Source organism: Lepisosteus oculatus, chromosome 29 (assembly GCF_040954835.1).
Source record: "Lepisosteus oculatus isolate fLepOcu1 chromosome 29, fLepOcu1.hap2, whole genome shotgun sequence".
Taxonomy (NCBI): domain Eukaryota; kingdom Metazoa; phylum Chordata; class Actinopteri; order Semionotiformes; family Lepisosteidae; genus Lepisosteus; species Lepisosteus oculatus.
Genome location: NC_090724.1, coordinates 3,955,220 through 4,503,542, shown reverse-complemented (window position 1 = coordinate 4,503,542; position 548,323 = coordinate 3,955,220). Strand labels below are relative to the sequence as shown.

The 548,323-nt window shown below is 43.4% G+C and overlaps 30 protein-coding genes, 3 long non-coding RNA genes and 2 other non-coding genes across 68 annotated transcripts; 18 read left to right on the top strand and 17 right to left on the bottom strand.

Annotated features, from left to right (window-relative positions):
- Positions 1–15,895: 15,895 nt before the first annotated feature.
- Positions 15,896–30,225, bottom strand: ccdc124 (coiled-coil domain containing 124). Of its 4 annotated transcripts, none has more exons than XM_015365690.2 (5): positions 29,917–30,225; positions 28,288–28,479; positions 21,384–21,570; positions 20,878–20,989; positions 15,896–19,672 (listed from the first exon to the last, which is right to left on the bottom strand). In XM_015365690.2, exons 2-5 carry the CDS (start codon positions 28,444–28,446, stop codon positions 19,468–19,470), a joined length of 663 nt encoding a protein of 220 aa, XP_015221176.1. In that variant the 5' UTR covers positions 28,447–28,479; positions 29,917–30,225; the 3' UTR covers positions 15,896–19,467. The 4 variants fall into 4 exon arrangements, with proteins under 4 accessions (XP_015221176.1, XP_006640029.1, XP_015221179.1 ...); XM_006639966.3 differs by having other exon boundaries at positions 28,288–28,462; XM_015365693.2 differs by lacking the exon at positions 29,917–30,225 and adding an exon at positions 29,187–29,314 and having other exon boundaries at positions 28,288–28,462.
- A 6,241-nt stretch (positions 30,226–36,466) lies between these two features.
- Positions 36,467–52,078, bottom strand: slc5a5 (solute carrier family 5 member 5). Of its 4 annotated transcripts, none has more exons than XM_015365362.2 (17): positions 52,008–52,078; positions 51,384–51,464; positions 50,497–50,903; positions 49,429–49,494; positions 49,081–49,132; positions 48,029–48,096; positions 47,758–47,912; positions 45,828–45,968; positions 44,931–45,060; positions 42,198–42,286; positions 41,618–41,730; positions 40,409–40,479; positions 40,016–40,102; positions 39,165–39,376; positions 38,676–38,779; positions 38,328–38,413; positions 36,467–37,057 (listed from the first exon to the last, which is right to left on the bottom strand). In XM_015365362.2, exons 3-17 carry the CDS (start codon positions 50,866–50,868, stop codon positions 36,920–36,922), a joined length of 1,884 nt encoding a protein of 627 aa, XP_015220848.2. In that variant the 5' UTR covers positions 50,869–50,903; positions 51,384–51,464; positions 52,008–52,078; the 3' UTR covers positions 36,467–36,919. The 4 variants fall into 4 exon arrangements, with proteins under 4 accessions (XP_015220848.2, XP_069042215.1, XP_015220846.2 ...); XM_069186114.1 differs by having other exon boundaries at positions 52,014–52,077; XM_015365360.2 differs by lacking the exon at positions 51,384–51,464 and having other exon boundaries at positions 52,008–52,071.
- A 3,105-nt stretch (positions 52,079–55,183) lies between these two features.
- jak3 (Janus kinase 3 (a protein tyrosine kinase, leukocyte)) lies at positions 55,184–84,443 on the top strand. The gene is made up of 24 exons (XM_015365755.2): positions 55,184–55,325; positions 61,322–61,544; positions 62,259–62,382; positions 63,895–64,012; positions 64,237–64,382; positions 64,868–65,168; positions 65,491–65,613; positions 66,420–66,577; positions 67,240–67,351; positions 67,630–67,810; positions 68,709–68,833; positions 69,111–69,242; positions 70,152–70,239; positions 70,915–71,042; positions 72,071–72,209; positions 72,445–72,596; positions 72,954–73,104; positions 73,773–73,912; positions 75,697–75,886; positions 79,082–79,206; positions 80,027–80,199; positions 80,745–80,862; positions 81,256–81,369; positions 82,612–84,443. The coding sequence occupies exons 2-24, from the start codon at positions 61,349–61,351 to the stop codon at positions 82,729–82,731; spliced, it is 3,354 nt and encodes a 1,117-aa protein (XP_015221241.2). The 5' UTR covers positions 55,184–55,325; positions 61,322–61,348; the 3' UTR covers positions 82,732–84,443.
- On the bottom strand, positions 84,434–86,764 carry insl3 (insulin-like 3 (Leydig cell)). Its single transcript, XM_006639964.3, has 2 exons — positions 86,491–86,764; positions 84,434–85,769 (listed from the first exon to the last, which is right to left on the bottom strand). Exons 1-2 carry the CDS (start codon positions 86,672–86,674, stop codon positions 85,459–85,461), a joined length of 495 nt encoding a protein of 164 aa, XP_006640027.2. The 5' UTR covers positions 86,675–86,764; the 3' UTR covers positions 84,434–85,458.
- A 1,268-nt stretch (positions 86,765–88,032) lies between these two features.
- On the bottom strand, positions 88,033–102,202 carry LOC102687306 (N-acetyllactosaminide beta-1,3-N-acetylglucosaminyltransferase 3). Of its 4 annotated transcripts, none has more exons than XM_015365242.2 (2): positions 102,122–102,202; positions 88,033–93,370 (listed from the first exon to the last, which is right to left on the bottom strand). In XM_015365242.2, exon 2 carries the CDS (start codon positions 93,360–93,362, stop codon positions 92,199–92,201), a length of 1,164 nt encoding a protein of 387 aa, XP_015220728.2. In that variant the 5' UTR covers positions 93,363–93,370; positions 102,122–102,202; the 3' UTR covers positions 88,033–92,198. The 4 variants fall into 4 exon arrangements, with proteins under 4 accessions (XP_015220728.2, XP_015220726.2, XP_015220724.2 ...); XM_015365240.2 differs by lacking the exon at positions 102,122–102,202 and adding an exon at positions 100,153–100,439; XM_015365238.2 differs by lacking the exon at positions 102,122–102,202 and adding an exon at positions 95,054–95,698.
- A 4,539-nt stretch (positions 102,203–106,741) lies between these two features.
- LOC102687106 (potassium voltage-gated channel subfamily V member 2) lies at positions 106,742–115,693 on the bottom strand. Its single transcript, XM_006639962.3, has 2 exons — positions 114,084–115,693; positions 106,742–110,920 (listed from the first exon to the last, which is right to left on the bottom strand). Exons 1-2 carry the CDS (start codon positions 115,362–115,364, stop codon positions 110,606–110,608), a joined length of 1,596 nt encoding a protein of 531 aa, XP_006640025.2. The 5' UTR covers positions 115,365–115,693; the 3' UTR covers positions 106,742–110,605.
- Positions 115,694–117,358: 1,665 nt separating this feature from the next.
- On the bottom strand, positions 117,359–129,025 carry LOC102686903 (very low-density lipoprotein receptor). 2 transcript variants are annotated; one of them, XM_015365265.2, is made up of 15 exons: positions 128,916–129,025; positions 127,918–128,040; positions 127,157–127,273; positions 125,459–125,833; positions 124,860–124,979; positions 124,069–124,194; positions 123,492–123,663; positions 122,940–123,155; positions 122,172–122,290; positions 121,862–122,001; positions 121,319–121,460; positions 120,596–120,742; positions 120,287–120,361; positions 119,830–119,984; positions 117,359–118,817 (listed from the first exon to the last, which is right to left on the bottom strand). In XM_015365265.2, exons 1-15 carry the CDS (start codon positions 128,992–128,994, stop codon positions 118,782–118,784), a joined length of 2,142 nt encoding a protein of 713 aa, XP_015220751.2. In that variant the 5' UTR covers positions 128,995–129,025; the 3' UTR covers positions 117,359–118,781. The 2 variants fall into 2 exon arrangements, with proteins under 2 accessions (XP_015220751.2, XP_015220753.2); XM_015365267.2 differs by having other exon boundaries at positions 120,596–120,739.
- Positions 129,026–130,155: 1,130 nt separating this feature from the next.
- On the bottom strand, positions 130,156–132,295 carry ndufa7 (NADH:ubiquinone oxidoreductase subunit A7). The gene is made up of 4 exons (XM_015365359.2): positions 132,109–132,295; positions 131,617–131,666; positions 131,320–131,457; positions 130,156–130,462 (listed from the first exon to the last, which is right to left on the bottom strand). Exons 1-4 carry the CDS (start codon positions 132,157–132,159, stop codon positions 130,372–130,374), a joined length of 330 nt encoding a protein of 109 aa, XP_015220845.1. The 5' UTR covers positions 132,160–132,295; the 3' UTR covers positions 130,156–130,371.
- Positions 132,296–132,546: 251 nt separating this feature from the next.
- On the top strand, positions 132,547–134,841 carry rps28 (ribosomal protein S28). Its single transcript, XM_006639813.3, has 4 exons — positions 132,547–132,625; positions 133,497–133,544; positions 134,338–134,463; positions 134,726–134,841. The coding sequence occupies exons 1-3, from the start codon at positions 132,587–132,589 to the stop codon at positions 134,458–134,460; spliced, it is 210 nt and encodes a 69-aa protein (XP_006639876.1). The 5' UTR covers positions 132,547–132,586; the 3' UTR covers positions 134,461–134,463; positions 134,726–134,841.
- A 191-nt stretch (positions 134,842–135,032) lies between these two features.
- On the bottom strand, positions 135,033–157,912 carry kank3 (KN motif and ankyrin repeat domains 3). Of its 5 annotated transcripts, none has more exons than XM_069186103.1 (12): positions 157,700–157,912; positions 147,276–147,429; positions 146,857–146,945; positions 144,843–146,744; positions 143,697–143,793; positions 142,231–142,455; positions 141,511–141,601; positions 140,506–140,725; positions 139,453–139,595; positions 138,416–138,616; positions 136,239–136,337; positions 135,033–135,591 (listed from the first exon to the last, which is right to left on the bottom strand). In XM_069186103.1, exons 3-12 carry the CDS (start codon positions 146,891–146,893, stop codon positions 135,553–135,555), a joined length of 3,054 nt encoding a protein of 1,017 aa, XP_069042204.1. In that variant the 5' UTR covers positions 146,894–146,945; positions 147,276–147,429; positions 157,700–157,912; the 3' UTR covers positions 135,033–135,552. The 5 variants fall into 5 exon arrangements, with proteins under 5 accessions (XP_069042204.1, XP_069042202.1, XP_069042203.1 ...); XM_069186101.1 differs by lacking the exon at positions 157,700–157,912 and adding an exon at positions 156,181–157,161; XM_069186102.1 differs by lacking the exon at positions 157,700–157,912 and adding an exon at positions 156,181–157,160 and having other exon boundaries at positions 147,324–147,429.
- Positions 157,913–164,770: 6,858 nt separating this feature from the next.
- Positions 164,771–190,999, bottom strand: LOC107079692 (uncharacterized). Its single transcript, XR_001480627.2, has 3 exons — positions 190,920–190,999; positions 166,197–166,299; positions 164,771–165,285 (listed from the first exon to the last, which is right to left on the bottom strand). It is a non-coding gene; the product is annotated as an uncharacterized lncRNA (long non-coding RNA).
- Positions 184,680–194,551, top strand: angptl4 (angiopoietin-like 4). Its single transcript, XM_015365773.2, has 7 exons — positions 184,680–185,285; positions 186,891–187,001; positions 187,255–187,360; positions 190,970–191,083; positions 191,443–191,538; positions 192,007–192,285; positions 192,792–194,551. The coding sequence occupies exons 1-7, from the start codon at positions 184,764–184,766 to the stop codon at positions 192,971–192,973; spliced, it is 1,410 nt and encodes a 469-aa protein (XP_015221259.2). The 5' UTR covers positions 184,680–184,763; the 3' UTR covers positions 192,974–194,551.
- Positions 194,552–197,258: 2,707 nt separating this feature from the next.
- dpp9 (dipeptidyl-peptidase 9) lies at positions 197,259–222,856 on the bottom strand. 4 transcript variants are annotated; one of them, XM_006639811.3, is made up of 21 exons: positions 222,657–222,856; positions 216,579–216,669; positions 215,530–215,768; positions 214,817–214,929; positions 212,246–212,419; positions 211,744–211,915; positions 210,036–210,146; positions 208,517–208,645; positions 207,619–207,680; positions 206,521–206,621; positions 206,126–206,303; positions 205,317–205,476; positions 204,678–204,757; positions 204,005–204,157; positions 203,278–203,413; positions 202,772–202,917; positions 202,301–202,447; positions 201,361–201,513; positions 200,050–200,192; positions 199,002–199,113; positions 197,259–198,162 (listed from the first exon to the last, which is right to left on the bottom strand). In XM_006639811.3, the coding sequence occupies exons 2-21, from the start codon at positions 216,632–216,634 to the stop codon at positions 198,070–198,072; spliced, it is 2,658 nt and encodes an 885-aa protein (XP_006639874.2). In that variant the 5' UTR covers positions 216,635–216,669; positions 222,657–222,856; the 3' UTR covers positions 197,259–198,069. The 4 variants fall into 4 exon arrangements, with proteins under 4 accessions (XP_006639874.2, XP_006639875.2, XP_015221271.2 ...); XM_006639812.3 differs by having other exon boundaries at positions 211,744–211,912; XM_015365785.2 differs by lacking the exon at positions 216,579–216,669.
- A 1,431-nt stretch (positions 222,857–224,287) lies between these two features.
- Positions 224,288–228,873, top strand: pex11g (peroxisomal biogenesis factor 11 gamma). The gene is made up of 5 exons (XM_006639958.3): positions 224,288–224,626; positions 225,427–225,615; positions 227,129–227,307; positions 227,505–227,576; positions 227,978–228,873. Exons 1-5 carry the CDS (start codon positions 224,564–224,566, stop codon positions 228,201–228,203), a joined length of 729 nt encoding a protein of 242 aa, XP_006640021.2. The 5' UTR covers positions 224,288–224,563; the 3' UTR covers positions 228,204–228,873.
- Positions 228,874–229,476: 603 nt separating this feature from the next.
- Positions 229,477–241,147, top strand: LOC102686089 (amyloid-beta A4 precursor protein-binding family A member 3). The gene is made up of 11 exons (XM_006639957.3): positions 229,477–230,189; positions 231,252–232,405; positions 232,854–232,884; positions 233,184–233,329; positions 234,299–234,385; positions 235,216–235,395; positions 235,679–235,858; positions 236,618–236,830; positions 238,130–238,249; positions 238,590–238,730; positions 240,242–241,147. The coding sequence occupies exons 2-11, from the start codon at positions 231,473–231,475 to the stop codon at positions 240,311–240,313; spliced, it is 2,103 nt and encodes a 700-aa protein (XP_006640020.2). The 5' UTR covers positions 229,477–230,189; positions 231,252–231,472; the 3' UTR covers positions 240,314–241,147.
- Positions 241,148–246,081: 4,934 nt separating this feature from the next.
- On the top strand, positions 246,082–262,653 carry cnn2 (calponin 2). Its single transcript, XM_006639810.3, has 7 exons — positions 246,082–246,413; positions 255,533–255,654; positions 255,992–256,058; positions 257,898–258,035; positions 258,321–258,437; positions 258,582–258,728; positions 260,211–262,653. Exons 1-7 carry the CDS (start codon positions 246,351–246,353, stop codon positions 260,469–260,471), a joined length of 915 nt encoding a protein of 304 aa, XP_006639873.1. The 5' UTR covers positions 246,082–246,350; the 3' UTR covers positions 260,472–262,653.
- Positions 262,654–264,825: 2,172 nt separating this feature from the next.
- Positions 264,826–299,924, top strand: abca7 (ATP-binding cassette, sub-family A (ABC1), member 7). Of its 2 annotated transcripts, XM_069185904.1 has the most exons (50): positions 264,826–264,942; positions 267,357–267,475; positions 268,001–268,094; positions 268,963–269,104; positions 269,652–269,779; positions 270,727–270,848; positions 271,478–271,672; positions 273,484–273,576; positions 274,226–274,463; positions 274,848–274,987; positions 275,382–275,498; positions 275,720–275,923; positions 276,861–277,066; positions 277,816–277,992; positions 278,350–278,572; positions 278,703–278,924; positions 279,069–279,273; positions 279,648–279,764; positions 280,128–280,299; positions 280,861–280,992; positions 281,868–282,007; positions 282,403–282,540; positions 282,817–283,040; positions 283,302–283,371; positions 283,671–283,873; positions 284,209–284,323; positions 284,437–284,460; positions 285,073–285,218; positions 285,330–285,454; positions 285,646–285,738; positions 286,121–286,331; positions 286,792–286,886; positions 287,177–287,209; positions 287,544–287,649; positions 288,167–288,241; positions 288,617–288,786; positions 289,084–289,261; positions 289,484–289,599; positions 289,888–290,032; positions 291,045–291,168; positions 291,581–291,710; positions 292,426–292,546; positions 292,981–293,043; positions 293,489–293,595; positions 294,534–294,675; positions 294,812–294,946; positions 295,051–295,154; positions 295,399–295,491; positions 296,043–296,286; positions 297,538–299,924. In XM_069185904.1, exons 2-50 carry the CDS (start codon positions 267,410–267,412, stop codon positions 297,844–297,846), a joined length of 6,972 nt encoding a protein of 2,323 aa, XP_069042005.1. In that variant the 5' UTR covers positions 264,826–264,942; positions 267,357–267,409; the 3' UTR covers positions 297,847–299,924. The 2 variants fall into 2 exon arrangements, with proteins under 2 accessions (XP_069042005.1, XP_069042006.1); XM_069185905.1 differs by lacking the exon at positions 284,437–284,460.
- Positions 299,925–299,943: 19 nt separating this feature from the next.
- Positions 299,944–303,426, bottom strand: LOC107079686 (uncharacterized). The gene is made up of 3 exons (XR_011183975.1): positions 302,399–303,426; positions 301,862–302,040; positions 299,944–300,552 (listed from the first exon to the last, which is right to left on the bottom strand). It is a non-coding gene; the product is annotated as an uncharacterized lncRNA (long non-coding RNA).
- A 743-nt stretch (positions 303,427–304,169) lies between these two features.
- On the bottom strand, positions 304,170–316,832 carry LOC138225586 (putative leucine-rich repeat-containing protein DDB_G0290503). Its single transcript, XM_069186132.1, has 12 exons — positions 316,800–316,832; positions 316,094–316,228; positions 315,733–315,796; positions 314,867–315,018; positions 313,790–314,317; positions 313,409–313,542; positions 311,553–311,691; positions 307,137–311,078; positions 306,596–306,769; positions 305,249–305,487; positions 304,669–304,754; positions 304,170–304,322 (listed from the first exon to the last, which is right to left on the bottom strand). Exons 1-12 carry the CDS (start codon positions 316,809–316,811, stop codon positions 304,207–304,209), a joined length of 5,721 nt encoding a protein of 1,906 aa, XP_069042233.1. The 5' UTR covers positions 316,812–316,832; the 3' UTR covers positions 304,170–304,206.
- A 1,011-nt stretch (positions 316,833–317,843) lies between these two features.
- On the bottom strand, positions 317,844–317,916 carry trnar-ucg (transfer RNA arginine (anticodon UCG)). The gene has a single exon. It is a non-coding gene; the product is annotated as a tRNA-Arg (tRNA).
- Positions 317,917–318,820: 904 nt separating this feature from the next.
- r3hdm4 (R3H domain containing 4) lies at positions 318,821–329,157 on the top strand. The gene is made up of 8 exons (XM_006639809.3): positions 318,821–319,043; positions 321,405–321,559; positions 323,252–323,373; positions 323,973–324,096; positions 324,526–324,611; positions 324,992–325,077; positions 325,315–325,370; positions 325,675–329,157. Exons 1-8 carry the CDS (start codon positions 318,994–318,996, stop codon positions 325,776–325,778), a joined length of 783 nt encoding a protein of 260 aa, XP_006639872.2. The 5' UTR covers positions 318,821–318,993; the 3' UTR covers positions 325,779–329,157.
- Positions 329,158–330,078: 921 nt separating this feature from the next.
- Positions 330,079–335,512, top strand: LOC102685477 (G-protein coupled receptor 54-like). 2 transcript variants are annotated; one of them, XM_069186131.1, is made up of 6 exons: positions 330,079–330,550; positions 330,801–331,055; positions 332,409–332,533; positions 332,935–333,070; positions 333,604–333,839; positions 334,835–335,512. In XM_069186131.1, exons 2-6 carry the CDS (start codon positions 330,815–330,817, stop codon positions 335,183–335,185), a joined length of 1,089 nt encoding a protein of 362 aa, XP_069042232.1. In that variant the 5' UTR covers positions 330,079–330,550; positions 330,801–330,814; the 3' UTR covers positions 335,186–335,512. The 2 variants fall into 2 exon arrangements, with proteins under 2 accessions (XP_069042232.1, XP_069042231.1); XM_069186130.1 differs by having other exon boundaries at positions 330,079–331,055.
- Positions 335,513–336,142: 630 nt separating this feature from the next.
- On the top strand, positions 336,143–398,862 carry arid3a (AT-rich interactive domain 3A). Of its 6 annotated transcripts, none has more exons than XM_069186170.1 (9): positions 336,143–336,505; positions 363,076–363,852; positions 366,279–366,558; positions 385,306–385,378; positions 386,911–387,094; positions 387,267–387,514; positions 387,670–387,966; positions 388,959–389,048; positions 389,637–398,862. In XM_069186170.1, the coding sequence occupies exons 2-9, from the start codon at positions 363,512–363,514 to the stop codon at positions 389,777–389,779; spliced, it is 1,656 nt and encodes a 551-aa protein (XP_069042271.1). In that variant the 5' UTR covers positions 336,143–336,505; positions 363,076–363,511; the 3' UTR covers positions 389,780–398,862. The 6 variants fall into 6 exon arrangements, with proteins under 6 accessions (XP_069042271.1, XP_069042272.1, XP_069042269.1 ...); XM_069186171.1 differs by lacking the exon at positions 336,143–336,505 and adding an exon at positions 338,430–338,655; XM_069186168.1 differs by lacking the exon at positions 336,143–336,505 and adding an exon at positions 338,681–338,784.
- Positions 398,863–400,901: 2,039 nt separating this feature from the next.
- On the top strand, positions 400,902–409,304 carry ctdspl3 (CTD (carboxy-terminal domain, RNA polymerase II, polypeptide A) small phosphatase like 3). Its single transcript, XM_006639953.3, has 11 exons — positions 400,902–401,515; positions 402,492–402,612; positions 402,969–403,097; positions 403,551–403,644; positions 404,142–404,253; positions 404,717–404,803; positions 405,589–405,651; positions 406,044–406,123; positions 406,466–406,592; positions 407,474–407,569; positions 408,101–409,304. Exons 1-11 carry the CDS (start codon positions 401,390–401,392, stop codon positions 408,164–408,166), a joined length of 1,101 nt encoding a protein of 366 aa, XP_006640016.1. The 5' UTR covers positions 400,902–401,389; the 3' UTR covers positions 408,167–409,304.
- Positions 409,305–410,896: 1,592 nt separating this feature from the next.
- On the top strand, positions 410,897–420,679 carry LOC102685081 (transmembrane protein 79-like). 2 transcript variants are annotated; one of them, XM_015365616.2, is made up of 5 exons: positions 410,897–411,055; positions 413,642–413,944; positions 415,104–415,643; positions 419,197–419,413; positions 420,008–420,679. In XM_015365616.2, exons 2-5 carry the CDS (start codon positions 413,653–413,655, stop codon positions 420,216–420,218), a joined length of 1,260 nt encoding a protein of 419 aa, XP_015221102.2. In that variant the 5' UTR covers positions 410,897–411,055; positions 413,642–413,652; the 3' UTR covers positions 420,219–420,679. The 2 variants fall into 2 exon arrangements, with proteins under 2 accessions (XP_015221102.2, XP_006640015.2); XM_006639952.3 differs by having other exon boundaries at positions 410,897–411,109.
- Positions 420,680–420,812: 133 nt separating this feature from the next.
- LOC102684883 (proprotein convertase subtilisin/kexin type 4) lies at positions 420,813–432,426 on the bottom strand. 3 transcript variants are annotated; one of them, XM_015365613.2, is made up of 15 exons: positions 431,878–432,425; positions 430,889–430,993; positions 430,361–430,456; positions 429,867–429,989; positions 429,332–429,408; positions 428,772–428,860; positions 428,423–428,595; positions 427,942–428,154; positions 426,843–426,943; positions 425,919–426,022; positions 425,053–425,170; positions 424,526–424,705; positions 423,369–423,493; positions 422,456–422,575; positions 420,813–421,911 (listed from the first exon to the last, which is right to left on the bottom strand). In XM_015365613.2, the coding sequence occupies exons 1-15, from the start codon at positions 432,034–432,036 to the stop codon at positions 421,358–421,360; spliced, it is 2,337 nt and encodes a 778-aa protein (XP_015221099.1). In that variant the 5' UTR covers positions 432,037–432,425; the 3' UTR covers positions 420,813–421,357. The 3 variants fall into 3 exon arrangements, with proteins under 3 accessions (XP_015221099.1, XP_015221101.1, XP_015221100.1); XM_015365615.2 differs by lacking the exon at positions 427,942–428,154 and having other exon boundaries at positions 431,878–432,426; XM_015365614.2 differs by lacking the exon at positions 430,889–430,993 and having other exon boundaries at positions 431,878–432,426.
- A 533-nt stretch (positions 432,427–432,959) lies between these two features.
- ndufs7 (NADH:ubiquinone oxidoreductase core subunit S7) lies at positions 432,960–438,112 on the top strand. The gene is made up of 8 exons (XM_006639807.3): positions 432,960–433,030; positions 433,548–433,584; positions 434,178–434,246; positions 434,789–434,906; positions 435,469–435,648; positions 436,492–436,538; positions 436,743–436,831; positions 437,877–438,112. The coding sequence occupies exons 1-8, from the start codon at positions 433,015–433,017 to the stop codon at positions 437,972–437,974; spliced, it is 654 nt and encodes a 217-aa protein (XP_006639870.2). The 5' UTR covers positions 432,960–433,014; the 3' UTR covers positions 437,975–438,112.
- Positions 438,113–438,282: 170 nt separating this feature from the next.
- gamt (guanidinoacetate N-methyltransferase) lies at positions 438,283–443,754 on the bottom strand. The gene is made up of 6 exons (XM_006639806.3): positions 443,437–443,754; positions 441,016–441,161; positions 440,864–440,927; positions 440,159–440,226; positions 439,573–439,683; positions 438,283–439,125 (listed from the first exon to the last, which is right to left on the bottom strand). Exons 1-6 carry the CDS (start codon positions 443,612–443,614, stop codon positions 438,985–438,987), a joined length of 708 nt encoding a protein of 235 aa, XP_006639869.2. The 5' UTR covers positions 443,615–443,754; the 3' UTR covers positions 438,283–438,984.
- A 3,682-nt stretch (positions 443,755–447,436) lies between these two features.
- On the top strand, positions 447,437–475,421 carry dazap1 (DAZ associated protein 1). Of its 4 annotated transcripts, none has more exons than XM_015365599.2 (13): positions 447,437–447,612; positions 452,616–452,656; positions 455,150–455,316; positions 455,481–455,546; positions 456,617–456,724; positions 456,964–457,012; positions 462,403–462,485; positions 465,956–466,109; positions 467,195–467,224; positions 469,135–469,287; positions 469,856–470,023; positions 472,351–472,440; positions 474,666–475,421. In XM_015365599.2, the coding sequence occupies exons 1-13, from the start codon at positions 447,581–447,583 to the stop codon at positions 474,836–474,838; spliced, it is 1,314 nt and encodes a 437-aa protein (XP_015221085.1). In that variant the 5' UTR covers positions 447,437–447,580; the 3' UTR covers positions 474,839–475,421. The 4 variants fall into 4 exon arrangements, with proteins under 4 accessions (XP_015221085.1, XP_015221084.1, XP_006639868.1 ...); XM_015365598.2 differs by having other exon boundaries at positions 447,438–447,612; positions 474,663–475,421; XM_006639805.3 differs by lacking the exon at positions 472,351–472,440 and having other exon boundaries at positions 447,442–447,612.
- A 1,189-nt stretch (positions 475,422–476,610) lies between these two features.
- rps15 (ribosomal protein S15) lies at positions 476,611–479,953 on the top strand. Its single transcript, XM_069186172.1, has 4 exons — positions 476,611–476,716; positions 477,603–477,688; positions 478,796–479,030; positions 479,793–479,953. Exons 1-4 carry the CDS (start codon positions 476,714–476,716, stop codon positions 479,904–479,906), a joined length of 438 nt encoding a protein of 145 aa, XP_069042273.1. The 5' UTR covers positions 476,611–476,713; the 3' UTR covers positions 479,907–479,953.
- On the top strand, positions 478,339–478,470 carry LOC138225604 (small nucleolar RNA SNORA35). Its single transcript, XR_011184063.1, has one exon. It is a non-coding gene; the product is annotated as a small nucleolar RNA SNORA35 (small nucleolar RNA).
- Positions 479,954–501,512: 21,559 nt separating the features above from the next.
- On the top strand, positions 501,513–520,778 carry LOC107079680 (uncharacterized). The gene is made up of 7 exons (XR_001480614.2): positions 501,513–501,686; positions 509,533–509,793; positions 510,242–513,703; positions 516,040–516,186; positions 516,631–516,681; positions 517,080–517,189; positions 519,674–520,778. It is a non-coding gene; the product is annotated as an uncharacterized lncRNA (long non-coding RNA).
- On the bottom strand, positions 519,979–533,312 carry arrdc2 (arrestin domain containing 2). 2 transcript variants are annotated; one of them, XM_015365595.2, is made up of 9 exons: positions 533,226–533,312; positions 532,536–532,797; positions 524,179–524,248; positions 523,773–523,920; positions 523,576–523,678; positions 523,030–523,286; positions 522,643–522,805; positions 521,924–522,078; positions 519,979–521,482 (listed from the first exon to the last, which is right to left on the bottom strand). In XM_015365595.2, the coding sequence occupies exons 2-9, from the start codon at positions 532,792–532,794 to the stop codon at positions 521,429–521,431; spliced, it is 1,209 nt and encodes a 402-aa protein (XP_015221081.2). In that variant the 5' UTR covers positions 532,795–532,797; positions 533,226–533,312; the 3' UTR covers positions 519,979–521,428. The 2 variants fall into 2 exon arrangements, with proteins under 2 accessions (XP_015221081.2, XP_006640012.2); XM_006639949.3 differs by lacking the exons at positions 532,536–532,797; positions 533,226–533,312 and adding an exon at positions 525,394–528,439.
- A 114-nt stretch (positions 533,313–533,426) lies between these two features.
- LOC107079679 (stabilizer of axonemal microtubules 5-like) lies at positions 533,427–542,995 on the bottom strand. Of its 2 annotated transcripts, XM_015365592.2 has the most exons (10): positions 542,975–542,995; positions 541,629–542,216; positions 540,745–540,854; positions 540,354–540,448; positions 540,045–540,157; positions 538,964–539,082; positions 537,964–538,156; positions 537,166–537,254; positions 535,958–536,094; positions 533,427–533,521 (listed from the first exon to the last, which is right to left on the bottom strand). In XM_015365592.2, exons 2-9 carry the CDS (start codon positions 542,158–542,160, stop codon positions 535,978–535,980), a joined length of 1,368 nt encoding a protein of 455 aa, XP_015221078.2. In that variant the 5' UTR covers positions 542,161–542,216; positions 542,975–542,995; the 3' UTR covers positions 533,427–533,521; positions 535,958–535,977. The 2 variants fall into 2 exon arrangements, with proteins under 2 accessions (XP_015221078.2, XP_015221080.2); XM_015365594.2 differs by lacking the exons at positions 533,427–533,521; positions 535,958–536,094 and adding an exon at positions 535,706–535,897 and having other exon boundaries at positions 542,975–542,992.
- Positions 542,996–543,728: 733 nt separating this feature from the next.
- Positions 543,729–546,157, top strand: uba52 (ubiquitin A-52 residue ribosomal protein fusion product 1). Of its 2 annotated transcripts, XM_006639803.3 has the most exons (5): positions 543,729–543,826; positions 544,456–544,567; positions 545,071–545,157; positions 545,560–545,662; positions 545,996–546,157. In XM_006639803.3, the coding sequence occupies exons 2-5, from the start codon at positions 544,465–544,467 to the stop codon at positions 546,087–546,089; spliced, it is 387 nt and encodes a 128-aa protein (XP_006639866.1). In that variant the 5' UTR covers positions 543,729–543,826; positions 544,456–544,464; the 3' UTR covers positions 546,090–546,157. The 2 variants fall into 2 exon arrangements, with proteins under 2 accessions (XP_006639866.1, XP_069042052.1); XM_069185951.1 differs by lacking the exon at positions 543,729–543,826 and having other exon boundaries at positions 544,453–544,567.
- Positions 546,158–548,323: the final 2,166 nt, after the last annotated feature.

Below are 548,323 nucleotides of genomic sequence, written 5' to 3'. Positions count from 1 at the left end.
GAGGCACTAAGGAGTCAGGGACACTGCTGATGTGGTAACCCAATCATTTTAAGTAATTAGTCTCTACCTGACCTGCGTGGGTTCCTGGGCAGGGCAAAGTATCGCTTGCGTGTGGTATTGGGACGCGATGATCACATCAATTATTTACCGACCTCAGCACACCACGCTCCTTTCCCAAAACAAGCCCAAAGTCAAGTGAAGGCCCGGGGAGAGAAAGCAGAACACCGCGGTGCTGTGCAGGTTCCCTGTGGAAACCCCTCTACCCAAACCGGCCTCTTTCTCTGCCAGTCTAGTCCATGACTTCTATCTGGACACATCTATGAAACCATCAAGGCTGCACATGCTACAGTACATAGACTTGAAACCCAAAATATATAAAATAAAAATGGCCCGAGTGGGTACAGATACAGGGCTACCAGACCTTGCTGCCGTGTTGAGTAATCTGAGCGGGCAGTTGTTATGCAGAGAAATCGTGTTCTCTGCAGACAGCGCCCGGGAACCAGTCCCGTTGTGGGGATCACGTGTTCTATAAAAGGGTTCCTACACTTTATGGCCGAATAAGCTCTAGCCTTGATCAGCTCTGTTTCATGAATTCAAATATTTTGCAGCATCCTGTTCCAACATGTTTGTGAACACAACAATGCTTTTTTTATGCATGAAAAAAACACGCATAATAGCTCGCACGCAGCAATGCACTGTGCGTTTGCTCGTATATTCTCGTACGACAATGGTATAAATCTCTGTTGTGGAGATATATAGTTTTTTTTTTCCTTCAGGTGGGAAGAAGAGGTTAATGTTTGCTGGGAATCCTTGGGGTTACGCAGCTCCCAGGTCTTATATAAGCGCTGGCTGAATTATTGATTCAGGCAGGAATCGAGTCCCTCCCGGCTTCCCCACCTGTTCAATGAACTGCAGGCAGTCCCACGGTCAGCCACCAGGGGGCTCCTGGGACGATGATCAGATGGGAACGGAGGGTTTAAGGAGAAAGCTCTGGATGGTCAGTTACAAAGCTGAAGATGAAACAGTATGTTGAAGAAATCGAGTTCTACTGAGTGAACAGCAGTTATTATTCTCTTTAGATAAATGAGGAAAGGATACATGCATGTTCACAGTCACAACAAATATTGAAAAGATGGCTTTTTAATCGGAAAAAAAGCTTGCTTGCTTCTTAAAGCAGTGTGCTGACTAGCAAGTGAAAGGTGAAACAATTTACTCCCCATCCCGTCTTTCAAAATCTAACTTCAGCTCTATTTCACCATGGAAGAACACCAGAAAGACACTGCCAAAGTCTAGGTTGCCTGTTCCTAAACCCTACGCCAGGTCTCTCGCAGTCCTGATAGTGGAGGGTGGTGCATCTCTACTTTTTTCTGTCTCTTTAAAGCACCAGCCTCTGAAGATCTGTTCAACTTTCACTTTGACCCTGTTGAAATGCTTTTCCAGGCAGCTCCGGCACCTGAGATACTGTTAAAATGGTCCAATTACGCCACAATAATGATCTGATCTGGGCTGTTACACGCCACGCTCTGCTGAAAACATGGAAATGTACTGGCCCTCCAGGACGAGGAGCAGAGATTCCAGCTGTGGGCAGTGAGAAAAAGACACCCAAGAAAGACAAGGGTTGGCACAGCACTCTGTGGGAGCAGGGCTTCTCAACTTACACTTGTTTAATGCCAGTTGGATTTACTTTAACTAAACCCCATTTGAAATAATTTGCTAATTAGACCTTTCTGAATAGTTTTGAGCCTTGTGACTGCAGAAGGGTGGAAATATTCACAGGAAATAACCTAAAAAAACTGGAAGAGCAGTGAAAAAATTAGAAAGGTCTATTACAGGTAAATTACGTCTTCAGTCAAGGGTTCAGTGAAGCAATGGAGTGGAAGTCAGCAGATACTGAGTCAGTGGGGAGATGAGTCAACAGCTGGATGACTAAAAAGAGGTGTCAGTCAGAGGCAGGTGCTAAAAATCTCATCGTGGAGCCATGTTTCAGAGCAGACTGGACAGGTCCCCGATTCTCAATCATGCAGATAGTCACTGAAGATTTAGCAGCAAGGCTAACATGCTGGACACTCTGCTCAAAGTGCTTTACAGGTAATGGGAACTCTCCGCCATCACCAATGTGTAGCCCCCACCGATTGGCAAAGTGAGCCAGTACACTCACACCACATTATCAGTGCAGAGGAGACCAGAGTGATGAAGCCAATCCATAGATGGGGATTATTAAGAGGCCATGATTGGTAAAGGCCAGGGGGAATTTTGACCAGAAAACTGGGGTAACACCCCTATTCTTTTCCAGAAATGCCCTGGAATATTTAATGACCACAGAGAGTCAGGAGCTCGGTTTTCCATCTCATGCAAAGGACTGCACCATTTAGAGCATAGTGTGCTCTATCGCTATTGTGTATTAGGATCCACATAGACTACGTGATGGGCGCCTCCTACTGATCCCACTAACACCACTTCCTTAGCTTTCCTAGGAGTCTCCCATCCAGGTTGACCAGGCTCACACCTGCTGAGCTCCAGAGAAATGGAGCTGCTGGGTGATCTGGGCACCCAGAAAAGAGAGGGCAACCAGGAGAGAGCATGAAACCAGCAAAGCAAGGAGAGAGGTGCAGGGAGCAGTGAGAGAGGGGGGAAGAGAAAGGGAGGAGGGGTATTCTGTGAAAGGGCAGATTGACTGACAGACTGGAGAGAACAAATGGAAAGAGAGAGAGAGAGAGCGAGCAATAAGAAGGGAAGCAAAGAGGAGAAGCAGCAGACAAGAAGGGAAGGGACAGAACGAAAGAGTGAAATTGAAAACAGAGGGAACGAGCTGGTAATGAGTAATCTGTCCCCAGTGTGTCAAAGCACAGCAGTCTAATAACATCCTGTCTGCCATGAATCAATCTGTCAAACTCACATCCGCTTTTTATGAGAGACTATTTGTCCTGGAGCATTAAAATGTCTGCTTTTAGGTATTTAAGGGTAATATATCCACCATTTTTTTTCTAGAAAGACAAAAATGCATCTTCTCATGCGAACCAGGAGAGATGGCTTGTGGCAGCCTTTTCTCACAAAGCTTTTGCCCTTTGGAATAAGAGATGACATGCCATTAATATGGCACACTGAAACTACCATGTCTCTGAAAGAGCCCAGTATTCATTTTCCCCCTGAGTGGGGCTATGTGGAAAACCACAAGTATACCCACATGTGTTGTTCAGTTAATCCAAGCAGTTTTTTTTCCCCCCCAAGAGCTCTTTTTGTTTTGAAGTTTTTTTCATTCCTTGGGAAGCACTCAATAAAATTAACTATAGAAAAAAAAACCTGAAACAGATTTGTTTTTGAAAAGGTTATGTTCACTGTACTACAGGATCCTAGTATGTAAGCACTAATATTATTCAAACATAAACACTGTTTTTATGCAGCACATGAAACACACTGACAGTGCCACACCTTGTAGCACACAACTGAAACAGTTGTACAGGATCTGCGGGTGAGCCTTCACTGGGAAATGAAATCTTTCGCTATGTGTGCCACAGCGCAAGTGTATTATGCTGAAGCACAGACATGACTCCCCCTGTGCACTTAGAAAAAAGGGAGATCAACAGCATCCAGAAAGAAAGCACCTCTGTCTGTGAGCTTTTTTTGCTCTGAGCACATGCCCTCAATGCGACTGTGTGCACGTCAGTGGGTTTCTCTTGTTTGTGTGAGGGAGGAGGTCTGAGGCATATTTGCCATCCCTAGCCATCCTGTCAGAACCAGATGACCTTTCCTCTTCTCCTTATTCCTGTGTGTGTGCTCTACAGGGCGGATAAACACAACCCTTGAAAGCACACCGCATGCAACTGAAGACTCATGGCAGAAACGAAGCATGAAAAAACCTGTTAGTACTACAAATTCAATTTTTATTATTCATTATTGAATTATGGCAAAGTCCAGTACAACAATCTGACATAACCATCACCAACTAGGACGTCAGGACACAAAATATTTCATTTCTGTAATGGAACACCCAACAAATCAGCTTGTTTTAAAATTTTAGAGTTGCTACAGCTCTGAGATGAATTTGTATTCACAGATCTTAAAGGGATCCAACTCAAAAGATTAGCAGTCAAGGAAACTAGCGTGCTAGTCTTTTCAGACATTCTTCAGCTAATTTAATAATGTTGAAATGAAAATAATAAGGAATTAAACTGAAGGATAGCCCGGCTAGCTTTATCTGTTTGCATTATGACAAAATCAGTTTTTCAGTGTAGGAAGGCAACTTTCCAGGCTGTCCCAGAATTAAGGTATTAGCCAGGGGTAATCCCCTTACCAAAATATAACTGCCAAAAACACATGGAGGAACACACGAGGAGAGAAGGAATGACTCATCTGGCCGAAGAGCCACACAGATCCTCTTGTACTGCTTCCCGCTGAGAAAGGACAAACATGGCACTGCATTAAGGCAGATCAACTGCCGGCCGGTTGGATCACATCACAACCACAGCCAACAGAGATCCAAAAGAGTGTTCTAAATAATGAGCAAAGCAGAGGGCAAGCGTGTTAAAACGCAGACAGGTGCAGCAAGCCACTGATAAGCTATGCGAAGCCCAGGGAATGTGCAGCACAAGCACTGAGACTCTAAAATGAATGGGAAAATGCACCACGGGAGACTTTGATTAAGCTTTCTCCATTACAGGAAAAGCCACCCTAGTAGAATGATGAAGCACAAGAGCAAAAGGGAAAGCTCTAGTGAGCATGCAGCGTAAAAGGTGAAATTTAATGTTCCTTGCTAGTATATGGTAACTGTTTCAGAGTACCCAATGCACCTATCCCTGCTCACAGAATATAATCCTGTCTTTAACATCTCGGGAAGCAATGCTTTTCTCCCTGGGACAGACATGTCCAGCCATGGCGAGATTTGGCCATCACAGAATACATTAAAATGAACGAGTTGTTTTCCGCACACCTGAGACCTGACAACAAAGGAATCTGGAATCAAACCCAACTCTTACTGCCATGACACAGTGCCACCTAGAAATCCCACATCTTCACTGAAAAGACATGAAATTTCCAATTTGCTCAGGACACCAGACAGAAGATGGATCCTAAATTCCTTGGAAATTCACAGACAACACAATACCTGTATCATTCTTTTACAGCAAGCGTGCACACTATGACACAGATAAATGGGCTTTTAAATGTTCACCCTTTATGTGAATTTATCTTGCATGAAGATTATCTCTGGTTAATTTTACCTTAGGTGTAGCTTGTTAAAACATATGGAGTCATACCATTGGTTGCCGATTCAAGTTGAAGGACTTGCAATTTGGCCACACGCACATTCAGGTAAGCTACTTCAGAAACCGCCCCGAAAGCCGTTCTGAAACATTCCTCAGAAAAACAAGGTGTAGGAAAAGCTTACTTGTGACTGGACTGCTTCTGCAAGTGTGCTTTCCTGTTTCATGAGCCAAGTTCTTTGAAGATGTTGGGGTCAAGTTTAGCCGCTTTCCTTTTCGTCCTCCGTCTTCCAAAGCTGGGACTTGGAAGGAGCAGCTTTCAAAAAGCAGGAAAGGTCCTCTTCCTCATGTCTGCCTCCGTCATGGGCTCTCTGAAAGGACGGGGTGCTCGTCTCTTCATGAGCGCTAATGAGTATTCCGACTGAAGGCAGCACAGTGACACCAGTTATGGGCAGCTATGAAACTGGAGGGCTGCCACCTGCAAAGAAGATGGGTTTGATCTGCCATTACACATACAGCACTGTGCTTTCTGGTTAACATAGTAGAACACATGGATATATTTTCAAGCGGCCAATAAGATATTGATTGTATAAGAGTAATGATTATGCTTTCAACAGAAGATGGATAGATTGGAAGTCACAAGAAGTTGACATTTTGCAGTCAAACTCGAAAGCACTCCCCTGGCACCAAAACCTTCCGCTCTGGTAAAACCAGTCTCCCTTTCCACGGTAGAGCACTTGCCATTGTGTCCAAGAGCTCAATTACCATCCCATGTCAGCGCTAACAGCTGCGCACAGGCGCGATTCCACATTTGGAATGCATGAAGCCACTCTGGGTCAACATTTCATCTCGGCCACATGCCTACTACCACATGGAAACAGTAAGGGACTGGAACTTGATGAAGACTTGTGGAGCCAACAGTTCTAAAACTAACACACTAGCCATTGTGGCCAGTTAAAAGAATGCCAAGAATCTCTGATGCTCAGAATGCCAAGAGTCCTCTGGTTTAATGGGAGAAAATGGACAGGCTGGTCCCACTCACACAGGCACATCTGTAGTCTTATATCACGACTCTGTGGATCACTTATATGGCACTCATATTATTTGCCAGTACATACAAAGTTCAAGCCATGATCAATATAGTGCATTGCACTGATCTCCTAGGCCATACGGTCTCCTCTGTCAACACCACACAGGGATGTGAGGGTGTGGATCTCATGGCTCATATTAAACACGTAAATAAATGAACTAAAGGAATGGGGTTTGTGTAGGTTATAATAGTAATAAAACAATGACAATGTTTAAAATACCCACATAGCATCACTGAAAGCTTTTCGGAGATCACAATGGATCTCTTATTTCCTCATAGGCTACCAACCACTTGCTAGTAGTCAAAGGGTCTTGAGGTGAGTGTCCACCATTGCCAGACTTGTCAGTTTCAAGTTGGTACCTAAAAGTTATTTTCCCCAGAGAAAAGGAGTTGATTATGAATCCAGGACGCATACAGGCTGTGACCAAGGTTTTTTGTTGATTTATGATTCCAGGTGGGGGAGAGCATCAATGGAGTTGAGCTGCAGGGTTCTGATTAATGAGGAGGTCTTCTCCTGACCAAGCAGAGGACAACACTATCTTTATAAGAAAAAAAAAACTTACCTTGTATCATGGATGCAATGCTTTTCCTAAACTGCCAGGCCCTTCTCCAGTGAGAATCCAAGGCTGAAATGAGCCCACATTTCAGGATGGAGATCATAAAAAGGGATGCTATCCTCCTCCTTCATGCAAGACAAAAACAAGACAGAAAGGCTGTGAGATAAATGATAAAAGTCCACTGACGCAAAGCTGCTTATGTCAAGTGCTTGAAAAAACTAAACTACGTCACAGTAAAAAGCTTAGCGTTGGGAAGTGTTTCAAATAATGAAGGTAAATTATTTTTCTGATTCTGAGACCATTCCTCATCTCCGTGTTCAATCCATGTTTATGGTTCTTAAGGAGCGATAGGCACCATGACATCTTTTGGACAGGTAATAAAGTCTGTTCTGTACCTGTACTCTATGGGACCATTCATGAAGAGAACTCTAGACCTTGTCAGTATCAGCGCCATGGCCTGTTTTCAAGTGCTACTTGTATACAGTCCATTAAAAACAAGCTGAGCTGAGCCTCAGCCTATCAACCCCAGCCCACCATGCATTCTGGTCAAAGAGGGTGAGTGCTGGTCTATAGCAATATCCATATCCACTGGTGACTAGAAGCATTCACAACTCTGGAAAGGAGTCTTTCCTGGACAGGCTGGAGGGTTACTCCAGGCCGCCAGCCTATGATAATGACTGAAGCCCATTTGAGCAAGAGAACTAGCCTTCTTGATCGCACGCAGCTTGTGAACCTAAATATTTAAATGTTAAAACGATGCAATTAAAATGATCTTCACTGCACACAGAGCCCATGAAATTTAATATTTGCATCAACCACAGCATGGTCCTTGTTAAATCCTCTGCTCTTTTTTTTGGGGAGGAAGGGGGCATTATTTATTGGGAATGGAGTCGTGTCATTTCATCCTATTTCACTTTTCATTATTGAGTCACGATTGATTTGCAGATTGTGCTGAACGCAGATTACACTCCCTCATTTAACTGGCCCTGGAGAAATAAGAGTTTTATGTAGGGGAACTGAACTGTGAAATGAGGAATACTGGAGTGTTTACAAAGCAAAGCACAGGAAAATGCATTGCAAATACACTCCCCCCCACCCCATTTTTTCACTGAGAATTTTACAAGTGCAAACAATGCAGTCTTGTTCAGTATTTATATGCAAACAGGAGCAGGAAACTGCAATTCTTGTTTCAACACATCACACAGTGATATTACCCATAGTCAAGGGCTGGCAAGCAAATTGCAAAGTGCACACCCACAGATAATAAACGCACGCACCTGAACACAGGCTCCAATTTTCAAATGAATGCCCACACTCAGAACGCCGGTAATATTGCGCCACACTGCCAGCATGGCTCACGTCTTTGTGAATGGAGAGCAGCACTCAGGGCTAAGAGACTGGCATCATTTCACAGCCACAACGAGGGCTGCATTGACTTTGAATTTGATGGAAAATGGAAAAACGGGCTCAAAGAGGAGGGAGGGAATGAGGGAGAGCGAGATTGAGAACGCGGAGGGGGGGAGCTGAAGCAGAAGACAGCGTGACCTTGCTATGCCGGTCGGCGCTGTTGATGCGGGGATCCCTGGTCTATTTTTAGCTCTCTCCTCCCGGAGGAACAGCAGGGGGTTTCCTAGGCAGCCTTTCTCCGCAGCAGCAATGTTCCGGCTAGGCAATGGGTTTTGGGATCGTGACCAAGCAACCAGACTATTAATAAAGGGGGTGGGGGCTGTGCCTGGGCTCTGAAGCAGTGCCAGAGCACTGCACCATGACACTGGGGCGCCACTCGTTCTGAAGGAGTCCAGTGCTGGATCGGACCCAATCGTGTTGGGAATAAGGAGAAGAGGGAAAGTGGCTGCCCTAAAAACACATTTTGGAAACTAAAATACCTTCCTTAGACGTGTAGACCATCTGCACGAAGCACCGAAGAGCCAGTTCTCTCTCCATTACAGCCCTTTGTTTCGCCGCGGCAGGATTCCCCAAGCTAATATACCTGCAAGTACAGAAACCAGCTGCTCTGCAAGAACAGCGTCGCTACTGAGCGATGTTGTTAAATGCTGTTGTGCATCGTGATACTGTACTGTTGTTGCATTGTATTATTGGCATTTATGTTATGATAGATCTGAAATGGCACCATTAGGACAATAACATCAGTGCATTAATAATAACATCTAATTTTCATACATTTAACAGATAATTAACAAGAACTAATTTCTGTCAAGCAGCTAATATGAGGCCGCTTCAACTTATCATTTTCAGAGTCTGCATTCAACAATCATCTGTTAATTGCACATGAATAATACGAAATACACATGCTATATACTTCTTCCTCTTTTTTGTTGCATTTTAATTTGAAACATAGCGGAGCAGTAGCTGTGACTCGAATGATCATTTAATTGCTCATTATCAGCACTTAAAATGGATAATTACTGGCAGGACAGAGGCATTTTTTTTAACTCAAATATCAGAGTCTGGCATATTTTCCAGCTGATTATTATGAGCAAGTGTGTTAACAATCTTGATGAAAAGGTCTGTCCCTCTCGGTAAAATAAAGTATAGATGATACAGTGATGCATCAGGGTGTAATTCTAGGGCTTATACTTCACAAGAAATAGCCAGTGCAATTTTGCCATGTTTTTTTTGCATCAAGCTGGAGACAAAATAAGCATGTAAACCAGAAATGTTGCTATTGTGCTATCTAACAATTCTGTGATTGAAAAGACACTATTCAAGCCTGAGCACAAGGCCAGAGAATGTAACGCAGACTGGCAGTCAAAATGTCCACAATAAAATCTTGTGGGAGGTACTACAACACAGGAAACAATATTAAAAGATTAATATGAGGCAAAAGCAAAACATTTCAGCTTTTTTGTTTTCAGAATTTCAGGGACCTCATGCAAAAGCTTTTCGAGTGTCGCCTGCACCAGTCAGACCAAAAAAAGGCCCAGATTCACAGATTTTTAATTAGCACTCTCTGCGGGCTCTTATGAAATCCTCCGTCACGTTGATAAACAACAAAGTCTTAGCACCTTCATGAGCCAGAAAGTTCTCTTAAAGCCCCCTTTGGTTTATAAAGTTGGCTTATTAGAAACTAAAAATCCTTAGTTTTACTCTGCATTTACAGTGTTTTACAAAAAAAAGAATTGTAAAAATATAATAATCATAAACATATAATCTATATTTACAGCTATAACCAAATATTATTGGTTAACAATAGGTTATTTTTAATTAATTGTGCTGCAGGTGATACTCTGTGATAGTCTGACAATACCCGATCAAAGGTATAGAGTATACAATATTGCAGAGGAGCTACAAGACACTAGTACAAGACAGAATCTCTGTAGCCAGTCTAATTCTGATGGGTTATCTGTACCGTGATGTGCTCCCTGTGCCTGAAACATGAGCAAATGACTTTGTTTTATCCGATTCTGTGTGTGCGACACAGGCGAATTTGCCCTTCTGTCTCGTTTCTCGCCGCAGGATATTACAGATTGATTCCATCTCTCATATCGCTTTCTTTTTTAATAAAACAATTTTAGGAAACCAGACAAAAGGACAGAATTATCTGGTGCACAAGATTCAAACCAGCCACATGCAGCTGATGGGTCAAACCAAGTGATTACTTGAGAAAATGAATACAACTAACATGAATGTCAATCCCACATTCTTCTAACTAGAGAAATTAGAAAAGCATAAAATGATTTTTGAAAATGTGGAAATACCTTTTTGTGGATGACTGGTGTTCACTCCAGGTCATCCAGAGCTTTAGGGTCTTCTATTATTACATCCTGGACTGTTAAATAATTTATATGAATCAATTGATTACTTAAATCGGTCTATATTACTTCTTTTTCCTGGTAGTCATTATTCGAAGAGGATTAAAAATTGTAGGTCAGTACCTGGAATGAACATCACTGTTCTCGACTAATGGAGCACACCAATTTAGGAATTTGGAGTTTTTAGTAACTTTCTTTCCATCTGCTGTGCGCTTACCTGCATTTCAGATATAAAAAGTTGTTTTTCCCCTTCACAAAATGGCTCCTCATCCATCACACCCACGATTTGCGATTCCTTTATCAAGAATAACTGCACAATTAGCTTTGGACCGAGCTCATCCATCACGGCCAGGAGCGACAGTCAAGGAGGAGACTGCAGAACAATGTGGAAAGTAACTCACGTGGTAGGACAAGAATGCAACAGGACAGGGCCTGCCTCACCTTAATTAGACCCAGCCGAGACGGAGCCTGAGGTTTCTCGTCAAGGTGAGGGACTGATTGACTGGCCTGAGACTGCACTCAATTAGCCTCACTCACAGCTATAAAACCAGCATGTTTTCTGTTAGTAACTAATGTTTCAGGTTTCAAGGATTGGATACACATTGAGAGATTTATGGATATTATATTTTTCTACATTAACAATTCCCTTCATATTGTAACAAAAAAAGATGGACAACATCTGCATTTCTGATGCTGCCTGGTTCTGAACCTACTACAAAGCACAACTTTAAAAACAACTACATCTGAATTAGACTTGCCCAGTAAAAAGGAACCCCCCAGCTGTAAAGAATGGAACTGTAATGTTTACGGTCGCTGTTTGAGCCTTTTATCACAGTGGTGCAGTGGTTTGCATTGCTCACTTGCAGTGCTGGGATCTTGGGTTCAGTTCTGGACATGAGGTGCTATATGTGTGGAGTTTGTGTGTTCTCCCCATGTTCATGTGGGGCTCCTCCAGGTACTCTGGTTTCCTCCCACAGTCCAAAGACTTACTGAGAGGTTATCCAATACAGATAGGTGCATCAAATACATTGCCAACAATAAAGCTTGTGGTTTGAGACTCAGGCCACATGAGTGTATATGTGTCTCTTTCTTTTCTGGGAAAAACTTCTGGGAAAAACTGGCCCTGGCGTACTCTGCCTTGTGCCTGTTGCTTGCTGGGATAGGCTAGCGGTTAGCAAATGCTTTTTTAAGGCATATGGCGAAATTAAAGACAGCCCTGACTGAAGACCGGTTGAGGGTGAGGAAAGTGTTAATTTTCCAAATTGCTGCCAGTGACAGGAGGCAGAAATTATGTAGCTGGAGCTCTGGTTTGGGTTAGCCCTTGCCAAATGATTTAACATGATTAACAACACCCCAACTTGTGCCAAGTACACCTCTCTGAGTATTTCACAAAGAAAACACAGAGACTATGCGACACTATTTTTAATTGGCCTCAGTCAACAAGGGCTCAACTTCAGTGGTTTCTAAATATGGGGGAAAGACCAAATAAACTGGGAGATGAAGTGGGAGCAAAGATCAGCCTGTTCATTTTAATTCTTTACATCTCAGACGGTTATTGTACCTTGCAGTTTTTTAGACATGGTTAGAAACAGTCACCCTGGTGTTCACTCAGGCTACCTGTAAAGGGGTCCCCTTGGACAGCATAGTCTTCTGCTGTAGGAGACTTCACCTTCCTCTGGAGAGACTGCTGAGCGAATCCAAAGCACGAGGTATCCCATGATCATCCACAATTGAGAAATGGAGATTTCAATTGTGGATTTTGGAGACCTGTTTCCCCCATGCAAATCGGGGAAACAAATGTTCACTTCCAGCGATCGAGATTTTGAAGCCAACCTAATTTTTTTTTAACTTGCTTGGAAAATGTAGTAGATTCTTTTGGCGGTTTAGTTGTGTCAAATTAAACGCGTTCCTTTGCATCCCTTCAAGCGAGCGAAGGACAGAGAAACAATAGCAGAGGCAGCTGGAGATAGCGAGCACGACAGATTCAATCACAGGCGGCTACAAACGGGAGAGAAGCGGGGACAGAGTGAAGAGAGATGGGGTCTGAGTCACAGGCTTTTATTATTAATGCGTTTCTATATCAATGCTGACAGTGTATTTAATCAGTAGCAGAGGGGGGAAGCCCTCTGGAGGCAAACACACAGCTGTCTATCTCGCCCTCACTCTCTTTTCCTGGGAGGTTTTCCTTCCCTCTACTTCTCTCCATATTTGTTTAAATGCCGATTAAATGTACAGATCATTAAAAATCATGCCTTACACTGCAGATCCTTCCTCTCCCTTGTATGAGGTCGTAGGTACAGTGTTGAATTGTAATTGTGATTTAAATGTTATAGTTGCACGCTATAGGGGATTTTCCCTTAAAAACGAACATTTAATGGGGCTCCTTAATTTTCTATTTTTCCTGTAGCAATTCCTTTGCTTATCCAGCCATTTTCTACTCAATCGCCGTTTAATAAAAAAACAAAGACTCGGTGCTTGTTAATTGGATCAGCACTGCTACAGACACTAAAGCCACAAAAAAGCGGACGGAAAATTAAGAGAGAACATGAAGCCTACGAGGCATCTATGCCAGTGTCGGTGCGGTGTTATATACATTTTTCAGGTCGTGCAATTTCTCTCGTACAGCGGTTAAGATCAGGGACTTTCATTCATCAAGTTTAAACCCTGGGTCTGCAGCTCCTGTAATATGTGCACAGCAGCTAAAAAGCTTTAATTAAATTGCTTTGTTTGTAGTGACTCAGTCCAAAATGAGTTTAGTTCTTGCAGAGAGGAGACATGGGGAAAGGAGATAGAGGCAGAAAAATAGCCCAGCGAGTGTGGCGATACGACAGGAGCCAGCGCTGATAAAAAGAGATCCTATCAGGGGAGAAAAGGAAGGAGAGAGGCAGGAGAGGTAAATTCTCCGATATAAGGCTCGATAACACATCTTCCTGTCTCAATAAAACGGAGATCCTATCTGCTGAGATTGCTTTTCTCCTTTCCGTTGTGACGAGACTCAGCAGGGTTGCGTGTCGCTGCAAGGCTGCCCGGACAGGACACCATGAAGGACTACATTAGCTCCACTTCCAGCCTTTGCCTCTGCCCCAAACACTTGACCCTCAAACAACTTCATTTCACTTTTGCGATTCACACGGAGGTGAACAATCTCAACCTAAACAGACAAAATCATTTAAATGCCACAACCAACATACGGATAAGATCGTAATCTGCTCTGTGCAGGTCCTTGAGCACTATTTAAAACATCCTGGAAATGGAAATATGTCTGTGCCAAATTGCAGCTGTTTGTAAACCCCTGCATACGAAATGTGTCATAACATTGATCTTGTGGCTTCCATAAGCAAAAAAAAGGCACGGGCTGGATACTAGCTGCAATCCTGATCTGCCGAGATCTCTCCGTGGTGCTGGAGCACATTTATGATACACAGTTGACAGCATGCTAATTTAGTATGAGACCCTGCTAAATGTACAAACAGAAATGTGTCTCCTGCAATGAAAAAAATCACTGCAGGTGTATGAAAGGCTTTTCCCTCTTGTCACTCATGCAGTCAAAAGAATTCTTTATACGAACCTACGATTGCCCTTACTTATGACTATTTAAAACAAAACGTCTTCAAACGAAATACCTGTGCAGAAGGCTTCAGAGCACTTGGACACTAATTTGTTTCCTTTCCCCCTAAAAGCAAAGGAAAAAAGAAAACAAAAAAAAAAGCTCTCTTTTGTGTGCAATATTGCAGCTTGTGGCCAACGAGCAAACATAACGAAAGAGAAAACGGATCTCCAGAAGGAGCATACACAGCAGGATGGATGCAATAAGACAACAGGCAATACTAGCTGTCAATCTTGCATTAGTTGCAAGAGAAAAGGAAATTCTGCATAAGTTACACTTACCTCTGGAAGGCGGCCATCTTGCCAAGGAATGTGCTCGATGCATTTCAAAGGCAGGGCTTCACACCTCATCCTCCTACTATGCTTTTCTATTTTAGGCCTTAAGCTTCACTTCAAGGAACAATTTCATGGAAATCAGATCATTATTTAGGGGTCACTGGAGTTGGGCTAGATCCCTACTAATTAAGCTCGCACTACAGGTTAGTTACCTTCATGGTAAGCAAGAAGAGGAGGAGAAAAGTCAATTATTTACTAGTACCTGAAGGGAAACATTTTTTGGAGGGGATTTATTCTAGAGTTCAGCCCAGGCAGAATAAAACAACAACAATGTTTTCGGAAACTCAAAGTGACAAGATTCACCAAACCACCAGTCGGCAAGCGTGAGGAGGCTCTTCACGGGTCTGGTTTTTAATGTATTCCCCATAGGAAGCAGTGCGAGCAAGTTCATTAGGCAGAAGAAAGGGAACTCCTGCTCCAGTAGAGACATTTGAAGACATTAAGCGAAGGTGCAGTGTGTGCAGGGAGCCAGGAGAGGGAGCGTGGCCACCCTGCTGCCTTTGAAAGGAGAGAGAGAAAAAGATCTCGAGGTGCACCTGCTCACGAGAGGACCCCGGCTAGTATCTTATATTCTGAATTTAGACAGAGCAGCTGTTTCAAAAGAAAAAGTAGGAGATCAACCAGAAAAGGTGCAAATGAGAGTTAAAAAAAATGTGTTCTTATTTAACTAAAAATCAAGAGGGAAGAAAAGACTACAAGAGCAGGGATCAGACTGAGCATGCTAAAACATTCAGACTAAATGTGAGGAACAACTCGTTCCCGGTAGATACCAAAATACAAGATTCGAAATCAATGAAAGAAATAAGGTCACCCCATTCTCTCATTGTGCATTTCTCTAATTGATATTACCACCTCTTACTTAACATCTTGCACGGAAATCCAGGTGACAGTGTACTGGGGGGGGGAAACTGCTACATCCAAAAGCACAGGCGTTACAGTGTGGTAAAAGTGTCCCCCAGTTTTCTTCCGAAATCCAGAAAGATTTATAATGGGACAGCTTGTCAAAACCTGTGCCACATGGGCATGATCAGATAAGGGCAAGTTCGCTTGTTTTGCACTGTCACTTAACACCACATACCAAACAGAAATATGGGTGAGTGTAAATACGTCGTTCCCAGGGTCTTATCAGGTCATCTATGCGGTTTAATCATTATTTGCAATCCTGACATTGGTCAAAAGGAGGAAGGGAAGAGACCAGTTGATAAGAACAGAAAGAAAGGACCACAAAGAATCACAAATGTAGACTCCCTTTTAAAAGGAGGAGGCCTGCACTGATACTGCACCTTCATGTTTAAAGAAACTGTAAAGGGAAAATAAAAGAAAGGAAAAAGCACAGACCATTACTTGAAGAATTTATTTAACTTAGAATTTATACTTTTGATTTTGTTACTTTAAACAGGCCCTCCCCGCCTGTGTTTAAAAGTCAAAGCTGTCGGAACAGTGCTGTTCTAGAGCTTACATAGTCTCCATTCTCTCCTCCCTCACACACACATCTCATAGGTCCCCAGTCCAGGAAAACTGCAAAATTGAGTCTGTCCACTTATCTGATTAACACAGTTTCAGAGAATTAATATGTTAGACCTTACATTCGGTACAGAATAGATCAAATCCTAAGAAAAACAAATACTGGGCCTCATTGACCTGAATTGATTTTAACCTGATGCAACTAAACACCACTCTTGGGTTTATCTTCTGTATACATCAACCTAAAATACTGTATTTTAGTAAAATACTGTAAATCACCTTCATGAAGGCAGAGATACAACAAAGATTCCTAGAAGAGTTTATTTCAATGAATGCACAAAGGTCCAGCCCAGTTTATCAATAAAGGTAATTTACCGACCTCCCCTTCCAAGGGCAGGAGTCAGAAAGAGCTGAGAATGGTTATAACAGTAATGAAAGCTTCACGACTCTGAAGATGCCATTCAAAACCACTCTTGGAATCAAAACCTCTTGGAATATATTCATAAGATGCCCATTTTACTAAATTGTGTATTGAACCATCCACTCACGTGGGTGATGCAGTGGGTAACCTCACAGATTTATAGAAGGTATGATTCATTCCAAAAATAAATCCAGCATTAAAAAATCATTACCAATATTTAATAGAGACCAACCTGTAGCACCTGAATACAGACACCCATCGGTGCATCAATTACAAATCAACATTCTTGTATTGAGAGAAATTCGAACCTCGTCTAGTCAGGCTAAAAGAATTGCCAGATTGCTGTGCCTCTCTCCTTCGCTCACTACTCAACCTGCAATGCTTTGTTTCCACTTTTATAATCCTTTAAGGGCTCATCTGCTCATTGCAACAGCTATCAGCCATCAAAGGTTTGCCTATGATTTCAGCAGGTCGCCACTACAAATCTATCCACCTGCAACACTCAGCTGAGCTGCCTTATTTGAAAGAAGGCTGGGAGATGACTAGGACTGAGCCCACTTCAATGTATTAGAAAGACTTTACCCTAGGCGTAAATCTCAACGTCCTTTGACCTTTTAAAGTTGGCAATATGGCATTAGCATACATTTTTATCTAGAGGGCAGCTTGCCCTTTTGCCTCCACTGTTTTGGAATTCATCATGACAACACTTCTCATGTTAGACAACATTTCTTTAAAATGTACATAATTTTGTAGACAATGTTATAAATTGAGATCTTTGGCTAGTGTTGGACGTCCCTCAGCCAGGTGAGTTAACACTAAGGTATTACATATGCTATTCCTTTTACATTTGTCAGCTCATTATTAGACTTTGACAGAACTACTGAAAATACAGAATCACACTGACAGATGCTGGGGATTTTTAAACCATGACCACAGATAAAACATTCTGGAGAGTAGTACTGACTCTGATGCATAGTCTCTAGTCCTAGAGGACCCCTTAAGTGCCTGTTCAAAATTTAACAGCTCCGAAGTTCTTAAGCAAATACTGCGATATATAACACAGGGCAAAATCAAACCAGTTCATTCTGGCTGCGTAAGAATCTTTTACTGATGAGTGTAGGGAAACAGCTTAAAAGCTGCATGCATTAATACAAATACACAAATCATCTTGAAAGTCTCTTATTAGTTTGTGTCATGTGTAGGGTTTCCTAATTTTGATAATGCAGCTACTGCACAGAGAGGTGTTCAGGATGAAAGAATGCTTGTTTTTCCATCATGAAGACGATATTATATCTGTACTACATTTGCAAAGTGGTCCAGTTTCTTTAATGCTCCTCAAAGCTTTGCAGCGAAACTAATTTGCACTATAACCACTTACAGAAACCTTCAAGTTGATACATACTTGATGAACTGTAACTAACAGCTGACTCTGCAAAGAGTGCAGGCGTGCAACACGATTTTTCAAATATTAGGAGTCCTTCATATTTAATACTTCAGTAGAACAAGGATGTAGGAAGAATTTTGCAAAATATGATTTTGGAGAATAACGTGCAACCAAGAGCCACAGTCGAGTGTTTTCCCAAAACATTTTTGCCATCTTCAGGATGCAATCTGGAATGGAAGTGTTCTGCTTCAGGGAAGTTCTTGTGTCCTAGTTAGAACCGAGGGACGCAGATTCTACATAACTGCCACCCTGTCAAGAAGCTCACGGTTGACTGTAAATGAATTTTACAGATCAAAAAATACAAAGCCCACTTCAAAAAAATCAATGACCAAAACATCAGAGAATTGGTATAGACAGCCCATAACATCCCTAACAGTCCCTTAGTACTGTTAAGTTTGCATTCAGAGATACAGTGAACTATTTTTAACTGGTGTTCTACTTAAGCAAACAATATTGAAATGCATACAAGTCAAAATTGATTTCCATCCCAAATCAACCTTTACAGTTCCTCTAGGGTGTGAATATATCTGAAGGCTACTGTAAATGACAAGCTGTGGACTTAACCACTGTTGATTACAGATCCAGCTGGCAAATCAATCTAAAAAGAAAGACCAGAAATCACGAGCCCTACAAATGAAATAAATTAAGAAGTAAAATCTACAAAATAGCCCCTTGGATGATAGAACCTCATGACACTAGAACTGGCAGCAGTCTTGCTCTCCAGCTGCTTCAGACAAATTCACCTTGCAGGGAGCCAAGCACAGCTAACAGGAGCATATGGAATGTGGACCGGAAAGCCTCCAAAAACACGCACAACAGTTTTGGGATAGCAACAGTGGTGACCATTTGAAGCTCCCCAAAACAGCATCTCTTTATTTATTATTTTTTTTAAAGCAGACCCCAAGTGATAACATATCCTGTTACATCTATGCACCAAGCTGATTTTCACAGATAATTGGCGGATCATAAACATTTGTTACACAGATTAATTAGGCCTGCTGTTGAGTGCCATGCTGGGTCATGAACAGGCAGCGAGTTCCTGACACAGCAGAGAAGTGCTGGAGTGAGCTGGGGCAAATCCCTAGCTTCCTGTGGTATTCCAAATTCAGCGTGCAAAATAACAGAAGACAGGATGTACATATTATCCATCAAGTCTAGAATTTCTTTTCACACTCCATTATAATATCCACCTATTTTTTAGGTTGTCTGAAGCCATTTAGTTTGCAAATTGTGGATTCGTTTTAGATCTAGACAAAGTCAGATTGTCCTCCCATCTCTTGTGACTGATCCAGGACCAGGTGTCAGAAACGTGAGCACAGAGGAACACACACCCAAGAGGAAGGGGTGCTTCTCCCAGGAAGAAGAAGGGAGATGGACTGAGTGAGAGAAAGAGGGAGGTATGCTCTTTCAAAGGCGGACGCTTCATGCATTTAAAAAAAAAAAGATCTCCAGGAACAGAGGAAGAAAGTCAAGGACAATCTTCTGGCAGGGACGGGCCTGCTGCTCTAACTGGGGTGTCTGAGCAATCATCTTCAGCTGAGGGCTGGGAGGGCACAGGGAAAGAATCCATGTCCTTCATTACTTGGCAGTGTTGTAGGAGGTGTAGCGCTGGTTCAAGGGGTTGTCCGGGGATTTCGTCCACTCTTTCTTCAGCTGCTGCTTGAGCTGGGACAGGCGCATGTTGGGGTTCTCCTTCTTGAGCCGGGGCAGGTGCAGCTCCTCGAAGGCGGTGTAGGCCGCCTTCATCCTGCGCTCCGGGTGCCGGTCGCTCTCGTCCGCCGTGCTGAGACACAGAAAGATGAAGAAGGGGAGAGAGAGAGGGAGGATGATGATCAGAGAGCAGCAAGGACAGCTGTGTATAAAGCTCATCTGCGTCACACTTGCTCTATTCTGGCCTTTCTTTAACTACATAAAAACACAGAGGATATGAATTAGGTGCCATGGGGTGGAACAGAACTAGGTCTCCCAGGTTTGTGATATTAGCTGGAGATGAGGGCAAAAATTGCAGATTGCAACCAAAAATATTGCAAGTATTGCTGCATTGAAATAATCTAGTTATACCACTATTTTTTTGTTCAATTATCTAATTAGAGAAGAGTTAGTTCCCTCATGTAGTAAACAGCAATTCAGTTCAGTATTACAAGTAAAAGGTTTATTCCATGCTGAAAAGAGAAGAAAGGAAACAACGTTTCAGCTGTGGAGCCTTCTTCGGGTGTGAGGAAGGCTATTGCACTCATACACGGATGTTGATTTACAGTTACGCATGAGATTGCAGACGTATAGAGTATTCCAGACAAGTGCTTGGCTATTCTGAGACGGCATAGTCTGTATAGCTGCATGATAAAAAGTGATCCTGAAAAGGACTAGAATTTGCTTGAAAAGATCAATAGTTTCTGCCAGATCCAAGATGTTTAAACAAAGAGCTGGGTGAGACTGATCAGAAGCAACAGACTTAGCTTTCCTGGTGGTCTGTGCAGCACACACTGTGCCAAGAGATATTAGATCACCGCCTGCAATCACAGATACCCTTTTAACACCTTTCTCACGATGACATCTACTACTATGCATCACACTTCTGAACCACACAGCAAAAGAAAAGATATGTACATTAATTGCTCAGTAGAACTGGCACACAGTATACTGACACACACACACCGTTTTTTTCAGCATTCACTGAACAACCACGGTTGTGCTGATCGCACGGACGCAGTCAGCCCACTTAAGATTGCTGGAGGGTGATCATGCTGAGAAACACTCCTAAGAGCTGCAGAAAAAGACACTGCTGCTCTGCAATCGGTTCAATGTACTGGTACCAGAGATGTGCATTTTGAATCATATTAATAAATATTAAAATGCTCTTTGGCACCATGATCTAAAACACATTTTATGTTTATATTTGTATACACATGAACACAGTCCTATTCCATTCAAGTCAATTTTCTTTCTACACAAAGGGTTGCAGGAGTCGGGAACAAGATGAATAGTCACCTCAGAACTGCAATGGCATCCTCAATAGTTCTGGCCTCCACAGAGCCCTCTTCTGGGACAATGCGATTCACGTTCTCCTCCAGCGGGGTGTCAAGGTGACTCTTGGGCTTCTCTGGAAGACGAGCAGAATCAGATTAAAGATACCAGCTCCTGAAGCCACATCTCCACGTTCCACGAGCTGTGCTCCACTGTGCCTGAATAGGAGCCCATCCTCGGGCCCGAGCAATCCATAAACCTGAGGAACAGGCACCCACACTTGGGCCGATTACTGCCCACACAGAAAATCATAGCAGGCAAGGAATTTTCTTTTACAATTCCTTAAAACAGATGGATAGATAACAGAACAACGTGATCAGCCTTCAATAAACACCAATTCACTTGAAAGCATTAATTATCAGCAAGGCAGTTAGGTTTGCTACACAGGCATGATGCTTTGGAGGGTGGAGGTTTGGGACAGACGTGTGGCAAACGGAGGCACTTAGCCAGGAGAGCCTCTCCCCTCACACCTTTCTCCTTGGAGGCCTGCTGCGGCTCTTTCTGGAGGTTCTCCTCGATCTGAGCTCGAGTGACTTTGCCTCCCACAGGCTCGGCCTTCGTCTGGCGCCCCCTCAGCCTGGAGTCCTCTTCCTCCAGGAGCCGCTGGTTCTCCTTTTTCCGCTCCAGGGCCTCCAGCCTCTTCCTCTCCTTCTCATCCTGCAGAGGGGGAGAGCGAGAGGCCGAGGTGACAGTGGGGACTGCAGCTCACTGGGGGTGGGGTAAAGGTTAGGGAGCGGAGAGACAGACAGGGCAGATAAAAGGACTAGCAGACTTAGAAAGCGAACGTCAGACAAAGAGGGACCAGCTAACAGGAAGCAGAGAGAGAGAGAAGCCTTGCTCGCAAAAAGAGGATACCCCACAGTCAAAGCCCTCTGTCAATTCCTTTAAGGTCAAGAGTGCAGCAGGTGGAACCTTTTTCTCATAGGAAGGCTGGCTCACAGCATGGAGTGCAGTCAGAAATAGCATAAGGTCAGGGATCAAACGTATAAGCTGCCAGTATTAGCTTCAAGGAGGTCACGTCGCCAATCTGGATGTACAGGAAAATTGTGACGGACAGCAAAGATGTCCAGCAGCAAGGTAACATGCAGGAACAGGAGCAGGAGAGGCCAGCCTGAAAGGCTCAGGCATGCAGAAAGGGGTGAACATGCAAGAGCCAAACCAAAGGAGAGGGCTACTGAATCAGTGCTGCCAACACCTCTTTCTCGTGTGCCATGCTGCCACAGCTAATGAATCATGAGGTGAAAAAACCTTCAGCTAATTGAGTGGCCTCCCAATTCACTGAAGTGCCCTCATTAGTAGCACAAACAGGGAAGGAGGTCCTGAATCCAGCAGTGTGCAAATTAAGCTAATTGATCGGCACTGTAATTTTCATGCTTTGCATTTAACAAACAGAAAACAAACTGAAGTGTAAAATAATTACTTATGCAGTTCTTAGCTTGGCTTTAAAATGTTTCAATTTAACCTTTGATAGGGCAAAAATGAAACGGAATGCAAATGATCCCTTAAATTTAACTCAAAGAAGCTACAGTAACAGTTAAGTCAAATTATATCTGTGTATACAGTATATAAAACTGCTGTTCTTGGTGTCAGGCTGGATGACTGCCTCATCCTCAGCATTCCTTCTAAGTCTAGATAGGCTCCTGGGGAAAGCCTGTGGAATTAATGCAGAAGAAAATGCATTAAGAGATAGGCTGAATCCAAACCCTTGCTCTGTAGCCTCTCATCTCCTGCTGGGTAATCTATCTCCATTCTAGGCATAGGCTTGGTAGTGGAATCTGCATTGTCTATTGATGAGCAGCACAGGATTGGGTGACAGTGCACTGCGTAACCAAAATCCCAGCACAGGGTGCGATTTAACATTTTAGAATGGTCACTTAATGAAAAGGTCTGGCAAAACCCCACTACACTGTTGCCGCTCACTGTAGGGCATCAGGTCTTCAATAATTCAGGGGTAACAGCAAGAGCTTCAGGAAGTCAGTGGAAACCTAATAAGCAGAGCTCAGGGTCAGACATTAAATAGGCAGCAGAGGTGTGGCACTGAGAAAAACAATGACTATTGCAGGTGTTCACCCTTAAAGACAACAATGAGGTCCCCATTGGCTTCTTTTCCACAGACGTGGTCCATCTGCTACACAATCCAACCATTAGCTGGTTTAGCAGGTAAGCCTCTTTTGTGAATACTTTCGCGAGTATTCACACCATGCTTCAAGTTGAATCTGTCTACACAGGGCCATTAGGCAAAACGGCCACCCTGTCAGCTGTTTGAAACCTGAAATGTGTCTGTCAATACACAGGAACAAGAGGGAATACACTAAAGAGGCAGGAAACCCAATGAGAGAGCAAACCAAGAACGTATGAACCACTTCCTTAACACGAGTTTGGGTGTCAAAGTGTCACTCACACTGAATATTTTCTCCTGGCTGGAACAGCTATTGTGGCCTGTAGTCTAGAGATGCCTGTGGCGGGTCATGCAGTCTGGGAGTGAGGCCCTTCCCTGGCATGGTGCCCACTGCTGCAGCCCAGGGCGGAGACAGGCCCACCAGCGGCTGGATCAGCTTCAACAGCACATATTGTGCAGAAGGTACAGAAGCGGGTCTTCTACAATGGCATCACAGAGAATCAATACCATCAACCTCCTGAAAATGACAATGCCAGCACCTCACATACAGTACAAACATACTGTATAGCCCCTGCCACCAACATCATTATACATAATATCTAAAGGGTTATTTAAAGGTAATGTAAGGTGTATAGCATCACAGATTTGCACATATCAATTATTCATTACAGGATAACGGTACATTGAAGTCAGTGAAATGCTATACCTGTCAACAGTGCCAGATGTATCCAGGGACTAAGGTACTACAAGAAAACTATGAGAAATACTGGTCTCATTTTTTCCCCACACTAAAGTTTATGCTGTATAGATTATCCCTAGATAAAAACTTATTTACAGTATGCAACCATTGTGAGTGTAAAACCTTGCTCCCTTTTCTTGGAAATTTCTTGATACCGATAAGGGTGCATTGAATGTGTTCTTGCATAGCAGTCAATTTTCATATAGGTGGCATCTCCCACATAGAAATTGGGACATTAACAACCATCTTTCAGTCTTTCAAAGCATGACATTTCATATACAAATCCAAAAACAGACTAGGACAAGGTTGACACAGAATAAAATGAACATAAGCTATAACTGTTCCAAAAGGCTACTAAGTCGTTTTGAAATTACAGGAGAATACTGGAGTCTGATATTATAAAGTCTGATACTGCAAGAACAGGGTAATAGATCAGAGCAATACATGACCTAGGTCAGAAGCCAAGTGAGATTTGGAACAAGTTAATTAGCACCAAATTAAAGATATAACTGGGTCACTGAAATCTTTCAGAGATCAACTGGAACAAATCCCTGGGGCTCTTTGGGGCCTGAGGCTGCAGATATTCATCTAACATATCTTACATACTACCAACGGTCCACATATCATGTACATTGAAGTACAGGAACTACATGGGCTCTCCAGGAGAAAAACAAAGTTGTGAAAAATACTGTGACACCTCCTAAGGCAACTCAGATGTGGAAAGTGGCTCCAACCATCTAACCTGGGATTTATACGAGTAGATCTTACCGGGTCCCTCCACATGTGTGGACCAAACGTCCACCTCACTGCGGTCATCCACACACGAGCGAAGAGGAGTGAAGGCAGGACAGTTAGTGTTCCGCAGAGGCATCTCCTCATAACATTCACTTTTCCTTCAGCAAGTCAGAAAGGTTTGAGAAGTAACTCCAGTCTTGAGGAATAAAATGGACCCTTACTGTCTTTCTCCGAGGTGGGATCTGGGATCTCTAGCCAGGTAATTGACTGCCACTTCTCAGAGTCATGCAGCACCATCTCTTGGACAGTAGCGATGTTCCCTGCACCAAGGCAGGACTCCACCCCGCTCAGTGGGGTGTCGAAGGGGAATTAAGGTAAGTGCCTCATATTTCTAGGACACTAACTGCATTAATCAAAGCAGGTGGGTCATAGAACTGACCGAAAATAAAACCTTGAATAGCCAGCTCTCCTTCTGATCTGCGGAGAAACAGAACAAGGTCTGGCAAAATGCCAAAGCTCTCACCTCTGACTGGCCTACCCAGCGATCAGGTTACACTTAGAAGATAAAACACCTTGTGCACAAAAGGGGGGGGGGGGGGGGAATCTACTCATTAACAGCTCTAGTCAAAAGAACAGGAATGAGGACTAGGTTATTAATGGCAGATTTTATTTCTTTTAGATCCATCAGGGACCATTCCAGGACCGTGACTATCAATCGCAAGGTGGAATATGACCTAAGCTCCCTTTGCCACCCTCTGGATGTCATGAGAAAGATGACTGACTATGCGCTGTTGGCTGCAGTTACTTGTGTATACATCAACAACAAGAACCACAAAGGAGCTGGCACATGCATATACAGGAGAAAGGAACTGATTTATGAAAGCCCACAGTGGATTAATGTGCTTCAGTATCCTACAGATGCCCTTTATTGGTTTAATGTGAGAAGTGAGAAATCAGAAACAATGCTGTGGCCAAGAATGAGGCTATGGGGCTTAGGGTAGGAGAATGCAGCAAAGACAGGGGCTCAAACCTACTACTGCCACCTAGTGGTCAATAGCTGTCATTACCACTTACAACTAAAACGACAATCCACTCGCACTCAAAGAACTAGAGCAGTCTTTTGTTTTCCGTTACTTCCCAGCTCGCAGCTTTCTCCATGATTTCTTAAGAGATTTCTTTTTGTATTATTATTAAAAAGAAAACATCACACTGGCTTACTTATTTTGCTAAAAAGGCTTCAGAATATACCTTATTATACAAGGCTAAAAGGATATTTTGGGAATTATGTCAGGATCAACAAAGGCTTCAGCACAAATACGGTTCACCTATAAGCATCCAAGCTTTAAAATGCAAGCGTTCACATTGTCTGCTCACAGCAGAATAAACCCAAGCTATTCTCTCCAATACGATTAGCCAGCATAGGAAAGAATATTCTTTCAAGATTCACGCAAGCAATCATACAAAATTAATACTGACAATTAAAAAAAAAGAAATCTTACATAATTGACATGTTTCAGTTTCACTTCTATTGTATGTCCTGCTGAGTAAAGAAATTTACATTTAAAACAAAGCAAAACACGCTGGTCAAATAAGTTTTACTTTAGGCACGTATCTTAAGTGGGAAAATGACTAAGGCAGAGCATTGATTGGCATCCCCATCAAAGGGCACAGAGCAGCACCTCATTTAAATGCAAATCGACAAACGCCAAGTCAAACGCAGCAGGCTGCATTTCATGTGCATGAACAGCCAATTACAAAAATCCATAACTCAGAATGTCAGCATAATATTTCCCACTGCAAACCCGCTCTGTTTTAACAACTGAGAGAGGAACAGAACACAACTCCATCTGTTCATACGGGACTTTCACAGGCATGGGCTAAGGTCAAACAGCTCACCAGGACACAACCAAATGAAATACTGCTCTCCACTCGGGGAATTTGAGTGTTGGGATTTTAACGCGTCATATTCAATTCAACAATAGATCAAAACAGTTCCACGCTAAACTGGTGAAGTATTTCAAAAGCAACCTCAACAGTTTCACACCAATCATTATGATGGTCCTAAAGTTAGGAACAGATAAGACATCAACACAGCCAAAAAAAAGCCCTATATTAAAACCTATGGAGTTTCAGTCCACTGCATTGACCCTCATATGAAAAGAGCCAGATTCTAAAGATTCTGGAACAACCACATCACTCCTGTCCTGGAGTCCTTACACTGGCTTCCCTTCCAGTTTTAAGATCCCTCTGCTTACACTCAGGGTCTTCATCGGGAGTGTCAAACGTAACCCCTGGAGGACCAAGTGTCTTAGGTTTTTTCCCCCACCTAAGTTCTCAGTTAATGGTGAGTCTATTTATCAAATTTATCTAATTATTTATAATAGTAATACTTCTTAACTGGCTCTGCATTATTGTATAAGCAACCATTCCTTTAATAATGTGAATGTTTTGAGCAAATCAACAGCATAAGGCTTGAAAATTCATCATGCATATGTCTATGCAACATTCACAAATCTAAATGCTGGAAACATAAATTGTAGCAGTCTGTTGCCTCTGATGTCATCATGCTGGATTCTACCACTAATACCATGCAACAAAATGGCAAGAGACACTCAATACAAACTGCCATTATTGTGAGCAAATAACATATTTTGAGGTACATTAAAAGTGAGGATCAAAAAAGAAAAAGAGGCAAAAGCTATTCCTACAGTGCATCATTCTATTTAGCAACTCATAATTATTGATAGCTTAGGGAAACAAATAAATAGATGATGTAGGTGAACCAGAGATTTCTCTTAAAAGTACTTCTCCCATCAATTAATTTTGCTATAACTCAGTCCCAATTAGAAAACATTGGACTGCTAACTCTCATAAAACTATCAGCAGTGCTTGGCTATCCTCAGTCCAGTCAACTATAGATTTCACATTGATCATTTTCAAGCATTTAGTCAACAGAGCTAACGAAACCGGGCAACGCATCAGCCAAGAGTGCCAAGAACTTGTCACCTGGAAAAGGACTGCTGTCTGTTCTGAAAGATCACATTGATTTGCAGTTGCTACAGAACTTATACTATGTTGCCTTAGGTATTATATGAGTCAATCTGTGTAGAAGTCCGTTTGCAATGTCTTTTTCATGTGCATGAAAAGTGCTTTGAGATTATTTTCTTGAGTTATAATCATCACCCTCAAGGTGTAAAAGGAACTTAAAATAAGTACTAGCACTGAAGATTAAGAACTTGGTTGGGAAACAGTGCTCTAGGCTACATCAGAGTTTGCAGACTGTGCCTGTACAGTGGACAGCATCATACAGTCAGCTGAGCATCAGTGTTCAGACACTTTACTGTTCTGGAATAATAGTACATACATAATAGACTGGTTGCCCTATGAATGCTACCTCAGGAGCATGCTTCCGAGAATGACTGTCCTGCTGAAAAGTTAATTATAAATATGACTGCTATTATTACTACTGACAATAAGAATGGGGGTTACTATTCCTTACACCTGCCAGAACTTTCCCCCATTCTTGACCAAGGCTGGGAAGGAAGGGGGGTGGAATTGCAGTCCTGGTGAGCCACAGTCTAGCAGATTTCATAGGTCTCGCGGAGGGCCAGTAGAACCAGGTAGACTGTTCCACTTGGGCCCAACAGTAGTTCATGTGGCTGGTTAAGAGCGGAGCAGGAATGGAAGCCTGTAAAAGCAACAGCCCTCCAGGACTGCAGCTGGGCACCCCGATGCAAGCATGCACAGTTCTCCCCCCCCCCCGACTCCCTGCCTCCCTCACCTTCCTCTGCTCTTTCTTCAGGACATGCTTGTCGTCGTCCTTCCACAGGGCTTCCTCCAGCTCCTGCTTCTTGCGAGCATCTGCCACCGCCTTGGCCTCCGCCTTGCGCGCCCGCGCCACCGCCGACTTGGAGTTCTCTCCCTGGAACTTCTTCGGCATTCCTCCGCTGGGTTCCCTTTGGGGGGGGAGAATCTGTTAATGGCACAAGCGAGGACCCCAATCAGATACCCATGATCCACTCCCCCTCCCCCAACTTCTAAAGCAGTCTCTTACAGCCTCCTCTTTTTACCCCCCACTGATGCACTTCCAGTGAAATTCTCACAGGTGTGGTGGCAACAGGAATTGGAATTATCCACCTTCATACAATCTACTTAAAAACAACAACCAGGGAATTCCCAAGAAATGGAGGTTATTAACTTAAAGTTGGGGAGGGATAATGATGACAAGTCAGTCTCACACAGCTGTACCTAGTCACTGTCAAGACGAAACTAGCTACTCTGCATACTGTACGAGCTCAAACGCATGCTTCCTCCACCAATCTCCACCTTGCGGCTGCCCCTTGGTTCACTCGGTCTGAATGGGGTTCGAGTCTCCTCGTCCTGTGGCCAGGAGGCTGCCCATTAACCAAGCGGGTTAAGCCAAACCTATTGCACCGAGTATCCACAAAGCACCCAGTTCTTGGATGTTGTTGTCCCCAGTGAACACCAGAGCTGAAATACAGTGTTACACCTGGAACAAATGAAGTAACCAAAACACAAATAGAAGCGATGAAGACAATTATATTCTAGTCGCATTGATATTGCAATTATATTCTATTTTACCGAAAGAAGCTGTAGATTGACGTGCGTTGGCAGCTCAACAACGCACTCGGAGAAAAATTGCAGTTCCGAACTACTTACGATTTGTGAAGTCTCAAAAAAACTAACTTAATAATAAGCCGAAGAAGGGAATTATCGAACTTCTATTTATACAATTAAAGGAAACTACAAAAGTTTCCATACAGAACAAATGCAGCTTGCAGGTTTTATTCTACGTTAAGTAAAAACTAACATCAACCTGATATTACTTCGAAACAAATCTTTATGGGGAAATTGTCAGGGAAATTCCAAACTCTGTCATTTCGGTATGACGCGATCAAACTGAAGTCTTTTGTATTTTTTCTAAGTTGTTTGTTTTTCAGTCTAACAATTCTACGCTCTTCTGTTATGTTGAATTTGTTTACAACGGCGAACTTCTATACTCGAATCGAGAACAATCAGAATACAAAGCCTTTTGATATTGTGAAACCTTTCTAGGCAGGAACAAGCTTGCTGTCTCTGTTCCGTACGGATACGGAAATACAAATATAAAGCATTAGCATTTTCCGTTAACAATGTAGCAAAATGTTTCTAAAATTAAGAAAGACTGGATGTTTTATTTTTATTTCATGCAGTCATCTTCATGACCAATAGATCCTCGTAGCCGTACACCACCAAAGTAATGTTTATAATTCACTCAGCTAAACGTTATTTATAGTCAAACAAAATCCTACGCGTACTAATGCATCAGCAGAATTAACCATGTAAGGAAGGCAACCTTCCTTATTACACCCCAGAAAGATACAGTTTTGATAATGCAGTTAATTCCTACCTTTCAAAGCAACTCAGGAACTCCGTAATAGCATCAGGCAGCTGTCTATTCAGTTGCCCAAGTCCATAAACTAATTTTCCCAGAACATACACGAAAATAAATACGGACGTTTAATCAAAGGCAGTGGGATTTCGTCTCATTATTGTAAAACACCTCAGAATTAGCTGTACTCCCTATTTTACCATTTGAAAAGTACAAAAAGAATCGTATTTGTTGTTTTTGCAGGGGTCCTTTTTCTTCATGTCGCTTCTTTGTTACGTCACAACTATCCTCATTGGACGCCCATTTGAAGTCCTTTGCACTGCGTCTCTTAATAAAAGGACACAAATGTGAATAATTTAATAAATGACAGATAATTAATTAGTACTTCCTAATAAAACACGTGATTCCTTAACACTTTGTATCATCCCTGTACCTCAATACATAATGTGATATTTGTATTGTTTAGATAATCTGTAAAATACAATGATTTTCAATCAGTAAATGTTTTCTGTGTGATGACTTAAAACTATATTAATTTCTTACTTGAAACATTTTAAATTTTTAAGAGTTTAGGTGTGAGCCTAGTTTGTGAATTTAAATATAAGGGCATTTGTCACGAAACATATTCCACCAAGTCAACTAGTCAATAAATGCATCTAAAAATAAACAGCTAAATGTATCACGATAAGGAGTAGCCTATAATCGCTGAGTTCTTGGGCCTTTTTAAAGCTAAATTAAGCAGTTTGCCCCCAACAAACATGGCAGCTACCTTACAACGTCAACAGCGGCTGCATTTCACAGGGAAATTCCCCTACGACGTCACAGATGCAGGTATCATGGAGTCGGCTTGCAAAGAAGTTGGAGAAGTTATGCAAGCTGGAAGCGGAGCAAATCATTCCAGTAATAACACCGGTAACCCCAGCAGTAAACGACATAAAGAGCTGGAGAATGCCGCATTGCAAACTAGCCTGAATTCCCTGCGTATGGAGGAGCAAGCGGCCTCGGCTGTCGGCGATAAGGGCGATGAGGAGACGAGCCCAGGAAGCTTTTCCTCTCCCGACCCCGGTGCACCAAGAACAAACGGCTCCCAGCCGCTGGTGCACCAGGGTGAGGGCATGAGTGAGGGAAAGGTCCAGGAAGAGGAAAGGACCCTCACCGATCACCTCAACAAGCGCCTTCTCTCCTCGTTTCTGGAGAAACTGAATCAAAGGGACCTGGCTCTCCCTGGGATACAGCGCCTGGACTGCGCTGTGGCCGGGGAAGAGGATTCCAACCGAACCGTGGAGGAATGGTGAGAGTGCGGATAATAGCTCGGAACCGGAGGGCAGGAACATCCAGCGGACGCCGCAACAAATAACACCGGCCGAATGTCACTGATTAAATACGAGTTATCGCATGTTTAAACATTCGTCCTCCATCTTGCCTTTCTTATACTACTGTCATTTTACTTCCTGCACGAGAAACGGAACCTGACGCAGATTGATAAATACCGTACGTCTTTTTTTTTTTTTTTTGAATCGCCGTACGAGGCAGCGAATGACGCCGAGATATGTTCTTGGCAAGACCTCTGGACTTCGAGATGCTAAAGGCTGCGCTGTGCTTCCTTCTTTTACGTCAAAGCCATCGTTCTCGTTTACTGCTGTGCTGGGAGTAGGCATGGAATCTACGTATTAACATATTTCGAGTTTGTCTGGCATCCCGGGTAGGAACTATATACTGTATGCAGAGAGAGAACGAATTTCTAAATAAATTCCCACTAATTTACAAGGCAATTATGTGATTGTCTTTTTTTAAGGTAGCAAATGTACTGTACATGAACTTGGGCTTTATTGATGTTTTGTTGCCATTCATTTTGTGATTTGTGTGCTGATGAGCATGTCTACTGATTTGTTAGATGTTCATGGCTTGTAGCTGGATATTATAACCCTATGGGACGGCACCAGTGTGTCTCTCTACAGTGTCCGGCCAGTGTCTGTAAGTTTCACTGGGGTGGTCACATTATTTCAAGGCAGATGTTTTATGCTTCTAAGCATGGAATCAATCTTACAATCACTGCACTAGGCTGTCATGATCACCAGTGATTCCTGTATCTGAGCCGCTTATAGTATAGGAATAAATGTGTACAACACAAATAGAAGTGTTTTAAAATGCTGAGTATAGCTCAGTTTAAATTTGCGAAAATAAACCAAAAGACCACTTTCCGGTGGGCATACACATCTACTGTAAGCAAGAAGCTTGGCCCATCTTCATTTCAGATGCTACACCATTCCATCTTCAAACTCCTAATCAGAATTACAGGCAGTCATAGGAAATCATCAGTGCTTGTTGGAGAACTGCATGCTGAATTCTGAATTCAGGCTGGAGTATGGATGGTGTTCAAAGTTGGTTCTAAATCAGGACTAAAACTGCTAGGAACTAGATGCAGCAAGTGCTGTAATTCCTTAAAAGAAGGTTAGAATGACTAAAAAACATTTTAGAATTTCTTTTAGTTTAATATAAATGTTGTTGGCTATTCCCCTTCAAAGGGTGGCATGCTGGCCAGCATCACTGTCCCTGACTGCTGGGGTCCTGGGTTCAATTCTGAACCTGGGGTACGAGGGGGTTTCCTTCCACAGTCCAACAACAAACTGGGGGGTACTTGGCTTCTGGATCAGTGGGTCACTTCCTGGCAGGAGTGTGTGTGCCCTGTGGTGGACTGCTGTCCTGTGTATCCCACCTTGTGCCCAGTTCTTGCTGGGATAGGTGTTGGGGTCCCTTGCAACCCAGAATGGGATTGAGTTGTTACGAAAATGAATGGAGATGGATTCCACTTCAATAAGGGGACAAAACAAAGGCATTTTTGAACAATAATATTTTTTCCCTAAGCTGGGGTGGTTTTATTTGTGCTTATTACTGGATGTTTTTTCCCTGATTAAACTGCAGCTTCAGACTGCAGGTCCGTGTCTGCCAGGAGCTCTGTTGAAAACCATGCACAGGATTCCAGCTGGAGTAAATCGTATCCATTGCACAATGACTCCCCACAGCAGTGATTTAAGTCTGGTTGAGACCTAAGTGCCATGCAGTCTACAGAGCTATTTGCTCCACTTGTCTGCCATGTCTGATTTGTCATTCCCAGGCGGCTAGAGGTCCAGCTAACTGCAACATCCACTGGAAACTGACAAAGCTGCTTCAGTCATCATGCTCACATGTAACCTTGATCTGGCAGGGAACAACACATAAGCTGAACTCTTCATTTTGCTTCACGCCCGCAGAGAGCAGACTATTTTTTTTCACTTTCTGATGATCTCAGATTCGCCATTTCAATTTGAGTCTCACACACTTTAGGAGTTAAGATAAGAGATCAGATAACTTGCTCTCCATGAGACACACAGACAGGGAGAAAAGCTTGGGGTCAGAGCGCAGGGTCGGCCATTTATACGGCAAATAATTTGTAATCTTCTTTGTGTTTTAACCATGCCCTGACTGGATAAATAATGTAATAATAGAGCAAAATCAATAGCAACTTTCAAACGTTAGCAAATGGAGTCTGAGATGTTACAGGAGGCACAGGTTGCAATTTAACTATACGATATAAACCTATGGGTGGTACATTGGTGAGGATTGTTGCCTCACAGCACTGGGGCCCTGGGTTCAGTTCCTATTCGAGTCAGTATGTTCTCCCCGTGTTCACATAGGTTTCCCTTGGGTGCTCCAGTTTCTTCCTAAAGGAAACTGGCCCAAGGCGTACTGATAGGTTCACTGACTTCTGTCAAATTGGTCCTGGTGAGAGTGTATTGTCCAGGGTGTACCCTGCCTTGCACCCACCACTGGCCTCGTTAGGCTCCAGCTCCTGCACGACAATGGATAAAGCAGTTAGAAAGCAAATGGATGGATGGTATGAGTTTCTAACCTTCCAGAGAAAGAACAAAGGTGAACTGTGAGACCCGGACATCTCCAAGCCTCAACCCCTAAATCACATTAAGAAGCATAGCTTCACATGGAAATCTGGCAAACGAGTATATCAGCCACTGCTTGCCTTGTTTTAAGGGCTGGGGGGGGCGGTGGCTCTGTGGCTAAGAATCTGCGCCTGTGCTAGAAGGTTGCCGGTTCAAATCCCGCAGCCGTCGGAGGAATCCTACTCTGTTGGGCCCCTGAGCAAGGCCCTTAACCCCAACTGCTCTAGGGACACCTTATAAATGGCTGACCCTGCGCTCTGACCCCCAGCTTCTCTCTCCCTGTCTGTGTGTCTCATGGAGAGCAAGCTGGGGTATGCGAGAAGACACATTCCTAATGCAAGAAATTGTATAGGGCTAATAAAGTGATCTTATTTTATCTTATCAGAGCAGTGGATTGGCTGATTATCTGGCCAATGAGAATGAGGCATCTGCCTACATTCCTGCCCAGTCCATTAGCCAGATAAGTAGCCCAAAAGAGTCAGCATCCCATTGGTTAAATAGCTGTAGCTGCACCACCAAATGTAAGACACTTTAAGAAAGTAGCTTACTGAAAGAAAGGGGTCATGAGAAAATTAGAACTTCCCCTAAGAGAACAGCAGTCACATGCAAGCTGCGTGTTCAGGTGCTCACGGCGTCACTGTGATTCACATTGTGGATCATCCTGAATGGCAGGCCATCAATCAAGCAGCAAAGCATGAAAGTGACTATGGATAATGGGAGAACGGTGTGCGCATTCCCACGCTGGTCTGCCACAGTGAAATTAAAAGGGAATGGGCTATTTTAAGAACCTCATCCATAACCTCCAACAGTCACCTCTAAAGAACAGAACAGAAAGCAGCAGTAAACAATTTTGCATTATTTTTTTAAGCAATGCCCTTGATTCTTTTTCTCCCAGGATCAAAGAACTATCAGCTTATTCAATCATGGTACCAAGCTGTCATTCAACACTGTTCTCAGATTTTTCTTGGTCTTTGAGACTAACATATCCTTTACAAAAAGGAGCCTTCTCACAAGATTTGAGCCCTCATTCTAAAATGCAGGTCTTCGGTGTGCTTGAGATTTTATATTTTAGATAAAGCTTTATACACTGCATTCCAAACTGTTGAATAACAAGGGAACTTCTGTACATAAATAATATTTTTATATTTGTTTCTAGCTCATTTCTGAACATCCAGATCAAACAGCTGTGTTATTTTATGATGTTGCTGATTGACACAAGATTTAAGGTTCAGTGTTTCTCATGCACTTGGCACAGAACACAACACAGGGTGCTGTGCTGTGTTCCTTGTGCTGCATTGGGATTGCGCTACAGTAAGATATGAGTTCAAGTACTGATGTTATTATTTTTCTAATAGATACCAATTCCAGGTTTTTGGCATGTCAAAAACAAGCCAGCAAAGAATGAGCGAAATGAGCTGAAGAGAACCGTCCTTATTGTCTGGTTTCTCCAGGTCAGATGTTTGCCAATCAGAAAGTGATTAGCGTGCAGGTGTGCCGAGGTGCGTCTTTTGCCCTCTTTCATCTCAAGCCCCGTTTTTTGATCCCGACAGCAGAAAACAGTGACTGCATTCACAGCGAGTCTGTTTTCTACATGTCAGTCCGGCACAGAAGGAGCTGTGCCAAACAGTTCCTAACTGAAACATTCCTGAGAGATGGGACCCTTTTATCATTCAACGCTCATTCCAGAATGGGTCAGCTCGTTGCCGAACAGTGATCTCCAGATCGCCAGGTGCGAGATGTCTCCATGTTATTTTCATTTTAAGGATTGGATCGTTTTATGATCTCGGCTGAGCATCTTTCGAATTGCTTCATAAAGGGCACACACACAAAGTTTTTCTCCCTTGCCTCAAGCTGTCTCCTGTAAATCCCTGCAAGGCTCTTTACAGGACTGTGCTCTGTACAATTACACTTAACCCCACTGATGTTGATTCTATAGGCCCTTATGCCACTCTATTGCTTTTATCGGTAGACAAAATTCCTTTAAATCTTTATGGACTTTGGCCTTAACATGACCTTTTCATAGCCATGACCCCCACCAGGATAAATGGTCTGAAAATGGACAGATGGCCTTGTTTAGAGTGATCCCAAGTTGATGTGGCAAGTAGGTAACACAGTGGCGCAGTGGTTAGCTATGCTGCCTTGGATTCCTGTGGCTCTGCTCTGGGTTCAGTTCTGGTCCTGAGCTGCTGTCTATGATGAGGGTTTGTGTGGGTTTTCACCCATAGTCCAAAGACATACAGGTAAGTTATTTGGCTTCAGAGAATACTGGCCCTGGTGTGAGTGGGTGTGGCTGTGTGTCTGCCCTGCGATAGACTGGCGTCTCGATTGGGGTGTATCCTGCCTTGCTCTCGTGGAAAACTGGGATAGACTCATGCTCCCCCACACCTGATTAGAAAATGGGTGGATGGATGCTGTGGACATCTAAAGATTGTTGAAGCTTTGCAGAAATGCTGTTTTCATTTTATTACTATTTTTTTTAATTCTTCCTACAGTAGACCAAAGAGTAACCTCTACGGCACTTTTACTTACTCATATCATCCCACCACCTCATCCTCGTTGACATTGTTGAGTCAATAATGAACCCTTTCCGAATTAGGGCATGACCAAACAACATGAAACAAACTGTCAACTAGTCCTTTCATATATGGTTTATTTTAAGTAATAGCAAGTTCATGGGGTGTGTGTACACAGTGTTTTTGTATTTAACATATTCTCTATCCAAACGCCTTGCTTGTGGAAAGATGGAATTAATGGCCTTGTAAATGATCACAGTCATCCACAACCTTATTTAAAAAATTATCATTGCTGCTGTTCCACTTTCCTACTTTCCTTCACCTCTGACAACACTTGGAACACAGAGGTCAGACAGTCCAGAGTGTCCTCAGTAAGGCCTGTGTGTAGACGCAGCATGCCTGGTGCATCATTAACAACATGCAAAGAAGATGTGTCATTCCGCTGGAAAAAGACTCTAACCAGTGGCTTAATAAGTGCTACATGGGAGGTATTAGGTACAGCCCTATTTGTAACCTTTATTGAAAATAAAAGCATCTCATTAAACAATTTTGACATTCACCTTCACATACGTTCTAGACTTGGGTGTCAGGAATCCAAGTCTGGTCCCCATTTAGCATCTTCCTGCCTTGTGATCCCATTTTGCATTCTTCACCCCCTCCTTCTCTTTCATTGTTTCTGGGTGTAAGGGGTCTGCAAGTATCCAAACTCTCCTGGAAAGAAAGAGAACCTTGGATCACTACTGCTGGTCCGCAGAACGTCACAAATTACACACGTACTTGATATTCACCTTCACCTAATATTCATGGCACAGCCAGTATGCTGCTTAGCCTAGTCTCCATCTACTGACATCTAGTCTGTACAAATCAATCTGTCCTCCAAGTGAAGGGTATTGCTAGAGGAACAGTGCGTTTGTTCCTCATATCTGACTTTTTTCAAATGGATTCAAAATGTATGTGTGTAGAGAAGAACCATTGTTACAGAACTAAGTGCTGTAAAAAGTTCTTTATTGGACAAGATATGCATGCGGTAGGAGTAAAGATAAAGTCTATCTGAGCCTGGAGCAAGGGCTCCGGTGTTGGAAAAGATGCAGTTTTCTACATCTCTACATATTATAAACCGCTCTTCTCCTGGAAAACGTGTTAAATTCATTAAATTATGGGTAAATTAAGGGTAACCTCTCCACTACCGTGAGCTCCTGACAATTTAAAGAAACAGGAAGTCTACAGATTCTGGACCCTGAGGTGTGGGTTTGGGAATCAGTGGGATGAAGGCTCATTTGACTGATTATCCTGGTTCCTGCAGTACAAGCAGACAGAGTTTGCAACTCATCCCTGGATGGGACCCTGATTCATCCCTTGGATAGCCTTGCAGTGTTAGTTTCCATTTACTGTATAAAACTTGGTGGACTGGAGCAATTGGATTAGAGTACTCTAAAGTTACAGTAGCTACAGTATGTAAATCCAAAATCTTCTGATTAGGTGTCCAGTGCATAAACTTACACCTGGTATGTAGTATAGAAACAGTATTATTTTGGACCGCAAAGTAATTAATTCCAAAGATATACTGAACTAGAAATGTAGCCTCTATGATCTCTTAGATTGAAATAGTAGCCAAAGCTAAATTTCATTATATTCCCACGGCTCTGTGCTTAGATGAAGTCAGCATTTCATTTGATTAAATTAATTTCTTGAGCCCTTCTCTACTGTGTGTGAAGTTCTGGTTTGGTATTTTAGTAATGATGGTATTGCATTTCTGGAAGGAATACCTAAGGGAGAAAAACACAGAAATATTTTGCTTTCAAAAACACTATTTAATAGGCAATATGACAGCATCATTTGCATGTCATGACTTTAAATATCCATGGAAGTTGGCTTATCAAAGGGTAAGGCCTGGGTTGCCTTGCCTTTAGTTTCAGTATTTGATGTTTGTGATCTTTTTTTGTACTTTTGTTGAAAGTAAAAGGTTTTACTCCATACATACGTTACCATGTGAAGGGCGTTCAAGGGGTTTATTATTCAGGTCCCACCATAAAAGTCCAACGGCAATATCTGTCCTCTTGGTTGGTCCTAGTAAACAAAATACCTTGTTGAACACTGGATGAGGACAGATAAGGCTATTCAAAGTATGAAAGTGCCCTAAAAGTTGAATATGAAAAGGCATGATAGATGTAGTGTGAGAGGGGAAAAGGTCCTAATCTGACCTAAGAAATGTAAGAACATCTCCAACAGCACAGCCAAGAGGAGTTTACAAACCACTCATTCAACATCCCTCATACTGCATGGGTCTATATAGTTTTATAGAACATAGTGTTGGGTGCTTCCCCCACACCTGTTAGGTAGCTAACCAGAACTCCAACCAGCACCACTGTAGTCGTTCCAAGTGCTCCATAGTACAGGTATGATATGGAGTAGAAGTTCTCCAGACCAGACAACCTATGAACAGAAACAAGGCTTTAGCAGTGGTTCAGAGGCAGTGTGCATTAATTAGACCAATCTGCCAAACTCCCGATTAGCAGGTCTACATAATCCAGACTTGTCACAAAGATGATTGTCAAAAAAGGCCTTCTTTTACAAAACCAAATTACTTATCACATTCTTCAGATGTACTTATAGATTTATTACCCATATCCTCAACGTCTGACCGTTAGAAAACAATTTTCAGACACTAATAAAGGATTTTACCTTGCTATTTCTCATCTCTCCATTCATCCAGAATTTATGTGGTTCATTTAAATTACTTATTTATGTTGGATTTAAGCACTTGATAACACAAGTAGAGGAAAATCTCCTTCCACCATATTTCTCCAATTTTCCTTACGCCTCCTGGATTTTCGTGGCAGGCTGCCAGGGAGCTGGAGTGCCAGAGATCAGGCTGCTGTTGTGTGTCAAGTTGGTGGAGGGCATTAAGGGGCAGAAGTCAGCATAACCAGACAGCACCCCCATTACTTCAGAGCTGGGAGGGTACAGGATCGATCCAAGAGCAACCCACAATGAAATGCCAAGTCCTGCAAATACACCTGCAAAAACACCCTACAGGAACAGGAAAGAAGAGCATGTCAGAGCTGCCTGTCCTTCCTTCCTCTGCGCCTAGTTTAGATCTGCATCGCTGACGTTTCCACCCTTCAACCAGGAAGTGCACAGGAAAATCATCACTACCTTTGAGGTCAATTATTTAATGCAGCTCTAAAACACATGCTGTAGCTTTTTAGCTTGTGCTCATTTTGTATTCCAAAGCTTTGAGAACGTTGCCTCACCGGGCTCCTTATACTGGTGTATTCTGACAGAAAAGAAGTGGTAATAGAAACAGAATTCTACAGTGCACTCAGAACTATAGGATTCACTTGAGGTGTTGGAAAAAATAAAGTATTAAGAGGCATCTATGTAGGTGAAGTAGTTCCAAGTAGGGAGCTGTGTCAGCATGCGTACTGTAGGCTGCAAAGGAACAAGTAAAGGTTTACTCCACTTCCGAAACGTTACGCCTTCCTCGGGTGTCCACATCTGAAAAGTTCTGTTTCTTTCCTTCTCTTTTCAGCGGGGAATAAACATTTACGTGTTCCTAAAAGTAGCTGAAATGACTAAAAATACATTTTAGTAATAAAAACATGAACCACAATTGCTCGTGGTCGTGCTAATGGTTCTCCTTTCAGTTGGCACAGTTTGGGCACTCACCAGTGTGTTGGCTGCAGGTATAAACATGCCCAGGATAAAGGCTCCAAGCAGTGGGCCACTCAACACCCCCATGACCGTGAATGACCCCTAGAGAGCAAATGGGCAAAACAGAACACAAATCTTTGCAGGCTGCAGGACGTGAATGTAGATCAACAAACATCTGTTTTCTAAATCTTTCACCTTCACGAGACCATTGTGGTTAAGTGAAGGTCTGCATAAGAAATGCATATTGCTAAATGGAGCCTTAACACTTCTGGATCCTGGATCTGTGCAGCAGTGTGATTTAATTGAATGTTTAAAGACTTCCTGGTAGCTGCCCATACCTTGAAATGGTGACTGTTGTTTCAAAGTTTAGACTGATCAATATAAATATAAGGGAAGAAAATGCTTTACCTGAAGAACCCCTCGATCCAATAGGGAGAAGAGGGAAGCAACAGTGATGCAGACGATTCCAAACATGAAAGCTGTAACGGAACAGTAGAGCTGTAGCAGATGCAAGCAGCTTCAGAGGGAATCCCTTTTAAGTATTCATCTGGTTAGTTGTAAAAATACAGGGATGATCATCTAGCAATTAAGTTTAACATTTCTCATTGTTCCCGATATCTGACATGTTAATATGGCAGGTATTACAACACTCATTTAATAATAACTCCATTTCTTCAGAATGACTGTAAATGCCCTGGGTTTAGCATGGTCTGTGGCATTATAACACTCTCTCTGCTCCTCTTGCACGGAGTGCCTCATAGGAATTGCAAGATCTGAACAATCAACTGAAGTCACCTTCAGAATCCCTATTGGCCACCAGCTCCTGAAGAACTGGTTGGGAACTCTCTGCAGTTTTGCTAAAAGATTGCATAGAAGCTATCTAAGATCACAAAATTCTTCTGTTCAACACATGCCAGATGTGTATCGACACATAACGTTCCCTTTATCTGAGTGTAAACAAGTTTCTGCAAAGTCAAATATGAACAGGAACGAAGTGTACACATGAGAGAAATTGAGCTTGCACTGACTGCATGTGCACACAGTGTTTAAAAATATTTTTGGCCCCTTCCTTAGAAATACAAGAGCATTGCTTACTATGCCTTTTAGCTCCATTAGGCAATTGCCTTTGACAGTTAAAAAGCCTTATCAATTATAAGGTTATAATTCAGTGCATTCTGAAACAGGCAGTTCATCAAAAGCATGAATGTTCTGAGGTGTACTTCATCCTTTCATGTAATTTTAACAGCTGTTTAAATCACAGAAGCCACCGTAAAGCTTCCTGGTACCTCACTTTTCCACTCTGGGGGATCCCCTGCAGAGTCCATTGACACATCACAACTGTAGCAGCTAATCTTTTTAATCTGCACAAGCGCTTTCAGTGTGCAATGCAGCAATGTAGTTTGATGAGCTTGCAGCTCCATAACTCCTCGAGTAGGTACGGTATTAGGCAATAGAGGACCAGGTTTGAGGTGCTGACTACAATTCTGATACTTGATATGAGGGTTTGAATTTAGGTCATGAGCCTACAGAACACCTTGTTTTCCTCCATCACACAGTTGATTTGTGATGCATTAGGTTTACAGAGTGAAAGGATAATGAAGGAATGGTTCAGCTCACACAGGCCTTTGGAGATTAACACCAGCCTCTTCTGTGACACCTGGGCGAGACGGGTCTTGATCAGGTCTTCCATGGTCACGGCCGCCATGGCGTTAATACTGGTGGAGGCCGTGCTGCCAAGAGAGTGTAGCCACATTTTTCAGACTCTAGGCTTTTCTTTTCTCTATTGAGACTGACTAAAAAATCTAACACTGAAAAACGAACCAAGCAAATGAATACAAAAGGCTAGAAAAAGGGTTGTATCCTTAATTGTTTGAGTGCCATTTCAGGTTTCATTTAATTTAATTTCAATTAATTTATTTCAGAACAAACAGGCTTTACAAACATGGTTCACAGTGGTGAGAAGCAAAGCAGTATGGCAGTTAGTACTTCAGTGATCAGTAAGTTCCAAAGGTTGCTGGGATCACAGCCGTTAACAATTAAGAATAATTTCTGCTAGAAATAGAAGAACACAGCAGAGAGGTAGTTGTTCTGCCTTCAGCCTCCCATTCCTTTTGCGCTTATCTCACCAGCTTCAACTGTTTATACACCCATAGCCCTCACAATCGAGCCCCTTCTATAAAGAAACATTGAAACATACCTTAGTGTTCCACTGTATGCAGAGGCAAGAAACAGACCAGGAAAACCAGGATAGTCTTCAAAGATGTCCAAGACGAAGTAAGGCATATACTGAGAGGGACAGAGGACCAGAAAACTGCAGTACTCTAGTCCTACTAGCTTAGACATTGCCAAATGTTTGATGCATACAGTTCAATGAAACATTTGACTAGAACAGTCCCAACCCCTGAATCCTGATGGGATTTAGAAGCACCCCATAAATTCAATGAACTTGATTATAGAGCAGGTTTTTTTCAAAACCATGTTTCTTTTGCATTACTATTATAATGGTGTGCAAATATTACAATGAAGTGCAGTGGCAGTGGTGTAGACAGATCCCAGATTTGAAAAGAACACAGCTTGCCAAGGAGCCACGGAGAACAAAGAGAAATAATCTGTCTCCCAGCATGAGAAATTCACGTAAATGTTGACGTCATGTCGTTCCAGAAATGACAAAAAAAGAAACTACGCTGTTGTTCCAAAAATGCCATTCTTGCTTGCTGCAGCAGTAGTTTTATAAGTCATCACTACAAGTCACTAAAGCACACTGTTGAACCATGTTGATTGATTTTGTTCAAACCACTAGGGAAACTGTAATGGCAGCGGGACAGCTGCTGGCACACACCACACTAATTCTTCACTGCCAGCATGCCAATTTTTCACATGGTCTGTCTTCTTTTGGACCCTCTCCAGGATCCTAGATTTTTCACGTTGCCCTCTTGGAAAAGACTGGAGAAGACGGTCCTCTTCCTTCCTGGTTTCTCTGCACTTGGTTCTACTCACACAAGTCACTAGATCTTCTCACCCAATTCCTAAACTTCACTAGTCACTATTTATTTTGACACAACCAGACACGATTATATTAACTCCATGTTGGCCAAGCACAATAATCTCTAAAATAAGTAGTTCCACTCAAATCTTTGCTCTTACTCTTCATCAAGCACCTGATCTTCACTAACAGTCACTAATCCCCGATCAGTATTGTGGCTGATCCTGTTTGGCCAGGGACGCCTCTCTGTAGCCAACACTTGCGTCAAAACGCTGACACAACAGCAGCTGGTTGGTTATTTTCTCTTTCACTTCTCATACCCCTGTTTGTGTGCTGATCAAAGGGTTTAGGGGATGGTCAAGACAACCTGTGCCATCTAGACTCTTTTCTCAGCTGTAGGGAGAAGGTAAGCTTCTACATTACAAAGCAATACCCTACTCCTCCAGGTACAGTACCTATAATGCCCTACACCTCCAGGGTTTAGCTGACCAACAGCATTCCTCAACAGCACACTTCAGCATCAACACACAAACCCAATCTCTTTTTAATGAGCACTCTCCTCTGGAGCTTTTCCACCTTCCATGCTGGAGCCTAGAACCAGACTGAAACCTTTTGCATCCCAGCTGTTCTAATAAGCTTTTTAATTAACCCAGAGAGCTGGCTCATGCCATGACATCCTATCCTGACAGCTCCTGTCCCTCATATGTAGTTTTACTCCCTCTGAGAGCTAATTGCTCAATCAGACCAGGTGTGCCTCATTCTACAATTTTTCCATTTAACAGGTGGCTCTCTAACGAAACCACGTCCCACTACCTCACAGGCAGCAGCAGATGAGATCAGATTCTTTTTTTGTTTCCTAATATACCACGGGAACAGGGGAGAAATATGTCTAGGACAGTTGTGATTTACACACATTTGCGTTGCTCAAACCCAAAGCAACGTATTTCAGTGGAGCTGAAAGTTTAATTACCAAAGTGCCTCTCGTCATGAATTGGAGACCATAGCACACTGACCCAGCTGCCCCTCCCTAAAAGCAGCAGGATCTCTCTTCTGTATTCAGTTCCTCTCATTGCATACTGTATTATGGGACTTTAGAATCACAAGTGGCATCCAGCAGAAAGGCTTATTTTTTTGAGTGACAGGAAGTGACAAGGGGAAATAGATCAAAATTACACCACAATTCTAAAAAGAATTAAAAAAACAAGACTAAAGGAGACACAAGACTAAAAAAGAACATGGTTTAATATAGGTTTAAACTGAGTGTGCACGTAATAAGAGGCACAACATTTGTCATCTTTTTGTCTGGGCATCCTCTTTGGATATAGCCCTAAACTGGCTGCTGAAAGAATTACATTTTTGTAAAATATCCAGCACATCTTGCATCCAAAATAAGAAAATACTTTAACTAAAATGTTAAGGAATATTGCTTGCTTTCAGATTTGCCCCACTGCTGACACACAACATCTCTAAACCTCTTAAACTATGGCTCGGATATGTTTGTCATTCTGCCAAAATGATTTTGCCAACCCTTGAAAGTGAACTACAAGTTTTCATGAGAAAAAAAATTGCATTAAGAGGCTCTTAGTGGCAGCTGTGTTATATTTTGCTCCTATTATTTGCTCTTATGGGAAAAACCTGGTTGCATAAGTAGGAGTTTGATAGGCATTCTATTAGTGATGAACTTACACTAAACTGAAACAGTGAAGAATGTTTCTGAAGATACACAATAGTACTCATACCAGTCCTCAAACAATCTAAAGTGTTATGACAATAATACCACAGGCATGTCGTGTTTTTTAGTATTTTGTATTGAAAAGTTCAAACAAAATGCCTAGAAAGACTAATGGCCATGTTCCTATTTTAGGGTATTTTCTACCCATGTCTGCACTGTAGTGATTTCTGTGGCACATGTTCTGTTGTTGGCGTTTTGTTCTTAGAAGCACTTACCTGGTCAGCAGAGGAGATCTGTCCAGTCAGGAGTGGGTCACAGTGATGGTACAGAGTGAACATGACAATCCCACAGCTACCCGCACAGCTCACAATGAGACACAGCCCAACCTGATTCACAAATACGGCCCTGAACACAAAGGACACATATAAAGTAAGCAAAGCTCTTAAGTTAAATACCTGAAGAGAAAAAAACACTTTTACATGTGTGTCAGGTTTTTTAAAACATGGGATAAAGATCGCATTCAGCACATGAAAGCTCTTCAGAACCTGCTGTTAGAGAAAAGGCAGATGATGTAACCTTATCTCTCCCAGATAAGAGTTCTTCATCCACCTTGTGAAATTTCCAAGTTGCTGACAGCCACTTGTTTTTGTGAACCACAGGAGTCAGTACTGTACTTAAAAAAAGCTATCCAGTCATTGAGTTTCCTGAGAAGGAACCCTCCATTTGAGAGGTTCTGCTTCACCTGGTGTAACTTACGACTGAGAGCAGTTTGAGTGAATTAAAAGTAGCTTGTGTGCAAGTAACAGGATGCTGAGAGAGTGCTTTACAGTATGTCAACTGCTTTGTGCTGTATCCCTTCATTTGTGTTCTGGAAGATAAACTGTGATGAAAACACAGAATGCAGGCTACCATTGAACCCTCACTGTTGCAAATCACTCCAAAAGAAACAAAGTAAAAGGTGTGTTTTTGCACTCCGGGAGTATTTGCTCTTCTCGTGTCTTTGTTAATTCTTGTGAAGTGCATATGTAGTTCCTGAAAGTCTTTAAGTAGTGGTGATATCTACTTTGAATTTATCGCTGTTCACACTTTCCAGCCTTAGTGGTAAGGCCAGCAGAGAGCCAAGCCTGATGTCATGGTGGATGGCTACTACAAGGGAGCGCTGTTCTGCTCACCATTGCGCCTGCCTCTCTGTCTTACAGGAAATGTAGCGCTGCACCTGGGCTTGGTTCACTCCATACATAGACAGCCACAGCATGGCCCCCCCCACCACTAGGCTCCAAAAAGTGTAGCGCCTCCTTGGGTCGAAATTGAAACTGCAGAGTAGAGGAAAGAAGCAGTCAAGACACAGAGATATGTCCAAGATAATAATAATCCTTATACTTGTATAGCGCTTTTCTGGACACTCTACTCAAAGTACTTTACAGGTAATGGGGACTCTCTCCTCCACCACCCATATGAAGCCCCATCTGGATGATGTGATGGCAGCCATAATGCGCCAGAACGCTCCCCACTCACCAGCTCGCAGTGGGGAGGAGAACAGAGGGATGAAGCCAGTTCAGAGACGGGGATTATTAGGAGGCCATGATTGGTAAAGGCCAGGGGGAAATTTGGCCAGGACACCAGGGTTGCACCCCTACTCTTTTCGAGAAATGCCCCTGGGATTTTTAATGACCACAGAGAGTCAGGACCTCAGTTTTACATCTTATCCGAAGGATGGCGCCATTTTACAGTATCATGTCCCCCTCACTATACTGGGGAATTAGGACCCACGTAGACCACTGGGTGAGCGCCCCCTGCTGGCCCCACTAACACCTCTTCCAGCAGCAACCTTAGTTTTTCCCGGGAGGTCTCCCATCCAGGTACTGACCAGGCTCACTCCTGCTGAGCTCCAGCGGGCTGCCAGCTGTGAGTTGCAGGATGATATGGCTGCTGGCTAAAGATGGGTCCATTATTGTGCATAAAGCAATATTATCAGGCACCCAAATTCAGTCTTCTGTCATCTGAGAAACAACCCAAATGAACTTGCATAACCTTAATACTTTTAATAATTAAATTTGTCTTATCTGTCTGTTGTTTTGCAGGAGGATAGAGGATTTGCTCTTACAAACTGTTTACAATTCAGCCACCATAGGTCATAGACATTGTGAATGAGCGTTCAATGGATGGTGTCCGTTAAAAGCCCCCAATATTTTTCAGCATATTGTTAAAGCAGGTGTGAATGTATATTTGCCGTATTCTTGTTAGGAGAATTATCATAAAATTGTGCATTCAGTGCTAATTAATTATTCATTATAATTAATGAATTATTAATTAACCCAGACTCCATCATAAACTTATCTGACGTAGATAAGATTATGTTAATCGGTCATGTAACAACATTTCGGTGAATCATACATAAATGCCGTTGAGTGGAAAAACTTTCAAGCTTTCATGTGACTCATTTTTAATTAAAGGAAATATTTTTTTTTTACAAAACAATGTCAAGATGAAAAAGGCAGAGACTTAATAAAGTTTTCTATAAGGGTGAAACATGCATTTATCGAGAATGGATTTGACACATTTCATCATGGAATGGAAAGGTTTCAAAAGCTTTAACAGCCTGTCACCACAAAGTTTCTGGCAAAATGATAAATGTAATGTCATACAAAACATGTTTGTAAGAAGTTCTGCTCAGAATAACTGAATGAATTTGGTGCCCCACAGTCACAGAGATTCTGTTTCACTGGATGTACAGTAGAAAATGCTGTAAATACTGTCATTAGGAGAAGTGCAATATTACTGAACGCACCTTCCTGAAGCTGAGGGTTAGCTACGTAAAAAAATATGGATGTTTGGTCTAGCAAAGGTCTTAGAAGATTATAATTTTTTTGTCTGCAATGCAGGTCCTGGAATTGGATCACTAAACTAACTGGAGAATATCTGAGAGTGTTAAAATTTCAACAATACAAGGTGTGTTCCCTGCTTAATGAACATGTTGTGGAAGTTCAGAAGCTATGCCTGCCCTCAGACAAGCACTGTTCTGTGTGTGTGCCATTTGTGCATGTCTTAGTATTGTGTCCAGCACTGGTATTTGTGAGTAAGTCTACATCAAGATCTTCTTACTTGTCCAAATTAACTCGAGAGCTGTTGGCAGCAATTTCCAAAACCTTCGCTGGTCCTCCTGCCAGTGCAGTTCCATGGACTAAGACAGCCAAGAAGCCTGACAGCATGACGATGATCTGAAATACATCTGTCCAGACCACTGCCTTCATCCCACCCTGGGTGTCCAGACACAAACGAGATAGTATCTGTTATTCCCCAGCAAAATCTCAGCACAATCTCACAATCCAGCACCCTTGTCCAGTAGGTTTAACCAGAAAGAAAATGTCCTTACCAAAGAAGTATAGAAGGTGCAGATGGCCCCAGTGGACAGGAGAGAGGCCCAGATGTCAAAGCCAGTGACTAAACACAAAGGAGATCAAATTAAATATGGCATATGGTCCTTGGAAACTAATGTGATGATTTTTGATCGGGACATGTGGAACTTTCTGTATATTTTGTTAGTGGCAAAGCACTGTGTTGTATTGGCAAAAAATTTCAAACAAACCAGTTTTGTTCATTATCCTCCAGTGGCTAATGTTCTGGGACTAAACCTGGGCGTGCAGGAACAAACAGAATTATTACAAAACTGAATAACATGCATTTAGGCTTTAATTTTCCCAGCTTCTTATTTTTTCTTTCTCCCGTTCTTCTTCTTTTTCTGGATGTGAATCTGTGAAATCTGGTGTGCAGAGACAGGACCTGCCACAGTTCAGGAGAAGATTTCGTGAAAAGAAGACCGACTTGGGAGACCCAAAACAGCAGAGCACAGCAGACAGAACGCAGAAAGAGAGAGCCTCCCACTGGGTCAACCCAGGGAAAGCTCTCATCCAAGGGCATGTTGTGCTCTATGATCCAAGCAGTGTGGACTTGAGCCTGTGTCAGGTCACTAGCTGACTGTGACTGGGATTACTCAAGCTGGCTAAGAGCTGCCAGGGGTAGGGTGAAAGTAATTGCCCAGAGCTCTCTCAACTCTCAGTGGCCCTGTGACCTCCCGGGCACCTGCAGGCACACAATGTTGTCTTCTAGGTAACAATGGAAGGCTGTGCTGCCTTTGACTTGTAAAGATGAGCCGCTCAAGGCTGGGCAGCTAGGCGTCTAGCAACACTTCCTCATTCTTCCCTGTGTGCAGTTGCAGGTTTCAGGAAGTATGGAAGAAACTGTCTTTGTCGCTCTCAGAACAGTAGATGTACTGGGATAAGCCGATTGGCTGATTGCCTGTGATGGATAATACAGGAATGCATCCACATCCTCATGCCAGTGTTACATTATCATTCTGAGCCTCATTCTCCAATTAAGGCAAGGCAGCACATGACCAGCCACGAGGAAAACACATTGTGATCTTACCTTGATTCAGGATCAGAGCTGGGGCATAGATCACTATTCCAGTGTACAGCAACTGTGGAGATAAATTAGAAATACAATACAGACATGTAACGTTAAATACGGGCCTACAAAAGAGTGGTAATAAAAAAATAAGGGATGTTTAGGTGCACTTTAAAAAAGGAGATGGGTTCTTTGGTGCATATTAGGTTTGTCAACAGCTTCATCAAAGCAGACCACTTTGTGTCAAAGGTACCAAGAGGGAATGGCCTTTGCTTCTTCCTTCTGCCCAGCTGTCTACAAAGCGGGTACCACATGATAATTGTGATGTATAAAGTGAGGGTGATTGCTCTGTTCTTCAGTCACTCTTACCGTGGCTATTATAAACTGGAAGTTTCCAAGCAGCTGCATGTTTCTGTTAAACCTCATCTTCAGATACTGGAACACAGAACAAACAGCCTGGCTCATAAAGAGGACTGGCAGTAAAAACGAACTGTTTTCCAATCCACCTGTTTCTAGGGGCTGTGCCTGTCACTTCTGATGTGGAACTTTAACAAGTGAGTTGCAAAGTTCTATCAGTATTTTATTTGGCACAATGCAAGTGCAGTTTGCAGCATACTTGGTGTTCGTAGTCAGAACAAAAATCAACAAGCCCTAGCAAGAAAAGGTCTCAGCAAAAACGTTTTAAAAAAGCATAATATTTTTAAAGCAGACACTTTCAATATTCACAGGAGAGACAGATACTTATCACCAAATAACACAGGCCAACTTAACCAAGACATTAACTACATTTTTGTATTAAAGGGACACTGATAAATTCCAATAAATCAGAAAGTAAAAGGAGACCTGATAGAGGAATTAACAAGTCACGGGTATTTAATTATACCTGTAAACATAGTCTAAGGCACTTCAGAATAGCAGTCCTTACTCTCTAAGCTGTGGCAATAAAAAAAGAAATTGGTTTCACTCACTTATTTTTATCAACCATTATCTTACTGTGGCTTCAAACACTGTGTCTATCTCTGCATGCAGAAGACAGCAGAATTACAGTAGTAATATGTGCTTTCAGGATCCGAGATCTAGCCCCAAAGAGATTAAATCCTGTGTGTACTTTTTACAAATTTATAGTTTAATTTTACTAACCACTAGATCTGGAAAAACATGTTTAGAAAAAAGTTCCATTTAATTCCCTAAGCACTTCTGATCTGAAACAGCACAGAAACCTACAAACCCAGCAGTTCTCCAGAATGAATGTTGTTCAGACAGGGCTAGATATGTCCAAACTCTTGAGCCTTGGTTTAGCAAGAATTTACCACCTGGTTCTTTTTTTCTGCCTCTAGCTCCTGAAAGCATGGAAGTTGTTGGGTTTTTTTTTGTTCCCTGTGGATCAGCCACTAAGCTGCATAATGAAGGGATCTTAAAGTTTCCCAGAACCCTGACCTGGTTGGTGCTCGTGATCCCAAGGCGGTAGAAGACTGGAAGAAAGAAGTAGGCTGTAATAAAGGAGTTGCAGGTCTGACCCACACACATGTACAGGAACACCATGCCATAGCGATAGGCTTCGGTGGGCACTCCCAACACCTGAACAGCCGACATGAAACTGGCACAGAGTGACAGCCCAACGGGAACAGCAGGCATCTGTCTCCCAGCAGTGAAGTAGCTGGCAGCATCCTGTCTTTGACCACTCTTTTTGAGAGCCTGGAAGAGCCCAATCACCATGGAGACTAGCAGCATGGTGGCAAAGACAGAGTAGTCGGCAACTGTGAAGCCAGTCCTTGCTGGATGGGAGTGTGTACTTCCATTGGCATCCATCACAAATGGACCTGGTGCAGTGGCTTGCTGGTGAGCTGTAGTTTAAAAACATGTGTCATCAATCCATCCATCAATATTATTCTTTTACAGCTCCTTTCAATCAATGGATTCTCTGCACACTTTAAATAAATTATACATAAGAAAACTGAATTTTACAAATTGTTACTGTTGACTTCTATAGAAACGCACATGAATGGTTTTCAACACCACTAATTTAACTGACGCTGTCCTAGGGTTGCTTAACCTCAGCTTCACAGATGTATTTACTGCATGTTCAGAATTTCTACCCAAGCCTGAAGACTTTCCGCTTTCATTCAGGCACGAGTTTTGGAGGAGTCTCACAAGGACTTCGGGTTTGAAGCTAGTAAGCAGTTTAACTGCCTGGCTGGGCTTGTAGAAAGGGCTCATGAAGACATCTAGTTTGAAGCTCACAAAGGATCTTATGCTTTTGTTTGGTTTGGGGATGTTAGTTGATTTCTTCTCATACTCTAATATAAAGAGCACTAACTCTTTACCTTATTCTTTTAGCTGTTCTGTTCCTCTGTCTTACCGTGACCTGCCTATCAACGTTCTTGTATACGACACCATGTTCCAGGCTGTTTTGCAATGCAAAGCATCAATTTCAGCATAGTTCTCTTTGATGAAGGCCTAACACAAACATCTGAAGCTAGGTAGACTTAAACGCATTACAACACAGCACACAAGCAAAACTAGAGGTTTAAAATAAAAGTTCTAATTAATTTAAAATGGCCTTTTCTGCAAAACTCACTAATTTTAGGTCTTACTGCTAGTATTTATTTTGTGTACACTGAATTTAATCAATTAAAATATTTAGCACCTCAAATGAGCCAGGTATAATACAGAGTGGCTTTAACATCTTTACACTATATCTTTAGTCTTCATCTTCAGAAAAAAAAATGTTTCAACATGTACAACAAACTATATCATTTCATGTATTAGTGGCACAAAATACACACAAAAAAAACACCACGATGTCATGTAACTCATCTCCTTGTGATAAATGCATAATCATGGAGAAAATTTGAAAAGGGCTAAATTCTGATTAAACAAAGCCAGATGTGAAATTATACACCTGAACTAAATGCATTAAAAGTGCAAAATAACAACTCCATACTCACACCTGCCTTTTCCTCTGGGAGATCCTGAGGTTATGTACATGCGACCCCTTCCAGCCTTTCCTGTGAAGAGTTTGTCTGGTGTAAGATGAGCTGTAGAAAACGGGAATGAGAAACACAGAGGAGGGCAGGAGGGGTAGGAGGAGACTGGTTAACATTTGCAGGGCCATTCTCTGCCTTCATGATAGCTTGGCTTACACCCATGTCATTTTCTCTATTAACCTTTTCCCATGCAACTGCAGCTTTTTGAAAGCACATACCCTGCAACTAGATAACTTATACTGATGCTTTCACAGTACAACAGCAAAATTATTTAATAGAAAGAGACTGGGGAAATCAAAACATGTATTGCATGGATTATTATGTCACTTCTATGAGGTGTTTATCAATATTATACTTTTTAAGTTGTTTTATCTCTTTGTTTACAGCAGAAACCACATTCAAGCCATCACTACAGGTAATCAAGGCAGACATCTTCAGTGCATCTTTACTCATTTTTGCATTTGTAATATCAAATTTCATTCAAAAGGACCATTTATATACAATGGGCAATAATTCGTTACACACAGTTTGTGCAGATGTTCTACTCAGTAACTTTTCAAAATGTATTATTATGATTGAATTCAAATTAATACTTTGGGAGGGATCTGAACCATAGAACAATAAAATTGACTTAACTCTAGCCAGGTGTTCCCAATTTGCAATGATTGAGGACATTATTGCTGTCTTTGCTTTTATTCAACATATTCATGCTGATCAAGACTGTGCCACACACCTGTGGAAGACTCGATACAACAGTTATTTCATACACTGCTGAAAGCAAAGATTAAAGGCTTAACCAGAGCCTTCTCATTCCAACTACCTGTGAACCTTTTTGGACAGAAGCCAGCTACAGTATAGGAAGGTTTTCAGCCTGGTTTCAGAACTGTGTGAAGCAACAGAGGAATTTGGGAAGTTACAGCTTTTCCCAAAATAATCTTAAATGACTTACTGCACAAATGCAAATACAACTACCTCCGCATTCTTGAAGTAGGAGGAAAGGAAACGCTGGATACATTTTTTTAAATATTTGCTTCCTTCAGTTACAAATATAACACTACAATCTGACTAAGGATAAGTTTGCAGTTTCTAACTTAAAGCCTTTACTATGAATTGATGCTTCTTGTGCTATCAGTCACTACTACTTTCAGTTGCTATTACGTCTGTTCGAACAGAAAAGGCTTCTGAAAAGACTGGTTGATGCTCTCTGCCCAAAACCATTCCAAGCTGCCGTTTGGTGTGCTGTAGAAGAAAATCACGTGATGCAGTGGACATAACCACTCGTAGAAAAAGGCATGGTATGAAGAAACATTTGAACTTTTCAGTGCTGGCAGAATCAAAAGATAGCTAAAATCTTTAAGCAGAATTGGCAGCATTCCATGAAATGTCAAGCTGCACTGGAATGCAAAACTTTGTTCAAAGCAGGAGACAGAAATATTCTACTCCGCTAAAAATGCATTGACATGCTTATAGGGCTCTTCAGTTGACGGGTTGGAGACGTCTGGCCTAGACATTCAAGTTCTGCTTGAAATTGCACTGAAAGCTGGGTAATGTTCTTTCACGATTTTATCTACCACGGCGGAGTCAAAACAAGAGAATGGCCCTGAAGTTTCAGAAAGGAGTTGGCTTACTTCAGAATTTCTGGGAAAGGGGACTGGCTTTGAGATAAATGCAGTCTCTGGTACTGAAGCCAAGTGGCTCTGCATTCCGAACTTCACACAGGAAGTTCGTAGGGGAGCGATTAAAAACATGGTCTGAGCAAGGGAAGGATAGCTTTGATTGGTGCACATCTCGACTCTGCCTGCACCCTGCCTGCCGCTCACAGACGCAAAAGAGCAAAAGGAAACCACAACTTGAAAAACTGCACAGAGTGCAAGGAAAGAAGATAAATACTCAGAAAAGGCCACAGTGTGTACTTCTAAATTTAACTAGTTCATACTCTGCACAGTGTATTTTAGTAAGCCAGGCAAGAGTTGCGCAAAATGTTTACGTCATTGTTAGAGAAACAGGCTAAGTCCCTTCTTTGAGGATATCAGTAATGCTATTCAGTGGGTTGTAAAAGCCCTTGTGCTTATGAAGGCCGGCAATCATCTCAGGTGGGAGCAGCCCCAGTGTCCGGAGGAATGTTCTGGAATTGAAAACCTTATAGGTTAGGACAAGTTTTCCTCCTTTTCCCCGCACGTGGAATTACTATCTGCTGACTCGGGCCCAACCAACAATTCTCAAGTCAACGCCACAGTGCAAATGGACAGCATGAGCTCTGAATCTTACACCTATACGAACATAAGAAAGACTGAAAACAAGACGCCATGTCCATGATATTATGAAACCATCCCCCCTTCCTATTCCCTATTCCTTTTAGGATTTTATATACTCCTTTGTTCTAGACTCTAGATTTCATGGCTTTGCTCTTCCTGTATGTCATCGTGCTTTGCACTATTTTGCGTATTGTAAAAGCTACAGTTAGAGTTAGCATTGACTGTTGGAATATGATGTTCTTCCGTGTCGACAGGGTTACTGAAAAAGGGGCAAGGACACCCCGACTGACTAAAGCCCACCTTGTACCGATGGCACTTTGCCAGGTGTATACTGCCACCGAGGGAATGACCCACCCAGGCTCCAGCCAGTGATATACACACACAGACCTCGACCAGCCCACTTCCACCCATTGAACCCCTTCAGTCTCTGTAACAACGGTCTTCTGGTGGCAAAGTCCCCAGTTCAATTCACACTGCAGTTGCTGAAGCAACATCATCAATCTCTCTTATTTCCAAAGCATCCCATGGTGACTCACGGCCCAAGTGGTCAACTGAAAAGAGGAAAACAGGGCCCAGTGTCCATTCACAAAAGATGCCATTAGTAGGAAGTTAGTTTTAGAGTGACATGCTTCATCTGTGAATATTGTGAGGCGAAAGTCATGAGAGAGTGCACAGGCTTTGTTAACACCTGCAGCAGCTTACAGTGATGGACAGAGCAGAACCGTTCATTTTGGGGTTCGGACCATATGGCTTCTCCTGTTGTCTCTCAGCATTGTTTACGTACAAAGTGGGAGGGGAGAAACAGGCTGATGCTGACGGTAAATGAAGCCCGGAAACGGTGCTTCTCTGTGGGTAGTTCCAAACAGGAAACCATACCACTCACCTCGCCTACCCCTTCAGAACACGCAGATACGCGAAGGAACTCAGACAATCTACTGACTCTAGCACTAAGCCAAGAGAACTAAAGCTTACATGGATTATCAACAGCTCACCCAGGCTGCCCCAAAGAGAGACGCTCTGTGAGGTAACTCAACAAAACCCTTTCCTCTTTGTTCATCCTGTAGCAGGGGAGATGTGGGGGGGGGTCTCGAGTTTCTGTTGTGGGCCAAATAGTCACGAAAAAAAAATGTAATCTCTTTGACCAGTGGTTTAGAAAAATCAGGTGGATGAGGGTTAAACAAAGCAGACCCTTTGTTTGGGAAAGATGAAAAGAACGGGAAGTGGACATTCCACTTCACTCTCCTGCTGGGAACAATGATTCTCAACTCCGAGAATTCAGACTCCAGGTGCTGTAGGTGAATGTAGGTGGAGTATTTCTAAACACTCTTGGATGTAAATCTGATAAATGTGTTCCTTAGTCTGTCAGGTGCATTTTGAGCAGTGCAGCATATTAAATACATGTGGAAAAATGCCAACAAACATTTATGATCACATCTTTCTCTACCTACAAAGGTGATGTGTATTCACGATTCTCAGCAGGTTCATCAATGCTTTTTGAAGTTTCTGCATGACAAGAATCTTAAAATCTGGTAAAAATCTGGAGGAATATTTCTGGGCTTTCATTATCTTAATTTTAGTATAGGATTTATTCAATATATGCTCTTCAAAGCAGTAACAACAACAAGAAGGGGGTTTATCTATTCATATTTTTGACTTGTGATCCTTTGGTTGGACATTCAGGTCAAAAGCTCACTAAATGTGACAGGGGAGTAGGACCAAGTGGTGGAAACTGGCTTGAGCCTGAACTACTGCACTCAGTCTGATTGTTCTAGAAGCTAAGTACTGCATGGCCTAGAAAACTCAGCACAGGAACATGAAGCATTTAAGCATATTTCATGAATTAACTGACCAATCAGTGGATTACTTCAACATATTGTTACAGATGTGGGCTGTGACACGGTTATAAAATGGGGAGGTTACTAATTCAGATAATAATCAGGGTCTGACACCAGCTTTTTATGCAAGCAAATAATAACTTCACCACTTTTTATGAACTCTACTGTAAATAACACCACTGTACAACACCCAATGTTACACAACATACACAAGTTAGATTGAAAGGATACGTACAATTCAGTGAGTTTCAGACTCCAATGGTTAAAAGCTATTGAAGATCCCAGAATTCTATCCTTAGACTCTAAATACACAAAACACCTTTATAGGCCATAGAGAGAGAACTTGTCTCCTGACCAGAACTAAATTTCCCTGTCCAAATGGGAGTTATTTTATTCAATTTACATAAAGGCATCCCTAAAATAAGAGATGTTTTTTACTTTTTTCTGCAATTAAGGAAATCAGAGTTTCAATACAAATAAAACAGTAAATGTCTTCTTTAATACAATTCAGAGTCAGGAATGATTTCAGAACTCAAATCACCTGGACAGAATCTGGTTTCAAGTTGAATTTCTCTTGGTGATGTGCGTGATGATGGGTGATGACGATCATTATCTTTCTTCCTGTCTGTTCTCGTTGTATGCCTGTTTCTCTATTTGTGCTCTAGTCCATACCTATGGTAGCTGGCTTAATGACCTCACCCGGAACCTTCCTGTCACAGTTGAATATTTCTGTTCTAATATGCGCAACATAAAGATTTAATAGGGGCTTTATTTAAGCTGAGTAAAGTATTAGGATATGTGTCTTCCTGCATGTTTACATACCCCATGTACCAAGAACGGCTACATAAATCAGCCACACAATATCCAACCCACCTGACTAAGGCAGTCAAACTGAGAAGTGCGCTCAAGCCAATCATTCAATGCAACAATATCTAGAGACCCTTTTTCTTCTGATCCTCTCATTGCACTGTCCTATAAAGCGCTTTGTGCTGTTCATTATTAGATAAAACAAAATGTTTTTTTTTTAGTGATAGGTTTCTTCATGGGAAAACCTGAACGATTATACTCAGAATTTTTTCAAGGACGACTCATTTAAGAAGAGAAAGGGGGATAACCAGAATTCTACACTGTAGTTTCAGTTCACAAAAAAAGAAAATATCTTTCAGATTCATGACTCATAATTCAAAGAATTCCTAATACAGTCTCCCCCCGGCTACTGAGCTACACACAAGATTCTCGCAAGTGCATACTTCTGATATTTACTCAAACAGTAGCCACATTCATTTTCATACATTTGTGTCATATTAATTAAATTAGACCTGTCTCATTTAGTCAGTAATTTGATCACAAAACCAACCTTTGCCCGCAACAACATGTAGAAGGTTTTAGAGCTTAAAAATCTTTAGGTACTGTAGATTGCATCCTTATATTGGCCCTGGTGGATATTTTAAAGTTATGGTTGTTTTGTTTTTACTCAAAGGTTTTGTTTTTAATCAAATGTTTAGCTTGTTTTTAAGTCATGCTAATATCAAGAACAGGAACAAAGCATCCTGGATAGCTAAAGTGATCCTTACACTAAAAATCTTAGAGTGGTTTCTAAAAGTCAGGAGAAAAATCAATGTCCAGTCAGAGATGGTCTAAAACTTTTGCAGTGGTATTTGTTTTTCTCATTCCCTTAAAATATTTGGTGATCGCTTTGTGTTATCCAGAGAACCGTAAAAGTTTGCTTCAGCATTCTATCACAAGATCATAATAAATTGTAGTAAAAAAAAAAGAGGCAAATTCATGGTACGTCACAGAAAGGGATGGTATAAAAAAAAATTAGAACTCATTGCAAAAAGACTGAAATTTTGGTTCAAGATATGGGAAAATTGTGACCACAAAAAACACAGCAGCTAGGTCCTTTTTTGTTCAAATGTGCTTTTCCTTTGATTGAGCATTTAGTGACGGCTCATAGTTCTGCCTTTCGTCCCCATGTTTGGATTCCCTCCGAGCAGTCTCGTGTCCCTCCTCCTCCCACACATGCTCAGAGACCAGCTCTGATCAGCTGTTTTATCCATATGTACCGATGCAAGGAGTCACAGCGCAGACCAGTGAGGGTCTGAGAGTAATTTAATTGGGTTGAAAACAACCGTTCCTGGAGACAGTGAAGGAGACACCCACAAAGTGTGTTTCCCACGGTGCCCCAAACTACAACAGTGTTACAGAGGGATATACAGTCCATCTCACCTTGAGCCACATGCTTTCTGCCTTGCCCTCACCCTCACTTAGATAGAGGGCTTTCTGATAATGGAAGGATGGCTATTTTAGTGATTTTTATTGCCATTGAATAGGTGACGCATTTGGGATATCAGTGTGGTATCAGCTAATAATACGAATCATGTATAAAAAAAACACAATAATACTGATGTAATTTAAGGTAAAAGTGAGTCCAGTACTCAGTTATTCAGTTCTCTTGTAATGTGTAGTCCAGTCTTATTGCAATGAGTCATCAGCTTCCTGCTCGATTTCTTTAATCAGGAGCTCCACAGAAGGCTCACGTATACAGGTCAGCTTTCTTCAGTTTGCACAGATGCTTTTTTTAAGAAACAGAGAGTGGCACATGTGGTGAACGACAGAGGAAGAAGCAGTTACGAAAGAGGATGAGTGAAAACAGCAGGTGACAAACTTTAAACTTCAAACCTCTGCATAAAAACTCCCCCACCCCCACCCCCACAGCAGTGGTCTCCATCTTTTGATGACCAGTCCTCCAGAACCCAGTTTCTCTCCTGCTTCTGTTCTGTCGTCAACCCTACAAACCAACCAAGCTTTGACACTTCAGGACTGTGAAAATGAAGAATCACTTCCTGCACATCTATGACACATCACAACATTTTTATGATAAAGAAACTAGTCAGTTGATTTCAGAGAGGTGATGAGAGAAACAAGGGTTAAGGAGCAGATTAGCAAGCAGACTCTATGCAAAACTATACAAGCACAGTTTAAAAGACTCACCTCTGCTCCTGTGCAAATAACTTTGGTGAGGCTGGAATAAAAAAAAAATCTTTAATACGTCCTTAAATAGCAACATTCAGCCAACTCAAAATGTCACAAAGACATTAGATTTTGAGTTTTGTGTACTGTATCAGTTGTTTTTAATTATTATTTAATATGAGTTGATTTTTTTTTAATCAAGACCTGTTCATGGAAAGAGAAGTGATACTTAAGATGCCTCAGAAAAAAATAGTTTGCAGTAGTTCATTTAAAGTTGATGTCTCACTCCAGTCGTCTTGACCTTTTCTGTTATAAGCTTTTTTTCTGCGCCGATGGGTTGGTTTTTTCTTGCCTGTTTACAAAACCATATGCTCCACTTCTGAAGCAGCCTGCTGATGCACAATTATACTGTTTGACCCATTTCACGTCTTTTTTTCCTAATATTCTCCTTCGTGATGCAGGCAGCACATGAAGCAAGTGCACATTCTGTTGCTTGATTCCTGCCCCCAACAGGCAGCATATTCAATCTGTCACTTCAAAATAATTGACTATTAATGATTTATGAAAATTGCTGAAGTGGTACATTTAGGCAAATCGCTGGTTTGACTGAATTAAGTGCTCATGTCAGCAGAAGGACCTCTTGACCCTAGAGGAGTGCCATTGTACACCACTAGTTTAATAACTTCAAAGCCAGTGGAGAAGGAAAAAGTTAATTCCACTCATGTGCAAAGTCTGCCTCCTGCTAGGAAGAATACTTGTTTTTGACTCGGGGTTGCGTTTGTATGAACTTTGCATCAGGAACAAGCTCCATGTTTAGGGTAACAGTACCAGAGGTGAGAACATCTCAACACCAAAACCCACACTGTGCTGACACATTGCACACATTTCCTCAGCTGTTCTCTGCCTGGAGAAAAACAACTGCAGGGGATTTTTGTTATGAAAGAACAGGGGATGTCTGCCATATTTGTTGTGCTGAAGAGGAGCTCCAGCAGATCAGATGCTTCATGACAACTTAATGGCAAGATTACAGTATTTTTATTCATGTAAACCAAAATCTCTTTCTTAGAGTTCGCTTTTGTGCTAATTTGTGATGAAAGTCTGCAGGTGAGAGAGGAGCTGACCATTATACAGTAAGTCACAGAGGAGGGATCTCAGCCAGATCCTTTTGCTACCAGCAGAAACAGAAAATGACAAACTTTCTACACTCCAACTGTTTCCTGCCACAGGGACACTTTGTTGAAACTGAGAGTTGAGGGGGGGAAACCAGAATGCAGCATCATAGTTTCATTTAACTGTTAAAAAACCCAAGAACTTCTCATTTATTAATTGTTTCATTATTCAGACAACTCTAAACAACCCCTACCACTCCCCCAGCTTATCACAAGATAATTTGGGTTCTTCCTGCAAGTTTCACCTTCATCTCAGGAATACCTGAAGACAGTAAGAATCAAACTCAGTCCCCACTCAGGGGGAACAATGACATCATAAAGCCAGTTTATGACAACACTCTACCACATGACACTAGTAGGTTACTGTAGCCTTCACAGCCCTAAACCATGTTAGGGTGCCATCATCACGATGATTCCAAAAACATGTCATGGAAATAATTATGGTTGAAGAAGGAGTCACACTGGCTTTGATAAATTAGTCTTTTAAGGTTGTGGATAGGTTATGCATTCTTTCGACTAGAATTGTTGTTTTAAGTGACAGAATTAAGCAAATGGTATATCACACAAAACAGCAGCCAATACAGGAAATAACAGATTAGGGATTAATACATAAAAGATTCTAGTATATCCACAAGCCCAAGATAACACATGGATTGTAACTGTGCACATGAAGCCAGAAAAGAGTTTTCCCAACTGAGCAGGGAGAAAGTTCAACAGAACAGATTCTGCCTAACTGATATGACACCAAGAGTATGATGCAGTGCCCTTCTCAGAAAACCACTGTCCTATCCCTCACTTCAATTCTGACTAGTGCTGTAGCTCTAGTAACAGACCTGCACTCTTCCAAACACAATGGCTTGCTGTTGAAAATAAACAAAGTGAATCGTTTCAGGAAGTGCTTGCGCGAGGCTGGGGGATTTTCGAGCATTTGATGAGACTGTGGTTTTGGAAACGTGGCAACAGCAAAAGTTGCCCGAGAGCAAATCTGCGTTTTGGTTCCGTCTCCTGACTTACTCTCAGCCATGCACCTGTCTGCCTGACAGGCCCAGAGCACCCCTGCAGTCTGCTGCATGGACCTCCAGCAGGATGCTGAGAACATGCCCCTAGTGAATCGGGAAAGAATGGACAGCCACCGGTCCAGCAGTGGCCCCGGCCTCCAGGTGCACCTGTACCATATTCCGGCGGAGAAAGGGGAGTCGGCGCTTTGGTTCCCCGCCGGACAGATATCGGCTGAGGAGGTCTGTGTTGCCGCTGCCAAGGAATGTGGTAAGACTGCAACCAAAGTGGGCAGAAGGTGGAGCTCTGCCTGTGTTACTGCTTTGCATTTCCCACTCTTATTGCAAGCAAAAGTAGAAGATCCTCTTCTGACTAGTAATTAAGAATGCATATATAATATAATATAATAAGCACATATACGTTTTTGTAGGGACAGCACAATGGCACAGTAGTTTGTATTGCTGCTTCGCAGTGGTGAAGCCTTGGGTTGCTACCAGCAGGGAGTCTATCAGGCCTACTGGTAGTTTAATTGGCTTCGGGAGAAACTGGCCCTGGTGTGTCTGTTTGCTCTTAAGGTGGACTGGTGTCCCGTTCAGGGTGTATCCTACCTTGCGTCCGCTGCTTGCTGGGAGAGGCTCTGACTGCCTCACAACCCTCGATAGGTTGAAGCAGTTAGAAAATGGAAGGATGGCTTTTTTTTTCTGGATTTCAAACTGGAGTTCTAAGGAATAGCCCATGTATAACGTGATCAGGAAAGCTTGGCAAATGAATGTCTTGTTTGTGACTTGTTGCAAATTCTTATTGCACTTGTTGCACATACAAAACAAAGCTTTTAGAAACTGTGGCTTGTTACCAAAGAACCCCAAGACCATGTCACTGGGGTCTGGGAATCTGTGAATAAGCAGTCAGCTGTTTCTGTTGGTTGTGGGTGCTCGAAACCCCAGCTAGCTGGCAGTATGAGCTGATCTGTGTCTCTTCTCCCAGGTATCCTCCCCGTGTATCACAGTCTCTTTGCCCTGGCTTCTGAAGACTTCTGCTATTGGTATCCCCCAAACCATATTTTCAGTGTGGACGACTACACAAACTTCACCATTCACTTCAGAATCAGGTGACCTACCCTTACTATGCTAGACAGGTGCAACCAACTGTAATTGTTGTAAAAATTGTCTATTGTAATCTTATTAAGCCGGTAACATGAATGATCTATTAACTCAATGGATCGGTCGATAAACTGCCAACTGATATCAGAATCTGTCTCTTGCGCTCATTTAACTAGAGGTGCTGTTCATGCAACATTAATAAAAAAAAACAATTTCGTTCTTGCAGCTTAAATATAAAATCTAAATTGACAACTTCACACGACCTTATCTTTCCCTCTATGTACTATCTTGTGATTTTGCCTGCTTATCACACCACTGCTACACAGGAACAAGAACAGCAGAAAGGTTACAAACAAGGAGAGCCCATTCCACCCATACAAACCATTTGCTAGTAGCTAATTTATCTGAGCATCTCATCCAGGCATTTCTTGAAAGAAGGCAGGATTTGTATTGATCGGTGTTGTATATTCAAGTTCTCATCAGAGCCTCGTGTCCATCGCTTCTATGATGTGTAGGCCACAGAGAGCTTACTTTCATTCAAGATTACAATTGCCATTACAGCTTCATAGAAACCGAAAGATGAGGTTATAGTACAGGCTTCAGCCAACAGGAATGAATTTCAAGACAAATTTTGGCTTATTAACGAGGAGGTTTTTTCTGATTCATGTAAAAAATTACTTCTTAAGATTTAATCACTAGCCTCATGGCTAATATAAACCCATGTTAGAATGCATAACAGTGTCCTCATGAGATCACTATTTCCCTTCACTAACTTTTGAGACAGGAGTGTGCGTCTCCCTGATTCATGAAAGGGTTTCCCCAGTGTCATCTGAGGAGCGATCATAGAGTAAGCGCTCGTAAATAAATAGCCAACCCTTGTAAGAAGACTCTCCAATGCAAATGTCAAGTGTAGGTGTGATGTGTCATGTACTTTCCTGTTATTTCATTTCTTATATGTTTCCCAGCACATTGAAAGGAATAAGTGTGATTTTGTTTTGTTTTCTTTCCTCCCTGAAGATTTATAATTTCAGGAGTTTGTCAAACATTAATATCGCACAGCTTAAACTGCTCCTATAACAATTTGAAAAATCACAGTATTTTGCTTTTTGGTTTTAAAAGGAACAAAGCTATAAAGGCATCACATAGTGGCAAATAAATGGAACAATTAGCAGTTAGCTAGGCCACCCCAGCACAGATACAGCAGCCTGTCACTGCAATGGAAGACTACATTAAAATAACTATAAGGCCCCTTTGTTCACATCAAATCCAAATCTACTCATTGTTTCCATACATGACAACATGTACTGTATTAGAAAACCAGAAAACCTTTCTTTTTTACAGAATGAGAAATACCTCCTAAGAGATTTTGAATAGATGCGGCAATTAAAAAGCTTTGGCGGACAGTAGCATAGTCCAGGAGCTGGACAGGGAGCGTCTGCATGCAAAGGAGGGAATCATACCCTTTCTCACAAATGCTATCTGACTTTTTAACAACTGTGATTTATCTTTGTGTTTTTAAGGTTTTTTTTCTCCAACTGGTTCGGGCAGGGAAACAGGAAGTCATATCGCTATGGGCTGGCGAAGAATGGAATCACAGCGGTTCTGGACTACAGTGTCATTGACTATCTCTTTGCTCAGGTACCAAATATCAGTTCCAGAAACAGGACTACTGCAATTACACAATTTACAAGAAAAAAGAATGTACATTGTCCAGCACTATTTAAAAAGTTTTGTGTTATTATAATATATCTTTTTAAGCCTTGGTCAGTGACTTTTTCCCCACTAGAAACAGTTTTTGAGTTTTTGTTATAGGTCCTTCTCACTTTGTTGTTGGGGGGGTGTGGGATTTTGGGTCTTTGCAGACACGATGCGATTTAGTTGCCGGCCAAGCAGGGCTCTCTCCTCCCCTCAGCGCTCAGGAAGAGTGTCTGGGGTTGGCTGTGCTGGACCTGTGGAGACTGGCCAAGGAAAGCAACAAGAGTCTGAAGGAAATCTGCAAGAAAGTCAGGTACAGGACTCTGGCATATATGAAGAGAGGGAGGACATAATGAAGGATGAACTCTTTCTGGGCCAAGAGACGTGTCTCACAGAGTAATTCACATAACAACCATCTAGATCTCCGTTTCCTCGCATCTGGATCAGGGAACCCCATGTCCTGTCTTTGAAGGGCAACAATCATATAATGTAGGCTTTGTTGGTCTTCTGAAAAACATGAGCTGCACCAGACCTGAAGACGAGGAGCTACATGAGCACCTCCTGCACAGGTCTGAAGCTGCTGATGACTTAAAGAGATACACAAACTCTGCAGGACTTGTCCTTGAGGATCAGATCTGGGAAGTCCTGATACAGGTAGACTTGGCACATCTATACAGGAGGCCATGTGATTCCCCGATACAGGTAGAGCCAATGTAAAGCCCTTATTCAGGTAAGCTTGGAACATTTACAGTATATTGTAGGCAATGTGAGATCAATTTGGCCTGTTTGTCATTTCAGCTATAAGTCATGCCTACCAGAAACACACCGGCAAGAGATCCAGCAGCTGAGCCGTCTGGCTCGGTACCGCATCCGCAAGACCCTGAAGCGCTTCCTGCGCAGGATTGGCCGCTGCCCGGTGGGCAGCCACAGCCTGAAGCTGAAGTACCTGATCGAGCTGGAGGCCGTGGAGCCATCCTACGGCACGGAGCAGTTCCAGGTCCAGGACCCGGCCTGGACGCAGGAGCCAGAGAGGCCCGTGTTCAAGTTCATCCAGGTCTCTGGAGAGGGCGGGATACAGATGAGAGTCAACAACATTCAGGTGGGGGTGCCATTTCGCAGCCCAGCCAGCATCTGCATTTCAGCTTTCTTTAGAAAATGCAATCGTTCCCATATGAATTTGTGAAGCAGTGGAGTGGGATACCCAAGACTACTAATGCACACTGCTGTTTCAGAGAGCACCAGGCAACCTCACTGAGGAACAAGACAGACTCTTCCAGGATCTCCTCTCCATGGCACTCCAGTGCCGTTTCAGTCACTGCATCTAGAACACAGTATACACCACAGTCAAACAAACATTCATCCCCTCTGGCATGGAGGTCTGAATTGGCCATGTGGCTTCTCCTTCTTCTCTGTCCTTTCAGGAATGGCAGACCTTCTGTGACTTTCCAGAGATCATCGACATCAGCATCAAGCAGGCCAGGCGTGACCGCGTGCCGCTGGAGGGCAGAGTGGTGACCGTGACCAGACAAGACGACAGGTGTCTGGTACGTGGAACGGGCATTGAAACATGTCCGACAGCCTCTCGGTGCCCCTTGGCTGCTATTCCTCTGGCTCTTGAGCAGTGCGCAGGATCTACACCTGTGACTCTGCACTTGTTGTTGAATTGTGTTTGCATGTTCAGAGCTGCCTACAGATCTAGGATCAGTGCAATCAGTATTGCCTTTCATATATACGTTGTTAAATGCAAACATTTTCTCCATTTTAAAGCAATAAACAAGCCCTAGTATATTGGCAAGTGCCAGGAATGAAAACTTTACCGGTTGAAACCTTTAGGAAATTGAAGAATGTGTCCTAGAAAAAAACAATATTTCATATTTTAGTAACATTTCAATTTAGGGGTGGCAAACAGCATAATTATCAAACAATGAACAATCTAAACACAAAATTCCTGTTTATGAAAGACGTGTGTATATTTTCTTTACTACTCCTGCTTGAATCTGACGTCCGACAAGCTGCGTTTTTCTGTAGCTATGCTGTAGACTAGACTCGAGGTTCTGTTGCTCCAGGGCTCTAGAACACTCTCTCAGCCCACTTCAGATCAAGTTTATCAGCACTTTCAAATCCAGCCTTTTTTTATTGTAACACATCTTGAAGTGATGTGTGCCTAAAGGCACTGTATATAATAAAGATTGCGATTGTCACCTCTGCTCTGTTCGTACAGTGTTGTTGGACGTTAAACAGATCTTAAGGTGGAAAGAAATGCGTTTTTATAAATGGATTAAAATATATTTGATTGCATACAGTAACTGAAAAGTCAAGTATTCAGCCAGGTCATCTGCTTGCCTTCCAGGAGGCCGAGTTTCAGTCTCTGACCGAGGCCCTGTCGTTCATCTCGCTCATTGATGGTTACTTCAGGCTGACGACAGACTCCAGCCATTACTTCTGCGAGGAGGTCGCGCCGCCCAGCTTGCTGCAGGACCTGGAAAGCCGATGTCATGGGCCAATCACGTGAGCCCTTTCAACTTCCTGCTCCCTGAAAAGCAGCCCTTCAGACAAAGTTAAAGTTCCATGACAAAAGCATTTAAACAACAGGCCACAGTTCAATGATTTGGGGCATTTAATTTGAGGTCTACACCAAAATGGCAAACTTGAATACATCCTCTTCTCCTACAAAACGTGATAAGAATAGTGGAAGAGCATGGTTTAAGGCAGATCACTAATGCAATTGTCATTGGAAATTAAGTATAGCATTTCCCAGGATAGGTGGTATGAACATGGTGTGCCAGATTATTGACTTGATCCGTCAATGGTGAAAACTTCCCACGGTCTCACTGCATTCTTGTAAATGCGTCAAACCTGACAGAAGTTTGAGGAGAAGTGTCACATTGCTGTGTTCTTATTTTGTTAGGTTTTTGGAAAATTTTAAGTTAACTAAAACTGCTTGACATGTAAATGCGGCAGACTTGCAGCATCACTGCGGAAGACTGGCACAGAGATTGACCTGGACCACAGGCAGAAGAAATATCATTTCTTAAGATCGAAGAGATACGACAGATAAAAGTAATGTAATGCCCACTAGGACAACAAAGCCCAGAACCAGCCCTGCTTCCCGCATCAGAGATGCGTGGGGGATTATTGCTGACTGGACTTTCTCCTTCCCTTCCTCTCAGGTCAGAATTTGCCATCCTCAAGCTGAAGCGAGCTGGGGCACAGGGAGGCATGTTCCTACTGAGGCACAGTCCCAAAGACTATGACAAGTACTTCCTCACTGTTTGCATGGAGGTAAGAGACGTTGGAAAACAAGAAGGTTCTAAAACAGGGAGAGCTGGTGATATCCTGCAGTACAGTACAGTGACACAGCATGGAAACCTACAATAAATAGCGATGATTTACAGAGTAAAATAAAAAGTAAACAGCAAACCTCTGCTTCTTTTAACGCGAGCGTGCATTAAAATAAGGGGTTTGAAATTCCTGTACTAAATAATGCGGTCAGAATGCTTTGTGCAAGTTCTACCTATTTTGTACTGCCACCTCCATCGCTAACCCTATTCTATGGACAGACGCCTCTGGGGATGGACTATAAGGACTGTCTGATAGTGAAAGACAAGGACTTCCGTCTCTCTGGTGTTCGGCACTCCTTCTCCACCCTGAAGGAGCTCCTGGCTTTCTGCCAGGGCAGTGAGCTGCTCCTAGCTGAGGTGCCCATCAAGCTCACCATGTGCTGCCCTCCTCGCCCTAAAGGTACAGAACCCTTCCTTCACCTGACTCTTTGCGTCTTTATTCAAACATGTTGGAAACAGATTATTTTTCCCAGTGGTGCTCGTGGCACACGCCACTGAATCTCTCGCAGCATATTCCAGAGTAAAACGTTAGTAATTCTCGTTAGTAATTTGCCTCGTGAAGTTCTGCAAATCTTTGAGCCAGCTGACACTTTGTGTTTAAAAACCTGGTTGGATATTCCAGACAGCACATGCTGACCCTAATTGTGAGCTCTTAAGGTGCCAATAAATGTCATTTCTGATTGCTTGCTTACTCTGAATAAATAACAGCCCTCACCAGCATCACATTTCTGTATAGAGGCTAACAAGATCCCTTTCTTACTTACAGTACATTTGTACAGTTTATACAGCAGGGTATCCTATTACAACTACTATACAACTACTTGATGCAGGACCCTGTGTGCTCCAGACATTGAGCTATCATTTCCAATGTGACAGTTTTCCATGGATATAGGTTACACCTCTAATGCAGCTTTACCAATATCCCTGTAAATAAAAGATAAAGGAGGTGTCAAGACAATTTCCAAGAGGACATCCCCTCAAACAAACCTCAACAGAACCCAGCAGGTCTAGGAATGTGCATTTTGGAATGAATGGACATCCTGTCCAGGGTGTACCCCACCTTGTGCCCATTGCTTGCTGGGATAGGCTCCTGTTCTCCCGTGACCCTGAACTGCAGTTAGAAAATGACTGGAGAGATGGAAACACCAGAATTCTTGTCCACATCTGGCTGTAGTGGACCAACTAACCTTTCTTGAACTTCATTGCTTACTAGGAAACGCAAGTCCAGTTAAATGTTTCGTGTTGTGAAACAAAATAAAACCTCAACTGAAAAAGAATTTGTTGGCTCTCGTTTGCAGAGCTCACCAACCTGAACATTGTGCGCAGCAATTACTCACAGGAAGCCCTGGCATCACCCATCCTGCAGAAACGCAAGGCCAGTCATGTCCAGTTCCAGATGATCAAGTATGAAGACCTGCAGCTGGTGAGTCTCGAGAAGCTCCTGGTCTTCTTGGGGAGTGAGGGAGAATGCGGTGGTAGTTTATGCAAATCTGTGCCAAATGTATCTGGGAATGTATCCTGGAAAAGCTTCACAATCAAGAAGCTCCTCCAACCCAGACAAGTTCTCTCATCTTAGAACCCATTCTTTTGAAGGGGATTGCATGATGGGGGTTCCTGGGTTTGACTCCAGCCCAGCGCGTCTTAAACTTTGTAACAGCACAATGTGCCGAGAACATCTCTGGTGTGATTCATCTTGACAGGGGGAGAGTCTAGGACAAGGTTCCTTTACCAAGATCTTCAAAGGGACCAAGACTGACATCCGAGAGGGGGAGAGATACACGACAGACGTTTTGCTAAAAGTTCTGGAAAATGCTCACAAAAACTGCTGGGAGGTGAGCTTTTACTTTGCCAGAGTGAACATTAAAACTACAAGGTGGTAGTAGACTGCCTTGCTATGGATTATTCTCAGCAGGTATCGGGAGGCTCACATTCTTACATCCGAAAGGCTTTTTTGAAAGTTCTGGTTCATCTGAAAATTCCTGTAGAAAGGTCTCTTCACACCATCACCCCTTCCTGTTATTTCAAGGGGCCGTGTGTAAAACTGACATTGAATCCTAAAAAGAATTCATGTGAGGCCTTGAACTCAGATACGTAAGATGTAAAGGAAATAATAGCTGGCAGAACACCAAAGCTATGGAGCCATTTGGGTTGGATGGTGTAACCTCATTGTTCACATGTTCATCTAAACAGGAATTACTGCAAATGATGCCATTTAAAGAACATCTTAAAGAAAACTGTATAATATTTAAAACGTTTGAGAGAATCCCCTCTTTTGCTCTATGCAATTTATTCACTTTTTGTGCGGGTCAGGTGAAAAGACCTCTTATTTTACCCTCTTCGCACTGACCTCGTGAACAGCGACTTTCATCCAGGAACTTTTCACATCATCCCTTTATTAAGTGAGATTCAAGTCTTCCACTTGCTTGTTCCTCCCCACTCACCCTTCCTTCAAAGGAAAAAAAACACCACACCTAGTAATCGAGTTCAGAAACCTATGAAAATCAGGAATAAGATACTTGATACGTGGGTCTAATTTTAAAAGCACTATTTATAATACTGGGTGCCATCAACCCTCAGATGAGCTGTGAAACCAATGCCCTGACTACACGGTTGGTAAAGCTCTAAAGATATATACAGTATATACACTCATTATCTATATTATGTGGGATGGAATGTGCTATATAAATGCAGCCCTTCGTTTCTTCTGATGGTGATGTCTTTGTTGCCACCTCCCCCCTCAGTCATTCTTTGAGGCGGCCAGCCTGATGAGCCAGCTTTCCCACAAGCACCTGCTCCTGGTCTATGGGATTAGCATCCACGGCACCAAGAGTGAGTCAACTTTGCTTCTTACCCTTTCGTGCAGCAGCTCAGATGAATGCATTTCTGAGCAGTTCATTTTCTCCAAAAAATAAAATAAAAGAGCACATTAGGGACAGCCATGCCGTCACAGATTTCTTATCACCAGAGAACAATTCTGTTTTCACGTAATTTCTTTGATTTCATGAGAGCCTATATCAGACGCAATCATTGTACTGTAATTAAGAGTTTGGTTTGTTTTTTTTCCCTACTTCCATCATCCCAGGAAAAGCCAAAGCACAAATAATACAACAGAGAAAAAGTACAATACTGTGTCTTGGCTATCTAAGTACACTCTAAAAACCACTAAGTACCTTAAACGCTTTGTGGTTTTACCCTTTTCTGTTATGCTCAGAGATTTATAACTACTCATGCATGCTGTAGACTAAGCTTATCCACTCATTTAAGTCTCCCACAAGGCTTGTAAGTGTTTTTAAGTGTATTTACAAGGGTTTATTGAAGCCTCTGTAGATTCGTAGCTTCTCAAGCGTTATGTTAGGGTGCCCCTACATGACCTGCCCATCCAAGAGGTCTTGACATAGCATTTCTTCAAAAGCTCTGACTCAGGAAGACATAGCATAATCCTCTTGAGTGAGTCACTCTTTCAACAAAGCCAAACTGCTGCTTTTGTCCTTCCCTAACCTCCAGACATCATCGTGGAAGAGTTTGTGAAGTACGGAGCCCTTGACTTGTTTCTGAAGAAGAGGCAAAGCTCTGTGTCGGTCAGCTGGAAACTTGACGTGGCGAAGCAGCTGGCCTGTGCCCTCAGCTTCCTTGTGAGTACAGCACATCTGACCTCTCTGCTTCAGGTCACCCGCAGTATCTGCCAGATAGGGACTTCCTGCACTACAGTTTGTAAGACAAAGCTGCGTTTTGAAAATGGAGTAGTTTGCACTTGTAGTAATGTTCTTCTCTGTGTTCAGTGTGTTGCCAAGTAAAACTCAAAAGACTTCTTACACTGAAAGATGCTAAAACTGAAAGACTCAAAGTCAAGAGAAGTTACGCCCCTTCTAATAATGCTCAAGCAAAACCTAAATTTAGAATATTGTGTTAGGGTATGGTCACTATTCCACAGTAAGGACACTATAGCTCATGAAAGTGTTTCATTTGTCTCAGTGCTTTCCTATATAGAGACAAGTTAAAGGGAATCTTTAGTTTTGAATAAGGGAGATTGATAGGATATTTGATCCAAGTATATAAGATCTTAAGAGGTCTAGAACATTTCAGGTCAGGAGACTATTTCAGACTCTGCAGTAAAACAAGGACACAATCACTGGAGCTTGGGATTAAATGGGAATTTAGGAAGAAGAGTAGGAACTGTTTCTTTACACCATATATGGTAGGTATCTGGAACTGGCTTCCCACTAAGACAATGGAGGCATGAACTCTGGACTCCTCTAAAAAGAGGTGGATGAAATTCTAAACTCAACTGGACAATTTAGATAACTTGTTCAATTGGTATTTTTTTGGTACAAGATGGGCTGTTCTCGTGTCTCACATTTCTAGTGTTCTTATGGACATGGTTGGCTTACCAAGCTCTGAAAAACACTTTCCTATAAACCAATGGTCCGTGTGCCATTTTTCTACCATTTTTAAAACATGATTTTAAAATTGCAAACTCATTAATTTAGAATTGCGGTTTACCACTCACCCCAATGTGTTTCTGCCAAACATACGCCCCCACCACCACCACACTCGAGAGAGAAACAGCCACCCACTTTTTCCTGGTTTTGCTTTGCGTTTTTAAGATCAGAAAAGCTGTTAAAAGCCATCTTTAAAAGAGCCGGGTACCCTTTCATTTCAGGAGGAGAAGAACATTGTCCATGGAAATATCTGTGCTAAAAACCTGCTCTTGGCGAGAGAAGGCGATGCCTCTGCTGGCACTGCCCCCTTTATCAAACTGAGCGATCCAGGAATTAGCCTGGCCATGCTTGGCAGAGACGGTAAGCTTCATGAAGGACTCAATCAACGTGCATCATCTCCGTTACCAAATCTTTTTTCCTATACAAACACCTCAGTTTTTAACGGTGTCTGCAGCAGGGACTCAAGCCACAGCCTGCCAGTCATAAGCTCACGATGCTTTGCTGCTCACTATTTTGATATCTATCCAGAGATGTTATGTTTGACTTGGGTATGTCTTACTGCCATTCTCTCACACTGTGTTTTCCTCCTCTGCAGTGGTGTTGGACAGAATTCCATGGGTAGCTCCAGAGGTGTTGGACTCCCCGGAAAGACGGATGCTCGAGTCCGATAAGTGGAGTTTTGGGACAACTCTCTGGGAGATCTTTAACTGCGGGAAAGTGCCACTTCAAGGCCAGAATCCCCAGCAGGTATGATGGCCTGTGTGTCTGGTTTGCCCTGGGCATATTCATGACCTGATACTACATTACCAACTTTCAGCTGCATTAATTGTAAATTTAAACTTAAACTCATCCAAGTTTCAAGAAAACTACTTGGGATTTGCGTGGGGCTCTGCAGAATACAGTGACTCATGGGCCAGACACTGGCTTGTCTCAGTCTCTCACTGCCCACAAGCTTAACACCGTTAACAGTCTGCTCTTGAGCTGCACTTCACAACAGAACCGAAGCCTGTCTCCCCAGGGCAACTTGGGGGTTAAATATCCAGACTCAAACATGGCGCAGATTTTGTTTTCCCTGTCACCCCCCTGTCCGTTCTCTCCGCCCAGAAGCTGCAGTTTTACGAGAGACGGGAGCAGCTGCCTTCCTCGAAGTGGACGGAGCTGGCCGACCTGATCGCCCCCTGCATGGACTACCAGCCCTGGCTGCGCCCCTCCTGTCGCTGCATCATCCGCCAGCTCAACAGCCTCATCACTTCGGGTACCCGGACAACCCCAGCACACCGCCGCCCCCCGCCTGGACGCCACCGTCCACGGCGGGCACGAGGGGAACCGAGGCCAGAATATAATGTAGCGGAGCTAGTTTGGGGCACTCGGCTGGCTCCCCGTTGTGTTACGCCGGAGACCCAGTTCGCGCCCAGGTGTTGCGGGACGAACCGGCGGGGTGGAGCAGCAAGGGCACGAGCCCGCGCGGAATCGCGACGGTCACAATAACAAGCAAAATAACTACTCACACCATAAAAACCTCTGAAAGGATGCGTAGTGGGATATTTCTCGTATTGCCTCAACACAAGTCACAATTAATGCAATAACAGACTGCTTTTGAGATTTTTATACCATTTCAAGCATTTTTGGTTTATAAAATACATGCACAATGGATCAATGACTTCTGGTATCAGTACTGGGGTACTGTGAATAACTTTGTACCTCACCAAAGGACAGTGATATCTTTGGTGTCCAGGAGGGGGCGAATGTTGCATTGCCAGGATATGCAGTTACCTCCTGAGGTAGTCTTGTTACGTGCCTATTTTTTTAATGACAAGAGCCGCGGCTGGCCTTTGTCACGGGACACAGAGGGGGCACCAACTTGACCCCTTTCTCTCCTTCACCCTCGAACACGAAGTAGCACCTTGCTCTGCTCGTTTTCAGATTACGAGCTGCTGTGTGACCCCCGGGCCAGCACGCTGCCAGAGAAAGACGGGTACTGGAGGAGTCTGAGCGCTCCCTACCACCAGGACCCTTCGCTGTATGAGGAGCGCCACCTGCGTTACATCTCTCCCCTGGGGAAGGTGAAGTCCACTCACTCGACCAACTTCTGCTCACAGCTGTGCGTCAGGCTCAGCTCGGGCCATCATGAGCTTTTTACCACTTGTTTCTTCTCTTGCCCCTTTTGAGTGTCCAGTTGGTCACTTTAATGAAGTAGATCATTGGCTAGCCCGGTCTCATTTTCATGCCATTCGTAACTAAGGCCCCGTGAAAAGGAGAGAATGAATTGGCTTGATTTCTCTGCATTGATTTGAAGAATAATTGCGAAGTCAAAACAATAGACCGGACACTGTCAGGGCATTTTTAGTTGTAATTCTGCTCTGTTTTCAAGCAAGCCGTTTGAAACGGCAGTACAAGCCAGTAACAGATTAGCAATCACAAGTGAGTGCGACGCTAAGGATCTGTGCCTGTGGCTGGAAGGTTGCGGGTTCATATCCCGCAGCCGGCAGAGGAATCCTTCTCTGTTGGGCCCCTGAGCAAGGCCCTTAACCCCACCTGCTCCAGAGGCGCCGTTTAAATGATCAGCGCCGTGACTATGATCAGCACATTTTGCACACATCTATGTATTTATTATTATTTTTTGTCTTTTGTTTTATAACTATTCTGACTTCCATTTTGCTTGTCTTGGGCTGGACTGCTGTAACACATCAATTTCCCTACGGGATTGATAAAGTATTATCTATCTATCTAAATGGCTGACCCTGCACTCTGACCCCCAGCTTCTCTCCCTGTATGCGTCTCTCATGGAGAGCAAGTTGGGGTATGCGAAAAGAAATTCCTAATACAAGAAATCGTATATGGCCAATAAAGTGATCTCATCTTAAATTATTTAAGCTGTAATTATTTAGTCAGCCGCCAGAGGGAGCTACTCACCTACTTGCAGGACTATTCTTCCTATTCAACATATGCATGCAGTAATAATATCTTGATAAGCACTTTCATAGTATATTTGAGAGAGTGAAATAAAAACAATGGTTTGACTTCAGCATTAAAGTATGTGAGCCATCAGATCACTCAGAGTCCGGTATTTATTACAGAACTGTCCAAGTTCATATATGGTTTAATTGCTTTATCAGCCTGAAAATGGCCATTTCCGCTGTAGCTCCAGATAAGGCCCACACCACTAACCACAGTACACCACAACCATTGCATTTGTCCTTAACGCTTGGATTACAAATAAACCTCATTGACGCACACATTAAAGCTGGCTACACAAAAATAAACATATTGCTTTAAATAACATTAATTTAAAGCTCAAGTTCACGTTACTTGTCATTCCCGACATATACAAGTATACAGTGGAACGAAATATCGTTCAAATACAGACAAGACACTGACAGAGACATTTTAGGATACACATAGTGCAAGATGCAGACAGTGCAAAGTAAAAGGCAATGCACAGTACAATATACATAACGCACTGGGGGATTTAAACCCTGTTTCTATGATTGAGGCAGGGTGCAAGTAGATTCCAGAGTGTTGAGGAGCCTGACAGCCTGTGGGACGAAGCTGTTCCAGAGTCTGGTGGAGCCGGCCTGTACACTGCGATAAAAATGACACACCTTAATGTGTTCGAAACCGACAATACTGGGTTCCAACAAAGTGGTTCCTTCTCTGAATTAGAGAAAGGCATGCTTAATAATGTTCGGTATAGAAACAACAAAATAGAAAGAAAGAGGGTAACAGCTCTTTCTTCATTAAGACTCAAGACCAGTGGTCACTCAAACCCTCTCAGTAACGGTCACTGGAGACCCGGGCATTAAGGCATAAGGAGTAATGGTTGACAATGCGCCATGTGATTTTGCAGGGGAATTTTGGCAGCGTGGAGCTGTGTCGCTATGACCCACTGGGTGACAACACCGGGGAGCTGATAGCAGTGAAGAGGCTTCAGCAGAATAAGCAGGGCAGCCTGGCCGCCTTCGAGAGAGAGATCCAGACCATCAGCTCCCTGCACTGCGACTACATCGTGAAGTATAAGGGCATCTGCTACAGCACCGGTAAGAGCTCTCTCTGCCTAGCCAAGGCACCGAACTGCACTAAAACGCCTCTTCGTTTCCAATCCCATGAAATGGATATTTAGCTCACCCTCGTTACAAATCAAAGTGCAACACATTCGTATTGAATCTGCTTGTGCTTATATTACAGTTTCTCGTCTCATATAAGCACACGTAATACCAGACTTGCCAGATTTGCCATTCCCAATTCATCTTAAGAATAGGCTATTCAAACTCCAATGTGTTCAGAATGGGGCAGGCAGAACCTGATCAGGTCACATCCAAAAGATCATATTATGCTGGTCTTGGAGTCCTTGCACTGGCTTCATATCAGGTTTCTAGTGACCTCAAAATACTCACGCTTTCCTATAAGGCTCCTGCCACATGGCTGGGCACCTCAGTACCTATCCGATTTATGTTCCTACTCCCCACCCTTCAGCCTTCGCTCACGTAATGCTGGTCTCCTGTCCGTCTCTCAAGCTCATTTGCCAGCAGCCCTATCACCCTGCAGCTCCCAGCTGGCAGCCCACTGGAGCTTAGCAGGTGTGAGCCTGGTCAGTTCCTGGATGGGAGACCTCCTGGGAAAAAGTTTGCTGCTGGAAGAGCAGTGAGCAGTGAGCAGTGCTAGTGAGGCCAGTCGGGGGAGCTCACCCTGTGTGGGTCCTAATGCCCCAGTATAGTGACAGGGAAACTATACTGTAAAAAGGCACCATCCTTCGGATGAGATAAAACTTGTAAAACCGAGGTCCTGACTCTCTGCGGACGTTAAAAATCCCAGGGTGTTATCTCTCAAGAAGAGTACGGGTTTTGCCCCAGTATCCTGGCCAAATTTCCCCCTGGCCTTTACCAATCATGGCCTCCTAATAATCCTCATCTCTGAACCGGCTTCATCACTCTGTTCTCTAGCACTATGGCTGTCTATGCATCATCCAGGTGGAGGCTACACACTAGTGGTGGTGGTGGAGTGGAGTCCCCATTACCTGTAAAGTACTTTTGGATGGAGTGTCCAGAAAAGAGCTATATAAGGGACAGGAATTATTAGCACTCTGGGTGACGGGCCTTCTCTTGCAGCACCCCAAAGCCCTGGAAATCTATCCCCATGGATATCAGAGTTATCTTCCTTGAGCATTTTCAAGCCCAGACTCAAGACCTTCTTCTTCAGAAGGGCTTTTACTTCACTGATGTCTGCATCTGCTCCATTCTCTATTATCTAACCTCTTATTTTTCTTTGTTTTTAAAACCAACCGAAAAGCGCTTTGAGAAACTATCTTTAAAGGCACCATCTATAGCAAAGATTGTTATTATTGGGTTATTCCCCACTTTGTTCACAGAAGGTAAGCAGATGTAACAGAGCTCACCTGGAATGTAACCCAGCAGTTATGAGGGTGACCAGCACCAGGGCTAGAAACCTCTGCTAAATAATAAAGTGTAGAATCTATAAAGCAGGACTGTTTAAAAGGCAAGATAAATGTTCATACTGTATATGAAATGATTTCGAAAAGACGGTCTCACTGTGCCTTGCCTCATGTACAGTGTCAGTATGCGAAGACCTCTGAAGACATATCTGAAGACCTGGTTCCTCTTGGCATGTACCCAAAAGCTGATGACTTTACCTTATGCACCATCTCACAAGAACACTCTTGTAAAGTTTCTGGTTTCTAACAACAATTTGGAAACCAGAAACTTGTGTCCCTAAGTCCCTTACTTAACATTGCAGTATTACATAAAGTCACTACACCTTTTGCAAACACTGCATATTTATTCACCATTGACAGCACCTACAGCCCATTTCCAGTAATGTAAAGTGATGTAAGAGAACAATGTTTAAAGAAAAAGAATTGGACCTGCAATACGATCCTTCTAATATTTTGCTTTAATATACGACAGGCTTTTTGATTATGTCAAGTAGGGAGCTGCATCAGCATGCATAGGCTGCAAAGGAACAAGAAAAGGTTTATTCCTTCTGAAAAGAGAAGAAAAACACAAGAAGGAGCCTCCACAGAGAAACTTGTCTTCTCTTTGCAGCAAGGAATAAACCTTTTCTTGTTTTTGATTGTCGCCTTTCAGCTTGCACAAAAGCCCTCCAGCTTCCCTAATCAGGAATTGTGTATTTTTCCATGCATTTCTCAACTTTTATCTTTCTCCATTTTATTGTTTCTCATATAAATTATAAGCAAATTTAACTGAGGGCTGACATGGTTAATAATGAACATCTGTTACCTAAGACATAAGGAAGCAGTCCAGTTTCTTTAGGACAGGGCTGCAGCAAACACTAAGCCTAAATTGGAAGTGTAAAAAGTTAAATATTATCTGTTCTGGCTGTTAACTACGATGGTTTTGGCCACTCAGCATGTAACTTTCCCCGACAGGCGCTCACTGCAGGCCATATTTCATGCCTGTGTGTTACAACACAGCATCATGAAAGACCCCTGGCACGCCTAGCTCACACACCTGATCAAACAGGGAGTGCAGGTTTGTGAGGGAGAGCTGTGTGAGGCAGCATCAGGTCACCTCACCAGTAGCACAAATTGCACAAGTAAAACAAACATTTTGTTAATCTCCCGGTTGTATTCTATGCTGTAAAAGCCCTCTGTGAGCCTCCAGAATTGCTTCACAAGAAGTGATTACATCTTACATCTCTCTCTCGAAGAATGGAAAAGAGGAAATAAAAAGGAATTATGCAAGCTGATTTACAGTCATAGTAAAGAAGAAGGTAAAGAAGAGACTGGGGAAACTGTGACCGTGTTCCCTGATTGATTTTGTACGTTATGTATCCACTTAGCATGTAAATTTGCTTTGAAATTTAGGCTGAAATTAAACCCCGAAAGAATACAGGCCAGGGATCTGCACTCAGAGGCTCAGAGGTGTGAAAACCTCCTACAGCCAAGTAAGCTAAATAAAACTGCAGCTTTACCGACATTGCTACAACTTTTTTGGGGTTTAAATTTCACTGAAACGTCAATTGGGAAATGTCCCTTCCTAACTAAGCAAAAAGACACTATTGCATTTTAATAACGAGCTGTTGTGTTGGGAGAGTTGTCAGCTCAAGTACTAGCTTCAGAATGCGGGATGAAAGCGTTCTCCCTTAACTGGTACAGTGAGCACCCTTAAAGTGGGGAATATTTAAGTGGGAATCATGTGGCAGTTTTCTGGGAAGAGCCTGCTTTAACCCAGGCTGCCTGCTGTTCTCCCCGACAGGTCGGCTCAGCATGAGCCTGGTAATGGAGTACCTCCCTCACGGCAGCCTGATTGGATACCTGGAGAAGAACCGCCAGCACGTCAACACCAAGAGGCTGCTACTCTTTGCATCCCAGATCTGCAAGGTAATCGAGCACTGCGCAGTCCGCAGGGGTCACTCTCCCATTTCACCCCCCCCCAGCCCCTGCGTGTCACGGGTGTCTGAAAAAGGGACGAACCGTGGAGAGGCAGGAGAGCAAAAATGACCCTATGGGTAGTGGCGAGACGGGGAGACAGCCCAGGCTCATTAGTGCAAAGAGTTCAGGAGTGCCTTAAAGAAACCTATGCCCTCAGGTAGCGGATGTGGGGCGACCTGGTGCTAGGCGGGTCTCAGGACATCCGAACGTCAATGCTGAGCCCGGAAATATATAGCCCCAGAGAGAGAGAGAAACACCGGAAGGACAGCAAATAACCGGAAATGAGAGACAGGACAGAGAAGGAGCGCCCTGTGGCTGCAGAGGGCATGACACTGGGCAGCCGAGCCCGTCTGCTCACACGCTCCTGCCTCCGAAGACACTAGTCCTGCAAGCGTTCGGGTAGAGAGCACACAGCCCAACGGGAGAGACACACTAACACTCCTCTTAGTTGCTCAAAAAAAACTTGATGTTGCCTTTGTGCACGGTCCTTTATGCTTTGTTTGAAGAAAGAATTGAATCCACAATTACAACAGTAATTCTGGGACATTTATGGGGGAAAAGGCACAGCTGTTGCTGAAATCACAGTCGTAAAGCAACCAGCTGATTCACCAGAGTGGTCTCAATGCACGACGTTGGTACTACTCTTTAAACGGAATAGGATCTCATACTTCAGTCATGCTTATGCCATGCCTAAGATCCAGGAGGGGCTGCTGCAGTTCAAACTGCCTGTGCCACTGGGGTGTGTATGTGTTGCCTCTTGTGTTTCCAGGGAATGGAGTACCTGCAAAGCATGCGATACGTCCACCGTGATCTGGCCGCAAGGAACATTCTGGTGGCGAGTGACACGCTGGTGAAAATCGCAGACTTTGGGCTCACCAAGTTCATTCCTCTGAACAAGGACTACTACCGTGTGACGCATCCAGGAGAGAGCCCCATCTTCTGGTAGGCAGGACGGCCTATATACTGTAGCAAGAGCCTCTCCCTGGGAATGAGCAAGGGGTCGAGGGACTTCAGATTCACAGAATACTGCTGTGTTGAATTCTGCAGTGCGACTCAGAGCGCCTTTAAACAACACTTGATCGAGCTAAAAGTTTCAGGAATGCCTTCATTTTAGAAACAAAGTCTTAACGTTTTTATATTGAACACTGAAATTAAATGTAATATTTCTCACAATGAGTCAAGTTTTAAAGATCTCCACAACTGGTAGAAGAGTTAAACTCAAGCGGTTAGGACACTTCGATTCTATTAAACCTTTTGTCCTCAGCTACAAACTGTTGACTGTCTAAATGGATGTAGAATTTCTACTAGATTCTGGACGCCAAGGACTGGAGTAGGGAGTCCCTGCTACAGAGAATAATTATAATCGATGGATCTTGCCAGAGAAAATCTCTTTAAAACACGATACCAAACGCGTATCAGAAATCGGAAAAATAGGCCAGGAAGTCTCTGAGCCTTGCGACTCTAATCCGGTGATAACCCTGACACAGGTACGCCCCGGAGTCCATCACTGAATCCCTGTTCTCTCACAAGTCAGACGTGTGGAGTTTCGGGATCGTTCTGTACGAGCTCTTCTCCTACTGCGAGCACAATCAAAACCCAAAGAAGGTGAGAGGACCGGGGAAGGAGCAATGAGAATGTTTTCATTTTGACATTTCGGCAAATCATTTTAAGTTCTTTCATAAACCAACAATACATATTTAGCTCACAATGATCTCTAGGTTTAGGATGCTTAAAAGCCACAGTGGTTCTTATTACTTCCTTTTCATATTATATTATACTGCAGGCTTTCCATGTTCCCAGAACACATTTCATCACGGAACACACCTTGTTCCATAGTTGTATAATGTTATATTTATAGAATGTAAAGGGTTCAGTCATAAAGTGTTTATTGCCTTTAAAACTGTAGCAATCAGTTCAAGTGCTGACCCAGGTGTGCTGTACAGGATGTACAGAATGACAGGCATTAACGAAAGGTGTGTTCTTAAACTTGGATTGCAGATGTGTCTGCAGCAGATTGGCCATGATCTGCAGGGCCCCTCCATCTCAATGCACCTCGTCGATCTCCTGAAGAACAACTGGAGGCTGCCAGCTCCCTCACAGTGTCCTCCAAAGGTGAGCCAACACCCCGCCCCTACCCCTCCACAATCAGCTGTAGTCCTAGTGGCTGGAGTTTCTAACATCCAAGTAGCTGTGAGGCATTTCAAAACCTGTAATGAAATACTTTGTAGCACATAGGACTCTCCACATGCGTGACAATAAGAAAGTATGCCAGACTAAGGGCCACCTATCTCATTTGGTAGTTTAGCAGCAACTAACATTTAAAATTTCAGCCAACCTCTTCCTCACAGAATTCTCTCCCTGGCACTCGGATCCTGTAAGGGTTTCCTGTTGTCTGGCCGAAATGGATCCTAAGCTATCTCCTTCTTTCACACCTGAATCTAAAATATTCCCCTGGGTTATCTCCAGAAACTATCCTAAGGATTTTACATATTTCTATTCTCAGTCTCATTGTTTATAAAATAAATACGCTAAAGATATTTAGTTCCTACAACCTGTAAGACTCTTCTTTGAACTTATTGCAAGACTATTATGGTCTTTTAGAAGTATGATAACAAAAAACAGATCTAAACTAGGTGTTATCAAAGCACTGTAATTCCTGAGCATGATTTCCCTTTAAATTCACACTTCCTAGCATTCAGTTTGCTCTTTTACTGTATGCATTCATTGCTCTGATAACAACATAGAATCATCATATACATGCAGACCCTCATTTACATCCATTTATAGACATTTTTGCAGCTCAGACTCACCAAGCGAGAACTATGGCATTAGCCTCTACTTCCTGTGTTAATCTCTTTGTACTTGTCAAAATTCACATCAGTGTTGTATGATATACAGCAGTCGCCTCCCCCCCCCTTTTGAAATGTTTAGTCACTACAGTATTTTTTTACAATTTTGCCATCTTAATGTATTTAAGGTATCAGAGGAGTTTCATCTGTCCCATCAACACCAGTTGAAAAGTGGACTTTCTAAAAAAAAAGCTATGTAAATACCCAGTCCTGGGAGAATCTTCTTCTTAGACATATCAAATTTATTTGCACTTACAAATAGTTTGTAATTCTCCAATTTAAAAAAAAAAACACCAATACAAAATACTCAGGGGAATTTTTCTACCAGTAAATGCAATAAAACACCCTAAACAAAATCAGAAAGCAATTGTAAAAAAAAAAGAAGAAGAAAAATATGTATTGCTGCTAGATGATAGTTATCAGAAGAGCTTGACAGATAAAAGCTGAGAAGATCCCAAAACACTTAGAACATTTCTAGCAGATAAATCTGTACTTTGCCCTGCAGGTGTATGGAATGATGCTGAAATGTTGGGCCTACCACACCGAGGACAGGCCTAGCTTCTCACAGCTGGGGGAACAGATTGAAACCAGCCTCCAGGATGACAGAGATGGCTCAAAGGGCTGAGTAACCCCACAGAGCAGTGCTTCCTGTAGTCGGTCTTCTGGTTTTTGTGCAAGCTCGGTTCTCGGTTCTCGGTTCTCGGTTCTTAATTAATTGATTGATTGATTGATTGATTGATTGATTTCCATTTTCTTTTTGAGGTATACTTTTAAATTTGCTTTAAAGCTTTTAAAAGGTTGAAAAGAGTTCAGGTTTGGTCTCCACCTTCTCCCAATTTATGAGTTTCAAAATGTCCCTTATTCAAGTGTGGCTGCTGAAATGTTGAAATAATCAGTGATTCAGGTGTAAAATGTAACCAATTGGTCACCTCAGTGGGAGGACTGTTTCACACCTGGTCATGCTCACCTGTGTGTGATCATCATAGATTGATTACTGATGAAGTGATTTCATAAACCTGTAGAGGAAAGCTTGCCTGACGTTTTGGATTCTACAGCTGTTTGAGCAATGCACTTGAAGTAGAGCATTATTGAAACCAAAGACTGAAACAAAACAAGCAATTAAAGGATTTAATTAGCACCAGTGGTTACCAGTTCAGATGGAATGAAAAACAGAGGACGCAGGGTCTCCCAGGAAGAGGGCTGGAAACTATTGCTATAAAGATCTCAAACAAAAACTTTTTTTATGCAGTATTGTGTCAAGCATTTGTTATGTAAATGGTTATTTTGTGTGTTGTTTTTTTTTTACAATTTATATGAAGTCACCTTTCTTTATAGCGTCTGTTAGGTTTCCTTTCATTTTACATAGGCTCAACACAATCATGGTAAAATTAGCCATGTGCTTTTGAAAATATGGTCATATCAAAGAAGTATGGCACAATGCCGTCAACCTAGTGCTTTACATCGTAACTATATCGTGAGAGAGTTTTGACAATTCTTTTGATGTGTGAAAAATTCAGAGATGTTCAATGACACAACATGCAACAGCATCCATAGTGCACCAGTCTGCTCACCACACACAGGCACTCAGTGGGGAGGAGAGCAGAGGGATGAAGCCAGTTCAGAGATGGGGATTACTAGGATTACTACAATGGATTTGTGTGGCAAACACAGTGTTAGAAACCAATTATGACAGTTATTAGCTTAGCTAAGAGAACAAATTCTTCATTTATGGCGTGTACATTATTGAAGCAGAAGGTGTTAAACATTTTTGTCAAATGTCGTTATACTGTGTAGTTGGCTACTTTTGCAGAGCAAATACCAAATGTTCTTGGTGGGTTCTTGCATTGCAGAATGGAAAGCACACATTTCTTTTTAAATGCTGTTTCTGAAGAGATATGAGGAGGGAACCATGCTTTATCCATGGGCAAAACTGCCAAAAGGCCTCACTCTCAAAAAGTAAAAATACAAGATATCTGCCTGTCACTGCTGTTCAGTGATTAGGGCAGATCCTGATGAATGCAATAGAGCTTATTATGGTTAGAACATTTCACTGAAATCAACCATGAACGATTTTGAGCAATGGCAGAGACCTCTGACAAAGAATGTGATACAGAATGCACATCCCAAGCAAAGGTGTAACAGTTCGTGTTGAGTGATTTGAAAAGGCAAACTGGAACATAATGGTTAGCATTCTCATTCATCATTCTGTGTTCTTCTATTAAATGAAATGCATGTAACTTTTAAAAAGAATGAGGGATTCTCAGGAGAATGATTGTTAGGCAAGGAGAAAAGATTATAGAGCATACATATTTTTATAATAAAAAGGCTTTTCAATAATTATTGTTTTTTTTTATTATGTTGCTGCCATATCATTAAGATTCACCACATCCAATTCAGGTTAATTTCCTTTTTTATGCAAATAAGGTCACATTTTGGATTACTCTTACATTCATCTATCCAATGGAAAACAAATCGCACGGTAATCTAATCTGATCATTGTGCAAACGAGTATGATATGATTCTACCTTAGTTTGCGCTCTAATAAGAAGATAAAAAAGTACTAGTCACAGCCTGGACAAGAGGACTTTGTCCTTTGAGTTTGCTACTTTCTAAGCCTCAGACCTGAACAGTTAAGGATTCCCATTGAACATGAAGAATCATTCATAATGTTAATCTTCCTAACCACTAAATCCAGTTTCATTCAGATGCCTAACCTATCAGAAGTGCCCTGTGCGTAGATTGGAACAGCACCTAGCATTTCCAAGCTTGGTTTTACTGACTCCCTGCCCCATCTTAAAATAACTTCAAAGCTGCTCAGACTTTCCACCAATGCCAGACTCCCATCAGTCAGCAGCAGGACTGAAAATTACAGACAATTGATCATTCTTTAACAATCCATTGAACACATGCTTCCATAACCCTTTTCATGCCTACACAGGAAGCTGCAACCTTCTTATAGAGGCACTCTGAGTCTGGCCATATCTGATTAATTACTCTGAACAGTAGTTTCCCTTCTCGAACAATGTGGCAGTCTTACATGAGATTCTTGATCAAAGGATTTGACAAGGTTTGTGTTCACACTACTTTTATCCAAGCACTGGGAGGCTTGCCCTTCAAATCGGAACTATTGGCTCTGAATAAGAAAGATAAAATTGTGCTAAAAAAATATACAGGTCACTATTTCATACTTTTAGCATTCGCCTAGCACGTTTCTGCACTGGAATTACTTAAGCCTATTCAATTGTTCACGAGATAAAACAAAACAGGTGATTCTATAGAGGCATGTGTGCTATTGCAGGAGCCTTTATCTGCATTCAGGGCTGTAGATCCTGCCAAGCGTTTCAAAGGCTGCTCAGCAGTACTGTACCAGCTCGCTCAGGGTACAGCCTGACCTGCAGCACACCCCTGCCGGGCCCACTTCCCGCCTGGACCGGGAGGACCCTGTGAGGGGAAGGAAGGTCTGTGCTGGCACGCTCGGATCCCCCTCGGCTCTGGACTCTCTGGGAACGCGTGACATTGAACTGGTGCGCTCCCGGGGAGGGAGGGGGCCAGGCTCCCCCGCAAGGTCGCCTGCCGGAGAGCTCCACGTCACGGTCGTCACGCTGGTTCCTGGATCCTCCCAGTCATTGAGTTCATCACTGGTGAGCCGTTCCAGGAGCTTCCCTGAAAACACACGGACAACGTACATACGTTCAAGTGTTAACCCATAAATATCGTTCAGGGCCCCGGGGATGTGAACACTTAGAATCAATACAAGCAAAGCATTCATTATTGTGAGTAGTGCTGAGGAGGCATGGACATTCAGAAGGCACTTTACATTCTAATTGAAATCCTTATCATTCCTTCTTTAAGCATAGCAAATTTTAAATATAATAGAAAGTTCATAATCCTAGGAAAAAGCACATAGCGAAAACTCAAACAGTGGACCTTGCTTCATTTTCAGGTACTTAAAACACTTACAGGGTTGGGCTAGTTTAGACTCAAAGCATGGACCGGGAACAGAAAAGAAGATAAAATTCAAGCCATTCTATGATAAGGCAAACAGAGCCAGGTAATAACCCGGTTTGGGGTGTACCAAGAAAACTCACAGCATTCTGAAGCGACTCGTTTATCCAGAACATTTAAGAAGAGTTTTAGACAGCTTAAGGTCTTCAAACCAGATGACCAACCTAGTCTTCTTCTTCCTCAATGGGCACAATTTTCTGCTAGTCCTCATTGACTCCTGGATCTATTCTGGATCTATCTATAATGGATGTATTCTACGTTTTTCACCTCTACTGCAGGCTAACTTATACGGTACCAAAGAGTAGACATCGGTGAACTCCTCTCTGAATTACATGGCTATTTGAAACAAATCTTCTAGTCATGAAAACAGTTGACTTACAGTATGGATTAACTCGGGGTTGGTCAGATTCTGGAGTAGAGCGCTTCAGCCGGGAGCTTCCACATGACGTCACCACCATTCGGATGAACTCCCGACCACACAGCTTCACCCGGTTGTCCTGGGCCCGAGCCCCACTGTGCCAAACCACAAGCAGGAAGAGGAAAGAGGAGAACCACCGGGGCATTCTGTAGCTTCCAGAGGACCTGAGATCCAGGCAAACGGAGAACAGGACCTTCTCGGGGGTAACCGTTTGAGGAATGTCCAAAAGGGCTGTTTCCAGGGTTTATATAGCCTGGGGTATGTAGCCAGACATTGACGACAGACACCGCAGGCCTGTCACGGAATTCCAACGTGGACCCACTTAGCCTTGGCCTGAGAAAAGCATGTTCCGATCCCAGGATCACAGTTTGGTACTGAGTCCCTCAAGGCTGGGGTTTTTCCAGATAAGGTCTTGTCAACCAGTGATCTATTGCCTTGTGATTATTAAGCAATTTCTTGTTTTTATGCATCCATTTATGAAGGCTAGTTCACATCCCATTGCTTGGGTTATAGGAAATTATAGAGGCCCCTTATTATTCTGAAATGTGTGTATGGGTAATTAAGGGAGCTTTTTTTGGGGCATCAAAGGATCCAGATTGTTCTGGCCATATATTTCCTTAGGTTTGTACAAATCACTCGGGGCTCTTTAACATGGGGGATCAAGCTTCGAGTTTGGACTCTGCATAGTGGCCAGGGATTTGGAGGTTTTCTTACAGTGTGGTTTGTGTAGCTCAGAGCCAGCAGTTGGCTGTGATAAGTCAAGCAAAGCACATTTGTTTGTAAGAGGAAAGATGTTTCCAACAGGCCTGATATTTGGCTGTACTCCAACAGTAGTAATATTAGTCATGTGTGTACAATGTGTGTACTGTATGTCAAGAAACCGTAGTTTATCCACTTGATGCTCACATACTGTTCGGAGAGATGAACATCTTGAATGCATCAGCATTTTGATATCCAAACCTCACCCTTATCCTTCCTATCATATATTTGTAATGTTTTAGAGACTTTGTTGATACTGCAGCCTTGAAAAATACTTTGCAATTCAACACCATAATGATATATAAGGGCTTTATCTTTAAGAATTGTAGCATATAGTCACTAAGTGGTAGGGATGCAGGTGTGAGGTGAAAGGTCAAGGATGACAAATGTTATGTTTCTGACCTCATCCGACTGGTAGGACGTACATGATGTCTTGGAAACAATATTCTTGTAACGTCATTGCCAAAGACATATTGTCCCAATTGCTGAGCTATCTATACAATTTATTACACAATCCTGGACGTAGAGTGTATCCATATTTGCCCCACAGATAAACTTAATTCAGAATATGTTAACACTCTAGAACCCATATATTGCGGCACACACTTTAATCAACATCTCTGACATGCTTGGCCCAGTAACTGCTGGAACAGACAAAAGCAGTGTGCAGTTTATTTTGATGCAATTTGCTTCTATGTGAATAGATCTAATGGGCAAGGAACAGAATGAAGACAACACAGTGACTAATTTAACTATGTTTGTTTAATAATTAAACTAATTCCTTACACTTATATAGTGCTCTTCTGGACACTCCACTCAAAGTGCAATGTGCAGCCCCACTTGGATTATGCAATAGCACATCTTAAAATGAAAAATACACTCATTATTAATTTATAGCAAGATGTATCTACACCACCTAAAGCTCCAATGAACATACTGAAGGAGGGTTTTATTACTTACTTTTAGTGCAGTGCATATCACACACCAAGAAACATGTGGCACATTCTTTAACAATCCATGTGGATTTTGGAAGTGAGAGTATTTATATGTATATACATGCCCTTAATCTTTTACATAACACAACTCACTTGGGCATTGGGTATAGTGATATATACAACCTAAACACGGTCTGTTTTCAATAGGAGAGACTTGTTCCTTTGACAACATTATTAACATAAAATACTGAAATAAAAACCCAGCCTAAAAGGGGTTCAGTCGCAAAATGGAGGAAAAAAAAAATCAACTCACATATACAGTATATTGAAAGTGGATTTTGCTCCTGCCTCCACATTGTTCAAGACGAAACGCTCTAGGCCTTACCTAAGACACAGGCCTCTTAAACAAAGCACTTTGGTGATAACTGTTCAAGAGCCAGTCTGTAGGTTGTAACAAGACAGGTGTGGGGGGGGGCACTCCCACAGGTGTAGACAATAGATGTGTAATGGAGGTTTCCATGGCAACAATGGAACTGGTTGCAAGATGAGAAATTACTTCTAAAAGAGAAAGTCTGTACCAACAGAGGCTGACTTGTCTTCCCAGCACTTGGATTCAATAAGGAATTGAAGGCTTCTGAAAAGTGATCAATTGGACCACTTACTAAATAGGTTAGAGGTTTAAAAACCCACAACACTCCCAATCACTGGAAGGGGAAAGGCAAAATAGGACACAGGATTTCTTAGAAAAAAATCATCATAAAAGCAGAAACAAAAGAAGATGTATATTCTACTATTGTCTTATGATCCGCCACAGGGAACCAAGGGGAGAGAAACTAACTTAATCAAATAATTTTTGCAGTAGTACGAGATTCCTGCATTTCAAAGTATCAGAAATTCCTGTGAGTGACTTTCAGTTTATGTTTTGCTTTGCAGTTGCTTTCAGTGCCACAGTGAAGTGTGAGGGGTTGATGACCTGTCCTACATCACAGGAAACAAATTCTGCTGTGCTCATCTGATTATCTCGGAAAACACACACATAGTTTCACAGGAACAGTCTGTGACAAAATAAGACATCCCCTCCTCCTAACTCAGCTTCTACCAGATTTTGAGTCTCAACAAAGCACCAAAAACCTCAAGCCTTCTTTTTTGTACATTGGAAAAAAAGTATATACTTATTACTGAGCAGTTTCCAGCTTTAAAAATCCATCCACATATATGTTTTTCTATCTTTTAATGTCTTTGAAGTGCACGCCATTCATTTATCATTCCTATTTCCATACCATTACAGGCATGATAAAGCTCTTTGTCATTTGCAGTTCTGAGACATGTTTGCTTTGGAAGGGAAGCTTGAATTTCCTGAGCTTTTGCTCACAATACCAGGAGCCAGAAAAAAACACCAACAAAAGACAATGAGCACCAGAAGACTGGAGCAACTGCGCTGTAGGCAATCCAGGCAGGGCCTTCAGAAGATACTGCCAGTAATGCCCCCTCGTGATGCCTAATACTTCTGATCTTTAAGAAGTCAAACAGAAAGAAAACTGCTCTGAGTGGATATCATTTTAATAAGTTATTATAAGACCTGCAGAAAATCCATGAAATGTGCAAAATGTGCTCTTGTATGCCTGAGCCAGGAAAACTGTAATAGATGACCCAATTAACCTCTATTGTTTTATACAGCAGAATTTATTTTCCTGCTTAATTGTTTACTCATTGACTGGACACAATGTGACCAACAGAACCCTCAGAATCTAATAAAAAAAGAAAAGGCACTAGGTGCAGCTATAAAAACAATATACTTTAGTCAGATTTCAGTTTTGGATTAAACACTACTAAAAAGTAAATTATCTGAGTTTTTCTATATTTCAATTCCAAGTAAGTAAATATCAGTGACACCAAGGGGTACCTCACTTTAATATACTGTAACACACAAGAGGACTTGTACAGTAAATACAAAGTGCAGATCAAGAATAAAGTATTGTGTTTTTATAATTGAAGGTTGCAAACTACAAAAAAAAAGACGTGCACAATTCTTTTCACTCGGTCTTTTCGAACTTTTTTTGCTTTACACTTAAACAGTTCCTCTTTAGCACCAACACTAACCTCTCTTGCCATGCCAGGAACATGCACAGTGACCACGGGGCACACAGTACATTGTGTTCTGTTTGAAAAACAGGAGCCCGAGGACTGTGCCGGAAACCACACAGAGGTGCAATTCATTTGGGGGAGCGAGTTGTCAATTCACCCCCTGCTGTTTTCTGCAGCAGCACTTCAGAGCCGGGTGACTGAACTGAGCTCCTCTCCTCTCTGTAGCCTGCCTTGCTTTTGCAATTTCTTACCTACAATTGAACCTATTTCCAGAAATCGTGACTTGTAAGGGGCGCGGAGAGGAAGAATTAATCATTTGGAAATTTGTGCCCAGCACAAGGCTTTTGATCGGAGACAGATCAGATAAACTGACCCCCCTCCCCCCACGACTCACTCCTTTAATATCTTTTAACCAAAATAGCTACAAAAACTACAACAGAAAAAGGGGACTTTGCTGAGATTTTTTAATCCTATACAATTATTTTCTCAGTTTTCGGTATTTTTCATTTCTTACCCACCGAATTTGAAATCGCAACGTTTTCCTGCAACACGAACTCAGCTGCTTTTGTTTCTTCTTATTCACAGCAATCAGTACACCTCTTAAAAAAGCAATTAGGAGCTGGTGCACTTTCACCACCTCCCAGTGTATGAAACCGTATTCATTGTCCTCTGCATACAGGATGTTCAGCTTATAGCTCAATTAATGATTAATTCATTGTAATTGTAAATACTGTAGTTAAGGCAAAACGCTCCAGTGGCTCCAGTGGAAAGCAGACTCAGGTCTTGTTGGTAATTAGCAGACGTTTGTTTCTCTGTTAAAAACACCGATCAGCCCAAATCCATTCAAAATGATATCAAGTGACAAGGCTGAGCACGCTGGGTTGTGTCTTCTCCACATGGAAGAAAGTGAAAGGTACAGAGCAGACATGCTCCTCAGATCAGCCCACACACATACGAATATTCCCCCCAGAAATACCCACCTCCTTAAAGCAATACATTTTCTGCTTTGCTTTTGGGAAAATTCAATCCTCTAGAAGTTATGACTGTCCATTGTAATGCTACGTGGGCAATTATAATAGAATTAAATCTTAGTGTGGAACACACTTTCCTACTTAGCAGCTGAGAGAAAGATCAGAACTCAATTTTATTTTTTATAAAAAAAAAGAAAATTAAAACAACTGGGCTACTGACAAAATACACACAAAACAAGAAAGAGCTTAGATTTAACAATTCTAGGAGGTGAAATATTGACTTGGTTACATGATAATTGCAAAGCTTGTGTAAACCTTTATGATCAAACATTTTTTATAGCATTTTGTTCAAGGTAACATGAAATGACTTATCATCTTGATAGCTGAAAGTCTGGATAACATCTAACCACAGCAATTTGCAGACAATGAAGAACAGGCTTGCATCAAAGAGTTTATTGATGCCAGAACTTTGGAAACACACTCCATAAATAGTGAGTTTCCAAAATACAGTTTATGTACCAAAGAAGTACAAGAAACACAAACCCAGACTTGAAAACCACGAGTAAAGGGTCTAAACAGAACACCGTAAATGATGCATCATCTTTGTCTTATTGCTTTCATTTAAAGTGATTTAGACAAAGTAGTCCCTTTCAATCTCCCAACAAACAATGGTTAATTAGGAATCAAAAGGCTAGAATTTTCAGTTCACTAGGTAAACCCACTCCCCTGCTCCTGCATCAGCTTCACATCTCTGAAAGGAGCAAATGTGCAATGTCTCAGATTTCAGCTTATCTGTCCGTCATTGAGAATTTCCTCCACTTTTTTTTGGCTCAGGGCTATGAGGATCAAAAAAGCCGGATCTTTCATCTAACTTCGATCTGGCTTGAAGAAGCTCCTTTCAATGGTGTCGTAAGCACCGTCACAGCATGGAGTTGACTGTTGCCGAAATGCCACATTTTAAACCAGGCTCATTAATCCCCTGCCACATGACGAGAATTTCAAAAGGCAAGAACCGATGCACTAAGAGAATCTCCCGGTAAAAACAGGGATCATAAGGATCCACATTTTGGGAAGGGATGTGCAAGCCCGCAGTTCTCACTCCAATGTGAGAGATGGGTTCTAGTCCAGCCTTTTGTAGGCACATACCCATGTAGACATCATCGATGGGCAGAAAAGTAATGGAGTGGGACATGTTGTATATAGTCCTGGCTGTATAACCTGAAAGAAGGAATCCCCCTCCACCACAGTATGGGGGATACGAGTCTGATTCCTGGACCTGAACAGGGACATAGTACTTGCTTCCAGGTTCCCTGATGGGACCCACATACCGGATGAGGTGGCCCACAAAGAGATGCTTGTCCCCTGCGCTGCTCCCTGAGCCTTGCAGAAACTGGACCATGTTGCCGGTGTTGGCAAAGATATCATCGTCCCCGTTGAGAAGGAAATGGACCTGGGGACACCGCTCCTGCATCCACTGCAGGAAGAGGATCTGCTTGAGGGTGAGGTTGTAGAAGGAGTCGTGGAAGTCCCACTGCAGGACGTCCTGGTACTCCTGGTTCTCCAGCTGCAGCAGGCGGTTCAGCTTGCGCCTCTCCCTGCCCTGGCCCGCCGTCCCCGAGACGAAGACGCGGCGCACCCACACGCCGTTCTCCCGCCGCTCCCTGCCCCACGTCTTGCGGATGACCTCCCGGCGATCGTAGTTCGCCGGCGAGCTCTTGATCATCAGCAGCAGGAAGACGTCGGACGAGTCCTGGGGCGTCTTGCCGCACTTCTCCGGCACGTCCAGCAGAACGGGGAAATTCCGGCAGTGACGGTACCGCAGGAAGTCCTTGATGTGCGGCGGGAGAGAGGAGAAGCCCGAGATGTTGGCCATCGAGGTGTTCTCCTTACACTTGGCCACCGTCTTCCACTGCAGCTGGCCTTGGCCCTTGGTTACCGGAGGCTCCCTTACGGCGATCGGGCTGTCCTGCCTCCTGATGTGCAGGTCTCTCCCGGAGTCACCTCTCTGGAAGAGCAGGACCATGCAGAGGGTTCCCACCACCAGCAGCAGGCACGTTTCCACAACGTGGGCTGACCTTCGCATCTCGGCACCTGCGCGAGAGAAACCAGAGCCCCAGGTCAACGGAGGCGAAGTTCTCGCCCGAGTCGCGAACATAAAACACTTTAAAAAGATCGACCTTCAAACGCATCGAAGGCCCATTTGAGATCAGCGTGTCCTTGCAGCGCCTGCAGCATGAACGCTGACCTCACCTCGGAGCGGCAGTTGCATGAACACCCTTTGCCTTCCTGACTTGTAAAAGTGACAACGGCTCTAAACATGATCTCTGAACCCATTCGCACCTCGTCGGCTTAAATGTGAATTTGGGGTGTCTCATTAGGATCACACTGTCGGATTTCTACTAGATTTCTGGAGCGAGGAGGGAGTGCGAGATCCGGAAGAGCCTGACGCTTCACAATGGGAGTTATTTTTTTTTAGACCATTCATTATTTTTAAGACAAAGCACAGTTCGTTCTTCTCGTTTTCTAAGAGTCAAGACATTTGGAGAGCTCTGTGCTGCACATGAGTGCAAGACTGAAGAAAAGGTTTCCTAAATAAAAAAGTTAAACGGATGTATAATAGGATTCCCTTCATTTCACAACAAAGGTTGTATTAACCGTTCACTTCGCTGGTTCAATTTAATAGACTGTAAAACCAAAACCTCCTTTAAATTCCCACATACCCACACGGATACAATGTTTGGTCGGTTTTAAAATCAGATTGCAATGACCCCCCCCCCCCCCCCCCCAATTGGCCATAAAGAATAGATACTTCATTTTAAATGTCTTGGTTATTACATGTAGCAAACCGACACAGCCAGTGTAAAATCCAACTAAACGGTCTTCATAGTCCGTTGATTTTTTTTTTATTGCAGCGAAGCACTATGAAGAATCAGCTCGGTCAGAATTAGATTATGAAATGAGAAAAAAAAGTGATAATGGCATTTATCTCAAATGTGCAGTTATAAAATAACCCCTGGACATAACAAAGGATTCTTTTGTCTTCTGATATGCCACCTTTACGACATGTTCCACCTACATGTTTTCTGTAACTACTGTATAATCGGGCTACAAATATTACCAGTCGTTTAGGGTAATACATAACGTTTCCTTCTCGTTCTTCTTAGTGAAATGTATAGAAATCGGATTTAAAATTTTAGCGAGAAGCATATAGGCTGCATTTCGTCCTTATTCCGTTTCCGTTGGTACCTTACATATACCAATTTTCATCCTGCAATTATGTCTACAGTCGTATACAGAAATGTGTTGGTCATTTTCATTACACGAAATTAGATCTTATACTGTACATTCGTTTAACTCAAATTGTATTATGTTATTAGAAAACAGACTTGTGTTTAACTAGGGGGACATTTTTGCGGTAAAAATAATAGAAGAGTTTAGTCGTAATAGCTACTATTAATTAAAAAAAAAGACAAATAGAAAATTTGAACTGGCAAAGGAATGGAACCTGACCATCACTGGAACAAGCTGTGATTGAAGACGGTGTTTTTCTCCATCGGGTTACAGTCGTACAGACGTCTTACTTTTCAAAACTTGCCCATATAGGGGAGCAGATTAATTCCTTTTGCAAATCCGAAAAGCGCTGCAGGACCCGAAGGACAGCGCTCAGAGACTATTCAAACCTCAAACAAGAAGCAATTACGCTCGAACCGGAGAAAAATAAGAAACCCGTTCATCAGTTCATCACCCGATTCCTTAATACACCCCATCCCATACCGGTATGCACATAGCAGATCCTTTTTAAAAGTGGCGTCAAGTTAAAAGCGTCATGCATTAGCGACTGGATGATGTCTAACCGAACTACAATGCGGAAATATTTTGGAATGTGAGGGGTAGATTCCTCAGCCTTGGCGGTGTCCCCGTCCCTGGACAGTCGTACTCTGATATACCAGTTTCTTAAAGTGGCTAGCTACAGTCCTTACGCAATAGGATATTACAGGCAAATAGAGGCGGAAGAAACAAAACCAAACGGGTCATGTAAATCTCTTTTTTTTTTAAAACCACCCCCATCCATTTCTTCCGTTTTCTATTCGCTACCCTGCGTGCTACAAATAAAAAAATCCTCTCCCGAAAGGGAATGAAACCATTACATATCGAAAACACTTAAGTCTGAAGGTCCCTATCAATAAAGTACTACTCCCTTCACCCGCCTAAATAAGTACTTCATCGATTTTATGAAGGGTTGTTCTTTACCTTCTATGTATTTTATTGTTTTATTGCAAACCAAAAACGGTAACTTTCTTTAAACCATGGTGATACGGTACTAAAACGTCGAGATTTATTTTGTAATTCCACACGGCACAGTTACATCTTTCTAAATAAAATAAGAACACATCTACGATGAAAGATTCCTTGCTGCGGTATTACACCTTCCACTGTAATTTAAGCATGTGCTGTGCGTGTTTGGGGTGGGGTCTTTATAGTCACCAGTTTTAAACGGAAGCAGTTTGTTTTTCTTCTTGCTTTGGAATCTATCTCGGAATGAAAGAATACTGGCATTTCCAGTTCAGTGAAAGTGGAGTTGTTTTCGTTTATCTTTTAGAATCTCACGAGTCCTAGTCGCTGCTTCGCGCTTTAATCTCAGCAGGCTGAATTTTGCTCTTCGATCAAGGCAACAGCCACAACACGAGAGGATTAAAACCAAAAACAGACCAAACACGTTAGGCCTGTCCGTGGTTTCCGTAGTCACCTAATTGTGAGGACGTTTCTTTAGCAACGAGAAACTTGGGCTGTATTGTGAAAAAGCCTACCAATGCCACTGGGCCAAGTAGCCTGTGGGGTCGTGTTAATTGTAATTTGATTTTAATGTATTGAAAGAAAACCCAAGAATTAACAAATTCCAGGCAATGTAAAAGCACTCCAATTAGATTTCACTAGCAACAGATTGTTAAACTTCTGTCTCATCTACAGCTTTGTTTCCTATTTCTATTTAATTCTGGCAAACATCCCTCCCTTCATAACAGTTACTGATGTAACGTCTTTTTAAAACAGTTCCGTTAAAACGACATTTTAATGCTAACGTTGCTTTGCTCCTTGTTTTTAATAGGCACTGATTTGTATTGTAGCGGGTTTTTTTTTGTGCAATTTCTTTACAACATTGTGAACTGCTTTTCTGAATAAGATTAACATTTCTAACACTATGCCTTTTTTTCCAAACACCTGACTACATATATATAGAGAGACTATATATCGACTACTCCGCAAACGGTGTTTCGGGAATAAAAAGGAAGATAGCTGGGCTATCAGACATTCGGGGTGACATGAGCCAAAAAGGCAAAGCCAGCTGTACCGAAGAGATTTGAAGTTTATTGTAGCTGGTGCAATTTCCCTGTTCAAACCAAACTGGAGAAAACTGCATTGTTTCAATTCGCTTTTATTCAAAATCTCAAGCAGGTGTTTTTATTTGCTCGCTCTCTACATAGGCTCATTGCCAATTTTGTGAAGCGGTCCCTTCTATTCATGCGGGTCTTCTTTAAAAGGGTGTAGACGAAAGTCACGAGCCACAGCCGGGAATGTGTACAGAGCTTTTCATCTTCAGATAATCTTAGATCGCAACATTATCAGTTCATGTTGCAAGTACTGTGTCACGTCAAAAAATACAAGACAACACGTCGATGACGTAGCTGTACTCGAATTGACAGCTGGGCATGATAACGAATTTGGCGTCATTGGCTGCAGTCTCTGACGTCAACGTCACGGGGGGATAAAGCCATTCTGCTTAATCTAATTCAGCGAATACATTCCTTTCCGATCAGAAATGCAGACTATTCGTTACTTACTGTACGCTCCAGAAATGAGGAACGATTTTGTCTTAAACATTAGCTTAGCCTGAAGGCTTTTTGTTTTCTCGGGCAGATCTTCCGAGTCCAGTTTCATAATGGCGTCGCCTTTCTCCACTTTTGGTTCAGTGTCCACGAATAAGGTGTGCCAGAAACATACTTTTTGGAAAATGCCAGGTTTAAAAAGTTATTTTTCGGATGCGGAAAACAAAAGAGATGTGTTTGTCTCAGATCGGAGACGAGGTGTTTCACTTTTTCACTGGTTTCTTTCGATCTTTTTATATCCAGCCCCGAAATTCTGAGAGGAGCAGGTTCAGACTTACACGAATAGCCCATGGGGACAGAGACATTTCTTTTTAACCAGGTTGAGCATATCGTATTATTCGCAACATGTACATTGTCCCCATATCTCGGTCGATTCCGCAAGGTTATTTTGCTGCAGTTTCATCTCATTCAATATTTGTGTTCGTATAAAACAGTCTTTCGGAATTGTGTCTTGCGTTTCCAAGTAATACTGATTCACTCACCAAAACACGCTTACTTCATAAAATCACATAATGACATTATATTGCAAAACCATTTTTTATCGTCTTGGTGGTTTAATTCTGACCCAGACCAGCGCCCGAGTGACCGACTCCAGTCAGCGGTGCGTTCAAGGTCATTTTAAGCTCGGAAGAGATGAACTAATGAAACACCTGACTTGAAGAACTGGAATAACCAGTTTTGTGTTTTAGGTATCGAGCAGCTATGCGTTTTAAATTTCTTGCCAAGATGTGCTGAACTGCTTCGGCTCAGGAACAACGAAACAGAATCAGGTCTCGCTGTCCTAATACGACCGTAATGCCCTTGTCCTGTTATATTAATTAGCGTACGCGTTAGGTTCTGTTTTCGCAGAGGTTTGAGGGAAATGGTTTCACAATGCATGCATGTTTCTTCTTCTAACACAAAACACCTGAAGAAGGCTCCGCGGCCGAAACGTTGTGTTTTCTTTCTTCTCTTTTCAGCATGGAATAAACCTATTACTTGTTCCCTAAAACATATCCAATGACAGCCCTGACCCCGGCACCAGCCTGCCTCCTGTGTATTGTTGTAGATGGTGAACAGTAACTGAAGATGCGGCCTGATTAATATCCTTTGTACTTCAATAGCACGAGCAAAAAAAAAAAAAACGTTTTCAATGAAAAGGGAAGTCCGAAATCTGTTTACAGTGAAGAGTACCGCTCAAGTATTGCCGACGATTTCTACATTCAGATATCTGTGGCGTTTTAAAAAACTGGTATCATTTTCTGTAGTACTTCAGGTGGGTAGCTGCGTCAGCATGCGTAGGCTGCAAGGGAACAAGCAAGAGGTTTATTCCATGCTGAAAAGAGAAGAAAGAAAACACAAAGTTTCGGCCGTGGAGCTTTCTTATCATTTTTTATAGGCGATTTTGTTTATTCCGTTGTAACCAATGCTGGCATAATCAAAAGTATATATTGTACCAGTGATGGGTTTTCCTTGATTCTGGACTACAGCCCTCATGACTTCCAATTATCTTTGAGTTCAGAAGCCTTGCTCCATTTGTGCGACGTGCAGACTTCACTCATTGAGTAATTGGGAACTCGTTCCCTTTTCTCTGGATATCCGAGCACACTCTTTCATGTATTTGTAGTTTTTCCATACCGTTTTCCTGCTATCACTTCAAGGCTCAAGAGACTGAAATTGTGTGGTTTATAGCGGACTACATTAAGTGAAACTTTAACAACTTCACTTAAGCGTAAAGCCAGTTTGACTTGACAATATAAGGAGGGTAGTTGTAGACGACTAACAAGATTCACTAGCGGTTTTAACTGGCTGAACTATTTTTACAATTGAGAGCATTAGCAAATCCTTTTTAACTTCAGACGCCGTTATCCGCCTTGCAGTAATGATACGAGGGGTGATAAAATCACCCCTGTAACGAAATGCAATTAAAAATTAATTAAAAACATTGTATCGTCCGCTCTGTCTTGTAGCTGAATACAGCTATTAGTGATTGAATAATTGATTCATATTTCCAAATCTACTTGGAAGCACCATCACCTGCCACTGTTTTGAAAACAGCGGCAGATGATCTTTTGAGTTTGTTGATCAAATTGAACCCCCCTGTCATTTTCCAGGAAGGATGACGCCCTTTCTAGTTGAATGTTTTCTTTTTAGTTTTTTTTTCTTGTGTCCCAGACCTCTAGAGAAATTGATTTTACCCAGAAGGGCACTTTGTGAAACTCTGACAAAGTATCATCGGTGGTTTTAAATAATTATTATCACTGTCAATAATTATTCCCCGAGCGAATAACTGTTTTTCTAGTGGAAATAACACGAATTCCAAAATAAATGAAGTTTCAACAATCTAATCTAATTTATTTTAAGCAAATCACCGTTCAAAAACATGACTTGTCTTGAATTATCCCAAACGTTAGTTTTCAGACATCAGTCTTAATCGTAATATTTGTTCTCATTATTTCTTGCACTTTTAAATTTTAGGGAACAATATATGGATTTGTTCTATGGTGACAAACTATATAAAGTTTTTACGTTTTGTTGACAAACCTGGACAAAAACAAAATAAAGATAAACAGCTTCAGCCAAGTTTATACTGTACAGTCCTACTCCTCTGAAATATGTAACGTTTATTTACAAAAATAAATTCCCTGGTTGTCGAAAACAGGTCAGTCTTCGCGTACTCCTTCTGTTTTCCTGTACCGAAGCTGAATGATAAATATATCCGTTTATGACGGTCTTTAAAAGGTGAGCTCTCTTTTTAAACCCAAGCGTTTTCAAACGCACCACTTTCTAAAACACGTCAAAAAGAAAGCAAAGGTATCAGTGTGAAGTGCTTGTTCAACTCACGAGCGCTCCGCTCCAACTAACGCAAAGACACAAATGCAGCATAAACTAGTTCAAGATCAAAAAGAGCTGCGAGATTGGAAAGCCACCCTTGTCCATGTGTTGCAGTTAGAGAATGCGAAAAGAACCGGCTAACCCGTGCGAAATGAGTAAAAGGTTTCGGTTCTTCACCTGGTGCTGCTAGTCTCCTCCGTGGGGCTCTTCAGCTTCTACTTGGGCGCAAACGCCTTAACTCACCAGCCACCCAAGTTTGATCTCGCGTTGCTGTGTGTGAACTGATAGCTCAACGCAGAGATATCCTGGCCATTGCAGCTACAACAGATGCCATTACCCCACCCTCGTCGAGGTCTTCCCCTTTATTACATATTCCCTCGCTATTTTTGTTGCTGGCAATTATGCAAACAACGTACGTACAGCCAGGTACTGCATCACCTCATGCCTCCGCTCTTCAGGTTATTTTTAAGCGCAGAGGGTAGATGATTTAACCGGAAGAACTCGTTAAATTGCCTCTTCCAGACAGTTGCTCACATAAAAAAAAAGTACTTTGGGATATATCATAAATCCGACTGCTTTTATATGCCAGCGTCTTCCAGTTAATTTAGATATATTGCACAATATGATTATGGCATGCAAACTACAGGGTCTTGGAAATACCGAGAGATAAGCGACCTCCATATTCGCTGGTTCGCAAAACAAGTTTTGTAAGTGACAGGTTTAAACAACAGATACCACCTCCCTTCAGTTCTGGTTGCAAAGGGAGTGATTCTGGCTGCAGCAGCAGATATGTGAATGAAAACTCTTCCATCGGTCAGCAAGAGCCGCGGCTCTCTTTCCAATATAGTAGCGCCTGAGCTCCTGGGAGGCGGGCGGACTGGTTGAGAGCAAACATTTTGGTTGTCACGGACGCTTTCCGAGTTCAGACCATCTAGTTGTTTCAAAAACAAATTACGCTAACGAAGGGGCTGGATTCTTGTGTACGAGACTTGAATTGTTTAACACATCAACACCAAGACCGTTGTTATTATTTAAAGAAGGTTAGTGTCCCTATTAGCTCCAAACACACATCTTTACTCCTCTTTTTCCATTGAAGTACCTTTATGGAAAAGAGCCAAGGCCGCCGGAGTTGAACTGTGGAATGAGGGGGAAGTGGAGAGAGCTCATGGTCCTCACTGTCGCGTCGAGAGTTTATTTACTTCGCCTGTTTCACTCTCAATCTCGCAAAAGTGCTTTGCTTTTCTCAACTACAGAATAATTATTAAAAAAATTCCCCTTCGCAGCGTTCAGATGTTTCATGGAGTAAAAAACTACGGCAAGATTAAATTTAAGTATGATTTGCTTTGTAATTTTATATGCTCAAGGAACCTGTGGTCTTCTTTCAGTTTAACGCGAAATAATGTGAATTATTTATATCCTTTCACGCTTTCACAAACGGAATCCCTGTCTGTCCCCCTCACTCGTGAATCCTTTCACAGCAAAAGAACCCCCCCCCCCCCCGCCAAAAAAAAAAACCGGTCTGACATTTAAAAAGAGAAATGTTCTTTAAACAATAAAGAAATACAACAGATCCCAAACGCTGTCTCAGATCAGACGCCGAAAACAAACAGCTAATGTAGATCAAATTACTGTATGACACTGCATCCATTATACATAATCTAAAACATTTCTTTTGAGGAAGAATACTTTCTGGAGAACCTTACACCTCTAAGTAAAGTAGTTTTCTTACTGCTCTTTTATATCATTCGGTGTACACTGTTCTCTGTGTCTAGCTGCAATTATGCACCCTGGTTACACTTCAGACAAAGCAGAAAATTACTAGAGTCTTACAGTCAAAACAACACAGGGAGGTTTTCATTTTCACCTTAAAAAGTCAAATAGATCTTCGTGACACACCTCTACAAAAAGCATCTTCGGGTCTAATCAGCCAAATGAATCTCTGGTGCACTGTGTTTACAACACCTGTCATCTGAAGTGTTGTGGTCTTCCCAGCGTCCTGCTTCCAGGGAATTTAGAGAATGTTTTTCAAATTATCAAAAGGTATCTAGACATCTGCAAAACCCAGAGACTATGTTTTCTTGACCTTCAGGACAAAGGCAACTCACCCTGACGAAATGTTTGGTGTAAAACTCACCATTGTGCTTACCTGTGCAGAAGTGCCCACTGACTGTCTCTCAGGCAACAGGGAGATTGCAGTACTCTCCCTCACCCGTCAGGTGATATCAATCAAGCCAGGAAGGTATTCCAGGCAAAACAGTGTTGGGTGTTGTGGCTGTGCATGTCTAGCCCGGAGAAATATTTGGCTGAGAATCAGGAAGCCTGTTTAATCCACTGATTCTATTTGCTCTACACCTCTTCCTGATTTCCTTTAACGTGGAGAGTTTCCTGGGGCCCCACACAGCTGATTGTATGTAGGACAACTGTTAGAATCCTCTGTGCCAGATACAGACACATACCACATACGCACTACACTGAGGACAGCATTAGGTATGACCTGAAGACGGCTTCACAGCCGAAACGTTGTGTCTTCTCTCTTCTCTTTTCAGCATGGAATAAACCTGTTACTTGTTCCTTTGCATATCTAGTCCTGTAATAAACCTATTCATTGTTCCTTTGCATATCTAGTCCTGACTATCAGTACATCTGGGACTGTGCTGTGCAGTGCATTAAATCCTGTTTCTGGGGACAAAGTGGGGTCAGGTATGCATTTAGCATTTGGCAAAAACTGAGTAAGTGAAATTCTTGCACAGCAGATAGTACAACCTGAAATGTATGTACAATACATGGCATTTACTCAACATTTGCAAGAAGATACTGAACATCAGCATCAGAAAAATGTGTCCTCATCCGATTTCTCAGAAGCTCAGCAAGTCTGGGCCTGCTCAGTACTGGGATCAGAGCCCTCCAAGGAAATCCAGGTTGCCACTATAGGTGCTGTTCGTAGGCCAGTAGGTGAAGCTCTTCCCTCTGCCCAACTATGGTGATCACGGTAGGAGGTGCCTTGGTTTTATGTGAATCTTTAAACCAATGGCTACCCTCATGGCACTAGTTGTTAGAGCAGGTTGGTTAAATTCTACCCTGTGTGTCCTCCTGACAGGCTGAAGAATCCAAAAGCTTGATCCAAGTGAAGGCTCAGAGAGACACAAGAGCTGACATAGGCAGCTGGAGCAAGTGGGAGAGCGAAGGCAGGGGGGGACGACCAAAAAGGACAGGTGTTAGCAAGACAGTGAGTGCAGCTATCAGGGATGAAAGATAGGAGGCTCGGTTCTGTGCCACTGGCCTGGAGCTTAGCTGGACAGAGGGGGTGCTGACAGACAGAGCAGGTTCAATTGCTTACACTTATATAGAGCTTTTCTGGACACTCCACTCAAAGCTCTTTACAGGTAATGGGGATCCCCTCCATCACCACCAATGTGCAGCCCCACCTGGATGATGCAACAGCAGCCATAGTGCGCCAGAACGCTGCCCACACACCAGCTCTCAGTGGGGAGAAGAAAAAAGTGATGAAGCCAGTTAACGGGGATTATTAAGAGGCCATGATTGGTAATGGTCAATGGGAAATTGGGCCAGGACACCGGGGATATACCCCTAGTCTTTTTGAGAAATGCCCTGGGATTTTTAATGACCACAGAGAGTCAGGACCTTGCTTTAACGTCTCATCCGAAGGACGGGCTTGAGGCAGATGACGAAATACTTGAGCTGAGTTCAGGCTGAGTGTCCTTCTGCAAAGCAGGCTTGCTGTGCAAAGAGCACTACCCTGGTCAGAAGGCAGCTCAGTGACGGAGCACCGGTTCAGTGGCATGTAAGGGTTTAAATATCCTGGACTGATGGATTAATTGCCCATTCACTGGGAGCGGGCAGTTGGGACAATCATTCTGAATGAGTCCTCACAGCCCCAGGAGGTGTTCATATCCCAGTGGCAATGCACATGTTTTCCGTGGAGACTGAGGGGTGTGTACTCTGGCATGCCCGAGCATAACACATCATAGTATTCATTTTACATAGCAAGGGCTCTCAAACCTAACACTGCAGAGATGTTATCCTACATGTTTTCAGCTCTCCACAGTGTAACTGCACTAATTACAGCCTTACCTTGAGCTGTTTAACAGATGTTTTAGATGATTGAGGTGTGTGCTGAGCTAAAGCATCTTGTAAAACCTGCTGGCCAGCACAAAAGATCGCAAACCTCAGGGGAGAAAAAGTTCTTTGCTCACTATAATCTAGGACGGGTGGGGACTGAGATGTACTAAATCCTAAACGGGCACAAAAAAGGATATTGTTTTGACAAAATCAAGAGAGCATGCCAATCACACACTTATCTGATTTACACTCCCTGTTTTGCTAGTAAAAAAGAAAAAGCAGAGCTGTGGGATTCATATATCTGCCTGTCACAACCTGAAGGATAATGGGTGAATGGATTTAGCATATTCAAACATTCAGTTTCTACAAAAAGAAAGCAGGCAGGTTTTGCAATCCATTGTGAGGGCTCCTTTACTCTCACAAGAGGGAGGGAACTACTCTACTGTATTAAACTATTATTCTACGGTCTTGCACTGTTCTACATACTCCTGTATTGTGTTGTATTATTGAGTACTGCAATGTATTATGTATGCTGCTACTATTGTGTAGTATTGTCCTGTTTTTTACAAAAACGTTGGCAATAGCTGTATAAAATCATGCCAGTAAACGTGTTGTGAGTTTGAATTTCAAACCTGCAGGAAAGCTGTTCCATAGTTTGAGAGTTTGAAACTCGTCATGTTACATGTTATATTTTGCCCATTCCCCACTCCTTTGCCATCGCTATCAGAATTTTGCAGCTTTACCCTTTTGCTGTTGTTTGAGAAAGCAGTATGTTGGCTAGGGACAACAAGAATACATTGTTAGCATATGATAAAGGAGGTACATGAGGCGGTGGTCCATTGAGAAGTTCAGCATCAAATCAGGACTAGATTTGTCCCTCCAGCCCAAACGTAAACCAGACCAATGTGGACCAAACTGTGCTCTTTTTTTGGGGGGGGCTTTGACAAAATAAACGGCACCATCCCCTTAAAGAAGAATCACTACGTTGCTTTTCTTCACTTAGACGAGGCAAGGCACAAGCCAGTCGTGCTGAGACAGACATCCTCACAGAGGATAAGGAGCGAGGAAGAGGAAAGCATGTGCAAAATTTAAATGGCTGGTAAAGGGTGAGTGGGAAGATGCTATACTCTCTCGTTGCAGGAAAGTTGTGATGAATCGACACCTGCCAAATGTAACAGAACTGGACACTGTGGAAACTTTAATTAAGGCTTTGTTCTCAGGTGCCTCCCACAAGCTGTTTGAATTATTTCACTCCATGTGTATGAGATGCCAAGCTCTGTGGAGTGTGGGCCCAGGATCCTCCCTCATTGAAGATTTGGATGTGCCGAAGTCAAAGAGGTCTCCCAGCATTTTAAAAACATGAATAAAATAGCACAGTTTTCTAAACAAAAAGTCTAACCGATAGACCTACCCAGTTCCCTTTAAATCCGTCTAACCATTTTTTCAACAGGGAAGAACACATGCTAATTACTGCCTTTGTCCTTTTACTATTGTTACAATTGTTTGTGTAGAATGATCGTCCCAATTTTAGTACTGCTCCATTTTATACTTTTGAGTTAATTGGAATAAATTATTACCACAATACCAGGTTTCCAGACTGTCCAAAAAATGTCTTAATTCAACAGACTGTTGCCATGGTTTCTGATTTTAATCGAAATAGAATGTGTATCTGCAAGGAAGCAGAGTTGTCTGTAATTAATTCTACAATGAGGCCTCTTGACCACACCTTGCTGAAAGGCCTTTGACTTCAATCTTTATAACTAGAACAGGCAGCAGCATTTTTTTAAATATTGTGAAGGCTGGTTTTTGATCGTTGAGGTCTTTAAAAATGTGCTGGCACTTTCTGACACCGTTAGTAACCGCAGTCTCCTGGCTAAACTCCATTGTCAATCTGGCCAAACTACATTCAACCCAGAATTCAACTGGTGATGTAATATCTCACGTCTCCGCCTAATCTCTTGCACAATGGGACAGAATGGCAGTCGTGAGTCACCTAGGTGGGGGATATGCATATACACTACGTCACCGGTGCGTGAGATGGGACCCCTCCCTTTTGAACTTTGAGATTGATTTGGGATGAAAAGAAAAATGCCAGGCCTACTACTATTTTAGAAAAAGAGGTGTGTGTGGTTGTTTGCCATCATGATGTAAATAGCCTAATATACCTGAGAGGCCCTCAGGACAGGTGTGCTTAGCATTCACTATGTGTTACTCCCTCAGTGATTTGTAACCTGACAGATCTAAGAAAATGCAGTAATGAGGGAGATGAGTACAGCACAGCCCTCGGAAGATGAGGCTCACCGTTTCTCTAATGTGATTAGTGTCTGCAGTGTTAATGTACAGCAACACGCTACAGAAGACTGACTTTGCAAGCTGAGAGCATGAAACCCTAGCTTTCACAGCTCCTTGAAAATGTGATGGGACTCATTGTTTGTGCTGGTTGTGTGTGTGTGTGTGTGTGTGTGTGTGTGTGTGTGTGTGTGTGTGTGTGTGTGTGGGGGGGGGGGGTGGTAAATGTGACAAACCCAAACAAGAATGAAGTGTAAGAGGGAGGTTTGGGTTTAAGATGAATAAGCAGAGGGCTGTGGTGCTGGTGATAGGACGTAAGGAGGGGTGCAGACCCAGGTTCAGTATCTACAGTTTATCTCACAGCAAATGATCACCAGTGTGCGATGTTTTATCAGGGTTTCTCTTTTATTTTATTGCACTACTAATTCAAAGTAAAAGACAGTTATACAGCCATCTGGCCCCAGATAAAGCAGACTTCTTGAGAAAGGACAGGCCTTGCAGATTACCTATAACATAAAACCACATTCTCAAGCTTAATTGAGTGAGTTTAGTCTCTTTTTGTCAGTCAAAGCTTCTACTTTGGTTTAAGGTGGTCTGATAGCACAGAGGGGTCGCATGGGTGACTAGCATTACTTATGGAGGATAGGTTACCTTAAACAGGGCAATATACTGTTTTAATGAACACAGCACAGGCAAGTTTATTTTCTGGACAATTACAAAATTGTTTCAATTAAATAAATGAAATAGTCCGAGAATATAATGTTCATCATAACTATATAGTGGCCATGACCACTGCTAAGACACACAGCATAGGCAGCAGATTCAGCTACATAAGAAACAGGTGACAGCATTTTAAATACAGTGAATTTAAATTGGCTTTACTATAAGCAATGTGCTTGACCTATGTCTTCTTGTCTAGCAGGCAAGATATGTGGTCTTTAGTTTACTTAAAATTCCAGAAGCCTTGAATACAAATTTCCATAGACTGTAATGCACTGACTACCCCATACCACTAATTGGCCTGTTCCTGAATCAAGGTGTGCATTGAGATGAAGAGAAATGTGGTAAATCTTATTTCACAGTTCACATTGTTGGCGACTCTTAAACCAGTAAGGAGGAGGCAAAGAAAGGCAAATGCCAAACGGGAAACAATAACATTGCCAATTTTGCATTTCAGTAAAGATGGCCACAGCCCTGCTAACAGAAAGAATACGGACCTACGCCAGTGGCGGATGATGTCTGCGTTTGTATTGCTCAGCTTGATGCTCTCCAGTGCTGCTTTTGAAAACTCCACCTCAGTATGTGGAAAGATCTAACTGCCAGCAGAACGTCTCACTTTCATCATCATTATTCAGGCGCAGATATTTCTGTGCAGCTCTCAGAGAGTTCTGGAACAAGAAAGGCCAGTTTGGAGTTTCTTCCAGAAAGAATGCATTGGCTTTTTCAGGACAACAGTAATTTTACAGAAGGAAGTGAATACCTAAATACTTCTGCCAGAAGAAACACAGAGAGAACTTTGATGAATCTGTCATAGGAAGAGTCTGCTTGGTGACCACCAAGAACAGACCAGGTGGGCATGAGCCTGCAGCAGGAGGAAAACAGAAAAGCTGGAGATGTGAAAGAGGCAAGGAAACAGTCTGAGCTGAAGCTGTTGAGTGAAACAGCTATAGAGTGTAAACTATTTCAATAACCCTCCAAACATCGGTTCAGACACTGTTCCAGAGAGTTCCAGAGAGGCAGTAGTCACAATGTGGATCTATGTAAAAACCATTGAGTCTTCTCCACATGGTGTAATGAAAACCAGATGTGGCAGTCCTTTACCATCAGGAATTAGTGATCAGTAAAGTCAGTGCCCTAACCCTCAATATATCCCTGACCCTAAAACATGCCGAATCTCTTCTGTGGTAAACATTGTGTTTTGCTATGATCCTATTATGTCTCTTGAAATAATCAGAATTGGTTACAGAACCTATTACAGCATCATATGTAGACACAATGACTGAGTTGTATTTGGCTACATATTCTGCTTTCAGACAAAATGTGGGTGATAGTTTAAAATCTGGTTTAAACAATAAGGTGAATTTACATACATATTTCTGACGCCGGGCCAGGTAAACGAGCTGATAAGAGTCATTCAAAACTAAAACATTGCCCGCAATTATAATAAAAATAATAATTATTTGGATTTTTCATTGCAAAGAAGTGCATCCCAAAGTGTCTTGCACACAGTTTGGGTGCAACCCCTACCTATGAACCAGCAGCCACACTGCCAGCTGGGTAGGATACATTTCCTATAACAGGGGCAGGAGAGCAGAAAATGTTGAAATGCGAGAGGGGAGGCTCTCTTTGGCATTCAGACTGCTGATCCCATGCAGGTGCTGTGTGCTGTAACTTTGTCTTCAATTTATGCAAATTTTAAACTGCAAGCAAATGTCAGCATTTATGCAGTAGCTCTGCATTTTGCTTAGTCAGTTTTCTTAAATCCATCGTTTCTCTCCTTGGTAGATGTTTGAAAGTCTTCATTAAATCCAATGAAAATCAGAAGTTTGCTGTTGATTCAGACTGCTGTGAAATTAAATGTCATTGAAGCTCTTTGGCATTGACACAGAGTTATTAAAAAAAAAGAAATAGCACCAGACAGAAAGACAGATAGAGAGGTGGACATGCACAGACAGGCAGGATGTCAGATAATCAACTGTGCAATATGGATACAAGAGACCTTCTGGGTATAGTGGTGAAACAACTGTTAAAATGCCATTTTGATGAAGGCCAACATGTAACAGCAAAAGGCGACCAAAACACTCCTGCTGTCTTTACAGAGGGCCCCTCAACAGGTTAATTATTTTAATTGCTGTTCAGCATTTGGATTAGTTTTCTAAATCCTAGTGTGGCCTAATCCCTTCCTGATCCTATTAATAGGAAAAGTCTGCTCCCTCCTATCTTGTACTGTATCCATTTTCTTACCATGTTTCTCACCAGGTCTGGTCGGCAGTTGAATTAGAAAATGGATTAGCTGCAGAACATAAAATAGTGGGTGAATTGACTGTGAAGAAATTGAAACTAAACTAAATACCCCACTTGTGTTATATCCAAGTGAATCTTAAACTCTAAATGAACTGAGCCTTTAGAGTGGTTTTAGAAAACCAGATATCCACATCCACACAGAACAGGGCACGACAACAGTGTTCTAGTGTAAAAAAACACATGACAAAAGCTTAAGTGCAGGTAACATACTGTAAACACAGGTAAACTGTAGTTGTGTAGCTGACTTTTCCCCTTTGTAACAAAAAACAGCATTGTGTTCTTTTTAGTCATTACGGAAGTTTCATTTCCCTGTGAGATCAAAACAGCAAGGTTTATAGATAATATGTAAATAAAAGTATTTATTTAAATCATATCAAACGTTAAATCAGTTCATAGCTGCTGTGCAAACACATTATACCTCGTACCCTCTAGTTTATGAGTGGCACAACGCAGCCTGATTTCCAGAAACCATATCTCTTCAGACTCAGCTATATCGGACCTGGAAAAATATTATATTTGTTTACACAATTTTCCAACCTTGCCCTCCCACGCTTCACACCAGAGAAAAGCATTAGACTGGTCTAATAAGGAAGAAAGTAATTGAATATTGAGAGTAAGACAATAAATATGATTCTAAGGCCTTCAAAAACTGGATTCTGACAGTCCAGTCCTCTTAGTCCAGTCCAGGTGATTCCAACAGTATACAGAATTCTGTCCTTTCCATGTCTTTTTGTATGTAATAAGTGCTGAGAAAACCTTAAAAGTTACTGCAGCTGAAGAGAAATGCACTATAGTAAAACTGAATGGAAAAAAAACTAGATCTGCCTATGGTAAGTCCAGCTCCAAAAGAGTCTTCAGCTTCAGGACAAGATGCAATTGGTCCAGAAAGGTGAATCCGAGTAACAAGCCCCTGCTTTATTTTTTTGACATGTGACAGCAAGGATGATGAAAATGTAGCTGGGAGCCAAGAGGTTTCCTTTTAATTGGATTATGGTTGGTTGCGTTCATCCATTAAAATACCTGGTTAAAGGAAATGCAACTCTCTTATCTGTTAGTTATAATCACCCGATCTTTAACGTGCAATTAGTCCTGTTATAACTAGGCAGGGCACCTCCTGTGTCCCACCTCACTCAGAGCTGTCACTCACAGCAGCCGTCAGTCACTGGTAGTGCCATTAAAAAGGTAGCAGGCGAAGCGGAGATGGGGGATGCCCAGCACAATGCTGGCAGACCGAGTGTCAGTGCCCGCCGTGCCAGGCGCGGGGGTCCAGGCGGCCGAGGGAGTCCTCGTCGCAGTCCGGGGCCTGTGAGTGCAGACACTTGTCCATCTTGCGCCGGAGTCGAACCCGCAGCTGGATCCTGCCTCTCTGCTTCATGGTGTTGGCGACCTCCTGGTCCTTCAGCTTGGCGTAGTAGTCGGAGAACTTGTTGAAGAGGATGGAGATGGGCATGCCGTTGAGGATGATCCCGAAAGAGATGCACCCGAATGCCACCAGACGGCCCAGGAAGGACTCTGGCACAGTGTCGCCATAGCCCACTGTGGAGATACTGACCTGTGGAGAAGAGCCAGTTAAAACCCCTACATGTGTGCAGGGTGCAAGACACTTGTATGGATTCCTATGGGAGGTTTCAGTGACTAACTGATCTGGATCCAACTACTACGATCATAAATTCAATCTGGTATATCCATGGATAGAGACCACTTCTTCACAGCCTGAGGCCAAGAAACTTCTATTAACACCGGGTGCCTTAGACTCATAACACCACGATGGAAAGTGGACCACAAATACACATACAAATTTTTGTGAATCATTTTTCACAAATACACCCTGTAGATTCTGAATATGGCTTTAAGCCAAAGTCATAAAAGCCAAACTTTATTTTAAATGTTTATAGCATTAATAAATTTAAGCCTGCGTTGGCAAAAGCAATTTTTGTGCAATCGTCATACTGTACTTTCCTGCACTTGTGAATATCCAGGATAATAGTTCCTTCCACGTGTCAAATCCGGGATATTCATTCCTTCTATGTGTAATTGAAGGTTAGCATACAGGATATTAATTTAACAAAACAAACTGCTTGAAGAACTGCTCAAGTGTTCTAAAACCAAATTTACTTTAACATATGTGTTGTTTAAATAACATGTGGTAGTCAAAACAACTTAATAGACCTTTTCTCCCCTTAAAATCCCCTGCCCTGCCCTGTTGTCTTTTGCGAATCTTTTTTTGCTTGTTCTGCATCTTCAATAAAAATGTGTGAGATGGATGTCTGTCATGTTTAGACTACAGCTAATTACATTTGGACATGGGGACGTGGCTTTGTACACATTTGTGAGAAAGGACTGAAGCATTGCACATCCCCAAACTAAACTATAGTCAATATCCTTAAGCAAAACTTTCAAATTGGAAGAGCACTCAGATAACAGGTGGCCAGAACTTTAAAAGGAGTGTGAACGTTTCTCAGAGACATAGCCAAGATTGGATTTTCTTTCGTTGTGATTAAAGGAGATTACACTATAAAGCAGATGGCTCCAGTGAGACGTGACATTAGAGAATCACTGGTTAGTTAAATTAGCTAGCTAGGCAGTCAGTCTGAGTAAGCTGTCTTTGTTTCAAGCAATATATAACTGTCAATTACCTGAATGACCATTTGCAAGATACAAACCTACATAGTTTTTATAGATTTTAATTCTGGGGCCCAGTTGGTAATGTTTCAGAGGATTTTTAGAAAGGCTTTATCAGGCTGAAGTTCAGCAAGCTGAGATTCTGCATACAAGCACAATATCAGATATTTTATTGAACTCCATATCTTTCAACAGAACTGCTATAATACAGTTTGGGGACGTGCAAAGCTTCAGTCCATTTTCACAAATGTGTACAAAGCCACGTACCTGTGTCCAAATGTAAATACCTTTAGTCTAAAAATGACAGAGATGTATGTCACACATTTTGTCATGTTTGAAGACCAAACAAACTCAAAACGATTAGCCTGACAGTTCTTGGAAATAAAGCAGACATTGTTTGCTAATAATTAAGTTTATTTACCGTAGTATCTCTTAAAGCAATCATTTTAAAAAGGCAATCTAATGTGCCAGCATACTCTCAACACTGCACCAGGATCTTACACATTTTTATCCTATAAGCTTTATCTAATGAAGTATAATGAAATCCTATAAAAGAAGAGATGGTCCCAGTTTCATTTTAAGAGGGTAAAGAATGGCCAAACCAAAGTTACAGGAATAATTTCCTCTTCCATATACTAAAGCTGTGAAATGGGGAAAAAAGAAGATAAAAATCTCTACATTTCTTGTAATAGTGCTTAAGTCACATTAAATCGCACGTGTACATTTGTGCATCAGCTCTGTTAACCGTGACAGATTTTTAAGTGAACGTCTGCTTATTGATCGTTGTGTTCTTTTCTCAAAAAGGTTCTTCAATGAAAGTTTCTTCATCTAAACTCTACACAACTAAACTAAAATAAATCCTTTCAGATTAAGTGGGAAAAAAGTTTGGTTAGGAAGTTCGAAAATTAATTAAAGGTTAAGGGAATGAGTAAGGCGGGTCTGGATAAGGCAAACTTACATTCTTGTACTATAAACAGGCGCCATCCTTGGGATGAGACGTAAAACCGAGGTCCTGACTCTCTGTGGTCATTAAAAATCCCAGGGCGTTTCTCGAAAAGAGTAGGGGTGTAACCCCGGTGTCCTGGCCAAATTTCCCCCTGGCCCTTACCAATCATGGCTTCCTAATAATCCCCCTCTATGAATTGGCTACATTACTCTGCTCTCCTCCCCACTGATAGCTGATGTGTGGTGAGCGACCTGGCGCACTATGGCTGCCATCGCATCATCCAGGTGGGGCTGCACATTGGTGGTGGTGGAGGGGAGTCCCCATTACCTGTAAAGCGCTTTGAGTGGAGTGTCCAGAAAAGCGCTATATAAGTGTAAGCAATTCTTATTATTATTATACAAAAACCCCAGGTATAAAGGGATACTTCAGAAGTTGTAAACTGGAGGTACAGTAGACTTCCACCTAGTGGCCACACCTTGCAGCTGCAGCGTTCAAACAACTGAGCTTTCTACTTGCCCGTATGACTTTGGCCTGAGGTCTTGACTCCTGACCTGGCTTGTGTGAATTTTAATTAAGTTCTTGAGATGGTGGTATGCAACATCTCAAGAACAGCAGAAAGACAGGGACAACATCACCAGTAACAGCCACTGTGTTATACTGTAGCTGGGAGCACTGTCTATGATTACAATCTAGGAACAAGTAAAGGTTTATTCCATGCTGAAAAGAGAAGAAAGGAAACACAACTTGTCCCTTTCCAGCCTACGCATGCTGACGCAGCTCCCTACTTCAGCCCATGATTACAACAAGATTAGTGATGGTCACTCGTTCACGGCGATGACCATGTGGTGACCATGGCAGGACTTGGACTCTAAAACCCTCTGTAGCAACGCTGTAATTCGGGGACCTGTGGGAAATACACCTTGAGCGTGTTTCTGTCAGCCTTCACTGGAAATGGCCATTTTAGTCACAACCAAACTCCTCTCAAACCTTCACCGAACCGCGCCGTAACTCCTCGCATCCCCACACACATCCGGATTTTGCCTTTACCAGCGCGAGCAAATTCCTCGAAGATACAGAAGGGCGCCATTGTGGGGGTGTTCTTTCAGAAGGAAAGCCGAGGGGACGAAAGGATGACGGGGGAGCTTACCGCCGCCCACCACCACGCGTCGGGGATGCTGCTGAAGGGGGTGCCGGGGACGTCGTGCTCCACGGAGTGCATGAGTGCCGAGAAGCTGAAGATGCCCATGCCGATGAAGAGGAAGAGGCAGCACACCTGCTGGTAGCACTGGCGGATGGTGAAGCCAAACGCCCGCAGGCCCGTGGAGTGCCGGGCCAGCTTGAGGATGCGGAAGATGCGCATGAGGCGGATGACCTTGAGGACCTTGCTGACCTTGCTGACCCGCTGCATGGCCTGCAGGTCGTTCTGGTAGCTGTCGTCGCTGTGGTCGGCGAAGGTCTCGAACACCACCTGGACGAAGTAGGGCATGACGGCCACCAGGTCCACGAAGTTCAGGGCGCTGCGCAGGAAGCGCTTGACGTCGCAGGTGGTCAGGAGGCGCAGGAAGTACTCCAGGGTGAAGAAGATGATGCAGAAGATCTCCACGCACTCCATGTAGGTCTTCCCGTGGAGGGTCCGGCTCTTCAGCTCCTCCACTGTGTTGAGCGTCATGGCCATGATGGAGATCAGCACGAAGATGCTGGAGATGATGGCGAAGCCTTTGGCCCACACCGAGGAGTAGGGGGTCTCCATCAGGTTCCACAGCGCCCTGCGGAAGCCGCCCAGGAACATGCCCTCGAAATGTTCGTCCCTGTGCTCGGGCTCAATCTCGGCCTTCAGCTCCCGCTGGACCTTCAAGTAGTCCTTCAGCTCGTCCACCTTCTCCTCGAACAGGATTCGGCAGCAGCGCTGGGTGTCTTTCATCCGCAGGCCCCAGTACTCCATCTCCTCCTCGAAGTTGATGGGGCACAGTTCCTGCATTACCCAGAGCACTCCGCTGCGGTAGAAGTGGAAGATGTAGTGGAAGAAAGTGGGGTCGCGGTCGAAGAAGTACTCGTTGTTGAGGACCGAGTAGTCATCGCAGAGCTCCAGCTTCTTGACGGGGTCGCTGCAGAGGGCCAGACACCCGATGCGCGTGTGGGGGTACCGGACCGCCACAGTCTTTGCAATCTGAAAGACTTTGCCCCCAACATTAAGGTTGATCATGCTCATCTTCCCCGGAGGAGACCAGCATTGCTCCCAGTCGTCCTCTCCTTCTTTCCCGTCACTGTCCAGTGGCTTGTCCAGGTTGTGCAGGGATGTCCAGGGCTTGACCGAGCTGTCCATGGCGAAGGGGAAGGCGCTCTCGTCATCGTCGGTGCTCTGCGAGAAACTGTCGCCGAACTTCAGGTTGGCGAAAAGGCTGGAGCGCCTCTTTTTCAGCTTCTTCATGACGTTTCTCCGCAGATCGGCCAGCGTGACTTTCCCCTAAAACCGCACAGCCGAAGACAGACAAAAGGCCGAGCCCCTACAGCTGAACACGTCTCTTGTGGGCTTTCCTGACCCGCCTTGGGTGACAGAAAAATGAAGTGAGCAAAAAAAAAAAACAACAACCTGCTTTGGGATTCTGAGGTAGGGTCGGTCGGAACTCTCCTCTAGAGGATGATGGCAGTGCCCACAAATCTGACACCCAGAAAATCCCGCAGAACGATGGGAAGATGCTCAGCTACGTCTCCCTGCCCTCAGTAGGGTCCTCTGGCTGCAGGAGGAAAGACGTCTGTTTCTTCCGAATGAAGAAGCAAGACGATAGGCGTAGGCTTTTTCCCCACAGTGGGGGGAGCTAATCTCATTGCTGCCTTTTCCATCCGCCTTAAGTGGAGTTATAAATACAGTCCTTGAGGATTACAGCAGAGTTGATTTAAGGATTGTGTCCTAGGAAGTAGCAATGCAGGGCAGCAGCCGTTAACTTTTGTTAAGGCTATTACAAGCTTACTGGGCCACAGTGCTCCTTTATCTCAGGAGGTACCATCAATCCCTGGAACGCAGGTCCACTTCATTCCTGCACAAGACACGAGCCTGTCACACCACTCCTTGCCGTTCAGAAAGATACAGCAGGTGTGGTGACAAAACAGTATAGCATTGTGCAAAGGAACAATATGATTCCATGTTGAAAGGAGAAGAAAAGAAACACCTGAAGAAGGCTCCACAGCTGAAATGTTTTCTTTTCTTCTCTTCGCAGCAGGGAATAAACCTTTAGTAGCTCCTTTGCAGCCTACGCATGCTGGCGCGGCTACCTGCCAGTATTATATTATTATTAGGACTCTAGTCTTCAGAAAACATATTTTTAGAAATTGTCTTACAAACCTGAAATCAGGAATCGATAAGTACGAAAGTGGGAATCAACGATTGGTATTCTCGTTGAAGACCTTGTCTGCTCTTAATAAACAAATGCTAGATACGGCCTTTTTACTGAATTATTCCCAGAGGAAAAAGAAGTACAACATCATGCATTTCACATCGGGTTTGTTTCTCCCATGAAAAGAAGAGAATCTTAGAGCAAACCCCACTGTGGTATAGTACTGAAAAAGTTATTTTAACAACTTGGTGATCTCTATTCAAAGTACTTAGTGGCTGGAATCTCCAGTGTGCACTACAGGGATTTAAAGGATCAACAGTGTTGACAGCGGATTTTCAGTGAAACAGGAACTACAGGGCACAAATGGAAACTGTGTGAAAGTACATTTAATCTGGAGAGCAAGAGACACGTATTTAAGAGTTGTAGTACTGGTGGAATAAGCTACCCAGCTATGCTGTTGAAGGCCTGACTTCTTTCAAGAAACAGCTGGATGAGATACTTGAACCAATTAGCTACGAATTGTTAGGGGTAAGACTGGCTGAATGGCTCTTCTTGTTTGTACCCTTCATTAAGCAGAAATGTTTTTTAATGGAGGCTCTCTGATAATGAATGATGAAATACCTTACAATTCAAGAAGTTATATTTAGACGAGGTACTGTCCTTTTTCAGTCTCTTTTTGGTGCAGGAGTCTGTTGGTCAGACCTCTGAGCATTTATTTTATATGGATTAAAGTGAAACTCTTCTGCTATAAACGTCAAAATCCTCAGCTTCAAAAGAACAGGAAACTCTTAAATACTGTTATTTAAACTGCTCCAAGTGCAGGACATGAAGGGGGGGGTGGAATCCTTTCATATCCACACTAAAACATGGAAGTTGAGCCTCTCGGAAGTAACATTAAACTTAAAATCTTATCCAATATAATAGTCTATCAATTTATAAGTAAATGTAGAATAATGTAATTCGGAGTTTTATTTGGTTTAAGATTTCTTTCATTTCTTAAAGTTGTTACTGGATTGAGTATGTGTTCTGTTAGACTGAATTCAGTGAAGTTGTATCCAAGGCTTAAAGCAATGATAAAAACAAAATCCTCTTCAGCATAAAGATTTATTTCAGTGTTTCCAATTGCATTAAATATGCAAAAGTGCAATAAAAGAGGTTATTCACCTAAATTGTGTTTTTACATAATAAATAATCTACAATATAACCCTTAGAGTAACAGTATACACACTGAGCACTTTGGATTTTATTATTACTTATACTACCTGCTTTTAAAATTCTGATCAGCATTCAAGTCATAATGAAGATGCCTAACCATCTCAACATTTGGGAAAAAAAAACAGGAGAACCTTTCTTAAACTTAAATTAAGGAACACATGTATATATTTTAAACGATAAATCAGCTGAAATCTATTGAGAATCACCCTACCTAAAGGGAATTATAAAAAACTCGGTGCTCAGCACTGCCACCTTGTGGCTACTACTTGGCTCTACATTCAATTAATAGATGAGCTTAATATTCGGTTAAGACGTCAAGTCACCTGCTTTTATTAAGATCACTATTGCTCACTATCTGAAACGTATGTAAAACACTATAGCCTTCAAGGAGTGTTTAGCAACGACCAGAGTTACAATTAATAGTACTCTACATATGATCTTAAAAAAAAACTTAGGTCTAACCAAACAAAAAATGATTTCAAAACAGTGCGAGCAGTTCCACCAAAACCAAAGAAGTCAACCCAAACCAACAAAAAAGAAACTGACATCTACATCAGACAATGTACAAATGTTAAACTTGCCAAGTGCAGACACACAGAAACATTATTTTACATTCATTTTGCAAAGTTTGTTCAGCGCATTAGGCCACAGCTACTGCTACCACAAAGAAACAGAGGATTCACAGATTTTCTCTATGACCCAGTTATTTCCACAGAGGAGTAAGAGGAGGAAATCATTTAAGATGACAAAATGTTGCTGAGATTTTTTTTTAAATGATGCACTTCATGGCTTTCTTCCTGGGTATGAATAATTGTGTCAAACAGGTCAAGGGATAAGGTGTTGTGCTCAGTACCAGAATGGACCAGGATCCTGAAGATCTGTGCCGTCTGTTCTCATTTCAGAAGAGCAGACACACCGATGCTAACGTACTGCTTCAAAAGTAAAACTTCCTCAAGCGCTCTGCAGCTTCACATATCACAGGCAGCTAGTTTTGCAAAGGTAAAGTCAGTCATACAAAAAACACAGCATATTTAAAGTCAGATGGACTGACTGCATGCCCTTCCTCATCTATGTATTGATCTATCACCAAAGGGTGGGAGAAGTGTATAAAAGGGTCATTTTCTGCAGCCCCTAACAATCACTGCTCCCAGACAGTGCACACCAACATCCCAAAACCCCTGTGCTTTCACACCAGTACAGGACATCTCGGCAACACAGATAGCCGTCACTGTATTGTCACTGGTAGACCGGTTTGAACCACATCCTCTTGTCAAGACACTGCAGGGGTGACAGCAAGGTCAGAGTGCGTTTCCCTCCATCTTCATCAAGGTGCCCTGTGGACATGAAACAGTCAGAGAGCAGGATTTTAAAGAGTTAGAAAAAGGACTACAGTTTTCAAGAACCGAATGGAAATTGTGAAATTAGCCCATGGATGTAAATCTGTCACCTTTATTGAATAAAGGAAGACAAATTAGTCAGGTACGAAATATGTTTCGTTTTTTCATACAAACACCCAGCATTAGTCTGCGTACATGTTAACTTCAAGAGAGATAACTAAAGAATTTGCAGGGTTTTTGTTAATTCACACACAGTTACATAGACCGTGTTTGTGTCCGACTGCACTTGAATTGTGATTGATGTGCTTGCCATTTATAAAAGAGTTCTGTCAATGTAACGTAAAATATATAATGTTCCCCTGCATCTGCCGTGAAATTTCCTACAAAAATGCCAGGATTTTCTCAGGGCTGTACTCTGGGATAAGGCACAGTCTCTTATTACCATGCTGATCTTTCTGCAGTGCATTACCAGAAACCCTAGCTCAAAGCTCTCCAGCAGAAACCCCAAGGGGATGTCAGTGCTATTAATCCAGTGGGAAATTAGGATGTTTTAAAAAAAACACGAAGAAAACCCACTGTCAGCCAGCCTCATGCAGACGTGCACTGCAGACATCAACAAGTCCACTGCAGCTTTTAAAAGCTCACAACAGTGCCAAAGAGAGGAAATTGGCACAAGCCAGCACCATTATTAAGGTCATGTTAGCCCAAGAGATTCGAAGCAAAGGACTGGCCAACTGCGACTACAGGTACAGCACAGTTTTAAGTGTAATCTCAAAATCAAGAATAATTCCTAGAAGAACTGTTCAGATGATGAGATTTACAGTAACACACTTGTAATTACAGTATAGTATATATGCTATACAGTAGAAACAGAGTGTCAAACCTGCTGTGACTTTTAGAGTACCAGTTGTATAATGGAATGATACAGTTACATACAGTTGATGATCCCATGGGTGTTACAGTCTACTGTAGATTCGATATAGTCTTCACTGGCTGAAGCTGGACTCACCACTGCATCATGCGACTCTGGGAGGCTCACTGGTACCAAAGGGTCCTGGGACTCTTTCAAGGAGATGCCCTCCAGCGTGCAGGGGCTCCTGGGAAACCTGCAGTGCCCTCTCCTTTGCAGGAGGAACCCCCCAGCCAGGATCAGAGTCAGGATCACTGTGCAAACAGGACAGACAGACACTCGTCTCATCTCCCCCAGCACATACAACTTGCCTCAGCAAGTTGTATGTGATGAGCAGATTTTCGGATTCCCGACAACATGGCTAACACACAAGCAGGGCCACTTCAAACACCAGAAACATAACCTGATCCAAAGCTTAAAAGGAAAACAGCCGAGGAGGCGCATTCCAATCTATATCCTGTTCCATGTTAAAAACAGGAAACAAGTGTAGAATGTCTCTAGTCTCCAAGCTCCTTCTTTCTGTACCACTGTTGCACACTCACTGGAGTAAACCTACCAATCACAGCCAGGATCCCATCAAAAATGCCATCCGTGAGGAGTGGAGCCTGGACTGGGCGTAACACACCGGGATCTGAAAAGGAAAGTGTTCACATCACGGATCAAAAATAAGAAGTATCTGTGTAACAGGAACACAAGCAGTGTGATTTAATGGTTAATCCAGCTGTAGTTCAATACAATGGCATTTTTATCTCTGCATATACAATGGGCTTAATGTTCCTTAATGTTATTCAGTCTAAGTAAAAAAAACAAAACTAATGCTTCTTTCTATATTGTACTCAATAAGGTCCAATAAGGGCACGCTCACCTACACCAGAAGTGGTGATGTTTTTCGCAGGATTCTGCTGTCCGGGCCCCACACAGGCAAACCCTGGCCTGTCGGTGCTGGAACCGGGCCTGGGAACACACAGGAAAGGACAGTGCTGCCCGGCCTGCAGACACACGCTGCTCTCTGCTGGCAGAAACATGTCCAGTCAGCCACACAGCCAGCATCGTTTTCAAACTCAACTAATGCGGACCAACAGATTTCAGCATGTTTAACAGAGTTTAGCTGTGCTAACTAGAATATCAACTGTGTTAAAGGGTAGGCTTTTTGTAAAACAACTGTATTTTCATCTGAGTGACCTCACATATTTCTCACATACAGCCACCATTCCGAAAGACTTGGGAAGACCTGCCCCAGAGGGCACATTCCAGCTTTGATCCCGCTACGGAGCATGTTTGGAAAGTCCGAGTCTCCAATTTAAATGCTTTATTTTCCTGTAGGGGGATCTGGTGTATACAGTTCACCTAGAAAAATGGACTAAACCCATCTGAGTGGTCAATACAGATGGCAAAAGAGCTAAATAAAAGTCATAAGCATGTCTCCAAATAATTACTTTTTTGAAAATGTCATATGAATTTTATAAGAAAAAAAACACAGCTCAGCAGCACAGCTCTTATATTTCGACTGTCACAGATCTGTAAATATAAAGGGTTATGGCGTGTAACCGGGTGTGTGGGCACGTCTGGGGCTGGGAGACAGACCGACCCTGTGGCTGCAGGACAGAGTGAGCCAGGACCAGCCCCCCGAGTGAGCCGGTGTTGGACAGCAGGACGCGGACGCCGGTGCCATTGCGTTTGTCCACGCTGTAGACCCCACGAGTTTCTTCATCGCCCCAGATCACACGGTCCTGCGAGACAGGACAGGATTAAACACGCCGAGCCACTTCCAGCTTCAGCAGGGGTGAGGCCACGGTCTCGGATGGCAGATCGGACATATGAAGGCTCACAGACAAATGCCAACAACAAATCGCACAGCAACAAGCCTTTTATTTTAGCTTGCAACCATTTAATAAGCCCTCAATTCATCTCAGCATTTCATATATTACAATGCTTCTGTATAATAACTGTGTTGCATCCTTCAAAAAATTATAGATTTAAGGCGTTTCCTTTTAATTTTATCATCATTATGAAATAATAAATCTTAAGTAAAATCAGAGCCTTACGGTTTTGCAGTTTTACATTCCATTAAAAAAAAAATCACTTTTGTTGATGACGCCAGACTTTTCGAAAAGCACAGCTGCCTCCATACCTCAAACACCACCAGGCCCAGTGGCCGATCCAGGTAGCCATTTGATTCCGCAACCGTTTTGCGGTGCCGGCCGTCCAGCCCGATCCGAGACAGGGTCCGGAGCCCCGAGTCCGCCCAGTACAGGAGATTGCGCGTCGGGTCTGCGGAGGGAGACCGTGAAAGACGACTGACCTTTGCCCCTGTGGTGACAGCCCTTTAAACGACACATACTGACGACCTTCGATGACAAATCAGTGGGGGATTCTGCCTGGGAGAATGTCCTGCTTCTTCCTCGGCTGGGATTGCTATGTCCCACAGTGATCTCACTTACCCAGGGAGATCGCCACAGGGGTCCATATCGCAGAGGTGACCAGCGCCACCCTGCCCTGCCCATCCATGCCAGCCCTCTCAATCCTAGGAGAGCTTCCAATGTCTGACCAGAACAGGAGCCTAGGAGAGTAGGATCAAGCTCACCATAAGCCAGGGAATTGCGGCTTATTATTAAATAATAGTATTATTAAAACAATCACTTTTTTTTATCATGCCTTACCAGATGCGTTTTGGATTGTGAGTGTATTGTAAGCAAATCTTTGACAATCGCATGGCACTTAAAACTGAGAGCAGGAGGCACTTCTTCACCCAAAGGGCTGTGAGAGCATAAAAAAAAACATGCTACCCCACCCTGTTATTAAAGCCAATAGCCTGGAAACAGCTGGATCCTTGGATCTATTAACTACAAACTACCAAATGGGCTAGACAGGCTTTCTCTTATTGGTAATGGTCTTATAATAAATGACCAAAGTGGACACAGTCACTGTACTGCATTGGCTGAACTAACTTTGTTGGCAATTATTTCACAGACGCTGGCCCACAAATCTCTTGTTCCGTAGAATGCCACAGCCTCCGAGGACTGATTCTAGGGGGCAGGAATATTGACGGATGACAGGAGTTCCCCTGGTCCCTGGGCCTCTTGCTGCTGACGTCCCAAAGAGGAATCTGTACTGGGGCAGCCCAGAGATGGACTAAGGGCACATCCCCAGTCTTTCAGATGGAAGCTCCATATCTCATGTGGAGAGCACGGCAACTCTCTCTGACTCACCCTAACAGGGGCTGCACGGCCACGCTCGCTGGTCTTGACAGCCCACTGATGAGGAGATGCCTTCTGGCCCCATCCAGCGACGCCACATTGACGGAGCGGGTCCGGGCATCAGTCCAGTACAGCAGGCCATGGACCCAATCCACTGCCAACCCCACGGGTGTACCCACTCCACTCATCACCTGCACAGGCACCTGCAAGTTCTTGTCCATGGAGATTCTGGAAGGCAGCAAAGCCATAAGACAACTCCACACTATATGCAATCCCCCACTTATTCAAAAATGTGCACTGCTATGAATGAAGAACTTGTTCTCCTAGCTCAACTACTGGCTAAGCCAAGTCATTTCTGCAGCGAGCAACCATCTCAAGTGCTGTATTTGCCACATAATCCACTGACTCATTTTAGAAGTCCTCTGGAAGCCTATATATCCCGCAGAAGCCCCAGTGGTAAGACGCATATAAGAAAATATTCCAAAGCTCATCACTTCCAAAGCAGAGACCACGAACAATGCTTTAGAGATTGGGGCTAACTTCTGCTGCGCTGTGTGCGAGTACCTGTAGATGGCACCCATCTCTGGGCTGCCCCAGTACAGATTCCGCTTTGGGACGTCAGCAGCAAGAGGCCCAGGGACCAGGGGAACTCCTGTCATCCGTCGAAATTCCTGCCCCCTAGTATCAATCCTCCGGACCCCCCCCGGGCTGCTGAAGACCACCAAGGCTTCCTCTCCTGCAAATCCACAAGCAGCGCTGCTCACTCGCGTCCTCCAGAGCAAACAAACCATCATGACCCACTCTGCATTGAAATTTCACGCCAATATTTAAAAGCAAAAAGTGTTGTGAAGGCTCTGTAGTTCTCCAAGACGGGAGATATAAACAACTGCGTATGATCATCTATCCAACACTCACTTGAAAACCTCCTTTACCACAGAAAGGTGAACATCGTTCGCTTTAGAAATGCCAAATACTCCGTGCGATCCTTGAAACTGAACATAAACAGGAACTTATTGGATTAATTCACCCCCCCCGTAAAAATAATAGAATGGCTGCATCTTCCTGGCAGTATGTGCATGTGTCCAGGTGAAAGGGTTGCGAGACGTTGACAGGGTAGTCAAGTTTAATAAGCCGTGCCTACCTGTGGCCTTGCACTCCCCGGTTTTGGGACTCTGCTGGTACCCTGCGTGACACTCGCACCTGAAGGTGCCGTTGAGGCGGAAGCACAGCTGATCGCACACATCGGCATCCAGGCACTCATCGATTTCTGCAGGGAGCGCGAGAGGCGAGGCGCATGGATGAGCAGGGGCTGCAAAAGGTCGGCACACCTGTGCACCTACACCTGCATGTACAGTACAGTATATGTAGGACCTACCAGGAGCAGGCTCACTGCTCCCTAATAAACAAATAACAATCCATACACTTATATAGCACTTTTCTGAACACTATACTCAAAGCGTTTTACAGGTAATGGGGATCCCCTCCACCACCACCAGAGTGCAGCCCCACCTGGATGACGCGCCAGTCCGCTCCCCACACACCAGTTCTCAGTGGGGAGGAGAGCAGAGTGATGAAGCCAGTTCACAGATGGGGATTATTAGGGGGTCATGATCGGTAAAGTCCAATGGGAAACTTGGCCAAGACATCAGGGTAACACCCCTACACTTTTCAAGAAACATCCTGGGATTTTTAATGACCGCTTAGAGTCAGGACCTCGGTTTTACGTCTCATCTGATAGACGGCACCTCTTTTACGGTATAGTGTCTCCGTCACTGCAGGGTGAGCGCCCCCTACAGGACCCCACAAACACCTCTTCCAGCAGCAGCCCTAGCTTTCCCAGGAGGTCTCCCACCCAGGTACGGGCCAGGCTCCCACCTGCGGGTTGCAGGCTGACGCAGCTGCTGGCTGTAAAGAGGCTTCAGTCCCACTCACCCTCACAGTCCGTGTCCCTCACCAGCCTCATGCCGCTGGGGCAGTCGCACAGGAAGCCCATGGGCTGGTCCACACACAGGTGCGAGCAGCCGCCGTTGTCCTCCAGGCACTCGTTGCGCTCTGCGGGAGGGGACAGCTCGGAAAATGGGCAGGAACTCGCAGCCGCGGCATAATACTGCCGCCGAGTGGCGTCCAGCCCTTACTGCAACAAACCCCTCTCGCAGTTTGCCGGACTTGAACACGCAAAACGGCGTGGAGCAAAAGACAGTTGCTCACCAAGTTTGGCAACACTGACACGAAATACTGGAAATACGTGAAATGAATGAATAGATGTATTTGAAATGGGGGAAAGTATATAAATGTATTATACATCTTTTATTCTTCTAATGTGGAAGAATAATAAACAATACCGGTATTATAATAATAATAACAGTATTATAATATATTACGATGATATAACGATCAGTACCTCAGAAACGGCCACCGTTCCCTTAAAAAACGACAGGCCTAAACATCAGTGTTTTGGCTCACTGTTCAAAGCGGGTGTTTGTGTTTTAATTGACCTCTATGTCCAACCTTCGCATGCGAACGGTGCTCACCGCAGTCCTGCTCGTCGCTCCCGTCTGCGCAGTCTCGCAGGTGGTCGCAGCGGAAAGACGGGGGCAGGCACTCTCCCGACCCGCAGCGGAACCGGGAGCGGGGGCAGGCGTCGGGGGAGGGCGGGGGGCTGCCGCAGCCGACAGCCCGCTCATCCGCCCCGTCGGGGCAGTCGGGGGTGCCGTCGCACAGCTGGGCGGCGGAGAGGCAGGTCGCGGACTGCGGGCAGCGGAAGGCGGCGGCGGCGGCGGAGCACTCCCGGCAGGCGGCCTCGTCCGTGCCGTCTCCGCAGTCGTCCCGGCCGTCGCAGCGGAACTGCGCGGACACGCACCGGCCGGACTGGCACAAGAACTCGTCCCGCTTGCACTGCTTCGGGCCTGAGACGGCAATGTCCACATCAGCTCACAGCGCTCCCGGGACAACTGAATGTCTCAACGTTTTCAGTACCCCCTAATGTTTCCAGTCACTGTTCATGGATCCCCAAGACTAGAGCGAAACTTCAGCCCCAGCCCAGCAGTGTGAAATGAACACTCTCACACGGCCGATTAGTAATACAGAGTAAATACCGATTAGTAATATTAGTATTTATTAGTAATACAGAGGTCGCAAAACACCCTTCGTTTAGAACCGTAAGAGAACAAACTGCTCTCAATAACACATTTATATATGGGAGCAATCTGAGTTTTGATGAGAAACATTATATTAATCATTAGTAGGAGATCAATTACTAGGTTATCTAGCCAACCATTTTATTGGAAGCCTATCCCAGCGATGGGCAGAAGGCAGGATACACCTTGGACGGGACGCCAGTCCATCACAGGAAAGCTACTGAGTTATCAGCTGCCTATTCAGTGCAGGCAATAAATACTTTATAAACTGGATTTGCAGTTCCTATTCTAAAGCCTTACCAGATCAGATGGGTACTACAGTGGATCTATCGGCATATTATATAATAAGTAGAGGCTAGAATTTCTTTTTGTCTAAAAGGCTTTTTATGTCTAGTCAAAAAAGCTTAACAGATGTAGTTTCCTCAATTTGAAAAACAAAAGAGGTTGTGCGTTTAACCAATTAAATGATGTGTATGATTCCAGGAATGTGTGTGTGTGTGTGAGATGCAGGGACCTGAGACATTAAACTACTGGAGCAGGAAATTAAATAACCAGGTTAAGTGCATAATGAGAACTAAGAGAAGCTGTAATAAAATCTAAAATGAGTTGCTTTGAGTGTATGGATATATAACTACATAAAAAGGTCCATATATTCTCCTTCTATTATAGGAGGCATTCATTTCTAGTGAAGGTCATAGCACCCCAGACCCTCTCCCAGCACAGTCCCACCTTGCACACAGAAACACAGGAACAACTGAGACACCAATTCACCTGACCCACAGTTTTCCAGGAAACCAGAGCTCTTAGAAAAAACCCACATGAACAAAGGGAGACCATGCAAACTCCTCACAGCAAGGGAAGCAGTCCGAGATCAAACACAAGACCCAAGAACTACAAAGCATCTCTATGAAAATACAATACTTTATTGTCCAATTTCTTCCTACACGATGTTGCCCTGTATAGATTTTAATAAATAGAATCCCCCCCCGTCCAGAATCATAACACATGAATAATCATACTGACTTCAGGTATTTCAGCCCAAACGTCTGATCATCCAGAGGCCTGGCTGCCGAAAGGTCATGTGGTACTTACCGCAGATATCCTCCAGCTCATCGGATCCATCGCGGCAGTCCGGCTCCCCATCACAGAGCCAGGTCTTGTCTATACACTCGCCATCTTTACAGCGAAACCCAGAGCAGGTTCCTCTCCCTGTAACACAGCGCACACTCACCCAACACTGGCCATCAGCCCTGAAGCCTACTGCTTGATCTCATCGACTTTTTGCTGCAACTTGGAAGCAGCAGCGAGTTTAAAAAGTTTTTATTTCATTCTGGTTTGGTACCAGCTTAATACAGCCATCAATTGCCATGCCATGTACTTTACCAAGCTTTTACTAATAAAAAGTCATATCAAATAAATAAAAGTATGCGGGGGACAGAAATTTGTGATACACCACCCTGAGAAATGTATTATGAAACACTATGCGCAACACTCAAATATTTCCCCCTCGGTCTTTCGTCTCAATTTACTCTCTTCAGGAGCACCACCAGGTAATAGCATGGAATTGCAATATGAAATGCAACAGTTAGGAAAAAATCCGTTGGGACTTCTACTGTAAATGTCAACACAACATTACATGTACGTACAGGTAAGTAAACCTAAATCCTTCAAGGAGACTTTCTTTAAAGGGAACATTTCATGGCATTAAACAGTTACAGATACTTTCAGAATACATTTGCTTTGTAGGAAACGCAGCTGAATTACAAAAATGACATGAGGTCCTAACCCTTTACTTAATTCCTAGTCCTGCTGTTAACCCAATGAATCAGCTTGTCATCTCCATGAATACTCACAGCAATGTGCTTCATCACTGCCATCTTCACAGTCCTCATCTCCATCACACTTCCAGATTGCTGGAACACACTTCCCAGTGGCACAAGAGAACTGGGACGGTTCACATGTCTGGACGGAGCTGCCTGCTCACAAAAAAAGATCATATTACTACTGCTGCTGCTCATGCACTTTTACCAGCTACCCTAGGGTGATATTTTGTAATGCAAATTCAAAAGGACCCCTTGCTAAGCTTGACAGACATTGAAAGGGTTGCTCGTTTTAAGATGTGCTTAAGGAATACAATTACGAAGCATTGTCATTCACGGGATTTACAGTTCAGATATGACGTAACAGACTTTCTCCCTTTACTAAAAAAAAGTTGTGAGCTGTGATAAAATGCGAAAGCTTGTGTAGAGGTTTCACGTCAAGGTCAAGTTTGCACTCCAACAGGAGCCTGGTACTCACGGGGCCAGCACGCCGAGAACACGTTTTCAAAACGCTCTCTGCCTGCAGTGGGCATACATTTTATTGATTTTTGGAGACCTAAGAAAAAAATGTTTCTCTTCATCTCACCTTGAGAATCGGACAGAAACGTTTTTAGCAAAACGAAAAAAAGTGCTCAGGAAACACTATTATGGCTATAGTTGAACGCCGATAACCAAGACAAAAATAGTTAACACTAATCACATTTAGTGCCAAACACGCCGAACACGAGATGGTACATAAGCTCCAATACGAAGTCTGGAGAGCCGTGCATCTCGAAAAGAGGCGGTGCCATAACTGGCAGCTTCACCGACCAATCAGATACAGAGATATCTGCCGGCCATACGTAATGCACCCTTCCCATCCAATCACACACCGGTAAGGGGGCAGGGCACTTCGCGCACACAAGTCTCCCTCAGTTGTAACCCAACGTACGTACACGTCTTGAGGGCACAGTGGAAAGGATAAGGAATAAAACGACGTTTCTCAGAGAAACGATGCAGGTTTAAATTCAGAGAAATGGACGTCCTCTTACCCCCGGCACACGGCCAGTGCTGCGCGTGGAGAAGGAGAATGAATGCTCCCAGGTGTCTCGCGGCGCGGCTGCACACCATGCTCGACCCGGAGTGACAGCGCGTCGGGCAGCTGAACGCCATTACGTCACACGCAGCGAGCCTCCCAGACCGGTTGCCAATTAGCAATCCCGTGTTATACGGGCAAGTGGCGAGGATTGTGTTCTCAGATGGGCCAGCACACAAGATATTCAGATGTGCTGGTGTAATTATTGTTGCGGTTTTGTGGGAAACCGATTCACGTGCGTTCCCATTCTCTTCATCGGATGCTCAGGTTCTTTTGTGTTCTAGTTTGTTCTTTGTTCTTTGTGTGTCCGGACTGTGAGTAAATCTTTTAGTGCACCCCTCACTGTACTGATTGTATTCATTCGTTACACTGTGGCTGTGTTGTCTGTGTAAAGCTGCTGTTGCACTGCAATTCTATCTTATCTATATCTATCTTAATAGAGTTAATGATTGGTTAATGCACACTTACGCATACACTTCTCATTGAATTACTTGTGTGTATCTGACTTTCAGTTTCAATGCATCCTTCATAAGCATTCTAGTTCCCCATTTCAAGATTAATATAGACTATAGCAATTAAGCAATTGTGCCAGAATATCCTATTTTATCAACAGTTTTCTGACTTCAAGGTGCAGTATATACAGTACATTGAATGCACAATGTGATACATTATGAATTGGCCTGATACTGCACGTATTGCATCACATTTATTCTTACTCTTAGATAGGCAAAGGAAAAAAATAAGACAAGGAAGATACTGTTTTATGAATCTCATAAAGTACACCAATGTTTTAAACGTGTACTTCATATTAGATACAATATTATTACTATTACATTCTAAAATGCATCTAGAAAAAAATCTTATGAAGTAAGAACTGCAAAAAAACAAGTACATTCCACACTGAAAGGTAAAATAAAATAGTATAAAGTGTGTTTAAGCAGTGGAGTATTCCTCAGGGGTGAATGAAGGCATGGAAATATACTGGGCTTATTGTTTTGGCCTTTGAGTGTGAAAAACCCTCTAAACGTGAGCTTAATTATTACTTCATGTGTACTAATCTAAAAACACAACACACTTTGTATGTAATTTGAAAATGTTTGGTGTCACAATGCAGGACATACCATATAAACAAAACTCCAAACACTCCAAACAAGGATAATGTCAAACAAGGATATGCTTAACAAAAGACCGCATAATTTTTATAGATTATACATTTTATTGATTATATATTTCACTTTGTACAGGGCATCGAGGAACAGGACAGCTAAGGACTTAAACACAGTAAAGCCCAAAGGTTTATACAGTCACTCCCACTGGTAACAGTGCCCATCTGTGGATATCCAGGTCACTCAAGCAGGAGTGGACATGGGAATTGCAGTAAGAACAGAGCAGAGACAGGTCTATCATCCCTCTCAGAGATACGGCTGGTCTGTAGAGAGTTGCAGTTCTTTCGATGGAGGTCCAGGTATCACTGGACGCTTGGCAGGCACAGATGAATCTTGGCTAATTTCAAAAGAGACAAAAATACATTGGAATTAATAATGAAAATTAATTATATTCTACAAACACCATTTCAGGATTAAACACATGATCTGCACATTAAAGTTTTATGTACATCTTTCATCACAGTAACAACTGACTAAGGTTACACTCAAACACATTGAACCTTCCGATGAAGCTTATATGAAGCTTAATTTTCAGTTAAATTGTGTTGTGAAGAATTGTCCCTAGAAAAAGCAAAACATTTATTTATGGTGATCCAGAACATTAGCACAGCTTTTGAACATAATGAAAGAAAGAATGTCATTTACACAAGTATTAATGATGATGATTAGTGATGATGAGTTTATACAAATTAGTCATCATTTGTTTTTTAATGAACATCTTTTAAAAATATTTTTGTAAACATTTCAAACACAAATATTTACATTTCTTCACTTCAAGAAACAAACAATGGACTAGAAGAAAAGTTAGTTTTAACACTATCTGTGGTATTGTGGTTTTCTCCAAAGTATGGCATAGACAGGACCCCTCCCAACTAAGACTTGAATTCAAATTGCTGCTCCCTTGAACAGGCATCAGATTTATAATGGTTACCATCTAGAGTCAATTAAAAGTAGGACCATTTTCACTGTATACAAAGGAAATACTAGCAATACAGGTGTAATTTATATTCAATGTCTTATTTAAAGAACCTATTACTGTTGAAAGGGAATGCCATTCTTAAGTGTGTTTTTATCAGTGTTCCACCTGTTGCACATTAGACACAGCACAGGTAAGGAAAGCTACCTTTACAAAAGGAAGAGGTCATTGTAGTAACCCTGCCTGAAACAGAAATCAAATCGGATCAGAACAATCACCTGCCAGCCTCCAGTTTCTTTTGGGGAGACAAAATAATTGTTGGAGGAGCCGATTCCCGCCGCCCATCCCGTAGGCAGTAGGAATTAAAGGCAAACTTATGGCTGGGCCCCACGGGAAGGCTGGGTGGAGGCTGAGTCCTAAAGCAATACAAACAGACACATTAACAATAAATTAAGCTTTGTCAAAAACGTCATCCAGTAAATATGCTTGTACAATACTAAAGTCATCTTTAAACGAAGGTATAAATGCAGTTTAATTGAATGTTTTAATTTATAATATAATAATACTGTATTTACCTTTTTGAAATCTCAGTGTACCGTAACTGAAGTTTAGCCTGTAGATCCCGCTACAAAACATACAAAACAACAGTAAATGTTAGCTATAACAACTGCAAAGCGTAAACTGTGCTATTCTGACCAAAATTGAATTAAGACAGTAAAACCTTCATTTTATACCGATTTCCCCGCTTTCTAGTACTACTAATACTAAGTCCGCTTTGTGTTATTAGCTACGTATCATATAAAAGCCTAATAAACTATTCAAATCCGTTAAACATAATAGAATAGAAATAATTACATCTAATATATATATTAAGAATGTAGCTTAGTATGCTGTGACTTTCTCCCAACCAGGTTTAATAGAATGTCAGCTCGTACCTATCCAAATCTCATTCTCCTTAAATCTAAGCAACACATAAGACACACATACGATGCCAAACACTTATTTAAAAAAAAACACATTTCATATTTAAGTGAAATGCTAATAAAGAAATGCCAACTTGTTATTACCCCAGAAAAGAAATTTCTTATTCTTTGAATAATCTTTGTAGCCGACGCCATTTTTGTTGTCAAGGGCAGAAGCCGCTAAGCACGACGGGAAAATATTTAGCCGCTTTTCATTTAGTTCCCTTTAGTCTTTATGCTTAAAGATAACAAACACGACCGAAGAACATTAGCAAGTCGTCATATGTGGCTTTGTGATCTTAAACAACATATATTTTTCCAAAATAAATTAATTCAAACATATCTTTTTTTTTTTCGTAAAAGGGAGTCGGAAAGAAACGCGGGGCATGATGGGACATAATACAGCAATAATGTAAATTTTAATCAAATTACAATTGTTTTAGAGAATGGAAACCTTGACAAATTTGAAATTCGGTTTATAGTTATAATGAGCAATCCTAAAATAAAATAAGGAACATTTAATGGTGAGTATAAAAAAGCCCCTTCGCCCCACGTGACCCTCTCTCTGTCTCAAGCAGCCATCATGGACGCTAGCCGTGTGCAGCCCATCAAGCTTGCTCGAGTAAGAAAACTCTCTGTACAGTTGCATTTTCTTGTCATTTCTTAACGAACGAGACGTCGAATGAACTAAGTGAATTCTCAAATATCGATTCTGTTTCTTATATGATTTCGAAAACGGGTATAGAACTTACTGTGACCCATCCCATGTGGCCGGGACGTATTTGGGGCGGCCCAAAGGAATTAACCACGCAGTAACAGTGGATTAAACAAAACTGTACCGGGTCTGCTGCGCTGTAGTTATATCTATATATAAGACTTTGACATGTTTATCTATACATACTTTGGATTGTACTGCATGCGGTACCATATTTTAATTATTTAAAGAGGAAATCGGTTGTTTGGCGAATCCGGTTACGTGTGCTCTGCCATGCCATTTACCTCAACCATGCGGTGAAAACGATCAGAATTACTTAAGATCCCTTTATTGGCCATATACAGTTTCCTGTATTAGGAATTTGTCTTTTCGCATACCCCAACTTTCTCTCGATGAGACACAGACGGGGAGAGAAGCTTGGGGGAAGTATGAATTTATATTTAATATGTATATTACTTCATACTCCTTGTATGATGCTCTTGACGTTGGCAATCTTTTAGCGCTGCCTGACGCTTATTTCTAGCTGTTTCTTTATTTTTATATTACGCTGACTCGGTGAAGTATGATCGTTTTTGCAGTAGCCTCTAATCCACATCCCGACACGAAAATGTTGGGGGTCTCGCCTTCGAATGCACATCTTATACGTTTTAAATACTGCTTAATGCATTGTTCTACGTTAACGCGCTTTATTGCTTGAAAATCATAAAAATATATTCGTAGTGAGGAACTCTATGCGATATTTTCGTAAGACGCGTTTACATACATTGTTTTTTTTCAGGTGACCAAAGTTCTGGGAAGAACGGGTTCCCAGGGACAGTGTACCCAGGTGAGTGACTGAAGACTAACGATAGGGAAGTGTTGTCCAGGTTAGAGACAACAGTCATTCCTGACGACTATGGGCAAGGCGTTAGGCCAGATCAAAGCACTATACAAAATTAATCAAGACTAATTTACTACCTTTTTATCAGTCCAGTGAGGTTTTTTTTCCTTTGAAATCTTTTCAATTTGTTCAGGAAGGAGGCTGGAAAGGGTACTTGGATGTTTTCATGCATGTCTCAAAAGTCCAGATGGTCTATAATAAGTTTGCATTCATGCCTCTACCTCTGTCTTGTAAGGATATAATGTGTTCTACAAACCTGCTTTACGATTAATGAGATGCTCGGCTTTGTCGTTTGGTTTTTTATTTTCACTTGTTTAAAATGTAGAACTACCGATGTCTTGTGCATTCAGTGCTCTTTTCCTAGATTTAATGGGATGTGGAACATCTGGAGAATTGTCTTGTCTGGTTGACTGTCCTTGGATGGACATTTTGTTTGTGGTTAAAATAACTGGCCACTTGTCACTCTGTTAAATGAGTCTTGGATGATTACGTGTTTCATTTAAAAAAAAAAAGTCCAGAGGTTTGTTACATGTAGTGAAGACCAAAAGAAGGGGGGGTGACCATCTTGTGCAGCATTCATCTTCTGTTTTAAAATGTTTTGAGTTTTTAAAATTAAAAAGTGTGCTAACCTGCATTAGTTCCTTGTGTTGAGTTACTATGACGAGTTGTGTAGTGTGATTGATTATTTAGTAGTGAAGAAGATAAGCAGATCTTGGCCTTCCCCCCCTCCTATTCCCAGGTGCGAGTTGAATTCATGGACGATAGCAACCGATCCATCATCCGGAACGTGAAGGGCCCAGTAAGAGAGGGAGACGTTCTCACCCTGCTGGAGTCGGAACGAGAAGCCAGGAGGCTGCGCTAGGAGGTAGGTGCCATACAGCCTGGGCCTTCCTGCCACCGGCTGGGGCAGCTGGGTCATGGGGTTCAGCTGCTGGGCAGAGAATATGGGCGTGGAGGAAAGACTCAAATGCTGAAAAATTGACTGTGGGTAGTAAAGAGTAATGGATTCTTTACTTGTATTTTACGGTTTATCTTTACATTCAGTGCATCATGTTACCCATTTTTCAAATGGGTGTTATAAACTGGATGTGCTGCATAGCTTGTAACATTTCCTTCTTTTCTTGCAGTTCCCTGTTCCAATAGAAGACATGCCTGCATTGAAAATCCTTTTGTGAAGAGGGCACTGCATATTCATCTGCAATGTGATCTGTGTACAGTTTGACAATAAAAGAAGGATAAAATATTTAAGTCTTTTCCAGTATTTAAGTGTTAAGATCACTGCTGGTGTTGAATGTTTCTAACATACAGTTCAGGGACTGTTGGCACTATGAATTGCTGTAGCATGGGAAATGTATTCCTTTTCTTTGGGGGGGGAAAGGGTCAAACTTTTCTTACAGACTTTTAACATTACCATTTGGGATAAATGTACTTCAGTATAACATCATTAAGTAAATATTTATTTTAAAACAAGAATATGAATATACAGTGCAGAAGTATACATTTTGGGAACTGCAGTTTACATTGTAAAATTGGAACTTAGCAATTCTTTTTATTGAAAAGTATCGGGGTGTTGTACATTATCTGCTTGCTTTTTTTTTATTTAAAAAGGCACTTACACACTAAATCACTTTACATAGCAGTAACATTTTCTTTTCAAGTTGTTCACTTCAGGTGTAATACAATCTTCTGTGGTGTTCCTGCAAATACTGGGTTGGTTTAAAAGTTAGTAGTATTACCACTGTAATGGTAAACCTAATATTTAAGGGAAGTATAACTTGTATCTAATATTTTAAATACGAATACATGTTTCTAAAGGCACTTATACATGTTGCATACAGATTATAGACTTTTTTCCAATAGAGTGCAGAAAAGTTGCACAGGGCTGGCGTCCAGTTGCATATGCTGCTGGGAGGGGGTGGGCAGTTGGTGGGAAGTCTGAAAAGCCAGGGATCATTTAGCTGGTGTGGCTTCTTGTGGTTATTTTCGAGGTTCCCTGCAATGAGAAGAGAAAACAAGCGTGTGTGGTAAGCCCAATCTGTTATTCTAACCCTTACAACACAAGAAGCCCTATTCCTTAAGGCTTCTGTGATAAAGAACAGTTTGGTAAAAAAGCTAACTCTAAAACAGGCTTGTGAAGATGAGTGGCTTCACAGACCCTCATCATTAATCTTGAATTAGCTCATGTCCACATAGGAGAGCAACACTGGGGCTGTTCAGCAAAACTAAGCTTCAATGTGCCATCTTCATCAGATGATGAGTGTTCATTTCATCATCCAACAAAAGAGATTGAGAAAATATTTACAATGAAAGAGACCAATTTACACAGCCAACCATTTATGTGAGCAAATCGGCAGAAGTCCCAGCTGCGACTGCACCCTTGACCCTCTCATGACTTGTCCAGAGCCCTCCTCATTACACCACACTGATGTAATGCTTAATGTGGGGGGGGAGTCTTAAGGGACCAATAACCAGGCTCCACCTATGGAATTAAAGGAGGCCAAAGGGAAGTCTGGGCTGTCGAACCCAACAGTGAAATGAGGAGATGAGTACCACAGATGCAGGGCAGAGGAACAACCGAAGTTATGAGAAGTGGGGAAAAAGAAGCTCAACAGCATTAGTTCCAGAAGCCAGACTACTTACAGCTGCTTGAGAGTTGGAGTAGTTCATGTGGGCGTAGAGAAGCACAGCAATGTCATTATGGGAGGCCTCGAGGGCTATGGAGAGGGCGTTACTGCCGTCCTACAGTGCGAGAGACCACAAAGTGAAACATTAAAAACATTCAGCATCATCTGAATTTTAAATTCAGTTAAATACTTGATGATATGCTCAGAACTGGTATTGCACATTCATAAATACCACTGCCAGTCCGAGGCCTGACAACAATCAAAAGGGTAAACCCATGCCTATTGCTCATAATCTACCCATTATACTGGAGCTAATTGCTTCTGTTTCAACACTCGTCAGATCTTTCCTCTCTCCCACCAGGGCCCTACAGCTGTTTCCTTGTGAAACTCAATCCACACAACTGATGGATGTTGAAATATTTCAAATAATGGTGCTTACACAGATTAGGCAGCTGTAGATGGCAGAATACAGACTATCAACTACAGTGGCTAAAAGCCACCATCATCATCTTTAACCCATCTTAAAACTTTTGTTTTTATTTCAATTCTTTGGTTGTTAAACTAGCCAGCAGTGAGTAAAGATTGTTTTCTCCATAGGAATCTCACATTACAATTCTGCCATTCCCAAATCTTACTGACCAGTCCATCCCTTTTTGTCTGTACCCGTCATCTTTTAGAAATTAGTAATGTTTTAGTTTTTCACCAGGGGCTCTGGTTACCCTGTAACATCGATTGATGCTATTCACCAGGTTCCAAAAGCTAGCTTGCAAGAAATCAAAACACAAAACACTGGCAGTAATTCTCAAATTTCAAATTCCCATCTCCTTGAGGCATTCATCCCCTTTCAACTGAATCCCAAGTTTAACTTGTGGATTTTCTTTGTTCTCTTGTGGTTTGTATTACACCTACAAATATGAGGAAAAAAAAATCACAAGAGGGGCAGAGGTGATTGAATAAAACTTTCATTGTGGGGGAAATTACTGTAACTTTTTTTTTCCCCCACTCACATACCACTGGTGGAGAGAAAGATCATCTCAATTTAAAACAAAAGCATTTGGAATTTGAAGGCTGCATTCTTGTCTCAACAAGTCAGGACAACAGAATGACAGTACAACTTGGTCTAAAAAGCAGCTTATGATTTAAAGGTTCTGGGGGGGATGACTAACTTGTCTTTTGTAGTCTTTATGGAAGCTGACAAGATTTACTGTAGATAATAAAAATAAATCCTGTGTAGAAAGCACCTGGCATTTAGTCAACTACAGATCAGCTGGGGATCTCTGTATAAGGAGGGCACAGGAATTGTTATTGATTTATATTATTCAGCGTCTTTGTGGCTTCTGGAGTCAAAAGGTTGAATAGTTTATCATATTTTAATGTTTCACATCAATGCTCCCCATCTTAACTGCTAATACTTGTCTGGATGTGCATTATAATCCCTTGTCTTCAGTTCAACCCTTACATGGTCTGGCTAAATTGGAAAGAAACAAGAGAAATCCTTGTTCCACTCATTTCTCTTACCCCCTTCACCTATTTTCTAACCTCGTCTTCCAGTTCAGGGTCGCGGGGGAGCTGGAGCCTATCCCAGCAGGCCACGGGTGTGAGGCAGGAGACACGCCGGACGGGACACCTGTCCCCAACAGAGCTTTGATGGACATGCACACACTCAACACTACGGCCGGTCTTCCCAGAAGCCCCTAAGCCTACCAGTATGTTTTTGGACAGTGGGGGAGAGTGGGGGGGAACCAGAAACCCAAAGGAAACCCACACAAACTCAACAGCCAGCACCCCAGTTCTAGAATTAAGCCCCAGCGCTCCAAGGCAGCGATAATAACCACTGCGCTACTCTGTCACCTACTGTTTCTTTGAGCCCTTCACTGACTGAAAGCATGAGTGATCTGGCTTGGAAAGATCCATTAAAACAAGATGAGTACCACACAGTAATAAGAAAAGACTGGCTTTGCTAGCGAGATTTTCATAAATACCATTGCCAGTCCGAGGCCTGACAACAACCAAAGGGTAAACCCATGCCTATTGCTCATAATCTACCCATTATACTGGAGCTAATTGCTTCTGTTTCAACACTCGTCGGATCTTTCCTCTCTCCCACCAGGGCCCTACAGCCGTTTCCTGATCTGACACTTCGAGAGGCCGAGGCGCGTCTGCGCGCAGTCTGAAGACGCCCGCTGTGCTCACGTTGTCCGCGAGGGTGACGTCGCAGCCCGGCTGCTCCAGGAGCAGCTTCACGATCTCGGCCCGCCCGTGTTCGCTGGCGCACATCAGGGCGGTGGAGCCCTCGTCGTCCTGGACGTCGACGCTGGCCCCGCAGTCCAGCAGCGCGCGCACCATCTCCTGCCGCCCGTGGCTGACCGCCAGCATCAGCGCGGTCTGCCCGGCCTGCACACCGAACACCACACGCGTTACTACGCCGACCGCCGGCGGGCGGGAGGGGAGGCCGGCGGTCGGGGAAACTCCAGCCACACGGCGATTTCCATCCTTTCGCAGTTTCTACTGTTTTTCCATGAGGGTAAAGTGTTGGAGTGTGAAAGCAAAGGTGGCTTAGCATTTCACATTAGGAATGTAGAGGTCTTGGAATTCTAGTTTTGAAAACGTATTCAGCAATGAAAGGATTTACCAATACAACATATACAAAGTAAAATAAGTGTACTGCTTTCATTTTTCCATTATATTACTTTTCTATAATTAACTATTTACATTATGCCAGTTTGATGGGAGGTTACATATAGAAATATCAGCAAAAACGCATCAAATAGCCCACAATCTAGACATAAGACTGCTTCATCCTCTTGCACAGACCAAAATCAGGTCTCAATGGGGCCACAAACGCAATCCACACTAGCCACTATTTGTTCAATCCTTCTGCTTCCAGCATTAGAGAAAATGTGATCTTTCCCATTATATAAAACTCCTTCACAACAGCAGTCCACTGTTCCAGCGTTGGGGGTTCTTTAGTGCAATTATTCATTTTAATGCTCCCTCTAACCTGGCTCTAAAATTTTCAATCTTACGACAACCCACTTTGGATCACGAGGTCCCTTCTCTAACTAGTTGTCAATAATCGGTTCTTGATCGCCTGTTCTCATTCTTGCGTTCAGGTTGAACCATAAAAATGTTCATCTTCATGCACCACACGAGGCTGACCGGCTCTGCTCCTTGTTTCGGCAAGGAAAGGTCAGAGGGGACCTGGGCCCACCAGTCCCTCCTGAGCTCACCTGGCTGGCTTTGGCGTTGACGCTGCCCAGGCTGAAGAGCTTCCTGACCACTCGCATGTCCTCCTCCTCCTTCACAACAGCCAGGGCAGCCAGCATGATCGCGGTGTACCCAGCCTTGTTCTGGTGATCCACATTGCACACGCCTGGGGAAACAACAGGCACTTCAGCAACACCGTGCAAGGCTGTGGTTAAATCCGTGACCCATCGGCTCCATGGTCCTTATTCTCATTAGCCCATTTTTATTGAATTGTTAAAGCCAAACTAATTTAAAATAACCAAAATAATATCCCAGTTTACAGGAGAGAAATATAGAGAGGATAAAGGGTGACAATCAAACAAATTAAACACTGTAGAAGCCACAAATGAACTGAAAAAGACATAGTACAGGAGTGAGCAGACACGCCTTGTCAGTGACACTTCATGTAGACGAGTGGAGGGATGATACACCCAAGTGGCAAAAATGTTAAACATGAAGAAGCTTTGTATATAAAGTCTGAGCTGTTTGTGTTTTCTATAATGTGGGAGAGCAATAATAAGGTATGCAGAATGTTAGGATAGAGATTAAAAACATTGTACCACACCCTTATAAAACATCATTGAAGCCTTGATTGGTCTACAAAGTTGCTTCGGTTGAATATTTGCATTTTGCTTCTAGTCACAAGCTTGGGATTTTTTTTCACTTAAAGAATACAGCAGTTTAAGCTCCAGCACGTTGAAGTTACATTTCAGAGTATGTATGATAATGAAGCGTTTGATTGTGCAATTGAGGGCTCAGCTGGCACAAAGACTACCGGGTGTGTGTGAGTCACCAGGACCAGGATTGGGAACTGATGTCATCGGTGCACAAATATTTTTTCATGCTACATTTCCCAAATTTCCTTAAATGTTCCATTATTTAAAAAAAAAAAACCTGTGGTGCAGGACTTCGCTGCACCAACAGAAATAAGACCTTAGCTTTCCAACACGACTACCGTTCAAGATCCAGGACTGGGCACTGTGCAGGCACACAGCAAGGCCAGCCCCCACTCTCTCTCTCTCGCTCGCTGCACTGACCGGTGTCCAGCAGCAGTCCAACCACAGTGAAGTTGGAGTGGGAGACGCTGTAGTGCAGCGCCGTGTTCCCGTTGCTGTCCGTCATGTTGACCACGTGGCGCAGGAGCGCCGGGGACACCTCGGAGAAGGCCATCAGGTAGTCGGCCACACGGGAGGGAAGGGCCGTCTTGGCGCTGGACACGCGGAACCACTCCTGCTGTACGGTGTGTGTGCTCGAGAGCTACAGGACGGCAGCACACACACACACTGCGTCATTCCAATGGGTCTCCTTCTGCAGCGCTCCGAGAGAATAATCTCAGTCCCATCAGCCCCGGAGGGCTGACCAGGACCAGTGGCGGAGCCAGGAACTTGTACGGGGGGGTTTAAATATTCCTTACCCTCTAGAGTAGAATGCACTACTAAAAGGTGTGCTGCTTACGTGCGAGAACTGCTGTTCTGTGCTCCAGTTACACTGCTGACCCCTGTTTGACCCCATGGGAGAGGTGGGACTGACACGCAGGCCAAAGCCAAATTCGCACGACTTTCATGAGCTGCATGGGAACCATCTACAGCGGTCTGCCACGGATTCGTGCACACTGACCATTAACCCTTTTAAGCACACACTTCAGTATTAAGACATTGTGTGATCGTTTCCTACCTTTCTGTTTATTTTGTTGGTAAACCTAAAGGCAAAATGGTATTTTAGGTAACATCTAAAATGGGATGGCAGATGGACTACGCCCCTTGCTCAACACAGAAGGGAGAGCTCATGAGCTTCAAGACCGTCCTCTGAGATTATCCAAGCTAGTGGAGATTTACAGAATTCAATGATAAAATCATCAGCTGTCTCAAATCGTTTCAATACTGAAAATTTGTGGAATTACCTTCTGGATTTCCCCCCCCATGATGGGCATGCTGTTAGGGATCGTTTTGAGCATCAGGCAGTTCTCTACAATAGCATGCCACTATTAAAACTCTGTTCACAAACCGAAGAAGGATAGAAAAGGGAACTGCTGGATCACCTACCACTTCTTTGCTTTTAAGCGTGTTGATGTCATCATTGAGGTGGTTCTTCAGAATGAGACAGGCCTCGCGCATTTTCTTACTCAGCTCAAACCTTCAGCACAAGGAAATCCTTTTCAGTTTGAGCACATTAAGCATAAACTGAATTTGTGATGAGGGCAGCTCTCCCTGCCCCTTGGACTCAACCCCTCTCTCCCTGCACAGCAGATAAGCCTTCAACACACAAAGACCAGGTGCTCTGCAGTGGTGATGAGCACGCTCTGCTCCTCCAAGAACTCAATTACTGCCACCAACAGGCCTAGAGCCGCACAGAGCACCTGGTCCTGTGCTGCAGTGGGATTCTGTCTCCGCACAGAGTGCACAGTCTAGCTTTCAGAGGTCAATGATGCCAGCTGTAGCTGGCTCAGCGCACGTTATGTGCAAGAGTTAAGCAGCGTTAATTGTTTACATTTGCTGGAGTAAACAGGCTGGATAAATGCCATCCACTTGGTTTCTCCTCATTAAGATTTGATTGGTTCTAATGACCAGACTGCTTACCTTTCAAATATAAATGACACACCAAAACCTAAACCTAACTGGATTCCCAACTAGTCATACCAATCTTTATTTCAGTGTGCAATACTTTGACTAAAAACTCTGCATTCTGAAATGAATGTTTGCAAAGTCGTATGTGGGTTGTATGCTCAAAGCTCCTACAGTTCTGGAGGCTATAGTTAGGCTCACTTTTCTTTCACTGCACTCTGCTGTCCCTCCTCGCGCTCTGCCGCAGGTTCCTCCCCTTCGCTGTCGCTGTCATCCAGGTTGACGTTTCTCTCATCCTCTGAAGTGTCAATCAGGGCCCCGTCCTCCCCCTCGCTGCTGTCAGAGCCCCCCCCGCCGCTGCCCCCAGACGAAGTCCCCTCCTCTTCCTCCCCATCCTCCTCTTCCTCGCTCGAGGTCGACTCGTACCTGCAGCAGGGTGGGGGAGGGATACGCATTCATACCCTTACGGTCTTTCTACAGGCAAGAGTCACAAACCAGCCAAACACATTTTCAGGCCACAGATTGGGTGACAATTAAAAAGAACAACTGGCACTTTGTATAGGCGCTCTTCCACTGTGAGAAACGTCAGAATTACAGATGGAGAAAATCTGGATCCAGCTGAAATTTGACGGATCATTTTAGACCCTGCATTGTGGCATGCTTGGTATTTGCTGGCTGTGGGAAAATTCCAGCTGTCTGTCTATCTTGTTGAGATGTTGATTCACAACATGAACTCCCCCCGTTTTGCACCAGACTCCTCCACACAAATGCTCAGAACAGAGTGCTGCATGAAGCCCCTGGAAATGCTGAGCCAACAGCCTGCTCTGAGGAACTGGTTACCAGATTTCGTCACAAACTCATGCAACTAGGCTTGATGCTTTCCCTGTTTACACGTAAGGAATGGATGATGCAAAAATATCCACCACATGATTAGTCTGCTTTGATGCACAAGCAATTATCTTGTAGGTTTAAAAAAAGTGTGATTTGAGTCTCTAAGCCCAAAAGATCATTCCAAATAAGGCATTAGGTGAAAACGATTTGCTTTGTACAATGTTACAAGTTTGAGTCTGGATTGTCCCTGTGTTTGCTTTGACAATGGGGCAAAACATGGCAGGTCTTAGGTAGGTTGGCCAGGGAAAGTAGGGTTTGATATTCTTAGAGCTGTCCAGGAAAAAGCAACTCTTGGAACCCTGCAGATCAGCAGTGACATCACTGAAAGACCTCCAATCCGTGCCAAGTCTCCCGTCGGACACTGTGAAGCCCGCAGTGAGCCGACAGGTGGTTCAATGGGTGGCATTTGCTCGCCCTGTGTCTTACAGGAATGGGATATTTAAGAAACAATAGGCGATTCAAAATGAAGTTGTAAAAACAAAAAAAATACAAGTGGTCAAAAACGAGTATGGAGAAATCATTTCAGATTTCACTATGAAGTGAAATCCTGTTGGTTTGAAATCCCTAAACTAGGTAAGCATGCCTCAGACAGCTGCATAAAAGAATGCAAAGCAAAGGCCTTTTCCAGCTTAGACCCTAAATGAACTAACCGGAATGATATTGCATGTTTAACAAGAGCTGGCAGATCAGGGCCTATTGGAAGGCTCCTCTGAACACGGATGTTTTTGTCAAAGTGATCAAGAGCGATGAGGATCTCCCCGTTCGCTTCGACTCACCCCCCGTTGAGAACCCCTACGAACTGCAGACTCTTCCTGCTGCCAGGCTCTCGTTGGGTACTCCCATCCTTTCTCTTCATGATGGACTTCAGGACGCCTGCAAGGCAGTGGAACCGCCACAGGGGGCGCCACGTGTTAACCAGCTGCCTGTATCCTAGAGGAGCTGCTGCAGAAGTGTCTGTTGTATGTTCTCATTTAATTTATCAGTCCTCATCTAATTATTAGCTCACTCAGACATGTTTATTTACAGGAGATTTGTTTCCCGCAGGTTTAGATCACCCTCATCCTCAAGAGCCTAATCTGAGAGCAAAGGCTTTATCCAACATCCCCCATTGAACTAATTAAGACTTCATTCCCAGGCAGCTTGATAAATTTAGTATTTTAAAGCATTGAATCTATAAAATCTTTTCATGTGAACAGAATGACATAAAATTGAACAAGATCTCGATTTATAATGAAGGCATGAAGGCATTTATTTCCCTCAGGTACAAGGGTTACTTTTATGGACATACTATACAGTAAATATTCTAAAATTGTTAGCCAGTATCCACTTTGATTTAACTCATGGTTATTTACCCCTTACTTTGGTGTAATCCAAAACCACATTTCAATTCATTTACTGCTGTTAGTCAAGGTTGAGTCACTGAAAAGATCGTTTTCTCTTCTGAGTATGAGAGAGAAAATTCACATTTACAGACCTGAAAAGATGATTTATCCAATCAAATTAAGCACATCAAAGCTTGAGTAGAACAGAAGAGAGTGTAGCCTTGGGTTTCATACCCAAACCGAACTAAACAGGCTTGTCGGTCTGAATGCAAAATGATTTTTTACATTTAAAAAAAAGAAATAATCAAAAAAAACAAACCTGCCATTTTCCAATAAACACCATCAATCCCAACACAGATGTATTCAGAAGAGATATTTTGTAGCTGTGATGGACCGAGGAGGAAAATGATAGGACTTCATGTGTAAAGCATTGAGCACCCGCAGATTCACAGAAAATCAATGAAAACAATATACCAATTCCATCTCTGAAACATTAAAACAGTTACACCACCCAATTCAGAAGTGTGAAAATGCCATTAAATTCAGAACTGTTCACCTATATCCAGGTGCACTACATCCACAAAGAGGGGTACCACCCACCTGCAGCTGGGCTTAGGGGTACTGGTATCACTTCCTTTGACTTTCTTCTCTCTGCCACACAGACGGCCCCCAGGCTGGATATGGCAGTGTGCCCTGTGATGCTCACTTGCCTTCGCTTCAGTACAGCGACAGGAGCTTTCTGCTCGCCACCCGTCTCTGGTCCATCTTGTTTCTCCCACTGGCTCCCAGTGCTAGTTACTGGGATAGCTTCCCTGGCTTCCCCTCTTGACTCCGTTTGAGTGTCCCGGTTGATCTGCTGGAGAACAAACTCCCGGCCAACTCCCACATCCTTCAGCTCCTGTCGGCACTCCACAGCTATGCTGCGCCTGTGTTCAGGTGCCTCCAGTGTTCCTCCTGCTGCAGTACTGGTGAGGGAGACCACAGCTTCCACCAGCACACTAGCCATCTCTGGCCGGGCCTGGGTACCCTTCTCCACTGCAACCTTGGACTTCCTCTCGTCATCCTGCACCCTCAGCGCTTCCATTTCTTTGTCGACTTGGGACAGACTGCTTTCCAGCACTTGAATGGTTTCCTGCTGGAACTTGATGGTATCTTGCAGGGTCTCGATTTCCCGCTCAGCCTCAGTCCTCAGCCCCAACAGGGACTCCATGACCCACACCGAAGCATCCTCCACTTCTGCTCTGGCCTCGGCTCCAGCGTTGCGCGTCTCTCTGGCGTCTGTTCCCACTCCTTTCTCGCATGCTTCCACGGCCTCCGTGCCCACTGCCACCTCCTTCGTTCCCTTGCGATAGTAAAACACGCCTTCCTCCAAGGGTCTGTCACCCCCCACTCCCACTGACTTTCTCTCCACCACCATGGTTCTCTCCACCTGCTCGCTGTTCCTGTCCTCCCTTCCTCCTAGCCTCTCCGTCAGCTTTCTTAACTCCGCTATCTTGCTTTGCCTGACATGGCTGGATGCTGGTGGAGGCCTCCGCTGAGCCTCTCCCTCAGCTTCCTCTGTAGTGCAGTTTCCGACGCTCAAGGACCTCTGCTGGATGCCGGTTTCTCCCCCCACCTTCTCCCGCAACGCTGCCTGAAGCTCCTCTTTCTCGGCTCGCAGCTTTGCCACCTCTCTCTCCAGCGCTGGCACTCCCTTCACCCTTTCTTCCATCTCTTTCAGCTGCCGGAGAGCGGCGGCCATCTGCTCTCGGACGGTCTGGAGCTGGTTTGGTGGGATCTGGGTTAGTCCAGTGGAGGAGGTGCCCCCAGAAGCTGGGGTGCTCCTGCCAGAGTTTTGAGGGCTCGCTCTGGGCCAGATGACCTGCGATGGGCTGGGAGAAGATGAGGGAAGATGGGGTGGATGGGGGTCTCCCATGGGGGCTGAAGGAGGAGAGGGCTGGGACGAATTAATAGCTACCCTTCCCAATTGCTTCGATCCAGCTCTCGGAGGCTCTGCAAGTTGGAAACCCGACCCATTCTGCAAGTGTGACTGCTCCCGCTCCAGCCGGCGGCTAGTCTCCAGCAAGGTCCTCTCGACTCTAGGGTTGCGAATTGGTGGCGGCGGTGGTCCTCTCGGACCAGCTGAAAGTGGCGGGCTCGTCAAGGGGACAGGCGAGAGGGGGAGCGATTCCGAGGGAGCGGAGATGGTACGGTTTCGGGGAGGCGGCACGGGAGGCACGCGACCCTCTTCGCTCGCAGAGGAGGACAGAGACTCTGTCGAAGTCCAGCCGCTGGTATGCCCACCTGCCCCGGGGCTCCTCCGAGACAAGGAGCCCGATTTTGAGCTCCGTGGACCTCGGCGGGGGTTAACAGGCGCCCGGCGAAAATTATGGCCACTCTCAATTTCTTCCACATACTTGAGGAAGTCCAGATCTAGCTGGAATCCATAAGGGGTTTGGACAGAGTAGGAACCTCCCTGGTCTCCTTCCTCCTGGGTGCTGTAGAGGAATGGGGTCCCCACATCTGTTAAGGACAGACACAGAGACAATGAACTTACTGTAACATTCAACCAGACCCTGGCAACCAGTCATAAAATCACTACAAAGGGATGCAACAGATTTTTACAGTCACTTACCAGGGAGCTTCTGGTTCAACTGGACAGACTGGGTCATCTTTGTTGACCAGGAATTTCCAACAGCAGCCCCGACAGTGTCTGCTTATCACCTGAAAAAAAAAAAAGCTGACTGAACCCAACATCATGACAGCTTGCTGCAATGCTTCAGTTTTTGCAAAGCCTGTTGTGCAGGTTAAAAACGACATCATGCACCTGCACATCCACACAAAATGAAGCCCCTTTTCCACACTTATTTCCTTTTATTTGTTTTTTTTCCCCGCATTTGAAATGTACAAATAGATTTGGAGTGAACAGTCAAAACATGCATTTTGTCAATTAACTGATATTTTTTTAGAAAAGGCTACAAGACCGATTCTGACAAGAGACTCCCTTGTTGAAACAAGGTCCCCACCACAGACAAATGCGTCTGAAACCCTTACCTCCCTCGTGCACCCTCACACAAAAAAAAAACAAAAAAAAAAACATACAGCCGTCTCCTCCAGCCTCCTGTTTTCACCAGTTGGGCCCAAGTCTTTGCTCCCAGTGATGGTCGCTTCTGTTGTCCTGGTTGACAATGGCAGATCACAACATCCCCTGAGAGAGACAGGACAGACAACAGGCACCGTCAGACCAGGCCTGCTGCAGGCCGGGGGAAAACACACACACACACACTCCTCTCTGTTCCTCTCCAGCCCCAGGCACATTCCAGAGCATGCCTCCTTCTCACATCCTACCACAGTGACCAGGCTAGGACTTGCAGAAGGTGCTCCTCAAGTATCTCAACAAGGGGGCACGACCAGGAAGACAGCCAATTGCAATAAACAGCCAATGCTCACTTTACGGTTTTCTTCTCGAGGGTGAAACTTTTGAAAGGAATTTGATTCCGTTTACTTGTTGCCACAAACGTGCCCCAGGAAACAGCCTTACAAAGTAAACAACACTTGCAAAAAAAAACAAAAAAAAGGGGCAACCAGCTGGGGAAATCTCTTTCACATCCCCTCCAGAGTTATCAGCAACAGCTTGCTGAGAAGAAACGCAGTCCACTGTCAGTGGCTGTCAACATCTTGACCTCCAGGCCTGTTCAGGCTGCATGCTGGACAATGCACCAGTTGGGCAGTGGAGATCAGTCAGCACACATGACTTCAAACAGTTAATAACCAGACTTGTTCATCACTTTTTTAGGGTTGAGGGGGAGCTGGAGTAGATCCCAGCAAGAATTGAACCCAGGGCTCCAGCTTCATGAGACAGCAATGCTACCCAGTGCACCACCCCTGCACTATCCTAACTGACTGAACCTGGTGCAAGTAAATGAAAGAGATGGCACCCAGTTCAGCAGTATTCCTTGTTCAGGAATTCTGCATTAGTGTGACACACCAGAGGAGTTGCTCAATGTTTTGGAAAGCTGATCTCATGCCTTCAGAAAGTTTTTAGTTTGGGTTAGAGAAAGAGCACACACACACACAGCTGAACAAAGCTGTGAAAAGGCATCCAAAGATTGAGGTGTTTAAATGTGCACTATGAAGAGGAAAAAAAAAAACACACCCCAGCCCCTTCTCAACACCCCCATCCTCTCTCTCCACGAGTGAGCCACTGAGATAAATCAGTCGTTTCCTGAAGGGAAGCAGCTTCACAACAGCCCTCTACCCAGAGGGACTGCTCCTATTGTCCTGCTTTCAGATGCCGGGCCTATGCCTGCCAGAAAGCCCATCGTGTGGTCAGAACCAGCTTCCTGACAGCCAGGGGGAAACAAGGGAAGTGTTCGCCGAGGGCCAAAACACACACACGCACATGCGGTCCAGACTCACACACTCTGTACCAAGACAGACCCAAAAGACACCTTCCCAGCAGACTGTTTTGTGCGTACGGGGTGCGGAATAAACTAAAATTACCTGCAACAGCTCCCAGAGAAACCCAAAATGGCGTATCGTCGTGTACCCCAGAACAGCTGACGAGCCAAGACGCGACCCCACTGCAGTCAACGTCATCTCGACACCAGGCCTCTCACTCCCCCGTTCTGTCCACACAGCAGACGCACAATGGCATGTATTCACTCCTCACAATGAGACAGTTATGCCGTTCGGCGGCAAAACAAATGCCGTCGGCAAATTTTCTGAGGCTTCCTTGTTCTGTGGGTCTTTCTGAGGAGCAGGGTTCAGAGCTCAAAATGTCACTGGGTGAATAAATCTAAGGGGGCAGACTACACGTCGAGGGGGATACCATCCAAGACCCTGCACAGCTGAACCCCACTTTTTAACCCAGGATCCACATACAACGGAACCGTTTCCCTGATAACTACACCGATTTTCACCGACTGCTTTGAAAGCCTCAAATTAGCACAATAAGAACAGCAGCAGTTCCTGATATTCAAGCAGAATACCTACAAAAAAAGTACAGAAATTAGGGGACAATCTTTTGACTTGGGTCTTCTCTCACGTCATGAAAGATAGGAGAGTCAAAAAGGGAGTTTGTTTTTCCAAACTAGAAGACTAGATAAAATCTACCTGAATATGTTGTCAGGGAAGTGACCAATTTGGCTGTCTACTTTCAATCTCATTTATATAACTGGACATGGCACTGAAGCATTCCAAAGTCGGATCTGAACCCACAACCTAATTCCGAGTCCAGAGTGCTAACCCCTGCTCCACACTGCCATTAGGAAAATGTTTCCGAACTCAAAATGTTCTTGCCTGAGAAATCTTGAAAAAAATAACAATGGAAAGGAAATGAGAGAGGTATGCGTTTCCTTTTACAAAGGAAAGGAAATATCCATTGTCTTTCCAAGCGTAGCAGAGAACCATTGTTTGGACTTGGACCTTTTATAAACAGGGATTTCACTACTTTCAGGATTTTTGTGATAATTTTTATAGTGCCTGTTAACCCATTGCAGCAAGGAGAGACTCCAGTATGGGTGGAGGTGAAATCATATAATTCTCATCTACTGGAAGGATGCTACCATCTTTCTTTTCTGAACTGGTTTTAACATACTGATGCGAACTTGCCCAGACCTTCACGGAACAATGTCTTTCCAGTCATCTATGCATATGTCCCATCTTAAACCACAGCTGGCTCTTAAGTAGAAGTTGCCAACTCAGTTTCATCTCTTCAGATTTTGGAAGCTAAGCACAGTTGAACCTGGTCAGTACAGGGATGGGAGCTCTCTAAGGAAGCCAAGTAGGTGCTGTACACGATGTTAGCGAACTAGAAGGTGGAGCCCCTCCCTCTGGGCAAAGTTTCATACCAGTGCCCCATCACTCTGGTAAACCAAGGCCTTATCTACTTGGGCTTTAAAAATCCCATGGCACAGTCAAAACAAGAAGAGGTGTGAACCGTAATGTCCATTATCTGGCCATTCTAAGGCTGTCAAGCTTTTCTACCTGATCTTCTCTGCAGTGGGGCTACCAACACATTAAGAAACAGTAAAAGTCACCAAGATGGGTGCTGGGCTTCAATGATCTGTAAGACTTTGGGGTCCTTTCTGATGGAGTTTGGTCTTACCATGGATGGGGCACCAGTCCATTGTAGAATCCAAGATGGAACCAGAACTTCAGAGCAGACAAATCTTCTTCGCCACGACTTTGGGAAGTGGGAGGACACTGGGACTCTCGCCATTATCCCCTGTTAGAGTGGGTTTTCACCCAAACCCCATACCAATGGACTCCCAAAGCCCGATTCCAATTCAGAACCTGGGACCGAACTGTCCCATCCCACCACCTGGGTCTGCTAATAGACATTTATGTAAATTGACTACCTCAGTCATTTATAGATGCACAATTTCTTTTCAGCACCATCAAAAACTATTTTATTCACAAAGTCCTCAGTTAAGAGTTAAATGCAGTCTTGAGGTGCTTTTCCAGAAAGGGTGTAGAAGTCGGTACTGTCATGTACATCTTAAAAAAAAAAAAAAAAAAAAGTGATCCTGTAATTGTCTCTCCACAGAAACAGGCTTTAACTTCTTCCAAACAGACATGGGAATAAAAGATGATCACACAATGTGTTCCAAATCATGATGTCACAGCGCACTGTTGTTATTTTAACACTTGCTGCGAGAACACCAGATGTTCGCTTGCACTGAAGTGCACACAAACGCACTCCCCCTTCATTCAAATTTCCAGAAGGCTTGAAAACTGCGCCAGGAAACTTTTAATATCCTGGAACCCCCCAGGCTTGTTAATGGCCCTATAAAAGTAAAGATTATATGTGGAAAGTGAATATTTCTTGTAACTGTAAGCTAAATGATGGGCACATAAAACCTGATTTACATTAAAAACAAATGAACACCTCTGCCAAAAAAATAATTCTCACTGGTAGACAGCATCACTGGTTTTAATCTGACTCAGCTGTTTGTTTTGCTTATTTTAGGGCGTTTTGTTCCAAACTAGGCATTTAAATTAGGAAAAGTTTCATTATTAAAACAATAGCCAATTGTCTTTCATTTCAATATCTTCTGAAAGGTATCACCTTGTTTTGTAAAAACTTAAATTTACTGCATTTTTTCCCCCCCAGTGCTTTTGAAACAGGAAAATGTGCAAAATCATTGAACACAAAAACAAACTTCCCATCATGATATTTCACCTACCCAAGTAAATGCACTTGAATATTTGTCTAACAGCAGGCTCAGCTGTGCTATGGCTGCTGACAGGCAGGAATAGTTTTTCAAACTAATGCAAAAAAAAAAGGGGGTTCATTTCTTAATTTCCCCATCTATAGCAGCTGATCGCAGCTTAAAAAGAGTATAAACAGCAACCCGAGGTGACTGATTCAATTACAACCCTCCCCAAGTTCTTGTTGGTCAAGGAGTTTATTTTTAGGCTGTTGTGAACCGTTCTGTACCTAAATCTTTATCTCTTACTCTCATGAGCTCTCTGCCTGTGACACAGTGCAGGCGAGAGAACAGCAAATAGCCCTACAGGCACCACATATTTTTTCCTAATTTGATCTACCAATGAATAACTGTGACATTTAATAGAGAGAGGGATGAATTAAACATTCCACATTTTACAAGGACATACCAAGGATGAAACTTTATTACCAACGTGATTCATGAAGTCCACTATTTGTCTTTCCCCTTTCCTGGTCAAATGCTGCAACTTACAATTGAACTGCTCAGTCACAGCATTGCCCAGAAAATTCTGATGCATGTTGACAATTATAAGAAACATTTGCTCCCCCAATTGAGAAATGAATTTAATAAAATGGAAGATGTTTGCCTGCACGTCTCTGGAGAAGAGGAAAAGGCTTATGCAGTTTTAGCTAGAAGTTTGGTTTCAGGTTGAATCCTAGCAAATGAGCTTTCAAATTTCTACCACTAACGTTACAATTTATCATGGCGACACACCATAGTAGCACAGGAAATTCAAATAAAGAAATGAATACTGTATCAGAATCACGTACAGTATTCATGCTCAACAAAGTCATGAAGAAAGCCTCCTGGTGATGTCTTCAGTAGACATTTACATGGTATGAAACAAAGTAGAAAAGTATGCAAATAGGCTATTCATTTACACACACAAATACTGCCCATATTTAACCATAAAAGTTGATCCACAGACAGAAAATGGATAAAAAAGAATGCCTTTTCTGAACAGACATACAATTCACTTACTCTAATTCTAAGATGAGTAAGTTGGTCAAATATAGAACGAGTTTAACAGTGGTGGCATTATCTGTGCTCTAGCAGGGCTCTGCTGGGAAAAAAACAAACAAAAACTTGTACATGTGCAAAACAAGAACCGCCACATCAGCCTTTCATTATCTTCCTGGGTCTTGCAATTAAAAAGCTCATAATATCTGTAGTGGCCAATGCAAGACATCCAGGCAATTCAATGGGCAAAAACAAACTATTTTCTGCAAAAGGCACTGGAAAGATGAAGAGAAAGAGGGAACGATTTTCATTCTGAATTGAACACAAGCCCATCACTTCCCTATTGTGGAGGTAAGAACAAATCTGGCACAGTCAGTAGTCAGGAGCACAGACTGTTTCATAGGGGTTAATATCAAACATCTGGAACATCATGAACTACACAGTAATTGGGGTTGGAGCCTGTAGAAGTACAAAGAAATTGTAATCCTGACTGCTGATCCCAAGCCAGATGGAAGTCAATTACTCTAAGGCACAGACACCTGTGTGCCCAGGGCTGGATTTTAATTGCACCTTCAGTTTTTGATGTGAAAGCGGGAGCCCTCTTTTGTTTCAGTGCTTTTTTGATTAAAAAGTTCTTTTTTTTCTAAGCAATCAAACCTAATCTTTCAGTCAGCACCCCCAATCATACCCTCCTCCACCACCACAAGCGCTTACATACCCACACTCCCTCGTTTCTCCATCCTGGGAAAATAAAACAGCCTGACTGCAAGAAGCGATAAGCTCAAACTATTTCAGTCCCTGATCTATCCTGCCCATCACGATAAAGAGTGTAGTGTTGCCAGTGCCAAGCTCTTTACAGCCAGTTTGTCCACTACCTGAGGCCAGACTGATAGAGAAGACGAGTTTCCCCCCGTAACCAATAATCCAGAAAACAAAAGCCCCCCATTTTTAAAGCCACTCATTGTTAGTAAGTGTTGAATTTTGTAAATATTAACAGCAATAAATCTGGAAATCGCACACTTTCAACTGCAAAAAAAAGGTATCATTTGTAATGCAACAAGGATTCAGCATCACGGGCATTCATCAGGTCAGAATATAAAGGAAACAAGCTTTCAGATTGTTGGCACAGTTGACTGGATGATATTTGCAAAGACTTTTGGAACACTTTTCTGTATATGAGCGCGTTATAATAAGGTTTACAGCATTTGGATTCAAGTGCCCTTGGATACTTCTGAACATGCTTGTGCCCAGTGCTATCTCAGACGTCCATCCAATGCTATCTTATTACAAGGTAATAGACGTGCTCCTCTTTGCCACTTTCACTGCACATCTCCGGATAATTCGCCACCAGCTGCTTAGCAGGGCTGAAGCGGAGCAGAGAGGCTCCAGGCCTCACAATACATCCCACAGCAGAGCTCAGAAGGTGACTGGTTGTGCACTATAATGGTTTACAACATGGCAAACATTTGCATTTTACACCACTGTGCAGCAGTATTCTGCATTGGGGAGGACGGGCCAATGTCCAGGCCCATCGTCTCCCAGGTCCCGACACATGCAGGTGGAGAGGCTTGCCTGGAGACCACCCAACCCCATCTCCAAGCCTCTCTTTTGGCTCGGTCAAAAAGTGCTCGTCTGGCACTGCTTAAAATGCACATCTATTTAACAAGCTCAAATGGTGCAAAGTAAAAACCGTCAAAAGAACTTGTTTCAAATGCATTGTGCATTTGATCACTACTTGCCTCGCAAGCTCCAGACCGTGCATGGCCACCTGCCACGCCTCTCCATCAGAGATGCAACCAAGTACTTAATGTGCGTCCGACAAAGTTCTGTTTGTGTGGAGAGCAGGGGCCAAAGAATTCACCCTTAGACACTGACCGTATAAAACCAAACATCCGTCGGGTTTTTAACCACTTCACCCAACTCAGGCTGTGGGGGAGCCAGCCAGAGCCTATCCCAGCAAGCAATGGGTGCAAGGCAGGATACGCCCTGGACAGGTGCCCTGTGATGGATTGGCATGAGAGACGCAGGAACACACACTCACACCAGGGCCAGTTTTCCCAGTTAACCTACCAGTAGGTCTTTGGAACGTGGGAGGAAACCCCCGCTAACCAGGGGACATTAAACAAATCCACACAGACCCAGATTGAACCCAGGACCGGAAACAAATAAAAGGTGAAATGCAAATCTTATTCGAAAGACACGAATGCATTTTACATTTCAGTTGCTGTAAAATTATACACACGACATAACCAAAATAAACGTTGGTCTGAGGTGTACGTGTATATAAATGTCTGTATATGAAAATGCTTGACATATTGATGATTTTTTTAATCGTATATAATGTTTTCGGTTTAATGTTAAATCCAAAGAATGAGCACAGCAATCACGTAACATGTTCTTGGACAACACTATACAGAATGGAGACAAGGGAGAATCTGCATAAGAAGACCCATTATTTCTTCATGATCAGCTCCAGACCCGAGCAACGACAATCCGGAATAGCCATTGCCGCACGTAATGAAACCGGTTTTTCCAACGGCAAAACAAAGATAAAAAAACATCCAATAAATCAAAGCACTGAAACGCGTCGTGTAAAGAACAGGGGGGTCTTTAAGTGCGTTTCTCTTCCAGTCGGATCATTAATTGACGCACGCACCGCACGAAAGAAGTTTTAAACGCGTCCTTAACACATATAGGTCAGAAATATGACGTTATAAATCCTACATGTGCAGCTCCCAGAATTCTTAACCAAAAAAAAAAAGACTTTAGAACAAGCTGAAATGTTTCTAGAACAGCACGGAGCGCTCGTCGTCCCAGCTGAAGGTGGGCGGTTGCCTGAATCCACTGCTCGCCCAGGGGAAACGGACATTTCCCGCAAGCCAGCTGATCACAGCTGAAAACTCGCACCCGGCTCCCTGGAGCGTTAAAAGACGCACACATAAGCTTCTTTAAGCCCTAGACTGAAATCTGGAGAGATTTTAAATTACAGAGCTCTGGGTTTCTGGCACAACCTGGAGCTCCTCCAGGAAAAGACTGCCACAATGCAGTGGTTTCTTTTAAGAACGCATTACGCATCCGTCGGATCGCTTCACCAAGAGAGAAACTGGCGTGGTTATTCATAAAAAACACAAATACAAACACAAACTTACTTTTGAGGAAAGAAGTTAAAGATACCTTTCTTAAGCCGAAGTGCCCATTTTATCATCCCTTTTTAATCTATACGTATACCGCTGCGGGCATAATGCCTGTCCTATCGGCGAAAATCGGAATTATTTATCCAATTAATTTGAGTGATTAGGCGTTACCCTACGGGGGGAAAAATAGTCTAATTGCTCTGCATCCGATTCAGTGATCACCAATGCTATCCGCTCCTTAAGACACTGTCCTTTAACTGAATCAGTTTACGTTGTAAAGAGTCTCACAGAGCTTTGCCTTTAAGCACCTTCTTCCAAGCGCCTGTTTTTCCTCAGCAGAAATTCCAGGGCACAATCGCTGTAATGTGGGGAAGGAATCACCCTGAACTACATTCTTGATTGATATTTTCTCCGCATACGCCCAGTGGGTGAAGTCGAGCCGCGTGTTCAAATCCACCTTGTTTCCAATCTGTACGGACCTTGAACCCTTCTATCTTACAGCAGTCGAAGGATACAGGGAGAGAGGAAAGTGTTGTCTGGCTCACCAAAGAAACTAACTTTTTTATTCCCCTTCCAGCGGCTCAAGCCTGTTGAGGCACGCCGCATGATACACGGCGATTATCGGCTTACCTTTCGCGGTTTCGCGATGGACACTGCGAGTCAAGAGAGGTTCCTCAAACCTTCATGTTCAGCGGGGCACGAAAAACAACCGGCAGGCACATCCCACCCTGGAGTCTGCACGGAATACTCCTTCAAAACTTTCTGACTGCGTGACAGGCGGAAGGTCGGCCCAATTGTTTGGCGCTGTATGGTACTTCAATGGCCAATGGCTGGGGATTGCGGGGTGTGTGTGTGTGCGCGCTGCGAGTAGTCTCTGGCGGCGCTGTATCTGAGCAAGCCGAGCCGCCTAGGAGGGAACTCGGGCTGCTTATTAGGCGAGGATTGCGGTGGTATTTCTAGGCTTTTAAGCCATGCACGGTTGATTCTGGCGCTCAACTAAATCGGTTTTTCCGTATGCATGGTTGATAGTCATTAGAACGGGTCCTGCTCTCTTTATGAAGACGTAGTCCGTCATTTCGCTAAAGAAAGAAAATACTGTAGCGGTCTATCGAGTTTTACAGGACGGCTGTTGCATGACGGCAACAAGCGATTCGGTGATCTCCGTTTGCTTAGAACACCAAGGCTCTCGGGAAGCTTCGCCCCAGTGTGACCCAGGGGGTCACTTTCACACCCGAGTGTGAATCTGTGCAGACGCGCGCACTCTGCCGAGGGTCGTGCACGCCTTTGCTGTGAGAGGACGTAGGTCCCACCCTAAAATCCTAAAATGCTTGGCCTGAGCCTGCCGGCGGTTCCCTGCAGCACATCAGACGATTAAGTGACTGGGGGGGAAATCGCAAAGCTCGGGTATTTGAATGTTTAAGAGCTCTCTGTCTTTCCTCAGGCCACCAAATGAGCCCTTACGCTCCTCCCTCGGCTGAGTGCCGTTTTCTTTCTGCAGTCCTTTGTTTAGAAATCACACCCACGACGTGGTGGTTTTAATTAAACCTTTGAACAAGAAATGCCCCTACAGTGCCGCGTACGATAAAGACCAAGACTTCTGTGCTTGATCAACTGCACAGCCCTCGGATATATTATAACGACTAGCAACCAAATTATAAGCCTAAAAAGAGCTCATTTTTTTTTTGCTACAAGTCATTTTTTTCTATTGGTTGCAATAACTTCTGCAAACAGCTGAATTTGCAACTTATAAAACAAATTTGTTATCTGTTCAGGAATAGTCGGAGTATAAACATTATAACGCGCAATTCTGTATGTTGTAAAACACTTTCAGTATTACAGAAAAAAAAGTAATGACCAACATTTTGCAAAGCCTTAAAAACTGCTCCACACCTCTATCACGGAGCTAGGATATCGCTTGTATAAAGACTCTTATGTTCAGATGTGCGTTACACTCCATTTATGCGCCTTTATAGCTTCCTAAAACTTCCTAGTTCATAAAGACTTTCAATCACACTTTCCTGTAAAATGTGTAACTTCCGTTAAGAGTCACACCTCTCCTTTACAATAACTTTCAAAAAATGCAACATTACCGTACTTTCATTGGGAACATGAAACATTTAAAATCCAAGTTAACACTGCAGTAACCTGCCTCCAAAATAGCACAGAACCCCATTGCTGCAGCTTGCTGTCACCTCTACATGGGATTGATAAGGCTGTGCAGTACGAGAACGTCTTCAAGTTGTGGTTGAAGCAGACCGCGATGCGAAAGAGTGCCGTCTTGCGGTGATCTTGCGAACTGCACCGATGCTTTGACTATCAAGAAGTGCCGGAGACCACTGCATACGAGTGGAAATTTGGGATTTTGTACGAAGCACTTGCTCTCATTTTTATCACGTACGATAGGATCGTCCACTCGCGTTCCTGGAGAGCCTGTTTCCACTTGCCTTCCAACTCAGCTGTTAACGAGCTTAACCAGCTGGTCACTAAATTAACTGTGTTCTTTGGACCAATTTAACAGCCTGTCGTCAGGTGCCGCTGCTTTGAATTGATTTTTGAAAACCCACAGACACGGCGGCTCTCCAGAACAAGGATTCTATACCCCTGCAAAGAACTCATCTTCTTTTTTTCTCTTGGTCATAATCTGTACCGCGACCAATAAATAAGAAACCATCGCGGGCAAGATACGACATTGAATTCCTAACATTGAAATTGCATCATTGTGCTCTGTGACATTTCTATCTCTGGTTATATAAATGTATATGGAAAATCCGAAAAATCTCAATATCATATGTAATTGTGATATTTCCTGAATTTATTGGCTAACCGAAAACATCCATAAACTGGGTGGAACGTGTACAAACTGAGCACCGTGTTCGCACGTGTTGCAGTAATCACTACACTAAGGAGTACGGAATTCTTTATCATCACTCGATCTCTGTAATAAATAATGACACAAGCATAAGCATCTTTGGATAACCCCTTGTGCAGGAAAAAGGCAACACCTACAGGTCCACTTATAAAAAAAGTGTAGTGTGAATGCCATGGTAAAACTAGAGTAAAGCGTAGTAAAACATAGAAAGATCGCAGTAAAAGCAGGATAAAAGGTAAAGAGGCACATCTCAGTTCAGACCTTTGAGGACTATGACAAAGATTGGTTTGGTTAGCACTGTGTATTAGGTGGAAGACCCGTGTAAAGCTTTTTATGGGTCATTTTGACACTGTTAGGGACTGCGGATTCCTGAGCAGGATCCTGCTTTTCCCCCTTGGAAGCTGGATATTCCTGGTGAGGGTTGCAGCAATCCTGGGCCTGTCCTGGCAGTACTGGGCATCAGGCGGGATTGTGCCTTTGGACAGGATGTCACTACTGGACACGCACGGGGACACTTTAGAGACGTTAATTAATCTAACTCACACAGCAAAAACTAGAACACCTGGAGAAAACTCACATGGACTCAAGGGAAACTTAAAAACACTGTAAAGAGGGCACCCTGGGTCAGAATTGAACCTGTGACCCAAAAAAGCAGGGAAGCAGCAACATTAACCCCAATGCTACTGTGTTACCTTCCCCTCTACCTTTCCTTAAATAGACACTTACACTGTGTCATGGCCTCCAAATCCATGCACTGCGTCTGTTGCATTATGGTTTGCTTCTTGTCTTTTCTGCAAATGATCTGTTGCTTTTCTGCCACATGTTTACTTTGGCCTCCTTGGTGTGAGTGTTGTCTGACTCAGGGCTGAGAGAGAATTCTGTCCTCTTTGATCTGTCCCTTTCCACGCCCAGCACGTCTCAATTTGGTCTCGCTCCAACCCATCCTCCTACAGTCATCTCCATTCCAACTTTTGTCCATCTCTAAATAAAACTTTTATTTCTTCCCTTCTGTTTCCCTAATTATGGGATTAGGAATACAGCAAACCACATTAGTGGCCAATGACTTGCGTTGTTGTTTTCTGCAAGTTTTATTGTGCAGAGTTTAAAGCTAAGAATGATAACATTTATATACATCTCTCTTTCTAAATGAGAGAAGTGGAGATGGCCACAGTAATGCAGCTGGATCTGTTGACCAGAACACACACTCCCTGAAACAGCATGGCTAAGACATCCATCCATTTTCTGCCTGCTTTATACAGTACAGGATAACAGAGGAGTCAGAGCCTATCCCAACAGGCAATGGGCACTCTCAAGAGGACACCAGTCCATCACAGGGCAAACACAGACCAGGGCTGGTTTTCCCAGAAACCAAATAACATATCAGCATGTCTTTAGACTGTGGTGGGAAACATGAACATACAAACTCCACAAGAACAGCACCCCAGGAATTGAACCCAGGACCCCAGCACTGCAAGCAGTATTAACCACTGCATCACTGTGGCACCCATGGCTAAAACATTCCTCTTCTTATTCTCTTTAGGCACATTCTTTCAGTACTCAATGCATGAAAAAACAGGTTCCTGAAACATGCCAAGCGGTGAACAACATAGAGCGTTGGTATCGTTCACATACCAAAATGGAAATGCATCATTTCTAGAAATGTATATAAAAACAACTTTAGGAAAATCTTCTTTTTAGCAAGGCTTGTTTATGAAAATGAGGGAAACGACGTCACTAAGAATAGGGTTTTCTGGTTATTTATTGAGGTGAGCTGTTTGTACGGGTATAGAGATTTCTGATGACAGCTGTACACATGCGAAGGAGGAGCTGTGGATTCCCACTGTACTCTAGTGTAATCTGGGTCACTGGAAGGGCATTCTCAACTTGCCTGAAGAGACCTGCAATTTCAGTCCAGCACAGAGAGACAGTTTCTGTCTGTCTGAATGAATACGGTGCCCCTACACAAGCAAAACCTGTAATGAGATTTAGGGCATCCCAACTCTGCATCCACCTGTCTAAGAAGACTTCCCAAGTCTTGCAGAGGTTCCAGGAATAAACTACAATCCCACACAGGAAGGCTGATGTCATCGGAACATTGTGGAAACACACCATGACAACTACTGATTCTCTCCACCAGGTTGCAATAAATAGGATATCACAATAACCTAATTATTATTAGATGTCACAGGCAGAAGAAAGCCTATCTGTCCCCGAGTATAATGAGTGCATACTAAAAGTTTAATACAGTGCCATCCAGCAGGGGGAAGCATTGTACCACAAAGCTCAAAAGACATTTTCTTGGCAGGATGTATACTGTATTTTGTTGAACTTTTGACAATGCTCCTGCCTTTTTTGAATTAAAGAATTTCCCAAATCATTCTCCTGTCCTCACAAATGTCAGAAGATAGCTCTTCATTTAAGGTGAGGTGACCTGTTTTTTGCTAGGCTTCAGCAATGATCAGCTGGGTGAGGAGTAGTTGTAGAGATGTAAAAAAACATCTTCCCTTATAACAGCTGGGTTGGAAGAACAAAGTGCCGCAAAGGAACTCGGGTGCAATCTGATCTCTGAAAGAGCGGAGAATTTGCTCCGAATTATTCGTATTTCAAGACTCTCAACCAGTGTGGCTAGACAACCACATCAAAGCCAGTTTAGATGTGGAAGAGGATTTTCCCTTTCACCAATCTCTTCCCTTTTACTCAGTGGCAGACATCGCGTATTACACACCCAGAATCAGTTCTCCTTTTGTGCATGTAACAACAACAGCAAAACCTCAGAAGTCTGTCCTCAGTGGGATCATTCAGTTTTGCTGCTGGCTATTATGTTTTGTCCTGATCTTTCAATCAATCATGATTTGCAACACGCTTCTATGGGGTTATTCTAATCCCTGTTTGTATCTCATGCCACAGATGGTCTTGCCTGGGTCAGTAAAGCCAAGAGATTCTGGGGTTCACTGTTCTCAGCTACGAAGCAGAGCGAGTTAAGAGCCCTGGAAGAACTCTGCACCTGATAAGTTTGGATCTCATTCTACAGTCATCTGTGAGGGCTCCCCTAGACACTGTTTACAGTCTAAGAGTCAATAGAACAGCGGCCGCAAAAAAACAAACCCTTCAGTAAATATTTGCCATGGATGTTGCAAGGCTGGAAAAGGGGGCTGTGATTTCCATGAGTGTGGCAGACCAGCACAACTTCAAATACAAGATCCCCAGCATCCACTTTCACTTCCCAGGACAAAGAAATTGGGAATGGGAATGGGGACCGTCGTAAAAAAGTAATGCAGCTCATCATTAAGAAAAAGATCTGTGTTCTTCATCCTCCACACGGGACACAATTAGCGGGGCGGTAGTTCTGTGGCTCAGGATCTGTGCCTGTGACTGGGAGGTTGCCGGTTTGTATCCCACGGCTGGCAGAGGAATCCTACTCCGTTGGGCCCCTGAGCGAGGCCCTTCACCCAGACTGCTCCAGGGGCGCCGTATAAATGATGACCCTGTGCTCTGACCCCCAGCTTCTCTCCCTGTCTGTGTGTCTCATGGAGAGCAAGTTGGGGTGTGCAAAAAGACAAATTCCTAATACAAGAAATTGTATATGGCCAATAAAGTGATCATATCTAGCCAAACTTGTCTCATTGCTCAAGCATGTCGGTGAGTTTTTCCCTCTTCTTACATGGGGCCAGTTATCCGATGGCCTGACTTGTCTCAAACACACTATTCCCTTACTTCTTACTTCTCTTGAGGCCCACATTACAGACTCCTTCAAGAAGCCATTCATTAAATTATAGATTCACTTACTGTAGCTAATAAACTGCCAACCAGGTGAGACAGGATGAATGACCTTCTCTTGTTTACAACCTTTCCTATGTCTTTATGTCTAAAGTTTAACCAATTTCCTCAAGAAGGCAAATTGCCAGGTTTAATTTTTTTGCCCTATTTCTTATTCTTCGTTTCATGCCCACCCACTGTATTTCTGTTGGTCAGAATTCAAAGGAACAATTCCTCCAGTGAGCAAGGAAGGGCTGACCAGCTCTGCAGGTGTTTGCGAGACAAATCCTGAGCACCAGTCTTTGGAACAACGCAATGATGATGAAGATGAGAATACACGGAGCTAATGGCAGCTTTAACAAGCTGAATCATGTGGGTTGAAAAAAAATAAATGAAGCATCTTAGTTCAGAGGTTTCCTGATGATGAAAATATTGAAAGAACATGAAGGAATGAGAAACAAACTAGGAATCGCAGAACTGAACAACCAAACCGCATGGGGAACACAATTGCTATGACATGCTTCATGCATCGCTCATTATAACCATCAGTGTTATTAGTAATGCTGTGGGCTACTTTGAATTCCTTTATGATTCCTATAATGAGCCCAAGAAAATTACCCAACTAACAGCTTAATTCAATTTAACATGGTCAGTGTAGATGGATTGCCTTGTAACACAGCATGCTTGCCTTAAAGGCATATTTTATTTCATCCCTTTAGATTATTCATTTACATCCTCGAGTGTGCTCAGAATGATTCACCACAATTAGTGGCCTTCAATTATTTGTTTAGCCAACATTCTTTCTAAACTTCCCTCTCCAGGCAAAGGAAAACTGAAGGAATGGGGAGCCTATTTTATGCCACGTTTCAGGGTAGTGCAGCTTACCAGCTAAAAGAGTCCTGTGAGACATTGAACAATTACGTTCAAAAAGGTATGTGAAACAAATACGAGTAAAAATCTGAGGACATTGATGGATCCATAGAAATTGAAAGAAAATTGATTATTTGACTTCATCTGAATAATCTTGATATTCAGGAACGTGTAAAGGTTTCTGAAAAGAGAAGAAAAGAAACACAACGTTTCTGCTGTAGAGCCTGTAGAGCCTTCTTCGGGTGTGTCTCTTGATATTCAGTTTCTCGCTGTAATGTGTCATCATCTCTATTTAGACGTTGCTTGGAAGGCTAAATAACCTTGACTTAAGTAAGACAGTTGTGTGTAATAGCAACTGAAGGATGAGTTGTTTTTTTGTTGTGTACTGGAGAGCAACATCAAATTCCATAATCAGGAGTCATCCTGCTTGAAAACATGCCCAAGGATTTCCCAGTGAGTAATCACAATAAATACATGGATAAAAGTAACCTGTTCCAAAAACAAACACGCTGACAGGGAGACGACAGGAGGGACCATGTGAATTCTTGCAGCCCAGCAATAACTGGTGCCCACTGGCACAGAGAACTGGAAGATCAGCTTTCCTTCTTCATTTACTGTTGGCACTAATTTTACATTTATAAAAAAAACAAAGAATGTGCATCACTGAATTATTCTGGTCCTGTTCTGGCCCACTATTCACAATGCCATTATAAATCAATGCCCCGGCTGCCAGTGAGAATGCACTGAGCATTGTGCAGCATTGCAAAACAACTGTGATTTAACATCACCAGCATAGCCTGCAACTACTACATACCTGGCAGTTGAGGTAAAGTAATATCCTTTACAGGGACATCCCTCTGCCACATTGACCTTTGAGAAGTCCTTTCAGGAGCTATGTTGATCATATTTCGCAGAGCTAACCAACACAGACCATAATATCCATGCATTTTCTAACTGTCTTATCCAATCCAGGGTCACTGGGGAACTGGAGCCATACCCAAAAAGCAATGGGCACAAGTCAGGAGACACCCTGGATGGGACACCAGTCCATTGCAGGGTATACACACAGGCACAAACACGCACACACTCACACCAGGGCCAATTTTCCTATGAGCCAATTAAGTTACCAGTGAGTTTTTGGATTGTGGCAGGAAATTGGAGCACCTGGAGGACACCCACGCAAACATGGGGAGAACATGCAAACTCCCCACAGACAGAGCCCCAGGAACCGAACCCAGAACCTTAGAACTGTGAGGCAGCAATGCTATCCACTTTGCCACTATGCCCTCCTCCAGCAAAGCCATCCCAGTGAAACGCTCATCCTGAGATTCCAGGATTAAACTACAATCCCACACAGGATGGCTGATGTCATCTGAACATTATGTAAACACACCATGCAGACTACTGTCTGTTGATTTTCTGTCCCTAACAGTTTACCATTAACCCAGCAGCATGTCTTTGGACTGTGGGAGGAAGCCGGAGCACCCAGAGGAAACCTAGTACAAACGGGGGGAGAACATGCAGACTCCACACAGGTCTGGAATTGAACCCAGCGCCCCAGCACTGCAAGTTGCAGTATTAACTGTGCTACTTCACAGATCAGAACAGAATACACAAAATAGCACTGGCACTAACTAAGGGTGAATGTAACAGGAAAATTATGCAGCATGGAGCAAACATCTCCATGAGTATGTTGCATGACTGAGAAAAGTGTTATAAGTGGAAGAAATAATAATATTAATACTAATAATCATCATCATCATAATAATAGTAATACATATTTATACAATTATGTACTATTATATTTTATACAATTTGCTACTCCTTGAAACTTAAATTACTACTAAAGTGTATTTCATTCCAGTAAAGGAATTTGTTTTATCCATCTTTTCAGGGCAGAAAGCAGTGGAGGCAGGTTGCCAAATGGAATGTGAGATAGTCAGCCGGGAATAAAACAGATTTGACCACTTTCTCCGCCCCAGGGTAAGAGAACACTTGCTGCTAACTGGAAACGAGACAAAAGAAGACGTGTTATTGGTGCACGTGAGCCATGGTAGTGGGGTTTGAAACTATGAGTCAGTGCCTGTACATGCTTGCACAAAGTGTGTCCCAGCATACTTGGATGAGCTGTCTCCTAGTCTGACTGTAACTGCTGATGTCTTCCGAATCCTGTTGTTCCTCCAGACCGGGAGACCAGTGGCAGGAGCCAGAGTTAAAGTGCTTAACCTCTATCGGAAGAGCTGAACAAAAACAAGGCAGAAGACAAAAGAGGGAGAAGCAAAATATTATGTTATAATATGTTACAGTATGTTATTTAATAATAATAATAATAAACTTTGTTTTATATAGCACCTTTAAAGGTGGCTTCTCAAAGTGCTTTACAGAATGACAACAACAATAAATAAAAACAATACACAAGATAAAACACAATTACAATATATAGCGGAGACCGTGGATGGTGGTACTAAGAATTGTAGGAGCAGAGGGGTGAGGAATGGAACCAGTTAAGAAAAGGCTGTTCTAAAGCAGGTTTTGAGTCTGGATTTGAAGGAGTTTAGAGAAGGTGACTCTCTCACATCCTTGGGCAGAGAGTTCCAGAGCTTGGGGGCATAACAGGAGAAGGCCCTGTCACCCATAGAGTGTAGATGGACTTTGGGGACAGTTAGGAGACCAGAATTTGAAAATTGCGAGGTGGGGAGGAAGGTGATAATAGTTCAGACAGGTACTGAGGTGCCAAGCCATGCAGAGCCTTGTAGGTGAGCATGAGGATTTTGCATGAAGTCCACACGGAATTTGACAGGAAGCCAGTGCAAGGATTCCAGGATAGGAGTAATGTGATCACTTGCACTAGACCTGGTCAGGACTCTGGCTGCCGAATTTTGGACATACTGCAGTTTGTTCAATGTAGATTTAGAAACCCCAGCGAGTAGAGCATTACAGTAGTCAATTCAGGAGAACACAAATGTGTTGATCAGCTTTTCAGCCACAGTAAGTGATAACATAGGGCGAAGTCTAGCGATATTTCTGAGGTGAAAACAGCATGTTTTGACAATATGCTGCACATGTCAAAATACTTTAGCTTCTGTAGGGCAGGGCAGCACAAAAATGTGATTAAAAAAAGCAGGAGTAGAGATGATTAAGCCTTGTTTACGTCTCCCAGAGCCCTTCAGTGCTGTCTCTGGCTGCCATCAGCTTCTCTCCGGTTAATTCCCCCACACATCTCCAACTCCTCCCGAAGGTCTGCGTGTGTTATTCTGAACAAAACAAAAAAGCACATCTGAGGTAACTGAAGGTCGAACACGACCCCTCTAGTCCTGAAGTACATAGCTGCAGGTCAGACTGGACACTGTGCCCTGAATCTGAGACATGTTCTGACTGGGTGGGGTGTAGCCTAGTGTTTAAAGAATAACTGGTTTTCATCAAGCAAAAAACATGTCGCTCCACGTCTCTCCCACACCTCTCCCAGACTACTAGAATAGTGCACTAAAGCCTTTTATTTGGTGCAAGCCAGATCCAGTTTGCAATAAAAATAATAATCATATCGTGCATTTATATATCGCTTTTCATCACTGATGATCTCCAGACCCTTCACATATACAAAAAGACCACTTCATCCTCCGCTGAAGAACAGCAGCACCTGTTTGACACACACTGTCAGTGCCATAGGAACAGTTTCTCACTCCTCCTGAATTGCTGTGTGGAGAAGTGCTGTAAACAGCAATTTGGGGAGAGTGAGAAAGTGCTTCACTGGCTGCGTTAAAGGGGATTTCTATGAAGGACAGATTTTACAAACAATTAAAGTCTGAAATGTAACCAGGATTTAATACCTCCACTCTTACAAGCAGTGCTGATAATTCCTGTAAGAACCTAAAAAACGTTACAAACAAGAGGAAGCCATCAAGCCTGTTTGATAATGAGTAGTTAATCGTGCCAAGGATCTCATCCAGTTGTTTCCTGAAATAATCCAGGGTATTGGCTTCAACATCATGACTGAGTAGCTTGTAACTTATTCCTGCAACCATTTGGGTATTGAAAGTGAAAACAAGACAAGAAACGCTTATTTATGTTTAAACTGGTTATGTTTTCACATGGACACATCTCATAAAATGCTGACAAAATGCTCAGGCTACAAGTTGATAACGCTGCTGCTGGTCTCGGACTCCAGAAGACCTCTACAAGAGACCAGTAGAATGGGGATGGGCTGGGTTACTGATTCTAACAAATCTGTATTATGAAATCAAGGTTAAATACTAATATCAAGTTGTTATAGATGCTAAGTATGCTGTGAAAAAAACAGTGAACTGTAGTTAAACACTGAGAATCAACAGTTAAAGTGTGACTAAACACACTAAGACTGGTGCTGCTCTTTCAGATGAGGACAAGAGTCTGCCTGTGCATTATATATCAGGATTGCATTCTTTTTTTGATAATGAGCAGCAAGTAAACCGACAGCATGTGAACAGAATGAACTAGCCCAGCGCTACAGGCAATCTGATGCTCAAAGCTGTCATGCCACACAGGGAAGTTATTCTCTGGAAACATGCATGTTGGCTAGTGACAGGCCTATTCATTTTTAAAAAGCAGAGAAAAAAAAAGCTCTTCCCTTAAACTTTCCATCCTCACTGTATTCAATTTAAGGAGAAAGTAAATATTTAAACCACAGCTACAGATTCCAATACTTGCACAGGGTAGACAGAAGTACATCAGAAAGCAGTTCGTTTACCAGAGAACAGTTTTAGCTGTACAGTCATTGTTCTGCAAATTCACTTCGAAAAGGCTGCCAGAGGTTTCTTGTTTCTAGTCAACAGAACCCCACTGTCAAATATCAGGTTTGAACTTTGCGGCTGCTGGATAAGTTGAGGTTTGGGGTTTGACAGGGGCCCAAGCTACAATGTAAGACCAATTTATTCGTCATGGCGTAATTGGACAAGGCTACAACAGGCCCTGGTAAAGACACAGAGTGTCCTCCACGCACAACCCTGGGATTATGTGTTCTTCAACGGAACTACAGGCCCTGCAAATGTAATGCTGTGTTTTAGTAAACAAAAATGCTGAGTGCTGGTTGCTCTCCAATACAACATAGATTTTGAATGCGGATTCAGTTACTGATTGAGAACATCATGTTTTCTCTGAGCAGCACGGATGGACTCACCAATGTCTCCCTTAAACATGTGGCAAAACACACAGCTGCTGTAATGTTAAGCTTCTCCCCTTTCCTGGCTTTGCTTCCTTCATGTGTTAACACTTTCCCTCCTAGTGAGATGAGATCAGGACAGATTTACAGACAGCACCAGCCTCTCCACATGGCTTCCTTCAAGGTGTTTGCACTATAACTGAGGGCTGAGGAGACACTGAGGACTGAGGAAACACTGAAGACCAAGGAGACACTGAAGACCGAGGGGACACTGAGGACTGAAGAGACACTGAAGACTGAAGAGACACTGAAGACCAAGGAGACACTGAGGACTGAAGAGACTCTGAAGGCCGAGGAGACACTGAGGACTGAGGAGACACTGAGGACTGAGGAGACACTGAAGACTGGGGAGACACTGAAGACTGGGGAGACAGTGAGAGACCCTGAGAGACACTGAGGACTGAGGAGACTGAGAAGGCTTCTTTCTGACCTGTCTGCTCTGGAAAAAACAGAATTGCTAGTGCAGGGAAAATGTGTGTGAACAGTGTGTTCACGAGTACCTGTATTTATTATATAACAGGGAAAGCCATAACACAGAGAAAGACTATCCAGCCAAGGACTTTCTTTAGCATTCCTGTGACACATCCACACATCATGGCTGACATTCTTTATAACCACAGATAACTGTCTGGAAGGATAAGGCAAAAAGTTATAAATAATTTGACTGAACTTTAAAGCACATCCTAGTACTTTCCAGTTATTAAAACCTTTCCAGTCTGTAAATTAAAAATGAAGTTCAGTTAATGGCATCAACCTGCTTTATCAGAAACAAAGTACTGTAGGCTGTTGAGAGGGCTGTTCCTACAGTACCAGTGGGTAAAATGGGTTAAAGAAAGGCTGGCAAATGGGCAGCTATTTATAGAACTACATTTAAAATATTCACAAAGAAGAGTGTAAGCACAAGAACACAGGGAGCATTTTACAGACTAGTGGCACACAGTCAGAGTCATTCAGAACCAGCACGAGTAACCCTAGCTTGACCTTTGGATGCCGAAACATTGTAATGAACCAAACTGAATCAAACCTTTGCACCACAACAGGCTTTTAGAAATGTACAGTAGTGAATATTTAAAAGATCCCTCACACATTTGTTTTTTAAAGAACAGCATTTTAAAATATCTTTAAAAGATGGCAAAGTTTGAAGGCCAGGGGCAGAGCCTCAACTTCTCGGAACATGTGAAAACAGCCATTTAATCCTCTATTCACTGTTGCATCTGTTTGCAAGAAAATGGCGACAACTTTGCACTGATCAGAGTCTGATTTATCCATCATGACTTGCACAGATGGAGGGCCGTTGTATCATGTGTTTTAGAATGAGTGACATACCGTTGCATCACAAATTAACTCCAAGAGCCAGGTGATGTAGCGCATGGAAGACTTCAAAGGCAATGTTCTGCTCTTCCTTAATGTACTGTAAGTCATTTCTCACAATTCACATGCTCTTGCATAAGCCTTGACCATGGGTGCAGAGCAGTTCAATTATACAGTAAGTCTATGTTGTAATGTATGCAGAATAGTGAAGCAATATCTATTCTCAGCTCATGGAAGAGAGTAAGTGAAAAACCCAGGAAAGTGAAGGGTTTGATGTAATTTACAGGAATCGGCACTAGTTTCCAGTGCAGTATTGACCCAGGAGTTTTGATGGGACTTGCCATTGATAGCACTTGTACACAGCACCATTCAGAAGCTTATGAGAAGGAAGCCGGGAAACACTAGCAATTCAGACTGGATGCCTGGCCTTCCAGGAAGAGGCATGAGCAGAGGAAGGGCGTGTGATCAATTGGTGAGTGATGAGGTATTTTCTGAATAAGCTGGCCCAGTGGAATACCACCATTCAGATATCTTGCTGTCCACTCCTGGAGAGAGTCAGCTCTGGAAAGTCCCTCTCAGCCACAGGAACGGCAGATACACCCCTGGACTGATGTCAGGCTGCCCTGAGGATGGAAATAAGTGCACCCACATGTTGAGAAAGAAGCAGACTTCACCCCCCTTCCAGATCTCCAGCACCTGCTGCTAGCACTGCAACATGGCTTCCAGAAAACGACTTACAGGAACTCTCTGCCCCCTTTACAAAAACACAAAAAGCGATACAGCTTGCTTGACTTACAAGGAACCTGGCTATTTCATTTGTAAACATCACAGACAAATGTAGTGGGATGCTGGTACTTCACTCTCGTCCGGAAACATGAATCACAAGCATTCTGTTTCCAGCTTCTTCATTGCTCACTGTTCTGTCTGCTCAGCTCAAAGACGGATGTCGGAAAAAAATAGGTGCACCATATATCTGGTGCAACAAAAACTGCAGTCATTAAATGAAAATAATCCTATCTTATTAATATATATAATAAATCCATGCATTCATTCATTTTTTAACTGCTTCTTCCAATTCAGAGCTGTGGGGGAGCCGTAGCCTATCCCAGCAAGCAATAGGTGCAGGGCAGGATACACCCTGGATGGGACGCCAGTCCATCACAGGGCAGGCAGACACAAGCACAGGCACAGACTCATGCCCTCACACCAGGTCCTGTTTTCCCAGAAAACAATTAACCCACCAGCTTGTTTTTGGACTGAGGGAGAAAACCGCAGCCCCCAGAGGAAACCCCTGGAAACACGGAGAGGACATCTAAAATCCAAGCAGACAGCACCGCAGTTCTGGAATTAAACCCAGGGCCCCAGCGCAGACAAGGCAGCAATGCTAGAACCTGCACCACTGTGCCACCCAATTATTATAAATGATTCTGTTATATGAAAATAACTTAAAGAGGGTGACACTAATCCTGGGTGAGGCACTACTGCTATGCCCTTGGGCAAGGTACATTATTCAGATTGCTCCAGTAAAATCCTCAACTGTATAAATACAAGAATACAAGAGGGAGTCTCTTTGGATAAAAGCATCAGACCAGATGAATTAATCATCGGACAGCCCTGCAATTTTCCTGGCAGGAGTTCTTCCATCAGATAACGTTGATGGTAAAGCTACCCACAGCATTAAAAATAGAATCCTTCTATTTTATGACTACATCATCCAATGCAGGGTCACGGGGGAGATAAAGTCTACCCCAACAAGCACTGGGTGCAAGGCGGGATACATCATGGACAGGACATTAGTCATGAGCTAATTGGATCTCATCCTGGCATTACTTGAAGAAAGCAGGGTACTGGCTGCAATAATATGGCTGTTCCACACTCCCACAACTCTTTGGGTAAAGGTGAGCCTGCTGTTTTCTGTCTTCAACCAGCAGGAAAAAAACGAGATAACAGAATCCAATTCTGTACGTGCATACTTGCCTTGAAACAAACCCCACAGAATCAGTGACCAGGTTGGAATAGAAGCAATCCACTTCTCCCCTTTTTTATTAGGGGTGGGGGAAGGTGGAGCGGCCCCTAGATTTGACTTGATGAAAATGATGCGTAGTTTTTTTTCCCCTGCGACCAGCCATGACGGCTTTCCAGAACAAAGGTGAGCCTCATCTCGGTGGGCTATCATACAGGACACTTCCAAAATAAAAAGAAAACAGCCCCGTGTTTTGTTTGTGTAGGATGATGGCGAAAATAAGTAGGACGCTTTTTGGCATGAACCCGTGGCAGGACTATCGATTGGCTGTTAAACACACAGGTCGCACAAAAGTTAAAGCGGTCCTTTCCATATTGAAGAGATAGGACCTTAAATACAGACCAAAGGTCTCCCGATCCTACAGGGAAAAAACGATACAGTGTAAAATCCACCTGCTGTCTGTGGCCAGGAATTGCAGCTGGTCATGTATAAAGGGCGCTGGGTTTGCTTGATATTCCTGTTAAAAAACTACCTACTTGGTGAAACGTTCTGCTCTGCACGTATCCGGAGAAGAGCATGTCGGTGTGGTCGCGGTCAAGTTCCTGCTGTGCTGTTAGCAAGGAAAATAGCTGCAGGGGGAAACACAAGTGTGCTGTGTGGTCAGACTGGTATGTTCCCATTCACAGGATCAAAAAGTGGGCTCCTTTCCCAGTTTCCTTACCGGATCTTTGGCACTGGAGGAAAACATAAGTGAACTGTAAAGTATATTTTCCTGTGCGTATCTGTCAATGGGTGTGTGTCAGACCAGTTGCTCTCCAAAAGCAGCAAACACATGGAACTTTTCCCTTTCATCCTGAATTTCATTGACCTGGGGCACTTTAGACCTTACAGGTCACCACTGTGGTCATGCTGGGGTATCAGAAGGTACAAAAACCATACAAATGAATCTAGAACTTTTCATGACCTAACGTGGATGACAGAAACATGGTATTTCCACTAAAGCAGCTGGGTCAGCTTTCCTTACTTTAACCACAGCTGCGTTACATAAGAACAGGCCTGCGGTCAAATTTCCCCTCACACCTCCACAGAAAGACTCCTGCAGTGCAAGAGTGTTACAGAAAACAAAATTCAATACCCTAGCTAAGGGAAGAGCTCTTGGTTTTTAATATTTAAACCTTTCAATATTTCATAGGCGCTTTCTTTACACATTTTCCTGCTGCATTAAGCTACCACCTGCCAGACTTCAAAGTAACGGAAATTATTTATAAAGGGTCCTCTAAATATTTAGAGAAGTTGGTTTATAAAACAGATCGGAATGTTTCCATCTTGTTTTGTGACCTCATTTGTTTCCCCTTTTACAAAAAGGGAAGGTAAAGTTGACATGATGGTACATAACTAGCCTCCCACCAATTTCCTGACTGCTTCATCTAATTCAGGGTTGCGGGACAGCAATTGTACCAGAAGTCAGTTAACCTACCAGATGTCTTTGGACTGTGGGAAGAAATCAGGGCATCTGAAGGAAACTCATGTGAACACGAAGAGAACATACCTCACCAGGATCATCAAATGACTTGAAGTGATCCTGGTTCCCTGTTGCATTCAGGAGAGATTAGCTGCAGCTGGCTACAGTGACAGCGACCTCAGAGTGTGCACCTGGGTCACCGTTCTGCCAGTGGAATTTGAACTGAGCAAACTTGAAACTTTTTTCCCTCTTGTTTGAACAGTGTCAGTGAGGTGGAAGTGCTGATAACAGGAGGCCATCTGAGCGCATGTACACTACATTTCACCTTTGCCAAGCTGTAGAGGTTACTAAAGTTGAACAGCATAGCCACACTGCAGACAATACAGGCGAGCTTTGAAAATACTTTGAAACATTGGTGAATATTCCAGACACATTTCAATGAAATTTCTATGCAAGGCCTTTCATTAGTATGTGAGAAGGGATAGGGCTAGACTGATTTAGCTGTTAGTAGCTGATATATTCCAACATCTCATCCATTTGATTCAGGTGCCAGAGTAAGCCCACCAAACTTTTGCCTGCAAAACTGTTACGGTCACCATCCTCTCCTCCAGAGGGTGCTCCAACCTTCTCATGTTAGTCCTAGTGTGCCTTGTTTTAGCTTCTCTATTTAAGTTGACTCCTTCCTGCCTTTGGGGCTCAGCTCTGGAACACGGTAGCCCGATGGCCAGCCTACCACCAGGCTTTGGGAGGAGGCCTGAGGACCCACTGGGCCCGGGGCTTGGAAGAGAGCTCCGTATTTCCGGGACTCATCTTGTCTGTGTTCCTGTCTGTCTGCGCCTCCTGATGGATCTCCCGGCAATGGACTTATGGACTGCTTCCTGACTTCCCCTTGAACTTCCTTGGATATGTTTGCCTTCGGATTTTCCCCGCACTCCTGCACGAACTACCCTGCTCCACTGTGAGCACCAATAAACCCTGTGTGTCTCCCCTGGATCCTGTCTGTGGTTCTCTTTCCCGAATTGCCGCCTCGCATAGGGTCTAAACACCACCCTCCACGGGAGAACAACCTGGCTTCCGTGACAAAAACGTGGTTCAACCAAAGAAGGACTCTTTGAATTAATATGGGCTTCCTCGTGTCTGCACATTTCTGAATTGGAGGTTCTACCATGCAGTGAATATTGTCAAGTCTCCAGTTAATAAGTGATTAGTAGAAACTGTCTCAATCTTACCTGGAAAATATATAATTTGGCTAGTTTCCAGCAGGCTAACCAAAAGTCACCACTCTTACTGTGACATCTAATCAAATGGTTCTTCAAGGCTTGCTGTTTATCTATTTGCTGTTTGCCTGTCACAAATAGCCATGTCAATTTGCAAAGAGATTAAAAGAATCCAAAAGCAGGTGTTGCTTAGACCAGACAGAGCCGTAATTAACCAATTCCTCCCTACTCTCGCTGGAGCTCAGCCAGCTGTGACCCTCTGGAGGAATTTCAGTCACAGTTGGCTAGTGATGGGACCTGTGCTCGAAACCTGTCATCATAGACCTCAAGTACTTTTCTTGACAACAAGCCAGCCAAAGACTAAATTAAAGTACATATCTTTATGAGAGGCAATTCAAGGAAATGGAAAACCTGATCTCAGTCTGGTCTTACCTCTTGCGGAGGTGTCACCTGTCAGCTACCTGCATTTGCAAGTACAAGACCTGCACGTTGCAGGCCAGTAATTAAATCAAGTGAATAAAATGTGTTTGTCACTGTCTGCTGCACATTGCGAACTTGGTATGCCGGGCAAATACAAACAATTCTTGAACTCAAAACTCGTGGCAAGTCCTGACCGTAAAAGTTCACTGAGCAAGAAAGAAGATACATAACCATCTGCAAACATAAATTATTCATTGACTCTGCTCTCACTCAAGTCTGCTGCTTGCTTTGTTACAGAACTGGTGTCAAGTTAACAGGAATTCCACTGCATGAATTTTACAGTATATTAGTTTCTCAACATCTATCTACAGCTATATAGGGAGGCATGTATGCACAGATTTGAGCATTGCTGCCTTACAGTGTGCGTTTGTGTCAGGATGCCAGTCTATCAGAGACATACAGTCTAGGGTGTACCCTGCCTTGTGCCTGTGGCTTGCTGGGATAGCCTACAGCTCCCCAAGGACCTGGAACTGAAAGAAGAGGTTAGAAAACAGCTGGATGAATTTAGAATTATGTCTATATTGTAAAGTACAGTTATTTCTAAACAGACTGATGTTAAACACGTTACCAAAAAGAAAAGCACAGAATGTTTACCAGGTTCCCAGTTTTAGGCTTCTTGCTTTGAAAGCACCTCAGGGAAACAGTTATTCTGAGGACACACAGCATGGGAAGCTGGATCTGTGACAGGAAGGTGTGGTGGGGAATCAGACACACTAGACAAAGGCTTGGGCCTGATCCAGGTGCAGTCAAAGAACTCTCAACAATGAAGCTGGGGAAGAGCTGAGAACATTGGGGTACAGGCAGGGTCTAGAGTCACTGAGACCGTACACAAAAACAGAAAAAAGTTCAGGGAAGCAAAAACCACTTTCAAAGATTCTACTGACTTTTGAAATGTGAGCCACCAATGAGCTAGTAAATTGATAAGCTGAAATCTCTTGTCCACAGATTCAACTTTCTTAATTCTGCTTTTCAGGTTAAGTCCTGAAAAGCAGTAACCCTGAATTACATGTCCGCTGAGATGTTTTTACCGTGTGTCGTCTTTGTTCTGTACAGGAAATTTAATATAGTTTCCATAATTATGAACTTTTTCCCAAAATTCTTTTATATATTGTAACGCAATGGGGGCTCAGGCGGGCGCCCTTGCCGCATCTGGTCGGCCCAAAGTATAGGTGGCTCGAACCCGGGACTTCCGCGTCTCTCTGCAGCGACCTAGCCCCGTGAGCTAGAGAGAGATCTCTCTTTAGCTCACGGGGCTAGGTCGCTTCAGAGAGACGCGGAAGTCCCGGGTTCGAGCCTCCAGTCACCTTAGCTGTTCTATGCTAAGGAATTTGCTCAATACTACCTCTATCCTGGAACAGCACAGAGGAATAGTGAGTACAGCAGACAGGGGTCACTCAAGTATTGGTCCTTAACCTCAAAAGCACTCAGTCTTTGTTTACCCAAGGGTGCGAACCACGCCTAGTTACTAGCTCCATAGGACAAACAGCTTTTCATGCAAACTAGGTGCACCGAACTCTGTGCACATAAGCAGAGGTTTGCTGGACTGTACTGCAGGTTATTTAGGCAGAGGCAAAAAGACTACAAGTCTTTGGGCAAAAAAGCGAAGTTGTCATCACAATCCATTCATCCATTTACTAACAGCTTCATTCAATTTGTGGGTTGCAGAGGAGCCAGAGCCTATCCTGACAGAAAACAGGCACAAGGCAGGATACACCCTGGACAGGACAGCAGTCCAACGCAGGGCAGACAGACACAAACACACACACATCTGGGCCAATTTTCAATATCTTTGAACTGTGGGAGGAAACTGGAGCACCCGGAGGAAACCAGGAGAATACATTTTTAAAAAAAGTGCATCCAGGGAAAGCCCAATGCTCAGGGAGATGTGTGGCTCTATCCGTTCAAGATTGAAATTAACTAACTCCTTCATTTATTCGTGGATTCAGATCCTGAGATAAACTCTTTAATCGCACACTTCATCTTCCCACCACAAGGAGGCAGAGTGACTCCCACAAGCTCTCAGTTCACCCAGAGACACCCAGCCCTAGGAGCTCACAAACAGGAACACAAAAGCACAGATTCCCAAAAATAAAAAATGTAAAGATTGTGCAATATGCCTTTATTAGTGTTCATGTCAGACACTGACAGTATGCAGGAGTGCCAGCAGTCCCGCAAGAATTTCCCAAAGTACTGTTTAGTTTTTTAAAACTAGAAAAAAAAAACACAGTAAAAAAGTCAAATTCTTTTTAAAAAATCCCTTCACAAATTTTCTAAATGAATTACTTTCTCTTTTTAAAAAAGTCAAATTTTCCATGGGTCTGTTTCTGCATGAATGCCCCAGTTCTCCATACTACTTTGGCATTTTAGTCATTTCCATCTCTCCTTGCTACCCACAATGACCTGCCTTTGTCAACATTACAGGCACTAGAAGTGCAATAAGTATTCAATGTGAAACAAGTATTCAATGTACAATAACATGAAACCCAATGCATTAGGGCCCACACACATCACAGGGTGAGCGACTCCTACTGGCCTCTCTAACGCCTCTTCCAGCAGCTACCTTCCATAGTGTCTACTCCGGAAATACTGTAAGTCATTGGTCATGCCAATAAAGATCTTTGAATTTGAATCTGAATGGCTGAAGTGACACTAGGAATAGGATCTGCTTTATTTCTGAGAATGGTAAGCATGCCAGCCCTTGATCTCAGCTTTTGCATTTTATCACCAAACTCTACGAACCCTGTGAACCAGAACTAGCATTGGCTCTTAGACTAAATATCCAGATATGAGTTGTTGTTTTAACAGCCCGGGTCAAGGAGGTTTAGTTTGTCCCAAGCTCACAAACAGAACCCTTGTTGCTCTGCCTGGATGTCACAGTACAATCCCTCTGCCCCCCCCCGCACCACCTCCCATCTCAGAACAGAAACACCAACAGCGGACAAACTAAGGGGATGTTCCAGAGAATCCCGCGAGGAATCCCAAGTGCCGGCTCACGGGTTCGTTGGCAAGCCCGGACATCACGGGACGGTGCCCACTGGCAGTCCAACCCACAGTCCGACCCCTGCCCCCGGAGAACTGACAGGTCCTAACAGCTAAACACAACCCGGCTTCATTGACAGCCGCCTGTGAAGAAGAAGGAGCAGGACGAGGCCTGGGCAGTCCAACAGCGTGAAGCAGATGTTGGTGAACAGTGGAGTGTCTTGTTTCTAAGGTGGCTCGTGGTGACCTACAAACTGTAGAGTGGCAGAGGAGGCATGGAATTGAAGTATCATATGCTCTCATGTTATCTTATTTAACACTTATTTGTGCATCCGTAGTCACTTCTTATGGATATTTATTTGTTCCTTTGCATGTTATTCACATGATTAGGAATGCAAAGGAAGCAAGTGAGGAAATATGTACAGGTGGTGCCATGGCTACACTGCACTGTACTCTGATTCCTTCCTCCAATGGGGTTAAGAGCCTGGTGCGAGACCAATTTCAGTCCCCACCACACCTCCTTTCAGACTTGCAAGACTTGTCGGGAGCTGTGTATTTCGTGTCTTGCACCAACAGGACAGCTCAGACTTGCTTTTTTAAAGCCAAACAGTTCTCTCACGATTAAAGATGTTATGGGCATGAAGCTGGGCCTGATCTCAGGTTCCTGTTTTTCTTGTTTCCCACTAATTCCCTTAGTGGAATTAGTGGGAAACAGGAATACGTACTCCTTAGGGGAATCAGTGGGAAATAAGAAACACAGAAAGCTGAAATCAAGCCCAATTAATTCCCACTAAACATCCTTCTTAGCCAACATGGTATACTGACCTTCATGCTCTAAGAAACTTGTCAAATGCCATGCTCTAAGAAATATCAAAATGCCATCAGTATTTACAGTAGCTCTTTATATCACTGCAAAGGACATGGCCAGATGACATCTAGATTAAAATAGAGGACAGCACCGTTTCCTAACCCACAATTCCCTGGTGTCTCATTACAAAGTCCATCCTAACCGAGCAATCGGACGATCATGTGTCAGTCTGGATGTGCTGCTCAGCAGCTTGTTCTGTCACGTACCAAAAGTGAAACCTCAGCAGCCCTTCCTGTTTGAGAAATGGCAGTGGCAGTAATTGTGAAGTTACCACTTGGCTGTTAGGAGACTTTCGGTCTCATGCAACAGAATGAACATTTTCAACACCCAGAATCTCAAGCAAAGGAGTTTTGAATCACCTGCAGTTGAGCACAGATGCATCAATTTAGTGATACCTTTGCATTGACAGGGCACAAGGAGCAGAGTGAAGCTGCTGTAGCTGTTTGGATTGGCCCTGTCAGAGCCCAGAAAAAAATTACCTATTTAAAGCAAACTGAATGAATCATGGTGCTCTGCATGTGATGAACTCAGGAAAGTCACCATGACTCTGCATTCTGGCCTCCAACAGAGGCTTTAAGAGCATGGAACCAACTGAAAATTGTTACTATTAAATGATTGATAGTTGTACCCAGCCAGATTTTAAAAAAAAGTTGATCTCTGACACTATTCCAAGCCAATGTAATTGCATGACAGCTGCAGAATGGCAACAAGCTGCTTGCGTCACTGAGCACCAATGTCTGCAATGCCTCTGGCTGATCACTCACATCCTGGCATCTCTTCCCATTGGCTTTGAGTCCAGGTTGGTATCGCATGGCGTTGGCACAGAACTGCTTGCTGTGGGGCTGCCCAGGAAAGGTGGAACTTCAATTCTCACTTTCAAGTTAAGCCAAGACTTTGCCGGCATGATGGATAGTGTGAAACGACAGTCAGTCCCTGTCCAGACAGGAAGAACGATCAATTAATTACTGTGTCTTTCTTTCCAAGGCAAATCTAAGACATTTTTTTTTGTATCTGAGCAAAAGGTCCTTAACCTGTAAAAGTGATGGAGATTTCACTGCCTTTTGAGTGCAGAAGTGCCTCTTTTCAGTTCCTGTAAGAAAATCTACTGAAAGTTTTGCCTCACTCTCCAGGGGTGAAACACATCATCCTTCATTTTGTCCATGAAGCCTGTTTTGTCTTTTCACAGAGGAGGCCTGACAGCAGACAATCACAATCTTCTGACGCTGTCATGAACAATGTGAGAAAGCTCAGGTGATGATTTCCTAGAAATTCAATACAGACCCCACTTAATCTCCTGCAGTGAAGTTGATGGACTATTAACTACAGTACATCTCAGCAAATACTGTTTTGATTTAGGAGAGCAATGTACAAAATGAGCTTGTAACAAAGTTTGTACATTACTGGACTCACCACTTACAGGACCGTAATTGGTCATAAGTCACACTGACATCTGAGTGCAATGTTATTTAATAAATCTGGACCCCTGCATTATTAAACACTCTTCGTTGTATTGCTCTATCTGTTGATAATTTTATTTAATTTGCTTGTGTAGATATAAATGGATTGGATAAATCAGATTATCACAATTTTATAGCTCAGCTCTAGATAATGGAAAGTCAAAAATGAACAACCCCCACCATTATGCACATACACTGCAGGGAAATCACATATTTTGGACGTGAACAATCTTCAGTTTTTATCTTCCACACATGCCGGCTGCTTTTGGAATAAATCTGGAACTAAGGCAGCAATCTAACGGCTCTGTGCTTAGTTCAATGCCAAGGCCAGCCACTGTGAATCAGGCGCCTTGATGCATACGCTGGGAAAATAACAACACGTCCTATAATTGAACTGCTCTAAGCAAAGAGAGCTTTCAAATCTCAGTGTGAATTAATTTCTACTAGGCCGTTAATGAGGAACTGCTCATTTGTTATGTCTTTATAGGGGTGCCCTGAAGAAGCAGGCAGCGTTAATCAAAGGCTGGCTGGAACCACATGCCAGCACCCACTGAGCACCCAGAGGTGCCAAAGAGGCATTCAGGGCACATGATCTCCCAGCCTGACCTTTTGCACACTTACAGGAGAGCACAAGGTGTGTAAGAAATTAAACAGAAGAGAGAGTTTGGAAAAGTGTCCTGAAAACCCTGGAGTACATTTTGTACATTTAGTTTATTAGAATCTTGCTGTGCTATGAAAAGCTACGCACAAGATCCAGTGTGAAGCAGTCACATGAGCCAAGGTCTTGTCACCCAGAAAACGTGATTCTTCTGGTAATTATGTCACAACCTAAACTACAAACAGTCATGAAACAAATGTCACTAAACAGCACAGAACAAGAGGCAGATTAAAGCTCTAGACTCCAGATTAGGATGTTACATGTCCATATGCTGGGATGTAATAACTTTGATTGAGCCATTTCAAATAACTGCTTCAATAAATAATCAACTGTATAAATGAGTCTCAATTAACATACCTGGTAAACTTTAAAAAAGGTACAATGTCCCTTTAACAGATGCATTCTTCCAACGGGATGAATGCTTGCTGGATTGCCAAGCATTTGGGACAAATGTCCAGTTAGGGTTTTTCTGTGCTTTGTTTCAAAGACATGCCCATTACACTGACTTTATGTGACTTTTCATGGCAGGGAAGATCTTATAAAGAAATTGTGTGAAATGAGTCACCTTTTCAAAGGAGTTCAGGAAAAAGCATGCAGATTCTCTAATGCATGCAGAGCAGGATGTACAGTACAGTACTGCAGATCTGCACACTACGATTAAGCACAGCTCAGAGCCTTTAGCACAGCTCAAGGATTTCCTATGCTTTCCCGTATGCTCAGCCAGTCAGTGACGTTAGGAACATATGGGAAGTGTGGGTTGGGGGCGGGGGGGGGAGTACTGACGTCATTTTCATGCCTTGTCTCCTGGCAGCATTCTCTGTACGTGCGAGATGTGAGTGGTGGGTGGGGAACACAAGATCCATCATTGAGGAGCCATAGTGTAGAAAAACTCCAGTGCCATCACCACATAATCAACCGTGGAAGCTCTTGAGTGCTTCCTGAATGTCCCTTTATAACATTGTAGAGACAAAAATAATCAATCATTGCAAATTGTTTTCTTTTACTGTAAATAAGAAATAATACCTCTAGTTTATTGGCTGCTCTTAGAGTCGAGTGGTTCTTTCTTTGTTATTTACTCACAGCTAGTGAGTAAATAACAAAGTCTAGTGATGGTGTAACAAGTATTTAGTGCTTTGAGAGAAAACCATGCTGTTTATCTATAGCCAGGGTTAATTAAGAAGGAAACCTTCCCATCAATTCTAATAGCTATTCCACTGTAGCAATCCTTAACTGTGTGAATGAATTACCCATTAGTCACACAGTTACAGAGAATTCACTTTTAGTCCTAAAGGGATTGATAGGTTTGTCGAAATTCAGCAATTTGGCACAACTACAAGGTGCGCCAGAACGCTCACCACACCTCAGCTATGAGTGGGGAGGAGAGCAGAGTAATGAAGCCATTTAGAGATGGGGATTATTAGGAGGCCATGATTGGTAAGGGCCAATGTGAAATTTGGCCAGGACGCCGGGGTAACACCCCTACTCTTTTCGTGAAACGCCCTGGTATTTGTTTTAATGACCACAGAGAGTCAGAACCTCTCTTTTACGGCTCATCCGAAGGACAGTGCCTGTTTTACAGTATTATGTCCCCCTCACTATACTGGGGCAATAGGACCCACCTGTACCACAGTGTGAGCACCCCCTGCTGGCCCCACTAACACCTCTTCCAGCAGCAACCTTAGTTTTTCCCAGGTCTCCCATCCAGGTGCTGACCAGGCTCACACCTGCTGAGCTTCAGTGGGCTGCCAGCTGGGAGTTGCAGAGTGATATGGCTGCTGGCATTAAATATCACACAGCACTGTTCACGAGCGTAGGAGTGTTAATCCTGGTGTCCTGGCAAAATTCCACTGTGGGCTTGTACAGTCTGGCCTATTCACTGAACTGCTGAAGCCATTTCTCACTTTTAGGTTTTAGAACAGCGCAATGAACCAGGACAGTCACGTTTATTTCAGCTGCAATATTAAAAGAAGAAGACAAAAGGGACAGTAGAAAATTCCAAGACCAGTCATGGACCCATGGGGGAAAAAATAAGAGAGTGGTAAGTTCACATGCTCATCTGAACTTCTTCTTACCCACTGTCAGCCTATACCCATTATTTCACAGTTATTTGGCAAGGAATATTTACAAAATCACATATCAGTGGAGTTTTTCCAATTTTAAAACACTTTTCCACTTATAAGCATGATTGTACTTGGTCTTTAATCAGCACCTTTCTGGAAACAGGCCAGGTTATTAGATTACATCACACAACAGTCTGCTGTGGACTACAGATTTCCCTTCAAATGTTGTGCTGAAACAACAAGAATCTCTTCAGAAAGATGGTGTAGTTCTGGATCATTTTTTAGCACACGATGTTCTCCCCAGGTCTGGAAAGGGTTAACTCCAGCCTCACAGCATGGGCCGCACGGAAGTTGTCAGCTTCGGACTGGGGATCGGAGACATAATGTTGGCATTCTCTCAGGGTGAACTTTCCCCTACTTCTCACACTGCTCTCCAAAGCCGTGTTTCAGACCAACCCTCAGAGGCAGAGGCACAGTGAGCACACTGAATGAGCTGCTAATAGCTGTTGCAAAAAAAACATCACGAAAAGCTAGTCCACACATAGGCACAACCTGCTTCCTGTTGTGTCAGCATATTCCTCAGTTTCGACACCTACAGTATACGTCTTGATTTTCAGGAACTGTTCTTATAGAACAAAGTTGGCAAAGTTATATTTTGTTAACGTAAAACTATTGACAGTAATGCCTTGTCTTGCTTAATTAGACCTTTCCCTTAGTCGTGAGTGAGCTCCCACCTGTCGCATGTGTTATGTGTCCTTAGTGTACTTTGTTAAAATAGAGAGAATGTGAGAAAAATACACCCACTGCTCACCACATCAGAGACGAACCTGCACTCTTACAGGAATCAGACATTGCACAAGCGTGGCCATAGAGAGCTAAAAAAAATGTCATTTTTCCTCAAGATGCTTCTTCTAAAACTGCAGTGCTCAGTGCTCTTGCCCTATACAGTAAGGGGGAGATGGTGGGTTACATTGACAGAAGAGGCATTGCAGTGGTACCCTTGAGTAAAAATATTCACTCACATTACTCCAGTGAAATATCGAGCTGTATTAAGAGGTGCAAATATAGATACTTCACATAAAGTGATTAAGAATAATTATTATTCTTATATGACTCCTTTCAGAAAATTCAGTCTTTTTTTCTTAATTTATGGAATGACACATCCTGTCATTTATTACAGCTGTACAATTCCTTTTACTCAATGTGCAACAATAGTGTTACTAATAGGAGAAACACAAGATCGTTTTAAGTGTTGGCTGCTTTAGGACTTGCAACTGCAAAAACATGTAATCCTTAAGAATGCCATTTAAAACGATCCCTGAAGACACATTTCAAGGCATCTAGAGAATTTTACTCGTTTCTTATGAACAATTCTTGGAATTTGTTTGTGTAGGTCATACCAAGACATAAACTAATTACATTTTAGGACAATCTGTCTTAGTGAAAGCTGCCTTTATTGTTAACTGGTAACAGCCAGAAAATCTTTAGATCCACACAAAATACAAAATGAAATTTGTTCCATACATCTACAGCTATTCTGTTGTTCATAGTGCTGTGTCTTGAGACTCTGTCTGTATCTCCATTACACTGCATAATCCTGTATATGCTGTAAATACTGTAACTGAACCATTATATACAAAACCAATTGGAATTGTACCAAGCTTTATTTCAAACACTGATTGCAGGTTCTTATTTCCATGAAATGAGAAGCTCTCCCCAAAAGCCAGTAGTGAAAAGGGTATACCTCACCTATATTTCACCATCTTGTGTGATCGCACTTTAGATATAAGACATGAAGGCAAAATCCTCATCATTGTACCTTTCCAGCAGAAATAGTTAAACGTCCAGGGCAGTAGGAAACCCGATAGGATCTCCGAAGGAACCACACCCCCTCCTGTACTGCTAGCCAATCAAGCTGGAAGCATGCAGGAGTAAGCTATGCTATGGGCACTGAGCGTATATAAGGCAACTGAACAAGGCAGTTACAGAACAGGACTCAAGCTAACAAAGAGAGAGCAAGCACTTGTGCTTATTCCCAAACAGAGACGCAACCAAAGAGGACAGTGAAGATGAAGACTGCAGCAGCAGCCCTGGTGCTCTGCACAGCCATCCTGCTGGAGTCGGCTGCTGCCTTCCCCACCTTCGAGAGGAAAGGGACAGCTGGGAAGGAGAAGAGGGCGCAGTTCGCCGCCTGGGACGATGTCAACGTGATCGCCCACGGGCTCCTGCAGCTGGGCCACGGCCTCAAGGAGCACGTGGACAAAACCAAGGGCCAGATCCGGGAGATCTTCGCCAAGCTGAAGTCCTTCAACGGCACGGTGGCCGAGCTGGGCAGGCAGACCCAGAAGCTGCAGGAGGACAGCGTGGTCCTGGGCGCGGACGCCCAGAGCCTGAAATACACCGAGCTCACCGTCCTCAGCCTCTCTGCCGAGCTGAGGGAGAAGGCAAGGAAGATGCAGAGAGAGAGTCAGAAAGTCCAGGACAGGATGAGCCAGCTGGAAGAGAAAGTGAGCGGGCTGCTGAGAGATCAGGGACCAGGCAGCAGCAACACCAACGTCAGTACCAGTGGCAGTGATGTCCGGATCATCCAGGTGAGTTTTCTGGGGGCAGGGTTAGGGCTTTCTGCTGCTGTTAGAAGCAAAGTAGCAAGGAAACCTGACTTCAGAGAGGAGGAAAACATATATTTAGTACAGTAAATGCACGTCAAAGATCAACTGAAATTGATTTGCCATTTATGCTCAAGAGCAAAGGTTTAGAAGTGATAAGACAGTGAACACCGTACAGTAGTCCTCATAAAAGCTCTCAATCCTCCGAACTCTCCTGGTTCTGGTAACAGATGTCTTTTTTTCTTATTCTAAACCAGTGGGGTTTTTTTTATACAGATGTCATGTTATTATAACCAGCTGCCCACCAGACTTCATTTGTGACCTTAAGAGATAGAACAAACTGTTCAGTAGTGTTATTGGACCACTCTTTTCCTCTAGTAAAAATGGCTTAATGTGTTGGGTTTGTTTTTGCAAACAAGGAAATTCTAGCGCTTTTTAAAAATATGTCTTTTTTAAACTTACATGGGTCTAGAAACAAAGCAGTAGTTGGATGGAACATCCAAACACCCTTTATTTATCCGTTTTACAATTTTGTAATGTGAAGAATGGTGTAAATTTCGAACACGGCTCGGTGGGAGATTTAAAAACACAAGCAGCGACAAATCCACAGTCAAGAGCGAGAGAACAACGATAGGCTGAAAATAGCATAATAGGATAGCCTTCAAAATCAATCTCTTGTTTATTTAACATCGATTTAGGGCACTTAAAAACAAACTTTGAGGTCCAAGCTGTTTTTTTAATTGCGTTTAACCGTGTCAAGGGTCGGACAGGTAACCGAGTGTAAAACAAATGACCATAAAGAGGCTCAATTCGGCACGTAGCTCTCTCAGACTCGGAGCGTAGCTCCAAAGATATTTGAAGCACGATGTCAGTGCCAAGTTGAACATGCAGTACGTGCAGGAAACTGGAATCGGCAAAGCCTCTCCAAACAAAGAACACGCAAGAGCAGATCAAGTAACAGCCACAGTCCACCTCACACACCTTCTCTCTCTCGTTTGTGGAGCAGTCTCGGTTCTTGCAATACACATTGCGAAACGTAGCAGTTCGTCCACAAGGGTGTTCCGATTTCCGTATCTATTTTGGTCCCTTTTAGGAAACCGCTCTATCGATGTTCACTGTGAACGGCATAAACCGCTGGCTGATGAGCTTCCCAGACTTTTGCAACAAAAGCGATGAGGAAGGTCAAGCCGGGCGAGAGCTCGGGACTTTTCCGCTATTATATAACAAAATCGCTCCCTGTCTCAGAACGAAGCAACAGAAAAAAAAGAAAAGCTTGTAATGTCACTGTGTACCTTTTCATTGTCATTGTGGGAAGAAATGAAAACTGTAGCCTTGAACTTGATTCGGGTTTTTGCTAAAACCGTGTAGCTCCCATTTAAAATGGAATGAACTTGCACTTACAATAACACAGTAACGGCTTTACTTGAAGTATTTACTTATTAGCTTGTCCGGGACCGAGAAACCATTAAAAGGCATGATAAAACAGATTAATGTTTCATTATTGTCCTGAAACAGAATAATGTTATATAGCATAATCCTTGCAAATATCGTCTGTGAAACTCAACGAGGCTTAAACTTTGCTTGTTCCAGTCGGTGGTGGAAGCGCAGAACCAGCGCATCGATGATCTGGTGGAAAGGATCAGACAACAGCAGGACAAGCTGGACAAGCAGAACATCCGAATCCGGAACCTGCAGAACCAGGTAGGATGCACAGGCACTGCGGTCGCAGCTGTCTCGTCTTGCAATTTAAGTGGCATCCTGAAACATACTTGTCCGGTGTAAAGACTCAGTCCTACGTTTTTTTTATTAGTGGTGTTGGTAAACCCTAACAGTGCGTCACCGAACGCGAAACCTAAAATGATTATCGCGGTTTCAAGGAAAAGTGAGTTTATAGGCTCCAATCAGCCTCCGAGCGCTACCAGACTTCCCTAACACGACGTTGCTTGGTGTGCAGATCGATCAGGGCAGAGCGGCGAGTCCCGGCCTCAGAAGCTTCCTCAAGCGCAAAGTGGTGGAAGTGGCGCGGGACGCCAGCACCGAGCAAGCCGACTCCCCTGCCGGTAAGTTGGGCTGAGCGAAGCAAGATCGTGCTTCACAGACGGCTCCCGGGGGTTAGCGTCAGAAACAGAGCATTTAAAAACCTGGATGTACCAGATGTGAAAACACCCGTCTATGCATTTCCGTTTGGTAAAATACCGTCTGGATTTAACAGGATCTTGAAACTTGGTGAGTCGCCAAGTAGAGGAAAGTTCAGAGCTGGATGGAAGGTTCAGTCCGGGGCTGAGTCAAGGCGGGGGGGGGGGCAGATTCCAGTTTTACAGAACAAAGAGGGGGGCGGTATCTGTAGTGAATTAGCAGAACCGATTCTTTCCCTTTTTTATAGCGGAGTGAGCTGACCTGAACTGGAAGTCATGCAGACTCGGCTATCAGTTCACACTCTGTCTGGAGACGCATCCTTCCAAATACATTTCTTACCAGAAAACTCTCTCTCATTTATATATACTGTATGTTAATTCTTTAAAGTAACATGTTAGTGATTTTGTTCTGTTTGTGGGGTCTTTGAATAGGATCCGTTTCTTTCATTAATGGGATCAGAAAGGCAGGTAGATGATCAATGAATTTAAGAGTCTAGGAGCGTCGGGGGGTAGATTAGTGGTGAGGATTTCCTTTGTATTTTTCTTGAAATATTTATAATTGCAGTCTACATTCAGAGTCCATGACTGATGTCCTGTTGGGGGTGTTATTCAGTTTGTTAATCATTTGAATCTATATCAGACAACACTTTGATCAAAGTCCTGTTGCTTGGCAGGTCAGTAGGACTTAAAGTATTACAATGGATTTCATGAGTAAAACAGAAAATTAGAATTCATTTTTTTTTTGGGGGGGGGGGACAATCAAAATCCATTAACACATCGCAGATCTAAAATGCTCCAGACGAGCTGGAGCTAATCTGTATTTTTGAGTTGCTATTTACAAGATTAAACAAACAACAACAACAACAACAACAACACAGGAGTGTGGTTAAGGTCCTGTTGTTTTTCAGTTCCTTACAGTAACTGGGTGAAGGGTGATGCTCTGGCCAAAAGCAAAGAAAATGGCTAAAAGTCTTAAACGAGCAGTTCCTGATGCAGAATCCCCACACTGTGACGTCAGATGGATTCTGAAGAATTTTGCAAAAGTCTCTTTTTGGCACCAGACCAAGTAGGGGAGAGTTCACACAACTCGGGCTGTCTGCTAAGCACTCTAGTGGACTCGGAACAGAAGGAGTTGTTTAAAACTTGGACGGGCAGAGGGCTTGAAGGTGGGGGAAGGGGGGGTTAGCTACAAGTTGCCTGGGAAGGGAACGTGGGTCTGAGCCAAGCCCAAGAAGAGCCGGGCTGCCAGAGAGGAGGGAGCGCTTTAATTTAAGCTCGTGAACTTTGTACAGACTTCCCTTTGTTTTTCCGAAGACACTAGTCTCCCTCCCCTGCCTTCTCACCCTCTCTGCGCATAAACACACATATTCTCCATTCCTCAAGGATGGATAACCTTTCTCCTAGTTCTGTCAGAGCCAGACAACCCCCGCCTACCCCCTACCCCCCCCCAAACCTAACAGCTCTATCCCAGCTGTTACAATGAGAAGTATGTGAAAGTTGAACTGCCCCCCCCAATACACACTACTCTTTGTCTTATAATTGCTTATTTTATACACAGTTCACTGCTACCCCTCTATCTTCATCTTACATCTGGGGAGATTTGATTTTAAGTCAGACATCTGCCTTTGTATGTAGTGTGTATGTACCAGAGTTTACAGACTGTTTAACCTTTTTTGCAAATGAGTGTATGTCAGTAGTAATTGTTGTTCCACAGACTCTAAGTGAGTGGGTCTGTATCTATATATAAACACTCCGATAGACAGAAGCCCATAGGCAGCACATGTTTTCTCTTCTTGAAGGTCTTGCGGCCCTGCTCTGTCTAGCAATTCCTTCTTGTGCACTCCAAGGCCACACAGTATAAGTGTAAGAGCCTGACAAGTGTACACGTGAGCTTGGCGTGGCTGACAGGGGAGGGAGGCCAGGTGTCAGAGTCTGCGAGGAATACTGAGGGGCCTCTGTATGAGGCAGCACAGACTGGCATAGAGCAGCCTGCACCAGAACTAGGATAAAGGTCATGTTTACTACAAGACGCTCCTGAGTTTAGGCTGCATGGTCTTCGGTGTTCAGCAAAGTTAACTTGTGCGCAGTTCTGGGCACCTTAGCACAATAGCAGGAATCCCAAAGGCCTGCTTAACACAAAGGCCCCGCAGTGCATCCAGCAGCCCGTTCCAGTTCAATCTACAGAAAGGAGATAAGTAAAACCCGAAGAGACACAGATACACCCCATTACATCACGGGAGGCGGTTTTGTGTTTCTGGATTCTGAGTGGGTGGCGAACCATTAAAAAGACAACTCTGCCTGTTCAGTCACAGAACCACATCTTCACAGCTCCTGGCGATGAGTTCAGAAATGTCAGAAGAGTTAGAAACAGAGTGGCTAACCATGTGGTAATAAAGGGTGGGGAATGGTTGTTTTTTTTACTAGTCCCAAGCCAGACCAGAATTTAGGTGAAAGTTCATCACAGCCTGCTCAACCCTTTCTCCTCTCAACACACACACTGTTCTGCTGAAGAATGTGTGAAATATTTAACCATCTTCTGACATCAGGGAGCCTGTGTTTTGGTTTTCAGTGACAATAAAAACAGGACTTTGGCCCTGGGTCCACAGACAAGCTTGATGCTGGCAGTCTTTCTTCTGGAAAGTACAAAGTTCTAGGAGGTCATAGAGCTGAAACCAGGGTTTCGACTTTATCTGTTGTTTTTTTTCCCCCAGTAAACACTGTTTAAATATTTACTCTCCTCAAAGCTCAAACGAAAGCACATTAATAATATAGTTACTAGTTGGAGTAGAAATGTATGGGTTTCAGGATGATTCCACTTAGCTTTCTCGTAATGATATCAGATTAAAAGTATTGTGTTTGTCCTGATTTATGTAAATAAACATTACAGTGAAACCCTTGGTTTATCAGATAAAAAGAAGGAAAGGGTGTCTATCATTGCAGAATATGATAGAAAAGAAAGATATATTCTATATAAGCTTTCTGGATCTTTTGACTTATTTTTAACAATTGCAATCAACACAGTGAGTAAAATGTTTTCCCGTGAATTTCATCATTACAGAAACTCATTATTTCAAATGGCATAAATTAAGGTATAAACTTTGGTAAAGCACACGAAACAACACACATCATAAGCACTTGGACTACCACTACCACTTACCACATTGATATTCCTGAATTTCAAACTCAGTGGTATTTATTTTGACTTTTTGTTTTGTTTTTTTGTGCATCTCATTGTTATTGCAGGGAAACTCCGGTATTTCCGATTTTACGGACACAAATTCCCTTTTAAGAGATTTCTGTCCTTTAAATCCAAAGTCCGTTAAACCTAAGGTTTAGTGTAATTTAAAGTACTAATGAGGTAAAAAAAAATATGATTGATTATATCCACCCCTCGTTATTTACTGAAATAACAGCGCTCAAAGTGTAAAAAGTTGACCTTTGTAGTAGCTTAGAAAGGAAAACAACGATGATCTATTATGCTTACCTTTAATAAGCAGCCATGTGAATTTACTGGTCTTTTCATTCTTGTTGCAGATATGGCTTCTGACTGTCACGTGCTGTTCCTGAGGGGAGAGAGAAGAAGTGGGGTCTATACTGTCCAGCCTATCAACTCTCAGCCCTTCCAGGTCTACTGTGAAATGACAGCTGGTGAGTCAAACCTGCGTGAGAAGAGATGGCAGAAGTGTAGAAACCGATGCAATAGATGGGGAGGGAGCTTTCTGCTTTTTCTTTGAAGGAAAAAACAACAGATCCTGGAGTACATAAGCAGATAGCATTTTAATGTCTCCACCTTGTGTTGGAAAGGACATACCTAATCGCAAAGCCTTATTAAGTCAGAGCATCTATAAATTCCTATGAAGCAATCCAAAATCATTTTTTTTAATGGACAGAAAGCAAAGTTGTGTTTTGTGGAGTAAGTTATTTTCAGTCATATCCAGTAATGCCTGTGACATCAGTAAGCAAACGCCTCAGCTGATCCCTGTGCCTGCTTCTCTCTTCCCCAACAGAAGGTGGACAGACAGTTGTTCAAAGGCGTCAGGATGGCTCAGTGGATTTTGATCAACCCTGGCAGGCCTACAAGAATGGCTTCGGCAGTCTGGATGGTAAATAAAACAGCCCCAATTTTCCTTGTAAATTAGAGGATCGCACTGGCCTCCCACATTCCGAGAGGCGTGACATCAGAATAGATCTCCATGAGCTTGTCTGAAGCAGTTGCATAAATTAACCCCAAACATAGAAACAAGGGACATTACCATAAGCCCAGCACTTTCAGAGAAATCAAATCCGTTCCAAAGATGTCATAAATCCTTGTAAATGCGTCTTTGCTGCTAAGCGTCATGCTTATCTCACCATTTAATGAGATCTTCCTGGTCTGTAATCCACATGTTAGGTGACATTTTAATCATGGCTTTTGACAGACAGAGCTTAGGGTGCCCCATATAGACATTCTCTTCCTTGTGTTTTCCCAAATAAGCAAATGGATGTTACATCACATTTCATTACCTTCGGTGACACATGTTCTGATAGACTAGAGTCTAAGCTGTTCTTTGGATTCCTTCCCCTCCTTCCAGGTGAATTCTGGCTGGGACTGGAGAAGATTCACGCCTTGTCAAAGCAAGGAAGTTATGTCCTGCACGTGGAGCTGACAGACTGGGACGACAAAGCGCAGAGCATCCAGCTCCCCTTCCAACTAGACGGGGAAGGGACCAACTACTCCCTCCACCTTCAGGAGCGGCCACTGGGAAGTGTGGAGAGCGCACTGAGCAGCGAGCCCTCTGGCCTGCCGTTCTCCACCCAAGACAGAGACAACGACAGCAAGCTGGACATGAACTGCGCCAAGCACCTCACCGGTGAATCTCCTTGCTATGGCTTTCAACCATTCAGGCTACTTAAAAGTGACCGAGCAGGAAGGGGACGGGGTGGAGGGTTAGCAATCGCAAAGCGATGTCTTCCAAGAATGCCAAGAGTCACCTTTAGGGTTCCTGCTTCGACATTAGAGTTTTTTTTTTAAATTACAACCCCCAAATGTCTGTTAAATAGGGTATAAATGGATCACAGGAAAGACAGCATTTGTTAAAATGGTTCCGGTGGGGAGCTGCGTCAGCATGCGTAGTCTGCAAAGGAGCAAGTAATTCCATGCTGAAAAGAGAAGAGAGAAAACATAATGTTTCGGCTGTGAAGGATTCATAGCCGAAACGTTGCATTTGTTAAAATGGTACAAAATATCCGTTTCTTAGCAAATGCCTGAAGTATACGATAACCTTGCAGTTGCTGGGGATTTTAGCAAAGCCTACATACAGGATGGCTCTTGAAGTGCTGGGCCTGAGTCTGTTTTCTCGCTGGTCTCCCCCTGCAGGTGGCTGGTGGTTCAGCAACTGTGGCCGGTCCAATCTGAACGGGAGGTATTTCCAGAACATCCCACGCCAGAGGCACGAGAGGAAGCAGGGCATGTTTTGGAAGACCTGGAGGGGGCGCTATTATCCTCTGAAGTCCACCCTCATGAAGATTGCCCCCGTCGAGACCGAATACGACTTGTAAGGGAGGGCGGCTGCGCCTCTCGGAGGAGCCGGATTCGATTTTGTGTTGGACCGAAGTGCAGTAACGGGGAGAGCTTTCCGGTGCTGGGATGAGTGAGCCCACAGGATGAGTCTCGCTGTTTAGTTTCTCCTGCAGAAGAGCAGCACGGAGACAGTGGATAGTGTTGTCACTGCAGTTCTGCACTAGTCATCACAGATCCTGACTCAATCTGCTTGGCACAGCAACCAAATCGGCCATAGCTCAAGAGACAGGGCCTAGCTATTGTCTAAAAGTACATTTCCAAAGCTAATGTTTAAACAATGATTTCCTTAGATAATGCAACAGAACAATGCAGATTTTTATATATATATACTTGTGTAATTTAAGAAAAACCTAGTAAGTAGCTTACTATTTGGATACTGTGTTAGTGCCAGACCACAGCCGTTCTACTGAAACATTGTGCTGTATGCTGCAGTTATTGTTTCCTTCAGCTTTTAACTTTTACTTTGTGCTTTATTGACTGCCTTTAGACCATATTTTAAAGGGTCACAGGTTTAAATGTTCACAGGTCAAGAGATTTCTGTTACACAGGAGAGAAATGTTCTCAACACATCCTACAACATGGCTGAACTAACGACCAAGGCATACACTGAAGAAATGGTTTGGGGGGGGGGGGGTTGGGAGGTGGGATCATGCTGGGGGGACATCCACCCACTGCCAGTACAGTCCGGCCCCCAGAGAAACGCAACGCACAAAATAACATGGCTTATGTCTGTTTGTTAGATGTCATTCTGGATAATCTGTGTAGAGGTCCAGTTCCCGGTCAAATCCTTCCCTGCGCTTGGTCATTTTTGAGTGCCAAAAAACAAATTTGTTTTGCACTCGTCTGCACGTTTTCTTTTCGGATACACGAACCAACGTAAAAAAGGGTCAGGAAATGTCGCAAAGGCAACAGGACGGCAGAATTCAGTTTGGGTAGCATGACTGCCACGAATGTGGAGCAGAAAAAGTCACTTTTTCAAGTCAAGTTTTATCATTTAGCCATACCTGAGGAAGGTTGATGTAGGAAACAAGAAAAACCAAAGGATTCTGAAAGGAGAAGAAGATGCGTTCATTCGAATCCCAAGTAACGCAGCTCTGCCTCCAGATTTGACCCTGAACGTGACCTCAGATTATCCTAAAAACCAAGGCGCTCTCCACTTGCTGAGTGAGTGGAGACTTCTCTTTCAGTCACATTGACTGCCATGCACAGCTCTGACTGACCCCGATTCCTGTAAATAGAGGGGGATAATAGATTAGAAGCTGCTACCTTTGTACAGGTTTTGAAGATTATTGTTTTTTGTAGCAGTGGTTATTTTATTTTTTATGTGATCTCTCTGGTTTTGTTCCTGTCCTTTTAATTTAAAGTTCTGTTGGGTGAGCAAGATTCCTCTGTTAACTACTGCAGTAATTTATACTGTGCATCTCATGCTTCTGGTTTCTGAAGAAAATGCCACTTTTTTTCCAACCTCCTACTTTTTTAAAAAAAGAAGAAAATCTTTATACAAAAGGCTGAAACATGTTTTGACTTGATTACAATAAAATGTAACTGAAACTCCACTTTTCCTTGTTCTCTGGACTTTTATTTTATTTTTTTGCTGGTGCATTTCTATTTTAATGGGTTAAAGACTTCTAAGTTAGAAAAAAAACAGACAGAAGGAGCTCATCTAATGTATATAAATTTTAATTAATGATACAAAACGTTTAATAAAAAGTGTATTGTATAAATATGGATTTGAAAAGCAAGGTGGATCTCTAAATGAAATAACCTGTTAAGAGAGACTGGATTTTAAATGCTCCTCAATAACAGCATATTTCCTGAAAGATTTCCTTCTGCTTCTTAATTAATTACACATAATCCATATCATGTTTAAAAAGAGCATCAGGGCACATGAATGTGAGCAATAACATTAACAGATGTCTACCAGATTTTTATCTAGATGATTTAAAAGAAGTGCCTATACCACTCCTGAAAACTATGAAATAAGAATTCCCCTGGCTTGCACCTCTAGTCTCAAGTCATAAAACCTGTGCCTAAGAAATAAAAACATGAGACACTATTTTCAGAGGGGCTATTTCTTTTGTCAAAGCAGCTCTCGCACAAGGTGGACGCACCAATTTTGCAGATTGAACGAGACCCATGAAAAACCAGAAGAGATCTATCCACGCTGGCACATGACAAACAGGAATTTTGCTCTCTGTGCACAGGCTTGTTCCACTGTGCCCCAAAACCAAGTCTGTGCAAAACAGTTGTAATGGGAGTCTAAAAATATTCCTGAAACACAACAGAGCTATCCCCTCAGGCATTCTGAAAAGCACAGGTGTTCACAGGATCCCAGGTGAACCTCAGGCCTATGCAGTGAAAGTAAAACATCACCGGGATTTCTTTCCCGACTATAAATCCGACTATATTGGGGGCACTTAGGTAGATATGATTATGAGTTTTAAATGTCCTAGAGTACAGAGTGAACTGTTTCAAAATGTCCAGAATTATATTTTGAAATGAATAAGTGAAATAATCTAATTTCTGACCTACTGCATCTGTGGTATGGAGTTCTAAAGTTTTGGTGTAGTAGGAAACAAGAGTTGTACAGTAGGTGGATAATTAAAACATGTCTTTCCCATCTGTTCCAAGAATGGGATTTGAGCTAAATGGGCTATATTGAGCTATATTTCCTTCCAGTTCAGTGTAGCACTGAAGGGCTAATGAGAAACTGGTGACTGGGCTTCTACCACATTCCATGACATGACAAAAGCTTCAAGCTCCATCCCAACTTTGTTTCACTTTTTGTCTCCAGATCAAGTCCATCAAAAAACTCAAATCTCTGATTTCTGTAGAAGCACAATAAAACTATAGAGCTAGACATAATAAATACAAGCGGGCCATGTGAGAATGTTAATATGCCCCTTGTTTTGGTGTGAGATTGTTTAAGCATGCCTCCTGTTAAGATGTATTATTCTAAGTCATTTTAATTCAAACCTAAAAAGTGAAAGATAGATGATCCAATTCAATACCACACCAGTTCACACAAGGATTTTTAACTGCAAACGTGAGCAACAAGCTCACACAGTCTGCACAGTGCAGCCCAGTTTTGGAGTTTTAATGAAATTAAAGGCTTATTTGACTTAGAAGAAGCTGGTGCTGCTTGTCTTCATTAGGTTTAAGATTTTAACACCCCATAAATAAATCGCTTTATGTGCTTAAGTCTAAAACCACTTTGTCGGCCTTGGAAAAGTACTGAGTTGGAATACACACTGAGCAGGACTACGGTAAGTTACTAGAATTTTAACCTCAAGGTAACAAACACAATTTCATAAATCTAAAAAAATAGATTTGGGCCACACTGGTATCTTACAGTGTGATTGAAAGACATCTGGCATTGCAGTGGGTTTTCAAACAGAAACAAGTCCATTGGACTCTAATCCTCAGAGCCAATCAAAAGGAAGGATGTGCAGATGAAACAAACCAAAATGTACATTGTTTTGTAGGAACATAAGAATTTAGCCATGGTTGTCGTTGCGATTTCTACTTTTGCTTCGGAGTACATTGCGATTTTGATTACCCAGTCCTTCTGTCCCTCACCCATACCCCATTTCAAGCATGGCTTACTTCAAGCGTGATGAAGGTGGCTCCTGGAGGAATGTTTTAAGCAGGGATCTTCAGGCCTCTTCAGGACAGTAAATCTCGCCTCCGCCACTGCAGAGCTCTCCTTCCAGCAGAGAAACAGCCCTGAGGGACGACAGCTCACCTGTTACATTTCACAACCTACCTTTGGCACTTTGATAAAATCGTCCTCCTGTAAAAAAACAGGATTCTGGATGCACAGGATTCAGCAACAGCGGGATCTTCTCACAGCTCCCTATGGCCAGCTGTTTCACCTTGAGGGGTTACTCCCGTTTCTTCTCACAAGAGCCCTGAAACGAAGCGCCGAGCCTCAAGCAGGGAGTGGCGATTCCAGTTCGGGATTCCCAATGAGGGGGAATCCCAAGGTGTACAAGTGCCGACCTCGGCAGGGATTTTAAAGTAGGGATCAGGATCTGATTGTCCGAACAATTCTTTCCACGCCACGATCGCGTTTCAGACGAGGAATCCTGAGCTCCCAACAAACGCCCATTAAACTGTGGGGTTGTACGTTCGCAATGCAAGTCTGAAGGTTTTGTCTGCAGAAGACGGTGTACGCAAACACACACACCAGCACAAGCGCTGGACTCGGTACAGGCAGGAGCCAAAAGTGGTTTCAAGCAGGCGAAAGGGAGAAGACGACACTGAGAGATCGTAATATTTTAATGAGTTACTACACTTTACACTCATTATAAAAGAATAAGAATCCATAAAAATATTTTCTTTAATAATACACACTTAAAATACTGGGTGCAGGTAGTAGTGGATGGCTCCGCCCCCTCTTTGCACACTTTTTTCGAGGCGCAAAGTTCAGATTGCGGGGGGGGGGCGAGACCTTGCCTGTCCTTGATGGTTTGCTGCAGGTTTCAAAATAAAAATCCAAACGAAAAAAAAAATTAAAATGAGACACATGTACGGAGGAAAACAACAATGGAGGACGTGAATGTCAGTCTGAGGGGTTGTGTGAGGCAAAATCATTTTAGTAGGCGACAGCTGTAAGCCACTGACTGGACTGAGAGGAGGAGGGGGGGGAGGAAATTTGGCAAAATGATCACCTCCATCCCTGTTGGGATTTTAAAAAAAATCTGAAAAGAGTTGGATGTGGCACAACACCAAAATAAAATAATTATAAGTTACTTGCAAGCTATCGATTCCATTCGGAAGTGTATTTTCTTTTACAGCACGGCAAATTTTTGTTCTTTTTTTTTTCTCCCGAAGTCGGGGTGGGGGGGGGTGTGTGGCCTCCTGTTTCCATTTGGATTGCTTCGAAAAAAAGACCAAAACAACGCCCGCTGTCCTCCAGGATGAGGAAAGACGGGCCGCGAAGTGGGGTACACCCTCTCGGAGAGGATTTCTCACACCTTGGGGCGGGGGAGGGGGTTGTGTAAGGGGGGGGTGTGAGGCGTGATGGGTGAATTGCAGGATGAGGAGGTACCAGCCCCAACAGAGTCCGCTCTCAGAGGTATTGCTGTAAAAAGTGCAGCAGCATGATCTCGTAGTGCTCGCCTGATTCTGGGCATCGGATGCTGTGTCGCTCGTTGGGATAGATCTGCGTGAAAGTAAAGGACAGCAAGACGTCAGAAGGCTCTGTTTGTTTAACCAAAAAAAAAAGTGGGCACGTATAGCTTAGCTGCTATGGGTAGATGCCCCCCACACCCCTCCTAGAAAAATAGAAAAAAGTTGGAACGAGCCAGTTTCATTCATTTTTTTGGATGGGCATCAGGGACCAGAGAGTTGAGTGACCCCAAAAGCGCCCCATTTGAAAATGAAGGCTCTCTTGGCACTCGGTCACTTGAAAAAGGAAGGACAGCCAGGCCAGACCCCACCCCATTTGTCTTGGGCCACGGGAGACCCAGAAGGGGTGCTATGTGTCGGATACAGAATCCGACCACATTCAAGACCGGAAAATCCCAGGATGGGGAGGAGCAGTCATGTAAGAGGGTAACCAACCTGAACACGAGAATTACCCGCCTCATGATCTCACGGCACTGAGCGTAAGAGTAGGGATGTTAACCCCAGTGTCTGGGTTAAAAAGCTTTAGCACAACCTGGCTTCCTCCTCGTGCAACTGGTGAAGCAGTTTCTCACTCCTCCATCTGATCTGCAGTACAGAGGAGCCGCTGGTACAGAATGGCGGCTGTGTCTCGCCCAGGTGGGGCTGCACTTCAGTGAATAAAGCAAATCTCCTCCTAAATGTAAAGCACTCTGGGATCCTTTGTGACGAAAGGTGCTATATAATCCAGTCACAGTCAATTCAGTGCATTGGGAAAACACGTAGGCCCATGTAGAAGTGAATGTATGTCATTTTCTACACCCGTAATTTCTGAGGAGTCATGATGAGCAGCAAAACCTAAAAGCAGGAAAGAAAGGAAAGGAGGTGCTTCCTGACCTGCAGTTGATATGGCTTTCCAGCACGGATCAGTTGGGACACCAGGAAGTTGGTGTGGAAAAAGTGCACATTCTCGTCAAGAAATCCGTGTAGGATCAGTAAGCGATTGGGCCTGCCAGGGGAATTAGAAAGGAAAGTTCATTACAAACTAGTCAAAACATAACACTGCACCCCTAAAACTCAACAAATCGAAAGGCTCTTCATCAGTAAAATTGGACTCAATGTAAAAAAGATCTTTTGAAATAAGTCTACATGGCTTCATAGTACTTTGTGTTACAGGAGGAATAATAATAATGTAATACATGAGTTTAGCTTGTTGGTGTGCACATGATGTTGCTCGATTTTATTCTGTATTTTGTTTGTTAGTTGGATTGTGTATATTCATTCTTCTGTATTGTGCTGCACTGTGCGACTAACCTATGAAAAGTGCAATACATGCATTACTGTAGGAAACTTAAAAAGGTGTGTGATAAATCAACAGCTGATTTGAAATTGCTTGACACTGACACAGTCACTGTGAGCAGGATTTTCAGTTCTGATTTACAATTCGACTAAGTGCTCCCCTGTTCCACAGCAAAGAAGAGCAGAGGGACCAAACCAAAAACAGGGGTGTCAAAGGGGGTACCCATGAAGATGACATGACTGGGAAAATGCGGCCTCAAGCCACTCACTGTATTGGTTTTTCAAGCTGCGGAAGTAAAACTTCATAACAAGATCCTTTTCATGTTCCCTGAAGGTAAGGTTAATTCCACGCTTAGAATTCGGACGATCAACACAAAATTCCGGCTGTCAAGCCTTCTTCAAGTGTAGCTTTCTTTTCAGCACGTGACTCTTTCCTTTACAGCCAACACACGCCGACACAGCTGCCTGCATGGACCCCCGTACCTTCAATACTCCTGCCAAGGAAGACACGCTCATGGGATGCGGGGTCTTTCCCCTGCTTCCTCTGTGCAGGCTGCTGGCCGTGTGTAAAAGTGGGACCCCCGTGTCCCTCCCAGCCCGAGCGGATGGACAAGCCCTACCCCGCCAGCGGGAGGCCCTCACTCACTCATTGGGCAGCTTGTCCACGTGCAGCGCCACCGACCCCGCCTCGTAGCCCTGCTGGTTATTCTCGGGCACGTCCATGTAGCGCTCGGTGTAGCCCGTGTCGTACGCCATCCACACCGTCACGGGGGCGCCGGCGATGGCCACCTGGGCACAGAGCAGGGCACAGCGGGGGCATGACTGAGCAGCATTTACACGGCAACACAACATCCGCACAAGGTAACACATGCGCAGGTCTCACAACACTGCAGCCAGTCTGAAAAAGACAACAGCGTCTGCACTTTCTGCGGTTTGGGGAAGAAGCTCCTCATGAACTTTTCCCGCAGCACCATAGAAAACTGTCCTCACCGATGGCATCACTGTGTGGTACAGCAGTACTACAATGTGTGACAAAGAAGCACTACAAAGGGCTGTGGCAACAGCACAGAGGATTATAGGATGTGATTGACTGATCAATTAATCGACCAATTAATTAACCAATTAATCAACCAATTAATTGATTGATCAATCAGTGAGATTCACACCACCTGCTGTCGCAATAAAGCCCGCTCCATCATTCAGGATCCCAACCATCCCGGCCACAAACTCTTCTCCCCCCTGCGCTCTGGCAAACAGCGCCGCACTATTAAAGCACTGAGCACTAGACTCAAGAACAGCTCTACTCTACTATAGTAGGCATCCTAACAGGCATCTGCAAAGCCTCAGTACACATCTGCACTATGTTTTTTTCTCACTTCTACATATAAATTGCCCCACAACATATTTATTGTTCCCGTTGTCATTACTGATTATGTTGGTAATGTACTGTCCACATTGTGTGGGGTCTTCTTCCCCTGGAGTTCTAGTCAGTCAGTAGTTTTACAGTATCATTCTATAAATTACAGCTGTGCACAAGTGCCCTGTAAACCATTTTTATAGGACTTCTTCTCCTGTACATTTTTCCACAGCTGCAGTAAATCCAGGTAAAAAGCACCTAATTGAATCTCAGCTTACTGATCCTCCAATCTGTTACCACATACAAGTCTCCCCTGGGACCTGGACTCAGAAGTTTGGAAGATAGTGCTAATTATTATTAATTTCTAGGTTTTTGTATTGCCAGCAATGTTATATGTAAAACTTGTGTTATGACTGACACAGTCATACCTAAACAAGAAGTCCACTAACCTTTTACTTGTACCCAGTGTGAGACAAACGTGACACCTTGTGGCCAGCAGCAGTTACTACAGGTATATCTTCACTTCCTCTCTGAACACATGGTGTAGAGGCGGTCCTGGAATTCACTACATTCTAACCTCAAACCCCTCCCCCCACTCACCTTGAAGATGTTGGGCCTATGAATGAGGCCCATGAGCGACAGGAAGCCACCGTATGACCAACCATGGATGGCCACACGACTCAGGTCCACAAAGTTGAACTTCTCGGCCACATACTGGAGCCCTTCTACCTGGTCCTCAATCTCCACCTGGCCCTAGCAAGGAGAAGGACAAAAGAGTCAGCCAGCTCAGACCTCCGCACAGCTGAAATTCTGCACGGGCTGCTAGCAGAATTCTAACTGCCCTCCCTCCTTTACTTGGTAATTAGCGGTCACTCAATCTCGTCCAGATGTCAGTTCATGAAAAGGTCTTCCCTGCTCTCTGAGCTTAGTATAAGGGGTTATTAGGTATGACACTTGTAACATCATTTGAAACACTGCACACTTGTGCTGTATGTCTCCAAGCATATTTGCCCGTCACATTTTGTCTTTCTGCTGGTAAACACAAAAACATCACAATTGGCAATTGGCCAGACTGAATTGCGTGTTAAACGGGCTCTGGATTTAGCGAGCAACACGACCTGGAAACAGTCCCGGGATTGAAAATATTGAGGCCGAAAACTAAAAGGCCCTACAAACGCAGAAGTTCACCCCCTACCAAGAGCGCAGCTTGGAGGAGGAAGCAGGAAACAGAAGACTTCAAAACAGAAAGCTCTTGTGAAGTAAAAGCTGGAGAGTGTGAACGTTTGGAGAGCAGCCTGAAGGGTTTTGCAGAAAAAAGAAAAGCTAGTTCACTCCTCTATAAATAAACCACCTTTGAAACCCAGACAGAGAGCCTACTCATATCAGGAGCTTGGCCTCATTAACACATCACATGTCATCATTAAGCTGACTAAACAGAAGTCCTGACAAACTAACGAGTCCACGTTTGCCCATCTCACTCACACCTCTGTTGGACCGGAAGAACAGACTCGAAAAAGAAAATCACTTTTTATAGACTTGCCATTTTGTTTTTGAGAGCCCCTTCAAACTTGAGGCCCCTCTGACAGGAGCCCCGGCCGTCGATGACCACCACTGCGTAGCCCAGAGAGGCCAGGGTGTTGAGGCGCAGGTACTTCACCCCTTTAAAAGAATTGTTCACGAGCTGGACCTGCGCACATGCAAACAAGCAGAAGTCACCAGAGTACAGACAATATTAGGAAAAGCATTGCTGACACACAAAACACTTAGCCCGAAATGGAGCACTCCTTAACACATCAGCACGTTTGCATCGGCTATCAGGAAAAGAGGCAATTTTTTTAAAGCAGATTTTGGGTGATGCTCGTTTTGAAACAGCAGAACACTATAATGCCCTTTTACCTATACAGTGGCTACTCTTTGATACCACAAAATAAAATTGGTTGGGCTTAACAAGAGTGGTCATTTTAGGTTGCAGTGATTGAGGCTTTGAGCAGCTATGGTCAAGGCAACAAACCTGGGGACCCCCATACACAAAGAGGATGGTGGGATGCTTTCTGCCAGGTTGCAGGTTGTGGGGTTTGTACACCATCCCGTACAGCTGGAACCCCGATTTTCCCGGGAAGTCAAAAATTTCAGGAGGAATATAATCCGATGGACAACCTAAAACAAACAGAACCATATATATGCCCGTCATTTGTCCTAAAAGCTGAAAACCCTTTTCCCATTGTGATACATAATTGTTTTGTATTTAGCACTTACTGGGATTTTTACTATCCTATGATTTCATGAACAGGTATCTCAAAGCTGAGTGAAAGCATATCTCTGCTGCTCCGGTTCAGTTTTCTGTGTCTCATCAATGGGTTTTAGAGCACTGCGCACTGCAAAATGACTTCCCCAGCTGCAATTTGATGGCGTGTTGTACTAAAGGTTCCACTCAATTCATCAGCATGGTATGTTTACTAAACATGGTATGTTCAGTAGGATGTTCAGCAGGCGACGGTCTTCAGACTATCACCATACCTGTGGCCTCCATCATGCTGGCCCAGAATTCAGGTTCCTTGTGCAGGGGGTCACTGTCGGAGCCAACCAGCTTGTACACATGAACGCAGGGCGGCGTGCTGACGTTACTGTAGTGGCTGACGAACATGTCAAAGTTCTGCATGGCAGAGAAGAAAGGATAAGGTCACCAGGACAAAGAACGCATGTTTAAAGAAATCAGCTTCTAAACACACATACTGCACATTCTGTTTGTTCAGAGTGAACTATAAGGATGACATAGGCGTCAATTATTATTTGCCAAAGAAATTGCCTTCTTGTGCACACCCTTGTGCAATTACAGCGTCCAAAACAGCCGCTTGGAATATGCAATACCTGCACTGAGTCATGTGAAAGAGATTGTTTTGCTGGAAAAAGTACACACATCCCATGTATATCTATTAATATACATCATCCACCTATTCACATTGCGGCACAAAAAAAGCTTTCATATCGGTGAAGGAAATGATAGCAATTACGCTGTTTAAGCATGAACTCATACAAATAAAACAAACCCAGCAAACCCAACGGGAACAGGCTCTTTTTTCCCCTGAGATGATTACAAATTCAACCACACAATCCATATCCGAAAGCAGACAATAGAAATTCCAGTTTATTCACATTCATTGCAAGGCCATCGTGCCTTGCAAGGCCAGCAGTACCCGTGCTGAGAAAGTACCGTGCCCCAGCGTGACAAGCACCAATGCCATACCTGACTCATGGAGCAGCTGTGGGAGAAGCCAGGCTTGGTGAGCCTGACTATCTCGCCTGGAGAATCATGGCTGACGACATAGAGGTGATGTTCTAGTGGGGTATCCTTGGTGGCCTGGAAATACACCAGCTTCGTGCTTTCGTTGACCCAGATCTGCGCGACAAGGGCAGAGTCTTACGCTATGACACGATCTTCCTACGTTTCGGCCTGATTTCTCAGAAATGTGTTTAGCATTCAAACAGCTATGTTTTTGGATGCAAACCCAGAGTACAAAAACGTAGAACAGCACAAATAAACATGACATCAAAAATAAATGTGACATGACATAAAAGACATCGTCATACATCATCATTACAGACCACACCTACAGGAATCCACACGACTTACAGAATCTGTAAGTTTACTCCCTTCACAATCACCGAAAGCCCACTCCACATTACCATTCATTTCTGCACATAAACACTGATTGCACTTGCCCACAAACCTTTCTTACTTTACTATGAACCCCTCATGGTTTCACAAAAAGTAGTACTAGAAACTGTTACACAGATCTGAGTCAACAAAACCACAAACACTTACACTGGATAGGAACAGGTATTTGAATAATAAAACACCCTGAACTGCAAACATGAGAAGAGACTGTAAAAGATATTATCTTTGATGATCTTTTTACCTTTGAACCATGTCTGGCCAGGACTTCCCACTCCCCACTCGTTAGCGCAACTTCTTCCTTAATTGGGCACTTAAAGTCTCCTGTGGTACAAAAACAAGGAATTCCCTTCCTTTGTAAAATGCAAAGTAATGACTCCGATTAATGTAGCGAATTTGAATTTTTAGCAAAGCACTCCACAGATCTCTTCATAATTTCACCCTGAGTACCACTGGAATCAATACGCTTCAATGCTGAAGAGAACCTCATCCCAGATTATCAGTTGTATTGGTCAAAACAAAAACTGTCTGAGATCTGATGAGTGCATCACTAAGAACTGGAAGGAGATGAGAAGTTTAAGCACTTCTGTGATTGAGGACAGGAGACTCTTCGTTACATAATTTGTGGTAGAATACGGTGCAAATTACCTAGGCTCTCTGCAGAAACCAGCTCCCTGTGATGCTACAAGACGTGTGATTGTTAAGACTCCACAATCAAGAGGCTATCAGCAATAGTATGTACAAGAACAGCCAAATCGCTGTTCTCTTTTCTTACATCCAGCTCGGTCCAAAAACTGAACTGGATCAAACGAGAGGAACACCTGTCGACTTCCAAGCCTCTAAACTAGGAGACCCCCAATGCAGACTCGAAAATCCACCCTACCTTCAGTATGGCTGTAGTCTCGTGACCACTGGTAGCACCCGGGCTGCAATATGGATGTAATTTTGTACAGATGGCAGAACCCCGTTTTGGATTCGTTAACCCATATAAACGTGATCTCGTCGTCCTTTGTTTGCAGAAAAGGGTAGAAGATGTCATGAACCTGCAGATTTTGAAAAAAGAAACAAATGTCTGAATGGGACTTCCTTAAAGGCTCTCAAAGATATTCTAAGACGGCACCCCAGGTCTGTCTTAAACCACTATCGGCTGTTCCAAATATAAACTGAGCAAAACACACTTGAAGAATACAGAAAAACCATCAGAACGATTACAGCCAGCACGAAATCTGATGTGTAGCGTTCCCGTTTATAGGTGCATTTAGTTTTTTCACTTAGTAAGGCACGATAAATGAAATACCCCGAGAGAAAAAGAGGAATATTTCAATAGTGAACTTGTAAAGCATGCAGAATAATGGAATGGGTAAAGGTTCAACCCATGCTGAAAGGTAAAGGAAAGAAACAATGTTTTGGCTGTGGAGCCTTCTTCGGGTATTCAAAATAATGGGTCAATAAGAAACTGCACCCTGAGACATGATGATATATCACCCTTTTCGGATGGGGCTGCAATCAGACATTTAACAACAGTTACAGTGCCAGACTTGACAAACAGGGGTAAGATCCAAGAAGGCTCAGTGGCTTGGCTGTAGCTGTGCACAGGCTCCTACACTCTCCATCCCAGGTGATTTTCAGTCTGGCCCACGAAGGGAGGGCTTGCCCTGGTGACTCCAGTTGCTCAGCCCCCCACAGACTCACGTTGATCCAGATGTCGGTGACTTCCTCGTAGATCACGAAGGGGTGGACGTTCTCGGAGACGGCCTCCACGCTCTCCCGCCGCTGCGCCTCGTCCTCGGAGACGGGAATAAAGAGGGCAGTGGGCAGCAGGACCAGCTGGAGCCTCTGTTGACTCCGGTCCAGGAACACGGCCCAGGCGCTGGGGGAAGAAGGTCAGGGACAGACTGATCTGCGATCTGTGTGGATATGGAAATCGGGCAGAGCCCCTGCCTATCTAATGAAGCACAAGTGTTCATTTTATCCACTTGTTCATAGTAGAAACACCAGCATTATGCCAGAATTCCCAACAGATGCAGGCCAAACTGCCAAAAATACCAAAATATCTTTTTTTTTCCCCAGAAAGGAACAGGACTTACTATTTGCCATCTCTTGTCCAGCCAGCCCGGGCTATGTACTCGACTCCAGGGAACAGCACGGTGAAAGGCAGGACCAGCTCCTTGTCCTGTGTGCTCACGATCTGGAACGGCACGTTACAGCCGATTACCCATGATCCTCAGCCCCCCCAGTGCACTGCACAAGGGTGCTCATCCAGTGATCGCACACTGAAGACCAGCAACCGGATAAGCAGCACAATGCCCCAGTTCAGCATACCAGTACAGCTGTCGGAAATCTATTCCAAGAACAGTGTATTGGTTCGTGTTGCAGGAGCTCCCCGTTTTCAGTCCTTCTTTCAATACAACTGCATGAAGGGTGGTCTGCCTGCATTTGGACACTGTAGCTCCTCCTACCTGTTGTGCTTCAGTTTTATTCACCACTACAGACTACCTACCCCTGTATGTGCACTGATCTTAACTGTACTTTGCAATATTAAATTATCCCTCCTTCAAGTTGTACATCGTAAGTACCCATGACTGGGCACCTGTATGACTGCACATTACTCATTCATTTTTGACTATTTCTGACAGGTTCTGACTGTTCCTTTACAGCACCATGTCTGAAGAGGAGTGCCACAGCACAGCGGCCCAGTTTTAGACATTAACTGCTTTGCTGTGCTGCTGTGTTGTGGAATTGGGGAATAGTTGCATATGAGAAAAACAGAAAATGAATAATCTTGTTCACATAGACACACATGGAGAAACCAAAGTGTTGCGTGACAGAGTGAGACAGAGGCCGCACTGTTTAGACTGATCATCTGGGAAGGGGCCTGATGCAAGCTGAGCTTTTCAATTTTAAAAGGACATAAACAAGAACAGAGGACATCTGGGAAAGGCTGAGTAAGAGCTTTGTTCGTCACCATCCTCAGCTCCAGCCAGGATAAGGCCACTGTGCACTTCCAGGCAGACTCAGGTTAAACACTGAAGTGGGATTGGTTTAGAATATTAATTGCCATGTGCTCAAGCCAATGACATTTCTGTGTGGGGAAAAAGGGACAGCGGGCTGCAAAAATGGCATAATTATAAATGTGTGCATCTGCTGAGCAATTAATATATAGAAGATAATCTGCAAGATCTTACTCTCCCAAGGTGGTCGGTCTTGATCTCGGCGAGTTTGAGAGAGATTTTGGGGTTTTTGCTCCCTGGAAAGAAACAAAAGGCCTTTTAGCACCCAATACAGGTCAGCAAGACAGACAAGTCAAGCACAGATAACACCAGAGGATCAATCAAACCAGATCTAATAAGAGGTATAGAACTGAGCCACAAGAGTTTTAGAAACTAGGACACAGCCAGTTTGGTCAAACAGTCAACGATGCCATAATTCTGCAGCACTGATCCCTACTAGTCCCTTTAATAAATATGAAACCAGGTTGTCAATCTGCAGTGACTGGAATGCAAAATCAGCCCCACGAAGTGATGGAAAACCCTAGACTTACTGCTGAAATCGGTAAATACGAAAACCTTTGGCACATGACATAAAAAGAAATGACAAGACACCACCACTTTTCTTAGTCATCCAGATAAGGCTCAGACCCCAGTACAGAGTATGACAATATTATCCATGCAACCATCTTGATAGAAGTCTACGATGATGAGATCTGACCACTCAGAATATAACCTAGACTGGAGAGCACTGAAACAGGATGGTTATTACCGATCACCCTTCACATTGTGAGCACCACTTTCGCGTACATTCGGTACTGTGGGTCGTGTGGGTTGAGTCACACGTGGAAACGGGCAGAAGGCTGATTGAGAAAAAGTATTATTGCTGCTTTAGTGGTGGGGATGGAGGAGGTGTACAATACTGAATTTGCAGAAAATTGTTTGAGTATTGATGAAGACACTTCATGTCTAATGCCCTTTTAAACAATACTTAGACCACTGGCCATTCTTCCTCTATCATGGAGAAATCTGCAGTCCCAGTTGGTTCTTCTGCGACTTATCTCCTTCAGGGGAGTCTCAGATTTTGCGGGCTCACCTGTTCTGGGGTACCTGTACGCGTCGGCCTTGCGTTCCTCCAGCGCGGGTGAGGGCACGTGGATGATCTCTACCTCGGACTCATCCACCTCCTCGTAGAGCAAGTGGAGAGTCTTCCCCCCGTCCGAGTCTGCCAGGGAGAGAGACAAGGGGAGCGTCAGGCCTGCATTTCTTTTGCCTCACAGACATCACCCAGACCTCTGTTGTTAGTGACAAAGACAGGATGCACGTCTGGCGGATTTGAAATAGAAACCTGTGCAGTCATCCACTCTCCCGACAGTGTGTCCCCCTCTCTTTAGTTCTCTAAACTGGACATCCATTCACCACTTACAGTAGTACTAAACCGAGGCCCAGACTGACTGACCATGTGTCTCTTGACTGGCTGCAGGATAGGATATATGAATTTAACATTATTTGGAATCCTTTCCTACAACATGAAGAGTAACGAACACTCAGATGTCGGGCAATACCAAGTTCAATTCTTTTAACTGCCGACTTATGCTAAAATTATATTTTGTATGTTAACAAGGATGAAGTCATCAGCTAATGAACTCTCTTTAACTGTAGGCAACTCAAGACAGTTCTTCCTTCCTTCCTTGTTTTCCTGGACTGCACACTTATATGTATGAAGTCACATACCCTAGTTCTATAAAAAAAGCATTACGTTTGTTCAGGTTAGTTTGATCTTTGAGAGAGGGTGATCATGACACCCTCAGGGAAGCATACACACGGGACAAAGGTGCATACTTTTGGTTATACAGACTCCTCTCCTAATACATCAAAAAAACCTCAGGTTCTCCTTGCTTCAACTTCCTTTGAACCGCCCAAAATAATTAGCTAAAAAGAAGCACTAACAACGTGGATTGGTAAAAAGATGTTCAAAATGGGAAAGATATGTAGAGACACTCTCCCAGTAATGTGAAAGTAACAAAGACAAAGTAGACAAATAGAAATTATATAAAAATCCCCCTCTACTTGTATTTTTTGTTTTTTTTTCGTGAATTAAAAAAAAATACTGTATCAATGTAACTAAAATCAAGTACAAACAAAACAAAATACAGAATAAAGCACAAGATAATCACTTCTTGAGGCAAAGAAGCTTTCTTTGAACTCTGCAGCTGCTGAGTGCTTGTATTTTATCTTCTCCTTGTTTTCCGCCTCTCTCTCTTGCTCCAATCATGAAGACGGACTACAGGAAAGAGCGGTTCGTTGCTCCACACTGTGCCACATTAGCCTTGCAGTAAAATGTCAGCAGTTTTATCCATTTTCTAAGCACTGCTCAGCCAGCTGTTCCTGAAACTGCTCCATGAATGGGTTTCCTGTACTCCAGTACATTCCGGGAGGGAAAGAAATTAAGAGATGTCGATGATAAGGGACCAGGGTAACAATGACGTAGAGCCCCTAGCCTAATCCACAGAGAGTGGTTTTTAGACCAATGCAGCAATTTACCCGAGCCACATTGCCAGTACCGGCCCAGTGCAGGATTCCTTCCTGCCTGCCCAAGTCTCGGGGTGTCTTACCTTCTGGGGCAGCTGGGGACCACCAGTAGCCTGTGAAGCGGTCAAACTCCTCCTGGATGACGAACGTGGCCACTCCCGCAGACTTGGGGTCATCCTTTACGTTATTGATACCTGCAGGAGACAGAAGAGAAGGACACCACATACAGTATGGTTTAATAATAACCATAAAAATGAAGTATAAGAATAATAAAAACACTACAGTAAACCATACTCAATAAAAACAAACTAACAAGAAACAAAGTGATGCCCCACGCCTGTATGAACACTATAGCGGATATTTCTCTAATATGTTCTTCTAATTTTTCAAGAAACATCCCTCCATTTTTCCTCAGCAAGTGGGAGGGAAATACGCAGAAACCAAATTAACGTGATCGAACTGGGAAACAAAAACAAACATAACAGCCACTTCATTTAAGAAGATGCAAAAAACAAAAACAGTTTTGCTGGCTTCTCTCTAATAATTTCACCTTTTTAACTCAGCATCCTGCACTAACACAGCAACACAGGAAGTGACAGTGATGGATTTACTCATGCACTGTCCATAACAATGTTCTATTTATAATAGGAACTTTGAGAAAAGGCCAGCTCTTGCTCTAGATTTAAATAATTTAAAGTCATGCTACCAGACAGAACATTTCCTAAATCCTTCCAACTCTACCAGAACCCTGGTACCCAGGACGACTCAGCATAAACTGAGACAGGAGAGCATTGAGACAGGGTGTATATTAATGAACACTGCAGTTCAGTTTCCTTAGTCTTCCAGTACAGAGTGCATTTTACAATATTATCCATGTAATCAGCTTGCCAGATGTTTATGATGGAGAGATCTGACCACTCAGAATGCGCTGTGTCTGGAGAGCCATTACAGTGATATGGCCAGCAGCCATATCATCCTGCAACTCACAACTGGCAAATCACCTCAGCTCAGCAGGAGTGAGCCTGGGCAGTACCTGGATGGGAGACCTCCTGGGAAAGCTAAGGTTGCTGCTGGAAGAGGTATTACTGGGGCCACAAGGGGGCGCTCACCCTACAGTCTGTGTGGGTCCTAATGCCCCAGTATGGTGATAAGGACACTATACTGTAAAAAGGTGCCGTCCTTCAGATGAGAATCTTGACTCTCTGTGGTCATTAAAAATCCCAGGGTGTTTCTTGAAAAGAGGAGGGGTGTTACCCTGGCGTCCTGGCCAAATTTCCCATTTGGTCCTTATCAATCATGGCCTCCTAATAATCCCCATCTCTGAACTGGCTCCATCACTCTATTCTCCTCCCCATTGATAACTGATGTGTGGTGAGTGTACTGGTGCACCATGGCTGCCATCACATCATCCAGGTGGGGGCTATACATTGGTGGTGGTGGAGGGGATCCCCATTACCTGTAAAGTGCTTTGAGTGGAGTGTCCAGAAAAGTGCTATATAAGTGAAAGCAATTCATTATTATTATTATTATTTACCACCCTTCCCATTGTGATCATCACCTTCTAGTGCATTCGGTACAGTGGGCGGACTCATGTGAAAACACAACAAGCAGAAGGTTGACTGAGAAGATCACTATTGCTGATTTTGTGGTGAGAGAAACTGTAATGAAGTGGGGCAGGACGCTGTGAGGGTGTGAAGACAACACACAGGGTTGATGAGCAGAGGAAAGACTACTGCTACGCCCCCCCACGGAGAACGATGACACGCCCACACAAACCCAGGGCACCCTGACCTTTATGACAGAAGGTCAGTCTTTTCTCTTCCCCGGTCTCGATGTTGGCCACCCACACGTCGTTGTTGTTGATGAAAGCAATGAAGCTGGGGTCCCCCATGCAGATCTTGGGGTCCATCCGAGTCCCTGAGCACTGAGTCTTGATTTCCACCGGCTTCATTGGAGAGACCTGCTAAAACAGCCCACAAGACCCTACAGCATGAGACGTCGAAACATAGGGCACCCTGCATTAGAAGGGCTTGGAAAACGTGCTGTAAACGTAAAAGAAAATGGTCCTTAATTGTCCCAACAGAGAAAAAATAAACCAAAAATAGCTAAACATCTAATTTTAAGAAGCGAAAATACTAAATCACAAGGCTGGGCATGCTAAGTGCAGAGTCAGATTGACAAAGAAAAACATGTAAAAATGCTACAGCTACATCCATGCTAGGGTTTGGCTTGGAGGACTGGAAGGGTCCGACCAGCAGGTGGCGCTGTGACGGTGGCGGTGCAGCAGACTCACGATGAAACCATTGTGCCCTCCATCCCGGCAGTAGAAGAGGCTGTTGCTGGCCTGGAACAGGAAGAGGCCGCTCTGGGCGTGGTAGTCGTAGGAGGTGATTCCAAAGACTCCCAGCCGCTTTCTCTCGCGCAGAAGCTCCTCCTCTCGGGAGTAGACGCCATGGTGAGGCGTGGCCTGGCCGAAGACAAAACGCCACTTACACACCGCCCAACAAGGCCACAGTCACGGTCCTGCTTTGCATCCCTTTCTCCATACAGTTTCCCCACCTGCTCTCAACCCTCCCCCATCCCAGCATGAAGCTTTCAGGGTCGCCTTAGAAAGGGCAAAGCATTGCTAACGTTTCATTTTACAGCGCTCTAAAAACTTGCTTCTGCTCTGGCACGAACAGTACATACCGACCCGAAACAGCACCCGAGGAAGACACCTGCAGTTTTCCCCAGTGGCTCAAACTGAAAACCCAGCAGCATAGAAAGCGCTAAGCTACGTACAGGATTTGAGAACTCAGAAAGAAACCGAGATAAGTGCTCATTAATGCAACCGTCTGCGTTTTAATCCGTAATTAATAATTCCTTACACTTATATAGCGGACACTCCACTCCGCTCCACCAGCAACAATGTTTGACGGCAGACAACATTGGCTTTCAGCAGGGAGGAGAACAGAGTAATTAAGCCGATTCAGAGATGGGGTTTATTAGGAGGCCATGATTAATATAGACTAGGGGGACATTTGGCCAGGACACCAGGGTTAATATCCCCACTCTTTTCAAAAAACAATCTGGAATTTCTAAAGACTACAGAGAGTCAGTACCTTGGTTTTATGTCTCATCCAAAGGACAGGGCCTTTTTTACAGAATAGTGTCCCCATCACTATACTGGGGCGCTGGGTTGTTTATAAGCTAAGCATGTGTTCTTGGGATGCCAGTGCTCACTCCAGTCCAAGCCAGTCTGGTGATTCACGTTTTTAACTTTGGCCGCCTTCATTTCTTCCCGTGTGCATGTCTCTACCCTGGCACAGTCCCTGACCCTTCCTTCTGAGGAACACCTCCTGAATCAAAACCTTCTCCATGATCGATGGGACAGACAGGCCAGGGCCTAGTTCTGTGCAGTCTAGGCTACTGCACAAGACGCCAGACAAGTTTATTTACTTCTGCATTTTTTCCCCTCTTCTGCTTTTTCAAAATTCCCCATCTCACAAGGTCTCTGCCTCCCTCCTCTCAAGTGACCCCCCTGCTTTATCAACTCCAGTGGCTTCCTCTCCCCTCTCATGTGCGTTCAAAGGACCCCCAAACATGACTCAGTGTTCTCCTTTGCTTCCTCCTGCATGACTCTTCTGTCCTCTATTGGCTACTGGTCACACCTCCCACATCCCCCTCCCCCCCCCACCAGCTCTTCAAACTCCTGTGCCCTCTTCCATCTATCCCATGGTTCCCTGGGGCAGAGCCAGCAAGCAGATCTGCATCATCTCTCTGATCACCTGATGCTTCTTTCAATCTCACCATTGGGCCTCCACACGAGATCACGATCTGCCTGTGCATCACACCTACTCACCACTGTACAGTGCGCAGGGTGTGTAGGAGTGCATGAATTGACCTCCTATTATTGTCTCCTTTCCTGCACAGTGGGAACTCCTGCAATAGACTGCAGATATTCCTACATGTACTGCACATAGATAGTTCTAAAATGTATTTATAATACATTGTATTTTTATTACTGTGATCTTTCTAAGCTGCACTGCTTAAAGAAATCAGCACATAAGGGAGTACTGTAGTATACTACTAATAAAAGGCAACAGAGATGGAGACACCCAAAACTCAACTGTACAATCTATTTAATCAACCAGTAAATCTAAAGAGCCATTTCAGTACTCCAAAATGAAAATAAGAAGATAAAGTATCATTGTCCCTTATTTTTAGCGGAGCGGAAAGGGGATTCAAATCATCCATCCTTTATCCAAGAGCTGCTCGTTCCTGGTAAGAACTATGGCAAACCGGAGCCTGTCATGGGAGCATACTGAGAAAGACGGGATTGCACCGCGGACGAGGGGTCTGCTCGCTGTGACGCACGCGCACACCGACGATTTCCAGACACCGACTGTCACAGCCAGCACGTCTTTGGAAGTCAAGTAATAAGGAGATCGGAGAAGCAGGAAAACACAGGACAATTAAACCCCCCCCACTACATCTGCATCCTCTTCAGAAATCCCGAATCACACAAGACTTCTCCTATCTCCACCGCTACAAAAACTCAACCAGTCCGTAAGGGAGTCAAGGGATTTAAGTCGGCCGTTAGTGTTTGGTTACAGGGGCTGATGTTTTTCCGATAGCGCATCAGATTTAAGGTCAGACTCAGCAGGCTGAAGGTATAGGGTACAGGATTTGCATCTTCAGGTATGGCACTTGCAAACTAAACACATGCTGTCTACTCTGTGTCTACAGTAAAAGATGGCACTACATACACCTTTTAACAATTAAGCAAAACAGTGTATTTTTTAGTCTTTTGATAGACATCATTCTTGTTCCTTAGTGAAAAAGGACAGAAACCCAAAGAGGCCCGACTGAGAAAGTACTGTACCTGAAAATGATCCAGCATCTGTTTCCAGGACAGAACCAAGAGGGCCTCCTTCCTAATCTTCTTGGGAATTTCAGAGTAAAGCAGTGAATTTTCCCTGCTCCCATAGGGCATTCCTGGATGACGGGAAATAGAAATGACACATGAATGCGGGGTCAAGTAAACAGAAGGTCAATCTAAGAAAACATCAATGTTCTTATTGCAGGATAAGCAAAACTTCTGCGCCAATCACAATGACACTGATTGACTACCTCTTTCCTATCCTTCCAAACATCTCTACATAGTGCTGCTTTATTATAGCCTTCCTTCCTGCACATTTGATGAGCTTCCTGAAAAATGTGCAGCTTTGCATACAGCTGGTGTAAAGTATGAAGTGTGTCTTCTGCTGATTATGAAATAATTTCACGCAATCTGCACAGTCAGAACCACTCAGTTTCACTTCACGGTTTTCGATCTCAAATTGCACGAGATGATTAGTCTCACACAGAAAGGCACTCCTCAGAGGCTTTATGAGCTGATCACGTATAAAGATTTCAGAGCAGAGCAGCGAATTTTCACTGGTCCTGTAGGTCAAACCTGAATGAAAGGAGAGGACAAGTAATGAGTGTCTGGAGAAGTCCCTAAACGCCGACCTAAGGAAATGTCGGTGATCAAGGAAGAGTCCCACAGGACCCCACTGCCAGCTGGGATAGGACTAGGGCGCCCCCAAGGCTCACCGAGGTAGTACAGCCGATGCGAGTGGGGTCCCAAGTCATCATATTTCTGCACAAACTGAAAGTCGTGTGGCGCCTTGTTGACGATCATGCCCGAGTATTTCCGGCTGCTGTGGATGATGTCCCGCAAGCCGTCCCAAGAGTGCTTCTCCACGAAAAACTGGGAGGGAACGTCCTCCATCTCCACCACCTCCGTGCTGTCCGAGAGCTCGTCCACTGCGGTCATCCTGACTGCTGCACAACTGCCCAGAGGAGACAAGAGGTTGGCAGACCGGCACTCCTCACGTGGCCCAGGGGAGCTTGGGAAGCACAGACATCCGCACAGAAACACATCACACACACTCCTGGACTTCAGGGAAAGTCCTAAAATCAGTGAAGCTTTTTAGTGAATAAAGAAGACTACGAGGTGTCCCGATACAATAGCATCAGCCTAGCAGACTTCTTCAGGACATAAAGACCTGGAAGATTATTTAAAATGGAGGATGGGATGGATTTCTTTACCCAAAAGGTCGTGTAACTCTGGAACGCAGTTAACCAGCCATGTCTTTGAAGCTGATCGCCTGGCACTTTTCAAGAAATGGCTGCATGAGATCCTCAGATCATCTAGGTAACACACAGGACTGAATGACTTCCGCTCGCTTTCCTAACTTTTCCAGTACTCTTAAATATCCAGATTTCTGCCATAAGTAAGATCTGCAGTCGTTCACCACTTAGCTGTTTTATACAGAGGTGCCTGTGATTATTTTGAGGCTGGGATTTGAGCTACTTTCACTGTGTAAACCAAACTAAAGAATGAAATCGCCCGATTGCTTTCACTCTTCCTGAAAGATGTTCAGTGCACGCAGAAAAACTGGAATCAATCTTAAAATTCAAATGTCTATAGATATCATCCCAAGAGGAGTGGGATCGCTCAAGCTCAAGCATTTGCTACATTATGCCTTAGTCTTATTTTAAAATGGATCTACACCTGCACTTTTCTAAAGCAACCCCTCCCCTACCTTCCACTGATACCCTCCCACCTTCTTTCAGAATCCTGACTCAAAGAATTGTACCTTTTCCAACTACCTTCTGTTTCGTCTTCAAGTTTGATCCTCTTTACTCTATTCATTAACCGGCCAACAAGCCTCAACCAGACTTGGCAACCTGCAAAATATGGGGAAACAGACAGTCAGGGAGGGACACAACCAATGAATAAAGTGATGAATTTCTAGTTGATCAGAACAGTGCCTTTTTAGTGCTCTAGTTCACACCCTCTTACTTGGAAAGTGAGCATTTCCGTTCAGCAGCAAAAATCTCATAAGGCTAGTGTATTGTAAAGGTCACCTTCCTGTTCTGTGCTATGAATTTACCCTTTTTGGTTTGTCAGGGGCTACACAGTGATGTGGTGAGCAGTGCTGTCTCGCAGCGCTGGGGTTCAGACCTGTGTTTTTATCTGTGTGGAGTTTGCACGTTCTCCCTGGGTTCATGTGGGTTTCCTCCAGGTGCTCCAGTATCCTCCCACAGTAAAACGACATACTGGTAGGTTAACTGGCTTCTGGGAAAACTGGCCCTGGTGCGAGTGTGTACATGTAAGTCTCTGTGTTGGTATCTGTGTCTGCCCTGTGATGGACGAGCGTCCTGTCCAAGGTGTATCCCACCTTATGTCCGTTGCCCACTGGGATAGACTCCAGCTCCCCTGTGACCCTGAATTGGATACAGTGGCTGAAAAATGGATGGATGGTTTGTCAGGACTTGAAAGACTAACCAGTGGGGAAAAAAGTCTATACACTATGAATCTGGGCTTGAAAAGGGAGGAGAGGGAAGATTTTCAGTAAGTAATGAAACTCCACTGCAGAACTGAAGTGGACATAGACTGGAGTTTGTCTCCCAAAGAGCCGGGTGTGAATGATGGCCTACAATAAATGAGTACATCCTGCTTTTACTTCACAAAAACAAAATATCAGGCCATTAAGGGTTAAAAATGTATTCTTTGACAGATTCTTTTTAAAGGTTTGACTCATGCAATGTTTTTTCCTCCAGAAAATGAATCAAGCAAAAAAAAACATACATTTGTACTCTTAATTCCCTGGAAATACTTTGACTCCATTGCTTCCTGAAGAAATCTGACACAGAAAGCACACTATTTAACAAGGTGTTCAGTTCTCATGGTACACCTCACACTCTCTCTCTCTGTTCTCAGGAAATTCAGAAAATTCCATGGTTGTGTGCAGACAGTTTTTATTTACTTAGAGCTGTCATGTTCTTTTTTTATGTAATTACAGCTCCAGGAATACACAAGATAACTATAGTGACGCAATATATTCAAGATGCAACAACCATTTTCCCATTGCATTTATTCAGCACAGAACAGAAACCTACGAATCCCAAAATATATCGGAGAATGTGAAAGTAAGGAATCTCAATCAGTCCACTGAATTTAAGCAATTGTTTAGAACAAGTAAGGACACCATTTTAAAGTACAAAACGGCATCTTGGTACAAACCAACCAAAGGTGTTGAGCTCTGATTGCCATGGTAACCGAAATCAGTATTTCAGTAGATCAATACAGCAGATTTCTGGACGAAAGTCCACAGAGAAGCCAAAGTTATGTCTAAAATTAAATGATGATCATTTCATCCTTGAGTACTATTAGAAATGAGAGTGCTACAAGTAAAAATGAAAACAGAACCACTTTTTACTGAAGCAGCTGTTAAACCTGGTAACAACACCTATGCTAAAAATACAAAAATATTACACTGCAAAAAGCGACAAGATTCCAGTAAAACAGGTTACATGTGATTCTGCAGCTGTTGGCATAGGTATATTCATGCTGAGACCTATTCAGAAAATCTGATCTGCTGAGTAATGGCATGTGATTATGTCTCTCAGGAACACATTACTACAATTTTGCACAGCAGTTCTGATTGGAAAATACACAGATAGCACACAACACATACCTTAGACATTAGACAAGAGAGCTTATCTACTCGCAAGGAATGATCTTTTGCCAAGGAAAGAAGGAGAGAATACTGATAACCCTGCTTTGAATGACTGGTGTTATTCAACCCTCGATAAAGAACAATGCTGGGCATCATGGGACATTACAGTTTGCACAGGTTCTTCATCTGAGCCATAATACCAAAAATCCACATGATTCAAGACTGGTTCCCGCTGGGATTAACATCACAATCAGCACTCTGTTCTTATTGGAACCCATTATTATTTTTGGAAAGGGTTTAACGCATATTAGTTTATTAAATAAGGCATCATTTCTAAACCCAGCTGCAGCACAACCCCATGACAGGAACAAAGAGACATCAGAACAATGTGCATTTCTATTAAAGAGGTGCAGTCTTTCCAATAAGATGTTGAATAGAGATCCTAGCTACTCAGTCGTTAAAGATCCCATGACTCTGTTTGCAAGGGTAGGGTTATTAACCCTGGTGGCCACTCTGAGCTTGCAAAACCTGACATCTGTAAAATCAGCCCTTAATTCCCTTAAATGTCTCATGTCTCCTGACATTCTTTGTAATGGGGTTGGTGCTTCACCCAACTGACTGCTGTACTTCAATGGTGGGTTAAGTTGGCTAAATCTTACATATGAAGCTCTTTAGGTACCTTAGGGTGAAAGTCAGTAGATTTATATGCCACTCTCCTTGGTACTACAACCTGCTCTATGAAATCTGTTGGGTATAAACTTGCACGTAGCTATAGGGACACTGACCTATCTGTTCATTTACTTGCCATGATCCATGTTCCTATTGTTACTGACCTGCTTTTCTCAAATTTGAAAATTCTCTGTTCATTGTCTGAATTGTTTTATAATTCAGCCCTTAAATCTTCAGTTATCATTCCTCTGTCAAAGACGCATTTAGACTCCAGAGTATCCAGTAATTACTGACCAATATCTAACTGACCACTTTTGACAAATGTTCTAGAACTGGCAGCAGTTTTTCAGTTCCAAGATCAATTATTTTAAAATCAGATGTATGCATCTTTTCAACCTAGCTTCAGAATAATGCCTAGTATACAAACAGCTCTTAATGGGTTACTGATCTGCTAATTACTGATTTTTAGCCACTCTTGTCCTGTTGGAGGTAAGTATTTCCTTTGACACTGCTGATCATCCAGCTTTGTTTGGAAAAAAATTAGGAAGAGTCATTGGTGTTACAGGAACTATCTTGGTGTGGTTTAAATCATATCTGATAGAAAATCTAAGCAAATCAGTTGTTCTTTGTCTAAACACATGGCCATATCAGGTGTCACACAAGGGTCTGTCTTTGGTCAAATTCTGTTTAGTATCAAGGTCTCCACTGAGTCAGAAATTTGTAGGTGTGGCATCATCTTTCATTTTTATTCATTTCAATTTCACCCAAATGTAAGTTCACAGAAAGCCTGACATTAATCAAGTACTATACACTTTGTCACACTGTTTAGATGCTGAAACATTTCCCATCTGAAATCTCACAAGTCTTAATATACTGATTGGCTCTTCTGATCAATTCTGCAAATGTGTCCATCTTAGTTTGACAACTGATGTTCCCTAACTCAGTCCAAGTACTCAAGTGAGGATTCTTGCAGTAATTCTGACCTGAGCTTCACATTTTAAACTCACGTGTGCATTATTTTTTTCATCCTTGCAACTGTCTGTATCAGAACATCTCTTTCCCGGTCTGATGCAGAAAAGCTAATGCATGCTTTGGGCATTTCCAGGCTTGATTACTGTAATGCAGTGCTTACTGGTGTACCCAAACATGTTATTAACGAACAGTGGCACATTCAGAACTCCAGCGCTCAGATTTTAAACAAAACTACAACGCAGGAGCATATATCACCCATTTTAGTTTCCTTGCACTGGCTCCGTGTGGATTTCAGAATTAAAAAAAAACTTCTGCTCACCTTAAGGGGCTTGAATGGTTTGGTTCCTACTCCCTACACAACCTAAACATCATTTGTGCCTTTCGCTCTCTGGCCTTCTTCCAGCTCTCCATACAAAGCGCTGAGCACCAGGAGACTTGCTTTCTGTTCTTCTCCAAACATTTGGAATGATCTCCCAGCCCATACCGGTCAACACCTTCAGCCTTGTCTTCAAATAATAATAATAATAATAATAATAATTGCTTACACTTATATAGCGCTTTTTCTGGACACTCCACTCAAAGCGCTTTACAGGTAATGGGGACTCCCCTCCACCACCACCAATGTGCAGCTCCACCTGGATGATGCGACGGCAGCCATAGTGCGCCAGAACGCTCACCACACATCAGCTATCAGTGGGGAGGAGAGCAGAGAAATGTAGCCAATTCATAGAGGGGGATTATTAGGAGGCCATGATTGGTGAGGGCCAATTGGAAATTTGGCCAGGACACCGGGGTTACAACTCACTGTTATAAACCTGTCTCTGTTTTTCTGTGTGCATCACTTTGAGATGATGTCAGATGAATGGCTCTACATTTAAAAAAAAAGTTATTTAGGAAATATTCCAATAATTAGTCTTAATAACCTGTGGGTTTGTGCGTCAGACCTCCACCAGTGACACATCAAACCTATCTGCAGAGCTGGCCTGTGACCTTAATCAGTATCAACTGGAGGAACAGCTGAGCAACGCAAAATCAATTCAGCAGTGACCTCAGTTTAAGATGAACCCTTGAGCACAGAATAAAAATCCAGTGAATGCTTTGTCTCTGTTGCTGAACACAGTCTAAAGTAAAGGTTAGAATGAAGGCCTTTCATTAGTAAAAACTCTATGACAGCCCATAATCTGTATAAAATATGAGGTATTTTCTATACATGTTCATTAATAAAAAAAGATGCAATCTCTATTTCTACCCAGGCAGGTAGACATTAAGGTAACCCTTTATTTTCACAAAAAGCCACATATCAGTAGTAACACACAAAGTGTAATGTAACGTCGCTAAACCACTCCATAAACCATAGGCAGTGTTGCTTGAGATTGGGGCCGAAGACCTCTCAATCTAGTTATCGAAACGGTTTTAATTAAGAAAGACCACTCACAATCACTTTGTTCTTAAAAAAATGAAAATAACCACCAACTCCACGCCGTTAATAATCAAGTAGCTTAATTAATTACGAAATAACTGCTTCCAAAAAGCTATTACGCTGATGACTCCAGACACAAAGGTACCAATCACCTTCTTGCCGTCTGTATCTGCTACGATTTGTCCACAAAATGCCACTCCACCCGGTTAGCTACAGAAATGGATGAGAAATGCACTCCTCATCAGGTATTGATTTCTTTCGATTGCATCCATCTAAACTTTACATATTGCGTTTAATTCGTTCCTTTTAGGATTCTTTTCAGGTGACCTATCGTAAACACATGGCTCAGAACAAAAAGACGGAAATGGATATTCCAGTCCTTTTCAGGTGAGATGGGGGGAGGGTGGGAGCGACATATCTCAGTTTTTAACTGAATGAATGACGTGGTTCTCCTATTTTTGGACTTTTTCGGAAGAGAGGGGAGGGGAGGGGGAGAGGTGTGCCTGTGTTTAGGTCTGTTCCGCAGTCGGCAGCAGTGGACTCACCGAATTTGTTTTTAAAAAATGCTTTAAATTTGCACAGCAGCTTTATTTATGTGAAGTGAAAGAAACACGGAACCGGCAGTTACACGACTGCACAGGAGATGTGAATGTTGCCAAAATAAAACCGTGACCATTCCCGTCTTTGTACTACAGTAAGACAGTCTCATAGCAAGAGCCTTGCCTTATTAAACTCAAAAGTATCGCACCCAGCTTTTTTTTAAAAAAAAAAACGTATAGACTCACGCTTGATCCAGGACTTAAATCATTACGCCGAGTCTGATCAGTCGATTTTCTCATCATTTCTATTTTTTTAAAACAGATCACTGAAAATGCGATCGTGTCTTTTTTTAAAAAATAAATACGTTTCAAGATATTGACAGCCGATGGCGACTGTGGGGGTACTGAAAAACGAAACAGGGCAGGGAGTAAGTTGAAGCCCTAATGAGGGGTTTTAAAACAACCAAGCAGGGAAATAGCCCATTCATTTCTTTCATCAAATATCAAGTCATTGTCAGCCCCATAGGCTCCAGTGTATTCTCAGTGTTACCGGACGCTGAGCATATAGGCTATGAACACCACAATAAGCAATTCCTATTGACCGGTACTTACAGATCCAGATCCAGCCCTTGCTTCTCTCCCTCCCCAGTGTCTGATCTGTGATCTACCGCTATTAAAAATGATGATTTTGGACGATTATGGTTGCGTCCATGGCCCGGAATACGAGAGGCAGGAGGAGTCAGTTGTGCGATCACGGAAACAGGGTGGGAGAGCCCGACCAACTGGAACCTTTAACCCGGGAGAGATTGAGGCTGGGCGAGCCAGGCCGCGCACACACACGGGCAGCGGGGCCGTAGTGACGCTTGTATTCGCGCAGCGCGATTTGGGCTGGGCGTTGTGAGCAAGTCGTTCAAAGCAAAGGGGCCGTGTGTGCCCGAAGACTTTGTCGTCTTTTCAACTGGATCTAGGAAGAAACTCCGACAAGAGTTTTCCAGTTGCTTCTGAAAGATCGTTTAAGGTATATTCTGTAGGAAATTCACCAAGGAGGGGGTGTATGTCCTCAGCCGGAACTGTATTTTTTTCATTCTTTTTGCCTTTCAGTTAAAATTAAGGAAATTGAAGTAGGCTATCTTAAACTTGGTCTTATTGGTGGAGAATCATGTTTCTCTTTCTTTGGAAATAAATAAAATGTCATTTCCACTGTAAACAGTTTCCATTGCATTTGTCAATTTGAAGGTAACTTTAATGCTTGTAGAGCCCCAGAGGGGCAGGAACCCCTATGATATTTATAGGACCCCAGAGTCACTGACCTGACCTTAATCATCTCCGTGGGGATTCTGTAGTGTGGTATATCATTAGAGGCCCTGAGATCTCTCTGCTGTTCAGAGAGCCCCTGCACAGCTACGACAGACCCAGGAGCTCTGCCTAATTCATCATTCTTACTCTAAGAACATTGGTTTATGTAGTTAAGATACTGTCACTGCTCTCATACACAACAGAAGGCTTTTGTAAGTCACAAGCAGTGGTTAAGTTGTTATAGACTTTGTCACTCACACGAATAATGTCAGGGAAGGGTTTAATTCTATTTCTTGTCTTTAGGTATTGTAATTGTCAATTGCTTCAGATAGTGTAGGTCAATTGTTTAAAAGAAAGGTGATGTACTCTCTGTATATTAATGCAAAATTGCCGCAATGTTGTTAGCTGTGTAGTATATTGTTTGTGTAATTTGATCTTGATTTGAATGTTTTTCTGCATTTTCCATGCAAAAGCCTGATGTGATTGTCTTTGTCACTGTCACTGTTTGTCATTTTTTCAATAAAGTATATGGAGTCATTGCTGATAGCTCTCCCTTAGGCCTTACTCAACAACATTTCTACCTTTCTGAGGTTACAAAAATACAAGTAGCTGTATAAAACGTCCATAGGCCTTTTGGACACAATTAATTAACATGACATTTTCACCTTTAGAGTATAACACTGATTATATTTGATTTTTAAACATGTCACGCTTCTAAATCTGTAACCTTAAAGGTATTTATGTTGTTTAACGAATGTATGAATATCAAACGCACGCATTTATATTAGTAAATACGTTCGCTGTTGTTTGTACGTTTAAATCGTATTATTCCCCCCCCCGGCCGCCCACGCTTGCAAACTATTGGCACAGGATGCTGTCAGTCAGTGCTTTTCTGGCAATGATTGGTGCGTTCTCTTTTCATTCCGCCCTGCAAGGATGAAACACTTCCTGGTTGATCTAATGTGTGTAAAGTCCGAGACATGTACTGGCTCTTTGATTGGATTGATCGCTGTTGTTTTGTTCATGTTTTATTTGATGTTTTGGTTTAAATAGAAATTCATAACGACTAAATAAGAAGAGCGCGAAGCTCGTTCTTCCAGCTCTGTACCGGTATGTTGTCTATAAAGCGGAGCTGATATATATTTTTTCATTTAGTATTCTAAAAAACTGACTGGGATAGAGTAATCTGTTAAGATTACTCAAGCACCGGACTCAAGGTAAACATGCAGTGCTCGCTGGAAAGCTTAGTACACGTTCTAGAGTCGTACAGAGGAAGAGACAAAGTGGTAAGTGTTATGTATTGTTTCAAAACAAAAGCCTAGGAGATTTATCAGTCTACTGTCTGACCAGATAAACACTTTTACATGTGGCGCTCGCTTTCTCGCCGAGATTTAAAAAAAAAAACGTTGTCAAACCTATTACACAACATTAGTGTAACAATTTACAACAATTCGAATACGAAAAAAAATCATTCGACTGTCTTAAATTTTGTTCAGTGAACTCGTTGTTTTATTGTTACTATCGATAATGCACCTTTCAAAAATGTCCCTTTTTGCACCATAGCTTCGATTCTGCAGGGTTGTTTTTACAGTAGATGACGTTCGAGGCCACAGTATGTAACGATATTAACTAGTTAAGGTTTAACCGCAGGATGTTCTGTAACTAATCCCGTGTACCTTGAACTAATGTTGAAAGTGTCACTCCGGTTACTTTTGTTTTAGTAGAAAAATAATCTTGGGTAAGGATTAGTAACATATACATATCTAATTATTGACAACAGAGTATTGAAACAATATCGTGTCCTGTGTTATCCTTATACAATGCACTGCAGCTCATGCAACCTGAAATGCTGCGATCAACAGTTTACGGGGGAACTTAGTGTTTTCATTTTACTGAAACATCACATCTGCGTCCGAATGTGTAGAGATTAGAAATGGCGTATTATACCTTATAGTGCTTTATTTTATTTTAAATTCAACCGTTTAATTCTTTATGGTTGACATCACACAGGTGTATACGGTGGCCCAGTTATCTACGCGCCTATTCAAGACGCCCCCAAAACAGGGCTGTTCTTGTGTTTGTCCAGGTCCGGACACTGTGTTATGGCTCCCAGTTGGTCGGGGGTGCCCTTGCCCAGAAGACGACGGGACAGTCCAGGCTGGGGAAGAGCCTGTTGCTGTTCTCGGCTCAGCTCAGCCGCTGCCGCACCGTGCTGAGGCTGTTCGATGATCTCTCCATGCTCTCCTACTCCAGGAGCTACGGACTCGGGACGCGGGTAATCGCCGAGCTCCCTTCTTGCCCGCACATTAAGTCATTTTATTGACAATCTCGGCACAGACATTGGGTTGGAGCTAGCACCACCCACCCCCCGAACGAGCATTAAAAAAAATCAGTCTTATGTTTTGTTTTTTAGAGTGCTGGACAGGGCAGGGGTCAAAAAGGTTTTGACCTGCATTCGCTGAAAATGATGTGTGGTTTTCACTGACTTATTTACTCATGTTGGAAGAAACGTTCAGTGAATGATATGCCATCTCTTGTCTATACTTGTTATTTTCTCTATGTAAAAGCACCCAGAGGAAACCCGTGCGAATACAAGAAGAACTTACATCCTCTCGGCACATAGCACTCCAGGTCCAGAATTGAACCCAGGGCCCAGTGCTAACCATAGTCCCACTGTGCTGCCCTTTGTAAAATACATTGGTATTTGCATGCATTACCCAATATTTTCCAGTTTTACAAGCAAAGTTCTCTACACTTTTTTTCTCACATTGCAATAAGATCACCAGACATTGCACCCGGACTGAGTGCGCACGCAGATTCGCCACCCTTGTCTTAAAATGCTTGGTTTCAATTGAATGCTCTGGGAAGCTGTTTTGCACAGATAAGTCAGAGTAATGTGAAACGAAATACTCTTAAAGAGTAAGCACTTTCTTCTGCATCCCTGTCAGTACTCCCAATCTAGGCTTCAGCAAGACAAAAACAGCACATGTTTGCCATCAGTCAGTCTCCGGGCCACTTCGTCTCCTCTATTTTTGCTCTCCTGCAATGTTGAACTGCAGATGGTGGATGTCGTTTTGCCTAGATAAAGACAGGCGCAGATCTTGCCAATAATGCTCACCCTGGCAAGGACTGTCATTTAAGAGGAGTGTTTTTTGGAAACTAGACGGATCCAGCTTAACGTTGGGTAAGGCAGAGAGGGCCCTTTAAACGACAAATTTGCAGAAACAGCAACAGACACCTTAAACGGAGCATGTGCAGTATGTTAACGAGCAGCGGAATGCAGTTGGAAGCAAATGCAGTTGGTGTATAACCTACACCAAGAAAATAAAAGTAACACAGGCTGATAAAAACACCATCAGCTAGGACTGAAAAGCCCAAAGCTTTCTTCACAAAAAACTCTCCTTGCCTTAATAATGAACTGTTGGAAACAGCCCATCATGGGTGGTGTGGTGGCTCTGTGGCTCAGGATCTGCACCTGTGGCTGGAAGGTTGCTGGTTCATACCCTGCGGCCGGCAGAGGAATCCTACTCCATTGGGCCCCTGAGCAAGGCCCTGAACCCCAACTGCTCCAGGGGCAGCGCATAAATGGCCGACCCTGCGCTCTGACCCCAAGCTTCTCTCCCTGTCTGTGTCTCTCATGGAGAGCAAGCTGGGGTCTGCGGAAAGACAAATTCCTAATGCAAGAAATTGTAAATGGCCAATAAAGTGATCTGATCTGATCTTCTCATGTTGATTTCCACTGGAGTGGGTGGTTTGTCAGGGGGAAATAAGAACCTCTGTCCTCGTAGGACGAGGATCCTGTGCTGCGGTGGATGTCTGTGCTCGGTAACGTGGCTGACCAGCTGTACTACCCCTGCGAGCACATCGCCTGGGCCGCTGACGCCGAACTCATCCGCACCAAGTCTGACAAGTGGTGGACGCTGAGCACTGCCCTGTGGGGCATTTCCCTGCTGCTGGGAATCCTCCGGTAAGTCTGGGAATCAGCCGTGACTGCTCTGTGTGGTCCGAGGTTTAAGCATGAACACCTGGAATGCCAATTTTTGAACCCATTTAAAGTTTTCGTCTCATGGGCTTTGCTAAACCTGTTTTTTTGCCTTCATGAGAGAGTTGGTGTGAATTTAGCACCTGGCATGCGCTTACAGAGAACGGCTTGATCTCTTGCAGGTCTCTGCGAGTCCTCTTGTTGCTTAAAAGGAAGATGAAGAAAAGTGAGAGGAGCAGACTGAGGGAGAGCAGGTGTGAAATGGGATCTTGGAAATGGGAGCAGCAGGGGCGTATTCAGCTGTGGAAGATGTTCTTGAGCTTTGTAGTGTGCTCATGAGTGACAATGAATTGCGCTATGTCCACGATGCATCCTAAATCTTGCACTCCACAATTATTCTTCTGGCTGCAGAAAAGAGGAGTGGAAATCTCCCATTTTTGCACAGGGCTGTGGTGTACAGTACCACATCAGTGGAATCCTAACAGTTTTTAAAAGCCCTTACAGAAACACTTTTTCCTAGAACTGATATTTATATTAGAAAGCGTTCTAAGCAGTGAAGACACCTCAAAATGAAATATTTAACAAGTGGGCAATGACATGGAAGAATGCGGCACATACACTTGACTCCATTAACGCTAGCATCTCTGTTTCTCAGTGAGCCAGGTGTCCAGCGTGGCTCCGAGATCGAGCGTCAGTTATGGTCAGAAGTGCTCACTGTGATCAGCAGCATGGCAGATTTGACCAACGCCATCCACTGGATGCCACCAGGATTCCTGTGGGCTGGATGTTTCCCCGATTGGCTGGTGGGCCTCATGGGCACTACCTCTTCCTTGATTGGCTTTCATCAGATGTGGACTGGCGAAGGAGGAGCTGGCGTCTGAGCTGAGATTTCTCGTGTGTGTGAAGTACAAAGGCTCAGCTTGCATTTCTCTCAAGGGATGGAAGGAGTTGAGAATGTGATCTTTTAAGGCTAAAGTTATATTAGCTATTGCATGGGTAAATAAGGACCTTAAATGGCACCAGATTAATGGATTGTATCTCCTTTATTTTTTTGCTTCGTTGTAACTCTCAAGGAGTTATTACAGCTCTTCATCTCTAGAGGGTACTTGTGATTCATGGACTGTGAATGATTTGACAGACCAGCCAAAACGACTCCTAACATATTACTGAAAGCTGTTTTATGTAATTTGAATTACTGTCAGGAAGTGATTATTGCAAATAATACTGGCTTCAATTAACACAAGAGGACCAAAGATTACTGTAAGTCTGTTGAAGAACCGGTGTCTTAAAGATTGGTCTTAGTTGTGTCTCGGTCAACCTATTAAAATTTGAAACGGGAAGAAAAATTGCTTTAAAATAATTTGACAAATTATAATGTTAATCTGTAGATGTTAATGTTTTAATGACTGGTTGAATTATTATTTTTTTAATTGTAAGCCTTTACTAGACATCTGTTTTTTATAACTCAGACCTCATATTAGTCGACTGCCTTTCTTGACATTTTAAAAATGAGACACCCTAAAATAATAAAATGCACGGTAATTTAAGAGATTTCTGTTTTTGAAATGCCTTTTTTTTAAATAGTGCCATTTTAATCACAGTATAGACTTTGACTATTGATAAGGAATTTGCATTGAGTTTGATTTCATCTGCAAATGTGCAGTACATTGGTATCTGAGTACTAATGACCAGTTCTCATCTGTAAACTTGGTATTGGTAGTCTAGAGCAGAGGTTCCCATCTTGGTCCTAAAGGCCCAACCTCCTGAATTTTTTTCCAATTGAAATTGAACCCTTCATTGACCCGGTAATAACAGGATTAATTTGGGTGTTGTGTTTTAACTATTTTGTTGCATTTCATAAATATATTAAACTCTTAAAAGGTTTGAGCTGAAACAAACACTTGCCAAATATTACACCCAAGTTAATTAATAGTTCAATTAAATCTCCAATTAGGTCATTAGGCTTGTCTGGAAGGAAACCTAAAGAGAAACACTGAGATTTGTGAAAGCAGACACGATTTCCAAGTCACACGGAATTCTGGATGATCTCTGCTGAGGCCACTGTCATCGCTTTACCAAGTATCATTTTAAAAACCTAAACGCTATACCCGACTTAACAGTTTATGGCTGGTTTAATATATCATATATATATATAATTAAAAACTGTCTCTGTTGAAATTCTACAGACCAGTAGTAGTTAAACAGTAATTCTACATACTTTTTAATCGTAACGCTGTAATAGTCATTTAGTGTGAACATCTAATTTTTGTCGAGAATTAAGGTATCCTAACAGCCTATGTTAAACGTTGGTTAAAATTTGAAACTTCGAAGATCTTGCTAAAGGATATCTAAACTCTATCCGAAATAAAGTGTCGCATTACAATGCGAAGCGGCCATACACATATATCTGTTATGTATTTATAATATAGTGGGGTACGTACTGTATATGTGAAGTGTAAGTAATGGGCACAATTCAAAGTTGGATGATTTGGTATTAGATTGAGCGTGCCTGGAGTCGTGCTGCCGCGCATGCGCGGGTGGTCTTGCGTGTCCAAAGAAGGCTTCAAATCCGAGTGAAATGTATCGATCATACACGAAGCATAGTTTGCGGGATTTGTCATAATGTTTCACTTTGTTCTCAACGCGTATCGACCTGTAACGTGAACTTGAGGGTGTTGAAATATGTGGCAGCAGGCGTGTTAGTGGGGGGATAATAACGCTTGTAATGCCGTTTGAAAACGTACAGTCGGCGTTGAAACCCTTAGTTTATTACTAAACACGTCGACTTTTCATCTGTGGAGTTTAAAGTGCAAAGTGTACAGAGTACGAGAAAGTTTGAATGTTCCGATTGTGAAGTCAAATAAACGGTAAGGTTTAACATTCCTCTGCTACGCGAGATATTGTAAAATCCTTTTCGCAACGTCTCTTAAGAGTGACAATAGAAAACCGAGGTATTCATTATGAATTATGTTTTTAATAACTGATCGCAAGCTGTCGAGTCTAGATGGGACGTTTCCACGTTTGGGGGAAAAAAAATCAAATCTATTTTTTGTGTGCCGAGTTATATGCAGCTTGTCGTTTTTTGTTGTTATTTAACGGATGTCTTAAGTTTCCTGTCATGCAAACTACAAGACTGCGGATTTCAAAATTGTTTTTCCACTTAAGCGTTGACAGCGTGTTTTTAGACAGGAGTATTAACTCACTATTTAGAAATCATATTGTCTTGTGCACTGTTGTGTCCATTTGTTTGGCGTAACTGGATATTTAGTATATAACGGCGCGCTGTACTGCCCAATTATACCACCGTATAATTACAGTTTCTTGAAAGATCATTCTTGTAGGTGCTTATTTTGATTTAATCAAGATTGTCTTAACGTATGCTCTTTTTTAATGTGTACTCCAGGTTGGGTATTTTTATTTTACTCATTTAAAATTATGCTGATACTTGACCTTGAATAGGATATACCCAGTTTTGAATTTGGAAACAGGGAACTACCTGTATTTGGAAATAATTTGTATTTGCTGTGACTAAAAAAAAACAACTAACATGCAAATCCTTAAAAGTGCTTTTTAAAAATAGGTGTGAGTACTCACAGCACCCTGGTTTCTAAAGGAGACCAAGTTACATAACTTTATTACGCTGTCACTTTAGGATGAAACATAAATATTCACAAATCCCAGGACCTCTGTAATACACAGCAGGTGTAATGATCATCTTAACCAGAGATTGGTCAATGTAGGCTCACCACACAGGACACGTGTTACCTGTCAGAGGTCCTTATGATGGCATGGAAGAGGACAAGCTGCAATTTAATTAACCCTTATGAAGTACAGTTTCTGCTGTGGATAAATCATTTAATTAGTTCTAATTTTAAGTGACCATCATTACCGTCGACGTAACAGTTTTGCATGTTGTTGTTTTTCCCCAGGCTTCCTCATGTCAATATTCGGTGGGACAAATTAGCCGCTGGACAAGTCAGGTGCTGGTTCCACACATCTCTGATGTCTGGATGAAGCAGAGTGTTGATTGTTCCGACACAGGCTGCTGCCCAAGGCGCGAATCCCTTGCCTGTTTTTCAGCTGGTGCAGCGCCAGCCCCTCGCTCAGGCACGGTGGGAGAGTGTGAAGGTAGACCCCCTCTCCCTCCTCCATGGCAGATTTGGATGAGCCCTTCTTGAGAGCCGAGGGGGAGGGCACCAGCCGGTCCCGGGAATGGCAAGTGAGTGGGGAGACGGTGTTGACCCAGGAGGAAGTGTCTCTGCTCCCAGGCGAACGTGCGAGCCCCCTGCTAGACGATCTGGACTCCTTCAGCTTGATCGAGCCCCCCCCGCTGGACTGGCGCTCGGACTCCTCCAGCGAGGGCTGCGCCGTGGCGGACGAGGGCGGCTCACCCCCGCCCGATGTGGACGCCGCTCAGGAGGCCCTGGGTGAGCTGGGGCTGCCTCCCAGCCCTCGCTGCTGTGCTTCAGAGCTGAGCTGCACAGCAGACTGCCAAGCCGGGCCCATTGGGAGTGAGCAGCTGGTGGAGGAGGAGGAGGAAGAGGAAGAGGAAGGTGGAAGTGGGGAGTGCCGGCAGGAAGATGAAGACCACACTCGGATCCAGGTGCTCCTTGCCCGGCTTCAGACATTAGACACGGAGGCGTCTTTCCCAGAGTCGACTGGAACTTGCGCTGACCTCCCACGCCCTCTCGTCAGCTCTCCAGAGCCCAGGGAAACAGTGGGCCATGCCATCCCGCCCGGCCCACTGAATCCGGGCATGGGGGCGACCTGGAACGAGAGGGGCGCGGGCCTGCTGTTCTCCGAGGTGAACCAGAGAGACCTGCTGAGCCTCCTCGATTGCGAGGGGGGGGCGGGGCCGGCGGCGAGGACAGACGATGGGGAGTGCACGGACAGGGACTCCGAGGTCTCGGTCACATACAGCGAGGAGAAAGGAGAGTGCCTCTGGGACCACTTAGGCCACAGGCCAGAAGCGAGCAGGGAAGACGCCCTCTCCCCTCTGGACGAGGTCCCAGAGCCCGTGTGGTTGAAGACGCCTGGCAGGGCCCCTCCGGAGGAAGAGCTGACGCCCTCTGACAGCAGTGATGTAAGGAGCGTCCCCTGATCTTGCCCCCTTCATTTCAGCTTAACCTCTGCGTGCTGTAGACACCCAGATTAGATGGCAGGTTCGGAAACAACTTCAAAATACCCATCCCTTGAGTTGTGCCTGAATGCCTTTTCAGTCCATTTAGACCCACTTAAACCAAGCTACTTTTTTTTTGTTTCTTGTCCATTTTATATTTCCACCTTGTCTTGGTAGCTTGTGCCATCTAAACTCTAACAGAGCACGTTGTGTTGTTTTGGTATCTATATGTAGTTTCACGTGTGGCTAGACGTCAGTCAACAGGTTTTGTAACAGACTAATCAGCTTTGCATTCTTGTTTCCTTTTGACTTATTTCTATTCTCAAAAGCCTTTAAGTTGGAAAAATTGACCTAATGTATTTCAGGTTTTTTTTTTCTAACACTGCATTCTCTCCACCTTGTTTTGTTTCAGAATAGCCAGAGCTACCCAGCCTATAAAGATGGTAAGCCAGGGAGTCTTTAGCTCGTGCAGTTGGTTACCTTTACTTTTCCTCTCCAGATCCCTTATGGAGAGAGGGTAACTGGTAACATGTTTCAGTGGCTGTGATCTTTATCTCTGGAATCACAAGCGTTTATGCACATCAATGATTTGCTCAGTAAGAGCCATGTCTGTATTCTTATTTATATTTTCTAATATAATTGGCTTTTTTGTTAGTTTGTTTGTGCCTTTATATTGTTCATCTGTTGTCATACGTGTACACCTGCTTTCCCGATTTATGAATGTCTGTCTCTGTGTGAGCAGTGCCTGGCCCTTGTGACCCGGAGGACCTCCTGGATGGGGTGATTTTTGGGGCGAAGTATCTGGGCTCCACCCAGATGATGTCAGATAAGAACCCCTCTACCAGTGCGCGCATGACACAGGCGCAGGAGGCTGTGGACAGAATCAAGGTCAGTTCCAGCCATCCACCAGCTTCACCCTACCAGCCCTGTCTTTCGGCAGTGGTCTAGTAACAGACTTCTGTTCCATTTCATGGAGCAGCCAGCCTTTTTGCAAATGAAGGCATCCTCAAGATTTTAAACAAAAAGGAGCTATTTATACAGAAGTGCCTTGATGAAGTGTCGAACACGCCAACAGGGCGTTCAGGTTGCAAAACTGCAAGGACTCCTCATTCACGTCACGAGTCTTTGCCCTTAATTAAAAAAAAACGTTTTGAGAGATGCACCCTGGCCTGGCCTCCCAATCAACACAAGATTGCAGCCGCTTTCAGACAAATAGGGTTTTTCTATAGATAAAAACCAGTTATCATAGTAAGAAAAACAGTAATAGCAGCTTTTTTGAGACTCTAGATCCAGCTCTCAACAGACCAGTTCTCATCCTACATCCTGTTTAACTACAATATAAACTTTTTAGCTAAACTCCCACAGTCCTTATTTTTTAAGCCCTAAAGCCCTTCTTTTGCTCCTGCACCACCCCAAGCTCCCAGCCTGTCCCCTGTCTGTAACACTGACAAGCCGACTAACAGAGCCGATACCCATCCTGCAGGAACTCTCCTTCCACCTGCGTCGTTTAGGTCTCAAACTGCAATACCAAACTTCAACTACAAAATCTTTTTCCTTCCTTAGCCACTGCTGTTCCAGATGACTCTGGATCTTCATTATTTACTTAAAATTGTTACTGATTTAATTCCCTATTACTACAAGTATTTACAAACAGTTAACATTGTTCTCTATCCTTCATTGGCAATGTGGCATGATCAAAACATAATTCCTGAACTAATTATGGTTCTTTAAGTGGATTTATATTATGGGTGCTTTTGAGCATGTGTTTTGAGGATTTTAAGGTAATTAAATCTTCTTAGTGGAGATTCTGAATGTGCTGGTAATGCACAAAACTGATTTGTACTCTGTAAATTGCAGGCTCCAGAGGGAGAGTCCCAGCCCATGACGGAGGTTGATCTCTTCATCTCCACCCAGAGGATCAAAGTGCTGAGCGCAGGCAACCAGGTGTGTGGTCTATTGTTGAAAACCCCTGAATTCCTTCACTGACGCATTCAGGCACATTTCTGCCTCTGCTTCCCTGTTTGTGGGACATTGCTTACAAAAGTGCTGGGTTGTAACATTGGGATCCTACAGGTTGCTTGGCTCCCTGCTAAGAGATACTCATAGACATGTGGACCAGGAGAGGCACAAGGAGGCAGCAGTGAACAAAGAGCAAAGCTACCAGGAGAAGCCCCACAGAAATCAGGAAGACATCCCTCATTTTCCAAAAGAAAAAGTGAAGTACAAACCAGAGAGTACAAGTGGAAAGTACATGGAGGTATATTTAAAACCAAGAATAGGAGGCCCTTCTATACCGAGAAGGCTGTGCTGTCGAAGCCCAAGCTTTGGCTGCCTTCAGGAAACAGCTGGATGAGACACTTAGACCATGTAACTACTAACTACAAGGATGGATGGGCTGAATGGCCTCCTGTTTGTTTGTGTCTAATTATGTTCTTATGATGAGAAGACCCCCCACCACCACCATTCCCAAATCTCAAAAGAGGAGCAAAGCAAACATATTTACAGAACCCCCAGCCCCCAGTGAAAAGCTGTCCGTCCCAGCCCAAATTGATCTATGCTGGCGTCACTGCTGCTGAGAGCTGAGCAACCACTGCAGCACCATTCCCAGTGCTTTGATTCCTGTAGTTGGTTTCACAAGCACTGGCGCAATGAGAGGCAGAGACATGCTAATTCAAATACTAGCACTGACGATCCTCTTTGGGTTTTAATCCATTGCTCCAGGAGGTGGCTGTCTATGTAAATGCCATCTTTTTTCTCTTTCCACCCCTCCACAGGAAGCCATGATGGATCACTCTCTGCAGCTGATCTCCTACATTGCTGATATTGGCAACATCGTGGTCCTGATGGCCCGCAGGAAGTCGGCTCCCCGCCGCGAGACCGGAGAGGGGGCGGGGAATAGTTCAGGCCACAAAAAGAAGTGCTGCATGATCTGCCATGTCTTCTGCTCCGAGGATGTGAGTCTGGCCAGGCTGCTTCTCGCGGCCGAGGGCAGTATGACTTCATCAACTTGTGAAACTTCTTCTCCACTTTGCAGGGTGTAGAACATTTCATTCCAGTTGGATGGGGCCATTCTTTTTTAACTAGAGTCCATTTTTAATCCTTTTGTGTTCTTGAACATGCCACTGAAGGAAGGTCATCTCAGACAGAACAGATCTAGATGTGGTGTAACAATTCCCGAGTGTTAAAGCCCAGTCTTTTCAACAGCCTTCTCTTGGGTCTCTCTGACTCCACTTGCAGGCTCACCTGATTGCTCAAGCGATTGGACAGGCGTTTGGTGTGGCCTACCAGCAGTTCCTGCAAGCCAATGGCATCAAGCCCAGTGAGCTGCGGCCCAGCGAGTACAGCGACTACCTGGGCACCCAGGAGCTCTACAACGGGGACCTGGTGCACTTCTCCCGCTCCGAGAACATCCGGGAGGTCAGAGAGTACCTGGCCCTTCATGCACACTAGCCTGCACACTGCAGCTCCATCACGGTTCTGTCCCAGAGCAGGTCTCCAGCTCAGTCACTTTCCCATAGTGGTCAGGTGTTGAAGTACACGATCTTCATCCCTGATCTGCCCCTGCAAATCTGTCAATCGAACAACCACAGGTTGTTGATTAAATTAACAGTTTCGCAATTAAATCAAAATGGAGTATGAGGAACAGTTTTTAACCTGTACCTATACAGTTTAATCATTCAGGTGTTTATGATTCTTTCTGCAAACGGAGCGGTGGTTCTGCGGCTCAGGATCTGCGCCTGTGGCTGGAAGGTTGCCGGTTCAAATCCCTTGGCCGGCAGAGGAATCCTACTCCATTGGGCCCCTGAGCAAGGCCCTTAACCCCAGCTGCTCCAGGGGCGCTGTACAATGGCTGACCCTGCGCTCTGACCCCCAGCTTCTCTCCCTGTCTGTGTGTCTCATTGAGAGCAGGCTGGGGTATGCGAAAAGACAAATTCCTAATGCAAAAAATTGTATATGGCCAATAAAGTGATCTTATCTCTGATCTTATCTTAAGTCAGCATGTGCAATTTTACTTATGTATTTGCACATATACTTTTCCACGATACATGTGTATGATTGGATTTGGTATTGAGTTGCTAGCAACTAACATCAGTGCTTGTGTAGTCAGCTTCAATTGAGGGGTTTGAAGGCATCTGTATCTGTTGATCCTGAACAGCTGCCTCTTGCCTCCCCCAGGTGGTGATCACAAAGGAGCGCGGGGAGATCTTGGGACTGGCGGTGGTCGAGTCGGGCTGGGGTTCCATCCTGCCCACGGCGGTGGTGGCCAACCTCCTGCACGGGGGGCCGGCGGAGCGCAGTGGGGAGCTCAGCATCGGGGACAGGATCATGTCTGTCAACGGCACCAGCCTGGTGGGCCTGCCCATTGCCACCTGTCACAGTATCATTCGGGTGAGCCGGGGGGGGGCTGCTCACTCAGATCGAAAAGGGAAAAGCATTTCTGTATTGTATACTTAGACCCCCATGGCCTCATGTTGATTTGAAAGAGGAAAACCTCATTCTGAGTGAATAAGCAAGAGTGGGTTCTTAAAAGTGCAAAGGGCTTTATAACGCGATTGTCATGTTCAGTCTGTTTATTGAATTTTAGAGCAGACAAAATAATATTACGAGATATCACCTGAGTTTTGTGGGTGTGTTCGAGTTAATTTGCCATTGCGTGTCCCAGGGCTACAGTACCAGCCCAACACGCAGCTCTGTTCATCGTGCCAGCTCAGCTTCTGCCACTCCACCCTTGATCTGCAGTGCAGTTTCCCTCGTTACCACCAAAACCGCTGATCTAGATCTCACTGCTGCTGTATAATTAGTCTTTGCTGTTGCTGCACGTTTGTTACTGCTGCTGCAGTTTTTTTTGTAGTTTTCACTTAACCTCCCCGTGCATGGAACAGTCTAGGTCACTTTTAGGAACTGTTTGATCGAGCCTCTCAAATGGCTCAACTCACAAAGGCTCCTGTCTGAGAGCAGGTTGGGCTCTATGATCCGAGTGCTGCGGGTTCGAGCCGGGATCAAGTCACTTTGTCAGCTGTGACTAGGATTCCCTTATTGGAAGCCCACAGTGGGAATAGCTGGCCTGCTCTCTTGGCTCAGGGCAGACTGCGGTGCTGTCGGTGACGGTTGCAATAAAAATGGTGAAAGACGAGTGGCTCAAAGTGACTCAGAGGGTCTTTGGAGTCTGCCTGGCCCTTCTCCACTGTGTGTGGGCCTAGGGAATCCTGAAAAACACCCGACTGGCAATTGTAACTCTGGTGACTGTGTAACAAGAAAAGAATCGACTATTCTAAATTTAGGAAGAAAGAAATAGTGTCCAGATATCATATCATAATTCTTAAGGTTAAAATTAATGGTTAAAGTAATACAAAAAGAAACCCCACACTGTGCTGACAATTTTGAAACGGATCACCTATTCTGCAAAGAGGAAATGCACCACATTATATTAAAATTGGTAACATTTAATAAAGTTTGGAGCGCCTATTAAATCTGAGATATACAAACACATCCTCCTGGTTTGCAGAAGTCCTGAATTAGAAAACGACAGCTTATTTTTGATATTGGGGAAATACAGTTGAAGAGGGTGATGTAGAGATTATTTTAATAGGTGTTGGACAGCTTCCTAAGATCCATGTGTTTGAGAGATCATCACTGGTTACTGGAGAAAATATTTAGTCGAGATCATTTTTGTTTCGCTCATTTAAGGATCTGAAGAACCAGGTGGAGGTGAAGCTCAGCATCGTCCACTGTCCCCCTGTCACCATGGCGATCATCAAACGCCCAGATCCCAAGTATCAGCTGGGTTTCAGTGTGGAGGATGGGATTGTAAGATCTTCCTGTGCTTTTTGTTACAGCTTTGCGACACTTGTCTGTTTGGGACTCTCAGAGGTTCTTGGGTATTGATCTGGCATTTTCCAGATGGTTTTCAGTTAGCATCAGTGGAACACTTGATTTCAAAGGCTAATATTGTAATCTGTTAACTTGGTCCTACTATTCTATTTTCAGCCTTTCGAAGATCTTCAGTTAGAATTCTTGTAAAACGTGCCTTGAGCCAATTGGATAGCCAATGTATCGTGCACCTCAGGAAATGATCCAAATAAGTGAGAAGTAAGATTCCCCCCTCATTCATCCACCCCCTCCTGTCCTGCCTCTCTGTGCTGTGCAGATTTGCAGTCTCATGCGGGGGGGCATCGCGGAGCGGGGGGGCATTCGGGTGGGCCACCGCATCATCGAGATCAACGGGCAGAGCGTGGTGGCCACTCCGCACGAGAAGATCATCCACATCCTGGCGCACGCAGTCGGGGAGGTGAGCGTGGCCAGTAGTGAGACTGCACATGCCTTCAGGCTGGCTCGGGAGGGGTTCCCCACAGCCCCAGAGGTGCACACGTTGTGGTGCGTCAGTCCTGCTCCACAGGGGAAATAGAGGCATGTGTGCATACTGTAAGTGGTGCCTTATGATGTGCATAAGGCTCCCCTAAGAGCTGTATGTGCACTCGAGAGCCTTCTAGTCCCGGAAACTACACCTTCAATGTCACAAAAGGCGACGCAGTTACTGCTGCTGCATAAATAGGTTTTAATGGTGCCGACAGTGGTTGTCAAAGCCAAATCATGATTGGTTGTTAGTGTAAACCCCCGTATGAAGTGAGAAACATATCCAGTGGTGTTTTGCACACAATTAAATTTAAATGCACCTTAGTAATCTTGGCAGCACCTGCACTGATAACAGGGTAGCGTGTTGCCCATATGGAAACACTGTCATTTGCTTTTGTTCAGGTTGCATGGGTGTAACACACCCCATTACCATGTATTTGTCAGGCAGAAAACTTTCACTCTCCGGCTGTTGCGGCAGTTTTCCACGTTGGCATGTCTCCTGGGAGTCTTTCTTTAAGCTTAAAATTACCTAGATAACTTTAAGAAATCTGCATACGCAATTTAGAGTGTGCACATCAAAATTTAAATTCCCCCTGATAAAGCATCACATTTACCACTAGGTGTCCCATTTTCTGTCGCCATATTCCTAGTTCTTTGCCAAATAAGTGCTGAAATCAAGTCTGGAAACTGTGTAAAAACAAGTTTAATATTAGACTTTGGGAAAAGACAAGAAACAGATGCTTTTCTTCCACATACTTGGTAATTACTGAGGTTGATTGAGGACAGTTTGGACTTTGACTTAATAATATGTGATGAAATAGACTTAGCAATGTGTTTGTTGTTGTAACCTTTGTAATCACAAACTATGAACAGATTTCATTTGGGTAAAATTATTAAAGTATGTAAGTTTAAAAAGTAATTTAAATTCAAATTGCATGGCGTTGACATCAGTGTCTCATCCTGATTTGTTTGTGCTCTGAAATGCCCCCACGGTCGTCCATATAATAGCGAATTATCCCTGTGTTTAGATATGGTTTACCTTGGTTAAAATAAATGAAAAAAATGAATGTTATGAATTCTCATCTGGTTGTCTTTTTTTAACCACAGCAAAAAGATGCTGGCACTGAATAGATAGTCCTTGGTTTCCCATTGGATCCAGGCCTTTCCTGATATCCTGTAACTGGAGCCTTGTTGCTTCAGGAGATTCTTTGGACAGGACATGGAGAGAAATACCACTAAGGGGGGGTGGGGGCGCTATTATCCACATCACATTGACATATTTAAATTGAATAATTTCTTCATAAAAAAACTATGAACTAATGTATCCTATTTACAAAGCACCTTCTCTTATGAGAACTGTTCTGAGAGTTTTTGACAGTCCCGTGCAATCATTATACTTCATGGCCAGTCTTTAATTCTGCCTTTCTTAAATTTGTGTCCTTCCAGATTCACCTGAAGACCATGCCCGCCTCAACATACCGCCTGCTTACAGGACAGGAGCAGCCCGTCTTCCTCTGAGGAGGAGGAGGAGAGATGGACAAGCACTGCCAAACTGGCTGAGAAGAGTGGTCAGGGTGGGATTTTACATATGGGCTCCCCGCCTCCTGGAACTCCTCATGTGCTTCTGTGGCAGAAGAGCTATTTCAGCTACAGTTGCCTTTAGGGTCATTGCTGTGTGTCAATCAGGACGGTCCCCCTTCAATCTTGATTTTTGGATGCGAAGAGCTCTGCTCTGTGCTTTTCAAGGGTGATCGCCTTTCCAGATTTTATCTGGGCTTCTCTGAAGCCGTCGAGCAAGCGGGCGTAAAATCAGCTTTTCAGCATCCAAGCCCAAGTACCCAGGTACGGGACAAAACAAGTGTTTATAGTGCAGTGCATTGTCCACTGCCTGCGAAAACCTTTCCACTGTGTGCCCTAGGAAGTAAAAGTTCTCCCTGGCAGAGACAGTACACCATGAGTACCCGCGATGAGATTCTCCACCAAGCTTTCATGCCAGCGTGCCTCAGTAAGTCAGCTAGTATTGTCTCGTATTCCCTTTCTCTTCTGTAGGCTTCATCCACATTTTTACCAAGCCACAAGGAATATATAACGAATTACCTCTGCCGTGTGGATTAAAGCTAGCATTAACTGGGTGTTTTACTGGTTGTGCTCATCTCTAGGTCTGTGCACCCCAGCATCTATGCAGTTGCATGCAGAATTTTAAAAGTCCATGCTCTATATTGTTAGAATTCAGGAAGTGCCTTGACCTTCACATTGAGTAGAATTGAACTGGATAGGTCTGTCTTAACAATATAAGTGTATTTTTGATAAAACTGTCATGGATGTTTATTAAATAAACTCATTTAAAAAGTTTCCCCCCCCCTCCCAAGGTATTTTGATTGCTTCTGGTTTCTTGGTCAAATATTTTTCCATCTTACTTCAGAATCTAGGCTTGTTCAATGGAACCTTGCTTTAACAGGCTGATATAAAGGTGACAAGTAGTTTGAAGGCTTGTATCCACCTTCCTTGACACCCCACATTTGCATTTCTGATCGTTAGGTTTTTTATTTTCCCAGTTTAAGATGAATGAGATTCCATTTTACCGCTGTTCCTTCAGTGCAGCAAAACAGGGTGGACTGCAGGAATATGGCAGCAGTACATTATAAGCCTTGCCTCACTTTCAGGCTTTGGGGTGTTAAATTTGGTTCTTTCTGCAATTACTTCCTTTCACATCAGTCCGCTGTTGTTCTGCAAAAACCTGTCGCACTGCTTTTTTAAAATTTTATTCCCAATTAGAGCTGATGTCGCCCTCATGTAATGGCAATTGAAGTGTAAGTACAGAAAAGCATTTGGAAAAATATTGAAAATATTTCCTACAAACTACAAAATAACATGCAGATGTCTTCTACTTCAGATCATTATCTCTGTTCGCGGTAGGGGTTGTAAATGTATTGTTCACTTCTGAAAGTCTAAATTCACACCCGTTGTAAAGAAACACGATCCCCCATTCGGCCATCTGTGCTTCAGTGTGTTCCTGATGCCAGCTTGGGCTGATCTCTCGTAACTTGATATTGGGTTGTGCTTCACTAGTAGAAGCTGTTCTCCAAACGACCCAGATGTCAGAACAAGTGTTGACAAATTGAATCTCTTTTCTCCGTTTCCTGCTTGGATTAAAGCCATTTTTAATAGGGATACGCGAGTGCCTTTGATTTCTTTGATTTTTCGGAAAACGAATCAAATTTGAAAATGTAATCAGTTGTGATCTTGTCGTCCTTTCTGTGACATAAGAGGAAATTGTCAACAGTTGAGTTATTCTCCACACCCCAAATACTTTTCCTGGGGCTAAAGCAGCTCATGTCACTGCCCTAGCTGGTCCTTTGACTGTTACAATTTACTGTATGCCCGGTAGAATTGTAGGACATGGCAGCTGCCAACTTCATCATCACCTCATGCCTGAGGAATGTGGGTAGACAGACACACAGTTTACAAAGCCTGATCTCCAGGGAAACCGCAGAAGCCGGGATCATTCAGAGCAAACACCTGAAAGCTGTTCAATGTGCTCCTGCTAAAAGGATTTGTTTGTGCCTTAAGAAGAACTGCCTTTCTGTCTTGATTGCTGCAGGCCTGGATGTAAGCCTAGATCTTAAAGCAATATGGCAAGTTTATTTTCTCTATACAATTAAATTATTGAAGGGCCCTTATTATTTCTTTAGTGTATTCCTTCAAATTAATCAGACTTGGCATTGGTAAATTGAATTAGTCCTGTTGTTTTTTTAAATTCTATAAGATGTCTAATCTGAGGCCTAATTTTCTTTTCTATCTAATATGAATAACCCTTTTTGCCAAGAATTCTAGGTATTCACCCCTCTTCAAATGATCTGAGATGTTTGTTTAAACGCATTTTTCAACTAACTAGATTTTTAGTTGAGCCTAGTAAAGGATATCCATCCATTTTCAAACCACTCCGTCCAATTCATTGTAGTGGGAGAGCCGGGGCCTATCCCAGCAAGCAACAGGCGGGGTACAAGCTGGATGGGATGCCAGTCTATCGCAGGGCCCACACAGACGCAAACACTCACACCCACTCAAACCAGTGCTGATTTTTCCAAGAAGCCAATTAACCTACCAGTGTTTGGGCTGTGGGAGGAAACTCACACCAGCACACAGAGACCATACAGACAGCACCCCAGGACAGAAATTGAACCCAGGGCCCTAGTGCTGCGAGACAGCAATGCTAACCACTTCCTCACCACGTAATAAAAATACTTAAATGTTCCTTGAAATTCCTCCTTTTTTTGAAGATTAATAGAATACCTTCCTTCCAGCATTCTATTTTGCAACTGCATATTTGTAGTTCAAGAAAGATGTAACTCCTAGAACTTCCACTTTCATAAAGAAAGGAACAAACCCTTCAGAGCAGAGACCTTGGCAATTTTTTTAAATGCGGAACAGTAATCTCTGTACTTCCTGACCTTGCTCTTAAAGGTTTTTCAGTGGTGCCCTGATACTACTGGAGGCCTCTGATTTCTTATCTGATTTCCTTGTCTGGGCTGTGACTTCTTGTGTCCGTACATTACAATAAGTGTGTAAGCAAATCAGATCTCTTCATCCAGTGGGAGGAGTGACATTCTGGATGTCCACATTCCACTGCTTCTGTTTCTTTTGGGCAATTTCCCTTTATGTACCAAACTGCAAGAGCACGAGCTACTGAGATCCCAGGTGAAGTCAGTCATCATCTTGCTCTTCCATACTGCTGCTCCTGCTCCTTTTAAAAAACGCTCCCAGGAAAGACTTCACACACGGTTACCAGAACCGATTTTGAATTTCCCTTCGGCCTTTTTTCTTTTTGCCTTCTCCCGTATGCTGCTCCTTGCCCGGCCAGCCATGAAAACAAGAAGGCCAACAGCCGAAACAGACGCAGCCTTGATCGTAAACACGTCACCAGGCTCTTGGATCCAGGATTTCAGTCTTGCTTTTAAGGCGGCCTTCACCTCGTAAGGAAGAAAGCGACAGCCCATTTCCAGCTCCTGTTTGATTGTTTCAGGGGACGGGGCGGGGGAGGCCCCTGTGAGCCCTCTCGCTGAAAGCGGCAGTCAAGCAGTGCGAGCAGTAGATCTCGTTTCCTGTAAACATCAACTAATTGGTGGCTGGTGGTGCTTGTTCCAGATATATAAACCCGACTCTTCCCCCCCCTCCTTGTCTTCCCTCTTCCCCGGCCACAGGAATGTGTGCTTCAGGCCACGAGAGCCCTGCTGAGCCAGATAAAACAGCAGCAAAGGAGCTTTTGCTAAAAAGGAGAGAAGTGGCCCAGGCAGTAGCAGAACAACAGTCCAAAAAGAAAATCAAGGTGCAGATGCAATTTGCAGGTTTCCCCCAGGGGCTATCTTTAAGACCTGCTTTTTACCTTCCTCTTGTTTCTTTTTAATCAAAGAGCATCTTTTGTTGCATCCAAGGGCATGCGAAAGACATCCCAACTTTGCAGTGGGCCTTGCACCCAGAAGAGGAAAGTCTGGGCTATCCAAGACAGCACTTTTCTGTGAATGACGAGCACTGCTTCACTTAGCAATACGCACGCGGCCTGTAATGACTTGCAGACACACAAACTGCAGGGCAAAATCAGACGTCCTAGTCACTGTCTGCTCCTGCTGGCTGCCAAAACAACAATTCACGTGAGACTAAACGGCCCCATTTCTTGTTGCATCCTTGCCCATTTACAATAGTAAGGGTGGTGCATCTGTGTTTTTCTGTGATGTCACTTCAGCAGAGGCCTGGACATGCCCATTGGCCAAGCACCTCCACCACCAGTCTATGACATAGAATTCAGCATTGTTCAATACTGAGCTGGGGCAAGACGGGTACAAAAACTTACAGGAGAACGTTTGCGAATGAGAGGGAGCCATTCGGCACAGCTTGGTTGTTTGGTTGCTAGCAGCAAAGTGATGGAGGATCTCATCTGGCAGTTTCTTGTTAGGAGCTAAGCTATGGCTTGTTCCAGCCTCCCACAACCTTTTGTGTAAGGGCGTGCCTCTTGTTTTCCAGTTAAATGCACATCCATTTAAACAAGCTGTTTACATATGCATTCAATCTCTTCAAGTTACGCTGTTGTCCAAATCTGTCCTTTAAACCATTAACGAGCATTCTGCAATTATGTCTTAAAGACTTTCCTCTTAATTGCACAGGTTTCAGGTATATGCTTAAGCATTTATCATCTCCTTCCATCTTTGTGGGCCAGAATAGTTTGCATTCATTAAAAAAGAGCTCCCTCTACTCTGATGCTGCCCTGTGGTCACTGCCAGTTTTACCCAGGTGGAGGGGTGTCCCGTGTGTGCCGGAGTTTGCGGCTTTCCTCTTTGTTCCCAGCCCAGGCCCAGCGCGGCATCTGTTGGGGTGTAACCCCAGCGTCCTGGCCAAATTTCCCTTTCCAAACTCAGGTAGCGCTACAGCAGCAACATGTTGGGACCGCGATTCTTCGCTGGCCTGTTGTTTGATCACAGATGGGTGACTGGGGAACATGCAGTGAACTAAAACATTAAAGAGACAAAAACACGTCAAGATAATGCTACTCCAAGCACTTCAGGGAATGTGGATGTAATTAATGACTCACTTCAGTCACGCGTTGTTAAAGTCGGGCTAGATGTAGCCAGAATAACGTTTTAGAGGCTACATAATATTCACAACCCTTTATCCCTATTCCAAAACATACACAAGTGTTCGTAGCATTTGGCAAGTTGCACTTTACAATATTTTTAGGTTTAGGGAGCTATGGTTAGGATTGGGGGTGGAGTAAAGTGTTCGATGTGGAGCGGGATTACGGGTGCTAAGAAATTGTATACACCTCTCATGTCTTTTGGAAGAACAGTCATAAACAGTTATTAATGCTGATATAAAACTGTGTGTAAATGCTTAGAAGGTATAATACTGTATTATACGAGCAACATAAAGCCTAATTCAGAAAGTATTACCCTTACTTATTATCTGACAGTACAAGTTTTCTTAATTTTGTTTGACACCTCATTAATGTTTTAATCGACAAATATGGAACATTTTTAAGCAATCCAGCACAGGGTAGTTACATATTTTTTCGGGTGACAAATAATGAGAATGAGGTTACAAATATTAATATGCAATGTCATAGGATTCTCTTCCGCACATGAAGTCAGAATCGCTGATATTTCTGCCTCATTGCGAAATATTCCCCGCAATGTTTGTACTTATTACGTAAGGACTAAAATCTTGGAGGGGTGACGTCAACCGGTAGCCCATTGATCCATTCCTGGTTGAATGATTCAAGATTCCCCGGCTACTTCACGTCTCGGATAGGGTGGGATACAGGAAACTCCTATCCTTTAGGAATTTGGGTCTTTCTTTCCTTATAAGGAGTTTTTGATATCAATCACGGCTGAAAAGGGGGGAAAGGAGGGGCTTGTTCCGAAGCGCAAATGCGCACTCGCCTTTGCGCTGAGCCTCTCGTAAAAAAAACTTTGAAAGGGAAGTCCGCTCAGCACAGTTCGGCGCTGGCTGTCGCGTTTAGCAGAAGCAAGGCGAGTTGTTGAGCTTTCAGGCCATTTATCTCACCATGTCCGCTAGCCATTTCAACAAAGGACCTGCCTATGGCTTCTCCGCGGAGGTTAAAAGCAAGGTGAGTGGGATGAGTATTTTACACAACTGGAACTGTGAGCCGAAAGGGGTTGTCACATGGCGCAACGTGCGCTCGGTTACGGTGGAAAAATAAAAATGTTGGCAGGTGTTGGCGGCTCATTTATGATGATTTTTTGCTCTGACCATTTCAACGCGTCGTTTCATTCAGTGACTTCATTCACTGTGTATATCGTTATCTGTTCTGCAGTTTGTTACCGAGTCGAATGTGCTCGTCTCCAGCCTCAAGTTGTCTGTTTAGATGCCAAGCCCTTTACAGTATTTACAGCGGCCTTGATTGAAGTAACTACAAGTTTAAAACTTTTTTTCTCTCCTAGAATTGCTACCTTCGTGACCAAACACATGCTTGCTGTTGTACTGAAAATCCATCATGTAGAATATGTTTTCCATCAAGTAGTAACGTTTTCGCCAAAACAGTTGGCTACGTGGACTGGATTTTCGTGTACTTTTCAACTCACGCGTTAAAAGCTTTTGCTTTCTGGCGTATTGCAACGTGAAGAATCCGGGGCGTTGTCCTTAAAGCCCATTGCCTGCACCGAAAAAGGTGCGTGCACTCTATAGTTATATTCAATTAAAAGTAGCATGCGAACTTTTTTTATGCAAAAAGTTAAAAAAAAAGTTTATCGCGATGAACAAAAAAAAGGAATGCTGCCCAGTTTCGCTCAGCAAACACTTTTTAAATGATTAATTTCATTCTGGAATGCTGTTGTCCTCCTTCCTCTTTGCTGCTAAAAACATTTGGTTCCTGTGCGATTAACCTCAGTTAAGTCGAGAGACCAAAAGCTACGAAGCTGTGTTGCAGGACTGCAGACTGCAGAGTGATTGCTGTCGTATTGATATTTAATCGCTCCAGAGCGCACAGCTAGATGGACAGGATGATTTATTTTCCTTTCAACTGACTGTGAAAACACCGTGGCCCCACGTATTAATGTTTCTTTTTTTTTCTTTAAAAAAGACACACAATGTTTCTGTTTTTGCTTGGTTTTGTTTGTCTTGTTTTCAATTTTCTTGCTTTTGTTTTCATTACCTTCTCATTTAGTATCGGAACAAGTCTTCTAACCGTAGTTCGGGGAGTCCAAACATTATTGGCACTAACTCCGCACATGTTTTCAACTTCTGGACAGTATTTCTCCTTCCCTTGCTTTGAAAGGCAAGCAGTATTTTAGCGATGTATGTGAATTTGGTCACGTCTGTTCTGGGAACGTTATGACCCCCTTAAGCTACAGTATTTAAGACATCTGGACCAAACTGGTTGCATTGGCTCTCAAGTATGGCCATTCCATTGATGGTACACATCTCTTTTTCAGAAGATTAAGTATTAGCTTTGCAAAATGAGATCTGATATATATATATATTGTGGAATTTATATATTTTATTGATTGCCCAGATATTGTATCTTTTAATCATCCACCATTATTGTGATTAGCCACTACAAATCATATTGATTTCTTGTGTATATATTACCTGGAGTTATCAGGTTTTGAAATGTAAATTAAACATTGCTAAGTGACAGGTTTGGTTTCTTCTCAGATAAGCTGCATTAATAATTTGTCTACTATTGGGGAAAACAATACTCTTAACACACATGTAATTCCTAACAGCGGCTAAGATCTTTGCACAACAGTATGTGTTTGATCAAGGTGCTGCATAGCTGATTTTATTAAATGGATCAGGCTTGCGTACACAGGCCAAAGTGCGCGTGGGACACAGGAGCAGAGTTTTGTAAAGAAAATCCAGCTTCTCGCAGCATTCCCTTATTCAAAACTGGCCACAGATGAACCAATATCTGATTTAGCTGAGGCTGGATTCCTGGAACACATTCCCAGTCCTTCCAAGAGGCAATTCCGCAGAATCAAGGTCAGGTCCAGGTCTGCACAAGTCCTGAATGACGAACCTCTTAAACAGGTCTTGGGGAAAAGTCAACAGCTTTTCTGCAACACAGCGCTAAGAGGCTTGCCCACAGGACATCTGAAAAGTCAGCATTTTACATAAGGAGAATATGAAATTCCTTTGAAAAAGCATGCTGCAACATCCATCCTTAGTTACACACTGACTCATACCATCATTTTTCTATTTCACTTTGCAGTTCCTACTGCTGTGTTGCATGCACTGGGAGAAAATGGAGCTTTAGTGGAACATGGATTGAAATATGGTTTTGGGTTAAAAGCAGAGCAGTGGTGAAGCGTTCAGCTTTGGGCTTGGTTCCGTACTTTCTGACATCTTAAGATCTTCACTGCCGAACTGTTTTGTTTTGACTCCCAAGGTTACGATGCCACAAATGATGACAAATCTCTTTGCTGTCGGAATGGGTTTGTGAGGAAGGAATGTTTCATTTTCTTTTTGGAGTTTTTTTTTTTACGCTGGGCATTTGAAGCTTTTGGGTGTAATTTTTCTAGTGAAGCCATAATGTCAGTGTTTTGTGCAATGTTGTGTGAAAGCTAGATCTGAGGAGGAGGGGAGAATCTGCAGTCTGTTTGAAGAGGGAATAAGGGAAATTACCACAAGTATTCTTCCTAGTTTAAGATCGGTGTAAAATATATCAACTAAAGAGAGAGCTAATGACCTGCATTTACTGATAAACAATTTACTGTAAAAATGGTAAGAAAATAAAATAGTTGTACAAGGCTCAATCTGTCCATGTTCCTGTTCTGCTCTATATAGAACCCTGCACTTGTCCTGCACACACTTAAAGCAAGTTCCCAGTTCTGCACTGAATGTGGTAGGGAATGATAAGATTCAGCCTGTGGTTTGTGGTTGTGGAGGTCTGGGTTCTGCTGAATTTTCAAGTTGCAGCAGCCTTGGGTTTTTGGCGATTGGGAAGAGCAAAGATGCCCTCAGCTAAGATTCAGTACCTGCTAGCTGGTTGACTGTACTACAAGTCTCAGGCCTGACTAGAGAGTCTGACTGCTCCTCTTGCAGCTCAGGGCACTGAGCTGGTCATCAGTGGATCTGGTACACCTCAGTTAAGCTTTCCAACTTGGTGGTCTTCAGGAGGTCGTCAGTGAGGACCGTTTCAAAATACTTGTTTAATGTTTTGATGTGCTTTGTGGATCTTCAGCTGTAGATCTTTGATACATGCACCAATAGTGTTGTTAAGGGAAGAATCAAAACACTTCACGTGGTGCTGCTTGCTTTTCCCTAGTGTTGCATATTGAGAGAAGAGACTTAAACACATCACAGTCTTACTTTGTGCAGAGCCTTCTGTGGGGATCAATGAGACAGCATTAATGTAGTGAGGAGAAAGCCCAAAACATTTTTTCTTGTCTGAAAGTCACCTTACTGACCTGTAGGCAAGCAGACCCCAGCCAGTTCAAACCAGCGGTGACCAGGTCTCTCGCCAACCTGATACAGTTGCACAGGAGTGGATGGAATGTATTTGAATGATCGTTTACTGTATAATGAACATCTCACATGTCAGAGAGAGGTCCCCAGCCTCCTCGGACATTGGCATCACAACCCTTGACCTACTGTTTTAGATACAAAGTACATTTGCTTGGCTTAATGCACACAAAACAATACAGGTTTTGAGATGGCTTAATAATAAGTTGACCTCCTGCAGCACGTGTAGTTTTGGCCACGTGTGTCATAAAGGACGAACGTTACCTTCATGTGTCTTAGAGATGCCATTTAGGAGAGGAGAACTGCGGATGCACCTGAACTGAATGTGAATTGCAGGAGAGGATATAGAACAGGCAGGGATGTCCAGTCTTGGCTCTTTAGGTTGTTTAGCCCTCAGTAGCACCCACGGGGCTGGGAGATTTAAGTATTGCAAAAGTACAAACATTGCTGCTGTTTTCCATCACTAACATAAATCTTTCCCAGTTGGAATGTCCCATATGTAGTTTTCCTGAGTGGACTGAGGCATCGTGAGGGGTATTCTAAATCTTGCAGTCTTGAGGTGGAGCTGTCAGTTGTGAAATGTTCCTACTGCGTTCTGGACGTGCCCTGAGCTCTCCAAGTGCAGACAAGGAGTAATGCACGTTCCTCATCTCCCAGATGACCGTTTGAGAAAATAGTGGTTGTTGGCTCCGATGATGGCCACACGAAGTTCAAAAGAAATCCAAGGAGAACCTTATTTTTATACTCCAGCACAGTTATGAGATTTACATAAATATCATCCAGGCTGAATGGATCCTGGGGGTTGGCACAGTGGTGAGCGTTGCTGCGTTGCAGCATCGGGGCCTTGGGTTCAATTCTGGACCTGGGGTACTGTCTGTGTGGAGTTTGTATGTTCTCCCCGTGTTCATGTGGGTTTCCTCCAGGTGCTCCAGATTCCTCCCACAGTCCAAAGACATACTGGTAGGTGAACTGGCATCTGGGAAAATTGGCCTGGTGGGTTTGTGCATGTCTGTGTTGGCATCAGCCTGCCTTGCGCCCCAGTTTTTCCCGGGATAGGCTCTGGCTTCCCTGCAACCCTGATTTCGACAACTGGCTAGTGAATGGATGGATAAATATCTCTCTTGGTCGTTTTCTAACTGTTCCTGCATTGTTGTTTTTTTTGCATCGTTTGCTCCTTGAGGTGGCTTTTGTAAAGCTACAATATCGCTGTTGCAAAAAAACACTAAGACTGTAATTGCAAGGCAGTGTGATCTATTTCAGGTTTCACAAGCTTTGAGGTTTTGCACAGTGCATTGGCAATCTTCAAAAGTAAAGCTAAGTATTATGACTTTAGAAGACTTTCTGTGCAAATTTATTCAAAATAAAGGAACAAGCTTGAAGTATTGAGCACCTGGTGTTGAATTGTAGAGGTTTGGCTGTTAAAACTAAATAGATTTAGCTTCTCTGCATTGAGTCTTAAGATTTTTTGCTAGATAAAGTGCCAGTTTTATGAGAACCCCCTAAACAAAGGCTTAAATGTATGTAGTTTTCCCACAAAGTGCTTTTTAAATCTCATTGCCCTTTGAAAGATTTTTAGAATTCTCATGTCGTGTTTTTTCTGTTCTATAATCTACAATGGAGGCAGGCTTTTAGGATTGTGGTGTTATCTGTTATGCTCCTCTGTTCCTTTTTGTTTCTAATGGCCCCCTCCTGGCTGTTTATTTAAGGGGAGGGTGAGGAGAGGGAATGGCTTGTAAATTGGAATGTCTTCAGCCCTGGCAGACAAAACACAAACATGTGGTTCTGGAATTCCTGGCATTGTTTGATCAGGGGCCTGCCAGTTTCCCACACTGAGTGACTCGGTGGTGTCCTGTGTGAGTTTAGACCCCTGCCAGAATACCCCCAAGAACCTGACGCCACTGTTGAAGAACCAAGCATTCCACAACAGTGCCCTTTTAAAACATTTCAGCAAGCAGATGCATTAACTGCGGTTCTTCTTTTAGTAGCTAAAATGACTTTGAAAAGTAAATGTATCTTGGCCTTTCTTGTGATGGCTTGATCCTGACCTTTATATGGAGTTGTATTATTTTAACTTTAAAGCTGCATGATGATGATAGGGGGTAGAGACTGATGAGGATTGGGACTGGGGCTTAATGGTGATGGGGGGGATACAATAAATAGATTAGATTTAGGTTTGAAAAGTAAAATCTGTTTAAACCTTGTATGGTGATGAACGTTCATTCACTTTTGAAAATACACTTAACTCTGGGAAAAATAACTAGCACTAGGTCATGTTATGTTACAAATGCAAGAAAATGATTGAAAAGTTCAACCTGTCTTAATAGAATGGTTTTTGGCTCTGTTTCCAGTTAATATATTCCAGAACTACATGTATGCTTATCATGTTTGCTATCCGTTTGGCACTTACAGCATCTGTTCTTTTCTCGGTTAGCTATGTTAACTGGTGGGGGGAAAAGACCATGAGTTTATTCTAAATATGTAGTGTGTACTTGCAGCATTTATGGAGAATTAGGAAGGTAGTTTCTTCTAACCAAATTGTATGATAAGGACGTAAGAGAATCTGATGGAATTTGTCAAATACAATGCAAAGCAAGTGGAAAGTTGTGTAGCTTATTTGGAATTGTAGAGAACCTACAGTAAGGTATACAGTAAGTGAGAACCTCAGGCAGAGCTGAGAACAGTAATTTGAGTAAGTTAAGGGGAGAGCACTTCCTTTTTTGAGTTGAGGTAAGTTGAGGTTTAAAGGAACCATCATTTAGAGACTGATGTACAGTGTAGTGTATTCTGTAGTCCATAACTGCATTTCTATTGTACAGCACTGCAAATGAGACCATCTACAGTATAATAGAGGATTTACACTCATTTGTGGAACACGTGCAAAGTGAAACCAACAAAAAATGAGTAAGCAGAAGTAGGGGAATTCTCCGAATGGCTGGGAAAAATCCAGTAAAAGCGTTTTTGGAACTTTAGGGTAATCCCTGGTTAGCTTTTTCTCTGATGTTTACCCTTGTCATTTGCTGCTTGGTTAATGTACATGGAGCTCTTGAGGACTATTCCTGGCAAGCAGTAAACCTGTATTTTCTTTTTCCTGAAAAACTGATTTCAGGTGTTCTGCTCTGTTTGCACACCACTGTTGATCTCTGTGAGTGCAGCTAAAGCTAAAAATCCTCTTCATGAGGAAAGAATTAAACCCACCAACTTCTTCCGAAGTGGCTGTGGCCTTTTTGTGCCACACAGCATTAAAGCATTGATCACTGCACAACGCTGGTGTTTCAGTGCTCACTAAACGTGTAGGTAGGCCGCTATGCAGGAGGGTCTGTCAGGCCTACAAGTGGACGTTAGTCTTTTTTTACAACATAATTCCACATACAAGAGCCTAGACGTGTCTTCTACAAATATGTCAGAAAAGAAACACTTGTATAATTCTGATTCTGTAGTGGACATGTGGATGTCCAAAAAGGTTTCAAGCAACATGAGGCCGTTTAGCTCATATAGCTTTCCTGTAAACATGCGTGATGTTTCATTAAATGTTTATATGTTGAGAAAATGGTTCAAAATCCACTTGCATGCATTTCTATGAATACAAGCTACCTGCAATTTTAGGATCTTTTAAAGTCTGAAGTATCTAAAAATTCTTTTTCATACACTATATCCATTGGTGTTGGTTCTAAAACTTCAACTAATGAAGCTATTAGCCCTATTACATCCATAAAGTAAGACCTTTTGGTTTCTAATTACTTGATTCATTTTTCTAGTCAGTGCATGTTTCCCCTGTGTTGATATCACTGCCAAGGACTGTAGAGAACCTGAACTGTCAGCCTCTTGGAGTTAGCAGAATGTCTAGGACCTTTATTTCCAACCTCATTCTTTTTACACGTTGATTTTAAATGAGTGGTTTCAGAATTGCTGGTCAGCATTCTTTAGTTCAGGCTTAAGACCGCTCTTCTCAGGAGGCATAATCTTTCAGAATGAATGTGGTCACGGTGTGAGGCTGGAGTGCGGGAGGTATCGTAGACGATTTCTCCAGCATGGGCGTTTTATCACCGAGGAGCTGTGTGGACACTCTGAAACTTTCAGCGCAGCATCTTTGCAACTGAGCTGAGGACTGGAACCTCGTCTTGTCAAGTTCTCTCTCTCTCCTCTCGGCAACACCCAGCAGTGTTGGAGCCAGAAAGCATGGAAGCTCAGGATAAAAAAGGCGGTGTCGCGGGCGAAGCACTGCCACACCTGTTATTAATGTTCAGAAGAGGAAGTGATGCAGCAGGCCGCAAACTAACTTCCTGTTGGAGTGGCTTGCTATTGTTATAGGCCGCTTTGTATGGCTGAGTGTTTTCTTAAGAGTGGTACTGCTTCGTGTTGGAGGAATTGAGGAAGAGGAAGGATTTTTTTTTTTACAGCAGATTCCATGTGTGTTCTGTTAGGGCATGTAAAAGAGACTACAATCCAAGCTGACACCTGATACAGCTGACATCACTCAAATTTGATTCCTTCTGAGGAGCGATTGTAAAGTGTGCCATATTTTGACTTTCTGAAAAGTTTAAGGCCTTTACAAAATTGGGTATTTCTTGCTTGGCTCTTTTACTGGAAGTTTTTCTGTGCATCAAGAAAAACGGGTCAGGTTAGTGCTAATTAATTAGAATATGTTCTTCAGATCAACTTGCTGCCATATGTCATGAAAGGGTAAAGGCTCACATTTCTGAGGATTTAGCACTGTGAAAGTAAGGGTGAATGGGGTTGCATCTGCAAACTTACTGGAGCGCAGGGCATATTGAAGCTGCCAGTATTCTTTATATGACTTAACTGAACTGGGGTTTTAACTTGGGTGTGGCTGCCTACAGTTTAGTAATAGTACAAAATGTAGAAGTCATTTTTATTTTATAGGAAATGCATTAGCCATGTTTGTTCTTTGGCTTAGCATCAGTTACTGTCTCCCAGTCTCTTGAAGAAGCAAGATTGCCAGGATTAGGGGGCAGTGGGGTGCAGAGATCACTCCTCTGGAGCTCAGTGCCTTTGCGATACATGTCACCTTGTGCTGAGCTCCTAGGCTCTACCCTCCTACATCCTGTGTGGAGAGGTGAAGAGGATGCACTGATGTCATCGACAGGATGCACTGCGGTGCTGAAGACCGCCTGTTGCAATGTGAGGCTGGAGGGGGATGGTGTGTCCATCTCTGACTGTGAGAGCAAATAAACAGCCAAAACCGGACAGGACCATGAGGTCTGCAGGATTGAGAAATTTGTCAGGCTTCAAGAGTCTTGTACCAAATAGAAATAGATCTTAGTGGAGGAAGATGTTTGGCTGCCATTTTGGGTAGAACACAAGAATATCAACTCGACATGTCTGCTACACTCCTGTTAACCCAACCTGACGTATGCATCAATTTATGATCTTGTCACTTTCAGCAAAGTTCAAATTCTTACTGAACAATTGTTCACTCATCTTTTTCTGCTCTTGGTGAAGAGCTCTGAGAACTTGCCCCTCCCCTTCAGACAGCGCAAATAACGATCCCTGCTGCGTTCATTAGTGCTCCATGAAAGCATCATTTGTGCAGAGCCAATGTAGGGGGCCTGAGTGGCGTCGCGTCCCTGGGGAAAAAAGGTGTGATGTCAGGAATGAGAGCACCTAAGACACTACTTTCAATGGCTCAAACAGCACAGGCGGCGCGCTATCGAATGTGGTGGTTTTCACCGTGCTGATCGCTGGGGGCCAACTTCTCAGAGCTGCTGGAGAGCCCGGCTACATAAATCACTCTCTTTTCTGCAGATTGCCCAGAAGTATGACCCTCAGAAGGAGGAGGAGCTCCGGGTCTGGATCGAGGAAGTGACTGGGAGGTCCATCGGGGAGGATTTCCAGAAGGGTCTGAAGAATGGCATCATTCTCTGCGAGTACGTAGGGCTGCTGGGGTCCAGGCAAATGTGACAGTGGAGTGAGTGCAGGCTGGTACATAAACGCCAATCTGTAGCTGCCAGTTTCACCCAAAACAACTTACACCATGTATACAGCTGGGCATGCTACTGGTGCAGTCTGAGTGATGTATCTTGGAGCATACAGCAGCAGTCAAATGGGGAAAAAAAGTGCTCATTCATGCATCCTATCGCTGAGTTAAAACCTGCCAGAATCCAAAAAGAATCTGCCAGTTCTTCTGCTTGCCAAAAAATCAAGAGAAAATGTAACTTATTCTATAGCACTTCATCTTAGTTTTTGCTTTTTAATCCACTGTAGGCTGATCAACAAACTGCAACCCGGCTCTGTGAGGAAGATAAATCAATCTTCTCTGAACTGGCATCAGGTGAGTTGGGATCTTTGTCTGTAACTCTTATTACCAACCCAGGACATAGTAGTTATGTACTAAGTTCTCATTGGTGGCACTTGTGCAGACTAAGTACATTATTTTGAAAAGAGGGCTTCTTATCGACTGTAATATTTACAGGGTGATCCTTATTAGAACTAACTGGACAGAAACTTGCTGAGAGTGGGATTGTTGGATGTAACAGAAGGATGTCCACATCACAGATTATTTCATTCTCTTTAATGTAGAGGTTCCAGCTGCATTAATAATAGTTGCTGTTTGTTTTAATTAAAAATAAGAAGTTTAATTCACAACCACCTTACTGCTCATAGACAATTCCACACGTCATGCATCCTGCTCAGAGCTCTGTTCTACAGTATGGAGCTTTATAGTGCAGACTTTTAACCTGATGCATCTTCAGTTCTTTTCCCAGTGAAGGAGAATTTCACTTTGTCTACTTCAAGAATTGACTTTCCTCGTATTGGACTTCAGAGCCACATTATACAAAATTTCCTTTTTATCATCAAGCCCAAATGTTTATTTTTATCCAGCTCTCTCTCACCAAAGTAGAATGTCCTTGTTTGCCACAATGAGAGTGCTGGCTTTCTGAGCAGCAGCAGCTGCTTATAAAGGAAATGAGTTTGTAAATTTCGGAAACCAGGCTTGACCTTTGAGGGGAAAAGAAATCTTGCCGAGGTGGAAAGTTGGCATCTTGGAACAGAACGGCTTGAATTCTTGTGCCTTGTTTGTTTCATTTCATTGTTTAATTGTGATGTTTGAGATCAGCACAGCTAATGTCTTTATTCTGTCCTTTAACCAAGTACAATCTTTCATGGCATGTTGTGAACAATGATGACCGGGCTAAGGAGCCTTGAATATCTGTTGAACAATACCATTTGGCTACGGCAATTGTGATTGTGCCTATTTTCATACAGATGAGTAATAGTTTCCTGTCATATAGGCTTGATCCCTACTTAAAGGTTAGACTTCATAGCATGTGGTGATTGAATTTGCAGATTTAAAATAGACTATCCAAATACTTTCTGCAATGTTATAATTTTCTATGATTCAACCAAAAAGGTTTCTGTAATTGTACGCTACCTATCCCTTGCAGTGTTTTGGTGTTCCTGGTTATAAACAGGCATCCTTAACTCTTTTATGTTGTAGAGAGAAGGGTCACATCATTAGCCATTGTTAAACTATTTTTAATGCAGGGGTGATCTGCTGTCAGGTGTCTTACTCTCTTTTTAACCTCTAGTGCCAGGGCAGTTTTTAGTTCCCTAGGAATTTTGTCTTGCGGCGATTCAAGAGCCTGAAATTTTAAGTTTCTTTCGGTCCTGCTGCATAATTAGTGGGATGCCAAGCCAACCTGCTTTTCAGGCTCCACACAAAGGCTAGGATGGGTGGCGTGAAAAGCTGTAAACAGAATCAGGGCTGAGGGTTAAGGATCTGTTTCAGATGAGTGTTTGCTGTGGCTTCCCATCTGGTGTTGGTAGCCTTAGAACTTGTCTTTACTAGATCAATAAGCTTTCAGCTGCCATCTATCATCTTGTTGAAAAGGCTTATGTTTTTGAGATGCAGCTGTTTTTACTTTTTTGCACTGGGGTTGATGTGCAGTGACGACAAGACCTCTGCTTTTTGTCACAAGCAGTTTCCATTTATAGAGCATGGTCTGTCCTTCATTCAGGGCCAGCATGGCTTCGATGCACAAGTGATTATCTTTTTTTCCCATGAATGGCAGAATTGTTTCAGATTTCCCTTCTTTTTGTCCCATTGCAAAATCCGGGTGCTGCTTCAGAAGAATTATTCATGCTCTGCTTTTCCGATGGCCCGTTTCAGCTGGAGAACCTGTCCAACTTCATCAAGGCCATCACAGTGTACGGACTGAAGCCTCACGATATCTTCGAAGCCAATGATCTGTTTGAGAACGGCAACATGACCCAGGTCCAGACCACTCTTCTGGCGCTCGCTGGCATGGTGAGGATGACGTTAGGCTTGGTGTCGTGGTCCCCGTGTTGCACACGCTTATTGTCGTGGATAATTATCCATGTGCTTCCAGAGGTGGTTTTGGCAACCTTTGGTACTTACTCGATTCCTCAAATCATTGGCATTTCAACGTTGTGCTTAAGTGCCAGTGAATAATCATGCTAGAGCCCAGATAACAGGCACACCACAGCCCTTTGCCTTGACTCTGGAATTTCTAGACGCACTGAATGGCCGCCTCCAGTCTATTAACCTTCCTTCCAACGACCTCCTGTGCAGGCGAAGACGAAGGGCTTGCAGTCTTGTGTGGACATCGGGGTGAAGTACGCGGACAAGCAGGAGCGGGCCTTTGACGAGGAGAAGATGAAGGCTGGACAGTGCGTCATTGGGCTGCAGGTACGGGCCGGGAGATGGTGGGTATGTCCTACTGACCATTGAAAGTGGTTGACGGTGTTCAGCTCTAGAGAGCTCAGATGGAATGGGATCACGCAGGAGTCCAGGAGAGATGAGTTATGTTCCCTTTTCTCTCTCCTCTTCTAGATGGGCACCAATAAGTGTGCCAGCCAGGCGGGCATGAATGCCTACGGAACCAGGAGGCACCTGTATGACCCCAAGGCTCACATCCCACCCCCCATGGACCACTCCACTATCAGCCTGCAGATGGGCACAAACAAGGGGGCCAGCCAGGTGAGTGCTGTCCTGCCCCATTGCATCAGCTTCACCTCCCTGTGCTCAAATCTGCACATACAGGCACTGCTCTCAGCCTCTTGGCCCTGCTGTGCACAACTCTTAACCTTCATCACATTTCCCAAGAAATAGTTCTTAATTTCTGGAACTAGCAAACGGATTCATTCTCATCGACTTGTCTTGTCCACTGCCTCCACAGGCCGACTTTCTCTTCAACGTCTCAGTTAATTTCGGACCTTAGTTGTGGATCGAGTGCTGTTCCAACATCTGGGATATGAAAGGCTTTGTGTGTGAAAAATAAAATTAAATATTTAAACTTTTTTTCTTTTCCATTCAACCCTTGTTTAAAAAATTCATTGCACGATCTTAGCCGACAATGGCACGAGAACATGCATCACAGGGGATCTGTGCAAAGTGAAAATGGTTCTGAATATACTAAAAGGAAGTCTTCTTTTGATCTGCGACCTGTTTCCCTTTAAATGTACCTACTAAATTCGCATACAGTCATACCCTAGTATCCGAACCCAATTCATTACTGAAAATCTGAAGATCATAAATCGAAAATATAAATTCCATTATTCCTTATGGGAAAAATTCCACCCCGTTCTGAACCGAAGACAAGTTCACTCAAAAACCACTCTAAACATGATACCATACAGAACATTATAGTAAGCTTAGTCAACAACGCAGTTCTACTCACATAAGCCAACTAGAGCTGTAAAATAATTAATGAAATATTTACGTTTTTCATTTTTTCATAATAGATCGCTATCCAAGGGATCAGCTAGAATGATGTGCATACTGTTGTTGACCATTACCCTAAAGAATCTTTTTCACTTCCATAAGACCCCATAATGAACAGCAACTACAAAACAAACACAAAAAACACTTTGAAAATGAGAGCACAAGTTTTCCCTGCGTTCGTGAACAAAGCACTGCTGCCTCACGGCATCCTTAACTACAATGCCTGTCGCGCACAGATGTACGCAGATGGAACTAACAGTTGTGAACAGTCAGTTGTTGAAACGCTTGAAGCCCAGCTAGGATCTGAGTCGGTGTTAGTGGGTTTTGCAGCTGGGGTCTTCATGATTATACTGTAGCTCAGTGGCCAGCAGGGGCTTGTGCTGCTACGAGGAAGGTTATGGAAATCTGAATGACTGGGACAGGGAACTGCTCCTCCAGTACGAGGTCTAAGAGGGTCCTTTAAATTAGCACCTGCTTAAGAACTGGAAGACATTTGAATTGAACTCTAGTTACCCTTAACTAAAGTAACTCATTCAGGTCTGAGATGGAACAAATCCGTAAACGAATGTGACACCCCAGGACTGGAGTTGCCTGACCCAGCACTGGGGTTTATTCAAGGGGGGATGTTTTTTCCCCAATCAAAGAGGGGCTGGAGATCTTGCCACCTTTTCTTAATGATTAAGTGAAAGGTAGTAAAACTAGACCCAGGATCTTTTTTTTTTGTCATTTTCCCAACAGGCTGGTATGACAGCCCCTGGCACCCGGCGCGCCATCTACGACCAGAAGCTGGGGACGGACAAGTGTGACAACAGCACCATGTCTCTGCAGATGGGCTACAACCAGGGCGCCAGCCAGAGTGGGCAGAACTTCGGGCTGGGCCGGCAGATCTACGATGCCAAGTACTGCCCCAAGAGCGAGGGGGGAGAGAACGGGGCAGAGAGTGGGTTTGGCCAGGAGTACCAGGATGAGGGCTACCAAGAAGACAGGCAGGACTACTAGAAGCCGAGGAGAGCAGGAGTATGGGCAGGGAGGGAGTGATGTGCCGGAATATGTCAGGAGAGCTTTTTATTTTTTATTTTTTAATTCCCCTATCTGGATAGTGTGCTTCAAAACAAAGCCTTGATGAAGTGGATTTTTTGTTTGTTTCTGATTAGAAAAGAATGTCATAGGACTGCCCCCCGCCCCAGGAATCTCAGCTGAAGTCCTTACTCAGAAGGCTATCAGCAGTGCCTTCTACAATTGCTGCTCCCTGCCAGATGAACTGTGGTTCCCATTATTGCTTTGGCTGCAGGTTGACTTCTCCTTCTGCATGCAAAAAAACCTTAAGAAATGTTGAATTGGTAGATCAAGTGATGTCGGCTACAGCATAAATCCATTTGGACAATTTGTCGGCAACACAAACCTTCTCCCACAGTTGACGTTGTATTGCTGTTATCCGTAAACTTGGAAGATGTGGAGTTGTTTTTCTGTCCTATTCCCATGACCCTCAGCTTTCCTATAATTCCCTAAGGATTGCAACCTTAACCCTGACGCCCACCCCTCTTTCCCGGTCACCCACTCGCCAAGCAACATGAAACAACTGGACCCAGAGAGGACAGTCAGCGCGTTAATTCATTCCAGATGTTTATCAGGATAACGGGGGACCCAAAGAAGAATATTCTTTTCCAGAAATTAACCCCCCCCCCCCCCCCACTCGATTTACAATTATATTCTTATCTGTCCTGAATTTGTCCTTTTTTTTTTAATTAGGCTCATCATTTTGTTTCCTCCTGAAATGATGTTTACAGTCTTACTGTAGAGGTTTTTAGAACTAATGGAACTCTTACCCCTGTATTTACTCTTTACCTCTTCTCAGACCACTGCTGCAGCTTCTGTTACAATGGAAGTTACCTTGATTTGATTTTTAATTTTTCTTCAATATTTTGTGTTATTTGCTGCTGTTTTTACAAGGGATATCTTATTTTATTTTTTTATCCTGAGCTCAATTTTAAATGACTCCCCAAGATTGGCTTTTTAAGCTTGTTTTAGGTCTGTAGAATCCCTACTAGACTCCTAGGGGGTGAGGCCTATTTTTCCTTCCAATTCCAGTCCTTCTCTCATTCCTGACTTGAAATGAAAGCATTCCTTTCCGCTGTGGTTCAGTCACTGCATCAAGAGTGTAAATGATTCTTGAAAAAGCTTAATTTGTGGTGGAAATAATCTTAGATCGTTGTGGATTTTCCTAAAGCAGTCCAGTTTTTAACATTGAAGGAAACATGAGAGAGAATGCATTCTGTTGGGGATTAAGAGATTGGCCTGTTAGGAGTCTGATTTATTGGTTTGAAGGTGAGGAGCTGTTAGTAATGAAGGTTATATTAACATTCCTGTGAATAACATTATGGCTGTAGTTGGAATTAAATCAGCTGTCTTACTTTGTTCTGTTTGACTTTGATCACAAAATAAATTTTTGGACCTTAACCAGGAGCCAGTTTGATTATAATTAGGGAAGTGTGCTGACCAGTCTGGGCGTGGAACCGGCGGAGTTTTGCAGTCTAAAGGAAGCGAAGTTAGATTTTTCTGCCCGAGTTCAGCTATTCTCAAACTGGCTGTTCTGTATTAAAAATAAAAACCCAGATTAAGTGTCCAGATTTGATACATTTCCCCTGTCTTCTCAGCAGTGTTACTTACCCTTCTCGAGCAGGGTTTACCAAATTTTTTTAGCTTTTTTTTTTTAAAGCTTAGCCGGTATCGCTGCCTGGGCTTTTGGGCTCTGCGTGCTTTCTAGTCTCGCCAATCCAAGGAAAACATTCCAAGGTACAACTCTGAACATTCCAAATTCTGAACTGGAATCGGCTGGATTATTTTCTTACGCCTGTCTGCCTCCCATGTTGTTTAAGGGCTAAAACTCAAAACAGATGGAAGATGGGGTAAGCAGACACGAGCATAATGTGAACACTTTTTTGATCCTTTTTAAACTTTTTTTTTTTTCCCTGAAGCTTGTGGTTTGTCTTCTTTTGCTGCTGGTCACTGCCAGCATCCGATGGGGAAGAGGAGACGTTACCAGATGTCCTTCTCTTGCGTTTCTTTTGACCTTGTGCTTCCGGTGAAGTTTTGGTTTTTAAATGTTTGCAGTAGGGACCCACTTGGACAAGGGAGTGGGGAGTGCAGGAAGCCAATTGTAATAAAGATTTTGTATATATGAGCCCTTGCTGTGTCCGAGTCAGTTTTTTAACCGTTATACCTTTTTTCTTGGGGTGGGGCAACTGGTATTTTTGCGATTTCTTTTTTAAAAAACTAGTCATTTAGCTGAGGAGGGTCGACAAGGTTGATGAGCCGAGAGGATTCGGTTTGAAACATTTTCTGGCGCTTGAGAAACGACTTTAAATCTCTGCCAGTTTATTAATATGACCTCACGGGTGTCCTTACGCCGGGTTGACGAGTTGATTCGCAGTCCTCCGTGCAACTCGATCGGTTAATGCTGCCACCGTGTGGGAGACAGACGGATTTGTTCAAATGGGCTGGGTAGCTGCAGGATTTTGTTTGACATCAAAACTTCTCATTCTGTAAGACCTTTGGAAAAGGGATATGTAACGTGAAGGCCATACACTGCATGAAAGTAACTGAACATCTAGGGTGCATTGCCAAGGTATTCTAATTGTTAGAACACGAATATTGAAGCCTTACAATGCGTACTCTACATCGCAGAATAAAATGGTCTGTAATCGTCACTACCCTGTCGTGATCAGGAGGTTAAAGGCGGTGCATTCTGATCGCAACGTCCTTGTATTCGCATAAACGTTAACCTTCGCCAGTGCATTTCGCGTCTTCCAGTTCCACTGTAGGGATGGGATAAACCGCAGGAAACGCCTGGAGGCTGAGGTTTCCTCGGGTTCTGCGCTTCCTGCTTCCTCCCAACTTCAAATAAGACTCCTTTGGCAGTGGCTGTTAATTCTAAAATCTGTTCGGTTAAAAAAATACGAATGAGATGCGGAGTTCGGCACGTATAGGAAATTCAGTCCTTGAGGGCCAGAAACATTCTGGATGTTTTTCCATCTGAGCCCTTAATTTCCTAATTGGATTCATCACTGTTCTCCTCCCCACTGATTTTGTAACGCTATATTTATCACCATTAACAGAAAACAACATTAAATAACCTCGAATGAATACATACATCACAAGAACAGTGGTACTCGGTTTACAGAAATAACTTAGCATAACGTGAAATGTTACTGCTTCGTTTAGCTTTCTTATTTTTAATGTTTTAGTTTTAACATGCAAAACCATTTTATTTTAATCGATTACTATTTGGAGAAGACTCCGACCATTTCATTTTATCGATACGGCATCTCCCCATAATTCGTAGTAGATTTATTATAATTATAAACTTTTTGTCCATAGCCGGGCGTGTTAAACAACGTAAGGTGTCAAATCCACTAAGAGAAATCTTAATATGTAAAGATGTGAGTACGGAATATTCCAAGTCGCTCCAAAACATTTTGGTTTGAATACATTGATAGAACACATGAAGTATAGTTTCTTTATTCATGTTACAAAATACACCGTGATCATCTAATTCGAGATTGATTCTGGATCATGTTTAACAGGATACACTTTATGAAAAATTTAATTTTTAATATGAACGGGTGTCTTACCTAAAACATATCTAGTGGAAAATAGTCTGGAGTTTTCTCAGCAAATACACACCACTATTTTACAACTGTATTTGGAAATACCTTTTATATTTAAATGCAATTATTCAAATATAGAAGTTTTTCCAATTTATTTTTATGTCTTAGAATATGTCCGAATGTTAAATTTTAAATGGAGTTTTAACTTTGTAAGAAATTGGAAATTGATGTGAATTTCCAGAGGCTTTCTGCTATTGAATGTATATATATATAGTAACAGTTTCGGGTTCGGCTGCGTGGCGCTACTATATATATATAATGTGGTGTATGAAAGCATTTGCAGCTGTTTAACAAAAACATACGACAAAGAAAGCTTTTAAATTAAACTAGTAACCCAAAATAAATATATGCCACTCGCTCGCCACTTGAGTTAGTTTGTTAGTTTTAAAGTTTTGATAAGGGAAAAGGCTTGCGCAACTACAGTACATCCAGCTACCTGTCCAGCCTACTGTAGGTCCCGGGCAGGTGATGCAGAGGCGCCGCGCTAGGAAGACCGGTCTCCTGCAGGGTACCTGCCTGTCATCCCACCTTGTGTAACTCTCGCCGCAAGCGCCGGCTCTGGCCAATCGGGTCGGCCGGGTGCCCGAAATAGAGGGCCGTGCAAGGGGGAGCCAGCCAATCAGGGCTCTGAGGAGGCAGGGTAAAGGACCGGCCTGCCAGCCAATCGGGGGGCAAGAGGAAAGAGGTGCTCGGGCCGGCGCAGCTGTCAAGGAAGCAGCTGAGACCTGCCGGGAGCACCTCCAGACATATAAACTGTCAAGGGGCGAGAAACCGGCGCTCCTGGACATTTCATCTGCCAACAGGTACGAAAGGAACAAGTGGAAGGGTGTCAGGAACCGCTGTCTTGGCCCCAAAAGAGGACGGTGCCTGTTTCCTTTTTTCTGGTGGCAAGCCCAGTGTTTCTGTTGAATATTTTATCAGCATCCTGGCTCTCCTTACACGCACTTAAGCTAAACAGAAGAAAATGCAAGGAGCTGTTGATGGTTGAAGCAATTATGCGGATTTGTAATTTCAAAATTACCCTCGTGTCTTCGAATTTAGCAGAGGTAAAGGTTGTGAGTTCGCATAAGCTGTCAATTAAAATGCGGTAGTTCTATCGTCTGCCCCTTTCCGGGCTTAAGTTATAGGTAGCTGTCACGTTTGGTGTGTTATCTGGGGCTGTGTGTTATGGATGTGACTTTAAAAATAGTTGTTTTCGTTCATCCTTATCTCAACGTTTTCGTGTTATGTATGTGTGAATTGCGTAGACGAGCGAGTTAACTTTTCTGTTGTGTAATTGCTCAAACACGTTATGCCTGTGTAGAACAGTAGTGGGCGTCTGGCCGTCAGACAATACTTGCATTGTAGTGAAATTTCTCAAAAGCCAAGCCCAGCTCGGAAGATGTAATCAACGTGCGTTACAAACTCTGTAAAACGGTGTCTGTAAGTTAACGTGATGCAAACATAGCACGCTTAACTGTGTACTTCCAAAGAGGTGAACATTGACAAATATGATTATGGACACTAGGGGCCCAAGAAAGCCCATGATGTGGATTTTACATGTTTTTTTTTTCCTTAACACAGATTGTTCTCCTTGCCATCTGGGTGCAAAGTCCATCTATAGTCATCAGGTACCAGATTGCCATTGTGTTCAATGGAGTTTGGGTCCCAAGCTGCTCAATTGCATTTATCCACTGCTCAAATTTTTATATTCAGAATATCAACAGTGCAGTAGCAGAGTCCAGAATGCAGTGAGCACAGGGAGACCCACAGCAGCCCAGTGTCCAGTGTGGAAAGCAGTCTCTTTTGCGTGTACAATAAAACAAAGGAATAAGGCAAAAGCTAATTGTGTCTGACACTGAAAATGGGAAATCTCAGAATAATCCCACGTTTTGCAGGTTCGCTGCACAAAACTTTTTTTTTTAAATGCTGCAGATGTTCCTAAATCTGTAATAAATTCTAATGACATTTCAGTTTCTTATAGTTTCTCATTTCTCAAAACTCCTGTCTTTAGGGTAGCCCACATTATTCTACAAAGTGAGTTGTTCTCAAGTGGAATGTGCTGGGGAGGATACTATGACATAGCTAGTGTTTAGTCTGCACCCCTGGGAATGGGGCTCATTCAGAGCCTGCTCTAGTCTATTTTTTATTCAAATTGTAACTCTTAAGGCAGGAAAACGGCCGTGGTAACAAAAGACTGCAACTCTGAGGCACTGTGTGGGATAGCTGAAGTTTTAACTGTCTCCCTTTGGTGAGGCAGGGGCCCTGTTCTTCTATGATCTGTGTCTGTTGGATGCTGTTATACTGCTAGAGAAATGGGAAAATAGTCCTGGATGTACAGGGAAGCCTCAAGACAGCTCTGTGCAGCTGCTTGTGGGACTGTTGTGGTTCCGCGGGGGCTCGTACCCTTGCCGGTTCGTCCCGCAACACCCTGGCCCGAACCCGGATCTCTGGTGTAACGCAACAGGGAACCACTCGAGTGAGCTAAAGGAGACCTCCCTCAGCCCAGGCAGCTGAGGTCCCTGCTGCGCACACGGAGGGCAATAACATCACTGTGCCCAAACTAGCTCCGCTACACTTGTACCAGGCAGCCTTGAGGTTGATTGTGTCTGCCAGATACAATGGAACTGTTTCTTGTCTTTGTTGGGGGCATTAACCCATCAACCTAAACCAAAAAGCCCACTTACCAGTCTTGTAGATGCCAATGAGTTTTCTTGAAGGTTGAGATGTTGATTGCCAAGCTGACGATTAAACACCAAGAACAGCTTGAAAGGCCATCAATTACAGTAGGTATCCCCCTATGTGAAGGATTTTACCAACAAAGAAGACATATGGTGGTGGTACAGGTGATAATAGAGTTAGTTTACATTGTTTGAGACTGAGATTGTAGTGTTGGGGAGGGGGTGTGAATTCATAATGGAGGGAATGTATCACACTCTCCGTAATGCTCTTACCTTTCTTAACATGATTATGTTAGAGCCGATCATTTTGCTGTTGATCTCGACTGTTTTTCCCTGGAGCAGTCCTGCTAGATCCTGGAAAGTCGTGGTGTTATGGAAAGATTTGGTTTACCGATCTTACTCGGGTCCATTACCTTGTCTTGGGGATTGATGGTGCTTCTGAAACCTGCAAGTGTGAGTGTAAGAGAGCACCAGCGCTGTAGGGTTGCAAGCAGGGCTGCGTGTCCTTGTGTCTGTCTGCCCTGTCATCGCTGACGGAGCGGGTGTCTCTTCTGCAGCCTGCAGCAGTGGCAGTGGGCAGCAATGACCTGGTAGCCCCCCCGAGTGCACCATGAGCTTCCGGACTCAGCTGTGGCTCCTGCTGTGGAAGAATATCACCTACCGGCGGAGGAGGAGGGTGAGGGGAGCTACCTACAGTACCAGGAAGCATGTTGGGGGGGGGGGGGAAACAGGAAAAAACTTGTAATATCTTTAAACTGCTTTGAATATATTTACTGTATATATTGTGGTTGGCATAATTTATTGACTGTCTGGTGTGTTGATGTTTTGATTTAATCTAGTCCTTAGATTTTGCAGTCCAAGAGTGTGTGTGGGTCTCCCCTCTCTGACAAATTGACATGTCACTCAAATGGACAGGAGGTATTTTCCCACAAAAGAGTGGTGAAAGTCTAAAACAAGCAGCCCAGCCATGTTGTGGAAGTTGATACCTTGGCTTTTTTTCCCCCAAGGAACAGCAGGATAAGATCCTCAGATCTAGGTAGCAGCTAGCAAACAAATGATCAAGAAGGGTCGAATGGGCCTTCTCTTGTTTGTAACCTTTCCTGTGTTCCGGTATACCTTTTGCTCCTGTTCCCTCATTTCAGACCTCACGCCTGGAGGGAGACGTGTGTGTTCATGCTGGTATCACCTCTCTGTCTTCCAGGTCCAGCTGGTAATCGAGCTGCTCTGGCCCCTCTTCCTGTTCTTCATCCTCATCTCTGTGCGCCGGTCTCACCCCCCCTTCAAGCAGAGCGAGTGTGAGTGCTCTGCGTGTTTGTGTGTGCCTTGTGGGTTTTGACTTTAATTCTGCAGAGGAATTCTTTTTCTTCGCTTGGAAAGGACAACAACAAGTCTATGCCAAGGATATCGGATTCCAGACCATGCAGTCTGCAGGCTCTCCAATTTATTTAACTGGGTTAAAGAAAAGTCAGCAAGTTCCTCAGAGTCCTACGTTTTGCAGTTTGTGTTTCCAGATTGCACACTTCCTTCCTGTAGTGATTGCTCACACACGTTGGCCGTGCACACCGTTCTCCCTTCCCCCATCTATCAGCACACAAGTAGATAAGCTGATTACTGAAGCAAAAGCAACTTTTGGTCCCATGTACAGTTAGTAACAAAGCCCCTGCACACTAAATCAGGGCAGGAAGAGGAACACAGTGAAGACTTCGAGAAGCCACTGTCTCTGTATCCAGCATTTTGAGTGGTGTGGGTTATGAGCATTGGAGTAAAGTTACATTAAGTTGGCAGATAGACCATAACTAGACATGCTGCATTCCTGCTGTGACCCAGTGTAGGTTTATGCATGCCTGAATGAAGTCACATGGTTAAGAGCCCTTTGACATGCCAGGTGATTGGTTGCCTCATTGAGGAGCTCCTAAGATTCATTGAGACAGCAGATCATGCACGGATCTTCAAGAATGATGGCATTTGCCCACTTTGTTTTGTCCACCAAGGTTTTAACAAAAGTGTTGGTCTAACAACACTGTGCATTTACCTAGATCAAATGTGCCATGTGATCAAGACTTGTATTTATTTTTATAAAGCAACTTCACCTCAAAGCGGGGAAAAAAGAAAATCCAGTCAGGGTTGTTTACCAGTGCTTGTGGTGACTGTCCTGTGTTTCAGGTCACTTCCCCAGCAAGGCCCTGCCCTCGGCTGGTGTGCTGCCCTGGATCCAAGGGATTGTCTGCAATGTCAACAACCCCTGCTTCCGCTACCCCACCCCAGGAGAGAGCCCGGGGCTGGTGGACAACTTCAACAACTCCCTGTGGGTATAGCAGTGCAGGAGGGTGGGGGCCCCCACACGTACTTAGCATGAGATGCGGATGGGTTTGAGAAACACTGGCTTTTCCATGTGGGAAATTATGGCTTCACTGGTCACGGCGCGTGAATACTGCCAGGCTAGTCAAACACCGCATCTTCTATCCATTCTATCAATACTTTCTTTAGCTAGATTATTAGAGGGATTGATTTTTGTGCACGTCCAGTGGAAGAGATATGAAGTTCCCCTATATGGCTGCCCCTAGTACAACTGGGATGCTCTCTTCAGCATTGTAATCTGTTTTAGAGTAACTTGTAGCGATAAAAAAAAAAAAAATCCTTCCGAGTTGTCCTCCCTTCCCTGACAGAGATATTATACACACAGAGCTCGGCGCTCGATATGAATTTGGTTATTTTTCACTTTAAAAGGAAGCACAGACGTGGTTGCAGCTTAATTTGATCTGTTGGGTTTGAAGTCAGTATAATTAGAAATGGAGCAGGCATTATTGAGTTGTAATATTGTTACATACACTCTGGGTGTGTCTTTACTGCAGCCTCTCCCGCCTTTTTGCTGATGCTCAAACCATCCTCTCGCATAAGAACAGCCAATCAGCTTTTAGTAGCTTCCAGGAGGTGCTTTCTGAGCTCCGCAGACTGGGAGAACGACGGCAGTTGTGGCCAGGTGAGTCCTTCACTGCTGGCTTGATTTGAACCTGGACTTTCTTCATATTCTACGTACTTGCAAGACAAAAGAAATCAAAAACTAACGTTTTGATCAAAAGCTACTAGAATTGTCATTGAGTTTCTTTTGGGGATTTATATGGACATTATAGATTTTTATTGGGCGATGCAATCCGTGTCTATACCTGGAGCACCTGCAAACTGTCAAGAAATCACTTTATGGTTAAGTTGTTACTACAAGACACTGTTGTGTTCTTGTTATGGTGAAAAGAGAAAACGGGGGAACTGCTCTATAAAGCGGGTCTCTCTTCAAGCATCACACGATGAAGGGCAGTGCTTCTTTAAAATAATACTGGATCATTGTTCACAAGTATTGGAGGGAAAATGTTGAACATGGTGCATGATGCACGATTGCATACCATGTACTAATGTAACAAAAATGAAAAGTGTCAGCATGCATTAGATGATTTTAGGAAGTGGATATATATCTGATTTTGGTCAGGAAAGTACTTTCCATTGCAGAGAAGCTTGAGTGACCCTTGTGCCTAAGCCCTCCGGGGCATCAGTTCCCTGGAGGGTGCCATGAGGTCCTATGAGCTGCTTTAATCCTCTTTGCATGGAAGAGAAAACAAATCGGAAAACAAGAGTTCTCTCTCTTTACAGGCTGTACTGGCACTTCGGTCTGGCTCATGTGATTAGCAAGCAGGACTTTGACAGGTCTAAGTGAACTGTGTCTGATATTGTTGGTGACTAGGTGGTGATTTTTCTGAATCTTTAAATGTGCTGAACAGCCCCGTATGTTTAGTAATACAGGAAATGAGTCATACATACAGTAGATACATTAAATTATGAGGCTGACATACTGTATGTGTGTGAAGTTGTGAGCTGGCTTTACGTTTGAACTTTTTTGCATTTAAAGCGATACCTAATGCTATGTAAATTTGACAGATCTTCCTGTTGGCGAATATCTACGACCCAATGAGACCTTCTCCAGTTTCCTTCTGGTCAACGCCAGTCTGGCGCCCCACACCGTAGACCAGCTGTTGAAGTCGCGCCTCGGTTTCCAAGTGGTGAGCTGCCAGTGCTTTGACAGACACTTGTGCCTTCCAAACATGACCCCTTTCAATTTTCCAATGTTGGATTTTGCTTAGGATACAGGTATTTCTAAGCTTATTAAGTTCAATTCAAAAACTAAATTTCCTTTCATCTAGTGCTGCACCCAGCCTAAGACCATGGCCAAGAATACTCTTCTTAGGGGAAAAAGGAATCCTGCCATTGCTTTGCAGTACTGTCAGTAGTCATAACAGGTTTAAGATCCAGTTACATTTAAACACTGACAGTATTTTTCATCTGGCAATGGGCATTATTATTCAGGACAGAAATAAAGTAGATCTCTCTGGAAAGGCAAAGGTAAAAATGAGCATGATACATTATGATTCAGATTTTGTGGGATCCAGCAGGAAAACAAAGGAAAAGCACCATATTTTCCACACGGACGTTTTAATTGAGTGCAGGCTCATGTTTCCTAGACTTCAAGAATATACTTGAGACTTTAATCTTGAACAAACATTTAATATTTACCAAAATGTCAGTTTTGTTGTTATGCCTTTGCCTTTCATTTCTCCAGTGGGTGCTGAGTGTTCTGTAACCTGGGTATTTTCCTTCTTCTCTCCCTGACTGTGCGCACTTGAATGTGCAGGTGTCCCTAGCAGGCTCCAGGCTGCAACTGAAGGACATTGTGTGCAATTCCTCTCTGCTGCACCAGTACCTGTCTGTGGGCAGCGAGGGGTCCTTCTCCGAGCTCCAGGCCAGTCTGTGTGTCCTCCCCCCTGAAACGTTGCAGAGTGCTGAGCGTCTGTTCCTCTCCCAGATTGACTACAACAAGCTGTTCATGGTAAGTTGTCCCATGTTGGATTCTGTGCTTATCCAGGCATAAACCTTTTTCAGCAGTGGTAGGAGAAAGAGTAGGCTGCTTACAGTATATAGGTGCACATCACAGAAAAGAAAATGTTATGTTTTTGCAGTGCCAAGACATTTTGTAAGCTCCTTAGGATTTTCCCATACTTCACATATATGAAACCTAAAATGCTGTTTGGTCTTAAATCATAATAGATGAAGTAAACCAAACATCTAACCAATTGAAACAAATAACCCAAAGTGTCCCATGAGGTAAGGAAACTAAATTAATGTTCCCTGTAAGCCCTGATAGGTCTCTCACAGGGGTTTTGATGAAATGTGGTCCATTCCTCCATACAGAACTCCTTCAGCGGGTTCCCTTACGTTGACAGCTCACTTCAGATCCTGCCACAGAATGTCATGGGGTTTAGGCCTGGACGTTGGCTAGGACATTGTAAAACACCTAATTTCTTTTTCTGCAGCCATTCTTTTGGAGGTCTGATTGAATGTTTAGGATCATTGTCTTGCTGCAAGTCCCTCTTTCAGCTCAGCTTCAGATCATGGCCAAATGCCCTGACATTCTCCTCTAGAATCGTCTGATAAAATGTAGAATTCATGGTTATGTCCATTATTCTAACAGAGAGATTTTGCTTCCAGGTAGTGTGACTATGGTCAGGAATTTTCTCTATTTGTTGTCTGTCCCCTTAGGGATTTTCCAGACTGCTGAGCATCAGTACCTCTTTCTCTGACGTGCTCAGAGATTTCCTTAGATAATGGCATTACTGGTTTCCTCACAACTATGACGAAGACCAGATTCTTGAACATTTCCGAATGATTAAATGGGGTGGGGCCTTCCAAACTCCCCCACAGATCTTCCTTATTATTTAAATACCTAATTCTAATTATTCCTTTAATTGAGCTAATGAAATTAAGGGTTCACTTACTTTTTTACATCCCCTGTACCTTAATTATTCATTGATTAAGGAGACATAAATATGGATTAGGCTACTATAAACCCTATTGGACACTTTCATCAAGTTTTGATATGTAAAACTATCAATTTACACAGTGGTTTTTAACACTCCTAAGAAGAAATGAATGGAAACCTTTCAGAAAAAAAACTTCAGACCACTAGTCCATACAAAATGAAAAAAGAAAAAAGCTCATATTAAATTGTCTCTGTTAAATTCTCCCTTGATCTTCTTTAATAAACAATAGCTTTGTGCCATCTACTCCACTTGACCAACCTAAACACGTTTGAATGAGCTTGTAATGTTCTCTCAGTTCTCCACACAGTACTGCTCGTCGGTTTGTACAGAAACCCTGCACAAAGGGACTATTGAGAAAGATGCAGTCTGTTTAGGCTGGGCTTGGTTCCACAATAGTCTGTCTCTGATATCTCTTGACTTCATGAGCAGTGAAGGAGGTGAATCCTTCACTTCAAGTACAGAGATCTGAAAGAGTGTAAATGACCGAACATTGGTGTTGAATTTTAAGGCTGAAAGAATCCATGAACATTTTTCTTTAATTTCTCATGAGTTGAAAATGGTGTTTTCAATGTGAATCATAGCAAAAAAGAAACTGAAACCCATGTGCTTGATACTGTGTCTGTTACTTGCCACAGTACCTGCTTGGGATGGTGAGAATAATAAAAACAGTGAGTAACTCAAATTATATGTATAATATGAGGTGTTACTTTTGACACACACCAAGGGTGCTGAATGATGGAGTCCATTCCCTCTGGAATACCCATAAAGAAGCATATGTTACTAGCAAATATTCTTACAGACACATCTCTCCTCCTCACAGCAGGTGAGCCTGCGCTCTGACCCGGAAGAGTTCCTTAAGGTCACTGAAGCTTTCAGCTCTCTCTCTCAGGAACTGGCTGTCATTCTGAAGGATGTGAGTATGTGAGGGTCAAATTTAGTATTGAAGAGTTGAAGAGTGTTAAAATGGTCCAGCAAAGCAATTATTTCACTTAGTCGTTGTCTGCCCTTGCCTTTATTTTCTACTGTGATGTTGGATGTCTAACGTCTGATGTCTGCTCTTGTAGGAAGAAATGAAATGATATTACAGATATTTTAGCTAGTGGAATGTTATGTTGCAAGTGTGGTCAACTTTGGTCCTGCAGAGTCAAAATTTCATGCTCTTTATTGTTATAAAACGGTTTTAACAAATGTGTTTAATCAAATAAGTCAGAAATGGACCATTAACTAGCCTTGGGTGGCTGCAGGGAATTCATACAAAAGATTTCGGTGTTACAGTCCTTAACTAAGTACTGTAACTAAGTAACTAATCTTGAGTAGAAGCTTCCCTAAAAGGTCTATATTTAGCTGGTTGGCTATCCCTGTCATGTCTGTAGGGCTAATCTGGTTTATCTAACCCTGTTAGTGTTCTTGTTTGGGTGGGATTTGTGAGTCTTGTGCTGGTAGACTTTGGGTTGGAATAGATGCAACGTGATAGTGTGTAATGTTGGTGCTTACCCTGTGGGCTTCAGCTGATTGTCTGAGGGCCAAAGCATGGCTTGACTTCCCATGCCTTCTTGTCTCAGTCTTCCTCCCTGTCCAGTTTCTCCGAACTCCGGGAGGAGGTGCGTGGGCTGACCAGTCGGAACCAGTCAGCCTCACCACGGGATGGGTTCGGAGCACTACCCCGAATTGTGTGCGGGCACCCCGACGGAGGAGGGGACCGCATTCCGTCCCTCAACTGGTATGAAGATAATGACCTCAAGGCCTTCCTGGGCAAGAACGACGCCGAGCAAACTGAGGCCCTGATGGACAACGCCACCAGTGAGCAAAGCTTGATACCCACACTCCACTGCTGTAGGGCATTCAGTCATTAAAAAAAAAACATTTTGGAACACCTGAATCCCAAGACATTTAGCAACCCACTAAGTTTACAGTTGCCTTGTAAATATTTTTCTCTAATGGAAATCTGTCGACCATAGGTTTTATCCTGATCCTTTTGTTTCTCATTTTGTCTGGCCATTCAATTGCTTGATTAATCTAATCATTTTTTAAGGCCCAGCTGTCTGGCAATGAGTCTTTACCTTGCTTTGAGCTGGGAAGAGATGTGCTCCTCTTATACACCCACCTGCATGTGATGGGAGGAGAGGTGCATCTTGCCACCTTGAGCCAAACCCTGATGCTGTCTCTTGTGTTGGCCTCTCCAAGCCCCCTTCTGTAAGAGCCTGATGCAGAGCCTGGAGTCCAACCCGCTGTCGCACGTGGTGTGGAGGGGGATCAAGCCTCTCTTCGTCGGCAAGCTGCTCTATACCCCCGACACCCCGGCCACGCGCCGCGTCATGAGAGAGGTACACTGCGGAAATCTGTCCTGATGACAAAGGGAAAAGAGAAGGAAGGGGTTCAAATCTGGTGGTTTAAATCTTTTTGTGCAGGCGTACTCTTGTCTCCCTATGCAAACCCCTTCCTGTTCCAATCAGGATGTGTAGCTTATGATTGATAGGCCATGTGAACATGTGTTGAGGAAGATGTGAGGGGAGCGTACTGGCGGAGAGGTACTGGCGTACTGGTGGTGGTGGAGAGGCATCCCCATTACCTGTAAAGTGTAAATGAGTGTAATTATTATATTTCATTTGGTTATGTTAAATAGCATGTACCAACTTTGGTTTTCAAGCTGTAACATACCTATGGTCATGGATGGTTGGATTCCTTACTGATGTGGGTGTCTTGTCTCTGGCCCCACAGGTGAACAGGACCTTCCAGGATCTGGGTGTTCTGGGGGACGTGCAGGGGGCCTGGGAGGAGGTGGGCCCCCAGATATGGAAGTTCATGGAAAGTAGTGTGGAGATCAGACTTCTGCAGGTAGGAGATCCAGCAACAGCAGGTGGTGAAGGACCAGCAAAGTTCATCTTAGCCCAGAGTACATCAGTCTCAAAGTGATAACGATGCAGACGGACAGTGAATATCTTGGAGCAAAAGAGAAAGCTCAGATACCAAGTAGTGAACCAATTTGCTGCTACTGGACAAATGTCCCAAGGAAACGTTAGTCATTGTATATTGTACCTCTCTGACCTGTGCTCCAGGATCTGCTGAAACGACCAGAGATAGCCACCCTTCTAGACCTCCGTCTCTCCAACTCCGACTCCACCTGGACCGCAGCCCAGATTGCACACTTTCTCTCCACGCCTCCGGAGGGCGCCCGAAAGGAAGTGGAGGCAGGCCCCACCTGGCAGGATGTTTACTGGGATGTGAATGAGACCGTTGCCACCCTCTTTCAGTTCATCCAGGTGCCTGACCCTGTTCTACGCAGCTCCAGCTGCCCACCTTCCATGCAGGACAGCCACTCTGCCATGAAAAATACGGACAGGAAAAGTCCGGATTTGTTACATAACCGTATAACCTGCAGTTTAAACTGAAAATCATATCTATATGATGTTTAAATATAACTTGATTTTAAAACAGAACTGCACTTTCCTTTTCTCATACTGGTTATAAATTCTCAGTTGAAACAAAGTAAGTTAATTGGCGGTATAGAAACATTTGACAAATTTCAAATTAAGCACAAAATTGCGAACTTTGTGCAAGTACTATCTGTCGCAAACCCACATTCGAGTTCCCACACATTGTGACATGATGTGGCCCTTACATCTCAAGAGTCACTGTAATGACGGATGTAATGTGATTTACAAGCAAATAAGTACAGGTTGTGCAGCAGACATTTCACTGCAGAAATGTTAACTCCGAGATCACATTGGAAAAAGTAAGTAGTATTTGTCAGCAAAACCGTCTCCAAGTCCAGAGCCATATTTCTATTGGATTAAAAGAGATTAATCCATTCTGCTTCTTTATGATGTAATAAAGCCACATCACTGGAGTTTTTGTTGCCTTGTTCTGATTCACTGAACATGGCGCTGCACATACACATGAAAATTATATCTGTTTTGTGATGTCAATTTTGAACAGTAATTGCGGTTTGAAATGCACTCTTCAACTTCTTTCTAACCGCAAAATATAAAAAAAAGCAGTGCAGTTCCTCTTTAATAGGATCCTCTTAAAATCTGCTTGCACAGCCAAACTGGAATGATCGAAAACAGAGAGGAAAGGAGGTTGTGCACCTGGCCTGTTTGCTTTTTGTTTTGTAGATCTAAAGATGCTGTCTGTGATTCATTCATATTCAAAGATTGTGTGTGATGCTTATGGCAGTGTCTTCCTCTTTGTCTTCAGTGCTTCTCCCTCAACAAGCTGGAAGGCGTGCCCTCAGAGGGCCAGCTGGTGTCTCGGGCACTAGACCTGCTGGAAGACCGTCAGTTTTGGGCAGGCATAGTCTTCCTTCTGCCCGACCCATCCTCCGAAACTCTGCCCCCGCACGTCTCCTACAAGATCCGCATGGACATCGATGACGTCACCCGTACCAATAAGATCAAGGACAGGTCAGCTCGGCAGTGATCACAGCGGGTACTAAGCCTGGCTTGGGCTGTTGGCCAACGGTAGCTCAACTGGGCGCAGGAGGACTTGGGTATACTGTAACTAGCTGCTTAGTGCCTGAAATTGAGTTCATTATGGTTTAACCAAACAGAATAAACAGAAAATCTGGCAGTCTTTGAGAGTATATAGTGTTCTGACATTCATGGCATGTGCAAAAATAGACCTGGCGGTTTTTTTCTGTGCAAAATAGCACATAAGAATGGTTGCAAATGAGAGGGGGGTCATTCAGGCCTCCTGGCCCGTCTGGTGAAGGGAATAACAGCGGTCTGGTAGAATGTCAGTTGTGAGATTTTGGACCTACACTTCCTTAATCGTTTATGCTTAACAAACTGTTTTTGCTTCAGGATCAACTTATGGTTGGCACCTGTTTACACAGCTGGGTATTTTACTGGAACGTTTCGGGAGAAGGACCTTTCCTTCAGCCTACCACAGCAGTGTCTGGGATTTAAACCCTCAGCTTTTGAGTTATGAAGCCAGAATCCCTAACCACTACACCACACTGCTGCAAATATCTTTAGATTACGTTCACAACCAAGATGAGAAAAGAGGGCATTTGGTCATCCTGGGACCACACTAGTGACAACATGCAAATGCTGCCGCATTAGAAATCAGTTAACTTGTTTTTTTTTGCCACAGAGTAGAAGGTGCGATAGAGATCTAATGCTTTTGACTTGTGATCACTAACCCCTTGCAGGTTCTGGGACCCGGGACCAGCTGCAGACCCCTTCGGTGACATGCGCTATGTGCGGGGTGGCTTTGTGTATGTGCAGGACCTGGTGGAGCAGGGGCTGGCCAGGGTGCTGGGCGGGCAGGAGCAGCGCACTGGGATCCACGTGCAGCAGATGCCTTACCCCTGCTATGTGGATGATGTGTGAGTTATCGCTGGGAACCAGAGTCCCCGGCAGCCTCTTCTGTACAATGTTTTTTTTTTTAAAGGTCATATGGTTGTGTTTTCAAGAAAAAGATCTTCATGTCAATGTTTTCAAATCTTGCACATCATTTGTTACCATGAGGAGACAACAGAGTTGAGTCTTGAGAGATTGAGACACTCCGCGGCTTCATTAGGATTTTCGTAAATCGGAAAGGTTTCCTAAAGGTACCATGGAGGTTCATGCTCGATGAATATAGCTTGAGGGCGGTTTTAAGGAGCTGCAGGTGTGTAACATGACCTCATGAATATTGCCCACTATATCGGAGTTCCCCATCTGTGTCTTCTGTCTTCATTTAGTTTCCTACGGGTGCTTAATCGCTCTCTGCCCCTGTTCATGACCCTGGCCTGGATCTACTCTGTGGCCATGATAATCAAGGACGTCGTCCACGAGAAGGAGGCTCGGCTGAAGGAGACCATGCGCATTATGGGCCTGAGCAGCAGTACGCTGTGGTTCAGCTGGTTCATCAGCAGCTTCATCCCTTTCCTCATCAGCGCCGCCCTGCTCATCCTCATCCTCAAGGTATGTTCATCTCCCTGGGAGATCAGGGTGTGCCTTGAGCTCCTTGGTGTCTTTACCTGCTGCTTGGAAATGTTGATGGCTGCAGGTGTTGGTGCCTGTGTGTAACACTATGCCGTCTCCCCTCCCTTAGCTGGGCGATATCCTGCCCTACAGCGACCCCCTGGTGATCTTCACCTTTATGGCTGCCTTCGCCACGGCCACCATACTGCAGTGCTTCCTCATCAGCACCTTCTTCTCACGTGCCAACCTGGCAGCCGCCTGTGGGGGCATCATCTACTTCTCCCTCTACCTGCCCTATGTCCTGTGTGTCGCCTGGAGGGACCACGTCACCTTCGGCATCAGGATCTTCACGGCGAGTCCACAAGCGCGCCTTTCCCTCTCACCCTCCTGTAGTTGGGCCAGACTTGTAATTCTGTCTCTCGTGTGTTTTACGCCTCCTGCTCTGCGTCAGTGTGCTGCTGGCTGCTCATTTCTCTCTCGCCCTCTTCGTCTTCAGAGCCTGCTCTCTCCGGTGGCCTTTGGCTTTGGCTGTGAATATTTCTCCCTCTATGAAGAGCAGGGCGTGGGCATCCAGTGGAGAAACCTGGGCTCCAGCCCTGTGGAGGGGGATGGGTATAACTTCAGCACTTCTATCGCACTTCTGCTGGTGGATGCCCTGCTGTATGGACTGGGCACCTGGTACATTGAGGCAGTTTTCCCAGGTGGGCACAGCACTAGCTCTCTGATTCATCATTTCCATCGAATGACTTTGTTCCCAGTGATCCTTAATTTAAATGATCTACTTTCTGCATGGTTAAATTATTCCCTATAAATGCAGTTAATTATGAATGTTTTTTTGTCTGCCTTAGGTAACTCAGAGTTCTTATCATCGCATATTATCCAATACAGCAGAGGATGAGCTAATAAATATAAATGGTTTGACAATATCTGTTTTCTATTATGAGACTAATAAGCAGCTCTTGGCTGACACTCTTTTTATTTTAATATGCTGGTCTATTATAACTGGGCTTGTTTCTGGGGTATAATTAAAAAGAAATACATGTCCTGGACTCGAGCTTCTCGTTTTTCATCCTAGGTCAGTTTGGGGTCCCGAAGCCCTGGTACTTTCCTTTCCTGCGCAGTTACTGGCTGGGTGAGACTCTGTCTGATGCGCACTTGTCCATTCCTCCCCTCAGCAAGGCCCAGACAGAGGGTGAGTGTTTGCAGGGACTCCAGTGCTCTTTTGTTCCATTCAGTCGCCTGCTGATTCTTCTCTTCCTTGTCTTCAGTTCATGAGCTTTGTCAAAGCACGCACTAAGAGTTTTCACCGTCTTCTTTTAGAATAAATGAAAAACTTGTTTGAAGACAAAGTCAAAGTGTTTTCATTTAAAATCTTGAACACTCTTAGGAAATCATGAAAAGTTAAATGAAACGAGCCAGTCTTAATGTCATACTTCCTCCCTGTGGTTTTGTTTGCTCCTGTGCTGTTTGTTTGAAATAATCTATAAGATCTGTTCTTCACAGTCACTCTCTCTTGCTCTCATTCCATCTTACTCGCTGTTTTGTGTGTTTTTAGTGTGTATGGAGGCCGAGCCCAGCCACCTGCCCTTGGGGGTGTCCATCCAGGACCTGGTCAAGGTTTACAGCTCGGGGGCCAAACTGGCCGTCAACCACCTCAACCTCAACTTCTACCAGGGCCAGATCACGTCCTTCCTGGGGCACAACGGTGCTGGGAAGACCACCACCATGTGAGAGCTCAGGACATGTCTCACTGAATGGCAAAGTCTACCATTGTTAAGGAATATACTGTATGATGAGTTAGCAGGTCTTTGCAATTGATTTCTTGATTTTTATTATTGGGTCACTGTCAGTGATATGCATTAAAGCAGGGAAGAGTCGCCACTTTGATAATATCAATCCTAACGCCACCACACCTACAAAGACGGGAAACACTTCCTGATCTCATTTGCATTGCCTTTTGTCTGTCTTTCACTGGCCTTTTCCAGACTGTCATCTTTCAGAGCTATAATTACAACTGGTGGCATGAAAAGGTGATGGAGAATAATCCACTGGCCTTGAGTTAAAATAAGGGAATATGACACAGATGTTAAAAGTTACTTGCCAAAGTAAGAATGCAGATTCTTCCATCAGTTTTAGCAAGTGAATGCTAGATTCATTTCATGGTTTGTCTTTGAACCTGGGACCTGTTTTTGCATCAGTGCTTGCTCCCTTTAGCTTTGTGGACCTTGTCATCTGTGGTACCTCTGCTTATTTAGCTAATTGTGTGAATCCTGCTTCCCCAATCCCAGGTCTATCCTGACTGGCCTGTTCCCCCCCACTGCCGGGACGGTATATATCCAGGGCAAGGACATCCGTACGGAGATGGACTCCATCCGCAGGACTCTGGGCATGTGCCCTCAACACAACGTCCTCTTTGATATGTAAGGGTCCAGTCTAAAGCCATTAAGGAGCACTCATTGCATCATTGATGGACAACCCACATTTCACTTTAACTACATACTGTAGAAAGATTAAGTTTCTGAGTGGCTTGGCAGTTATAGGTGCTCATTTGGGTTTTGCAATACAATCATCTTAAAATCAAGGCTGGTTTTTGTCATAAGCATACTGTATCCCAGATTCCCTCACCAGTAAAGCACAATTGTCCAAGTCCCTGAGTGCTTGCAGTGATGTCACTGAGGGACTGTTCTCTGCTCCAGTCACTGTTAACCCTCCATCAGGCACCATGGAGCTCTGGCCTTATAGCCAGAGGGTGCATGGTTCAGTGGGAGCCTTGTGTGCTTGTGTTCCCATGGTGTCAGTGCATTCATGGTTACTGTGCTTCAAGATGTTAAGACACAACCAGTGTCTCCAAATGGTTCATTATATAAATTAAATTATTGATGGTTATGAAACATTTCATCCAATATTGAGCTTAAATTTTGGCATTGTCTATGTAAATTTGGTTAGTTCTTCTTATTTTAATCTATGTATTTCAAAACATGTTTAATTATTGAAATGACTTTCAGAACCAGGACCAGTTCTCACTGGTTCAAAGCCTTTGCAATGGTTTGGATAGGAATGGATAATGTGGCTTACACCTTTTTTTAGTCCAACCACCAGGTGGAAGCAGGAACATTTATTTGTAAGAACAGAGTAATTTGCAATGTGCAACATCTTTCTGTGTGCATTTTTGTCCTTACAGTGCACTTACAGTGGGATTGGAGAAATATTGAACAGTAGTTTTCATTGCTTTAGTCAGTGCTATTGAGTACTGAACTGACCTTTCCTTTTCCCCCATCATCGGTCTCCAATCCAGCTTGACAGTGGAGGAGCACGTGTGGTTCTATGGGCGTCTGAAGGGCATGTCCGAGGAGGAAGTGAGAGCAGAGATGGAACGGATGCTGCAGGATGTGGGGCTGCCTCACAAGCGCAAGGAACAGACCAAGAACCTTTCTGGTACCAACCTGTCCTGCCTCTGCTTGGAGCTCCTGCTTCTCATTGTTCCTTGTGGTTTCCATCTGAGAGGCTTGATCTGTGTACTAGTCTATTGATACAAAAATTCACATTTTACAGGCATTCTCTTTAAGCTAGTGTATAGGGTACCTATATAAGAAGGTCCATCTAGCTCATTTGGTTGCTACAAGCTAATTGATCCAAGAATTGCATTCAGTTGCTTTAAAAGAAGCCAGGTGTCGCTTCTATAACAATATATAGCAGGGTGTCACTTCTGTAGCTTGTTCCTGGCTCCCACAATCCTTTGGATTAAAAAAAAAAATGTTTGCTGCATCTCGAATGTTTTCTGTTCAGTGTTAAATGCCCACTGTTGTAAATCCTCTCCTCTCTCCTCTCAGGGGGCATGCAGAGGAAGCTGTCAGTGGCCATCGCCTTCGTGGGGGGGTCAAAGGTGGTGATTCTGGATGAGCCCACAGCTGGAGTGGACCCCTACTCGCGTAGGGGCATCTGGGACCTGCTTCTGAAATACAGCAAAGGTCAGGGTGGGACACACTGGTGTTGCTGTTCTGTGAAAATAAATCACAACATAGGGGGAATACCTGGTTAGCTCTCAATACAGAGACACAAGAAATACTTGTGCAGACAAAAACATTTTAGGCCTGTTTCTGCACCTCACGATTAAGAAGATCACCTGGGTTGTTTTCTCTTGTAACATCAAACGTAAGCAATGTGAATGTCTGTTTTTCCTTGTGCTGTACTGAGAAGGGATTAGGTAGAGTTAGGGTTAATCCCCTTGCCCTTGCTCTCTCCAGACCGCACCATCATCCTGTCCACACACTACATGGACGAGGCGGACCTGCTGGGCGACCGGATCGCCATCATCTCCCAGGGCCGGCTCTGCTGCTGCGGCTCCTCCCTCTTCCTCAAGACCCGCCTGGGCACCGGCTACTACCTCACTGTCGTCAAGAGGGAAGCCAGCAGCGTGCCCCCCAGCAGCGCCAGCGCGGGCACCCTCTCCCTAGCCACAGCCAGGAATGTAAGTCACGCCCTGACGTTTTTATTGCAAAACACAAAGACGCGTTCAGTAAACATTCTCTACCTTGCTTGAACCTTTTACGGGGGGGAAAAATTACCTGAAACGCCATTTATTTCTGAGCTTTAGAGAAGGTCGCAAACTACTTCATGACTGTGTGTTTGGAGCATTATTGATTTGTTTTACTCAGGTTTTAGTGTCTTCCACTGAACCTTTCTCTTGGTCTTTATTTGAGGCAGTGGCACGTTCTCTCCTTGTTTGCAGGACAGCGACTCTGCCAGGAGCTATGACACGGGTCTGGGCAGTGAGCAGTGCAGCGAGATCAGCACCACAGGTGAGTCTCGGGGGCAGGGCCAGTATGTCACCAGGTGTGCGACGGCCACAACTGCTCCTGGGCCCTGCCTTGTTTAAGAGGGCAGTAACAAGGTAAGGGGCGCAATCTCTAGATTGGCACACCCCCAGAAAACAATAATTAGACCAGAAGGAGCTCCCACCACTCCCTCATACTGCACGTTTGCCCGTGCAAATATAGCGTTCACTATGCTAGGGTGCTCAGTAGAGATTGCAACGGTCATGGCTTGCCTCTTCGGTGTGCGCCAGTCTGTGGCCGAACACGATCCTCTTTACCCCCAGATGTGCCGGGGCTGTTGGCCTTCTTAAGGCAGTACGTGGCGAAGGCACGGCTGGTGGAGGATGTGGGCAGGGAGGTGGTGATCAACGTGCCACATTCAGCAGCGCAGGATGGCAGCCTGGCGCTACTCCTGGCAGAGCTGGATGGGCGGCTGTCCGAGCTAGGCGTGGGAAGCTATGGGATCTCGGACACCACGCTGGAGGAGGTAAAGGGAGTGGTAGAGTAAGAACACCTGATTGATTAATTGAGGTTGAGCAAATCGGTCCATATACTTAGTTGTGGCCATGTGTCTATTTCTGTTACATTTGACAAACATTTCAATGATGTTGTCTACTTCATCAGAGTTTTGAACCTTTGAAATCTCTTATCTCTTCTTGGCCTTTAATTTCAGTTTAGACAGGTCATCTGTCTTAACATGAGACTTCGTCCCTGTCTCTAACTTAATATATACCAGTGAGAGAGAAAATATAGCTGTGAATCCCGTCATATCTTTTGTTTTTGTTTTCTTTCACTGAGCCAGTCTGCGTCTTGTGTGTGCAGATCTTCCTGAAGGTGGCAGAGGAGACAGGCGTGGATGCTGTCCCAGCTGATAAACAGGAAGAACCTCCTTATCCCCAGCAGCAGGCTGACCCTGCTGACACCGACCCAGAGATAGGTAATACCCCTGCTCCTTCCCCTGCGCCACCAGTCTGGCTGTGCTGCTCTGCGTGTGTCTGCCTGTTTTTAACTTGGCTGTCTCTTTCTGTCTTAACACTACGCTGCTACCAGGAAAGAAACAGCCCCGCAAACCAGGTACCCCCTTCGTGTATGGCAACATTGTCTCTGTCTACAAAATAGCCACTGCAGAACACACACTTTTACCTGCATCTAGAGAAATCAGTTGTCAGTACTCCATTTCTGACCATTTCACTCTGTCTAACTCAGTGTGAGCGCAAATGATCCGCTTTTTTGTGTTAACTGAAGAGCTTCATAGTGCTTCATTGATATTGAAGAAACTCGGTGCCTATCTGCATGGTTTATGGCCTCCTTGCCTTTTTGTTTTGGCTTCCTGCTGTAAATGTATTGGAGATACACCAATACATCCTTGGGCCACGTTCAATAACAAATGCAGCTAGAAGAGGAGAATTTCTGAAAGTTAGTTGAGAATGGGTATCTCACCTGGCGAAGATTAAATAAGGTCATAGAGACGGTGATCCGGACAGGCCCAAGCCCCACTCGTAATATAAACGTTCTGAAATTCGTTCAGAAAACCAGCTTCTGAATAAACCCTGGGACAAGCCGTGACCTCACTGAGCTGTGCAGGGCAGGGACGCGCCGTGACTTGGGAATGCTGGGGGAAAACGAAGACCTGCCCGGTCTGCGGTGTAAGACTGGCTTCCCGCTGACCCTGCTCCCACTCCCCAGAGCCCCTGGAGACGGACCTGCTGAGTGGGGACGGGAGGGGCTCGGCGCCCCTGTCCGGCTGGAGCCTGACCAGGCAGCAGCTGCGGGCCCTGTTCGTCAAGAGGTGGCTGTACGCCCGCCGGAGTCGGAGGGGCTTCTTCGCCCAGGTGAGCGCTGGCCGGGGGGCGACGCGTTGTCGCGAGCACAGTCGAGATCTCACCCTGGTTCATCTTGGGGTGGAGAGAGATGCTGACTTTTGACGGCTGCCTCTTTTCCAGATTGTCCTTCCTGCAGTGTTTGTTTTCATCGCCCTGCTCTTCAGCCTCATTGTACCTCCTTTTGGGAAATACCCTGCCCTGGAGTTGGAGCCATGGATGTATGGAGAGCAATACACATTCTTTAGGTAGGGCCCTGTTTCTCCACATCCTTGCTCACCCCCTTATTTACAGACTCCGTGCTGCCTCTCTCAGTTCCTTTACTCTTTCTTCCCTTTGACCTCCAGTTTTCCCCCTTCACCTTTCCTCTCACACGTTCTCCTGGGCTGGTATCCCGCGGAGACCTGCTTTCCTCACTGCATCGCTCTTGTCTTTCCAGCGACGATGCCCCAGGCGACCCCGCCAGTCAGAACCTGCTCCGCGCTCTGTTAGACAAGCCTGGGTTCGGTACTAAGTGCATGGCAAAGACCGGGTGAGACTGCCGTCCCAGCCTCCCTCTGGGAGACCAATCCTGCATGCTGCTCTCCACCTCTGTAAAACTGTGATCCTGAGACCACCTTTTAGCAGCCGTAACTTTTAAATCTGGTTTTCCACTGCAGGCACTTTTGCTGCACTGCTAATCAATACTGGGAAGTTGAAAGGGTGCTCCAAGTTGGGGTGGGAGGAGATCTTTTTGGAGCAGTCAATCCACACTTTTTGGTGTGTGACAAGTATTGGCCGGATTTTATTTCCTGTACTCGCCCGGCAGTACTGGGTAAGCCGCAAGACAGGCGGGGAGTGTGACAGTGCGTTCGGAAGGAGGCGGTGAGAACGGAGAACCGAGAGGTGAGAAGGATTTTCCTTGTCCTGTCCAGCGTCGGGAGCGCCTCGGGTCCGGAGGCTCAGTGCACGGATGGAGGCACGGAATTTCGAATGCCAGCGGTGCCCCCGGCTGTCATGGAGCTGATCAGCAACGGCAACTGGACTTCGGATCGGCCCTCGCCCGGCTGCCAGTGCAGCTCGGAGGAGATCCGCAGGATGCTACCCGAGTGCCCAGAGGGAGCTGGTGGGCTGCCTCCTCCACAGGTCATTGACTGACACGCACACTCCGCACCTGTGCCAGACCCCAGAGAGGTCCATTGCATTTGAATGTCCACACTCTCTTGGCCAATACCTCCTCTTGGTTGTTCCCTTTCTTGTCTTCTGAATGTGTGTGTAGTTTTGTAGTTTATTTTGATCCCCAGTTTGAATTCCTTTCTAGAGCAATGAATCCCATTAATTAGGAGTAGAGACCATTATTAATAATTCATTAGGTAACTAGTAGTAGAAACAATTCGCTGTGCATTAAAGAAGATTGAAAATGTGATCAATCATCTTAAGCTTATATACTGTAGATGGCTAGTGAAGATTTTTCAAATGGCTTTTTTCTTGTTAAGAGTCAACATGTCTGCTAAATTGGAAAATACTTAAAACAATACTGGAATCCAAATTTGCCCAGGCACCCTGTGAAAAAACATCTCGATGCTCTCTCTTCATTTTATTCCAGGTCAAAAGAATGACTGGAGACATCTTGCAGAATCTGACTGGGCGTAATCTGTCCGACTACCTGGTCAAGACTTATTCCCAGATTCTCAGCAAGAGGTGAACAACATCTAAACCTGCTCACGTTTGTTGATAATGTTTTCAGATGGTCTCCAAAGTGCAGTTATCTTGAACAAACGTACTTTCATTCTCAATAGCATGATAGGAACTTTAGAGAACCCAGAGTGCCCTTCTCCAGCTGCCCAACACACCTGACCATCAGAATATCTCAGGATACTGTCACAGGACATTGAAATACCCCTCATTTTTATTTCTGTATCTATCTCGATGAACTTTGTGCTGGTGGTCTCTCTCTTCACAAGTGCTTTCTTGCTCTCTTTCCATTCCAGCCTGAAGACTAAGAAGTGGGTTAATGAGTTCAGGTGAGTGGTACTGGAGGACGAAAGCCTGTAACAAAAATTATTGCTTATACCTCTACAGTTATTGGATCAACAGTTATCTTACCTTGGTGTGAACCCCGGACCTTCTATTAAAGGAGAACTGGCATGTTTTCTGCCTGGTGCTGGTAAAGAGTGTTGTCGTGTTAAGTTCAGGCTCTTATTTCACCTACCTGCTGTCTTGGGCTGAGTGAAGCTGCAGTATCTGTAGAACTGAGAGATGTGCAGCTGTAGAGAAGAATGGAGATGGAGGATGTGCTGTGGTGGGCTTACAGTGAAGGAGCAATAACTGTCCATGTTGCGTCTTTGTGCCCGTCAGGTACGGCGGTTTCTCTGTGGGTGCCCGCAGCTCTCAGGTCCTACCTTCAGGCCAGCAGGTCAAGCAGATGGTTCTGGCAATAAGAACACGGTTCAGAGTGGACGAGGTAGCAACCGTCTGTAGATGTAGAATTTCCTTTTATTGCCATTTACCATTCTTCAGTGGGACTGTGGCTAAGGATCTGTGCTTGTGGCTGTAAGGTTGCCGATTTTAAATCCCACGTCCGGCAGAGGAATCCTACTCTGTTGGGCCCCTGAGCAAGGCCCTTAACCCCAGCTACTCCAGGGGCGCCGTATAAATGGCTGACCCTACACTCTGACCCTAAGCTTCTCTCTCCCCGTCTGTGTGCCTATGTGTCTCATGGAGAACAAGTTGGGGTATGCGAAAAGACAAATTCCTAATGCAAGAAATTGTATACGGCCAATAAAGTGATCTTATCTTAACTGTAGCTGACTGCATGGAGCAATGCAGTGTGGTTAATGCAGTATGTTTGAATGTGTTATAAGTTTAGTTTATAAAGGAATAAATAGTAGATGGCTTTAGGATGTCTGAGAAAGATGCACATCTAAGTGGCTTAAGTGTTTGCCTCTTATCCTGAACATCCTTAACCCTTTTCTCTCCAGAATGGCTCCCTGGACAGGCTGCTGGAGAGATTGCCAGGGTTTGTTAGCAGGCTGAGTTCCCAGAACAATGTCAAGGTGAGAAAGGAACAAGACAAGTACTGGATGTGGATTTGCACATCGAATGAGACAGCGCAGACATGCAGCTTTTAAAGCATTGAGTAGATTTACATACTGAAATTGCTTCAGTTTTGATTAGCATTTCTCTTAAAATGTCTACACATCTTCTAATCTTTACACTTAAATGCAGAGAAATCTGTGACGGCAAGTCAACAATTCTAAGAACAGACTCTTACCAGTTTGACTTCTGTTCATTCAGTTCGTTGCAAGTGCACATTTTTCCCAGTATTGAACTGTTTTGAACATCTTGGGCAGCAGAGGGAAGTAAAGAGGTTGTTATTTGCGGGACGTGTTTGTGAATGTGTTTTGCAGATGCATGTTCTCTTTCTCCAGGTGTGGTTCAATAACAAGGGCTGGCACGCCATGGCATCCTTCCTCAACATCATGAGCAACGGCCTCCTGCGTGCCAGCCTCCCTCCGGGCCCCGAGAGACAGCGGCATGGCATTACGGCTTTCAACCACCCGCTCAACCTCACCAAGGAGCAGCTGACCGAAGTGGCACTGTGAGGACCCTGCATGGATTTTACCACCTGCTGCAGGGACTCGATGACATGATCCTGCAGAGTTCTTACAGACCAGATCCAAACTGCCTGCAGTAGTTCTTCCACTCTTAAAAATACTGGATTTCATTACTAGAGGAGTCAGAAAAGCATAGCATTTGTGGTGGTTCAAGGTGTCCTTCCTTGATCACTGATAACTGTTTGGCGTCATCAGGAGGTGACTTTTTAACAGATGCTTGTTGAGTTGGCAGATGCGCTTCAAGTGACATCACATGTCTTCCTCTTCCTGTTTCCTGACAGGATGGCCACCTCAGTCGACGTGCTGGTGTCCATCTGCGTGATCTTCGCCATGTCCTTTGTGCCGGCCAGCTTTGTGCTCTTCCTCATCGAGGAGCGGGTCAGCAAAGCCAAGCACCTGCAGTTTGTGAGCGGCGTGAAACCCATCGTCTACTGGCTCGCCAACTTCACCTGGGACATGGTGATTACCTGGCGCTTCCTGCCCAGAACCTCAGTGTAAAATCTTTGAGTAGTTCAACTTCATTCATCATCAGTGCATATTGCAGGCATCAGCCAACACTAATCATCTTTCCATGCTTACTTCCTTTGACGTAGCTTGGATAGCTTTTCTAAGGCCTTTTTAATGGCTTAGCTTAGGATGTTTGTACATTTCATGTTTCTGATGTCTCCTGTCTCCCTGCAGTGTAACTATACGGTACCTGCCACCATGGTGGTGCTGATCTTCCTGTGCTTCCAACAGCAGTCCTACGTCTCCCCTACAAACCTGCCCGCCCTAGTGCTGCTGCTCCTGCTGTATGGGTAAGAGCTCCAGGGCAAGCTTGGGCAGGTGCTATGTCTCTTTGTGCGGGCGTTTCCCAATCTTGGCCCTGTTGGCCCATATCCCAGGGTTCATTATCCTGACATGACTGATTTCAAAAGGGTTTTGAATTCTGTGAATTGCAATATTTGCTTCAGAGATGGGGGAGAAAAAAAGTTTGAAGGAAAAGAAAAGGGAGTCTTGCAACATATAGGTGTTTTGAAGGCAGTCTATTTTTTGAGTTACAGTGATCTGATGTATGTGCTCCTCTCTCTCTCTGTCCCTGGCAGCTGGTCCATCACCCCCCTCATGTACCCAGCCTCTTTCCTCTTCAGCGTGCCCAGCACAGCCTATGTGGTGCTCACCTCCCTCAACCTCTTCATTGGCATCAATGGCAGTGTGGCCACCTTCGTCCTGGAGCTATTCACAGACCAGGTGCACCACCTCCCCTCAGAGTAACACCAGCCTCTGCAGTAGTCAGTGCTAAGCATATACTGGTAGCTGCAGCCAGTCTGGCGAGGAACTGAGAAGGGCTGCGTCATGCCAGCTCATAGAGACGCATGATCATATGGGAAAGGGTCTAAATGTCAGGAGGCTGTTCGACTCAGCGTGGTTACTGCATGTTTCTGTTAGCTCATCAGTCAGAGGATCTCATCCAAGGGTTTCTTCAGGGATCCCTAGACATCTGCTTCAGCAGTATAGATGGGTAACTTGTCCCAAAACCCTCTGCTTGCCTGGTCCTGGTCAGACTTTTAAGAATTTTAGAAACATTCATACCCAGATGCGTCTCCCAGTTTCTTTGTAGGAGTAAGCCTACTGTTTCAGACTTTACTGTGTGAATTATAAGATTTTTTTCCATCCTATCATTCTATTTAAGAAAATATAATGAGAAATTAAACTCTTTGAATTTAAAATGACTTTTGTTTTGTTTCAGCTGGGACTGATTGTTTACTACAAAACTACTTTTCAAGCTTTTAGGAGAACTTTTATACATATCGCAATTCTGTCTCTGAGCCTTGCGTAGTCAATGAATGTAATTATGCTGCCACTTTGAGTTCTTCCCTGCTGTTGCATGAGGAACGTTCACTTTGGCCCCCCTAATTTAAAAAAAAACTAAGCAGTATGAAGGAGAAGTCATTTAAAGCAAATCAAGCCATGGTCTTCTTTTTGTGTTGCGGCTATTCAGATTTGTCAGCTTTGGCAGTAAAAATGTGCTCATTTTTTATAATTATACACTTTATTACAATGCCTTCTGGGTTTTTACAGTTTAACATTAAAACCCGATGTTCTCTGCTGTTTGTTTGAGATCAGGAAGAAGAGCACTTTATCCTCAATGCCCAGAGTTCTCTGCTGATTTCTTCTTGCCAGCAGCTTGTTAAAGGAAGAAGAAACTGAAATTGCAGTCTTTGCTGAATCTGTTGTTCCTGCCTCCTTCTCTCCAATGCAGACACTGAATGACGTCAATAGGATTCTGAAGAAGGTCTTCCTCATCTTCCCACACTTCTGCTTGGGCCGCGGGCTCATTGACATGGCCAAGAATCAGGCCATGGCAGACGCCTTTCAGCGCCTGGGTAAGTGGCCCTGCTTCTCCCTGCACGTCATTCCTCGGGGAGGAGGGCCGTCCTTAAATCTTGTGTATCTTCATGCAAGGCCAGGGGAAAAATCTCATTCATCTGAAAGCAAAGTACTCTACTGTGCTGGCACTGCCCACATCTGCCAGCACATCTGTTCTGGCCTTTCAGTTCTGAGTCCCCCAGCACTGCTCTTCCTGAGTAGAGACGCTGAATATCCCATGAAGGAATCACTCAATATTTAAAGTTGGGTTGCAGAGCTCTACTTTAAGAAATGGACTGAGAAGGTTTTTCTGTTGAGTGGCTAACAAGATGGGTTAAACGGCTGTCTCTTGTTTGGAACCTTTGTTATTCCATATTATCGGGATTCTATAAGAGCACGTAGAGAGCCATATCCTTTCTCTCTGCTCAGGAGCGAAACAGACCTTGTCCCCGCTGTCCTGGGACTTTGTTGGGAAGAACGTGTTTGCTATGGCAGTGCAGGGAGCGGTGTTCTTCCTCTTCACCCTGCTGCTGCAGTACAAGTTCTTCATCAGCTTCCGGTATGGTAACAAGGCGCCGCCGGACCACCCTGTGCTTGGCATGTTCCAGCCCACAATAATGGTCATCTTCTAGCTCGGGAACAAGTAAAGGTGTATTTCACGCTGAAGAGAAAAGAGTCGCAACGTTTTGGCTGTGAAGAAATGTTGTCTCTTTTCTTTTCAGCATGGAAAAAAAAACTTTATTTGTTCCTTTGGAGCCTACACATGCTGACGTAGCTACCTACTTGACATTCCAGTTTATGTGAAATGAGTAAGAAAAGCACATCGCATTTCTTCACCGCTACAGCGGTGTGCGCTTTGGACACGGATATAATTGCCATGTCACATGAAGCACAGTAAAGCTAAATTTTAAGATGAGGTTTTATGGATTAATTTTTGATAACAACTAAAAGAACATTTGACCAACCTGATTTGCCCACCTTTGTGATCTAATTTTGTATATGAATAATTAGATAATTAAGAATTGTTTTTGCTTCTCAAAATTTCTAAGAGTAATTATTCTTAAACGATCAGGTGTTTTGTTGTGTAGGTGTTGTATGCTTGTGCTTGCAACTAGAAGACTGATTTCCTCCACTTTAGGCCTAAAAGTAAAATCAAGCTGTTTGTTGCTTAACGTCCTGCTGGACATACGGGACATGTTCCGGTGTTCGATGATAATCTGCACAGTTACATGGTTGTTTGCGTTAAGGCCAGGAGTGTCCATTTCGCCCTTCAGGCCATTCGTGGGCTCTCTGCCTCCCCTGGGCCCAGAGGATGAGGATGTAGCCAAGGAGAGAGCGCGAGTGAGCAGTGGGAGGCCCAGTGGTGACATCCTGGTTCTGAAGGAGCTGAGCAAGGTGAGTGAGGGGGATCAGGAAGGGAAGAGGCTTCAGGAGGGAGAGACGGCATCAAGGGAGGCTTTTGATAAGTTGCAAGAAGAAGGATTTGTAGAAGGACAGATAAATAGATACATGTGAGGGAGATGGATTGTTTGAGTAGTGAGCTGGGTGATCAGACTCGTGAAGGAAATGACAGGGTTGTAGGAGAGCGAGAGAAGCCGCCATCAAGCCCTCCTCGTACTTCAGCATCCTCCTGCAAGTCTTGCTTGTGGTTGGAGTCGACCAAAAAGCTTTTTAATTTGTTTTTAGTGTTCTCACTGAGATCCATCTGCTTCTTCTCTGCTTTTCAATGTGGTTGCTTTCTCTTGCAGTAGCTTAGCTTAGCTAAGATGTTCTTAAGCGCTTCCTTCTTCATGTTAAATCTAGCAGCCTCTGATGCCTTGTTTGTGCAGGTGTACAGGCAACGCAAGACTCCTGCCGTGGATCGTCTGTGTCTGGGGATCCCTCGAGGGGAGGTAAGAGAGAGCGCTTCTGTTACAGTCCTGACCCTGCATACTGTACGTGGAACACTCACAGCCCCACTGCATGTGCTCAACTCTATTGATAACCTATTCAATATGCTATGTGGTGCAAGAGCCTAGTGTCTTTGCACGGAATAAGAGCCCTGTGCAGTTTTATCGAAGTATACACTGTCCTTTAACGTAACAGCACAGTGCACCTATGAAACAGTGGTACTGTGTGGTGACACAGAAGCACCACACATTCCAGCTACATAGAACAGTCAGACCATGGCATACAGACAAAGTGCACTTACAGAGCAGCACTTACTTGCCCTTGCTCAAGTGCACTGTATAAGCGGACAAGTGTAAGAGATGCACTGACATACATTTAAGGCCGCCCATGGAAAGTATACAGGGTGTGGAAAGTTGGCTTGACCTTTTGCCTGTCTTTGTCTGATAGTGCTTTGGGTTGCTGGGTGTCAACGGTGCTGGGAAGACTTCCACATTCCGGATGCTGACAGGAGATACCTCCATCACCAGAGGAGAGGCTTTCCTCAGTGGATACAGGTAAGCAGAACCCGCCTTGCCTACACCTTCTGTCCACGAGCTATTGGGATCAGATCTGTGAAAAACCCTTCACCATCCCCGGAGGTTCATGTTCATCATGTTGTAGTATTATATACCGGTAGATTGAACATACTGTACAGAAGTGAAATCATTATTTCCGCAGCCTGTTTAAAGCGTTGTGATAGGCCCCATCCTACAATATATTAGGTGGCTCAAGTTTCATTACTAATTTGCAATGAATCTAAGAAGTATGGTGACTGGAGGCTGTATTGCTGTAAAACGCCAACGCAAATCCAGCCAACACATTGTTAAGTCCTTTTAATACCAAATGTTCCTTTAATCACACCCATGTGAGTGTGTCTCTTAAACCTTCATTTGAGCAACTAATAGATATTCACCCAGTGTGTCCATTTACAGTGGTTAGAGGCAGGTTGGTTGTAATTCCAGTCTTTACTGAAATGCTACAAGAATGTTGTTAATTCTTATAAAGGTTAAGCATCTGAAGTCTTATTAGGTCACGTTCATCTGCAGAAACGCTTCTCTTGGCTTTGGAAGTGTTCTTAGATCTTTTCCTTCTGTTGGATCTTTGTTTTCTGCATTTGACCCCTCTCATTGTTTGCTAGGGATATATTTTGTGGAGTTCAGCCACTGAACATTGCAAAAAATCAAGGAGTTGTTGGTTTCCTTTTCTATCTATATGTGCAAAAATGGAATTAAAATTGTACTGCATGTACTGTATATGCACGTACTGTATAGCATGTTGGCTTTTTTTCTTTACTGGTTAATATTTGGGAGCACGGAGCTCATGGGATCTGAAATGTGTCAAATTGCTATGCAATACGAATTCCATTTCCATTCCCTAGTTGGCGTGCTGTTTAGCATTTATTTGAGAACTGGCAGCCTTGAGCCATCTTAACGGTGTGCCCTGTCCCTGGCAGCGTGCTGACCAGCCTGGAGAGGGTGCACCAGTTGATGGGGTACTGTCCACAGTTCGATGCCCTCAGTGACTTGCTGACAGGCAGGGAGCATCTGGAGTTCTATGCCCGGTTAAGAGGAGCCCAGGAGGAGATTGTTGCTAAGGTAACAGTAATAACAGGCCTGTATCCCAGACTTCACTGTTTGGAACTTAACCCCTGGATTCAGCTCTTGTCTCTCAGTCAGTGAACAGAAAAAGGCTGGACTGTCAAAGTGTTATGTTCTGTGGCCCATCCTCTAGGTGGCGCAGTGGGGTGTGGCGAAGCTGGGTTTGACGCAGTACGCCGAGCGCCCAGCGGGAGGTTACAGCGGGGGCAACAAGCGCAAGCTCTCTACTGCCATTTCCCTCATCGGAGCGCCCCCTGTTGTCTTCCTGGTTAGTCTGCAGTTGTTGCATTTCTCTGGAATTGCAAACGGTGCCGTTGGACCTTTGCGGAACATGTGCTTGTTGTTACCAGAGTCTCTGCATTTGTTCTGCAGGATGAGCCCACTACTGGCATGGACCCCAAGGCCAGACGTTTTCTCTGGAACTGCATCCTCAGTGTCATAAAAGAGGGCCGCTCGGTCATCCTCACCTCCCACAGGTAGGGGGGGATAGCACTCAACAGCTCAGTGTTTTAGCTAGTGTTTTGCTTTTTTTTTTACTCCTGCCAGAGGACAGAGCATTAGTGCTAGTGAGTTCAGAAAATTGCAATGATGTTAATAAACACTTACAGTATTTTTAGTTTTTTTTATTTTACTTAATCAAGATATTTGTACAGAGATGACGAGTTAAGTACGGTGTGTCTGTTTGGTTGATACTGCCGGTGTCTCTTTCGTTCTCCACAGTATGGAGGAGTGTGAGGCTCTCTGCACTCGAATGGCCATCATGGTGAATGGGCGGTTCCGCTGCCTGGGCTCCATCCAGCACCTCAAGAACAGGTAGCACCCGTGGGGATCCTGTGCCTGCCCTGACAAGTGTTGATTAATGACTGGAAGAGGTCGTATGTGTATTAAACAAAGTTCGAGTAGGGAGCTGCATCAGCAGGCGTAGGCTGCAGAGGAACAGCTAAAGGTTTATTCCATTCCCAGGAAGAGAAGAGACTCAATGTTTCAGCTGTGTAGCCTTCTCCAGGTGTGGACCTTCTTCTTCTCACCTGAAAAAGTCTCCACAGCCTAAACGTTGTGTCTCTTCTCATTCTCCTCTCAGCATGGAAGAAACCTTTATCTGCTTGTGTGTATTAAAAATACAGGAGGAGATAATACAATGAAGCATGTATTGTAGTCTTGTTCTTTTTATTCACAATGATACAATACGTGTTATTGAGCTCCCACAGCATCTGCACCCTTTGATAGTCCTATAATGCAATTCCTATTGCGAAGTGAGCCAATGGGTTCCCTTTTTTGTTTGGCTCCCTTTTGGCTTCTTTTGAGCAGCCATGTAGCTCCCTGCCTTCCTTTCACTGAAGCCCTGTACCCTGATTGCTGCCCAGGTTCGGCGACGGCTACACCATCGTCCTCCGCCTGTCGGCACCCGCCGGCCGGCCCTGCCCCGTGGATCTCTTCATGCGCAGTGCCTTCCTGGGAATCGAGCTGAAGGAACGCCACCAGAATGTGCTGCAGTACCAGCTGCCCTCCCGCGCCTGCTCTTTGGCACATGTCTTCGCCACGCTGTCCCAGAACTGCCAGCGCCTGGGCATCGGGGACTACTCTGTGTCACAAACCACCCTGGACCAGGTGAGATCCAAGGGCGGGCCAGGGCATCGGGCTGGAACACGGTCAGAGACTGGGTGGGGACGCTTGGTTACTGTAGTTGTCGCCCTGGTATGACTTGAACTCAGCTTGCAAAGGAACAGGCTGTGGAGCCTTCTTTGGGTGTGAGGGAGAGAGGGAAAGTAGCGGATAAATAAGACATAGGAGAACGAAGGACCGAGTAGGCAAGAAGGGGTGGAGAGCAAGGAGGAATTGGGCGTGAAGCGGGTGAGAATGAGAGTCCAAACTCGGGGAGAGCAGGAGCAGAGGTGTGTAAAGCTGAAATCTGCAAATGAATAGAGAGGATTTAGAAGGAGTTAAGTCTGTTGGTGAGAGAAGCGGGAAGGTGTGGTCCATGTTTCAGGATAATTTTGGTTTGGGATGGCTCTCTACAATAGGAGTTCCGAAAACCCCTCTGTGGGGATGCAGATGGAGAGATCAGAAAGATCGGGGCTGTTAGAGGTGAAATAGGGAACTATCGGATTGGAGAGATCTTTGATCCTTATAGCTCTGACATGTTCCCTGAAGCAGTCTTCTTCCTGTCTCATAAATGTAAACAGCTGGGCATTTTCTAAATGAAAAGAGAGGCCTTGAAAGTGCTTGGTATTGGATATATATTTGCAGGTGATGCAGCCGGTTCTGTTCCAGGGGAAAGCGCCTGATGTGGATGATTGCTGTGAAAAAGAAGGGTGTGCAGATTAGGTGGTCAGTGATATGAGATGATGAGGTGGTCAGGAAAGAAGATTCCAGTGGAAGGGTCATCTTATAAGATGGAGAAGTTGTAATGGATGTTCCTGGGAATAGAAAGGGTGTTATGGTGGTAGGGAAGTACCAATGGAATGCACCTGTGAGTCCATGAGTTCCTATTTGTGTTGATGATGATCCAAGAGCTGTTTTTGGGTATGGTGAGGGCCCTGTCAATAACTGTCGGGTATCCTCTGTCAATGAAAAAAAGATACCATTTTCAGGGTTTGGTTATGGAAGTCCATGTTGTCACTCCATAGTCATCAGAGTCGGAGGAACTATTAAAAAAGGAAAAGAGCTTTTGGTATGTGTGGAGTGGAAGGAACTATACAGAGATGTAAAGCTGAACTGCTATAACTGCAGGAGGTGAATAATTATGATGTTATGATGTAATCTGTGCTTTAGAAATATGGGATATTGACTTAATGTCCTCGAGAGACAAATTCCAGGGTTGTCTTGATGGCATCGAGTCAGCTTGGTGATCTCTTGCAGGTCTTTGTGAACTTTGCCAAGGACCAGAGTGATGATGACCAGCTGAGAGAGGTGACTGTGAACCGGGTGGCAGAGGTCACTGTGGACAGTGCAGGCTTCACAGACGGGACTGACCATGCCAAGCTGAAAGAGCCGATGGCCAATGGGGTAGAGGGCACTAATGATGCCAAGGGCCACAGCTGTGGGAAGCTGCCTGAGGAGGTGGTGGTCAATGGCACTGAAGACATCATGGATGCCCTTGACATGAAGGACCCTAAGCGTCTAACATTGTTCTTGGAGGACAGCAGTGTGCAAGAGAGCCGGCTGTGAAATGGGGGGAGTATCCATCCTCCAGTGAGGTGGTCCAGGTAGGCCAGGCTAGAGGGCCTGGGTAGGGCAGTGAACCTGAGAGCAGGCACCTTCTCGCCATGTGGATGAGGACCACTGCTTTGCTTGGGCAGCTTTTCCCCAAGGTTTGGTGCCTTGCTAGCTAGAACCACCGCCTGTGACATGTTTTCATCCATCTCTTGATGATGTGCCAGAGGTCAGTCTGCCTCTGCTCTTCAACCCCCATGCAGATTAAAGCTGAGCTGAAACATAGAATTCCCACATATCTGCATATAAGATGCATATTTTAAAAGTCAAGGGCATCACAATGTCTTTGGAAAGTGTTGCAATTTTTTTTTTCTATAAATTATTTATTTCTAATTATTTATTTACAGGCTTAAAGTAATGGCTGCTGTTTCTTTAAGCCCTCAGTTATGGGTGGTTATTTCTATGATGCACAAAGCACTTTGAAGAATAACATTCTATAACTTTAGAGCCCCCAAGATTTTAGAATCAGTCGCTGTTACTGTTACTATTCCTCTTAATCTGACATGTTCATCATTTTGGGATGATGATTTTCTCTATTTCCTTCTCTCTACTGACACCTTTGTTTTATGGAGCCTCATCAAAACTGTGGTACTTCAAGCACTGCAGTTTTGCTAAGCACTGTGATGTTTCTTTTTCTTTACCAGATCTCTGATACATCTGGTCTAAAATGAAAACATCACAGAGGGGTTCTGGGTGGTCTTTACTCATGCTGGATTCAGTGTTCTTAGCTTGTAATACCTCAGCGCTTGCCCTGAAGTGCACCATTCACACGTTACAATAATATAACGTCTCTGGCAGCTGTATAGCAAACAAAACCATTGATGACAAAGATGAGTAGGGAAGTAATATTACATCCAGCCAGCTACAGTCTGCTGTTCCTGGTGAGGACTGAAACCCCTTTAGCAAAAATTAAAATACAATTTATTTTATGAGAGCTTTTCAAGAGACTTGTTCGCAAGGCAACGAGGCAATGAGCACTTTAGGCTGGTCTAACTTGGGCAACCTAAACTAAGTTTCAAATTCATAAGGTAGAGACCCTACGAGTAGCATGCAGGTTCCTGCTGTAATTCTGCTCTTTTAAGATCTGCATGTTTGAAGTCTATAATGTCCAGCTCTCAGGTACAAATAAGGAGACAGCATGGAGCTCAGGATTCTAAGGTCTGGGGCCTAGTTTGGTGGTGTCGTATCATTGAGCAAAAATACACTATCGGAACTACTCCAGTCTACCCAGATATACACAAGGTACAAACAAGCGATGAGGAGGGTTAACCCACAATGTTCTAGTATCCTTCCCAGAGAGCTCTGTTTCTCCCTGTGAGCTCATTGCTTCTCCAGCTGGGTTATTACACTTGGAGTTTGACTCAGAGTAGGCTGGCATAGAAATTGAACCTTCCCACACTTCACTAAGTTCATTTTCGTGATTCTGAAAAATAAACTGATTGAATAATGTAGTCCTGGGCTTTTCACCCTACATGCCATCCAGTCAGCTCCATTGCAATAAACCTTCAGGCCCAATAATTGCTCTATAGATCCTGTTTATTAGAATTGACATAATAAAGGTCCTGGTTGAATTCATACCATGTTACGGCTCTGGTTGTGCGGGGGTCACAGTTAGCACCTGTCTAATGTTAGTGGTCCATGCAAGCACTTGAAAAACCTGCACGACTTGAGTACAAGGTTACACTCATGGCCTTTATCGGGTCACGTGTCTTCTGTTCTGTCCCCCATGTTGAAATCTGCAGTGACAAACTTCGAACTGAATCAAAGCTCTTTGTGACTCTGCTCCAGAGTGTTCTGGTGGAGTGGGGAAGCTAAAAGGAGGAACAACCACTACTGCTTCCCATCAAGAAGGCAGCTTTCTGGACTGTAAGGCATGCTGAAGATATGTACTGTATATACTACTGAATGTATGAAAGCTTTTTTCACACATGTAGAGTACTTTGTTCTTTAGGTTGTACATAATGAATTGCAGAAGTATGAATTGATCTATATATTATAATATATGCATATAGTAAACTTTTAATGGATGAAAAGCTCAGTGTGTGTGTGTTGACTTGATAAGAAAGAAAACACAGGGCCGACTGTAGATATATGATCCGTCTTAGAGGAGATGGGGAGGGAGGGTTACATGCTTTTGAATCCAAAGTGTAACAGGTCGGGTCACTGTTTTGTTGAGGAGTATTTTTAACAATGCATTATCAAGTTAGTCCAGGGGCTTTCCAGATCTCATCATTTCTTTTTAAAATGTTTGAACTCTCAGTGTGTAAAATGTACAGTATGTTCCCAATTGTGGTCTGATCAACTGGAAACTGAATCTTTGTATAAGAACACTCGGCCAGTCCTTTGGAAGATGTGAACGTACCTTAACAGCACACGTAAAACTAAACAAACATCCCCTGCAAGGTTTCGTTTTCCTTTTGGGATTTGCTCTTTCTTCGGAGGTATGTGGGTTAGGGAAGGTGTGTTTGTGAAGTAGAATTTCCACTGCTGCAGGGTCCTTTGTGTCTCAGCGCAGGCAGGCTCCTCTTGCACAGACTGAGAGTCACAAGCGCCTTCCTTCTCCGGTGGGATGAGAGAGAGGCTGAAGGGTCACTGCATGTCCTTGTGGTGTCCCTCCTGTGTCCCCTGCTTGGCTTGGACGCAGTGCACTTCCCACTTTCCCTGCAGAAATTCCAAGTGGCATCCCATCAGAAATTCACGGGCTTTCTCTTAACCTTCTTTATGAAACGATGTAAGCACCAAGGCTTAAAGCTAAAAGATTTGGCTGCTACTTTTTGGCACCAGTCTCAAAGTTGATTTTTCTTTATAATTAAATTACCAGTGTAACAGACCAGAGTAACCAGAGTATACAGATCCATTTCTGCAGAAAAGGGAAATTCAAAATGTTTAAGCTTCCCACACCAAAAATAAAATGTTTTCTAGTAAGAACATTCAAAATTATGGCTACAGTTCATTGAATAATAAATAAAAAAGAAATGCTAGTCCTATTATGCAGATTAAATATTGGTTTCCCATCATTAAATTAATGTTTTCATTATGCTTGTATTTGCCCCAGATACCCAAAAGTAAATTGGTGATTGAAGCTATTTTTAAATTGAATTCCCTCATGTTAAAACAATTTTACTTCAGCCTTGAAATGCTCATTTCTCTGAAAGACTCCATTGCCCAAACATTCCCAAGTTTCAACACCAGACTGAACCCTGAAATGTAAGAAGAATGACAGGAAAACAAATGGATTGAAATGTTCTGGCTTATTTAAGTTGTAAAGTGGGTTTCTGAACTTCTGATCACTGGTACTTGGAGCTCTAAGCTCCAAAGCATTGTCTCTTTTTATACACCTTTACAAACATGTCGAAGAATAAAGGAGGCAACCTTCTGCTGCTTTGCAGTAATTCAAACATATTGCATACAGTCATAGTGCAAAACTGGCCTGCTGGGTTAATTAGGAAATTCTCTGAATTTAAAGATGCTGAAATGGGAGGCTTTGGGCTGCATTTTGCATTGTCAAAACTGAGTAATTGTACCTGTACTAGGAAGAACATAATGACTCTGCGGCTTTCCTGCTTGGAGGCCCAATCGCACAGGTCACTGTGACACTAAAGTTTCCGAGTTTCCAACTACAATGCAAATGCACTCATTCAATCAAGCGCTTCTCACACGGCTCAGATTGCACCAGCTATTACTTCTTCAGATGTGACTCTCTGGAGGGCTCCTGCACTTGATTGTTCTTTAACAAATCACATGCACCTCTTCTGAAACTGTGAAAATGTGACTTTTTTTTTATCTTTTACCCATATTGCTTAACATGCAGGAGGGTTCATGTGTCTCGAAGGTCAGTGTCCTTGCAATAGGGCATCAAGCATTTTCTTGAAAAGCACCTTAAGTCATTTCAGTTTTAGGGTTTGTCCCCGACGTGGAAGCAGTTTGAGGGATGTTTTGTGCAAGAAAGGTGACGGGGCCATGTGCTTACAGTGGACCTGGGGAATCCAGGTGGAGCTGCTCCTCTCTCAGGGAGCGAAGAACTCTTGCGAAGAGGAGGTGGTCGGGGCAGGTGCCTCCCTTCCTGTACCCCTCCGTCTCCCTTTCTCTCATTTTCTTGAGCAGGAGCTGAATGGGGACCCCAACCTCCTGGGGCTCCAGCGAAGGCCTCTGCAGAGAGAATTGGCCTGAGGATCTGTACATGACATTCATCCAGCATGCTGGCCGGGAGACAGACATTCCAAGCACTTAAAGTTCTCTACAGGGGAAGATGATCACGTTCTCAATAGGTGCTGGTTACCAGCATGCTTTCTGCTAACGAACAGCAATGCTCACATCTTAAAACTTCCATGTGCATCTAGGAAGGGAACAGTATGGGATTCGTTCTTGTTTCAGATGGTGGATGCAGAGTTTTTAATGCAGCTCAATTTGAACATTGATATTGGAAAAAAATGAAAAGGTGGGAGATGGGCTGAAGATGGAGGATGGGGTGGGAGTGAATAGGGGAGGATAAATGTCAAGCTCTTACCATCTCTGTGCTCACAGGACTGGAGGTCTCAGGGCTGCTCTGCTGGAAGATCATTTTGTGAAAGAGATGAGAGTTCTGGGATGCCATGCAGCGATTGGAGCCCATCAAACTGCTGTCCTCAGATAGGCTTACCAGTGCCACAGAGGGATGAGATGCCCCTGGAATCTTCATGTGTTCTGGGCTTGGAGAATTCCTCTCTGATGATTTTGCAATGGGAGGCAAAACAGTCTTGACCAGCCAGGTTGCTTCTGATTTACTCCAGGGGCTCGGTGGGTGCATTCTGCATTGGAATGGCGGCTCTGGAGAAAGGATGTCCTTCTGTTCTGGGGTACTCACACCACACTGGACCAGAGACGCTTCCTGCTCAAAGGGGCATCTCCCTGAAGAGTCCTCAGGTTCATTGACAGCTGCCAGCACAGGTCGGAGGTCAATGTAGATTTTCTGCACTGCTTTTCTGTGTTCTCCTGTTGTCTCCATGCACCCAGGTCCATTCAGGGGAGCAACAGCATAGCTCCCTAACTGCCCAGCTGCCTCCAGCGGGTGAAGTCTGACTCTCGGGTTAAGCCTGGGCACAGGTCTGCTGTTAGGGTGGAGACATCCCACTGCTTCCACAGCCAGGTCTGGACTCGCATCTACTGGGGTATCTGTGAGGGATCTCCCAGTTTTCCCACTAGCTCCCAGTTTCGGTGGCATCATAGTGCCCACCCACCCGCTCACCTTCTATTTCTCAGGTAAAAACCAACCCAAGGCAGAAAGAAGATCATTTCATTTCCTCACCTTGAAAACACTTAGGGAAATGGAGCAATTGATTCGGATTCTCTCGTCTCTCTCTCTTTCTGAGTAGTAGTTCTCTCAGCTCCTAGAGTTGACGCATCAGCCTTTCCTACCTGAATGCAAAACCAAAGCACGGTTACATGTGTCGGTAACAAACAAGCCGAGACTGAATACATAGAGAGTGGCACTCGTGTCGAGCGGAATAAACTGAACGACCGGAGTCGCCGATGGTCGACATCATGATCTGCCTGGAATCGCTCATCTCCTGCTTGTGGGTGGAGGTTAAACAGCCACCCCTCCCCATTAGCAGGAAAAGGCTTGGTGAAGCGTATGCAAATCAATCCTGTACCTGTGAGGCAAAAGCAAACAAAGGTCGGGTCGTCAAACAGCATTCCACCGGGCATTAAACAGCAGCCTACGCTATAAATCTCATTCACACACGGTTACCAAAGCACAGGAGTTATGGAAACATTGGTACAGCACAATCATCCAAATACCTTGTCTGTACCAGCCAGCTCCTGCACATATAGTGAAAAGAGAGCACAGTATTGCCATGCAAAGTGGCCCAGTAATATACAACAACCTCATTTATTAGCACAAAAGAAAGCAGTCATTTGCATAAAAAATATTTTATTGAGGTTAATCTGTTTTATTGTTCTCTGATACAGAGGAATAAGTGTCAAGATACATCAGCAGAGTAATGTAGAAATTAATACAATAACTTTGACACAATATTGTTAGAAAAGCAGGTTAGTTCTTAACTGCGGCATCTTATTGCATCAGCAGAATGTCAAGGGCACCTTTAAGAGCCGAAGAACAGTTTTTATCACGTTGTTTTATGCCAGAGCTTATTGAGGTCACAACAAGGACTTGATTAGCAAACCTAACCAATTTAACAAAGGGGTTCATACAACAGCAGGCAAAAAATAAGGCTCTTAACACAAACACGTTTCAGCTGTAACTCCAAATGACCAAAAGCACACTATTCAAAACAAACTAGGTAACTGTTTTCCATTCTTTTTTTGTCTTTACAGCTAGTTGAGGAAGAAGGGTTGCTGTTTAGCTGTCAGGGCGTTTGCATCTGCAATGAGAGCATCCTTTTCCAGGGGGAGGTCAGGCTGATATTCCCGAAGAATGCTTGAGACTGGGTCTGTAAAGTGAGAAAAATCCAGCTTTGCTTAGAAACATGTTCCCTTAACAAGTGTAATTATGTGCAACCATGGCTTGATTAAGCTATGCTGGTGTTCCACTGGGTGCGTTCAAGTTAAAGTAAAGGGTACATGATGCTGTCTAGTTTAGACATAGAAAGAATGTCAATAATATTTTGTTCAAACAACAGTTAAATAATAAGTGAATCACAAGAATAAGATGTATTGTTTTTCATAGAGGCTTTACAGAACCTCACTCGTGCTTACCCAGGACTTTATAAGAGAAAATGGCAGATTAACGCTAATTATGGTGTATGCAAGGAGACTGTAGCTGGAATATATATTTACCTGACTGGAATTCCAAGTCTTGTATTGCAGAAAAAGGACGTCGGACTTGGGTCACAGTCAGCCATCTTCCTGCCAGCCACTTCATCCTGTAGATGAGAAATCAAGAAGATCTGTAGGGATAGATTCTGCCATATTCATAAAAAGCTCAAAGCATATAAGAATCTCGCAGTGAGCATTCATATTAAGCAGAGCTTCCCTAAAAGGGTCGAATTGTTCTATTTGTAATGTCTGAGCCTGCGTGACTGTCAGTTTTCTGAAAGACCAGCTTTATTAGCCCTTACTTAATGCATGACATTAAGGCATTAGGAAGGTGTGAGCTCCTCCATTTGGACCATTCTGTGGCTCAGTTGTGATTGGAGGGGGTTTACACATTGACCAGTATGTGGATGGGACACACTCATTTCTAACACCAATTGTGTGCAACTCCATGTTCCATGTGCAACTGAAAAAGCTGGAAGAGTGGAAGAGAAGTTGAGTGCTTTGGCTTGTACCCATTGTATGGAATACCGCCATTGCAACACATCTAAAGAAGACCTTCCTTGCAGAGGGGCCTTGTCCTTCCGCCCATGAGCATGCGTACCGTGTGATGGCAATGACCACGAAGGCCGCGGTTCTGAATCTGTGCCGGGGGCTCGCCCGCGGCGGGGCGCTGAGCTGGGTGCCGGAAGTGTGGGCCGGCTGAGGGCCGAATGGGCCCAGGGCCCTCTCCGGGCTCCAGCGACGGCTCAGCTGCAGCCGAATGAACTTCTTCTGGTAGCTCAGGGACGTCCTCGAGCTCTCGGCCCGCAGCCAAGATAGGAACAGCAGCTTCTGCCTCTTCTGTGCATGAGGGGAAAGAAAAGAGCATACCATGTAGAAAATCTGAGATCAATCATGAATCCTTCAGTCTGGGAATACAGGTAGGATGCTGTCCCATCTAGATTTGAGTGTTTTCCTATTAGTCCCACTAAAGTTACTTAATCTAGTATGTGTGTTGTGGCAAGTCTCCGATCATTATATACAGTATCTGCTTATTACCTGACTCAATACTCAGTACTACAGTCTTTTATACTGAGGCTCCTTATCTGTAATCAAAGCTGTACACAGTACATTTACACAGACACTTAAGCAATAGAAGTGTCCTACTTAATCCTCTGTCAGAACTGTTTAGACAGAAACGTTAAACTACAGCATTGATTCCTTATAATAATTAATTACATCTTTTTTTCCCAGAGCACTTCCCATGAACCCACTTCACCCCCCACGGATGTGCAGCACCTGTTAGATACCAACTGCCCCTCTGTACAGCAGATCAGGTGAGGATGTATTTAATCCCCTGAATTAAGGTGGAATTTGAGGAAGGTCAGAAAATACCAGAGTGGAATGTCTCCCGGACACTCTAGTCAACACACTGGTCTTACACAACCTGTCACAGGATCTTTCATGATCGAGGAGTCAGGCAAGACTTTGGTTTAAGATCTCGTTCAAAGAATGATGCCAGCTACAGCACAGTGTCCCCTATCCCGTGTTCATGGGGAATGGAATTTGAAAATTCTGGTCCAGAGAAGGGCACCATCTACTGGTTCACTACCACCACTGTAACCTGACAGTAACCTGACCAGGCACTGCTTCACCCAGCTTGTGACATTTGACAAGATTAGGTTAGAAGGCCATAGAAACTTCAAACCATAGCTCTCTCTGTAGGTTCGAACAGTGGAGCACACAAAAGAACGTGCTAACTATTTCAAATCCTGAAAGACACTAAGAATGTCACTCCAGAGCACTACTTCAGGGCCAACAGTGAAACAAGGATAAGAGAGCACAACTCTGTGTCAGCTGGTGGTGAGGCTGCTATTGATGACATGCTTCAGAAGAGGGCACAGAGAGTCGGACGCTAAGCTTTACATCAACTCTTGCAGACAAATCTGTATCAGCTGTAAAGTTTCACCTGATATTTTTCCACTCTCTTGTCCCTCTCTGCCAGTTCCATGATCAGCGATTCCTCCCTCTCTTTCTCCTTCTTCCTGAAGGATTGCAGGTAGTCCTGCAGCTTGGATAGTTCTCCTGTAAGCCGGGCATATTCCTGCTTCTCCTTCTTAAGGGAAAGGAAGAGTCTCTCCACCTGAAGAAAACATTTGAAAACCTCACACTTCATATTCACAGAATCACAGAGATGCAAAACTTCCACAGTGTGTAGGTTTCTTGAATGAGTTTTTAAACCGTGGTACAAATTTTGTAAAAAATTGTCTTTGAGAATATCTTGTACATTGTCTTTTTTTTAAATCTTTTGCACAGTCTTCCAAAATACTGCCTTACATGCCATCTCCAAGAAAAAATGGGACACTATTACACTAGTTTGAGAAAATGTGGCATACTAGGGATGCTCAAACTGCAGTTTTAAAATAAAGCCTGAGCCATTGACACCTGAAAGGATTACAAAATGACTAGACAACAGTGAAATGTCAGTCAGACGTTTGCTGCTGCCTTACCTGTTGTTTGTACTCCTCTCTATTCTTCTCCCTCTCCGGCAGGACCTCAGCACTCAGTCTGGCCCCTTGCTCCCTTTTTTCCTTTTCTAGACAGCAACTCTGCTCTTCAGCCTCAATCTGGAGTTGTTTTACTTTGGCCCACTGTGCTGCAGCGGTCTCCTCCCTATTCTTCTGCAAGCAGGGGTCTTGATTCTTTGCCTCACCCTGCAGGTTGTCTAAATCAAAGCAGAGCTTTATCCTGGGGTCCACAGAAACTCTTTGCTGGATCTCTTCCACCAAAATCTCCGGCTTCCCTCTGCGGTGCCTTTCCCTGCTCATTTTGGACAGCAGCCACTCTATGAAGGTCTTGTGCTGATGCACTATCTCCTGCCACCTCTTCACTGTTGCCTGCTGAACCTGCTGGCCAAATTCGTCTGCCCGGCTCAGGACCTGTATAAGGGCGCTGACCCCTGATAGCAATGGCAGGGTATTGCTATCCTCTGCAACAGGACTCTGGCAAGATACATTCTCTTTGCTCTGCCCCTTACAAACATGGGCAAGAGTAGTACTGGCTGCCTCCACAACTACAGCTGACTCTTTTAACTCAGGTGGCTTCTCCTGCTGCTCAGAGACAAGGTTGCGAAACTCTCCACAGAGGCTGCTATTGAACAACCATTCCCATTCCAGTTCAGTGGCCAACATGTTGTTTTGGGTCTCCAAGGCCTGACTCTTTGATTTTGCCTCTTGTAATTCAACAGACATTTTCTGGATTTCATCCTCTTTGGCCTTCAGTTCAGAGCAGAGAGCCTCGTGCTGATCACAACCAGACTGTTCAGTTACCACATCGTCCAAGAGATTAATACTGTCAGGCTTGTTTTCTTCTAAAGTTACAACTGGCTCTGTTTGCTTGGACTGCTGATTAGACACTTGATCTTTCAGGTCTTGGTGTTTGTTGTTCTGCACACCTCTCTGTTCAGCAATGGCAGCAGTTAACTCTTGGATCTCTGAAAGCATACTTTGAAGCTCTGTGAGCATGACTTGACACTTTGATCTCTCACTCTCCAGACCCCCACAGGTAGTGACAGCTTGTGATTTATCTTCTTGTAATGCGATAGAGAGACTGTCGATCTCAGCCTGTTTCATCTTCTTTTCTGACTCAAGAGCCTGACAGCGTGACCTCTCTTGCTCCAGAGCTCTTCGGAGTCTGGTGTTGTCCGTACTCTGTTCTTCTAGACTCAAAGCAATTTCCTCAATTTTGGCTAGATAGCACTCCTGTGCAGAAGAGAAATTCTGCAAAGCTTCCTGGTTATCACTATTAATGTTTTTCTCTTTTTCCAGAGCCGTACAAAGATGGTTGAGTTCAGCCTGCTTTCTCTCCAGATCGAAGACTAGAAACTCGCATTGTGATTTTTCAGCTTCCAGAGACTTGAACAGTCTATTGCTGTTGGACTTCTCTACTTCCAGGGCGTTGCTTAGCTGCTCGATTTTATGAATGCTGTTTTTTTGCTCATCAATCAGGTGTTGTAAATGGTCCTGCAAGGATTTGTCATTATTTTTCATCTTCTGTAGTTCAGCAGTAAGTTCTTCAATTTCAAGTTGCTTGGCTGCCTTTTCTGAAAGCAACATCTGCCTTTGGCTGCGTTCAGCTTCCAGAACCTCACAGAGTCTGGTATAGCTAGAGCTCTTCTCTTCTAGCATTGCACTGAGCTTGGAAATTTCAGCAGTTTTACTCTGCTGTTCCTCCAGGAGGGTTACATTGTCTGCAGTCTCACGTTCTAGTGAATCAGCCAGCCGGTTAAACTCTGCCTGATTCCTCTTTTCCTGAGAGACCAGAGTCTGGTATTGTGATCTCTGGGCCTCTAGGGTCTTTAAAAGACTTCCGTTCTTAGTGCGCTCTTCTTCTAAAAGTTGACCGAGTTGTTCTATTTTATTGAAGTTGTTTTGCATCTCAGTGGTCAGCTGTTGTACGTGGTCCTGCAAGGAGCTCTCTTTGCTGCTCTTGTCCTGTAGTTCAGCAGTAAGATGTTCAATCTCAGCTTGTTTGTCGCTCTGTTCTGAGAGCAGCAAACCGCATCGGGATTGCTCAGCTTCAAGAGCCTCGTTGAGTCTAGTATAACTGATGCTCTTCTCCCATAGAGCTGCATTGAGCTGGACGATTTCAGTAAAATTAATCTGTTGCTCAAAAGACAGTCTTTCAAGCTCCCCCCTGAGGTTCCTGGTCTTTAACTTCTCCTCCTCTAATTCAGTAGAGAGCTGCTTGTTTTTTGCCTCATTCATCTGGTGCTCAGACTCCAGACTGTGATACTTTGATTGTTCAGCTTTCACTGCCTTGACTAGGTTGACAGTTCGAGTCCCCTCTTCTTCCAGGGTCTGAGTAAGTTTGTTGATTTTCTCAAGGAGACTCTGACGCTCCAAAGCAAGTCTTTGTAGGACTTCTTTGTTGGCTCTGCTCTCATTCTGCAGGTCTGCAGTTAGCTGTTCAATCTTGGCCTGGTTCATTTTGTGCTCAGATCCCTTTAGCTCACAATCTGATCTTGTAGCCTGCAGTTCCTTCTGAAGGCTGTAATTTCTGGTGCTCTCATCTTCCAGAGTGGAATTCAACTCATTTAATTTCTCAAGGTTCCTGTGGTGCGTACTGAGGAGCTTTTCCATGTCTTCCTGAAGAGCAGTGTTAATTCTCTTCTGTTCATCTACCTCTGCAGATAGCTGTTCAGTCTGGGCCTGATACTTCCTCTGCTCAATTACCAATGCCTTGCATCTTGAGCTCTCATCATCCAGAGCCTTTCTGAGACTGCAGTTGCTAATGCTTTCGTTTTCCATATTAAAATTCATCTCATTAATTATTAAATGTTTCCTCTTCAGCTCATTGTGAAGCTTCTGCATGTCTTCCTGAAGTGTGATGTTGGTCCTTTCCTTCTCCTGTAGCTTTGCTGTTAGCCTTTCAATTTCAGACTGATCCCTCTTGAGCTCTGAGACAAGAGAGTGGTGTTTTGTTTTCTCAGCTTCCAGAGCCATGTGGAGACTAGTGTTGCGAGTGTGCTCCTCCTGCACAGTAAGAGCAAGCTGATCGATTTTAGCTATGAGACTCAGACGCTCTGAGGCAAGTCTTTGCAGGACATCTTCATGAGAGCTGTTGGCTCTGCTCTCATTTTGCAGGTCTGCAGTTAGCTGTTCAATCTTGGCCTGGTTCATTTTGTGCTCAGATCCCTTTAGCTCACAACCTGATCTTGTAGCCTGCAGTTCCTTCTGAAGGCTGTAATTTCTGGTGCTCTCATCTTCCAGAGTGGAATTCAACTCATTTAATGTATCAGTGTTCCTCTGATGTGCACTGAGGAGCATGTGTATGTCTTTCTGAAGAGCACTGTTAATTCTCTTCTGTGCCTCTAACTCAGAGACCAGAGAATAGCAACGTGTTCTCTCTACTTCTAGAGCCATGTGCAGTTTGGTATTGCTGGTGATCTCTTCCTCTTGAATCAATGTGAGCTGCTTGATTTTATGAAGGCAGCTCTGTTGTTCAGAGGCTAGTATTTGCAGTGCTTCTTGAAGAGTACTATTGGTTATTTTTTCCTTCTGCAGATCAGCTGTGAGTTGCTGGATGTCAGGCTGATTCCTCTTCTGCTCAGAGAACACTGCCTGATATCTAGACCTCTCAGACTCCAGAGTACTGCCAACACTGTAAATCCTCATGCTTTCCCTTTCCAAACTGAGGTTTAGCTCATCCAATTTAGCAAGGTGGGCCTTGTTTTCATCCAGCATCTTTTTCCTGTCTTCCTGAAGAGCAGCATTGTGTCTTTTCTGGCTCTCTAGTTCTGCAGCTAGATTCCCAATTTCAGCCTGGTTCGACTGCTTGTCAGAGTCCAGAGGGTAAGATTTTGATTTTTCACTTTTCAGAGCCTCTTTAAGGACATAATTGCTGGTGCTCTCCTCTTCCAGGCAGGAGCTCAGCTCTTGCATTTTCATATTCTGTGTTTAGAATAAAAGCTGAATTTAGTAGAGGCGTTGCAAAATAAAATCAAATTGGGATCGAAAAACGACTATACACTGAAGCGCTTTCTGTTGTAGCAAGCTTCATTTTACAGAAAATAAGAAGAAATGTGATCTTAAAGAGCATAAAGAGCTTGGTTGTGGTTGTTAAACAGTATTTCATAACGCAAAATATTAAACAAGTTGCTCTTTTCACAGAAACATGCTATATATTTTCACAGAATATATGTGAAGTATGAAATTGAGTCGTTCCAGTACTCTTTGAATTATTAACACAAAATTAACTCCAAACATCCAAGGACACTTACCCGAAGACACATATACAACTATATTTACACGTATGAGAAATGTTCTCATTATACTTGTGCTCACCAGTGTACCACTGCCGCACAATGCGTTTTGCACATTTTTATCAGACCCATTGTCCTTCTGAGCCCAAATGCCCTGTAATACCTCTGTCTCCTGTCTGCTCTTGTCCAGACTCTCCAGCAGGCTGTACTTTTCTTGTTCCAGAGCAGCCCTAGCTTGTATCCCTTCCTCTAGCTTCCTCTTGGCTGAAGCCAGTATCTGATCTTGACTTGAAGTTTTAAGTCTGTGAATGGCAGTTTCAAACTATAAAGTACATCTACATATATACATACACACTATATATTTATATCAGCTTTAAAAGAGATGGGAGTGTTGAGTACAAGTTACTGCATGTAATTGTGGGGCTTCTTCTCATCACTCTAAAGAGAGGAAGACTTCGGGGAATATTGTTTTTCAGATGCAAGGAAACTAAAGAGAAAATTACTTTTGAACTTTTCTCCTTCAGATATTTTGAGGCCACATTACTATATACTGTAATACAAATACATTACATAGTTTAAAATACAGTTACAGTGAGTAGAAGTGACTATTGATCTTTGTCTCACAACTCTAGGGACACTAATCAAACATCTAGCTAGTGTAGTGAAAGTGTTGACTTGGGACTGAGAGACACTGATCAATGATCAATCTTTACAGTTGAGGGATTATGATTATTTATTTTAATTATTGACTAATCTGCTCAGTTATTTCTGGTAATTGGTGTAATCCCCTATTTGGAACAATAACTTTGTCAGCTAGAGAAACAGTCAACAAACAATTCAATTGATGATCTGTTTGGTGTGAAATGAAATTATATATGACTGCATAGTCTATGCATTTACTACACGATTTAAAATTCTGCAGGGAAAAAAACAAGCTTTGCAGAAAGAACCCTTTTTCTGTTATCACTTTTGAAGGAAGAGTGACAAGCTATTTTAACATATCTGTGGGGCGTGGCAGTCTCCAGCAGCATTTGACAGTGACTGATAATGGGTTTTCTTTTAGTTTTAGTTTTGGCAACAGAAAAACATATTCCAAGAGTATTATGAGCCCTGTTAGAAAATAGAAACATATGACATAATACTTAAAGTGCTGAAAATCACCTTCATAAAATGCCAGCTTTTATTTGCTAGTTTTAAAAAACTGCTCTTTCTGCATGTTCAGATTTACCACTGGACATGACAGGAAGGCAGCACAATGATGTGGTTAGCACTGCAGCCATACAGTTCTTGTGTTCTGGATTGAAAACCTTCTACTGTATGTGTTGTTTGCTTGTTTTCCATGTGTTCATGTGGATTTTTGGCAAGTGCACCAATTTATCCTCATCTCCAAGAACACGCTGGTTAGGTTAATGGGGTCTTTATATGGTCTGTATGTGCGTGCCCTGCACTAGACTGCTGTCTCATGCCCTGTGCAGCTGGGATACTGTAGGTAAAGTAAAAGAGACTCTCATTCTCTCTCTCAGGTTATCAGAGTCCCCTTACCGGCACTCATTTTGAAGAAGCTTACAAGAAGGTGAAGGAGCAATTGGCAGAAAGTCCTCATACATCTGAATAAACAATATCAGAAAAGTCTTCATTCCTCTGCAATCAATCTGCTTCTATCCACCTCTCCTCCCCAGGCTTCTGTCCTCCTTTCTGCTTCTTTCCTCCCTTCCCTTCACCCTGGGATCTTCCAATGTATGACTTTCCCCACCCCCGTCCTTAATCCCAGCCGGAAATACTTTGAGAAATCAAGACACACAGTTGGAATGTGCCACCCCATGCATTGTGGGCTGCATCTAGCAATAGGAGCTACAGAAGACTAAGCTGGCTATACCATTGGTGGACTTTGATGCTAATAGTGTGGTAATTAGAGTTGAGATGACCTGCTTCTGCAGATCCTTCTGACAATTAGGAATTTGTGGAACAGACCAGGAATGTTGATCCAGTGTGCTAGGCTGTATTTATTCACAACTGTACCTCTTCTGTTTCACTTCTTCCTCAACCAGGGCATTCTGCTGCAGAGCCTGCCTGGCGGCCATCAGGTCCTCCTCCATCAGCTCCAGCTGCCTGCCCGAGCTCAAGCCTCCAGAAACAACGGTGTCCGCCAGGTCCTGGTAAAAAGAACGGTTGCTTCAATTGAATTTGAACTGGTTTCTGAAACTGCTGCGCCTAGAGAAGGCAGCCTGATCGACTGAACTGAATGCTGTACAGATGCAAGCGATCTGGATCATAAACAGAGAGAAGCGCCACACTGCCTCACAGAGGAAAAATAGCAGAACCCTGAATTCAAAGCTGAAATAACAGGTTATTGAAAAGGTATAAGATACTACATTAATTTGCGCTGGGACTGAAGATTACCCTGTTTGTAATGGCAGGTCCCGGTGAAGACGATGAACCACTGTAGGTGCAGGAAGAAGGTGGGACCTTCCTCATCATCACTGAAAGCCCAGGGAGGCCGCATGGAAGAATATGTGCAGACTCTTCCAGGGGATTCACATCAGCCAGGCGATGTGCAGCAGCTTGAAGGAGACTAACATCCCCCAGGGCACTGGAGGGAGGACTGTGCATGCCACCAGGGGTCATGGCATACCTCCTGGCCTCCTCCAGAGAGGGACACATGCTTTCATCTGTGCCCTCCATGACGAAGGTCTCCCTGCTCTGTGCCTGGGAGCTGAAGGAGCTGTCATTGCCTACACTCTGAGTGAGGCCGAGGAGGTCTTGGCTGTCCAAGGGCTGGAGACAAGCGGGCTGAACTCTAGACTCCAGTTGCTCCTCAGTCTCCAGGTCTGGCAGGGCTCTGGAGATCAGCTCCTCCAGCCTGCTCCTCAGGACATCCGGAGCCACGCCATTCCCATAATGGTGACACACCACGCCATAAGGGAAGACCTACAGTGACAGAATATGGGGTAACGTTAGAGGTGGGAGTCTAAGATATGGCATAGTCTCTACCTCCTGTAGCTTTTCTTCATTTTGCATTCGGAGAAAGAAAGAAGAAGCTAATCAGAGTTAATCATAGGTGTCCTGACTTAAGCACAACTGTTGTTAATGGAAGTCCTGGCAGTGACAGTCTGGAGTGAACTGTCTGTTGTGAGACGAGGTATTTATGCTGGAAACTAGGTGTTTCGACAAACTGAAAGAGATAAGGAAACCAGCAGGTTTTGGAGAAGAATATTATTTTGGAGATCCAACAGTAGTTTTCCTCCTTGTTTGTCTAAGTGTGTGGAAACGTAGAAATTATGTCTCCAAACAAAGCCCAAATACTAGAGGACAAACCCGGACGATCCCAGTTCCAGCAAAATATGAAAAACCAGACAGTTTTCACTGGAGTATCACTCACGTTTTCTGCTTGTGTCGTGAATGAGTGCGCTGGCAAAGCGAGAAAGCACCTAAGAACTCGCCATCAATCATCAATCCAGCCTAAGCTTAGATCCCCACCTGTGCTGGAGTGATCTCACTCGCAGGGGAACTGGTCCCTGTGTGTCCCACTTCACTAGTACTGCTCGTACTAGGTGCATCATGGGATTGGTCTTGTGGGGTTACTGATGTCGCATCCACCTCTAACTCCGGACTCTCAGTCCAGTGGTACCCTGCAAAGGCACAATGGGTTTCCATTACCAAAGCTTGCTGGTCTTCTGAAAAAGAAGGGACCTGACTTCCTTTAAACAATTAGATTACCTGCCTTATCATTTTGTGTCCAATCTTTCACTTCAACATAGGCAATGTGACACGTTACGTATCTCTACAGCCCACCAGACTTATTAGAAATAAGAAAGGTTAAAAGGTTAAAAGGCCATTTCAATAATCTAACTCCTGTGGTCACTAGTGGATAACTGAGCTCTACTCTGGGCTAGATTATCTTCTTCCCAGTGACATGTCCTGCTAATTCAACTTCATACTAAAGAAAAAAGCTTTGGGCAACAATATAAAATTACAATCAGGCAGAAGGCCCAAAACCAGCATAGAATGAGTTCAAAACTGCATTGAATTGAAATAGAGATCACATGAACCACTCTAGCTAGGGGACAGCATAGGAAAAACTCTGCCAACATGTCTGTTAGCAGACTTAACATACTATATTCTGGCTGGACGCCTCTTTTACATCATTTCAGATAAGTTGAGTTAACAGCATTTACTTTCTTCTCCATGAAAGGTACACAGATTCCCTGCTAGGAAGAGATCTTTAGTGTCTGCAGAGTGGGGCTTTTTGCAGTAGTACTGGACACATGTGGAGTAAAATATTTGTGTGCAGTTTTCAGTGTTATTGTCAAAAATACAAGATTGATTAAGGTCTTACACAGTACCTGAGTCTTTGATCCAGGTGCCAGCTGCCTCTGAGCTCAGACCTGTATCCTGCATTTCGGACACCTAATTAAATTAAATCACACTGTTAGTGACATATGATATGTTAACGACATAGTGACACCAAGGAACTATGTGTAAGTGTAAACTGACTATCAAAAAGATAACATCCCCTGAAAATCAATCCAAAGCAATCCCAGATCAGACTCTCCAAACAATAATAAGTGTTTTCTGAAAGGAAAGGCCTCCAGCAACTGCAATGTTTTTAGGTAGAATATGGTGACGGGTTGGACTGTAAGAGCAAAAACCCAACACACTGGAAGGATCATGTCTGTCTGGAATACGTTCTTTGAGAAACTGCACCTGGTTGAAAGGCCCCAGAAGATTTTGCCCATTCTGATCAAAACAATCTCTGAAGTCCCTTCTCTGGTCTCTCACTGCTGGTTTCCACTCAGGCAGTGTGGCAAGGTTGTCCTGCAGAGAATTGGGGTCTTCCCCCTTTAAGAACATAAACAAATGTTTCTGAATGTTTGTTTAAGTCACCGGCACGGATCCCTGGTCAGCAGGCAGTCCTTCACAGCACTGCATACATCCAGTTACACAGTATGTCTGTGTGATACAGCAGTACAACTATCTGTCTGTGTGATACACAGACTGTAGCAGCCAAGTTTTCAGTCGATCTGCAACCTACAGGCCAGGTGCTTAAATTCACTGCACACACGTTTAGCTACACTTTATTATTTACTTAACTTTTACTTTTCTACAGTACATATACAAATCAGGGTGGACAGTATTATTTCTGCTTTAATGCTACTGTAAAATATATATGTAATCTAGCCTTTACAAGGCGCTACAATGTATTTTTTAGGCATGAAACGTGACATTTTAGTGAACATAAAAGTGGAATCACTACTGAATGGTTTAGTCTTACCAACGTTTTTACGTTATTTAAATTTTAGTTTAGAAACTATCAGTGATTTACAATCTCTTTAGTAGTTTGTTTATAAACAGGCCATTGAAGTTACAACTATTACAAAACATTAAGCAAGCAAGATATAAAAAGCCTTACCGGATCGTCCATGTTTACCGAGAAAATAAATCCCAGCGGTTTAAAAACTACGATCTATATTTACCTTGGCAACGTGACGTTACAATAGAAACGTCATAATAACAATAGCACGTAGGAAACATTCTAAATTGGTGAAAATAAATAAAATTTATCATTAAGAGTTATATATCATTTTCAAAATGAAAAGGGATAATATAACAGTGTGGATTGACTCAAAACATACGGTGTTATGTATTTGGAGGTTTGGGAAGCACATTCCTGCCATCAAGGGAAATAGTTAATGAACTATCTCGTAATTAAAATAAACTTATTTTTTCGTTATTACAAAAGCAAATCGATAATTTCTTAATGACAGTCTCGAGTACGTCATGCGATAATCACGCCGTAGCTCAATTGTCATACAGTAATTAGGCTTTCAGTTTAAAGTAGTGAAATCGATTTCAGGGGATAGTTCTTTTTAAAATATAATAATAATTCCTCACACTTCTATAGCGCTTTTCGGGACACTCCACAAAGCGCTTAACAGGTAATGGGGATCCCCTCCACCACCAGTGTGTAGCACCAAGCTTGATGCTGTGACGGCACCCAGAGTGCGCCAGTCCGCTCCCCACACACCAGCTCTCAGTGGGGAGGAGAGCAGAGTGATGAAGCCAGTTCAGAGAGGGGGGTTATTAAGAGGTCATGATTGGTAAAGGCCAGGGGGAAGTTTAGGCAGGTCGCCGGGGTTAACACCCCTACTCTTTTTGAGAAAACGCCCTGGGATTTTTAATGACAGAGTGTCAGGACCTCGGTTTTCGTGTCATCCGAAGGACGGCGCCTCTTTTACAGCATAGAGTCCCCGTCACTGCAAGGTGAGCACTACCTACAGGCCCCACTAACACCTCTTCCAGAAGCAACCTGAGTTTTTCCCAGGAGATCTCCTATCCAGGTGCTGACCGGGCTCACAGCTGCTGAGCTTCAGTGGGCTGCCAGCTGGGAGCTGCAGGGTGATAGAGGCTGCTGGCAAAAGAATAATGCTTTATTTTCTGTTTTGGCAGATAAAACCGACCACGAAGGGACTCGAACCCTCAATCTTCTGATCCGAAGTCAGACGCCTTATCCATTAGGCCACGCGGTCGTACAGAGTAGCGCAGGGATGCCTGAGCTTGTGATCGTGTTCACTTTCGGTACAAATTGTAATGTTTCATTGCGAACACGCCGCAGTGGGGCGTAAGACCCTCTGAGCTCTCGGGGGCTCATAGCACAGTGTAATCGGTTTACTATCTCGCCATTTCTTTATGCACATATAAAAGGTTTTTTTTAACATATCTATATTTTTTTCTTGACGGAAAGTAGTGCGATTCCGCAGTTGGGGGCGCCACGAAAACAGTTTTTATTATGTTTAAAACACTCTTCCCCCTTGTGTATTCCAAAGCAATCGCGCCAGACCCCTGCACAAGAGTGTTATAGGTATGGCAAAGGCTCGGGTGAAGAAAAGCAATTTCGATGCGGGGAAACACGGCTTGTTTGCAGAGGCTTGACGGGTCTGTGCGTCTGAATCGGCGGGTCCGCCGTTTACTTTACATTTAAAAAGCCAGAAAAATCAGCCACACGTTGTGAGGGAGGGGGGTGGAAGCAAAGACTTATACGGATTTTGTATTCTATCCAAATCAACTTTATTTCGCAAAAATCTTTCACAAGAAGTATACACTCTTCACGAACGATCAAACTCACGTGAGATTCTAAAAAAAAAAACCTCTCTAAATGAGCTGATTGTTCATGATCCATCAGTGCAAGTGGATGATGGGGGTTTGCACGATTAATAAGTCCCCCCCCCCCCACCGCTGGCTTTTGGGGGTGTCCCCCGCAGTCACAGAAATGTTGAGGGATGGGCGTGTCACTTCTTCGCCGACCGCAGACTGTGCAGCTTGCTGCTGCGGGAGAAATGTGAATTTTTAATCAGACTCCACCGCTCCCCCTCCAACCATCGGTACCCAGGGGCGTTGACACCGCCTTACACTCAACTTCCTCGCCGAAGTGATCACTTCCTGGACTGCGGGCTCCGGCTTCTGTCGGGAGAGCGACAGGGATTGTAAATATTCAGGTTTATTTTTTATTTACTTTTTATAATTAGTCTATTTTTTACCTCCCACCACCCCCCTCCGGTCTCTCTGTATAATCAGCTCCGTTGTCTCACCGACGTCTCTTGGTAAATATGGTGGTGCTGAACAATAATAACAACAGCGGCGGGGAAGAAGATTATATGTAAGTACAAAGCACGTTTTGCTGAGATAAAAAAAAATGTTTCGCGTAGAAAAATAGGTCTGGTTTGACCTAATTAGGTACAAAGATGTAAGAGAGAACTGGTGTTTTTTCGAGGTTTGCTCAGGTGTTGCTTGGGCGTAACTCGAAGGTGGAATATTAATGTTGATCTTCAGAGTGCTCCTCGGGAAAAATTAATTGGTTTATGACATCGGGTAGTCAGGTTTCTTAATGCTGCTTGTAATGCAAATAAAATATAAAACTCTTCTGGCTTAGGAGTTTGTTTTTGGACAGTCTTTCGACGCCATTTTGATCATATTTATATATGCTATGGAATATGTGAGATATTCTTTTAAAAGGCTGGCTGTACATGAACCAGGGAATTAAAAACGTTCAGTTTCTGATCTTAATAGGCATGCTTAATGTTTAAATTTGCTTGCGATGTGGTATATTTACATCGGCCTGAGGTTTTTCTTTCCCCTCCATTAAATAATGTAATTTCTGCCTTGGCTATACACGTATGTGATGTAAACGTAATCTGTGTATTACACTGTTTTTGTCATCTGAATTGCCCTGTATGTAGAACATGTCAGTTGGAACCAAAAAAATAAGGTTCGCGTAGCCCGTCGCATATGACATCGTTGGGAATCTAATGTTAAATGTGTTATGCCAAAAAAAGTCTGTTTTTTCTAATAACACGCTCCGTATCTGTGCCTATTTTTACCGTGGGCATGTGCTTCAGTCAGCCGGCTGTGTCGGCCAATCAGAATGCGGCAGGGACGAGACGCTGCGCGCTGACCCCGCCCACTTCTCTTAAAGGACCCCGCTTCGCCTGCCCAGTTCTGACCGAGTTTGCCTTGTTTTTGGCCATGACTGTGGATCCCTGCCATTAGCCTTTAGGTTGAAGTATTTTATTTCTGCCCACAAACATTACATTTCATTCTTTGCCTCACAGTTCCGGTGTTTGACCCTTTTCTAAAACCGTCGCCCTTTTATTTTTGAATAGACTTCTATTACTGCCCTGACTGAAAGTCGGGGTTGGATGACATTCCTCTGTGTGAATCCTGCCTGTATACTTTGACACTTAAGTGAGTCACACTGACGTGTCAGTGATGTTGTGTTAAAGGTCATTATAGTAGCTGTAAGCAATCTGTGCAGACGATATTCATAAAAATCTGTTCACGTGCTTTATACAAATGATCAAACTTATTTTAAAGTGGGGGAAAAAAAGAATGGGGGCTGTCTTTAACTTAACGCTAGACCTACACTTGGGTGAAGATTGGTCTTCATGTGTGTTATGTGTTGAGATACAAGCTTAGAATGGACCGGCGGTGAGTGCTTTGGTACTTTTTTTTAATTTTGACAGGTTTACTCTTACAAGTCTTATCGGTTTGCAGCTGACCTGGCAACCAGCTGCTTTTTCTGTGACACTGTTGAACGTGTCAACTCCTTGGCCTCCAGTTGCCAAGTCAGCTTGATTTATACTGTGGACGGAGTGAGTCCCAGTGAGGAGCCGAGATGACGCCCTCGCTCACCTGCAGATAGTCACGGGAGGTTCAGTGGGAGGGGCTGAGAGCCTTCGGTTTGTCTCGTGTCCAGATAAGGGCGGCCTGTCCAGAAAGCGGAAGGTTTCCGTCTGGGCATGTTCCTTACCAGTGGCTGTACATGTCCTTCCCTCACGGGGCGTTCTGTGCAGTGCAGTGATGTAACCTAAGCACTGAGATGGCGGCCCTGCCCTGCCCTGCCCTGCCCTGCCCTGCCCTGCCTGTGCCTGTGCTGGCCAGTTCTTGTCACTGAATGGACAAGAACCAGCCAGGTCTGGGATAAGTAGGAAGATTTCTTTCACTCTGCGTGGGTGTTGCTGTCCAGCTCCCCATTTTGACGTCACACGAGCTTCCCCAGACATGAAATTGAACACAACAGTTTTCATGACAGCTTACCCCATGTGACATTAACACACAGTAAAATCCGTTCTGTATTTCATAAAGTCTCGAGTTACCTTGCATATAAATTCTGTGTTTGAAATTTGGCGAGTCACCACTTGTTTTTGTAACGTCCCTCTAACATCACTTCATCCCGAATTATAAAATGTCTGATGCCAGTAGGCACAGCTTGAGCTAGTGTGTGTATAGATTGTAGTATTTGCTGTTGTCGGCTAATTGCGGGACCTACCCTTTTTTCGGGCAGGTATGTACAATTTGTTAATTTCATGAGAAGTGTTTGCTTTTCAGGTCATGAGAGAAATGACCATAGTTTTTGCTGACTGTGATCAGCACATTTATTCGTCTGTGGAGTTGATTTACGTAGTTGCAGCTACAAGCACCTGTTGCCCGTGGGTTCACGAGGGTGACCTGTGTCTTGCAGACTTGTCGATGGCCCGGACCCTTCGTTGACGGGCTCACCTGCCAAGCGCATCTCTCCTGCCAAGCGGAAGCAGTACTTTATCAACAAGGCCATTCGCAACTCGGACCTCATCCCCAAGGCCAAGGGGCGGAAGAGCTTGAGGCGCCTTGAGAACAGTAAGTTCAGGTTCAAGTTTATTGTCATTACACTCATATACATGGTATATGGTATAATGAAATGCTATTTAGCTAGCTCTCGGACATAAGTAGTACAAAGAGAAAAACAACAACAACAACAATACGATTGTGTAGCAAAAAGAAAGATAGAGACAACAGGCGATGTGCAAAAAAACAACAACAGGCGATGTGCAAAACAACAAAAAGTTAACAGGCAATGTGCAAAAATATGCATCAACAGAATAAAATAAAGGGATAGAAATTATGGGGAGGGAGCTTTTGACATGTATGGTAGAGGTAGATTTTCAATGTGTGTTTGGGTTTTTGGTAAGAAAGGAAGAAGGCACTGTGAGGTTCAGATCATAGGTGAGAGGTGAGAGTGAGAGAGGCTGGGAATTTAACAGTTTGACAGTGCGGGGGTAAAAACTGTCTCTGAGTCTGGTAGTCCGGGCCCGAATGCTCCCGAAAGTTCCTCATAAGATCGCTTTATTGGCCGTATACAACTTCTTGTTTTGGGAATTTGACTTTCGGCAGACCCCAGCTTGCTCTCCATGAGACACACAGACAGGGAGAGAGAAGCTGGGGGTCAGAGCGCAGGGTCAGCTCTTTATACGGCACCCTTGTGTCAGGTCTCTGCTACAGTCTCACCGCGACCTGGGCCTGAAACCCAGAGACCATAAGAAGAGATACCGACGAGAGGAGCCCCTTCAGGCCTGTCTGGTCGTCAGTAGTTTGTACCATCACACATATTCGTTTTCCACTAGTGTCCTGTTTCGGGTTGCACCGCTGGTTCCAAATAAGGCCTGCTGGGTTTGGGTTGCCACTGCCTTTGAGAATTCCAGACTCTCATCTCGGGTGCCCTTGAAATCCTCTCTCTCCAAAGACTGAAGAAAGGGAGCTCTTCCGGCCAGTCCCTGCAGGGCATTCCTTAAGCCCAGCAATGTTTCTGGCTGCTCTGCTCCTGACCCAATTCCAGAGCAGCAACATCTTTTCTAAAACACGGTGACCACAATTGTGCACAATATTCCAATTGAAGCCTTACAAGTGTGTTGTACTGTTGTAACATAACATCCCTTGATTTCATTCATGTGCTTGTCACTGTTCCTTAGTGAAGAATGGCTATTTATGGAATAGGTATAGTTAGAATAGTGAAGAGTCCCTTGGAAATTACTGAGTCAGGCTGGTGTCCTTGAGACCACTGGCTCTTTTATGAGCTATACAGGTAGGTGTCAGATGTCACTTGTCAGAAGAAAATAATTTAAACCAACACCTATAGATTATTAATTAGAGCTTATTCAAGTAAGACAACGGACCATAAAGAATATCTAAACCCTTTATTTGATAAAGAACCTTTGGTTTTGTGATAACATTTTAGAAAAGCATGACTTGATAACCTTACAATAGGACTGTAGTAACTCATAAGCTGGGCCTGTGAAGGACAAGGGGCCTGTACCCTTATTTTCTGTTATTGTTAAAAAAAAAAATGTGTTCTTTATTTCTACTCGGAACTGCAGGTGGATGCCTGGCGTTTTGAGAAAGTCGTAAATGCGTCACTGATCTTGGGAGTTCGAAGCTCCTAAGGAAGGAAAGCGATTGGTAGTCGTCCGGATAGGCCAGCAGAAACAGGCCTTGTGGGTTAGTGCCTTACAGTCAATGCCTAGGCTGTGCTTCAGTGCTTGTGTGTGCTCACAGCTCGCTACCTGACCAACCTGCTGGAGAGAGACGAGTGCTCTAAAGATGAAGGAGAGACCGGCGAAGACCCTGCGTCCCCGTCAGTCTTCACTGAGGCCTGCACCAACGCTAATTATATCCAGGTAATGTTAATTACATAGAATCACTCATACAGAGCTCACTCCGAGAGCAGTCATAGGAGGTTCAGATCTTCTCTCTCTGCATCTTCTTAACATTGATGATGCGTCAGTACGTTAAACTGGGAGACTCTGAGAGATGCGGAGTGCAGCACACACACCTGTGTGTCAGTCGAAGGGTTCTGTTAACAGTGCTCTATGGTATGTAGATACACTTTGTTTCTGCCATCATGGAATACTGTGTTCAGGAGTGTGCCTTCCAGAAACTCTGGAAACTCTCCAATTCTGAGCAGAGATCAACAGCAAATATGCTCTCTGGTCTACACTGCAGAGCCCTTGTGTTTTTCCTAAGCAGCTGAAACTCGCTGATCTCCACTTGCTCTTACTAGGCAGCACCCAGAAGGGGTGAGTCTGCTGCTGTCAAGACAGGCCACCCTGCAGGCGGCCATACCCCTGATGCTCACCCTACCTGACAGCTTCCATCAGCTGGATGTATGCACCCTCGGGACCTTTTCTTTCTGTTTTTGTGAAAAGGCCGCACTGTGCGTGAACAGTATCGCACAACCTGAGCTGAAAGGGCTCGCGTGTCTCCCCTGTCTCGATAGCTCTGGAACGACTTCATGAACCGCTCCGGAGAGGAGCAGGAGAAGCTGCTGGGCCTCCTGGAGGAGGAGGCCAAGAGAAGTCGCAGAGCCAAGCTCCCCGAGAAAGAGAAGGACCAGCGAGAGGGTGAGCCCCCCTCTTACTGCGCAGTAACAGGGGGAGCCAGCTGCTGTTCATTCATTGAAGTGCTGACCGCTGGGCTACTACAAGGGATTTTCCTCTTGAGCTGAAGTATTGCTTGTCCATCTAGAGAACAAGTGGCTCCAGCTGGTGACAAAATGAAATGTCAGTCTTCACACAGCTTGTACTAGTGTTCTGTACTGTAATACTCTTGAGCAGGCCTTGAGTAGGAGCCAAAATCAGGACTGTAGATCTCTTTCTTAATGTGTCATAAATAGATCTGAAAGCTTAACAAACACATTTGCCACTTAAAAAAAATGACTGGTGATCTCAGCTTAGTTAGTCTTCCTGTTGCACACTCACACAGGGACAGTGCTGCTTGAGCTCATGAGCTCTGTCCGGCAGCAGGTAATCTTGAGCTTTTCCTCTCCTCAGTGAATCCGGCCTACAGCCCCCAGAGCTGCTTTCTGCGGATCGACAGGAGGCTTCGCACCACGCTGAAACGCAAGCAGGTTCCCATGGTGAGGGCGAAGCCCACGCAGTGGGAGTAATTTTTTTTTTTTCGCTGGCCAGTTTTTCCTGGTATCCGTTTGTCTTTAATTGTGTGCTGTGCTCTCATGACATAAGCCTCTTAATAAGGGATTCGGTTGAGAAATCTCTGACTGCTGGATACGTAGAATGACTTTTGGAGCAGGGCGTGGCACTAACATTAAGGAAGATCCGGTGGTCAGCTTCAGCCTGAAGCACAAAACTTGTCAGCTTTGATTCCTAAAGCAATATCTGTAAGCTTCCTGGCAAGTCAGGAATGGAGAAGGTCATACTCTTCGTCAGTTTTGACATGGTGAACTCGCATTGATGGAGCCATGTTCTCTCCTCTCCCTCTTTCTCTTTTCCACCGCAGGGGACTCTGGAAGTGCTGGAAGAAGAGTTGTTGCGTTTTTTCTCCGCTCAGCCCCACTCCGTTTACACCACAAAGCTCAGGAGCAGGTAGGAGCTCACCTCCCAGGACACAACAGGGGTGCATCCTTGTTTGTACAGGAAGATCAATTGCAAGATCAGGTTTGCTCTGATGTGATATTAATTCAGATTAAACACATTGTTAAAACAGAGTAATCCGCTACAGTGTAGTTTTTTGACTGCTGTGTTTAGATGGTCTTTGGGGCTGGTTATTTATCATGCATTATTTTATATTCATAGTTATTTGCCATTTTGTTTTATTTTTAGCTATGAGAGACTGCTGCTTCATGCTATCTGTCAGTATATGGACCTTGTTTCAGCAAGTAAGTACCTTTTTGTATAAAGCGTCATCTTTCTGTTGCTAACGGTTACTGTACCCTGATTGTTCCTTTGTGCTCATCAGTATCCTAACACCACAGAAAAGCAGAAAAGAGATTTTTAGGGAAAATATCATTCATTTTATTTTTAAATAAAGTCTTTGCAGGAGAGAGCAGCACATTAAGTCAGAATGATGACATAAGAACTATCTTGGGCGATTGAGTCCATGTAGTTCTTGGACTGGATGAGCGAATGTTTCCTGGAGGTTTTCTTAATGCTCTGATTTTGGGGTTTTGCCTCGCGGCTCAGGCTGTGACTGTGACGGGACACGCCAGACGGAGGTGATGAACAAGCAGGAAGAGTTCCTGCCGCCTGAGCTGCTGCTGTCTGCGTACCTGGAGAAGATGAGCTGAGAGGAGGAGGTGGAGAGGGGCTGTGTCTCACATCCAGCCCTGATCTAATCAACTGGGCAAATATACGGGGTGGGGGGGGGGGTCAGTTTGGGGTGCATTTTAAAACAGGGGGAGGGAGTTGTCCCACAAATTAGACCCATAACTGCTCAGATTGCCAATACATCATCAGGGTGTATGCATACTAAATAAGAAGTGTATTAAAAAAAAATGTCATAAATGTAGGTTTTGAAAATGTAAACTTTTACCCAGCAATCCTGAAATAATATGCACAATGTTAAAAAGGTGTTAGAATTAAAATTTGAACGTTATTTCCTTCTTACTAGGATAGCCTTAGGCTATGGTCCCTTACTGGAGAAACCAGGAGAAATTAAGGGCTCAGACCTTGAAAACAACATGGTGGCTGTTTGAAATGCCTGGTCCTGAAATTCCTGTTTAAACATGAAAAAGATTGGTCTCAATTGTTAGTTTTCTCATGAGACAACACGGTGATTCATGATACTGTATCACCATGAAGATACAGATGAAAGCCTGCTGTTTTCACTGCGTTTATGGGCTGTGGAAGAGTTCTAAAAAAAAAAAGTAGTAGATGGGATGGATTTCCAATTCTAGCATGCAGAAAATAAAAGTTAAATCCATCCACTTTTGCTGCGTTTTTGCCAGGGTGGGTCAAGTTAGCTTAACAAAATGTAGGCAAGTAAACATTTTAGCAGTTTTAGTGTATACGCTTAACAATGTTTTAAAATCTGTTACTCCTTACATGGTAGGAGTTCATTTAAGCCCTATTCCATTTGCTTCTCTGACTGCTAAGAGTGCATGTCTTTATCCTTTAATGTATTTTATTGTATATATATATTTATATACGGAACTCTTGGGAGCTTTATTTGCTTACTGCTGGTACAGCACTGCCCTTTTGTCCACATTCTTCAGCTTCCAAGGGCTGACGGGTCAGAATGGCAGTGGACTTAACCTGCTTTGTTCTTTGGCTCTCCCTAATGATTACTTGTTTTAATTTATAATGAAGTATTTTAGTGTTGTGCCCTCCAGATGTGGAAATGCTGGTTGTGTGATTTTTCACTTCTCGGCTCCGGGCTACAAGCCGGAGTCCGCACACGGGAGACGGAGGAAGCGTAGGCAGACTCCTTCGACCCGCCCACCTTTGGGCCAGTCTTTTAAGAGGGCGCAGGCAGCACAGACCCCTGTGGGGGGGTTCTGTGGCAACTGGAGGAGAGGTGTGCTTCCTTTAGGGACAGCACTGGAACTTCCCATGAGGGCGCTGGGATCAGAATGTCTATTATAGCCGAAAGACGCTGACTGACTCGCACCCTGCTGTTGGCGCCACTCAGCCAACTGTGCACCTCCACTCGTGGAACCCAAGTCACAGTGACATGACCCCAGCTCGAACCCGTTACCGTAGAGCTAGGCCAATGCTCAGGTGAGCGCCTAAACCAATTAAACCTCTTAGGGGGCTCCAACGACTATTTTAACAATCCTCCAAGAACAAGGATTTCTTGGCGAAACACTCAGGACTTGCCTTGTGAGTCACAACAACATACGAATTTTCACAATGCCAGCATATAATCTGTTATTTATGTACTACAGGAAAACCAGTAAGGCAGCTCATCCACAGACTTCTCCAGTTTTTTATAGAAATTGCATATAATGGTGAATGTATAAGTCCTTTTGACTTGCAAGCTAGAAACAAAGCTCTTGTTGCTGGCTGGAGATCCTAACGAACGTGGAAAAATAACGGCATACTTTATAGAAATCGCCGACGATGATTGACCTCACCATTTTTAAAACAATCTCTTATGCGATTAAAGAAATATGAAGAGTACCTTCAAGTAATCAATGTAAAATCATAGAATTCTTCAGGAGAATGAGATATTGACCCTGCCCAGGTATTCTAGATCACCACTGGCTCAAGGTGTTGAAACTTTTGTGCACACGTGTGTGTGTATATGTTGACAGTTGCGATTGAACATCTCAGGTGTGTTTGAAATCTCTGTTAACTGCAGACCTTCGATTAATCTGAATCGTAATAAAGCTCTGCACATTCCTTACAAAAGCTTTAGTGTATGTTCATATACAGTGCAGCTTTCACGTTTTTACCTGAAATCTGAGTTGGGCAGGGAGACTACAATCCATCTGAAAGTTAATTTCACCTTCCCATTTCTGGACAGCTGCTAGTTTTTTTGGCCTGACTAGCTACTCATTTTTAGGTTAAGGGACTGGTGGGCTCTTATGGGAGTACAACAGGTCATTATCAGACCACCTTCGAGGTGCACTTTTAATTGAAAATAAAGCAACCCATGAATGAAAGGAATTCTTAAATCGCCACATTTGAGAAATTCTGGCCTTGATGCTGAAAATCATTATGACGCAAAGGAGACAACGAGCACTTAGTCCGCTGGGTGAAGATATGAACTGTCCGTGTTTGAAGCTCAGCACATTTTTTTAACCTGTTGACAAACCATTGATGTGCACTTGACGCCTTACATACGCCTGTGGATGTACCTGTATATATGAGTTATATATGTGTGTGTGTGTATGTATATATATACAGTGTGTTCTCTTTGGTGCTGAGGTGAAGTTTGCTGCATCATCATGTCTTCAGAAGGAAGCATGGTGAAAGAACATGACCTGGACATATTTCACTTGCCTTTTCTTTCACATGACTACAGGTGCCAGAGATGTAAATTACCAAAGTTTTGTTTTTATTCGGTGTGCGTGTTTTAAATGTGTTCACCAAAGGTGATTGGAATTTGTGTCCATCTTGTGGTTTTTTTTCCACAATTTCCTGAAGTGACTGTTTTCCCCCTTGATCCATTGCTCACAGCATTACGGTGGAGGCCTCTACCTGCCAGATCAGTAGTGCTGGGTTTTCCCTGGGTTACAGTGCGATTCATTACTTTAACCCATCTCAGTGCTTCTTGAATTATTCTTAATTAAATAATGAATGATCTTCATGTGATTGTCTTTTATTCAACTGTCTTGTTTTCAGAAAACGTAAAATATTGCATCTCGCATCTGGACCGCATGAAGTTTAATTCTCATTCCTGTTTTAGGATTGTAATCCTTCGATGTTTGGCACCAGCTGTGGCAAAAATGGCTCTTGCCAGTGTTTGTCAACGTGTCTGTTTACACAGCATCAACAGAAAACAAGTCAGACTGAAATCTCACATACAGTGAGGTGGAAAATGAATTTGCACTTGCCTTTTGGGCTGCCCCAGAACATTAAGAACTGGACAGATTTGGTTTGCTAATCATTACAAATAAAAGGGCTCATTCATTCACATTCAATCTGCGCAAGGGGTTCAGGTGTATAATTTGGGTTATGTTAAAAGTCTTTGTATTCAATAAATGTGAGTACATTTCTTTATGGCAGTGGTGTCAAACTTTTTCTTGCCTACTAATGACCATCTTCAATGGAGTCTTGTTGTATCTTTCATTATATAGTATACTAACGCAGTTATTTGTTGTTCTAGCTGGAACCCAGTGGGGTCAGGGGAATGTTAAATAGCATAAAGCATGTTTTTAAGAGCTGGCAACTGTGACACTTGACGCTTTGCATGATGGGCAAAAAAAGGTTTTAGTTAAATGCCACTTCTGTCGCTAGATTGCACCCTGATCCCATGTTTCACTCAGCACTGTGTAGACGGTAAGACTAGGGGTGTGTGGGGTTTGTGATCCCAGTAAGTTTGACAATACAAATAGTCAAGTATGAAAATCTAAGGCCTGCAATATGTTAAGCTAGTCCTTAAAGAGGATGATGCCCAAATGATCTTCTTGTAAATTACTACTGCGAGTATAGGTGTTCATATTTCTTCAGTAACAATACAAGTCTCATGAGTACAGAGGGATGTCAGTGGGTGATTAGAGTTAGGGCATCCAACCCTGGCCCTAGAAGGTCACAGATTGCACAAAAGGTTTTAAGGGCCTTTTTAATCGGCAACAATCGAGCTTCTAGTTACTGGAACTGAGGAGTTAAGAACTCGGTTTGAAAGAAACCCGAAAGAAACGCGGTCAACAGCACTCCAGGTGAAGGTCTGTGTGACCTACGCTTGTTGTTCGTTGATGGGGGGGCTGTATACTAATTTTTATTAATGGACTCTGGTGCGTTGTGGAACGGATTTACTCCCTTGGTGATCAGGTTTAAACGTTTAAATGTCACGCATAGAAGAGCAGGCACAAGTGGCTTAGCCCGGCCCGCTTGAGTCGCTAGACAAAAAGGTTCATGTACTTCATTCATAGCATTTTGAGATAATTACGGAAAGGCCGCTTCGACGTTTTGCTTCCAGCTGCGACCCTAATTGAGTTCAGCTTTGTGCTCGCCAGCGTGTTCCGTTCGCAATGGTACACTCGGGTCTGGATCCTGTTGTGCGCAATTAGAGGCTCTTCTTAAATTGAAACACTTTTCGCAGAGCGTCATAGCTCAGAGGTGGTCCGCGGAGAAGAACACAATTTAGCAGTGAACTCGTTCACGCCATGCGATTGCCCACCCCCGCTACAAGGGCGCTATAAAAGCATTAAGTGCTTATGTAGCCGACACAGCTTTGGGGCTGTGAATCTGATCTTGGCTCCAAATCCTGACAACAGAGCAAAATGCAGTCGCCGTTTTGGACTTGTGTTAATCGAGACTCTGCTGTCAGATCACCAGGGTTTCTACAGTGTAATGAACGGGGAGGCACAGACAAACACGGTCTAAAGCTTTTTGAAAGTGATTTTCTTCTATAAAAAACGATACCCGGCGTTTTTCCCCTTTCTTGCTGCAAGTGAGTTTACAACATTCCGGTCTGTTTAGAAATACTTTTTTCACAACGATTAAGCTTCGTTTTACTTGTCCTGTCGTTTACTTGTCTCGTCTGAACCTGGTCAGGTTCAGAACTCAATTTAATGGACCCGCGGTAAACAAAAAATAAAAAAAATATAAAGTAACAAATATAAAATAACTCCCATTCCCAAAAACGTCAAGGAAGGAAGAAGGAGAAGAAGGCAAAGGTGATGTGTCGTTTTAATTGCTAGGGCTGTATTTAAAGATGTCCGAGGCGGGCGAGGGCTGCGGGTCTCGGTGCCCCAGTGTCCTGAACGAGTCGTGCGCCTCCGCGCTGCCGTGCTGGAACGGCACGGCCGCCCTGCGCCCGCCGCTCCTGGTGGACGCCTGGCTGGTGCCGCTGTTCTTCGCGCTGCTCATGGCGGTGGGGCTGGCGGGCAACTCTCTGGTCATCCACGTCATCAGCAAGCACAAGAAGATGAGGACCGCAACAAACTTCTACATAGGTGAGGATATTTCTCCTTTTCTTGTTCAGTGCGCGTATCCAGAAGAACAATTAGCACTGATGTCCGGAAGAGTGGTGGCAAAAATAATATATATGTTGTTAAAGAACGGGAATCTATCCATGTACATTGTTTCGAGAGCCGGCTCAATGAGATGCTCTCCTCCATCACAATGGAGATTATTCGTTTTTTACAGGACAGGCTCTGTGGAGCGATACCATAGTGTCCAGGGTGCCTTAATATAATGTTTTGAAAAAGACTGTGTTGTACGCATCCCTGATTGTTTTAGATATCCAATCAGTCTGTGATTACTTTGATCATAGATTTCCAATCCTGAAAAACTAAGGTTGCTGCTGGAAGAGGTGTTAGTGGGGCCAGCAGGGGGTGCTCACCCTGTGGTCCATGTGGGTCCTAATGCCCCAGTATAGTGATGGGGACACTATACTGTAAACAGGCGCCGTCCTTCGGATGAGACGTAAAACCGAGGTCCTGACTCTCTGTGGTCATTAAAAATCCCAGGGCGCTTCTCGAAAAGAGTAGGGGTGTAACCCCGGTGTCCTGGCCAAATTTCCAATTGGCCCTTACCAATCATGGCCTCCTAATAATCCCCTTCTATGAATTGGCTACATTACTCTGCTCTCCTCCCCACTGATAGCTGGTGTGTGGGGAGCGTTCTGGCGCACTATGGCTGCCGTCGCATCATCCAGGTGGATGCTGCACATTGGTGGTGATGGAGGGGAGTCCCCATTACCTGTAAAGCGCTTTGAGTGGAGTGTCCAGAAAAGCGCTATATAAGTGTAAACAATTATTATTATTATTATTATTATTATTATCAACAAGAAAACTATAAAAGAGCATAAACACGCTTGAGCTGCATTTTCTTTGTCTGGCTGTTGTTTTTTTCTGTGTTTTAATAATAATAATTCCGTACACTTGTATTTCATTTTTCGGGACACTGCATTTTAAAGCGCTTTATGGGTAATGGGGATCCCCTCCACCACCCCCAATGTGTAGCACCAACTTGGATGATGCAGCAGCAGCCAGAGTGCACCAGTACACTCACCACACACCAGCTCACACCTACTGAGCTCCAGTGGGCTGCCAGTTATGAGTTGCAGTTGGATTTTGTTGCTTTTTAGGTTTTTCTCTGTATTCTTTGTTGTTTCTTAGTTTTTTTTTGTTGGTCTTGTTAAAATGTTCGACATGCTGTTATCGCGGTCCGGTACAGTCCCGTTCACACAGCTTTCACAGGATTTAATCCGGTAGTTGGTCGGTTGCCACCAGGAGCATTGTAGCAGGCTAGTGCCGAGTCCTTGCCGTGAATGATGCGTGCCTTTTGAATTCCGCGTTCCCCAGCTAACCTGGCCACCACGGACATCATTTTCCTGGTGTGCTGCGTGCCGTTCACCGCTGCGCTATACCCCCTGCCCAGCTGGGTCTTCGGCGAGTTCATGTGCAAGTTCGTCAGCTACATCCAGCAGGTGAGAGCGACTCTTTCTCTGGAGCGTAAGTTGTTTTTTTTAGGAACAAGTAACAGGTTTATTCCATGCTGGAAAGAAAAGAGAGGAAACGCAACGTTTCGGCTGTGAAGCCTTCTTCAGAAGACTCACCTGGTCTTTTCAGCATGGAATAAACCTCTTACTTGTTCCTTTGCAGACTACGCATGCTGACGCACCTGACCTAGCTTGTTTTTTTAGTCCGACTTTGCTTTTTGCGGTGCTGTAGTAACTACATCTCCATCAAGCTGACTTAAAGCGTCGATGGCATTTTCCCCCTGGCGTCAGTCTTTGTGTCTACCGAGACCGTTCCTTGAAACGCCCAAACGTTTTTGAGTCCGAAAGAGCGAGACGGCCGCCCCCTTGTTGATCCGTGTGTGTTTCAGGTATCGGCTCAGGCTACTTGTGTGACCCTGATGGCACTGGGCGTGGATCGCTGGTACGTCACCGTGTTTCCTCTCAGCTCCCTGCGCCGCAGAACGGCGAGGACGGCCGCCACCGTAAGCCTGGGTATCTGGATAGGTGAGCGCCATCCGCATGCCGTGGCCCCGTGGGGGTTTTCAGGTTGTTGAAACGAAGGGGGCGGTACGGTGCTGCGGTGTTTAGCATTGCTCTCTCGCAGGCGTGGGGCCCTGGGTTCATTTCCTGGGGTGCTCTCTGGGTATTCTCTTTGTTCTCCGCGTGTACTGTGTGAAGAAGGCTCCAGAGCTGAAACGCATGCTGACACAGCTCCCTACTTGAAATCATGCAACTGATGACAGCCCAGGCTGTATGTTGTGTGATAAGCAGAGCACTGATCAGTCAGATAGGGATCCTCTTAGGAAGTGCAGCACAAACAGGAGCATTGCCAATGGTTGGGTACCTCTGGGATGCGGCACTCATGCTCTGACTATGAAGAATGTGGTTTACTGTACATGCAAACGGCACCGCAGAGGAGTAGGAAACTTCGCTGATGAAGGATGAACTGTGGGAGTAATATGTGGGAAGAAGCCCTCAAGAGGGAACAGGCTGAACGCTCCTGGGTTAATTGTTTCTCTCTCGTGTTTTTAAACCAGGTTCTTTCCTGGTGTCGGTGCCAGTGCCTGTGTACAGCAGCATCACGGAGGGAGAGTGGTATGGACCGCAGGTCTACTGCACTGAAAGCTTCCCCACCGTCGCCCACGAGAAAGCCTTCATCCTCTATAACTTCCTGGGTGTCTACCTGCTGCCCTTGCTCACCATCTGCATGTGCTACGTTGCCATGCTCTACCAGATGAGCCGCCCAGCTGTGGAGCCCACAGATAACAACCAGGTGACTGCTGTGCAAGTCAGGAAACTCAGTGGCTTTAAAAAATAAGATATCATACGTGTTTCTCGTTTCGGGTTTTGTGTGATATCTGGTTTTTACTGTTCTTTTTGCTTCTCCTCCTTGGTTTGCTGAGGGTTGAACTACCTGATCATGACGGCAAAAGACTCTGCAAAATGTCCTTAAATTTTGCCTCCATATGTGCAGTCTCCGATTCCAGAATGACTCGTTTTTGTTAAAGAAATATTGCTCTGATCGTTTCATCCAAAATGGCAAACCCCTGCATAAGGAGCATATTTTAGCTTTCTTGCTAAGGAGGGGGCTGCGATTGGTAAATAAAAGAAGTGGCATTAAGTATTGCTGCCCCGCAGGCTCTGGGGCCCTGGGTTCAATTTGGGATTTGGGTTGCTGTCTCCTTGCGTTCGTGTGGGTGTCCTCCAGGTGCTCCGGTTTCCTCCCACCTGGTGCGAGCGTCTGTCTGCTCTGTGTTGGGCTGGCGTCTTGCCCAGGGTGTGTCTTGCCTTACACCCGTGGCTTGCTGGGATAGGCTCAGGTTCCCCAAAAACCCTGACTGGAAGAGGCTGATAGAAAATGACTGGATGGCTGCATGGAATTGGCACGGGTTAAGTTCCTTGCCTTCTGATGTCTGAGACTAAAACCAGCTTACAAAGTGTTCTGATGGAACAAGTTTTATTCCATGCTGAAAAGAGAAGAAAAGAAACGCAACGTTTCGGCTGATGGGGCCTTCATCATGTGTCATTGACACCCTGACCTCCACAGGTGAAACGTTCTGTTTTTTTTCCCTCTCTTTTCAGAATGGAATAAACCTTTTTTTGTTCCTTTGCAGCCTACGCATACTGTCGCAGCTCCCTGCTTAAAGTGGTTTGGGCAATCGGACACAGCACAGATCTTGCAGCCCAGACTTCATGCAGGAAATGCAAGAGCTCCGATCTCTCCCCCTGCTTTCGCCTCTAACTCCCTCACCTCTCCCTCAACTGCAGTTCCTGGCGGAGCGCTCAGAGGCCACAAGAACCAAGATCTCGCGCATGGTGGCCGTGATGGTGCTGCTGTTCACCGTGTGCTGGGGTCCCATCCAGTTCTACATCCTGGTGCAGGCCTTCAGCCCCCAGTTCCAGCACAGCTACTCCACCTACAAGCTGAAGATCTGGGCGCACTGCATGTCCTACGCCAACTCCTGCGTCAACCCCATCGTCTACGCCTTCATGGGCGCCAGCTTCCGCAAGGCCTTCAAGAGGGCGTTCCCCTGCGTCTTCAAGCAGCGTGTGGCTGTGGCCCCAGCTCCACGAGGCAATGCCAATGCCGAGATGCATTTCGTCTCCTCTGGGTCCTAGGGGCGGCAATATCCCCCCCTACACACACGCACACGCACACACACCAGCATCTCCTCTTTGAGTTCTCCCACCCTGGTTGTGTCCTTCTGCAAAGGCCAAGAAATGTTCTCAGCTACTTCAGTGACAATTTTTTTTTTGAGCTCGCCAGTTTTCGCAAGGGTTGGCAGAGGCACTAAAAAATTTTTAAAAGTGACAGGTCTCGTTCCTGAGGGGGCAGGAATTTGTCACCTGTGGATCAGCTGTGCCTTGTCTCAAATCCACTGGGATTCTGTGATCTCCATCTTGTTTCTTTCCTTAGAGTTCTGGTGTATAAAAATAACAATCCTTGCACTTTTCGGGACACTCCATTTAAAGCGCTTTACAGGTAATGGGGATCCCCTCCACCACCCCCAATATGTAGCCCCCACCTGGATGATGTGAGGGCAGCCAGAGTGCACCAGTACTCTCAACATCCATCAGCTCTCAGTGGGGAGGAGAGCAGAATGATGAAGCCAGTTCAGAGATGGGGATTGTTAGGAGGCCATGATTGGTAAAGGCCAGGGGGATATTAGGGTAGGACATCGAGGTTTAAACCCCTATTTTTTTTTAGAAATGCTCTGGGATTTTTAATGTCAGGACCTCGGTTTTAGGTCTCATCCAAAGGATGGCGCTTTTTTTTACAGTATAGTGTCCCCATCACTATACCGGCGCATTAGGAAACACAGACCGCAAGGTGAGCGCCCCCTGCTGGTCCCACTAACACCTCTTCCAGCAGCAACCTTAGCTTTCCCAGGAGGTCTCCCACCAGGTACAGAACTCTATGAATTGGCTTCATTACTCTGCTCTCCTCCCCACTGATAGCTGATGTGTGGTGAGCATTCTGGCACACTATGGCTGCCGTCGCATCATCCAGGTGGATGCTGCACATCGGTGGTGGTGGAAGGGATCCCCATTAACTGTAAAGCGCTTTGAGTGGAGTGTCCAGAAAAGCGCTATATAAGTGTAAGCAATTAATTAATTATTTTGTTGAATTACTTTACGGTAATGAAATCCACTACGGAATCATACTTCTCTCAAGGTTCGGTACGCTGTTATACCCCCATATGACCACTAGAGGACTCTGTCATACAATACAGTACTGTGCGTTTAATTCACGGTATGGGATCCTAGTTGGAAGAACTAAAATAAAAGTGTTTTTTTAAAAAACAAGGCTGCTTCATAACAATCACCGCTTCTTTTGGCTGTGTAACCGAAGTGTGTCCAGTGTCCGCGTGAATCCAAGCTTGAAAATGCATCACTAACAGCTAAATTCTCACTTTAAAGCAGTCATTTGATAAGTTGGTAAGTAAATGTAGCTTTCTAGACAAATTTACCGAATATTCCGTCATAGATTTTGTATTATTGAAGGCTATTAAATCGGCTATAAAATTAAACTCCTACATCTAGTTACGCTATACCATACTAAATATGGAGTGGTATTGGCGTTTGAGGACATAGCTGTGTATCGGTTGTATTGTAAAATAAACATTGCCATTGCTTAATAATTGATAGTAGAATTAATGGTGAGGTGTATTATTACTCTAAATTATTGCATCGCAAGTAAATGAATATTAAGAGATTTAATATTAAACGTTTTAATATTATATATGTAGATTAATATCACTCAGAGCTGACAATTTTTTTCCACTTACTAAAGCTCAATATTTTGATTGTGATGACAGAATGTGAAATTATAAGAAACAAAGTGCCATTTTTCTTATTTTAAGAAAAACTTTATTGGCGTCATTTGTGCTCATGTTTTTTTTGTCCTCTGTCATCTGAAATCTGTCTTCGAGTGTCTTAAAACTTACTTTCCCTAACGTTGGATATACAGTACACCAATTAACAGCTTTAATGTCTCTGCGTCCAGCAGCAAAATTTCTAACTACATCAAAATAACCCGGTTATACATTTCGCACTGTTTCCGCTCTGCTAACGTACAATGTCTTGGTTGTACAATTATGAAAACCAGTTGCGTGATCTCTTCAGATCTGACGTTAGGGTATGATGTTCTCTGGTATTCAAAAAGAAGGTATCTGATCGGTGCAGTTGTGCTGCCTCCTCGCTGTGCTGCGGTACATTCACACTGGCCGCAGATAGGGTGGATTATCAGGTTGATATAGCCAGTCTACAACCGCCTACGCGATGTCGGCTCTGGGACAGGTAGCACCGCAAGAGAGCAAACACCCAGCTGGTGTTTTTGGTCGTTGTCTCGGCCGGTCTGTAAGAAGTCGACCCCGGCTGCAAGAATTTATCGGCATTTCAAAGCAGCCACGGCACTTTGGCAGTAAAGCCTGATTCATATTTCGCAGGCTCGACTGAAATGCATCAACTATGCCTGGCCGTGGAACCCACTATTTATAGCGCCGCCATCAGCGTGCGCTGGTAGAAGACGAACAGGCGATTCTCGCAGGGACCACAGCGCCGGAGCGAAAACCAGCAGCATCCTTCCTCTTTCAGAGCAGCTCACCGACTGCATCCAGCCACAGAGCACCTCGGCTGCGATGGAGACACGTTTGAAAATGCCCTTGGCACCTGCCTCCTACTTCTTCTGTAAATGTAAGCGCGGGACGTGAATAATTCGCACCTTTCACACAAAGTCACAGAACTCTTGCAGAACAGGTATTCCAAAGCACCCAGTCGGAGCACCCTGAAGGTTCACGCCACGCTGGAAAACGAGTGAAACGGCCGCCGTTTCGACTTCAGTGCGACAAACCACTTCAGCACCGGTTCGCAGGCTCCATTGAGGTGCATGTGGCTGTAACCTTAAAAAGACCTTGTGAAACACGCTGACTAAATAAAAGATGCCACCCTCCGAGAATACTTAATGAAATCTACTTCAGCAAAGCCGGTCGTTTTTACATATTGATGCACCTAACCGAAAGCACTCCCTCGAGGCCTTACTCTTGTTGCCACAAACAGGGCGCCAAATCATTTATAAACCGTTTGCCTAAGCTGGCCAAACGTACGAGAAGAGCAGGTGAAATTTGCCCTGGCGATTTTCTCTCCCATCCTTCGTCCATCGGTCGTGCCGAGTGTGACTCGTCTGCACACACCCACCTATACCGGGAGCGCCGCGGCAGGGACCATCTCCAAAGAGCACCGGGGACATAGCGTATCGATCTAGGGAATGTCTGCCAAGTCCCTTGCCGGCCTGCGAGCGTGTGATTGCGGAGTGGGAACAGGGGGCCACTGTCTTTTTTTTGGGGGGGGGTCGTCGCCAAACTGTGTGGCTTCGACCCGGGGAGGAAGGACCTTGCTCAGCGAGACACGTGGGGAAAACAAGCGGCCGTGAAAAGCGCCTAAGAAGCGACAGGACAGCTTAGCGCACACGTTGCTCTCGGCGCCTTGCGCCATTGTGCATCTGACGTCCATGTTCAGCCGGACAGCTGAAGGTGGCGTTTTGCCGACGATCCCTTTCGCTGGGGGAGGCCGGCCCCGCTGAATCAGAGGTTAGGAATTTGCATCTGATTGCTATTTGTCAACCAATGATTTGTCTCGCCAACCGTGAGCACGCCTTAGATTAGGCAAGGATACAATGTTACTTCTAAATCAAGCCATACTTCGAAAACGAATAAGAGGTATGTAATCGTATGGCAATGATATTAACAAAATAGCAGCATACATACATATATATATGTGTTACAGCAGAGCAGGAGCGAGCGGAGGGCGCAGGAAAAACAGGAATGTTTCTTCCGGTTCCTAAGAGTACTAAAACAAAACGGAAGCTAGTTTGGTAAGTTTTTTTTCCCCCTACTCAATTCGGCTTGGAAAAAAAAACTTCAAAGCTGTGTAATATCTCTCCGTGTTCCTTTAATTTGTAACGAGAGGGGTTTGAAAATTATAACTGCTTGCTTTGATCCATGCATTGTGGTAGGTGTCCAAATAACTGATATGTAAACGAATATTTGAGATCTCTGGCTTGCCTTGCGGTTTTATTTTTAAAAAGCGTTTTATTGTAGCTAATTCTCCCGAAACTTCATCTTCCAGTTAATTTGTTTTACACGGGTTGAGAGTTTTGCGAACAGGGTAAACAAGTTTGGTCATCTTGATGTCTTTCTTTCAAGTTGAGGCTACTTAAAAGTTGACTTAGAAATCATTGAATTTGTTCACTGTGATATTTAACATCAATCGTTTTTTTCCCCAAAAAAATAGAGTCGAAACGCGATTTAAACACCATCTGTTTTCAAGTGGGCTAATTGGAAGAACGAATGTTTTTTTCGAATGATAAGTGTCCGAATCCCTATTTTGAAACACACGTGTCGGCTTGTGATATTATCTGAAAAGGGGCGCTTTAAATTTGTTTCAAATATCTGTAAGTACATTCACATTACTATTTAGATGTCAGCCGAATGCATGCCACCTCATTCGTTAAGAGAGCGATATCCTGGATTTGAAACCTTTTAAAATGCAGCTGAGTTTTTTTTTCTCCAATCAGAACATTTTCGATTTTTAAAACATAAAAGTGTGGAAATTGTTATTTAGACTGTAAATATACCTCGGTCGATGTGTTGAGATGAAAAATTGGAATAAGCCGCAGAAAAGTAAGTGAGCTGTTTCTGTATCGGCTGCGATATGTATTGGGTCGGACTCCTGAGAATTGTTTATGCGGTATGAATTAATGACTGCTTGTGTGAAATGAAACATATTCTCGGAGTTGTTCAAGCACGTCTACATTTAAACAATAATTATTGTAACAAAATCGTGAGAGCAAAATAAGCACATCTTTTAACTGAGATGGGTCCATATTACGGTAAAAATGGAGGGCGTCTTGTTTGCAAGGTTTCTTCCACTGCACGAAAAGGGGAAAGGTTAAAGTAGCCTTTCATTTCTGTGTCGGTGCTCTTGATCTGCGAGGGTGTTTAATCCACATTTTTCATTGACAGTATCGAAATTTGCTTGACTACTAGTAAAAACAACGCACGGAACGTGCCAAACGTTTACAGATGTTTGTAAATTTAGCGTGGAAAAAGTAAATGTTTTTGTTGTCGGGTGGGCACGGCTATTTTCTTAACGAGGAAGTTTAAAGTTAAGGTAGGCAAACCATGAGCCAAGCTCTCGGTGGTGAATTAAAGTGATATCGATCGCTGTGGAGTATAGAATGACTCTGTGTCTAGGGCCGAAGACACCGAGCAGAAATTATCCAGGACCCAAGATCTCTAACTGCGTAAAACATGCTAATTCTAAAAGGATGTTTTGGAGCCATTTACGTTTAGAGAAACATTTGAGCCTGGGGGATGGGGAGATATTGGCAAAACGAAATCTACAGCAAACACATGTGCAGATGAATCTCGCTCAAAGATCTAAGATCAAAGAGCTGTAATCGATTGCATTTATCGACGGGGTATTGATTTTCTATACGTAGTCGATAGGCAGAGGACGAATACAACAGCTGTCAGCACAATTGGATTTTTTTAAGAGGAGTAAATCTACATTTTCATTTGTGATTTTTTTTTTTTACCCACAGCGCTCCTGTAAAAAAAAAAAGGAAAATAATTCATTCTCGCCACGGTGTGTCCTTCATTGCTTTTTTTTAACTTGTGGTGACCTGTCGCCACACGTCTTGAGCTGGCAGATGGAAGACCCCAATTTCCGAGCCCCCCCTTTCGTTGGATCAGTCGTCAAAAGACTCGTCTGTCAGCACGCAACACGTCTGCAGTTGGCAAACAAGTAGTTCTTGCTGTCAGGTGCTGTCTGTAGTCTGGTGCATCTCAGGCCTATTTATTTACCTGAGACGTTATTGGCCGTTGATATTTGCAAATACTTCTTAGCAATGAGTACTAACCTTAAAGTTAATATGGCACGCACTGAGCTAACAACATGACAACAAAATAATTGGGATCTATGCTTTATAGTAGTTTGTATACTCATTTATTTCCACATACTTAAGTATTTAGTTTTATAAGTCCATTATAAAACGTAAATAATTCGTTTCCTGTATCCGGGACAGTTTATCACATGTTTGGGGGGGTATTCTGGACTATATATATATATGAGAAGTGTACTGTAAATTGAAAGGAACATGAAGTTCAGGCTAGCAGACGTGTCTAGAAGACATTTTAATAATTAGGACATAAGCAATTTCGTTACTTCCCTTTTTACAGGGCAAAATAAAAGTACTTGGAGTACACTTTATAACAGTAGTATGTTTTTTTTTCTTTTTTTTTGTGCTCACTAGAAGATGGGGTGGAAAGTCCGGTATATACATCAAAAGTGAAATATATGTGCGCTGTAAGATGTCGTTCCTTTTACGCCATTTAGTTGTACGGGTGTAAATGGGCTGCGGTGAGATTAATGTGGGGATCGGACTATTTGCAAAGAAGGTGGGGGAACAACATTCCTTCTGTTGACGGTTACTGATTTCCGGAAATGTGTGTTTTTTCGTTTGTACTTCTACCCCGAATTCCAAAACCGCTCTAGTTTCGTGACGGCGAAACGATTAAACGATTTCGACAACAAACGCTCCCGATCAACAAGGTTGTCAAGGCCTTTGTAGCAAAAATGTCTCCCCCCCGAACCCTCTCCTTTTTACAGCGTAAACTGTAGGTTCGAATTTATTCTACAAGAGTTTTTTTAAAGTCCATAAATAGTGTCGTCTTCTATATAAACATAACTCTGCTAACCCCCAACCCCAAGATGGGCATGCGATTTCGGTGATGTTCCCTGTGATCTGTTAAAAGGAATTTTTGAGTTGGTAAGTGAGCCACATGCAGCACGTTTATGGAAGATCATTTGTTTAAAAAGGTGTGTGTTCAAAGTGCTTTAACAAAATGTTGTGGCTGCCATAGTAGTAGTTTAAAACTTACACTATGGAGATTCTTTCAGTGCTGGGTTTCACGTTAAGGGATCTCAGCCAGCCGATCTCACTTAGAGTTCTGGGAAGTTCCAGAACTATTCAGAGAGTCCCCAGAAACACAGGGTATTCCTGCAAGGCCTGTTCTGGCAAGGTGGTTGAAATCAATACTCTCAAAACGGCACATCTATCTATTTTACAGATGGAGAGTTTTGAAATAAAGCGGCGCAGAGTTTAGCATTGCTGCCTTGCAACGCTGGGGCCTTAGGACACTGTCTGCATGGAGTTTGTATGTTTTTTCTGCGCTTGCATAAGTGTCATCCCTTAGTTCCTCCCGCAGTCCAGAGACCTACTGGAAGGTTAGTTGGCTTCTGGGAGCACTGGTGTGTGTGTGTCTGTCTGTGTCTGCCCTGTGCCGGTGTACCCTGCCTTGTGCCAATTGCTTGCCAGGACAGGCTCTGGCTTTCCCTGAACTGGAAGAATCTGTTATAAAACAGATGGGCAGTTATGTGGGCGATTAGTTCTTGCACATTTACCTTTGTTTTGTATGCATATTTACTTTGTGATCATCATATAGAAGCTCTCTTGATGAGGGTGCCCCAGTCATTTCGGGATCGCCCTCGGCACAACTTCCACCGTCTGCTGCTGCTTTCTTGGGCGGTTTTAAAGTTTTCTGCAACTGTGACAGTTTTCAGCAGGCAGCCCCCATCTTGGCCATACAGTTTGTAATGGAGGACACTGAAACAGCGATAGTGGGGTGGGGGAGAACACAGATTTGCATATGCAAAATGGCATCAAGGGTTTACAAATGGCACCTGCTACTATTTCAGTCATTCTGTGTTTCAATTATTCTCAGTGGGCTCACCAATGCGCAAGGCCCACTGGAATTAAAGCACAAGTCTTATGTGCTGTACAATCTGTGATGAACCTTCTTGATCATATGTTAAGCTGTTAAACCACTATAAAAATACATGAAGTTATAAGCATCCTGAATAAGAACATTTTACTAAACAATATAATATATGAAGGGACTTATTTTTCATTGTTTTGTTTCGGAACAAGCCTGTACAAGCATTTATCCAGTCATTCGAAAAGTAATCTTTTCAGTGTTACTACTCCATTTTCTCCAAACACAAAAAACCTGTTGTTAGTGTCCCCACCCTCTCCCACGTCTTTGTCTGAGAGGCTTTATCCCAATTCCAATTTTGCATGATTGTAGCCATGTTTTTCAAGGCAAGATTTGCATAGTTGTACCTGTTTGTATGTTGTAGTTGTAGAATTTGTTTTCTACAGTTTTACGAAGGTTTTTAGAAAGCAAGGTCTGTGTGGTTTATTAGAAACAGGATCCTGTTTTATTGTTGTATGAATTGAGACAAAGCTTCCTCTTCTGCAGGACTCTGCGTTTACTTAAATGTTTCTGGGGGAAAAAATATGATTTTACGAACTGATAAGTGAAGTCACTAATCTTTGTGTTTGGCAGAAAAATAGTTGTTCCAGTGAAAACAAACATAAAAAGCATTCCTTTTGCCTTATTCTGTTGAATGGCTGAATCTGCTTTAGGTGCTTCGATCAGGAAAACGATAATATTTTTTAGCTCTGATGTCGTAGAATGTTTATTTGCATGCGAGCAATCACAGCGAAGGCAGGAATTTGCATTCATTCCAAACTAGAGCCCTGGTGGATATAAAAGTGCTTATAAAACATCCAGTAGAATGTGTTTAACTTTTTCTCCATGGATGTTGGATGTCATGTGTAAAAATATCACCAGGTATTGTAAACCGCCATACCACAAACATCCAAAAGTTATAAAATGCAAATTATTTTTAGGTAGGTTTCTTGATGTGTGCATTTTGAAAAATTACATAAAGCAAACCACTCACAAAAAATAATAAAAACCCTCTTGGAGTTTTATATGAGTATAGAATGCTATCTATATTAAATCTGAAACAAATTCCACATATAGCAGAAGAGGCTGGCACCAGTATTGGACTACATCCTGCTTGTCATTTGAGGAATCAGTAATCTTAGTTAGGAAAGAAAAAAATATTCCAGGTAATGATTAAATTCATTCATGATCTGTTGTCACAACTCATTAGTTCTTTTATTTTTTTATCTTCATATTATATTAAACCAATTTTTTAGTTGTTCCGCTTCTTTGACTTGAATTGCTGGAGTTAATAATGGGACCACAGAAACGTGATGACGTTGCTTCCTGGGAATTTTTCTCCACTTTTGCCGGAGTATTTTCCGAGCGTGCTTAAACTACAAAATATTCCGGCTATGTGGGAATATATCCTCACCTTTTGATAGGATAAGAGGATGCATTCCTAGCCTTTTCATTGGAAAGATGCACCTGAATCTGTTCTCTTCTCTGCTTGTTCTAGATTTGTTGTGACATCAACCCACCTTAACAATAATGTATTTAGAAAAGATACTGCGTGTAGGTTCATGGTTAATAAACTTATTGATCAAACCTCCGAAAAGTACAATGTCTAAATCCTCTGTCCGAAATGTGAATCGTGAATCCTATGTCCTGGAGACCTCTGGGTCAATCCCGGGCTCTGAAAGTTTTGTCATGGAAGGTGCAAAGAAGGCTCGAGCAGTGCCGAGATTTGTTGGGGGTCAGGCTGGCTGGGGGGTCCATCCTGTGTGTGTGACCTCGGATTCCACCACTTTGAGGGGGATGATGGAGAAACTAGTGGCGGTGCTTTGGCCGACTCAGAAGCTGTTTGCTTCCATTGCAGTTCATCGACGGGTCCTTCAAGACTGGGCTTCACGGGATCTGTGAATGTCCCTTCCCTTCCATAGGTCACCTCAATTCTGGGCAATGAGTTGGCTTTTAGAAAAGTCATTGGTGGGGGGGAAGCACATGAATAAGTTCTCATGAATTCATTGGATGGCTGTCGCAGGTTCCACATACACTTCAGTACATGGACGTGCATTTAAAATTGACTGAGGGAGGCACTTCTTTACACTAAGTGCTGTGGGAGTAGGAATCAAGCTACCCAGCTTTGTTGTTGAAGCTGACACCTTGGCTTCATTCCCAAAATTGCCAGATAAGATCCTTGGATCTGTTAGCTACTAATTACCAAATGAATTAGATGGACTGAAGGGGCTCTTTTTATTGTAAACGGTCTTATTTCTTTGATTTGACTTTCGGTTTGCAGGAAGAGTTAAAAGGTATAATTATAGAGCCTTCAGTGTTTGAAACTCATTAGCACTGCATTGTTGTTTTAATTCAGCCACCGGGAGTGAAAGTTTGCCTGAGGGCCAACAATATTTCTCTTCGTGCCAGGTGAGTCAGTTATATTTTGGTTTCTTCCTTCTTGCATCAGATCCTTGCTTTTAAGCCTTTTATCAGTGTTACTTTAGAACCGAATAATTTCAGAATAAATAATTTGTGCAGCAAAGTTCCGATTAGGTTTCGGAATGAACTAGGTCTTTCTCTTTCATAGTCATCGATTTACTTTCAGTGATCATTGCAGAGCAAATGAGAGGAAGGTACTTTTTAAAACTGAAAACTTCAGGGTGATCTCTGTAGTAGCGTAGTGAAGGGATGATTGGCAGAAAGCAGATGCCAGTACGACACTGGATGACTGCAGATCAGCTGGCTTGAGACAGTTGTTTTATAATGTGTGGTCCAAGCACACTTGGGGGAATAATGTGCTTTAATCCGCATTGGAGAAAAGCAGGGATTATCAGAGGTAGATTGCAGCTCTGAAAGTGATCTGGATCCCATCCAGATTTTAAAGGAGCAGTTTGCGGGTCATGTTTGTGCATCAGGTTGTGTGCGTGTTCTCCTTCTTTTTGCTGCTCAGTTTATCCCTCTGACAAGATGATTGCAGTGTTTTATTGAAACACACCATTATGTAGCCTGCTTAATACCTTCTTAGAGACTACCTAATATGATGATAGCCCATTGTGAGCGTTCTTCCAAAAACCATAACAGGCACATACATTTTCAGAATAACCCCACCCCTAACCCACAAACGTTTCACAGCCTGCAAAAAATGTTATGCACACCTGTTATGTCTTTTGGTATGTTGCCTCTGTGACGGTGTTATGCTGGCTGTAGAAATCGGCAGTCAAAAAAACATTGTTCACCAAAAAATCTGTTGACATGAAATCCCAGGCAGTGAATGGGGTGGAGGAACCAATCGGTAACTAACCAAGATAGTAAGACAAAGCATTTTGGTGCCACAACAATCTATTGTGCTGGTATGGACAGTTTCCTCTTACTTAGCACTTGTTGATATGACTCGCCAGGAAACGAATGTTGCTTGCAGCATCTGTATTGTCCAGAGTGTTATTTCTTTACTTAAATCGTATGGATGGTAAAGCCCAAATCTACGAGAAACTGGCAGGTTTGTGGGTCGTCCTGGGTTCAGTAAGAGCCATGTTGGCGTTTGTAGTGTAATGTTTGAGTACAGTTTGTCTGAATGCAGCCTTGTTGAAGTTTAAACTGGGCGTTTGTTAATCACATGCTGTGTTTAATTCTAAGTTTTCTTTTAAATTCAAATGTAAAAATCTTCCGTCTTTTGGGAGAGATGAACATTTGGGTTTTAATTTTACGGTCTCGAGCTGTGCCAGGTCCTAGTCCTTATCTGTTAAACTGAGCAGACTGACTATGAAGGCTGGAGGTTTCGGGGAGCAACAATTCTAGTTAAGCTCGTCGATCAAGTGGATGGGGCTGTTGTGACTCTGTCTAGTATCGCAACGCGTTATGATGTCATTAACTTTAGGGTACAAACGGTACATTCCAAGCCTCCTCTTTCAGGAATTCCTAAGGTTTCCTTGTCAGTTGTTATACTTTTGAATAAAAAAACGAAACAACAGGAAATAAACATACTACAAGAAATGTAATATTTAACCTTTTTTTTCCCCATGTGAATTTTCTTTGGCTCTTTGTGCCTTGCAGAAAAACATTAGTTAGATTTTAATAGGAAATGTTTAGGCAGCGTTATTAAAGATTTGTAACTTTACACCCTGATATACATTGTTTGCGACTTAATTGGGTCGTCTTGAGGATAAACGAAACCGAGACATAAATGGAAGACAATGGCTATTTTTTTTATGATGAGGTCTCCTTGTTCAACTAGTTTAACTGTCGCTGTGGTTATGTTGGATAACTTAAAAGATTTTGATTTTGCAAAGTTTAAGATGTGAAAACGCCTAAATCCGTTTAACCCTTCATGCGTTTACATTTTTTTTTGTCTAAGAAAAGGAAAAAGTGCTCATAATCATAGAATATCGAATCCTTTTGATAGGAGTAGAACTCAAATGTTAACATTGCTGTACAATATTTACAGGAAGGTTTCTTTGCACGCGTGAGGAGTATTTTGTCTGGGCTGTCAAAATGTCTTGTGTAAAGTGTGCATGTATTACTTTATAAGATGCATAAAAAATGTTATATCATTTGACCTGACTTTGCAGTCCCACCAGGTCAGAACCCCAGAATCGGTGTTCATAGACTTCCTACTGCTGGGCCTTTCGAGTTCTATCGCAAACCATCAAGGGTTAAATGGGGTGCCTGCTTCTTAAGGAGTGGCATTGTGTTAAAGGGTTCATCATCTACATGGGTCTGGGTCACCCACAACTTCAAAACTTGTGTAGAAAATTGCTGACTCCGGTCTGTCTCTCTCTCTTTCATATTTCTCTTCTGTAGTTACTTTATGACTCTGACCTTTGTGCTCTGACCGGAGGGATAGCGGGAAGTTATAGGTCTTGGATTACTCACGGAATTTCACTTCGCACATTCGAATTCAACAAACTTCAGACTGATTCTTGCAGAAATGTGTCCTGGGACCTCATTTTCATAGCGATTTAATGAAAACTGATTTTGTTTTTTAATTGTATGACTTCAATCTTTATGCCATTCCATGCATCGTTCTGGTACGTTTTGAGGTCCGTCTCCAGAAGATTGACAATAGAATAGCTTTTTGATGTGGCACAGGCTTTTAATGCGCTCGATGGGAACCCAGACAGGAGAAGTACAGTATATTTTTCATATCCTGGCTTTGATTGTTAATGTGTGTAGAGTAGAAGAACAGAATCCGTGCTGAAATGATCGCGAAAGGGGTGAAATCGGTGTGCAGTTCCTGACCCCTTCACAATCTAACATTTGCGTGTCATTTTTTGTCAATGAAATAGCATTCACGTCTTTATTCTCTCCCCTCTAGCAGCTTCTCCATTTAAGTTGCATCACAGCCTCAAATAAAGTCAAGATGTTCTCAGACTCTTACAAGCCCGATAGGAGGGCTCTAGGAGGGAAGCAGGGGGAGTTTGGCGATAAGAGCGCTCAGGATTGGAAACGGATGGCAGGAGATCAAGTTAAGTTCTTCGGGAGCTGTGTCTTGCTCATAATGGATAACATGCCTTTTTAAAGGAGGCCTGGCAGTGGACTGAATACTAACCAATTGTGTGCTGCTTTCACTTGCAGTGGAGTTGAGCTAAAATAGTGGTCCAGCAGTTTTCTGTGACGTGCCAGTGTGTGTCCATTCAGTCTCCACTTCAGTTTTCACTCATGGACCTTTTTTTGATTAATTTTGTGACCTCCCAATTTGAAACCGACCCTAAATCTTGGCTCACAGCAGCACCTCCTGTATGAGTATGGGAAAGTACTGATACGGACGCCCAACCTGCCTGGTCCACAGCGCGTTACTGGAGTGTTGGATCACTGCCTGCCTTGCAGGCACACTTTCAGCCCCACTATAGAGTAGATCAGAGGATAGAAGTGAAAAACTTTGGATATTTTGATTCTAACTTAAGGAAGGCCAGATTAGTCAAACCCAGAGTGGAATTTCCACAGGATAATGGGGTTGATCCCAACCCCCCCCCCCCCCCCTGAATAGTGGCAGGGGAGAATGATTGGAAACCAAAAATGAACTGGCTCCATTCCAGCATAAGTGTACCACTGCTTGGACACTCTCGATCACAGTCAGCTAGTGACCAGCCCAGATTCAAGCTCATGAAGTCCGAATCCTAGAACTTGGTTTGCTCCACCTTTGATCCACCTATGAGCCTCACATCATGCTTCACCATTCGAACGAAGCTTTAAATGTCTTTACCAATGTAAAGTATCATGTTCCCCGGCAGATATAAGATTCAGTGTTATTTGTTTTTTTTCTCAGTCTTGAGATTGGTGTTGGATTATTTGTAAATACAAACTTCTCTCTTTGATGGAACTGTGGCTTATATGTTGGGTAGTACGTCTCTGGCTCCAGTCAGTATCACTGTAGGCAGTGGAGTATGGAGAGGACTTTGTATTGGGAAAGGACAGAGACGACAGACAGCAAGAGTCGGATTTTCTGTTTTTCTGGAAAATAGGATTTTAGGACCTTTTAACATGAAGGGAATAATTGCAGGAGTGTACCAGCAAAAAGCATTGTCTCTAAAATGGCATTGGTTGCACTCTTAACTGCGATGCCTACCATTTCAATAGAAAGTATTTGACGGCTCATGGAGTACCAGTGATCAGCACAGGTTTCTGGGGTAAGAGCCTGTTGAACTTGACACTACAGGAAATGTCGGGCGTGTTCAACACCTGTTCAAAAAAAGGTGTGGAGTTGCGTTTTAGCTGCCAGTGTTGGGACCAGAAACCGGTGCCGTCGCCGTCTTTTGAAGGAATTCAAACCCGCAGTGTCAGATATGGTCTCTCAGCCTACAGATGGGGAAGAGCTACAGTATTTGCATAACATTGCCACCTACCTAAATCTTTCAAAATAGTTTTGGTTAAAAAGAAATGAAAACTGTTTTCTTTATGTAAGCATCAGTAAAACAAGAATGTTCAGTAGCAAACTGCATGAAGACTTATCATACTATGAGGCTCTGCTCACCAGTAGATTGATCTGGTGTCGAGATTCTCCTTTTTTTTTTACAGAAACACCTGATTGAAGATATTGAACTTTGTCCAAGCTGGTATTCTCAATTTTTGTACTTTGTCATGCATATACTATCTGAAATCATCTATCACTGTCATTAAAGCTGCTTACAATTTCAAAGATCATTATGGATCTATTGAACTGCGGTGTCTAGGACTTTTTCTCCCCAAACAAGCCCCTTGTTTTTTTTCCACCCCAGTATGAAATGAGAACACAATAGACTCAGTTTGGGAAAGCAACCAGGCAAAATTGTTTTGCATTTCCTTTCCAGAGGTTTACATAAGCAAATTCGCCCAGAACATCCAGCTGAAATATGATTGCAAAACAGATTTCCAACATTGTTTCTCAAAGAAGTTATGAAACAAAGCCAGAGACTCCATTGTCCGTTTGTCCTTGTCATGAGTCGTCGCCTGGTTGTGAAACCCCTCCCCTCCAGCAGAAACAAAAACTAAAATGTTTTTTAGAAAGAAGTTGTGCAAGCACTGGTCCTGTGGCTTTAACCAACCAGGAACTGCATACTAGGGATGTGGACTTTTATAAGCAGAATTCTACGCTATGACAAATAATTTTCTTTTACATTGAAGTACAATCTGTGTTGCACATTTGCTGTAGCTTGAAAGGATCCTAAAATATTTTAAGGGGAAAGCAGGCTGATAATTTCACCTAATTTCTTAGAATTTTTCCCCCCCTTAATTCTGGGTGAATTAATTATTCCTCACCTTTCTTCCTTAAGTTTCCGAAAGTGCTTTGTGTATGGGTTTTCTATCCAGTGAGATTCACTTTTAATACATTTCAGGTCAGCTAGGGAATTGAAATTCAAAATTCTAACAAATTTCTCATCTTTTATAGAGTGAGGAATTCATCTTTATCTATATTCAAGAGAAAATTGGAATATGCCATTTTCTGCAAGGATGTTGAATGTCTCAAGACCTATATTTTGTCCATATTTCCACACGTGCTCTTCAAATTGACTCTCTCCCCCCCTATGGTAAATTTAATTGGGAGAGCCTGCTACAAATGAGGTTGCTTTGCACCTTTGACTTAGGGTGAGGGAATAATGTTTGTGCTTTAAGTGTGGTAAGGTCATGCTGCCCCTCTTAAGAGCAAGGACAATATTCCTGTTAAAACTCATGAATGTAGCCAGTGTGGTTTCTCTCAATGGGCTCTTTTTATCTCGCTGGATGAAAGTTTGACCCAGTTCCGTCTATCACTTTTTCCGCTAAACAACTATAAATGGGCAAGCCTCAGAATAGTCTGCTTTTCTTCTGTGCTCCCCGTGTTTCCCAGATGCAGGAAAACCTAGTGGCTTGGCTGGTTATCAGCTGCTCTTTTGCCAAAACCCACATGTCAGACTCTGGTTTGGCAGGCGGACTGTTTGTGCACTTGTGCCAGAAGCCATGATTTGTTCATTGGGGAAGACCTGCTGCTTGAGAGGGATTCCCTCTGAAGGCTGTGATGCGTTTCCCACGTACAGCGGCGCCGAACTGCTGTCGTTTCCCGTTTTCGCCGGCACAACGGCATGGGCGCCGGGCGCCGGTAGGTGGCGTTGCCGCCAGCATTGCGCGCGCGCTCTTCCTGCACCAAGGCTAGACCTGGGCAGGCACCTTCTCTGCTTGGACCTGCCCCAGCAGCCTCTGAACTCCCTTGTCTTCGGTGTTCATTCCCTTTTGCTTCGCTGGCGCACTGCAAATCCTCGCCCCAAGAGTGGTGGTGGTGGAGTTACTTGAACAGTAAAAACAAATGTTTTTAGGTACCTGCGTTGGGGGCGGCTTCTGCTGTCGTGTTGTCATCGTGGTCTGCCTCAGAGGAGCTTGGTGTGCCTTTTGTCTCTCGCTACACAATGGGCAAGGTGTGGGCAACCACGATGTGAGGTCCCTGCTCTTCCACTTTTGTTTACAGAAGCTTCCAAAGGACAATGGCTGTGTGTTCCAGTCCACGCCAGAGTCTGGGCCTACAGTTCAGATGTATAACTTTATCATCCATCCAAAAGGGTAGACCTGTCTTTGGAATTGCCACACAAACTACATAAAAACTACAGAAACAAATAACACCACATAAAATAAATACCCATTTAAAACAAACAGCAGCCTTAGACATGAAACAAGACGTATACACGCATCTCGCCATGCCCGTCTTACACTACCATTAAGCCAGCGTCGCACTACAGGACTCGACACGACGTCTAGTCAGAGAGCATGTCACATTTAACGACGGCAGTTGAATTTCACCGCCTTTTCTGTTCTGGAGGGTGGCAAATTACACGACTAGGAATCGCAGTGGGTGACTACACCGATTCCCTCACGACTTTTCATCGTGGTTCGCAATGTTGTATTGCGCCGCTGAAGTACCGCCAGGTTTTGGCAGCCAATCCGTGTGGAGCAAGAAGAGGAGAGCCGCACAGAAGTAAACAAACAACATGGAGCATGTAACGGTCTTGAAAAATGTAACGCGGGCATTGTTTTCCACAAATAAACACCTTCAAAAATGTAATTCTTCTTTATAAATATAGAACAACTTTACACAAATAAAGCACAGTTAAAAAGATGAAACACCTTTAAAACAAATATTGTAAACAAATGAGTATTGCGCTTTAACGCGTAATACAAATGGCACATTATCTCACAAGTACACATCTGGCTCACTGCCCTCCCCTAGCAGTTTGGGTTTTATCGTAGCGAGTTGCGGAGAGTCGTAGGGGCAATTGAGAGCGCTTTGACTGAGTCGCTGGGGGGTGTCGTACTACACAACTGACGGTAACGGCCACGCGCTGCGACTCTCTACAACTCGCTGTGATTTTCTTACGATTATGGAAATGAAGACTACGGCTGAAAATCCTAGGAAAAGCCTTGTAGTGCGACGCCGGCATTGCATACCATCTGATGGCTCCATACGAAAAATGGTCGAATGTTGTGAATTTCTGCTTTTTGAGGACTGAAATTGCTCAAGTTCTTTTGCGTCAGGGTTGATAGAGTTTTTGATGCAGGATTTACAAGATGCGTTTAGTTTAACATCCGGAGTTAATCCCGTTTCTAAAGAGCACTTCGATTTTGAAGATATTGGCTAAAGACCAAGACAATACCAACAGCCAGCGTGATTACTAAATTCTGCAACAAAGGCACCCAACAGGGAGCCATAAAACATGTTTATTTCCTGGATGCCTCGGCTCTAATTGTCAAAAGTGAAAGGGTAATTAAGCACTGTCATTTGTAGGGACTTCACCCTGCTGGTGCTTCCTGCAAGCCATGTTTCTAGCAACCACTACAGCAACATTATTTGGGAAATTGCCCTTTCGGAACAGAGGAATTTTGGTTTGCTGATCAGCATCACTGCAGTGTCTTGATGGGAGCTGAACAAAACTGACTTCTGCTATGTTTTTGCTCTAGAGACCTTCAAGAGCAATGGAAAAAAAATCTATTTGCATCTTTAAATGCTGCAACTGAAGGTTTGCTTTTGGAGTATGTGTGCTTCTCATTTTTAATTATGCAAAACGGCTGTTGTACATTGTGGTAAAGCACAATCATTTTGTCCTCCTCATGGCCTAAGAGTCTGTAACATTCCTGAATTGTTTTGACCTGTTTAGAAATAACAGGCAACAGCAAATGGAAGTTCACTACATCTTTGTCAACATCTCTGAAAGTAAACCTGGCATGGAAATGACACCACAGACCCTGAGCTCATCTGAAGCGCTATTCTGCCAGAATGATATTGTAGAACAAGATGATGCATTTCCAGGACAAAAACTTTCCATCCATCTTCATTTTCTTTCAGTCCCAAGAAATCATTGGTTGTAGTTAAGCAGGGTCTTAGAAGAGCTGTTTCCAGGCTGTCAGGCCTGGTTTTTTATCCTGAGGAGTAGGAGGCAGGCAGTAGCCCCTGCTCTCTGTCTCTGTAAAACAGGAACTGATCAGCCCTTACTGTGCCTCTGTTGGTGAAGGGTGTGTGCGTGTGTGTGTAAAACCTACAATTCTGGTTATTAACTTATTTGGTTTTGACTGCTATCTTTGTTTTGGTTCCATTTGTACAGCTCCCCCCCACACACACGTTCTAGTGTGCGTTTTTGTATGATCTTAATTGTGTGTCAGATTGAAACTGAAATCCGATTCTTTGCTTGTCCGGTGGTTATTTGAGTTGAAGTCATCTCCTCGCTAGCTTCTCGTGAGCTGGCGCCTGTAGAAGCACGAAGAGGTCAGGATCTGTCCCATCTCTGGGAGCAGCCTGGGCCTGAATAGGGCCGGTTCCCCTTCGAAAGCGGGGGTCTGGGCTCTGGGCCTCGGACAAAGACAGGCAAGGCGCTTGCCAAGAGCCCGCTGATCCGGGCTGTAGTAACCCGACACTGTTTACCATCTGCGTCTCCACCCGGCCTGAGGCGTGTTCCCCCGGAGAAGGGAAAAACAAAAGAGACATCTGAATAAAAGACCAGCATTCCATTAAACCGCCAATAAGGAGATCACTTGATTAAGATTAACCCAGGTTGCCAAGAAGCCAGTTATAGCAGCCAGGCTAATCAGATTTAAACCCATTCTGCTTCAGATCCTGGAGAGTGTTAGTGGAGGCAATATGTAACCCCAGTATTGTGCTCCTGTTTGTTGATTCATCTTGCACAGTGGGAAGGTTGTGAATGTGTCATACTGTAGTTAAATCTAGCAGCATGCAGGACATTTTTTTTTTAAGGGATATCACCCGTTTTTGTGACTTTAGTCGCTGCTTTGTGCCTTTTATAGGGTATGCATTCTTTCCAGCCCAGACATCCATCCATTTTCTCACCACTTCATCAAATTTCGGGTGGCAGGGAAGCTGGAGGCTATCCCAGCAAGCATGGAGGGCCAGGCTGGATGCACCCTGGATGGAACACCAGTCCATTGCAGGGCACGCATAAATACAGACGCACTTACGCCAGGAACAGTTTTCCCAGAAGCCACTTAGCTTACCAGTATGGTTTTGGACTGGGAGAAAACTGGAGTCATGAAAACACTACACTATCCGCAGATAGCTCACCAGTTCCAGAATTTAACCCACAGCCCCAGTGGTTACAAGTCAGCAATGCTAACCACTGCCCCACAGTGCCGCCTGAAACACAGACTTGTAAAACAAATTTGAGTGTTTCACGATGGTTGTGAGATAGGAATCCTTCTTCGTTGGGCCCCTGAGCAAGGCCCTTAACCCCAACTGCTCCAGGGGTTCCATATAAATGTCTGACCCTGCGCTCTGACCCCCAGCTTCTCTCCCTGTCCGTGTGTCTCATGGAGAGCAAATTGGGGTATGCGAAAATACAAATTCCTAATACAAGAAATTGTATCGGGCCAAAAAAAGGTGATCTTATCATTTCCACTTGTCTCCAGGTCCTTGTGTTGCTGCTGAACAAGTTCTCCTAGTTGGTTTGGTCGTTGTCTTTCAGGATTTTCAATGCCTGAATCAAACCCCCACTTTAACGTTTGTGTTCCAGGCTAAACCATTTGTGTTCCTAGTTTAAGCATGACCATCCCCTCAGTCCGGGAATAAAGATTGTTCTTTTGTACTGCTTCCACACCTGAAGAAGGCTCCATGGCCGAAACATGTTTTCTTTCTTCTCTTTTCAGCATGGAATAAACCTATTGTTCCTTTGCAGCCTACATGTGCTGACGCAGCTAGCCTCCTGAACTACTTCAATATCTTGTAGTCTGCCGTCCAACAATTCACACAGTCTTCAAGGTGATCTCTAATGAATGCACTTGATTATTTGGCCAGAACTTCCCTTGATTTTTTATTCTGTGCTTTTAAACAATACATCCAAACATTGTGTTGTCCTTTCTTAATTGTTTTTCATGCTGAGTTGTGTGTGCTGCCATTAAACTAACGCCTATCTTTTATATCTACAAGAGCGGGCCATTGGTGTAGATTAGGCAGGGCGGCACAGAGCAGTGACGTAATCTAACCAGAAGCAATTCTGCACAGAGTTGTGCACAACGCATGTGAGAGACATTACAGCCAGTCCAAAATTAGATGAAAGGTCATGGCAGATCCAGCGTATTTAATGAGTCAGTGTAATTTGTTGAACGTGCCTGAGCACTGTAGCTATTACTCCCCTTGGATTTCTAATCAAAGTTGAGATGACTCAGTCCACGCTCTGTAATGGATGATTGATGATGATAAGGGAAATGAAAACAATGTGAGTGCTGCGTTTGGCAGCTATACTCGAGTTTGTGGTTTACATCATTTAGCAAAGCCGATTTGTGCTTGTAGGATCTCACCATGCTGACTGATGCGCTTGGCTGCAGCCGGTACTGTGGCCAGTACGCGAGGGGACTTGAGTGCTTCCTTTGTTCTGGTTGTTATTTGGTCTCGGACCATAATGATGTAATTGAAATCGGTAGGTAAGATGTCATAGCCGCTGTTTTCCATAGCCTTATTGGGTGCTCCTTGAACGGTACCTCTAAAATCCATAGGATCGGCCCTCCTGCGCTGTAAATGATCATCAGATCTAGCCTAATCAGCACATCACAGATAATGCTCAGTTAACCATCATCACTGCATTGGGAAACCAGCAATGGGGACACAGCAATGCAAATCCCTTTTGAAGTATATTCATAAATTCTCTCTTAAATGCAAATTGTAAACTCCAGAACCACTTGCATGTTCCATGTGACTGTCTAAGAGATTCATATCTGCCCATTGGCCCAGTGTCTGGTTTGAGCTGTAGTTCAGTTGCCAGTACTATCTCTGGAGAGAGAATCAATATCGTGGTTCAACCCTAGATGAGGTGTTTTTTTTTTCCCAGCATCCCAATCCTGTTGACATATGGGATCAGTGGCAGCTGTATTTTGATGAGCACTTTTTCGTAACATCTGCTAATGGTGTTTTCTCATTTCAAGAAAAGCCTGCATTGATCACACTGACCTGAATTCTGAATTACTCTCCTTCTGTCCCTTACTGGGCCTTCAGTGAGGACAGGGGGCTGCAGAGGTTAATAATGAAATGACCAAGGGCAGGGCATTGCAAAGGGAGAAGTCTGCAAATTCGCTTTACTAGCAAACAGAGAGGGTGGCAAGGTATAGCCTGTTGTTCAAGACTGTAAGATAAAAGGAGGCTCGTCAGTGTCCTAATTACAGCATTTCCGTTTCGTTGTGCGGTGTACGACTTTGTGTGGCATTTTTGTCGCTTCTTCTGTTCATCTGTTGTTTTTTGTTTGCCTTTTCCTTTCTGAAACTGGTGTAGTGCCCAAAGCGATACCCTTAGTGACCTCTGTCATTTGCTGAAGAAGAGAGAGGACGAAAACTGTAGCCTCAGTGGCTTAAAGAGTCCGGCTCTTCTGCCTCGGAGAAATATGGTGCCCGAAACGGCATCCATAGTTTTTCTGATCCATAGCTGACTCCGATTCGTTCTTGCATGGCTGTGCTTAGGCCTCTTTGTCGGTTGGCACTTGGCTATGCCTGTTTCTCAAGGTTTGGTGCCAGCACCGATGGGGAGTTGTAACCAGAACCCCCGCCGTGTCCTTCCCACTGTATCCTGCCTCCATGGTTGGCATCTGCCTGCAAACTCTGGACCACCAAGCCTGATACCAAATCAGGGGCCTGCAGGTCATAAATTCAACCCCCCCCCACCCCATGAGGACTTTTACAATATCAGCTGATGTGGGGGAGGGATCTCGCATGTGGTGCAGAAACTAGATCCCCTAGTTTAACAAAAAGAGAAATCCAACCAAATGAAAACCGCATGACTGATTGTTGTTCGGAATGAGTTGGGGAATTATCAGGGATGCGTTGTTACAAAAGGATCATTGCATAACAAGCAAGTAGATTAAAGGATGTAGAAGTCGTTCAAATAATTTAGAAATCTTTACCTTGGGTTCAGTTACATCTGGTGCGCGAGCTGCTGTCTTCAGTCTCTAAAATTGTGGCGTTTAACCAATTCCCTGCTAGTTGCAAAAGTACAGCTCTCCTTTAGGACATCATTAAAGCTCTAACAGGGTTTTTCATGTGGAAAGTCACAATTTACGTCTCCACCCCTTCCTGGTACAGCTCTTTCTCATGGAAATTGAACAATGTAAGCTTACTTGCATAACAAAATGGGTACAAAATGAGCCCATGAATACAAATGGAAGCTAAATGAATTATCCCCTTTGGTGTTTTTGTTTCCGCTGCCTTTTGACTGCTTATCAAGCTTTGTGTTCAGTGCTTTTAAAGGTGCTGGGTACAGTAAAGTCTGTCATTATCCACACCGGCTCTGTCGGCTCACCAATTGTTCTTTCATGAGGGTTGGACACGGGGAAGGGGGTTGAGGGCAACCAGGTACTTTGAGCATTTTTGCAAAAAGAGGAACTTGGTTCATATGTGGAGCAAGCAGGTGGAAGCTCTCTGTGCGGTTCCTGTGAAAGGGACTGGAGAGGAGAAGTTCGGAGTCCTGTATTTAGATGGTTTAGGGGAGTGGTAGCTAGTCATCACTGAAATGGTCTCTTTTTTTTTTTTTTCCCCTCCCTGTGGCCCCAGAACCAACTGTGGGTGTGCATTTGTGTCTTTATCTCTCTGGAATTAGACCCTCAGCTCTTTTTTTATCTCTTTCTTTTGTTTGCTCAGACCTTGCAATCTTCCAGCACTCCCCCTCCCTCTCTGCTGCGGTCCAAGAGGATTAACCCTTCCAGCCCCTCTCTCTCTCTCGCTCGCTCCCGGTGCAGTCCATGGTCCAATACAGCACACCTTGTTCCTTCCCCGATTCGATTCGAGATCTCGCCTCCCCCCCCCCAGCACGATCGCTCAATCAGTCGAGGTTTATTTCTCAAATGCACAGCAACACAGCGTGCAGCAGTAGTTGCTGACAATGAAATGTCTTTTCTGCGAGCTCACCAGGGGGACATAAAAATGGAAAGCAGAACATTTAAAAGTTACAGAATAAAGTTACATAATAGTGCAATAAAAATGGAATAAAAAAACTCAATATAAATCGAACACTGCTACAGATCCAGGGTGTATGCACTACATAATGTCCAAACAGTGCAATCTGCAGTGTGCCAAATACAAGGGAAAACTGTATGTCCATGTAATCTGACACTTTAATGAAGACCGTTAGGGTGGTTGCTGAAGGTGACTTCAGCTTGGCTGTTTAGCAGTCTTATTGCCTATAGCTGATTATAGAAGACCCTCAGGTCTTTTCTTTCCTTTTTACCATCCCTCAGCTAGAATAGCCCCCTTTTTACTTCTGTCAAGATACCAAAAAGCATCCCATCACTGGGCCCTTGCTCATATCATCCCCACTCTTGTCCACGTCACCTGCCTTCGTTGATACAGGTCAAAAGATGTTGTCGGGAGGCCGGAACCTAACTTCTACAACTCCTGTGGAGGTGGCAATTCTGTGCGAACTGTGTGTGTGGGGGGGGGAGTTGGTAATGAAAGTTACAAAGCACGGTGAATTCCAACACCCATGGATTGTGCTCCTGGAGAAATCCAGGCCTTGCGGTACAGCACAGTGGTTAGCAATGCTGCCTCACGCAGCACTAGGGCCCTGGGTTCCATTCCTGGGGTGCATGGAGTTTGGTGGTTCTGACTGTGTTTGCATGGGTCTCGTCCCCCAGTCCAAAAACATGCCGATTGGTTAATTGACTTCTGGGCAAATCAGCCCTGGTGCAAGTGTGTGTGTCATACGATGGACTGGTGTCCTCTCCCTGAGCCCCTTTCCTGCTGGGTTCTGTCTCCCCTTTATTACATGAAGTGGATGGATGGATGGACTCTTTTTTTTGCTCAGTATCCCACCACCAAGACCTTGATCACTGCCATTTCCACGATTCCATTGGTTCCTCTCGCATAATGGGCTGGTGTCTTATTTGTCAGGCCACGCCCGTTTCAAACAATTGCTTTGGCTGGAATTCTCATTCAAGACGTTCGCAGCTGCATTGCTGGTTGGCAAACGTCTGCATCTCCTGATTCGAAGCTCTTGCTTTGTTTTTTTTTAGAATTATTCACTGCAAAATCTAAGTGTATGTTTTTGTTTGTTTGCGTTTGTGATTGTGTTTTGAAACCTCGGTGCTGGGTGGGACAGGAGGGGGGAGGGCTGCCTGCAACTCGTGTTCACTTGGTTCCTTCTGGGAAGGCAGCACTGGGGGGGGGGGTTCATAAGACAAACTGAAATTTTTCTTTAAAGAGTGCAAAAAATGTTTGGTCACTTTTAGATGTTAGTCTTTACTGTGGAGTTACGGACTGTATCGTTTGTCGGAAAGTCTAAGTGATTCCTAAAACTCTGTCAAAGTTTTTTGCCCTGTTTTCTGTGAATAGTTCCTTTAATTAGTTTGACATATTTCCCTTTGCCACCTTCCCCTCTGACTGAAGCTTCTTTTCAATTAATTGGCTTTTTGGTGTGATTTAACTTAATTAGGCAGTAAACCAATGCTGCTTTGTTTTCTGCCTCTGTAAGTCGCAAGAGTCAATTAGTGGATGAGTCCAGACCAGCAGCCACAAGAGCTCACATTTAGCAGGAAATAATCTGGCTTCCCCACTGCAGAGTGCATCACTAAGCTCAGGAATATGATTTTTTTTTTACTTTGATGACATGCCTCTGATGAGAAATGTATTTGAGTATGCCACTGCACGACTATTGTCATAAGTTTACAGAAAGATGCTCTCCATTTTCCTGACCATTTCCTGCACGTTCTGTTTCTGCTGCTATAATGGCGCTTGACATTAACTGGGTCAGATTTTTAGATGCTCCAGCCACCTTAGAGATGAACTACTGACCTGCTTCTTCTGGATTTATGCCATGGGTACATAAGCGAGTTGCATTTTGACATTCTAAATATACCATCTGCGTTAGTCTTAACATTGTTAATCCATATTTTGCATGCCAAAGAATGCCCAGGGTTTATTTTTTGCCATTTGTGGCTTAGGAGTGCTTAAGGAGACAGGGCAGTCTTTCTCACACCTGAAGAAGGCTCCACGACTGAAACATCGTGTTTTCTTTCTTCTTTTTTCAGCATGGAATAAACGTATTACTTGTTCCATTCATTTGTATTTAGGCTGAAGGTGAAACCAAGTATAATTCTGATTTCCACCTTACACAAGGTATTTTTCATCTGGGTACAGTAGGTCATATTTGCGCCGTTTCTTTTAACTGTGATCCGATATGCATATTGGCATAGAATCAAAGTATACGGTTTTAAAAAGCCCAAATGAAGACTAAGAGATACTGATTTGCAACAGATCCTTCGAATGGAACAAAAAAATCTTTTTGTGGACTGTTCCTGAGGATCCTATGGACTTCCTGACCTCCGTTTCATCAAGACTTGCTTTAGTGACACTAAAGTGTCTTTGGCAGTGTCCCTTTGTGTTTTGTGTTTTGAGCACTGTGGTTGCAGTGCATGCAGGTTAGAAAGCTTTAATATGAGAATTTTTACTCCAGCATTATTTTTGCTGAAGCTCTACTCTTGAGCAAAACCTGGAATTGCTTGTTTTTTCCTAACCTGATGGTCTTTGTTAAAAGTGGACAAAGTGTTACGTTCACAAAACATTAACCACAGCTTGAACTTTACACCGTTGGTTATTGAGAATAAAACAAAACTTTGAAGCGGCTCAAGTCATGCTAGGAAGAAGTTGCAAGCGGGCACTTTCAGTCTTGCTGAAACCTTTAGTCTGGTTTTCACAGGCGTAGCATGGCAGAATATTGCCTGCGTTGGTGGGCTTTTTTCCTAAGTGGGGAAGGGTTTTTATATTCGGGCGTGTTCTGTAATATATAGGGCTGTCATCGCTGTGAAGAGAGCCAGTTTCTCTGGGGATTATGGCTCTGTAGTGCTCCTCTGTTCTGATGTGTGTCTGGCATGCTTATCTGTAGTGGTTTGGCAGATAACGCACACCTTGTGAAACTCCTCACAGAAGAACATGTGGGGTCACCTGACATGGTGGAGTAGACCACTCTGCAGGGTTGTGTTGAAAAATTAGTTGACTTTCTCGTTGAAATTTGCAGAGTGTGCTTCTAGAATTAAGCGGTCCATTGAAACATTTCTCACTAAGACTGTGCTTGCACAGAACAAAATAATTTGGTCCTCATACAAACGGGGCAACAGGAAATGTGTACATTGGATCCTATACGTCTTGTTCATATTCTTTCAAACATTCAGGCCAATATGGCTGCCAGTTGTGGTCACAGTGAAGACTTGAAGACTCTAGTGAGTATAGGATTAATTTTTCTCTAATAGACATTTTCTATAAGAGTGTTGAGCTGTTAAGTTTATATTGAATTGATTTGTATAGAGCAGTTTTTGGGGGTGGGGACTAGCTCAACATGTCATGTTACAGTAATGCTTGTGAGTAAGTAATGGTTGACCCATAATTGACTGTGAAGATCCCATCCTTTTCCACTTTAAAGGAAAATAATCTACATTTCAAGTAACGTGAGCTTTTTCTAGTCTCTTCCTTAATGCTAATTATGCTTTTCATGAATTAATAATTAAGGAAATATTACCAAGCCCGTTTCCTCTGATCCCGTGTGGTAAAAAGCAGGCTTCTTCATTTCGTGCAGATCAAGGGGTGGCAGTGGCTTCATCTGTTCAAACCTTTTTTTTTAAGTTTTTTTTAGACCGATGAAGTAAGTATGGGACAGAGTCCAGATGTTTAACAGAGCCTGCTTAATTGTAAATTGAAATAAAGGAGTTTACATTGCCAAAACATCAACAGACTATCTCTTCACTTGTGAGTTGCTTCAAGGAGAGGTCTCTGCAGTGGCCAGGAAAAGCTGTTACTATGGTCTAGCTGCTCTTCACTTCCCCACAATTCGAGGGCTGTGGTGTATCCTGTCCTATATATTCAGCGAAAGGGTTGTATCTCCCCTTGTAATTTTGTCATGATAAATGCTTGAATACATAATCTACCAGCCTGTCAAAAGCAATATTGATTTATAGTCCATATGGTCTTTTTTATTTTATTTAATTTCTTCGTCTGTTTTAGTACTTTGTTAGATGTGCTCAGTGCTGCCGAGTTAAAGATGCAGAACATTGCCCGTCTTTTGATTTGGGTAAAAGACGCTGTATGCTTTAAATGCTCTGTCCTGGGCTACTAATCAGTTTTGTTCTGCGTGTGCATTTAGCCACACTGGTATTGTGTACTCTCCGAACTTTTGGTATTGTGTAAAAAAAAAAAACCAAAGTCGTCTTGAAGTTCTGTAACAACAGCCTGAGGACTGAAAGGAAGTTGTGGTTATCGAGATGCATCATACCCTTCCTAATCTGTTTCTCTGTTCCTTGGCAGGGCCTGACAGTCTCTTCGCACTCAAGAGGTGACTTCACTAGAGCAGGGCTGAGTGGTTGGGCTATGCTGTACGGCACTAGGCAGCCCAGCTCAGGCAAGGGAAGAACGGCCAAATCCCCCGAATAATCCCCTACTGCCATCCACTCACCCTCTCACCTGGATCTACCTGCGGAGAAAAACTTGGAGACCCTATTACGGCACTCTCTGTTCAATGACGATTCGGACAGTTTAGTGGAAGTGTGCATCGACTACGTTTGCCTGCCTGTTCTCTGAAGGTTTGTCTTCCTGACGGGGAAACATTCATTAGGAAGGGTCGCTTCTTAAAGTCACCATTCCTATTTCTTCTGGACGTTTGGCCCCCCAAGCCTCCACCACGCTCAGAAAGGACACTTCTGTTGACCGTTGCCGTGGGGATAAGGGGGGGGTCTCTGCGGCAATGAAGCTGCAGGCTGTAATGGAGAACCTGCACCGGCAGCAGAGGGCCAAGCTGCAGATGGAACTGGAACAGCAGCAGCTGCAACAGGCTGGCCAATCACAGGTGCGGCACACCCCCCCAGCCAATACCAAAGGCCTGGGGGAGGAGTCAGGCAGCAGCCCCGCCCCGGAGGCGGAGCAAGCACAGATGGCAGCACTGGAGGCCATGCGGGCCGTGGCAGCTGGGCTACAGAGACACCCCGACAGCCCCCTGTCGGAGAACAGCAGTGTGGGCGAGGAGGAGGATGAGGACGGAGAGGATCAGTACAAAGACATGATGGGTTCGGAGGAGGAGGAGCACATGTGAGTGGAGCTTAAAGCCACATCCCTTGTTCCTGCATTCGTGTCTACTTCCAGCTCGTATTGATGCCCCCTTTGAGCAGAAGAAATACTTTTCATACTCAACCCCATTGGAGTTATGTCATATCATAGGTTACGCAGTAATGGGAAATGGTGATCTTACACTTTTATTTGGCATGCTTATTTAAAAAAAATAAGTTTAGTGTTGATGTCAGTTTTGCTGCACGTTGGAGGTAAAAGCAAGCTCCCTCCTGCCCTTGTCGTGTTAATTGACATGCGAGCTTTACAGATATGCACCACAGACTTTAGAAAGCAAAGTCTACAAACAATCGCATCCTGGAGATAAGTTCTTGAAAAGCTCTTGGATTTGGGAAAATGGTTCATCTAGGTTGTCTTCATCATTTACGGGTGCACAAGACTTTGGACCCCTAAATGATGCTAATATGGTCGGTCCCATATAAATGCCTCAGTTTTTATTGAAGGATTTTGGTTGAACAAGACAAGCTGAAACCTTTCAATTAGAGAGTCAATAAAACATCCTGTAATGCAGATTGTTCTTATTGTTAAAAAAAAACTTTAGGTATGTCTTTTATTCTAGGAATGGAACTGTGTCATTTTGGTATGTGAAAGATTTTAATCGTTTATTTCAGGACCACACCTCCAGTTCCCTGAAAGCAAAGAGCAGTGCTCAGAAGTCCCTGCAGTGTACTAGAACTCCCCATAAAGATCAAAACCCCAACTGAGAAAGCAAACAAGTCATTGAGATTGTATCGTTAAGACTCAAGTCCCAGAACCTGTTACACTGAAGTGAGAGAAAATCTTTGCAAATCAGTTTCGGGATAGTGAAAATAATAGTTGTAAAATTCTCCTAATCCTCACATTTTTTGGAGGAAATTAGAAGGAAGAGTAAAGTCTTACTTGAAATGCACCAACTTTTTAATCCTGGTTCCTGATGGGGAAACAGACCTGCACATTGAATTTGCTGTTAAATGAGAAGAAGTGATGAACAGACGAGACAAGAGAATTGAGTTGCTGCAGCTTAGAAAGTTCTGCAGTTTGACTTATTGAAAACCTGAGACCATTTAATTTTGCTAGCATGTTTTTGCTATTATTAATAAACTGCTTTTCCAAACCCAAGGCCACTGTACACAGTGATCGAGATGATAAAAAGAAAAAAAAACCATAAGTGGCACACTAGTTCATACAGATAGGGCAACCAAAACAGGCTCTGGAATACAGGTGAGTTTTGAGCTTCGATTTGATGAGAGTCAGAGGATTAGTCTCTTGAGGAGATGCAGGAAGGATATTCCATGACCAAGGAGCAGTGATGAAAAGGCATGGTCACCGGTAGTCTGAGATTTAGTCCCAGGTCCAGCGAGCACAGGAGTAGCTTCAGCTGAGCGGAGCCATGGGAGGGACTGTAAGCATGGAGGAGCTTAGAGTTTTATGAATGACTACACATTTCTAACAGAAAACTAAGGCGTTTGTCATTGTGTGGTTGTAAACCGTGTCGATCAAGGATCGAAAGTGTTAGCCGCTTTCCAGTTATTGTCAGTTTTAGTCCCTGGTTAGGTGTGAGGTCAGACACTTCGGCTACAGGCTGGAGCTGGACAGAAACCTTGCCAAATTCTAAATGGAGCAAGTCGCTCTATTTCAGTCAGGCTGTGTTGGTGTGTGGGCTCTTCAGAGCTCTTTCCCTGCTTCTGAACCTCATGATATGCTACAGTACATCTGTGCCTTGGGTTAAACCAGCAAACAGATCTCTGATCCTGATCACAAAATGTGGTTTTCATAAAATGAGCGCTTTCAGAAAATGAAAGAGGAAAGGCTAAGCTCCTGTATTTTTTTTTTTGGTGTGCGTCATGGCAGAACTATACCTCATTGTGAAGTTAGTGCGCTTCATTGCATGTGTACAAATTTGAAAAAGTAGTGAAGTATTTGAAGTATGTGTTTTTAATAGGACAAATCGCTTCCCAAAGCTGGGTGTGATGCCAAATAGTTTTTTCATACATTTTTTTTTATTTCCCACAATGAGGCTCTCGTTCACAACATTCAGGAAGTCGGAATAGAGCAGTGAATCAAATCGGGGGAAAAATTGATTTAAAGGTGCTGCTCTTTGATCAATGGAGGAGCCAGGGACTGTAAAGTCTGCTGATTACATTCAGACAGTATAGAAATGGCGATATTGGATCAAGTCATGAGACAGAGTTTTCAAACTTCAGTGTGGTTTACAGCCTATTAGAGAATCTCAGGGTGTTGCGAAGTCAGGCGGATTTTGGGGCCAGTAAAAAAAACAGAGCCCAGCTTGGTCTAGTCAAGGGGCGGAGAAGTTATTTGTAGGATCCTGGGTGCCGTTTAAAGTCCTTTTTAAGTTTCTAGAATTTTTAAAATGGCCATCACCGGCTCTCCTGTGTGTCTCTGCGGAACAGAAAGCAGAAGTGGGACGAGGAGGACTTCGAGGGCGAGATGGAGGAGGACTACGACGACGAGCTGGCGGACGAGGGGGTGCCGGTGGGCAGGGAGGGGGTGCCAGGCAAGGGGGTGCTCCTGCAGCCCCGCCGGCAGCTGCACCCCCACTCCCAGCTGCTGAAAGCCCGGCCCGTCGGAGACCAGGAGGCGCGGGTGCCTGCCCTGCCCCCGCAGGGCTCCCACAGCCAGCTGGGCGGCCAGGACCATGGGGACTGGACCTACGAAGAGCAATTCAGACAGGTAACCCTGTGCGCCCAGGCGTCTGGGGTCCGGAACAGCTTTGTAGAGCTCCTAGGTATATACCATGGCTTTAACCTCACTCTACCAATAAGAGTCCTTGATTTATTCTAATTTAAATGGTTGTTGCAGCATCTGGTAAGCCAGATATTATAAGCAAAGTGGGCAGCCAGTTCCTGAAGGAGCAGGGGGTCTGTGAGGGCTGTTCTGCCTTGCAACAGCCTCGACCTGTTTCTTATCGGTTTTCTGTTTAGTAGTGCAGCCTGTGGTAGCGATGACAGACGGACAGCCCTGCAGTATGTCTTGTTTTGTCGGTTTGAATTTTTTCGGTTCCTTTCACGAGATCATTTATTCCACGTCTTGGGTGCGGAGTTTCATTTTCCGATGGATAGCCAAGGTGTATGTGTTGCAACTTATTTGCACGGGCAGGTTGAGGCATTTTTCGTGATCCTGTGGTGCAAGTCCTGGCTGTGGAGCACTTTTGTTTCTGAGGGCTAAGACCTGTCGGGACTGATCAGGGTGGTAAGATACCATCAGACACTGGAAAGTGAGCACCTGTCCGAACAGCCATCGTGCTCTTCTGATCCAACCCTCTCTCTGCATTACAGTGTACTACAGGGATGGGGAGAAAATTCCCATTACATAGCAATATAATCCATTTCGGTTTTCCCAAGTGTTCACACTCTTCATGCGGCTGAAAAAGAAACTGTATATCTGAAGTGCCAATCCATGTGTGCAAACTAATGTGCAATAAAGCAACAGGTGTGAATCGGAGAGATCCTTCATGAACGATGAAGTAACAATTTTTATTTTGCAGGGAAGTGGTGGCATTTTTTCTTCTATAAATTAGTTCTTGTTTGTAGTTGCAAGTAGCTTGAAGGATTTTGCCACAGCAGTTGCCAAGTAACGTGTTATTGTGGTGTGTCTCCATAAACAGTGCGGTTGACTCCTCCCGCCAACCACCCCAAGCCACACCCAGGTGCTGCTTTTAATGGGCTCCTGCTTTAATCCCTGATGGGCCGCTTTCAGCAGCAACTGGGATGGTCTTGTAGTCTCAGTCTTTCATCACGGTTCTAGGGCAAGTGGTGTGAGAATCTGCAGTCTAATTTCCAGATGGTTCATAATCATGAACCATCGACTTTTGATAACCACAATCTGCAGTCTAACCTTGGGATGAACCCTGGACCTCTAAACTTTAAAAAAAAAAAACTTTTCATTGTACAAATGGCAATAAACTTCACAGAGCAATCCTGTTGCTCAACAAAGCTGTTAGCAATTTTATGTAGCTTCTTGATCAAGACTGAGGTTTAGAAAGCAGAAGCTCTTAGGAAGTCGCAGTGGTTAATAACATCAATTAAAAATTAAGCGCAAAAGCTTTTACGGGGCTCATGTCATTCTTGCAAACTGTCTTGCACGATGAACTGGTTATACGGTCCTTGTGATGTGCTCTTTAACCCGAATAGTATTTTGAATAATATTGACCCGTGTTTTGCAGGAATATATGCATGTGCAAGTCATGTACAGCCATAGAACATCAAAATACACTTTCTAAAAAAAACAGTGACAGGTCATCTGTTCCTTAAAAAGGGAACTTGTGTCTGATGGGCTTGAAAAGCTATTTATTTTGCAAGGGCTCAATTTCACAAAGATGTGTTACTGAAGCCAATGGAGGTTAGTGAGCAGTGGATGAGAGTTAAAAGTAGTTTTCCACACACACCTTAATACTTTTCATCGTGTTAGCTTTAAAACACTTGGTTAATTGCAGAACGTACCCTTTAACGTTTAATTTTCTGTTACAGCTACTTAATTGCTGAGCACATGCTCTTATCTAGGGAGACTTTAGGCATTTGCTCAGTTTTACATTGAGTGCATGTACAAAACGCAACCAGAGAGAGGATGACAAGTAAGAGCAAGGAAGGTGTAATTGCCAAAAAGATAAGAACAGTAATGCTAGCAAACATGGCGCAATGCGGGTGCTGCATGCATGTAAAATACATTAGCACCGTTGCCTTTTGATTCCCTATTGGGGTGCCCTCTGTGTGGAGTTTGCATGTTCTCCATATATTCACGTGGGTTTGTGCAAGGTGCTCTGGTTTCCTCCCACCTTCCAAGGCATATTGGTCAAGTTAATTGGCGTCTATAAATGCATGCTTCATGCCCTATGTTTCTGAGATAGCTCTGGGTTGCTGGTTGAGGGTTTTTAATAATGGATGTACAGAGGGTGATGCAACAACAGGTAAAGGAAGTTGCTACATTGACAGTTTAAGACAGAAAGAGCAATACAAAAAAGTTCCTGAAGCATGTGGCTGAGAGACGTGAGGTTATGGATGATGTATCTTTAGGAGCTGAAAAGTTATCAGGATCTGAGCAATCCTGATAGACGATAGAGAAAGTACCCAAGAGTAGGTTGAGCTCTACGATCCCGGAGTTGCAGGTTTGAGTCTGGGCTATGTGCTGACCCCCAGGCGACGGTGCACCATTGGCTACCTCTGAGAGTAGGGGTAGAAGAGTCATCTGGGGCTCTTCCAGCAGTTTGCCAATACAGTGATGTCTGCAGGCTCAGGGTGCTTTTGCAGGACGTGCCTGCCTCCAGTCAGCACTGAACTCTGGTACAGGGCTGTGGTGCCTGTGACATCTTTAAAAAAAAAAAAGAGTGGCTCAGCAGTGGGCAGGGCCAGAGTCAGCCTGTACTTCCTCGTTTTCTCCTGTGTGTGAGGTCATGGGGTTCATAGCCTTGAGCCGAGACAGGAAAAACACACGCTTTGCACGTTCCTGACAAGTACCTCTCTGTTACAAGGGCATTTTGGGTCGCTAAAATGCAACCAGAGGGAGGAGTATTGTGTCTGGAAAGCTAATAAAAGGTGTGTTTCAGGAATCCAGGCTGAATGTGACACTGAAGGAGGTTTAGAAGCTTTAGTTTAGGGAAGGCACATAGTGGCTGAGGGGAGACTCGAGCGAGAAAGGGCTCTCTCTCGTACGAGTTGAGTGCTGGCGAGGAAGGGGTTAAAGTTGACGGGTTTATTTTGGGGAGGTGGGGGGAGAGGTTTCTGGGCAATAGGAATGTGCCTGAGGCAAAGTGATAATCTGCCCATTCCGGCAGCAGACCCTGCAGTCAAGAGCCCGTGTCAAGGGCTGATAGACCATTTCGAAATGAAAGTGCTCTGTAGACTCCAGATTCTTCAACGGCCTGAAAAGGCAGTGTAAATAGGGGGGTGTCTGTGTGAAATAAAGGAATCAAGAAGGTACTATTCATGTTCCGCTTTGCATAAATAAGCGTGCCGATTAATATCTAATGTTACAAACCACGTGGATAGTTATCGGACACTTACTGACCTCATTTCACAACTCAGTCCAGACATTATCTGCTCTGACAGTTTAAAAATTTCTAGCTCTGCCGCCAGATTTTGTATTTCCCTTCTTTAAATGTGCTGAATTCGTGGCTGAGACGTGAGAAAGCAAACAGCTCTTATTTGCCTCTAGCAAATTTCTCCCAATGCCTGCTTATGGTGGCTGTCAAAGGATTGATAGGTCAGTTGATTGATTGTTTTTGAGGTGTGGAAAATTATTTTCTTATGCTTCTCCTTTTTACTCCAAAGCAGAAATACTTTTAACTATTCAAGCCAATCAGTATCAAAAAAAGTATTTCTGTGCCCAAACAAGACTGTAGAGCTCCAGCCAGGAGTACCGCAAAACGTTTTTTTTTTCCCTGCAAACAAAATCTCAGAATGTTTGCAGTGATGGGTATATGAGTTCTGGCTGTTTTGCAATTTAAAAACCAGTTTGTCATTCTGGTTTATTTGCCACCCTCTCCTGTCCCTTGATATTTAGTGGCTGGTTTGGTAGTCACATGTAGAAGATCACCCCCCCCCCTCCTCCCTCCCCCAACTGTTCTCAATTTATCAGAGCTCCTCTGAGATATTTTTATAAACGTCACACTCATCATATGTTGCCATGTGATTCCTGCGGAGACCTGATCACTCCCAGCCTTCATCTGAATGTCTGGGGAATTTCTGAGAACACAGGATCAGTTGTTGATTAACTTAGCCTACTGGTAAAATATACATTAAAGGTCATGAAAGCAAATTCTGCCTTTAACGAAGATGATGCCCATAATCTGGGTTACAATTCCCGTTATCAAAGTTCTTGGAAGCTTTTGATGATGACACAGACGAGTTCATTTAGGCAAGTAAAACAGCCTTTTAGCAATGCGTGTCAGTTGAGTCTTTTTGGGGGCATCAACGTGGAAGGACAGGAGTGCTCAGTGATTTTTTTTTTTTCCCCAGTCCATTTTCTTGTAGACGCTTTAGAACTTTTTTCCTGCATTGGTGAAAATTTAGTTCTATAATACTGTTTTTAATAATCTAGCGCTTTGAGCGAGTTTTATATTTGAGTGTAGATCCTGGAGACTGGTTTGATGTCTGAAAACAAGCACCTTGTCTTACATGAAAGGTTTGAGGGTTCCCAGGAAGTTTTTATGCTTTTTCATCCATCATACAATATTATCCAAAGTAACTCGCATTTGTACCCATTTATGCAGCTGGGCATTTAAGGGAAGTGATCCGAGTGCCGTTCCTCGCTCAAGGGTACAACAGCAGTGCCCGCCCTGGGTTTTCTACACACGACCTTCGTTCTGAGTGTGTGCCTTTTGAAGGGCGCTTTGTCTGGCACTGAGGCACCATTCTTCCTGTTCAGAATTGCCACGCGAGACAGGTCTGGCAGGTGCGTGTTCCAGAATGCTGTGCGCCTTTTGGTGAGGCGCGGAGGGGTGGGTGTGGAGCCAGTGTGTACAGAAGGCCGAGCACTTAAGCCCTGGCTCTGCGTCGGGACGAAAACGAAGAAGAGAAAATCATCTCCTGACAGTTTTTCTCTCTTCTTTTTAAATTTTGCGAAATCAGGCCGTCATCCTCCTCTGAAAAAGAGTACAAGCCAAACGCCTCGTTTTGAATGCATTTGAGCTGTGTGTGGTGGTTGGCTGATAATTATCTGCAACCTTTTTCTATAGGAGCCTCCCCCAGTTAAATGATGGCAGGGTAATTTAATTTAGGAGATGGCTCACTGCGAACGCCGAGAAAGCATTAAAAGCATTTTCCCCTGGTTTGTCTCTCCTCCCCTTAGGCATGGAGGGACAGATAAAAACCTTTGAAGTCCCTACCTGTGTTTTTTTTCGATTTTAAATGAAAACAGCAGGACAGATGGAACCCAGATGGATAATAAAGAAGGGCTCCTCTTTAAAAATTCATCGCGCCTCCTATTATCTGGTGTATTTATAGAGGGCTGAGCATTAAAGATTGATTTGCACAGGCAGGTGGGGGCAGGGCAGTGGCCGGCAACAGAATGGGGTCAACAGGACCCGGTACTGTGTGGCGGTCATCGTGCTGACCAGTCCGTTCGCTGCGAGTGGTGTGGTGCAGCTCCTGCACCTGCATTTTTATTTCAGTTTGCATCGTTTTATTTGAAAGTGAAGTTCAAATTTTCTTTAATTGGATTTTTTTTTTTGCTTTGTAAAAGACTTTGCCACTTTGACTGTGAAAGTAAATTGGTAGGAATGGCTCGTCATTGGACAGGCACACATTGAACATGCTGGGAAAGTTGTCTGTTGGGGCATTGAAGTCAATGAAACAGTCATGTCCAGACTGAGGCAGGGATATACCCTCTGTTTCCGCTGCGTCTTTTAGAAAACGGTTGAGCAACACTAAGTACACTGTTGCGCTCGAAATAGTCTATTGCTTTCCTGAAAGTTAGTCTTTCTTTTCGCAGTTTCTCATCTCCTCCAAAGTCAGCAGCTGTCAATCTCTCTTAGTCTCAATGGATTTGTAAGCTTGCAAATGTCAGTCAAGAAAAGCCCATATATCTTAAAATTTCATCGGATGAATTTTTCTTCAGCAGAACTCGGGACCATTTCTCTGCTTTGTCTTGACTGCCCTTTGATTCACGTTTTTAGTTTTTGTCCTTTTCAGTATTTGTTCCGTTTGCTTCTCATTTTCAGAGAAAACAATAAAAGAGTCAAGTTAACGTACACGGGCATGTGAGCCATGAGAGAAAGGGAGGTAATACATTATAGAAAGAGGTACTGTAAGTGTAGGTGTATTTTTACATTGTAACTATTCTTATCACCTGGATATTCTGTCTTTGTGCAAAACATTGTCGGCATTTGAACAAAGCAGTGTTTTGTAGCTTTTAATTCCATGGAGTTTTGCTCTTGCCAGTAATAATCCCATCCGGCTCCTGACCTAGCTGGAGAGACTACCTTGCACATTCCAGAGTGCTCCGTGATTGGCCTGAAGCGTGTTAAACAGCACCCATTAGCCAGGGACTAGCCTTGAGGTTTTAGAATGATCACGTCACGTTGGCGTTGGTCCGAACCATGAGTGTGGAGTGCCGGTGTCTGGATCCGCCCCAAGCAGTGGTGCGATGTCTTTTAAAAGTTCGGCTTGCGGCTTGCGCTGTGAGTGGAGCTGTAGCCCTTCTGAACAGAAAGGGAACATTTGGTCTTGGTTTGCAAAAATCTGTCGCCACTTTTTAAAGGACGTTTATTGTTCGTTCACTTGTTGTTCCAGCTCTTGATCAGAGCAGGCGGGCCGACCAAACTAGAGGCTTGACCACTTTGAGGCCTCTGTGGGCCAGGGGCTAATTGGGTAACCGAATAGTACGGGAGCACTGCAGTCAGGAGATTGGGAAACAGCAGGCGTTGCGTGACACACCCCTCCTAGTCCCCACCCCCCCTGTTGCTGAAACCGCAGAATGGCAGGTGGCCTGAAGCTCGTTTCGTTAGTGACTGCAAAGTGTAGCCTGTAGTGGGATTACACCAAACAAACTGGTTCTGTAGCCATCAGTCAAGCTGACGGGAGAATGCCCATTCCTGTGTGGAACAGGAAACTCCTCTCTTCCCTTCTCCGTGGAGATCAAATTGTAAAATGTTCACTTTTAAACAGTTGCTAAAATAAAAAATGTAAGTTCTTGAAAGGCTTTTATTAAGGGTCTTTAAATCACTCCATCCAAGCCATTACAATGAGTGCAACTGTACAGCTACTGAATTGCCTGTGGGTATTTACTTGGCTCAAAAAGCAAAGACAGCCAGAAGAAGTGTATGGTAAAACAAAAATCAGTTCCAATAACATTAAGCTGTGCTTAAATACTTTTATTTTTTATTGCATTACCGAGAACCATATTTCTGAATATTCATGTAGTGGTTCTGTCTTAAATAAGCAGAAGTAACTGAAGTGTGCTCTCTTTGACCAGAACATGGTGTCTCTTCCTTGGCCCCTAACATAGGTTAAAAAGGAGCTTCGCTAACTCCAGTCTTCAAGAAAACAGTCAGATCCGTTTTTATTGTGAGAAATCACCTGATTTTTTTGGGGGGGGAGTTTGTGACCGATTCCTTCTTTGAGTCAACCGGAATAATTGTTTTATCCTGTACAGCAATTACGGCGCAAAACAGGACAGCACTCTCTGCAGGCTTAGATACTGAGAAATGTCTTAGTTAAGGTTTCTGGTTTCTCTTCTCGGTATACTAAATCAAATTATGTTCTCAAGCGTTTTTTTTCTCCCCACAGTTGAATCCAAAGTTTTGTGAGCATTAGGTTATTAAAGGACGCTCATCGGGCAGCACAGGTGGAAGTGGGCAGGTCTGCAAATTCCGACTTTGCCTTTTGCAAACGTTAATAAGCAAGCATTTTGCTTTCTTGTGCACAGATTTTGTACCTGTAGCATGAGATTCTCTTGTTTTTGACGACATGATTGCCAGATAAATATTTCCAACAATACGGCTTCTTTTGCTGTTGGCACAAAAAGCAGAACCTTGGGGAAATGCTGGGGGAAGCAAATTGTGGCGCAACAGTGAGAAACCTGTGAAAAACTGCTGCATTGCTGTGCAGTGTCTCGTCACTTCCTTTATGAATTGCTTTCAGCAGTTTTTGTTCATCTATGTAGAATGCTCTCCACCGAGGAGGGCTGTAATAACCCCTTTTGCGTGTCTATGCGTTGTGTACGTCCAGCACCATAGCTGGGCATGCAGGTGAGCACCGTTAATGGAGCGTGGTGTTTGGGGGGGAGTGCGGAAAGATTTGTATTAAACACTTCCTAGTGTGCGCCTGAGGAAGAGAGGGAGTAGGAGGGGAATGAGAGAGGAAAAAGAGAACCTGAACTCCAGCCAAGCGAATCAGTGTAGCTCTCCTGGCAGGCAAGAGAGTGTGCTGGAAGGCGTCCAGCGAATACTTGCTGGGTTAGGCTGATGTCAGCGCGTTGCAGCCAAGGGGATTCTGTGAATTGGCAGCAGCTCAAAATCAGCACAGAAGGGGGAGCAAGAATGTAAACAAAGATTACGTAAAGGCCAGGGCGCCAGCACATTTCGCTCTCCCCTCGGCGGCAGCCTCTCTGAGCAGCAGCCCTGCTGGGGCGGCCCGTGTACCTGTGTACCTTCTCCGATGAAGAAGCGTTCCGCTGACTGTGCTCCTGTGCCAGGGAGTTACTATTTCAGGACCCCTTTACATTCTGAGAGGTAGTAAAATGTACAGCCGGGGTGTGGGCGTGCGTCTTTTGGCACCGGTCACCTCCGAGAGCCACCTCGTGTTTGAGTTTCCGAGATAACAGAAGGCCCTTATAAGAAAAAAAAAAGGGCTTTGCGTGCCATCAGCCTAATGCGTCATAGCTAATAAAGCGTGTTGTTTTCCCCTAGGCCTGTCAGTGAATCAATCTGATGCGAATACTTGGGATTTTTGTGAGAATATATCTTACGGAGGCGGGGAGGGATTCCATGTATCTGAGCGTTGAGTCAGTAGATCAGCATTAGTGCGGGAGTGCATTTGTACATTGTTCTTTGATTTGTTAATGCCATTTGAATCTTTGTTCTTGTATCTGCTTATAGCTTTTGCCATTTAACTGAATACAACAGAACTCGCTACAGAAGACTCCCAGCTTCTTGCTAGTGAGAACACTTAAGGAGGTGCCTGGTCAGCATTGCATGAGCCAAAAAAATCAGATCCAAGCGTGAGGAGCAGCTAATTCTAGTGCATTGTTTGCGAGTTTTGGTACATCCTACCTGTAGAGTGATCAACCTCGTACTTGCCCCAGTCTAAGCACTTGCAATAAAACGGATACATGGGGTAAGATTCAGATTGACTGCTGAAACACACCCCCTCCTTAACACCAGCACCCTATAATTGTTGGGATCAATACAGTATTCTGGCTCGAATCGATTCGATTTTCCTCCTGAAGCTGAAGGTCCCCAAGCACTGAGTAATGGGGTGCAATGTGGCCGTCAGTAAGCGTGGAACCCCTTGCTGAACTGGCTCCAAAATATGTATCATCTGTCTTCCAATAGACTACATCCTCACTCGATGCCTGGAGCTTAGCAGATGCTCTTATCTGGGGCAGCTTATCTTTATGATCAGTACCTTAGATATGATGGCATGCATCCATCCGTTTTCTGTTCTAATTCAATTAACGGTCATGGGGAAGCCAGAGCCTAACCCAGAAAGCAGGCTACACGCTAGACGGGATGACAGTCCGTCACAGGGCACACACAGACACGGAATATACTCGCACCAGGGCCAATTCACCCATCAGCATGACTTTGGACAGTGGGAGGAAACCAGAGCACCCAGCCATGATGATATGCATGTACAATAAAAGCATTATAAAATGGAAGTGCTAAGAAAATCAGGTTATAAGTGATGGATCTGAGCCTGTGAGGGTAGGGGCGAGCTTGAGATCAGGGGACAGCGGGACCTAGAAAAATGTCATATTGTGGTGCAACACAGGAGAGTAGGAACACAAAGAGTAGCATTGACACCTGGTACACACACATCCAGGACACCAAAGCCACTAGATAAAAAAGCAAAAGATTGGTTTCCTGTGAACCCCATCTAAAATTGTCTGCACTTACTGCAGAAGCTCTTATCTATATTTAGGTACATACTGTATTTATTTAAAATATATTTGTGTTTAAGTGGATGTAGTGGTTGTTGCTTCAGATTACACCATTCTTCTAAAATCAGTTTTGGCTTTGAAAGCACTTTTTAGTTATTGTAATATATTGGCCACTTTTTTTGGCGTTGAACAAGGATTTCATCTTTTTTTCATCACCCATTCCTCCCTCTGCAACACGTGCTCTGAATTAATAATCCTCAGAATACATTTCCACTCGGTGCCAGATATGGTATCCAAAGACAGTAGTTTACTCCACAAGGTAAAGCAGCTCTTTACTGAATCGTCACTTAACAGTAGCAGTTAATTAACACGTAGTGGTTTATTGGCACTGGCTGCAGTGTACAGCCACTAAGCAGAGAGGACTAGCTTTAATAATGAAGGTAGGCGTGAGCTAACAGGCCTGTTTGTAAGACCACATGGGTAACAGATTAGCTTCAGGAAGAGGGGAGGTTGTATATAAACATCACCGGACTCTAAGCTTGGAGATCTGACAAAAACGTGGAGCATCTTATATCCCGGGAAGTATTACAGAGCTCTTAGTACAGCCTCCTCAAAAAGAGAGTGATGCAGGCCAAACCTGGAGAGGTGGAAATCAGCCTAGCAGAGAGGCCGATGGAAAGGTAAGGGAAGCAGGAGTATTGGGAGGAAACGGAGAGGCTGGGGGTTAGATTCCAGCCTGTCCTTGCCGAGCTCTCCTCAGTGGACTCCCGCGGGTTATTTGTGTCTGTGAGGCTTCGTGGCTGGGGGCGTTGCTGGCAGTATAGGATCGAATGGGCAGCTGGAGTATAACCCATCGGGGATTGCTCTCCCGAGAGGGTGTATGAGTACTGCGTACTTTATAGTGAGTACTGCTGGATTTGACCGGTTTACTAAAAACTGTGAAATCAAAACAAGGGGACTGTAAGTGAATCTGAGGTGCTCTGAAGACTGAAGGAGCTGAGAGAGTAATGAATCTGTGGTTTTGGTGCCACCCTACTAAACGTATTGCTGTCATCAGTAAGCCATACTACTGGCAAATGGCTCTGTACTTTTGGGTTGAGGGGTTCCTAACACTATCTTGCAGTCAATCATCCATTCCCTGATGTATGCGATACATCCTGATCACTACAGCAGCAATGCAGCCGCGTTTGGTGCGTTAGGTACGCCTTTCTAATTAAGGGCCACTACTGTTGTGTTCGGGTGGCTGTAGTGTGACAAGCTGTGCTTTTGTCAGCTGGCTGGGCAGTCGGGCTTGGGGGTGGCGGTGAGAATGTCCCAGGCACCCTCCCTCTCGATTTCACCTCTTTGTCCAACGCCACCGGGGAGAGGGGAGGACAGCCTGACAAGCAGAGGACAAATCAGGGGTCACGGGGGGTTAAGCGCTCAGCCATTCACCTATTGACTGGTGGGTCTGGGCCACGTGCCGTGACGGTTCCCATCATCCCAGAAGAGGGGGGGTCCAAGGAGAGGAGGAGGGCTCCGAGCTGATGCAGCGCACTTCTAGCTAAGCTTCACTGGGCAGTAGCCATGTGTCTGTTCTGATCTGCACAATGCATCTTTGTGACACGTTTAAAGCTCTTCCTTGTCACTGCAGTGCTGCAAGCAAGCTGGCGGAGATCTGACTGGCTGCTTTTTTCCCCATTGTGAACCCTTATCACGTCTGTGTTGCTAAAGAGACTTGTGCTGGTGTGATAGGATGTCACGATTATCGTAGCTGCAGGCTTTTCTGAAACGCCCAAAGCGGGGTGTACCTATTCTAAAAGTAATCGCTCCATCTCGCCTGTCGCTCCGTCCCTTGCAGGTTGCCTGTGATAGAGTAAATTCATTACATGCACAGCGTGTCCCCAGTGGAAAGGTAAAGATCCTTATCTCAGTCAGATGATATAGGCTTGACCAGGTGAAATTCCTCATTTCACCATTCTGGATGCAGATTTGTCATTGACCAAATTTTTCCTAATTCTTTCCTTCTGGCACGTCTAGAAGGTGTACTATTTTGAGGTGTGTTCTTACTCGGTGGTCTCAGTCGCTGATGTATCAGCAGACACCTGTTACTGGTGCAGAATTCCAGTTCTGGTGGACTTCTGGCCAAACGATTCTTGCCTGCTGCTGTCGTCTCAGAGCTCCGTCGTGCTCGGGCCTCCAACCACAGCCCTGCTTGAAACCCAAATAACTCGGTCACCTGCCCCGACGACCAGACTCCGTGACAACCATCTATTATACGGGCCTCTCTTGTGTCAAAGGCCTTGGAGATATAAATCCGATACCCGTCACAGCTGTTTAATTTGGTCAGATTCCCGGCTCCTCCTCTAATGGCCTTCCAGATCTGCACGCACAGGCGTCTATTCCTGGCCTGCTGATGGGAGCCTGTAGGTCTTTTGTTTCCTGGGGCAGCTTATTAATCCTCGCTAACAGCATTAGTTTTCTGAACACTTCCCGCAACTTCAGTAGGTATTTGTCTCCAATTACAACACCTTCAGAGTATAATCTTGAAATGCAAGCTTGTCTCTCCTGTGTGTCTGTTTTTGGCTTTCATTCTCCTTTTAATGTTCTAGGGCTTTTTGGGAGCTGAGAATAAGCTCAGGAAAGGCCTTTGAATGTTTAGGAGGGCTGCAGTAGGCATTGTTCTGGAGTGAGACGTTTTGGCTGACCTGTCTGATTGCAGCAATGATGGCATGTTACTGAACAGAAGCGCTCACAAAGAAAGCTGTTGGGAACCTGAGTAAACCATGTCATTATAAAAAGATTCCCTGTATCCAGATGTGTCCAATTGCCATTTCTATGCTGTGAGAGTGCAGGTGAACAGTGGGCAGTATTATTTTTACTAGGCTTTTGTCCCTAGTGGCATGGCTGTCTGTATGATTTGAGCCCTAAGTAATTAGGATGTCTCTACTAAGCCCCCACTGGGCATCTTTCCCTGCTGTCAGCCCTACCCCTGCATCATTTAAAGTCAATTCTGGGGTGAGAGGTCAAGTATTCCAGGCAGAACTGATACATGCTGTTTCATGCTTCTGTAGGAACATGGATGCTTCTCTGTGATCTGGAAGCTTCTGAGTTGGCAAGTGTTTGCCATTGGAGGGGAAATAAAACTGATCCAATAGTACTGTGCATATCATAGGATATTTTTTAAAGCAAATCTTGCCCAATGCTCATATTTATGCATCTAATTGACAATTATATTGATTATTCTGGAATTTTCTAGGTCTAATCTTGGAATATCGATTGAAGGTGGGAGGTCAGCTGAAGTAAAATTCAGCGAGATGGGACAGGGTGTCCCTCCTACATAAGACTTCAGCACTGGGTGTGTAAATTATTTCAAGCCTATTGCTAAACTGCAATGTGAAAAGGTTTTGGAAATGTCAGTTTATTTGGGGAAAAGACTGAAATTCAAACCAGTTTTGATTTTAATTTGAAAATCAAATATTAATTTAAACCGTTTTTGTTGTTAGAAAGTGTGCCGGTTTTTTCATGTCTAACATTGTTTTTCAATTATCGAGAAACATTTTAGGAGCTGAAGTTGAAGTTGAAACTCAAATCTATTAAGTATATAAATATCACGAGCTGTTTTTTTTTTTGCTTGATGAGATTTGATATGAAACCCCGCCCCACCACCATCCTCTATGTGAGAAAGCAAATATGAAGTAGATGACAGTTACAGACCAGAGGTCAAAAGTTTCAAGTCCTGCTTACTCAGACTGAAAATTGAGAAAAACTCATCTCATGCCCTGGGCATGTAGTTTCTCCAGGTGCTACGGAAATTATCATTTGTTTACTGAACTAATAATAATTTCTTTCATTTCAGAAAAAGTAGGGGAATTCCATTTAAAATCCCTCTTTGTGGCAGAATGCTTGAGGTACTTGTGTTGCGTATGTTTGCTAGTGTGTATTTGCTTACACAAAGAATAGGTGTTGGTGGATGAGTCTCAGTTCAGTCCATTAAACATGTGTATAGTAACTCATATAGTAACTAAGACAGGCATGATTGCCCTTCGTGGACAAGCTTATTTTCATCTCAATATTCTGGGGATTCACTGCATTAATTGGCCAGAGTTCTTGTAATCTAATTGAGAATGATGTGGTCTTTACTGCAGATCGTCACAGAAAGTACTGGTAGAGAAGGCCTAGCTTTGCTCCTCTAAGTCTTTGGTTTCTTCTGACACGCAGAGTGACACGTTTTGCAGTTTCTGGGTGCCATGGCAACACGTGCTCAGGGCTTGAGGCCTGCGCAGTTTACAAAGGTACAGGTAACGGTTGTTTTTATGCGACGTGCTTTATTTTCAGACAGCCTGTGGGAGTCGGAAAAAACTAGCAGAGGGCAAGTATTCTCCCTTAGTTGCTAAACAAAAGCTGTCAGGTACAGTGTGGTACAAACAAACTTTATTGGCACGCTGTTACACAGGTATAGAACAGCACTATAGAAAGCGAGCAGTGTCTACGAGATGCTACGGTAAAGTACAATAATTACAGGTAATTATTGTAATCCACACACTCCCTTCCTGGAGCCGGTTTGAATTCTTTCTTTTTGAAAAGCTAAGCCTGAGAGTTTTCTCCAGCGAGGGGTGGAGAAAGGTCCAGCGATCGATGTCCCAGAACGCCCAGTGGGTTCTTCTGGTGATGGCGTTTCCCTGAAACTGCGTAGGCGCTGGCGCGAGCAGGCTGAGCAGACCTTTAGGGCGAAAGAAGCTCCCGTTTCATTTGTGACGTGCCTGTTCTCTTCCTGTGGCTCCAATTCGGTCTGCGGAGTGTAATTGTTCTCTGCGTGGTACGTGTTGATGGCAAGATAAGAGTCGATGCAGGATCCTGCATCTGCGCTGTGCAATTGAAGAGGATCAGAGTATTTCCCTATAATTCAGCAATAGCTGCGTGTAAGAAAGCCAGCAGTGATGTAATAGAGGATTGATCATGTGATAAACTCTGTACAAATGTTAGGGGTGCAAGATGGCAGTGTCCATGTTTCAAAGTGCCTTGAATTCCAAACAAAGGCCTGGCTAGGAAATTTCATCCATTTGTGTTTTTCCAAAGCAATCTCCTTTATCCATCTGCTTAAAAGCCAACATGGCATTTTGTATTTACCATAAAAAAATGCCCATCAGCATAGAGCATTTGATAATCTGAAGAACAAATTTGGGGTTTATTATTCACAGGGAAGTGCTGTTTCTACTTCCCCTGCTCATTGGTGAAGTAGGCCGAGTTTAAGAACCACAATGTTGATATCAAGAAGCTCACCATCATTTCAGCACTTTTGAAACCATCTTTCAATGGGGGCAGTTTAGTTAGGAGGAAGAAATCTCACGGGATTAACTCGCATGTATTTTGCTAGCATGAGTCAGAAATGCGCTTTCTCTTCCTTTAAAAAGCTCAAGAAGGACAATTTTGAAAGCCAGTCACTATTGAAGCCTGTTAAGGAGGAGAGTGCATGCCTGTTTGCCAAAAGACTGTTCTGCAGCTCAGTTGAGTTTTTTTGAAGAACTTGACGGCATTTATTCTTATGCTGACCGTTTCTATCCCTGAATCAAGCTTCCATCAGTTTTCCATTCACGGTGGCAGATGCCATGTGATGTACGTAAGGGATTTTTTGCTCCAGAGGTTTTTTTCTTAATGTTTATTTGCTGAAATGTCCAGCCATTCTTTATCCTTCCACTTTGTCCAATATAGGTTTCTTTTATCCACTATGGGAGCCGGAGCCTATCCCAGCAACCCTAAACGGGATGCCAGTCCATCCCAGTTATTAATGAACCATTCAAGGAAATAAAGCAAGTTCTTGCAAGGGATGTTACAGATGCACTGCTAATTGGCATCAGAATCGACTTGATCATCCATGTACAGTGGAATATTTGCCACACTAAAATAAAAGTGTATATACAATGCACACATATATAATATAATATCATACAATAAAAAAGATTAAAGTGCAAAACATAATATTCAAGTGTAAACTGCGTGTATATATTGTATGCGACCAGTACAATACTCTGAAGGGGTTCACACATTAGAGTTTAAAACAGTAATTGCACCTGGTATGAATGATGACTTCTTAGTGTTTTTTGTAACACTTGACGCTCTGAAACATCGCCCAGATGGTAATTTTTCAAATTGGTACTGTAGTGGATATGAAGCAGCATTTACCGTTACCGTTGCTTTCCTCTCAAGACCTCTGGTGTGCCTGTGGTTCTGTTCCTGACCAGTAATTGTGCTGCCCGTGTTGAGAATCCTGGAGAGCAGGGTTGTGCTTTTTAACCCATTAGGAGGCATCTTGCAAATCTTATTGTTGGGCAATGTGATCAGCGATACCAAGTGTGTGCGGCCCCCAACACTTACAGGCACTGCGCTTCAATTTTATTCGAGGCCTTTTCGGGGTTGTTTGAAGGCCGCTAGAAGTTGCCCTGCTGGGAGCACGAGGTGGGTGACCTTCTACTAAGCACTTTCTACTCCTGTGCTCGTTAAAACCCTGCGCCTCCCATCCCCACCCTGCTCGCCCAGATAATCAGATGTGTGCTGGGGGGTTGAAGTGGGGGGTGGGGTCTCAGGTTCCTGTTAAGCGGATGCAGCTGCATCCAGTAATAAGACTGGAAGGGGGCTTGGAGGCCAGCAGGGGGGGGAGGTTTCGGAGCCCTCATTGGTCGGTTCTCACTGTACCATGTGTCGGGACCGTTGGTGAGGGCAGGGGGAGGGGTTGGGGTCGGGGTCGGAGCTGCGCTCTGTCATTTGTTTACATGCCAGCTTATCTTGCTGGGAAGGGCAAGTCAAAACGTTGGGTTATGCGTCATTAATCAGGTGAATATTGCTAATAGTCCAGGACCTGCCTTTTACTCACAGGCTCTTGGCTTTGTGGACACCTAAAGCAAAAAAAAAAAAGCCAGTTAAACTCCTGCCTACAGTTTTTTAAAAATGTCTTTGTCATTTGAGGTTGTGCCAAAGAGTGGCATCTTAGTGCAGTCCCAAATAATTCCTGTTGAGGGATGTTTGTGGTCATTATCGTACTCCTGCTGGACCCAGCTCGACTCCTGGCATTTTCTGCGTATGTTTCGTTTTTGAATGTCGTGACCTGAAAACCTGGTAGTGTACGAGTTTGATCTGTACGACTTGAGCATTTTTGCTTCTGTACTGCAACCTTGAGGCCCCAGGAAACAAAGTGGGGGCTCGTATCCATGTCGCACAGGCTTCGGTGATTAGGGATGAGTTAGGGGAGTGGGAGAGTCACTTTCCTACCTTGGGACACGAACTGTATGGAGAAGGGATTTGATTTAAAACTTGGTGGTCAGCTTATACAGCCACTTCCTTTTTGGTTTTAATTATTCTTGCTTCACGTACTTAAAAATTTCAGAGGTGTCCACCATTTGTGTACTCACATCTTCAGACCAACCAGACTCTAACCTTAAATTAAGTTTAGTATAAGCCTTAATCTCCAACCTGTCCTTCCTCCAACAGAACTTTGTGCGGAGTGAAGTCTGCGAAAGTTATCACAAGAATCAACAATCTAATCAATGAGAAGAATCATGCAGAACGGGATATTCGAGTGAACTGGCTCGATCCAAGCTCATGGGGGGGCTCACTTAGGAATGCCGATGAGAAGATTCTGATCATATCTTGAAGCGTTTTGGAATTGTTCATGGTGTCGGTCTCTTTCCTGCGCCTTGCCTTTTCAATGGCATCCAGCAATACAGCCTCTGGTAATTAAGTACAGAAGTCAAAAAGCCGTGTCTGGGGTGGGGCGTGGGGAGAGATAGGAGGGGGGTGGCTGGGTGGGTGCTGGTGCAGTGTACAGAGAGCGAAAGAGATGATCCTGTGGGGGGAGGGAAGGCTGGGTGCATTAGAAACTTGTGCAAGAGGGAGACTGAAAGGAGCCATTTAAAAGATTTATGGCGTGGCACTCCTAAGAAATGCATGCATCCTGTAATTAAGACTCCGCTTGCCTCCAGCTCTGTACTGCAGCCCCCTCGTCCCCTTCTCCCGCTGATTATGGGGTCGCTAACCACTAACAAGGGCTGCGGAGTCTTTGTAGCACATAAGGGAATGGGGTCTGCCTGAGACTCTTATCTAAACAGATTCCTCATACTGATAGTGTATCATCCCCGGGTTTTGAATGCAGCTAGGGATCTCGCACTGGCAGCGGCCTAGCAAGGCACAGGCCCGTAAGTGAGGTTTTAACAAGACAGCGCTGTAATGCAATCCGTTAATTACCCCCATTGTGAGAGTGGTTTAAAACGAAGCAGCTATGCGTCAGCTTTCGTCTTTTAGTGACACCACAGTGTTCGGGGTCAGGGTGTCCCTTTCAAAGGGCTGTGGTCCAGTGAGGAGTGGAAACGAAGGTGCAGAAGAGGAGTGGAATCGTGCTGTCGGTGGGGCAGAGCTGAGGGAGGTGTGCTAAGAATTTGGGTAATGAATTTCCCCAAGTATGGGATAATACAGGTCTTCTAATCTGAAGGAATGTTGCAGATGAAATCATGACAGAACACATTCAATGCATGGGAGAGCTCTGGCAAAAGGGGCAGAAATTCTGTGCGGATTAACCTTTGCATACATTATTTACACCTTTATCCCTCAGTTCTCACCATACTTGGCTGTCCCTGAAGATTTGACATCACACTGGTGCTGTGAGCAGCACACACAGCCTTCTGAGTCTCCTATATCATCTGAGAACTAGAGATAAACGTGTTTTCATTAAAGATAAAATGCCATCCAGCGTCCACCAAGTGGACGCCTGGCAGCTCTTGTGTTAAATACGCAAAGCGATAGCGAGCCCTGCTGCTGACAATTGGCGAAATGAATTGCTGGCTTGTGAAAAGCGCTTTGGCACCCTGATTGTGTGTGGTACCTGAAGGCAGTTTGTCTTTGCATGTTCTGCAGCTGTACGAACTGGATGGAGACCCAAAGAGGAAAGAGTTCCTGGATGACCTGTTCAGCTTCATGCAGAAGAGGGGTATGTACTCATTGCAAGACAGAGCGCCTTAAGGTTTTTGCTCTGCAGCCTGGGTGCTTGCCCCAAGGCTTATCTGCTTTCAAAGCTGTCCTTCTGAGAGGCCTGGGGCTGTTAACACCCCAGCCTAATGGATAGTGTTGTTGAAATGTGGGAAGCAATGCTTGGTAATACTGAATCTGACACATGAACATAGCTCTCATCTTTCAGCCAGCTGGGCATATCTGCACTGTCCAGGAAAATGATGGCTTTAGGGTCTGTTCACCCTCTTCCAGTTTATAAGAGCAAGACCTGGAAGAGCTGAGGACTTTATTGAGAGTACTCGTTACTACATACTGCATTTTATCTCCTTGAGACTTTTTTTTTCTCCCAGTCACTCTGTGTAGTATAAATTGTTAATGAAGAAGAGGAAATCATCGTTACAGCCCTGGCAGGGCTGGCCTTTCTGCCTGGTGTGGATGCTGACAACTAGAGAGATGCCGCACCAAGCAAAATCAAAACTGATGCTGTTAACCCTTTGGTTTCAGCAGCCTATGGCTACCTCACTAAAAGGTGCTAGCTTTTCAGTAAGAGGTGAATAGGTGAGAAGCAGCCTGGAATTCACTTGATTTTCACATCTCCCAGTCAAGCCTCAGATATTGGAGACTTTGGCATTTCCATTTCATTTGAGCTCTCAATCACGGGACAAATCTTTGTTTGCATGAACATTAATTTACTTTTATTTCATTCGTTTCAAATATTTGTTTTTTTTTTTTCCTTGGGAGAGATCTACATAAAACATTTTAGAACCCTGACAGAGGCCTTTAATTTGTGAAACCAGCAAGAGGTGTGAGCATGCACTGGAGCAGTTTAGTTTAATTCTGCTTTACAATTCATACAGTGAATGTCTTTTTTTCTCTTGTATACAGCTCTGCTGTTTGCCATTCTAGCCCACACTGATCTCACAATGCAAAACAGAGTAGCTGCTGCCCTCTAGGGACCATGGCTGAAAGCGACGTGAAGCTGGTCTCCTGACTTTCAGATCACAGCCTTAGGTGCTGGTTATGCAAGCGGTTGAGCTAAAACATACGAATGCCTAAAAGCCTTGAATCACAAGCCCCCCCATCTGCATGTCAGTGTCCTGTACTTCCACTGAATTGTCACCTGAAGCTTCGCGATCCAAAGATGTGATAAGTGCAGATGTCACTATCTTAAAAATGATATCTTTTTTAGGAAAATATTATGTAAAAGTAAGTAATAAAAAAACACAATAGGATATCTAAAACAATACAAGGGACAACAATTGCAGCAAATTGGATACAGTATTATGATTCAGCCTTACTTTTGCTGCAGTGGATGCCTTAGATCTTGTAGATTCTCGGAAAAAAGGATGTCAGTAAGGATGATGTTGCTCTTGGGTTATTGTCCCTTGAAGCTGCAGACCTACCGTATAGTTGATGGACAAAGTTCAAATTCCCTTCTGCAAATCCAGCCCTAGCTGGGATTCTCCTGTGTGTGCATTCCCCGAGTGTGACAGCAGCCATGTGCCCCTCTAGGAACTCCGGTCAATCGGATCCCCATCATGGCCAAGCAGGTGCTGGACCTATACATGCTGTACCAGCTGGTGACGGAGAAGGGGGGGCTTGTTGAGGTCATCAACAAGAAGCTGTGGAGAGAGATCACCAAGGGACTCAACCTCCCTACCTCAATAACCAGCGCGGCCTTCACTCTCAGGACACAGTGAGTACCCAACAGGCTCATCCTCCCAGTCCCATCTCTTGTGCTCTGCTCCTGCCAGCATCGGCACTCCTTCTTTTTATTGAATTGGCCAGTTTTCACAGACCATTGCTCTCCAAAACCAGCTCTTTGCAAAAGGCTGGGAGCCCAGATCTCTGCTCTTGTTGCCCGACAGATACATGAAGTACCTGTACCCTTACGAATGTGACAAGAGGGGCCTGAGCAACCCCAACGAGCTCCAGGCCGCCATCGACAGCAACAGGCGGGAGGGCCGGCGGCAGGGCTTCGGGGGCACGCTCTTCACCTACTCGCCCAACGGGACGCCCACCATGCTGTCTTCTCCCAAGCTGTCGGTGCCCAACCTGGGCATCGCCATGACCACCAACGGGGCTCCACTCACGCCCATCCAAAAGATCAAGAAAGGTGAGCCCCCCAGCCGGGAGGGGGTGAGGGTTGAATGATCTGTGGATCGATTTCTTGCTTTGTTACTAGTGCATCGTTTAACCTGCTGCTGGAATCAGAATTTCTGATTTGCACTTTCCTCTGTCCTCCTCCTCCTCCTCCTGTGCGCTGCCCAGAAGAGGAAGGCGGCATCCCCCTGGCGGTGCCAGGCAGGATGCCCGTGGCCCTCGCCGGGCACTCGGTGGTGGCGGCGCAGGCTGCGGCGGTGCAGGCGGCGGCGGCCCAGGCGGCCATGGCGGCCCAGGTGGCGGCGCTGGAGCAGCTGCGCGACAAGCTGGAGTTGGGCGAGCCGCCGGAGAAGAAGATGGCAGTGCCCTCGGAGGAGCAGCAGAGGCTGATGCACAGGGCGCTGCAGCAGAACCTGCTGGCCATGACGGGGCAGGTGCCCATGAGCATCCGCATCAACCACCAAGGTCAGAGCGCGGAGTCCTGTCCGTGTGGAGTTTGCATGTTCTCCCGAGGTTTGCACAGGTGCTTTCAGGGTGCTCCTCTTTCCTCCCACCTCCCCAGAGCCATGCTTGATTTTGTTTTAAATTGCCCCTCTTCAGAGTCAGGGACTCTGGACCCTGTCTTGCACCTTGAACCCTGAACCATCCACTGCCTCCTCGGGGTACTGAGGGCACACCCTTAGTTACCTTTGTCCTTGGCATCGGTTTGTGAGTTTCATGGGTTCTAATGACTTATTTGGCTAACGCTGTTGTCGATAGTGGCTTTCACTCAAACCCGGAGCAATTTGGCTGTAGCTCCTTGCTCAAGAGCAAAGCAGCTCTGTTTTTGCCTCAAACCCACAACTGTCCAGTCACAGGGCAGATCTGTGAGCGCTGTCTGCGATAGTTGGTGAGCAGGCGGGGGGGAATGAGATGAGAGGCTCTCACCGGTGTGGGTGGACAGCTGGGTGAATGAGTCGACGGCTCAGTTTACTGAGGTCGTGTGTGGCGAAAGTCCTAAAATAAACACAATCAACTGAGCTGCAGGGTCACCTGAGTGAAAGCAAATGTAAAGGCCTTGAGTGATCTTTATAAATGAAGAATGGTCTACAGTGTTGTGTAATCCAGTATGATATGAATGCAAAAGAACAGAAAATAAAGGAATCCTCCCTTACTGTGAATAAAAGTCAGATTGTTTTCTTGCTTACTTTTTTTAAAATGGTAGAAATGCACTTGGTTTACAACCTTTTAAGGTCTGGAACCCCACAATCGAAATTATATTGAAGTCTTTCTCTTCTGTGATAGGGTTTTGCTCTTTAGATTTCAGAAGTTATTTTTTTAATGAGGGGATCAAATATCGCTGTATGATTATGTGGAGAAGATACGACACAAATAAACTCCTGGGTCCCTTGGGAGGGCAGGAGGTCTGTGGGGTCATTTTGCCATGCTGATGTAGTGATTTCCATGACTCTTTGTAGAGGGCAGACAGGACTCCGCACTGAATCTCACAACCAACGGCCTCAACAGCATCAGCATGTCTGTGGAGCTCAATGGTGTTGTCTACACGGGTAAGAAGGGTTTGATCCGTTTACCTTCCTTCTTTGTCTTTTTAAACCTGCACTTTGGAGTTTCTAGATCAGCCTATCATGAAGTTAAATTACATCTGGAGATTAGCAGTGGTGAAAATGAACCAAATCTTTTGAGGCCACAGTAGTCAGGATTTAAGCTGTGGGTGTGGCCCCCAGTTCTCCCCTTTCCTCAACAAGTTAGATGTACTCCAAGAGTGAATGACATGAATACTACGGAGTGCCGTTGGTTCAGCTACAGACATTTTAGCCAGAATAAATGTTACCGGGGCTTGTTTTGTCCTGTAGTGGTAGTTAACGCCATTGATCAGATTAACAAACGCACATGGATTTAGGTTCGTTTATGTAACATTTCTTGCGCTCTGAAAAGTAGAAAAAAGAAACTAAAACGAAGCGCAAAACATTTTGGTCGTCTTCAGGTGTGAAGCCTTCCGAAACGTTTTTTCTTTCTCCTTTTAAGTGCAGAATTCACCTTCACGGGTTCCTTTGCGGCCAATACACACTCACACAGCTCACTGCTCGGGCTTCTCCATTCATGTTCATGTTTCTTGTTTGTTTGTTTTCTTTCAGGTGTGCTTTTTGCACAGGCAGCAGGGTCGGGCCCGTCAGGATCACTGGGCTCTAGTAACAGCAAAACCCCAAGTGGGCGCAGTGGGGCCCAGCCAGTCCCAAAGACACCTACCTCATCCTCCTCCGGCAACCCTTCGCCTTAGCAACCACGGGCCTCCCCTTACATGAAGCTAACCAAAGCCAAACCGGAAAGAAACCTCATTTCTTAGAGTAGCCAACGCCAAAAAGAAAGGAAAAAGACGAAAAAGAGTGGGGGGAATAAAAAAACCAGACCACTTGAAGTACACTATCTCAGGTTCTCTAGCCCGCTGTAGGGTTTTTTAATTTTTACTTTCCGATTTGTTGTCGTTTCTTTTAAAATCTTTTTTCAGCAGCCAAGACAGCCGAAAATATAACAAAAGGAGCCAGTATGTTATAGATGTAAATGCACAGCCTGTGAATAATTTATTTCCTCTCCAGAAATGTACAGATTTCCTGAGAACAAAAAGAAAATGAAAGGAAGGTAAAATGCACTGTTTACACAATTTTACTGACAATGAAGCTTCTCATAAATTCAAGGGGAAAAGTGAATTTAATTTTTTTATCTTATTATTGTTATTAACCATATACATTGAAAAAAATATATAGGGTTTTAAAGAAAGAAAATTGTAAATATCTTCTATTTTATTCTAGAAAGTTAAAAGAAGCTTTAAAGTATATTTTATTTCTTCAGGGCAAAGTAAAAAGCACCAATGTGACCTCAAAGTTTAGACCTTTGTTTTCCCTCATGTGATACACTTTCACGTTTCATCAGATGATATTGTTACAACACAGGTGGTCAGTAGAGGAGTTAGGCCTGTGGGCCTAACTCTTGTACAGACTCAAAGAGAACCTCTCCGTTTCCTCGTCATTTTTTTTCCAGAGAGTTTATTTTTTTGGGGGTGGGGGGATAGGGGTGCTTATTTAGGCCCCTTCATCTCAGGTTCTGAATCGTATTCACGGCAACAATTATTTTCCTTACTCTAGCCCAGCAATTGCATCCAAAGGCCTCGTCTTTGTCCCACGCTCTGCTGTGTTCAGCTTTTCCTTGGTCCCTGTTTCTGAGCAAACTGAACTGCAAATGTGGGGCCTTTTGGTAACTTTGGTAGTAATGGCCTTCCCTGAAAATGAGGGATGGGCCTTAGATCCTTGAAGATCATCTTTCTAAATCAAGCTTTCCCACTCATTAATGGTAAAGGGAATTCCACAAGGCTTCTGTCTGGGATGGGGGTGGTTTCTGTTGGGCCAGCAAACACTCCAATCATCAAGGCACTGGAGTTAAATGGGCACAGACAGGTTGCTGAGTGGAGTGGATGCTGCCTCCATTGACCCTAGAGATGGTCATTGAAATCACATGGCTTCTGTCCTGTTGCAGTGTGTAAAGAAAGTGTGTGTGTGACCCATGTCAGCTTGGCAGTACCATAGCATGTAAGCCAGGATGAAAACATACTTTTTACATTTCTGTGATGTCCTTTGTGGGGGGGGGGGGAGCCTCCCACTCACCCACTCACCTCGGTGCTGTTAATTGCGACATCTAGCAGTCTGCTTTCGCGAGCGACAATAACCAGGTCAGACTCAAGAATGCACTCTGCTCCCTCAGCTGTAGAGTATCTGTTAGCATTGGCAGCAGTGGGAAGCTCAAGGCTCACTTCCTGGTACAGCACAGAGGCAGTACTAGAGAAGACCGATTCCTTCCAGGGATGCCAATTGCCACTAAAGCCAGCAGTATTTTTGGCGTTCTGGGCAGGGGAGCAGATTCTAGTCTGAAATGCAACATGATCATTTGAGGCAGGAGGTCAGGTTCTCCTGCTGTTTTTGTGTTGCCAGATATTTTTTCTTTGGGCTTGGAAAATGTCGAAAGGCTTTTTCCCCAAGGGGGAGGTCTTTCCGTCTTCTTGTAGCTGCTTGTATTTTACAGGCCGTAAAATCGAGATCCATCCTGTAGAAGTACATTGCAATTTAGTTCACCAGCCTAGCTGGCGAGCCCTTCAGAAATACCTCATTCTTATTCACCACTACTAACCCACAACACTACGCACCAAGCAGAATCTCAGCTATGCAGCGGTGGGCAAGTACAAGGGCCCAGCTGCTGCAGTAGCTCCCTTTAGAAGCTCCACCAAATGTTTGCATTTCCGTCTCTCTGTTTACTTATCCAGTGAGAAGTTGTGACCCTCCCAGGAGATGAAAGCAGGTTATTGATCATTTATATTAGCACAGTAGATGAATGACTATCATAATACCAGATTGACGGGACTTTGAAACTCATGTCCCTGATGCTGGCTCTTGAGAAAAGTTTATAAGGCTCAGTATAATTCGGGAGCTTTAGAGGAATGTTTAAATATTAAAGTGAGGTATGGCTGAGCTGATTTTGCGCTCTACAAGAGCTAGCAGGAGCAGAATGGGGCTATAGAGAGCAATGGCCGCATCTAGATTTGTGTGCATTTGTTTTTAATCAGCTATGTTAATTCTGACCTTGCTGCTATTACTTGATTTGTATAGCATATGCAAAATATTGCCTGAATTTGATTGTAACGTGGAGTCGTCTTGTGCAGCCCTAGTTTTGCAATACGTGGTATTGGAGAGCAGTCTTTGTCACTGTACACTGTCCCTTAGCCTTTTCTTAATACAGGCACATTGTCAAGGGGATTGAAATCTAGCTGGGTTTTACAGTGCAGACAACAGAGCATCATTTCCGTTTTCATCTGTCGGTAGCCTCTCCCTCACATGTCATTGAGCTCTGGCTTCATGGAAGTCCTACATACACTGGTAAGATAAAATGTTGGCCATTAAGTTATTTCTATATGGCTTGGTATGGTATCCTATACATTGTTCTCTTCCATAACTATATATACCACGAGTGTGTGTTCTAAGCACTTATATTGAGAGGCAATACAGCACAACCAATGCTGCTGGTTCGATGTCGTTTGGAGTTTTTAATGCCTCTCGGTATAGAAAGATGACACATTCCTATACCTTGCCTATGAGCTTTGACTTTTTGAGGATTTCCTCTCCACTCCAAATACTGGATTAACACGGCACAAAGCTCAGCCTGTGGGACTATCAGTGTGAGAGTGTAGGCTGGCTGTTCCTCAGAGCAGCCATACATTAGCCCTCTGTCACACAATTACCAAACCATAAATGTCTGGCTGAGTACTGCAGTATTCAACACTGATGTCTGCATGGATTGAGGGTAATGTCGGAACTGAAGATTTAGCGGCATTTATTTGATCAGTCTTGGTCAAAGGGACTGGTGAGGTACAGGGATGTTTGCAGCAGTAATAGATTCTGACTGAATAAAAACACGAGGTTTACTCTCCCCTCCAAGATTCTTCTGTTCCTTCTGCACAGGTTACACTGGACTGGAAGGCAGAAGTTCTGAATTGGTTACATCATCCTGTTCTTCTCCTTTCACCTGTTACATGAAATCAAGCCAAAAATGCCTCCTGTTTCCCAGTGGGATTTCCTTAATCCAGATGTGCATCGTTTATTCTGACAGACGGGTCTTTTGGATCTAGGTGTGGATTAAACCAAAATTTCAACTAGCCAGCTGCCCGACCCAAATTCTGAATGCAGTATCTGAGGTAACATGAGGGGCTGCTTGCTTCTCCGCAATATCCACCGATCATCAGATCCCGGGTTTGTAATTTGTGAGTGGCAATGAGATGGAGGTTTGGTTTTTAGGCCAGATCTTTGGGTGAAAAAATTGGGCTTATAAATCGAGCAGTATTTCTTGACGAGCTTCTGATTTGTTGAGGATGGGACGTGTAGCCCTGCAGTTGGAACCCAACTGATGTGGTTTCCTTGAATTTGTCCTCTCCCCGAGTCCACATAACCACTCTTTTTGGAATTGCGCCCTCTTGGCTTTTAGTCTTGCAAACCTTTTGTAGAACATGGAGTAATCAAACCCCACCACTGGGCAGGAGATGTTTTAGTGGGTAGAAGGTTTTGCACCGTTCTGAAGGAGAGATTTCAAAGTTTTTCAAAGAACTGAACTCTTTGTCCTGCTCACTGGCACCACCTTCTGAGCACAGTGTCTGCTAACGGACTGTGTAAACCTTGATGGCAATGTGTAGTTAAAAAAAAAACAGAAGTAACTTGCATCATATTATTTAGTATGCTTTCAGTCACCCCATACTTAAATTCAATGCTTTTTTTAGTGTGTTTTTGTATGCTGATCACGGTAGTATAAACTCGCAATCTGCGAATGCAGTTGGTTAGCCCGCTGACTTACAAAGATTGAGACATCCTTGAAGCTTGAAAGCCATTCTATGCAAGTGCAGTTTTATCAGTCATTGTAGACAATCTGTACTGGTCAAATGGCACATCTTGGCATGCCATCAGGTGTTTCATTTTGTTAGTTTGTACCAATTACTATTTAAATTTCTAACATGATGTGGAGTTAAATATATACTTTGCTTTTGTTTTAAGTTATGTCATTTTAAAACTGCAGAAATGCAATATCTGTTATGGGTTGATTTGTGTGTTTTCAACAAATTTGAATTTGCTGTATTTGTGTGTGTATTGGGACGATTGTGTATGTATTTTGCAATATATGCTGTCATGTCTTTGTATATGTGTAGGTATCAGTTTAAGTAGTGTTGGGGGGGAGGTTATGTTTAAGAGGGTGGTTTTGTGAGTATGGGTTTTAGATAGTTGTGTAAGTGTGATATAAGCTGAAATATTTATTTTCCTACTCTGCCCGCAGTTTTAAGATTTTGGTTTAAAACTCATGTGCAAACTAACTTGAACTTGAGAATATGTTTCCCTTTGGAAGACGGACAATTAAAATGAGTGGCAATACCCTTCACATCCCATCTAGAAAATGGTCAAGCATCATTTTTCATTAAATGTAATACTAAATAGAATGCCTCTTCCAGAGTGCTATTGAAAGCTGTCACATGCATTTGTTGCAAATTGGTAGCAATAAACATGCAGTGCTGGGTTTGATCTATTTAACTGCATCTGAGGTAGAGCAGACCTCAAAGAAGGCAGTATTTCACTTTGGGTGGGGGGGGTGCTATCTTTCATTTTAAGTAGGCAGTTCCACAATTGCAGATTAGTAGCATTCTCTCATCTGTGAAAAACTATAGGAAATTACAGCCCCAGAAATGCGAAGGCAAGCTAAAAAAAAAAAAGCCAAACGTTGACACATTGCAGCTCTTTAGGGACAACAATTTGCAGCCTCTGACCTCTTGGCCCCTTTGGCCCATTAATGACAAGTCACTTGCTCGGAGTACGCTAAAAACATCCCCTGCAATTATGAGCATAATGATATGCCTGGAAGGCAGGCATGCCAGAGATGAGACTGAGATCTATGTTGTGATGTGCCTGGCTGAGGGTAAAGTCTAACTGGCCAATCGATCTCCTTTCTCCGTTCAATACTGCTTCTCCAGTTGACCTCCTCACCCCTGGGTCTCCTGGGAGGTTACAGTTCTTCCCATCAATTATGGCTCGCTGTTTCTATGAAGTAACCAGGGTGGGGATGTGGGAATAGGATGTTCTTTGCTTTATTAAGGCTCTCAGGGAAGTTTTTTTTTCCGTTTCATCAAGAGACGATACAATACCGAATACCTCGTTGAAAATGACCGTTTTCTTTTTTTTTTCCTTCTCCACTTTCAGACCTCCAAATATAAAGCAAAGTCATAAGATCTGAGTTTTCTAGCTCTATACCTACCAACTCTCCCTTTTTGCTTATTCTTCACAACAGCTGGTATGTCGGTCATGTCTAGAAAGTTGTTTTCTGTGACCTGAATTCTGCAGTGAGCTTCAACTCAGTTTGCTGCTGGTTAGCACTGATAGCCTCCCACTCGTTCAACCTTCATTAAAGTGACTCCTATTCAGTTAGTCAGCTCTGGGTTTTTAAAGTTCAGCCCTGTTTCCTGCAACGCTTTCCATTTGCAGCCTGTGTGTTTGGAGAAAAGATCCCTTTGTCCAGTTCACCGGGTTCAGCATTGTATCCACAACATTAGTGCAAATTGGCTTGTGAATATTGTCTTTAAAAAAGCAGCAGCAGAGAGCTGTATTAAAGGAAATTGTAAGGCTTTTGATTTTATAAAGGCCTTGTATTGTCTTTGTTGGGTGCCGTCTTCTCAGTGGACACATCTCCCAGACTGCACTGCTTCCAGTTGTTCTCCTCCGTAAGCAACCTGCAATTCCATTTCCTGTCTTGACTCTTCATTATCTCCAAAAGCTGGATATTTCTTATGCAAGACCGTACACTAAGACGCAGTGGTTAAAAATGATGCCACAAGACTAACCATGACGGATCTCCAAGTCCACTGGACTCTTTCCAGAGGCCAGTTGAATTGACCTTATCTGACCAGTAGAGCTTGAGTGTTTGAGGGACAGCCCTTCAGTGTTTTGGCTTCCCGATATTGTGCGACTGCAGATACATGAAATGGCAGGGGGATGCCACACTGTAACCCGCATTGTGGTCAGTAACGACCCCTTCAGCCCCATCACACTCCAGTTTCCACACAGCTGGGGAACATGAAGGCTGTTAAACAGGCTTACAATATGAGGACCTGTTAAAGTCAAACTGTTATAGTGAGTGATTGCTACTTGAAAGGTCAGTGGTGCCGTTTTTTAAAATAGTTTATGCAAATTAATTCACAGTGGACTATTGAGGTACAAGCTAATTTTTTTATTAATCCTCTGCGATGAAATTGCCCTTACTAACCATTCAAGCAAAAATGCTCAATTTAGTCTGTACTAGCAAAATAGATGTGAACAATAAAGCATTTGAATGTGGTTGCTTTTAAATGAAATTACAGAAACATTTCTGTGTCTATAGGCAATCATGCTAAACCCCTTCCTTCAGAGAGAGCACAGGGAAACCTAAAGAGCTCTTAGTTTGTATTTCAGGTAATTAAAGAAAGTACAAGTTTGTGTTCAGCAAAAAGAATTTGCTCAATGGCGTGATTAATTCTTTTGTCAGGTAAGAGGAGTTGTGACTGTCTCCCATGGTAAAAAGACTAACTTCAAAGATTAGATTTTGACGTTGGTGCAGGCTGTTAGCCCTTTTGAAAGGTTCACATCTGAAAGGTTCTTGCTGACTGGCAATCGCAATGTGTTTGAGTATAATTGGGGAAAAAATGGAATAATTGCTGCTGGTCATTTACTTTATATGGGACATGGATACCTTTTTTGTAGAAGAAGTAAGCATGCTTTTTATTTTGGGGATGGATAGGTTTTTCAGAGAGATTGAGTCTGGGGGGGAAAAATAACCTCTCTATTTAGCCTTACCTAAAGACTAACGAAAGTTTGTGCAAACTTCTAACTAGTTCAGGTAGATTGTAAATTGCAGGGACAACCAAAATTTTAATGTTGGTTTTATTGATAACGATGTATCAGCCTCTATAGTTGAGATGCCTTATGCTGTGACAATTCCTGTTTAAATCGCCCATAAATAAAATGATGTATTCTACCCTTTTTTGTGGTTTTAAGATATGTTTTCTTTTTATCGTTCTTTTTTTGTACCATTCTTCGTTAACCCATTAATTTTTTAGAGCAAATAAACTTTGTAAAAATTATTTGAGGGTATAAACGGCATGATTTAATATTTCAACTCTTGTGCTATATATATATAATAGAAATGCAGCATTCAAGTGAGTTTTCTATTTCTCAGGAAAAAGACACTTCTACCTCCAGTTCTTCCAGTTCATTCAGAATTGGGCAAAGGCTAGGATTTGGTTCTTGTTTGAAGGGTGGCCATTTCTCTTGAGGCTGGTGTTAGGGATGCTTTTCACAGCTCTTTTCCTTATTCTTTAGTCTTAAGCGAAAGTAGGCTATGCCTGTCGTGTTCTTTCTGGAATGCATGTTCTGTGATCCACCATTTTTGCCAAGCCAAACCCATCATGCCACCAAAGACGTTTTCCAAAACACCCCTCCAAAGCTGGATGGGAGGAAATTGGGGATGTTGAGCAATGTGACAGAGCTCCGTCACCATTGTTACCCCATGTAGAGCATCTCATGTTCACTGTTGTGGCAGTTCTTTGCAGGCAGTTCTTTTTAAGGTCTATTGGAATGAAGTAATGGATCTGGTATCGGCGCAGTGCGGGTGGAATAGTGTTCTGACGTATACGCTGGTTTGGAAGTAGAGCTCAGCAACTGGACCTGCTTGTACTCTGTCCTTCAGGAGAGATAACTGGTCAGCAGCTAGACTTCCTTGTGCTTTGTCCTTCAGGAGAGACATGAAACCAAAGTCCAATTGTAAGGGACTGTGTGGTAGAAATTGCCCAATGTCTAGTTCACACTCCCAGTCTGTATTAAGTATGGAGAAGGGGGGCTCTGCACCTTAGTGTGTCAATCCTTGCTTATCTGCAAGTCACTTCTTATAACTGATTTTTGTGGCAAATGGAACCTTACATGGACCCAGTACCTGAATATTACTCATGGTACACATCACAGTATGTGCAACAAGTAAGAAATGATCTTGAGAAAGGTACTTAACTTCTGTTTAGGACCATGTGTATGGTTAACATTTTAAGCATTAAAAAAAAAACCCTGGGTTTCAGCATTCACCCATTTTAGAAAGCCTTGCCTATGTGTACCATCCCACTTGAATTCTAAATGTTTCTTCTTCGAATTCATCTTGTACACACATGAGAGTTCAGGCTCTGGCTGTTAACTCAATTCGGTAGGAAGACCCTAGATGCTGTAGGTTTAATGCTGAAAGGCATTGAGCCCTCATAAAAAAAGGCCTTTGTAAGACATTTTAGAAAGAGCTCTCTACACTGTCGCAGGTTGTTTTTTAATGTGTATGTTAAATGTACATGGTCTGCTTTTTTATGGGTGTTTGACATTTCCTTGCTTGAGTAATACATTTTTTACCTCAATGTTTGGGGAAAAGTCAAATTCCAAAGTGGGGAAAAGGGCTTTGAAAACTAGCAGGATGAACACCACCTTTTGTGCAAGCATTGTACAGCCACAAAAAGGGTGGGTGTGTGTGTGTTTTCATTTTATATTGTTTCTTTAGCCTTGCCTTCTTTACTAATGTACAGTACATTGTCGTTCAGCGGTTTTTACAGATTTTCAGGTATTATTGGTTTGTAACTAATAACAAAACACTGAAAGTTTACATTTTATAGCTATGTCATACAATCTGTATTAAACCTCGGTATATTAAACCAAAAAAATGGAGAGTTGCAACTGTAAAGAATACAAAAATATTAAAGACTATAAATAAAAAAATCCAGTTCTGATAACACACAGGCTCTGCTTGCTTTTCTTTTTCTGGTCCTACTGGTTAAATGCCCAACATTGTCGATTGATTGTAATAGTTGTTGCGAAACGTACTGTTGTGCAAAAGTCTTAGACACAATTAGCAGATGCAATGTATATTAGCATTATCAACGTACTGAAAGTCTCCATGAGTTCTGTGCTTTTGGGACGATTAATACTGCTTAATTTGGGTGATGGGGAAAAAACAAGTTTATCATTTAGTGATCTTGAATTCACAATGATCAAAATCATGATCACAGAATGTCAAGGTAAACTGTACATGGAACAGTCAATTTACAGATTGTACTACAGTGAATCCATGTCATTTACCAATCAAATCTATTTTGTTTTAAATCTGTAGCCTACAGGCTAACTAAAATGACAAAATTAGATTCCAGTGGTGCACTGGGAATCATTCGTGCAATTTTTCAGCTGCTCTTATGTTTGCAGACAACTTTCCTTCACATTCCAGCTGTGTTCATTTCATTAGTCTTTCAAAATTAAGTAGAGTACATTGTACAATTGTACAAAAATTTAACATGACCAACATTGGTTTAAAACCTGTTCCTTTAACTACATATTTTAAGATTTTTGTATTGTTTCCACACCTTATCTAGAAGCTGTGAATGGTGTGTGACCATAAACAACTGTCCCCCCCCCCCCCACCCCCCAAATGTAACTGGATGGACATGAAAACCCAATAGTGCATAGAACAGTCCAGGTTTTCACACAGTGATGGCACAAAGGTGTTCGCTTGTTAAGTGGAGCATATTGGTTCTTTTCTGTTTTCCTGTCTAGATATTCACCAATTCTTTCAACAGGAACAGGAAAAAACACCTCATCCTGTGCCCAGTCTGCTCTCACTAATGAGGTGAGTTAACGCTCGCCAACAAAGTGACTGTAGTGCTACAGCAGTCATAATCTCACAGCAGCAGCTACATACATCACCCTGCAACCTATAGCTGGCAGCCAACTGAAGCTCAGCAGGTGTGAGCCTGGCCAGTACCTGGATGGGAGACCTGGGAAAGCTAACGTTGCAGCTTGAAGAGGTGTTAATGGGACCAGTAGGGGGCGCTCACCATGTGGTCTGTGTGGGTCCTAATGCCCCAGTACAGTGACGGGGACACGATACTGTAAAAGAGGCACCATCCTTCAGATGAGATGTATAACCAAAGTCCTGACTCTCAATGGTCATTAAAAATCCCAGGGCTTTTCTCGAAAAGAGTAGGTGTGATACACCAGGGTCCTGGCTAAATTACCAATCATGGTCTCCTAATAATCCGCAGCGCATCATCCAGGTGGGGGGTACAGGTAGGTGGTGGTGGAGGGGAGTCCCCATTTCCTGTAAAGTGTTTTGAGCTGAGTTTCCAGAGAAGCCCTATATTAGTGTAACGAACTATTATTACTATTATAATCAAGACTCCACAAAATCATTATCCAAAATATAAAGAATAGAGTGCTAAAAACATGCATTGAGTGAGAAATGAGTCCCATTGATGCATAATTGAACGTTTTAAGGACCTCTGAGAAATGATTTAGTATAATTTGGGATACAAGGAATTGTAAGGGTAATAAGTACATCTGGTGCAGGATATTGAAGAAAGTTAGTGATGGTGTAAATTGGGGGGTTTTGCTTGCCTCAGGTGGCTGCACTGTAAACTTTTGAAATATTTTTTACAGGGGGCGGGGGTGGGAGAGAGCAGCGATTTATATTTCATGTTATTGTTTGCAATCGAGAAAAAGTGCAGAATAAAATTTGGAGTGACTACAAAAATCTGGAAAAGGGTTTATTTTAGGGGCACTGGATTACTGACCACATGCCATTGCTCTCAATGGCGTGCTCTTTCAGAACAGGCAGAGCGTGTGTCTGCAGATTACTGATTCTGTTCATTTTGCACTGAAAAGTGGAAGAGAACAGAATGCAGACAGGCTTGAAAATAATACAAGTTTATATGTGGGATGGTTCACAGTTTTTTTTGCAGCGTCTTTTTGTTTATTAGCCAGTACGGTCCGGTGCAAACAAGTGTATTTTATCATGAGACTATGTACTTTTTAAACTGCTAATCCACAATTACAATGGAAATAAAGTACACGTGTATATTTTTTTTTTCTCGGAGGGATTCATTTTTGCCTAAGCAGCGTTGCTTCTGGACTCGATGTCAATTCGCGGACGCAGCCTCAAGGCGATGCCTCTGAAACGCACAAGGACCGAGTCTGCCAGCCTATAGCATCCTCGCCATTTTCCAGCCTGCCGGAAACAGATTCTATCGTCACCGCGACAGTCCGGAGGTACAGCCCAGCCAGTTGCTAAGGAGACCGCGCATGAGTCTTGGTTGGGCCCGCGAGATATAAACTGAGAAAAAGGCCGACTTACGCCTGTGTGACTTGGAGCGAGAAGGAAAGCTGTAGCGTCGTAGTTTCGATTTATTTCCGTCTTCAAATGATTCGTGCTACGATATTCGCCCGTCTCGCTCGGTATCGTCGCTGGTTTGTGTAGCAGAGCCTGGAGGAAAATGCTGCTCCGATCTCGCAGGATCCCGGCCCGGCCGCCCAGCGAGCCGAGCACCCCGCGGAGCCTCCGCCCTCGCTCCCCCAGCCGGAGAGCGCCGCCGTCGGCCAAGGCAGGCGGGAGAGCAGCGGTAAGGGCCGTCCCGGGGAAACTTCCGCCACGGGCCTGTGTTTGTTTTTGAAAGCCTCGGGGTTTGAAAATTGCCCGCCGCCGTCTGGGGAGAAGGGGCAGGTGTGGGCTGGAAGGTAGTTCATCTTTTATTGTTGCCGTCCCTGTCAGTGCGTGAAGCTCGAGTTATTTTTAAGCTCTTAAACCGGGCAGGGAGAAAAAAAAACCCGACTGAGTTCTGACAGTATCCTATCTGAGAGTATCATATCTACAAGGAAGCCTTAGCGTAAATTAAAACGACACGGCTGTTATTACGTGACATTTGCGTTCATTTTCACGGGGAGCGTTTTTCTGGCTTCTTCCAATCTTAGTGTTTCCGCTGTTCCTCTGCAGCTCCAGCGTTAAACGGCTGTTGTTGGTTTGTTTTTTTGATGAGGTTGGTCGGCGCTCGATATTATTTGGAGGCCACACGATTTAGCCCCTCTGTGTGCGTCCGTAGCGCCGAGTCTCTGTTGTGTCCTGGAGTTCTGTTAGAAAGCCAAGAGAGGATTTTTCCCTTTCTTGACAGATTTTCAGCTAGCCTACATTATAAGAATCATCCTTCTGCTGCCTCTAGTTATGACAGAAAGTTAAGGGGGTGTCCACTGCCAGAACGCTTCCCACACGTCAGCTATTAGTGAGGAGGAGAACAGAGTGATGAAGCCAGTTCAGAGATGGGGATTATTAGGAAGCCATGATTGGTTTCATTTCGAGAATCACCCATAATGACCACAGAGAGTCAGGACCTCGGTTTTACGTCTCATCCAAAGTATCCTGCGCTGAGCTGTAGTGCCGAGTTCATTTTTGCAAAACAAGCTGCACCTACAAATGCTAGTAAAGGTATTTTCCAGAAACCAGAAAACCTGTTTTCAAGGCGTTGGAGTTGCCTTTGCAGGCTCTTTGCATGTCGAACACCTGCTAGCTGATGTGTGACCCGGGTTCTCCTCCATCCCTGGCAGGTCAGAGGGGAGGTGGGACTGGACTCCCTGCAAGACCCGGAGGAGGAAGAGGTCCATGTCCTGAAGCCCCTGACCATGCAGACGCGAAGCAAAGGGAAAGTGAGCAAGACCGACAGTGAAGGTACAGTGAGATTCCTGTGGCGAGGCTGTGCTCATTACCCAGGAACTGTCCTGTATGTTCCAGCATGGATTGCAATCTGTACTCTTAATATCATGCATTGTGGAATTTAAGGCCCCTTTTCTGCTTGGGGTTGCAGTTGTAACATTTTCTGTTTGGATGTTTTTCTTTCACAAATAAGAGGTGACAATGGACTGTGGTGGTCTCTTTAATACTAAAGTAGCAGAGTGTGACTTAGGATGGTCATTTTTCTAGGTTTGTGTCCATGACCTAGCTGAATGTAAAGGCTGGGTGATTTTAGTTTAACACACTCGTGTGGCTGTTTCTTCATCTTGCGTTGCTGCTGTGTTTCCGTGCAGATTTTAAGACTCCTGTGAAAGGCCAGCAGCTGAGGGTGAGGTTTGAGATGGACGAGAGCTCGTGTAAGAACACTGCCGTTCGAAACATTTGTTCTCCACTTGTCCACTTCCTGCTGCCGGGACAGGATGGTAAGTATGGGACCTAGAGTAATAATAGATGTAACTCAAGTGCTTCTTGATGTCCTCGCTTATGTTGAGGAAAATAACAAACACAACAAAGCAATTTGAATACCTTCAAAAGCACAGCTTAAAAGCTCCTTCTTTGTATAAAGTTTTTTTTCCAGTTGTTTTTATCTTTTTGGATAATAGTTCCTGAAGTCAATCTAAATGTCTATATTGTCAAAGGATGCTTAATGTACTGTACACATAGCAGTTCTCACCATGTGGTATTATAATTTTGTTGCCAAACATATATAGTCATAAAAATAAACAAATCATTGCTTGCCTGTAGCAATTCAATTCCTATCTCATTGCAATAGAACCAGGTCCACAGAAAGTTAGTCTCATACAGCTGTCATGGCCTAGCTCAGAAATGTTTGATCACCTAGCCTGCACAGCCATAATGATTTTTTCACTCCCAAGATGAGAAGTCACCCCAGCCAGAGCAAGAGGTGTTTGATTACAGCCGTTTCAACCCTGTGCTTAAGGACGAGGACAACTGTAAGGAGTGCGACCTGTAAGTACCATGGCCCTCAGACCATAGGAATTGCAGGGAAGGTTCAAGACGTTCTAAACGGCAACATAAGCCCTTTCTTTTCTGACAATATGTTTAAAAATGTAATTTTGTACTGTTCAAAAGATGTTGATGGCAACTTAAATTTATCAAAATATTTGATTTCATCCTGTTTTATAGCATGCTTGAGAATAATAACTTCCTGCACATGAATAGTAGACTTATAATTTATTAAACCAATAAATGGTTGTAATGATTTTACTTTTCTAAGTATTTTGTTTAATGGGTAATGTGCGTCTTTGCTTAGGGACAGTTCAGGTCCAAAGCCTTCAAAGGATTGCTTTATTCTACTGTCTACATAGCATTGAAAGGCATCATTTATTTCCTGCTAGTTTAGCATTTAGGTATCTTCTCAGCTGTTTGTAAACTAATGCTGGGTGTTGTTCTGAATTATCCTGTTGTTGACGCCTAATTTGGCCTTTCCTCTGGGTTTCTTCCAGTTACACCTTCATCAAGAGCATTCCCTTGCAGTCCCAGCATTCCAAAGTCCGCATCAGGGATATCCCTGTGAAAACCAGGAGCACCCCTGAAGCCACCCTGGTCCTGGATCTGGTAAGCCAGATTGTGTCTCAGGGTTTTAAACATTGAACCCTTTTTTCCCAGAAGGATTTTGTGGGAGACTCGGGGTCTATTAACTGGTGATCATTTATATGGTAGTAATAACATAGGATATCCTTCTAGCCACCCTCACTTTTCTGGTCTAATGTAGTTTTGCTGCATCATCGTGTCAAGAGTTACTGCTCTCCTTTATTACAAATTGATATGGCAATAAACTGACTTTTTTTCTTTTATTTCCTATATGTTCTAGTTTATTCCATCTTTTATATTGGGTGTGAGTTTAAAAAGAGGTTTGTTTCATTTGAGTTTTAAAACTTGAGCAATGCTAACATAAAATGGACGTAGGTATTACAGTGATGCATTACTAATTTATTGAATATTTAAGAGATGGCAATACAGTACACTTGTTTTTTAGCAGGTAAAACTTTGCTTCTTTGTAACCATTTTTTAATTGCAGGATGAGACATTAGTGCAAAGTTCACTCGGTGTGATTCCAAATGCTGAATACACATTCCTTGCTCGCTTCCAGGATCAGGAATACAAGGTTTGTGCAAAGTTATATTCATTTTTCAGTGTAAAAGTTGAAGGTTCTAAAATTGATATTTCTTGACTAATTAGAACCTACTGTATCAATTATACAAAGTATAATTTAATTATACAAAGTTTTATTTAAGATTTGTGGTGGTTTACACTTTGCTTAGCAAAAGGTTCTGGTCTCACTGTTATTATATTGATTTTTCACTAGAGGTATTCTGGTTCAACAAACTTCATGAACCTCTGGCCATAAGGTGTCAGTATTGTGTTGCTTTCAATAGAAGACATGACTTTCCACCCTTTCTGAAACTTGTTGTCCCTTGTGTGATGTGTAAATTTAAATAGTCATGATTGAATGTTGATCTCAAGACTGTAGGGAGCTCTGCAGTATTGCTTATTTACGCCACAAACATCCACTTCCATTTCTGCTGTCAGTTTTAAATTTTGTGAACAAAGCTAGTCAGTGTGGTTTTCTTATGATTTATTGAGATGTATTTTCTACTTGTCTTACATTTACAACTCTGCTATTTGTATAAATATAAATCCAGATTTACTGTTAACACAATACACTGTTATTTTGTGTAGTGCACAGTGCGTGCATGTGTATTGTTTTTTTAAAACATTTACATTTTTCAGTTCTTGGGTTAAATTATCGGATTCAAGTCAGATTAATTATGTTGGTGCTCTTTATCTCTAATATTGTGTGCATCACATAATGTCCTGGATTGTTGACTGCTGTTGAAATTGGAGATTTATAGTGAATTAGAAAACATGTATCTTTTACTTTCTCTTTAGGTCTACATGAAGGTGAGGCCTTATGTGCAAGAGTTCCTAGAAAACATGACAAAGATATTTGAAGTAAGTGTTTTTTGCTAATCCTATGGAATTTCTAATACCCTCTACACAATGTGAAATCGTGCAATATTATAGTTTATTCACATTAATCTCAATTATAAAGGTGCCTACTTTTTACAAATGAGAGATGAAGGCAAAAATTAAGTTGTATGTGTGTGTGTGCACCACTAAATTACTTAATTGTGTACAAAATGTAACATTTAAAGTGAATTTCAAGTAATTACTTTAAAAGCCTCATCTTTCTAAGATACAGATTCATCTTTAAAGAACATAAGGCAGTCACATTATAGGTTATTTCATTGATTGTTGAGGATATTGTCGAGAGAGTTTAATCAGAGGTTTTCAGAGCCTGCCTGACTGCTATATTTGCTGAGATTCTTTGTCGTATGTTTTAGATATTTGTTTATACGTCTGCCAAGAAAGAGTATGCAGAGAAGATCTTGGACATCTTGGATCACCAGAAAAGACTGATTCGGTAATCCATAAATGTTATTTTTTCTGAATTTTTCCTATTGTTTCTATTATTTTGCACACGCCTTTTCAAGTTATCGTGTGCTCACTGCAGAGGCTTTATAAGTAGCAAGTCAATTTTTGTATTTGTTTTCCCCAAAATACGTATACAAAATATTTAGATATTGTATACATTGTAATCAAAGTATAACAGGTTTTTGGCCTGTTTTTTGTGCAAGTTTAAGGAAACAAAGTGTTTTTAATACCTGATGATGAATTCTAAAACAAATTGGGACCAAAATTCATACTAAGCGCTTGCCCCTGAAAAAAGGTTCATTCCGAAATGTTGATGCCCTTGTCTTTTCAGGCATCGCTTGTACCAGGAAGACTGTTTGTGCATCATGGGGCACTACATCAAAGATTTAACTATCCTGAACAGAGACCTGGCCAAGACTGTCATTGTGGGCAACGATCCCTACACTTTCCCCTACCATGTATGTTTTAACTCGGTCGCTTATCAAAGCTTGAGGTTTATTTTGTATACATGGTATCTAAGACCTTATTATTTATTTTATTTCTGCCATATGTAGTGGTCAAACCACAAGAGATGGATAGACAGTAAATGCAGGTTATGTATATATACAGCCACTTTTTTTTTACTATGTACCTAAATAGGCATCTTAATGAAACAGGGATGTTTTTTAAATTGTGTCCTTAGAATCTGAATGTTCCATATCCAATTAATTTTCCATATCCATTAATTAGATCTTAAAAACAGGGGGAATGCTTGTGTTTATAGCAAAAGATGTGGATTTAAAATGTAGGGAAATTACATTTATAAGACCTAATATGAAATATTGTGCTGTTCTGGTCATCATACCAGAAAATTATAGTATAGCCTTTGAATGCATACTGGAAAGAACAGGAATGATAAACCTGTACCTGTATGGCAATCCTGTCAGACATAAGTGCCGAATCTTTTTAGTCTAGAACGAAGTAGCAGCAGAGATTTGATCCACGTATTTAAATTCTAGAGGAATATAGACAGGGTCAGTATCTCCTGGTAGTGAAACAAGGGCACAATTTGAAGCCGAAAGGGCATTAATTTAGGACAGGAAATGGAGAAACCCGCAACTCTTTATGTAAATGTATCAAGAACAGGTTTCCAGTCAGCGGGTTGAAGCCCACACACTGAACTGGATGAATATTTAGATCAACTTAGGTGCTAAAATTGACAACCGGATTGGGGTGAAAGGCCTCCTCTTATCTGTCACATTACATTCTTAAATGCAAGTACTTGTAATCCATCATAAAATCCAGGCACAGTGTCATGACACACAGTTACAGTCTTCATTTCCTTTGTGTCTTGTTGCAGTTGATGAACATGATCCCCATCCAGAGGTGGACTGGGAACAAAGACGACAAGGCGCTCCCTAGGCTGGCCCCATATCTTGAGAAATTGTCAGACACTGTGAGTTGAACAGGGTGCTTGCTATTGTGAAGTTTGACGTTGTGATGAGAAATGGCTGCCCCCCTTATTGGTATCACCTTTTCATGTCATTGTTACATTATTTTATATCTGTACTTTTAAAGCAGCAGAAGGGGTGGGTTTTTCTTGGCAGCGCCTGCTGCTTTTTATTTCAATAGCCCTCCAGACCTACAGCATGTGAAGATTTATTTTTAATCCGTTTCTGAGTTAAGGTGATAAAATTGATAAATGCACTCGAATATGTGGTGTTGTACTCTGCATAAATATACAAAGACAAAGCAAAAATTTCCTGTTGTGTTTTCCCTTGTTTGTGTAATCTTAGAATCCTTCAAGATGATATACCCCCCCTATGAATTGGATATACAGTATTAAAACATTCCTTTGTTGTGGGGGAGCTTCTTAAAAGTCTGGGCAAATCACTTTGGTCCTCGTATAAACACGGTAGGGATGTAAGTCACTTACCATCAGACTGCATTTTGCAGCCTCTTATCGTTCATGTTTGTTTTTCTGCAGAGGGATTTCCGACGGGTACTAAAGAGGAGGACAGATAATTTTCGGGGACTACTGTCTGAAGACTGATGAACTTGTTGTGTGTGGCGCTCTTGATGTCATGAAATGCCTAAAGATCTGCTAAGGCCTTTCATCAGTTCTTTCTCATCCTGTGTTCCATACAGTGAACTGTCAAATTCTGCAAAGGTGATTCTACAAAGAGGAGAAAGTACTCAAAGAGAATGGGTTCCATCTCAATCTCCGCTTTGTGTGCGTGATAACAGGCCGTGATTTGAGTTTGCAATGTGTGTTCAAGTTCAGACTGTCTCACGGTGTCCTTTTCAGTGGTCAGATTTTCAATTAGCAGCTGATTCAGATCTAAACAGGTGGTTTGAGTCACTGGCTAGTAAGTTCAATTAAGTAATTAACATCTGAGGTGGAATGAAAATCAGAGGACTTCTTTGACCCTAGTGACTGGAGTTGCCACTCCCTGCTCTACATCTTCATTAGATGAGGAGAATCCTGGACACCTTTGGGTGCCTGCTTCAAGGACTTTAAGGTGCTAGGAATTAAACACTGTGCATACCAAAGTATAAGATTCTCTGTATATATTTCATGTATCAGATGTAACTTCCAGCTTCAGAGTTTCACAAATGCAGATAATTTAAATTTACATGCTCATCTTGTTGGTTGATAAGAACCTTTTTTATTTATTTTTTTTAATCTTGACAAGGTTTTCAATGCCAGGACGCAACTTTTTTTTACAGTTGACACAGCGGGGAGGTTAAGTAGCCATTGTTTATCAGCAATTTAACACTTTTTGAGGAGTAATTGGTTTTTCAGTTAATTATAACTTTTGTTTCCATTGGGAGTAATACAATTAGGTTTTATTGGTTTTTCTAAAATAATGCTTAAAAAGTATTATGTGCTTTATAGCTAGGTTTTAACATGGTTTGGAAACCTCTTTAAAACACCCATATCTGCAAATGCTAAACAACCCTCTGACAAAAGGCTATTCTTTAATATTGAAGAATATTGGATATTGTGTCCTCAGAATAGTTTTTGGAAGGTGGGGAAATTTCAACTTTCAGGCCCCCACCCCCCGCAGCTTGAGTGTTACATACAGGTGGATTATGGTTTGTTTTATTTTTTTCTTTAAGGGCTGACCTGTTGTATATATTTGTGGTGTGCTCTATTTTACTAATTAAAGCATGTAAAGATCTCTGCATCTCTGAAAAATGTTCATTTTCTTTTATGGTTATATTGTGTTCAAATGTGCTTGATAAATCCTGAAACTAAACATCTTTGCTGTTGCAGATGTTTTCCACAGTACAGTAATCTCCACTTTTGTAGGCTGGGAAAGGGTGTACAGTATGTGCAGGTCTCATGATTTCCCATTTTTGTATAGCATTTGCTTTAATCCAATCCCCTTTTTTTTTGTTCAGCTACTCGTCCCGGCGATTGCAATCCTCTCAACTCGCCATTTACCCGAAGCTGCGGTGTAACTCTATCCATCTTGCCTGACTGCTGTTTCCCACACATGTGGTGTGGAAACAAAGGCAGCCATTGTCTGCCCCTTCTCAGATCTTCCAGTCATCAAGCGCTCTGGGCTGCCTTACAAATCATTTGTGCGGTGGTGGGCACATGGGGCCCCTCTCCTTGACAAGCTAGGAACATGCTTGCCTGCGCTTTACAGGCTCACATTGGGTGGAGCAGTACCTGTTATTGTCATGCCATGATCTGTGACACTCCTCAGATTGGGTCCGTTTTCTGCTACAGTGTGCTTTGGTTGTGGTGCACAAAGGTGATCAAGATCTCAAGAGAGTTCAGATCCAAGATTCTCATTTCACTAGATGGGCCAAGTGGCCTCTCATTGGTAAGTTTTCTGAACTGTGCTTACTACTGTATTGTGCACATTGGCCATACAGTCAGTAAGGCGTGCATTTGTAAATTGCCCTGTGGGAATGTCATGTTGGAATGAGCCTTAAAAAAGGGAGCAAATGAGATCCAAGTAGGGCTGTGCAGTGAGGTTGCTCTCCATCACTTCAAGGTGGGTTTCTGCAATGGCTTCCTTTTTTCTTGCAGTCCGCATGCTAGTATCTCCCCCCTCTTCTCCAGCAGCTAGACACTCCTGACACATGATCTCACTTGCACTTCCCAAAGTATTGGTCTGCTTCAAAAACATCCGTGTATCACGCGGCACATCTTTGCTAAATCAAGGTAGATCTGCCAGCTTGTTATACAGAACCTTGACTTATCGCTGAACACAGTTCAGCTTCACCAAAGGCAAGTCTATCGCCTCCCAGGTGCAGGAAAGTCTTTCTCCTGCTACGTGTGGTATTTTGGTTCCTTTGTCTAACTTTCTTAGTTCTCAACATGTTCCATCACCTCACCTCATCAGTTATTTTAGGAGGTGGTTTGGCGCCTATATGACTATAAAATGCTGTTTGTTGTATCGTGGTCAGTCGTTAAATGGTTTGGCGCTATTTTGATTGATATTTCATTCTGATATCCATGTTTCCAACTAAACAAAGTTTAATTTTTCTAAAAGGGATCACAAGACAGTTTAAGCGCAATCTCTCAAATCGTCAATTTAGTCTGTATTTCCGAACGTTAAGATCCCTTCTCCCTGCGATACGCATTTTAAAAAGTGTTTAAAAAGGTTAGGTCCTGATGTATTTACAACAGACGTCGTTGTAGCTAGAACGCTTTCATGTTCCCTTGTGTTTGAGGCTGGCTGTCAAGTTTTAATTAAAAAAACCTGCTTCATAAAAAAAACATGCGCTCCCCCTGTGTTCCAGCGCTAGAGTGATTCAGCCCATCTGGTGTGTGTGTGACGAGCTTAGAATAGAGTAGGTAGGCGGGGTAAGAGTGTAGTATTTTGTCTGTCTTGAACTTTGATTCAGTCAGAAGTCTCGACTATTTAAAAAAAAAAGGAGTCGGGGGAACGGGCAGCGAAGTCTGTAGAGATCTCACAATGTGCGTACCATTTTACTGGACACCTATGAGAACTTAATTACCGAACAGTTCGTGGTAAGCCATAGTCACACATTTACAGCATTTTCATTATTAGTATTTTGTTTTTCGTGTCATAGAAAACAAGATTTTGGGATTTTAAATTGACGACCATTGCATTTTAAACTTTTTTTTTCTAATCATTTTATAGGAAAGTAGTTATTGATATTGGGGGGGACTATAGCAAAGTGATGGAAAGACTCGGTGGGAACGTATTCTGAACTTATATATCAGGGGTAGGTGATATACGCGTTACATGCTGTGGTAGGCTTCTGTAACGCACATAGACAAAGATACAGTACAATGGCAGCTATATTTAAGAACTGGATGTTCACGAGAATACCAAGCTGCCCTCGCCGTTGCGACGTGTTTAGCCCTTTGCGACTCGGTGTTTTTTTAAGGAAAATGTTTTAGAAGAAAATGTATATTGATGTTGATTCTCCTGTTCCGGTAACGAAGTGGGAAATTATTTTTTTATTGTACTAAGTGTTCTCATCTCTTCGAGTTTCTCAAACGCATGGGTATTTGTGAGTCGGTAACTGGAGTAGACCGCGGTCGGCTGTTAGGATTTTTCTGAAGGATGGAGAGATTTGCGTTTGGGCTGGAGTCTACATCTCCTGTACAAAAAGGCATGCACTGGATGTTTCCGCGCAGTCTGCATTCTCTTCATTGGCCCTGTGGAGACGTTTCATCTTCCACCTACACTAAAACTTGCTACTGAGCCTTAAATACTGCAGAACTGAAAGGGCTTTTGCAAGTCTGGCGCACAATGTACAGTATTTCCCTCCATTTATGTGTAAACATGGTTGAGCCAGACAAGATGACATTAAATGGATCAAAATAAAGCCTCATTCATATGTAATTTGCGTTTATTAACGAGCAAAATATTTGTTTGGTCTGCAGGGTAGTCTATTTTAGATCCTGCACACGAGTTCGCGCGGTTAGATTGTGGTCCCATTTTGTGGGTTAGGGCATGATTTGCGTCTCAGCCTTTTTTTTTTGACGTGCTTGGATTTGGGAAAACTCCACGTTTATTCTTTCTCTTTTTTTTTCGTTGTTGCTCTTTTAATCAAGCGAGGGAGCCGCCAGTCACCGCAGAGCTGGCGGTTGAGGCTTAATCGGATTCCCAGATGTTGTTCTAGCCGTTTAGCGCGTTCTGAAGCAAAAAGACGGATACAACCACAGCTGCATGAAAATGACCACCCTTTTAAGCCTGAAGTTACTGTTAAAAGTGTTCCAAACTCCAAAAAGTAAAAAGAAAAAAACGTGAGGAGTATGTTTGCTGCTTCTTACATGTTGTAAATGTAGCCCTCCCTCAGACTGGGAATTGTTTGTTTGTCGAATTGGACTGGCAGGACCACAAAGAAACAATTTTAGCCACGTGCTTTATATCAACAAACTGTGCAATTCAAGAAACACCAGGCGAGTGGGTTTTAAAAATGAATCTCCCGGAAAGCCGGCAGAAAGAAATCTTGCAATTTCATGTGCCTTTAAAAACCTATGAAACAGGAGGCCTGTTACTAATTTGATATGTCTTGTCTTTCAAATCTAAAGTTAAGCATGTGATCTGAAAACATATTTAATCAGATATCCTTTTTAATAGCGCTCATTCTTTTTGACCCTAATATTGCACTACAGTGTGTCGCCGAAACATTTTATTGAACTGCAATAATATTTTTACCTGGTTACCTGGGGCGGTGGTCCAGATAATTGTGGAGGAGGGCTATGGTAGTCTAATTTCAACAGAAATAGTCTCCCAGATGTAACGCTGTTTAGAAGCTAAGGAGATGGGGAACACATGCTGGATTCTGGAGAGTAAGGATCAGAGCGGGGGACCCCTGACCTAGACTGTCTCACTTCATGGCTAAAGCCATAGTCCCTGAACAAATGCTTTGATGAATGACAGTGTGTAATAGTGTTTTGAGGTGGCACAGTGATTGGCATTTCCGCGTCACAGTGCTGATGCCCTGGGTTTAATTCCAGACCTGGGGTGCTGTCTGTGTGGAGTTTGTATGTTCTCCCTGTGTCTGTGTGGGTTTCCTCCGGGTGCTCCATTTTCCTTCCACAGTCCAAAGACATACTGGTAGGTTAATTAGCTTATGGGAAAGCTGGCCCTGGTGTGGGTGCCTGTGCTCTGTGAGGGGCTGGTGTCCCGCCCAGATTGTACCCTGCCTTGGACCTGTTGCTTGCTGGGATAGGCTTTGGCTCCCCCGTGACCCTGTGTTGGAAGAAGAGGTGAGAACATGAGTGGGTGGGTAGAGAGTTGCAATTAAAGCCCTGAACAGAGTATAGAAAAAGGGCCTAATTCCCAAAATCATCCAGGTGGGGCTGCACACTGGTGGTGGTGGAGGGGAGTCCCCATGACCTGTAAAGCGCTTTGAGTGGAGTGTCCAGAAAAGCGCTATATAAGTGTAAGGAATTATTATTATTATTATTATTATTATTATTATTATTATTATTATTATTATTAAAACCCATGATCTGGGTTGCGATCTGGTTACTGCTGGCTTATCGTGAGAGAGCTGTATAATTCTCCTTCTCCTCATCCAGCCTGTGGGACCATGACGTCTGCGGTCCACTTGGCTGCCAGTCGCCCGGAGCTGAAGGAGTTCGACAGTGTGAAGGAGTCCATCAGCGACATTATCAACCAGCTGCGGGACATCGACCCCGCCCGCCTCTCCTTCTCGCCCTTCCTGGACCTCGACACCCAGATCTCCCTGGCGCCCGTGTCCGACAGCCCCGAGTCCTCCGTGGAGGAGCTGCACTCCCTGTCTCGCTCCCCGGCCGAATCCCGCCACTCGCTGGAGCCGCCCCCAGCCGGGGATGGTGCTGCGCCCTCCGGCCAGCTGGACCGTAAGCTCTTGTAGTCCTGTCTCTGTGTGAGTGCGGGTTTCATCCCTGCTGGGCAGCTAAACCGTTGGCTAATGGGTCAGTATCCGGGCCAGTTCTGACCGGGTCCCATACGAGGTAGTGATAAATAATAAAGTTAATTTTATAAAGTGCCCTTTATAAAAGTAGCTTCTCAAAGCATTTTACAGTGAGGAAATCACAATCGTAGCAGATAAAAGCGTTAGTACAGTAAAAAAAGAGCAAACACAGCCAACAATGAAGTAAAAGGCCTTCAGACGAACGAAGGTTTTGAGTCTGGGCTTGAAAGGGCTCAGGGAAGGCGACACAGACTTCCAGAGCTTTGGGGTGTAGCAGGAGAATGCCCTGTCACCCACAGAATGCAGAAGAGCTTGGGGGACAGACAGGAGACCAGAGTCAGACGAACGAAGGTTGCGAGGTGGAGAGTAGGAAGATGATAAATCAGACCGGTACCGTGGTGCCGGTTCATGTAGAGCTTTATAGGTGAATTCAAATAAATACAGTTGTGCCTTGTTGGTACTTTGATAAAAACACATCTTTGGAAAATCGGCTTGCTGCTGCAAGAGATGTTGGTGGAGCTTGAGGCTGTGCTCGGCTTTCTGGGTCAGAAGTTCTGAAACACATGCCAGCTTGATGGCAGTGCAAACAGAGTTTAAGTTTGCAAATGATATGCAAATAAGAAAATACATTGTGTCCACATGAGAGCACAGCAACAGGTCTTGCAGTAGAAGCTGAGCTAAGTCACTCACGCTGGACTCCAGTCCTTCATTTCTCTGGTGCCTGAACTTTTGGTGTAAATCGTGCCATGATGTCACAGTGACCCAGCAAAACTAAATATACTTTTATTAATGTCTAAGTCACCTTCAGCTTACAAATATAAAAAAAACTCTACATGAACATAAAATCTTAAATCGGATGAGGTAGCATGTCTCAGAACGGCAACAAAAAGCACAGTGCTTTAAGAGGCTCAGCCTCTTGATGAGGTGTTAAACGTTTTGTGGTCATTAAAGATTTCATGGCTCTGTTCAGCAGAGTAAGGGTTTTAACTCCACCGCCCTGTATGATAACACCAGGGGTATCAGTGTAGCCGCTGGCGAGAAATTTGGCTTGGACTGCTGGCAGCTTTTGTCCTTCTTTTGAGCAGGGACACCCTCCTCGGAGAGCTTCGATCGGCAGCAGAGGCAGCAGGAGGATGCAGAGGCAGCAGTGGCCGTTGCCGCGGTGGCCAGCGAAATCTCCTTCCTGGACCGAGCGGCGGGAGACGCCCCTGGAAATGGGACTACTACCCCTCTACCGGAATTCCGGGACGAATTTCCCAAAGGAGCGCGGAGCGACGGGTGGGGCCCTTTGGAATCGACCAATCAGGAGTCCACTGTAGAAGAAGACCGCCCGCTGATTAGCCCTCCTCCCGAGACCATAGAGCTGACGGTGTGGGACTCCCAGGCCCGGCCTGAGGGTGGCGCGGTGCCCGATGTGGCCGAAAGAGGCCGCTGTCGCAGGTGCTGCTGCAGCAGTCGGTTCCGAGCTCTGTGTTCTGTCCTGGCCTCCCTCCTGGTGCTTCCAGGAATTTTGTATGGACTTTACTTCTACCTTCCCCTGGAATCACCTCTCTGCCCCGACCTGGCCAGCCGGCTGGTCTTCGCTATCCGCTGCTGTGTTGTGGCCGCGGTGCCCCTCCTGCTTGGTACGTCCCAGTTCCTTGATTCCTCGTCGCCGTCTTTCAGTGGGTCAGTACTGGGTTTTTCCTGCAGCCGTTTCTGCTGGCGGAGTTGATCTCGGGCAAGAAAAAGTCAGTCTATGCAGGACTGTGCAGATAGAGATTATGCAGTGTTTGACTAATGAAAATGCAGCCTGAGCCATATTGCTGGTATTCTGAAAGCCTGGGTGTGGGACAGTGAGTGAATTTGTCACCTATTGAAAGATTTTTAGAATGATAAATGTCTTTCTGAGATAGTGATTTGTTTAACTCTCAGATTTCGTCTCTTGGGGAAATTGGGTTCTTATAGTTTTGTCATTCTGGAAAGAATGTGTTGCCTAGCTGTTGGCTTTGGTCCTGCAGTTATAAAGATGCTTGAAGCTGTCAGTGCAGATGAAGTTTAGGTTTGCATGATTTGCAGATGGGAAAATGCATTGTGTGCCCACAGAAGCAGAGGAAAATGTCTTGCAGTACAAGCTGAGTTAGACCCCCTACCCTGGACTCCAGCCCTCTGTTTTCCAGATGACTGAACTTCTGATTTCAGTTTCTTCCACCCTCAGTTCCCTGCAGAGGGACAATGGGTGTAAATCACGCTCTGTCATTTTACAGTCTCCCCGCAAAACCAGATATATTACATTTTGTTTCAGTCATCTTAACCTTTGGAATGTGAAAAGACTTAAATCTGATGAGGTGGCTAATATGTAAGGTAAAGAGATGTCTCTTGCCCTTTAACATGATATATGTGTGACAATGTGGCAACACAGCCTTAACTGTAATGAAAAACAAACAGGCGCTTGCCTCCCCTTCGAAAGGGAGTTGTCTCCCATGGTTTTCATTTCTGGAGCACTCTTTTGGACCTTCTGTTTTCTTTCTGTGTTTTGACAAGAAGATGCCACTCCATCTGGCCGGCCAGTTCTTCATCGTAATCAACAGGTTGCGGCTCAGAATATTATTATTCGAACGCAGAGAAGCTCATCATCTAAAGTTACTTCAGGGCTGGAACTCGTTGCCTGTATTTTTGTTTCTACTGTTTAGAAGCCAGTTATTTTTTCGTTTGCTACCAACACAGCGATGACAGGACGCAGTTCAGGAAAATAACTCCAGAAGATGTCTGGGAATCGGACTGTAAATCATCTGGATGTTTTGGCTTTAGAGCTGTCTAAACCATTCCCGGGTTGGGCTGTGAGCAGTTTATATCCTGCGTTTGCTCTCTTTCATCCTATCTGCATTTATACTTGGAACTCAGGGACTACTCTGTAATAGATAGAAAATAGATGGTTACTTGATGGTTCTTGAAGTGTTTTTCCACCTGGCTCATCACTGTAGCCCCATAGTAGCTGAGAGCACTGGTCTCCACCAGGTAGCAGGACAGAGGTCACGACCATGGGGAATCATGAAGATCTCCTAGCTGTCTCCACCCTGTCTGATCTTACTGGCACAGGACTGCAGTGTGGCACAGTAGACAGGCTTCTGGGCTTGAAACTGGAAGGTTGGGGGTTTAAATCCCGGGTGAGACACTGTTGTAGCTGCTGTAGTCCTTGGTGAAGGGTTTTACCTAGTACGTTTTCAGTTAAATATCCAGCTGTTTAAATGAGTGCAAGTGTAAATGTCTGTGGATAAAATCATCAGTCTAATAAATTAAGAAAAAATGTAGCACATTTTGTTCTGGCTCTGTGAACCCCTTGGCCACAATGAGCAAGTAGCAGAGGTTGGGCAAGAACCATGACATTCTTGGATTTAGGGTCCAATCCACAATCTGCAGCTTTTTGGTAACTGGATAAACCATTGGAGGGCAAAAATAGATTTTCTTTAAGCAAAACAACCCAGTAAATGTGGTTTAGGACTCCTCTGAAAAAACAGCAGGACTGGGGACCGAGCCAGTACTGCGACGCTGGCATTGAACCGTTCGGATTCGAAAGTCAGAGGCGCATGGAAACATGGCATCGACCAACACTGTGTCATCAGCAGATTCCCAGCCTGCTGAGAGATTTACGACACAGTTATATAAAGATGCCGTGCAATTGAAAGCACAGCCTCAAGTGTGGCAGGGAAAAAGAATGGAAGATTCTTAATTGAAAGACTCGGACTTTCGCCATTCGTTTCCACTATGGAAAAAACTTTTCACTAAAACCCAGCGTTGTGGAAAAAGGTTACTAAAATCCGCGGATTTTGGAATGTGTGGCGTCTGGAGCGCCAGTCATTAAATTGTGCCCTGCGGGGGCGTGTAGCACACGTTTACAGACCGCTCTGAGACAGAAGGTAATTTCCTCTCATTATGTAAAGATCAGCGGGAGGATTTGGAGGAGAGGTTAAGGTGGAGCCTGTTATGTAACTCTGGTCAGAAAACAACAGGGTAAGGCCCACTTCGGTGGGTCTTGTTGCCTAGTTACCAAGTCCAAAAGCAATTTCTGTGGCAAGAGGAAGAAAAAAGGCCGAGCTTGAGGCCCATAGACGAGCGATTGTGCCTTTTCCGATCTCATTCCCTGCTCTGTTCAGTTTTACCTGCTGTCAGTTTCAGGTCTCCAGAGCGTGTGAGATCTGTTGTTCAACTCCAAAGCAAATGCATTATTGCATTTAAAACAGCTGAGTCAACAGTGAGCCGTCTCCTTTTTTTTGTCTTGTCGAGATTTTTTCCACCACCTGATACATGTTGTTCTTGCCAAAGTCCCAGTCTGATCTATAGTGTGTCTACAAACGCACTAAGTCCTATGGAATAACTGGTTCACCCACCTGTTATGAATGGCCTCCCTGCATTCCTTTGCTCCTTTATTGGATACTGAAGCGGAATAGGATGTGGTGTTTTTGAAGGTTCCTTTAGGTCATGCTGTTGAGGTCACAGCTTCACCCAGGGTGCTGGAGAAATCCAGCCTCCTCTTCAAAGTGCATTTGAATGTGAACTTGGGTTGCGGTAAACTCTTGTGATTTACACTCCAGGAACTCTTTCACTTAAATCACTCGAAGGGATGTCATTCTCATGGCACGAGCAGGCCAGGAAAATGGCTTGGTGCCTTGGCAGTGTTTGTGCAGACATTTGGTCTAGCCTGCATTGTTATTGGACAGGGTTTTAGCGTAGCTTCTTATGACGTTCCCGTTCAAATCTGTTTACTGGACAGAAGACTCTGCCTGAAAAGATTTTCTGAAATTAGTATAGAGCGGATTACTGCCACTCAGTGATGGAAGACGAACAGTGTAGGTTTTGCAAGGAGGATGAGCATTTCATGAGTACTGTGGGTGAAGTAGAGTGTTTGTATGCTGATTGGCTCCCTGCCAAAAAAGGTATAAGAAATTTAACAGTGTGTGTATTGTAGTTTATAATGTAATGTATGATTTTCAGCCAGTTTCTGGGGATGTAAGGAGCATAAAGAGATAGCTAAGTATTTGCCTTTATTAAACTTCAGCTAGACATCCTAGCCATGACCCTCGTAATGCTGCTGAAATCTGCAGCCAGGTAGAAGGAGCAGGGCCTGTGCCTCACAGGGTCTGTTGGACTTCAGGAGAGGCCGCACTTGGATTGACTGCTCTCTCCTCCTCGCCGGCCCAGCTGTGCTGACCGGCGCTGTGTCCAGGCTGTGCACCTCCGCCTCTCTGGACCCCCTGGAGCCCTGTCCCAGAGGCCCTGCCCTCCAGCAGCGGTTCGTCGCCGGCTCCGTCGAGCAGCTGGCCCTCTACGCCCTCAACCTCGTCGTCATGGCGACCTTCCTGCCCCAGGAGCAGCTGAGAGTGGTGCCCATCCTGGCCGGGCTGTTTGTGGTGGGGAGGTGAGGGAAGGAAGGGGGCGTGGGGAGCTCGACTGGTCATCCTATTGGTTTAAAATCGCGGACTAACAGCATCTGTGTGCTTACTTGGTTGGGGGAACTAGAAAGGGCAGATTCAGGGATGGGGTGAAAACGGGTCTGCTCACAGATAATTCTCTGGACTGTTTTTCTCCCTGATGACGCTCGCTGCCGTTCATGACGGGGAATTTGTCGTGTCACTGAAACATTTCCGTTGAATGTTAGCTCTAAACCTTTGCAAGCCCAGTTAGAGACCAGGTGTTCATCCATCCGTTTTCCAACAGCTTTATCCAACACTAGGCTGCTGGGAAGCCGGAGTCTACCCACAAGGCAGGACACACCCTGGACAGACCAACAGTCCATCACTCCCTCACTCCCTCCCTCCAAGACCAAGTGTCCCAGAAGCCCATTAACCCGCCAGTAGGCCTTTTGTTTTTCAAAGGAAACCCAGGTGTCATGAGGCTGTTAGTGAGCTCAGAAGCTTGATGAGATAGTTTGATCAGTATACTAAGCAATCACACAAGCTAGACAGGCTGAATGCCATCTTGTCTTTAATGCTCTCTGTCTCGTCTCTCCCAGGTTGGCCTACTGGATGTGTCTCCACATGTGTAGCTCCGGGCGGGGGTTCGGCTCAGGACTGACCGTCTTCCCTCTCCTGGCCATGATGGTCTTCAACCTCTTCTACCTGTTTGATCTGGAGATCGGTCACCTTTTGCCCAGAGCAGGGGAGGCCAACTCCACACAGACCACTCCCACCCCCCAGCCAGGCCTTGAGCCCCTGGGAGGCTGAGTGACAGGACAGCAGGCGCCTGCAGACTGACCATGCTGCCTGGACACAGAGAGACAGAGGTGCTGCACAAACAAATGAGCGTCTGCCTCATTTCATTCTTGAGATCATCTATATGAAATAGTGGCTCTTCAAGCTTTACAAGACATCAGGAACTAAAAAAAAATGTCAGTGCGATTGTCTTGCAAATAAGACATTGTTGTAGAGTATTGTGGACTCAGTGGCCTCATAAGATGCTTTTTTTCCCCTTCCCATGCTTTAAACATCTCTTCAAGAAAATTTCAGAATGGTTACCCTGTTAACTAACTTGGTGAATGTGACAATTTTAACAAAATTTGATTATTGCTGCTTTTTACATCTGTCATGTCTCCCAGAGAGAACTGGAATACTGAGTTGAAATTATGCGGTGTTATTACATTATGCCAGTGCAATTTCATGGATTTGTTTAAAGATGAAACCTGTTTTGTTTTTTATTTTGTCTCGAATTAATCACTCAAGTATTAATTTAAAACGCCATTCTTTTCAATTGGGTGGGAAAAGAGAATAGGGAGAACTGAAAATCTTTCCACCTGTCTGAAAAATGTCACTGAATTAGAGTTTTGTAGAACCATTGTTTAATTTTCTAATACAAAAAATTGCTCTGAAGTTTCACCTTGAAAATAATGCTCTCAGGCTTTCTCACTTAATGTTGACTATACAAGTGAAATATAGCAAATGTAATACATTTCTTATCTTCTCCCAAATTAAGGCTAGTCAGGGTGCCTGTGTATTTTTCATTTCTGAGGGTGTAATAAACTCTAAATAAGTAGTGCAGATTTGGTTATTGAATTCACAATACACACAGGTTCATGTGGCCGAACACCAGGAAGAAATGTACAGAAAAAATGCTGAAACCATGTGGATAACATTATTTCACAGCACTGAGAGGTGGAATAGCAGCTGAAGTTCCAATTCAATTTAGTCTAAACAATACTTAAAAACCAGACTTAAAATTGTAAAAGAATAAGATCAGGCATATACCTGGTGAATTATTTTTTTTTAAAACTGGACAGCCTGCCAGCTGGCTCCTGCTGGAAAATGACGGGCATGCAGTAGAAGGGACACTGGCCCAGCTCACGTGAGGTGGCAGACTGGCGTCTGGGTTATATCTGTTCCCTGATGGGTGGACGGGCCGTGGGAGTAGAGCTGTCCCTATGCCCAGCCTCATCCTCTCCGGGCACGCCGAGATTCACCATCTCAACCCCAGCCGCCTCCCCAGAGCTACTGCTCTCCGTGCTCAGGTGGTCGTCCGCCACAGAGGTGGGGCCGGGCAGGGGGAAGTATCTTCCCAGAAGCCCTAAAAAGGCCCAAATCACACAGAAGGCCATCACGGGGGCTCCGATGACGATGCCGATGGTGGCGGCCAGCCGATCGAGCCACCCGACTCCACCTGCGGCCCTCCCCTGGTGTTCCTGGTCCCAGGCGTAGATCACTGGGCTGCAGGTGCCCAGCAGTGCATTGTGGGTGGAGAGGGGGGGGCAGCTGGCGCAGCTCCGCTCGCCCTCCCCGTGACAGGTGTAGCAGGAAGGATGACAGGGCTGGCACCTGCGCGCTTCTGCCACACCCATCCCGCTGCCATTGAGACTCCATTCGTAGTGGTGGGGAGGGCAGAACACCAGGCACACGCGGTCAAACGCATACAAGGGGTACCGGCACTCTGCCCAAATAAAACCACACAAGATTAGCTCTCATCAGAATGACTGAAAACCTCTCACTTTTTATACAGGTGAACAAAAACCCCAGTCGTTCTCAATGGGCTCATTCTGCGTTCGTTATTTTAGAACAAGTTAAAATAGCCTTGGACCATAGCCTTTTTCTACATTCCTTTGTAACTGTGCCATTTGTGGTTGTCGTGTAATATGATCGACGGTAACAAACAGTTTGCGATGTCTAAAATGCTGAATGAAAATTTTAAGAAAATGGCGTGACCTAAACCAATTATCCAACATGTTTTTCTAAGTTTCTTCTGTCCCAGGAATCCCAGTGTTAATCTTGTTTGTAAGTGACAAAAATATTAGTTTGAAACCTACAGTGCTCTACCTAAAGGAATAGAAAATCTTTCACATATTTCCAAAGCACAACACTCTGAATACAGCTCAAACCACAGCAAACCATCCACAGCGATTTCTTTTTGAATTGCTTTCGTTGTCTTGTGGTGTCGGTGATACAGAGGGCTCTCCTCTGCCTGTCGAGAGATTTACCTTGACAGATCCCCTGTGGGCTCCAATCCAAGCACTCCTCCACCACTGTCCTCTCTACTCCCCGCTCTGCCACGTTCTCCTCTGTCCCGTACAGCTCCAGACGGAAATGACTCAGCACTCCTGGGGACAGAGGAATTCAGATGACTTGCACAACTTCTGTTTCAGCTTTCACACCACCTGCCTTTTTCACACGTTTATTCCAAGGCGAGAATTCCATCTACAAAACACTTCACTGTTTGGCTCAAGTGTGGTTTGTGATTTCCAGCTCTGTCACTAAGACAGCTGTCACCATTTCTGAAGACATGGAATTCAGTGTGTCCTCCTTTACTTAAGGCTTCAAAACATCTTTGTTCCCCCTGTACTGACTGTGCCCGGGGACTTGGCTCTTGAGCAGTCCCAATCAGGCATCTTCCTTGGGATCCTTCAAGCTAGAAAAATGAGGATGATGATGGTGATTGATTGTTAAACAGTTGCTTCTGTTTTGTGAGAGTCACAATCCAGAGGGACACCTTCAGATCACCAATTTGAAAAAGATGTGGAACACGTGCAATATGAGTGCTGATTAACTTAGTAAATTAACTGAAATTAACTGATACAGTTGAGTCAGGAATGGCCAAATGTTGTCTGTGTTACAGAGTGTTAGGATTTGCATTTCAAATGATCTCCAAACTATCTTATTGAACACAACCCACATGCTTCAGTGGTCAAAACCAAATTGATCCTGATGTTCACAATTTGCAGTTTTAAGGGTGACCCGTAAAGCCTACTGGATTGTGGTTCTCCAGAACTATGGGTGGCAATGCTGGGATCCAGGGAATAAAGGGCAAGGAAGATGCTGAACGAGAGGTGCTTCATTTGAAAAATCTCCAGAGGGGTCAGTATTTCGTTGGTGTGGGAGAGCACCCACTCTGACCTGTGTTGGTGCCATCGCCCTTGTCTTCCAAGCTCAGGGTCCACACTCCTCGTGGATCCTCGTCCCAGCAGTGTGTGGTTGTGAAGGCCCAGTCAGAGTAGCCCTGTGGAGAGGTGTCCCTTGGTCTGAGGCGACAGGAGAGGGGGAGCATGATTACCTTATATGATCACCCTGTTTATTATTATGGGGAAAGCGATCGATTCTGCAAACCGTGACTAATGCTGTATGCAAGCGCTTCGCAAACTTTGTGCTATACTCTTTCAGTCAGGTTCAGCATCCCAGAAGGTGTATATGTGCATCCCTGCTCTGTGGGCTACCTACAAGATAATCCATCCATCTATTTTCTAACTGCTCCTTCTCCAGGGCCTATCCCCACAAGCAGTGGGCGCATGGACAGGCCCCCACACACCAGGGTCAGTTTTCCCAGAAGCCAACTGACATACCAGCACGTCTTTGCACTGTGGTAGGAAACCCACAAAAACACAGGGAGAACAAACAGACTCCACGCAGAAAGCACCCCAGGTCTAGAATTGAACCCAGGGCCCAAGAGCTTCAAGGCAGCAATGCTAACCTCAGTGCCCTACAAGATACAACACTTAACACTTAAAATATTACAAAGAAACAGCACACGAACATACAAATTGCTCTAAAAGGATGCAATACACATTACTCTCTTATTTCTACGAAAGTAGCCTCATCCTGTCTAAATAGACACAGTGCTACTGAGGGAGAGAACAGTTCCGTGATAAACAGGAGGATTATTTTCACCACGGCTATTGGCATTACCATGAAAATAATGTCTGTGAGTGCTGGCTGTCCAAGAAGACATTACAGCAATTTCAGCAAGAGTTACAGGGCAGAGGCAGAGAGTAGAAAGGTCTTCCGGAAAGAATTCCAGTCATAATCCACAGCAATAAAACTGTTCTGATCTACGTTCAGATGCTGATGGTGATAACTTGGTAGCAGAAGGTGCAGCAGTTCGACATGCTCAACATGTTCTCAATGCGCCTGCGCTGTAGTTCTAACTAGACAGAACTGGCCCGGTGCCGGAAGGACCTGAAGCAGAGAGCTGGAGAAGTGGGGATATTTGGTCCTCCCAGAGGGCCTTGCTGCTGCGCACGACGACCAGGAGACGGCGCGGAGGAGGAGAGGCCTGCCTGGCAGTGGCGAGCAGGGAGCGAGTGCCCCGCGGGCTGGTGAGGGAGATGGCCAGGTCGCCGCGGCGACTGCAGGCCAGGGAGAGTCGCGCCTGGACGTGCTCCAGCGACCGGATCCAGTCCCCCGTCCCGGAGCAGGCCGACACGTTCCACCTGAACGGCAGCTGCCCTCGGATCTCCCTGCAGGACGGACAGGCAGGTCATGTTACCTCATTAGCACCTCCTACGCCTCACCACCTGCATGCTGTTAAAGTGGACCTAGCAGCCACAAATACAGCACATCGCCTGATCGCCACCACTGTGGTTTGATTACTTGGTGAGAAAACAGCCTTGCCTCAGTAATCATAGGAAGTGATGTCAATTTTCTGATTTTCGCTGTCGTCTGTAGCAGTCATATGACAGGACAGACTGTTAGTTTTTAGACCCAAGTGAATGTAACTGCTTACTACACTAGTCAACAATATTTACAAATAGCACCCCCCCCCCCCGCCAGAGAAGAAATAAAAAAATAGATGATTTTCCTTTACATGGGTCTCGTAACAACGTCAATAAAGCACTTCCTCTGAGGCCGCACCGTTTTCCACTTCCTGGCAAGGTTCACTAGCTTCCCAGCATCCAACAGCCCATATCCATAGTGATGGCTGACTGAAATAGAGAGCAGTCGAGAGTTGGGAACAATGATGAGCACACTCTTTAATGGGCGTGAAAAAGAATCTGCTGTGTTTGTGATAGAAGTCTGTGCACCTACAGTATAGTCATCCATTATCATTGACCTAGCAGAGATAACCAAACTCGATCTAGCATACTCTAAGGCTTGATTTTACTCACTGCAAGAAACAAAGCCTGAATTTGACAGGAGTATACTTATTGTAGATAACAGAAATCTCCTAAACAGTATTAGTGAGAACAGACTGTTCTGGTCTGCACTGTTTCATTTCAGCAGTCTTTGGAAAAGCACCTCATCCATAATAACACTTTAAATGCCTCCAATGCTTGTGGTTATGGCCACAGAAACATTAACCATGGTAAATCTACAATCTGAATGGCTTCATCATGTCTGTTACTATGCGCTGACATGGGTTTATTATGTCTCAAGACTGTGCATTGTCATTGGTCCACAGCTATTCCGTCCTCACAGTATACTGAATACAGTCTATGAGGTGTATAAAAAGTACAGAAGTTCCATATAAATCACTTTTATAACCATCCGCTGGAGGCACAATTTGTATACTGTATTGATGCCAAGATCCAATATTTTACTATTTCTTAAAAATATTTTCCGTGGTTCTTTGCCCTAGAGTTTGCAGTGCATCCAGTAGGGTTTTGTAAGTTTTGCACTCGATTGCTTCCATCTCAAAAATCTCTTCTCAGAACCCCTGCTTCCCGTCCGCACCAGCGCGGCCCACTCCGTTGAGCTGCCAGTCGTCCGCCCTCAGGCCAGCTGGGCGGGATGCCCGGATCACGACGTGCTGCACGTCCCGCCAGGTCAGCGTGGGGCTGGGTGAGAAAGGCCATCAGCTTGTACAAAGCTTTCATCACATCCTGCAGTCACTAAGTATTCTATCAATTCAGCACTGGGGACTAATGTAGGCCATGAACTCTTGAGGCAACAGCAGTCAGAGTGGCCTTCGTTTCCAAAAGAAAACTGGTCACTGATGTAGGTGTTCCAAAAAAGTAACGCAATGGCCTTTAAGCAAGGTAATTACAGCTAAATGAAGCTAATGCTCCGAACAGGAGGTCATCTTTACACAAAGGGTTGTGGGAGTCTGGAACTAGCTACCCAACCATGTGGTTGAAGCCAGGAAGCCAATACCCTGGCATTCTTCAGGAAAGAGTGGACAAGATCCTTGAATCAATGAGTTAAAAACCAAACAATGAGGCCAGCATCCTCCTTTCACGAGTAAGCATTTCTCATTCATTTAAGAGTCGAGTGTACTGAAAAAAATCAGTCTTTGGCAGATGTTCAGGAAAATAAACTGGATTTCATTTTTGGATTTCCAAATACTTTTTGTGCCACAAACTGTTAACAAAATGAGATCATACTAACACTAAAATGTGTAGGTCTGGACCATAAAGAATGGGTGTTAGGAAACAAGGGGGCAGGCACACTGCGTCACTGATCGTGCGCCTCACAACTGTTCGCCCAGCTGGTTCAGAGCTTTCAAATGCCGTAAACCACTTTAGCGCACGTCTTCAGCAGGAATGGCCACACTAATCACGAATCAGAACGAGGAGTCCTGTCCATTCCAGACTGCCGATAACCACCAGGCAGATCTAAGAGTTTTCGTCCAAGGTGCACGAAAAGGAAACCGCTTACTTCGCCTCTAGAGCCAACGCGATAATCCCGGCAGCGAGCGGCGCGGAGGCGGAGGTCCCGCTGTGCTCCGCTGTGCATGTGGCCCGCAGGTCCGTGGTGACCTTCCAGAGGGGAAACAGTGGGGTCAGCAGGTCGCAGAAGGAGGCTTCTCTCAGGTCCCCTGCTTTCAGGAAAATCCACTGGATTCTGGCAACACATACCTTTCTGACCTTCTGGGAACCGAAATAGAGCCCAGATGGGTCCAATACACGTTTGTCTTTCTCCTGATCAGGTAAAATCCAATTAAAAATGCATCTTTTGTGGTCTAATAGAAAATCATGAATTGCTTTTATTGTAAGAAGAGTGTTAAGCACATATTAAATAGTCTGGGTATTACGCACAGATGAACAAGGAACAGGGGAAAATATTTCTCAGTTATTGTAAGAAAGTGATTGAAATAATTAGGCTTTGGTGCCCTCTAGAGTCTACCAAACTATAAACAGACAAAGCAGCAATGTGCACTTCCCTTCACCAAACACCCCAAGAATTCCGAAGAGGTGTTGCAGCCCTTTCCTCATTTTAAAACCTTTATATATAATAAAATGACTCAGGGGGACATTTGTTCGATTTGAATGTTCACAAAATGCTAACTGCCATATGATTGTGACAGATTTTAGTTTATGTTGAGAATCATTGTTCTAACAATTAACAATCCACCTATAATCGCTTCCACCTATATAGCGCTTTTCTGGACACTCCGCTCAAAGCGCTTTCCAGGTAATGGGGACTCCCCTCCACCACCACCAGTGTGAAGCCCCACCTGGATGAAGTACTTCCAGCTACAGCTGGACTAACCTGAAATTCCCAGGCCTTTTCGAGGGGAATGCATCAATCCAATCAGATTTAGCCAATGAGATTTTCACAATGGTACTGGACCAAGTATCAGACTAGTGGCTCGATGACTGGGCGAATTGGAGAGGCCTCATTCTCTCTCTAGCAGGTACGGGGGTCCTCATATATAAGGCACAACTGGCAACTACAAATTGGCTGGGTACATGTAAAAAATAAATAAAAACTGGCAATGCTAACTTCGAAAAAGGTCAAGAAAATGAGATCTTACGATCTTGCGGTGAAGCTTGCTCCCGCTGCTGTAGGTGGTGGTGAGGATGGCAGAGCAGGGCTCACTGTACTCGGGCACAGTGCCCCTCTCTGTGGTGCTGCCCACCAAGACGGTGTACATGCTGTTGGCATAGCCGTCGCAGTTACAGTTGTCGAAATGAGCCCCGCCGTTCCCCGAAGCCCACACAAAAATGGACCCCAGCCCTCTCCGGCCCTGTCAAAGGGACAGCGCTGGGGTTAAGTGTTTGCTGCGTTACTGTGAAATTGTGCAATGGGAGTGCCTACAGGAAACCTTCACGAATGCCGATTTCTGCTGAAGCCAACATCCCTTCACAGGATTCATGCGAGAGGACCTGCTGATTATCAAGTGCTCCCTATAAACTACAGGGATAGTGTTAAATGATCAGTGTGTGCATCACTTGCTCTTTGTGCTGGGATTTAGTGCTTCAATGTACGGCAGATGGGGTGCGATGAGCACGTACCTGGATAACGCCCCGGATGAGAGCCTCTTTGGCCAGCACGCCTGGCCCATCCAAAGACCGGCCGTCGTCCTGGGGCCCCCAGCTGGCGCTGTAGATGTCGATGTGCTGGGACTTCCAGCTGAGGGACAGCGCCTCCACCAGGTCGGTCACATGGCCATCCAGCATCCGCACTCCTAGGCCACCACGGCAAACAACATGGCCATTTCAGCGAAACAAAGGGAGAGCAAGGGGAAATGTAGCAGCGAAACAAAGGGAGAGCAAGGGGAAATGTAGCAGCGAAACAAAGGGAGAGCAAGGGGAAATGTAGCCCCCCCGGTGCTTTGGACCTCGCCGGATGGCCCCTACTTGCCTCCAATCTGGGCCCGATAAGCCACCCCGACTCCGCACACTGTGTTGTTAGCCACTGCCGCTACTTCTCCAGCACAGCGTGTCCCATGGCTGCCAGCAGGAGGAAAGGGAGGAGAGAATTCATAGACACTACAGATCGATCCCAGAGCTGCTGTGAGGAGCAGAGGTTGGTGTGTAATTGCCAGGGCTGTGCTAATGATGGGAGGGGGGTTCCAGCTCTAATGCTTCATGTGCCTTCCACAGACACTACCTCCCATCCATCCAGTTTCTAACCTCTTCATCCAGTTCAGGGTTACAGGGGGGCCAGAGCCTGTCCTGGCGAGACACAGCTGCAATGGTGGCAGGATATTGCAGGGGGACACGCACACACACGCACACCAGGGCCACATTTCACAGAAACCAGTTAACTTGTCAGCACTGAGCACCCAGGAGAAACCCACGCAAACCTGGTGAGAACATGCAAACTCCACACAGATTGATCCTTCCATCAGTCGTCCCTTCCCAGAGCACCACCTTCTACATACAGGCGGAAAAGCAGTGAATTTCCAAACTCCACCCTACCGGTTCTCGTTGTCTGTGGTGTAGCGAGGCTGGGGGTCAGGATCATCGTCATTCATGTCATAGCTGGCCTCAGGGTCCTAGAACACATGGGAAGCTATTGAACTGTGTGTGTGATGTCCACAGCTCTACCGCTACTAACTAACATTATCAGTTTCTGAGGTTGAAAGAGTAAATTCTACTGTAGCATCAGGCACTATACTAAAAAATAAAATTGGATATATATACAATTTTATATGTGTTTGTAATTTTGTATGTATATATAACAACTGTTATGTATACAGTGCCCTCCACACTTATTAGGACAAAAAGTGAATTGAACACAAAAGTGCTATTTTTCAAGAACAGCTCAACATAAAAGCACAAAAATACCCACAAATACAAGGTGACATTTAGTACTTTTTCCTCTTATTCATCATTTCATCTCAAATCCAAACTGCTTGAGTGTACAGCAAAAAGAGCCATTTTGACTTCACTCTCCCAGTTCTTGCAGAGGGAGCGAATGGTCTTCTGCAATCCTGCTCCCTGGCAGACTCACGTAATTGGCAGCGAGATCCGGGTGGCTCTTCTCGATCCCGTCGTCCAGGATGGACACCACCACCCCCTTCCCGGTGTAGCCCTGCGCCCACGCCGACACCACGTTCAGCTGGAAGGCCTCGCTCTGCAAGACAGAGCCAGACTGTGGCAGGGCTGGCCGGGGGCGGGCCGCCCGCTGAAGGCAAAACCCGAACACACCTTCAGAGAGGAACCTGGAAAGCCTGGCGGTCGCCAAGATGTCTTTTGGTCTGAGACACCGAGAGATCTTTGCGAGTGCGTGTCCGGGGGTGGGGGTACTTAGACCGGTGAGGAACAGAATTTGAACGTGAATAGAAGTCAGGAGGAGGAGTTTATTGCCACCTGTGCATGTGCATTGGAGTTCTTATTTGATCTCTCGGGACATACAGTACAACAGACAACACCACACAATGTGGACTGCACATTACACACACAATAAGTGTCACAGAAGTGTGCAGACTGATGGAGCCTACATACCAGGTACCACTGCTTGCTGAAGAGGGGGTCAGTGGGCAGGTGAAAGGCATGTCTTCTCTGTCGCACCTTCCCAGACTGCTGCTCATGCCACAAAACCTGGGAAACGGCCAGTAGGAGGTTGAGGATGGGGACAGTTACTGGACACTATGAATGCATTTGAAGCACTCATATGGAAGAAATGTATTTCAGTTCAACTCAACTACCATTATCCCCTGGTGGAGAACTGTTTCATGGCACAGTCCAATACAACAAAAACAGATTAACGTTACCCACAAAGAAGACAGCACAGTACTGTTTAAGACAATAAGAGTTACTTTTCATTGTTCGTGTGTAAGCTTTCAGAGGGGCTGTCTGTTTCCATGGCGCCTTCATTGGGGTTTGCTGTTGCTCTCCTTGTTTTACCACTACAAGATTTTTCCCTCGTTTCCCTTCTCAATCTGAAGTGCCAGACTGTTATTCAGCCCTCTCTTGCGTCTTCAACGCCTGGCCTGGGCCAGAAATAATTGTGCCCTGGAGCTGAGTCTTCACCTTGGGATCTCGTTTCAGTTGAAGATTACGCAAGTGATGCTGCTTCGATGATTTTGGTGCCACTGCTCCGTGCCTCATATGGTAGTAGTGGCCATCTTCAAACACCTGGAATGCAACAGGTTACCCTTGTTTAGGGAAAAAGAGAACGTTCTCCCCAAAATCTAAGTGGATTACATCAGAACACGGAACATGAGAGTGGAGAACAGCTTAGGCTGACAGTGTTTATGTGTCTGATTGATAGTAGATTATTACAGATACTTAAAGTGCATACTGCTCTTTCTAGATAACGAGACACAAAATTGTTGAATTATTTTTCACTCCAACTCAGGATACTGGCGTGCCTCCTGCTCATAGTCCAGAATCCACTCATTCATTTTCTAATTACTTTATTCAGTCCAGAGTCATGGGGGAGCCCGAGCCTGTCCTGGCAAACAGTGGGCACAAGGCGGGGTAGACCCTCAAACACAGACAAACACACTCTCACACCAGGGCCAATTTTCCCAGTAGACAATTAACCTAGCAGCATGTCTTTGGACTGCAAGAGGAAACCGGAGCGCCTGGAGGAACCTGTGTGAATCCGGGAAGAACATGCAAACTCCACACAGATAGCACCTCAGGAATTTATCCAAAGGTTGCAGCGCTGCAATGCAGCAATGCTAACTCTTGCACCTCTGTGCCTCCCCTCAGTCCTACATCTACATTTCATTTCCTTTTGTTTCACCTAGTCATGGCGTCCCTGTTAACAATACCGTATAGATTCAAAATGAAACCGAAAGTGATGCATATAAAGATATTTTACATAATCTTACATTTTAATTTACTGTGATTTTCGGTATTTCATCAACTGCTAGTTGTCTAGACTGTACTTTACCCTAAGAAGGAAATAAAGCTTGTAAAAGACCTGAAATGTTAAAGTTAGACCGATTTTAAAAAGTGGATTTATTCAAAAGTTGAAGTACAGAACAAGAGGGATAAAAAAATACTTTTACCTTTCCAAAATTAACGAACCCGTATTTCCTTGCAATCTTATCGGCGTCTTCAGGCGGGCCTTGGACTCGAACAGCCCAGGTACTGGTGTACGAACCTTCAGCCAAACAAACGGTGCTAATTAATACAATGCTCAAGTAATTACTGAAATTAGGATACATGGAAGATGTAATATAGATTCATATCTCGTTAACAAAAAGAAAACTGCAGCACACTCCAGTGAGCCACATTACTGAGGTTTCGCTTTCTGGTGGGAAGTTTGTTACAGTTTTTGTTTGACCAGGGAACTGCTACTTTTTAAATAATTACGTCAACTGTTGTGGTTCAAACGCAACAGCATCGACGTAGCGGCGTTAACAAGGTGCTTACAGAGTGTATTTTCCCCCTAAGTAACTGCTATTTAAATCATTCTCAGAAAAGGTCGAGGTTTTAAAAAATAAAATAAAAAAGAAGGTCGCAAATGTTAATGCTACTGGTCATGTTCAATTTAAAGCATCAGAACTTTTAATAGCAGCGGAATTTGAACGTAATCACGGTAACCCCTCGCCAATCCACTGAGACTGCTGTATGTGGGGGTCAAAAGTTTTGCTTTGGTTTGGGAGGAGTTGGAAAATCTCCCGAGTCACAGCCAACTTGTGCCGTCTAAACTCTAGAAAGTAAATTACCCCTCATGAATAAATGTAATCTATTTTAGTATAAGATACTAAAATAACAAAGGCCATATCTAAGCGTTTTAGTACTTTAATAGAAATATCATTCATTTCATGACTATTTTAACAATGTATTTTATTATTTTCATGTGTAATTGTGTATACATGAAAATAATAAAATATGCATAAAATTGTATAACTGTGTGCAATGACAATTTAGCACTTTAAAACGTAATGTAAACCATTTTACAAATCAACGATCATTTACCAAGTTTAGTTACTGTGTATAGATAAGATTGGGAAACGTCTGTCATTTGTTCTTCAGATTACTAATACTCGATTTGTTTCTTTAAAATGTTTCGTTTCACTACAGGGAGACAAAGCCAGCACAAAAGGATATTATTCTTAAGTGATGATTATATTAAAGCGTGTTTCGTGCACCGACAGCTGTGAATGCACCGGAAGTTTTTCCTCTGAATCCCTTTCAAGATGGCGGCGTTGGTTGGTAAGTAATGTTTTGAATCTGAATTTAAGTAAGAATAATCTTCCTGAAGATTGTGACAAATCTTTATCAATGAGCCTTTGTGTGTGGTTTTCCGGACTTGCAAGGCATACGTCTGATCGGACGTTAATGTGTTGCATTTTGTTTTAATTTTGAGCTGTAGGTCCATCTGACCTTGTGAGTTACCGCTGTCCTACTAGTTACCGATGATCGAAGTGCGTTTTAATTGTTATACGATATTGCCAATTCGTGTATGATATGTGGAATGTGGACTAAATAAATAATGAAGAAAACAATTATAAAGCTTTTAAACCGGTATCTCTCACATTCAGACCAGACCTGCAGTACTTATGTCACGTTATAATTATGTAACTTGCTATAGCCAGGTGTTATAAGGAGTTGAAAGATTTTGAAAGTGTCGTGATGGTATCTAAATTATACCGGGTGGATTTAATTTATACATAGGAGATGCTTCAAAATTAATGTTTCTGCACTCTATAATTGTATGTTTTTATTTTAGTTCCTCGCCTGTCCAGATTTGGGTCGTTTGTACTTAGGTAAGAAATAAAATTGCCTTCGTCATTGCTTTAACTTTTGTTCAACGCCTTTCTTAAAGATAGCGTGGCTTTCCATTTGACCTGATTAGTAACCACAGGACACATTCTTGGTGAAAATGGAGTTTGATTAGAGGAAATTCTTCTACTGTATTTAGTTACCTCCTCCCTTATTTAAATTATGTTGTGAATAGATGACTTATACTAAAGCCTTGGAGCTACAGCTGTGTTGTGGATAGAGGGCTGCAGAATCCAGGCTCCGACCTCAAAATGTCCCAAAGCATTGTATCCTTGTAACCAAAGACCCTGGCTTCCTTGATCTCCAAAAGAAGAAAAATATAAGGGTTCACAGCCCCTGGACGTATTTGAACGCATTTATGCATTTATCACACATACACATACATTTGATCATGTGTTCTCTGGATGTTGTCAACAGTATTCCAGAAGGAAGATGCTCTTTAGACAAGCTTTAGAAGGTTCTGCAGCTTTAAAGAGATGTTTCGGCAATATCACCAGTAATTTTTCTAGAGCTTAATGAGTGGTGAGGATAGCCTCTGTTTCTGTTTATTTCTGATGACTTGCCTTTTACCTTACAGGCCTAGTTCAACTTTTGCACTTCAAGCCAAAGCTTTGCATCAGAGCCCAGCAAGTGAGCATGCATCCAGGTAAAGCACATACAGGGACAACGAGAATCATCTGCTTTTGGTTGTTCTCATTATATTTAAATGTGAATTCACCAGAAGAAGGCTTCACTGTTGATTTTTGTCTTCCTGCCTTTTGTGTGTGGATTGAAACTTTTAAGATTATTTAGATATTATAATTTTCACATTTTGACATTTAGCACCATTATCCACCATTAAGCACCATTTGCTTGCTGTGTTTTGATTATCGTGTGAATAATAGATGTATAAGGCAGTTACAAGGTATGCTAAAAAAGAACAAGCATGAACTCATAATGGTTTTGGTGGTTTATTTTGGGTTTTAGTTTACAATAGTTTGGATTTTGTCTCTGTACTGGAATCCTGCCCTATGCTTTGCTTAAATACTTGTGATGTTGGCTAATGTGTGGGAATATTTTTTTACGTCTTTTGTTTAGTTTTCAAAATCACAAACAGACCTCATTATATCTCTAGGCCTTGTTCATAGTACATTACCCACAGTTACCTACGGACTTGTTTGGATGGTAAGAGGGTTTTTTCATTTGCAGTGAGGTACCAGCCAGACAGAAGAGCACTGCAGTGGAACCTCTGAAATCGTCCTTACCCAGCAGCAAAGGAGAGTATGTCATTACCAAGCTGGATGACCTGGTGAACTGGGCCCGCAGGGTAAGTGCTTTGGCATGATACAGTTGTTCTTCCTGGGACTTCAGTGCTGGTTTTAGTGATGCTGTGTAGTAAATACTGTTGCTGCTGTTCATTAACACAGAAGTAGGTTTGAGAAAAGCATCTAGAATATGTTATAGCTGTGATTTTATTGGTAGCAGAATCACAAATGTGCAACATACCCTTTTAAATTAGGTAGGTTTTTGAGATGCCATGATTTCCAGTCACTGCAGCAGTTTACTTTTCTCGTCTGCAGTGGGCATCTGTGTTAGTAATCAGTTCGATGTTACAAAGCATTAATTTGTAATAGAAGTTAACAAATTAGAGACGGCTAATGGATGGAGTAGAAACTAATCCTTGAGTTTGTGCCGTATGATCTCTTTCTCCCAAATTACAGCCTTTTATGAGAAGTTCCTTGGAATTGCACCTAACAAGTGTAGCTATAAGAGAGGATCTTTAAGAATTTCTCTAAGAACTTGCAAGGCTATGTGAAAGAGGTGATTGTAATGTGGTGTTGTGAAATCCACCCTTTTTAAAAAGTCACCGTAGCGTCTGTGTCCCTCAGAGTTCCCTGTGGCCCATGACGTTTGGGCTAGCCTGCTGCGCGGTGGAGATGATGCACATGGCCGCTCCACGCTACGATATGGACCGCTTTGGCGTGGTGTTTCGGGCAAGTCCCAGACAGGCTGATGTCATGATCGTCGCTGGGACTCTCACCAACAAAATGGCCCCTGCTTTAAGAAAGGTGCTCCTAAGCTGATGCTTTGATGACGAATCGTGTCCGCTTCAGAATTTATTACACGTTTTCTGTCTTGCCGTGCGGGTAACCCTTCTTGTTTTATTTTGGCCGATATGGATAGAGTTGTTATACGCTTGAAAATGCTAGCTAAGCCCTCTCAGTTTAAAAACGCTTTGTAACTTTTCGTTCTGTGACAGTTCTTTCATTTCTGAGGTCAGGTATGGTTTTGCAGTTTCATTCAGAGCCATGCATTCTGAAAATTGTATTGTGCTTCAGCCAGCTCCTCCATAATACACCGAGGGCTGGCTGTAGTGTTTTCATTCAGTTCATTGGAAACTGTCTAGTCCACAGTGTTACAGATGCTGTGGCATTGTGACACTTTTAGAAGTGCAGAGCTTTTTTTTTACCTCTATAATAATAATCTCTATATAAATACATAACATGTGCTCTGTCTGATGTGACCTTAAAAGTCACTCAGGTGTTGCTGTGGTGTGCATTATGACTCGGTAGCAAACTCCCAAGTCCCTTTTTGTTTATGTGAGCTTTCAGCTGCTGAGAAAATAGACTCATGCAGCCAGCAGTTCACATGTGAAAAGCTGCTCAAACCTTCTGTGGCTGCTCTGATCTGTACTTATGATTTCTGGGTGAAAGTTGATGCATTACTCTTAGTAAACCTCTGAGAGTTAAAATGTACAAATCTGAGAGTTAAATGAGCTTTTAAAGTATGAAATGTCCTTATCATTTAGTTAAACAAATTATCTCCAATAAAGATCCTAATAAATGAGAAACAGCCTTTCAATACCCTGTGTACCAAAACAGTAGCATTTGAAATGCATTTGTTTTCTCTAGGTATATGACCAGATGCCCGAGCCCAGATATGTGATATCAATGGGAAGGTAAGGTACCCCTTTTTCCCAGCACAAACTGTACATTTTGTTAAAGTGAAAACATTTTTATTTTGTAAGTCTGAGTTGTAACTGGACAAGACTGAAACACAATTTTAGATGAGGGTTTCATTCCCAAAAGCAGAATTGGTGTCAGTGCTACATGCCTAAGTGTCTTATTAGGGACTCTGACCCCACGTCTCCCACCTCTTTCAGCTGCGCTAATGGAGGAGGGTACTACCATTATTCATACTCCGTGGTCCGAGGCTGTGACCGTATTGTTCCAGTGGACATATATGTCCCAGGTGAGCTGGATTTTATTTTTTTTATATAAATGCCTGATTTGGAATTGCTACTTATTTAAGACCAGCTCATGGGTAGGGCTCCATAACGCACAGGGAAAAGACCTGTGGACATGTTTCTCTGGCATGCCAGTCTAGCCCTGATGTTTGGATGCTAGTTGCCCATTTATTCCATGATCTCATCTAGCAGGTTCTTGAAAGAAGTCAGCGTGATCAAAACCCATTGGGGAAAATTAACCTTGAATTGATCTAGTAAACCTGACTGGGAGGCTTGTTCTAGACCACCACAACCATTTAAATAAAATGTTCCTCTTTTTCTCGGTTCTCCACTTGTGCTTTGTGGTTTGTAATTGTGATTGTGCAGAGATCCATGGGCTTGGCTTTTTCAATGCCTTTGGGGATATTAAATTCTTCAAGGTTCCCTTCATTGTCTTTTCTGTTCAAGACTAAAAATGTTGAGTTCTTTTAAGCCCCAGGGTGCACAAGTCCAGTCCACGAGGTCCACATTCTAGACAGTTTTCATTCCTACCCCTTGGAGAATTGGCATATCTGTCACTGCTGGCACCAGTGCAAAATTACATGTGTCTGACAAGTTACCGGTGTCTCTATTTCGCCAAAAGCCAAGCACAATCAGAGCTAACGTCTGTTTTGCCACTTAGAAAAACCCACCCACATGTGGTTGTTGACCCAGGTTCAAAATGGGTGACGTCTGAGTCACAGGGCTCAACGTCCACTATGTCTGGACACCCTTGCAGGGGTCAGGGGGCATTTTCTTTGTTATGGATCAGATAAAATAATGTGGGTAATTGGTTAGCATTTTAGGGTGTGATTGACTTCACATGGTAGCTCTTGCAGATAGAAAAAAAGAAAGGCTTGTCTTTTATCGATAGGTCTTCGATATGTGTAAGACATAACCTTTTCTGAAAGTGGTTACTGTAATGCACACTTTAACAGTTATGAATTAAAAATAGCCAGTGTCTGACAAGACGAGATCCTGAAGCAGGTGGGGATCAAGTGTGAGCTGTTGTCTCTTTGTGTTGGTGTGCAGGCTGTCCCCCCACAGCCGAAGCCCTGCTGTACGGCACCCTGCAGCTTCAGAAGAAGATAAAAAGGGAAAAGAGAATGAGGATCTGGTACCGCAAGTGAGGAAAGATCATCCGTCGCACTGACTGTACAGATCCCTATTTATAGGAGCATGTTGAGAGCCTTTTTCATTGGGGAGTCTTGGAGTTGTCTGTTCATAAAATTAACAAGACTGTCTGCACAATAAACTATGGACCCTTATGTGTGCACTTGTCTCTGTGTCTGAGTTACAGTTACCGCTTAAGCTTTATAATGCGTCTATGATGAGGGGTATTCTGGAAAGAGTCTGCAAGGCCCATATTGATACGAAAGGAAAACATTTTTAATGCTGGTGCATGATTGTTTTTAAAAGATCCACATTCAAAGACGGCAAAGTTTAACTTTTTATTAAAGTTCTTGAATACAACTTAGAAATCACAATGAGAAACATTTCCAGATGTATCAAGTGTTTTTGCAGAAGACTGGCCATTACTGAAATGACTTAGACGTCTGTTGAATCCTTTTGTCAAACAGCTTTAGGAAAAGCCATTACCCATGTGGAGTGTGAAGACTAGTATTTAGTGTTCAGTGAAAGGGACTTTTACAGATTTGGCTGTGGAACTAAATGTATTATTGCAAGACATGCAAGGTGGGAACTCATACCTTGTTGTAAAACTTGTGTTTTAAGTTCTGCCTCCTATGAATGGATGACAGGGTTTAACGTGTAGACGAGTATAATTCATGCACAAAAAGGTTTTGTACATTTCTGGGGTATGAGATGAGGTACAGGGGAAGATGAATTTGTACAGGAACATACGAAAGGGAATGCACAAGGAGTGTTTTTAAAGGTGGGAGACAAGACCTGAAAACATCACTCATGCTTTTCAAACGCATGTAATCTGGACAGCGGAAGAGACATAGTGCTGTAGCTTCTTCTCAAGGTGGAAGATGCACATTCTGGTCACCAGGACACGGCACTCTTATTTGCAAACCGATGGTCAAGTCCAGTCTGTTATGCCTACTCGTTGGACAGGCGTTTGCTGTGGGTGTGGGAGCAGATGTGGATGAGGTGTGGTTTGCGTCTCTACCCCAGTTCACTGTTTGATGACCGTGGGTGTGATCATCTTGCGGAAGGCGTAGTACTTGCACTGGGCCGGGGGGACAATGTCCAGCAGGCTGGTGCTGATGTTCTCCTTCTTGAAGCCGGCCTCAAGGAGCTGGGGCACCTGAGTCTCCTGGGAGAGAAATGACCACGGGCAAGTTCACCATTGGCTGTCTGCATTAAATACAAGAGCGTCTTAGGCGGAGTTGACTCCTTGTTTGAACCCTGTTGTGACGGCTACAAAAACTGGCCTCCACCCCACCTTAAAAAAAAATGGTGGTGTTGTAGAGGCAAGCAAGACTGGCTATTCAGGGGTCAAACTAGGGTCGTTTTGTTTTTTGGTAAGTTGCTTGAGTAATCAGTGGTTATAGATGCCGGAGTTCAATTTGGTCCTTTCAAGCAGAGGAGCAAGGGCCTGAGAACTGGAACAGAATGAACATACAATGTTTGCGTCTAATTTCTGCGGGGAATAAAAGACAGTAAAATGCATTGGGGGTCTGCAATCAAGAACACTGTTCGCAGTGATGTTTTTGCTTGGACTTGGGGGGGGGGAACAAAAAACATTTTTCAGCTTTTTCACCTGAAACATTTTCTCAATGTCGTCGTACTTGGTCTTGAGCAGTTCACCCCAGGATGTCAGGTTGCAGTATGTGAGGACGCCACCAGGCTTTAGTAACCTGTGGGCATGTCCCTGTGGAGCGAGACGGAGGACAACATCAAAATGTTTTTAGTCAATCATGTAGATGCTCATCTTAGGAAATAGTCAACCTATTAACATGCTAAGTAAACTCAGATTCCTGGTTGTCTGTGATGCGCCAAGGGCAGTGAGTGGTGCCAACCCCATGGCCATCAATAGACACAATTCTATGGATTTTATAGCTGTCTAGAATTACTTACTTCAGGTCTTGCGATTACTTAGAAAAAATTGTGGATTATTAAAGTACTACAGAGAGAATGAAAGCAGGGTGGAAACATGGCCCTTGGAGTTTGGAAATGAACACTGCTGGTTTACTGGAGTTTCTAGAGTTTATGCTGCTAGAATTTCGAATCTTTGGCTAAAGAGAACCTAACATGTTTTAACTTTCCTGGTCCTGGGCTCAGAAAGCACCTAAGCATTTTAAACAATGTTAAATAGGGTGTTTTACACCTAGTAAGCTGCATCTGACCTTAATGAAGTTGAACTGGTGAGTATGCCAGGTTTCTTCAGACAGGGGATAAGTGTCGTAAAGAATTCCTGAAACAGAGACCAGATGAGATGCATCACATTCACAGACCACCCATGTTGAGACACTGTAGCAATAAACAGTAGAAAGTTGAACTCTGAAGCTCTGCCTTTTATTACAGCACACTCTATTAATTCTGTCAGGAAAGCCAAAAGTGGAAAGGAGGTTTCAGCTTGAAATGCTTAGCTTTGTCTAGAAACAAATTTGAAATATATATATATTTTCCTTCCATCCATTTTCTAATCCACATATCAAGTACAGGACTGTGGGGGGGATGAATCCTATCCCAGCAAGCATTTGGTCATGGGTTAACAAGTTCAGCATGATCAATGAGAGCAAAGCACTAAATGGGAACATAGGACAGATGCCGCAGTACAGATCTCACCATAACATGGGTATAAAATTGTAGTGTAGCAAACAGTGCATGTTTAAAATGAAATCAAGTAAATGCAAAGTAGCTGCCCTTACCAACATATGGACGTCCAATCAAACAATAATAGCGAAATTCACATGATATATACTGGTTTGGCTTTAGGGATTAGTTTGTCTGGGACTGTTAAGATACCCACTTGAAACTAACCCCTGCCATTTTGTGCTGCACGAGACTGTTGATTGAAACGGAGAAGCACCATAAAATGAGTCTCTTACCATCAAAGTGTCCATCAGGCAGTGTAGGGACGACCTCCTCCCACAACCCTTTTAGAGGAACGACCTAAATTCCAACATATATTGAACAGTTATTGAAGAATCCATGGCAACAGGTTTCCAACGATAACTTTCTAATTATGTGGTTTTCTCACCTTGTGGGGCTGTATCTTGCCCCACTCCTGCAGTCTTTGGAAGACCCCATCATTGCACTCAATGACCCAGTGCTCCTCTATGGGGAAGGACTCGATCTTGGTTGCTGCGATGGCCATTCCAAAGCCAATCTCCAGGACCCGCCCCCCTGAAAGTCACCACAGAAGCAGTGCTGTTGTGTGTTGGCAGCATTTCTGGTGCATTGTGGGTTTTACAAGTCAAAAGTGTCAGGAAAAGCACAGCGGAGAATCACCCTGGTTTCCCACTTTTCTCTCCCCTGCCCTCTGGTAAGCGCTACATGAGCATAAAGGCACATACCTCCAGATTCAGAGACACAAGCTGTCAGACTATTGATTTCTACCTCTACCACTGACTCACCGAGGTCTGCTTGTGCAGACTTTTATTCAAGTTGTATGTTATTTAACTTTGATGTTGCTGCTGTTCTGCGTTTGGCGTTTCTAATGTCTTAATGTCTTTGTACTGGAGCACACGTGCAAATAAGCATTGCATTGCACTTGTGCATTTGACAAATAAACTAAACTGTTGCTCAGCCACGGGTTAAAACCATCTATTTATGAAATAGCTGCAAACGAAAGAGAAAGGTAACCTGATCTGCATGCAGCATTTATCAGTGCCCATCTCACTTCTGAAAGGTAATTAGTACACATTCCTTCATTCCTCGTAAAAAAACCTGTCTCATGCATCGGATCATCTTTAAATGCGTAATCTTTCATGCAAAAAACAATGTGAGATCACATAGCTGCTACTTTAAGTACCAACATGTGACCCTTCACTGAGCTGTGCGAAAATAGCTCAGGCCTGGCAGGGCAGAGCACATGGAGAGCACTTGCTTCCTAGTGCAGCTGTTAGCATCAGCTGCCAAAGGCCTCTTGCACAGCTCTTATAACAAAATGCTGTATATTAGTAGATATTCCCAGAAGCCTCCTTTTTATTATTGTGTGTGAAACTTGCTGTTGATATTTAAGTAATTAACCATCAGATGCACAGATCTTATATGTGATTCTTTCTGGAAAAAGTGAGTTTTCTTTTCTGAGAACCACCCCCAAAAAAGAGACTGAACACAAGACCTGCATTTTCAATGATAGTACTGTACATTGTGATCAATTTTTGGCAGTATACTTCACGTGCAGTTAGTAATATAATCTGTAGCTTTAGTAAATCCTAAAAAATATTGTAGCATCAGACCCCTTTTATTTCCCTCCCCAGCTTGAAAAACATGAATTAATGTTTTTTTATTCATGCTCATTCATCCCCAGCTAAGGTAGGGACCATTTTATAGTTTTAGTCTTCATATCTGTGTCCCAACATAATGAACTTTTATATTATTTAAATTAGGCAATCAATTGGAAAATTTAACAGAAAGATGAAATGGACATTGCCATGAAAGTTACCATACAGAATGCACAACCTTCTTAAGGTTCTCCTGAAACGTTACTTCTATTAACACATGTTTACACATTGAAAATATTAGTAAAACAAGGTCAAAATGGCTGCAATAAATTGCAACAAAATATATTTTCTTTGTTCTCTCATAATATTGAGCTCATCTGGAAAGTAAGTGACTTATTTTACTTGAACGCCCTTTCTGTGCTGTGAATCTCATTCTGTAGATTTCCTCTGGGTTTCTGAAGCTATCAGTTCGGCTGGGCAGGCTAAACTGGGCTCTGTAATGTATGACCTATGGTCTGTAATCCTTCTGGTGCTACTCCCAAGATAGACCAAGAACGTTTTTTTCAGGAAAAGTCAAGCAGCTCTCTAATCTCTGCTGCATTGATCAACTCTGACAAGAGCGTAATGTACCTCCAACTTCAAAACAGAGTCCATGCACGAGTAGGGTATAAGTTATAGGCCAATAGGAGATTGCCTCTAGCTACTGATTAACGTGGTGTGACGCGTTTAACTTAAAGAATTCTTGAATAGACCAAAGTTTCCTTTTTAAAAGTGATATGCTAGACTTTCTAGCGAGTATAATACCACTTTTTGTTGAAAGAAGCATTTCTTTTCACGTTTTACAGGCACAACCACGACTTTTGGCACAAGGAACTGTCGAGATTTCGAATATGAGCTGATAGTTTGCGTTAAAGAGAACCTGAGGGGTTACTGCACCGTTGTACTTCAACCTACACCGAAAACAATTCAGATGGTACATTACTCGCCATACAGAGCAGAGCAGTACGTAGCCTGTTGCACCTGAGTAACAAATTACAGGAACGTTGCAGAACGGGCAGATTTCCCGGAATACCTGTTACATTTGATCATTTAGTTGAGGTGGGTTTTTTATCATTTACTCTGCCATCACTTCACAGAGCCGGGATTACACGAGGAACACGGTGGACTCTCCTTGATAATCCAGAAGATTTATACCTGAGATTGTCATTTTTCCCTACCTCTTTCTCACGTACCTTTGGACGCAGCTACAGCGGCCAGTTCGTGCATGTAAGGTGTCTCCCAGCGCTCCATCACCGGCTTCCCCATGATCTCCAGGTGCGTGTCGGCCGCGTTGTAGTCGGCAGCGGCGCCTGTCCACACCGGCTTGCAGTTCTCGCCCTCGGCAAATATCGGCTGCGCGGCGGTGCTCATTGCGGCTCGTTGGAGGAGTATTTCACAGCGAAGAAAGTTCAGCGAGGAGAGGACGGGGGAACTATGAAGCGATCGGGAAAGGCAGACGACCGAGCACCGCGGCGGCACAAGGGGGGTCTCGTAGGAAAGGGGGAGTGTTTGGCAAAGGCGAAGGGTTTTAACTGGCCAAGACTGCTGATCTTGCAAATCGCCGGCAGAAGTCAATAAAACTGCCTCCCGAGTGGTCGAATACTAAGTAGATAAGAAGCACGGGCACCCGTGTGGGTTGGCCTTGGAGCGGCTAACAGCTGTCAAGAAACTTTGTAAGCGAGCTGCTTGCGTGTGGTTTGTGACACGCAAGATCCGCGTTGGACGTATTACTGTAGTTGTTATTATAAATACAGTTTTTGAATAATAAAAAATAACATTATGTTTCACAGCTCCCCGAAGTTATAGTATTTCTCAAATGGCCCATACACATTATAGGCATAGAAGTTGTCTCTGCGTTCAAATCAAACATTCAATTGACATGAAATCAGGACACTTGTTAAACTGATTTTTAGTTATGATTGTCCATTAATTGGCCCTCTATTACAGTTTAGAAATAAAACCATGCCAGGCAAAACAATCCTGGACATTTGTTGCGTGTGGCGTCGGTGCTTCAGTCCTCTGTTTCGGTGAAATCCTGAACGAGACACCATTCAGTCACTTTTAAAGTTCCATTTTTGCTCACTCCTAGTGTACAAGTACAAGAGAAAGGTTTTGTGTTCCCAACCAGCAAAAGTAGGGATTATTAACTAGCATCAGCCTTCAAAGTTTTTTTTAGCCTTTTGGCAATAGCTGAAGCCATCTCTTTCTCTGCCTCTGCCTCTTCCTCTGTCTGTTTGTCTCCGTCTCTTCCTCTGTCCGTCTCTGTGTCTGTCTCTGACCCTGTCTGTCTCTGCCTCTGTTTTTGTCTGTTTGTCTCTGTCTCTTTGCTGGTGGAAACTCAGAATGGTGGATAAGTCTGCAGGCAGCTGGAGGTGAGGCAGTTTGTCCTTGCACCGAGGCTTGGAGAAGTAACACCTCACCCAGACATTTATCTTGCACAGCTGAAACATTTAACAGCAGTGCTGCACTTGAACTATGGCTGATTAACAAACTGTACGGTGGCAGCTGACCTCCTTTGACGTGTCCTGTATAGGACATATGCAGATCACAGAATGCCATGGCTGTTTTTTAGTGATTTTATTCGTTATCTTATTAGTTAATTAATTAATTTGATCAAAATTACTTTTCAATGCATTTGCACAAGACTGAAAAAAAAAACTACTAGTAGTCTCCTTCCACAGCTCTTATCAGCCAGAGCAAACCTGATAAATCCATTAAGGAGAGCATGAGGTTGCTCTTTGACCCTGGATTATGCTTTTTATTAAACATGTACCAGTTTTGGTCTAACTGCAGAGTGTTTTTTGAAGAGAACACACATTCACACAGTTTTTATCACTGGCTTCATGGTCTGCCTGACCAAAGTCCAGATATTAGGTTGTCATACATGAGAACTCATCAATGTCTGTGAAACTAGTCTATGCATGTGTTGCTTGTACCTCCTTTTGGTCTAACGTAGTCAGTTATGACAGAATATGAATTAATGTTCAGTTTGCATTTTCAGGTGAATCTGTCTACAAGTTGCACATTGGAACACAGATACCACCTCAATGAATTGAAGGAGACTGAGGTGTGATCTCAGGGAGGCAGTAAAATAGTATAATTTTAGTAGTATAATCTAGAAAGTATAATATAGACCCATAGAACCATAATTACTGCACTTTTCATGTTATGGTATATAACTGATGGACATCTGTTGACCTACAGTACTGGGTCCTTGGTGCTGGGTCCTGGATTATATTTTGACCTGTGGCACCCTTTCTGTGAAGGGTGGCCGCTCTCCCTGTGTCTGGGGGGGTGTCCTCCAGCCTCATAAGGATATTCTAGTTTGGATAATGGGTTCTTCTAAATTCTCCCTGTGTGCTTGTGTATGTTCCCAGTGAAAAGCAGGCATGCCTTCCAAGATGTAGTCCTACTTTATACCTATGGTAGCTGGATAGGCTCCTGGTGGCCACAGTGCTTGCTAGGATTAAGAGGTTGCCTAATAATGGGTGGATGGTAACACGTTTCGAGCAATACTGAGAAATTCCAATAGATGGCACACATTCTATGTGGTAGGTGGATGCTGCTCTCAAGTACCACGAGTTCCATAGCAACAACTGTGGTGGAAGCAGGGAATCACCATTGTTGTAGCAGGTACAGGCGCTGTCTTAATCCATTACGTTTTGCAAACTACAGAGCATGGATAGGCATCAAATACTGGACCTTCCAATTGATTGCATTGCATTGATGTTGCTAAAAGTAGCTTGTTAATTTACATTACGTTATTAAATGGCTAATTGCGCCAGAGTCCGGAGCATGAATGGACCAAAAGGCCAAGAGTCTGATGAACTCTGCAACACAGCCACCTTTAACCTTCAGGCCTGGGGGCTCATCATTGCAGCATTGGGCAACAGTGTAGCTCAGTGTAGCTGTACCCCAAGTATCTCAGATTAAAGGATGACCACTTCGTCCAGGTCACTCAGGTAGGTACTATTAATGTATTAGTTTTCATATATATTAATACTATATATATATAATATAGTAATATATAAAGTATTAAACTGACCATCCGAGGTGCTTGTTTTCACTATTGCAATCAGTAGGTATCAAGAGCTTTCAAATGTAGATTAATCAAAAGCTTCACTATGATCTGAGCACTGAGGAAGGGGGGAACAAGATTGCTCCACAGTGTTGACCATCTGTTCTCTTGCCTCAAAGATAAGGATGACAGTTTCTTAATTGAGGGAGGCATCATTCTGCACTCATCTAGCACAGTTTCACAGTATGAGGCTGCAGTACTACAGATGTTCACTTGTCGAGAATACAGGCACTGGTGCTGAACACGCAAGATGAAAGCAGGATGCCAGAGTCTGCCTACCTAAAGCAATAAATCTGAGTTGGGGATCTTTGGGAGGGATGGTGGAACAGTGGTCAGCATTGCTGAGTTCAGTTCCAGACTTGGGGTGCTGTCTGCGAGGAGTTTGAATGTTCTCCTTGTGTTTGTATGGGTTCCCTCCAGGTGCTCCAGTTCCTCCCCTTCCACAGTCCAAAGACAGGCAGGTAGGTTAAGAGGCTTCTGGATTGCATTGGCCCTGTTGTGTGTCTGTGTGAGTCTTGTGATGGATTGGTGTCCTCTCCAGGGTGTAACCTGCCTTGCGCCAGTTGCTGTACTCTAGATCATCATAAAATGCTGTACATATTGTGTACATATTTCTTTGTCTTATAGGTATAGTTTTGATGTCCCTTGCACTCATTGCACAGATACTAGTGGACCATAGAGAGTGTTCGTGGACAGTGGACAGTGGGCAGTGGGCAGAGGGCAGTGGGCAGTGGGCAGTGGGCAGCGGGGAGTGTCAGTGGGCAGTGGACAGTATGCAGTGGGCAGTGGGCAGTGTCAGTGGGCAGTCGTGATCAGTTAACCTGGTAATGTCTTTAATGAAGTGATTTACACACCATTTGGAATAAGCATCAAGATCGTGCAACCATTGACAACACTTTGAGCAGCAGTTTCAATTTTCCGACGATAACGATGCCCCCTCCCTCCCCACTCGCAGACAATAGGTAACCCGTATCTGACAACTTACCGTCCTTGCTCGGTAGCGCGTCATGCACGCACGCAACCCCACAGACACACACACACACACACAAAACTCCATCTCCCACAAGGCGCTTCTCGGGAGGCCGTACAGGGTGACAACCAACCCCCTGCAGGGGGACCCCGTGGCCTCGCGTCGCCGTTGCGCAGATTCAGTTTGAACCAGAAGCGGAGTGACCTTCCCGGGGAGCTGACGAGAGGCAGACAGCAGCGGAGCCCCTGGCACCAGTGCGCACGGTCGTCCTCCTCACCCTGCCGCAGACATGAACAGCAGCTTAGCCGGCGACGAGATCGGGTAAGACGCGAGCAGACCGCGGCGGGACGGGAACCGACGGGACAGGGCAGCCGCCTGCAGCCGAGAGAGCTGCCGGTGGCCTTGGCGCCTGCCTCGGAGTTGCCTGACTGGGACAATCCAGGGAGAGGTAGTCGGAAAGGGATGTTCGAGAGATGTCCGGGTTTGGGGGGGGGTACTGTTCTTATTTTTCGGGGAAAAAAAGGGGTCCGATAGCGCAAGATATTGACGTTGGAGACTCCTCCAAACCCGGCAGTCGAAGCGCCGTTGAGAGTCACTTACACGGACAACCGCGAGTAGACGTAGGCGCAGGTATTTAAATTTCGGACTAGTTGTACCTGTCCTTTTTGAATAACTTTTTTTTTTCTCGGCGGGGGGGTGTCGGTGTGAGAAAGGGGGTCGAAGCGGGAGGAGGTAAGACATCGCCCGAGGTGCCGGGGTCTCCCCGGGAGAGACGGGAGCTGTTTAGTTTCGTCCCCGTGGGGTGTCAGATGTACCTCCACCGCAGAGGAAGCTCCCCCAGGGCTGCCGTCTCCGTGCGTGTTTTCTTCGTCGCGCCTATCGCAGAGCCGGGGTGATGGTGATATCCGGCTGCCCGGGGTGGTTTCCAATGCCGGGAGCCCCGGGGTGTCGCTGGAGGAGGTTGCAACTCCGGCGGCGTTATCGGCGGTCGCCGTCCGCCCCCCGGTCTCCGTTGATTAGGGCTGGAGGCTCCAGTTTTAAGGCGGCGATAAAGAAACCCGGGCGGGAGAAACACCCTGTTTTCGTGAGGAAGTTTGAAGAGGGGTCCGCCTGAAGGGCGAGCCGGGCACCCCCTTTCAAACGGCGCCAAAAGGTTTCTGGGCGTCGCGGGAAACGGGGCGGAGAGGACAGTTCCACACCTGGTGTTTTCACGCCTGTCCTCCTCCTAGCTTCTTCGCGGGGCCCGGGAATAGTGAATAGTGAATAAGTGAACAGTTTCAGGAAAACCGAAACTCGCAGGAGGAGATCGTGTTGGCTGGCTATTTACATGCAGTATAGGTGTGTTTCTGTCCCGGCCGGAGGTGTGCTCAGGTACACACGGACGCGGCTGTTGCACGAATTCAGATCGGGTTTGAAAGGCATAGGGTTTTTAAGTGCAGTCCCAAGTTCTCGGCTCTTGGGCGAGTTTACTCCAGCTGTGCGTTATTGACATCTGTATGATACACGGCGAGAGCGCGGAGCTGCGGCCGCCTGCACGTTGCAAGGTGTGTAAAAGACCCTTGCGGTGCTATTATTCTGTTCTTGCTCCTTGATGAGGTGGCTTATGAGCCTTATTTGCAGTGCTCTCGCAGGCTGAGTGTAGCATAATAAAAGACTGGTAAAATACAAAGGGTGCGCACGTTTCTGTCCATTTCTGCGTCGCCGCTGTCTTCAGAGTCATTGGCAGGAGTTCGGGGAAAAGCCCGGATCAACTAAAAAAAAAAATGTTAGGGCGGATTATTTGTGGCCTTTCAAATCTCATCAAACGATTGCTGTTCTCCAGTATCATTTATAGAGCTGCAGACAGTGCTGTACAAATGCTCAAATAGGGCACCGGTGCAAGTCCCAATTGCTTTCAGATCACTCATCAACTGAAAGTGTTTGCTAAAACCTTGCATATAAACCCAAGTAGTATCAACATATAAACCCAATTATTATAACCATTTGGTTCTGTGAAAACAGTGCAATGCTAATGCAACCTCCAGCTTAGGGGAAACATTTATGTGTGTATGTACACTGCTGAGACTTAGATATTTTTAGACAGTGTTTGATGCTAATAGTAAACCTTGATAGGTTTGTAGTAGAAGAGGTACTGTTATAGCTTTATTGACCTGTAGAGTGGATCAAAGGCTATTAATATTGCAGAACACCTAACAGTGAGTCAGTTACATTTGATGAGTAAATGAGATGGATCAGCTACTACAGGACTTAATATTACTCGGGTATAGTTTGCCTCGGGCTGCTGTGATCGAGTTTTTGTGGTTTCTGAGAAATATGAATTAAAGATGGATATATAATAACTGTTTTCATCTCAGCCAAACTCAGATGTATTAATAATAGTCAAAGCTGTGTTAATAGTAGGAAGCACTTGTGGGGGATCGGAGTTAATTGATTATCTCATTACATACATGTAATGAGAATTAGAGCACTGAGCGTGTTACAGAATTGTTATAATGGGCATTAAAACTAAATATGTGTAAGACCTTTGTACAGCACTGTACACATATAGAAAATATATTTTACTTTGTGCATAAAAATGAATGATTAAACAGTCGATTTATTGTTCCTTCAGCACCATGAACAGCTCCCCTTCTCAGTCTCCACTTCAAGTTCCACTGAAGCCGAGCGTTTTTATAAAGATAAACGTATTAAATTAATCAAACCAGTCTGTTTGGTGTATTTCACAAGGTAGACTGTGGTAGATGTTGTTGCTATGTGTGAATACGTTCACGTGTATTATTCTGTATTTCAAAAAGCTCACATAAATAGATGAAGCTTTCAGAATTATCTCAAAGAGTTAAAGCTCGGGTCACACCTAGAATGATGATAAAAACTATAACTGTTCAGTATGTTGTTTGTGGACTGGGCACACCCAAAGGAAAAAGGGCTTTGTTATATCAAACAGCACCTGCCAGTCTGTCGTTTTATTAATAAACAACTCTTTTATTTCTTACAAGATGGGGGGACAGTGGAAGAAAGGTTGCAATTGGCCAAACACAGTTGGTACATAAAGTACTATAGCACAGAGAGTGTGTTCAGCCATGTGTTGTGGTGCACAGACAGCTGCTGTTCTCATTTCAAAATGAACCATGTAGAAAAAGACAGCTTTAATAAAAGAGCTGATAAAACAAAATCCCATAGATAATGCCATGACTCACAGTTTTTGTTATTGGCTGTGTAGCTCTAAATTAAAAGGGAGAATTTTGCATGAATTATGACAGGTATACTTTAGTATCTAAAGTTAATACACCTGTTTCCTAATATTCCCCTTTTAAGCACATTTTAACCTAAATTTCTCTTAAATAAGAATTTAATTAGGTGGTGTTTAAGTCAATGTACCCTATGAAACAGTTGTTTACTTACTAGTGTGGTTTACTTTTTTTTTGCATAATGGTCTATATATCTGTAGCAAGTTTACAAGAGCTTATGCACAATAAACCAGTAGATGTAAGCAAGCTCAGAAGATATTAACTTATGAACGTTTACTGTCCAGTTACGTTGACACTGCAGTAGGATGACTTTCCCATTAGGTGCGGTACTGAAGCAAAGTGTAAACTAAAAAGAAAGAAATATGCGTTGAATGGCATCTTTCAATTCACACTTTTTCCACGTTTCTCATTCTTATAATTGCTATCTGACATTTTAAAATGTTTACTAGGAACGAAACTCGCACATTCCTCTAAAATATTGTATCAACTTCTGAGCCACGGCTAGCATACATAAACTGCAACCATATTCTACTTATTGAGGTTGGTCTGTCGCTGAAGAATGTTAATATTAACATATAGCAGTGGATGTTTCTGTACCTATGCAATAAGTTGCTGTATCTTTTCAATCTCCTTCTTCATAGAATATAATAGTTCACTGTGGCTATATAATGTGACTGCCTCCCTTGATTTAAATGGGCTGATTTTTAAACTCTCAGTCTTATGTGTGTTTCATATATAATGATATAGGCTGTATTATATGTGACGGTTAAACTGGAAAGAATAACCTTATGTTAGACTCATTACTTAATAAAATTTTTAAATAGAATTCTTTTTTCTTCCTGTCATTAAAATATCACTGCATTCTTACTAGGCTATTTCTTTGTGTATGCAAAAATATTGATTTCATGTGTTTACAATTAAGAGAACAGGTAAGTCCTGCTGAAACTAGACTGATGAAATGCTTTGTATCCAAGCAATGGTTGCATAAAAGGATTAAAGCCTTTAGCAAATAGAACAATACCCCAAAAGCATAACTGATCACAATCTCTGTTCTCTAGTCCTCTGTTACAGCATTGTGCAACCCTCATAAGCATGAGTGCAATCAGTCCTTAACAAGCAATCTAAACATTATAATAACAGATCTGTAAGTCAGGTAATAACTGTAAAAGTCATGTCAATACTTTGGTACTTAACATTTAAGTTAACGTGTGAGGGAATGTTAAAGCAGATTTGATGGGAATTCAGAGTTTAACAGAAGCATACGTTTATCACTAAAGCATGACGACAGACAGGGGATTTTATCAACATCTTCACTGGGGGTCTATGCATTTAATTATTTGTGTGCAGTTCAGTCTGCATAATTGCACACCCTTAACCACATTGCCCGTGAGTAACACAAAGGTAAATGCCATTACTGTAGTGTGAAGGCAGTAGTTGATGAAAATCTGTTTTTTACTCCTTTTTTTTTACTTGAACTTCAGATTGACTTAATATCATGAGATATGTCTCTGAAGAGAGGTTCCCAACACCCAGTGCAGAACTATTAGAAGGTCATTGATAGAACTAACAAACTGAACTTAAAACTGAACAAAAAAAGAACAAACTGAACTTAAAAGCAAAGAATAAGTCACTTCGGAGTTCTACTGGGGCATCATGCTAAAGCTTGTTGTGCTACTTTCATGATATTATTGGACAGGAGTACATTTTTCATGTTGACAGTGTATATCCGTAGCAGGCCAGAATACTACATTAGTTTTAAAAATCACTTTCTGACTGCAGAGTCTCCTGATGATTCTTCACTTTGTTTTTTTTTAGGTAGAAATAGTTTCTCAGCTGAACCTTAACAACCGTGCTCCTCAGTATTGAATGAAGGGTTTGACATCCTTCAAAATGTTGCATTCATTTACAGTATCTTATGATTTTTTTTTCATTTGGCCTTGTTATTCTGTGAAGAGCCGTGAAATATTGTTAAGATGTGTACAATATGTGTCCTCAAAACATAAGTATTAAATTTTTGGCTTAAAGTGAGATTCTTAAATGTGTACTCCATAGAGACCTTTTACTTTATCTTTTTAGGAAGCTCTTTGTGGGTGGCTTAGACTGGAGCACCACGCAGGGTAAGTCAATAACTGTCCATCTGCCTTTATGCCTTGGCAGAACCAAAGAAGCAGGTCCTGCTGGAGATTTTGTTGCGTGCTGGGCCTCCGTTTTACTGGATGTTCTGAAGCTTTATATGGCAACAAAATACCTCATCTGTGTTCTGAGTGTTGTGGGACAGGAACGGGATTTTTTTCTGTCCTGACTTTGCTCGATTTGGCAAATTTCTCTTTTGAGCAACACGTCTATTCTCAACATGTAACATTACATTACACACTTTGATTCAAGTCTTGTGAACTGATTTTTCTGTTGTTGCAACACTTCTGATCCTGGAAAGTTTGTTATAGTTATAACACGGTCCAGTTTAAAAAAGCAGGAATAAGGGAGTCCAGCTTTGTGATGAAACTAATGGCACTATAACACAGCACTTTCTTCAGCACGTTCAAGCAGTCTAATCACTTGCATTCACTCATTGTTAACACATTTGTGCTGCATTTCGTCATTTAGTTGCAGCAGCAAGTGCATGTCCATCTATTGCTACTTTAGATTTATACCAAGACGCATGAGTTGCTGGATCTGGGTGCATATATGCAAGTGTTAAATCTCAAAGCAAGTGCTTGCTTGTGTTTAGGGTAATCTTCCTAGACATGTCAGATACACCAGTTTTCAAACATTGCACCGTAATATATAACCTTTTCATGTTTGTGCTTTCATACTATGTATGTTATATCTTTAAAGTTCTTCTGAGCTAATGTTCTTTCCAGTGCCCCCAGTCACCATACCAGGGCACTGGTTTTGAAATTATAGTCCAGAGGAAAGAGAGCCACCTACTGATCCAACAACCTTTAGACACCAAATCCAAATCCATTTTTCATCAAATGGAACATTATATCCACAAGTTACTTTAAGATTCATATTCAAAAAGGAACCCAGTGACTTCAGACAAAATCCATCAGATTTAATACAAGCTAGGATTTATGTGTATTTGGAAATTAGAGGGCTAACTGAATAAACGTTTTAGATGGTAAGAAATGACCAGTTTGTGATTACTTTAACGTTGTATGCCTCCTGTGAGTGCAGAGTGGAAGAGAGGAGCATGTCAGTAGCTTGGAGGCATCCAAAGCCTCAGTTCGATTCACATGCTCGGATGGCACAGTTGTGTTTGCAGCAGAATGTTACTGTGTCTGCTTGCACTGCTCCTGCCCCGCTTAAGGTATCCACCTGGACTTCATCACTGCACTACCTTGAGGCTTTTAAATAATGAGCTAAGCATTTACAGCGCATTCTGGGATTTTTGTTGATGCCTGTATTCCTCTATTTGCCTTAAGGCTTTAGGCTACTAGAAGGAATAAATGAAAATCACATTTAGTGAACTGACTTTTTTTTTACCAAAGAAAGTTTTCATTAAGACTTTCACAATTCTAGCTAAACACTATATCAGTATTTTTATTTTTAAACATGTTTGTTGGTCTGAGTTCCCAGACTCTTCAGAAGAGAAGCTATACTGAGACAAAATAAGACCATAAAAATAGTGGTCACTAGCTCAGAAAAGGAGACAGACTCACCCTGCATTTAAACCTAATTACAACTTTGCTCTTTGAAGAGTCAAAGAGGTTTTTGTATTCCTCATTATTCGCTATCATTCACTGTACAGTCTTTGTATCTTTTACACTGGTCTAAGCCTGTGCTTTTCCCACCCCAAGCCACACCTTCACACCACCACACCAAGATTACATGTTTCTTTCTGGGATTTGTCCTCCCATTTCTTTGGATGCTGATTTGATTATTTGTGGATGATGGGACAGAACTTTATGAAACAGATACCATTTTATGAAAATTATAATGTGAACATTATAATTTGAGCAATTTAAAGATTATTTTTACGTTAATAACTATTGTTCGTTTGTGATCTGATCTGTGCTGTGCTGTCATTATTCTTATACATGGAAAGGTTTTAAACTTCCAACTGAAATGTGTTAAATTGTGTTTCTAGAGAGTTCTCAATATGTATCAAGACTAGCTAAAACCTCACAGGAAGCAGAGCATTACTGATCATCTTTTCCACCTCATGTCTATCGCATATATCCTTGGTGAATTTATTTTTGGAAGGTAGTTTTGCTGGAATGGTTGCTTAAAATAATAACACACCAACAAGGACTGGCTAAAAATGATCACACACAACAACAAAAGAAGTGAGACACCTAACCGCAAGACAGCAATCGCATAATATTGTTTTAAAATTATTTTAAATAATTTTAAAATGTTGTCACAATACTGGATGTCTGCATAGAATGTTCCAAGCACTTCTCTAAATAGCCCTTCCAAAACAAAGCAGAGGCTTGAAGTCCTTAAACACACAGTCATATTTTTCTAGATGCAACTGTTTAATTTGAAAGCTGAATATTTTTTTCTGGAATGTAGCAAACGTTTTAGCTTTCATGAATCGGGGGTGTTTTGTGACTCGAATAATAAAGTGTGGGATACCACTCATGTGCTTTCTTCTCTCCCACCAGAAACACTGCGGAGCTATTTCTCTCAGTATGGGGAAGTAGTAGACTGTGTAATTATGAAAGATAAGACCACGAATCAATCACGAGGCTTTGGGTTTGTGAAATTTAAAGATCCCAATTGTGTGCGGACAGTGCTGGATACAAAACCCCATAACTTGGATGGAAGAAATGTGAGTACAGTGTTTTGTTAAACTGCAACCAACCCTTGTCGCCTGTTTTCTTAGTGGTAGTGAGATAGTGTTTTATAATATGTAAAAGAAATGTGCATATTTTTAAAAAATGTTCTATATATTGCATATGTTGTTACTGGGGAGACATGTCTATGTTTGCGCAGATCGACCCGAAGCCATGCACTCCCCGGGGAATGCAGCCTGAGAAGACCCGGACAAAGGAAGGCTGGGTAAGGGAAGAGCATATTTTATCTAGGCTACACCTGCCCACAGAGGAGTACTGTACATTATGTAGTTTTATAGTCTCAAGAGATGCTGACCTGCTTCTATATTTTCTGGACACCTGGGATTTTACCACCACATCAGTGTTTTCTTTGCGGTAACATTTTTGCAGTGCTGTGGCCTGCCAGCTGCTGATCTGCAGGACTGTTGCGCTAAATTTGCATTGTCCTTCAAACGTGGTGTACGAGGCTGGGATTCGCACGCAAAACTGGCGATTTGAACTTTTATGTATATTATTAAGGACAGTGCCCGTGTAACTCAAAGCAGATGCAGGAAGACAAAGTCCTGAACAAGTCAGATAGATTCTGGTTCCAAGCAAATCATTGTAGATCTATATTGCAATGCATTTTCAAACGGAAGTTCTGCATTTAAAATGCTTTTTAAAACCCTTTGGTTTTAATCCTTTTACATAGTAAATTGCACAGTTACCTTAACATTTTTAGTAAAGGTGGTAGTAAAAATGAAGTATAACTTTATATGATCGTTTACATATTTAATGATTGTTTTAAATGTATTGAATTGGCTCAGTGATTTATTCACAATAGGATCTTTGTCTGAATCTTTAGGTCATTTGTATAAGAAACATAAAAATTACATACTGTTGTCTTTCTTAAGACTTATGGATGTTTTATATTCATACAAGCTTTTGTTATGTTAGCCTAGCTTGAAAGTATAGGCCACAAGGTGGGACTACATCTTGGACGGGACTTGAGCCATAGTTTCCTGAAACCCAAAATGAAGTGCATAAATAAATTGTATAAGAGTAAGTTGTCAGAATATCTGTGCGGCAGAAGAAAAAAAAAACAACCCAATGTAAGAACTGTGGCTGCAGCCCGTTCTAACGAAGTGACTGGCAAGTAATTATGCCGCAGACTGAAAACCGCAAGAAGCTGTTTTTGTAGTTGTCTTGGTCTGTTCGACTCATTATAGGGCTCCGCAGCCGGCCCATCACAAGTCTGCCCTGCGGTTTTCCACCTTGCGTTGTGTCATTTCATTCTTTTCATGTTCCACTTTGCAGAAGGGAAGCAAGAGTGACGGCAGTAAATCAAAGAAGATCTTTGTCGGCGGTATCCCTCACAACTGTGGCGAACCTGAGCTCAGGGATTATTTCAGTAGATTTGGAGTGGTGAGTGCGAACAGGCTCGATTAGTCATAAAGTGCCCTGTTTTGTATGACTGGGATTTCTGAAAGAAGGCTATAGTGGGGAAAAAAGCAGGCATGTTTGTCAGTAGGTAACTGTATTAAGAGGCGCTCTTTGAAATAATAGATACCGAGTAAGGGTATGAGCTGGTACTAGGAAACAAAACAGCAAAATTGTTGGGCGTGCTGATTATAAATATAATTTGTCCTTGCCTTTTCTTTAAGGTCACTGAAGTAGTAATGATCTATGATGCGGAGAAGCAGAGGCCCCGAGGTAAAAGCTGATCCAGTTTTTTTCTTCATAACTTCATCTCCAACTACAATCTCATGACAAACTATTCTGACCCCAAGAGTAAGGCCACATTCAGTATCCAGTGACTGTATTCATGTGTACTGCAATGAAAAGGCCGTTTTCATGAGTAATGTTTCTAGAAAGGACACTTCAGCATTTAAAGTGCTATGAAGTTTTCTTCTTTATGCTTGGGCATTCATATGGCATGAAGATTCACTGTATGACTCATACAGTTAGTGTGAGATAGTGCTTGATCTTTAATAATTTTAGAGGAATGCCTGAATGACTTTCCTACTTTTAAACACTTTTTGAAACCATATTGTGCCATTTTGAAAACGAATATGCCCGCTAGTATTCTTGTGCCAAGTGCATTGCATCTTTTACTTGGTTATGTCAGCTAATCATCATTGGAAAATTGTTACATGCTCTGTTAAGTATTTTGGTACATATTTAAATATGATCAATGCACCTCAGATGATGGAAGCCTACAATATTTTTATTGTACAATACTTATTTCAGTACAACATCATTCTCATAAATAAAAACCATTGACATAAATAAAATACAAAGAATTTGAACAGCACCCCATGATCCCCTTTTCCCTTTACAGTAACAAAGACATTTTATGATATTGATTCTGTTATGAATTTGTTTGACAGCTTAGATGTAGAATATAAATTGACTGAAGGTTTCAATTAGCTTAGACGAGCTATCTATCTGTCCTCTGGACTTGTCCTAGATAACGCTCTTGCAGTAGTTAATGATTCTTTTTAGCATCAGTGACCTCTTTATTTTCTGTTCAATATTTTAATCTCTCTGGGGGAAAAAAACACAAAGGAATAGTTTGTCATTTGAAACGATCTGATGTAATCAAACCTCTATAATTTCATTATTGTTTATACATAGATGCATTTTATATATTTTATAAATATCTCATTTACATTAAGTATTATGTAAGTTTTATTTGTTTATTTTAATTTAGACATACTCTTTGACATTTTAAGTTACATATGTAAGTGTTCCATATGAAAGACTTAGTGCTTTTGTAAGTAAGCCCTCTCTATCTTTCTCTTTTCTTTCTCTCTCCCTGTTAATTGTTTGAATGTGATTAACGGTTTCTCTTTAGATTTTTCTTTTCTCCTCTAGGTTATTGTGTACTAAGTTATACTACAGAGGTACAGGCCACTTCCAAAATAAGAAATGGGCTGAAAAGTCAATAGGGTCTATGGGTGTAAACAAAGTTGCTGCAGTTTATTTTAGTGTATTTGTCTTTTTATGGCTCCTATTGAGGATACAGCATACCTTTTATAATTGTCCTATATCTCACACCACTCCTAAAAATAAAAAGGGAATTTTTGTCTTTTTTTTTTAGTACTTATCTAATAAAAAGGTTTGCAAGAAAAAACATGAGACATTAAGTTAAGCTGCCAGTAAGTCATCTCTTACTATTATTATTTTATACACTTATCTTAATTTTTCCACTCTGGAAGGTTCTTTTTTACTTCTTGAACTAAACAATGTAAGTAAATATAAACCCATTAAAGATACGAAATAAACATTTGAATGCACTTAAAAAAAAATTCTAAGCTATTGCCATAAAGCTACATATACGTTCTGGAAAGAGAACTGAAATTTTGTTTATTACATTGATTTTCAGATTACAAGTGTGGATAAGTCTGGTTTGTTCAAAATAAATAATTTCATGTCCAAACTATTTAGAAGTAATTAAACTTAAACATTTATGACAAAAGGCAAAACATACTGTCTCATCATCTCTTGTAACATTTGTTTTAATGTTTTAAAAAGTTAGTAAATTACCTGTAGAGCATTAATTATCTTGCATACCTTACTCTTGCCAATGGTTAGTGCAAGAAAGTATGAGTTACACTTTTCTATGTGCATAATATGCCCATTAAAATGGACCAAAAATGCCAGATTTTAAAGAAAAACATAAAATTTAAATTAAACATTTTTAAATCATGCATGGTGTATGGGAAGACAGTATTTTTAGTATGTGTCATGCAACAGGGGACTTTTTGACATAATATTGGAAATTGCAAACCCCAGTTTTCCCTGCTGATTCCTAATTGAAATTAGGCTAAGTCCCCCTAGTGTTCACAAAGATCTTCTCACTATGTACTTCTGTCGCCTGCAACAGATCCCAAATCTTATAAAACTGGTTCACATTTTTGAGTCTTGTTTACCATATCTACAGCTGAAGCTTATAATTTGTTGCTGTGGACCGAAGACTCGAGGGTAAATGTTCAGTGAATTAACACTGGCCTTTAAGGCAACCAGGAATAACATCCATTATTTATTTGTACAGTCACAGTAGTCATGAAAAATTGCAAGTGTTTTCTTCAGTTATGATAATCTCAAAGTAAGCTATTGTTTGGCATGTAATTTGCATGCTTTACTGAATTGCTATACATTACAAAAATAGCAGTGAAACCTGTGATGAGGACTGCTCTGTGCCATAGTGGTTAATCGACTGGCTAGTGGCATTCTTATCTTCCTACCTGATTCAATTCACAAGTCCTTTGTTATGAAGTGTACTGAAACTGTTGCAGATCAGGAAACCTTAAAGCACTTCGTGCCTCCTTTTGATTAGTCCCTTCATGTGTATACTGTTTTAGATGCCGTGTGTGGTGGCCAGACTTTTTATTCCAGAAGAGACATCCTGAAGTTAGAAGGGCCTTTGGAAGCTTCATGGTCTGTTACCCACAACTCTCCCTTGTTAGCCAATTTGTTTTCCCCAAGGTGGACCCCTACCTATAAAACGGCAAAGTTGGACCTCCTTCCTAAAACCATGCGAGAATCTTTGGCTCCCCCAAATTCTGTAGTTAGAACCCAAACAGTTTGATACTCCAACTGCACTTTCTGATATGGGAGCCAGTGGCTCCTTGGGTACAAAGTACCCAAGTAATATTTACTTATTGTACTTCCCTTGTCATTAATGTCAACAGTGGAAGGTCACAGGCTTTGTCTCTTCGCTTTTCACATAGTCAGGTTAAACTGTATGTATTTCCCCAGTTCAGACAACACTGTAGAAATACAGACTCCTAAGGGAAAGTTTGGTATAGAAGCTTATCCTGCAGATACACAAATGTCTTAGGAGAACCTCCTCTCTGAATGAATATTGTTACATAGTGTTCTTGGCACATGGCTGTGAAACAGCAGCCCAAGCACTTAATGCATTGAAAGATGTGTAAGTTATGTATGTGTCCTAGAACATTATTTGTTATTTGGTTGTTGGATTGTGTAGCCTGTTAGGGACTATAGTGTTTTTAGTTCTGTGTAATCACATTTTTTAAGTTTATGCTCAGGTCTAGAGAAAGGTGTGATTGATTATACATTTGACAGCCCTTTAAAAAAATGAAACACTTTGAATATGATATTGCTAAAATGTAAAAGCAATACTAGTTTTAAATTACCAAGTTGTTTGTTTTTCCTGGAAATAGTTCTATAGATTTTATTACCTCTCATTACTCATTTCTCTCCTATATGAACTGCTTAAAGTGGGAAGCAGTCATAATGGTTTGTAATTGGAAGGTTGCGAGTTAAAATCCCAAGTAAGACACTGCTCTTGTACTGTTGAGCAAGATACCTCACTCGAATCGGTTCAGTAACGTGCCTAGCTACAGTATGTAAGTGGACTCAATTATAAGTTGTTTTGTATAAAGGCTTCAACAACATCAATTAGTTATGAATTAATAAAATGGATTAGAGATTTTTAGCTTAATTTAGGAACCTCAGTGGTTGAGATAAACTAGCTCAGATAGCTTGAGCTGGAAAAGCATTATTCAGTGTGAGATTAGCAAAGCTGAAGAAAAATGACAGGACATTGAGTTCCACAGCAATCTGCACCCATGATGAATCTTGTGACTGCACATTTCCCTTTGTGATCAGCACTTTTATCTCTCATTGCCGGTTATAAATTTTACCTTTTCATTTTATTAAAGCTCACACTATTAACGTACATCATCCAGAACAATAATTTTTCATGCAACTCAATTATAATGAACTCACTCTTCTTTACAAAAATATGCCCTGTATGTCTTTACAGAACATTGTTTACACCCCCTAGACCATATATTCTGAATATATGTTGGAATCATTCTGTTTAACTGTAAAATGTATTATTGCTCTCTTAATGGAATCTGTTATTGGAAAGAATTTTGGCCTATATCTTTGTGTCATTATCGTAAGCAATCTCTTAATGTTTCATTTATAGGCTTATCTTGGCTTGCCCAAAAGAAAAGATGTTGGGAAAGCTTGGAGGAAGCTTTAGATATTGTTTGTACAATTTTTGATGCATTAACAATGGCTGCTGTCCGCACTTGCTGTAAAGCAATATACCAAGGGGAAAATCAAGGTGGGGTTCGGATGAGACAGTATGGGAAATTAATGCTTATAGGTTGGTTTGTCTGTTGCCTGTTCAGTCTTCTTAACAGTTGCTCCATTACTGAATTCGTTAAATCCATTTAGTGCACATGGAATACCTTATTTACGAAAGTCAATTGAAAACTTTGTATTTTAGCAGTTTTTATCATTTCATTCAACATTCACATAATCTTAAACCCAATGTGCAGATCCCCTTTCTTATCTCTCAACAATTGAGAAGAAGAAATGGTTTATCTGGCATATAATACAACCAACAATCCCTTAATCATATCAAATATATTTGGTAGTTCTCTCAAATGAAAAGAATTTTAAACAAAAAACTATTGGAAAGCTGGAAATTCCAGGGAGACACCTGTAGTCAAAATGTTCCTCATAAAATCTGGGAAAGTTACAACTGGAGCAAAACATCTCTTTATGTTTCAAATGCTGAAAGTAGAACAGACAGGTTTATTTCTAAAATGCAGGCATACAGGAACTGATGTGCTTTATCTATGATGTACTAATTAATCCTTAGGTGATTGAGTTAAGGTAGGTAACCCATTTAACAGATATAAAACATCTTTAAAATTATGGCTGAGATCTGTCGTGCAAGAGAAATTAGTTATTTTTTCATGTGTTGTGGAGCACCGATCTGTAACATGGAAGAAAAGTCATTACGATGTAACAAAAATTTCTAGACTTATGAAACAGCAATCTGTTTTCCTATTTGGAGATCTCTGGTGTGGGGGAGTGTGCACAATCTGAATACAGATGTTGGAGTGAAATTTGGAACAGCTGGGTATAGCACTGACCGGTGTTCCCTCAGCCCTGGCCAGTCAGCTGTTTTGAGCTGGAGGTCTGCAACGTTATCCGAACCCCAGGCACCGCCAGCCAGTCTTGATGGAACCCTTGGGCTGCCCCAATACTGTTCTTCATCCTGTGTTGTCACAACACCCTGCTACCTTGATTCACTCTTGGTCGTTGGCTAGGTTTTGGATTTATTACTTTCGAGGCCGAACAATCAGTGGACCAGGCTGTCAACATGCATTTTCACGACATCATGGGCAAAAAAGTGTGTAGTTGTAGTTTTATTTTACCCTTAAGATCAGACTGAGGCTTGGGCGACTTAGCGTTTTAGCTGGGTCTGGTACCCATGCATATTTTGATGGGTACAGTGATTGGTTTTGTGTCTCTTTGGGTGTATTTCTCCACAATTTAATGCAAAAGGATTTTTTTTGTAAAAGAAACATTTTTTTAAGACTTGTTATGTTTAAAACGGATAAGTGAAACCAATCAAAGCCAGTATGAAATGTAGTTTTCATTCCATACTTCAGAAGAGAAGTAATCTTTGAGTTAGTCATTTTTGTTTGGGCATTGGAGACTCTACAGTCCTGTTGAACTGAAGTAACGAAGTATGAATTTTCATGAGCTTTCTGGTGGTGTGGTAACAAGTAACTTTTTGAATTTCTAGTTTTATTTTTTCACTCTTAAACAACCAGGTAAATCGTCTGCAGTCGCCCAAGGCTTGGTTAACAGAACCACTCCTTTAGGATGTTCATGAATAGCACCAATTTGCTAATTATAAACCATAAAGAAATTGAAATTTTATTTGCAAAAAGTTCATTTCAGAAATGTACAGTTTCGCATTTACCTTTTTCCTCTTTAAAGCCTCTTAAAGGACTGGTTGCTATTTTGTTTTCTTTCTTTTCATTTTTCTCTTTTTATTTTTTTATTTTTGCCAGGTCACTTACTGTTTGAGTTCTTAGTAGAATTTAACATGTTATTTTGTAATAAAACCTCAATTAAGTGACCTCAGATGTGGAATCTCCATACTGTGTCAAACTGTGCTAAAAATTGCGGGGATTGGTTATTTTTTCTCTCTTGGTTTTTTAAGCAATTTTGTGGGATAGTAACCTATCGGCTGTAGGTTTTCAGTGAGTTACCAGACTAATGTGACAGTTCAGTTTTTTTTCATTTAGATATATTGATGTTAATTGAAAAATGGATCTTTTTAAGAGATAGTGGTTATTCAATTTAGATATAAAAGCAAACGCGTTCCATCTTATATGAAAATGTGGGTCCAAAAGTACTGCACATGTCTTTTATTTCATCTTCATTTACTCGGTTACTGAGACAGGTTGTTTTTGTAGTGCTGCTTCCCAGCAGGGACCCTGAAATTAATTAGGTCTTCTAAGCCAGAACCCTATAGTGTCAGCACTGCTTTTCAATGTATGACTCCTCCCCCTGGTGTGCACTGATACACACTGTGTGAAATGATTAACGACTGAGTCCGTTGTGTCCTAAACCCCTGCTCTACTTCTCAGTTGGCCTTCAGTGTCTATTCGGCTGGTGTCCGTTTACAAGTGTGTAATTATCTCGAGGCTATTGTGAGTAAGATGTAATAAAAGTTTCCATACACTTTTTTTTAATACCCTCCACATTTTGTTTTAAAGAGGTTGCTTCTAGGTCGCAGCCTTTTAAATAAGAGGTATTGAAGTTTGGTTCCTAGTGCCCTGTGTTGGACTGGGAAGAAGTCTAGAGTTTCCCATGTTGCCATAACCCTTATAGGAAGGAATAAGCAACTTTATGATGGAAAGGGTGGATATTATATAATTCTTATTGAAATGTTTTTACCGTGCTTGTATAATTCTTTCTTAGCACCTTGAACTTTTTACAGAAGAAGATCTTTTCATGTTGACCATAGCAAACTATGCCTCGATTGTGTCTTTTTCCAGTCTCCTTTTTTCTCTTTCCACTGCAGTCTCCTTGGTAGTGTCCTCTCTCTTCGGTGAATCAAAGCCCTACATAAGCCATTGTTCTTTTTCTGACATTACCTCGAGCAGGGACTCAAAAAGAAGTTATAAAATTAGAAACTGGAGCAGAACGGATGGTGTCCTAAATCCCAGCTCTGATAGGAGAGGCCCACACCTGCCCCCTCCTAAGTCCTAGAATCCATCACTCGAGTTCGACAGTGCCTCTGGGACTAAAGCCCATGCCGTTGTGCCGAGGAAGGGAGGCCTGTGCTGAAGCATGTGTAGCTAATTAGGTCTGTAGGGGGGGCAAATGTCATTTAAAATAGTAGGAGGGGGGAAAAATGATTTCAAACCATTTTCAAAGTATTTTTTTCCCCCGTTGTTGAAGAAAATCCCAGCAACTCCACCTTTTGATTCCTCGTTGCTGGTAGTTTTATTTTTTTTAGTTAAGCTCTTCACAGTTTCCTTATCAGATATCAGCTCTAGGTGTTTTTTTCAGTGTGTAATTTGGTTCCTTTTCTTCATTTTTTCCCCCCCAGTTGTTCCTATTTTGAAACTTGGCAAGTTGTTGCTTGTTAGAACTTCACAGTTGACTTCGTGATGACAGTAGGGGGCAAACAAGTGTTGGTCAGAGTGACTCATAGATGAAAATCCAGTGTACAAAAAATGTTAAGGTAGATGTAATAAATGCAGTTCTCATTCTTGTTAGCGTTTTAGCAAATTTATTTTTTGATAGATTGACTTGAGAAACTACTTCACCACGTAGGTTTTTAAAGCACTATAAAGTGGAACAGGACTGATTCTGCCGTCTGCTTGCTTGAGGCACTGCTAAGTCTCATTAATTTTACTGTCCTATTTGATTAGATGGGTCCTATTTTGCTTTAGCTTAGGCTCTAGTTAATAAAATCTGTGGATTGATAATGTTCACAGTTCCCATGGGGTCTCTCCTTTTCATTATCAGCCCAGTTTCATTATGTTTTCTATTAAGAAAGAAGGAGCACTTAAAAAAACAACCCGTGTACACTCAAAGGCCAAGAAATTAATCTTGTTTTCATTTCGGTGCAGAATCATTTTAGGTCAAATGGAAAAGTTGCTCTTTATCAAATTGGGGGTTAGGTATTTGAGCAGTTCTTTGCTTTCCTCCTGCTGACACAGTATGAAGATTCTGTTCTAATTTGACTTACAACTTTGTCCATTTGTATTATCTGCATGTTTGTTTATTTTTTTCTGTTAGATGTAAGTTAAGATTCTCTTACCACATCCATTCCCTTCTGAAATTCTATTCCAAGTTAAATAAAATTGAGATTCTTTAAGCGTTAGCCTGGGAAAGGTAAGTCTTGATCCTCCATTAGATGTTTTTATCAGTATAAAACAAGGGCCAAGGCAAAAAACCAAGAAATTAGAGAATCCTATGTTTCTCAGGTAGATGTATTGGTGGAACTTATGAAAAGGTTAATACAGGGGTTTCTCATACTTACACTTTTTAACTTTTCATTTTTTTTACATTAATATATCCTTTAAAGAAAATAATTAAAAATTTACTTTAAAGTGAATTGTTAAGTACCTGAGAAACATATCTGAACAACAAAATGATCTCTATAAACAGTATATGTATTTATATACCCTTATATTTAGAGGCCCAAATAAGTTACAATATATAAACTTAATTTTAAGTTTGCTTAAAGTGTTAAGAGTAATGTTACTTACGGGTGTGAATTGGGTTTTGGGAAGGGGTTGAGGCAATGAAAGGCTCTTCTTGCCAATTGCTTTCTCCCTGTCCTCTCTGTAGGTGGAGGTGAAGAAGGCTGAGCCTCGTGACAGCAAAACCCCAGTCCCAGGGCAGCCAGGTGCTAACCAATGGGGAGCCAGAGGCATACTGAGTGCAGCCAATGGCTGGTCCCCACAGCCAGCTCAGGGCTGGCAGCAGGGCTATGGGCCTCAGGGTGAGTGGTGGAGGTGGACGTGACGCCTGGGACGTCGTGTCATTAGTGGCAATACAGACAACCTTTCAATCTGTGTGCAAGCCAGCACAGCGCGAGAAAAGCGAGCAGGTGACCCTCCTGCATCACGTGCTTGGATGATTCCTTTGTATTACACATTCTCTGTGGTAGATGGCATGAGCTAAACGTCAGCATTTATTGGACCTCTTTTTGAAAAACTGTCTTTGAATAACATTAGAATGATGAGCATTGGTACAAGCTGCGTTACATTCTGTATTATAGTTGGATGCATTGAGGTATCAAGACTGACATTTTGGAACTGTGAATTTATAGCTGCTTTTTTTACTTAAAATAGTATGTTGATTTAGGTTTTTATTGTATTAAAAGAATGGAAATCTGAACCATATTCATAATATGCAGTTTCTACAATATTGATTCCTGCAGGAATAAATTACATATGAGCAGGCAGGTGTGGTTATCCATTCTAAAAAACAGCAGGTGATCGCTGACTGCATGTCTTAGGATTACACTGTTGAACTGATGATAAATCCAGCGCAGAGCCAGATTCGGCAGGACATGGTTTCTGTCATCAGAATTAAAATAAAAATTCCAATAAAAATATCCTCACATACAGTAGTAGGTTTTTGAGTTTTGGATGCAAACTTCTTGATTTATAAATCAGTTCTGTGGAATCCTAGAACAATCTGTATGCTTATAGTGTGAGGACTTGATTTTTAGGGACACATCTAAAATTAAACTCTTGGTTTATGCAAATCCATGAATGGTCTTTCAATATGTCGTCAAATATTAATAACCGAGGGACTGCATACCTCATACATCATACATGCATACCTAAAATAGTGGCTTTTGGTTACCTTCTGTGATTATGCAGTCCGTTGAATAAATACAGTGTAAATTTTCTGGAAGCTAATGTGATGCCTTGTAAAATCAACCATCTGAGCAGGATACTTTCTTGCCAATTCATAACTCTTTCAACAGGCCCTATTATGGAACATTTGTGTATGTAGCATTTAACAATTTTTAACATTTTGTTAATCTTCTCTTTTATTTTACCCCCACTATTCTAGGAATGTGGATGTCCACAGCCCAGCCAATAGGTAAGTCATCTTGGAACATAGCAGTCAGTCCTGTGATTGGTGATCAGAATTTCCAAGACAGTGCCCAGTCTATAGTTGTGATCAGGGACACTACTCTAGGAGATCCTATACTTCAGTTGAGAGGTTAAATCGAGGAGGCCAATATACCATGTTTCTGTAACAGTAGTTTACCCAATGGTCCTGGGTACATTTCACTCAGGGCTTGTACAATATACTCTTCATAAAATTCCTCCTTAGTGCATTTAGTATAGTGCTCCTCTGTATACCAGATTTGTGTGGTCTTAGGGTGCTGGCTCTTGAAATATCTTTCTTAAATGAACTTTAAAAATGCTTTATCAATGTAGGTCCCCAGCAATTAGTCATTCCATTAAAATTAAATAAAAAAAACAGACATTTTTTTTCCACCCCAAGAGTGGTATCATTTCAAGAAACCAATCTCTTATGTTACTTTCTGCACATCTGGGTTACTGTTGTAAGTGAAATACGGTATAAACTTGATACAGGCACTTAAATGAAGTAATGACATTTATTTTTAGCTATTTTGACAACCATGTTTATTCTTAGGTTTAAGAAATGGTACTTTCATATTATTTTGTTAACATCATAAGGCTTGTAGCTGGAATAAAGAATACAAAAAAAATACAAAAAAGAATAGGCTACACATCCTGTCTAGCTTTTTTTACTTGCTAGTTACTAGTTAATTCAAGGATGCTATCCAATTATTTCTCTAAAAAATTAACAGCATAGTGGGGTAGCTTGTTCCCAATAAACTATTTTAAGATGCTCTCCAACCCTTTGTGTAAAAAAAAACGCTTCCTGTTCTCAGTTCCTCCTTCTTATTGTACTTAGTCCCAAGGGTAGTGAAATAAACACGTCAGACTGAAGATTTTTATTCTGTGAATTAACAAATTAGCATACAAAGGTAACTTGGTCATTGTAAAAACAATTAATTTTAACACAGATTTGATGCTGTAACCCTGGAATCTTAAAGAGCAAGAGAAATACAAGCTTATTTTAATGTATTTGTATTACATCTTTTTAAAAATGAAATATAAGAATAGTGTTTGTGTGAAGTCCGGGGGGATGTAATACATAATTAAATAATTCTGTTTATAGAAGTGTGTCTAATTAATTGTAAATTTAAAACATGAATTTGAAAATTAACCGTGACTGATAGGCCGTTCTGTTGTACGCACTGTTAGTGCTGAACCTTACCGGTGCAGAGAAACAAGGTGGAGGTCTGTGCCGAAATTCAAACTCGAGCATCAGCGGTGTTTGTTGTGGCCAAGATGTGCATTAATCATAAAAAATGTCTTTAAAATTAACATTAATCAGAACATTGGAAGTAGGGATGAACAGTCAGCTAATTTGGTAGAGAAAACAGATGGACAGCATCGATTCAGATGTGGAATGCCAACAGAACATGCTCTCAACTGTTAGAGGGGAATTTGCAATCTAATTCTAGTTGTTATATTGCCTAAAATATTCAGAGATGTGAATTGTTTATCGTTATCCCATAATAAATCCATCCATCCATTTTCTAACTGCTTCTTCCAATTCAGGTCCATTTACTATTACAAGGAGATATTTAAATATCGGTGCTTCGTATAGCTGAAAATCTTTTTTTAAATGTAATGCCTAAATTTCAACACAAACCACTTGCGCTCTGGGCTTTTAACTTATATTCTTTTTACTGTTCATTTTTGTAGTTTTTGCTGTAGTGTGTAGTGAATCCACTGTAACACTTAACTATAATTACAGTGTAGGCACAACTGGTTCTCCATCACAGACCGGATTTTGCAAATAATGTAGAAATATCTTCTTGGTATATGTAGATGGCATGTCAGCATTTACCATTTGTCATTGTGTTACTATTGTGTAATTTTAAACTGCAGTCTTTTCTACTTTAGGCGGGTATGCACCTCCCCCTCCAGCTGGCCGAGGAGCCCCTCCACCTCCCCCCTCGCCTTTTAACGCTTTCCTGGTAACAACCACCCCTCCTGGGGGGTTCGGAGCACCTCAGGGATACCCACAGCCTGGTTACGGCACTGCACCTCAGTTTGGTAAGTACCAAGAGACGCACTCTGTGGTCCTTCTGGTATATTCTTCCATTTTATGCCGTTACATATATACAGTCAACAATTTCCTTACAAGATCACTTCATCGTTGGCTTTGTTAATGAAGTTTTATGGTTGAAGGAACTACAAGGACCATACGGTAAGTGTATCATGCAAGGGTGAGAATTCTGATAGGACTGATTCTGGTGCAGAAATTTGGATTCATCCCAGAAAAAAAAAAAACATTAGAATAAATTAAATCAGGTCATATTAGGCTACTAAAGATGTTTCCATGGTGACTCCATCATAGAAAAATAGGCTATGTTTGTTGTACCAATATGTGCGCCTTTCAGAATAACATAAGGTTCTAATTGCTTTCATAATATGCTGATCAGGCAAAAATTAACAGTTGGTGTGTAAACTCAGATAAAAAAAAATAGATAAAATCTGCTCAAGTTTTTAATGATTACTCCATAGAACTCCTCTAATAAGAAGAAAACAAATGATTTGCATGATCACTCACCAGCCCCATGAAATATGTTTACAGTCCTCTACTTTCCTCCTTCCTGTTTAGGTTATGGGTTTGGTACCCCGCAAGGTGACCAGTTTGCTCCACAAGGAGTGCCCCCACCTCCAACCACCCCCGGAGGAGGACCTCTGGGGTTCGCCCCAGCAACTACCCCAACTCAGGACATGGGCAAACCCCCAACAGGACAGCCCGACTTCCCCTACAGCCAATATGGTAGGTACACCCAGGCAGCAAAGTGCACAAGCGTTTCAGAGTGCTCTCGTCTCCACTGTGTGTATCCCCCTGTACAAGAGCCTGCCTCACATGCAATTACATCTATTCAGAGCTCTCCAGACACTGATAAAATCACTGATGCAATGATATTGCATTGGTAATTTTCTCTTGGAAAAATACACGCTAATTATCTTTTTGCCTCTGGTCAGACTCCCCCATGAAACAGACAACAGCATAAGTATACAGGGCAGTAGCTGCAGATTGGGGAACTGTGGGTTTCTTAAGAATAACAGATTCTTAACTCTTAGGAACTAACAGAATTCTTAAGATTTTATTTTGAAGTTGTAACGTTTCAAAACTTTAAAAGAATTTGAATTCTGTACACCTTTATGTGGTGTAAGATTTCCTTGTGTGCAAAGACCTTTTCTTTTTTAACTTAACTCTGATCCTTTGGTTATGCCATGTTCATCTTTTGTTTGTTGTTCTTTTTTCTGTGACAGCACTAATGTAACTGGTACAAGACAGTTTTTTTTTATAGATAACATCTTTTGTTAGGCTTGTTTAGGCAATTTTAAAAGCAAAAGGTGTCAGCTTTATTTCGTTGCCTGTAGATTGACAAAATACATAATGTGAGAATATTGCAAATCTGCAAGCGCTTCAGAGGAGTCAAGGGGCATCTGAAAGGACTTTAACCATTACTTAACCCCTCCTGGTCAGTCCCCATTTCTGCTCGGTACACATGTAATCTTGTCAGGATTTTCCAGGTGCATTGGGGAGGCTGATATGGACAGGTAACCAATGGTAGGTGGAATTAGATCATCCTTGCTAGCACTGTTTTTGGTTGACATTTCCGTGTCAGTGCTGTGAATGTAGCACAAGTTAGAGAAGTTGTGGAGAGCTGACAAATTGTGTCCCATAGATAAGCCAGGCTTGTAAGGATTTTTATATAGTGTGTCCATGCACCTCAGAAATGGAATGATAGACGTAAGTGAACAATTGTTACTACTTATAGGGTTTATAAACAAACTTAAACTTATTGTTGTCACAAAATGTGTGAGAAAAAGATTTAAGAAGTTTCGTGGACAGATACAACCTTACCTAGATCAATGAGTGATTCTTTTTCCCTGTCAACATTATATATTAAGGCATGGTTTGTAAATACAGGAAATACTTTTTCTGGACTAGCTTTTACCCACAGACCCATCTACTAATCTAAATTGTTCCCAGGACTGTAGTTGCAAGTTAATTACATAGTGGATCAAGGCGGCTAAACATGTCAGGCTGTGCAGTTGTTCATTATACACAGCAAAGGATGATCTTTATGCACAAGTCATCAACTTCCACATTTTTTTGTAATTTTTGTAAAACCATCAATATAATAAAAAATATTTGGTCTCAATTAGCTCATGTACACCTGTGCTTTCCATCTGTTATTCACGTCTGAAGTCATTTTCACATATCGAATCCTCTGGAGACTTTAACGCGCTGTCTTTACTAGTGTTAACAGCAGGTACTTGATTGTGACGCAGTCATGTATATGTCTGTGACAGACGGCATTTCCACCAGCTGTGGGGACTCCACAGAGTTGCAAAATATACTGTGAAAATGAAAACATGCTTACCAGTCGGTCTTTCTGTGGATGCATGGTGGAATCCTAAATTGGAACTTAGTTGGTAGGTATTGCTGTGGTCTATCTGAGCACTATGTAGCTACAACTTAAGATAAAGTGTAGTTTTTTTGGAACCTTCTGTTCCATTTTGTATTCTAGTTCTTAGTCTTTAATTTGCCACCTTTTATTTTTCAAAATATTTTTTCTGAGTCATACTAGATGTTAAACATGGCAACAGACGTTCAGTTTACATCAATTCTTATTGCACATTGACAGTCCTGATAATTCCCTTAGTATGATAGAATACATCACAACATATCATTAATATCATGAATGTGTTATTAATGTTGCTTACAGAGACAAATTACAGACCACTACAATTAATTTGTAAAATTTAAATATTTCACATTTTTTTGTGGTATTACTTAAAAGGACAATACTTACAATTACTTTAAGCATTCTTTTCTCTTCTAGGACAGTAAGCACAACAAGAGCCATTTCCCTTTTCGTCCAGTTGATCATTTATTTCTTTGGAATACTGATCACCGAAGTCTGGAGTTTCAGCTGAGTAACTGGGCAGTATGAAAAAGCAGTAGGTTTAGGCAGGAACAGGAGCTACGACAGAGGCCTGGGTTATGAATGGGACGCCCTCCCTATTAGCAATGTAAGATAGGCTCTCTTGGGTTTAGTCATCCTGGTCTCCTCATCTCCCTAATAGGCTTGGGTAACTATCCTCAGGACCCTTCTGGCTACGGACCAACGCGTCCTTCTCACAGTTATGGTCAGGCTGAGCAGGGATATAGTGCAGGTAGGTGGAGTATTACCTTTCACACCACAAAGTAGCCGATAGTGGTAGAAATGGGAAACCGTTTTAGCTGATTGTCCTTTAAGTCATTCTCTTTGTTTTTGTTTGTATAAGCTGTTCCCCGAACATTATTTTCCTGAATTGACTCTTGTATGTATATTTTTGGAAGTATACTAAAATACAGCTATCTAATACTAAGTGGTGTTGTGTACTGTAATAGAAATTGTAGAGTAAGATAGGGAGTAGCTCTTAAATTCTCTTCAAAGATCAGTGAAGAGTCTCACCAGGTGTGAAAAGACTTTGAAAGTCAGTTCTAGTTTCTTTTGGTTCTAAGTATGAACTATGAACTATGTAAGTATGAACTATGAACACAGGGCACCTGCTAAGCAAATTAATAATAATAATGGCAGTATTGTACTGAATCCCTGATCTCAGGAAACAGTCAGTTCTGTGTGCTGAACCTCTTTCATACATGGTGAGAATCTCAAAGCAGAAATCTGAACTGTATGATTCCACCTCTTATAAAATAGCTGTAGTTTAATATACAAACACGTTGACTGATGCCTATGCATCTTGGAACCTTTGTCTAGTGTCTTTCTGTATTCTTCCTAAATCAATTCTTTGCTGGTAAAAGGATGATCTAATTGTTATGAATGTATGCTTGTTTACCTGTGGCCTCTTCCATTTTTCATTCATCTGTTCCTTTATTTTAATTTATTTGCTTTTATTGCAATTTTTATTTATTCCTATCCAAAGCTGGCTAGTGACATGACCCAGACTTGTGTTAGAAATCTCTGGGCCATATATTGACTACATTTATTGATTAAGTCACTCAGGAGCCCAGCTTATTGACATTTTTTCGGTAAGTTTGCCCTGCTGTTTACACAGAATTGAAAATCTCTTGTAATATATTGTACACATTGGAACAGGTATGGGAAGGTTTATTTCTTGTAAAACCTGATATGGATCAAATTGCAACATGATGGTAGTTTTATCGGTTTTTACAGATGCATATTCAGTAGGTATCTGTACGTTTAGATTGGTTCCCAATGAAAGTCAAGGGTGATCTCTGAATGCTAAATGTATGAAACCACATTCTTAATATGTTCAAAGTCCCACAAATCCCCTTTTTGGAACAAGCTTGAGGATGTTTTTAGTTACTAATTTTTCTGTATTTGCCTTTTTAGAAGAAAATTCTGATCTACAAAAGTAGGTTCAGTTTTCTTCCATACCAAAATACTTCAGGATGCTGGAGCCCAGATCAGTTTCTTTCCCCAGTGGATTGGAAATGGGTTATCTCTGAAATGTAGGAGACGCAAGAAAGTCATGAAAATTTCTTAAACAGCAGACATTATGTGCCCTCAATTAATAATAATAATTCTGTTATCTGTTATATGAATTTACTAGGATCAAAATCAGATATTAGACTGTCATTACAAAATGTGTACATGTGGCATGATTTATACATTTATTGAGTAGTAAGCTGTATCATAACCCTTGTTGATTATTGCTATGAAATGGTTCACTAGCTTTTGACTCAAAAGTATGTTTTAAAAATGTCAAATCTGTTGACTCTTACATTTTTACATTAAGAACAAAAGTAGCAAACTCTAAATGGAATATTCATGTATTCATATGAAGATTATCATCTTGTCCGTTTGTTTGTTGCAGTTGGAGGGGGAAGGCCTGAGGCCATGTGGGAAAATAACATCATTTCTGAGAAAGTACTTGAAGAGTGGCTTTTCTTTTAAATACACAGCATTGCATCAGCTAACCTTAATATCATTCCTCAGAGCTTGCTAAAAACATGGAGCACCACGTTAATTAACCAGGTGACAATATGTCGATCTACTTGAGTGAGCAGAGTCGATACTGAATACAAGACTGATTCACCTGTCCCTGATGTCACTACCTACCAAGATCCTGGCCATCTCAAGCCCTTTCCCCCACCCCCATCTTATTCAGATTACTGTGTTTATTGAAACATTCACCAGTGGCTAACAGTGAACCTTTAATTCATCTTTACTTTCTAGTTTTGCATATTCTTATGTGTTTGGAAATTTTCATGGTACTCAATCATTGCATAGTGGAGGGTAAAATCTGAGGAATTTTACATTGATACCTTGACCACCCAGATATGTCAAGCTATCTCGCACTGTTCTGGACTGTGGGGGTCATGGGAACTTGAAGTCTAAAGTGTGTATTCTGTTTTTTTATATACAAAGCAGCCTATGGGCAGGACATGGGTGGATTTGGGCAGAGCTTCGCAGATCCCAGCCAGCAAGCACCTACCTATGGGGCTCCATCTGCACAGCCCTCTGCAGGCCCCCAGCCGGCAGGAAACAGCTTTGGGCGCGGGCAGAACCACAATGTACAGGGCTTCCACCCGTATCGACGCTGACAGAGGGCACACCAACCACACAGTGTCTATCTAATGTCAGGGAATCTATTCTGCTCACGACTGGATTTCTGGTGTATATCTTCTATAACCAGGGATTCTGAATTCGAGGACTTTATTTGTGACAATCACATAAATACTTGATGGAACAAAATCTAAGGAAAAGAAAAAAACAACCTAAAAGAACGAAAAAAGGATCTTTAAAAGATTTTTTAATGGAGGACAGTTTTTTCTTTGGAATAGATCTGACTGACTGTCAACCATCAGCACAAGATGAGACAATACTTGAGTATTCCGGATACACAGATGTTAACAGGGTCTCCAGTCTCTATTTCAGCTTTAATTAAAAAAATATTCAGGTTTTATTTTTCATGTTGTGATTTTGTTTCTTTTCTGAATTGTAAAGCATAACATTTAAGAAAAAATATATAAATACATTTAAACAGACTGTGCAATTTTTTAAAAGAATTTTGTACTATGTACGCTTTGCTTGTTTTTTAATTTAAAGTTGTAGAATTCCCTCAGGTGGTTTTAGTGCATTTTGCACTTAAGTGAAAGAATCCCATTTCAAATAAAAATGTTTTAAAAAAAGAGTCTTCTGTAATCTTTGAACATTGTCGTCACTCCATCAGTTGAAACAAACCAATTTCTTTTTTTCTGAAAACATATTGTTCCAGACCTAAGGAGAAAGGTAAATGTCCCATTACATGAACTTCCCTGCCGCAGATGGTGCTGTAGTGTAGGAGTAAACGTTATTAAAGGCCCAGAACAGTTGGACTGTTGTTAAAACATTTATCATGGTGCATTCTGGGTAGTTCTGTGTGTGTGCTGTAAAATAGTCAAAGATTCTCCCATATTGCACTGCTTCTGGTTCCTAAATTTCTCAGAGAATTGTGCAAGACTATTGTTATTTTGTCTTGAATAATCTGGGAACTTTTGACAGCAAATGAAGCTTCTACTTAATATGTATACAGGTCAGAAAGCCAGTGTCCATATTGAATTCCTAATTTTCCTGTTGGAACATTTTTTGCTGTTTTAGAAATCCATCAAAAAGTGTATTCAACCAGATTTCACTTTTATGTTTGCAATTTTAAAAGTATAATTGCACAATCACTAATTGTAAGTACATATACAGAAATGCTCAGCACACTGGAAACAGTAGGATATCCTGAGGCCAGTTTCCTTGTTTTTCATGCTTGTAGATGAACCCTGCGTACACTACAGTAGCAGCACGTTTTTCACGTATCCTTCCATTCCATGTCCTGTCTCGACTTCGAAATAAAATGAATGAATATCAGCAAAAAACCTTAGGCAGGTTGCAGAAATGTTATTAAATTCTATCATTAAGATGGTAATTAAACCCAGAGACAACGTTAACATCTATTTCCTCCCAGATGTACGACTCCAGCTTTGTGCATGTTTTATAGTCGTGTATCAAGATAAAAAAAAGTCAAACTTTTATTAAACATCAACTAAAGGAGAAAAGGTATCATAAAAGACAAGTGAACAAAAATCATGAAACAATACGCTGCCAGGGAGAAATCGTGACACAAATTAAAATTTTACACATTTTTATTGGTGAATGTGTCTACCCAGTATTATAAACCGGTTTATCATAAGTATTATTTTTGCACACTACATGTTAAAAAGTATAACATAATATCAAACACCTTTCAATCTAACATGCACATTTTTATGCTAGACGATAAAGTTTTGCAAGCCTGTCCAAAACAAGTGGGAACTAACGAATGCTAGTGTTACTAGTGCAAACCCCAGCCGGATATAGTTTTCCGCAGCGCCAGCGGAAGTCGTCGAGAATCCCGCGATAATAAGCTGCACGAGAACGAGATCTGTCCTTTCCGGAGAGACTCTGACAAGATGGTGGGTGCTGTTTTGTTGTCTTGCTTTAATATATTGCTGTAATCCGGAGCCATCGTAATACAATACACACCACTACTACCTTTATCTATTGATAATAGAAGGGCTGTAGTGTCTGAGCGCTGCGTATCCAGTTATTTGCTTGGAGAACGCAAGAGTTTACGTTTTTGTGGACGCTTATGTGAGGCAACCCATGTAGTACTTACCCTGTTCAAAATTGCATGCCGCTGAGCGCACACCCATGAAATGCAGTCGTGAACCGTAGATATTGTACTTAATCGTTCTGGACTTGTTACACGTTAACGTTTTCGCATATAATAAAAGTCGCAGGACTAGCTCGATCGAAGTGTCTCAATCGCTTCGCTCCTGTGTTTCATATTAACGGAACTTGCTGTGACTTTTGTCTGGGTTGACGTGTCCTTACTGTCGGAGTCTGTGTAAAAACAACGACGTTTAAAAGCCTGACACGCTATATCAATCGTTCCATCCGCCACTGAATGATTTTCCTCATTGTAGCGAGTTTTGCAGTACTGTGTGAGGATTTCGTGTCCCGCTTGAAAAGGGATTGGCCTGTAGCTGGTCTTCCTGTAGTGATACATGCGTGGTTAGGAATTTTCTTGTCTGTATTAACTTCGCCTGGCTTTAGATGAATGAACGGATCGCAGTGACGGATAATGGCAGTCAAGGCCCACAGCCTTTCCCTGTTAAGGTCTGGGTGATAATTCAGTATGTAGCATGAAAACCTTGTGGGTAGATGTTACCCGTCTTCTGAAGGCTATAAGCGTTTGCTTCATGCCGATGGAGGCTGGGTGAATGCTGGAGCCGTCTCTCTGCTGTGCTGCCTGGTTGGTGGTGGTTTTAACTGGCTTATTTTCTCCTTTTCTTCCAGGCGGACGTTGAGCAAAAGAAGAAGCGTACCTTCAGGAAGTTCACCTACCGAGGGGTGGACCTGGACCAGCTCCTCGACATGTCCTAGTAAGAGCCTCTCTTTCGCTGTAATCCTGCCAGCCCAGCTGCTAGACAGGCACACGCTCATCCAGATGTCTTCCAAAGCAGCACTGCGGTCTTTAAAACCAATCGTTTTCATTGAAGCGCTGACCTTCGGTAGCAAGAACAGTACAGTACTAAACGTATCTTTGCTGTGGTTCCAGTTTTTTTTTCATTAGGCCTAGAGCAGGTTGTGAGCAGTCCTGCTCTTGGATGACGGATGTGTCTGCAGGTTTTCCTTCCAGCTTGACTCTTAATTTTAATCGTCTTAGCGGGACCAGTTCAGCACTTCTTCCTCCCAGCTCCTCGGCTGCTGGTGCTTTCAAGAGCCCTGGAAAACCGGCAGACACATCGGCCCTATAGTACGAGCATGTCCTCGCTGTGGCCTAGCTGTTCCTTTTGTGTTGTATTTTGTGGAGGAGGTTTGCTTGCAATATCATGATTTTTCACTGAAGCTTGAATTTTCCTTCTTATTAAAGATGCAATTTTGAGGTATTCTGCCGAAACGCTCTTAAGCACTTCATGCAGCTCGTGGATATGTAAGAGATGTATGTGCCTCTTATCCTAGCATGGATTTAAACTGTGATAAGTGAAAAGCGTTGCTGGTATAATATCCATGCAGATAGTGTGCTTCCAGAGTGCACTGTCAAGTGACTTGAAGGTCCTTTCCTCGATCTTGTAAGTCTCATTCCAGTGCCACATTAACCCCAGCTAGCAGAAGGGCCAGGTCTGTGATCGTGGCTTTCCCCTTTCGAAGGCTGGGGACAGTTTTAAGTTTGTTGCGCTTAAGAGATGCTGTGTACTTCCGTGTTCAGCGTGGGTGACTACCTCCAGGTTCTTTCTTGGAGGAGATTTTCTCTAATGAACCGCAGAAAGTGATGAGTATTTACAGTGAAGTGAAAATCATTGAAGGTACCTGAGATCTCCATGGGGGGAAAAACAAATGAGAAGGCCCAGTATTAAGGGTTTCCAAAACGTTTTTGGAGGAGGAAAGGCTTTGTCAAGTTTTCACCCTTTGTAATTCAAGATCACTGGTGTTTTCCGGGGTTGTGCCCTCCTGTGTCTTAAAGACCATGCACGCGTCTTTCTGTCCAGCGAGCAGCTGATGCAGCTGTACTGCGCCCGCCAGCGCCGGAGGCTGAACCGCGGGCTGCGCCGCAAGCAGCAGTCCCTCCTGAAGCGCCTGCGCAAGGCCAAGAAAGAGGCCCCTCCCATGGAGAAGCCCGAGGTGGTGAAGACCCACCTGAGAGACATGGTGATCCTGCCAGAGATGGTGGGCTCCATGGTGGGAGTGTACAACGGCAAGACCTTCAACCAGGTGGAAATCAAGGTGAGAGATGTGCTGTCGGCGAACTCCGGGAGGCAGGCTTGGCAGCCCCGGCGGAGGCTGTTCTTGAGAGTTACCTGCGAGCTTCCATAAGCTGGTCACTTTTCCGCTCAGCTAAAACCTTTGCGAGTGAAACGCAATGAGCACGTTTTAAGTGCAGTTAATTCCCTGTATTGCAGCCTTCCTGACATAGTACTAGAGTTTAAAGGTGGAGCACAAGCAGAAAAAAGCAGTGTTTTTAAATGTAACCACATTAATACACTTGGTGCACAGAATGTTGTCATTCGTCAGTCTGTTATTGTACGTACTCTCCAGGGTTAACTACAACTTTGGAACTTACCTTATGGAAGTGTTACATACCATCCAGAACTGAAATGCAGGTTCAAGCCCATCGTGATGTGAGACACGCTCTGTTACAACCTCACTTCTACGTGGTTTCATAAGTGATTGCTCTCACAGATACTGGGTTTCACTGGACTGTAAAAATGGGTCTTGATATTTCTGGCTCCAGGGCTGCTCATTGATTATCTTTTCCCCCTTTATCTAAATAACTGCGTATAATGTACTATTCACTGTCAACGTGACTGAGTTGTCTCTGTCTAGATGACCCTTTTCAGCTTAATTAGCTATTCACAGTGAGCACTTGTAACCCGTTACCCTTTGTGAGATTTTTGTTTTTGTCGCTAGAGAAAACGCATCGCCTTTATCGCTTTTATATGCGCATGTATTTCAAAATGCTGAAGGGGTTCTTCTGTTCCCGTACAGCCCGAGATGATTGGCCACTACCTGGGCGAGTTCTCCATCACATACAAGCCTGTGAAACACGGGCGTCCCGGTATTGGAGCCACCCACTCCTCCCGTTTCATCCCCCTGAAGTAAAAACAGCAGTGTCTTGCCTGTAAATAAAAAAAAGTGACTTCCAACAATTTGCACAGCCTCTGTCTTTTCTGTGTAAAGCTGTCTGCGGAACAAACTTTGTGGTCTTGTTCAGGAAAGGTAATGTTCAGAACTTGAAGCAATGTGAGTGTTCTGCTTTTGACAGCGGATCTCTTAGATCCTATGAGAGGTAATGTGCCGGAGTTACATTCCCACTCTTTTTACAAACCATCCTGGGATTTTTAATGATCGGAGAGAGTCAGGACCTCAGTGTTATGTCTTATCTGAGGGACAGCACCTGTTTTACAGTGTAGTGTCTCCATCACTATACTGGAGTATTAGGACCCATGCAGACTACCGGTTGAGCACCCCCTATTGGCTCCACTTCCAGCAGCAGCTTGAGTTTTTCCCAGGAGGTCTTTCATCCAGGTACTGACCAGGCTCACACCTGCTGAGCTTCACTGGGGTGCCAGTTGTGAGCTGCAGGGTGCTATGGCTGCCACTTCAGGATAAGGGGGCCTGACACCACAGTGCATATTGAACCCTAGGTGTTGAAGCAAAAACGCATCTTTCTTGTGATTGTACAGCATACATTTTAAGGTATGATGGGTATTTTTTTATACCTTAAGAACTTGCAACCATTTGCATCCTTGGTGTTTTGAGTTTAATAGACTTGCAGGTATTATGGAAGACAATAGTGGAGTATATATAATTCCCCATCTATGAATTGGCTTCATTATTCTGTTCTCCTGCCCACGTGTGGTGAGCATACTGGTGCGCTTTGGTTATTAATGAGATATCACTTATGCGAAGGCATTCCAATATCCAGAGAAAATGGATCTACAATTTTGCTTGGAAAGGCTTATTTTATTTCAAACAATTAGCATGTTGCTTGTCTTTACAGCAGCAGCTGGTCATGTCATAAGCGTGACAAGTATAATTTCACGTGTAATTCTAGAGAATGTTCCTTTGGGAAACTTAAGTCAGTGGTAAAGTGGTTTTAATTTCATTAGGAATCCAGAGTGCTTTTGGTCGGTTGCTTACTGTTACGGCAATGACTGCATTTCTACACTAGAGTGCTCCCCTTCTCTTTAAAACGAGTTGTGCTGCCCATACAGTGCTGAAGAAAGTTCAAGCTTAGGGCATTATGAACGAGCGTTAATCCATATAAGTAAGACAAAACTCGGAACAACACGTACATCTGGAAATCTGCTTGTCCCTCGAACGGACGTCACACAGGTTGCTCCAACTATTTTGTTTCCTTTGCTTTGGGGGGGACTTACAAACATTTTGTCAATATTGTCCATATGTACTTAATGACCATGACCTCTCTTTTCTCTGTATGCAAGAGTGAAATCTCAGTTCTTGATGAAGAAGGTTGGTTTGTGGAGTTGGCAGAGCTGAACGAGCTATGTCTATATTAATGTAAACATCCACTGGGCATGTTTACTGTTCTCTAGATAGCAGCAACACTATTTGTAATGCTATAGCACAAAAGCAGAAGTGTCTTAGAAAATTAATAATAAATGAGTACATGGTGTGTGTTTACAAGAGCTATTTATAACAAAAAATAATTCCATTTAGTGATTTAGTTGATCTCTAATCCTTGATCATCACCTTTTCCTTTCTGCTCAGTATGATTTATTGAGGCAGACAGCATTGTCAAGGAGTTGCACCCCAACAAAGCATTGTTGTGATGTCTTATTGTGTAGGGCTATAGGACAGGAGAAATACAGCACCACGCACACCACCGAGGACAGAAAACTCAGCTGAGAATTCCTGATCACCTTGTTCAGCAAATAAGGGATTTTTTAATGATACTGTCATAAGTATAAAAGATATACAGGGAATATTCCTAGAAGCCCATTTTCAATGCCAATGGGCAATATTGCTGTCCGAAGCACATTTAAAGGTAGTTGTTAGTCACATCTTCTGTTATGCTTTATATGCTGAGCTCATGTGGGGACTAGGTCGCAGCTGTTGGTCCTGTCTGACTCTGCAGAGCTGCCCTGTGTTCCTGTACTGTTTGGGCCCTCTCCTGTCCCAGCTGGAAGACGGTGTGTACGAGTGTGGGACAGGGTGTGGGCGGCTGACTAAATGAGGAGCTATGCTCACAATGTTACCGTGTGACACTGCAGTCTTTTACGACCTCTCCCAGGACTTGGGGGGCTGTGGAGGGTGGCTACAAATAAACCTGCTATTGCTGGTGCCCTTACTAAAGAACCGCCGGGGTGCTAAAAAAAGCTCCAGGGAGGGGGGCGTTCTGCGGTGAAGTAGGGGTGTGCTGAGGACTTCGGCGTTGGCTTTCTCATGTTTTTCCACGGGTGCTTCGTAAGGCCCTGGGGGGGGGTATCTGTTGCTGTGAACGGAGGTGGGGACATGCGAAAGACTACACTACAGGCCGGGCGGGTTCTGCCACAGTGAGAACCGTGCCGAGAAGTAGATGTTTACTGCATGCGCTTGGTCACGCATTATCCTTAATCCTGTGGGCGCTCATCGTCTGCTGCCTCTTCCAAGTGGGCGCTCATCTCCCTGTAAGGTCACCTACCTGGGAGCTTGAGCCCCCACAGAGTCGGCGCCGATGGATTCACGAAGGGAGGAGTATTTGCATGTATTGTTCCTGCTTGATTTGGTACTCTTCACATGCCTGCTGTCTTCTTTCGGTTCGTGTAGAGCTGGGTTAGGGGGTGGGGAGCTGGGCTCTGTTTCTCTGGGTCACTGCTTTAGCCCATCCAGGTGGGAAACAGTGAAAACAGAGCACACCGGTCACGTAACAGCAGCAGGATGAGGGACAGAAACAGCCGTCCTGTTGAGGCATTCTGTTAGGGAGTGACTAACCTCCACATCCACCTGTGTGTCTGGAAAGATATCCGTCCATCCAACATGAATTTGGCAGTTTCTTTCAGCCTGTTTTTTTTGTGCCACATTTGCGCAAACGTGAAGTTGTGCACAAGAAGGGTTTCACAGGAGAGTGTGGAAAGCTTCCCCTTTTCACAATATCAGAACGGCTTTGCTGAGTGGAAATCCAGGAGCTATTTAAAACAAAACTGCTGGGCACCGTGCGATGAACAGAAACGAAGACCAGCCGCTTTTCTTCTGGGTGACTGAGCACCCAGGGGCGACGCCGAACCGCACCCATTCGGTGGTCCGCTAGTGCGGCGCCTCTCGAAACGAGCCAGAACCTGAGCTGACACCCGCCGGCCCAGACAGCACTGACAGACATCGATACCACGTCAGAAACATGTGCTGCGGCCCGCTCAGCTGCACACCCTCCACAGCGCCCGGCCCTGCTGGGGAGGAATGCGCACTGCACCAGGGCAAGCCAGCGGAGGAATGTGGTAAACAGATACCAGTCATATTTTGGTATTAATCTCAGTAAATTGGATTGGGGTGGAGAGGTAGCGCTGTCCCCTTTGTCCTGGAATCAAAACCACTTTTGAGTCTCTTTCTAAGAGTGTTTTTTTGGTTGTGATTCTTCGGTGATGATAAACTCACTGCTTAAAAAAACGTTTGGTAAGAAAAATCATGATGGTTTTCACCTTACCCACCACTATGCAATCCTACAAGAACCCTCTTTTAACTATCAGAACCTTTTCTTACTAAACAGGATCCCAGTTTATAGTGTCACCCTCATCCCGTCTTCGGTCTTGAGTTTAATGTCGGTGTCAAACTGCGCTGAAGCATGGCTGACAGGGAAGGCATGGTGTAAACACTGCCAGATTGTGATAAAGGCACAAATGTGAAGGTGCAGGTGGCGAGTGAGACCGAGGCATTAGTAAACTCACTGAACTCGTGTCTTGCTGAAGGACCCTTGGCTCAGACAGGAGAAATGTGTCTGTGAGAGCATGATAATAAAAGACAGCTGGCACCATCCCTGGCAGAATACTGGCAGCATGAGTAACTGGGACTAAAGTCATCTCAGTGGCTCTTACTGAACAGCAGCCTCTCATAAAATAAACACCTTGATGTTTTTAAGCTCTTCACAGGGAGTAGAATGTTTTTTTTTAAATAACTGTTACTTGACAAAATGCTGCTTTCTGCTAATATCCAGAACTTTGTTCACACTTCATTGTGCACCAGCTATAACCTGCAGCCCGTTATGAGAGACTGAATACTGGTGGCTGTCCTAGTTATTGTCTAGGTGCTTCACTCACCTGCTAAACGTCTGTCTATCTGTAGACACACACAGGTGCATGTAATGGAGTTTCCAGCAAACGTCTGGGAGGGATAACAGAAGCCAAGATAAACTGGCCTCAGTTGTCCAGAATCAGAATCATTCCCCCAGACTAAATTGTAAATGGAGCTACCTCTCCACCCCAATCCAATTTACTGAGATTAATACCAAAATATGACTGGTCCTTCTGTCCTTCACATTCGTCTCATGCATGTCTCCTCCTCCCCTCTCCTGGTGTGCAGCTTCACTCCCCCCTCTGCAGAGGGGTCCCAGCCTCCTCCCAGCCCCCCTGTGGCCAGGAGGACAGCCTTCAGCCAAGCAGGTTATGTGAATTCCTTATACTTATGTAGTGCTTTTTTGAACATACCACTCAAAGCGCTTTACAGGTAATGGGGACTCCCCTCCACCACCCCCGGTGTGTAGCCCCCACCTGCATGATGCAACAGAAGTCAAAGTGTGCCAGTCTGTTCCCCACACACCAGCTCTCAGTGGAAGGAGAACAGAGTGAGGAAGCCAGTTCACAGATGGGAATTATCAGGAGGCCATGATTGGTGAAGACCAATGGGAAATTTGGCCAGGACTCCGGGGTTAACACCCCTAATCTTTTAGTGAAATGCCCTGGGATTTTTAATGATCACAGAGAGTTAGGACCTCGGTTTTACGTCTCACCTGAAGGACAGCGCCTTTTTTACAGTATCTTGTCCCCATATTGAAACACATTTCAATAGACTTTGCCCCTGTCCTAGTGAACCTCAGATAGGGGGCACTAGATCTGAGCTTGCAGTCCCTGCTCCTGTCCTGAAGCAGGTGAGACACACACACGGCAGCCTCCTCCCAGACAAGTCCTGTCAGCTGGGTAACACCTCTTCCACTCACATCCACAAAGTCACCAGCTAACACTGCCAGCTAAAGCAGAGCCCTTCCCAATTCTAGAGCCGTAACATCAGCAGGGCACTGTCCTTAAAATTGGTTGCTGGTTTGTATATTAGTTCAGTAGCAGTGAAAGGCTACCATTGCAAATGCAGTGTCCTCACGGGAACCTGACATTAACTAACCCCAGTTAATCTCAACCCCATCTTTCACAGAGACCTGGCCCTGATTTCCCAGTTATCCTAAGGAACAGAGGGCATACCTGCTTCCCACTAACACCTCTTATTCCTGTAACAGTGAACCGAGATTCACTTCCCTTTGGGGTTTTTTTGGGAGGGAGAAGATGTGTCACACTGCCAGAACTTGCATCATTTGTTTTACCAAAATAAGAACAAAAATATTGAATTGACGGAAAATGACAACAAAAAAGCGTCTAATCACATCCTGGCTCACTCCCAGTTCTTTACAGAGGCCGTGGGCGATATCACCCGGGAGCAAATTCGCCTTTCTCTTTCTTCGGTCTGATAGGTACAGGCCCAGGCGTGTCACTGAGCCGAGAACGTTGGCAGTTCTCAAGGTCCAGCGCAAAACGCACGATATGAAATCAGAAACGGCCGAACCGTGCAAAAACGGGCTCTCACAGTACTGTGCGTGTGAACCAATTCCGCGCGGAATGGGTTAGTGCCACACAGGAAGGTTAAATGAAATAACGAGGGAGAGAGCAGGAACATGAGGAGAAAGAAAGAGAACGTGAGATTCTTCTCCTTGATATCCATCTGTTTAAACCCCCTTCGTATGACGTCTGTCTTTAGTTCTCTTTACCCTCAAATTGCTACTGCCTGCCTCCTTTACAGTCCTTTATTGACACATCATTTATGGTGTCTTTGAGATATTGTATTCTATTTTGGCCATCATACCACAAAATGCATATTATAGCCTTGGAAAGAGCTACAGGACTGATTGCTGCTCTTAGGGGATTGTCTTACACAGACCTGTTAAAGGCACTACGTCTCATCAGTCACATGAGAGCACGATAGCAGATTTAATAGGATCGACCCTGTAGAATTCTCAGACTCGTTGGTTAAGAAACAAAGGGGGGGAGTCCCAAATGAAAACTAAAAGGGAATACATTTAGGATAGAGAATATGGATAATTTCTTTGCACAAAGAGTTGTGGGTGTCTGGAACAAGCTTCTCAGCCCATAATCATGGGACCTTCAAGTAATGGCTGTACCAACGTTTAGAATCCGTTAACTACTGAGCTATTGAAAGACCAAGAAGGAGCAGGTCTAACAGTCTCCTCTACCTGCATGTCTTCTGTTTTGGAGCCTTGCAACGATTTCATTTTGGTAGCCTGCATAAACTGCTCAGAAACCACTTCTAAGACATTAGTCTTTGTCACAAGGATTGAACAAAAGAACGAAGGTGACTGTTTTTTGCTTATTTGTAACATTAAAAGGGCAGCAAATTTTAGAAATGATATTGTATTCCACTGCTCTTGTCTCCTTAAAGTTGCTTTAAAACGGTAGAGGTGAACCACGTAATGAACAGAGCAGTGCATAAAAATACACTTTTATCTCTGAATCATCACAGGTTCACAGGAGTTCACCTATGGCAGAGAGAATAGGAACACAAAACACAAATATTGTGCTCATCTTCCTACACGCACTAGTGTTTATATAAACATTTTTTTTGTATAATTGGTATAACACTAACAGGTTACAGTATATTAATCAGTAAAACAGTATATAAAACAGTCCATCTTCAAACCTAAGAACAATTCATTCTGTTGAGATTTCTGTGACAATTTCTTACAGAATAGCTTTCAGTATACCTTGCTCAAAAAATAAAAGCTCCAAAGATATCATACTTTTCTCTTTTTCCTCCCATTTTGCTGCTGTGCTGTGGTTTTACCATGCTGATAGCACGTGTTGATTTTTTGCTAAAGTATCCTGTGGTTGTGTATCATGTTTTGCTTATGATCACTTGTTATTAAGATCACGCTGCTTTATCAAAATTACATAGGTGCTGTACTTTGCTCTGCCTTTAAACCTCCATGAATCCATATCTATGCTATCTTGTGCTTGATGAGGACATTTCATTTTTTTGACAGAAAAGCAGGGATTCTGCTCTGTTGTAATAAGCTTTGAGTATCAGTGAGGGAGTAGGTTGAGTGTTAGTCTTAATCACTCCTAGTCACACTTGAAATGAAATTTCGAGAATGACAAGAGGTTGAATAACAGTTAAGAAGTGCCATCATGGTGTCCCACTTCATTGTGATCCTAGTAATCAATCAATACTCAATGCTTTTGAATAGACCGGTAAACCCACATTCTTGGTGCATCATAAGTTGACTGTCCGACAAAGTCCATGTGAACCTGTACCCCCTAAATGGTCCGACTCCCACAACTCGATAGCAGAGGCTTTACCAGCTCTGATTGTGGAGACCCCATTCATTCAGTGTCAAAAGTTCTAAGCTACAGCACTGAACCCTTAATTGACCTATTAGCAGGATTAATTAGAACTCTTCCATTGCTTTCGGTTCCAAAATGGAGATTTCCTTTTACTATTGCACTTCATAATTAAAAATAAACGTGCAAAGGTTCCAGTTAAGGATTCGATGTGAGTGTAGAGCTGGGCTGGAGCAATAATGAATATTCCTGGAATATTCCTGTGTCGGTTTGTTGTGTAAACCCTCCAACACAAGCGAACATGTTCCAGACTGCCGGGTCGACTTCAACGAAGGGGACGTTACAGAGCGCATCAATATCGAGAACCGTCTAGATGAGGAGCCTGCCTGCGGGACTGTGCTCTGACGACATCTGGGTTTGAAGATCGCCCGAAAAGGGGAGACTCCCGCCCCCCTTTGGCCGGGGCCGGCCCGAGCGTCACGAGTTGGTGTCACCCCAGCTTGTGGGGCGGTTTGCCCTGGCAATGCGCTGCCTCAGCAGCCGCATTCTTCCCTGTTGACATCCTGCGCCGCTGCTGCTTCTCGGCACGCTCGCCAGCGCCGGCTGACACTTCGTGAACATTTCGAAAGGCTCGGCCGCGCCGGCGGCAGCCAGAGCTGTTTTTCTGGGGAGCGGGGCTGCTGGCGCTGGTGCAGCCTCGGCCAGCCCCACTTCGCTTGAGACCAGAGGCGGGGTGGGACGAGAGGAGGGTGACTAATACTGGCAAGCAGCCAAGCCAGTACTATTTACATGTCTGAGAAGTGGAAACAGGAACCGGTTTAGACCAGTGTGCTCTGACGTTTCGCTGCATTCCCGGCCCGTCTCTCACTTTCACTCTTTCTCGGCCTCTGCCTTGCTCAGCCCCGGCCTGCCAGGACCAGATGAGCTGTCTGGGAGCCGGCCGGTCACCCTATGTGGGACAGACTGGCAGGGTGGGATTCTGATGCGCTGAAATAGGACCCACCTTGCTCCAGTGCTGCCTGTGTCACGCAGTGCACGATCCTGCCCTGGAGGAAGCAGGGACAGTAGTTCTCTGACCCTCCTTACGTAAGAGGTCGTACAGAACACTGCACAGTCACAGATTTACATTTTTTTCCCTGCGGCTCTGCGAGAGTATAGTGAGTTTTTAAAGATGCGAGTGCCAGAGACCGGTCAGAAACAAAAAAGGTTTTCAAAGTAAAGGAAGATACTGACTTGTTGGATTGTTTTGTGCCCAACACAAACGAAAGAAAAGATCCCCACAGCTGGAGTAGCCAGATTTAAAACTGATTTGATAAACAAGCCTGAAGAATGACTTTTAGAAAATGATTCTTTGGCTGTAACGACCTACCTAAAACATTTAGTAAAATTCTGTAAAGGGCTGGGAGGGTCCAGTCCTTTTGTTCTGTATTCCCCAGTGATTAGTAATTAGTCATTACTATTTCGGCCACAACAGTGCAAAGAGTCCAGAACTCCAGCTGATCAACCCCTTAAGTTGTGTCAATAAAATGAAATGGAAGACCTGAACTCAGTTTGTATCGAGGTATTTGTATCGATTTGTATCAGTATCAGTACAGATCCTGAACCCCCCACCCCACCTCACTGCAATTTGAGGGGCTGGAGAGAGAACAACAAACAAGTCAAGTTCATGCAGCTGTTCGAAATCGCAGTCGTTCCCGACATCAGCTGTAGCACAATCGGCTTGTTCATGCCTCCACCTCCCCAGCTCTCCCTCTGCAGCTGCTGTCCCTCAGCTCACTGACTCACTGACTCACTGACTCCGTCTGCGTGCGGGTCAGGCCAGGGGGCTGCCTCTTAACCAAGCCGGTTAAGACAAACATGATTTTACTTCAGATACTCCATAAACAAAGCATCCGATTCTCGCACATGGTTATTCCTCAAGAAATAACCAGCTGCCATCCAGAGTTATGCTGTGTGTGTCTGCTACAGTATATCCATCTATCCATTTTCTAACCAGTTCATCCATTTCAGGCTCACAGGGGAGCTGGGGCCTTATCCTGGGAAGAAAAGGCGAGATACACCTTGGACAGGACACCAGTCCATCTGGCACACACAGGCACTCACACCAGGGCCAGTTTTTTTCTAATTAACCTACTAGCCTTGGACTATGGGAGGAAATCCATACAGATAGCACCCCAAGTCCAGTGTTGTAGGGCAGCAGTGCTCACCACTGCACTGGCCTGCCACCCACAGATGGAAATGTATGGAAATTCAGTGTTGGATACATCATATGAGCCAGCTATGGTGATATCCCAGCAGCCTCCTCTTCACCAAGGCCCTTCCAGTTTGCCCACTGTGACGCCTGCTCCTTTGGCACCCCGAAACTGAAACGCCGTACATCCGCTGGAGCTCCTGCCAGCCCCGCGGAGATGCAGACACAACATTAGAACTCGGCTGTGTCTCGAAAAGCAGCTGTGAAACCAAACACAGATGTGGTTTCGTTAGACTTGTTTGTGAGCGGGCCCTGTTCTCCCAGTGGATGTGCGTGAAACGCAGCCAGCGAGGACAGGCCGTTTTGTTCTGGCCGAGCTGGGGATGTCAGGAACAACAGGTTAATGAACAGATGAGGCTAGGAGGCTAGGAGCAGAGGAACCCAAAAAAAACATGTTGCATAAACACAGCAAAAAATAAAAAACTGCTTGTGAGTGTCAGAGCTGTTATGTACAGTAATTGGTCCACAGGCTTGCCCTCTCTGATCAGTCACTTCAAAGACCGCAGCCAGAAAACTCCTTCATCTCTCTCGGCTACAAGTCTGCAGACAGCGTGGGGGAAAGATTAACAGCCCTAGAGATTCAAGAAGCGAGATTCAGAGAATTCTGTGTTCAGTCCCAAATAACCGCAGGACCTGTTGTTCAAGACATTAGCTCCATGTTACTGTGCAATTGCCCAGAAACATCTAGGTCAAACAGCATTTTAAGCTTTCAACTTTAGTGTATCTTTTTAGCACCTGATGGTAGTTGAATGGCTTTAAACAGACCAGAAGATAAAAAAAGTTAGATCCTAATCACTCACTTCAGCTTTGGAAAAACTGCTTCTAGTTGGAACACGTGGTAGAATTGCCCGTTTGGGCCATGACAGAAACAAGGACTCTTCAAATTCAACTTTTAATTTGGCCAATTGACCAGCCTTTGGTCACTGGTACGCTGGTAAACCTCTGGGTTATAATATCATCCATTTTTCTAACAGCGTGATGCAAAACAGGGTAGCCGGGGAGACAGAGCCTATTCAGGCAAGCAACGGGCACAAGGCAGGATACAGCCTGGATGGGACGCCAGTCCATCACAGGGGACAAACACGCACACCAGGGCTAATTTTCCCAGTGGCTGATTAATAATTGCTTAATAATTGCTTACACTTATATAGCGCTTTTCTGGACACACCACTCAAAGCGCTTTACAGGTAATGGGGACTCCCCTCCACCACCACCAATTAACCTGCTTATTAACCTGCTAGTATATCTTTGGATTGTGGGGGGAAACTGGAGCACCCAAAGGAAACCCCACACAAACACGGTAAGAACATGCTAACTCCACACAGATAGTACCCTGATTAAAAACCCAGCTTCTTGGCTTTGAAGGCCAGGTTTGTTCAAGAGAGGTTTTGTCATAAACAAGGTGACACACCAGTGCCTGACACCCCAGCACAAACCCCAGGACAAAGAGCTGTTGCTATTCAAAATAACTGTTCCATTTTTCTTTTGCCATTTCAGCCTTTTTATGTCATTTCCAGTTAAGCCAAATGAATACAAACTGTGCTGCTAGTAAGGAAATGCCTTGGAAGTTGACAAGAAATTGTGATCGTTCCAGTTGTGTGGAGCTGTTGTGTGGGTTGTGTGGGTCTCGATGAGTGAAATATCTTGGAGTAAAGGATAAGAATGAGGCAAGAAAGCCCAGAATCACAATTTCATCCTAAAAGGTTTGTGTGATGCAATGTCTTCATAGCACACCGTACAGTAAATGTTTGGATAGACCTCAATATATTTAATTGCAATAAAATGTGGTTTCTTCATTACTTACCTACAGGGCTCGATAAACATTTTGAAATCCTTTAGAGGTCTCTAAAAATGAGTGTTCCCATGCAGACTCACCTCAAGGGTAAGTGTGTTCTCCTGCCACACCCCTGTCAGCTTCCTGTGGCATTCATGAGGAATTTAATCAGACACATCTGCAATATAATTGAGAGCTGCTTGTTTCCATTGCGTCACGTTTATAAGGAGGCTACCAAGAACCAATGTTATTTGCTACGTACTGACCCATTAAAATAATTTAATTTGGTTGGCCTGGAATAAAGATGATTTGATTAGGACTAAGGTTTTTAAAATTCATAAAAAGATCAACTGTATCTATAATTTTCCTTTGCACTCAACATACAAACCAGGGTTGGGCTAAAAAAATAGTTTTCCTTAGGAGGTCTCCCATCCAGGTACTGACCAGGCTTCAGGTACTGCTGAGCTTCAGTGGGCTGCCACTTGTGAGTTGCAGGGTGAAATAGCTGACTATGGAGATAAATAAGTGCTGGTAAAATTCACTGGTGTGGTCACTAGCACTGCGGCCTCACGGGTCTTTGGTCTTTGGGTGCAATTCTAGAAATGAAGACCTTTTGTGAGGAGTTAGCATGTTCTGTATCACATGGGTTTTTCCCAGTTGCACTGCTTTCTTCCCACCTTCAAAGCAATCAAAAACATTCTTCCAAAGATGGGCAGAGTGCATTCCTCATTAATCTGTCCTGTCTGGAGTAGCAGATCTACTTCTACGTTGACCCCACCTCAGATGGGGCAAGGTTCATCAGAAACAGATGTGTACTGTAACTGGGAGTGGCTTCTTTAAATCAGATAGTTGTGGGTGTGCTCAGTAAAATCATCAAGCAGAGCTGTGAGCACTGTGTCACTGGGAACACTAAAGAAGTCTGATATTGTTCCTGGAACAGATGTAGAAACCTGCAAGAGGAAAAAGATCTTCATCTCTCATCTGGAACTTGCTACATGTTCATCTGTGCTTACGTTCTGGTTTATTTTAGGCTTCATATTTGTTTTCTGAATTCCTGAAGGCTTTTTTTATTTACCAAAAGAAGTAAAGGAGTTCTTTGGGCTGTTTTGTTTTGGATATGCTTGATTTGGTTTTGTTTAGTTCTGTTTTGTTTGGTACCTAATAACTTTGTTGTCCATGAGTGGAAATCTATAGCCAACAACCTTTGCTGTTTTGAATTGCCTCCATGTGTACATATGAGTAAACAGGACTGTCTGATCCCCATTTCTACAGGAGACCCTGTGTGTGGTATAGGCCACTGGCTTAACTGATTACAGCAGCATAATTTCTGTGAGCTGCCATGCTCTTTCATTTTTTGAGCTTCTTTTATAGACCATTACTTAGCATCTGAACTCTAAAAAGCTTCCATTTGTGAACCAGTGCTTTGCTGGGTAATACGATGGCAGCTGTTGAAGCTGTTTCTGCCCTTTAAAAAAGTTGAAAAGGCATGACTGTTCCACATTTTCATTCAAGCAAATCAACAACACCAGGAGACCAGACAATGCCTTTTGGAAAGCTCAGAATCAATACCCATTGTTGAATCCAAACAGTTATTTATGGAAATCATCTATATAAGGTTTTCTGGGATGGTGCAGGCTAAATTGCTCTCTCTTGATTTGAATAAAGTAAGCCATACCACATATAATCTTTTTCCACCCCGCTAAAACAAATTCTATTGTTATATAAAAAAACAAACGGTTCTACCAGTCATGTTTTCAAGACTGTTCTGTTTCACTTAGCAATGCATTGTTTATAGCGGGAACTCATAATAAGGGGTCCAAAAAGTCTGGCCTCTTCCTGCACTGTTGTTCCTGAACGTCACTAATTTCAAGATCTGTGATGTCCAGAGCGTTCTCAAACTCTTAATATTAGCCACCCCCCTCTCGTTAAACTCCACTTCGCTGGCACTGACACAGCTGTTGGTTTACTCAACAGTCATGGCACCCGCCAGAAGACGAAATCGACTGGCCTGTCTTTGTGCAAATCAGCTCCATGCTGTGCGTCACGGATGACCCAGAGAGACGTGCTGTTTCAGTAGAGATGCACACAGGCAGTTCCGGGAAAAGTCAAACAGAACACACAAACGCTTTAAAACTCCTCCGCGTATGGGCCCACACTGCGAAACTCTCCACCCGGCACAGGAGTTGGGAAGCAGACGTTCTGCCTCAAGTTGGATTGGCTTGTTTGTTGCATTTTAATGTTTTATTCGTCAGCAAATATAAAATTTTAAACGTCTCTGTTCGTAGCGTAATAAGATGTTACATATTATATGTGTTCTCTGACTTTTTAGAAGTCAGTCCTCAATATTTATGATTGTGGTCTTGTTGTCACTTTCCCCATTGATCCCTGTTTTCATTCTCAGCAACATCCCTGCATTCTGGTTGATGGTTGTTTTTTTATTGAAAATACTCCTACAGGCCAGAAATGCATTGTCTTTGAAGTGTCTCTAAAGCTCTGTTCAAGTTAAATCTGTGATTCTTTTCCCAAATTAAAAACGACCACCGACTGATTGCTTTTGGATTCAGGGTGTCAGCAGAAAAAAACAAAACAAACTACATACTGGAGGTCACCACAGCACGCGCTCCAAGCTGAAGAGTGCGCTGTCTCTCAGTGCCATAGAATCAAGTTCCCCCATCACGCACCCTGTCTTTTCAAGACCTTGCCACTCGTTCTTCATCTCGGATTTGAGTTCTGTCTGTCTCAAGTGTACACAAAGGGCTGTTTATGTTGTCTGTGGTGCTGTTTGAACATGACATAGCTGCAGCCCACAGCTGACTACGGAGGACAGCTTGATTAAGAGTGTATATTTTTGTGAGGGGAAGTTCATTCTACCCCACTCACAGACCATTGCATCTGCAGACTGATTCCGAACTGACCACCCGATCTATTGGGTGATGAAAACTTGAGGTCAAGGCAGTGAGGACTGGCAGTTGTGACCACTAAATGCTGACTGTATACTGTACCTCCCCCCACACAAGCTCCAGGACTGTGTAATGGTATCAGTATTTAGCAGGGTGCTGATTTTGTGGCAGGCTTGGGGAGCCACGTTGATCAGGCTAGGGGTATTTGTGGTGTCAACTGTGCTGACTGGGGCTGAGGTGGCACTCACACTTAAGAACAGCTTCTTAAATACGACTTAGAAATGGCGAGCACAGCACCTTTCCACAATATGCTTGTACGCACATGAGATTTTTGACTTGATTGCTGTTGCTTTTTTTAAAAAAAAAACCACCTACTCAGCAGAGTTCGTTACAAAAGCAACAGTAGGTAAAGACTGTGACTGAAGAGGAAAAACGTAAGACAGTCACGGAATTTCACTTAGACATGCACTTTTTACAATTGCCCCGATTCAAGGAAGAATATGAGGGGGACTTCAGGCAATTTGGTAGTTGAAAGCGGTCAACCTCAGTTAAGAGGCAAAATTGTTATTTATCATGTGTGGTACGTAACGTTTTTTTAAATGTTGCAGCTTGACCTTTAGGGTGCTGAGCTCAATAACCATGGGAAAGACTAAACTCTCTCTTATGACATAGGAATAGCCATCTGGCAATCAGGAGAGCTGAGCATCGAGTGATGAACTCTATCAGGATAATTGGTTATCATTACGTATTTCCTATTGATCTGATAACTACAGCACTACATACAGAATACTGTATATAAAGTAAAGGCTTCATATTTGCTGCTGTATCGAAGATCTGGGAGAAATTAAAGCTTAGCATAAAATGAATCAAGAGAAGTGAATCTGGTGATTAATTGAGTTGTTCAGTGCCAGTGAACAAGTACTGTACTTCTTATGGCAACTGCATGCCAACGGTGTCCTTTGTGGCACAGTGACCTCCAGCAGTCAAGGTGTGTTCAGCTGGAGACGACTGAAAAGTGATTCGAATACTAGCATTACTGGTGTAAGACAGTCACCTTGACAGGCACAGCTGTAGGTTGGTTTACTTCAGTACTATACTCTAGGGCTGTCGCCATGCTGGCAGAACAGCTGGCATTCACTTAGCACTAGTGCAGCTTGAGTTGGAATATTATGGCAAAAGAGGAGGAAATACAGCAGCCCAACACTATGGGCTTCTAGGGCACAGTGAGGCACAGTGCCAGCCTTTATCAACCAGAACCAGAGCAAGCCAGTACAATGCAAATGACTCACCCGCCTCCTACAACACACACAGGCCCTCACACTTCCTTCTGGCCTAAGTGCTTATTCGGCACTTTTCTTGTTTGCTTAATGCCAAGTTTTTCTTCTTCTTTTTCTGGCTGGCTGTTGTGAAAGACTCTCCCTGGATGCACGCGTGGGTTGAGAAAACAGCACTGCCAGAGGCTGAGCTCCCTCTCTTTCTTTCCCTCTCCTTCCTAAGCCAGGCGGCTGCCTTCTTTTTTGTTTGGGGTTTTCTGTGTGAAGACACGCCAAACGACTGACCTTTAACGGGGGCAGTTTATATCTGCCCTTTCCTGTTATTGCTGTGCAGCGTTGTTGATGTGTTTTTTGTTTTTCATCTACCCTAATCGGTGCGCTCTGTGCGGTTCACTCTTCCAGATGCCTCATGGCCACATGCAAGGAAAAAAGCCCTCTTTGCTCACATGGAGAAAAGCACAATGCTTCATTTACAGTCTTCACAGGGCTGTGCAACACTAATTACAGTCCCCGTCACAGTTTTTCATCATCCGTCCCAAAACAAGTTGAGGTCTTAAGCTAGCACAACACAACATTCATTCCATCTTAACTTCCTCTCTTAGAATGTCTGACAGGCTGATTTGAAAGTTAATTCTGCTTCTTTTTCCTTACAAATATGTGTAACATTAATTTTCCACCCCTGCAGATGTCCAGACAATCAGTCCAAGTCTTTTCTTAGTCTGTGTTACTCAGTTTACTAAGTTGCCCTAATTTCCCATTTCAAGCAGAACGATCCAAGGAGTCATACGCAGCAGGATAAGCTTAAATTAAGAATTGAAAAAGGAGTGTGAGACCATTGTAGCTCATAAAATGAAAACAAAAGGGTAACTGCTTTTCCATTTAAAAAGTAGCAGTTCACAATAAGTATAACATAAAGGGAAATCAGTAAACACATTTGATTGCATGTCACCATTTTGACCTAGAGCAGGAAATCACATCCACTCCTCTGCAGGGGAGATGACATCACTGGGTAGTGGACTGCTATACAAGCCATGTCCTTTCACAGAGACACACACCTCGGAGGGGAAAGGAAACCCTAAAGCTGGTGCGAGCCAGTCGCCAGCCAGCTCATTGTGTTCAGCTCTCTCTCCACAAACATGCGCAGCCCTCGGCTCACAAGCACAGACCCTCCTCCCAGCTAGGTCACGTGACAGGAAATGAGACGGTTATCGCTCGGGCTCATCTTGCAAAACCCACAGAGCAGGAAGCTGCGCTCCTCCGAGTGCGCTCGATAAAAGGCGGAGCGGGGTGGCAGAGACAGTGTGTGTGCTTGGCGGAGGGCAGTTTGAGTGGGCCGCCCTGCCCCTGCCAGCTGTGATTGGCCAGTGGGGGTCAGGCTGCGCTGTTGCTAAGGAGGAAGCATGGGAAAACCTCTCAACCCTCAGCAGCTGAGAGTGTTGCTCTTGCGTCGTTTTCATCTCCTCCACCCCGTTGGCCTTTGGCAGCCTACTCTTTCTCACACTGCCACTAACCTTTCCGAGTGCGGCCTTCCTGTCCCGGAGAAAATAAGCTTTGTGGTTTCTGAAACAGCAGCGCAACTGTGCAGCAGCTTTGAGGCAGCAGATGCATGCTCTGCTGAGCGCACTTTGCCTCAGACCTGTGGTGGGACTGGCTCGTCACCCTTCAGAAGGGGTACAGTATGTAAACATGTGCTTGTGGAGAGCAGCTCCTTGCTGTGTTAGGTGATGGCAGCTACAGTTCTCAGACTCCTTTAAAGGAAAGTGAAAGAATGAAAAAGAGATCACTGGGTATGGTTCAACCACACATTCAACAGCAGATAGGATTGTTTTAACTCGTGGTTTGCTATTGTGATGGTGGGCCGGTTTCCTTTCATGGGCCACGATCAAACACGACTCTTTATCATGTGGCTCTGGCCTCTTCCATCATCAATGATCATCACTGACCGAAGCAAATGACAATTGCCATTCCACTGAGCACTGCGTTTCAGACAGGTCTTTAAAACATTCTTGTTTGAATAAAACAGAGCTGTTTTCATCAGCACAGAGGAATCTTGCAGGTATAGGTAATCCATTATGAACTAGTTAATGATTAACTAATTAACTAGAAGTCAACTAGACTATTATCTCATACTCTACAAAAAGTATTGTGTTCTTCCCACATTATGTTCAAGTGGGTGAATAGCAAAAACACTTTTGAACACAAAAGAGCCATTGGCTTACAGAATTGCAAATGAAAAAACTGGTTAGCTTTTAACCTAACATGGATTAGGTATTGTAATTCATGGATTCTGGCCATGTCATTTCCCTGCAAAGCTTGAAACTTAGAGCACCTGGAAGAGTAACTTCACAAGGGGAAGTGTTGTTCGAGCTCCTATGCACAGACACATACTGTATGGGAGGTTCAAAGAGGAATTTCACCAATACCTAGGTGCCCCTGTATCTGTCCCTCTCACAGACCAGTTTTATGTTTTCCCTGCAGTTTGAGACACAATTTGAAGTGCTGCAGCATTCCTGGAAATGATCAGAGGCCAGTTTCCAGCAGCTCCTTCCTTGAAGGAGATTGAAAGCAGGTGCCAGCACAAGCTTCAGTCCTACTGGGACTAAAGAGTAATAATGGGAGTATCTTTCTTGGGCAGGGAAAAAAATGATATTTTTGGTTTCCTCCAGGCCAGCTCTGGTGTGGGTGACCTTCACCAATTGAGCCACTAGGGGCACCTGCAACACTTGAATTATTCCCCAGCACAATTAATTCCTTATTTACCGGCATGTCATAATACTGTTAAAAGGCTTCACCTTGTTCAGAATGTTACCAGGTTACAGACCCTCTCTATAACCTACATGCTGAGCTCTTGTTACTTGTGAGTTTTCAAATTGCCTGTCAGGCAGTCATAATAATCTTTAATTTCACAGGAGTTAAATCAGGAGCCTCAGAAGTCACTCCACTCATTGAGTTTCCACTCATTGACAGAGATCTGAAAATGCAGATTTACTGGTGGAATTGTATCTGTTTTTAGGACTCCACATCAGAAATGCTGAGAAACTAGATACTTTATTTTAATTTTCCAGTTTACATTGAAAAATACAATACAATACACTCAAGAGTGTTTTGCATAATGACCAGATCTGCATTTGCTCAGGTTTTGCTTTTCTGGGAGGCTGTGATATGAATGAAGCTTTAGAAGAAGTTTGTGTATCTCATGCAGGGTTAAATCCATTTGAAAATCAGTGAAATACAAGCGAAAGACAATCAATTTAGTGTTTCCTTTCCTCGTTAAACAATCAAAAACTGTGGTATTGAATCACCTACAGTTACCACGAACAGTAAAGTAAAGCATAGTCCCACTGCTGCCTTTGTCTGCTGTGTCGTTGGGGTTAAGTGTGCAGTAATTGTCTTTTAAATGCCCTGCGGTTTTGAGTTTCAGTGGAGTGATGTCACCACAGACCTCTTTCAGCCTTAAAATAGGTATTTAAAAAACAGGGAAATTTCTGCTGGGCTCGGATTGGTCTGAGATAGCATTGTGTTTCCTCTGTCAACAGGCCAGAGATATGCCTAACGACAGGAGGACCAATCAGTGCAGCCCGTGAGGCAGGTGACACTGTGGTGTGATGAAATGTGGAGGCTAACCCTTAAAATAACAGCGTCTATTGGGTAAAGCTATAGAGCAGGTTTCTTTAATTACCCGTCTTTCGTGTCTGCTGCAGAAAAACAGCACAGAGGACAGTTTACTTCTGGTTTTTCACACTAAGCCACATCCTTCGGCTCGTTTTCATTTGTAATCAAAACCTATTAAGGACAATAAAGCTTATTTTTATTACTAATACAATTAGTAACGATGAGCTTGTTATACAAATTAAGTTTTGGTTACATTTTGGTTACATTTATTTTACAGACATCAGTTAATTTATTTTTGGTTTATATCAATCCCCAGAATGCTTCTGGTGTTCCACAACAACCCTCTCCCCTTTAAGAAGAGTCACAAAGATGTGCACCTCCACATCTGCACAAAGATAAGATAACTACTTACACAAGATTGATCTCAAACGCTTAGAATTGTACAAAACGGTTTTGCAGAAAAAGGTTCCCTACTTTCCTACTGTGCAAAATGTGGTTCTATTTCTCTTCTGATACAGTTGGAGTCAAGATAAAGTTTCAGTGCTTGCTTAATTTTGTTGTCACATTCAGTTACTCTGTGTGCTTTTAGTTTTATCCCGAAAGGTCTTCTCGTTACAGTGGCATGCTATGGACATAACAATAGCAGAGCACAGAGAAATCATTGTGGAGCAAGATACAAACTCCAGAATAGAGCAAAGATAGCCAAGTAAAACTGAAGGACAAGCTGCAAAAACACCTTGCGCATTAACTGCAGCGAACTTTCTGAAAGGGGTTCCCCTTATCGTCTGAACTTTCAGAAATACCCACAATCTGGCGCTATCTGAAAAATGCTGCACAGGCCTGCAAGCAAGCAGACCTCTGCCCCTCTGAGGTATTCCAGAGCCCGGACACTGCATCTGTCTGAAGCCGGGGACAAGGAGATATACCACAGATGCCAGCAGCAGTGACAACGCTCAAATGCAAACCTGCAGAGGGCTTAAAAAATAGCAGTGCGGAGGCCAGAGGAGGACAGGGTACACACACGTCATTCGTGCACCCCAATAGGCACGCTACAGTGTCCTTTTAAAAATCAAACACGTATTTCTATTCCAGACTTTGTGGGCAACCCTGTTTTTATTTCATGCTACACTCCAGTCAAATGAAACTCCACTAATCACATTTTTGAAAAAAATGTGCATTGTAGGGGCAAACTCACTCTGTTTATCCAGAGCAGCTATCGCTGTGGGGAGTCTTCCCAGATTTTAATCCCGAGGCCATGGGTAGTGAGACAAGCCCCCCTCCCCTCCCCCGACACACACACATGTGGTAGCGGTATGTGTGTTGTCCACGTCACTTTGTTTTTCAGAGCTGATATGGATATGCATCCTGCTGGATACTGGCCAGCCTGGGTTTATACAATGCGGTCAATGGGGATTTCATAGGGAAGGTCTGTTCACAAACCAGACGTCCTTGGCATCAAGTTGCAAGGCATTGGGGGAGCCTGCAGAGCAGCTCCTGCGGTGTACGGAGATAAGAGATGGAGTTGCTGGAGAGCCGATGCAGGAGATATCACACAAAAAGCCTTGTGTGAGAGCCACATTCCTCTGACACTGTACCCCAGTCTCTGTCCTCCCTGTCTCTTCCAGCCTGGCTGGCCTGTTCCCCAGCTAGGACACCAGTTCAGCAGCAGGGCTCCAGTCCCTCTTCTTGACAAAATCCCCGAGCTCTTTGTCATAAAGAAAAACGCTTTCAGGGTTTTTTTTTTAGCTAGAAATAGATTTATATGATTTTATGCAATCGATTTAAACAAATGTAATCAATTTAACAATTTAATGCATGGGTATATTTTATTCAAAATCTATTGCTTGGCCTGTTTCTAATTCTATGGCTCAGTTGCAATTTTATTTTTTTTGCCACCTGTGACATATTTCATTAAAACTCGAAGTCCCGGCTTCCCTAATTACACCTCCACCAGGAGGCTAGACGCACTGTCGCACAGAATGTGACGATTGGGTCAGAAGGTCAGTATGAAGAATTGAGAGAAAAAGCCAGTCCAGAGTTTTAGATGAAATGGCGGTTCTGTAATGATTGCAACTTCAAAGAGCTGTGGGTTTATCTGCACAGAAAGGGCTTTATACTCTCAAAGAAAGGCACAAGATTCTGCAGCTCCTGTCAAATCTAAATGCCGGCACTGTTGTCCTCCATATCCACTACAGCTAAGGGCTAACTGAGGGACCGAATTAAAAGTAATTAGAGAAAATAATGGCTTTGCTGGCACACCCCCGAGCAATTGTTCACCGTGCTTATTAATAGAAAACAGGTGACTAATTACAACAAACTCGCTGCAAATTAAAAGTGATTAAGAGCGGGATCTGCCGGGTTTCGCACCCTTATACTTTGTAAACAGGGTTTAGGTTTGGACTGCGCGGATTTCATGCTTATCTAGTGATTCAGCAAGCGACGATTCAGCGCCTGTAGCAGTTTCGTGCTCTTGCAGCAGAGTTTCAGCACACCTGGTGGCAAACGGCCAGCAGGCCAGGTAGGCGTTAACAAGAGGCATTTACCAGACTGACCTCCTCTGAGGTTGGGAACGAACTCTCACAGCTTTGCTGATCTAGACAAGGAGATTGAAGCGGTGTGGGTTACTGGTGTCGTTCTCTAATTATTTATTCGCTTCCCTGCTTCGGACTTACAAAGTGAAATTTCTTCTTAGCTTAATAACTGTGTCTTGTAGTATCTGATCTCATCTTCAAAAGACTATCACTTTTCACTTTTACGATAAATTAGGGAGGTATTTTAAACCGAAAAATATGCACGCGTGTCTTCAAGTGTACATTTATGTGATTTTGTTTTGCATACTTCATATATATGAAAAGAAAACGAAAAATGTGTCAGGCATGGTGCAATATTGGCCACTCTGAGAGAAATCTCTGTATTGAGCAACTGTACACGGGAAGGGAAAACCCTGTGTCGTTAACTTGCAATTCTGTTCTGACTGAGTCACATGCGTGCATCTGACAAGCTGCCCGAAGAAATTGCACCCCGCTTGCATTTGCAGTTTGAAAGATTTCTCCTTTTTTTTTTTTAGACGAGGATAGCTGGTTTCCATCTTGATCCTCCTGTCTTATTAATAAAAAAAAAATCTGTAGCAATACTTTAATCAACGCCACCCATCTGTTTCAGTTGCACAATCCAGTTTTCCGTTGAAAAGATTGACCATGATGTCCGATAAGTTTTTTTCCACGTTATCCCTTCTGCTTGCTTTCAGTCAGGAGTCTGGGAGGAGGGGATTGTGTATGTTTTGGTCGTCTTTCTTGGCGAAGGGAGAGGTAGCACCTTAGTGCCTTGCTGACAAAGTGATGGATGTTTGTTTTTATGAAGACCAGCTTTCGAGGGAAAGTCTCTGGACCGGGTTGGGCAGAGAAGTGAGGGCTGGAGGTGACTAGCGCTGTGCGGCGCTTTCCGAGAAGTCGAGGTTTGCTGTGAACTGGAGAGGCACAGTGCTATCGTGTCCTGTTTGCATTCTCCTGTCCTCTTCGTGAAAGAGGCGTCTGTTCAGCCCTGGAAATTCCCAAGGTCTTTTGCTTCTGCGTTTTATTTTTTTAACCCCTAAACCCCTTTGAAATCAAAATTAGTTCTTGACGTTTTTTAATCGAACGTACAACGATATTTATTCACCACACTTTCTACTTTTATATAGATAATTTCTAGGTTCTTAAATTCTGTGACTTTTATTGTGATACTTCCCCCCTTCCACCAGACCCTACTTTTATTTCTTATTTTCATTGTTTTGGTGTCTCATCTTATTTTGGCCTTGATATTATCCAGCATCATAGGATTAATTAGTTTGTTCTGCTAGTTACATTATACAGTGTATTTTCTCATTCTTAATATATTTCATGAAAACATTACCAATACATGTTTATTACACTGTATGGTATGAGTTTTCCAAAGATTGAAAATGAATATTTGTAAGTATTAGTTTGGCTGGACATCGGTAGTGATTGGGAGCCTATTGTGGTTGATTCTTGTTGACCCCTCTCAGTGCTTTTGCCTCCCTTGAAGTGCTTGCTTTCAATTAAAAGGGAAATCATGTCTATCTCTATGATCAAACTGTTTCATATTAACGGTACATCTTGCATGTTGTGACTTGTCTTTTAATATGAGAATTTTATGGGGTAATGAAAATGTTGGATAAAAATGAAATTGGTTTACAAAAGATGTGGTTTGTCTTTATATTATCATATATTCATATAGTAGAAATGTCATTTATACAGTATATATTAGCCTGGAACAAACAGTTTGGTTGTTCTGATTTAGTCTTCCAATATTCAATGTCTAAACTGACTTGAGCACAATTTAATCAATCTGGCAAAGTTTTGAAATGTGTTTTTTCTTTGCAGTCTGTAATCTGTGCACGAAAAATGGAGTAGGGGAGTGTTTGCAAACATCTGTACCTGGTAATGATGGTAAACAGCATATACTGTATTTTACCTTTCATTTTTTGCTTGCTTGTTTTTTTTTTAATGTCTGAATCCATAAAACATCTGTGAAAACCTTTTTTTTTCCCCCAGTTTTACACTGGCGCAGACTAGCTCTAACTAAAAACAATGTGAACAAACAGTGCTGAACTGCACTTCAAGTGGTCCATAGGGGACGTATGTTTTAATTTAAACAGTCTGGATTCTGGAAAACTTCTACAGCTCACAGCTTGCCCCAAGGCAGAGAGAATAAGCAGCAAACCTCTTATTTATTACTGTGTTCTCAGTCTCACAGTCAAGCTCTTCCACTTTAAAGACTCTTAATGGTGGAAATTTTGTATGGTGAGCGACTAAGTAAACAATATTTTCCATCTCCTCTGATTTTGAGCTCCTGGGAGATTATTGGAAAATTATCTGAGAAAGTCCTATGTTATTTATATCTTTTTAATAGTCCAAATTGTTTTTGGAGTCTTGCAGTTGACATTTTTGTGTTTGTTTACTGGAGCAAGCTAAATTGAAAGCTGTCAGGACAGACAACTAAATGTTGCTCTCAGTTTCATTTTTCAGTTTCATTTTTTTTTTGCTCATTTTATCATTCTTTAGTTATTAAAGTGCCACATCTAGAAATGTGTATTCCATTAAGATGTGCTTTCTTTATTGAAAATTGGAGGCACTTTGCACAAAGTGTTGTGGGTGTCTGGTGAAAGCTAGCCAGTCAAGCAGCTGAAGCAATTTGGAAACAGAATCAGTTTGGAAAGAATCTGGATAAAGCTCTTGGATCAATAAGCAACCAGCCACTAAACAAGTCCAATACTTAAAAGTCAACAACAATTCAGACGCAAATAGGTTCTTATGTTATATCTTACAGATTTGTTATGTAGCACCGATGTCCACCATGTTGCAGTATTCTGAGCTGTTCTGTCTCTTCTGCCTGCACAAAACTATTTCTGCTTACATGCATGGGATCCTTCATTTCTCTATCGGTTCATCTCCTTGCTTTTTCAATTGCAGAGATCAGAGAACAATGGAATCTTTATTTGCTCTCCTGGCAAATTTACTTAATGTACTAATACTATAACAGTGCTTGCATTAATGTTAAAGAGAACAACAAGCCAAAGAACTAGCACCAACAGCTACAAGAAACCAAATCGAGTAAAAACATGTGTGCTCCATTACAGTAATAATACTTCCTTGAATTTCTATAGAGCTTTTCATCTCTAGACATCTTTACAAATAGGAGGGGGCCCACTTGGCTCACTTTTGAAGTGCAGCCCTGTAGTAATAATGCACTGTAGTAAGTCTGCACCAGGAGCCCCACTGCACAGCTGGTCAGGTAAAGAAATGAAGCCTTGCTTCACCTATTGAACTAAAGAGAGACTTCACGAATGGCGTGTTATGCAAGCCCAGAGCGGAATTTAGTCAGAACAGGTGAATCAAACACGCACATGTTAGGTTAACAGTAATATTAACATTAATATTAACAATTTCCTGTGCGTTTAAAATGCATTTAAAATGGTAGAACAGGAGGCCCTTATTTACTCAAAGGGCGGTGGGGAGTATGGGACAAACTGCCCATCCATGTTATCGGCTTCCTTCAAAAAATAGCTGGGTGAGATCCTTGCTTCAGTTAGCTAGATTACTTTTTCTTTTAGTTTACATTACTTGTTGCTGTCTGGCTGTAAACATTTTTTTTTATATCCAGCCAAATGTACAATATTCTTTCTTTATAAATCAGGCACCAGTTTCTGCAGCACAGTGGACTGGGGGACTGATGAACGTGGTCAAAGACCTGCTTAACTCTTGGGTCAAGCCGTTCTGCATCAGCCCCGTTGGTCTTAGACGGACCACTGCTGGCAAATACTGTAACAAAGCTGAAGGAGCATGCCTTATTCAGGTACACATTCCAAAGAAACGACCGGGCAGTCTAAAGTGTTGCCATGTTACTTGGAAATAACTAATATACTAAAGGAGAGAGGTTTTTATAATCTGCTCCTCTTCCCTCCCTCCTTTAAAAGCACAAACTAGGCTCTTAGTTTATTTGTTAGTCATCAGGCCTGTAGAAGAAATGCTACAGTCAAAAAAACAAACAAAACGAGCTACAGGCACAGCCTAGTCTATAATACTTAAAACATTACACGCATGTTTCCTTTAAGGGTGTGTGTGGAGCCTCTTGGACGAAAACAACACGTCACTTGCTGAGAATGAGACAAGCGCTCCTCTTTGGAAAACATGCTTAAAAATACCCTTTGAAAGGCCGTGGTTAATTCTGAGATTTCATGCAGCTTTGCCAAGAGCTTTTTAAGCTCCTGAACATGAGAGATGAGATGAGGACTCTTGTACATGAACTATAGCATGGCAGTGAATATACAAACTGTCTGTACAGGATATGTTGTGGTAGTGATATCTACCTAAATCTAATAACGGCTGTAAACATTGGCTTTTTTATTTAAGCACCTTAAAGACTTCATGTGCTGAGAACACGAGTGACGCTTTATTGCTTCAGGGAACATTTTCAATGTTCTTAAATTAACATTTAAATGTGTTAGTCTTTTTAGGAGCCAGCATATGGCGTTAACTTGTGATGGAGCTCTTTGCTTTCACATGGAGTAAAACTGTAGTACCACTTCTTTGCATGAATAGGTTGTATATGCTACAAAATGATACAATGAAAGGTCAAAGGGAAACTGTTAATATTTTAAAATAGAAATTACTGCTTTGCATAAGTCTTATATACAGTATGTATGTTGTGAGCACCTGCAACTTACTCAAAGCCTCCAGTGTTTCCTATTGTTATACTACCTTTGACTATTAATGCATCTTAGGTTGGGTGAGAATAAAGAAAGCTGGTCATTTAGAAACTTTTATTCAAATTGGTCAGAATTATCAATCCCTTTTATCACAACAACCGTAGGTAAACTGTATAGGAGAAGTTAATATATATTATTTTAGTGGCTAATCCATCCCATTTATGAAATCTAATTTGACTCATTGTTGAGTGTTCATCATCATTGGCTGTTGTTCCTCTCTTGTAAAGAGCTTTTTTGCACTGTAAATCAATCAAGATTAACTTAACTTCATACCAAAATGATTGAAATCCTCAGTAATGATCAAAGCCTGTATTTGCATAAAGAAGGAAAGAATTGTTAGGGGCACAGACCAATGCAAAATGTCTAAGCCTTTTGTACAGCAGTATTTCTAATCATTTCACACATACTTTGCATTAACCCAGAAATCTAGCTAGTTATTCTCTGTATCTCTTAACTGTAGAGTAGCCTGATGTTTGTAACTCTGCCTTGCTTTGTCCCTGCTAGATTATAAAAGTGTTTTCTTTTCCATTTCCCTTGGGCAGGAATGATCTTTCAGTTAGTCTACTGTTCTGGCTCATTCAAGAAGCCTCAAAATGTGTCAAGGCAACATGGTTTCCAAAGCTTTTGTATAAATATGTTTGCACAAAAGAATTAAAATCCGCCTTGTATTATCTGTACAAGTGGGTAGTGGCTAGTGAAAACGAAGTATTCTTTGCTTCCGATTCAACAGTCTTAAAGGACGTGGGTAGGCCGAATTCATTGTGTATAATCTACCCCTTTATGCAGTGATCAGAATCCATTCTTTATGTAGATCCTCGTGACGGAAAGATTAGGATCTGGAGAGAAAAATGAAATCTGGCCTGTGCAAAAAGACAGAGGAAAGAAAAAAAAAACAGGAAGTTAGCATCCCCTTAGAAGCAGATCTGAGGTCTAAACTTAATGTCAGCAGACCTGTAAATTTACAGCTTTTGCATGATCTGGAGTTCTGCACAGTGTTTGGGCAGACTGTACAGTCCGTCTTCTGAAAGATCTGTCAACTGATATAATTATAAGCAGCGGAGTGAGCTGTATCAAAACACAAGGACGTGCTAAATAACTCACTCATGTCAAGACATTTCACTAGGACTCCAGGGACAAAAATTAACGTTTTGCCAACATAATTGTTAGACCACTGACAATTCATTTTGCATTGCTGCTTTGCTTTTAAGGAACATTTATATCAAAATGAAGGTATGAACTTAATCTGTTATATCAATATCATCATAATCCTGGGTAAAGTTTTAGATCATATTTACATCTGTAGCATTGCAGTACATGATAAATTAGAATACTATTATTCCTAACAACAAAATGTTACCATAAAACTGTTTGAGGTGATTTTAAATGTGATGTTGGGAGCTTCATTCTAAACTCAATGGCACAGGGATATTTTCTTACTATTGAAAAGGAAGCCTCTTTTGTGCATAATGGAAATGAAACAAGCATAAGGCTTAAGTATATAACAAAGGTTTCAAAAGGCTCCCACACTCCTTTGTGTAAAGAAGTCCCTCTTCCCGACCTTAAACACACTTCCTCATAGTTTCGTCTGCTCTGATTCACGTTTCACTGTTGTTTCACTGTTGATCCTGAAGAAGTCCTTGTGTTGACTTTGACAGCTGTGAACACTTGAATCAAGTCACATTGTGTTTGCTCTGTTAGCGAAAGATAAATAATTCCTCCCAGCTGTTGTTGCCTGGGGATGTACCTGTTCAGAATTCCCCCATTCCGGAATGTGTGTTTAACTCATCTCAGACCTGTAGCTGTTGATCTACAGCCTTTGCAGGCTGTATAATCCTCTGTTCATGGCACAAGCTAACCCATGTGGGCTTCAACTAAGGCTGAGTTCTCTGAGAAAGTCTCCATGCTGTCCACATGCAATTTTCAGTGGCGAAAACTCCCTGTCCTCACAAAACCGTAAAATCCTTGTCGGCAACTAGCAATTGTTTACACCAAAATGATTTTTTTTTCTTTTGGATTATTGCCAAACCAATGTCGGATAGCGTGATGTTGTTTTGGCCAGTAAGACAATCATCCAGCCTCCCTTTTTCAAGTGAGCATTCCCCTGGTTTTAGAAAACCATGCCCTTTTAGGTCTCTTTACAAATACTGGCCGGTTACAGACCTCTCGGTCAAAATGAAGTTGTCTGTGATCTAATTGGGTTACTGGACGAGCGATAACAGAAGTATTTCACGGTGAAGGTACAAGCCGCAGCAAAAGACTCTATCTCTTCCAAGACCCACAGAACAAACTAATCCGATTCCCTTCAGGGGGGATGTGGCTTATCGTTAGACTTAAAAATGTGAACATTCGATTTTTAAGTAGTGACATCCAGTAAGTGTCAGGTGTTTTGCGATCGCACATCTTCGTTTGTTTTTCCAAAACAAAAGAAGAAATGCCAAAGTACTGGATCAAAAAAAGCCACAGTTTTTTAACCTTTATGCCCTGAAAACGTACTTTAAAGCCATTGTAGGCTTTTGGGTCTTTTGGCGAGAATGAGGGAGGGGGGCAGGCAGAAAGCCTAACTTGATTTTGATGGGATCCTCTTAATACTGTACAAAATGATTAAGCTGGGCAGTGATTACCCTGGATACCAATCTAATGGTTTAAAATACCTTTTAGAAGATGTGCATTAGTGCCACTGGAAACAGTGTCCTAAATTGGCTCTTTTGACAGGTCAGAGATGAGAAATACACCCTAATGTGCTCTCCCCTCAGCTGAGTAGACAGTCTGTTCTGGTCCTTTGTCAAAGACGTGAATCGATACCGGGCCACTCCAGAACCAGCTGATCAGTATTGGATATTCTCCAATTACACTAACGAGTTGTGAAAACTATATACACACTCTGCTTCTACCACAGAGCCTCTGGTGATCTGATTTAGGAATGTGTCTTTTGCAGAGTATGACACGAGAAAGTGGGCAGATTTTTTGGCGTCTTTCTTCCCATCCTGGGTTCTTTTATACCAGAAACAATGGGGGTGGGGAACAAGTCGGCCCCAAGCATCTGCTAGTATCAGGTGACTGTTTTTCCTGGTTTTTACTTGTTTTCCTTCTCTTGCAGCGTGCAGAACAGACTTCGTCTGCCCTCGAAAGAAAACAAGCCTGCAAAAATAAATAATCTCATTGCAGCGCTCTTCGAGTATCGAGTTCCATGACCACAATTCACCCTCTGTCCTCACCGTCCCGAGAGCTCCGCGAGTCAATATTCTGCTCTCCTTTCTTTCCGAGAGACAGTCCGTCAACATCCTCGGATTGTCTGAAACTACAACAGACTAGTTTAGAGCCTGCACAGGGTTAAGCTGGAAAGATCCATTTAAAACGGGTAACTAACTTCAGAGGATGCTTTTGTCCAAAGTTTTGTGTGTGCAGTCGCCTATTTTTATGACCTACGGCTTTTGATACTAAGTAACACAGGTAAATAACCTTTCTCAAGGACATGTCACTGTTGGTGCTGTTAATAAAACATTTCTTTTATTGCTATTATTCATGAGATGTGTTTGTATATGCAAATAGTCTTACTATGTTCTCATGTAGTCTGAGACCAAAAAATCAGAATTCAATGTCATTGAAAATCCACCCCAGAAATGAAAGTCTACCCAAATGACTGTATAGTAACTAATACAACTTTTTATTTTGCCATGATGAGCTAAAACACACATGCAGTAACACTGGTACTGGTGTTTTCCTCAAGTTTGAGTGTGTCAGATCTGTAACGGAGACTTTTAAAAATGATGATAAAACAAAAGCTCTTCTTTCTTTACTTCCCCTAGGCTCAGTCTCCAGACTCCCGAGGATTGACGGTCAGGTCTCACGCCCCCTAATGGCCGGACGGGGAATTCCTGGAAGACAGCCAGGGGACTCCAAATTCAGCAAAACAAAATTCTTAAGAGCTGTACAACCCGGTTCAAAAGAAAAACGACCCCCGCATCCCCAGTGCTAATGCCTTCAAGTATGTGGTCCGGGTCACTGAATGTGCTGCGTGTTTTTGTTCGTTCAATGACTGAAACTGGATCACAAGATGGTGTTTTTAACGGTTTATTATCGTTATGAAACGAAAAAGGAAAACTTACATAAAAGTCACCCCCACAACGCTACCGTAATGGTCTTGAACTACCAAACTTTTCTTTGGGTTTCGTTCTCCGCTTTTGAGTATCTTCACTGAACTTGCCAGTTGATTTAATCGAAAATAAAGCATTTGCTCACTGTTGAACATTACAGAAAGGCCAAGCACAATGAAAAGGTGTTTGGCCAGATCTTCTTTCGTTTCTGCACTGCTTAGCCCGTAGTTAACGCATGGCGATCGGGTGGAGGTCAGATTGTAAAATCTCAGTTCTGCAATCTTCAGATAAAGACCCGCAATTCTGCGCGTATCCTGTATCCATCACTCCCTCTCATCTTCGCTGTGTAGTCGGTCCCAGGCTCTGTCAACTCTAGTGTCCCCAGCCAGGCGAAGCATCAAGTACGCTATTCTGCCTAGTCGTTTTGTCGTAGAGTTTGACTGAACTACAGTACTGAAATAAATTGTGTCCGTAATTTGGTTTAATTCCATGGTCTTGTTATAAGATTTTGATGAAAATCCAAATAAAGTTTTGTTTTAAAAATGGTAAATAAGGCAATGCACGTCGTGGGGAAAACATGTTTTTAAGCATTAGAGATGTGTTATGATAGATTACGTGGGAAAATAGATTATTTCGTTTGCAAAATTTATTCAGGCCTAAAAAAAGATATTTTCACAGAAAATGTGGTTGTGGAGACGGGCAGAGAAAGATTGCTGTGGAGTGATGAATAAGCAGTGAAATAAAACTGAGAGGCTTTCAGACCAGCAGGGCTCTTATTGGCCAGAATCCGCTCGTAATGTACTCAATTGGACTAGTTTATGGGCTAGAGAAGTGGTCATCTCTGCGAGGTGGGTAGTACAAGTTGTGCAGATGCAACAACGCGTCTTATAACCTTTTCTATTCAACAACTGAGAACAGCAGATTATATAAAACGTTTGAGTGGTAGTTAAACCAGATCTTTGTGCCGAAATTAAAACTTTGTTGATGTGATGTGGTGGATATGTGGCTCAAAATCAGACCCACAGTGTGGCTTTTCTTCAGCCTAGGAACACTGCTTGGCTCAGCTAATGCCCACTGTAGAAAACCTCCCAAAGTTGACTTACTGGACTATCAAAGAGCAGAACTCCAGTATGTTCAAAACCTCTTAATTAGTTCTTGCAAACTGCAAAACTGCAGACTGGCAACCTGTCGAATTTTGTACATTTCTAAAGATATTGCTCAAGGCTTCTAGTCCCTTGAAGAAAGTTTGTCCATTCTTCTTTTTGACATCTAGAAGAATGACATTCCTGCCTACATTCTCAGGTTGTCTGTTGGTCTCTTGCCTGCTCAGCAAGGCTCTCAACTGTGGGTGACAGGACCTTCTCCTGCCGTGCACAAGGACTGCAAAACAGTCTTCCCTGTGAGTTCAGGAATTCTGAGTCCATTTTCAAATTGTTTTTTTCCCCCGAGATTTTATTTTACAACACGATGGGCACTTTAGAAAATAAAGTTCATTGCTAATGCTGTAAAATCAGCCACCAAGAAGAGAATGAAGCAGATGCACTGCTTTTAAAATGCTGATCCTCTGTATTTGCCTGCAAAACATGCTTGACTGTAAGTTGCACTGTTGCACAGATCTTTTTAAGCAATATCTTTAAAACCGTGAGATCGAGCTGAATTCGTCTTCTTTATACAGACTTGACAAGCAACATTACTGTGAAAGAGGTGCATGCTTTCACACTGGAAAGAGCCTCTTGGTTTGCCCTAATGTTTATTGTGTGGCAACGAAGTGTGCGTCTGCCTTGGTGTGTCTCGGTACTCTGATGTGCACACGACTGTTCTTCTGAGTTGCTGGCAGGCTGCCAGAGCTGCAGATTAGCCGTCACGATTTCGAAGACATGTGGCGATTGCCGTGGGAGGGTCAAACTTTATTTTCCGAGATGAAGGGGCAAGCGCTGCGATTGGTGATTTGTTTGTTCTTTTGCTCCGAATCTCGGTTCGCTGTCTGTCGTGCAGTTATGCATTTGAGAAATTGCACAATAGCTGTTCATATCCAACAAAGAACATGTAGTACCCTGTAACTTGAAACCTAGGGAAGTTGTTTTGCTTGCCCCAGGCGACGCCCCATGCTCACAGTGTCTTTGCGATCAATGCAATTTTTGCAAAACATCAGCCAGATGAGATCAGTGAAACTCGGCATCTGGTGTAATGCGTTGGATAACATGCACTGCTTTCCTCTCTGCAAATCAGAACATGGTGTGAATCCCCAGGTGTATTGACTCATGTGGCTCTTCATTTCTCACTTACTGTTCCTATACAACAAAATGTCTACAACTACCTAGATTGTTTTAAAAAGACCATAATTTGCATCCAAGGCATTTTGCAGGCATTGTTTGGAAGCCATATAGTAATGGAGCATTTCGAGTCAATTGCTGAATGAAAACTAAGAACTCTCTAGTGAAATCTCTCCTTTTCTGAAATGCATCGTAATTTTGTGAACTGCTTGGCAGCTTAAGCATTTCATATTACTGCAACCTGAAAACATTTTTATACTGAAACATTGTTTTAGAGCCCGTTTAAGAAATAGAGGAAAAATCTCACAAAAAAAACACAGGATAAGCTCATTCCTAATTAAAGATCACGAGCCTTGATCATAGTAAAGATAAGTAAGGCGTAACACATTGTGCATTCAAATTGCAACATTTAGCACTGCATTATAGAAAAGGATAAATATGCAAATCTGTAGAATCTAAATAACAAAATTGACTGTTGCATAGCTTGATGCAGGCTTGTTGCTTCTGATTTTGTCATTGTTAGATTAGCAACAGTTCTTAAGTAAATGCAATAATAATTCCTAATCAGGTCGTGGGTGAACTCTGCTCCAAGAACATAACAACAGTGTTAATGTCAGAACAAAAAAAACAAGTTATTTAAAGCTCTTGCACATACAGCTAATCAGGCACGTTGCTCAGAAAAACCAGTTTGTCCACTTGGGATACATTGTACAACTACAATGACACAATGACATAGCAGCACAAATAAGATCTTGAACCTCTGGCCAAAACCCCAATATATTTTGGGTGACGGCAGGGTCCTGATCGCTTATGGCATTAGTTTCCAGTCATGGTCCTGAGGGAAACACGATCACTTCTTTTTCATGCCAGCTGAGCCCCCAGTTCTTTATCTAGACTAAAGGTGGTTCGTTTTTGGCTTGTTTTATATTGTGGTGATGATTCAGGTATCAAGAAATTCTGTAAATTGTTGCGCTTGTGAGTGGAAATATGACATTGTGCAATGACATTAGGATGTTTTTTATGAAATGCACGTAGTATTAAATGCTTTTCAGATGATTTTAAATAGTTCCTGTTACTTTGTTGTTGGTTTATTTTTAGTCTTTTGAGTGTTTAAAAGTGCACTGCATCTTAGGGTTAATCGATAATGGATCACTGTGTTTTGCAGTCACTTGACTGATGAGCCTGATTGATAGTGGCAATAGGAAACATCCAGTGTTATTTGTATTGCATTGTATAGCAAGCAAAGTAAATAAATTCATTGTCATAGAGGTGTAGTGCATAATTTACATTTTCATTTTTTTCCATTAAAAAGCCTGGTCTGTCTTGAAGCACTTTGAGGATACGGGGATGGACTGGTGACACTAAATATGATTTTATTGCACGAATGTAGCAGGAGGCATCCTGTCCTACTTCATCCACCAATATAGCACTGAATCGCTCTCTAAATAAGATGGTTAGAAAGGGTACCGTCCCCATCCCACTTGGTCTGTGTAGGGCCAATAGTTCCATTTGTGTGCTTCTAGATCAAATGAGAAGAAGACATCTGTTATTTGTGTAAGGAAATGGCATGCTTTTCAGCTGCTTCCTAAAAGCGCCATCCTGTTTTTCTGCTGCCCAGAATATTTTTGGGTACGACTTCGGAGAACACCCTTGGCACTCGACCGCAGCTGCTGCTAAAAGAGGCTGCTTGTCTGCCTGGCGTTCTCTGAAGTCCCAGAGCTTTCCATGAAGCGGGGCTGGAGGAGCAGCACACTGATCTCCCTCCCGGCTGGAGTCCACAAGGCACAGAGCCTCGGATGACCAGGCTCCTCGGCCCCGGCCTGGCCCAGCAGGGGGCAGAGAGCAGGAGGCAGCTTGTACTCGGGCTGATGGCGAGAATGGGGGTGGTGTTGAAATTATTTTGTTCTGAGATGCCGGTACAGGTTAAGAGAAAACCCATCAGCGTTCCTCATTATTTTTTCCCCAAATGGAGTTTATCACGGAGGATTAAGGCTGGATCCTAATCTCGCACTCTTCCTCTCACTCCTGTCTCACACCCAGGAAATCCCTTTGTGGGTCTTTCTCATCCCCCTACCTCTTCCTCACCTGCACTGCTGCAGCTGCTCCCTGGCTCATTCCTCGCCGTAGTGAGGGGAGGTCTCACAGCTAGGCTGCCATTCCCCCGGCTAAGCGAATCATGCCGAATACCCTCTGTGTATCTCCATCACATTTATTAAGATCTAAATCAACTGCTTAAGTCCGGTTTTGCCCTGAGACTGCAGAACAAACTGGGGGGGGGGGAGCCAGAGAGAAGTGACACCCCCAGTAAGAGTTACGGGTGAGATAGCCCTTTTTCTGGTGTCCCCAAGAGAAGCTGGTGGTTGTCAGTGAAAATCCTGGAGAGCTATTGGGAAGAGTGCGATCCAGCATCCGAAGATTTCCGATCACTCGAATCTTTTCCCAGTGCTCCTTCAACCCATCTGCTCCCGGGATAGCGTTGCATAAGCAGTATTAACCGTAGGTGAAGATTTGCCTTCCAAATGAGACTTAATTAAAAACAAGTCTCGTCCTATTCCTAATGTTTGCCTTCAAAGCATGAAGTAAAAAAAAAAAGATTTTTCTTTTCGATTCAATTTTCTTTTCTTTTTTTCTCCAATGGCACTTAAAGAGGAATGTGGGTTTTTGCTGTCCTAATATTGGGCATTAAAAGCAGCTGTTTTTTTTGTGGTCTCCCGTTTATGTTGTGCTCAAATCGCTATGGGAATTCAACAGATACAATTGCTGAGAAGATATGTCATGTATGATATCCAGTTCTCCTCGTGTCCTCGGTAGGGATGGCACCTGTAAAGTAAAGAGGCATGCAACCTCCAGATCATCGCAGCCCTGACGAACATGAAGATTCGAAGGAAAGCATCTGCAGGCTTATTTCACTGCTACAGTCTGCGTGGCTAGGGTCGTACAGTCAGGACGCGAACAAGTCAAACACTGTAGGGCTGGGAGCTTCCCCTCAACAGCCTTGACAAACTTTACTGGTAGGCCGAGCGCAATGTTGTTTTTTTTTAACTTTATTTTCTGTTGATTTCACAATCCCGAAGAAACCAGGCCAATAAAGGCAGGGAAAAACAGCTAGATCAAGCTGTGTTAGAAGGTATAGTTGGTGACGCTCGTGCTGTGGTAAACTGTACCATTTGCAATTCTTGCAAGAGCTATAGTCTGTTTTGCCTTTGTCTGCATGTCTCGCTTCTTTTTGTCATGTAGGTATCGCCCACTCTAGAGCGTAAGAACAGAAGAAAGGTGATCAACCGGACGAAGCAATTCCACCCAGCTTGTCCGGCTGCTAATCCGCAATTGATCCGGCCCTTTCTGGACTCCACTCATGGGATCAGCTTCCACGAGCTGGCAGAGGTACTTGTGTAAAGATGTGATTCCTGTAGTTCCTTGTAGTTCTGTGGGTTGATTTACACCAACGCAAAACAAGTTTTTGGATACTGTGGTAGCTTAAAAAAAAAAGGCTCAGGGATCCGAGCTGTACTTTTGTTCTGTACTTCTGACCGAAACAAAATCCAGTTATTTGATTGCGTAACATCCTTTAGTCTTAAACCACCAAAATTCACATAAACCCAGGTTAAATCCAATCCAAAAACTGTAGTTTTTTTTTTTTGTTTTCAACTGGGAAATAACATATACAATGATATGATATAACTTAAATTCTATATTCTGTGAAACTGAGAAGAAGTCTCCCGAGTTGGTGAACTGTGATGTGTAGGCAAGGCGAAGTTTTGATGTAATCCAGGCCTACATGCTAGTGTCAGTGTGTGATTTTCATTTTTCAAATTCATTTTCTCCTAGGGCATGCTGCAGCCTGGCTCATGCTGACTACCATCAGAAGGCAGCTATGAGGTAAATATGCTAATCACTGGGAACATCAGAGAAGCGTCTACGTGTGGAGTTTCCTCCTGGCTCCTGGTGTAGAGTGACCAAGGTCCAGCGGTTCAACGGCTTTAGTCACCACTCAAAGAGCAGACATATTTCCTGGCTGACAAAAAATACCAGCCAGGTTTGCCTCTTGTTTTTCGGGCTTCTTTCTAAGCACTAAAAATATCTATTTTCAAACTCCGCAAAGATAAAACATCCTGCGGTTTGTACGTTTTGATATTATTTGACAAATTGTGGATTCCTCTAAGGAGAACTTGGCAGATGAAGGACAAAAATGGATGGTTACAAAACTCAGAAAATGCGACAAATTGCCTTGTCAAATTCAAATTGTTCAAATTTGTGTCTTTCACTTTCTTTTTAAGGTGTGAAAGCTGTAGGATTCCCATACAGTTAAGACACTAGGAAAAGGATTTCTGATGAGCCCTGACTTCAGTTATGGTACAGATGTCCATCTAAAGAATGGATAAGGACGGTAAGTGATTTTTACAAGTCGGAGACCCCCTGATACTTGTATGTGAGGGAAGATGCAGGTGCCCTATAAAGAACTGGCATCCCACCCACTGTGGTCTTGCCCAGTGCCTGCCAGGTTGGGCACCAACATTGTTTTCTCTAAGGAAAAACTGGCTGCTGGAAAAGGGTGTTTTTATTCTCTTTAAACTGGGAATGTTGTGAATCTGCCCACCCCTGAAAAGGCTTGCCTACATTAATGGGATTCTCTTATCTACATTAATATATATTATCTGATATTGCTGGTGTAATAGTAGTATATCCTGGAGAGCAGGACAGTGCGCTCCGCTCTTAAAGTGAACGGTTCATCATGTACTCTTCGTGAGAGCCTGAGTCAGCTCTTGGACATCTGCTTCTGAAAGAAACCAGAGAATATAATATCCCTCAGCTTCAAGGGTATTTCAGCTCGTGTGTGATTGTGCAATGGGCAAGTTAAAGCTTTATTTCTGGTTAGGAAAATGAGGTCCTGTCTTCACAGACCACAATGTGTGCTTTCTTGTAAAAACAGGGTGCGTGTCCTGTATGTGTTCCTAATTGGGTGTCAATAACATTCTTTTCTTTAAAGAGAATCAGGCCTTTGCTTGGAAATTGAAAATACAAAACATTTGTATCGCTCACAACAGTTGCTTTCTGCTTGTTTTTGCATCTTAAAGTTGAATTTTCTTTCATTTCTTTTCGCTTGCTCGAACACGGCTTGTGTAACTCTTTTATATAAAACTGTTCATTTGCCATTTCATTTTAATCCCCGTTTCAAACAGGAAACAATGGTCACTGCTCAGTGACATAGGCTAAAGGGAGTTTTATTAAGTCCACAAGCCACTGTAGCTAATGTCAGTAATGTGGCTGGACATGTTCAGATTCAATGGGAATTGCATTGTTAAGATGTAGTGTGGTCAAATTGGGGATGTTAAGGGTTTGTTTCATGCTGGAAACACAGGTATCACTGTTGAGGGATTTATGAATATGCAAACTGTAGCATTGAGATTGGTGTGTACCTGTTTTCCTCTGTGCTATTATTAGTTTGATGAAGAGGATTCCCGGCAGCTAAATGCCTCTGTTTAAAAACTCCAGCCTGAAGAAACCCAGTCACAGTGATGACTCACCGTGAAATCATGGCAGGTGACATCTCAATGAGCAATAGCAAGCTAATAACGTGACGTGAATTTAAAAAGGGCATTTAAGGATAAATGTTACTGACAGGCTTGAGTGTCGAAAGATTACTCAATCTCTTTATTATTGGGAACCAATAAAGTGAATGCTGTATTGATTTTTTTTTCCCTAAGAAAACAAGAAACTCCACGTGGCCTATTAACATGATGTTTAACCCTGCTGCCTTGTAGCTCTTGGTTCCTGGCTTTGATTTGCGATGGAGGTGCCTTCTGTGTGGAGTTTGTATGGTCTGATGTGATTTCACCAAGTGCTCCAGGGTGCTCCCCTTTTTAAAGATGCTTGATTTTGTTTATTTAGGAGGATTTAAATTGTCCCTTTGGGTGTGTGTCCTATAAGAGTGTTTTATTCATGACCTAGTCCTTCCTTGTACTAAACCCTTCTTCTCAGTCTTAATGTGAAAAAGTACTTTGTGATGATAGAAGGAATAAACTCCCATCACCAGAAAACTTACAAGTAGAGCATCTTTGAAAGCCCAAGGGGTTTCAGTTGTAGATATACTGTACGAGCTTAAGTACCCTACTCTTAATGGCTAAAAGGCTATCTTTTTAAATTTTGTTTTACACCTTGAAAGCTTTCACAGGTTTAATCCAGAAGGCGGCATTTAAGCCTATATAGGTCTGTTCAAATTGTTTTAAACAAATTAGCATTTGTAAATAAGAAAATAACGAGGGAGTGTACTGTGTAAAAATATTTTTAGTACATGGCTGTCTTCATAATCAGCATGTAGTACTGATTTGAGACCAGGGCTCTGAGTTGGAAAGTTGTGGGTTCAAGCCCCTTGCTCTTGTATCATTTGCAAGAAACAACTGTGACTGACCCGGCCCACCCAGCTGTGAAAACATATCTGAACTGCTAGGGGAAACCAGCAATGGGTGAGCATCCCAGCTGGGATACAGTTGCAGTCCAGTGCACTCTAGAACAGACTCTGCAATGAAAAGCCATTTCAAGGCAGTTTAGAGTTGTGTGTTTCACTTTGTTTCAACTGGGTCACAGGTTTGCTAATAGAAAGCACCAATTCTAATAAACAATTACTGTGCAAGGTGGTAGGAGTACTATCATATCTACTAACACTCAGCTTCTTTTGGGCTACAGTAGTATGAGATCTTTGTGTATATCTGAGGTATCACTGCAGAAACTGTTACACTTCTCTCCCCCTACAACAATCCATGTCACATTAAGCTAATACCTTAATTACTGGGGAAGCAAACCCCACCTCTTTATTTTGAAGTCTGGTTGTATCGGATGAAAACAGGAGTAAGGCTTGCATTTCTTTTCACAGGTTTCACAACCACAGCAGCACTGGGATGGCTGTTGGCACTGCTGAATCAACACTGGAGCTTGGTTCTGGAGCGCACCACTTTCTGTGTGCAGCTTGCCTGTTCTGTGCAACTGACTGCTGTCCCAAACAGGGTGGATGCTTCTGCCATAAGCTACAGGTTGTCACAACACTCACCAGAAATATGTAAGTTTTTCCCATAATGATCAGTTTCCTGTGAGCCCTTAACCTCTCAACTTTTCTCTGAATGAGAATTGCAACTAAAATCTAAACAGGGGTCTCTTTGACCTCCAAGAATACCAGGGGGAACAACTTCCTTAATTTTATTAGAAAAAATGATAATCAAAATATAAATTTTTGGCAAGTTAAGAAATACATGTATACAAGAAACATAGAAAATACATTCTTAGGATTGTGGTGATCTGTGTCCCACCATTTGCATAGGCACTGCTGGTCACAAGTCACTTCCATTACAATTAGGAAACAGAATGTTCTCACACAATTCGGAATGTTCTACAGGAGCACACTTAAGAGTGGTATCACCAATAAGATCTTTATGTACCCACTTTTGTAGTTCTATTGTATAGAACCCTCCTCTGTATAAAAATAAGGCCTCCTGGTGTAAAAGCACCAACCATATGGCTCATATTTCCTCCAGTACATCTGCTAATAAAACTACATGTGCTTGAAACTGGACATTCCCTTCAACACTACGGGAAGGGTCAGAACAAGGCAACATCTTTGGCAACTTTCACAAGTCAAGCACAATTTAGATAAACTAGATTTTCTTTTCTTGCAGAGACAGGATGTGGAAAACAAAGTCGTGCATTACCCTTAAACTTTAAACCTTCACATGCAAAGTCATGAACCGCTTTCTCCTCACTTACAGTTTACAGACTGCAGATTTCCAGTAGTCCTTACATTGTCCTAGCCCTTAGAACGTGAAATGCCATCAATTCCTCAAACCCTAACTCCATTGTTTTTAGTACACAACCACCTTTTAAATCTCAAAGCCTGCCTTTTGTCTGTCTTTTCTGGGCAAACAGGTGAGACTGCCTCTGACTCCATGGCAAATAAAGCTGTTATTTCACAGGTACAAATGTGTGCTCTGGTCTACCCTTGACGCCTCAACAAAACTAGACCGAACACCAAGATTACAGGTTTGCACATTCAAAAGGTGGACACTGCACAATGAAGCTTACAGAAAACTGTGGCACTGGTATTCAAGGCATCCAGGAAAATGCTTGTAACTCCTGCTCAACCCTGTCCAGCACAGGGCTTGATCATTAAAACCTAGGGCTCGTTCAGTCCTGGACAGATTGCAATAATTTGTTTCTTCACTAAGCAAACCACGTCAACAGTTCATTTTTACAGTCATGTAATCAAGAAGCCAATGGCAAGCTAGTGGTAGGACAGCCAAGCTGATCAGGCACTGCTGGAGTAGCATCCCTTTTAAGCCTCCTTTGCTCATTTTTCTTCCCCCATCCTAACAGTGTCGGGTTTGTAAACCGTTTGCTGCAGCAAAGAAGAGCTCAGAGGACTGGGATTACAGTCATCGCAGAGGATGAGTAAGGACCGCAAGGACTTCTTTTTTTTTAAAGATATCCCAGGCCATCCCCATGTCAAGACAATCCTCCTCCTTGCTCCAGTCCTCCTGGAGGAACAGCCAGATTCCATCCATCCTCTGGACTGGGGAATCCGGGAGAAAACCCTGTAACGTGTTCAGGTCGTGTGTCGTTCGGAAAAGGTGTTTTTCCTTCAATACGTCATGCACCGACGTCTCATGTTGTACAGCTGGGGATTGGGATCAATCTGGGGGAAAAAAAAAAAGAGTAAGGTTAAAAAAAACTGTTCAATTTGAAGCCTCAGATCTACTTCAGTGTTTTTTCTATATCTTGGGTTTTCGGTTTAAAGTTATGGAGCTCAGCGTAGTTTCTCTGTACTTTGCATTTAAAAGGAAACTAAAAGAAGGGCCCAAGTCATACGGGGAAAAGTCACAGTATTAGAAATAACAAAGCAGTCTGAAAACAGGAAAAGGTTAAAAGCTGTCTAACACAAATTGGCCATCTCCAGCTATATTCAGTAAATGCATATTTGTAAACTGTGTAATATGAAAAAAGCAGGAATGGGTTTTGCTTTTCCTTGCTGGGTTTGGGAAGTTAGCTGGAGTGGGAAACGAGGCACATGTCGCCTTGAAGGGTGTCCAGCATGCTCTCCTCCCTACAGGTCTGTGTGTATCGGGGGGGGGCTCACCTCGCTGTAAACCGGAGGCGGTCTGAAGCGGAACTCCTGAACATAGGCGAAGAAGGGACGCTCCAGGATCCCCGTGAAGTCTTCCTCCACTGGTGGGGGGGTCATGTTCTGCTCAGCCTCCTCTTCGGAGACGATGGTGTTGTAATCAGGAGGAGCTGCAAGACAAAGAGAGAAACAGATCTGAGTCCTCTTGCTATCGTCTCCATCTTTCATCTACTCCCACTGCCAAGACAGAGTCAGTGCAGCAAGATTCCTTCCCACCAGCTTGTGGACTGAATGGTTTTCAACTTCTACTAAAAACGCTTTACAGGTAATGGGGATCCCCTCCACCAGTGTGTAGCCCCCACCGGGATGAGGCGATAGAGCCAGATTGCACCAGTCCGCTCCCACACCAGCTCTCAGTGGGGAGGAGAGCAGAGTGATGAAGCCAGTTCAGAGAGGGGGGTTATTAGGAGGCATGATTGGTAAAGCCCAGGGGGGAAATTTGGCCAGGATAACACCCCTACTCTTTTTGAGAAACATCCTAGCTTTCCCAGGAGTCTCCCATCCAGGTACTGACCAGGCTCACTCCTGCTGAGCTCCAGTGGGGCTGCCAGCTGGGAGCTGCCACATGACTAGGAACTAGACCTGCTCCACGTTCTCCTCACTTGAGGCAAACGGCCCCCTAGGTCTGGTTCCTGCGCGGGACAGGGTCTGGGAGAAGAGGAATGTGCACTCACGCTCCGGCTGCTCCGGGATGGCCAGGCGCAGCCACTCCAGGTTCACGCTGTACTGGCTGCTCACGCTGGAGGTGCGACTGCCGAAGGGGTGCAGCGGAATGGTGCCCATGACCAGGGGCAGCTCCAGGGACAGCTTCGAGGTGCCCGGGACGTCCACGCACACCTGTCGGGACAAGGCCGTCGCCGTCAGACCCGCCAGATCCCAACCGAAGGACTGGGGCCCTCTTTAGCGCAGGCACAAAGATCTGCAGAGAGCCGATTACTGGGCGTTGTGTGCATCGCTCAATGACCGAAGTCTTGATTCTGATCATGCAGCTTCAAAGACGCCCCCCCCCCTCTCTGAAACACTGAGCTGGACTGGACAGCAAGACGCTGATGGCCGCTCACCCGCAGCATGTATTCCACTTTGATGATGCGGCACTGCAGAATGGAGGGCCCCACGGGGGGGATTTTGATGGCGCGGCCGTGCCACGTCTCCCTCTTCCTGGCGCCGACCGCGTCCCCCGTCAGGGTGGCCACGATCGCCTTCTTCTGCTTCATGGTTCCCCGCGCGATGAAGGTCTGGGTCTGGGTGATGTAGGCCCTGGGCACCACCGACCTCGACGTGGCGTTGTCGAACTCGGCGAAGATGGGGATCACCTCGCCTGCAGGAGGAGGGAAAAGCGGTCAGGAGATGCTGAAATCCAGACCAGCACGGTGGCATTTCAAACCTGGGGCGTTCTCAACATGTCAGCCGGTTGACCCGTTTTGAAATCAGTCTCCACTTTCAATGGGTCTCCTAGCTGCCCTGGGATCCCGGGTAAAACAAAATGAGCTACTCATGCCCGAGAGAAACGTCTGCCCGCTAACTTTTCCCATTTCTGGGAACTCCAGTTGGAGAGACGCCATCCTAAAAGGGACCAAGGATAAAAAAAAAAACCACCAGCTCCCTACCTGGTGTGTAGCCCTTGCGGTCGATCTTGGCTGTGAGCGACACCTGGCCAAAATTGTGGTACCACACCTTCGCCAGCTTGTCTTTGGTGCCAGCCTGCGGGGCCTGTGATGGGAAGAGGAGAAAGTGAAGGACTGCACGTTCGGGGTGGGCACGGAGAGACAGGGAACACGAACAAGAAGAGTCCGGCAGTCCTTACCAGTAGGGACGGGGTGTTGATATCTATGGGCTCAATCACCGTGAACTCCTTCTTGATCTTCCTCACTGTGGCCCAGGGGCGGTGCAACTTCACTTTCACCCAGTAACGAATGCTACCATGTTTGCCCTCAAAGGAGGTCACTAGGGTCCTAGTAACAAGAACAAATAAAATAAAATCCTGAATATCCGTTTCAGCACTTGATATGCACAGACTTTACTTCCGTGTCTTATGAGCACATTCTGTAGGGCCTGAAAGATGGTGCATTACCACAAACCCACACTGGCTTTCGAGAATCTAGTTGTTTTCAGTGGGCATGTGTGAGGAGGAACTGCACACTATAAATACACTGAAACACAACATTGAAAAGCCCAGGGCATGGTAGGAGCGAATCGGTGCACACACTTACTCCTCAGGAAGTTGGAAGCTGAATGGAAACTCGTGTCTTCCAGCCGCCAGCACAGTAAGATCACCGTGATCTGGGAAAACAAAATTCAAAAAGCTTTTGATTTATGCTGCTTTTATTATAAAACTAAATGCAAGTTTTTCCCCCATATATGGTCAGAGATGAGCCCATCTATGTGGTCAGGGTATCCAGAAGCAATTCTTGGGACAGAATTGGGTCTTTTCCACTGCCGTTACTCCCAAGGAGCAGATGGAAGGGCTTCAGACTCTCAAAACACACAGCTCACACTTCTGCCTGTTTACATTTGAAGGCAGTGCTCTTGGAACAGGGTGGACAGTGCAATTTGAGAACTTCAGGGGTAATGCTGGTTGATAATACTGCCCCAGCGAAGAAAGTGCTTTTGTCTGGTGCCAAACTTTGACCAAGTGATTTTGAATCAATAATTCTCAAAACACAAAGCGATCCGTCACGAACATGTAGTAGTCTTCAAAATGCTTTATCCATCTCTAGTTATTAGCAGCTAAATACTACAGAAAATTCTACTCCATTTTATTTTGGGTTTTAATAACAAGGACAAACCATCTTAACACACCTTTTATTCTACTGGTGTATTTTAAACAATTTTGGATCTTTGGTAAAAAAAAAAAATATCCATTTGTTATAACCATTCTCGGTTGTGCAAAGCCAGCAGTTTTCATAACTTCATAAATTGCAATGCGGATACTTCTATATACCATTAAATTAAAAAATGTTTTGCGCTTTAAAAACAATATAAAAAACACCTTGAATTCGGACATAATCTCCAGGAATGGACACAAGACTATACACTTCTCCAAATCTGGTTATCAGTTCTTCTGGATTTTGCGCGTTATCAAACCATACAAAGCCTTTTGCCACATACGTTACAAAAAACAAATCTTGTTGATGCCACAATTTTAAAATAAAAGTGCTTTTGAACGGCTTTAGGTTGTGCTGAAGTTCGACAAGTCTCGTAAAATCTGTACCGAAACTAAAAACACAGAGAGAAGATAAGATCGGGCACTTAACTTGCGAGGTCCGGCAAATAAATACGTGACCTGGGACACGCAACTGCAATTAACAAGACACCCCATTGTCTTGGAGAGACGATTATTTGCTGCGGGCAAACGAGCGCAGCCCCCGGACGCGCAGGCAGAAGCGACCCACGAGTGTCTGCTGCTCAGTGACAGCTCGACTGACCTGCCTGCAGCAGAACCTCCCGGCGGTTCAGGTATTCAACCTCGTCGCTGTAGTTCTGCGTGTAGGCGGTGCTGGACCCGGCGCTGCGGGACTCGGTCCAGTGCACTTTGGCGAACCCTTCGGCATGCAGCTTGATGGAGTCCACTTTGGTCTCCCCGGCGAGCTCCAGCACCGCTTTGCCGGACACCACGTCGCCGCTGCTGAAGACCGGCGGGCAGTCCACCTCGGGCGAGTCGAAGACGATGTCAAACTTTTTCACTTTGTCGAAGATCATCTCTGCGGCTCAAGGTCCGGGCGAGCTGGTCAAGGTCTGTGCTCGCTTCGCTGCACGCGTACGGCGCTTTAATAAACGAGGCTGGGAGCCGCTTCTTGCTCACAGAGCTTGCAAAACAAAACTGAGCGGAGAGGGCTTGTCCCAGCACCTTTAACACGCTGTCAAGGGGCGGTCCTTCTGAATTTATTATGTAAGGCCCGAGGCGAAAAGACTGTTGCTGGCTAATAAACATCTTCCCTGGGTGTGGAGACGGAACGGGTGATTGATGGATCCAGGTTTTCAGCAAAACAAGCTGACTGAGCATGCCCTGAGACTTGTTATTTTTCTTGGGACTAAAGGGTTCCCAGCTGTATTCAAAGTTTTTTCCACCCCCCTCCATTTAAAGAAAATGTCGGAGAAGGCAGGCACTTTAAAATAATTTTTATTTTAGATGCGGTCGGTTTATCTTTTATTTTGACCAGTAAAAAAAAAAAAAATCAGGAGGCGCGGAGACGAGATGAAAATTTTTTAAAGTTAAAACTCGTTCCCTCCCCCCACCGATATGCAACAAATCTATCTTTAGTTCAGGGTTTTAACAGTAGAAATAAAATGCTTTTCTAGACCAAAGATCTTGAACAAGGCACGTTATGTTCTCTTGAGGAATCAACTCTTGTTAGAATTATGCAGCGATTTAAAATGTACAGCAGTGTTGGGTTTGCGATTTACTTACATTGAACTATTCTAATTATGGAACGTATTGTTTCAAAATTGTGTAGCTAACCGAAATAAGGAAATGAACATCTCTAGACCTTGGGGGGGGGGGGTTGTTTACTTCTCTCGGCTGAAACGGTAGCACTATGGAGTGTCGCCACCTTGTGGTTGCGAGCAGTCAAACGCCTCGAAAGAGTAGGAACTCCAGTTGTCTGCATAACTTTCCCTCACAGTCATACACAGCCCGCCCTCTTGTGTACACAGAGTTCACATTACTGCCAAACACATTCGGTACAGTCTGAACCCGACAACATGTGCCTAAATGTGAAGGTTCTGTTCAGAACCAGTTGCTCTCAACTTTTAGTTTGCATTAAGTTTCTGCCAAAGCAATCCTCAGATCTCAGAATATGCTCCAAAACTAAAAGAACTCTTCAATCTACAGTTTTCCTCATTGATCTTTGGGATCACTGATGCATTAACCTAAATATTTCAACCCAGCTTTTTCCAATCAACCAACCTGAAAATCTAACCACACCACTCTCAGTAAACTGCATTTCAAGCAGTTAGATACAGCATGTCCATCGCAGGGCAGACAGACACACAGTCACACCAGGACCAACTTTCCCAAAAGCCAAGTAACCTACCAGTATGTTTTTGAACTGTTGGAAGAAACCGGATCACCCAGTAAAAACCCTCACAAATCCAGGGAGAACATGCAAACTCCACACAGACAGGACCCCACATCCAGAATTAAACCAAGGGCCCCAGCACTGTGAAGCAGTAATTTCACTGGGCCACCATGCTGCCCTGCATAGAACATTTGTACTGCAAATACCAAGTATTACATTAGACCAAAGTAGCACCAAAAAAAAAAAAAAAAAAATCAGCTTACTTCTCGTACAGAAAAATAGACCATTCACGACCTTTTGAGCTTTGTAACAAATGCTCTTCCTCTATTGGGGGCATTTTTCCCCACCCAAGAATTAACAGGCAAGACCAAGGTAAAGAACTGCAATATCGGAAAACAGCTGGGAAAGTCAGAGACCTTGTCAGCGACCAAAGTTGTTTCTTCCCGCCCCCTACAGGTATCAGAACAGTTTCCTGAAAACCGTCATTCAAATACAACTCGGAAATGTGAAGGCCATACACAAGCCAACAACAGCACAGCGCTGTTGTGGTTATAGTAGTGTTAAGCAGACTGGATGCATGACTCACTCTCTGGGATGGATGAAAGATTGAAGAGTTATCCCAGCAACACGGTTACCCATTTACTCAGCTGACTGGACAGGTCTCTTAAGGACCAAGGCAACAAGAGTAAAGTACAACAAGGAAACAAAAATGCCAGTTAAAACACGGGCAAGTCCAAAGTCATTAGGGGCCCCCACGATTTGGATTAATAATTTAGTCCTTATCAAATTGTACAAATATTAGACATTTCTGCTATGAGGGCGTTTCAACATAATCCTCTTGGCCCGTTCTAAAACGGGCAGTGCAATGACACCTTTTCAATGAGGATAGGGAGATGTTAACATACCTCCCATTTGCCTTAATTCTCAGATAGCCCAGCAGAACAGTTAGAAAACAAGAGGAGGCCATTTCAGCCCATTAGGCAGTGGCCTCCTGTTCTTCCACACAGTTTCCAGTTGTGTCCTGTGGTTTGTGTTTCAGTGTTTGTTCTGACTTTGTCAAAATGCCTTTAAGGATTTTGAATCCTTGTATCGGGTCCCCTTGTAGTCTCCTGTCCACGAGACTCAAAGGCTTGTGTTCCTTCAGTCTGTTAGTGTAGGACACTCCTTGAAACCCCAGAATGGATCTTTTTACGCTTCTCTGCACAAATCCCAGAGACCAAACAGGTCTTCATTATTCTAAGAGAGGCCTTACTAGTGCATTATTACCATGTTTTTATGGCATCCCTTCTTCTAAAATGTTTACTTTTAACTACACAGCTCAGCTCTGTATGCCTGGTTAAAATCACTTCATCTAGAAGATGGACATGAGATGCCCAACACCCATGTTTTTCCCCACAAATTGCCCCAAGGGTGTTTTGAATTTCTAGTTTTTGCTAGCCTCTTCAGATTTAAAAAAAAAAAAAAAAAAAAAAAATCTTGGTACATGAAGAGTTAGAGGGATAACTGAAGCACCAGAAACATTCCAATACCGGCAAACAAAGTCGAAACAGAACCGCCGGCTGCTGTGCAGCGATATGTGGCCAATATCAATCCACGTGTGTGGTGTGCCCCATCCCCAGCTGGAACTTGCAGTGTAGAGTGTGCGTGCACTGGGGCGCGTGTTTGCCTGCTTATCTTAACTTGCTAGATGTTCCCGTTTCACCACACCCCCGCATCTGGCTCATCTGCGGTAGTACCGTGCAGTTGAGAACGTTTTTAGCGGCACGTATCTACACTGCTTCACCAACGAAAACAGTCAGTGTCCATCAGTGGCCCTTTAAGGGTTTCCCCAACAGCATTGCGCCACTTTTGGGTTCGGCACGTTGCAAGCTTGCATTGGTTATTTTGTTTCGTTTTTTAACGGAACACATACTTCACATTCCCAGTCTAAATCCATCAAAATAGCCCGTTTGGTTTTGGTTGAACAGCGTAATTAAAAACGTTTGCTTTCGCCAAGAGAGGGGGCTCAGAAGACGGCGACAAACAAATCGGAGCTCCAGTGCACGGCTCGTCCTCAATGAAGCCTTCTCGGAAGGAGATGACAACTAGGGCTTGTTAGAGTGAAGTGCATTTAAGCATTTGCTGTGCCTCTTTTTAACCAATAAATTGATATTAAAGACCTAATCTGGAGTGAATCCTGAAAGAACTCAGTCGCCGGAGGGACGCCCCTTCCCTCTAACATTTTTCATACAAATTATCTTGGGTAGGCAAGATGAAACTCGACACACACATCTCCTACAGCAGGAAGCACGTCAAGGTTTCAGGTCACTATCTGCAGGAAACAAAACCACACTACCATGTGCTACAGCCCAGTTTCTCCAGCAACGGAAGAGGCATTTTTTAAAACTCTCCAGGCTGAGCAAACAGGAACAGCTGTGGCAGCAGAGCAGAGAGGCCTCTGGGTGCAGCAAGCAAACACACCCAAGCCCATATCGTCACCTTGATACAGAGAGCACAGTCTACAGAAACACACTGTTCTCCTGTTGGGAACTTGCGCTGTTCGGGCTTTTAAAACAACTGAGAAATCATTTTCTGCTGGTTGAAAAGAGAAATACAGTGTTAGTATAAGTCAAAGTGACTGGGGGCTCATTAATAATTTAACCAACCAAGTAGCGTGGGTCTGCAATATTTATTAGAGCTTTTTTGCCCTATTTCAAAGGTCTCACTATGGGAAGGTGAAAAATGCAAATACAAAAGGATCAAATAAAAAGGACAGAAAAAAAAAGTGCGGGAAGTATCAGAGGATTGTCATACGGCCAATTTAAGGGAAACTAATTTCTTTATCTTAGAAAAAAGCAGATTATCTTTGTAGACCAAATTGTTATGAATACAGACAGGGTTGAAACAGGGGACTATTTCACATCTGTATAGTGTGTGTGGTGTTGTTAGGGCTCACACTAGGAAAATAAAAAGGAATGAATTTACTGTAGGATAAACGATACAAAATTTCTTTCAACAGTTGTAGGTGTGTAGAACTGGCTTCCCAGCTGGGTGGTGGAGACAGAAGCTCCAGGCTCTTCAGAATCACTCCTGAAATACCAAATGAGCAAGATGAAGCCTCAACAAAAAGAGGACATTTGCCCACACAGTGTTAAAATAAAGCCCAGGTGTGCTAAGAAACAGATGGCATTATAAAGATGTGGTAGAAAAACTGTCCTGCCCATTCCCAGGGAATCTATTCAGAGGCCCATTTATAAGGGGGGAAATCACAGGGTGAAGAACAATAAAAGCAGAAATGATTAAAAACTCCCAAGACTAGAGAAAGTATGCGAGCCACTAAATTCACTGTACACTCTGGATGCCTAGACAGAACCAAAAATACAATCTTTAGGGTAACCAGGTCAGATAAATAAACACAGTGGAGATCTAAAGTCCATCGCTCTCGTTTAGAGATTCAGAAAAAAAAAAAAAGGACCAGTCAAGGATAAACTGTCTTTAACTGACAGTATTGCTTTTCCTATAGGTTTGCATAATGGAAAAGGTTCACCATTGCTTTTAATAGATTCTTGAAATGCAAATCAAAGAGGAGATTTGTATGAGTAAAAAGTGCTGCTGATGGCTGCAATTTAAGGCTCTTAGTCTTTGCTTGGGTGGCATTTTTAAGGGACACTGTTGCTCCAGGATTCAAATCCAGCTCTGCATGGAGTTCGGCCGTTCCCCCAGAGACACAGCATCTCTAAACTGTCTCCCCTGCGCATGCATGATGGAGGGCGGTAGTATCTTCCAATTTGGTCATTGTGAATCAAAGCCTCTTTAAGGACAAGACCGTATGTGGAAATGGGCAAAACAAAAATGCATTTAGGATTTCCAATACCTAAAGCAATATTCCCATCCGCAATTTTGTGAAAGTGGAAGAACTGAAAATTGAAGTATTTCATTACAAAGCACTAATACACCCCTTTGAAGGTGCTAAGAAACGGTTCTTTGAGCTGGTGGCCGAACTGTTCCCTTTGCAGACTACCGACATGGCATAAATGCAAGTCCTACTCATCTTTGACAACAAAAGGCATCAGTCCCCCCCATGCCCCCTTCTGTTTGTAAACATCTGAAGTCCCATGCCATGGAAAAAAACCCATCAGGTTGGCCCAAGAACAAATATTGATTCCAGCCTTCAATGTAGGACAGTGCCATGTTAAACATTTATGCTGTACCTTTCCATTTACGTCTTGGCACGGCCACAACGCTGAATCTGTGCATTTCCTAAAGTCCAGTTCACCCAGAACACACAGATCAAAGTCTTCTACATGCAGACAAAGCATTTACTATAAGAGGGGATAGAGCTAAACACACTCTGCTGGCTTGATATTCCCCGTCTCATCTGCAGAAACCATTACCTCAACCGGTTGCATACAGGGCTTGGAAGGATGTAATACTTTAATTACAGGAAGATGACATCCTTAGCTTCTGTCCAGCTGTGTGGAATTTTCCACATTGGTTCAGTTTTGTTTAGTATTAAACACTATGGCAGAGAGGTACAACAATACACATGGTCATTTTAACAGATCCACAGCTCTGGAAACTACAATCCAGTACACTTTTTTTTCCCCAGCCCACTAAATTTCTACCACCACAGATAATCTAGAACTAAAGTGAATGTATTTATTATTATTTTTTTTTTTAAAGTGAACTGATCTGTACTTGTGTTGATTTTCTTTGTTTACCCAGAGTTGCTCCCTTCTGTAGCAGTGTTTGCCATGACACACATCAGCGGAGCATGCTGGAGCTGCAGTAAAATATTAACCGTGACATTATTTATTTACATTTCTCTGGTCCTGCAGGGAGGCTAGGTTTCTTATTAGCACACATTCAGGGAATCCCAGCAGAAGCCTGTCTTTTGCAAGAGTCTCTGTGGTATTGCAGCTTTGATAAAACTATGCAACCTTTGAAATGAAGTTGAACAGAAAATAAACATGGAATGGAATGATCCTTTCGTTGGCAAACTACTTGGATAAACTGAATTTCCACTTATATATGCAAACAGGGGATAAAGGGAACTTTTAGCATGTCAATTCTTCAGACTGGATTTTTTTTGGGGGGGAGAATTCTCAAATACGTGCAGTGCAGGTACAACAGGTTCTTAATGTGAAACTTAGGAATTAGGAAAAGCATTACCGAGGTTTCAATGTAGAGAAATTAGGGTTAAGGTAGACAAGTCATTGTTTGTCATCACTATCCAACGTTCTGCCTAGTCCATAAGGATTACAGGATTGCAGAGTGGAACATATAAAATCGTATTGACGAGTTGTATCCAATAATGATTAATAACATTCAGTGCACTTCAGTCTGTTGCTGTTATACGACATTTTTAACTCACCGTCAATGCGCTTCACGCAGTAGAATAATATCAAAGCACCGAAATGATTTAGGTTTCCTTTTTTTCCCCCTGTAACGGCCTTGTTTTACATTACGAGTTCAAGAGACATGTCGACCATATGTACACTCAACAACAGGACCAACAGGGTCAGGAGTCTTTCTGCTGTCGACCGTGAGGGGTTCACACGCTCCCTTACCTCGGATGAGGTGCTGCCTCTTCCTGAAGTAGGTCTCTTTGGAGGTGTAGTCGTTGTAGACGGTGTTCATGCCCACGGTGCGGTTTTCCAGCCAGTGTGCCACGGCTACACCCCTGGCCATGACTTTCAGGGAGCGCACCTTGACTTCGCGGTTCAGCTCCAGCACCACCTGGCCGGCGACCACCTCTCCGCTGCTGTACACCGCGTCCTCCGGGCCCTCCAGCTCCAGAAAGAAGCTCTTTATGCTCTTGAAAGCCATTTCCTGGAAAAAGAGTGTGCGGTCCTCCTTCAAGACATGCGACAGTGCGCTCGCACCCTACACAGCAGAGCGGTCCGGTCTGTCATCTGCTGCGGGAACCGGTGTCACTTCAGTCTACACAGCCGTTAACGCTGAAGGAGAAGCACTTCTGTGTGACGCCTGTGTCTCAGTCGTGAAATCGATTTGATTCAGACACACGCGGGTCTTTTACTTTGTAGACTGAAATATCACGATTCGCGTTTAAAGAAAATGCATTTAGACGGCGCCTGATGCCGCTGTTCCTCGCACAGAAAAGTACTACTGACATGGCCACTATAAGGAAAAGGAAGTACAGGAACTAGACTATAGCTTTTTTAATACTGTGCCTTCGGTTACCTGGATTGGAGTAACAGAATACGTGTATCAGATGCGTTACGCCTCACGCTACCTACCTTTCGTGGTTCTGCAAGTTCGGTGTGACGGAAGGACGGGATGCAAGTTCCAGTCTGCACACCTCCAACAAGCTATCCAGACACCCAGAGCCCAGAACGGGTTGGACCACGTTTCGGTTTTGAAGCATTTATGTGAGCGAAGCCCTCCACTGCGTCTGACGTCAGCGCGCATCGTCCAATGGCAGAGAGGGGAGGGCTCGGCCTCTCCGCCAATCAGCACACCGCACAGCAAGGCGGCTGTTCCGCATTTGGAGACCGGGCTGCTGTTACTGTACATTGTTCAGCAGTCGTGCCTACTGAACTCATGAAAAAGCTAAACTAAATTAATTCGAGGTCCTCTTAACACATCCCTTCTTAGGGCTTTAACAGCCTTACATATGTTTATAACCTCGGCTTTAAAGTTAAATTGAAGTTACTGAAATTAATAGCTAGTTAAAGAGCTCTGCTGTGATCTTTCTTCCCTGTATTGTCAGTACTCTATCTCACCTTAATTTGCAACATACGTGCCCATTTTACTGGTAAATAGGTACACACTGGCATAGAAATGCGGCAATATATGTTTGCAATAAATCTAGTAAAACGTGTTTTAAAAACGTATTTCGCACCTCGATTCTATGCGATGACAGAGCTTTGAACCTTTCGATAAGATCAATACTGAATTGACTTGTAATCGCTTGATCAGCCAAGTGCTGTAGAGCGCTTTGATAATGAAGCAGCAGCAGCAGCGGTTAAAGACGTGAAATTATCCGGAATCCTCGCGCAGAGGGTGACGCCTCTGTGACGTCAGAACAGAAGCTCAACAACGGGCTGTAACACTAACAGGCGAGTCTCTGCAATGGTTGGGTCTGAGAGTATCATTTTGCGGTTTTTAAATGTTAATTAAACTTTGAAACGGACTCGTAAAATTAAGTTACAATATAACAGGTTTTTCGCACAAGTCCTGTGTTACCAATGCCTGGGGCTGCACAGTCCTATATTCTGCAATTTCCCTCACGGGATCAATAAAGTATCTATCTATTAAAATAGATTAAAAGACTTATTAAATAACATCGGACCCACTATTACGGTGGGTAGGAATGAATCATCCAAAACTAATAATTTGAATCGTTCAGGATTATTTTTGGAGCTTTACTAGAGTTTTAAGCTACAGCGGTCACAACGTTGCCCGTATTGTAAATGTAATGTTCTCAGGATGTTGCAAAATCAGGTTTTATTGTGAAATATATTTATCAAAACCCTAAACACCATACATATGTGTGTTACATCGTACAAAAATTGTAATCTCACATAATATACTCTGATTTGGTATTTAACTGCACATCAGGTTGTGTCTGCTTAGGTACTAACAAAGATAACGATAATCAAGGTACATTGCTAGAAACTGTTAATTGCAGAACACAACTCTACTAATCTAATCTCGGTATAGATTTTTATGAACTATTTTCAAAACATCTATTCACACAATCAGTTCCAGACCTCATAGTAACAGCAGTGCAAATGTAATAATAAACCCCAGACCGCGCAGCCACAACAAATTCATCATTCATATTTTCTGTTTGTATGTTCATAAACTAAACGTAAGAATAAGGGCTTCATTAACTTTGTTTCATGTTTTGTTTTCTTGAGAAGTGGTCTATAATAGAGACGGGGGGTTAATAGATAAAAATCGAGTAATGATATATGTTTGTATAATATATATATACAATGGCTTTATCGAGGCCGTAAAAATACTAAATCAGAATTACCAAGAAAATGCTATGGCAGATAATGGGGTCATTTCGAATTTATAGTTGGAACCTTGATGAATATAAAATCTAGACGTTCTGAACAGTCTGTAAGTTTGCATTGTTTTTATAAATGAAGACCGATCCTTTTATCTTCCCTAGAGCCTGCTCGCCCTGTGACTGCGATCAGTACCCGACAGTCACCTCCTGCTATCTGGGAAAGCGCACGCACCGACAAGAGCCCGTGCAATACTGTACGATTACACTGTTGACGGTGCGCCAGAGATACAGGCCCGCACAATCGAATGGGTGTTCTTTTTGTCCTATCGCGGTGTAGGGTTATCAGCTGCAGAACGCTCTTAAGCAACACGATGTCATATAGTAACGGACATGTCAGAGCTTGAAGCTCAAAGAGAATGCGTGAACGTAGTCATGATCTCCCGACCTCCTCTGTTTGCTTATGACGAGTACGAGATATAGATTGTTGAAATATTATCCTTTTATCTTCTCTTCTGGAAAATGTACCGGTCCACACCTGATTTTTTTTTATATTGAAATGTGCCCATTTATATTTAAATGTATTGTACTAACAACACAAGAAATCGCCTTTGGAATAAACACAGACATTGGATAATAAATAAATTCAGGAGGGAGGGCTGTTTCTGTGCAGATTTCAGAAATCACTCCCCAGCTGTTCACTTCACAGTATATCACTGATGCCGGCAGAAGCCCATGACAAGACTCCGATTCAGCATCTCAGTTTCAATGTGTTGCTGTTTATTTATAAAAGCCTGGAGAGTGAGACTTTCTTTAAAAAGGAACGGTACTGCTCCGATCCGTCTCATGACGTGTTGCCGCAGGACTGACTGGTCTGGGGCAGAAGGCCGCTTTCTGAGTGGTAGTGAAGTACTGCTGCCTGCAGGGGGCAGTGATGTAGCAAGCAGTGATCTGTAAATAATAACACACAATGTTTCCCCTTAATGTTCAGAAATGATAGCCGTTTCTGACCTCCTCGTAGTCCCCCGCATTCACTTTCTAACCACTTCAGTCCCATTTGGTTTTTCTGGGCAGGTGGAGTCTGTCCCAGCAATCAACAAGCTGGATACACTCTGGACAGGATGCCAGTCCATCACAGGGCAGACGCACTGACACAAACATGCACAAGCTCACATCAGGGCCAGCTTTCCAAGAAGCCGATTAACCTACCCGTATGTCTTTGAAAACCCACATGAATATGAATACTTAACTGGTTCCATTCTTCACCCCTCTGCTTTTCTTAGTACCACCATCCACGGTCTCCTCTATATATTGTAATTGTGTTTTATCTTGTGTATTCTTTTTATTTATTGTTGTTGTCATTCTGTAAAGCGCTTTGAGAAGCCACCTTTAAAGGCGCTATATAAAATAAAGTTGTTTATTATTATTATAATATGGGTAGAACATACAGACTCCACACAGACAGTTCCCCAGGAATAGAACCCAGGACCCCAGTGCTAAAGCAGCAATGCTAACTACTGCACCACCCTGCCTCTCTTGCATCTCTGTATATCTGAATGCTAACTGCAGTAACCCTGACAAAAACAACATATCTCTCTCATACTGTTTGCTCACATCACTTAAAAAGCCCAGCGTATGGTAACAGCTTTGGGTGCCTGTCTGTGTGGAGTTTGCATGTGCACCAAAGAAAGAGATCGTCCCTTTCTGGACTGTTGGAATAAGTTTGTTTAATGTATTAGTTTCATGTTCTCAGAATCACTGATATCTAAGTTCCAAGGGTATCACGCCAGTCTACTGATCAAGATGCCCAGCTCCAATTTCCATTAGTTACAGACGGCAGAACCTAGGCTTGAGATACTGAATCCTTTTGTGAGGTGGCATCACGCTGCTGCCACCTGGTGGACAATTAAAGGATTTCACGTTTTTGCATTATGGAGACTGGTTTTGCGGTTTCGATTACAACATTTTTCACCTCATGACTTTCAAGTCTCGAGGATTACCTCTGATATACGCGGTTTATGTTTTTTTGGGGGGCTGGGAGGGAGTCTTACCCCTAAGCAGTTAGTCAAGTATAGACCCACTGGACTATGAAGGGACTTTTACTAGGCCTTGGAAAATCTAGTGTGGCTTTGAAATTCAAGAAAACGCAGATCTCTAAGAGAGATGAATCAGCCTTAAAATCAGCCTTAAAAGCTGAAAGCTTTTTGTGTGTGTCATACCTGGTGGAGATGAGATGGATTTAGCATAAATCTGCTGGATTTATGAGGTTGATAATCTCTCTGCATTGTTGTCATACCAGTTCCACGATCTGTTCACAAACACAAATAACATGCATCAGTCCATGGGTAGCTTCTCTCTCTCTAGGTATCAATTGACAGATCAACAGATTTTGATGGGGACACCAGATGCATGTATGCCATAGCCCATTCTTTGGAGTCCTCATGAGTACTCTGAGCCATCCAGTACTGGAGCTCACTCATGTGAACCACAGTAGCACCAGTGACCTAGTGAACTCACTCCTTTCTCTTGCTGGCAACTTGTTTTGCATTTGTGAAGTGCTGATGAGCAACAGTTTTCTATCCAATTCTTTTAAGATTCTTTTTCACAGTGTATTGATTTTGGACCTTAAACCCAGCCCAGCACACAAATGCTTGCAGGGTCTCTCTGTGCATTTGTTGGTCTGAAAATAATAATAATAACACCCCTACTCTTTTCAAGAAACGCCCTGGGATTTTTAATGACCACAGAGAGTCAGGACCTCAGTTTTACGTCTCATCTGAAGGACGGCGTCTTTTTACTGTATAGTGTCCCCGTCACTATACTAGGGCATTAGGACCCACATAGACCACAGGGTGAGCACCCCCTGCTGGCCCCACTAACACCTCTTCCAGCAGCCACCTTAGCTTTCCTAGGAGGTCTCCCACCAGGTACTGACCAGGCTCACTCCTGCTGAGCTTCAGTGGGCCGCCAGCCCTGAGTTGCAGGGTGACATGCCTGCTGGTCATAAAAGGGCATACCGTATCCACATGGTCTCAGGCTGCCGGAGGGCTGAGAGGCTGGCCGGACCCGTAGGGCCCGCTGTGGCCGGTAGTCTGCCTGGGAGGTGGTGCTGTAGAACAGGCTCCCCATGCTGGGCTTCCCAATCTCCAGGCTGCTCCTTGTTCTCTCCCAGGTGCCGTCCACATGCACCACCGGCTCCCTGGCCCTGAGCTGAAGCACACAGATGGCCTTTCACCCTTCCAGAGTTGCAAGGGTTTCAAGATCTTGAAATTTAATAAATCTAAGAAACATTAAACACTATTACCCATGCATCACCAGCTTCAGTCGATTCTGTATTCCTGCGTATGGCTTTTAGCTTTTGGGTGTTTTGCAAATATTGAAATGCCTGTGATAACAAGATAGTTTTCAGCTCAAGATAGGTTATGCCTGTTCCAAAGCTGGATGACTGTGGATAGTTGATATTCTCTACATTCCTCAATTGAGACCTTCAGACCTCAATGATGGAATTTTAATTGTGCTGCATTGACAACCTGCATTCTCTCAGGGACATCCATTTTCACGTGGAGAAATAGTATGAAACCAAGCTTCAGGGTGAGAAATAAGCCACGCAAGGCCACACAGAAGCTCAAATGTAGTTAGGAAGTTCTCACATTAGTCAGGGATATGGAAAACGTCTAGGAAATGGGGTTCAAAACTGCTTCTAGTACCATATGCCCAGTTCATTGGCAACACTCTTCCACAACAGTGCAATCAGCACTGTTAGGCTACACTGACAGGAAACAGACTTACCTGCTTACTCAGAGCTATCTTTAAGCTCTGGCTTCCCATCTCTGTTCTGTTGAGTGACGCTGCATGTGATACAGACACTGAGGACCATGGGACAAGGCCTCTAACTCTAGGAAGTGGATCTAATACAATCACGGGGGATGATGAGCAATACGGGCACTCAATGAGTTTCCCATAACACAACTGCAAGTGAAAGTTGAGGATACAGGCCTGGGGAAAGGATAGACCTGCCTGGCTGAAGTGTAGCCGGTGTGAAGTGGCTGACATCCTCTCACGGTTCCGCTGAGCGTCAGTGTCCCCCTCTGGGAGAGAGCTGGTGTTCTCATTCCTGTGAGGGCGGACAACTGGATCTGTTAAAGATCGATGCACCCATTAAAAACAAAAACAAAACAGAATATGAGGCAGCAGTTTTCACAACAGACTGTTAATCCTTCTATTTCAGCTACTTCATTCATTGATCCGTCTGCCAATATTAACATCTGCTCCATTAATTCTTGGGTTAATGATAATTATAAGACCCCTAAAACTCTGCAGAACTGTGAATCCTGAGTACTGTACTGGCACCAGTCATCAGGGCAGGTTGCCTTGACCTTACGGCTCACAGATCAATAAACTCGAAGACATTATTTAACAGGTGCAAATAAATCAGATATGCAAAATACAGACTTGCACTGAGGCACTACATTTTAATGTTTTTCTCCCCACACTCACGTTAATGGTATTGTTTTAGCATGTGGAAAACTGCGTCTTTTTGCAGGATACCGATCTCACCTCTTCCAAATGACTGCTATAACTTTGGCCATCAGGATTCAAGGAGACCAAACAGTCTCTGCACTTACACTACAGTGCCCAAGAATGATGCTTTCGAAATCCAGCTTGGAATTTACAGTTGTAGAGTTGCAGAGAAAATAAGGGCATACCACAGAGAGAAGACTGCAGAGATTCCCAAGGAAACCCATCCTATGGTTGCAAAGGAACAAGTAATAGGTTTATTCCATGCTGAAAAAAAGAAGAGAAAAAAAACACAACGTTTCGGCCATGGAGCCTTCTTCAGGTGTGAAGACACCTGAAATAAATGAAGTGAAGACACACCTGAAGAAGGCTCCACGGCCGAAATGTTGTGTTTTTTCTCTCTTCTTTTTTTCAGCATGGAATAAACCTGTTACTTGTTCCTTTGCAGCCTACGCATGCTGACGCAGCTCCCCACCTGAACTACTCCATCCTATGGTTGCTGTATTTTGAGACAACACTGTAGATCAACCACAGTATTTCCATCAGTGTATTTAATAAGCACAATAAGCTCGAGTTCTACCTGATTTTAGTGGACGATATGAATCAGAGGCTGTGGTCGCTTGATTGTGCCCCGGATAGTCTCCAAAATTGATTTTCAGAGGTTTCTTTTTAATTTCCTTATGGACATCATACCTGTAATTGTAATAAAGAAGGCAGTTCGGTCATATGACCGAAACCACAAAATGCTTAAACAGTGATGAACATCAACAAGACTGCAGGAGTTTTAACAGGTTTGAAGAAACTGCAATTTCTCTCATTTGAATGGTTTCCTTTAAAAAAGCTCACACTCGGATGGCAAAGCACATATCTGCCTCTGTCAGTCATGTACCTCAGAGTGTCTTTCTGATAGAAGGAGGAGGCGTGGGTGGTTAGCGTTTCATGGATTTTCTCAGGATCTCCCATTGCGACTGAAGACGAACATTTCTGCATTCAGAAAACACATTGACACGTTGAGTATCTGGACTTTAAACTGGTTATGTCCTGTTTTTACCTTACTAGATAAATACAAGGTGTCTGTAACTACAGTATTTGCTCATTCCTTCATTTTATGAGGTTATACAGTGTTAGACATTCAAGCCTATCTTTGAAAAAGAGGCTGGTCATGTGAATGAAAATAGCATAGCTTATTATGAATATTACACTGAATGATATGTCAGTTATATACTCTAGAATAAAAATAGTTTGTAGGCTGGATACACCAGTATTAATGACAGCTTTACCTTTTCAATTTGCTGTGGGGGTGAACTCCAGCTACCCTTAAACACATCTTGGTAGTGGGTGGTGTAAGATTGTCCTTGATCTCTATCCTCAAAAATTGTGGGGTCTCCACCTTTTATAGGCAAACATGAGACAGCAAATTTCACTAAAATAGCACAGAACCATCACTTGACACCAGTCTTAGAAATATGGTCATTTTTCATAATGCCAGCAGATTACATTCTGAAGGCGTCTTGCCGCTTGATGGACAAAATATACTGTGATATCGCATAAGCACCTGATCAAAATCAGATCTCTCTTGCAGCATTTGACTTTGATTGATGGGGTAACTATTTTCAGTAAAAAAGGCACTGAAATGGGACTGCACTGCGCTGCACAATAGTTCTGTACAGTCTTACTTCATTTTTTACCCTCTTTAAACCTGTCCTCGCTTGCCTTTGAGTGCAGGAAACTGAGAAATGGCAAATGAAGTTTTAGTGGAAAGCTACAAAGTGAGTGACTTCTATTGATACAAAAAAATCGAATGTTTTGAAAACATGAATGTATTGAAATGTATTGAAAACTTGAAAGACAGACAGCAGTGTAGTCTGATTGTGTTGGATTTAGAAGTTAAACAAGGAGGGGCCTAGACAGAAACATGAAAACCAGGTAGCTCATGACAGTGGTACTGGTGAATCAGCAGACGGGACATTCATCCTTGGACCAGAATTTCCAATCTAATGCCCTTGGATGGCGTCTTCTGGAGCACATGTGAAACCAAAGTCCTGACTCCTTGGCTTTGTTCTTAAGAGTACGGCTGTTAACCCTGGCATCCTAATAAATTGCACCTTGGGCTTCCATTATGTTACACCAGCTTGTCAGCACCATATGTACTGCAGCTACTTACCTAAGTGCCTAACTGGTGGCCTCGCTGGTGGTTGAGTTGTCCCTTTGTGGCCGGTGAAAGACAACTGTTGATTAGAAAGAGGCAGAGGTAACGTCTCCCCAGAAAGCACATGGCTGTTCCTGAAGGAAGTGGCCAGCTCAGCGGTGTTAGGGACCGGGGTGGGTGGGTGACGCTGGTAGCCTTCAGACTGGGTGGTGCAGAAGGTAACATGCTTCTGGTCGGAGTGCATCTTGAAGTTGGTGGAGAGTCTGGACCATGGCGGGACCTGGCTTAAGGGCTCCCGGGGCCTGTAGGTGAAGGATCTGCTGGTCTCCGTCTGGTACTCCCTGATCCTGTGTACGTCCTTGTGTTCCACCTCGGCAGGCTTGGGCAGTGGGATGGGGCTGCTCTTAGGAAGTACGCCGAAGGGGCGGAAGTCCCTTTGGAAAGTGCTTCTCATGCCTTCCTCCCCAGCCACCAGCCTGTGCCCTAACTGGATGTGCGAGGACTGAGGGAACCCCCTCCCTGCCTGTGGATTTAGTGCTGCCTCCATGCGTGTCTATAAGCCCAGGATGAATTGAGTTCACCAGGAGCTCTCTGGCATGCTGCCTGCAAAGGGCAGATAATGGTAAATGATGATGTTTTGGAGTCACCATGGAAACCATGGAAACCATGACATCACTGGAGGATGACATCACAGTAGCTTATATGCACATATAAAAAACAGATGTGAGACTGTTTCATTAAGCAAGACCTGAAAAATACACACACCATGTACAGTGTGGTGAAAAACTAACTACACCCCCTTCACCTAGTCCTCTCCAAGTATTAGTTCTAGATAAAGTTAACCTTATTTGACAAATAGCATACAAAAACCATGCATTGTCTTAATTTATTTAAATAGATTCTGTCGACATTTAATACCTTTGTGTGAAAAAGTAAGTACACCATACTGTGCATACAAGAAAGCCCTCAAACATCACAGAGTTTAAACTGTTCTATGAGAATTCCTCCCAGGAGATGTGAAAGACAGATCAACACTTACAGGAAATGTTTAAGATACTGTTACTAAAGGGGGTGCCACAATTTACAGAATCAAGGGGTGTATTTGAGTGCTGGCAGATTTTTTGTGTATAATTTGTCAAATGAGGTTAGTTTTACTCGGTGGAGGTCAATTATGTCTAGATATGTTAAACTGTAAAATCATAAGGGGGTTAGCTACTTTTTCACCACATACATAAAATACCAAATAAAATATTTCAGACATGAAATGAGTTCATGCAACAGAACGCGCTGGAACTACAAGACGTGCCCATCCCTGTATATACGGTTGACATTCGCAAGTGTGAAAGACAGTAGGTGCTTACCTTTATCGCTCTCTTCTCAGAAGGAGCCCTGTGATGGCTGAGAGCATCATGCTGCCCAGTGTTTCCAGGCTCAGTTACCAGTTATCCATTATTTAGCATGCAGCTCTTGCTATGAACAATGTGAAAATCGTTACTCTTGCACTGCACCAGGCCTTTCTAGATTACAGGCCTCAAGAGAATAACCTCATCCTTTTCCACAAGAGACTCTAAACGTGATCATGTCAGAGGTAATTACAGATTTTGCAGCTCTACAGATATCTCAAACTATAGATTTTTCTTATTATTAGAGACCATATGTGACCAATGGGGAAATTAATTTAAATCTGAGAACAGGAGGCACTTCATCACACAAAGGGTTGAGACTAATGAACAAGTCACCCAATCTTGTAATCATCTTAGAGAAACCAGCTGAAACCCATCTTTATCTATGTGCGTACAAATTATGAAAACATACAATTGTGTATTTAAGAGAACTACAAAAAGTGTATAATCTACAAACGTTATTGAATATTAACGAATATTAATATTAAGGGAACAGCATCGAAAATTTAGTCCTTGCACACCTAACTACCCATCAAGTATTAGTTTAATTAGACCCATTAATCAACCAGTAATCAGACGCAGACACTAACGACAATGTAAGCATCAATCTATATATTTTGTCGTTGCACAAACCAACAACGAAAAATAATAATAAAACTATTTAATCGAGTAAAATTACAAAATTACACTTCTGCATTAGACAGAACTACATTTTGTTTCTATTGGATGGCCAATGAGTGGAAGTGACGTAGAATTACGCCATTTCCGCCTCAGTCAGTCTCTTTTCCATCTGGCTTGTCTGTCGGCTGGGTGGGTATTTATACTGTTCCTTTAATTTTAACGAGTTTCTTTTAAAAAAGGCTGTTTCTAGCATTTCCATAACGCCAGGGTGCTCTCTGGAAAAGGTCGTTTTGCATGCGGTGAGCGCAGAAACTGTAATGTTTGTACGACGTTAAATAAAAGTTGCGAATCCGTGAGCTGACGGAGGCCTACGGTGTGTCTGAACGCCCGCCATGTGTCCGGTCGTCAGAGCCGGGAATGTGGTAGCACGAACTCGGAGCTGAATAAAATTTAACGTTTTTGTTTTCAGGCGTTGAACCACAGCGACACATAGTGCTTTCCGGACGGACATTATTTTATATTCTACTTTAAAAATCTGGGCTGTACACTGACGTTTTAAAGCTTCGATTTTTTTTGTTGCTTTCTGTAACGCTCTATATCCTGATGAGCTAGCTCTGATCGCCAGTGTGCGCCTGAGATGAGTATGCTGTGTTTTACTGTGAAATGTTAGGCAATCTTAAAACCAATCACAAAATAAGAAAAATGTGAATAATTTACTCGGGGTTATTTCTGGACAATAATTGGTGCTATCTTCTTAAGGATTCTTAAGGCTCTAAGGGGTTTCTAACAATTATGTCTCTTTTTTTTTTTTTAAGCAGCCCGCAAAGATGCAGATCTTTGTGAAAACTCTGACTGGCAAAACCATCACCCTTGAGGTTGAGCCCAGTGACACCATCGAGAATGTGAAGGCTAAGATTCAGGATAAGGAAGGTAATCCTATGCAATTGCTCTCCAGCAGAAGGCAGTTCAATAAAGACTTTATATTGTGCCAAGGACAAGATGCCAGAGTTTTGAAGCAGTGATTAAATGGGTTAACACTGTGTACAATTTGTAGGGGTGAACACAGCAACGTTATTGACAACACAGGCTGGTTCAGTTTACTTGTACTTAATGGTCTTTTCTGCTTAAAACCATAGATATAATTTAGAAATTAAGAGTTAAGTTTAAATGCTGCATGGACTGTATATTGGTATGACTCTGGAGGAAAGGGTGTGCCAAAGAATTGTATAATACACAGAATTATGTAATGTACATTTCAGTACTTGATTTTTTTATTCATGCATATCTTCCAATGCCCACTGTAGAACATTGAACTTAAGAAGAGATTGTTGTCAGTGTAGGTGATTCAGAAGACCTATATCTGGGTTCCTTCAGTTGCTAGTTCCTAAGTGCAGTGCACTGGGAGAGTGTGAAAGATTCTTGTTTCTTTTCAGGAATTCCTCCTGATCAGCAGCGTCTGATTTTTGCTGGCAAACAGCTGGAAGATGGACGCACACTGTCAGACTACAACATCCAGAAAGGTGAGAGCTCTCGCACTTTTCTCAGATGAATAGTCGGTGTCCTATCGCATTTTTCTGAACAAATATGAATTGCAATTTACCTTGAATCCATAAAATGATTTGAGCATTTTTCTTTCATTCTAGGCTCTAGTCCATAGTTTCATTTCACTGATGGAGGGATGTAACCATGTCAGTAGACATTTTGATCTAGGGTTTATGTGAAAGTAGCTTTCTCCGCGAGCCAGCTTTTAAGGCCTGTTTGAGTTGGATTCCATGTCTCCAAGTTGGAGTCCCAGAAATGAACTAAGGTTCATGGTTTATATATGTGCAGGACTCTTATCATTCTAGTCTAAACACATGCTCATCTACCATCTGATGGTACCCCGAGACGGGCTTCTAATATCCATTTTCTGTTGTCTGCAGAGTCCACCCTCCACCTTGTCCTGCGTCTTCGTGGGGGTATCATCGAGCCCTCTCTGAGACAGCTGGCTCAGAAGTACAACTGCGACAAAATGATCTGCCGCAAGTAAGCTTACCTCCTCTTCCCTTTGTATGAGCATGGTTTCAGAAGAGTTTTCAGGGCCTTGGGATTTTTTTTTGTTGCCACGTTGGTCTATGATCCGTCCCCTTCTGTGGTTATTAACATCTAAGGGTAATAACGTTTCTTACAGCCCTGGGTAGGTAGTGAATTGTGCTTGGTGCTTCAGTTTCAGGATAGGCCTGCAGACTGCCTGTCCTGAATGAAAGTTAGACCAGAGGAGACCTCTGGTCCGATTTTCATCTGTCCTGGGGTGTTCCTGTGCTGAGATGGTGCTGTCCAAGTGTGAACATGTCTGACAGGGAGTGTTTTGTGCTCTAGGTGCTATGCCCGCCTCCACCCCCGTGCTGTTAACTGCCGGAAGAAGAAATGTGGCCACACCAACAACCTGCGCCCCAAGAAGAAGCTGAAGTAAACTGTACATCTTGTTCAGCAGCTCTCTGCCTTTTGTAGAGGTGTTCAATAAATGCTAAGTGAACTAAATACAGGCTGATATGTTGTTTTAAGGAGGAGGGTGGGCTTTAAAATCGGATTAGTCTGGTCTTTGCAGTTCTTAGTGATCTGCCCTGGGTTGCGGAGGCAGGCCCACACCAGACAACCACTACAGTTACTGACATAGTTATAGATAACAGCTTTGAATTACGTTACCTGCAGCATCCAGAACCATATTACTGGACCATGCCTTATGTTAAGAGACTACTTCATGTTGCTTTTCCAATCCCCTGCACTATAGAATTTTAGAGCAGGTTTAATTGCACAAGCTGGTGGCTGTGTCCTGCAATGAAGTTAATTTTAAGGGCTGCTTGTTTGTAACGCTCATGGGAAAGCCATTGGTAATCAAACCCATTTGCTATGAACAGTTTACTTTGTTTCCACTAGAGAGCAGTAAAGTCCTAAATGTGACAAAAACTATCACTGAAAGGTGAAAATTAAGTTGTGAATAGTGGTACTGTACTAATAAAATGGTTAAAAAAATTAATCCCACTGACTTTAAACCAGTACTGACCATGGAATAATCATCTACTTGATAGGTAAGGTAAAGAACCTGAATTCCTAGATTAGGACTACCCAGTTCGCAGTCCTTCAAGTTCACTTGATTGAACAGTTTTGCTGCAAGCAGTTTAATTGGCATGATGGAAGTTGTAAGGCCCTAGTTAAAGAAAGTTGGTTTTCAGTTTTGGGTTCTAAATGAAAATAAGTGAAACAGACTGACTTGTGTTTCCAGAAATTGTATGAATAGAACAGCTTTTCAACACACTGGTGGTAAGATTGTAAAGACTACTAACAAAGGGCTAAGATCTTTCTTTTGCAGTAAGCCAGGTGCCCTGTGCTAGTGAATGACTTCACAAATACTAAAAATAAAACAATAGATGCAGGAAAGTCTCAAAATAGGTAATTTGTCTTGTGTCTATGCATTGTCAAATCAGAAGTAAATGTCCTCAGCATAAAATATTGTTGGAACCATTAACAAAAAGCTTAAAACCAGTCAGTCAGTCTTCAAAGCTGCTTCCTGACCCAACAAACCTCTGATTTGCACAAGAAATATCTGAAGTGAACTTTTTGGGATTTAAGGTACTGTTCAATCACTGAATGCTAAAAAAAGATGTTCCAAAGTAAAGAAAAAGTATAATACTACTACTGTAACCACCACTTTTTGTAAATAGTGAGAGATTGCCTACATGGATGAATGTTGGTTTTAAAATAGCCAATAGGATAAAGTATTGTAGTAAATGGGAGGACTGTGTAAATATAGCAACCATATATATATATATTTTGTATTTGTATAGCACTTAGCCTGCAAAATAATCCCAAAGCAATTCACATACAGGAGGGTGTAGTACACAGCTGGGTGCTGGGCTTCAGCACGACAACAGCCACACTAGACTACAGATCAGATACTGTGGTGTGCAGTTTTCTGAAGTTCTACTTTACCAGCTGAATTAAATAGGGTCATAAAGGAGATGTGATTGTAAAAGCAATTCCTGATAACCAAGTGTCAGCTATTCAGAAAGCCTATGTTGCACATCATTGCAAGATATGTTCAAAAGTGAAAAGCTTGTTGGTATTATATGTAAACTGCACAAGGGCATTGATCACCAATGTATATCTCCACCAGTATAGTACTGAATTTACAAACTATTCTTTTTTACATCAAGCACAGTCTTTTAATCATGCCAGCTTGGTGTCCAGATGAACACTCAATGTTATATGGTCATTCTATGCAAACTCAGGGCAAGCTTAAGCCAGGACACCAGTGACTGACGTGAACACCCATAGGAACAATGCCAAGGAACCTTTAATAGCCAAATAGTCAGGACCTTAGGTTAAGGGCTCACACAGAGCACAGACTATCATAAAGAATGATCTCTGATTACTGTGATGGGCCATTGTCTTGGTTTTGTCAGGTCCAGAGGGAACATAAACAAGCTTCCGTTCTTAAATAGAAAACATGTCACTCAATTCTGTTGTTTAATGTTGCACAGTTCTGAACTTAAGTTTTTCCCCTAAAAATGTGTTCCTGATTTTTTTTTAAGCGTTAAACTAGGGCAATTAATGGTACAGACAAAATTTGTTGTTTGTAATGCATAGATGGATGTTGGCTCCCAGTGGCTTTAGCTTCTTTACAAGATTGGGAATGCGACATCCCCA

Coding starts and splice junctions, on each gene's coding strand:
- ccdc124 (XM_015365690.2), bottom strand. CDS start 28,446: ATGCCGAAGAAGTTCCAGGGAGAGAACTCCAAGTCGGCGGTGGCGCGG. Junction 21,571..28,287: donor TGAAGAAAGAGCAGAGGAAG/GTGAGGGAGGCA, acceptor CCCCCTCTGCAG/GATGAGAAGGAGAGGAAGAG. Junction 20,990..21,383: donor GCAGGCCTCCAAGGAGAAAG/GTGTGAGGGGAG, acceptor CTCGTCTTCCAG/AGAAGCCCAAGAGTCACCTT.
- slc5a5 (XM_015365360.2), bottom strand. CDS start 52,047: ATGTACATAACCTCAGGATCTCCCAGAGGAAAAGGCAGGT. Junction 50,904..52,007: donor TCCCAGAGGAAAAGGCAGGT/GTGAGTATGGAG, acceptor TTTAAACTACAG/CTCACCAGCAAGCCACTGCA. Junction 40,103..40,408: donor TGGATCGAGGGGTTCTTCAG/GTAAAGCATTTT, acceptor TTTGCTCTCTAG/GGGTCATTCACGGTCATGGG.
- jak3 (XM_015365755.2), top strand. CDS start 61,349: ATGGACCTCCAGCAGGATGCTGAGAACATGCCCCTAGTGAATCGGGAA. Junction 69,243..70,151: donor CTCACAAAAACTGCTGGGAG/GTGAGCTTTTAC, acceptor CTCCCCCCTCAG/TCATTCTTTGAGGCGGCCAG. Junction 80,863..81,255: donor ACAATCAAAACCCAAAGAAG/GTGAGAGGACCG, acceptor CTTGGATTGCAG/ATGTGTCTGCAGCAGATTGG.
- insl3 (XM_006639964.3), bottom strand. CDS start 86,674: ATGCCCCGGTGGTTCTCCTCTTTCCTCTTCCTGCTTGTGGTTTGGCAC. Junction 85,770..86,490: donor ACCCCGAGTTAATCCATACT/GTAAGTCAACTG, acceptor GTGTGTTTTCAG/GGAAGCTCCTGGAACGGCTC.
- LOC102687306 (XM_015365238.2), bottom strand. CDS start 95,111: ATGCATGACGCTTTTAACTTGACGCCACTTTTAAAAAGGATCTGCTAT. Junction 93,371..95,053: donor GATCTGCTATGTGCATACCG/GTATGGGATGGG, acceptor TCTCTCGCGCAG/GTGCCGAGATGCGAAGGTCA.
- LOC102687106 (XM_006639962.3), bottom strand. CDS start 115,364: ATGAAGAAGCTGAAAAAGAGGCGCTCCAGCCTTTTCGCCAACCTGAAG. Junction 110,921..114,083: donor ACGCGTGGTGGTGGGCGGCG/GTAAGCTCCCCC, acceptor TCTTCTCCACAG/GTCAGTATCTCCACAGTGGG.
- LOC102686903 (XM_015365265.2), bottom strand. CDS start 128,994: ATGGTGTGCAGCCGCGCCGCGAGACACCTGGGAGCATTCATTCTCCTT. Junction 124,195..124,859: donor GAGGGACACGGACTGTGAGG/GTGAGTGGGACT, acceptor CGCTCCCTGCAG/AAATCGATGAGTGCCTGGAT. Junction 120,743..121,318: donor CTCTGTCCTGCAGCCACAGG/GTCGGTCTGTCT, acceptor TGTTTCTGCCAG/CAGAGAGCAGCGTGTGTCTG.
- ndufa7 (XM_015365359.2), bottom strand. CDS start 132,159: ATGGCGTCGGCTACAAAGATTATTCAAAGAATAAGAAATTTCTTTTCT. Junction 131,667..132,108: donor TAAGAAATTTCTTTTCTGGG/GTAATAACAAGT, acceptor TATGTTTTGTAG/CGGGATCTACAGGCTAAACT. Junction 131,458..131,616: donor TACACTGAGATTTCAAAAAG/GTAAATACAGTA, acceptor GTATTGCTTTAG/GACTCAGCCTCCACCCAGCC.
- rps28 (XM_006639813.3), top strand. CDS start 132,587: ATGGACGCTAGCCGTGTGCAGCCCATCAAGCTTGCTCGA. Junction 132,626..133,496: donor AGCCCATCAAGCTTGCTCGA/GTAAGAAAACTC, acceptor GTTTTTTTTCAG/GTGACCAAAGTTCTGGGAAG. Junction 133,545..134,337: donor CCCAGGGACAGTGTACCCAG/GTGAGTGACTGA, acceptor TCCTATTCCCAG/GTGCGAGTTGAATTCATGGA.
- kank3 (XM_069186103.1), bottom strand. CDS start 146,893: ATGACCCAGTCTGTCCAGTTGAACCAGAAGCTCCCTG. Junction 143,794..144,842: donor ACCCCTAAGCCCAGCTGCAG/GTGGGTGGTACC, acceptor ACTGCCTTGCAG/GCGTCCTGAAGTCCATCATG. Junction 139,596..140,505: donor TGGACTGCTGCTGGACACCG/GTCAGTGCAGCG, acceptor TTGTTTCCCCAG/GCGTGTGCAATGTGGATCAC.
- angptl4 (XM_015365773.2), top strand. CDS start 184,764: ATGAAGACTGCAGCAGCAGCCCTGGTGCTCTGCACAGCCATCCTGCTG. Junction 185,286..186,890: donor GTGATGTCCGGATCATCCAG/GTGAGTTTTCTG, acceptor TGCTTGTTCCAG/TCGGTGGTGGAAGCGCAGAA. Junction 191,084..191,442: donor CTACTGTGAAATGACAGCTG/GTGAGTCAAACC, acceptor CTTCCCCAACAG/AAGGTGGACAGACAGTTGTT.
- dpp9 (XM_006639811.3), bottom strand. CDS start 216,634: ATGAATAGAGTAAAGAGGATCAAACTTGAAGACGAAACAGAAGGTAGT. Junction 208,646..210,035: donor GTCCCCAGCTGCCCCAGAAG/GTAAGACACCCC, acceptor TCTCCCTGGCAG/ACTCGGACGGGGGGAAGACT. Junction 204,758..205,316: donor AGACTACAGCCATACTGAAG/GTAGGGTGGATT, acceptor TTTGTACCACAG/GAGACTTTAAGTGCCCAATT.
- pex11g (XM_006639958.3), top strand. CDS start 224,564: ATGCAGTGCTCGCTGGAAAGCTTAGTACACGTTCTAGAGTCGTACAGA. Junction 224,627..225,426: donor ACAGAGGAAGAGACAAAGTG/GTAAGTGTTATG, acceptor GTGTTTGTCCAG/GTCCGGACACTGTGTTATGG. Junction 225,616..227,128: donor GCTACGGACTCGGGACGCGG/GTAATCGCCGAG, acceptor CTGTCCTCGTAG/GACGAGGATCCTGTGCTGCG.
- LOC102686089 (XM_006639957.3), top strand. CDS start 231,473: ATGGCAGATTTGGATGAGCCCTTCTTGAGAGCCGAGGGGGAGGGCACC. Junction 232,885..233,183: donor CTACCCAGCCTATAAAGATG/GTAAGCCAGGGA, acceptor CTGTGTGAGCAG/TGCCTGGCCCTTGTGACCCG. Junction 233,330..234,298: donor AGGCTGTGGACAGAATCAAG/GTCAGTTCCAGC, acceptor TGTAAATTGCAG/GCTCCAGAGGGAGAGTCCCA.
- cnn2 (XM_006639810.3), top strand. CDS start 246,351: ATGTCCGCTAGCCATTTCAACAAAGGACCTGCCTATGGCTTCTCCGCG. Junction 246,414..255,532: donor CCGCGGAGGTTAAAAGCAAG/GTGAGTGGGATG, acceptor TCTTTTCTGCAG/ATTGCCCAGAAGTATGACCC. Junction 256,059..257,897: donor CTTCTCTGAACTGGCATCAG/GTGAGTTGGGAT, acceptor GGCCCGTTTCAG/CTGGAGAACCTGTCCAACTT.
- abca7 (XM_069185904.1), top strand. CDS start 267,410: ATGAGCTTCCGGACTCAGCTGTGGCTCCTGCTGTGGAAGAATATCACC. Junction 286,887..287,176: donor TCCCAGATTCTCAGCAAGAG/GTGAACAACATC, acceptor TTTCCATTCCAG/CCTGAAGACTAAGAAGTGGG. Junction 292,547..292,980: donor TTCTGAAGGAGCTGAGCAAG/GTGAGTGAGGGG, acceptor TTGTTTGTGCAG/GTGTACAGGCAACGCAAGAC.
- LOC138225586 (XM_069186132.1), bottom strand. Junction 315,797..316,093: donor TTCTGGGGCCTTTCAACCAG/GTGCAGTTTCTC, acceptor TAATTTAATTAG/GTGTCCGAAATGCAGGATAC. Junction 313,543..313,789: donor GACCTGCCATTACAAACAGG/GTAATCTTCAGT, acceptor TCTTTTTACCAG/GACCTGGCGGACACCGTTGT.
- r3hdm4 (XM_006639809.3), top strand. CDS start 318,994: ATGGTGGTGCTGAACAATAATAACAACAGCGGCGGGGAAGAAGATTAT. Junction 323,374..323,972: donor CCAACGCTAATTATATCCAG/GTAATGTTAATT, acceptor CTGTCTCGATAG/CTCTGGAACGACTTCATGAA. Junction 325,371..325,674: donor TATGGACCTTGTTTCAGCAA/GTAAGTACCTTT, acceptor CTCGCGGCTCAG/GCTGTGACTGTGACGGGACA.
- LOC102685477 (XM_069186131.1), top strand. CDS start 330,815: ATGTCCGAGGCGGGCGAGGGCTGCGGGTCTCGGTGCCCCAGTGTCCTG. Junction 331,056..332,408: donor CGCAACAAACTTCTACATAG/GTGAGGATATTT, acceptor CGCGTTCCCCAG/CTAACCTGGCCACCACGGAC. Junction 333,840..334,834: donor AGCCCACAGATAACAACCAG/GTGACTGCTGTG, acceptor CCTCAACTGCAG/TTCCTGGCGGAGCGCTCAGA.
- arid3a (XM_069186170.1), top strand. CDS start 363,512: ATGAAGCTGCAGGCTGTAATGGAGAACCTGCACCGGCAGCAGAGGGCC. Junction 387,967..388,958: donor CATCCGCATCAACCACCAAG/GTCAGAGCGCGG, acceptor GACTCTTTGTAG/AGGGCAGACAGGACTCCGCA. Junction 389,049..389,636: donor CAATGGTGTTGTCTACACGG/GTAAGAAGGGTT, acceptor GTTTTCTTTCAG/GTGTGCTTTTTGCACAGGCA.
- ctdspl3 (XM_006639953.3), top strand. CDS start 401,390: ATGCTGCTCCGATCTCGCAGGATCCCGGCCCGGCCGCCCAGCGAGCCG. Junction 405,652..406,043: donor ACATGACAAAGATATTTGAA/GTAAGTGTTTTT, acceptor CGTATGTTTTAG/ATATTTGTTTATACGTCTGC. Junction 406,593..407,473: donor CCTACACTTTCCCCTACCAT/GTATGTTTTAAC, acceptor GTCTTGTTGCAG/TTGATGAACATGATCCCCAT.
- LOC102685081 (XM_015365616.2), top strand. CDS start 413,653: ATGACGTCTGCGGTCCACTTGGCTGCCAGTCGCCCGGAGCTGAAGGAG. Junction 413,945..415,103: donor GCCCTCCGGCCAGCTGGACC/GTAAGCTCTTGT, acceptor TCTTTTGAGCAG/GGACACCCTCCTCGGAGAGC. Junction 419,414..420,007: donor GGGCTGTTTGTGGTGGGGAG/GTGAGGGAAGGA, acceptor CGTCTCTCCCAG/GTTGGCCTACTGGATGTGTC.
- LOC102684883 (XM_015365613.2), bottom strand. CDS start 432,036: ATGTATCCTAATTTCAGTAATTACTTGAGCATTGTATTAATTAGCACC. Junction 429,409..429,866: donor CGGATCTCGCTGCCAATTAC/GTGAGTCTGCCA, acceptor CATGTGTTCTAG/GACCCTGAGGCCAGCTATGA. Junction 428,861..429,331: donor ACCACAGACAACGAGAACCG/GTAGGGTGGAGT, acceptor TCCTGCTGGCAG/CCATGGGACACGCTGTGCTG.
- ndufs7 (XM_006639807.3), top strand. Junction 436,539..436,742: donor TATGTGATATCAATGGGAAG/GTAAGGTACCCC, acceptor CACCTCTTTCAG/CTGCGCTAATGGAGGAGGGT. Junction 436,832..437,876: donor AGTGGACATATATGTCCCAG/GTGAGCTGGATT, acceptor GTTGGTGTGCAG/GCTGTCCCCCCACAGCCGAA.
- gamt (XM_006639806.3), bottom strand. CDS start 443,614: ATGAGCACCGCCGCGCAGCCGATATTTGCCGAGGGCGAGAACTGCAAG. Junction 439,684..440,158: donor ACCAGTTCAACTTCATTAAG/GTCAGATGCAGC, acceptor CTCGCTCCACAG/GGACATGCCCACAGGTTACT. Junction 439,126..439,572: donor ACATTGAGAAAATGTTTCAG/GTGAAAAAGCTG, acceptor TTTCTCTCCCAG/GAGACTCAGGTGCCCCAGCT.
- dazap1 (XM_015365598.2), top strand. CDS start 447,581: ATGAACAGCAGCTTAGCCGGCGACGAGATCGG. Junction 447,613..452,615: donor TTAGCCGGCGACGAGATCGG/GTAAGACGCGAG, acceptor TTATCTTTTTAG/GAAGCTCTTTGTGGGTGGCT. Junction 455,317..455,480: donor ATAACTTGGATGGAAGAAAT/GTGAGTACAGTG, acceptor ATGTTTGCGCAG/ATCGACCCGAAGCCATGCAC.
- rps15 (XM_069186172.1), top strand. Junction 477,689..478,795: donor CAGCTCCTCGACATGTCCTA/GTAAGAGCCTCT, acceptor CTTTCTGTCCAG/CGAGCAGCTGATGCAGCTGT. Junction 479,031..479,792: donor TCAACCAGGTGGAAATCAAG/GTGAGAGATGTG, acceptor GTTCCCGTACAG/CCCGAGATGATTGGCCACTA.
- arrdc2 (XM_006639949.3), bottom strand. CDS start 525,667: ATGATCTTCGACAAAGTGAAAAAGTTTGACATCGTCTTCGACTCGCCC. Junction 524,249..525,393: donor GGAGGTTCTGCTGCAGGCAG/GTCAGTCGAGCT, acceptor TTGTTTTCCCAG/ATCACGGTGATCTTACTGTG. Junction 521,483..521,923: donor CGCCTCCGGTTTACAGCGAG/GTGAGCCCCCCC, acceptor TTTTTCCCCCAG/ATTGATCCCAATCCCCAGCT.
- LOC107079679 (XM_015365594.2), bottom strand. CDS start 542,160: ATGGAGGCAGCACTAAATCCACAGGCAGGGAGGGGGTTCCCTCAGTCC. Junction 540,158..540,353: donor TATCAGAAAGACACTCTGAG/GTACATGACTGA, acceptor TTACAATTACAG/GTATGATGTCCATAAGGAAA. Junction 535,898..537,165: donor ATCCATCTCATCTCCACCAG/GTATGACACACA, acceptor TATTATTTACAG/ATCACTGCTTGCTACATCAC.
- uba52 (XM_006639803.3), top strand. CDS start 544,465: ATGCAGATCTTTGTGAAAACTCTGACTGGCAAAACCATCACCCTTGAG. Junction 544,568..545,070: donor TAAGATTCAGGATAAGGAAG/GTAATCCTATGC, acceptor GTTTCTTTTCAG/GAATTCCTCCTGATCAGCAG. Junction 545,158..545,559: donor AGACTACAACATCCAGAAAG/GTGAGAGCTCTC, acceptor TGTTGTCTGCAG/AGTCCACCCTCCACCTTGTC.